A 562,820-nucleotide genomic window follows, 5' to 3' on the forward strand; every position below is an offset into this window, starting at 1 on the left:
CCCACTGTAAATGATCCTTAAAGTTATTGGACTTGCTAAAGAACCATAAGAACAGAAAGGCCTTTTAATGAGCAAGAACTCATTTGTGTTGCTTTGATATAAGATAATCTGTAGATACATATTTACAGCTAGCTGAAAGTTGACTGGTTCTAAATTTTTTTGAATTTGCTAGAAATAGATTTTTTTTTTCTATTGGGAATAAAGTTTGCGCAGCTAATATCTCCACAAACCTACAAACCAACCAAGTATCACAGATATGCTGAGTCACTGCCATCCAGTGGCTGAACAGAATAACTGCTTTAACCATGAACGGGAGACTAAGCTGGGGGGCTGAAAAGGGTCTCAGGAATGAGTTTTATACAGTGGGCCTCAGTTGGTATTGGTCACATTAAAAGTGTGAAACTTATTTACAGATGGTATAATTGCTTAACTAAAAAACTAATAAACTTCATTAAAACTATTAGAATTAATAAGAGAATTTGGCAAAGAGGCTAAAGATAAGATAAATATACAAAACTGTGAAGCTTTTCCCTAGACTAGCAGTGACCGATTTGAAATGGAAACAGAAACAATAATTCCATCCTCATTAGTAATGAAAGCATGGAAGGGCTGGCCACCTCTCCTCCAGGAGGCTTACTGCACATTCAAGTAAAGTACTCAGGACTATGACACTGATCTGATAGCTTCCCAACCTTCCATCAGGCTCTCAGGACTAGTCCCAGCCTACTGTATATCAGTCCCCTTCAGAAACCCAAGGCTTCCCATTAGCAGTTATATGGATCTCTCAGCCCCCACACTATACTGAACAAGCCTAATCCCATCCAACACCCCTCCCTCCCCAATGTTTTCCCTGAGCTCTGTAAAACTCTTAGTCTGTGATCAGAAACCTAATTTCTGAATGGTTGTCCACCAAGCATGCCTCCCCTGCAGCCCTCTGACAAAGAGGCTATTTTTCACCCCACTTCATGTTCCTCAGGGCCAGGAAGGAGGCAAGCCTATTTCTTATTCACCATTGCCTTTTCCCACTCTGAGGCCACCACTACATAGCTTCTCTTTCTTCAAACCTCTTACTCCTTCCCCCCAAACTCTCATCTGAAGACCGCATCTTATACGTAATTGAGGGAATAAGAGTCATCACTAAAAAGTCCCCCTTCACAGTCTAAATAAAGAAACCAGTGGTTCTCAACCAAGGGAAATTGTTCTCCCCAGGGGACATCCAGCAATGTCTAGAGACATTTTTGATTGTCACAACTGGAGGAGGTGGCTACTACTGGGATATCTTAGCCAGGCATGCTGCTAAATATCCTACAACAGACAGCCCCCAACTACAAAGGACTATCTAGCCCAGAATGTCAATAGTGCCAAGGCTGAGAAGCCCTGGTATAGACGAAACTGCCCAGGCACCCCTTTTATCTCTTACTCCAATGAAGAAGTGTCCCTGCTCCCCTAAAAGCTGGTTATCTCTCATTCTCAAGGACCTTCCTCCTGATATCACCCCCTGCTTCTCTCTCTCTCCCTCTCTCTATATATATATGTATCTTCAGTTCTCCCTCTCTATTATGTATATTCAATTATTCAACAAAAATTACTATATGCCAAACACTCTTCTAAGTGCTGAGGACACAAAACAGATGAAAATTCTTGCCCCTGTGAAACTTATATTTTAAGAGAGGAAATGATCAACATTATAAGTAAGTAAACTATACAGTATTAGTGGGGAGTTAAAAAGAAAAAAACAGGAAAGAGGAACAGAAAGTATGTGGCAGAACAGGGGGTTAAATTTTAAATAGGTGGCTGGGGAAGGACATCCTGATATGCTGAAATTTGAGCTAAATCCAGAAGAAAATAAGGAAAATATTTACCCAAATATCTGGGGAAAGAGCATCCTAAGCAGTGGGAAAAATAAGTGCAAAGAGAGAGAGAGAGCCTGGCTTGGGGTTTGTCTGGTGGGTACAAGGAACAAAGAGAGGCTATGGCAGTTAAAGCAGATTGACCAAGGGGAGAGCTGTAGAAGATGAAGTCAGAGAGGTAGTGAGGGTGAAATGGGGTATAATTTTGGCTTGTACTCATCTAAGTGAGATAGAGAAACTTCAGAGGATTTGAACAAAGGATTTCATCATTTGACTTTCACTTCAACACAAGGGTCAACAAACTACAACCAGCAGGACACCGCTTGCTTTTTTTTGAGACGGAGTTTTGCTCTGTTGCCCAGGCTGGAGTGCAGTGGTGTGGTCTCAGCTCACTGTAACCTCTGCCTCCTGGGTTTAAGTTATTCTCCTGCCTCAGCCTGCTGAATAGCTGGGATTACAGGCACGTGCCACCACACTCAGCTAATTTTTGTATTTTTAGTAGAGAAGGAGTTTCACCATGTTGGCCAGGCTGCTCTCAACTTCTGACCTCAAGTAATCCACCTGCCTTGGCCTCCCAAAATGCTGGAATTACAGGCATGAGCCACCACGCCCAGCCCACCACTTGCTTTTATAAGTAAGGTTTTCTTGAAACACAGCCTCATTCATTTCTTTTGTCTCTGGTGGCTTTCAAGCTATAATGGTAGAAGTGAATAGGTGGGACAGAGACGACATGGTCCATAAAACCTGACATACTTACTATTTGGCCCTTTACAGAAAGAGTGGAGAAGAACTCTTTAATAAAGCCAGGAAGCTCAGAAACCATACATGAAAAGATATATTTGACAGCAAAAAAATTCAAATTCATTTAGGAAAAGTTATAAACAAAGTACAGAAACAAATAAGAGATTGGAAAAATATTCATTACAAATAAAACTTTAATATTGCTAATATATTCTCCCTCAGTATCTGTGGGGGATTAGTTCCAGGTTCCCAAGGATTGCTGAAGTCCCTTCTATAAAATAGCATAGTATTTGCATATAACCTACATACATCCTCTTGTATACTTTAAATCATCTGTTGATTACTTCTAATACCTAATATAATGTAAATGCTGTGTAAATAGTTGTTATACTCTATTGTTTTTTATTTAGATTTTTTTTATTCTTGTCTTGTCATTTTTTTCTTTTTTAGTTTTTGGAATACTTTCTAATCATGGTTGGTTGCATCTGCAGATGTGGAACCCGAGGATACAGAACACTGACTGTACACAAAAAAAGTCCCTACAAATTGATAGAAAACAACCCAAAAATCCAGGAGGAAAAAACAGGCAGGGGATATGAACAAGCAACTCACAGAAGAGAAAATGCAAATAGCCGATAAACATATTAAAAGATGCTCAGCATCACTGGTGGTCAGATAAATACAAAGTAAAACCACAAGAAGACACCATTTACCACTTCAAAATGTAAGAGAGCAATAACAGTTAGTGCTGACTGGGATGCAGGGGAACAGGCACTTCCTTCCACTAAGGGTGGGAATGTGATTATGTCAGAATTTTGAAAAAGTAATCTGACAGTATCTATTAATATTAAAATACATATATTTCTAGAACAAGCAATTCCACTTTGGGAAATATACCCTACAAAAATAAAAGTACGAGTTCATATGTATATACCAGGATATTTTTGCAACATTATTTGTCCTGGTAAACAATTCCCAGGGAAAAAAAAAGGAATATCTAATAATAAGCATAGCTCATATATAATATTATGTAGCTATTTAAAAGACTTTATCTGAGACAAAAGGAAAAACTCTGTAACATACAAAGAGGTCTCAGGAATCAATCTTGAAAAGAATGAATACTCCAAACTTTCTAATGGGCATAGGATACTAACACATAGTTCACAGAAAAAAATTAAATCCCCTTGAAGACTGGAAAACATACTCAATCTCCCTTATAATAAGAAAAATGCAAAGTTAAAACTACCCTGAGATACCAGTTTTCACCTATCATATTGGCAAGGAAGAGAAAGTTTAATGACTCGCCACGATGGCAAGAGTGTGGGGATTTGGGTCCCACCTTACTGGTGAACTATAAATGGCACAACCTCTCTGGAGAACAATTGGACTATAAGTGTCAAAACTGAAATCAGCAATGGACCTAGCAAGTCCCTTTCTAGAAATGTATCCCACAGATAAATATACATGTATGCAAAGTGATATAATTACAAGGTTATTCATTCCAACATTGTTTGTAAATGCCAGAGTAGGAAAAAAAACAGCTGAATTTCCACTGGAAGTACATTAAATATATTTTGTATTTCCATATAATGGAAAGCTAGGCAGTCATTTAAAAGAACGAAACCAAATAATAATAATAATAATAATAACAAAGAATGAGGCAGTTTTACAAACTGATAAGGAACACTTTCCAAGATATATTATTAAGTGAAAAAAGCAAGAGAAAACAATGTGAGAAGAATTCTACCCAGAATAGAACAGGTTTTCAGGCATAGAACAGCACTGCAGGGCTTCAAAAGAGAACTGATAACAGTGATTGCTCTGAGAAGGGGAAATGAGTGGCTTTGGGACAGGAATACTAGGAGCACAATTTTCACCAAATAATATTTATTCCTTTTTATATTTTTTATCGTGTGCATGTATTATCTTTACAAAAATAAATAAAATTTCATTTAAAAAGAAGAGCTATATGTTTGGACCTAGAGAGTTCTCTATAATGTATTAAGTAAGAATAAGAAGTTGCAGAGTATTAATATGGGCAATAGGATACCATTTTTGTCAAAACATTAAATAAAACAGAGAAGTATGGTGATACGGCTTGGCTGTGTCCCCACTCAAATCTCACCTTGAATTGTAATAATCCCCACGTATCAAGGGCGTGACCAGGTGGAAGTAATTGGTTTATGGGGGCAGTTTCCTCCATGCTGTTCATGCGATAGTGAGTTCTCACAAGATCTGATAATTTTATCAGGGGCTTTTCCCCTCTTTGTTTGCACTTCTCCTTCCTGCCACCATGTGAAGAGGAACGTGTTTGCTTCTCCTTCTACCGTGACTGTAAATTTCCTGAGGCCTCCCCAGCCGTGCTGAACTGTGAGTCAATTAAACCTCTTTCCTTTATAAATTACCCAGTCTCGGGTATGTCTTTATTAGCAGTATGAGAACAAACTGATACAAATGGTAAGAACTAGGAACATAGATTATCTCAGTGGGAATGAATTTTTAGTGGAGTGGGAAGATTATTAGCTTTTCTTTACATGTCTCTTTCCTTATTTATTATAAGAAAATAGCATCATTTAAAAATTTTTAATAGTCTTAATATAGTAAAGAAAAAATGCCTTGGTGGATTAAAAGTGATGTTTATTTGCTTTGTTACACTTTTGTGGCATCTTCTGATATATATTGCAGTGAGCTCAAAACCACACACTGAGAGTTTCACACTGTTAGCATCGTTCCTCTCCTGTCATCTCCATCCTATATCTGCTCACTCCAGCCTACATGCTCTCCAGTCCAAAGACATGGGATGAATTTTATTCAAGACACAATTCCAGGTAATTCCACTCTACATTTAAAAACACCCAACAGTCCACATTGCCGTTGAACACACACTGCACACTTGAAGATCTACTGTCTTCACTTCTCCTTTGGCCATTGGTAGAAGCTGCTGTATTACTGCATAAGCACTACAGTGCCATGGCAGGCCATAATGGAGCTTCAGGCAAAAGGACAAACCAGTAATATTGACCCTGTCTTTACTTAAAATGTTAATATTTTGTTCATCATGGATTTTTGGCAATAATTTCAATTTTTGAAATGTTGTATAACTATCTTAATGAGTTTTTCAGTAATCCTTTAAATTTCGCACCCAAGGCAAATGCCTCACTCATCTCCTTGAGCCTGGCCCTGCCCAGGCCGAGACAAAGTGAAAAGGGGGCATTGGCATGGGCTTGATCCAGAACCCAGAAATTATCCTGGGGGTTTATGCACTGCCAAGGCCACTGGGTGACTTTAAGCACTCCAGTCTGCCCAGCGGGAGTACATGAGCTCCACTTGCTTATGTCTCTTATGCTAGAACTGCCCTGTCCGGTAGAGTAATCCTAGGCACATGTGGAGATTTAAGTTAATGCAAATTACAAATGTAGAAGGAGGAGGCAGCCCCTGATACACATCTGAGGCAGCTCTTTGAGGGCTGATAGGGAGCTCCACGGGAAATGTATGGAGCATAACACAATGTCTGATTCATGATAGCCATGAAGTAATTGGTTTCTTCATTCATTCAGTCAGCATACATTCACTGAGTACCACTAATATGCTTTTCTAGCTATTCTGGAGGCAGTGGTGAACAAAACAGACCAAAATGTTTCTGCTGTCATGGGGCTTCCATTATGTTATAGTAAGGGGAATAGAGCAATAAATAAAATAAATGCAAACTATATAGCATATTTTGGTGGTGACAAGTGTTAGGAAGAGAAATGAAGCAAGGAAGGGGAATGGGTGCATATGCATGTGTCGGGCAGTTTGTGGAGGGGGCCACAGCAGAAGTAGCATTTGAGAAAGACCTGGAGAAGGGGAGGGAGGGAGCCAGGCAGGTATCTAGCGGGCAGGGTCTGGGCAGAGGGAGCAGGGAAGATCCTCAGGTGAAAGGGGTTTGCTGTGTTTGGGGAATGGCAAGGAGGCCACTGTGGCTGGAATTGGGTGGGGGTAGCGAGTGGGACAGGAGCAATGATGTGTGGCCACTCTCATAATTCACTGGACTGGTGAGCTTCATTCAGCCTTTTGCCCACATTATACCACTCCATGAAGACATCCTTGCTATTTTTGTCTTTCTATCTCTCTCCTGTCCGGGTCACCGCAGGTGGCTCTGTCCACCATCCCAGCTGAGACCCCTCTCTGACACCCCCGCCCCCAACCCATCACTGCAGCCTCCCTTGTGAAGCTCTGAGTCAGCAGCTCTAAGTCCTCATTGATTTTCTTTCCTTTGTGGTCATCCTTACTTTTCAAAGTTCCATTCCTCAGGGATTAGCCATCAATGCAGGGCATACAGGGTGTCCCTCTGAGTCTGACCAATAGCCAGGACTCCACAATTTAAGTTTATAATCCTCATTCCCTTCTCCTGGTGAATCAAAAATACTTAAGACCAGGAGTGATATTCCACATAGTCAATAACAAGTAGGACAGGGCCTGGCAAGGCATTGAGTGCTGGGGCAGGGTCTTGGCTCCCAATGTGCCAGGTTAGCCTTTGTTGCAGAGTGGTATGAGGTCTGAGAGATGGCAGGAGGGGCAGGGAACATTCAGGACTCAGGGCAATGGCTGCTTCCTAACCAGCACAGAAGCACTGAATATTTTAACAATTGGTAAGCCCATCCCAGACTCGGTCCCCTGAATACATGCCTTGCTTAAGGCCACAATTACAACTTAAAACACACCACTCTCACTTCCTGCCTGAGAGCTTGACCGTAGATTCACAGCCGTGGACTCCTCTAGCAATAATTATCAGAAGAAGCTACTTTTTCTCATTTGTCAGTGAGTCAATACTTGTCAGTACAACCATCATAGAAGTAGCAGAAGTCCTCTTCCTAAAATCATCTTTGCCATGAAGGAAAATGCATGCGTGGATGGAATCCATCCTTTTAATTGTTCAGAGATGATTTGCATGAGTGAACCACCCCAACTGCTCCTTTTAGCATTGAACATTCAGATCATGTTTGCAGTCACTGAAACAACACCACACAGGCCTGATGAGAGATCAGACAACCAGTATAATCTCTGAAGCTAGCAGAAGTTATCTGTGACCCTAACGAGCAGAACCTGTGTGAAGGAGGGAGCCCACCTCCAGGTTCATCTGCCTTCATGCTTCTCATTAAATCTGAAACCACAGTCACTTCCTGAAAAACTCCTGAGTCCAGGTGGTTCTCACTAAACCGCCAGCCACTGCTAATGATTGTTCCCTTTGCTGGCATATAGCACAAGGCACGGTGTGGACAGTGGCAAGGGGATGTGGGTGTGGAGAAAGGGGTCAAGTTTGGGAGGCATTCCCCCTGCTTCTTCTCAAAAGCCCTGGACCCCTGAACCTCTCTCATCAGAGAATTCATTCAACTCACGTTGCCTAAGAGCACAAAGGCAAATGAGGCACCGTCACTCCACATGTATCTGGCTTTTTCACTTGTTTGTTTGTTGTGCTACCTTGTCAGCTAAAAAATGTTGGTGGAGGCCAGGCACAGTGGCTCACACCTGTAATCCCAGCACTTTGGGAGGCCAAGGCGGGAGGATCACTTAAGTCCAGGAGTTTGAGACCAGCCTGGGCAACTTAGCAAGACCCTGTCTCCACAAAATAAATAAATAAATAAATAAATAAATACAAATAAAAAAATTAGTCAGGTGGGTGTGGTGATACACCCCTCTAGTCCCAGCCACTGAGGAGGCTGAGGCAGGAGGATCACTTGAGCCCAGGAGGTTGAGGCTGCAGTGAGCCAAGATCATCACACCACTGTACTGTAGCCTGGGTAACAGTGAGACCCCATATCTAAAAATAAAAGAAAAAGAAAGAAAGAAAGAAAGAAAAAGAAAAATTTGATGGAGACTTCTGGTTTACAGTCGTAGACTAGACACACATATTTGTCTGCCATCCCTCTTGAGAGAGCCTCTCTCCACCAAAATATAAACATGCCAAAGCCTCCCCAACAAACCCAGAGACCACCAGCAAGGTTTTGTATTAGACTCGCAGAGCAAAGGAGGGAACCACATCACAGAGGCTACTTACAGAGGAGAGCTCGGTGCCTTAGGGTGGAAGTTGGAAGGTATGATCTAAGCAGGGATTGGTCAGAATTTAGAAATTAGGCAGTTGCTGGAACCATCAGTGGTCTTAGGTGAGTCCGCAGGGGTTTACTATTAATACAGTAACTATAAACACATGAGTTTGAGCTTACATGACCTTACCTGTCACGGGTTTGGTGCAGTTCAGCTGTTTTGCAAGACATAGTACTACCATTTATTGCCAATAGTGTCTTCTGTTTTTCAAATACAAAGAGAAATAAATCCATAATGGGAGAGAACAGAAATGCAGAGCCTCGGCGAATGAGAAACTGCAGCAAATTTCTGGAAAACAAAATACAAATGACAGTGGTTTAATAGATGAAATAGGTATAAAATGGACAATCTAGACTATCTTGTGAGAGATTTGTGAGGAGGGGCCACCTTTGTGTGTGACTAGACGTCTGACAGTAAGAACTACTGTGTCGTGGAGTGCTGCCTGGGCCCACACTCTGGACTGCGTGCTTTTCTTATTTAATAGCATTTAATCCTTGAAATGACTTCAGGCAGTAGATATTACTATTCATAGTTTACAGATTAAGAATTGGAGACTCAGAAAAATTCAATAATTGCCTACTTTTTCACAGGTAGCAAGAATCAGAGCCTGGGTTCAATTCATATCTCTGGTTCACTATCATATTCCTAGTATTTGGTTCAGTACCTGGCACATGACCAACACCACCTCAGCCCCACCCCACACATACACACGGAGTGGTGGGTAGATGGAAGATTGGATGGGTACATGGCTGGATGAATGGAGGGATGATTGGACCAACCCGAACCCAAATGACACCAAAACCACACCACCATACTGCCTCCCCAGGGTTCTAAAATACCATGTAAGGCAGGCTACAAATGATTTCTACAGATATTGGTTAAAGCCAGAGGGGGGCAGAGACTATGGATCTCAGAAAGCAAAATCCAGCCTTAGTGTGAGGAACTGGTGGGCAACAGAGATGTTGGACACCAGAAATTGTGGTCAGACAAGAGAATGTTAGGAAACCAGACCAAAGAGTCAGAGCAAAAAGCCAAAAATTAAGAGCAGTCCTAAGTGGCAGTCATGGGGCACCATCCCCGCACAGAAACAGAGCCTGCTATTACCCTGTGCTTGGATTGAGCCAAAAGGCCAAGAAGCAGTGAAGTGTGATGTGGAGCCAGAAGCTCGGAAAGCCAGGTGCTTTCTATATTTATTCATGTATTTATACCCTGTCTGGTTCCAAGAAGAACAAAAGGCACCTTTACAAGGACACAGAAAGTACAAGGTAACATAAATAAGAGCTAAGTGAGAAAGGATAAGGCAAGTAATAAAAACTGGGTCAGAAGAAGCCAGAAATAATACAAACACGCATATCTTCAAATCCTGTGCACTGGTGTATTAGTCCGTTTACACACTGCTATAAAGAACTTCCCTGAGACTGGGTAATTTGTAAAGGAAAGAGGTTTAATTGACTCACACAGTTCAGCATGGCTGGGGAGGCCTCAAGAAAATTACAATCGTGGCAGAAGGGGAAGCAGGCGCCTTCTTCACAAGGTGGCAGGAGAGGGAGGGAGTGAAGAGGGAAAAGCCCCTTATAAAACCATCAGATCTCCTGAGAACCCACTCACTATCACCAAACTGCCTCCATGATCCAATCACCTCCCTCCCTCAACTCGAGGGGATTACAATTCGAGATGAAATTTGGGTGGAGACACAGAGCCAAGCCATATCAACTGGCTATGAGAGAAACATGCATCTGCCTGTAATCTTTCTAAAGGTCAGTATCACACACACACACACACACACACACACACACACACACACACACTCTACCTGATGAGTCACAAAATCCACCTTCCCTGTGACACAGAAACAAATCAATTGCTCAAGAGAAGCAGAGTTCTTCTGATACTAAAACCAGACAAGAGACTATCCCTTGGTTCTTCATTATAAAAACACTCTGGGCACCCTCAGAAACATCCTTGTGAAAATTCTCTCCACAAGCGGCTCACCATCCCAGGCCTGGCTCTGGTCTCAGGCATACAGTTCTTTCCTGACTGGAGGAGCAGAACAAGGCAAAAACCCAGGCCATGCAGACAGGTGGTACTGAGGACAGCCAAGATCACTTTCCCCTGTGAGGGGCCAAGTCTCTCCTGTCCATATGACTAAATCAGCTTTTTCCAATTACCCTGGTGCGTTTTGACTGCCAACAGTTACAAGGAGAGGAGGTGAGAAAAATAAGAAAAGGACAAAAACCATAAGAAAGAGATGGAGTGTTCATTTATTAGCAGGTGGGGCATGTCAGCAGAGAATGGGATTAATGCCCTTATGAAAGAGTCTTCAGAGAGCTGTCCGGCCCTTTGACTCCTTTTTCTATGTATGCACATAGCATTCCTTCCCTCTACCAGGTAAGGATGTAACAACAGGCACCATGTTGGAAGCAGAGAGCAAGCCCTTACCAGATGCCAAATCTGCCAACACCAACCTCTAGAACTGTAAAAATTAATTCTGTTATTTATAAATTTTCTGGCCTAAGGTATTTTGTTATAGCAGCAGGAGCAGTGTAATATACCACCAAGGGCAGGCAGCATCTTTATCTTTGCATCCACCATCGATTATCAAAATGCCTTGCACCTAGTAACATTCAATTATTGTTCATTTCAAATCTTCTGTGATTTTCAATGATCTGTTATGATTCAAGAAATGTGACATCTGATATTTATTCAATTTTCATCATCAAAATCTAGATTTTTATAAATCTCATCCTGAAACATCTATAGTGAGGATGTCAAAGATAATGCATGGGTAATAGGAAGCTAGTCCTGTGGTAATGGTCACAGCATGAACCATAAGTCTCTGGGTATCATGGATACTTTTTGTAAGGTCTGACTCAGAACATTAAGAACCATTTCTTAGAGAAAATGCAGGAGCTATACTTAAAATCTTTGGGGAAAAGAGAAACAATGGCTCTTAAGCATTGAAACAAGTTTCTCAGTACTTTTCTTGAGGAAACTCAGAGATCCTCATTTGATTTCAGTTTTAATCTATTTCTGGATCCATGTAGAAAACCAAATTTGCTAATAAGGAGAATTATCATCATGTTATTTTTAATCTTTTGGCAGTAAAATTTTCCTGACTAATTAATTATTTCCAGCTCAACTAGGCCTTCCACCTAAGACTCTCCAGCGCCCTGCTCTGTCAGCTTCTCTTTACTCTGTTTCACCTCAAAACCCAGGGAGCAGAAAGAAAGCTATAGGGTCCCTTCAGCTATGAAATTCTTCTCAGAGAGAAGGTGTAAAGCCTGAAGCTAAGGCGAACTCCTAGAGGGCATGGAGTAACTTACCACTTATGTATTATATTACCATATATATATATATATGGTATAATGTAGCAGATATGTTACAAACCCAACAATATGATATCACAGTTATTGTTTTAAGAAATAACATTTTTTTAAATTAAGAGATGAAAAGAGGAAAAAAATATACTTCCAGTCTTTTATATTTACCCACATATTTAACATTGTTGGTGTTCTTCATTTTTTCCTATGGACTTGAATTACCATCTGGTGGAATTTCATTTCAGCCTAACTAACTTTCTGACTTTCTTCAGTATTTTTTGTAGGGCACATATTCTAAAAACATATTCTTTTATTTTTTGTTTATCTGGGAATGTATTTGATATCTTGAAAACAAAATACAAATGAGAGTGGTTGATGGATGAAACAGGTAGAAAATGGACAACCTAGAACATCCTGTGAGAGAGTTGTAAGGAGAGGCCACCTTTGTATGTGACCAGACATCTAACAGTAAGAACTACTGTGTCATGGAGTGCAACCTGGGCACACATGTTATGTCATCTTGATTTTTGAGAGGTAGTTTTGCTTGATATAGAACTTCTAGTTGACAGTTTTTTTTTTCTTTCAGCACTTTGAATATATCATTGCCTTCTGGTCTCCATTTTTTTCCAATGAAAACTCAATTCTAATGCTTTTCATTTTGTATTCTTGTGCTCTTCCTGTTCTAATCTTTGCATTTTCAGATACATGCATCTTGTTTCCATAGTTTCTTCTCATTAGTAGAGAAAAACTTATTTGGTCCACATATAGGATAAATATAGTGTTATTTACTTTCAGATTTTGGAAAGGTTTCTGGTATCACTGTTGTTGTTGCTTATTTAACTTTTGCTCTGTTTGTATGACTTCATAAGGTGAGTGACTGAGTCCAGGTTTATTCTCCTCTAAAGTCATGACTTCTTGCCCTGATGCTACGTCAAGTCTATGAACCATCCAGTTTAACTAAAATGGGAATGAGACAGAGCTGAAGCACTGAGGACCTGCAGAACCCAGACAATCAGGTGGCATTAGGAGGGTCCAGAAAAAGGTGAAAAGATGAATGACAGATAGGTAGGCCCATCATCAGTGGTCCCTGGGGCAGGCAACATTCAGAAACATGAGCAGAAAGATAATCAGCATGAAAGATGCCTATGATCAGGTTAGCAACTGATATGGTTTGAGTTTGTCACCACCAAAGCTCATGTTGAAATCTGATCCCTAATGTGGTGGTACTGATAAGTGGAGCCTAATGGGAAGTGTTTGGGTTATAGGGGCAGATCCCTCCTGAATGGCCTGGTAGTGCACACCAATTTTTGTGGTAGTTAGTTCTTGCTCTGGTGAGACTGGATTTGTTCTTTTGGGAATGAGTCAGCACCCAAAGAGTGGATTGTTATAAAGCTGTGGTGCCCCTCTGGTTTGCCTCTTTGCATGTGCCCACTTCCCCTTTGACCTTACGCCATGTTTTGATGCAGCATGAATGCCCTCACCAGAAGCTAAGCAGTTGCTGGTGCCATGTTTCTTGAACTCACCAGCCTGCAGAACCATAATCTAAATAAACCCCTTTTCTTTATAAACTACCTAGTCTCAGGTACTCTATTATAGCAACACAAAACATTAAGACACCCAGCTAAGTACCTGGGATCAAAGCAGAATTCTAGTGTGACACAGTGGAAAGGCCCTTGCCCTTGGTATGAGGAAAGCATGGCTTCCTCCTGCTTATGTGATCTTAAGCAAGTTATTGACCTCTCTGAGCCTTATTTTCTTACTTATAAAATAGGGCTAATAATGACTATTGTTGCAGGGCTAGAATTATATATAAGGACTAGAATTGTAAGGACTAGAATTATATATAAAATATGTGGTGCACTACGTGGGACATGGGACATAGGAGTTATTTAATAAATGGTAACTGCTTATATTATTATAAATGCAGGAGCTGATCATTTAAGCACAGCCTCACTCCTAAATAATCTGTCAAAGCATAGATGCAGGTACTGGATGAACAAGGTAGATTCAGTTATTAGTTATTACTCAGAACCAAGATAAGATTCCATTTGCCTGCATGGGAACAAAGATCAGAGCTGGAGTGTGTTTAGAAGTCACCTAAATATTGTACTAGAATTCCTCATATTCCCATTTGAAGCATCTGATGACTCTGATACCAAAGGAGCATCATTTAAGTTTGTGAAGTTCTTTTTCCACAATGCAGTCAATGAGTTAACACTGTTCTAGTTCCCTTGGCTCAGTAACAAATTACTCCAAAACATACAGGCTTAAAACAATGACAATGACATTTGCTTTGCTTGCAAATCTTTAATTTAGGAAGGGCTTAGCAGCATGGCTGGTCTGTGCACCACTCAGTTTCAGCTAAGGTGAAGGCTAGGACTGCAATCAACTGTGAGAGACTCCTTCACCCACATGATGCTGGCTGCTAGCTGAGACTTTCAGGACTGTCGGCTAGAACACCTAACTCACGGCCTCTCCATGTGACCTGGTCCTGACCCTGGACCTTGTCATATTATGACTGTCTAAGAATGAATAGTGAGAGAAAGAATCACTGGGAGGAAGCATAAAGTCCTATCCATGAAGGGGGAGCATCAACATTACAATTTTAAAAGAGCATATTGGCTGAGATATAGCAATAGGGCCATCTTTCTATTTATTCTATTTATCATTCACTTCTAGGCAAAATAAATTCGCCACTCAGCTTTTAAAAAAACTTTTTCAGGCTGGATGTGGTGGCTCCCACCTGTAATCCCAGCACTTTGGGAGGCCAAGTCAGGCAGATCACCTGAGGTCAGGAGTTCATGACCAGCCTGGCCAACATGGTGAAACCCTGTCTCTACTAAAAATACAAAAATTTGCTGGGCATGGTGGTAGACGCTTGTAATCCCAGCTACTTGGGAGACTGAGGCAGGAGAATTGCTTGAACCTGGGGTGCGGAGGTTCCAGTGAGCCAAGATAGCTCACACCATTGCACTCCAGCCTGAGCAGCAAGAGTGAAACTCCATCCCAAAAAAAAACAAAAAAAAATCAGACATGTATAAAAAAGTAATCAAAAATAAATAAAGTTAATTTAGAAGAGTAATTTGATCTAAATGAAAAGTCATGATCCACAGTGACATGCAATGCACTTTTTGCCCCCACATGTGTTAAATCATTGTTTTCAGAAACTATTTTCTTAAAATAATTACTAATTTTTGAGTAAATGCTGATGCTTCTTCATTAGATTTATGTCTTCTCTTTTTTTTGTGGTCAATTATACTACAACAGTCTCCTTTGGTGGATGATACATTTCAACAAATATTTATGCAAGTTATTCATTCCTCACCCTTTCTTGAGAAAAAAAATTTAGTACTCAATATTTCATGAAACATGAACTTTTGTTTTTGGCCTAATTGCCAACAAGAGTTTATTACAAAATTAACAAACAATCCCAAGCAACAAAATAAACTGATGTATACCTACAATGAAATATTATTCAGTCTTTTAAAAGGAAAGAAATTATTACACATGCTAAAACGTGGATGAACCTATGCTAAGTGAAATAAGCCAGTCACAAAAGGACAAGTTTTTTTTTATTATTATACTTTAAGTTTTAGGGTACATGTGCACAACGTGCAGGTTTGTTACATATGTATACATGTGCCATGTTGGTGTGCTGCACCCATTAACTCGTCATTTAACATTAGGTATATCTCCTAATGCTATCCCTCCCCACTCCCCCCACCCCACAACAGTCCCCAGAGTGTGATGTTCCCCTTCCTGTGTCCATGTGTTCTCATTGTTCAATTCCCACCTATGAGTGAGAACATGCGGTGTTTGGTTTTTTGTCCTTGCGATAGTTTGCTGAGAATGATGGTTTCCAGCTTCATCCATGTCCCTACAAAAGACATGAACTCATCATTTTTTATGGCTGCATAGTATTCCATGGTGTATATGTGCCACATTTTCTTAATCCAGTCTATCATTGTTGGACTTTTGGGTTGGTTCCAAGTCTTTGCTATTGTGAATAGTGCTGCAATAAACATACAGGTGCATGTGTCTTTATAGCAGCATGTTTTATAATCGTTTGGGTATACACCCAGCAATGGGATCTCTGGGTCAAATGGTATTTCTAGTTCTAGATCCCTGAGGAATCGCCACACTGACTTCCACAATGGTTGAACTAGTTTACAGTCCCACCAACAGTGTAAAAGTGTTCCTATTTCTCCACATCCTCTCCAGCACCTGTTGTTTCCTGACTTTTTAATGATCACCATTCTAACTGGTGTGAGATGGTATCTCACTGTGGTTTTGATTTGCATTTCTCTGATGGCCAGTGATGATGAGCATTTTTTCATGTGTCTTTTGGCTGCATAAATGCAAAAGGACAAATATTGTGTGATTCTATTTCTATGAGGTACCTGGATCTATAGTTAAATTCATAGGGGAAGAATGTAGAATGATGGTTATCAGGAGCTTGGAGAGTTAGTGTTTAATGGGCACAGAGCTTCATTTTGGGAAGATAAAAAGTTCCAGAGATCAATGGTGGAGATGGTTGCAGAATAATGTGGTTATACTTAATGCCACAAACTGTACACTTAGAAATAATTAAAATGGCAAATTTTATGTATATTTTGCCACAATAAAAATGTAAAAATACTGATCATATTTATTTTACATATTAAATGACAAACCATTGTTTAAAAAATTCAGGATATTCTATGAGCTCTATTGAAGAACTGTTCTGCTCCCATATCTTGTACATATTTCTATTGTTATATATAACCTATAATTTCTCAATTTCTCCACTGACCCCACCAACAAGCAGCCTGGTGGCTTCATGAAAATGGTTCATATAAGCAGCTAGCTGCTACACCAAGTCTCCAGTAGGAGCTGGTAGCAACATCGAATACTTCTCCCACTGTCATTTGAACTAGAAAAAAGTAGCTATCTATAGAGTCTGGGTACAAGTTGTTTCACTGGAGAGTATGTCCTCTTCCTGCATGCTGCATGCAAGAGATGTGTGAGTTACTTTTCACCAGGTAAGGGGAGGTGGGGAGAAAAAGGTTATCGCTGGTCATCTCTCAGACTGAACACGTGTTAAAGTGAGAATTCTGTTCACTACGCATGCACCTTACCCACTACTAGACAAGACCATGACAGAGACCAAGAAGTACTTCATGGAGATGGTACCAAATCCAGCCCAGATTATTTTAATGCAACTATTAACAATAATACTGTCCTTAAAAATGAAAACATTTGGGAGAAATATTAAATAAAAGGGAAACATTAAGGCAATAGCATAAAACAAGACTGCCTTGGATATACCGGGACTTGTGGTCACCCTAAAATGGGAATAACAATTAAACATACCTTATTATAAGAGTCATTGTGAGAATTAAATAAGAGCATTGTGAAAGTACTTTGTAGAATCTAAAGTGTTACATAAATGTGTCTATATTGATCTATATATGCATTCTTGCCCACTAATTATTTCAAAAAGAATTTTACCATTATTTTGTAAATTCTTATAAAATATCTTGCTGTGATTTTTAATAGGCATTGCATTAAATCTATATATTAACATAGGGAGTACTGTCATGTTCACCATTTTTACTCTTTCAAATAAATAGTGTAGTATAGCTCCCTACTTACTCAAGTCTGCCTTTATTGTCCTCATTAGAGTGTTATAGAGTCTTTAAATAAATCTTTTTGTCCTGGATGATATTAGTAGCCAAGAATTTAATGTCCTGTTTCTATTTTAACAGAATCTCCATTTTCATTGCATTTTTCAGCCTTGAATCACTGGTGTCAGAAAGATGTTTTTTCCTCTGTGTGGTGAATTAATCCTATATCCTTTTCTCACACATTCACCCCATTTGAACTCACTGCCTCCTATGGTTTCAATTCTAAAATTTCTACCCCAAGTCCCACTTCCCAGAACAACAAACACATCTACACAACTGTTTGCTGCCAAGACATCCCACAGGTACCTCAAACTTAATACAACCAGCAGAAAATTCATCTTTCTCCCAGAACCTCCTGTTCCTTTGATATTTCTAATTGCAGTGAGCCATAGGCCCTATTGCACAAGCTCAAAACTCAGAAGTCAACACTGACCCTGTCTTCTCTTCTACCTTCACTCTCATTAGACATCAAGTCATGCATATTCTACCTCCCTTGTAGCTCTTGAATCCAATGTCCTCTCTCTTCAGGTTCAGGCCTGGACATAGGTAGAGGTTTTGGTTTGGGTTTTGGTTTAACTGTTCTTCCCTCCCTCCTCCCTGGAGTATCAATTACCAGCTCCAGTTTCACCTGACTCTCCCCTTCCCCAATCCCTCCCCACCCTTACACACACTCCAGATGTTCTTCATATGACAGCCAAAGGGATTTTTCTGAAACCATGCTGTTTCTATGCTTAGAATCTTCAAATGTTACCCATAACCTCTAGCTTGGTGGTACCTGTATCCGCAACCTCGTCTCTCGGCACTGAACCATCTGCCCACCCTTGGTCCCCTTTACTATAGTTACACTAATTTATTTCCTGCTTTCAAGATCATTCTATTCTATTCTATTCTCTGGACTTAATATGATTCCCATTCCCTCCATCTGAGAACACTCTCAAGTTCTTCAGGTCTGCTGTAAGAGACCACTCATCTCCTGGAAGCCTTCTCTCATTCTCTTCTTGGTTAGACTCTACAGTCTGTTTACTCGTATATCTCTAGAAGCAGAACATGTACATGTCAGAGGTGGGCACCCCTGAGTGGACTTATGTCAAGGACAACATAGTGCGCGTCCTGCTTTTGAAGTCTTGACATCCCAGGGGAAAAGCAGATCGCAACAGAAACATATCAGCACTTGACATTTGGTCGTACATGAAACCAGCTACCTAAAGTGGAAAGTGCAAATTACTTTTATATTTGTTCTGCATGCTTGGCAAGAATAGCAAAACCTTTGTCACAATAGACTGAAATCAAAGATAAACCATGGAGGCAACTCCTAGCACTGTGCCAGATCGTGGCTCCTCCCACTCTGCCAGGGCCTCTGATCCGGGAAACAGGTGGTCAACACAGGAGCATCAAGTAAGGGTCAGAGAGTCTGTGACATGCCCTCACCTACATGAGAATCCAGTATTCGCTGTTTGTTTGATTATTTTTCATTACCAGCTTAAAGAACAGGGATGGGTCATTCTGGAGTTAACAGCTCTGGGGTAAATTATTAGGGAAGGGCAGAGGGATCTCCATGAGTCCAGGAGGCAGCCGACTGGATTCTTTGTGGTCCTAATGGAGGGTGAGAGTAGCAAAGATGCCAGTGGAAGGTGTGCTTATTTTGGTGTTTGCAGTGAGTTTCTATCTTTAAATGTGTTAAAAGTGAAATGCATAACAAATCTTAGTTTTCCTGTTTATCTGTTTTCCAGAAAATTCTAGCATAACATAGGGGGAGAAAGCAATTACATAGTATATTCCCAGTGGACAATGTACCTTCCTTTTGCCACTGACATCTCTTGGGACAAAACATGGTTAGTCAAGGACTGAAGCACATTATATACACACCAGCGAGTGTACCCACTTTAGACTGCATTGTAACTTTTAGTCTATCTTCTTATGTTAGTTTCAAGAATATCTCTTGTATGCAGCTATGTGCTCAATTCTGATTTGTTGTGGTTGCTGATGTCTAAACTAGGAATCAACCTTCTTTTTTAAATAACTTATTTAAATAACTATTAAACTTATGAAATGTTTTATATGCTGCCCTGTAACCTTTACTATTTTTCTTGGCTTTGTCGTTTTATTTTACACAAACAGAATACAAAAATAAATTAATCTTTTTGTTTTGTTTTAGAAACTGAGTTGGAATATAATCTATTTTTCTAATCTAATCTTATTACTTGTATTAGCTAAGGAAATGTCTAGAAGAGATCAGACATGCAGCTGTTTGGGTTTTTCCCACCTTTCACTTTCCTTAATTGCCTCCATGATTATATATTTTTAAAGCTCTGTCTTAACACCTGGTAGTTTTCAGAGCATATAAACAATTTCAGTGATGTACAAACCCAATCAGGTGGCAGGCCTTTTATAACTAGTTATGATATTCTTATATTTCTGATAACTTCATAAATATTCATTCAACAAATATTTATTGACTATCTCCTATGTGCTGGGTTTGGGGGGTGTGATGGCTTATCAGTTCACTTTTGTTGTCTACCAAATCACCTCTAAACTTTGTGGCTTCAAATAGCAAATATATATTGTTTCTCACAATTCTCTGTGAAGGCAGGGCAGTTCTTCTACCCTGAGCTACCTGGGAAGATCACCACTGGGTGCATTCATGTGTCCATGATTAGCTGGCAGTATGACTGGTGACTGGTGAATCTAGGATGATCTCACTCACATGCCTGGCAGTTGGCACGTGTTGGCTGAGATGCCTAAGTCTCTCTCCATGTGCCACTCATCCTCCCAGTCTAGCTCAGAATTGCTTACATGGCAGTTTCAGGGATCCAGGTACAGCAAGCCCCAATACAACTCTGCCTACATCATGATTGCTAATGTCCCACCAGCCAGAACAAGTTCCATGAGCAGTCTAGATTCAAAAGGTGAAGAAACAGACTTTACCCCTGATGGAAGGATCTGCAAAGTCACATCACAGGAGAGCGGATGCAAAGAACGAAGACCACGTGGCTATTCTTGCAATCAACCAAATTCCATCCCTAGCTGCAAATTATTCACATTCTTCCCACATGCAAAGTACTCCCACTCCCATCTCAGGACATCTGAAAATCCCATCCAGTGATGGTAGTGGATTTGAAGTCCAGGATTTTGTGACCAAAATCAGGTCAGCATGTAGCTCCTCTTGACCCAGAAGCCAATGAGCTTAAAAGATGAGCTATCTGCCCTCATACACCCACATGCAATCACAAGACAAGAACAGGAGAACTGCAGTAGGTCCTCCTACTCCAAAAGGGAAAGAATGGGAAGTACCCTACCAGTCACCAGTCCATGGCAATTGTGAAATACAATGGAGCACAGGTTGTCAGGATCCCCTGCTGTGGAGGCAGAGAATGTTTCTTGATTAGGGCCCAGTTCTGCTCCTTGGGAATAGCTCCCCAGACTGTTATTCTCTGATTCTCCTTGAGACTGGATGTCTAGTCCATTGCCCTTCAAGACTGTGGCTTCACCCTCTGGGCTCTTGGCTTTTTGAATTAGCCATCTGAGATATACTCCCTTTTTTCCAACAGAATGGCCTATGTTTGAAGCTGCCTACGGTGGGAAGATAATTCTCCATGGGTCTTTTGCATTTCTGTACATCTTACAAGTAGCATCACTGACTGTTTTTGTTCCGAGCTATCTTTTGTTTAAAGATATTTGTGAAGTGAACAGTCTTGGAATGTAGAGACAATGTCGCCCTCTGGAGCAAAAGGCAGGTTTGCTTTAGCCTTAGAAGATAGAGGTAATGTGTCCCTTTGAGACAATGGGCAGGCATACCTACTGCCTAATATAAAAGATTCAGATTCCCAAACTTCAGAGTTCCTCTCCTATATTGCAAACCATTGCATGTGCACGTGTCACATGGCTCTCTTTCTATCACCATATGGGAATTGCAGCTCAGAGAACTAGCACAAATACACTCCTGCTCATGCTACTTGTCATGCCATGAATAATAAACTGTCCTTTATTTTAGTCTCTGACCTTGGAGGTCCATGTCTTTTGACAATACCCACAATATGTTAGCATGTAAGTAGAATAAAATCTCAGCCCTTTTATAGTTCTTGACAACTGCTTTCAACATGGAGAAAATCGGGAGGCCAGAAATCTCTTTGCAATTTAAGCAATTTCATTCTTTTTTTTTTTTAGAACAAATGTGTTGTTCTTTGGTTGGTATAACTCCCTTAAAATATCTATGGGCTTTTCATGAATCAGATTATGGTCCACTCCCTTTAACAAAAGCTACATCCACAATTCTTTTCCAGGTAGGCCCTTTTTACTTTAAGCAGCATGTTAAGCTACTGTAGCATAATGCCTTAAGATTCTTGGAAGTTCTTTTGTCTAGCTGACATGGTCTAATAAGTATTACCTTAAATTGTTCAGAAGCATAAACCAAGAATCTTATAGATACACTCTTGATTTGACCTTTAGCACCAGGACTCCTTTTACTTTGAAAATCTTTTACTGTCTGGAGTCTGGGGATGAGAAACTGTTTTATTTTCCAGACCAGCAAGTCCTGGGCTCTCTAACTCCCCCTCAATTCTGCTTGCAAAGTAAAGAGTCCTTCTTTAACTCATCCCTCTTTTGCAATATCTTTTTTATTTTTGAGAGAGAGACTCTCGCTCTGTCACCCAGGCTGGAGTGCAGTGGCACGATCTCAGCTCACTGCAAGCTCCGTCTCCCAGGTTCATGCCATTCTCCTGCCTCAGCCTCCCGAGTAGCTGGGACTACAGGCACCCACCACCACGCCTGGCTAATTTTTTGTATTTTTTTTTAGTAGAGACGGGGTTTCATCGTGTTAGCCAGGATGGTCTCGATCTCCTGACCTCGTGATCTGCCCGCCTCATCCTCCCGAAGTGCTGGGATTACAGGCGTGAGCCACCGTGCCCAGCCTGCAATATCTTATTATATACATTCACAAGCATCTTGACACTTCCAGCATTTTACTTGATAATCTACTTAACCAAATACAAAATTTTGTTAGGTATATTTTTTATCTTCCAAGTTACTACATACAATATTTTTGACAATTGTTTTGCTACTATGTTACATGTATTGCCACCTTCCCAACTTTGAAAAATAGTTTTCATCATTTTTCCAGTCTTCACCAACAGTTTCCTTGCACTTTTCTAGATCCACCCCCTGCCTAGCCCCAAAGCTAATGGCACATGTATTGAGTTTTTTTCCGGCAGCAACCTGTTTCTAGGTATCAATTTTTCTGCTGTATCAATTATATTTTGCTGCATAACAAGCCATCCCAAAAGTTAGTAATTTTATTTTCTCGTGATTCTGCGGATCATCTGTTTGGTCTGGACTCAGCGCGCCATTGTTCTTCTGGTCTCTCCTGGGATCTGTCATATAGCTGAAGTCTCTGGCAATTTGACTGGAGTGGGATGGCTTAGGTGTCTCTGGTGGTTAGTGCCAGCCACAGGCTCCACAAGGTCTCATCCTAAAGATGGCCAGCCCAGGTTTTTTTACAAGATAAAATCAGGGCTCAGGGCTCCAAAAGGGCAAAAGCAGGAGTTGCAAAGCATCTTGAGGCCTAGGCTCTGCGATGTCACTTCCACCACATTCTATTGGTCAAAGCAAGTCATAAGGCCAGTCCAGAAATAAACTCCATCTTTTGATGGGAAGCATTACCATAGTGGATGCTGTGTTGTATGGCCCTGATCCTTCTTCCAGGACCAAAGCACTCCTTCCCCATCCCGTGGAAGCGTTGGCTGCTGATAGCCACAGCTGAGACCCTCCCCAGGAATTGCCCTCTGCCAAGGTGAGTTTCCTAATCTCAGGTTACACCACTCCCTCAGGGGCCCTCCAATCCAATGACTCACACTCCTTATCTCAATGAAAGATACCTCTGAGGGTTCCTTCCATATTCAGAGCTCCCATGAGATTGACGAAGGTCACTCTTGTAGCTTCTGTCCAATCCTGTTTCCCTCATACCCTCACAGATAGTCCCAAGAGCATTCCTCAATAAATTGCATGCATGAAAATCTTCCTCAGAGTCTGTTTCCAAAAAAACACAACCTTAAGACAGCAGAAAGTTACATTTCAACCTACCATAGTTGCACAGTAAACCACTCCAAAACTTAATGGCTTAAAACAGCAACCACGTATTACTTCCCAGGAGCCTGCAAATTGGCTGAGCAGCTGGATGATCTAGGGTGGCCCCATTCACATGTTAGGTAGTTTGTAGTTTGCCCATTGAGTTGGCTTAGTTCTTCACATGCCTCTCATTCTGTAGCACGCTAGTCCAGGCTTATCCATATTGCAGATTGGCATAGATTTTTTTTTAAGCTGCCACAAATTCTTCCTTTCCCTACATGCATGTCCTTGCAATGGGATGTTGCAGATCCTGTTGACCACAGAGGCATGAGTAAGCTCAGCAGAGATCAGCTAAAGCAACCCAGACCAGAACCGAGCCACAGAATCATGGCAAGTAATAAATGTTTCTTGTTTTGAACCTCTGAGATTGAAGTGGCTTGGTTCACAGCAGAAACTACATATGCGAATGTAATATGCAGCGGTTAGCAAAACCGACCTTTCATCACACCAACAAAGAAAAATTTTATTAGCAAAAAATATATACAATATAAAATCACAAAAAGAATAAACACATGCCCATAAAGATCAAAGTATTAGATTAGTAATTATTATCTTTTCCTGAAATTTTCCAATAATATTTCATTTCTATCCATTCTTTCATATAGTAGATATGGAAGTTTTAAGAAAAAATTCAATGAGGGAGGAGAAGTGAGTGTTCAATTGAAGAAGTTATACTTCAACTTATTTTTCTGCACATTAGGAAAACATTACAATCATTTTATTAGTTGGATACCAATATTCTGCAGAAGGGCATTTGCGGATGACTGTCTAATTTACCTATTGATTTTATTTTACACATTGATCTTGCCCTTTGGGGATGTTCTAGTCTACTTATCACTTATTAGTGTCTTTCATCTACTCTCAGATCCATAAAATCTTTTGTAATGATCTTGCCAACTGTGAAACTTTGTCAACAACCTGTCTGGGCTTCTCTAGACTTTAAAATCATCCATTTCTACTCTAAAAAAAGTAAAGTTGACTTAACCAGGCATTATAATTATGGTGATAACTCCATTTCTGTTTGTTTACTAGTTATTTCCCCCTCCCCAAGTCCTTCTTTTCTCTGAAACTGAGGATCAAGAAAACCATTCTTACCAATCATTTCTGCTTTCTTCTTGACATCTTCTAAGTATCTTTTAAAGTTGTTCATACTGTGACACGAGTGAATCTGCTGATACCGGGCCTCCTGTGAGATTAGAAGGTTTTCTTCGTCCACTTATTCAACAAGTATTGATTGAGTGACTGTGATATGAAAGGCATTCTGCTAGACATGCAGGAGCTACCAAGACATCTTCAGAGCCCTGACCAGATAACCACACGTTCATTCTGCTGACTCTTCTATTTCTCCTCATACTCCGATTATTCACAAATTCTGTGTCCTGTACACATTTTCTCTGTATGAGTCATCTCTTGGAAACTTAGCTCTGATTGAGCTTTGCTGAGTTGTGACCTTGGACATCATCAATTCTTCATGGGGCAGTGCTTCCTTGCCTCTCTCATATTTTTTTTTCTGTTATCATTAAGCATTATTTGACTTGCAAATGTCAGTTATGTTGTAACAGAATGGTAAGTATTGGCTGTTCATTAAAATAGCTGAGCACTGAGCTTTGAAAAGGCTAGAATTGAGTTTTCAAGTCCTAGAGAGAGCAGAAAATATACTATTCTACTCAGAAGCAGGAATGTCACTCTAATTCTCGGCAGGAAAACAAAATTGTTTTAAATAATGAATTGTATTTCTGCTTCCATGACTTTCCAAAGCTGGTTGGCATTATAGCATAGTGGTTAAGCTTTAAGCCTCTAGAGTTCAAATTCTAGTTCTACCCCTTGTCAGTTATGTGACCCTAGTAACACACTTTCTAAGTCTCAATTCATCTGTAAAATGGTGATAATGGAATTCAACTAATTGGGGAATAAATACAATAATTCATGTAAAGCACTTAACATTGTGCCTCTTATGAGGTAAATATTTAATAAATAATAGTTATTATTATTATGTCTGCCTCCAATTCTGGCCTTTAATAAATGAAAGTCATTTGAGTTTCCATAAATATTTCTTTATAGGTTATAAATTTGGTCTTATCAACTATTCATATAATATAGTCATGCCTCTGATCAAGAGGGAATCATACATTAATAAGCTTTGATCATGTAAATATAAACAGAAGATAGATAAATTTATTCCAACCGTATTGTGAATGCTCACCAATGTTTGGTCATCCGTCCCATATATCTTTAACTGAATTCTAATCATATTCCAAACAAAAACATAAATATTCTTTACTTCACACACACTATTTTGTTATCATTAGGAAAGCGGCTTCTCAGGAGTTATATAATGAGATGGAAGAAAATTCCAGCATTTCTGATTTACCTTCAGGTACCAATACGAAAAGACCATGACTTTCAAAATTCACATGGAAAATAAAATGATAAGAATATTCAGCTTTTAGAAGTGTAGTCTCTAAAGCTTTAATACAACTTACAATTCTTTTTTTAAAAATGTTATTGTACACAGAGATAATATCCTTATAAAACCATAACAGCAAAATTAAATGGCCAATATAAATTCCCAGAACAGCCAAAGAGAAAATGAAATGAAAATAAAATTTGTGTTATTGGGTTTCTCATTCAGAGCAAAGCTGTTCTGTTTCTGCAATATTTGGAAGCTATAAGAAAGTTCTTCACACAACTGTTTTATCATTTAAATTTGCAAAATATATCTGACAAATCCTGAGGAGACAGAGAAGACAAAATTGAAGTTCACTGAGAGACAGAAAGCTCCCGCCAACAGAGACGCTAATCCTGCAGTTTTACCGAGGGGTTTTGCATCTGCTGAAGGAGTTTAACACCGTGCTTCTCTGAAATCTCTAAAGCAACACTTTCTGAGGTAAGGCTTCTGTGTGCAATTCCAGGGACATATTCTCTCAGCAAGCAACGCAGATGCAGATAAAGAACGTTATCCCCCAGCTGAGTTTGAAAAAGAAGACCTGATGTTTGAAGACACTAAGAAGATTAAAGCATTAGATTTTTTTTTAAGCTTCAAAACGACTATCTTCCAGATGGTCCTTATTGAGAGAAGGGAGTTTGTTGGTTTTAAATGTATAAGATAAGAAACCTTAGACTCCCAGGATGTGACTCTCACTGAACATGACTTTTATTTTGGTTTCCTGAGTAAAGCCCTTGACTGTGGCAGCCGATACCAAGTGGAGAAACAGAGCAGTTTCAGAGAAACTTCGTAGTCCTTCTTGCCTAGGTCAAGCCAGAACCCAGAGGGGCACTAAAATGCCAAGCCCTTGCCAGAGGTTGTCAGCGTGATTCAAACAGCAGCAACTGCAGAGTTTAAGACATGTGAAAAATAAATCCCTCATCACTCCCACCAGCTCACTCAGTGTTCTCTCTGTCAGTTATGTAGGCAGAATGAAGGGGAAAGCCTGGTTTTATTGATGTGTTCATAAGACAAGGTCTAAAGGCCACACTATCTAAGCAGTTGAGGTGGAACTTATACCCAAGGAGGTGAGAAAGAGGGTGGTTTCAGGTAGCACAAAGAACACAAGTAAGGTTGAAGGTGGAAGGGCTTCATTGAAACTTCAGTCAGGTCTCTGCTAAAACACCACTTTCTCAGAGCAGCCCAGCTCACAGGAGAGAGTGCCACCCCTCACTCTCTACTCTTGCTCTGCTTAATTTGTCTCTGTAGCACTTATCACTCCCTAGAGTTGTATTATAAATTTCTCTGTCTGTTGATTTATTTGTCTATTCACCATCTCTTCACTGATTACCTACTCTGGCAGACCTATTCTAGGCACTGGGATTACAGCACTGTATTAAACAAGTGCCTGCTCTTAGGGAACTTGTATTCCAGTTAGGGTTGAAGAGAAAGACTGACAATGAGGAAATCAACAAGTAAATCCAATGTCTGCCAGATAACGATCGGTGCTCTAGGGAAAAAGCAGGAAAGGAGGGTAAGAGAAGACAGAACCTGGAGAGTGGGAGTTTATCAGAATCATCAGGAAGAACTCGCTGAAAAGACAGCATGTGGACAGAGTGCTTCAGGAAGTGAGGGGAAGACACACGTGGCCATCTGGAAGGGAACAGTGTTCCAGGCAGTACAGACAGCAAGTGCAAAGGCCCTGAGGCAGAAACATGCTAGGTGTGTTCCAGGAGCCATCGGGGGGGCAGTGGACCAGGGAAGAGGAGGTGGAGAGTGAGGGTGATGAGGTCAGAACAACATTGAAGTGCCAGATCATACAGAGCTGTTTTAAAGACTTTGCCTTTATTTTTTAGCGAGATGGGAAATCATTGGTCGAGGGTCACAAGACAAAATATAGAATGCTCTGTAAATTTGAACTTCAAGTAGAAAATAGTTTTTTTTAGTACAAGCATATCCCAAATATTACATGAAACATACTCACACTAAAAAAGTACTATTGTTTATCTGAAATTTGAATTTAATTGAGTGTCTTGTATTTTTATTTGCTAAATCTGGCAGCCTTCTATTGGAGGGTTTTGAGCAGACTGACAAAATTTGGCTTAGGTTTTATTTTTTTATTTTTTATTTTATAATACAATATTTTTGTTTTATTTTGACCCATAAATAATCATCATTTTGATTATTTACTACACACAGTTGGTGGTTTTCAGGTACAAAATCCTTTCTACCCAATCAGATTTTCTTCTTTTTTTTTTTTTATTATTATACTTTAAGTTTTAGGGTACACGTGCACAATGTGCAGGTTAGTTACATATGTATACATGTGACATGCTGGTGTGCTGCACACATTAACTCGTCATCTAGCATTAGGTATATCTCCCAATACTATCCCTCTCCGCTCCCCCCACCCCACAACAGTACCCAGAGTGTGATGTTCCCCTTCCTGTGTCCATGTGTTCTCATTGTTCAATTCCCATCTATGAGCGAGGACATGCGGTGTTTGGTTTTTTGTTCTTGCGATAGTTTACTGAGAATGATGATTTCCAATTTCATCCATGTCCCTACAAAGGACATGAACTCATCATTTTTTATGGCTGCATAGTATTCCATGGTGTATATGTGCCACATTTTCTTAATCTAGTCTATCATTGTTGGACATTTGGGTTGGTTCCAAGTCTTTGCTATTGTGAATAGTGCTGCAATAAACATACGTGTGCATGTGTCTTTATAGCAGCATGATTTATAGTCCTTTGGGTATATACCCAGTAATGGGATGGCTGGGTCAAATGGTATTTCTAGTTCTAGATCCCTGAGGAATCGCCACACTGACTTCCACAATGGTTGAACTAGTTTACAGTCCCACCAACAGTGTAAAAATGTTCCTATTTCTCCACATCCTCTCCAGCACCTGTTGTTTCCTGACCTTTTAATGATCACCATTCTAACTGGTGTGAGATGGTATCTCATTGTGGTTTTGATTTGCATTTCTCTGATGGCCAGTGATGGTGAGCATTTTTTCATGTGTCTTTTAGCTGCATAAATGTCTTCTTTTGAGAAGTATCTGTTCATGTCCTTCGCCCACTTTTTGATGGGGTTGTTTTTTTCTTGTAAATTTGTTGGAGTTCATTGTAGATTCTAGATATTAGCCCTTTGTCAGATGAGTAGGTTGCAAAAATTTTCTCCCATTTTGTAGGTTGCCTGTTCACTCTGATGGTAGTTTCTTTTGCTGTGCAGAAGCTCTTTAGTTTAATTAGATCCCATTTGTCAATTTTGGCTTTTGTTGCCATTGCTTTTGGTGTTTTAGACATGAAGTCCTTGCCCATGCCTATGTCCTGAATGGTAATGCCTAGGTTTTCTTCTAGGGTTTTTATGGTTTTAGGTCTAATGTTCAAGTCTTTAATCCATCTTGAATTGATTTTTGTATAAGGTGTAAGGAAGGGATCCAGTTTCAGCCTTCTACCTATGGCTAGCCAGTTTTCCCTGCACCATTTATTAAATAGGGAATCCTTTCCCCATTGGTTGTTTTTCTCAGGTTTGTCAAAGATCAGATAGTTGTAGATATGCGGCATTATTTCTGAGGGCTCTGTTCTGTTCCATGGATCTATATCTCTGTTTTGGTACCAGTACCATGCTGTTTTGGTTACTGTAGCCTTGTAGTATAGTTTGAAGTCAGGTAGCATGATGCCTCCAGCTTTGTTCTTTTGGCTTAGGATTGACTTGGTAATGCAGGCTCTTTTTTGGTTCCATATGAACTTGAAAGTAGTTTTTTCCAATTCTGTGAAGAAAGTCATTGGTAGCATGATGGGGATGGCATTGAATCTGTAAATTACCTTGGGCAGTATGGCCATTTTCACGATATTGATTCTTCCTGCCCATGAGCATGGAATGTTCTTCCATTTGTTTGTATCCTCTTTAATTTCATTGAGCAGTGGTTTGTAGTTCTCCTTGAAGAGGTCCTTCACATCCCTTGTAAGGTGGATTCCTAGGTATTTTATTCTCTTTGAAGCAACTGTGAATGGAAGTTCACTCATGATTTGGCTCTCTGTTTGTCTGTTATTGGTGTATAAGAATGCTTGTGATTTTTGTACATTGATTTTGTATCCTGAGACTTTGCTGAGGTTGCTTATCAGCTTAAGGAGATTTTGGGCTGAGATAATGGGGTTTTCTAGATATACAATCATGTCATCTGCAAACAGGGACAATTTGACTTCCTCTTTTCCTAATTGAATACCCTTTATTTCCTTCTCCCGTCTAATTGCCCTGGCCAGAACTTCCAACACTATGTTGAATAGGAGTGGTGAGAGAGGGCATCCCTGTCTTGTGCCAGTTTTCAAAGGGAATGTTTCCAGTTTTTGCCCATTCAGTATGATATTGGCTGTGGGTTTGTCATAGATAGCTCTTATTATTTTGAGATACGTCCCATCAATACCTAATTTATTGAGAGTTTTTAGCATGAAGGGTTGTTGAATTTTGTCAAAGGCCTTTTCTGCATCTATTGAGATAATCATGTGGTTTTTGTCTTTGGTTCTGTTTATATGCTGGATTACATTTATTGATTTGTGTATATTGAACCAGCCTTGTATCCCAGGGATGAAGCCCACTTGATCATGGTGGATAAGTTTTTTGATGTGCTGGTGGATTCGGTTTCCCAGTATTTTATTGAGGATTTTTGCATCAATGTTCATCAAGGATATTGGTCTAAAATTCTCTTTTTTGGTTGTGTCTCTGCCCGGCTTTGGTATCAGGATGATGCTGGCCTCATAAAATGAGTTAGGGAGGATTCCCTCTTTTTCTATTGATTGGAATAGTTTCAGAAGGAATGGTACCAGTTCCTCCTTGTACCTCTGGTAGAATTCGACTGTGAATCCATCTGGTCCTGGACTCTTTTTGGTTGGTAAGCTATTGATTATTGCCACAATTTCAGCTCCTGTTATTGGTCTATTAAGAGATTCAACTTCTTCCTGGTTTAGTCTTGGGAGAGTGTATGTGTTGAGGAATTTATCCATTTCTTCTAGATTTTCTAGTTTATTTGCATAGAGATGTTTGTAGTATTCTCTGATAGTAGTTTGTATTTCTGTGGGATCAGTGGTGATATCCCCTTTATCATTTTTATTGTGTCTATTTGATTCTTCTCTCTTTTTTTCTTGATTAGTCTTGCTAGCGGTCTATCAATTTTGTTGATCCTTTCAAAAAACCCAGCTCCTGGATTCATTAATTTTTTGACGGGTTTTTTGTGTCTCTATTTCCTTCAGGTCTGTTCTGATTTTAGTTATTTCTTGCCTTCTGCTAGCTTTTGAATGTGTTTGCTCTTGCTTTTCTAGTTCTTTTAATTGTGATGTTAGGGTGTCAATTTTGGATCTTTCCTGCTTTCTCTTGTGGGCATTTAGTGCTATAAATTTCCCTCTACACACTGCTTTGAATGCGTCCCAGAGATTCTGGTATGTTGTGTCTTTGTTCTCACTGTTTTCAAAGAACATCTTTATTTCTGCCTTCATTTCGTTATGTACCCAGTAGTCATTCAGGAGCAGGTTGTTCAGTTTCCATGTAGTTGAGCGGTTTTGAGTGAGTTTCTCAATCCTGAGTTCTAGTTTGATTGCACTGTGGTCTGAGAGATAGTTTGTTATAATTTCTGTTCTTTTGCATTTGCTGAGGAGAGCTTTACTTCCAACTATGTGGTCAATTTTGGAATAGGTGTGGTGTGGTGCTGAAAAAAATGTATATTCTGTTGATTTGGGGTGGAGAGTTCTGTAGATGTCTATTAGGTCCGCTTGGTGCAGAGCTGAGTTCAATTCCTGGGTAGCCTTGTTGATTTTCTGTCTCGTTGATCCGCCTAATGTTGACAGTGGGATGTTAAAGTCTCCCATTACTATTGTGTGGGAGTCTAAGTCTCTTTGTAGGTCACTCAGGACTTGCTTTATGAATCTGGGTGCTCGTGGATTGGGTGCGTATATATTTAGGATAGTTAGCTCTTCTTGTTGAATTGATCCCTTTACCATTATGTAATGGCCTTCTTTGTCTCTTTTGATCTTTGTTGGTTTAAAGTCTGTTTTATCAGAGACTAGGATTGCAACCCCTGCCTTTTTTTGTTTTCCATTTGCTTGGTAGATCTTCCTCCATCCTTTTATTTTGAGCCTATGTGTGTCTCTGCATGTGAGGTGGGTTTCCTGAATACAACATACTGATGGGTCTTGACTCTTTATCCAATTTGCCAGTTTGTGTCTTTTAATTGCAGCATTTAGTCCATTTACATTTAAAGTTAATATTGTTATGTGTGAATTTGAACCTGCCATTATGATGTTAGCTGGTTATTTTGCTTGTTAGTTCATGCAGTTTCTTCCTAGTCTTGATGGTCTTTACATTTTGGCATGATTTTGCAGCGGCTGGTACCAGTTTTTCCTTTCCATGTTTAGTGCTTCCTTCAGGAGCTCTTTTAGGGCAGGTCTGGTGGTGACAAAATCTCTCAGCATTTGCTTGTCTGTAAAGGATTTTATTTCTCCTTCACTTATGAAGCTTAGTTTGGCTGGATATGAAATTCTGGGTTGAAAATTCTTGGCTTTAAGAATGTTGAATATTGACCCCCACTCTCTTCTGGCTTGTAGAGTTTCTGCCGAGAGATCCACTGTTAGTCTGATGGGCTTCCTTTTGTGGGTAACCTGAACTTTCTTTCTGGTTGCCCTTAACACTTTTTCCTTCATTTCAACTTTGGTGAATCTGAAAATTATGTGTCTTGGAGTTGCTCTTCTCAAGGAGTATCTTTGTGGCATTCTCTGTATTTCCTGAATCTGAATGTTGGCCTGCCTTCCTAGATGGGGGAAGTTCTCCTGGATAATATCCTGCAGAGTGTTTTCCAACTTGGTTCCATTCTCCCCGTCACTTTCAGGTACACCAATCAGATGTAGATTTGGTCTTTTGACATAGTCCCATATTTCTTGGAGGCTTTGTTCATTTCTTTTTATTCTTTTTTCTCTAAACTTCCCTTCTTGCTTCATTTCATTCATTTCATCTTCCATCACTGATACCCTTTCTTCCAGTTGATCGCATCTGCTCCTGAGGCTTCTGCATTCTTCACATAGTTCTCTTGCCTTGGCTTTCAGCTCCATCAGGTCCTCTAAGCACTTCTCTGTATTGGTTATTCTAGTTATACATTCATCTAAATTTTTTTCAAAGTTTTTAACTTCTTTGCCTTTGATTTGAATTTCCTCCTGTAGCTCGTAGTTTGATCGTCTGAAGCCTTCTTCTCTCAACTCATCAAAGTCATTCTCCGTCCAGCTTTGTTCCATTGCTGGTGAGGAACAAAGGAGGAGAAGTGCTCTGCTTTTTAGAGTTTCCAGTTTTTCTGCTCTGTTTTTTCCCCATCTTTGTGGTTTTATCTACTTTTGGTCTTTAATGATGCTGATGTACAGATGGGTTTTTGGTGTGGATGTCCTTTCTGTTTGTTAGTTTTCCTTCTAACAGACAGGACCCTCAGCTGCAGGTCTGTTGGAGTTTGCTAGAGGTCCACTCCAGACCTTGTTTGCCTGGGTATCAGCAGTGGTGTCTGCAGAACAGTGGTTTTTCATGAACTGCGAATGCTGCTGTCTGATTGTTCCTCTGGAAGTTTTGTCTCAGAGGAGTACCCAGCCGTGTGAGTTGTCAGTCTGCCCCTACTGGGGGGTGCCTCCCAGTTAGGCTGCTCAGGGGTCAGGGGTCAGGGACCCACTTGAGGAGGCAGTCTGCCCATTCTCAGATCTCCAGCTGCATGCTGGGAGAACCACTGCTCTCTTCAAAGCTGTCAGACAGGGACATTTAAGTCTGCAGAGGTTACTGCTGTCTTTTTGTTTGTCTGTGCCCTGCCCCCAGAAGTGAAGCCTACAGAGGCAGGCAGGCCTCCTTGAGCTGTGGTGGGGTCCACCAAGTTGGAGCTTTCTGGCTGCTTTGTTTACCTAAGCAAGCCTGGGCAATGGTGGGCGCCCCTCCCCCAGCCTCACTGCCACCTTGCCGTTTAATCTCAGACTGCTGTGCTAGCAATCAGCGAGACTCCGTGGGCGTAGGACCCTCTGAGCCAGGTGTGGGATATAATCTCCTGGTGCGCCATCTTTTAAGCCCGTTGGAAAAGCGCAGTATTCAGGTGGGAGTGACCCGATTTTCCAGGTGCCATCTGTCACCCCTTTCTTTGACTAGGAAAGGGAACTCCCTGACCCCTTGTGCTTACCAAGTGAGGCAATGCCTCACCCTGCTTCCGATCGCGCACGGTGCACTGCACCCACTGACCTGCGCCCACTGTCTGGCACTTCCTAGTGAGATGAACCCAGTACCTCAGATGGAAATGTAGAAATCACCCGTCTTCTGCTTCGCTCATGCTGGGAGCTGTAGACTGGAGCTGTTCTTATTCGGCCATCTTGGCTCCTCCCCCTGGCTTAGGTTTTAAATAGGATTGGTCTGGTTGCTGAGGTAAGAATAGACAGTAGGGGGGTCAAAGTAGAAGCAGTGAGACCCCTTAGGAGACTATCACATAATCCAAGATGTTGAGGTCTTTCCCAATGCTGAGGGAGGGAAGGAAAGAAGGAAAGAAGGGGAGGGAGGGAGGGAAGGTACTTCAGCTTGAGTAGAGTGTGGAGCAAAACTTAAAGTGGGCCAAGGGGAATTATTGCTGGAAATGTCCTTTGAGGCCAGATCAGGGCAGGCTTTTAATGCCACACAAGAGATTTGTACTTCATGTTTTAGGACATGGAAAGCCCTTAGAGGTTTTGGAGAAGGTGAATACCATCAGACCTGGTCTTAGAAGGACACTCTGCTACCACTGTGTTAAAGAGGGTAGATAGCAGAGACAGGGAAACCAGTTCCAGGGCTGCACAACCTCTGGTTTAGAGATGCTGAGGCCTGAACATGTGCAGGGCCTGCGAGCTTGCTCTTCATTAGCCCTAGAAAGATGTTCGTCTTTATCAATAGCCCCAGTACCAAAAGTATTAAATGTATCTGGGCTCCTGAAATGAAAAACAAAACAGGTAGAGATTCACACTTCTCAAAAACTCACTGATCTAAGAAATGAGAAGACCTGCTCCTTCTTGCATTCAACCCTCCACGGAAATATGCACACCCATCTGCACACCTGGAACTCTTTGTGCCCCACACATGCCAGCGTGCTCACAGATAAGTCATCAGAAATGGAGGAACAGAGTTGATTTTCATGAAACTATTTGATGATGACCCATCCCAAACCCCTGTTTGAAACCCTCCAGCAGATTCACCCAAGATTAGAGAATGCTCAGTGGTCTAACTCCTGCACAGGGGCCTTGGTAGCAGCCCCACCAGTGCCCACTTCAGGGCATTTGTCATGTGAGGGGGGCTCACCATTCTTCACATTCTGGGAGAGGCCTTTGACTATGGTAGCCTCCTCACCTCTCCCCACCTGCCTCTCCTACTCTGCCCAGAAGAGGAGAAAAGATCTATCTGATTGGTGAGTTTGGGAGGGAAAAAACAAGGCTCCTTGGCTCAGCCTCTTCTCTCCTTCCTGGAGGCACCATTTCTTCCCCTTCATATGCCCCCAGTACCAGCAGCTGTCAGCTGCGACAGGGACTAGGCAGGTAGGTCTAACTCAAAAGCAAGGTATTAGCAAGCCTGCATGGCCACAGCTGCAATGCTGCATTTTCCAGCCCAGTGTTAGCAGTAACAGACACAGTATTTTGCTCTGCATCTTTCTGGGTCCACTATTCTTCTCTTAATTGGTTCTAAACTCAGAAAAGGAAGAGAGAGCTGCTCTTTCACCCCTTTATATTAGTAGGGCAAAGGCTAAGTTGCTGTAACAGTGGCCCAAGAGGTCAGTGGCTTAAATAAGACAGAAGTGTGTTTGCCTCACACACAGCAGAGGTGAGCAGTCTAGACTGGCGGCAGGTTCCACTTCACACACTCTTTGGGGACCCAGGTTCTCCATCTCAGGTCCTGGCATCCCCAGTGTTAGCCTCACAGGCATGACGAAGTCTGGGTCACACTGCCCATCCATCACAGCCCACAGGAAGGGAGATGAGAGGATAGAGGAGCAAGTGCCCAGTGTCATAAGGCCATGGCCTAGAGGTGGTACGTGTCACTTCCACTTCCCTTCAAACCCAGTACTACGGCCAAAGCTGCCTGTGAGGACAAAGGACATCTCTAGCTCGGTGGCTCCACCCGCCCAGCCACTCCACCTCTCATTTCTTCGGATGATTCACTGATTCCAGCATTCACCGTGTCCTTTCACAAGATAGAATAATAACATCCACATAGCTGCACAATGCCGGGCTGGATGGAGCATCATTGAAGAGCATGGTCATTCTTGGACAATGTCATTATGAGGAAGCAGCTCCTTCATCCTGCCCCTTCTCAATGGGGCTGCACGGGGCTCTTCCTGACCATTCTACGGGGCGAAGAAGCTGAGTTTTCACCACCTAGCAGCCATGAGTGGGAGCCAGGTCTCAGCCTTGCCTGACACATAGAAGGCACTTGGCGATATGTAGAGCACTGAATAAATGAGTGGGTGGGTGGGTGGGTGTGGGATCAGTCCTCTTCCCAGGCTGATGCTTGCTCTTGCGGGCTATGCCAAATCACTGTGCCTCTTCAGAAGCAGGCCATCCCTGGGTAGGAACACTCTGAGGCATGGCCAGCAAGAAATAAGACCAGAGAAAGCATGGTCAAATAAGCACAGATAAATAAATAAATAAAAAATTTAAAAACCTTAGCTCTTTGTTTTCTTTGTTGTGGAGAGCCCTGCCATAAAAATGACACTGGGCTTATTCTCTCCAGTATCTACATGTTTTAGAAAATCCCCTTTCTGAAGTCTTTTCTGTCTGATGTTGGCTATTTCTCTGAGATTTATGTCATAAAGGCAGACAAACAACAAGGGTCTGTCTGTGCCTCATGGTGGAGAGTGTGTCTGTGTGCACAGGCAGGCCCCGGGTGGACTGGTTATCAACCTGCCGGGGATGCAGCCCTGACTAAGCTGGCATTTTGATTGCAGCCGCCGAGAGAGAACTCACCATTTGTTGACTAGAGATTGAGATTTTCCAGTCCTCAACTAGGACAAACCAAGATGCTCTTGTAGCATGCTGAGCTTCACTGACAAGTTCCATGCCCCAGTTTTCCCTCTTATGAAAGAAGGTCAGGTACCAATTCACCATGTAGAGCTGTTTTGAAGAAAAATTAAATAAAAAGACATGGCAGGTAACTCCAATCTCCCAGGCCCCGCTTGAGGTCTGCCTCATTCCTCTCATTCTTTTACCCTATGTGACCCCATTTTTTATGCTACTGATCTATCAAAGCAGCTGAGATCCCATAAGAAGAATAATCCCACCTTCTGAGCTACCATCCAAAGAAGTTCATGGAGTGCACAGTGTTAGGAGGATCCCAAAAGGCTGTAAATTCATAGGTCTGCCTTCTTGGTAATGTCCTTTAACAGACTTTTAAAACCTCCCTCTTACAAAAGAACTTGTCTTAGTGAGCAGGTAAGAAGCCTGAGGAAGAAAGGAGATTTCAGTGGAATTGATTTCATCTTCCTAAGTACCCCTGGAGTCCAAAGATCAAGCCACAAGTGCTACAAAGTAAAAGGTAGCATTACCTTGCATTTGGAGACACTCTCATCCTGCCGTGAATCAGAAAGAAGGTAAGGAGGGAGGGAAGGAAGGAAGGGAAGTGAGGAACAAAAGAAGGGAGGAAAGAAGGAAGGAAGGAGAGGGAGGGAGGGAGGAAAGGCAGGCAGGCAGGCAGGCAGGCAGGAAGGAAGGAGAGGGAGGATTTTATTTCTCTGTTCCCACTGGCCTCTTCTTCAGGGCAGACTTTGCTGCAGCCTTCTCCAGCTCAGGCACTGACACTGGCTTAGCTGGGCCCTAACACTTGGCTGCTGGGTGCCCCAGAGGATTTAGAAGGCACAGGGCCCTCTCCCTCCTCTAACTCGCCCTCAGGCTATGGGTCCAGAGAGCATTACCACCAAGGAGGAAAAAGAGAAATTTGGGGAACCCGAGAGACCGAGATCGCTGAAATCTGAGACCAGAATGCTATGACCTCTGCTTGTTTGTTGTAAGCGCCTGAGCACAGGCTCTCCACTTGCTGTGAAAGGCCATATTTATCTCCTCAGAAGGCAAACATTTTGTACCTAACCAAGAGAGAATTTTCTTCTTAACACAGTTCTGCAGGAGGAAGCCAAGCTCTCCCTCTGAGAGGTCTGAGTATTGTGCGTCGAGTACTCTCCCGAACCCTTCTGCTCCTCATCCATTGCAAACAGCCCTGAACAGCATCAGGTTTGAAACTGACCCCTCGAGTTTCTGGTTCTCCCAGCCGTTTCGGGGCCAGGGGCAGGGAACAACATGTTTCTCACCCCACCCTAGAATGGACCCACTCTAAATGGAGAGGCAGACAGACAAAGCCCCTTAGGTGTAGTATGGTGGTTCTTAGGCTCTGCGGCATATCAGAATCACCAGAGGAAAAGTTTACCACCCTGACAACCAGGCCATCCCAGACCAACTAAGCCAGGATCTCTAGGGCTGGGACTAGTCCCCCCAGGTTCACACAGGAAGTCTCCTTAGATGTTTTTCAAGGTATGGATATCCCATCGCAGTAACAAAGAGAGCTAGCAATGGGATGACTGCACATCTTCATTCTGTCTCCCCTCCTGAGCCCTCTCCCAGCAACAGCTGAGGCCCCTGGCATCCTCAGGCACTGGCCAGCCAATAATTTGGGATTGGAAACACTGATCTAGTAAGACAATAATAATGTTAATAACAACTGCCATGTGCTCTGAACCTGGCATTCTATGAAGAGCCTTTACAAATAGCAGCAAATTCAATCTTCTAAAAACTTTAGACAGTGCTCTCCCAGTTTGGGAAACAATCTCCAGGAAGTTAACTGACTGCCATGTCACACAGCTATTAAATAAAAGTGCCAGAATTCCAACTCAGCTCAACTGCACCCATGGTCTGAGCTTTTTAACCATTTTGCCTCAAATGTCCCATATTTTCTTTATTGATATCCAATGACCTGAACCTACCACTTTCCAAAAGTCAGTTCTCAAAAACAAAAAACAAAGAAGCAAAAACAAAAAACAACAAAAAAAAAAACAAGTAGAAGTTAGGAGAGAAACATGGAGCAGGGTCTCCCTTACAGCCTCCAGTAGGAGCCAACCCTGCCAATACCTTGATTTTGAACTTCTGGGCTCCACTACTAAGAGGCCACAACAACAAACAAACAAAAAAACAGTTTACCAAAAGCTAATTTGCTAACTTATCAAGTTATCAAAAATGTCCACAAACCATCTCCAGAGATTATAGCCATATTGGTGCATAGGTGGTTTCAACAGATTTTGGAGATTTTTGCCCCAATATTTAGTTTTGATATCTCCAGCCTGTAGAGAGATAGGCAGAGGCCTTGGCCCTCCACAGCAATAGCCTTTTGCTGCTGAGGCTGGCTCCACAGCATGTCTGTCCTGCTTCATCTGCTCAAATGCCCCCAACCCCAACCCCAGCTCTTGGCCACACTAAGAAAGGAAGAAGGTGAGAGAGAGAGGTTCCTCTAAGCAGGGTCACAGAGCAATGCCACTCAAGCCAGCTCTCCTAGACTTAGAAGAAGTTTTTTTCTCTGTCAGTTTGAGGTAAGCCAGTTCTTCATTAAATTGATTTTCAATGAATTGACAAGAACCCTCCAGTTGAAACCCCTATGCGCTATTGTGGCATCCTGTCACTGCCTAAGGTGAGTATTTGTTATGCTGAACTATAAATGCTTGTTTACTTCCCTCCTGCTTCTTTACTTCCCTCCTGCTGTGACCTTGAGGGCAGGGACCCCTCCATCCCCACCCTTTCACTTTTGTATCTCCATCACCTGACACAGTAGCTCCCTTATTGTTAGGAACCATAAAAAGTATCATTCAAATCAGGAATGAGAGTGAGAGTGGGGGCTAACTCGATGGGATACTAGGACAACTGGCATAAACCAAGGCTGTCCTGAGAAATACAGAGCAGGATCGCTCACCTTGTAGTAGACACTCCAGTGCTGGTTGGATTCATTAAATCAAGAACCTTGCATTATATGAACCAGCTCGTTGTGTGAAGGTGCTTGTCCCACATCTACTCTCAATGCCTGGTGCCACTGAAGGGCACCTGGCATGGAGCAAGCACTCCATAGATACCTTTTGAACTGAACTAATGCACCTTATTAAAACACTTATGTAGTTGGCGTCAAGGATGGTGTTGTGGGTTACACTGTGTTCCCCCAAAAGATAGGTTCACGTCCTAACTCCTGGTGATGATGACGTGACCTTATTTGAAAATAGAGTCTTTGCAGATGTAATTAAGGTAACGTGAGCTTGTATTGATCTAGGATGAATCCGAATCCAATGAAGGATATCCTTACAGGAAGACAGGCATTAGACATAGGCACACAGCAGAGAATACTGGGTGAAGACAGGCAGATGTGGGGGTGATGGATCTCCAAGACAAAGAACACCAAGGATTGCCAGCAACCAGCAGAAGTTAGGAGAGAGACATGGAGCAGGTTCTCCCTTACAGCCTCCAGTAGGAACCAACCCTGCCAACACCTTGATTTTGAACTTCTGGCCTCCACTACTGTGAAAGAATCAATTCCTATTGTGTCGAGCCATCCAGTTTGTGGTAACTTGTTACAGCAGCCACAGGAAACGAATACGGATAACACATTTTCATTGTGAATAAGAATAGAAATGGAAGTACAAACATTGTAACCTGACATACACAGTGCTTCCTCCTTCCCCAGCCCCCTCCCTAGCCTCATTTCCTACTCTGCTCTCCTGGGCACCCTCTACTCCAGCCGTGTGGACCTGTTCACCATTCCAAGGGCATGCTTTGCCATCTCATAATTCTGTGCCTTTACCTAGGTTGTTTCCTCTGCACTTATTTTTCTTCCTTTCTTTCTTTCTCTCTCTCTTTTTTTTTTTTTTTTGATAGGGTTTCACTCAGGCTGGAGTGTAGTGGTGCAGTCTCAGCTCACTGCAACCTCTGCCTCCTGGGCTCAAGCAATTCTCCTGCGTCAGCCTCCTGAGTAACTGGGACTACAGGCACACACCACTGCGCCTGGCTAATTTTTGTATTTTTTTTTTTTTTTTTTTTTAGAGACAGGGTTTCACCATGTTGCCCAGGCTGGTCTCAAACTCCTGAGCTCAAGTGATCTGCCCACCTTGACCTCCCAAAGTGCAGGAATTAGAGGTGTGAACCACTGGACCCAGGCTGCACTTGTCTTTCAAGTCTTAGTTTAACAGCTAACTCCTCTAGAATCCTTCTCTGGCCCTCTCAGGAATAACGATGAGCTCCCTTGAGTGAAGTCCTACAGACTGTTCCTATCTCTTTCCTGGTGTTCCTTACAATTATCTTTATTCTTGGGTATTCCCCTTTCGGGGGCTGAGCCCTTCCAGGAGCTATGCCTCACTTCTCTCTGAATCCATGGTGCGTAACACATTGCTTAGCATGAAGTAGGCACATTGTATTAGTCCATTTTCATACTGCTATAAAGAACTACGTGAGACTATGTAACATATGAAGAAAAGAGGTTTAATTGACTCACAGTTCAGCGTGGCTGGGGAGGCCTCAGGAAACTTAAAATCATGGCAGAAGGCAAAGGGAAAGCAAGACATGTCTTACATGGCAGCAGGAAAGAGAGAATGAAGGGGGAAGTGCCACACTTTTAAACCATCAGATCTTGTGAGAACTCACTCACTATCACGAGAACAGCTGGGGGAAATCCACCCCCATGATTCAATTACCTCCCACCAGGTCTCTCCCCTGTCATGTGGGGATTACAATTTGACATGAGATTTGGGTGGGGACACAGAACCAAACCATATCAGCCATTGTACGAATTCAAGTGACAGGTAGGAGAAACTTGAATCTAGGGAGCTGTGTGAGCTCAGCAAGTAGACAACAGAGTGCGCAGCTGGTTGAGGCTGGAAGATAAGGCTAAGAAAGCAGGTTGGAACCAGACTGTGAAGAGTCTGAGAAGCTGTGAAGACGAGTTTAGACCTTATTCTGTAGACTTCTAAGAGCCTGGGAGGTTTTTCATCCGTGGCCTGATGGGACATGTGCTGTGGAACTTTATGGTAGCGTACAGACAGGCCAGAGTGCAACATGTGTACAGGTTGAAAAGCTCGGCTGGAAGGCATTTGCCCTTCCAGGCAAGGGAAGGAAAATGAATGAACTACAACAGAGGGTTCAGATGGACTCGAGAGATGCGTCTGAGACACAATTAGGAGTCTTCACAGCCAAATTGTTGGGCAAAATAGTGGAGAAAATAAACCAAGGAAGGCTTCGAGGTCCCCAGCCTATGAATATGGATAGGCAATGGTACCATCCATTATTAGAGGAATGCTCAGGAGAAGGGCATGCTTGAAGCAGGACTGGGATGTCTGGAGAGTGAATTCTGTTCTGGAACTACCTGGGGATTCCCTCCTGGGGATTCCCAGGAGCCACTGCATATGTGGTTCTGCAGCTCAGAAGAGAAAGCAGGTTGGAGAACCAGTTGTGGGAGGCACAGACAGTTAGGGGTAGAGTGGATCAGATCCTCCAAGGAGAGTGTGCACTGCAAAAGGAGAAGTGGGTTGTGGCAGGCCCCCCAGGAACACCAATAGCACATAAGAGCTTCTCCATAAGGCCCTCCCTGGACTTCCTTCCTCTGATCCAGCAATGAGGGGGCCCTGTGGTTCTGCAGCTGTCTGCCCTCAGAGTCCTCTGGGCTGCCTCCAGAACAGCTCTCCCACGAGGAATAATTCTTTCAGTTTATCATCTCTCAAAATTTATTTTTCTGTTTGCTAATAATATTCAGGCCCAAAACCCTGTCTCACCAGCTTGAGTTTAATGTGATGAAAATCCATATTCACCTTGAACAGGCTATTTCAGATAACAGATATTTATTTGATCAGACTCCATTATGCCCTCAGCTACCTCCCTGCCTACAACAAAAGAGGTTCAGCCCAAGGTTTCAGAGACCATTGTTCGAGGTCCTTCAGTCCCTGGAACACAGTAACCACAAGAAGAGACAGATTAAAAATTAATAAATGTGCTGTACTCGATGTCTCGCAGTCAAGGATATTTAAGTAGATAAAAGAGCAAGGGGGGAGGGGAAGGTTTCATGGCTAATGGTTTTCTTTATAATTATTAGGTGGGAAAAATGGGTGAAAGAGGTGGGGGAAGGGGCAAGGCAATGAAGACAGAACTTGCCTCTTGCATTAAGAGGCAAGGCCAGCAGAGACGAGGCTCTGTGGACAACTGGGGTATTTTTAGGCTTGGATCGTGCAGGGGGCGGTGCACAATGAAGTGCGGAGGACGGAGACGAAGGAGCAGAACGTTTCCACCCAGGCAGCCTCGCCTAAAGCCTGGCTGGCCCTGACTTGAATAATGAGGCTGTTTGGACTAGCCTGAGGCCAGTAGCAGAGACTTATGTAACAAAACAAAATTTAAAAGTCTTTGGCTTATCTACCATCCTCAAAGAAAATAGGAGGCTTCCGACACTTTGTCATTTTTTGTAGCCATGGAGTAGTTTAGTGTAGCAGCACTGTTGTGGTTACCATCAAAGGAAACGTGTGTTTCCTAATAAGAAGTAAATTAAAATGCCAATAATCAAATAAAACCACCCCCACTCCAAACACACACACATTTGCTGAACCCTGAGTGGAAAAGACAATACTCTTTTTAATGAACTACGAGATCAACGAGATTTATCCCCACCTCCCTAAAAGAGCACCTAGTTAACTAGAAGCAAATCTAAATATTTTCTAATACTGCTGAAGTATTGCAAAACCCAGAACATCAAGAAGTATTCCAAATCAAGCCTGAAGCAAACAAAGATTGTGTTTGGTTCAAGTCGTGCTCATAAAATATACCACTATGCTATTTTAAGGAAACAACTAAAATGTTGTAGATTAACTCCCTATAGAGAACAGAGTACGCTGAGACTGAGGAATTGGTTAAGCATTATATTATCTGTGAAACAGCCTGGCTTTTGGTAAATTAGATCAGATGGATAGAGCTTGGGGAGCTGCAGAGCCAAAATCAGGGCTGGGATGGACTCATGGGCCACCAGTCACTGTTTGGTTTGGGACCATGAGCCAAAAGACCATGGAGAGACAAGGGTACCTCCCTTTCCATGAGGTGGAGCTGATGTGAGGGTGCCTTTTCAAAGCACATAATCCATCCCAAAATGCAGAGCCTGCTGAGGTCCCCAGCACAGTGGCTTGTGACAGGACTCATCCCAGGGAGCTTTATAAATCTACAGGTGCTCAGATCTCACCTTCAGACTCAAATCCAATGGCTGGGGGTGGTGGGGAGGTGAAACAGCTCTGGCATCTGTGGGCATCAAAGCTCTCCCAGGTGGTCTCAATGTGCAATCATGATGGGAGCCCTGCCGTTGCCCATCCTGTTCTGAGGTTGAGTCCCCTTCCCTTCCATTCACATTTCTCCCTAGGCCAGGCAATGCCATTAATACCCCCTCCTCCACCAAGTGTCTGCAGATGGTGCAAAGCCCAGTCACGCTGAAAGCTGAGAGTCGGTGATTGTCTCTAAGTGAGGAGTGATGCAATCTGATTTGTATTTTAGGAAAATAACCATGTAGGCAGGATGGCAGAAGGACTGAGGAGGGAGAGCCTGGGGGCAAGGAGACCAGTTGGGCACTTGACCACTGTCAGCTTTCAAGGCCAGGAAGGAAGAGGGGCCAGGGGTTGGAGGATATGGGAGAGAGTCCAAAAACATGTCTGAGGTGGAACCAACAAATTTGGTGATTGTATGTGAGGGAGCAAAGGCAAGGGAGGAGCTGATGGTAAAATTTCAAGATGGCAAAATAAGGTTAAGAGTGACAAAATTAACTAAAAATAAGATCAACTGTCTCGAGGAAGGAGAAAGGGCACCCATCAGCCTGGAGTGCTTGTCCTCCTTTCTCATCTTAGGCCCTGGAAGGGCTGGAGCCTGTTAAACAGAGCCGACATTAGACCTGGTGCCATGAATTGGTATTGCAATAATTTGAATTGGTGTCTGGACTCTGAACTTCTAAAGGCCAGGAAGCGATCTGGTTCACCTTTTTTAGTCTCAGCACTTAGCCCCATAAGCATGTAATAAGCGCACAACACATTTTTGCTACAAAGACAAGTGGCATAATGGAACTGGGAACAGCCTCACTGGGAAATCTCACTGTTGTCAAGCCAGCCTTATGACAAAGATAGTTTCACATAAAGAGGAGCCAAAACTCCTCATTCACCTGGGCTGCAAATGGCTTGCATGCCTATGATGATGCCAGCAGTGTGCTTTAGGAGGAAGTGTTAATGAGGAAAGGTTTTTAGGCTTGAGGTGTCATGCTTCAGTTTCCAGTGTGGGCAGCCGCTGACAAAAGCCGCTGTCCATGGTAGGTACTGCCTCTGAATGTGGGAGAGGAGGGAGGCAGTTGGGGCCTGAGACCACAGCTTGCTTCTGTCCTTGTCATGGACATGCTGAGGCAGAGGTAGAGGGGCATGGAGGGGCTAGAAGTGAACTTAGCCAGCAGAACCTGGGGAAATGGGGGGCAGGCCACTTTGCTCAACAGCAGAGGAAACCCCTTTGAAGGGGATGCATGGTGGTGGCTACAGCTACAAAAGGAGAGCAATCGTTTCCCAGAGCGCAGGGAGACAGATTCTATGTGCTTCTTCCCAACTGCTCTTCTTTGCTTCAGATCTCCCTGCAACACTCCTTTCTTTTCCCAAGTTTCCTAAAATGACACCATGAATATGTTTAATTAATTAGTCAATCAATAGCCAGTGATTATCAGACAGCTGCTATGTTCGTAGTTAGAGGAAGCTGCCATGTGCAAACTGGGGGCTGACCCAGACCAGTATGTTTCTGACCTCAAACGTGCCTCGGGCAGCATTTGACCTGGTATTCCCATCCCACCTCTCCTTACAGATGCTTTCTAAGTGGTTTAATCCCTCCTGTACCAAGAAAGTGATCATGTCATCTACAGTTACATTTTTCACATAAAATCGCCCTGTCTGATTTTTTCTTTTTTACTCTGAGCCATTTCCCTCTCTCCGTCACCACCATCCCACTCCAATCCTCATGGGAGACAGTGTCACATTTACCAATTAAAAGCACGATATCCATTCTCCTTTGTCTGCAATACTGTGAAGGCTTCATTTTCACATTTCTCTTTGGCTGGAAGTGTTAACTTCCAGTTGCAGGAGGTGAGGGTGGGTTTCCCTTTCCCTGTCTATGAAATTCAGTATACATTTATACTCACTTTCTTTGCCCTGCAGGTTTGCCTCTTGAATTTCTCAGAAGTCAGCAAAATTCTGTGCTAGGCAGAGTCTAGGGGAGCTGTTGTTGACAGCTTGGGAGGGCGGAAAGGACAGAAAAGGGAGAATGGGGGAAGAAAATAAATAAAGAGGAGAGCAAAAGGAAAAATAACTCTGGAGGCAAAAGGGAACTGTCCAAATGGTTTTGGAAGCAACTCACTAGCTCCTGTTGTGTGCCATGGGCTTTTGTTCTCAATGTCTTGAAGTCAGTCACCGCCTTATTTATTCCGTTCTGCGAGCCTGATCCATGTCTAAGCAGACCCCCTGCAAAGACATCCATCATGGAAATGAAGCTGTGTTGCAATAAAACACAACTAAAACTGAAGGGAAGAATTTAAGCTATGAGACAAGGAAAAATATTAACATATAAATATTCAGAGCCTTGCCCTCTTCCCTGCCTGAGAGAGCTCTGGGCTTTTTCTAAGAACATAACAGAAGCTGTGTGGGGGAGAACCTCAAAGCTGGGCTAGGTTTGTTTCAGAAAGAGCAGAGAGTATATATGTAAAAGAGCAGGGAATGCGGGGCCAGGCCCCCACCTACTGGTTAGGAAAACAAGAGGAGGAAGGAAGGAGAGAGACTGCAGTAGGGTAGGGAGAAGCTGCTGTATTGGGTATGGGGGAAGGAGAGAAAGAATTTCTAGTTTTCTGTGCATTACAACTGGTATGTATCTTCAGCATTTTCTCAATAAGCTATAGTGAAGACTCGAGTTACTTTTAAGTATTTTGAAGTGATAGATTGTACTTTGAATGTGACTCCATGCTGAGGAAGAGCCACATGGCAGCTCATCTTTGTATGGGCTACAGATATGTCCTACATCATTGTAGACACTAAGTCTGAGACAACAGCTGTCAAGGAAAGTGGAGTCAGTGGGAGGGGGATGTTCAGACAGAAAGAAAAAGTGGAGGAAACAAGACATTCATGATGGCATAAAGAAGCCAGGCTCAATTTTCCATCACACTATCCTTGAATATTAAGCTCTGTCACTTAGGGAGCAGTCATGAGGCCCAAGGTGTTAATGAAACCCAGAGAGCCGCAGGACCCCAAATCTGCTCTCCATGAAACAAACCTCCTTCTTGTCACTAAACGTCAGTCCGTGGTTTCCTCTGTGACCAAAGCAGCACTGCTGACCCTCATAGGCTAATTGGGAGGTGCCATGGTAGTGAGGGCAGGATTCCTCTGCCAGAGAGGCCATTAACCACCCTTTGCCAGGGGTTAGGGCCTCCCTCTGCCCTCTCCCTTGGCGGTTTCTCCAGATGTATCCACCATCTTGAGGACCAAAGGGGACCTGTGACAGAATAATACCTGCTTAGGGTTTATTGAAGTTATTAACAAATTACCATCGGGAAGAATTCACTTTATAGCCAAAAGAAGTGCTCAGTTCCCAAAAGTCACCATTCAGGATAACTGAGGGGAGAACTGTTTGAGAGTTGCTAGGAAAGTAGGCAGGGGAAGCTCCCAGCCTTGAAGCCACAGTTCCAGCTTCCTGGCTTTGAAAGCCGCACGCCTGAGACTCTATCTGGGCCCTCTGGACAAAAAGCCTGCCACTCAGGCAGGAGTTGCAAAGCACCAGGCTGAATAGAGGGCTTGACCCCGAACACGCAGGCTCCAACTCTCACCACCCCTGCCTTCCACCCCGACCTCCTCAAGTAGAAAGTAGGAATTCTCTCACCCTATGAGATGTCATTTTTGTCAAAGCAGTCATGGCAATCCTATTCTGAGATCTCAGCCTCTAAGAGTGGCCCAGGGAGCCCCAATTCTCCCTGAGGCCCAGGGTCAAGTTTTGGTGCCCAGTAGTTAAAATTGTGTAAACACCATGATCTCTGTTAAACTCTACACAACATATATAGATAAAAGATTGAAAACATAACCCCTGGCTACTCGAGAGTTAATCTTATTTTCTCCATCAAATAAAACTTTTCTATTTTCTCAATTTTAAGCCACAATCATTTGTAACTTTGGCAATCACAAAATCTCTCTATTATTGTGAAAATAATTAAAAGCCCTTGCTCTGCCCCTGATTACCCAAGAGTAATTACCCTCTCTAAGCCTTTGTCTTCTCATCTGTGAAATGAGAAAGTTGTGTGTGTGACTTGCTTGCTAAGATCCCATTCAGCACCAATATTCTGGAAATCTGTGAGAAATTTGATTACAAGTTATACTAATTTAGCCACAAGAGAGTACCATCCTTACAAACCTCTGAGGAATCCCAATTATGTGTATCTAACTTGACAGAAAAAAAAAATAAACTTGGCTTAGCATGGGGGACATCATTATATATATTAATTCTATTTTCTCTTTTGGAGAACATAATGGTCCATTCATTTATTAGACATTGCTAAGGGCCTATTATGTACCAGGAACCCTGCCAGGTGATGTTATAATCTTCACAACAATTCTATAGTATTGATATATTAGTTAAGGTAATGCTAGCTGCTGTAACAGATAAACTGCCAGCTCTCAAGAGATGCTTGTGTCTCACTCACATTAAGCCCAAAATGGATATTCCTTATTTGGCTGGAGGGATGAGCTCTCCCAAGTGGTGAGTCAGGGGCTAAGACTCCCCCATCTTGTGTCTCTGTTGCCTTCAAGACGTGGCTTATTAGGTTACAGTTCTCAACTACCTTAAATTGTCAGGATTGGAAGCAGGGAGGGCTTTTAAGGGCCAGGAACTGTCAGTGGCCCTCATAATCCCTGCTTATATTCTATTGGCTCTACTCAGTCACATGACCAGCTATGACAGGTTTGGTGATCAGTGGTCAGTCTTTGCCTCGACAGGCTTTACCATCATTTTACTTTATTTTATTTTATTTTATTTTATTTTATTTTATTTTATTTTATTCTTGAGACAGGGCCTTGCTCTGTTGGCCAGGCTGGAGCAAAGTGGTGTAATCATGGTTCACTGCCATCTTGATCTTCTGGGCTCAAGTGATCCTTCCAGCTAAGCCTCCCTAGTAGCTGGGACTGCAGGCGTGCACCATGCCCAGGTAAATTTATTTTATTTTATTTTTTGTAGAGATGGGGGTCTCACTATGTTGCTCAGGCTGGGACAACAGGCTGAGGAAACTGAAGCTTAACCAGTAACTTGCAGCTCTGGAATTTGAACTCAAGACTTCTGACTGCAAGCCAAATGCTACATCCACATAAACAGCAAGTAGTCTATAATTGTGAATGCTATAATAGTGATAAGGAAAGCAAAAACGACAAAGGAGATCATTGATGGGGGACTAATGCTATGTTACCTATTGGAGGTTGCAGGGGACAGAGGATTAGAGAAGTTAAGTAAACTGCTCAAGACCAGCCACCCAGACAATGGCTAAACTGGGAGTCCAAGGCCAAAGCCCTCTTTCTACTGTGCTACCAGATTGCCTTCCACTCTGCACTGAAGGCCGAATATGTGTTTGCTGACAAGAGCAGGTGGGGTACTGCAGGCAGAAGAACAACATGTATGTAAGTCTGGAGGCGGGACAAAACCTCCAGAGAAAGAGCAAGTCACTCCATGTAGTCAGTTAGTTACCTCCCACTGAAGCAATCAAACTGTCCAGAGCCAACCCAAAAGTAGATTATATCTGTGGGATACTCTTTCTTGGATAGCCCAATTTTTATATTGCCTGTCATTTTTATTTTTGCATAAAATTGAATTTTATGGTTTTATGGTAATAAAATCCTTTATTCATGCCATGTTCCCACCCACTAAGCTTTCACTAAGATATACTCTTTTATGCAACAGCTATATACTTTGATTAAAGCAGTTACAGAGCCATCTAAGTCCACATTCAAATAACTGTCCTGATCAATTTTTATTTTTCATACTTTCTGTTTTGATCCATTACCCCATTTATCCTAGAATGACTCTAAGATAACTTGCAATCTCTGGCATTTTGCTCTATGTATAGATACTGACCTATATGTTTAATGCTCACGCAAATCAGCCTGGCTCGATCTGTGTTATTTTTCATTACTTGCAACCTGATTAAAGTAATGAATCTCTGAAGTATAACTCTGTTTTCAAGATTGTCATCTAAATTATGTAAATAACTAGCACTGTAATTAGCTCTCTTCTTTGATGAGCTTCCGTTCAGGTTTGAGGTGTGTTCATGTATATTTATCAGTTTGAGGTGTGCTTTTGTCTTAGACAGGCATGACTGTGCAGTAGGGATCCTCCTGGGGTAAGTGTCACGTAAGCATCCTGACCAAGAATGGCCTGACCACCAGCCTTCCTGTCCATGCTCAACTCACATGTTTCCCAGTCCTCAGTCCTGGAAGATTCTTCCAAGGAATGCAAACAGTCGGATCCTTATTTCTCCTAACTCCTTTTCAGGATCCTATGATTCAGCACCATTTTTTCTCTTTCTACGTTCTTTCTATCTCTGTAAGGAAAATTTTTTCAGATCCTTCTAGGAGCACTGCCTATTTTTCACCTTTGCCTGAAGACAAGAAAAGAACTAAGTCATTTTCCCTTAATAACCAGTGGCTCTTCTTTCCAAGGGGTAAGAATGAAGGCTCCCAGGCTGACTTTTGGAAGAACCTAGTTGTGGGCACTGTCCTTGGCAGTGTTCCTGTGGGATGAGCACATTTTAGCCTGGGTTTAAACCTGGCTGTGCCGCCTAGGAGCTGAGTGATCATTAATCTCCCTGAGCATCAGGTCCTCCTTTGGACACAAGGTAATAATATTCACATGAGAGCACAGAGACATGAGCCTCTGAAGTATAACTGTTTTCAAAATTGTCATCTAAGTTATGTAAATAACTAGAATCATAATTAGCTCTCTTCTTTGACGAGCTAAGGTAGGTTACGCATGTCATGAGAACTAAGAGCTGTCATCAGAACTAAGGGGGGTTATACATGTCAGAGCACCTGGCAGTGCTCCTCCAAGAAGCGGTATCAGGCAGTAGTTACATGCCCAGATTCTGGACCAGAGCCCCACACTCACTACTTTTCAGTGACCTTTTGGGCAATTTACTCAATTTCCCTGGGTCTTAGATTTTTTTGTCTCCAAAATGGGCACAGTGATAGCACCCATCTCATTGGCTCGCTTTGGGAACTGAATGTGAGGACTTAGAGCTGAGCTGGGCACTTGGTGGATGCTCCGTTCTCAGCTATGGTCCTTCTGGCCCAGTGCTAACACATGGCAAATGCTTGGGAGAGGTCATTTCCTGCCCTTCCTGCTTCCTTCTCACAGAGGCCCCAAGATTGGGTTCCCAGGCCTTGCTGCCACCTCATCAAAGTTGGAGCGTGGCAGGTTGAAAGCAGCCCTAAGACCAAGATAAACCAGCTCCTTGCTCTGGCTTTCCACAAACAAAACCATAGACATTTGGGCACTAACACCTCCTGCTTGTTTTTTTCCCATTGGAATGAGTGTTATAGCTAGAACCGTTCATGGATTTTCATCTTGACTTTTTCACCTCTGCCCATTGCCCTAGCGGCTCAATCTTACGGATCCTCAGTTACTGACAGCCCAGGAATCTGACTGGCCACAGACCTGCCTGCCTAGCTCCTTACTCAATATACTTTGTTGCTTTTTTTTTTTTAATTCCCACAAAGCAAAGCAGCTTTTGAGGCCCAGAGCAAATCAGCCAAGGAACCATATTGACTCCTGTCGCTGGCCTGACTGCACAATGGCAGCGGCAGGGCCGGGCCAGAAGGCCTCTGCCTCTGCAAAGCTCTTCTGTTTGAGTAGCTGCAGTTGGAAGCGCTGGGGGCAATGATCAGACAGTCAGGCCTGGAAGAAACTGGGGAATGCTTCCTGGAAGGGAAGAATTTTAAACCAGATTTTAAAGCAAGTTTAAAAACTCCTAAGGGAGGATAAGGAGCTATTGGGTCAGGGGAAGGAACCCTATCAACATTGGCTGTTTGGTTTTCAAGCCAGGCATCTCACACTGGAGAATGGATCCCTGCAAATCCAGAGTCACAAAGTAGACGAGTGTTTGCCAGAAGCTGGGGTGAGGAAAATGTTCTAAAATTAAGTAGTGGTAATGGTTGCACAACTCTGTGGATATTCTAAAGACCACTGAATGCTACTCTTTAATAGAGGGAACTTTATAATGTGTGATTTATATTTTAATAAAGCTGCTTTTATTTTTATTTTTATTTTTAAGAGGAATGAAGAATGGAGAGGCCCCATATGATCCCATCATGAAAAGGTCTCTCTGTTCTGCCGGTGCCTCTTGGGAACTGCCAGGAAGCAGATGTGCTCTTGATATAATGCCACAAACCATGAGAATAAGCATGAAAATTAATTGATGATAACATTTTTTCATCTAGCTCAGTGGTTCTCAACAGGATGTGATTTTTCCCCAAAGGGATATCTGGCAATGTTTGAAGACGTCTTTGGTTGTCCCGACTAAGGAGTTGCTGCTGGCATCTAATGGGTAGAGGCCAGGGATGCTGCAGTACATCCTACAATGTACCAGACAGCTCCCCAACAAAGAATCATCCAGCCCCGAATGCCAGGAGTGCTGAGGATGAGAGTCTGGATCTAGTCGAAATTCTACAGGTTCCTCTTATCATCTCTCTTTTCATGCAAATTTGAGGTTTTTTAAGGCACAGAAATGAATCTCTAAAACAATTCAGAAGTTCTCTCCCTAAAGTATTTTTCCCTACAGATAATATCCTAGTTTCAATTTGTTCCAGATTCACAAAGAAAACATACTTTTCCTGTAATTTCTCAATTTATTCCTCTTTTGCAAGCAAAACTAGGTAAGTTCTTTACAGGGATGTGGTATGTTTAGTAAATTAGAAAGTTTGTATGTTTAGTTTCGTTATCCTCCAAGTTTCCTATATATTCTTCTGGGCACAATAAAAAGCTCTTATTTAACTGAACAAAAAATAATATTGTTTTTTCTCTTTAAAATGAAATTTAGAAGAAAAACATCTTACGGTAAAATCAGAAGTGTGTGTTTATCATTAAGGGGATATGAAAGCAGAGAGGCAGTTTGGTGGAGGGAAAGAAACTGAAGCTTTGAGTTAGAGTGAGTTTGATTCTCAGCTCTGCCTTTATCAGGTGGGTGGGCCTGGGCAGGTCACTGTCTTTTCTAAGCCTTCCTTTCCTCTTTTATAAAAACGAGGATATTCATGTCCACCATGGAAGGTTAATGTGAGAATCCAGTGAGATGCAAGAGTGAGCACGAATTCAATGCTCAATGTTGTTTCCTCCAGTAGCTTTTGCCTTGGACCAACGTGGACCACCCCCCACACCCCTGACAACACCACCCCACACCCCCAACACAGGCATAGGACCTGAACCCCATGCTCTTTAGCAAGCACCCATGATAGTTTCTAGAAATAGCATTAAGGAAATGGATTTGCCACTAAGGGTGGCTCTGTCCATTGCCAGGCCTGGAGCAGGAGCAGTTGTTCATGGTTCCTGTCATCTCCCTGGCCTTGCATCTTGGGGTGCTGGAAGAGCCACCCCCTTCTGTGTGGTCAGGCAGGCTCCCGGGGCTGCCCTGAGCAGATGTGACACGGATCCCTGGCACCTGCTCCACACCTGTTCTAGACTCTTGTTCATTATGCGCCTTGAGTCCTCCTCCGACTCCAGGTCAGCTGGGAAGTGCCTTCAGGTAAAGGGGCATTCATACTTGTTGAGGGCCTAGGATGCGGTCACACTATGCTAGACACTTCACCTACATCATCTCATTTGACTCTTTGCAGAAAGTAGCCATGGTCTTCATAATAACAGAGCTTTCGATGATTGCTGGCCTCATGCCAGGCAGCACGCAGCACTTCACATGCATTAACTCATTTTAATTTCACAGAACCTGAAGATGATACTAATATTATGCCCTTTTCACAGATGAGAACATTGAAGCACAAGTGGGTTAGTAATTTGCTCTGAGACACACAAGAGAAAAGCCAGGACTTGCATCTTATACACCAAGGGATTTTACACTATGTGAGGAGCCAATGTCTCCCTGGGGACTTAGTGTCTTGCTTCCCTCACCCTGACCCGCCCTACCCTAAGCTGACTCCTGTCTATTGAAAGGTGACCTGGCTTCAAGGTGCAGGCCATAATTAACACACTTTGGCTTCAATTAGCATATTTGGAGCATCATCCACAGTCTAATGTTTCAGGACAAAGTCAACCTGTCTCTAGTTTGAATGCAGAATACCTGAAGAGTCAAGTGCAAGTTCTTAAACCCAGACACAAATACAACTTAAAAGTCAAAAGCATACTTTCAAAAGTGGATAATACCAAAGTCTCAGCATTCAACTACTTTAGTTTAAAAATGAGGCTGTCTTACTAGTTTTCCATTCCCCTTGGGGTAGAGAAACCTTTAGAGAGTGCTTCATGGGTCAGTTCCACTCTAGGTGAGAAGGATCCATAGTGCCTTTCTGTGTATCTATCACCACACCCTTTGAGAATGCTGGTCTGTACCCCATGATCCCAGCAGAGTGCAGGTGCACCCAGGGACTCTCTTCCATGGTAACTCTGCTCTCCTCCTTTCCAATAAGCACAAATTCATGAGAAGTCCTAGATTCAATATGGCACCTCTGGGCCTACCAGGCCAAGAGCAGACCACACTTCCTGGGACAGCTCTGAGCTATAATCGATTCCTGTGCCCAACACCGGCCAGACTGTGAACCCAGAAATTACCTTAGAGGTAATGGAAGGTAGGTCATGGAATGTACGAAACAGCCCAGCACTTCATCACATGTCACAGGAATAGAAAGAAGCACAAGTAAGGGATATGTCACTGATGACTCACCCATCAGAGATCCACCTCAGATGACATTTCCCCTTGCTTAGAGTGCCTGTTTCCACTTGACTCTCTTCATCTCACTCATGCTCCAGTGGTGCAGCTCAAATGCTCCCACCTCTGGGAAAACTTCCCCTACACCCACGGAATGAATCGCTCCCTCTTCTGACTCCCACAGCGTTTTGTACCAATGTCAACTCCAGCACCTACCACCCTTGAATTGACCTGCTTAGGTCTATCTCTTCCACCAAACTGAGCTGAGGACAGGAGCAGGGTCTACCCATGCCTGGAGTCCCACAGACTAGCAATACCTAGAACAGAGCAGTGAATGGAGACCTCTGTGAGAGGAGGGGAACATAGGGGAAGGGAGAGGGAAGGAAAAGAGTGAGGGGAAGAAGGCAGGGATGGATGACAGTAGAGTGGAGTCCATGCATATTCAAGTTGTTCAGAAAGAAGAGATGGCAAGGTGGAAGTCGAATCAGTTTCTTAAGGCTGCTGCAAGAAATGACCATGAACTTGTTAGCTTAAATAACAGAGATTTACTGTCTCCCAGTTCTGGGGACCAGGACTCCAAAAACAAGGTACTGGCAAGGCCACACTCCCTCCAGACTCTAGGGAGAATCCCTCCTTGCCTGCTCCAGTTTTTGGTGGGTCCTGGCATTCTCTGGCTTATGGCTGCATAATTCCAGTCTCTGCCTCCATCCTCATATGGTCTTCTTCCCTGCACCTGTCAAATCTCCCTCTCCTTTCTCTTATAAGGACACCAGTCATTGGCTTTAGGGCCCAACCTAAATCCAGGATGATCTTATCTTCAGATCTTAACGATATCTGCAAAGACTATTCCCAAATAAGGTCACATGCACAGGTACCAGGGGTTAAGACTCTCACTTATCTTTCTTGGGAACACAGTTAAGACCACAGCAGAAATAAACTCCACATCCTCGACACCCCCGACCCCCACTATCACCTGGAAGTACTCAGAGGAAGGCACTATTCCAGGGCTTCCCAGCCTTGGTCACTTCACTAGCACACATAGAAATGGCATTTCAGCAGCACGCTGGGGCAAGGATGCGACTGTTCATGGCCCGAGGCCACCAACAAGGAGATCTGGCTGCCTCATGGCCTTGAGCTGAGGGCATCATTATTTCTGCAACCCTGCGGCCCATTCCCAGCAGCTACAGCTCAATGATCCATAAACACATGAGTCACAACACTTGAGGTCACCACCTTCAATCTCACAATATCTAAGCTGGCAGAAGGCTCAAAAGCAATGTTTCCCTCTTAAGGGCCACCACCATCTCCTCCTCCTCCTCTTTTGTCTTCTTCTTCTTCCTCTTCTTTATCTCCCTTCCTCCTCCTCCTCTTTCTTCTTCCTCTTCTGCTTCCTCTTCCTCTTCTCCTTTTCTTCTTCTTCCTCTTCTGCTTCCTCTTCCTCTTCTCCTTTTCTTCTTCTTCCTCTTCCTCCTCTTCTGCTTCCTTCTTCTGCTGCTTCTTTCTTCTTCAGCATCCACCCACCAGAAGATCTTGCTCTCCTGTTTTGGCCTCCGGATGGCTAGAGACATGCTAGGCCAGTCTCCACCTTCATCTGAGAATTATCAGAAGAGGTCAGGAGCTCTTTTTTCCCTGTGAACTTTCTCCTACCTAGTGGCATGGACCTTCCCTTTCTGGTTGCAAGCCCAGCACCCGGTTTACAGTGCTTTACCTTCTTTCATTACTCCAGTGGGCTTCTAATTATGTTCAGGGCCTGCCTGAGACCACACAGAAGACTAGTGTCCCCTATTCTTTCACCTCTGTGTGTGTATAGGAAGGCGCCATTCTTCAGCAGTTATGTGGATTTTTTGCCTGGAGTCTTGAGGAGAGGAAGATACAATTTTCTTTTGTGTGTAACACTCCCACCAGCCCCAACGTGGGTTTCTGGAAAAGGCTGTTCCTCGATAGAATTCACTTCACATCTCTATTTTGTATTCTGACGATTATTGGAGTATAAACTGTCCTTCCTGAAACACCCTAATCAACTAACTTGGCTAAGTTCTTTCCTAAACAAACACTGTGCAGCTTCCAGTTCTTTTTCTGCAAGAAATACCAAATTAGCTGCTTTGTGGTTTGCTGGTGAGCCCTGAGACCTTCATTTCATTATTAGGCAGTCCCCAGCCTACAGAGAGAACTGCCCAAAATATCTAAAACTGGCTGTTGTGGAAGTTCATTTCATTTCATTTCTGTGCCTGCTTCCGTTGCTGATCTTGAACATAGGCTGTATATCAAAATGTTACCAGAGGATGAAAAACACATGAATAAGATGATTATGTTGGCAAAAAAAAAAAAATCCAATTCTTTTAAAATACCCACATTTCTTTTCAGATTTAATCATTTATTCTTTCATCTGTGCCAGGATGATAGTCAATGTCAGCTGATCTTGAAGATAATCAGTTAAATTTTCCAGGAATATAGTCTCAAACATGCTGCAAAATGCATGGGGCCCAGCTTTCCATATTTAAATGGGAAGATGATTATTTCAAAAGCAATTTTTGCTGAGGATATTCATTTACAAAGCCAGGGAGGTAATTTTGGTGGGAAGAGTCCATCTGCCCTTGCTGGACTCACATCTCAGCGAGGACCCTGACAACTCTGGGAATTTGACAGGGCTCATTTGCAGCTTCAAAGACAGGAACCATTTAAATTCACAGCCTCCATAACAGTTGGATGTAAGGAATTGTGGCGATGCTGACATTTTGCCCCTGAACTCAGCTGTGAGTCAGAACACAAACTATCGCAGTGCCAAAATTTTCAAGGGATGACTTTAATGTTCTCAGCTGGATTAAGATGGGCCATATATATGCTCGTCTTATGCCCCGTGATCCCTCTGGGGTAACAATATAATTTATCATCCAAATGGGAACAGGTCTGAGAGTGAAAGGAGATGATACACTTTTAACAAGTTTCAGGGGGAAAAAAGAGCATAAGCCAGGACCATTCTAGGCTAACTGGGAAGTATGATCAATCCATCCAGTCGCCCACTTCTCTTCCCTCCCTCCAGGTCCCCATCGCATCCCCACCACATCCCTGGATGTCCAATACTTCATGTCCCCAGTGACCTTGTGGCTAGCGGTGGTTATGAGGTGGGGCTGGGGTGGGTGGGTATTGGTGCAGCCATCTCCACAGCACCTCCCCTCCACCTCACGTTCAGGTTCTGCCACTGTCGCTGTCAGACTACACGGAGATGGCTGAGTAGGGCCCTCCGCAGAAATGCATATGGCCCTGGATGTACGCTCCCCATCCTCAGTCTACCCCATTGCCAACACCAGCCTCATTGTGTGAATACCCACCTCACCCCCACCAGCTCCTCAACCGGTTCATATCGTGGAACCCGGAAGCCCAAACTTGCACAGGGCAAACCACACTGAACAACTCCACTGGTGAACCGGCGTTCAGCCTTGATGACAGAAATTGATTTGGGACCACAGATGAGGGAGAACCCTTGAGAACACAGATGCTCCAACCACTGACCCTAAAGGGAATTGTTTCAGTCACACATGAATAAATGTTGTTGTTAGAATTTGCCTAAAGACAGCACTTCCAAAACCTTTCTCAATAAATTTATTCTCATATATGCCAACATGAGCAGCCAGGAACTCCTATGTTAAACAAGATCCACAATTTAGAACTTATTTCCTCTTCTCTGCCAATGTGGAGCATCCTTTGTTGAGCCATCCCCTCTTCACTGTTTCCTTCCTAACACTTTAGTCACCTGCCTTGATCCACGTGGTTGCACAATCAATTTCAGTCACACAGATTATGAGTTGAATTAGGAAGGATCATTTCTTGCCTATTACTTCTAGACCCTGGAAATCAGACTCTTCTAATGGCAGTATTATTTATGGATTTACTTGGGAACACCTAAGTTCTAGATTGGTCATAGACAACCATCACTGCTTGTTTCTAAATATAGATTTTACCTTTAGAAATTTCGAGGCTGCCATGCCCCAGGGGTTTTTCCCACTTGGTCTTTGGCTTCTAGCCTCTCCTCTGGTTTATCAAGGACATTTGGGTTCAGTATTATGTCTCTCTGCCTTGATGAAACCAGTTAAGGGGAAAACTATCACAAAGTTAGTTACAGATGGAAAAGATCTATAAGAATCTTACCTGGGTAGGATGTACAATGCCTTGTAATTACTAGGTACTCAATAGATTTGTTGAACTGAATTAATTTCAAGCCCAACGTGTCCTTTTAAAAAGATGTTCAGACATGTTTGTAATGTCTCCAGTGAGAATTCTTCTGTCACTTACCTTGGAGTGAGAGCAGTGCCTATTTCATCATTAGGAAAGTTTTGCTTACGAGACACGCTTGCAATATATGTTGGACAGAGCTCTCAGCTAGGGGCTTTGATGAACCTGAGTGACATCGTGATGGCACCTGGCCCTGGGACCTTAAGAAAATCACTTTACCTCTCAGGGCTTGGTGTCCTCATTCATAAAACATGAACCATAAGCCATAACTATACTTTACTCTCTCAGGTCATCAATTCTGTGATTCTATTCCTCTACTCAGATAGACAGTACATTTTCTTAAAATTTGTAAAAAGTACTGTTCATGTGAAACACTTAAAACATACAAAATAGCACTATAACAACTATTTGCCATCCACCAATATTTAACACATCTTACAATTTTGCCATATTTCTTCAAAACCTTATCTTGTTTTTAACAAAATGAAAGACATAACACAAATGCATTTGAAGCCCTGCTTGACGTCTTCTCTGACCCCTTTCCACTCTGTCTCCTGAGAACTTAGCAGTGTCCTAAGACAAGTGTGCTTTTGTGTCCATCCTTGTTTTTATACGTTCATAGTATGGGCAGGTATCCATGAACTGTATTTAGTATTTTGTGTGTGTTTTTTTAAAGTTTACATAAATAATGTCATGGCTCAAACTCTTAAATCCCTCTTGCTTCTCACTCTAACTTCTGAGAGATTTGGGATCAACAGCAGTATTGAATCAGCCTGTTAAATATCTGTTGAGAGTTTAGCTCATATATCAAATCCCTTTTCCTAGTAATCATTTTTTGTTTTCTCCTGGAAGTTCATTTTGATTTATATTGTACTTCATTTAAGTCTTTGCTCATCCTTATCACAATCTAAAAGTATACATTTTTGAAAGGAGAATTTCTATTCCAAATTCCAGAATTTAAATATTAACAATCTCCAGTCTACTTGTCCTAAGGAGAAATAATTTCTACAGGATGTAGAATAAAGCATGATGATTTTATTTCATTTATAAACAGTGTCCTTTGAGAAACCTTTAAGAAAGGCTTGCTGAACACTTGGATGGACTGGTAAATTTCTCATACTTATTTATCACCATTATCTCTCTTACAAGGTAAGCACCAGAGAAACCCGTGTCTTACGGAGTGCTATAGAAAATATCAGCATGTATAATAATAAAAATTCTGTGATTATAGTGATGGCAGTCACTGTTCTTGATATAAGGCACTGGAGAGAAAAGGACCGAGACAAATTAAGGCAGATGTTAACCTTTATTTGGACTAAAACCACATGCCCTATAATTATCAGACCAAAAGAAAATTAGAGTCAGCATTATTAAATTCCCTTCAGCTAAAAATGAGTGAGAGTGATAATGACCACTTACTTTGGAACATCTCATCAATATCAGAGTACAAAGCAATATTCCAACATCTGGTGGAAAATATAAACTTCCTGCATTTTACAAATATTGCTGCTGTGGGGTGGTGAGAGTCCAAGCTATTTGATAAAATTATGAAAGTCAACGAATGGTCAGGCCAGGATTTGAACTCTGTTGAAGAGATAATATTAACCATTCAAAGAAGATCTTGCTGTGAGGCAACAGAAAATATCTCTAAAGCAAATGAATTACTATGCATCTGAAATAATGAGCAAGTTAATTCCCCATTTGGGGAGCATCTGCCAGATTGGTAGCTATCCACCTGGGGAAATGGTCCTTTTCTAAGGTCCCAAGAGACAGGAGACGTGAGAAAACTCAGATTAGTATCCAATGGAGTGTGTCAGACTGAAGCATCTAGTTGTGATGTTAAAGTTATATGCCGTCCTGCATCTGAGACTCCAAAATAAAAATTCACACACAAAAAAAAGCTTCTTTGAACACGTTTCTAGCTTACTAAGAGAAGACAACAAATTGTCCCGGAAAATCAAAGACATTGAAGGGAGTTTCTTAAGCATGGAAAACAATCTTTACACATGAAGCACTGTTTCTGATCCTCCAGAAAAATAACAAAGGGAAGTCCAACATCAAAGGCAAACCTTGATGTATTTCCCCCATACTTTCCCAAGTTCCTCTTGTCATTCATTACCACACAGAACAAGCATTTCATACTATTCTTAACTGCTGGGAAAACTAACATTTAAAATGTTTAAAGATTATATTGACTTAATCTCCTTCTGCCATCACTATAGTAATGGCTAACATTTGTTGAGTATTTCTTCTGCAGAAGGCACTGTGCTGGATAGTTTATATGCATTTTCCCATATCATCATCATCATAACCCCTATAAAGTGATATAGTGAGGGATAAGAAGATCACTCAATGCAAATTGACCTAAGCAAAACAATAATAAAATAAAAAGATAACATAATGAAAAAGCCAAGGCGAGTTGAGGCACAGCCTGAGCCCTCTGCAGGGCTCAGTGTCAGGACCATGCTCCTCTCTCATCATTCCCTGGCTCCACTTTCTCTGGGTTAGCTCTGTTCTCCCGCTGGCTTGTGCCTGACAATTTCAAGATGGTGGCCAATAGCTCTGAACCTTATTTCCTGTCGAATTCAGGTCTAGGGAAGGAAACTGGCTTGCCTCTATCTCAGCGTTCTCAGCAAAAGTCTGGCTCTGAGTAGGACTCCCTCAGGCCCAGGGCCCACGAGGCGGCTCTGTCTCAGCTGAGAGCAGAGAAACGGATAGTTCCTAGAGGGAAATTCCAGATGAAGGGTAAGAAGATGCCAGGAAAATATCGGATACAAAATGTATAGGACAGAACAGCTGAAAATATTCTGGGTGAGGGAAATAGCATGATTCAAATGTGTGCAGGGAAATAAATACAGTGGCTGCGTGAGGAGATAGAGTGTGTGACATCAGCAGAATATGGTGACTGAGCAATGGAGAGGCAAGCTACCTCCAAAACACAGCCGGCCTTCAACCAGACCTGAATGTTCCCACTAGATTCGGTAGACAATAGAGTCACTGTATAGACTTGGAGAAATAAGGTGAAATGTTATGGTGAGGAAAGGGGCTTTCTGGAACACTAGAAAGGTGGATGTGGAGATGTGATTCATTAATGCATTTAATGCCCCACCCCCAAAACCTTGCCCTTATTGATGAGTCATACATAGTATCAAAGGATGAAGCTGATCCCTTATACTGATATCTTTAATTCTCTTTATTGCCTCAACCAATCTCCTCGGACTTCTACCCCACTCATTTACACCAACCACCCAACTATCAATAAATCTGACTTTGGCTTAAGAACAAGGAGACTCTAGGGATGTTTATCAACATTCCCTTAAATGAAAGCTCATAGACTATTCGTGTGGATGTTTCTGAAGTACTGATATAATCCTTGAGATTAAACAGCGTGGAAGTTGGCAAGAATTGTGCTTTCATGATCTAGACAGAACTGGACAGTATTGCTGGCAACTCCAAGCCCCCATTATAGATTTCAGGGGCCAAGAGAAGCTACACCAAGATTTGTTCTGTGTTCTTCCTCATTGATCCTGATAAGACGTTGTATCTTAGTCTATTTAAGAGAGGAACTTGACAGCTGAAGGTAGAGTGAGGCAGTCTGCCAGGGGAACAGGCATACATGAAAGTTGGGTCTTTCCCACCAATCTACATCCCAAAGGCAACATCACAGTCACGTCCAAGTAGGAGCGGCACAAAGGCCCTCCTAACACCGTGATCTGACTTTAGAAAGGTTGTCAAGAGGTCAAAGAAGAAAAATATGAGTAAAAAAATACCTAGATACAGACTCGATAGTCCTTCATATGAGACTATGAAACTTTACATTCTTAACTGTGAGTAATTCTGTTTCTAAAATTGTGCAAAATAGTTCCCCGGACAGGCAAATCTGAACTTGAGATAGATTTGGACACATACGCTGGGAAGTAATTGGTTTAAAGTTTGTGTTCTTAAGTTTCGTATTTTCCTTGAATAAGACCATAGCATGTTTATTAGCAAAAAGGTAAGCAATTGTTTCTGAAACTCCTACTTGAAGTGGGTATACACATATAACCTGACACAGTAGAGTATTTGAGTGTCTCAACTAAATTGGGAAAAATAAAAATGTTTAAGGCACTATTTTCAGGATGTTCATGGTTCCCAAGAATACTGAATTAAAATGGTCTCAAGACAATTCAGCTAAAGCATTAAGTATCTGACTTCTGTGTTTTAGACATGCCTTTGTTTGGGGCATAAATGATCTTGCTGGGTCAGAGCCAGCAGAGACAAGGAGAAGGCTGGCAATGCACCCAGCATCTCCAAAGCTGGAAATCTTAGGAAAACACCTGTTTTTCCTTTCTTTTAGGTCACTTTAGGATCTCGGTGTGAGGCCACAATTTCTTTGGTATCTGAGCTTCTGTGCCAAGGGGGGTGATTGGACATCTGTGCCTCTGTATTTTTTTTTTCAGTAGAATGTAGGGGAATTAATGTGGGAGATGAACATGGTAGATGTTGGGGAGCATGTGAAGTTGATAGTACTGGACAGAGGGTACAGTACTGAGCACTGGAAGAGAAAAATAACAGAGACTTCATTTAAAAATGTCTTTTATGGTGAGAATAAACAAAGGGAGTTGAGACGGAGGAACTGGGCAGAGGCCCACTGGAGAGCTCATGCACCATCACCCGGAACACTGGTACAAGGGACAGAAGCAGACAGATAGAGCCAACAGGAGAGGAGAGGAGAGGAGAGGAGAGGAGAGGAGAGGGTGGTGGGACACCAGCCCCTGCCCTCAGTAGAACCAGGCCCCCACATCCACTCAACCTCCCCATGGCAGCCCATGCGTACCCCAGACGTCTCCAAGCTGAATGAGCCAAGCAGTGAGAAGGTGAGGAAGTCCACTGAGACTTAACCAGAAGAAGGAGAAGAAAAAGAATTCACCAGCTTTCAAAAGAAAAGAGAATGAGGAGGAGAAGCCTGCATGCTTCAGTAGTACTACTCTTAGCCATGGGTGAGATGAGCCCCCACCAGGGCCCCACACTTTAGAGAGTCCTGTATGTTGATTCACCTGTGTCTGTTACCAACAAATGCAAAAAATACAAACATATGACTAGCCATCCAGGGGTAGGGAGTGATCTGTGGCCAGGCAAATCTGGAATCAAGTCCTCTGACCAAACCATTAAAACATCCAGACAATAAAAACCATACTCCGAGCCAGAGGATAGCCTGTGCCAGGACCCTAGAAGGCTGGAGGAACAGGCTGTTCCGGGACCCCAAGGCCCTGAGGCTGCATTCTTGAAGCCAATGGCCTTCAAAGATATATTCCTCAAATGAAAAGGTATGGTTGATTGAGTAAGATCTTCTAGAATGGTGAAGTGAGCTCAGGTCTTAGATCTCTGCACAGCAAGAACTGGTAGAGACCTGAGTGTGTGGACAGTGTTGTCAGCAGCTGCGTGTCCCATAAAAAAAATCTAGGGGTCACAGAAGTCACCCAGAGATAGGCCATCTCTTCCTGCCCTGAGTGTTCACCCCACGTCTCAGAAGACTTTGTATTCTTGGCTAATGAAACCAAGAACATAATGTCACCTCATGGTGGAGGTGGGTGTGTTGGGGGGTGCAGGGGGAGTGTAGGAGGACCTCTTTTTGCTCATCTATAACCCACCTGACACATTACATGCCTTATTTTGAAAAGGTGTTTACCTTAACAAAACAAGCAGGAATGTGATTTCTGGAGCAAGAAGTCAGAAATCTCTGAGAATTATCCTCTATCCATTTCAGACACACTGCTATTCACCGCTGCCTAAAGTGCTTCTGATTCTTTGACTGAAAAGTGAGGTTTAGCTTACAAATATTTTCCCCTTACATCTCACCGGAGGCTGTGAAATTTAACTAGAAGGCATTTCTGATCTCCGATGAAAGGTACTCATTAAGTATAATTGTTGTCATTACCTGAATTCTATTTTTACCTTCCTCATTTTTAATATATAGATGGCATGATGTAGTCCACAAGATCTCCAGCATTAGTATTTTTACCCACTTTCCCACATACTGCAGGGCCTGTTCTGGGCTAGAAGGTAGGTTTTTCAAAGCCCTGAGTCCCTGGGCACTGGGCCTTATGGTGCCCTGGGTCCTGTGCTCTTGTAGGTGGGACTTTCTGGCAAGCATAACATTTCATTCTAAAACAAATACATGGAGAGTTGGCTTGCTGTGGGTACAATTAGTCACTTTCTCAGAATGAGGAGCAAAGGGCTAATTGTGCTGCAAGTGGACAATTGCTACTGTAATTATTAGCCTCTGTAATTTTTCATCTATACATAATTGCACATGCGGACGAGGAGAGCTTAGGCTGTCTTCTTGCAATTCCGCCCATGAGGCTTCTCATTGTTAAGCTCAGGTTTTTTTCCACTTTGTATCTGTCACAGTTGGTTGTGCTTTTCCATGATTGTCTTTTTTCACTCTGTAAAATATAAATGCAAAAGCAGTTTTTTAAAAGTTTCTCAGAACAATTTAAATACTGAATCAGCCCTCTAGTTATTTGGTTTGTGTTAAATGTAACTTGAGTATTTACAAAGGCAAGTTTCTGGCTGATGTTTATGGAATCACATAAAAGAATGAAGCAAGAAACGTCCCCTCAGCTCTCAGTATCTGCTCCTCCCTATAATCTGTGCTTTTCTCAAAGTCTCCAAGAAAAGGAGTTGCAAGGCCTCTCAGGGCAACTTCATTTCAGTGTTACGCCTCTAACCTTAAAATGTCCAAGCATGGTATACCCCCAAACTCACTCAAGATTTCAAGGGTCATCATGGTGGCTGTAAGTTAGTTGTTACTTTCTCTGGATATGATGGAACCAAATTTGTTTTACCTAGGTTTGTAGCCGGAAACCATCATGAAAGGTAAATTCATTTGTTTTAGGTTTACATGTGAAGTTTTTACATGAACTGGTTTTTGAAGCAGCTGATATTTCTCACAAGGGATGTGGCCAGAGTCCACTCAGCTTCACTTCACTGACAACCCCAAACCCTCAGCTCGTGGCAGAAATGCATCTGGGTGATAGAAGAAGGCAAAGAGGAGACTTGCTTTTTTCCAATTTGTGAAGCGGCTTGAGAATTCATACCGAAGGGCATCCCACTCTTCCTGGAGCATGGCTGGATCTCCTAGACAAACAAGTTTGGCCGGCACCCATGGTGCTGCAGGATTCTCTTCAGATGAAAACTCCAAATACTCAAGAAGATTCTTTTTAGCTTTGTGAACTCTTAAAATACAAGAAGTCATAAAGCTTAGTAATGCTGGGAAAGACAAAATTGGTGTAAAGGATTTAGGAGAAATCATGCCATTAAGCAATCCTTTGATTTTTTTTCTTGTTCTTTCACTGGTTCCAAATAACAGTGAAACTCACTGAAAGATATAATATCCACCTGCTGAAGTTGAGAAATAGGCTCAGCAAAATCATTTGCTTTTAAAAGTAAACCTGCCTGTACATAAGCAGCAAATGTGCACCCACATGCCTGCAGATCTTTCAGGAAGCCTCAAAATAACATTCAGCTGCTCCCTACTTTATGACCCCTTAGAGCTGTGACCTGAATCCCCATCTAAGAATGTTAACAGCCACTGCTGAGATCATGCGTTACATTTCCAGCGCCAAAATCCGCCATTTTTTCTGCTCATAGTGAACAGTATCCTAAATGCACCACATTTGCTTTTGTGAGGATGCATTTGCCAGTCAGGCTCGATGCAAGCCCAACTGTTTGCACAGCATTAATAAGGGAGGTGGTAATCTGAAGAGCCTTATTTTTGTCCCTAATGTTCACCCCAAAGGGAAATGTGCTTTTACTAATAATAGAGGACGTGACCAAAAACACTGAGTATATTTATCTGTTCCGAGTTCATTTGCCAAAGCTGATATTTCCCACCAGAACTCTCTTAGAAAGGCTAAAACAATTAACCTCTTTCTCAGTTGCCCTGCCAAATGCCAAGGTCTGGCAAGTTTTTGTTTAGATGGTTCAATTGAAGACCAGCCTCTCCTACCCTCGCATACAAACCAAGTTGACACGAAATTCTGATGAGAAGAGCTAACGTTTGTTGAGCTAAGTGCCAGGCACTGGTTCTAGTGCTTTCCATACATTCACTCATTTAATCTTCAGAATGACCCTGTGAGGTTGGTGCTGTTAGTATCCCCATTTTACAGTTGTAGAAACTGAGATACAGTGGTGTTAAGTAGCCTGCCCAGGATCACATGGCTGGTAAGTGATGCTGCCCTGTAGACACTGCTCTCTGTATGATGCCACTGTGGGATGCTGCCTCTATATTGCTGCTGTCTTGAGTTTTAAGATGTTGTGAGCTGATCCAGCGCCCTCTGATTAGTTTCAAGGAACAGAGGCCTGAGGAAAAGGGCAGTACTAGCTTTTGCTCATTCCTTAAAACTGGGCTCCCCTTAAGTTTCCTGTTGTCATTCAGTTCATTGGTGATTTGGCTGGAGTTCTGATTTCCAAATCAAATGTGCTAAAAAATTTTTTTTAATCTTCTGGTTCTTCTATATTCACTTAGAAGTCTCTGAATAAGTTTGCAATATGGCACATGTATGAGGCAGATGAGTTCATTAACAGATTATGTGTTTAAAGAAATAACAAGCAACAGGCAAAAGCCAGTCACATCAGCTTCATAACCACCAGGCATTTATCAGTGATAGTCATCCAATCTTACCGCTTATTGCTAATTTTCCATGAACGGAAAATTATCAAATAAGAAGGCATTTATAGGACAGGCTTTGTTCCTGCACACATCTTCAGTCTCCTTTGATTTGATCCATTTCCTTATACCATACAATGCTTTTTTTGCTAATCTATATTATAGTTTGGATGTTGCCCCTCTAAATTTCATGTTGAATTTTGATTCCCAGTGTTGGAGGTGAGGCCTAGTGGGAGGTGATTAGATCATGGGGGCAGATTTCTCATGAATGGTTTAGGACCGTCCCATTGGTGCTGTTCTCATGAGAGTGAATGAGTTCTCATGAGATCTGGCCATTTAAAAGTGTGTGGCACACCCCGGCCTTGCTCCCTCTCTCCTCTCATGTCATGCCTGCTCCTTCCTCCCCCTCTCCCAAGAGCAAAACTTCCTGAGGCCTCCCCAGAAGCCGAGCAGATGTGCTTGCCCTGCTTCCTGTAGAAGCCTGCAGAACTGTGAGCCAATCAAACCTCTTTTCTTTATAAATTACCCGGCCTCGGGTATTTCCTTACAGCAATGTGAGAATAGCCTAATGTAATCAGTATATAAATATCTTTACTATTTCAAAGTAAGTTTTGAGAAGCTATTAGCTCTTGCAATAATTTGATGGTCACTAGCTTGCTGAGATTTTTACTTTTATAAACAAAAGCTAAATTTAAAAAAAAGTATCCTGGTAAAACTCTTATGCCTTCATTTTTAACACTTTCAGCAAGGTGTGCATAGGTAAGAAACTGAAAAACACATACAGATACCAAACAAGATTATGTAACATGAAAATGCTTCCCTTGTGTGAAACAAGAAGTCACAGGCAACTTTCTCTACTGCAAATTTGATCAACTAAAGCCCAGGAAAATGCTCAGGGGCTCCAGATTCGTGGCCACGTATTTTCCTATTTGCAGTTCCAGATTGTTAATCCTTTTCCTGTTCCTGAAGCTGGTAAACCCACTGCCCTGCTTCCGGCCACCTGGCCCTCCCACTGCTTTCTCAGAACTGCCTGCTTCCTAACTGAGTGTAGAACAGCATTACTCCGGGTTGAATTAATAGTGGCTTTTACTTTTTAAATAATAGGTTGGATTAATCATCATTTTTAGGCCGCAGAATGCTTTCCTCCACAGAAGAAGCTTGTGAACAATATGTAAACATCTCTCTGGTTCCCCAGCCTGTAGCCTTCCAAGTTTTCTTGTCATAACTAATATTGTTTCTCTTCAGAGTAATTTACCCAAGAAGAAACCAGCAATCTGCCTTTAGTTCAACCTTCGTTGGTTTCCAACTAAAAACAAAAGAAGAAGAATCCAACATTTGGCAATGGCCCAGTCAACTGCCTCCCTTGCCAGGAGGGTTTTCAACCAGTGCTGCTGCTCTCTGAGGGCCTAGAGATTGGGATTTTGAGCCACAAACCCTGTTTCCACTTTGTCCTTGGCTTCCTTCCTGGTCCTGAAATGAGTATGTTTAGTGAGAGACCTGCAGATCATGGAAGATTATTTTTTTCTCCCCTTCAAGCAAAGGAAAGCGCAAAGCCCAGGTTTATCAAAAAGGCAATTTCCAGCAGTACTTTAATTAAGTGTTAACCTTTCTGTGAAGAATTATAAATTGCATTAGAACATAAACGTCAGCTGACGACATTTAAGACCTGAGCTGAACTTATGTAACGTTTCCAATAATAAGTATGTCTATTTAAGATGTCAGTTAAAAGTTCAAAACCTTGATTTGTGGGCGCCATCAATGAGATTGGGTAGAGCCCACACATTGGGGTCTACAGGGAGAATTTCCAGAAAGGTGACAGATTTGGACCAGAATTGAAGCTTACTTTTGATCTGAAAATCAGTTTTCTTTCCATTCTTCTGGGCCTCCCAGGTGCCTGGGAAAATCTTAATAATACTGCACACATATACAAGTCAGGCTCAGTCAATTTCACAGTCAAGGTCTATAATGCTCTTTTCCCTTCTTAACAAGCCGATGGCCCCTGATTGACATCCCTTCACCCGGGAGTGATGATATTGCTGGTTCTAATCTCCCAAATTCCTTTCAATGTGCTTACCAGCAGGAAATGGCTTTCTCTTCCGTCTGGCTGACGGATGTCATGAACTACACATTACTTTGTCAGCCCTGAAGTCAGGGCATCGATAACTTCCACGGGGACAAAGTTGATAATAATCTCTTGGTATACAATTGTCTTTTAGAAAATTAGATAAATGTGAAACTCTCCACATTGTCAGGAGCATCACTCAAGGCTCCCTCAACCCTGGTGACAGCCCACAACGGCAGGACACAGTGAGCGCCGGAAGACGTGTGTGTGTTTGCTTTCAGGCCTGAAGCTCTCCCAACCTGTCTCCCTCCTCTCCGTTCCAGGCAACAAACGTCACCCCACAAAGCGCCTTGGTGGCACCCTTCAACCCGAGCAGGCCTGGCTTTCAAGGCCTCTCTGAAATCTCTGGACCTGAGGAATAAATCATTCATCTTGCCCTGGTAATATCTCTCTTTGACAGAGATTTCTGTGACAGAGCCTTGACATTCACCACGTTAATTTTTTCTTTAATCCATGGGTAGCAAGAACTAGGGAGGGGAGCGGGAAGCCCAGCTGACTCTGGAGTATAATTTCACGTTGTCGTCACAGCCCACATCAGAAATGACTTTGACAAAGGAACTAGGTGGGTGTACGGCATCTCTGAACTGGCGGTTGCTGGAAGAGTTGCTCTGGTCCAGCAGGCTCAGGCAGGGTCGTGTCCTTGCTGGTCACGAGAGAGGCCTGGTCTTCTAAATGTTCACCCAGTGGCCTCTTCCAGTTACTTTTAATTATCCAGGGAAGATTCTCTTTCCCCTGAGTCAAAATTCACTCTCTGTCTTGCTGTAGTTGACATCATTTTCTTATGAGTGGCTTTTCCTTTCCCCTGCCCTCCATCAGTCTCTGCTGAGGCTTAGACTAGGTCTGCTGGGAAAGGAGCCCCTGGGTCTGTCCCATTTCCCACCTCTACCCACTCAAGTGCTCAGGAAGCACTTCAGTGACATGGCTCCGTGTGTTTGAGTAGTATACTGATCATTCAGATACCAGCCTGCCATTTGGGAATTCATATTTAAATCTTAAACTGAGATTTAAGAGTTTGTGAGTTTACAAAGATACAGGAGTAGACACTGCGAAGCTTTGCAACAGTTCTCCATTTCACACTCAAGAGAAGCAAACGTCCCCAGGATAGTCCTCCAGGCCTGCCCCACCACACACACACTACTATGGCACCTCCAAGCTTCTCTTTTTTCCCCTCCTCACCTACCTGGCTTCAGCCACGCCACAGCGCCTAAGGCCAGCTCCCACCTCAGGGCCTTTGCTCCGGCTGTTCCCTCTGCCCAGAATGCCCTTCTCCTAGGTGTCCACTGGGCTCACTCCTCCCCCTTTTCATGGAGGCCCAGCCTGACCACCGTCACACTGCACCCTCACACCTCCCTAACCCTCACTGCTGGACCCCTTACCCTGCTCTGTGGGTTTTTTCTATGTAACCACTTTCTACATTCTGCAATGGGTGACTTTATGTGTCAGATAGACTGGGCCATGGGGTGCCAAGATATTTGGTAAAACGTCATTCTTTGTGCATCTGTGAGGGTGTTTCTGATGAGATTGACATTGGGGTGGGTGGGCTGAAGAAAGCAGAATGTCCTCTCCAATGTAGGTGGGCCTCACCCGATCCAGTGGAGGCCCGAGTAGAACAAACAGAGGGGTACAAAACAACTTGTTCTCTCCACCTGTTTTTGAGCTGGGATATCAGTTTCCTCCCATATTTGGACTGGAACTTACACCATTGGCTCTTCTGGTTCTCAGGCCTTTGGACTCAAACTGGAATTACACCACTAGCACCCTGGCTCTCCAGTTTGCACATAACAGATTGTGGGACTTCTCAGCCTCCATAATCACGCAAACTAATTCTCTACAATAACTCTCTTTAAATATATGTAAAATAATTTATCTCCTGGGCCTATCCAGAATGTATATACACACATTTCCAATATGATATACATATAGCCTATTGGTTCTGTTTCTCTAGGGAACCCTGACCAATACACATACTCTATAATTTACTTAGTTATTGTGTTTATTCATAACCAATAATGTCTTCCTTAGTGAGAATATAAGCCCGATGGAAGAAATTTTGTTTTGCTTTATTCACTTTTTTTTTTCTTTCTTTTTGAGACTGACTGTCACTCTGTCACCCAGCCTGGAGTGCAGTGGAGTTATCTAAGTTCACTGCAGCCTCTACCTGTTGGGTTCAAGCAATTCTCTCACCTCAGCCTGCTGTGTAGCTGGGACCACAAGCACGTGCCACCACATCTGGCTGATTTTTGTACTTTTAGTAAAGATGGGGTTTCACTATGTTGGCCAGGCTGGTCTCGAACCCCTAACCTTGGCTTCCCAAAGTGCTGGGATTACAGAGTGAGCCACAATGCCCAGCCTTGTTTTATTTGCTTCTATATTTCCAGCACCTAGAACAGTATGTAGGTGCTCGATAAATACGTGCTGACTGCCATGAACATGTACACATCAAACCAGTGATGGGCTTCCCAGTCCTACAGAGGAGTTGGAGCTGCAGAGAACCCTCACTGCACTGTGTGCTGGGCTGAAGGGAGCAGTCAGCCACATGGAGCACGAGAGCACCGGGCAGCGTCTCTGGAGAGCCTGGACTTCCAAAAGGCTCATCTCCCTCCCCGCCATCTCAAACATTGTGTTGTCTCTCAGCTCATCACACCTCTGTGGTTTCCCATAACATCTTCCGGCTTCACTTACAGGCTCCAAACAATGTCTGTCAGACTGAGCCTCCTAAATACAAATCAAATCATACACTCCACACATTCACGGAGCGCCTACTGTGCCAGGAATGCTCTAGGAGCTAGGGATACAATGAACAAAGGAGACTTTGTTCATACAAATGCTAGGAGCTAGGATAGCAATGAACAAAGCAGACAAAACTCCCTGCCCAGAGAGGCTTACAGTCTAGATGGCACGGCAGAAAATAAGCAAGATAAATAAGACACCCACTGTTCAGGGTGTGCTGAGGAGAGACTTCCTCGCTTGCTGAAAACCCCTCCTGTCTCTGGGATAAAACAAGCCCCTACATCCAGGTGCAGACAGCTCTTTCCTGTCTCTCCTCCAGCTCGTGGCTTGCCACATGCACTACACCTTCCAGGCAGCATGGACTTGTTGCAGGTCCCCAACTGGGCCTTGTTCTCTTCCACATCTGTGCCTTTGCACGTGAGGTTCCTTGTGTCCGGAGTGCCCTTCTCCCTTCCCTCTACCGTCTTTGCCAGTTTAACTTGCACTCAATACCTAGCTTAAGTACCATATCTTCTAGTAGCCTTTCCCTGTCACCCCCATCCTACCACCTCACCTCTATTTCAATCAGGGCACCCCCGTTTCGTCCTTTTCCATATCACTGTGCACACCTCTGTCCCACTGCTTTCCCCACCAGCTTGTAACTGTCTGTTTCCCCATTGTCTGGGGAGATCTTTGACCTTTATAGCTCCTGGGTCTCTGACTCATTGTAGGCAATCCAATATTTGCTAAATAATTTAATGGATGAATGAAGAATGGATGGATGAATGCAAAAAGGATGGAAGAAAAGACAGGGTTGGATGAATAAAAGGATTGATGAATGGTAGGAAGGAAGGTGGAGGAAGGAAGGAAGGAAGGGAGGGAGGGAGGGAGGGAGGGAGGGAGGGACGAAGTTACCATCTTCACAGCCTCTGTGGCTCCAGCTCAAGGTCTTTTCTCAGGTTCCTGACCCTGCCTGTGTTGCTCAGTCCAGCCCTTCTCAATGTTCAGTATAGAAAACACAGCCTTGAACCTCCACTCCCATGCCTCCCGTGGCCCTCAGCCTCCTGTTCTTCCCCTGGATGTCCCCTCTGAAGGCACCTCCTTTTCCTCCCCAGAGCCATGCTCCATCAGAATCCCTTTAAATAGCCCCTTTGCCCAGCCCCCATGCTGCTAGAGCCCCCCAGAAGCATTCAGCCACCTCCCCAGATCCTCATATGCCGATTCTCCAGGAACTGGGTGCTTTTAGTGACTGCATGTAGCCCTTCCCGCAAGGTTCCCAGGGCTGTGCCTTTGCTCTCTCTCCTTTTCTTCCCTCCTAGGGTAGTGGCCCAGACTATGTACTCTAGAGCCAGGCAGCCTGGATTTGAACCCAGCTGGATTACCCCCAACTGTGTAATCTTAAGCTGCTCACCCATCTCTCTGCCTCAACTCCCACATCTGTAAAAGGGGGCAATAGTGGCACCCTCCTGATAGGGCCATGTGAGGACGAAGTGGGGTGATGCACGTAGAGTGCTCAGAGCAATGCCTCGTGCACAGGAAGGGCTCTGCTGGTTTGCAATGATCATGATCCACCTCAACTTTTCACAAATGCACTTTTTACCTCTAAACCCACCCACTGGTGCCATTTTGGGCTTTATTTCTTACCAGCACACCTCTGCGTTTTCTGTTTCTTTTAGTTTAGGCAAAGCAGAGGGTTTCTGTGAGTTCACATAACTGGGAACAGAGAAGAAGCTAGAGGAGCCCAGCCAGGTCCCCTACCCCACCCCCGCCTTGCCTGCCTGTCAGATTGAGTCTCTTCCTCTGCAGCTGGGCTTTGTTCTGGAGCCTGGCCTGGCGTCTGATGCTACAATTACATCTTCACATCTTTGGTCCTGGGGACTGCCTGGAAATGGTCTGTTTTTTACCCTCCCCTCAGCTCTTTGAGGCAGCTCATTTCCCAGCTAAAAAAACTCACAGCAACTAGGGAACAGCCAGAGTGGGGTGGATTAGAAAGGTTACAGACATTTTTCAGCACGGTACTATTTGGTCCTTTTCATTTGCATGCATGTATTACTGTGATTAAAAAAATTAAGTAACATAAAATGTTTCCTCTCAACTGGTAAACAGTTGAAAGACAACGTAACTGAAAAGCAGAGCCAGCCCAGGTTTCTTTTTTTAATTGAAGTAAAATAGACATAATATAAAATGTACAATCTTAATCATTTTTAAGTGTAGAGTTAAGTGGCAGTAAGTACACTCACTTCGCATTGTTGTGCAATCATCACCACCATCCATCTCCAGACCTTTTTCATCCTGCAAGACTGAAACTCCATACCCATTAAACAATAATTCCCTGTTTCCCCCACTCCTCTCCCTAGCCCCTGACAACCACCATTCTACTTTCTGTCTCTATACATTTGACTACTCTAAGTACCTCATATAGAGGGAATCATACAGTATTTGGCCTTTTTGTGACTTTCTTATTTCACTGAGCCTAATGTCCTCAAGGTTCATCCATGTTGTAGCATGCACTGGAACTTTCTTCTTCTCCTCCTTCTCCTTCTTCTTTTCTTCTTCTTTTTGAGACAGGGTCCTGCTTTGTTGCCAAGGCTGGAATGCAGTGGCATGATCTCAGCTCACTGCAACCTCTGCCTCCCATGCTCAAGTGATCCTCCAGCCTCAGCTTCCCAAGTAGCTGGGACCACAGGTGCACACCACCACACCTGGATATTTTTTGTATTTTTAGTAGAGACAGGGTTTTGCCATGTTGCCCAGGCTGGTCTTGCACTCCTGGGCTCAAGCAATCCACCTGCCTCAGGCTCCCAAAATGCTGGGATTACAGACGTGAGCCACTACGCCTGGCCTTCTTCCTTTTTAAGGCCTAATAATATTCATATATATGAGAATACATATAAATAAATATATAGTAATATGAAAATGTGATACCTTTTTTTAATCCATTCAAGTATTGATGGACACTTGGGTTGCTTCTACATTTGGCTATTATGAATAATGCTGCTATAAACATGGGTGTACAACCAGCTCAACTTTTAAAAGTACCTGTTCGGGAGTTTCTCTTCATTTTAGTATAAGAATGAGGAAGCAAAGGGAGGACAGGGACTATGGTCTGAATGTTTGTGTCCCCTCAAATACTTATGTTGAAACCTAATCACAATGTGATGGTATTAGGAGGTGAGGCCTTTTGGGAGGTGATTAGGAATGGGATTCAAGCCCTTATAAAATAGGTCCCCAAGAAAGCTCATTCACCCCTTCCTCCTTGTAAGGACACAGCAAAAATGCATCATCTATGAACCAGAAAGTAGGTCCTCATCAGACACTGAATCTGCCTATACCTTGATTTTGGACTTCTCACTTTCAGGACTGTGAGAAATAAGTACTTGTTGTTTATAAGCTGCCCAGCCTTTCATATTTGGTTATAGTAACCCAAATAGACAAAGACACCATGGCCTCTGGGAAACAGGTTATCAGGCTGTATTAGTCCATTCTCACACTGCTATAAAGAACGATCTGAGACAGGGTAATTTATGAAGAAAAGAGGTTTACTTGACTCACAGCTCCACAGGCTGTACAGGAGACATGGCTGGGGAAGCATCAGAAAACTTGCTATCATGGCAGAAAGCAAAGGGGAAGCAAATACGTCTTCACATGGTGGAAGGAGAGAGAGAGTGAGAAGGCGGAGGTGCTACACACTTTCAAACAACCAGACCTCTTGAGAACTCTATCACGAGAATAGCACAGAGAAAATCCACCCCCATGATTCAATCATTTCCCACAAGGCCCAACCTCCAACATTGGGAATTACAATTCAACATGAGATTTGAGTAGGGACACAGAGCCAAACCATATCATTCCGTCCCTGGCCCCTTCACAACCTCCTGTCCTTCTCACACTTCAAAACACAATCATACCTTCTCAACAGTCCCCCAAAGTTTTAACTCATTCCAGCATTAACTCAAAAGTTCAAGTCCAAAGTCTCATCTGAGACAAGGCAAGTCCCTTCTGCCTGTGAGCCTTTAAAATAAAAAACAAGTTAGTTACTTCCAGGTTACAATGAGGGTACAGGCATTGGCAAATGCCCTTATTCCAAAAGGGAGAAATCAGCCAAAACAAAGGAGCTACAGGTCTCATGCAAGTCTGAAACCTGGCAGGGCAGCTGTTAAATCTTAAAGCTCTAAGTAATCTCTTTTGACTCCATGTCTCACATCCAGGCCATGCTGATCCAAGAGGTGAACTCCCAGGGCCTTGGGCAGCTCCACTCCTGTGGCTTTGCAGGGTACAGTCTCCACAGCTGCTTTCAGGGACTGGCATTGAGTGCCTGCAGCTTTTCCAGGTGCATGGTGCAAGCTGTTGGTGGGTCTACCATTCTGGGGACTGGAGGATGGTGGGCCTCCTCTCACAGCTCCACTAGGGCAGTGCCCCAATGGGGACTCTGTGTAGGGGCTCCAGCCCCACATTTCCCACTCCTGTTCACCACCCTAGTAGAGGTTCTCCATGAGGGCTCCACCCCTGGAGTATATTTCTGCCTGGACATCCAGGCATTTCCATATACCCTCTGAAATCTAGATGGAGGCTCCCAAGCCTCAACTCTTGTCCTCTGTGCACCTGCAGCCTTAACACAATGTGGAAGTCACTGCACCCTCTGAAGCAAAAGCCCAAGGTATATTTTGGCTCCTGTTAGCCACAGCTGGAGCTGGAGAGGCCACAATGCAGGGTACCATATCACAAGGCTGCACAGAGGAGCAGGGGCCCTGGGCCTGGCCCACAAAACCAATTTTCCCTTCTAGGCCTCCAAGCCTGTGAGTGGGAGGGGCTTCTGTGAAGGTCTCTAAAATATCTTGGAGACATTTCCCCTGTTGTCTTGGCTATTAACAATTGGCTCCTTTTATACAAATTTCTGCAGCGTGTTTGAATCCCTCCTCAGAAAATGTTTTTTTTTCTTCTACCACATGGTCAGGCTACAAATTTTCCAAAGTTTTATGCTCTACTTCCCTATTAAATATAAGTTCCAGTTTCATATAATCTCTTTGTTCATGCATATGAGCATATACTGTTAGAAACAACCAGGCCACATCTTTTTTATTATCATTATTAATTTTAAAAAGGTTTAGAGACAGGGTTTCCGCATGTCTCAAACAGCTGGACTCAAGCAGTCCACCCACCTAAGTCTCCCAAAATGCTCGGATTACAAGCATGTGCCACTGCATGCAGCCTGCCTGGCCACATCTTGAATGCTTTGCTGCTTAGAAATTTCTTCTACCAGATACCCTAAATCATCTCTCTCAAGTTCAAAGTTCCACAGATCCATAGAGCAGGGGCACAATGCTGCCAGTCTCTTTGCTAAAGCATAGCAAGAGTGACTTTTACTCCAGTTCTCAATAAGTTCTTCCTCTCCATCTGAGATCTCCTCAGCCTGGACTTCACTGTTCATCTCACTATAAGCATTGTGGTCATAATTTAACAAGTCTCTAGGAAGTTCCAAACTTTCCTTCATTTTCTTGTCTTCTTCTGAGCCCTGCAAACTGTTTCAACCTCTGCCTGTTACCTAGTTCCAAAGTCACTTCCACATTTTCAGTTTTCTTTATAGCAATGCCCTACTTATCTGTTATGAATTTTCTGTATTAGCCCATTCTCACACTGCGATAAAGAACTACCTGAGACTGGGCAACTTATGAAGAAAAGAGGTTTAATTGACTCACAGTTCTACAGGCTGTACAGAGGCATGGCTGGGAAGGCCTCAGGAAACTAACAATCATGGAAAAAGGTGAAGGGGAAGGAAGCAAGTTTTTACATGGTGGCAGGAGAGAGAGAGAGAACAAAGCAGGAGGCGCTACACACTTTCAAATAACTAAATCTTATGAGAACTCTATCATGAGAAAAGCAAGGGGGAAATCTGCCCCCATGATTCAGTCACCTCCCACCAGGCCCCACTTCCAACATTGGGAATTACAATTCGACATGAGATTTGGGTGGGGACACAGAGCCAAACCATATCACACTGTCATCCCTGGCCATCAAATGACTCCATCCTTTGTATTCTGTTTGGGTGCTCTCTGAAGCAGGGATTAGTATCCTCATTTCATGGCTGGGAAATTGAGGCTCAGAGAAGTTAAATAAGCTGCCCAAGATAACACAGCTAGAATGGGGCTGAGATTCAATGCAGGTCTGACTCTTCAGCCCAAGACCTTTTTGCTGCCTCCTTAAAGTGGGGTCCAAACTGGAACTGATGTATGTGAAGATGATGGAAGGCAGGAGGCTGAACTCTTCTCTCTCCCTCCCTTGTGCTTAATGGACAAACATCATTTTTTGAGAGGCCAGTGGAGAACAAAGAAAAGTATAGAAAATTGAGCCTAAAGGATCCAGAGATGAAGGCTGACTCAGACCAGAACACACTTAACTACTTAAAACAATGCTGAAAGAGGAAGAAATTTCAACTCTGCAAGGAAATGCTAAGCTAAAGGGAACAACGAACCAAGAATTATTTCAAGGCTGCTGAGTGGACAGCAAAATGGCAAATGGGTTTTAACAAGGGGAAAATGCAAGGAACTGCACTTGGAGAAAATCACCCAAACTGGACTTAATAGGAGGATTGAGTTGAACTGGTAGCATTGCTCCAGCAAAGGTCCTGGGTGAATGTGGGCTGTGCCAGAGGACACAGAGCTGCCCCCGGCCCCTCTAAAGAAAAGCATACGAAAGCCACTGGGCATCACTGGGAAAGGCATTGGTCACAAAGTAGAAAACAAAACTAAAACAACAATGAAACTCTTACCAAGGTTAAAAACAAGGTTTTCATTAGGAGAATGAGGGGATACTAGTGTGGGAGAATCTTGGGGGTTTTTTTGAAAATATCATGCTGTCCATTGCTGGCACCAAAAAGGTCAGGAAGATGCTAAGCATTCTCAGAGATGGCTCTGTGAGCACCTGAGAATATGAGCCCACCTTGAACCTGCCCCTGGACCTCCCTTGTGGCATCTCAGGAAAGCAGCATGAATGTGACAGGGGTGCAGGAGAGGAGGTTTGGCCACAGGCTGAATCCTGAGAATTATTAGTTCAAGAGCCTGGGATTTTCACAGCACAACACTCACCTTGAGGGCCTGAGTTCAGAGAATACAGGGTGTCCTTGGACGAGTTACCTCCAGGAGCCCCTCCTCTGGCCTGGGATTTATTTTATGTCGTTCATCCTTGTGTTTGAGCAGACAAGAAGAGGAGGGGATTGAAGTGGATACTCTCAGACACTAATATTCAGTCTTGAAGAATCTTTGTGGAGTTTCTCTCTGAGACAGACTTGGCCCAGGATGTGGCCTGTCACCCAGGGCATATGAAAACCCCCAAGCCATTCACAGCCGACTGGCTCCAGATCATAGGTCCACAGCTGCAGGGAGAGTGGTCCTAGGCTGAACTTGGGGTGGGGTGGATCCATTCTCAGGATTTGCCTTTGAGACATTTTGCTGGAACTTCTAAATCCAAAGATTCCTCTGATACTAGAGCAAGAGCCACAGGTGAGGATGATTCTCAGAAGAGTTCTTAGGTTCTCAGAAGGGTCAGAAGTGGAGGCCATGACTTCCTGGACTCCCTCTACCCAAGTCCACTTGTCAATACCACCACTGTCCTTGTCACTGACCACTTAGAAGCAAGGCTTTCCCTGGACCCTGGGTCTGGCACACGAGCCCCCAATAGCCCTGGTCCAGGAGCCACACCCTGAACTCTGCTGTAGATGGCCTCATACTCTGTACTCAGTCCCTGGGGAAAAGACCACTTGTGACCTGGTGGAGCTCCAGTTTGGGGAAATAGAAGGGAATCAGTGCATGAGACAGGAGGGCACAAGGGCACACTGGGGAGTGTGGAAGGCAAATTATGGAGAAAAAGGCTAGGCAGCCAGTCATGCTCCCTCACTCTCAGCAGTGACTGATAGGAGGCCCAATGCAGTTGTGCAGCTCCCACACTGCACAAAGCTGCCCACATAGGCAGAAGCTGCATGTGGAGGTTGCTAGCATAGCCTTCAGGTCTAGTGCAGGCCTGTGCCTACGCTGAGGATGGGGATTCTTTCTTATTCACTCAGAGATGCAGCATGAATGACTGGACAGCCCTGAGCTTCCACACAGGGGGCACTCAATACATATTGCTGGGGCAACTGGGAGACAACCAATGAACATGAGTTTCCCTCCTTCTCCAGAGCACACAGTTTACCTGCAGTGATGTGCGCCTGTGCCTGGGCTTGGGAGGCCAGCTCTGGCTCAGTGAAACCACATCCTTGGTTGGCAAGTGGGGAGAACATTATACAGGTGCTACGCTTGTTAATCCATGGGGCAGGTACTTACCTGATAGCCCAAAGACTGGGCATCAGGCCTTTGCCTTCATCCAGAGCCTAACGTGGCAGGAACCCCACATGCAGAACAGAGCCAGGTCTGAACAGGGCAGCCTGCACCCCGCCCATTCCCACCCACAGGCACAAGAATCCCTTATTCCTATTAACCAGCCATCTCCCAGGGAGCAGGGGACAATGCCCTCCCCGTGGTCACTCCGCAGGGATGACACATAAGAACCATCCAAAGTGCAAGGGGATTGACCCCTGCTCCGCAGCACTCTTTCGGCTTAATAGGAACAGCTGGTCAGTGAAGTGTTTGTGAGCAATTTAACAAGACTCAAACAGCAAGAGGCATCTGCCGATAAATCAAAAAGGAGCGCCTGGCTAAATGAGGCTTAATTTAAATTCGTATCTGGAGCCGGTAGAAGAGCCTCATTGTGCCTTCCAGTAGCATCCACAACAGCAAGGCCTAGGCCAGTTTGGCATGGGCTGGAGCTGAGTCCCATAGCCGCCTGTTGGGGGGTGATGGCCCCCACAGGAGGGAGCTGTAAAATCAAGCCAAAGTGCCGGGAGGAAGGTAGAGGAAGAAAGGAATGATATTAAATGTCATTCCTACCCTCACAGAAATAAAACAAAACCAAAGAACTTCATTCCATTTGGAAGTCATAAAACTCGTAATGGCCACCAACACCTCCAGAGTGGCCATCCCCATGACTGCAGAGGGCAGGACCCATGCTCAAGAGCTCAAATGAGCCTGGCAGGGAGAAGAACGTGTCCTATGGAAATGTCACAGTCAGAGCCATGATGCCACCCAGGAAAACAAGAGCTGCTTCTTTCTCATTGTTTCCTCACACAAAGAGCTAGACACAGATTGCAACCCATAGACAAGCCAAGAGCTTCAAGAAAGCTCTCCACCTCCCGCTGTGAACTGTGAGCTGTGCACAGCCTTGCGTTTCCCAAGGCAAATACCCAGGCCTGAATGGACTTTATTCTCCCCTCCCTACACATCCCATTTCTTTTTAAAATCAGGGCCCTGGACTGACATCAGATGAGAAGCTGACCATTGCTTAACCTATTCCTATCGCACGTGCATGTCTGGAAAAAGGAGATACAGGAGTTGAGCCACGAGTCACCACAGATACACCCTTCAAGGGGGATAGGCTAGCCCAGTTGCCCTCCTCCTAGGTTCTATTTCACTAGGGCTAGGGGTGGCTTCTGTGTGGGCAGGGTCTCAGGGGTGTAACAGGAAGCTCAGTTCCCAGGCCCCATTGGGCAGGGAGAATGGCTCAGAGAGCAGCCGTGGAAGAAGGCGACCCCTCTACCAGCTGATGCCAAGAGTATGGCTTAAAGTTCATATGCATTCAGTCAAGTATCACCCCTTTATCCATCCCAAGGCCAAGTCTGTCCCTTCTTATCTACACATTCCTCTCAGGCACGCATTCCAACTTTGTTCTTCTTCAAAGTTTGCCTTGAAATCAGCATATGTTCATTAGGAACAAGACCTGCCAGAGCCACCTCATGCCCTTTTGAAGTAGGTTTCAAGGCTGACAGCCTAGGGCAATAACTAACTCAGGAGTGTATCTTTTGGGAATTGTGTTCAACTGCTAGGTAAAATGAAGAGGAAATAGAAGTTTATTTTCCTCTCACATGAAAGTTTCCCAGTGGGTGTCCTGGGCTGGCACGGCAACAGGCATCCAGGATGAGGGGCCTTCGATCTTTTGGCTCTATATCTTTAGCTGCTGGCTTTCAGCCTGAAGGTCGCCCCATGAGCAAAGACTGACGAAACACCAGCTATCACATCCAGATTTCAGGCAGGAGGTAGAGGGAAGGGAGGGGCAACAACCATGATGACCAAAGGCACTTCCATGCTTTTGCTTTTTTTAAAGACAAGGTCTCATTCTGTTGCCCAGGCTGGAGTGCAGTGGCGTGATCATGGCTCACTGCAGCCTTGACCTCCCAGGGTCAAGCAATCCGACCTCCTGGGCTCAAGTAATCCTCCCATCTTAGCCTCTCAAGTAGCTGAGACCACAGGTGTGTGACAGCACATACGCCTAATTTTTAAATCTTTTGGAGAGATGGGGTTTCCCTATGTTGCTCAGGCTAGTCTTGAACTTCTGAGCTCAAGCAATCTGCCTGCCTCAGCTTCCCAAAGTGCTGGGATTACAGGTGTGATCTACTGCGCCTGGTCTTTATCACCTTTTTTTTTTTTTTTTGAGATGGAGTTTCACTCACTCTATCGCCCAGGCTGGAGTGCACTGACGCAATCTTGGCTCACTACAACCTCCGTCTCCCGGGTTCAAGCAATTCTTCTGCCTCAGCCTCCTGAGTAGCTGAGATTACAAGTGCACACCACCACACCCAGCTAATTTTTGTATTTTTAGTAGAGACTGGGTTTCACCATGTTGACCAGGCTGGTCTTGAACTCCTGACCTCAAGTAATCCACACACCTTCGCCCCCCAAAGTGCTGGGATTACTTTATCACCACTCAAAGATGAGGAAACTGAGGCTTACCCAGCAAATGGCAGCTCCAGAATTTGATGAAAATTTCCTAGAAGACAGGATCTTTATCCCAGTGAGAAGGGACACATAGAAAAAAGCAAGCAAATACACCACAGTGTAATAGCATCTGTGGGAGCCCTGAGGGGAGAGTTTTTAGGGTAATGAAGGGGGTACAGATTTGCCCTCGATTCTGACCCTAGGAGTTTGTCCTGGACCTTCAACCCTCCTAAGGATAGCCCTGACATCTATGGACACTTATACAGGTATGGATACCAAAATAATAAACAAATTACATTTTTTTCCACACATATTGTCTATGCTTAGTAAACATGGGCTGATAGGTCAAAATTAGCCACAAAGTTCCATAACACTGGCTTTCAGTGAAGTAAATGAGAGGAGCAGGTGAATGAAGAAGGGTTAAAGATTCTTCAGCACCTGGAAAAGAGAGGCTCAGCTTCTCTCACACAGGTGTTTTGGGCACAACAGGGTTTGCTTGCACTGCTCTCAAGGTGTTCTTAGAGGAAATGGGTACATGTGATGGTTCAAAGTAAGAGAGGCAGGGATACTGCAGGTCTATATGCAGAGTAACCATCAGAAATTGCTCCTGTTCAGTTTTTTGTTTTGCTTTGTTTTTCACTTTTTATTTTGAAATTACATTGGACTTCCAAGAAGTTGTAAAAATAGTAGAGAGTTCCCATGTACTCTTCACCCAAACTCCATGAATTATAACATCTTACATAAATAACTATAGCACATTATCAAGACCAGGAAAATGATACTGGTATAATACCAATACCCAAACTACAGATCTTATTTAGATCTCACTAATTTAGCACACAGACCTACTTATGCAAACACCATTATAATCAGGATAGAGAAGAATGCCATCACCAGTGTGAAATCCCCTGTGCCACCTTTTACAGTCCTCTCGCCAGACACAGATCTGCTCTATATTACTATAATTTTGTCATGTTTTAAATGTTATGTAAATTAAGTCACATGGTATGTAACCCTTTTAGTTGTTTTTTTTTTTTTTCACTCAGCAAAATGCCCTTAAGGTCCATCCGAGATCCAAAATGCCCTTAAGATCCATATTGCTTCTTGTATCAACAGCTTGTTCTATGTGACTGCTAAGCAGGATTCTGGGGTGTGGATGTGCCACAGTTTGTTTAACCATTTAGCACTGAGTGGCACCTGGGTTGTCTCCAGTTTTTATGTTATAAACACAGGCACTATAAATGTTCATGTACTGCTATAAACATTTGTGTATGGGTGTTTTTATGAATATAAGCTTTCCTTTATCTAGGATAAATAACCAGGAGTGCGATTGCTGGGTCATGTGGTAAGTGTATGTATAACTTTTCAAGAAATTGCCAAACTGTTTTCCAGAGTGGCCATGCCATTTTGTAACCCAACAGCAAAATGTGAGAGTTCCAGCTGCTTCACATTCTTGCCAGCAGTAGGTATGGTCAATCTTTTTTATTTTAATCCTCATAATAGGTGTACGGTAGTATCTCATCATGGTTTTAATTTGTATTTTTCTAATGGCCAGTGATGTTGAACACCTTTTACATGCTTATTTGTCACCCACTCATTCTATTTGATGAATTGTCATTGAAATATTTTGCCCATTTATTGATTGCATTGTTTTCCTGTCAAGATTAAAGAATTCTCTTTTTATTCTTGCTGCAAATTATTTGTCAGATATATAATTTGCAAATATTTTCTCCTAGTCTGTGGCTTGTCTTTTTATTCTATTAACAGTCTCTTTTACCTAGAAAAAGTTTTGAATTTTGATGAAGCCCAATTTGACAATTTTCTTTTATGGATTGTGCTTTCGGCATCTTATCTAAAGAAATCTTTACCTAACCTGAAGTTGCGAAGATTTTCTCCTATATTTATTGCGAATAAATTTTAGTTTTACATTTCACATTTAGATCTATGATCAATTTTGAGTTAATTTTTATATAAAGTGTGAAGTATAGGTTAAGGTTCCTTTTTTCCTCTGCCTATGAATGCCCACCAATTTGTTCAATAGCCATGTTGAAAAGACCATCTTTCCCTTTGAAGTGCTTTTGTACCTTTATCAAAAATCAGTTGGTTATACTTTTATGGGTCTATTTCTAGACTCTGTTCTGTTCCATTGATCTGTGTGACCATCCACATCGTTACTGCGGCCATATAGTTAGTCTTAAAAACAGATAATGTGATTACTCCAACTTTATTTTTCTTCTTCAAAAGGTTTCAGCTATTCTCTACTGCTTTTACATACACATTTTAGAGTCAACTTGTATATATCTACAAAAATCCTGCTGGGATTTTCATAGGAACTGCATTAAAACTATAGATCAATTTTTGAGAGAACTGATGTCTTTATTGCGTTGTCTTTCAATTCCTGAATGTTTTATGTTCTCCATTTATTGAGTTCCTTGATTTCTTTCATTAGCCTTTTGTAATTTTCAGCATACAGATTCTGTATCCTAAGTATTTCAATTTCTGCAGCTGTTATAAATGGCATTTTGTTTTTAATTTTGGTTTCCAGATGTTTGTTGCTAGCATATTTAAATAAATATAATTGATTTTTGTGCATTGACCTTGAATCCTGCACCTTAGTAAACTCACATTTTAGTTCTAGGAGCTCTTGTGTAGATTATGGGATTTTCTACATACACAATTACGTTGTCTACAAATAGGGAAAACATCATTTTTCTTGTTTATAGTATATCACTACTTTCATATATTTCCACATTCAATTTGTTAGCATTTTATTCAGAATTTTGTGTCTATAGTCATGTAGAACACTAGTCAATAGTCTCTCTCTCTCTCTTTCTGTCCTCATCTGGGTTTGGTATCAGGGTAATACTGGCCTCCTAAAGTGAATTATGAAGTACTCCCTTTTCTTCTACTTCTGCAAAAGATTATGTAAAAAGTGGTGTTATTTCTTCCTAAAATGGGAAGAAATTGCTAGTACGCCTGGAGATTTCTTTTCCAGAAACTTTTAAATGAGGAATTCTATTTCCTTAGTAGTTATCGGACTATTTAGATTACCTGTTTTATATCGGGTGAGTTTTAGTAGTTTGTGGTTTTTGAGAAATTGGTTATTTGATCAAAGTTGTCAAATTTATGTGTATAGAGTTGTTTGTAATTTTCCCTTATTCTTTACGTATCTAGGCAATCTGTAGTAACATCCTTTTTTTTTTTTTTTTTTGAGATGGAGTCTTGCTCTATCACCCAGGCTGGAGTGCAGTGCCAAGATCTCAGCTTAGTACAACCTCCACCTCCCAGGTTCAAGTGATTCTCCCACCACAGCCTCCCGAGTAGCTAGGATGACAGGTGTGCTCAACCACACCCAGCTAATTTTTTTTTTTTTTTGGTAGAGATGGGGTTTCACCACATTGGCCAGGCTAGTTTCAAACTCCTGACCTCTAGTGATCCACCCACATCAGCCTCCCAAGGTGCTGGGATTACAGACATGAGGCACCGCACCTGGCCCTCTCTTTCGTTCATGACATTGGTAATTTGTGTCTTCTATCATTTTTCTTTGTCAGTCTTGTTAAAAGTTAATCAATTTTATTGATCTTTTCAAAGAACTAACTTTTAGTTTTATTAATGTTCTCTATTATTTTGTTTTCGATTTTATCGATTTCTGCTTTACTTCTTATCTTCTGCTTACTTTGGGTTTTTCCCCTCTTCTTTTTCTAATATCTTGAAATAGAAGCTCAGATTATTGACTTGAATTCTTTCTTCTTATTCCAATATAAGCATTTAGTGCTACAAAATTCCTTCTAAGCACTGCTTTAGCTGTACCCTATATACTTTTGATATGTTGTATTTATTTTCATTTCATTAAGTTCAGTATATTTTAATTTTCTCTTGAGGCTTACCCTTTGATGCCTGGATTATTTAAAAGTGTGTTATTTTATGTGTTTGGAGATTTTTCTATTTTTTGTTATTGACTTAATAGTCAGATGGCATATTGTATACTACTTTAATTCACTTAAATGTTAAAGTTTGTTTTATGATCCAAAATATGGTCTTTCTTGGTGAATATTCCATGTGCACTTGACAAGAATTGTGTATTCTGCCATTGTTGGCTGAAGTGCACTATGATGCTAATTAGATCATGTTGGTTCATGGTGTTGTTAAGTTCTTCCATATCCTTTTTGATATCCTGTCTAGTAGTCTCTCAGTTACTGAAAGAGCAGTGTTGAAGTCTCTGACCATATGTGTATTTTCTTTCAATCATGTCAGCTTTTATCTCAGATATTTGAAACTCTTATTTGATGCATCACATTTTTACATCTTCTTGGTGAATTCACCCTCTTATCATTGTGTACAGTTCTTCTTTTTCCCTGGCAATTTCCTTTGCACAAGTCTACATTGTCTGATATGAACACACTCCATCTGTCTTTTAATCAGCTTTACAGAGTATATATTTTTCATACTTTTACATTTCAACACTTATATCACAATATCTGAAGTGAGTTTCTTGTAGAACACATACAATTGGTTCAGTTTTTTGTCTTTTTTGAGAAAAACTTTCGCTCTTTCACCCAGGCAGGAGTGAAGTAGTGCGACCTTAGCTTACAACCTCCGCCCCTGGGTTCAAGCGGTTCTCCTGCCTCAGCCTCCTGAGTAGCTGGGATTATAGGCGCCCGCCCCCATGTCCACCTAACTTTTGTATTTTTAGTAGAGATGGGTTTTTGCCGTGTTGGCCAGGCTGGTCTCAAACTCCTGACCTCAGGTGATCCACCTGCCTTTGCTTCCCAAAGTGCTAGAATTACAAGCCTGAGCCACAATGCCCGGCCATTTGTTCAGTTTTTAATCCATTCTGCAAATTTCTGTCTTTTAATTGCTGTGCTTAGACATTACATTTAATGTAACTGTTGTTATTTTAGGATTTAAGTCTGCTACTTTATTATTTGTTTTCAGTTTGTTTCTCCCTCCCCACTTTTTTTCCTCCTTTGTTTCCCTTTGCCTGCTTTCCTTTGGGTTACCAGAACAATTTTTAGTATTCTGTTTTAATTTATCTATAATGTTTTTGAGTGTATCTTTTTACATAGTTTTCAAGTGTTTGCTATAGTGATTACAACATATATACACATATAACACATTACATCCTACCAATAATAACAACTTACTACTTCAAGTGCAATGAATATTAAAACCTTACCTCCATGCAGGCTTTTTACCACTCCCCTTGATGATTGAAGTGTCTCAAATATTATTACATTTGTTGAGAACCACATCAGACTGTTGTAATTTTCTGCTTCCAATCATAAAAGTTATTTAAAACTCAAAAGAAGGATAGTATATATATTTATCTAGATATTTGCTCTTTTCATTGCTTTTTCTTCATAACTGATGTTCCACAAGTTTCCATCTGTTATCATTTCCTTTCTGTTTGAAGAACTTCTTATAGCAATTCTTTTCAAGCAGGTTTGCTGACAACCAATTCTCTGTGTCTCTTCACTTGGGAATGTTTTGATTTCACTTTTGCTCCTGAAGAAGTTTGCTAGATATAGAATTCTGGGTTGATGGTTATTTTCTTTCAGCACTTGAAAAACATTCTGACTCTTCCTTCTGGCCTCCATGGTTTCTGATGAGAAATTCACTGTCATTAATATCGTTATCTATGACTGCTTTTAACATACTTTCTTTGTGTTTAATTTTCAGAAATTTGTCTGTCTATGGATTTCTTTAAATTTACCCTGTCTTGGATTTGCTTCACTTCTTGAATCTGTAAGTCTATGTCTCTCACAAAATCTGGGAAGTTTCGTGTCATTATTTCATAAAATATTTGCTCACTTTTATTTATTCTCATCTCTTTCTAGAACTCTGATGATATGAATGCTAAATCTTCTGTCACTGTCCCACTGGTCCTTGAGAATCATTTTTTTTTTAAATCTATTTTCTTTCTAAATAGATTAGGAGCTAACCTAATTTATTTCTGTTTATTCTATTGTATTTATATTCTATTATCTAGAAATTATTCTATTCAGAATAATTATCTAGACTTATTCAAAGATAAGTCAATAAAATAATTATCTAGACTTATTCAAAGATAACTCAATAGGAATTGTTCTATTGAGTTATCTTTGAGTTTAGTAACATTTTCCTCTGTCACTTCTATTCTGCTATTGAACTCATCCTGTGAGTTTTAAAATTCTGGTTATTGGGCCAGGAGGGGTGGCTCATGCCTGTAATCCCAGCACTTTGGGAGATCAAGGCAAGAGGATCCCTTGAGCCCAGGAGTTCAAGACCAGTCTGGGCAACAAAGCAAGACTCCATATCTACAAAATTGTTTTTTAATTAGCTGGGTGTGGTGGCACATATCTGTAGTCCTAGCTACTCAGGAGGTTGAGGCAGGAGGATTGCTTGAGCCAGGAGTTTGAGGCTGTAGTGAGCTATGATTGTACCCCTGCAATTCAGCCTGGATGAAAGAGCAAGACTCTGCCTCTAGAAAAAAAAATTAAAATACTTTGGTTATTATATTTTTCGGTCTAAAATTTCCATTTAGTTCTCCTTTATAGCTTCCATTTTTTGCTGAGAGTTTGCAATTTTCTATTTGTTTCAAGAGTATTTATAATTGCTTGTTGGAGAACTTTTATGATGGCTACTTAAAAATCCTTATAAGATCATCCTAACATCTGTGTTATCTCAATGTTTGTATTTGTTGATTTTATTTTCTTATTTGAGTTGGCATTTTTCTGGTTCTTAGTGTGAAGAATAATTTTGGATTATCTCTCAAACACTTTATGTATTACATCATGAGACGTAATAGATACCTATTTAATATCTTTTACTAATCAGTCAACCTGTTTAGGTTCAGAACACACATCATGACCTACTTCTGTGGGCTTGTCGTTTAAATGTCAATTTTGTTTTCGAAGACTTTATAGTGCTATTCTCCTCTGCCCCACTTGTACACTACCCATAAGTCAATCTGAAACCTGCAAGGTATTAATTTGGTTCTCAAATCTATTGCTGCATTAATTCTAACCAATTTCACTCACAGGCCACTTGAGGATCTTCCCACAACTTTATTCATAGATTTTAAAAATCTCTTTCTTCAGAGAAGTTTACAGAATCTTTTCTGTAATCTTCCCCCCTACCAATCCCTTTTGTTTGGCTTCCTCTTCTCTGTAATGCCCACTTTAGGGAAGGGCTGGGATGTTTCCTCTTTGCTGACATTCACTTAGTGCAATTGGGGATAGGGGGCAGGGTCTCACCTCACAGTCTCCCCATGACAGGTGGAGAGGGGATGATGTGCTGCCTCCTTAATGCAGAGAAGGATGGCCCATGGGGCTCTGATCACAGCCTCCACAGTCACAGCACCCAATGGGGAGGTGGAGGGTTGCAGATTTTTTTCTTATCTTTGCCTAGCAGAGGGTAGGCATAGTCAGAAGATTCTGTTATATAGGACCATGCTTTTCCTGGTCCTTAAGCTAGAGAAGGTAGGCTTTCCTTGGGGCTCTTTTTTCAATTGTCTGAGCCAGTTGGCATTTCCAGATTTGGGGGCTCTGTAGTGCCCAGAATAGGATATATGGGAGAAAAACACCCTCCTTCCCATCCCAGCACGAAACACATCTTGGGTTATTCTCAAATTACAAAGTCTCTACCTATCCATCTTCTTTTCTCCAACTTTCAGAGTTCTCTAGTAGTTAGTGCTCTATGTATTTTGCCCAGGATTTTCAGGTCCAATTAGCAGGAGGAATAGGTAGAATGCACTTACTCCATTTTGTCTGGAATCAGAAGCCCCATGTTAATAGTTTCAATATAAAGTGCTGTGCCCAGGCATCAAGGTAAATTTAACTTTGGAAACAGAAGCTCCCTGAAGTAAGCCTTGATCCATGGACTCTGGACTAGAGTAGCCTCCCTGTCACACGGGATATATCTGGTGTCTGTGGATTACATCTTGGTAATATGATTGCATCTGTTCTTACTTCTCTACCAAACACAGAAGAGGATCACTAGGTTCTGTTTTTGTTCTTATTTATTTACATCACATAAGAAAAAAGTTAATTCTCATTGTGAGACAACATTAGGGTGCAGCCTAGTATTTGTTGAGATTTTGGGGGTGATGCAATTAGCTAGACAAACAATAACCAATCCACAGAGCCTTCAATGTGTTAAGAGGAGGGTACATGAGGGAGGCAACAATAAATGAGGCATTTGCAACTTCCTGCTTAACAAACAGTGATACTGGGAAGGGGCTGAGAGGCAACTTGAGGCATTTTTCTTTGGTTAGGGAGCAGTGGCTCTAGTTCACATTTGCCACAACCAGACCTTCTCCAGAGAGAGGACATGAGCAGCAGCGTCACAAATTGAACACACTTGCCAACTCCTGCTGAGCAAGGTCAGCTTGGCTTTGAATTTGAATACAAATTGGCTCCAGCAACTTGCTACAGGCAGTAAGCAAAACCAAACAAGCAAAAGCAGAAAATATAAGAGGAGGAAGCCAGTCCCTTTGTCACTGCAGATTTGTAAGAGAGGGTGAAAATGGTACGAACAACTGCAGTCTGTCACCAGGGAGCCTGATCGCCCCAAAAGCAACCCTGTGGGGTAGCATGGTGAAGACGCCCAACCTTTGGGAGCCTCAGGAGCATCACCTACAAAACAGTGCTGACGATGCCACCGCCTCTGAAAAGCATAAGTAGCTGTTCCTAAGCAGCTGTGGGAAACTCTGCATGGGAAAATGTGAGGCAGAAGCTGAGCGTCCTCAGCTTGCCATCCCGAGGAAAGCTGCTTTCTCTCCTCTCTAATGGCGTTAGCCAGTGAATTCGCATTTCTGCTGTTTATATGTCTTAAAAGCCAACATTTTCCTAGTGTTTTTGGTGGGAAAACGATCATCCCACAATTGGCATGGTGAGATTATTTCTTAGGCGAGGCATTTCCTTTGAGACTGAACTGCCATTTGTACAGTGTCGTTATTTAAGATGACACATTGCCTGGCTGCTCAGGGAACAGAACATGAGAAAACCGACGAGCTTTTTCAGGAGTGTGAAAGCCAGCCTCAGCTCCCAGTGAGAGATAGAGCTAGATCTGGGTGAGCAACAGGCAGAGAACGCCCACCAGCTTCACTTGTTCATTGGGCTCTACGTTTGTATGGTCCAGGGGGACTGTGTCACCTTTCTGCCTCCTCCCGAAGAGGGCTTCCTGCCCTGGCCACTGACAGCAAAACTTGCTTAGGGTAGAAGGGCAGAGCCAAATCCAAATGGAATGCAAAATCTGTGCAAAGAAACGTAGGCACTTTTCTCTTTCAGTCACTGAGGAGGTGTTCATGCTCCTCACATGCATTCCTGATGCCTCTTCCCATCCTCTCTTCATTCTCATGGCCTGATCCCCTGAGGAAAATGGTTGGACTAGGCGCGGGTTTAAAGGACAGCACCCTCATCAGTGAAAGAAGTGCAGGTGCGTGCAGAAGTGCTACATGCACCTGTGTGGTGTTTGGTGCTCACATCCCTGAAGGTGAAGGCATTAACTCAGGACCCTGGAGAATTTTTATTCAAAATCAACCCCAAGTTCGGTAGAAATCACTGTGGTTCTTGCTGTCCATGTTCCCAGTGGCACCCACCCCACCCCGGTGAAATCAGATTCCCTCTTAAAGTAAAAGTGCAACCGAGGTTTTCCCGCAGTAATGACCAGCCCACCTCAAAGGGAAGCCGCCCCGACCCTAGATCCCTTCTCAGGATGCTGGCTCACAGCAATCAGTAGTCTCCTCCTCGACGCCACTCTATAGCACCGCGCTTCTTGTCATCCACACACCTACCGCATAGCAATGCCATCACTTATGCAGAAGCAGGGTTTCTTCCTCTCAATCACGTGCCCACAAAAGGTTCCTAAAAAGAGTTATTGAATTGGTGGGTGGGTGGGTGACTACATGGAAGAGGCACAAGGAAGCAGAAGTAGGCTGCTCCAAGGCCTCCTGAAGCCTTGTCTACTAAGTGGACTGAGTGGCAGTGGGGAACCCGTCAGCCTTGCTGTCCTTGGTGTCCCGTAGGAGAGCCCAGCTCCTTCCTGGCTCTGGCCCTGACTGACAAATGCAGAAGTAACGAGCAGGACTTGGAGCACTCTCGCCCACACTGACATCTGTGTCTCTGCCTTGGCTGATGCAAGTACACGGTCTCTCCCGAGAAAGGTCCACAGGAATAGAAGAGGCCCTCGCCAAGCACCAAGACCTGGAGCTATTCAGTTTCAAGGCCAAGATCACCCAGCTGCCAAGGTCCTGTTCTTATTTAAAAAGTGATTCATCAGGACAGGAAAAAAAAAATCTGTGTGTGCTGGCACAGTAGTATCTCTCCTGATCCCAGCAGGAACGGGAACACCAGTGTCAAACAGTGTGCCAGGCAGAGGAGCCCCCGCCCTTCCCAGCTGCCTGTTCAAAAGCACCAGTCTCGCTGGCGTCTGGGACCTGCTTCCAGGCCCTAAGCTTGAGGTCTGTGGTTCTGGAGGCACCAGCAGCAAGAGCTCCCAGGGAGCCACTCAGGGAAAGGGCTGGACCGCAGGGCTCTAGGCAGCACTCCCTACCCTCCTAGCGCACTAAGGATTCTGCGGAGGGGGACCAGCTCCTCCTCCAGACTCCTTCCAGGGAACGCTCCATCACTGTCACATGCCCCCGGCTCCGAGCTAGCATGTGAGGTGGGCGTGCGTCCGCCTGAGGACTAAACCACGGAGTCTAGCCGGGCTCTTTTCGGGGGATCCCACAAGTCTGTTTCCTCTTCCTTCCCTCCTCTTCTCATCAGTCCCAAACTTTACGCTTTGACTTTGCTCTGGTCCGAAACCCTTCCCGCTTTACACCATGCCTGCTGGACCGTGGGGAAAGGGAAAATCTTCCCTACGATTCTGCTGCTGCCCGCCCCCTCCATCCTCCCAAGCGCCTCCCGGGAGCCTGCTGAGCCCCTGCATCCTCCTCTGTTAAGTAAAGCGCTGCGGCCAGGTGCTGTCTAAGCTTCCTAGCAGTCCAGGCATTTTCTTTAAAGAGTGGTGAGTTATTTTCTTCCCCAATCTCCAGAGCAGAGTCCTTCTCTCCGCCCTTCTAAGCAGCTCAGCCTCTACCTGCACTGTCCGGTACCACAGTAGCCTCAGCCACATGTGGCTCTGTACATTTAAATAGGAAGTCATTAAATGACATAGAACTTAAAATTCAGTATTTCAGTTGCACTAGCCACTTTTAGCTGCTGCCATAGCTGCCACAGCTAGTAGTGGCTGCGATATGCAATGGCATAGAAAAACATTGCTGCCATTGCAGAAAGCCCTCTCGGACCGTCCTGCCCCTGCAGGGTCTGAGTCCCAGGGCCGCCTAATGCCCTGACATGTGGAGAGGGAGACATGGTCCCCACGATCCTGATCTGCACCCGCATGCCCACGGCATCCTCTCTCTTCCTGAGAAGACGTTAGCACTCTGTGAATCAGACAGAGAAAGACCTCCCAGGTCCCTAAGTATGACCCCCATATCGAACTTTTCAGCAGCCACCCTCCCTACGGTCACCCCTGTCCCTGTCACAGGACTTCACCCAATGGCTGCTTCCCCAGCTTGCTCTGTGCACCAGAAACTCAAGGACTCGGCCAGGACAGGCGCACACCAGAACACAGTGCTGCCTGCTGGGAGCCCGCTAGTTCTCCCTCCAGGATACCAATGTGGAGCAAGATATATGCTCTCAGGATTCTTCCAGCCAATGAGGGCTGGGACCAGAGGCTGCCCCCGCTTCCCAACCCACCCACTGGTTGGCTCCATTAGGGGGCCTCTGACCTCCATTTCACACTTCCCACGGGGCCATGGCCCTAGCAGTCCTCAGGTGGCACCCGAGTCCCTGTGTGCACAATGCAAGGACACAAGAAGCACATACTGTCCCGGACCTTGAGGAGCCGAGCATCGAAGGCCGAGAAGACCAGTTTACACAGCAGTCACTGTGAGGGACAGATCCGCCTGCAGCAGCATCTTTCCACCTGGTCTCCTTCCCAGGTTTCTGTTCTTGCAAAGCCCAGGAGGGGCCCAGCTGTCTGCAAATGTCAGCACCTCCCAAGTCAACGTGGCAGTACTGGCACCTTGCTTCCATTTTGAATTCTTCCCTTGCTGGGTCTATGGGCTGCAGACCCTTCCCATCTGCTGCTTCTCCTGCCTATGCAATCTCACCTGCTCCTTCTCACCTCTGCTTTGCTTGTCCTGAAAGGCTGCATTTTCCACCTTTCCACCTTTCACTCTATTCATTTATGCTGTTTTCTATTTGCTGTTGCCAAATCTATTCTCCACACTGCTCTGGGAGGCTGGCCTCCACAGACTGCATTACAGCCTTCCTTTGCCCTCTGGCGTCAAGCTGGGGTCAGCCAATGGGAGACATTGCAGGAGATGGGTGGGCGAGAGGAGAAAGGGTGGGGGTTATGACCCCTCCATCTTACTCCCTCACGGTCTGAGGGATTCTGCTGATTCTGGTGGGCCCTCATTTTCCCCAGGCCCCTTGGCCAGGCTTCCAGTCACACTGTCCCCTCCCCATTGTCCCTTCAGGCCTGGGGGCAGGAATGGCTCCTCCTGTTGATTTCCAGGTACTTTACCTTTCCTCTTTGGTTCTCTTAACCCTGCCCCTGCCCCTGTAAATACTCACTTCTTCAAACTTTCTGATCTCAACTCTTCTGAATTTACTGTGTGTTTCTGGCCAGGAGCCAGAAGGATATGGCACCTCTCCACATGTCCCGCTGGTCTGTAAGCGTTTGGGAAACCACCCAAACATAGTGGCGTGACACAGTGGCAGCCAGGCACTGCTGCTGTTTCTCATGGTCCAGAGCAATTAGGTGGCTCTGGCTTAATGTTGCTCAAGATGCTGCAGTCAGACAGGGGCTGTGGCTGGAGCCCCCCCACAGGCTTTCTCCCTTGCATCTCTGGCTATCTGTTGGCCCCTCAACTGGGGCATCTGCCTGTGGCCATGGCTTCCTTACAGCATGGCAGCTGGGTTCTGAGGGCAAGGTCCTGGGAAGGAGCCACGTGGAAGCTGTATTGTCTTCACAAGCCAGTCTTTAAAAAGCCACACAGAGTTATTTCTGTTGCACCGTACTCATCAGAAGCTCATCACTAAATCAAGGCCATCCATTGTCAAGAAGAGAATTAGACTCTACCACTTAATGAGAACAGTGTTAGGGAATTTGTGAATATATTTTACAACTAGCACAGATGGAAGATGTTTGACACCTTCTCTGATCACCATCCTGATCCGTGTCATCCACACACACCCTCTTGGGTCCCCCAGGCAGAATACAGCGTCTCTTACAGACTCCTGTCTCCTTGTCCCAAACCCACTGGGTAACAGGTCCTGTTTGTTGACTTCACCCCCTAAATTTATCTCAAATACCGCAGCTTCTCCATCCCCCTGCCAATGCCGAAGTTGTGCCTCTTCCACCGTCTCCTCTGGGTCACTGTCAGCCTTCCTCCTTCCCAGAGGTTACTCCAGCCACCATTGGAAGGCACCTCAGACCGTACCACAGCTCTTCACTTTGCTGATTGGGAACCTGAGTACCAGAGAGGTGAAGGGACTTGCCCCAAATTCCACAGCCAACTGAAGTCACAGGCAGGCCAGAACTCAGGTCTTCTGGTGACTAGAGATGGGTGCCTTCCTCACCTGCTTGAGGGCAAATTTTTGGTTGTTCTTGGAAAGCATACTCCCACCAGAGGCCCGGGGCAGTCTCTCAGCCTCTTCATTCTAGGCCCTTGGTATGGTCTCTATTGCTGGGTTTTGCAAAGAATTTATTGTGAGAGAAATAAACAGCCACTTTTATTATTTTCCTTATTCTAATTTACCATTTAAATAGGCATTTCCAGATTTCTGGGCGTCATCATCTCATAAAGGAACTATTCTTGCTCTTAAGGAACTTCCATTCTAAAATTATACAAGCCACAGACAGAGGAGATAGACACACAGAGAGACACTATGCTTTTCTTTTTTTGGAAAGGGCTGGGGGAAGTGCAGAGAAGGGAGAGAAAATAGAAAAGGGTAGAGAAAGATCAGCACTGTTTGGTGGACGAAAATAACACGAGAGACAGCACAGAACTTGATGGGCTCTGTCCCCAGGGATAAGAAGGGATTTCAAAGCTGCACAACTATTTATTTATTTTTGCACATGGAATCAGCCATTTTATGCAACTGATAAAATCAAGGACAATTAGACCAAATTGAGCTTTAATTTTGGATTGAAAGTGTGATTCTTCCACTGAGAACTTCCTCCCACCACATCTGAAATTACTAACTGCCAAAGGCACCCGGAGCCATCAGCCTGGATGGAGTGAGCTTATTGCTTGTCAAAAATGTAGACACTGAGAAGATCTACGCGCTCCTCAGAGGCATTAGAAAGTCCAGATGAGATGCAGATTAAGGACTCACCTCAGGGAGCATTATTTAAAGCGTTTACTTGTTTACACTTGGTTCAACTTTGGTACTGAGGAAGAAAAAGTGACCTCAGAACCCCTGAAGTATCTGGGCCGCTGGTTGTGGGTTTGAGAGGAATGGGGTTTGGGGGCCACACCCCACTCAAGAGCTAGATTTTCCTTACAACTTGGTTCTCAAAATGTGCTGAGCTTCCCTTAAAAAGAAATTCTGTCACCTCTTTTCTCTTCTCCACATCTCCTCTCCTTTGCCAGCCTGGTTCATAACAGCATAATAGTGATGTTAAAAGTTCAGACTCCTTGAGGGCAGGAAGACCTGGGGTGGGGGACTCCCTCTCACTCAACCATCTTGGGGTGACCTGGAAAAGTGAGTTCTCCCCTCCAAGCCTCGGGATCCACCTCTGCCAAGTGCCAGCGAAGACAGCATCTGCCTCCCAGGATTGCTGATGGGATTGACGTGGTGATGTGTGTAAAGCACATAGCACATGTCTGGCACAAAGTCAGGTTTCAAAAACTGTTTGCTGGCTGGGTGCGGTGGCTCACGCCTGTAATCCCAGCACTTTGGGAGACTGAGGCAGGAGGATCACTTGAGGTTAGGAGTTCGAAACCAGCCTGGCCAACATGGCGAAACCCCATCTCTACTGAAAATATAAAAATTAGCCAGGTGTGGTGGCATGCGTCTGTAGTCCCAGCTACTCAGGAGGCTGAGGTGGGAGGATCACTTAAGCCTGGGAGGTGGAGGTTGCAGTGAGCTGAAATTGCACTGCACTCCACTATGAAAAAAAAAAGCAACTGTTTGCCATCATTATGATGTTTATTACCGCCATCATAGGGCTCATACTGCCTCCAGGCCTCCTTCTCACGGAGCCTCTAACTGATGCTGAGTTTTCCCTTTCCTCTCTCTGCTAGATTCCTGTTGGGATGCTGGGCCGGGTTGGGTGTTCTTACTACCCAAGAGGTGTGAGACTCTACAATGTGTGCTTGCTTGGTTGCTTTGGCCAGGATGTGAGAAAAACAAAGCTTTTCTGAACCACAGCAGGGCTGGATCCAGCTGAGGTCTGGGAGAAGGCAGGACAGAGCTCATCTCTGGGCTTTACCCCACAGGAAGCTAAATCTGAGCTAGTGGGTCAGGAGATGCTGGATCAGGGAAATGTAAGCCTTGCGTTTCCTGGAAGGATTGAGTGCCTTTGGCTCAGGGAGCCCACAGGGATTATTCAATGAGGGACCACACAGCACTGGGAATGCATGGCCGGGACTTTCAGTGCTCCCCTCTGCACTGGAGGTTGGTATCTGGGCTTGAACAAACATGAAAATGCCCAATATCCCAGGCCTTTCTCTATCCTTTTTGAGACTTGTCTGACCCTCCCTCCTTCCATCATTAGAGCTGGATTTTTTCTCTTTTCTGTAGGAGAGGGAAGAAGCAGAGGCTGAGTGTGGTGTTGGTAAGGACAGGGGACTTGCTGGTGAATGGGGACTGGAAGGATGGAAGGAGGGAAGACAAAAAGAAGGATCTTCAGCTACTTTCCAGAGTAATCATACTCATTTGTGCAATCTGTATTGGGCACAGTTCCTCTTCTAAGGGTTTTGTGAGGGAGAGAGAAGGACAACAGATAATGCAGTAGATAAGCACTGGGCTTGCTGGGAGCCCACAGGCACGCCACCCAAGGGGTTAGGAAAGGCTTTCCGGAGAAGGAAGGGTCTGGGCTAGGACACAGAGGGTGAGCAGAAGCCAGGAGTAAGCCAGGTCATGGGGTAGTGGGAGGACAGTCCACAACTGCCATGGTGTGTGTGTGATATGGTTTGGCTGTGCCCCCACCCAAATCTCATCTTGAATTGTTGTTCTCTTACTCCCAACGTGTCCTTGGAGGAGCAGGTTGAGATAATTGAATCATGGGGGTGGTTTCCCCCATACTGTTCTCGTGATAGTGAGTTCTCATGAGATCTGATAGTTTTAGTTTTATAAGGGGCTCCTCCCCACTTCACTGTGTATGTCTCCTTCCTGCTGCCATGTGAAGAAGGACATGTTTGCTTCCCCTTCTGTCATGATTGGAAGTTTCTTGAGGCCTCCCCAGACCTGTGGAACTGTAAGTCAATTAAGCCTCTTTCCTTTATAAATTACTGAGTCTTGAGCAGTTCTTTATGGCAGTGTGAGAACAGACTAATACTGTGTGTATGTGTGTGTGTGTGTGTGTGTGTGTGTAGGGGATGTTGCAAGTGTGAGGAGGGAACATTAAGAAGTAGAGAGGTGGTTGAGCACAGTGTTTCATGCCTGTAGTCTCAGCACTTTGGAGGGCTGAGGTGGAAGAATTGCTTGAGCCTAGGAGATAAAGTCTGCAGTGAGCCATGATTGCACCACTGCATTCCAGCTTGGGTGGCAGAGTGAGAACCTGTTTAAAAAAAAAGAAGTGGACAGGTTGGCAGGGCCCATATTTGAGAGGCCCTGAAGGATGTGCATTTCCTCAGGTAGGCCATGGGAAGTGCCACAGCAGGACTGTAACTTAGATCAGCCAACACTGCCCTTGTCCTGGCAACATGTGCTTGGGAGATGTGTGGTCTTGGATGATCACACATCCAGCTGGTTCATTTCTGCTTTGGTGAGTTAGTAGACTCAAGGCAGCATTATTTGTTCATGACTTTGCTTAGCAATTGAAACCAAACGAACATGTCTTTAGAGGCTGTATTTTTTAAGTTAGATAGCACGTGTACATTGGTTTAAGAAGTCAAACATGACCAGAAGGTGTATAATAGAAGACTGCCGTTCTTGCCCCATCTGTCTGCCTCCTAATTCTTCCTCAAAGACAACATCTTCTGGTATTCACCTTTATGTTTGTGAACAGTGTACTTAGGATGCTTTTTCATATTTTCGGTTTTAGATTTATTGTGGAAAACCACACCATCTCTCTATTTTTGAAATATTTTCGTCACCACTTTCAGCTACATCAGTGGTTAGTTGAGTGTTTGCAGCACAGCTGCACCCCCTCACATACTAGAACAGTGTTTTCTTCTTGTTCACTTTTTGTTTTTCTGGGAGTTTGTAATTGTCAGTTTGTTCGATTTTTCCATGTAACTATCACTGATTCATTCCCAACCTCTCCAACCGAGCTCCAAATCTCCTTCTATACCTTTGAGCACTGCAAGCCTCTGCTCTCAGCCTGGAAGCCCTTTGCCTTCAAAGGCCCTTTCGGGGAAAGTTTGGGAACCTTGCTTCCTCAGGTAGAAGGAGCTATACAAAACTTAAAACAAAGCTAGAATAATTTGAGACTTTTCTTTTAATTACCCTGGAAACTACTTTTAACCACATGCATGCATTGGTTTTCTGAGGTTGCAAAATCAAATCCTCTTGGTTTTAAATCCACTAAAGCCTCTCTTTTGCCAGCCTGATTTATACCATGGTATACAAGAAATGCAGCTGTTATTACTTCCAGGTGCACATGCAGTAATTTAAGTAAATGCTATCAAAGCCTTTCCAAGTAAAAAGGCCTCCTGGGCTTATTTTAATGAATAGATAAAGCTAATTTGTAATTAGTACATTTAGTTGTTAATATGCAAATGAGGCCTGCTGTTATCTGTAATTAGCACCAAATTCTTGATTGCTAAGGATGCTGCTAAAGTGCTTGGGAAAGCCTGTAATTCTCACTCAAGTCTCCAGCCACCGGAGGACCCCTAGACCTCACCTCCAGCCCTCATTCTCCTCTGCGCTCTCACCCAGGCACCCATCGGCCTGCCTGTTGGACCTCTCCTCTCTATAGTCCAGAAGCACCTAGGACATGTCTACAACTGAATTCAAGTTCTGTTCCCTCCCTATACTTGAAGGCTCTTTTAAGAAATCTGCTCCTCAGTGGTGACCTGTCTTTCCCTCTTGCGCCACCCTCTCTAGCAGGGTCCCCTCGTCAGTGAATATACCACCATCCATGTAGTCACCTCACTCAGAAGCCTGCGCCTCCTCACATACTCTGCTCTCTCTCTCCATCTCCTCCAAAATCCCATCCATTTCTGAGGCTGCTGGGGCTTCTTCCACGCACCGTCACCTCCCTAAATCCGGTCATGCCACTCTTCCTGGGAGAGCGGTGGTGGCCTCCCCATGGTCTCTCCACCTTCTATCTTGGCAGTCCCATCTATTTCTTGTGTTGCAGCCAGTGTGGTTTTTCCAAATCACCTCTTCACTTTAAATCTTTCAGATCTCAGTTTCAACATGGCTTCCACTGGGAAAAAGTCCAAGACCCAAGTCTGCCATAAGCACCCTTCCAGCCCACTCACTTAGCCCCCATGCTTGTCCTCGTGTAACATTTAAGCACTCATTCAGAGTTGGCCTGTTGATGTATCTGTTTAACTCCTTAAGAGCAGGAATGTGTGTTGCTGCCTCATCAACAGACACACAGTAGACCATCAACAAATACTTGTCAAGAGAATACCAGAGTTAGTCTTCTCAGATTGTTTTTAAAAGTTCTCTATCCATTCTTATTTGATTAATTTGCTTGGCAAACCGACTCTTACCCACTGCATGCAAGGGTAACCTTTGTCTTAACCTTGATCAATTGACTGTGAATTCTGAATCAGGGAGCCTGAATGCATTGCTGTGTCTAGTTTTATTGCTGTCCCCAGCTAAGCACACAGCACTCTGGAGGACGAGTCAGGAGGTCTGGGACCTACCCATCTCTGTGTTGTGCTACCTTGGACCAACTGGCTCCCAACAAATATACCCCAAAATGTTTGGTAACTTGCCAGATGCCAAGAATAAGGAATCTCCTGTGACCAAAACTTAGTGGCTTCTGCGGTGTGCGCAGGGGGCCTGCCCCCATGAAGCCCCATGAAGCTCTCCAGCTCCACCGCATTGTGTATGATTCTCTTGCCTCCAGCCCCCACATCTGCAGCCACCGGCCCCCAATGCAGATTAAGTCCTTTGATGGCAGACTCTAAAAACATGAGAAAAAATTTCTCTTTGGTAGGAACATTTGAAATAACATCTTTTCAAGTGTGTCGAAGATCAGAATATGAATAGGATGGGGGTGTGGTAGGAAGGGGCTGTGAAAGGAGGGGCTGGGGCCCACAGCTTGGACGATTCTGAAAGGGGTGGTGTTGAAGCTTGCTTTCTTTTCTCTACAAAATGACAAAATCACTGTGGGGACATTTACAGCCAGAATCTATTTGACATTTTTAAATCTCTGAAATCATCAAAAATAAACCAGTGTCCCATGTGCGTTGGCAAGGAAAATGCTTTATGTCGTGGGGTTGTTTAAAAGACACCAGTAGAGCCTGGTTGGCTTAGGCAAGTTTGCTCTCTGAGTTTTTGGATAATTGAAACATTAGTTATGGTTTCCTGGGCAGCATTTACTTCATGTGGAAGTCAGGGTGGAGAGGACAAATTGCCTACCTACAAGTCACTCTGCAGACACGGCCAGCATGTCGGGTTCACACCCTGTCTTGGAAAGGAGAAGAAGGAACAGCAATGAAAATATTCAAAGTGCATGACAGAGCGATGCACTGTCTGATTACCATTCACGAATTAAACCAGCCTTCACAGCTGGGTCTTAGAGCCCAGTCCTAGACCCCCAGCTCACCCCTAAGAATCTAGAAAAACATATGAGCCTCAGCTTTTCATTTCAGAGAGGCTAGGATTGGAGCCCAGTAATCCTTGGAAGGTCCTGGAGCCTTGACTCTCTCCCTCATGCTCCCTGGTCCCTGGAATAGTGACTTGTTGGGCAAAGTTCATGAATAAGCACTTGGCCCAGAAGGCAGAGAAACAAAAATAATCTTTCCCCATTCTCCAGCTGACATTTTCTAATACTAACAGCCTCAACGATATTGGCTCAGGAAATTGTCTTTTAGGTCCAATGTGATGTCAAAATCCAGCAGCCCATCAGCACTTAATGACAAATCCCAGCACAGATGCTAACAACAGGGGAAACCTTCAGCATTGCTGAAGATGCTATTCTCTGCATGGAAGAAACAAAAAGGAGGGAGAAAGACGGCCCAGGCCTTGCAACTCCAACCTCAGAGAATGGGCCCAAGTGGACAGTGCAGCCACAGCCTGAAACAGACTCCTCAGCACAGCTCAACCCTGGACCGTGCCCTTCCAGGAAACCCAGGACATAACATGGACCGGAGGCACCTGAACCAGTAAAGCTACATATGAGTTCATACTGACAGAAGCGCAGGCTCCGAGTGGTGCAGCCCTGTGTCATGAATGTAGGTCAGCCATTCCATCTGGAAACAGGAGGGAAGATTGGCTTTGTGTCTGGCATTCTTTCTCTGCTGTCTTTACAAATACACCCAAAAAGGTTTGGTAACTTGCCACTTGCCAAGAATAAGAAATCTCCTGACCAAAACTTAGTTGACAGCCATTGTCCATGTAAGAAACAGTCCTGCCCTTCCAGGAACAGGTGTGCACCAACATTCCAACTCCAAACTTGTCCAAAAAATTTGCTTCTGGATTCTGAAACTTTTTGGATTGTAGAATCTTTTGAGTATTAATTAGGCAGAAATTCTGAACCCTCATTCCAGAAAAAGAAGTTTTGCCTATAATTTCCCCTGAAAGGAGGGAGCTTTGGAGCTCACTTATAACCTCCAGTTTAGCATCCTGTGTTAGGTGATGACAAAGAAGTCCCTCCAAGGAGAAGATTCTGCTGCAATGTGCAAATTATTGTGTTCTCCACGAATACCTTGTAAATGATCAGTTTTAACCAAAATCCAAATTATTTACAACAACTTACCAGGCACATCTCTGCCAATAAAGCAAGATACACCTGTGGTGTGAAGGAGCAAGGTGGTCTCTGAGGGAGAAGGCTGGAAGGAACTGGTTTTCTCCAGAATGTGTGTCAACTGCAATCCCAACTGCTTCAAGAGATTGTCTGAGTTGGAGTGTGTCACTGATATTTTCTTGAGTGTCTTGTCTGCTTCTGATAATTTATCTGAGCAGCGTTTGTCCAAGGTGTGTTTAGTGACAATGTTAGTAATGAGTTTTTTGTGAAAGTTCTCTCACCCTGGTGTGATTCATTACCGACTAGCTGGGCTATAATTTTGTGCTGCTGAAGCATATGTTACCTTGCAGCTGAAATAAGACTCCAGGAGTCAGGCTCATTTTCCATGTGTGTGGTTACCACCTTTTCCTCCCCAGTACCCCAAATGCACTGTCAGGAGTGGTCACTAGACGTAGGTGTTTTAGCAATCACCATCCAATCCAAATTTTTCGCTGGAATCATGTAAGTGCTGAGTTTTGGGGGAACATTTCTCTAGGGACAGAGTAAGCTGCTTGGCAGGGTATGGCTTCTCTCCAGGAAGAGCTGAAAGGGATGACCAGGTACACCCCCGATGATGTGCAGTTTGTGCTCCGCTGAGGATGGAGGAAGGAGTGAGAGCCAGCTCACTCTTGGCTTAGCAACAAGCTCTGCAATCTTGGTGTTGCATCTGCCCAGAGAAGGCGGTTTTTACTAATGCTCACAAAGGCACGATGTGGGTTAGGAAGGGCCTAGGAACACCCTTTATCCATAGGTGTGATGATAGGTGGGTCAGGGGTGGAAGAGAAGGGTCCCAGGAATGAGTCCCTGTCTGACAGCTGTCCAGGCCTGAGGTTTTATGGTAAGAACAGACAGGACGGGGCCCACGCATCTGTTTAGCATTGGTATTTGGGATAAGGCATTGGATTAGCATGAAAAGTGCTCAGGCCTCTCAGAGGACAGAACACTAGAGTTGGTGGTAGATGAGAATCAAGTTTTTTTCTGCTTACAAGTTGCGGCAAATCATTCATCAGGGTTTTCATACAGGGCATCTCATCTTCTCAACCTTGGGGTAAGTTCTAGAAGAACTGGGTCTTCTATTTGTTTAAGGTCTGCCAAGTGCCACGCCTGGCCCTGAACTTGTAGCATTCAGCGTCTCTGGGCCCATGCCTTTTCTCATGCAGTCGTGAGTTCCCCTGAGGTCCGTCTCTGTTCACTAGCAAAATCTGAAGTGATTAGAATTCTCCCCACCCTGACACCTACATCAAATGCCACCACAGGACCACGTGGAGAAAGAAACAAGGATCAAGCGGCCCCTTTCCTGGTCATGTGACCTTGGGCCAATCACTTACACTCTCTGCACTCCAGACTACTCCCTTGAGCAATAGGAATAGTGATGTCTACTGTCCAGAGGGGCTGTGAGGGCTTGGATGTGGTTTGTTTACTCTAAACCTCCCAGGAATACTTGCCCATGATGATGGCCCTTCTTCCAAGAAGTGGTTTCCTAAAGTCAACCGGAGACCATCTCAGCTTCTTTTGAAACTCCATAGCAATTTGTAGCCTTCACATCCCACTACTTTTCTGCCTTGTATCAGTTATTACTCATCTGTGCAATATATTTTGCTATCCGTCCCCACTGCCCACCCTTGGCCCCGATACACATTCACATTTATAAGCTTCTGAGGGCCCCGTTGATAGGGAATTCAGCTTACACCCATCACAATCCCCAGCACCTACTGGGATCAAATGAACACTGCCGGGATTAACCCATTTAGTGCTATGGGATAACTATTCAAGTTCTATGAAGAAAAGCTACACAGATACACCAGTGGTGATGTTTCAAACTTGAAGATTTCCTCTGCAACAAAATTGTCTTTTTCTATCAGCATTAGACTTAGCTGGCCATGTGAATAATTCTAAATAGCCTGAAAAATTACCATTGATTTTCTGCACCACAGTAACACATTCTTTTTTTTCTGAAAAAGACAAAGAGAATTCAAAGAATCAACCTTCACTCCAGAGAGTAGTGGTGGTGGTTGCGGCGGGAAGGGGGGGCACCAGAGGGGTACTTACACAACAAAATAAATTTAATAAGTTGCCCATTTTATGCTGGGTGACTTGTGAAGGACATTTTGCTTCTATCCAGAAAACCCTGTTATATAATAAACGCAAGCTCAGACGTGCCTCAAAGAAGAAGTGAGCCGATGCCATTTCCAGCCAGCAGAGTGCATGACTGTGTGGGGTGGACCACAGGGACGCCTCCTCCACCAGAGGCACTGGGAGGTGGGAGGCAGGCTGGGGAGGAGCTTGAGAACACCTGGGGCCAAGCCAACCAGTTTGCATCCGAATACTGTTCCTCACGAAGGCAGATGCTAGGCCTCCAGATCTGAGTCCTGTGGGTTGGGTCACCTGTGAGTTTGACTTATTTTGTTATGGAAAATGCAAGTATAAAGGAGTGTTGAGACTTTCACCGTGGTTTCCAACTCTGAGGAAGAAATCTCCTCAGCCATATGTGTGATGATTTAAATTTATAACCACCATTCATAAGTTTTTTCCAAGCCAACCTTGTTTCTGTGACCTCTAGTCATCTTGTTATTCCCAAGCAGAAATGTTCATAGCTAAAGCAGTAGCACTGTTATAACTTGGTTTCTACACTGAAAAAACAACTTTTCCCCACCATCCTTTACCTCACTATCCCTCCACCACTCCTCCCCACACCCCTCCTCTCAAAACCCAGAAACTTCTATACTTGGTTTTGAGCTCAAAGCAGATTTTATTTATTTATTTATTTTTAGAACACATCAGTTAAATCTGTTCGTCTTTTTTGGGTTGAGGGACTGGAAGAAATCACACATCGTTTCTGATGTGATATACTCATGGGCGGATTTGCATCCTACCCAAAGATAGCTCAACTTCTTTTTAAGATGTTTTGCCTTCTTTGGCAATCAAAATCAAACTTTTCTAAGTAGATGTGCACTTTTGGGTTACACAACTCTGAGCACATATGAGAGCTTCCTGGGGTCTTTGCTTCACCTGGGATCAACTTCTAAGCCCTGGAGGTGTGACTGTGTGCCAGTGTTCCCTCGGGGATCTGAGTGTCCCTGGTGGCCCAAGCCCCAGGATGAGAAAAGGGTAAAGAGCCGTCATTTCTGGACTACACATGGGCTTTCTCAAAGGGCGGACCGACCGCCTAATTGAAGACATTTGTTTTCATCCTCACCTTTATTTCCAAAGAGAGTAATGCCAAGTGAGCTGGAAATCAGAAAGTTAGAAGACCAGCTGTGTGACCTTGGTACAGTTTCCTGTCATTTCCAGGTCTCACTCTGCTCACCTGTAAAAGGGGATCAGATGCTCTTGAAGGCTATTTCCAGCTCGAAACCAATCTCATGCTTTTCTTCACTCTGGGAAGATCCCAGGGGTTGATCAAAGAAGTAGCTCCCTCCTCCCCATACTTTCTCCATCCAGCCAGCCAGCCTTCTGCTTGTTGTTACTTTTCTCCTGTCTCATGAATAGCCTATAAAGCCCAAGAAGAAAGTCAATAACATTAGAAGTTAAGAGATGGAGAGCTCCTGAATCAAGCCATTCCTGAAGCCATGCCTGCCTTCTGGACTATTCAGTTACCTAGAGTAGGTGAGTTTGTTTTTCTGACATTTGTAAAAAAAAAAATCCTGATATCTAGGGTAAGGCAGCAAAGGAAAGTCAAACTTAAGAGGGATGGAAAATGGGGCTGCTATGGTTTGGTTGTTCATCCTCTCCAAAACTCATGTTGAAACTTAATCCCCGAAGTGCCAGTATTGAGAGGTGGGGCCTTTAAGAGGCAACTGAATCATAAGTGTTCTGCCTTTATGAATGGATTAATTCATCCATGGATTAATGTGTTAATGGATTAATGGGTTATCATGAGAAGGAGACTGGTAGCTTTATAAGAAAAGGAAGAGAGACCTGAGCCAGGACATTGGCACACTCAGCTCCCTCAGCACATGACAGTCTTCATCGCCTTGGGACTCTTCAAAGAGTCCTACAGGCAAGAAGGCACTCATTCGATGCTGCCCCCTGACCTTGGATTTCTCAGCCTCTAGAACTGTGAGAAACAAATTCATTTTCCTTATAAATTACCCTGTTTCAGGTGTTCTGTTATAAGCAACAGAAAATGGACTAAGACAGGTGCCTTGCCAATCTCAGTCCCCACTCTCCCTCACCTTTTTGGAGCCAGCTGTACTTTCTGATCTTGGGATCAGATCCCATGCACCCCGCTATCATCCCTTTCTGACTCGACTTGATTTCTTACCCAGTATGGGTTGTAAAGTTCCTCACCTTCTCAACTTTCTTCTGTTCTCACCTTGCCATTCTTCAATCCTGAGCCATCAGAACAATGCCTCTTAGTCCTTTTCATAATATGGCAAACATAGAAAACGATAATATGTGAATGCCACCCTGGGGTAAACTAAAGAATTAGGGTGTCTAAGTGAGTGTTGAGGGGAAAAGGTTCATTACATTTTCTTTACATAATTGTGATAAGACAAAGTAAAATACAAAGTCCCAGAGAAGATATGGCTTTGTAGGAAACTCTGAAATAAAACATTTTTAAAATGTTAAGTCTGAAACCTGAACTTGTGTCCATGAACATGCCTTTTTAAACATCAGGCTTAATGCTTCAAATGGCTGTCCTCAAATCCTAATCAAAACTTCTGAATCATAGTATCTTCAAATGCTTTGTAGTTACTATCAATGAGAAACCTTGCACATGTGGGTGATGAAAAAATTAAAACTATTTTTTGCAACCTTTCAAAAATATCAATGGTTGAAATTATATTTAAAGAATCTACTTTTTCTTTTTCTCATTTCTACAAATTTCTTGTGATTTCTCACTGACATTTCTTGTGATAACACAAATGGATTTCCAGTCCAACGATATTATTTACATCAATTATTTCCAAATAATGATGAGGCCCGGATGTGCAGCATGTGCATGCATTGTTCAGTCAGTCTCCCAGTAACCCAAATGAATGACACCAAAATGGTCTGTCACAGGTGAAGGCAGAGACTTGGTGCCACCCTCTAGGGCCCTTCCCAGACTCCCAGGCACCCTTTTCTGATCAGCCACACCCTGGGTCGTGTGCCCAGTAGCTCTATGAGCCCCTTGTCCAGAATGGGCAGTGTCACGCCTTGCAGCTGGCCTCGTCCAGTCTCCATGGTGGAGAACAAATGTAGACTTTATGTATCTGATGTTGGTCATTGTGCTTTTGCCTCCAGGGGCCCCGGGGTGCTCCCCGTCGGGAGCCCAGAGGCATCCCTTGGCTGTAGGTAGAGATCCTGGCCACCCCTGTGGGCTGAGAAAATCGACATCTACAACTCCCTGGCGACATGGCAGGGTGTCTCGAGACAGTGGTTGGAAAGCTCTGGCAATACTCCCACTACCCTTGGGAGTATTAATCCATCTGTTGACATAGATTTAACTCCAAACCCCATCACCTCCATTTCCTCCTATTTTCTCATTTTTCTTGTGAGGACTAAGCTCTGACTTTTTTATCTCGCCCAAATTCCTATCTAAGGGATCTAGGGAGTCATGCCCTACAAACCACAAATTCTCATCAGATGGGTTTTATCTGACTCTATATATCATGACTTACTTACCAGTCTGACTCTGGCATAACATTATGAGACAGGGAAAAAAAATCAAAATATTCAACCCCAAAATATGTTTCCTTGCCATACCTTGAAACAGCACTGCAAAGTCTCTTGTGGGAAAGATCCACATTCTATGGAGAATCACTTTTCCCCTTTGTTTTCCTCCCTTCCCTTCCAGATCCAGGAGATAACTAAGAGCCAGGCACCGTTTTAGGTCTGATAAGAAAGATTTTACAACCTGCTGTTTCTCTGAAGTCTGCTAAGAGCTTCCTCTGCACAATAAAACTTGGTCTCCACGATCCTTTATCTTAACCTGAACATTTCCTTTCTATTGATCCCAGGTCTTCAGATAAACTCAATCAATCGTCAACCAGAAAATGTTTAAATTTACCTATAGCCTGGATGCCCCTCCCCACTTTGAGTTGTCCCGCCTTTCTGAACCAAACCAATGTATTTCTTAAATGTATTTGATTGACGTCTCATGCCTCTCTAAAATATATAAAACCAAGCTGTGCCCCAACCACCTCGGGCACATGTTCTCAGGACCTCCTAGGGCTATGTCACGGGCCATGGTCACTCATATTTGGCTCCGAATAGATCTTTAAAAATATTTTACAGAGTCTGACTCTTTTCATCAACACTCGACTTCAGCCATCCCTATCATGCTTCTGCAGGTCACCTAGAAACCAAATTCGAGGTCCTTTTCTCAGTCCTTGGCTCTCCAGGACTTCCCTGGAGCAGTCAGAACTATTTTCTGCCTCCACTATCAAAAAACTTTTGTCTTGTAGCTCTGGGGGCCGGCACCTTCTTGAGTGTCATTTTACTTCTTGACTTTAATTTCTTTTCCTTACTTCTGGATGCCTTTTCTTTGCTGGTTATATTTTTTTCTTATACCCACAGATGTGGGGGTCCCTAGTCCTCTTTTTACTTCATACCTCCTACTGACTGCTTTTACCATTGCTGTTGTGTGGACAGACTTGAAATCTTGCCAGCAGTCTGACTGCCTAAGCTCCAGTTCTAAATTCTCCCCTCGACAGTTCCATCTGATGCTCCTGAAGGCATCTCCAGTTCATCACGCTCTGAAGCCCTTTATTCCTCCCAGCCCCACATCAGCTCTTCCTTCTTACTCCCCTGTTTATGTTAAGAGCACTACCAGTTCCCTCCCTGGGCTCAAACTCTGGAAGGTAGCTTTGGCTTTTCAATTGATTGTTGAATCTTGATAAGCCTCCCTACTGAATGCCTGTCACACCCATCTCTTCCATTTCTGTAGATGCCACCCTATTCTAGGTTTTCTACCTTTCATCTGATGACAATAGCCTCCTAGGTGTCTTATCACCTATGTTTTCCTTCCTTCTCCCACCTCAGACAGATCATTACTAGATTACTCTCACAAAGAAAACTCCTTTGTTTAAAAGCTTTCAATAGCTCCTTATTATTGATAATGTTTAGCCCAACCTCTTTGCCAGACATCAAAGGCCTTCATAATCTGTCCCCAGCCTGTCCATGTAGGTCTACTTCATAGATTGTAGAAATATTTATTGAATCCCTATGCTTTATGCCAGACTGGCCTAGGTGCTGGAAATACAGCAATGAGTGAAATCAAATTCTCAGTTCGTATGAAACTTACATTCTAGAGAGTAAAGTCAGACAATAGGCAAACAAGTCAACATATATGTCAGATCATAAATGCTTGTAGAAAAATAAAGCAGGATAAGAGGGTAGATGGTAATGGGAGTGGTAATTTTATATAGGCATTTGTGGCATTTGTCCAGAGTCTTAAATGAAGTAAGAGAATGAGCTTTACAGATACCTGAGGGAAAAGCATTCTAGGTAGAGGAAAAGAAAATTCAGTGGGAACTAGCTTGGCAAGCTGGAGAAGCAGAAAAAGAGCCAATGTGGATGAGCAGAGTGAATGAGGAGAAGGATAAGATGATGAGATCAAAGCAGCAGCAGCGGGGTCAGGTTATGGAGGACCTGTGGACTGTGGTATGCATTTAGGATTTTATTGTGAATGATGTGGAAGGGACTGAAAGGTTCTGCATAGCAGGGTGAAAAGTTCTAAAACATATCACACTGATGGCTGTGTGAATAGATAGGGGGATGGAGAGACAAGAGTGGAAACTGGGAGGCTACTGCAACAGTCTAGGCAAAGGATGAGACGAGAGGTGCTGGAGAGATGGAGGAGCTGTCAAATTCTGGTTATATTTTGAAGGTAGTGCTGACAACACTTGCTGATGGATTGGACGTCAAGAAAAGAGTCAAGGATGATTCAGAAGCAACTGGAAAAATACAATTGCCATTAACTAAGCTTTATAAGGAGACTGTGGGAAGAGAAGGAAGTCTGTTGGAGGAGGGAAGTTCCGTTTTTGGTGTGTTGAGTTTAAGATGACTATCAGACATGCAAGTGAAGATGTCAAGTTGTCAGTTGGAATTTGACTCTAGCATTGAAGAGAGAAATCCAGGCTAGAAATATATTTGGAAGTTGTTTGTGTCTGGAGGGTATTTGTGTTCAGAGATTAGCAGGGTTCACTTAGAGAGAGGTCAGCGGATGGAGCCTGGGTCACTGCTCGTAGAGATGGGTAGGGTGACAAGGGCTCAGCAAGGGAGACTGAACGGAGTGGCCTGTAGGTTGGATGAAAGAAAACCAAGAGACTACAGTGGCCTGGAAGCCAACTGCAAAAGGGGTTCACCAAAGAGGGAGTAGTTTATGACTTATTTTAAAACAATCGTGTGTATATGTGCATAGACCGATCAGTATATAGAGAAAGAACTGTCATAGGTTGAACATTGCTGAGTCTGTAAATAGGAGTTTATTTTACTGTTTACTTTTGTATATGTTTGAAATTTCCCATTATAAACAGCAAAAAAAAAAAAGAGGGAGTGACAAATTGTGTTAAATATTGCTGAGAGGTTGATTAGGAGAGTTAAGAGAGTGGATTTGACCTTGTAGAGAGCACTGGTGGTAGGGACAAGAAGAGTTTCCATGGAGTTGAATGCCTGTGGGCAGTGGGCTCAAGAGAGCCTAGGAGGGAAGGATGGGGAGTGACCAAGTGCAATCAACTCCTTCAGAGAATGTTGTAGGAAACAGGAAGAGAGAAATGGGTCAGCAGCTAGAGGGATATCAAGGGACCAAGGGCAGTTGGTTGGCTGGTTTGGTAGTTCTAAGATGGAGTGATTACAGCTCTGCTTCCCACTACTCTCCTTCACACAGCTCTGGACAAACCCCTCCATCAAACTCTGCCCCACAGTCACCGTCCACACCTCCCCTGCCCCAGTCACCCCATCCATCGATGCCTAAATCTCCTCCCACCTTCTGCATCATCCCCATTGTATGTGATATCTCCTGGTGTACAGTTTTTATCCACATGTCACATTTTCAAGAATCTTTTTTATAGAAGAGCTTTGGTTGTGGTGGTGTTCAATCAGTCTCTGTAGGTGTTATCTTTATCAGAGCACACTGTTTATACTCCAGGTCAAAACTACACAGTGTTCCCCTGATGGCTTTCAGAAGGAAAGCAGAACTACAGAAACTATAAAGTTTCTTATTCCTTTAGATCCTGGAAAATAGCATTCAGTAGTAGCAACAAGAATATCTTTCACTTGCCTTTCCCACTTCAAAGGCAAGGCTAGAAGCACAAATTCATACTAAGGGATCATGGACTGAAATTTGTTTTTAAAACTAACTGAAAAGCCTCAGCAGTTACCAAAAGATTTCTCTTCTCTTTGGATACCTCAGAAATTAGGTGAGAATGAGTAGGTAGGGAGACGGAGCCTTCTAGTTTAAGATACTGGCAAGTTCAGTGAAACCACTAGAAAAATAAGACATGATTAAAAACACTCTTCCCCTCACACCTCCCTCAGAGGGTATCACAGCAAGGAGACCAGGGCACTTTTTAAAAGATCTTTCCTGCTGAGAAGGTTCTGTCAGAAGCACTCATTGTCAGTGCAAAGGGCAAGAACAGAAAAGATACTTTTAATCAGGATGAAATCAAGGTACGTCAGAGATGGACTCTGGGAGAAATTCTTAAGAAACAAAAAATGTTAACAGTCCTTCTATTATGGTGAGAAGGCTGGAGTGACAGGAAATTATGTTCACACATGGCTAAACTGAGGAGGACAATTGCGCAAAAGAGCATTAGCACCTCCTGCCCTAATTACTACCAAGTGCCCACTACTGCCAAGCTCTGTGCTATGGGTCCAAGATGGCACAGTCCCCGTGCTATGTCTACAGCTCCTTGTCTTGAGAGGACACCAAGGGAGGCTACCATAATAGTGTGAGATTTAGGAGTCTGTCTATGAGAAAAAGTTTCCTTGATCCTGAGATGAGGGGAGGCCGGGGTTTCGGGCAGCAGCAGCAGCAGCCTGTGCAAAGATTCCTGGGCTTAGGGGGCACGGAGTTCTGAGAAAAACAAGGAGTCACACCTCTGTCCCATAAGGCAGAATGACCCTGGACAGACAGGCTGAGGCCAGGTCACAAAGGGCCTTTTCTGTCATGTGCCAGGGAGCTCTTCATGGGGGATGACAGGAGCAGGTTTGAGTTTTGAAAGATCACTCTGGTGGCAGCGAACTAAAGGAAAAATAGACTGTGCAGCAAGCTCGAAGTTTTGGAAACCGGTGACTTTGTTGGTCTGATTTGTTGTCAAAGCCAAATGCTGATTTTCAGTGTTGTATTTTGCTTTGCTTATTTCTGCACCTCAAGCAAGTGAAGGTTTCATTCTATTCGGGTATGTATAAGCATTCGGATAACTGCACTTTTCATCTGTACACCTTATATCACAAGGACAGAATGTAATCAACCCCTGGAATCAACCACCATGAAATAACTTACTACGGACAGCTCTGGTTATGCAAATGATCTTTAGTTTTTTTTTTTAATTAATTATTTACTATTATACTTTAAGTTTTAGGGTACATGTGCACATTGTGCAGGTTAGTTACATATGTATACATGTGCCATGCTGGTGCGCTGCACCCACTAACTCGTCATCTAGCATTAGGTATATCTCCCAATGCTATCTCTCCCCCCTCCCCCCACCCCACCACAGTCCCCAGAGTGTGATATTCCCCTTCCTGTGTCCATGTGATCTCATTGTTCAATTCCCACCTATGAGTGAGAATATGCGGTGTTTGGTTTTTTGTTCTTGCGATAGTTTACTGAGAATGATGATTTCCACTTTCATCCATGTCCCTACAAAGGACATGAACTCATCATTTTTTATGGCTGCATAGTATTCCATGGTGTATATGTGCCACATTTTCTTAATCCAGTCTATCATTGTTGGACATTTGGGTTAGTTCCAAGTCTTTGCTATTGTGAATAGATCTTTAGTTTTGAAACCAAGTGCTGCTGCTACTTTCCACATCCCCTTCCCACTTAAAGCCCCAACTGAATTCCACCTCTGCAGTGATTCCCAACACCAGTTCATGAAAAAGTTTTCATCAGCTAGGGAGGCAATATACAAGCAAAGGACAATGGAGTGAATCTTTCATAAAACAAAATTTCTTCTATATAAAGGCCTGTCTTCTAAAATATGTCCTACTTCCTTTTTGTGTGTTAAGAGTTCCTTAGTTTTACTAAATAATGGCAAGATAATTTGTTTTTTTAATGCCCTGACATGGCAAAATATTTGGCAACCCCGGATCCATGCCCTGGTTTTGGGAAATGTGAAATCTGGAGACCAGGTGGCCCCTGCTCAGAGTCTGCTCCACTACCACCTTCCTGATACTGCAGAGTGGTCACCTGACATCAGTCAGGTGAGGGAAGGGGCCCATCTGCATTAACCAAGGCTGACAATGACCTGCCAAAGCAGCAGAGTTGACAGCTAACTATGAGACAATCAGGAAAATGTTAGCCCAGTGTGTAATTTAATCACTTATTTCTTCCTAATTACCTCTTTAGAATTTAGCATCTTAATGAGAACATTAAACTTCCCCTTCATGGCTGCTTAGTCACTCACATTTAAGTATTGTTAAATAAATAGTTAAATAAGGCCCTAAAGTGTATTTACTTCTGTGCTCCCAACTTCACCTTCTTTATTAGAGAGAAGTGCTTAAAGCCTATTACCCTGTTAGCACCCAAAAAATGTCTTAGTTTGGGACCCCCTGGCATGAAATCAGTCTTCCACAAAGGGACTGTATGTAACTAAGCCTTTGGGAGAGGACTGTGCAAAAATGTAGGTGCTGGAGTAAAAAGACCTATGTCTGGATCTCAGCTCACAACTTAGTCTCAGGTTCCTCATCTAAAAGTGGGGTTGGTAACAGTACCTGCCTGCATAGAGTGGTTATGTTTAGGACAGTCTTGGTAGTTGGTGAATAATCAATAATGGTTATACTGCTATTATGGTGAATATGGGAGATTTTCAAAGTACTGTCTTTAACACAGGAATCATGGTTAGACCTGGAAAGGCTTTTAAATAATCTAGCCCAGTGTGACAGATGGGATTTGCCACTTTATAGATGGAACAAAATGGCAGGGGTGGATGGGGGTGTGTGTGTGGGAGGATCTAGACAGAACAGAGCCAACAGGAGGCAGAGCCTGGACTTGTGTGAGTCTAGTCCAGAGTTTTCTCCACCACATGTGTCCTCCCACTTGGGAGTATTTGCTTCTTGGCTTCCAAGGTTATTTTTTTGGCCAGGAAAAACTATATGCAGAGTTCAAAATGGTGGTATTATTTAAACATTTAAAGATGGCAAATTCCATACTATAAAAATGCAATGCAAAAAAAAATTTGGTAGTTCACGACTTCATCATTTCAGAATATTTATTGCTATTGCTGAGTATTCTAAAAAATTTAAATGCATTAAAAATAATGTAACAGAATATCTACTCATACAGTAGACTGCTAAGATTAGATGAAGAGAAATAATATAAACATCATATAAAGATGTGCTTTCTCCCATTCCTCTCCACTTCAAAAATAAAAGGTTCAAACTACACCCCCCTGTGTCAATCAAATTTCTCAGTTTCTCAGAAAGAAAAATAGAGGCTTTCCAAGTCTTTATGCTAATCTCTACAAAGCCAGATGGATTACACTGGGTGTGGCTGACAGCAGTAGGATGTGATGCCAGCAATAGAAGGGACACAAGAGTATCACCAGTAAAACAAAGTAGATACACTTATGCTAATTTAAATCAGTAGTTTTATTACAATACGCACTGACACACAATTGGAAAAGGAATGTCCTGACATTTTCTGAGCATTTCACGGAAAGCAAATGTAACCATCCACGCAGTAGAGTCATCCACACCTTTTCCTAACAAAAAGCAAAAGCTTTCACATGTGATAACTGAAGAAAGCAAAGTTTTCTTATTCTTGTCTAAAAAACTTCAGTCTCAGAAAATAGTTATTGAAGTGAGCTGAGAAGGAGCACATTTCCTTCACAATGTCCAAAATCCTGCCTCTAGATTATCCCCCTGACCTTCTAAATGACTTTTATAATACTGCAGATGGTATTATGTTCAGGGGCTAAATGGGATCTACTTATAAGGCCAACTACTCTATGTCACTATAATTGAAAGGAAAGAATAAATTAAGAAAATTAAGTCCTGCTAAAATGCACAAAGACTTGAAGAAAATATCTGGGTGTATTAAAAGTGAGATGCTCTTTTCACGTAACTCATTTGAAAGGTTACAATTACCATAAACATTTTAACTCCATTAAAGATCATTGGCAAAAGCTTGCTTTCGTATCTGCAAAAGGGCTCTGCCTTTCCACAGGCTCGGAGGGAAAGCAGCACACCGTGGAAGAGTCACTCGTCCTGGGGAAGCAGGCATCAGACTATTTGAAGTTGCATAGGCATTTTTTTTTTAATCCATTTTGTAAAAGATACTATGGAACCTTGAGAATTTTCCCTCCTTCAATAGTCATTGTGGCATCAGTTGTTTTAATCCCTTTAGCGCCCAAATGTGCAAAAACACTCTAGTAAAAAACGTTACAATGGCGTTTTGGATAAATTCACTATACATTACATGACTTGGGAACAACGAAGAAAAAAGCCCAAGCTTGACTCAACTATTTCATATAGAAAAGCACTGCAGGAGAAAACTTTGTTTAAAAACATTAAAACTCAGGTGAATATAAATACATTTTTGGTTCATCTGTGCTATGTCCATATAGAAATCCCGTCAGATATTCAGTCTACCGGGTAATTCAGTTGGATTTCGTGTCTGACTGAATCAGTAGAAGAATATACACTTGCATATACTTACACAGATATGCATTTACATATACAATTCAGACCATGAAAATTTGTTTTAAATACATTTACTTAAAACATGTACCTCTAAAAATAAATACACTAGCCTCCATTTAGCTAATTCTCAGAGTTCTTTCACAAACCAATTAGAACAGTTTATCAACAATGGCAGACAATCAATTAGCCGCCCTTTAAATCCATTATCTATCAGTAAACATTTTAAAATTCAGATGTATAACAGAAATAACATCCGCAGAATAGAATGTAGATAGAATTCTCGCTTTGAAAATAAATGTCTTGATTTCCTTGATATTTAGTTCCTACAGATGTCTACACTTTGCCTCTGCATTTATCTAGCAGTGGGAGAGCATTTTCTGGTGACAGCATTCTATTCCATGACATTACCTTCTAATCAAAGAAGTTAGCTGGCATTCCCTTTGCTGTTTTGTTCGAGAGAAGGAACACAACATCGTTTGTATTTGATATCACTCCCATAGATCACAGTGAGTTGTGTGTTTTAACGTAATTTACAATGTGCTGATACCACTGAGGTAAAGCAGAAGTAGCCCTGGCATTTAAAAAAAGAAGTCTCCCAGGAGAACAACACATAAAGGACCTGGTGGTGTATGTCCAAGTTCCATGAAGTAACTCAAAACCACTGCCAGAATGGACACACTGGATATCTGATATCATAGTCGAAACAATACAAACAGATGAAAATACTCAAAATACTTCCTTTAGAAACAATGCAATTCACAAAAATGGAGCTTTACTTTTTTCTTTTACATTTCCAAAAAACTTGTTAAAATGATATAAACCAGACCAAGTTGTTTAATATAGTACAACTTAACAACCCTGTCATTTGTTTTTGAATACAGGGATCTCAGAAATGTAGGAAATCCATGGTAAATGATAGCAAGAATGTTTAATGCCATTGCCTGGATTTTTTAAAAGGAAAATTTGCTACAGTTGTAACACAACTTCTAAAAAATACTGTTTTATGGGCTCACAGTTTCCAGATTGTTAACTTTATAAATTAAATGTGAAGCTACCCATATATAAACAAGGCCTCTTTTTCATTGATTTCCATCTTGTTTAAACCTTTGGATATTTCAATCTTCAGATTCCACAAGGTAAGGCTGAGTTTATCAGATAAATAAGATGTTTAAGTCCACGATGTATTGCAGCACTGAGGAAACGAATGCATCAAGTATTTACAGGCTGGCTACGATAACTTTCTTTTTTTAAAAAAAATTCAAATGTGTATCAACATCAAGCCACAGTCGTTTTTCAATTTCTCTGGCTACAAAAATGGGCAACAGCGTTTTTTCCTCATTCCTCTTTCTTCTTAACCCTCAAGTCACAGGCAGGTCTTAGGTTAAAGGGCGTGGTCTTTTGGGAGGTGGTGGTGGCATGAGCTCCGTGTCAGGGTCCAGATGATGTTTTCGCTTCTGTCCTTGAGAAGCTGCAGTACATCTGTCGATGAACTCAAACAGCATCTCCTTGGTGACAGGGTTTGAGATGCTGTTACACACAGCTGTGGACAAAGGGAGACAGGTCTCATGTGAGGGTTAATTAAGGCAGCTGACTCACCACAGGCTTATGAGAAAGGTTTTCATCCCAATATACTAAATACTTTCCATTTTACCCATTTGAGTGATGTGCTTCACATTGAACTATCTCCTCCCTACCCTACACCCAAAATATGTGCTTGTCTAATGGCTACTCTTTACTGCAGTATTAATTTTAAACCAAAACTTTAAATGTTTGGGCTATAAGCATGTCTTCCCCACGGTTTTCTATCCCTCCCAAACCAGTTTTTATGGGATTTTAATCTAACACAACACATTGCACCATAGTCTGTATTCAACTAAAACTTCTACAGAAAACGTGCACTATAGTCCTTCAATCTTTCTCTCAGAAAGAAGTCTACTCTACGAAACATAAAACATGGCACCAGCCACCATTCCTGTTGAATAGGTGGTTTCATTGTAGCTAGCAGACCATATTATCTTCTCTTATCAAAATTTAGTGCCAGTCCTTTTCATTTTATTTACCTATTTGGTCTTAGAAGAAAAGACATTGGCTTAATCATCCTGACTTTTGAAATTAACTCATCTTGTCTGAACATGGATGCTAGTTCCAATGAGAACTCCTAAATGTACAACAGTAACTTTTAAACTGCAAAGCTGAAATTGGCAATTTCAATATTTTCTCATTAGCTTATCATATCATCATCATCATCCTCCTCATCAACTGCACATTCTAAAAGTAAAGTTTGATTAACCTGTTATCTTGGTTTTTACCTTTTTTCAACTCCACTAAAAATGCAATCCAGAACAACAACTGCTACTGGTAGTGGTATACCTTATAAACTTCAATTAATTTGTGTTGTTCCCCATGAAAGAAACTTACTATTCTGAATTCCCAAAGCATTCATATTGTACCCAAAGAACACTCTGAAGAATAGCATAGCAGATTTTGTCTTTTTAAATGGTTTTCGTTTACTTTGTTCTCCATTGTTTATAAAGCTATTTTAAGAGCTGGAAATTACATTTTCCCCTGATAATTTTGTCTTTTACCATCTGGCAAACAATGGTTTTTATAGTTTTGAATAGATCTGAAATTATCATGGTTTCTGTTGTTGTTGTTGTTCAATAAATTCAACTTGTATACAGCCCAGTATCCTGCCCTTTAAACTTCTCTTTTGGGTGCATGGGCACAAGATCACCAGTTTAGAGAGTAGAACCTACAAGCCAACTGGAGCCAAACAGAATACAGACTTGACGTATCTTTCCCATCAAACAAGGATGAAGTCCAAATGACTATGCCCCATTAAGCAAAACAACAAAGGCAGCACACTTTGGGTCTAACACCTTAATTTTTGTTTTAAATATAATAAGCACTGGTAAGTTGTCATACTCACCCATGGCAGTGTTGTAGGCATTAGGAAAACTTTTGTCTGTTCTCTGTCTCATGAAGACCCAGCTGTTGTTCTCAAATTTGCATTCTATAATTTTGTTGTCATACTGTTTCAGCTCTTTTGTCACCTGTTTTGAAAGAGAATTGAGGAAAATATTTAAATAACTTGAAAGGCTTTTTGCTTCTACTATGTGACAGGCACATTAGGAAATGATAAAAATACCTCAGTAACTCTTCATGCAGAGAGCTCTTTGTCATCTGAAGTATCTAATCAAGCTTAAGGTATGGTGTGCACTCCCTTGTACACATGCTCACTTATCCGACATTTTATAAATAATTGTGAAAATGGCTGTCAATATATAGCAATTAAAAGAAGCTAGGCAGAAACCAGCCATGCTGGGCCAAATGCAAATATGTTACCATGGGGACCAATACCTTCAATATTGTCTGTGTCTCTACGGCTTTCAGAAATTGAGTATACTGCCTAGGTTTCATCAACTTTCAGAAAGGTCTAACCATCTAAATTCCTATGTTAAAATCTAAGAAATGCCGTGTACTAGTTAAATGAAAAAGTTACATATCAATAGTGAATACTAGGATCAAATTCAGGCAATGTACATCCTAAATATTTTGCTTTCCAAGCAGTGACAATTAACCAACAATCTAATCTTCAGGAAACTTAGCCTTTCCATCCCCAAACTAGTACAAATTTACAGATGAAGCTATTTGTGACATTAGTTGATGGGTTTTTTGGCTTCTTCACCTCAGATGACTGAATATGGATACTCTATCAAAGCTAACAAGTATCCATGGTAACTACGAACCTTTTAAAAGATATTTCACTGGGCTGTGAGAATGGTTTTCATAAATAGGAACCTAAGCTTATCTTTGTAGTTTTCAAATCAAATGCCAGTCATGGTAATATTTTAATTCTGTCCTCATCTTTCATGGCTAACAACTTTTCCTCACAATATGGTAGACTGCAATCATTTAACTTCATTAGCATTATCTGAAACATTCTCATTTTTCTACCCACATATTCACTACCACCTAGGAATATGACGAGAAGTAAGTTTTTAAAAGATGCTTTCAATTCGCAGATTAGGCAGCACATGTCTTCATAAAAACTTTCAAACTATATTCCTTTCCCTTTACATTTGATTGTACCATCTGCATTTTCAACAAATCCAACAGGTGCAATACACTCAGTGGTTTTGGAACTAGACATGCCCAAAAAAGTGATATTCCAAGTAGCAAACTTGCCAAATTTATCCTCAAATATTCATTATTTTAGTCTCAATTCTCTTGCCTTGCTTTCTAGGGACCCATTCTTTTATTTTGGAAACACTGTGTATATGCAAGTATTGGACAACTCATTCAGTTAGGTAAACACAGTTTTGCTATACCACATGTAAGGTCTAACAGAAATAAGTTTCTAAACCTTTCAGTGTCTATTTCCTAATTTCTAAAATGGGGAACAAGTTCCTAATTTACTGGGTCACTGAAAGAATAATAATTGAAAGTGCCTGGGACATAGAACAATCAGTAAAATTGTTAACCAAATATAAAATTAGGCAATGAAACATTGCTTTTTAAAATCTGTGGTAAAAAAACATTGAATTTTCCATCTTAACCATTTTTAAGTGTACAGTTCAGCAATGCTAAGTGTATGTCTAGAACTTTTCCATCTTGCAACACTGAAATGCTATACTCCCTAAACACTAATTGCCCCCCTTCCCCTCTACCCAGACCTTGATAACTGCCTTTCTACTTTCTGTTTCTATGATTTTGACTACTTTAGATACTTCATACGAGTATTAACAGAATCACACACTATTTGTCCTTTTGTGATTGGCTTGTTTCACTTAGCATAATGTCCTTGAGGTTTATTCATGTTGTAGCATGTGACAGAAATTCTTTCTTTTTAAAGGTAGAATAATATTCCACTGTATGTATACACCACATTTTCTTTAGCCATTCATCTGTCAATGGACACGTGGGCTGCTTCTACCTCTTGGCTATTTTGGATAATGTTGCAAAGAACGTGGGTGTGAAAATATCTCTTTGAGATCCGGTTTTAAATTATTTTGGCTATACACCCAGAGGCAGTATCACTGGATCATAATTTTATTTTTAATCTTTTGAGGACCCCTTTGTTTTCCATAATGGCTGCATCAATTTACATTCTCACTAACAGTATGCAAGGGTTCCAATGTCACATCCTTAACACCTGTTAGTTTTTGTTCCTTTTTTTTTTAAAAAAAATTGACGCCCATTGTTTACTGTGCTCTAATTTAAACTTTTTGTTCTTTCATAGTGGCCATCCTGATGGTGTCAGGTGCTATCTCATTGTGGTCTTGATTTGCATTTCACTAATGACTGAGAATCTTTCCATGTGCTTATTGGCTGTATACTTTCTTCAGTATACTTTCTTCAGTATACAAGAAACTTTGTCAATTTTTTTAATTGGGTTGTTTATTGTTGTTGAGATGTAGGAGTTCCTTATATATTCTGGACATTAACTTCTTATCAGATGTACAATTTGCAATTATTTTCTCCCATTCTGTAGGCTGCCTTTTCACACTGCTGATTGATTCCTTTGATGTACATAAGTTTTTAACTTTGATGTAGTCCTCTTTGTCTATTTTTTATTTTGTTGCCTATGATTTTGGTGTTGCACACAAGAAATCATTGCCTAATCCAATGTCCTAAAGATTTGTCCTGGCCGGGCACAGTGGCTCACGCCTGTAATCCCAGCACTTTGGGAGGCCGAGGTGGGCAGATCATGAGGTCAGATCGAGACCATCCTGGCTAACACAGTGAAACCCTGTCTCTACTAAAAATACAAAAAGATTAGCCGGGCGTGGTGGCAGGTGCCTGCAGTCCCAGCTACTCGGGAGGCTGAGGCAGGATAATGGCATGAACCTGGGAGGCGGAGCTTGCAGTGAGCTGAGATCGTGCCACTGCACTCCAGCCTGGGCAAGAGAGGGAGACTCCATCTCCAAAAAAAAGATTTCTCCTATGTTATCTTTTACAAGTTTAATAGTTTAAGGTCTTATGTTTTGGTCTTTATTTTTGTGTTAATTTTTGTATATGGTGTAAGGTAGGGGTTCAACTTCATTCTTTTGCATGTGGATATTGCTTTCCCAACACTGTTAGTTGAAGATATTGATTGTCCCTTCCCATTGTGTAGTATTGGCGCCCTTGTGGCAAATCATTTGGCCATATATGCAATGATTTATTTCTGGGCTCTCTATTCTGCTCCATTGATTTGTATCTCTATCTTTATGCCAGTAATTAAGTATGCCATCTAAATTAGATGCTTTGAAGTATGTTTTGAAATCAGGAAGTGTGAGGCCTCCAACTTTGTTCTTTCTCAAGATTGTTTTGGCCTTTTGGGGTCTATTGAGATTCTGTATGAATTTTAAGATAGTTTTTTAATTTCTGCAAAAAATACTATTGGGATTTTGATAGGGGTGGAATGCATTTTAGTAGTATAGATGTTTTAACAATATTAAGTCTTCCAATCCACAAGCACCAATGTCTTTCTATTTATTTGTATCTTCTTTGATTTCTTTCAGCAAGAAACACTGCTTAATTAAAAAAAAAAAACCTTAGAAGTAAATTTACTAAAGGAACCATGATGACATAGGAAGGCTGACTTTGAAAACAGCTGTCAAGAAAATTTTATCATATGTACTTTACAAGAATGGCTTGCTAGTCAACAATGTGTAGTCTGCACTTTTGCTGACTAGCAACTGTGGTCTTTATCATATAGCTTATCATTCTTGTGTTCTCAGTTTCAGAATTGCTATAAATTATGTTACTCAATCTGACTGTAACAATTAAGCAGTACTATTAACTATCTGTGTATCTCCTTGGCCACTAAAAATCTGGTAAACAGAGCTTTCCAGAAAATGCACGTACCTGCCACTACTAACCTAAACGTATTTCCGTATTTAAGAACAATACATCATTCTTCATTGATCACACCAGTTATAGTCCCAAGATAGATGCACTACAAGTTACTCATTTGGTTAGGTGGTAAAATATATTTAACTAATAAAAATAATATCTCCCACATGTATACAAACTAAAAACAGTTTCCAATAATGGTCGGATCAAAAGAATGACCGGTATAAGGGAGAGGAGTTTAATTTTAGATCTAATTTGTTACTATGACAATAATCATCCTCAGCCAATTACATATTATTATTTACTAAAACAGGACCCCATCAGGTCTTCTAATCAACTGTTATCCTAGTTTGAGTTAATGAGACCTTGAAAGTAAAAAGAATAAAATATTTATAAAACAAGATTTCACATCTGTACCCCAAATTACATTGAACTGATGAGGTTTTACTGTTTCTGAAAAAAACAGAGCAACACACCATATATTTTATGTTGAAAAAAATTTGTTGCCTGTATCCATCTGATTGCATACCACACTTTTATACTATTTGAATCTATAAATAATCTGGGGTTAAGAAACTATCAGATGAAAACGGATCTAGTACTTCTCAAGATTTTAAATTAGCAGCTCAAAGAAAAGTTTCACTTATTAATTTTGGCATTCATCTGTAACTCTTGCCTGAGCAATTATTCCTGCGGTGTTCTAATGGGATTTTTCTGTATCCTCCATTCCTTCTACATCTATTATCTAGAGTTCTTCCATAAGAAAGATTTGTCCCTTCTCCCCTATTTATTCATTTAATTGCTTATCTGTATTGGTATGGACTCATGGATATTTATTTTATTATTTGGTTTATAATAAAATACTCGTCACTTATTTCATTGCTCAAATTGTTCTAGTTTTGGCCACTGAAAACTCTCAGGTTGGCTTCCATGTCTTTTTATCTTGCTTCCACCTTTTCTCCATGGGGCTCCCTACCACAGATTTTTCTTTTTTTTTTTCTGAGACAAAGTCTCAGTCTGTCACCCAGGTTGGAGTGCAGTGGTGCGGTCACAGCTCACTGCAGCCTCAACTTCCTTGGCTCAAGTCATCCTCCCGCCTCAGCCTCCCAAGCAGTTGAGACCACAGTTGTGCACTACCACACCTGGCTAATATTGCAATTTTTTTTGTAGAGATGGGGTATCCCCATGTTGTTCAGGATGGTCTCAAACTCCTGGGCTTAAGCAATCCTCTGGCCTTGGCCTCCCAAAGTGCTGGGATTACATGGGTGAGCCACTGCACCCAGCCCATTGGGGATTTTTTTAAAGAACAGAATTACTCTTCAACAGTCCAGGTTATGCTAAGAAAGTACTGCCACAACTTATTTTGGTCAGAATTAAAAATTATTATTAAGAAGAAGGACAGAGGGAGAAAGAAGGAAAGAAGAACGGGGGTGTGGAATGAATATATGAGACTATAAATAAATTTTTGTACATAGAGTTAAACTAAATTGACCATTTTTTTCTTTTCTGAAGTTATAATTCTACCTTTTGATAATTCAAAATCTACTTCTATAGTGTGACAGAAGGTGGATTTTTTAAACATATCTCAAGTAAATGAACTCAAACAAAAATCTTGTTTTCACGTAAATAACTTTGGTTTTTAGTTCTTATGAAGGCAGAGAAAATAAAACATATACATCAGAAATAAGATGGAATTATAAAAGTTTTCCACGTGGTGTCACAGCAATATAAATAGCTTTAGTCTGAATTATTAGATAAACAGTCTTCTAGAACTACTACCTTATAGCAGGGCCATGACGTATTATTACTTTAAGAAAGTGTGTCCGCCTACTAAAAGAAGTAAAATACGTGTCACGTTACCTTTTTAAAACACGTTAGACTAGTACTTCAAAAAACGTTCCTCTGCTGAAATCTATTGGTGTTTGTGCCTCTATAATGAGGAACCACTGTGTAAATGGCACATCTTGCATTTGCTAGGTTAGAAACCCAGCAACAGGAAGTTTCTCCTTCATGAATGGTGGTGTCTTCATGCCCTTCAGTCAGATACGCAACTAATGAAAGCAGTTACTTAGGAAAGAAGCAGCTATAACTCTACCTTATTTACTTATCCCAAGTTATTATAGACAAGTCACAACTAAAGGGTATGAAATTCACACTAAACTACATATTTCTACCATCCAATAAAATCAGAGTTAGTCATAGCTATTATTTCATAGAAAATAACTGGACAGATATAAACAAAAACATGTTAGTAGTGGTTATTGGTGGATGGTGGAATTAGAAGTGACTTTTATTTTCTTCTCCATGTTTTGCTGTATTTTCCAAACTTTCAACATATGCATGTTTAACTATCATACTTTTTTTGAAACAAAAAATCCTAAAATAAACTACGTTTCACCAATGATGATAAACATCAGGTTGGTTTTTAATGTAGAGGTACAAAACGTAAGAAATAAATATTTAAATGGAAAACAAAAAGTCTTGGAATAATGCTCTGAGTCCACAGCTTGCAAACTGCAATGAGGCACCCCAGAGAGCTACAGCAAATTCACAAGAGCATTGTGGAATATTTTACATTTTTAGGGAAAGACAGTGACAGGAGTTGGACACCATAAAAATTACTAGTTGAAGCGAGTTCACAGTTTTAATACAGAATTCCTTTAGACGACATTATGTCTTTGTAAAGCTGGGTCTGGGGCAGTTATTTTGATTAAAACCACATATTGTGCAAAAAAATCAAGGTGTAACAGGACATGTAGTTGTGGTGTCCAATCTGATTCCAAGGTTTGAGAAGTTGTATGCTCTTTAACACATGCTAAGTTGTTTGGACATAAACACTTAGTTATTTGGATCTATCTGCTTAATAAATGGAATTGTTAGGTATTTCTTTTGGCTTGGAGGTGCTGTGTATGAGGCAACATGAACCAAGCACATTTGCTAGCCTCTGGCCTAAGTCCTTTTCATTCATCCTTTCTGATCCTATCTCTAAAACCTACACACAGATTTATGTCTAGCACTTAGTGGAAATCAACCAGAGTATGAAGAACTTTGCTGGAGATGCAGAAACCAGATCATGGTACAAAACAGAATTTCTATGAAGTTAATTTCATTAACTCTGATCTAGATCAATAAAATATGTGCTCTTCATTGGTTGTACCAGTTTAGAGTAGAGGAGATCCTCAGGAAAGACATTTCCTTAAATTCCAGAATCATGTGCCTCAGCTTATCAACCAGCTTGTACTGTTGATAGCTGGTTAAGTAAAGGAGGCTAGTATTATCTCTAAGCTTTTCTCTGCCTCCCTTTCTCCTTCTTACTCCTTCCCCACCTCCCCAAAAACAAAATAAAAGGTTTTAAGACTTAAATATCCTCCCTTTGACACAAGAATGAATATCATGCATTTGTACTCTATTTCTGAGTGACTAAGATGGCATCTATTCTTGTTTCTCGGTGTCTAAGGTGGCATCTATTCCAGCACCACAATCTGTTAAATAAAAAGTATGCGAGGCCATTAGTTTGGACTAAGCTCCTACACTAAGCCCCAACAGACCAGATTAAAAACCAAAATGGAGTCACTTATACTGAAGCCCCACAGCACCAAACTGAAACTTAGTTGTTACCTGACCTGAGAAATCAGAGGGAGATAATAGCCAAAATTCTGAAACAGGCCAGTTTCAGTTGGCATGATAATAAAGTTCCCTCTGCTTTAATCCTTATCCCAGAAAAAGTAACCTGAAATAACCTGATGTTAACCAGTTATTTTTCTGTTGTTGTGTTTCCCTGTTCCCATCTCACAAGGACAGTAACTTTAAATGACCAATCTACTTTTTGTCATTTGTTTCTGCTTTCTTCAGCCTTTTTCTGTATATAAAACTAACCTCCCTTGCTCAGCTCCTCAGAACACTTATTCTATTTTATGGAATACAGTGTTGCCCGATTCTAGAATTGCAAATTAAAGACAATTAAGATCTTTAAATTTGTTGTAATTTTGTCTTTTGACAAATCAAAATGAAAGCAAATGTTTCAGTTAAACACCAAGTTTATAAAATATACTCAAGTATTAAACACCTATATAGGCAAATGAGTGTTAGCTGATATACAGAGCTAACCCAAAAGATAGTTTTGATGGATGGCAAATATTTTGTGGATACTCATACACAAAATTTACAGTCAAATATCCATCTAGTTTGTATTTACTATGATGACTATCATTCTTTCATCTACTCTCATGTGGCTTCTACTTTTTCCACTCTAGCAAAACTCTGGCTGGGTTTGTCAATGACCTCTGTTGCTAAATCAAATGGACTCATCTTATTTGACCCCTTAGCATTGTCTTACACATTTAAATTCTGCCTCTTTAAAAACATTTCTCTTTTCTAGGCTTCCAGGAAACAAAATCTGGTTTTCCTCCTCTATCCTTTGCTACTCCTTCTCAGGCTTCTTTGCTAACTACTTCTCTTTTAAAGTTGACAAGTCCCTAGGGGCTGGTACTGGATTCTTTTCTTTCTCTAGCAATCTTATTTACCTCCATAGTTTTAAATACCATCTACATGTGAATAACTCCCAAATGTTCTTTCTTGCCACAGTTCCTGAGCTCTAGAACCATCATTCCTCCCACCTGACAAATACTGATCAACCATGTGCCCGGTAAGGTGTTGTGGACTGGTGACATAATGGTAAACAAGGTAGACACAGTCTCTGATCTTTGGAATGTAGTCTAGTGTGAAAGGCAGACAACAAACAAGAAAACAACTACAAAATGTTTACAAAATGATAATGCCTATGGAGAAAATATTGTGTAACAGAGACTAATGCAGAGAGAAAAATATCTGGCTTTAGGTGGGTTCTAAGGAGATGATATTTAAGCTAAGACCCATAGGATGATAAGACCCCAGCCTAAAGAAGGAAAGAAAGGAGGGAGGGAAGGCAGTAGAAAGGAAGCAAAAGCAAGTGGGAGTGCCAAGGGGAGGGGAGACACACACACTTAAGACAGTGATTAACAACGTGTCCAAAGGCCTGAGGTAAAAAAGATCTTATGATCTTGGATGCTGAAGCTACAAAGGCAATGCAATGGAAATAATGTCTCTACAAGCCTTTGAATGGGGTCCCACATAGATCTAACTCATTTCCAAGCTCTTCTTCTTATATCCTATAATTAACTATATCGGTAAATATATGTTTTTTCAAAACTCAACTTTTCACCTGCTTCCAAATCTGTTTCTTCTCTTGTCTTCTCCAATGCAGTAAATGGCAACTCCATCCACCCAATTCCTTGTGACAGAGATCTTGGTGTCCTCCTGATCCCTTCCTCTTCTTTCCCCTAATATTCAATCCATTACTCAGGCCTATTAATTCTACAACCAAAATATAATCTTAGTATATGTGTTTCTTCTCTTACTGTCATCATCATAGTCCAACCTATCACAGTGTCTCAGATTCTTGTGACAGCTTCCAAACTGGTCTCTTTTGTATTTTTCCATCCCATAAATTCCTTATACTGAAGCCACAATTACTTTTGAAAAATGTTAATCCAATCAAGTCATTCTCTTGCTTAAAAGAAAAACAAATAAAAGACCTACCGGTTGAAAAGGAAGAAATAGGACTGTCTTTATTCACAGACAACATGATTACTTACATAGAAGGATATACAAAGAGGCTCCTAGAACCAATAAGTTTAACAAGGCTGCAGAATCCAAAGATGTTAAATACATACATAAACGGATGCAGACTATAAGAATACTAAAACCAATTGAATTTCTATATACCAACAATGAACAGTTGGAAATTTAAAATTTTAAAGTATAATTTATAGTAACACAACTAAAAAACATGAAATAGGTATAAATCTAAAAATAATCTGTGCAGGATCTGCATGTTGACAACTACAAAATACTGATGAAAGAAAGAAATCAAGGAGAACCTAAATAAAAAGAGATATACACCATGTTCATGGATTGAAAGATTCAATATTGTAAAGATGTCAATTCTTCCCAAAGTGATCTATAGATTTAACATAATCACAAGCAAAATCCCCAAAGGATTTTTTAATGGATATCAACAACCTGATTTATGTGGAAAGCCAAAGAAACTAGAACAATTTTGAAAAAGAACAAATTTGAAGAAGTGATACTAACTGATCTCAAAACTTAGTATAAAGCTATAGTTATCAAGACAGTGTGGTATTATTGGTAAGCAGAGAGACACATGGATCAGTGAAACAGAATAGAGAGCTCACAAATAAATCCACAAATATAAGGTCAATTGATATTTGACCAAGGCACAAAGGCAATGCAATGAAGAAATGATAGTCTTTTCAATAAATGGTACTGGAAAAATTGGATATTCATACATAAAATACGCATCTCAATCTACATCATTCACATTACACAAAAATCAAAGTGTAAAGTACACCTAAATAAATATAGAACTGAAAATTATAAAACTTCTAAAAGAAAACATAAAAGAAAATCTTTGTGACCTAGGGTTAGGCAAAATTTCTTAGAAATGACACCAAAAACATGATTCATAAAATAAAAAACTGATAAACTGCATCAAAATTTAAAACTTATGCTCTCTAAATATATTGTTAAGAGAATGAAAAGACAAAGCATAGATTATAATAAAATATTTGCAAATCACATATCTGACAGAGAATTTGTACCAGAACACATGAAAAAAATCTTAAAACTCAGTAAGAAACAAACAACTAAATTTAAAAAATGGGCAAAAGATTTGAACAGACACTTTACCAAAGAAGCTATATAGATGACAAATAAGCAAATAAAAATACTGTATGTTCAAAATCATTTTAGTCATTAGGAAAATGCAAATTAAAATCACACTGAGATACTATATATACCTATTAGAATGTCTAAAATAAAATATATTGACAATATCAAAGTGTTGACAACAATGCAAGGCAACTGAACTCTCATATATTGCTAGTGGAAATGTAAAATTGTATAACCATGTTGGAAAACAGTTTGGCAGTTTCTTTATAAAGTCAAACATACATTTACCATAAGAGCCGGCAATTTTACTCCTAGATATTTTACCCAAGATAAATGAAAACATTTGTTCACACAGAAACTTGAATAAAAATGTTTACAGTATATTTATTTGTGACCATCCAAAACTGGGAATAACTTAAATGCCCTTCAAATGGTGAATAAACACATTGCAGTATAGCCATAAAATGAAATACTACTCAGGAATAAGAACTATTAGTAAACTATTGATAAATACAACAATATGGTTGAATTCCAAATGCTTTGAGCTGAACTGAAGAAGCTTGACTTTAAAAGCTATAGAGTATGTGATTCCATTTACATGACATACTGGAAAACGCAAAACTATATCAACAGAAAGCAGACTAAGATTTAGGAGTGGGGAAAGCAATTTATTACAAAGGGGTTGTCATGTGGGGCTCTTTTTTAATGGCGGTGGTGGGGGCTGGTGATGGAACTATTTTGTCTTGATTCTAGTAGTGGCTCTATGCCTATATGCACTTGTCTAAGCTCAAACACCAAAAGGAGTGAATTACTGTATGTAGAAGGTGAATAAAAACAAAAATAATACAAAAAAAACAAGAAACAGGTCAGTTAAAAAAAAAGTAATTTCAATCACGTCATCCTTGTCAGTGGCTTCCCATTACAAAGCACTAAATGACATAGCCCTGCTTATTTTTCTAGCTCTAATAAATTGTCTTAGTGTACCCTACATGTTTCATTTACATTATCTATCATTGTAAGTTATTTGTTGATTATTGATTTGTCAATCCACTGGTTAATAATTATGGAATACTAACTAGATGTAGAGTACTGTTCTAAGGGTTCTGCATTATTTATTTAATGCTCACAACAACCCTATGAAGTAGGTATTAATATCCCCATTTCACAGAGGGAAACAGAGGCATAGAGGAGTTATATAATTTGATCAGGGGTTAATAGACAGTAAATGGTGAAGAAGCATATTGTATCCCTACTAAGTAAAACAGTATCTAATTTAATCTGTACAAGAGTCCAGTGAGATACGCAGATGTAGAAGCTGAAGCCAGAGAGTTTAAGTAATTTGCATGAGGATACAGAGCTGATTTGTTTTATTAACAAAATTTGAATTCTAGGTCTTCATGAATCAAAAATCTATGTCCTTCTTTCCGCTAAGAATCTAGGCTCTAGGGTGAGAAAATATTAAAGGAGGAAAAGGTAGACTACACTTATGGACAATTTTACCTCTTGAGTATTTAAGTATTTAAAACAGTAATTTATGTAATTATTTCCAAGGATTACATTTCACTTGGAAGAGTCTAAAGGTGGGAGACAAAGTGATATATGACTGATGAGGGCAGAAGGGCATAATACATTGGCTTGAACCCAGCACAGTATCTGCTAAAGTTTCTTTCTCTTCACTTCCCAAATGCACGTCATTCTGACTGCATCATCTCTGCTGTTTGCTATTCTAATTGCAGCACAAACCACAAATCACAGCAAATTGCAGAATTTCTCAATCATTAAGAATTTACAATAGGTTAATTTTTAAATGGGCTGCATTTCACAGCTGCAAAGCTTTTGTCTGATTTCTAGACTAAATGAGAAGCCATTATTGGGTTGAATGACCTTTCTATAGGCATAACTAGCAAAAATAAGAAGTCACATGGACAAAACAAGCAGCTCTGCCAGGTAAGGTGAGGTAGTGGTAATGACTTACTAAACAGAGTGCCAAACTCTACGGCATAATATATTGGTTCTCTGTTTAGTACTAATACCAAGCATGATGAGAATTATAAGCAGATCATGGATTCAATACATGCTTGGGATAATAAAATCGATATACAACCAAGGAAAGCTTTAACATCCACCATTAACATGAGGAGGAGGCTAAAAAATGCAATATGCATGTCTAACACTTTTTTCTTTATAGTTATACATACAATGACTGGCTTATTTGATGTTGCCCATTTTTTAAGATGTCTGTTACACAACTAATGCAAATATTTCATAAAGTATATTTTTCACATTGAATTTAATAAATGGTCTACCTACTTCTGGCAGTAACAAATAACTAAGTTTATTTTAATGATTATTAAATATCCATGTTTAACAAAGTTCACAATGTATTAGACCTAATAATATTTGAACTAGGCAATTCATTAAGATGTCAATGTATAGTTCAGATTACTTCAAGGAGTCCTTACATTTACTTTCAAGGACATGCTAACAATTTGGATCCAATAGTGTTCTCTTTTTTTATCATTCTTTTAGAAATGTGTGCTGGTTACATATAACTATCTCCTTTCTCACCCATTTTAAACTCAACTATTCACCTCTGCCTTTCTTACAGGACAGAGAGACCTCAAGAGAACTGTCCTCTGGATAGATCTAATGTGGTTATGTGGGAGTAAACCAAAATGCTGAAAAAATAAATAAAGATTCCCTTCTTATTCAGCCTGTCACTTAGAACACCAACAATAATGTTGAGGTTTTCTCCTTTTAATCTTCTAAACTCTTTCTCCTTTAAAATCACTCAATTTGCCTTAGTGGCACTTACAGGCACCGAAGACCACAGACTCACACAGCCTTGAACCATTAGACTAAAAACACAGAACTCTTTAGTTTAGCAAAAAATGTTCTCGTGGTGATCTGGACTCACCTGAGCAAACAAACTTCTAGGATTCCTTTCTTACAAGTCTGTACCTCAAGTCAATGCAAAGTCTCACTGAGACCTTCTGACCAACTGTAACTTGCAGCTATAACCTGCCTTTGATATGTCCAATTGGGTATTTTACTGTTTGCCATGCATAGATCATTGCAATTTTATATATGCTTTCTCAACAACTATATTTCTTCTACTTTGAGAAAGAAATCTTGAAGTTATTGACAAAGGCATTACGTAAGTACAGAGTGATAATCACATTGCTCAGAGCCCTAGAGTTTCATTTTGTGTCTCTATGCACTCCTTGAAAAACATTCATGATGGATTTATTTAAATTTTCCTCATCAGCTCCAGGTATAGCGGCTATTTAAAAAGCCACTCAGAAAATGTTGAAAATCTGAAAATGATTACAATAAATTATCTGCATCAAGTATCACATTCCCTAAATATCTTCTCCCCTAAAACCCAAAAACACCACAATAACTTCTCTCTGATAAACATTTTAGAGCTGAAACTCCAAGCAGGAAACTTTAAAATCATCAAATAAAACCCTTTTATTCTGAAATATTCAAGTACTAAAGTGCCCTCCCCAATTATCTGTATTAATTGGTGTGTATGTGTGAACATTCACATATTGGGGTGTTATAAAACCAGAGGAAATAGCAAATTCATTACTTTGGTAACTTGTACTCAAAATTAATTTAAGGTTTATAGCCAATATATTTATATTCATCATAGATATTTACTTTTTAAATTATTGACTAAGATTTTTTCCTTCATAGGGAAAGGAAGGGGAGAGACTAACATTTATTAACTACCTGTGATGTAGCTGAGCACTTTACATACACTGTTATCCTTTTTATAATAATGAGGAAATTAAGAATGAGAATATTTAAATAGTTTCTTCAAGACAGCATTTGGATCTAGAGCTCTACATCGCACTACCTCTTGGTACTAACTGGGAAATTCAACACACTAGAGGAAAAGGAAAATTTTATTATTGTTTACTCCAAATCAAGAAATGACTAACAGTTAAAGAGCTAAGGGAGTTCAGCTAATGGAGCATCCTTTGCAGTCACCATAAACTAAAGGAGAGACATGTGAACTCTCATAGGTCATGCTGAGTTTAATGTAATATAATCTTCTAGAATAGAAATAAGAAACATAGGCTGCATGTGAAGAAAAAAAATCCCAAAACCATGAGCCTCAAGTGCCATGTGTTGGTCAATACTAGTTTGGAGAAAAGGGGTCTGGAAAGAAGATAGGACAAACAAAGTAGGAGAAATCTCAAAAGTGGGTAGGGAAAAGGTGTGGACAAGAAGACGAAGAAAGTTCTAAGTGTCCTAAACTGGGTCTGTGAAATGGGGATTAAGTGCAATTCGGTTGAGTAATATACAAAAATTTTACTGATTTATCAGCATTATTTACATTTTTAGCAGGCTCCAGTGATTAAAACAGTCTTTTCCGTTCTGGCAACTGGTTTACCGGCTTTCACTTTCAAAGATGCAGGGGGAAAAAAGATGCAAACATAAAATTCAGCCTGCAGGTAAAATACGTGCTATTATCTAAAGATTTCTACATTTAGAAGTATCTGATTGCCTGATCTTTGGGAGATCAGAATTTTCACAATTCACGTTCTTAAAGATTACATTTGGAATCACATTAAATTTCTCATTTTGTTCCCTCCTTCCCCACTTCCTATATTTCCTTAGGTTTCTGTTCTACAGTTGTTCCAGTGAGGGTAAGGAGAATGTGTTCTAGTGGGAATAAAGAAAAAAAACAAAATTACGCAGGCAAAGAAAAAAGTTGTACATTTTTGGACGTTCACCACTCAACTGCTCTTAGCAAGTTTTCAGAGGATCTATTCTAAATTAGGTAGCTGTGGTTACCACTATTTTCTGGAAAGTTGTTTTCTGGGTATATGAAATTAAGTCTGAGGATAATTAAGGTAGGTAGCTTTTCATCTTTTCTCTAGAAAGTAACCAGCACAATCTTGGTGCTTAATGAAATTATATATCAGGTAAATGATATGCTTGCCAGGAATGCTTTCAAGTGGTGAGTATTTTACAGGATATTCTCACACTAGCATGCCTCCTTCTAATCTTGATTAAGTCAGCTCAACTCCCTGACTATAAGAAATCACCATGTGAGTCTTTGAAGAATGCGCCCCCTACCAATGCCATGCTGTGCCTACGCTAACCTTTAAGCAAGTACACCGGCAACCCTGAGTTCCTGTGGTTTCCACTGTGGTAGACTGTTGGGCCAGTAGCACACTTGCTATATGAGGGTCTGCTACAGTAAAACGACAATGCAGGAAGGATGTTTGTTTTGGGGGTTTATTCAAAATTGGAGAAAACTATGGAATGGTGAAAAGTAACAAGCCAAAGACTCATTATTTGCTTTGTCTGCCAGCTGCCAGCTGCCAAAGAAGACACAGTGGATCGCCTCCTGGTACTGTTCTGTGCCCAGAGGCTCCAAATTAGCACTGTTTTAACTGTCTTGCCACCACACTTCAGATGTTATCACTATCATTTCCATTTTTGCTTTTGGAATATTCCAGGGACCACAGTCCTTCAAATCCTACCATCTAATTGGTGCTAAATTTGCATATAGTCATGCTTCCTCCACTCTGGTGTAAAATGGATATTCTAGTCCTCTTCTGTAAGCTCCGTGTTTTAACTATCACACAGCCTGGAGTTTCACTAGTAGATAAATGTTGAGTAGGCCCACTGCAAAGCTTACTGATGGCAGAGCAAATAGCTGAATTTAACCTTAAATTAATCCTGATATATGAGCTCTGAGTTAAACAGCTCTGAGTTAAACAGGCCAAGCAATAGTTCAGCAAGTCGGTGGGGAGGGGGTGACAGAATGAACATCTGAGACTTTTTTTTTTTTTAACTTTAATCCGACATGATAAAGGCAAAGTAACTCATTCTTAGTTACATTTCCTTCTGTGAATTTTGTTTTTTAGTAACTTGTTTTTTTGCTTAAATATTTTTTTAGAAATCAAAACCCAACAATGAGAACAATTATGTTAATAATGCCAGGAAATTTGTTTGCTTTGTTAAATTGAGCTTCAAAAGCACTTCAATTGAACATACATTTGTGATTGCAAGTAATGTCTATTCTTATATCCATTTAAAATGTTTACTTTATTACAGCTTATTATAAATGTGAAGTCTAAAATGCAGCACCATGGCTGCTCAATTTCCAGGCCACAATTTTATGATAATCATATGAAATGTATTCATGTGTCAACAGAACTGCCTAACAATGCCCCAAATGGAGTTGTTAGCAGCTCTGTCTTTCTGATGGCCACACAGTTCTGTGCCTCATAACATTAAGAAACTGCTACAAACGAAAAGTTCTTTGACAATTTTAACTTAGTTTGTAGCATGTACTATGTTGCTACATACAGCTCAGTTTAATTGCTACTGTCTCAGAGATCTCCTACAGGAAAACTGACCTTAAACATATGAATGAGATAAATGGGCTGTTACTTTTTATATGGCTGGATTGTCTTTTTAGGTAGTCTTTACACCAAAGGGGTTGAGACTGCAGAATCCCTCTGGTATTTGATGTTCCCTACTGCATGCAGTGGTGAAAAGGTACCTGGAAGATGCCTTCTATCACCTTGACATCTCACAAAGGAGTAAGGGAGCACTTATATGCAGATCCGATAAATGGAAATGAATAAAGGCTCTAGAGGTGTCCCTCCCTCCCTCTCATGACTTCCTCGCTTTTGTGACAAGTAGCCCATATGATGGTGGCCAGTGCAGGAGCTGAGATCTTGAGCAACATTTTCTCAACTCTACATTTTTTTTTTAAGGCCCTATGATGCAGGTACCATCCCATGTGTTTTTATGCCCCTTATTTCATTCAGAAGATCTGTTTGCCTGCAGTGGACCATATACTTTTGGATGGAGGTTGGGAGAAAAGCATCCGTCAGGAACCAGAATCATGTGATAGTAGGCTATATATATTTTTTGTTTCAAGTTTTTTTTTAACCTCCTAGAAACACTTCTCTGAGTTAGTAACAGAGAACTGTGAAAATGTCCAATCAACTTTAAGACAACTGATTTTTTATAGCCAACTGCTTCTGAAAGAGTACCAAGTCCACCTAGGCCAACTCTTTATTTATTATTTTGAGACAAGGTCTTGCTCTGTCGCCCAAGCTAGAGTGGTGTGGGACGCTCACAGCTCACTGCAGCCTCAACCTCCCAGGCTCAAGTGATACTCCCACCTCAGCTTTGCTAGCAGCTGGAACTACAGGCGTGTGCCACCACACTTGGCTAATTTTTGTATTTTTTGTAGAGATGGGAGTTTCACCATGTTGCCCAGGCTGGTCTCAAACACCCGGGCTGAAGCAACCCATCTGCCTTAGCCTCCCAAAGTGCTGTGATTACAGACATAAGCCACCATGCTCAGCCCCAACTCTCTTTTTAGATGGAAAACACTAAGGTTCACAGAAAGCCTATAACTTATCCAAAGCATATGCCTCTTTGGGTGCAGAACTAGCACCAGGGTCCAGACTTGCAGCATCCCAGTCCAGCACACTGACTATGGAGTCATCTATAAGACAATCCTTCATAAACAAAAGGTATAACTTTGCAGGGCAAATGTTTACTTACAGTCATTTAAGTTTGATCCAGTTTATCTAATGCAAGAAAAACAGTTTATATAGCAACCAACTACAGACACACAGACACACAGACACACACACACACACACACACACACACACACACACGTACATTTCATAAAGCAATTTATTTCCTTTCTTTGTGCTATTTTCTCTTCTACTTTATTTCATTAAAACAAAAACAAACAAACAAACCTGATTGAGATCCACTTAATGGATTTCGAAACCAACCATCAAAGTCAGGGGGGAAAAAAATCTCACAGAATATCAAACAGAATAATGGATTGATTTCAAGCAACTAGCATGGAAGTTAATTCTAGTCTAGTATAATTCTAATCTTGAATTTTATAAACAATAAAGGTAGACAACTCTCAGGACAGGAGTCTTGGTACTCAGAATGCTAAATCAGACCCCGTCTCATGGCTTCTGCCACCTTCCTTTCCCACATATTGTCTCTTTTCGAACAATGACTACACTGTAAAGAGGCTGTCCTGGCTGGGCAAATGCTCTCACCCATTTCTTCTGTAGTCCTTCTGGTATAACATTGCTACCAAAGCATAGTTGATGCTTGGCTTTAATTTAAATTTCAGATAGCATTTTTCTCTACAGAACTGAGTCTGTTTTGTCAAATCCTGAAATATCATGACATATTATTGCAGGGTATAATCCCTTCCTTTCATTTACATGCACCCCCATTAGATGGTAAGCTCCTTGAGTGAACAAAACAAGTCATTTTGTTCATTGCCAGATCCCCCCACTGAATACATAAAAGGTGCTCAATAAGTATGTGTAGAAAAAAAAAAGCTTGATGAACATTATACAAAGGAATTATAGAAATGACATCAGATTTTAAAACATTACATGGCTTTCATCCTTGGACCAGGGTCTCTTGCTCTAGGACTCTGTTCTTACTCTTCCCCCTGAATGGCATTGCATCCTCCCCTCTGGATAGCCAGTTCTTCCACCAGGATCACTTTCTCTGGAAAGCCCTTTCTGATTCCACAGGTTCTTGTGCTTCATTGATAAGAATATCTTATTCTTCCCACATCTTGGAAAGATGGTATGTTGAATGCGCTTTATCTCCAACCTGACAATAAGCTCAATCGGGATGGAACTTTAATAAATGGCCTGGCACAGTAAGTGCTCAACTAAAATGTTTTTTTTTAACATTTAAAAAATACAGTCTCTTTCCAATTCTGCATATATATATTAATAAAAAGTTACACACTTAGGACTGAAAACCAAATCAAAACAGAATCAGCCCAACCTAATGGCCAAATCATAAGGGTAATTAGTAGTTGGATCAACTGCACGTTTTTGTTTTTGTTTTTAAGAAGTCCCTTAAAACCATGCTGCCACATAAAATTAGGACATACAATATCATCTACTGGGGAGAGGGGAGCGGAGGAACAGAGAGAAGAAAGTAAGCAAGCAAACCATCTCACACGTGTTTTTATGTCAGATGGGAAACAAACAACCAAAATAGCTAAGGCATCCTATTGCATCATATTCATCACATACCAATAATTTTCTGCTTCCTAAAATATGAAAGATAATGACTCATCCATCCAGCACTTATCAATATTGTTTATGATAGAAAAAAGATAAATGCATCATTCCCTTTTGTATCCAGTGCACTGGATAATATATACTTTAAACATGCAAATTTTAAATAAGAAATGCATTTATACAACACAACTAATAGGAACTCAAAGGTTTTATAAATATTAACTCTTCACATTTTTATAAGCTAGTTTTACAAGATTCTTATTTTAAACAGTGGACCTAGGATACATGTAAATAAGGATGGATTTAAAGTAAGTTTCTGCCTCCCTGTCTGCCAGTCTAAAATGAGCCTAAATTTCCTTCTTAAAATAATTTTCCATGTATTTCCCACAATAAAAATCTTAAGAAATATCTCCATAATAATTTTCCACCAAATCTACAAAGAGAAGGATCAGCAAATTGTCTCATGAAATATGACTTGCCAAATTAGTTCAAATTGGCCTCAGTAATAATATTCACTAAGAATGCATAGGGCTAAAAGGCTACAGACAGAGAAAAGACATATGACAAACCTCTGTGAGTCTGCCCTGAGTGTATAAAGGGTTGGCTTCGAGTCCCTTAAAATTCATCATTTTATTAATCATCCAATAGATGACTTAACGAATAGCCTACTGATAAGACCAAAATTCAAATTCGGAGGTTCTTTTGAATCTTCATTAGAATAAGTACTACAACGAAAGAATCTTAGAGGAGATATTTTTGCAAAAAATAACTGCAGAAAATAAAATATAACTTAAAAAATATAAAAGATGAAGTACTAGTAAATATTTAATATGTGAGTGAAAATGGAAATGTTGTAATCAATGTGGAGAGAAAAATGATAGAAAATCCAAACAAGGTTAAAATGAAGTATTATACATTATTGTTATTATTAATAGTTCTTTCTTTTTTAACAGAGAGAGTTATGTTACTCTAATGGGATACCGAATTTTGGAGGAAAGACTCTTAAGGGATGAAAAAACATTCCTGAATGAGCTAATAATTGTGGATGGAGAATTGAGGTTACATTTGAGTAGTGGTTTGCTAGGCTCACTCCTTTTTCCATTCTTTTTATTCACTCAGAAAACTATAAAATGCCTAGATAAAATAACAGGGCAAAAATAAACACAGAAGCAATCATTCCTTTGTATTGTTTTCTGTGTTTGGGCTGTGTGTGTGCTTATGTATGTATGCTTACAAGTATATGTATTATGTATATGATAAACATGTATATGCGATGTTTATGTGTGTTCACACATATTTGAAAATACAAAATCCAGAGATTTTAGAAAACATGTAGCTGTTATTTGGTTACACGAACATTCTAAAATTTACACAGAGGAATAAATCAGGCCTTCCAACTGAGGAGTGGACAGGAACAGAAAACTCATCTTTCATCTTTTAACCTTCCAAGTCCTAGAAAGATGAACAACTCCCAGTCCCTCAATGCACATATATACAATTGCCCTTACAGTCAAAATATGACAGATTCAGGAACAGAATCTGGCATTCTTGATTATTGTCCTGCAGTCTCTCCTCTATATCACACTGCCCAACACATACTTAATTTCATCATTTGTATGTATGTGATTATTCTTAATTTCCAGATATGTAGATTTATAATCGTGGTTTCTAATATTTACTCTGGCATCTGAAAATGCTCATAGATTCATACATTTGTTGAGTACCTTGGAGTTGATGCAGTTCTTTTAGGGAAGCCAGTTTGGTTGTAGTCTCCTGTGGATTTAACTTGTTCTGAATTCTGTGGTATAAGGAAGGCTGTTTTAGAGTAATTCCAATTTATTTTTGCTACTTAATATATCACTCCTATGATAAACTAGATCAAACTTGTAAAAATGAGCAGATATATGCTACCATGAGATCACAGATAGTGTTTGCTAGTCATGGAGGGTTCTCAGCCTTCTCTTCTTTGGTACAGAAATGGGAGCATATCCTCCTTTTTAAGAGATATAGGTCATTTATACAACAAGTATTTCTTCAGCTCCTGCTACTGTGCAGTCATATTCTGATGAATCAACAGAACCTCCCTTACCACCACCTGGGAGTGCATTTATATCAGAAAGAAACCAACTACAATTCTTCTACCATTAAGAATATCTCCAGCACCTCCCTGTTGAATGAGCAGGAAGGCCCACCCCTGGAACTTCATTGGAAAGCTCTCTCTGATACATACATTTGTTGAGTACCTTGGATTTGATGCAGTTCCTTTAGGAAAACCAGTTTGGTTATAGCCTCCTGCAGATTTAACTTATTCTGAATTCTGTGGTATAAGGAAGGCTGTTTTAGAGTAATTCCAATTTATTTTTGCTAATATATCACCCTTGTAGTAAACTAGATCAAACCTATAAAAATGAGCAGATATATATTACCAGGAGGTCACAGATAGTGTTTGTATAACTCAGGCAGCTAGTCATGGAAGGTTTCAAACTTACTTCCTCTTACTCCAAAGCTTACTCCAAAGCTCTTATCCATATAATCTGAATAGTATTCTCAAAGCAATAATTTAATTTGGCTTTAAATATTTTCACCTTTCTTTTATAGATCTTTAAGGTCAAATAATTATTAATGATGGTATTATGGTTTTGGTTTAAGGGGAAAAAAAAAAACTAGAAAGGATCCTGGACATGATTTAATGAAAAAACACATTATTAATTATAAAAAACAAAAACACAACTTTTTTTTTTTAAGACAAAGACAAGAACCCCAAATCTCACCTCCAATCCTGAGTTCCTTTCAACATACCACACTGCTTCCCTTTTGCTTCTTCACAGATAACTATATAGCAGGCAGTTTAAGGACAATTCTATCTAGTATCTTCCTCATCTTGCTACATTACTGAGAAAATTTAGGAAAGAATACTACAAGAGAATATAAAGAACTTTGAAAAAGGTGGAACTAGATTAAAATCTTGAATCAGATGCTTTTGATAAATGTGCACTGGGCTCCATACTTCACAATCCTTATGTTATTCAATTTTTAAGCAATGTAACCTGAAGCACAGTGCTCAGAATCTGCCAGATGGTGGCTGCTGGGACTGAATGAGTTAACACATACAAACCATTTGGTAGACATGGGGGGTCTCAACTTGGTTAGTTTGCTTTCCTGTTATTTCCTGGAGTTATTCTGCACTCAATTTATGTAGAAAAGTATGATGATATATCACATAAACAGAAGAATTTTCTTCCATTCCCTCTCCTTCAACTAAACAACAAGAAAACAGAACTAAACTGAAGAAATAAATGCCATTCGGTTCACTCTTATTCAATATATTCTTTAGCATAAAACTATTAATGGCAGTAAATGAAGAAAAATAATAAACTATTTGGTTTATTTTCATTCTGTTGTTCCAGTTCAGACTGAATTGGAAAAGGCTGGCTTTTCCATGAGGTTACTTATGAACTAAAACCAAAGTAAAACATGGCTTTGAAACAGAACGCTTTGATCTCAAAATGTCTCAAGTTAGATATCTGTGTCACAGATGTAACTCCTGAGCAGTGCCCCATGCAACCTACGCTTTCTGGAAATGTATACCAAATTCCAGAGAGCCAGAGTCCCTGAAACAAATATTCAAAGGAACACCCTATGGTTTTAGTTATTTGCTTGCTCGGTTTCTCGTGTCATGTCATAATTTCTCATGGGAAAGAAACACGTAAAAAGAAAGTGCATCTGAGAATCCTAATGATCTGAATCCCAAGATGATAAAATAAGGCCCCATCTGCAATGGTTTGTAACTGCTTTAGGGGAGAGGGATGATTGTGGTAAAGAAATACTATTTTTAAAAATGACTTTTATGAGCCTGGTATTGTGCTAGGTGCTTTATCCACACAACTCCATACAATTCAAAAAGTAATTCTAAGAAGTGCATATTGCCATTCCCATTATGGACAAAAAGCCAAGGCATACCCACTACTACTTAGTTGAATGAGAACCCCACCAGGTTTTTCTAGTTCTAAAGTTTGTCCTAAGGATTAGACTGCTTTTCAATTGGATGACAAATCACCCTTGTGCATTTTAATAGATTCATTAGAAAATTTCCATGAAGATTTTGGACATAAACCTGTGTCAAACCAGCCTGCCACCTCTCTCACAATGGAATCTAAGCAAAAAAGCACAAGAGCCAAAACAAACTAAAAAACTGAAGGGTTCTATTCTTTCAGATAACATATAGTTTTTCTCTAATCTGCCAAATTTCTCTATTGGTTAGATAGTATGAGCAATTTTCTCACAGGAAATCTCTTGTATTTATAGCAAGCTAATTACTTTTTAGACGTGATTGTCATATGTATGTGGATGGTTTTAGAATTCAATTCCGTCAAAAGCTGGAAAATTAATTCATGCCTCATCCCATGCAAGCCTCATGTTTTAAGAGATTAAAAGCCACTACAAAGACCTATTACCATGGCATTTCTGAAGTCTACTCTTAACTAAGAAATCCATTAATTAGCTTTTATGGATGATCTATTATCTCTAAGACAGAAGGTATCTTTGTTGTGATAAGTTCAATGTTCTACCTAATTGTAAAGAAAATTTAGAAAGAACAGTTTTATGCTTTAAAGTTTAGACGAAAACAAAGCTGGCATCTTAATCATGAATGTAACACATTAAGACATAAAACAAAAGATTCTAGAAAATAAAATATTCGTTATTTTTATTTTCTTTTAGTAAATCAGAGCTAGAATATTATTGGCTACAAAAAGTGAGACGTTAACTCTGATCTCTTACCAGTTAAACAGAGGTACTTTACTATCTTTACAGATGTTTTTAATATACACTTTCCTCAAAAACTGCAATAAGTTATTTGCCACACAATAACTGTTTTCTCTCAAGACAGAAATGTAAGCAACATTTGAAAACTTCAATTTGTTGAAATATGTAACTGTCTGCTAAGCCTCATATTTTGTATCAGCCAAACTGAATTATACGACTTTTGGTAATGTTAAACAAAATTTAAAATTATTACCAATTTTGACTGTTACTCTGTTTTTTTCAGTTAAATATGGTAATACATTTCAAAAATGATGTCAAAGATGTCACTTTACTACAGCAAATATTAGAACAGACATTTGGTAGAATCAACAGATGATGCATCCATGAATAACTTTTTTTATTTTAGAGGAGGTAACGTCTATTTCTTCATCTACACTGAGTCCCTCTAAAGCATGTGACACTATTATAATAAAGGCCTTAAGCAGTTACGAGGCTTTTAAAGTAAGTAACCCTTTTGGGTTACTTATTTTACTATTAAATGGTACTGGGTTACTATTAAAAGTTTAATAGGCTTTTAAGACTACTCATCAGCATACAGAGCACCTACTATTCATATATCTCAGTCTGTGAGATATATACTTCCTCACTTCAACATGAAAAATTTCAGTGGCAAGTAAAGATATACACAGGCAAAATCTCAAAAAGTAAATAAGAAAACAAGAAAAAATAAGATTTCACAGGCAGTTTACAAGCACTTGCCAAGTAAGTGGCACAAATCATACACCACTCCCAAATAAAAAGGAATGCTCCTGCCCAGAAATTGGCTCATACTTCCCTTATAGTTCTTGCTGTATTACTCTCTGCTTTGTAGCTATTTGTATACATATCTCCTTGGAAGGATAGATTTTTATGATTTTCATTTCTGAATCCCACCACAATACTGAAAAATGCCTAGTACTTTGTAAGTGCTCAATAGATGTTTATTTGAAAACCTGAATGAATGATTAATGATGACGATACAGATGATGAAGACAGCAGCCACACTCAGAGCCAGGTACTGTTCTAAGTACCTTCACATGCATTAAGGAATTTATTCATTTGTTTTCTCTTTTTATCTCTACAAATGAGGAAACTAAGGCATAGAGAGAAAAAAATAGTTTGCCCCCAATCATCTAACTCCTTCACACCCTTCAATTCGTGGCTTAAAAATGACTTCAATCAGGGAGGCCTTCTGTGACTCATTAGACAGGGCTAGCTACCCTTGCTCTCCATCTGAAGAGTCCCCTTATTTTCCTTATCATTGTATTAGTCAATCCTGAAGTATTTATTCAATTAGCAGCCCCTATGCTGTAGACATTAAACTCCATAAAGGCAGGGACCATTTCAGTCTTATTCACCACTTGAATCCCAGTGCCTATCAAAGTACTTGGCACATAAAGATGCTTAATGAATGTCAGTTTAATGAGTGAATGATGCATAACATGTGGTAGGTATTAATTAAATGTCATTTATCGAGCAATAAAGGCCAGTGCAGTGGCTCATGCCTGTAATCCCAGCACTTTGGGAGGCCAAGGTGGGAGGATAACTTCAGCTCAGGAGTTTGAGACCAACATAGGCAGCATACCGAGACCCTGTCTCTACAAAAAAAAAAAAAAAAAATCCAGGCATGGTGGCATGTGCCTGTAGTCCCAGCTACTCGAGAGGCTAAGGTAGGAAGATCTCTTGAGCCTGGGAGATAGTGCAGTGAACTATGATCACACCACTGCACTCCAGCCTGGGTGACAGAGTGAGACCTTGTCTCAAAAAAAAAAAAAAGAAAAGAAAAAAAAAAAAGAGCAACAAAAATAACTGGATCTGAGGTGATGTTGAAATTGTCAATTTAACTGCCCAGTAGGCAGCTGAAGATTCAAAACTGAGGTTTTAAAAAAGAATGAGGATTGAGGATTAGAGGTGAAGAATTAAGAGTCATCTGCATATTATTATTCCAGTTACAAATGACCATGACAAAGCTGTGACATTACAGTTCACCTATTTCTGAATATGTATTACATGTATATTCAGGAGAACTTAACACTATATATTTATGTTGTAAGCTCCCAAAATAAAAATTTGGATAAGGTCCCTATTAATGGAAAGAAGTAGATGAAACTATTCTTTAAGAGATTCCTCTGCATAGTATAATAAGCTGCTTGGGTTATTTTCATACCTAATAATGTATTTCTTCTATGAGACTCCCTAGAATCTGCCATTACCATGTTTCCAGTTGGATAAAAAGCTCCCAGTTCATATTAATACTGCTGTGTTAAGACGACCGGCCGGGTGCGGTGGCTCATGCCTGTAATCCCAGTACTTTGGGAGGCCAAGGCGGGTGGATCACAAGGTCAGGAGTCTGAGACCAGAGTGGCCAAGATAGTGAAACCCTGTCTCTACTAAAAATACAAAAATTAGCCAGGCACGGTGGCGGGCGCCTGTAATCCCAGCTACTCAGGAAGCTGAGGCAGGAGAATCACTTGAACCCATGAGGCGGAGGTTGCAGTGAGCTGAGATGGCGCCACTGCACTCTAGCTTGGGCAACAGAGTGAGACTCTGTCTTAAAAAAAAAAAAAAAAAAAAATAACCATGGTGAAGCTGAAATATACTGTAAGCATGATTATATACCATAAACACTCAGGTACCACAGATGAGCTCCGTGCTGTAGAGACAAGCAAAGGATCTAAATCTGCAGAATGACTTAATAGAGGAATGTGGATTATAAATCACACTACACTATTACTGCTAAGACAAAAGTGAAAATTCCAGTAAAGCACTGACAGACAAAATAGAAAGCAGAACTGATTCAGTCATTTGGGTGGAGAGACTTGAATTTACAATGAGTACAAGCTAAGTTGGAAAGAGAAGTATTTTAAGTTTCAAACCTGTTTTTCATCACTTGGTATGGCTGTGAGTGACAGTAACAAAGACTCCAGCTGCTGCCACAGTGAAGAAAGGGAGATTTTTGAGTAAAGGCAGCAGACTCATTGAAGAAAAGAAACCACTGTAAATGAAACAACACTCTTTCTGAGCATAACTGCAGCTGCTTTTTGTCATCTTGGCTGTATTCACACATACACAGCCAGTATACAGTAGCATCACATTCAAATATTTACGATCACAGGAGAAGTATATGTATTTAAAAGAAATAAAAAGTAAGTCTGTAGGTCTTTTAAACATACAAACACTGGCACTACTAGAGTGTTAATAGTGCCTTAAGGAACACACAGAAGAATTAGCTACCTTGTCATTTGAGAGAGAGAGAGAGAGAGAGAAAATAGGAATGTAATGTCAGTGAATCAAAGTACTATATCTTTCTCCAGGAGGGTGTAGAGATACCTTTAGGCTCACAGGTCAAAGCTTATGGATGTATATAATAGGATGCAAGGAACTGCCAGAATTTGACCTTGAGAAATGACAGCTGACAGCAAATCACTAACTACAAAAATATACTAATCATGGACCACTTTTCAAGGCAGTAACTGACTTAAGGACATTTAACAAATCCTGAGGCCACTGCCTTATTAAAGCACACAGCAAGAGCCTAATATGATACCCCAAATAAATGTTATATAAATTACAGAACACTTTAAGAAGGTAGGGATACTTCTAACATATCAAAGGGAAAATTTTACATAAATGCTTGCTTTAAAAAGCTACAGGGAAAATACTTCATTAAATGATGATGTTGGATAACTGAAGTAAGTATATACAGTCTGACATTTCTATAGAGGTTCTTCTTTAAAATGCACTCTTGCATGTGCTGGCTCCCGTGAAATACCTGACATTCTCAAATGTAAGTCAGCAATATTTATACAAGAACAGTGTCATAAGAACAAAAAGGGTGGGGTTGGAAAGGCAGAAAAACCTGAGTTCTAATCTCAATTCCATCATTTGCTGAATTTATGACCATGGGCAAGTTATTTAACCTCTCTGAGTTTCCATTTTCTCACATGAAAATAAAAGCAATATTTACTTAGTAAGACTGCTATAAACACTAGAAGGTATAATATGTCTTAGGCACATAATATGTGCTCAATAAAAATGATTTATTTTGCCTATTTATAAAAATACTTTTTCTTCTATACCTAGTACAATTAAAGTCATGTAATTGTTTATGCCAGAGCTAAGTTTGAAAAAATTATCTTTGATCTCAACGCAAATGTCTAACCTTGAAAATAATGTCAAAGATTATTATTTCCAAAAGGGAAGTACAAATGCGCCTTGACTTACAATACAGTTACATCCTGCTTAGCCCACTGTAAGTTGAAAATATCATTAAGTCAAAAATGCATTTAATACACCTAACCTACCTAACCTCACAGCTTAGCATAGCCTACCTTAAGTGTGCTTAAGACACTTACATTAGCTTACATTTGGGAAAAAAAATCATCTAATATAAACCCTAATTTATACTTCCTGTTGACCAGGTCTGAAAAAAAAAGGACACACACAAAAGAGAGCATAAATCCTATTTTATAACAAAGTGTTGAATGTCTCATATAGTTTACTGAATATAGTACTGAAAGGGAAAGAACGATTGTATGGGCACGGAAAGCACAGTTCTACTGAATGTATATTACTTTCACACCATCACAAACTGAAAAATCTCCACACAATAATAATGGGAGACTTTAACACCCCACTGTCAACATTAGACAGATCAACGAGACAGAAAGTTAACAAGGATGTCCAGGAATTGAATTCAGCTCTGCACCAAGTGGACCTAATAGACATCTACATAACTCTCCACCCCAAATCAACAGAATATACATTCTTCTCATCACCACACCACACCTATTCCAAAATTGGCCACATAGTTGGAAGTAAAGCACTCCTCAGCAAATGTAAAAGAACAGAAATTATAACAACCTGTCTCTCAGACCACAGTGCAATCAAACTAGAACTCAGGATTAAGAAACTCACTCAAAACTGCTCAACTACATGGAAACTGAACAACCTGCTCCTGAATGACTACTGGGTACATAACGAAATGAAGGCAGAAATAAAGATGTTCTTTGAAACCAACGCGAACAAAGACACAACATACCAGAATCTCTGGGACACATTTAAAGCGGTGTGTAGAGGGAAATGTATGGCACTAAATGCCCACAAGAGAAAGCAGGAAAGATCTAAAATTGACACCCTAACATCACAATTAAAAGAACTAGAGAAGCAAGAGCAAACACATTCAAAAGCTAGCAGAAGGCAAGAAATAAGTAAGATCAGAGCAGAACTGAAGGAGATAGAGACAAAAAACCCTTCAAAAAAATCAATGAATCCAGGAGCTGGTTTTTTGAAAAGATCAACAAAATTGACAGACCACTAGGAAGACTAATAAAGAAGAAAAGAGAGAAGAATCAAATAGACACAATAAAAAATGACAAAGGGGATATCACCACCGATCCCACAGAAATACAAACTACCATCAGAAAATACTATAAATACCTCTATGAAAATAAACTAGAAAATCTAGAAGAAATGGATAAATTCCTCGACACATACACTCTCCCAAGACTAAACCAGGAAGAAGTTGAATCTCTGAATAGACCAATAACAGGCTCTGAAATTGAGGCAATAATTAATAGCTTACCAACCAAAAAAAGTCCAGGACCAGATGGATTCACAGCCGAATTCTACCAGAGGTACAAGGAGGAGCTGGTACCATTCCTTCTGAAACTATTCCAATCAATAGAAAAAGAGGGAATCCTCCCTAACTCATTTTATGAGGCCAGCATCATCCTCATACCAAAGCCTGGCAGAGACACAACAAAAAAAGAGAATTTTAGACCAATATCCCTGATGAACACTGATGCAAAAATCCTCAATAAAATACTGGCAAACTGAATCCAGCAGCACATCAAAAAGCTTATCCATCATGATCAAGTGGGCTTCATCCCTGGGATGCAAGGCTGGTTCAACATACGCTAATCAATAAACATAATCCAGCATATAAACAGAACCAAAGACAAAAACCACATGATTATCTCAATAGATGCAGAAAAGGCCTTTGACAAAATTCAACAGCGCTTCATGCTAAAAATTCTCAATAAATTAGCTATTGATGGGGCGTATCTCAAAACAATAAGAGCTATTTATGACAAAGCCACAGCCAATATCATACTGAATGGGCAAAAACTGGAAGCATTCCCTTTGAAAACTGGCACAAGACAGGGATGCCCTCTCTCACCACTCCTATTCAACATAGTGTTGGAAGTTCTGGCCAGGGCAATCAGGCAGGAGAAAGAAATAAAGGGTATTCAATTAGGAAAAGAGGAAGTCAAATTGTCCCTGTTTGCAGATGACATGATTGTATATCTAGAAAACCCCATTGTCTTCAGCCCAAAATCTCCTTAAGCTGACAGGCAACTTCAGCAAAGTCTCAGGATACAAAATCAACGTGCAAAAATCACAAGCATTCTTATACACCAATAACAGACAAACAGAGAGCCAAATCATGAGTGAACTCCCATTCACAATTGCTTCAAGAGAATAAAATACCTAGGAATCCAACTTACAAGGGATGTGAAGGACCTCTTAAAGGAGAACTACAAACCACTCTTCAATGAAATAAAAGAGGATACAAACAAATGGAAGAACATTCCATGCTCATGGGTAGGAAGAATCAATATCGTGAAAATGGCCATACTGCCCAAAGTAATTTATAGATTCAATGCCATCCCCATCAAGCTACCAATGACTTTCTTCACAGAATTGGAAAAAACTACTTTAAAGTTCATATGGAACCAAAAAAGAGCCTGCATTGTCAAGACAATCCTCAGCCAAAAGAACAAAGCTGGAGGCATCACGCTACCTGACTCCAAAGTATACTACAAGGCTACAGTAACCAAAACAGCATGGTACTGGTACCAAAACAGAGATACAGACCAATGGAACAGAACAGAGCCCTCAGAAATAATACCACACATCTACAACCATCTGATCTTTGACAAACCTGACAAAAACAAGAAATGAGGAAAGGATTCCCTATTTAACAAATGGTGCTGGGAAAACTGGCTAGCCATATGTAGAAAGCTGAAACTGGATCCCTTCCTTACACCTTATACAAAAATTAGTCAAGATGGATTAAAGACTTAAACGTTAGACCTAAAACCATAAAAACCCTAGAAGAAAACCTAGGCATTGCCATTCAGGACATAGGCATGGGCAAGGACTTCACGTCTAAAACACCAAAAGCAATGGCAACAAAAGCCAAAATTGACAAATGGGATCTAATTAAACTAAAGAGCTTCTGCACAGCAAAAGAAACTACCATCAGAGCGAACAGGCAACCTAAAGAAAATTTTTGCAATCTACTCATCTGACAAAGGGCTAATATCCAGAATCTACAAAGAACTCAAACAAATTTACAAGAAAAAAACAAACAACCCCATCAAAAAGTGGGCAAAGGATATGAACAGACACTTCTCAAAAGAAGACATTTATGCAGCCAGCAGACACATGGAAACATGCTCATCACTGGCAATCAGAGAAATGCAAATCAAAACCACAATGATATATCATCTCACACCAGTTAGAATGGCGATCATTAAAAAGTCAGGAAACAATAGGTGCTGGAGAGGATGTGGAGAAACAGGAACATTTTTACACTGTTGGTGGGACTGTAAACTAGTTCAACCATTGTGGAAGTCAGTGTGGTGATTCCTCAGGGATCTAGAACTAAAAATACCATTTGACCCAGCCATCCCATTACTGGGTATATACCCAAAGGAATATAAATCATGCTGCTATAAAGACACATGCACACCTATGTTTATTGTGGCACTACTCACAGTAGCAAAGACTTGGAACCAACCCAAATGTCCACCAATGATAGACTGGATTAAGAAAATGTGGCACATATACACCATGGAATACTATGCAGCCATAAAAAATGATGAGTTCATGTCCTTTGTAGGGACATGGTTGAAGCTGGAAACCATCATTCTCAGCAAACTATCACAAGGACAAAAAACCAAACACCGCATGTTCTCACTCATAGCTGGGAATCGAACAATGAGAACACTTGGACACAGGAAGGGGAACATCACACACCAGGGCCTGTTGTGGGGTGGGGGGAGTGGGGAGGGATAGCATTAGGAGATATACCTAATGTAAATGAGGAGTTAATGGGTGCAGATATACCTAATGTAAATGAGGAGTTAATGTGCACCAACATGGCACATGTATACATATGTAACAAACCTGCACGTTGTGCACATGTACCCTAGAACTTAAAGCATAATAAAAATATATATATGAAAATAAAGTAAATAAATAAATAAATTGAAAAATCATAAGTTGAACCATTGAGGCCGGGGACCATCAGTATTATATATTGAACCAGATATATGCAAATTCTATTATAGGGCAGCTAACACCAGAGTACAGGTTTCTTCTTCCAGATTAACATGGAGACACACTGAAAGAAGTGTTTAATGGTAATAGTATGCTACAGAAGCTCGACTTTTAGATTTATATGTTACTTATAGTTTATAAATAATAATTATTTATTTTCAACACAAACTCTTGATGCTATGTTTTCAAAATTGTGAAGTTTCTGAAAAAGCTGTGAATGTAATAACAAAGGGTAATTACCATCTTCAATGGGGAAAAGGGTGCAATGATCTGATTTCTCTTTCACAATGAAAATATGTACTGAACAAGATGGGTACAGTGGCTCATGCCTGTAATGCCAGCACTTTGGGAGGCCAAGACAGGTGACACTTGAAGCCAGGAATTTGAGACCAGCCTGGGCAACATAGGGAGGTCCTGTCTCTATAAAAATTAGCTGGGCATGGTGGCATGCACCTGTAGTCCCAGCTACTCAGGAGGCTGAGGTAGGAGGATCACTTGAGCCTGAAAGTTTGAGGCTGCAGTGATTGTACCTGCACTCCAGCCTGGGTGACAGAACCGACACCCTGTTAAAAAAAAAAAAAAAAGAAGAAGAAGAAAAGAAGGAAGGGAGGAAGGGAGAGAGGGAGGAGGGGAGGGAACGAAAAACATGCCCTGAACAAACTTAACCAATCAATCTGTTCTATTTTTCCTGAATCAAATCCTCTTATGAAAAGTAAGTCTAACAGACTTAGGCTTGATTTTAAACTCTTAAGACACAAAACAACGATGAAAATACCTGAAATAACAACTACGGAAAAGAAGAATCTTCCATGGCTTGACCTGTCAGATTCAAAGATATAATCAGTCACATTAAGAAAGGATCTCTACGTTTGCATTCACTTCCTGTCACAAATAATAGCTCAACTTGAGCAGTAACAGAACATCAGAAACAACAAACAGAAACACTAACTTCAACTATTTTTATATGAGTTCCATTTCTTTCTCTTAGGAACCATTACTTCAAATAATGTGAAGAAGATATAAAAATATTTTGCTACCTGACAGGTAGTAAGACTGTAAGACTTAGGAATCCAGGACCCTTCTGTTATCATCCATGGCAATGACCATTTATTACTAGTTTTTTAAGCTGGGGCCTAAAGAAGCCATCTGAATTATTGGTATGAATTACCAAGAAAATATCAGTACCCCCAATATTAATTTAGAAATTCTTATGGCAGTCTGCATTGTTGTCAACATATTAAATGACGAGTTAATGGATGCAGTACACCAACATGGCACATGTATACATATGTAACAAACTTGCACATTGTGCACATGTACCCTAAAACTTAAAGTATTATAATAATAATAATAATAATAATAAAAAATTCTAACACCAATTTACCTCTTCACATCCTATTATCTCCCTATACAAACCTCTGCACCTACCCAACTATGCCTCTTGTACCCCAGGCGAACAAAGCTCCACACTTTGCTTTCTATTTTCCTAAATTATCTGTCCATCCTTTTATTTCTACAGAGGCAGAGAAAGATAAAAACACGCATGCATGCATTCACTCACAACCTACCATTCTCCTAATTGGTAGTGCAAAACAGTTCTTGCTTCCTTTGTGAATCCTACCTCAACTGCCTCAGTCCACAGGTTTTCCTCAGCTTTTGACATTTATAACCAATTCTAGGCATCTGACACATCACATCCAACTTTGTGTTATAATTACCTTTTTACAGAGCGATTTCTTTGTAAATCAGCTATGAGTAAGTTGAAGGCAGATAAAATGTTACTAATCTTTATATGCCCAGTCTCCACCAAAGTGTCTTGTACATATGCAGTAAGTCCTAACTTACCATCAATAGGTTCTTGGAAACTGCGACCTTAAGCAAAGCAATGTACAGCAGGTCCTTGAATAACATCATTTTGTTAAAATGTGGGCAAGGAAAAAAACTTGGCTTTGTTATATGTCATTTCTCTTAAAGTCACAGTTTCCAAGAACCTATCATCGATGTTAAGTGAGGACTTACTGTATATTTAATGTTTGTATGTTTGTTTTTGACTAGCAGGTAAATTTTGAGACATGTAACAGACAAGAAAATAGTATGTATAGTCACAGAAAGAGGGACTGTAAACACATTTCATGCATTAGACAGAAGTGGGTGTTAGGTAAAATAAGGGTATGATGGGAGGGGAAAACATGATGAAAGGAATTTATGTTTGCTACAGTGGGCAACAGTTCATTTTAATGTAAAAGTGGCCAAAATCGAATTAATGCAGCATAAAAAGGTTCTAGCCGGGCGCGGTGGCTCACGCCTGTAATCCCAGCACTTTGGGAGGCCGAGGCGGTGGATCACGAGGTCAGGAGATCGAGACCAGCCTGGCTAACACGGTGAAACCACGTCTTTAATAAAAATACAAAAAATTAGCTGGGCGTGGTGGCGGGCACCTGTAGTCCCAGCTACTCGGGAGGCTGAGGCAGGAGAATGGCGTGAACCCGGGAGGTGGAGCTTGCAGTGAGCCGAGATCGCGCCACTGCACTCCCGCCTGGGTGAAAGAGCGAGACTAAGTCTCAAAAAAAAAAAGGTTCTAAAAGCCATAAATAGGAGAATGAATTTGTGCTAGAGTATCAAGATACCCAAAATAAAGACTATAGAGTGTAAGGTTTTCAGGAGGAAAGTGATGTGGACCCAGCCCAGGGCATTCAGAAGAGGTGGATGTTAACTGTCCTGGCCAACAGTGCTGACTGAAGGAGAGACCAGGCCTCAAGGAGAGTGGACCAAGTAAGGGTATTCCTAGTACTCTAACACGAATGAATAGAATTCAAATGAACAGAATTGTCTTTACTTTTTTTCTCCCAAACTATAATTTTTCATGATTTTACTGATTAGATCGTTCAAACCAGTAAAAGCACCTGAAAATCATTGTCAGACTTTGCTTAAGATTTTTACTTATTATGGATAAGAATGACTCCTAAAAGGGTCTGGGAGCCTGCACGGAATAGCATGGAAGAGTTCATCACTAATAGTAACTTTTCCTCACTAATATAATTTCTACTTTTTCCTTGTGTGGCTATTCCTCTCTGCATATCTCCATTTAGTGACATCTAATGACCTATATTACGTGCATGTTACTTTACTTCATTCATTCTTTTGCTAAACTATAACCACCCTGGGAACCTTTTCTTGATTATTCTCACAGTCACTGCCTTTTACATCACCCAATTAACCATGTGCTATGCAACCAACCTACTCATTCCGAAACTTAAAAACATCTGTTCCTTCTCCCTGCAATTCTGCTACAATTCTTTTTGCAGCTGAAATCAGCCCTGAGTCATCAAAATGCCTCCAAGAAAGACTGATCTTGAAAAACATTAGAATGTTTTAATTCCAGCTATGCTCACACAAGGCATACTCAACTTTGGGCAAAAAAATGAGAAACTGTTTTCACTGAATCTAGCGTGATGGCAAAACCTACTTGAAAAAAAATCGTGAAAATGAGATATTATCTTTATCTTTCTGAGCTAATCAGGGCACTCAAAATGCATAGGTGATTTATTTACATAAGTGATCTCCTACCAGCTAGTTCTTAAAGAAATAAAATAGACTTCTAGAGACTATTTCAAATTAATAACTATATAATACTGTTACCCAAATCTTGTGGACATGAAGAAGTAATCAACTAAAAGTAAAAGAAAAACAACAAGTAGGGCTGACCCTTCTAAAAATGACAGGTAGGAGAAATACATGACATAGTAAACTTCCAAACAGGATGCTCTGGGAACAGAAAATACTTCATAGTGATATCAGATAATATTATAATAAGAAGCCCTTTAATATCTCAGAGATTCACAATTATTCCCAATGCAAGAATTCTCAGCTTTTGCTATTAACAACTAAGGAAGATAAACACTCAACATGACTAAATGAGCAGCAGAGGTGAGATTATAACTTTGAGCTCTCTTTATACTCCCATCTCTTTTTATGTTAAAAAAAAAACAACAACAACAACACAACGATTCTCTATTTTGGTCTTTGTTGTTAAAACCACATCCCTTTGGTCAAGTCACTTAGTCCAGTCAGTGGACTAGGATAATTTTGGCATACAAGCAGAACTCAGAAAGGGTTCAAGAACTATAATAATATACTATATATGACAATAATGCAATAGAAACAGTAACTAATTACTTCAAAATAGTATACAGAAAAATAACTCTGCATACAAGGCAACATAATGTAACTATGTTGTCATCTTCCCCATCTGTAACTGGAATGTTTAAAGTACCTACACTTTTACAGGTTGTTTGAGAATTAATTAGAATAGTGCCTGCTGGGCATATAATACTCAACAAATGTTGGCTATTTTTCTATTTGATAAAAGCACTAACTTTAAAAGTTAAAAACATAATTATTCATGTTTTTGGCTTTAAACAAATAAATTATCCTGTTTTTCTTTTTCATATTAAAGTTATAAAATGCTGACAAAGAAAAAAAGGATCAGATTTCCAAAAATATATCAATATGGTTGTAACATTTCACAATAAGATGTAAAAATTACTATATATAAATACATTAAATTTAAATATCCTTTTATATTATTCATTTCCCTATGTTTCAGCCTTCTTGCCCCCCCAAATTTTTATTTTAAACCAAATTTCCACTAGATAATTGCTTTTACTGGCTAATAACACTTAGAAAGCAAATCTGATGTAAAATACTAAAATCTATTAAGAAGAAATTATGGATCATCAAACAACCTAAAATGTCATTTTATGTCTGTGCACATAGGCGGTGGATAGATTAATTTTTAAAAGAGTATGTATGTAAATATGTATATATACATGTAAATAAAATGTGTGTTCACTGTTAATATTTTGCAAATTACCAAACTTAAATCTCAGCAAAAAACTTAAATATCTTATAATTTTTCACTATTATTAACTGAGTCAACTAATCAGAAGCAACATATTATTTTAGCAGATGAATGATCACTTGTGAAGCTATTTCCTGAGTACTGGAAATGCTCTGATCTTGTGACACTGTAAAAATAATTTAAATATACAGTTAAATATTTAACATATTTTAGTAAAACTGTCAATATCCAAATGGTAACTTAATGCTGACTTCTATTTTCAATGTTACAAATTTACAAGTTTCTCCAAATCTCATACTTCATTGCATTTAGCATAGTTTGCAAATCTTCTGAACTGCAAACTTGTCATTTTATTTATAGGCAATTAATTCTGTAGATAATAAAATTTGAGGACATGGAGAAGACAAATATTTAGTTCACAATTTAGAAAAAAAACTATTTTAAGAGATTATTAGATTTACTGGAATACATCTCTTTATTCCTGTTTTAGAAAATTAAAGATCCCTCCAATCCACACACCACAACATTAATGACAAGATGTCACTTACAGCAGCAATCTCAAACTTCTGAAGGTGCTCACATACCAAGTTAATACTTCCTATTACAAATTTGGGGAACGTGTGGATTTCTATGATCTAGACTTGGAGTTTGTTAGTGCTCTTTGGGGTGGAGGCGGAGAGAGAATTATCAGGAAAATGGGTCTTGTTTTGCTTGGGGTTGTTCACAATGTGCATGTTGTAAGAAGAGTCAACCAAAACAAGCGCAGGTCTGGAGCTTTCCTAAATGCATGAATTACAACCACACACCACTTGAAATGGGTCTTTACTGTTGTGCCTGCATTTAGGGTAAGGATGGAGGGAGAGTTATTTTGTTTTTTGAGACTTTATTAGGCAAGAGGACAAGAGAACACTCTTTTATAATGGATTAGTATTCGCTGAAGGAATGATTTTTCTCCTTTCTGTAATAAGTAAAATGCATAACTTCTAGACATTTAATATGAATCTAGATCCGAAACTGTGGCATTATTTATCAGACATGACTTCAGCAATAGGGATTTTTACATAATCTTTTATATTTACATGGTTATTAGTGTCTCTGAAATTCAAGTAAGAGAACTACTTCTTTTTAGAAGCAAAATACTGGTTAAAGAAAACAACAGGATAAGAAGTACCATGCTAGTTCCTTTCATCAAAATAGGAGGTCCACTGACTGCACTGTAAATACCTAAGTAGGTAAAGTATTGCATTTCCTTTTTTGGAAAACTTTTCAAAGATACAAAATAAAATTGTTTATTCTTTGTTCAAGCCATGTTTAACAAGAACTCACCTTAATATAGTGGTATAATGTTTTAAAAAACACTAGAATATGCCAAAATATTTCCCACAGTTTTCTACAAAATGTCTAGCTCAAAAGTCATCGAAATTTCCAGCTAAGAAAAATGCTAAATTTCTTAATTGAAAAACAATTTGAGGGCTATATTTAAAGTGTTCTCAGAAGAATGTATTCACAAAATCTACATTCCAAATAAAGTTGATGTTAATAATAACTTACAACCACAATTTAAATTAGAAAATAAAATTGATTTATATTGCCACAAAGATATACTAAGCCCAAGATGTAACAGAGATTAGAAATTAAAATTTTCAATGCAGTAAATATGTATGTAATTAGAACCAGAGCTTTTAAATAGTTTGATGAACTCCATGGTATATACTTAATGTTAAAAACAACAGAAAACAAAAAACAAAGCCCACTTGGCTTTCCAGTCATTCTTCAATTATAATGTTAAGAAATATTTATTAGTGCTTTCATATACCAGCAACTGGGCTAAATGCTGAGGATACAGAAGTGGACAAGAAACAGCTCAGCCTCATAGGGCTTAGTCTTTTGATAAGTTGTCTAAGGACATAAAGATAATATTGAGATTGAAACGTGTGTATTTTAGGACTTATGTGGCATTCTGTTTTGTCAATAATGCTACCAAAAGCACCTGGGTAGGAGAACAACCATTATAGACTATCTTTTAGAACTTTTATCTACAACTACTGTATGACTCGTTAGTAATCACTGCATGATTTTTAACATCCAGAAAGTTACAGTGTAGGGTTGCTCGACACTCAGCAGTAATCCCAAAATGCTCTGTCAGCAACTTAATAGCTATTGCATGGAAGTAGGGAGAATTTAGTATCCATAAGGTTTTCCTTTAACCTTCGTTTACTTTTTGAAGCTATTTTCAACAAAGGGATAAATACTTCATCTTTTATTACTGTAATATGAAACACTGAAAATTTTCCTCATCATTAAGAGTATTACAGAAAATTTAGCCATTATTCAACGACTATGTCACACAGATCTAGACCTGATTTCATTCCTTTCTCTCAAGTTTTCACCTACCTCCTTTTCTTTCTAATTTTTTCATCTAAGGAAGATCTTACCTTTATTTCTTTCTCTATCCTCAAAAAACATGAAATCACTTGGGAGACAGAGTAGATGTGCAAGGCTCCCCTCTGTTCTTGAGAATTCGTACTTTTGAAACAGAAAATGGTTTTACTTGGCTCCATAAAACATTTAAATTCATTTCTCATTCATCTTTTCCTTCCTCCCTCTTCCCAGTAACTATGAGATCTCATCTTTTCTTCCCCTCCAAAGACATTCTGAGGGTAATCATGAGTTCAGGGACAGGTAAGCCTCCTCCCTATCATCTGTATCACAAAATGTGGCACTCTCCTGCCAGAAGCATATGGCAGCATTAGCTGGACAAGTCCTACCCTGAAGCAGTGTTTGCCAAACTGTGAGTCGTGACCCATTTTCCAATACAGAAATTAATTTAGTGGGTTGAGACCAGCATCTAAAAACTAAATCAAAAGAAAAAGAAACAAAACAAAATGGCATCACACATATTTTGAAACTTCAGCTCACATTACATGTATATAAATACACGTATGTGTGCATATACTAGAACCTGAAGGAAATATATTTTGTGCAGGTTATGAACAAAAGTTTGGAAGTCATCGAACTAGAACATTCAGTTATTCTTCAGATATTTTAGAGGTTTAAAATATGAACGTTAGTTTCTTTTAGTAAAAATAAGTATTGATCTAATAAGCCAGATATTTTCTAAAAGATCATCAGTCAGCAAACAAACCAAATCATTACTAATAGGTTTCCTAGCATATTTCAGTCTTTTATAATAGAAAGATTCCAAATAAATACTTTACTCTTAAATTTAATTTAGGCTAAATATTAACATTTACTTGTTAATAATCTTAAAAATATTTTTAACATATCAAATAACAATCTGAGCTTGAAATACCTTAAAGGAAAAATATGCTACTTTAAAAAAAATAGAAATGATGTCCAAGTGGATGGTTTGATAGATTTTCAATTTTGACTTCAAAAATGAAGAGATAAGTATTTCTTTGCATCTATTGCATATGCACACGAATACAAACATCACTCTTACGTTTCCTTGGTGGTAGAGATTTTTTAAAATTCAAGTTCAGAAAGCTTAGAGTATCTGACTGTGACTAATGGCACCCAGTTACTCAGCAGGGACAGAACCAGACTGAGGCAGGGAATAATGTTGCTGTACTGACTGAAAAATAACTGCCTTAAAAAAAAATCCCATATAATGGTTATAGTCCTTACTTTCCACATATGGTTGCTGCAAAAAATTCCTACTTAAAATATAGAAGACTTTTTTCAAGCCTTTCTGCAGTGTCAAAGTGGAAACTTGGGTCTGACTCAGCCTTACAGCCACTCACAATTCTTGGACTATCAGAACTGGAAAAGACAACTAATATCAAGAGATGGCCCTGTAGCTTTGTGTCTCTCCATTAACAACCCTTTGGCTGATTAAATGTGATCTTGAGAGGCTTCAATCCTTCTTGGTTTTTATGGATTCTGGCTGGTAAGTGAAGCTTTCATAATGAGAAACCTAAAGAATTAGCATTAAGATTTTTACTAGACTTTGACATGCTCTAGAAAACAACACAGAGTAACTGGTGTAAAATGTAAACTATTAAACTAGAACATATCTACAAAAATAAGATGTGAAAAATAGAATATATATATTAAGATAAAGGTATTATGAAAAGATATATAGAAATACCCAGTCCCCAATCCTCACATAAAGGACTTCTGAAAAACTTCCCTTTTTAATTTCAAAGACTGCATATAAAGGTATAATGAACTATATCGCTTACTTAATAAAATCCTAAGTGGCATACATCCCAGTACATTTAGAAATTTAATCTCAATAAAGTCAAAGGAGTTACCGTCTTGGATGAGGATGAAATCTGCTTCATTTATAGTATAAAACTACAGTTGTGGATATGTTAAGCATGTCCTTTCTTACTCCATGTTACCACTCATTATAAAATGATTGGTGTTTTATGTAGCTTATATTTTAGGATAAACAAGAGGATAATCAAGCATGTTTAAAATCAAGTTCAAATAAAAAATTTTCTCTGAAAACTTAATTTTTTATGAATCTAGTATCTCTTTGGTTAATAGAAAACTTGAGAGAACATTTTATTCACTTATTATGGTTCACAATTTGGGGTCCTTGAATGCACTCCAGTGGGGTTCATGAAACCTCTGAAATTATAAGCAAAAGTATGTCTATGTATGTAAACTTTTCTAGGGAGAGGGTTCATGGTTTTCACAGGATTTTGAAAGGGGTCAGTCATCTGGGAGTAGAGTCTCTGCCTTGGGTGAAAGTTGAGGACTGAGCTTCTTTGAAAAAGAACCTTCCCCATGACTTACTGAAGATGTTAAGAGATTAAAAAAAAAAAAAAAGTAAGTTGAGGAAGGCCAGGCACAGTGGCTCATATCTGTAATCCCAACACTTTGGGAGGCTGAGGCAGGAGACTTGCTTGAGCCCAGGAGTTCCAGACCAGCCTGGGCAACAATGTGAGACCTCATCTCTATAAAAAATTTAAAAATTAGCTGAACATGGTGGCAACATGCCTGTAATCCCAGCTACTCGAGAGGCTGAGCTGCAGAAAATGGTGGCTAGGAGACAGGACTTATGTGTATCTCCCACTTGGATGAACAGAACAGTGTGTGAAGACTCACACTGTGAACTCTTGCTTCAAGAACCACCAAAGAAACATACCAGGAAAACCAAAAGAAGTCACAGACCCTTTGAAAGAAGTGGCTTGCTGCTGCAAACTCCATGAGACAGCCAAAAAACTGTGAGTTCCCAAAGTATGACAGGGGAAAAGTCTGCTTCTGAACATATATCCCCACTGGAAAACCTGAAAATCCAGATCATGGGAGAAGGATTTAACCTCACTTAGAGCTGAAATGGATTTAGAGAGCTGAGGAAAATACTAAAGTAGAAGAAGCAGCAGGAAGAGCCCTGTAGGCACTCCTGGTCTCCAGCTTGAGCCCAGGGAAGCCATTGTTAGCCTTATCTGAGAGAGGTCCTTGGGGAAGGCAGCCAGCAGAATTGGGAAGGAGCCACAGAGTGAAAGAAGCTCCTAGATGAACTCTGTAATAATTTCAAATGAGCACAAGTTTTCCTAAACAGAATCAGGGGGTGGGGAGGCAAATGGAAAATACAGATATGAGCACAGAAACTGCAGCTGATGGTGCAGGCAGGTGGGAAGGGGTGAGGCCTGAGAGCCCTGCTTGCTTTCTCAGTGGAGAGACTTGTAGCTTGGGTCAAGATCTCAGTTCTGCTTCCCGCTCCATGAATATAAACTTGGTGCTGTCGGTGGGGCACAGTGGGAGGAAGACTGGCATTGCTGGCTGCATGGGAACTGGATAAAGCCTGTCACTGCCAGCTTTCCCCACTTGCCTGGTGACCTGTATGATGCAGCAGAGGCAGCCATAATTCCCCTTGGAACATAAATCCACTGGCCTAAGAATCACCTGCTATGTCCCACAGTGTCTGCATTAAGCCCTGCTCAAGGAGAGTCTGAGCTCAGATCTGCCCAATCCTGCCCCATCTGATGGTTTTTCTCTACCCGCCCTGGTAGGCAAAGACAAAAGACATAAACTCTTGGGACCTCTATGACCCCGCGATCACCTGAGAAACCCAAGTACTTATCCTGGCCAATGTAGGGCAAGATTATATTCCCCTCCTACTACCACAGCTGGTCTCTTGAAAGCGCCACCTCCTGTCTGGAGGCCAGCCAACTCAAGCCATTACAGCAGCTCATAGCAGAACAATCCTGTACTGAGGAAGCAGAAAACAACAGCTAATTCCACCACCTGCAACACCTTGGCCAACCAGAAGTCCAGAGTCTGTCCATATGACAACGTCACCACTAGCATAACCACATTCAAGAAAACCAGCACACTAAACAAAACAACAACCAATGATTCCTACAGAGTTCACTTCAGTCCCCTGTCACCTTCACCGGGGCAGGTGCTGGTATCCACAGCTGGAAGATCTGAAGATGGTTCACATCACAGGACTCTTTGTAGACACTCCCCAGCACTAGCCAGGGGCCAGGTAGCCCCGCTGGGTGGCTAGACCTAGAAGGGCAATAGTAATCATTGCAATCTGGCTCTCAGGAAGCCCAATCCCTTGGGGATGATGGTGTGATGGTTAATATTGAGTGTCAACTTGATTGGATTGAAGGATGCAAAGTATTGTTCCTGGGTGTATCTGTGAAGGTGTTGCCAAAGGACATTAACATTTGAGTCTGTGGACTGGGAAAGGCAGACCTACCCTCAATTCAAGTGGGCACAATCTAATCAGCTGCCAGCACAACCAGAATAAAAGCAGGCAGAGGAACATGGAAAGACTAGACAGGCTAAGTCTTCTGGCCTCCATGTTTCTCCTGTGCTGGATGCTTCCTGCCCTCAAACATCAGACTCCCAGATTCTTCAGCTTTTAGACTCTTGGACTTACACCAGTGATTTGTCAGGGGCTCTCGGGCCTTCGGCCACAGACTGAAGGCTGCACTGTCAGCTTCCCTACTTTTGAGGTTTTAGAACTCAGACTGGCTTCCTGGTTCCTCAGCTTGCAGACGGCCTATTGTGGGACTTCACTGTGATCGTGTGAGTCAATTCTCCTAATAAACTCCCCTTCATATATACATCTATCCTATGAGTTCTGTCCATCTAGAGAACCCTGACATACAGGGGGAGAGCAACACATCAAGGGATTACTCTGTGGGATAAAAGAATCTGAACAGCAGCCCTTGAAGTCCAGATCTATCCACTGAAACAGTCTACTCAAATGAGAAGGAACCAAAAAAGTGATTCTGGTATGATGAAACAAGGTTCTTATAACACCCACTAAAGATCACACTAGCTCCCCAGCAATGGATCCAAGCCAAGAAGAAATCTGAATTGTCTGATAAAGAATTTAGAAGGTTGATTATTAAGCTACTCAAGGAGGTACCAGAGAAAGGTAAAAATCAACTTAAAGAAATTTTTTAAAAATACAGGATATGGTTGAAAAAGTCTCCACAGAAATAGGTACCACAAAGAAAGGACAATTACAACTTCTGGAAGTAAAAGACACACTTAGAGAAATGCAAAATACACTGGAAAGTTTCAACAATAGACTAGAACAAGTAGAAGAAAGAATTTCAGAGCTTGAAGACAGGCTTTTGAATTAACCCAATCAGACAAAGACAAAGAGAAAAAGAATTAAAAAAAAAAAATGAACAAAGCCTCCAAGAAATTTGGGATTATGTTAAAATGACCAAACATAAGAATAACTGGTGTTCCTGAGGAAGAAGAGAAATCTAGAAATTTAGAAAACTTATTTGAGGGAATAGTCAATAAAAACTTCCCTGGTCTTGCTAGAGATCTAGACATCCAAATACAGGACGCTCAAAGAACACCCGGGAAGTTCATCACAAAAAGATGATTGCCTAGGCACATAGTCATCAGGTTATCTAAAGTCAAGATAAAGGAAATAATCTTAACAGCTATGAGACAAAAGCATCAGGTAACCTATAAAGGAAAACCTATCAGATTAACAGCTCATTTCTCAGCAGAAACCTTACAAACCAGCAGGCATTGGGGTCCTATCTTTACTCTCCTGAAACAAAATAACTGTCAGGAAAAAAGTTTGTATCCAGCAAAATTAAGCTTCATAAATGAAGGCGAGATAGTCTGTTTTAGACAAACAAATGCTGAGATAATTTGCCACTACTAAGCCAGCACTACAAGAAATGCTAAAAAAGTTCTAAATCTTAAAACCTCGAAATGCACCAAAATAGAACCTCCTTAAAGCATAAATCTCACAGGGCCTATAAAACAACACAATGAAAACAAAACAAAAGCCCAAGGTATTCAGGCAACAACTAGCATGATGAATAGAACAGTACCTCACATCTCAGTACTAACATTGAATGTAAATGGCCAAAATGCTCCACTTAAAAGATACAGAATAGCAGAATGGATAAAAATCCACCAACCAAGTATCCTATCTGTTGTCTTCAAGAGACTCAACTAACACATAAGGACTCAAATAAACTCCAGGTAAAGAGGTGAAAAAAGATATTCCATGCAAATGAACACCAAAAGTGAGCAGGAGTGGCTATTCTTATATTAGACAAAACAGACTTTAAAGCAACAATGGTAAAAAAAAAGAAAGAAAAGGAGAGACATTATACAATGATAAAAGGATTAGTCTCCAACAGGAAAATATCACAATCCTAAATACATGCACCTAGCACTGGAGCTCCCAAATTTATACAACAATTACTACTAGACCTAAGAAACGAGATAGATGGCAACACCATAATAGTGGGGGACTTCAATACTCCATTGACAGCACTGGACAGGTCATCAAGACAGAAAGTCAACAAAGAAACAATGGACTTAAACTATACCCTAGAACAAATGGACTTAACAGATATTTACACAACATTCTACCCAACAACTGCAGAATATACATTCTTTTCATCAGCACATGTAACATTCTCCAAGACAGACCATAAGATAGGTCACAAAACAAGTCTCAATAAATTTAAGATAACTGAAATTATATCAAGTACTTTCTCAGACCACAGTGGAATAAAATTGAAAATTAACTCCAAAAGGAACCCTCCAAACCATACAAATACATAGAAATTAAATTATCTACTCCTGAATGATCTTTGGGTCAACAATGAAATCAAGATGGAAATTAAAAAGTTCTTTGAATTGAATGATGATAGTGACACAACCTATCAAAACCTCTGGGATACAGCAAAAGCGGTACTAAGAGGAAAGTTCATAGCATTAAACGCCTACATCAAAAAGTCTGAAAGAGCACAAACAGACAATCTAAACTCGCACCCCAAGAAACTAGAGAAACAACAACAAACCAAACCCAAACCCTGCAGAAAAGAAATAACAAAGATCAGAGCAGAACTAAACGAAATTGAAACAAACAAAAAGCAATACAAAAGATAAATAAAACGAAATGCTGGTTCCTTGAAAAGGTTAAAAAAAATTGACAGACCGTTAGTGAGATTAACCAAAAAAGAAGAAAGAGAGAAGAATCAAACAAGCTCAAGTAGAAATGAAATGGGAGATACTACAACTGATACCACAGAAATACAAAAAAATCATTCAATGCTACTATGAATAACTTCAGGCACACAAACTAGAAAACCTAGAGGAGAGGGATAAATTCCTGGAAATATACAACCCTCCTAGATTAAACCAGGAAGAAACAGAAACTCTGAACAGACCAATAACAAGTAGTGAGATTGATATAGTAATAAAAAAAATTGCCAACAAAAAAAGTCCAGGACCAGATGGATTCACAGCTAAATTCTATCACATATTCAAAGAGTTGGTACCAATCCTACTGAAACTATTCCAAAAGATAAAGAGGGAATCCTCCCTAAATCATTCCCTGAAACCATTATTGCCCTAATATTAAAACCAGGGAAGGACATAACAAAAAAGAAAACTATAGACCAATATCTCTGATGAACACAGATGCAAAAAATCCTCAACAAAATACTGTGTAACTGAATCCAACAGCATATTTAAAAGGTAATACATCACTTTCAAGTGGCTTTCATACCAGAGATGCAGGGTTGGTTTAACATATGCAAGTTAATAAATGTGATACACCACATAAACAGAATTAAAAACAAAAACCATATCAATGGATCCAGAAAAAGCATTTGACAAAATCTAGCATTCCTTGTGATTACAACCCTAGGCAAAATCGGCATAGAGGAAACACACCTTTAAGGAAGTAGACCACCTCTCCCATTGTCTCCTATTTCATGAGAAAGCAAAAGGTTAAAAGAAGAAGTGAGATCAATAGCCAGATGGCTTGGTGCCAAGAACCGTGCCTGGTAGTTAAACATCAACTCCTGACCTAACCGCTTGTGGATTCCAGACATTGTATGAGGAAGACTTCTGAAACTTTCTGTTCTGTTCTGCTAGCCCCCATCACTGATGCATGTAGCTCTCAGTCACGTAGCCCCCACTTGCACAATGTATCATGACCCTTTCACATGGACCCCTCAGAGTTGTAAGCCCTTAAAAGGGACAGGAATCTTTACTTTGGGGAGCTCAGATCATGAGATGCGAGTCTACCAATGCTCCCAGCTGATTAAAGCCTCTTCCTTCATAAAACCAGTGTCCGAGAGGTTTTGTCTGCAACCATTCCTGCTACATTTCTTGGTTCCCTGACCTGGAAGCGAGGTGATTAGTGGACAGTTGAGGCAGCCTCTTAGGCGGCTTAGGCCTGCCCTGTGGAGCATCCCTGGGGAGGACTCCGGCGAGCTTAAGCAAAGCAGATCCTGGGAGCACTCTCGCGTAGGCAATTGCCCTGGTCAAATGCCTTGCCACAGCAGTGTGCGGCAGACCCCCGTGGAGAATTAACACAGCGGTTGAACACCGGGAAGGAATCGGCGATTGGAGTCTGGACATCTGGAACATGGTAAGACTGGCCTTGGAACTGGCCCACTCCATCTGAGTGGAAGTGTGGGCTGATCACCCACAGCATGGCTTTCTTGGCACTTTGGTTTTGGTTTTCATTTTGACTAGATTTGAACTGTTTTGGTTTAGATTTCACTATTGACTTTTGGATTTGAACTGTTCTGGCTATGATTTCGGCTCTGACTTGGCTCAAATTGCTTGATGAATGAGTAATTCCTTATCCATACTTTGATTTTAGTGTGAATTGCTTGGTGAGTGAGTGACCTTTTGCCCCTTTTTCCCTTCCCCCTTTGTGGTAAGAGTGTTGTTTTGTCTCCTGAGAGAGGAAAATGTGTAAAATACAAAGTAAGCCTACCCTGTTAGGAACTATGTTAAAGAATTTCAAGAAAGGATTCAATGGGGACTATGGAATTGCTATGACACCTGGAAAGCTTAAGGCTTTATGTGAGATAGACTATCCAGCATTAGAGGTGAGATGGCCATCAGAAGGAAGCCTAGACAGGTCCCTAGTTTCAAAGGTATGGCACAAAGTAACTGATAAATCAGGACACCCAGACCAGTTACCATACATAGATACTTGGTTGCAGCTAGTTTTAGACCCCTCACAGTGGCTAAGAGGACAGGCTGCAGCAGTACTAGTAGCAAAGGGACAGATAGCCAAGGAAAAGTCTTGCTCCACCCGCCGAGGGAAGTCAGCTCCTACGGTTCTGTCCGACCCCACATCAGAGGATGCATGGCAGAAATGGCACCAATGGTGCCCCTCCTTACCAAGAAGAGAGGCTCCCCACATCGAAGCCCACAGCCCCTGAGCCTCTGCAAGGTGTGCACACCCCAAGGCCACCTAAAATAGACAAAAGAGGATATGAAGCTTGGGAGAAACCCCTCCCTTGGCAGCTTGCTTGCAACCTAAAACTGGGACACAAATGCCCCTAAGAGAGCAACGGTATACTGGGGTAAATGAGGAGGGGCATATGGTAGGGGTGCCTTTGTGTACCAACCTTTTACCTCTGCCGATCTCCTCAACTGGAAAAATAACATCCCATCCTATACAGAAAAGCTGCAAGCTCTGATTGACTTGCTCCAAACTATTATCCAAACTCATAACCCCACTTGGGCTGATTGCCACCAGTTGCTCATGTACCTCTTTAACACGGATGAGGGAGGAGAGTGCTCGAGGTAGCAACTAAGTGGCTGGAAGAGCATGTTCCAGCTGATTATCAGAACCCCCAAGAGTATGTGAGGATCCAGCTACCAGGAACTGACCCTTAATAGGATCCAAACGAGACAGAGGGTATGCAAAGGCTAATGCGGTATAGGGAAGCACTCTTAGAAGGGTTGAGGAGAGGAGCCCAAAAGGCCACAAACGTAAACAAGGTCTCCGAGGTTATCCAAGGAAAGCAAGAAAGTCCAGTGCAATTTTATGAGAGACTGTGTGAGGCCTATCGCATGTACACTCCCTTTGACCCAGACAGCCCTGAAAATCAGCGCATGATTAACATGGCCTTAGTTAGTCAAAGCGCAGAGGATATTAGGAGAAAGCTGAAGAAACGGGCTGGGTTTGCAGGTATGAATACGTCGCCAATTACTGGAAATAGCCAACCAAGTGTTTGTAAATACAGATGCAGCAAGCCGCAGAGAGAGCCGCAAAGAAGGTGAATGCCAACCCGGTGAAATGCTGACCTACTAGCTGCAGCTATTAGAGGGGTCCCCCTGAAAGGACAAGGGAATGGGGGCTCCAGGAAAAATACCCAGTCTGACCGTCCACGCTTGCAACGTAACCAGTGCGCCTATTGTAAAGAGACAGGACATTGGAAAGATAAGTGCCCTCAGCTGAAAGAAAAGCAAGGTGGTTCAGAGCAAAAGACCCCAGACAAGGACGAAGGAGCCTTGTTCAATCTGGCTGAGGGGTTATTGGACCGAAGGGGACCAGGCTCACGTGCCCCCAAGGAGCCCATGGTCAGAATGACAGTTGGGGGCAAGGACATTAAGTTTCTGGTCAATACTGGTGCTGAACATTCAGTAGTGACCACCCCGGTCGCCCCCTTGTCTAAAAAGGCTATTGATATAATTGGAGCAACAGGAGTTTTGACAAAGCAGGCTTTCTGTTTGCCCCGGACCTGCTCGGTGGGGGGACATGAAGTGATTCACCAGTTCCTGTACATCCCTGACTGCCCCTTGCCTTTGTTAGGAAGGGACCTGCTTAGCAAGCTGAGAGCTATCTTCCTTTACCAAGCAAGGCTCTTTACAACTGAAGTTGCCTGGAACAGGAGTTATCATGGCCCTGACAGTTCCCCGAGAGGAAGAGTAGCGACTCTTCCTAACCAAACCAGGCAAAGAGATAGGGCCAGCTCTGGCCCAGTGGTGGCCAAAAGTATGCGCAGAAGACAACCCTCCTGGATTGGCAGTCAATCAAGCTCCTGTACTCAGGGAAGTTAAGCCAGAGGCCCAGCCAGTCAGGCAAAACCAGTATCCAGTCCCCAGAGAAGCCCTGGAAGGTATCCAGGTTCATCTTAAGCACCTGAGGACTTTTGGAATTATAGTGCCTTGTCAGTCTCCATGGAACACCCCCCTCCTACCTGTTCCCAAGCCAGGGACCAAGGACTACAGGCCAGTACAGGACTTGCGATTGGTCAATCAAGCCACAGTGACTTTCCATCCAACAGTACCTAACCCGTACACATTGTTGGGGTTATTGCCAGCTAAGGACAGCTGGTTCACCTGCCTAGACCTGAAGGACGCCTTCTTTAGCATCAGATTAGCTCCAGAGAGCCAGAAACTGTTTGCCTTTCAGTGGGAGGATCCGGGGTCAGGTGTCACCACTCATTACACTTGGACCCGGCTTCCCCAGGGGTTCAAGAACTTCCCCCACCATCTTTGGGGAGGCACTGGCTCGAGACCTCCAAAAGTTTCCTGCCAGAGACCTAGGCTGCGTGTTGTTCCAGTACATCGACAACCTCCTGCTGGGACGCCCCATGGCAGTCGGGTGCGTCAAAGGAACAGACGCCCTGCTTCAGCACCTGGAGGACTATGGGTATAAGGTGTCCAAGAAGAAAGCTCAGATCTGCAGACAGCAGGTACGCTACCTGGGATTTACTATCCGACAGCGGGAGTGCAGCCTAGGATCAGAAAGAAAGCAGGTCATTTGCAACCTACTGGAGCCTAAGACCAGAAGGCAGTTGAGAGAATTATTAGGAGCTGTGGGGTTCTGCAGGTTATGGATCCCAAATTTTGCAGTACTGGCCAAACCTCTGGTACCAAGTTACAAAGGGGGGTGACATGGAACCATTTGAATGGGGGTCCCAACAGCAACAGGCTTTTCATGAGTTAAAAGAAAAACTCATGTCAGCCCCAGCCCTGGGTCTACCTGACCTGACAAAGCCATTTACATTGTATGTGTCAGAAAGAAAAAAAATAGCAGTCGGAGTTTTAACCCAAGACGTAAGGCCGTGGCTGAGGCCTGTGGCCTACCTCTCTAAACAGCTAGACAGAGTTTCTAAAGGTTGGCCCCCGTGTTTGAGGGTCTTAGCACCAACTGCCCTGCTAACACAAGAAGTGGATAAACTAACTCTTAGGCAAAACTTAAACATAAAGGCCCCTCATGCAGTGGTGACTTTAATGAATACCAAAGGACATCACTGGCTGACAAATGCCAGACTAACCAAGTACCAAAGCCTGCTCTGTGAAAATCCCCATATAACCACTGAAGTTTGTAACAATGAACCCCGCCACTGCTTCTGGTATCAGAGAGCCCAGTTGAACATAACTGTGTAGAGGTGTTGGACTAAGTTTATTCTAGCAGACCGGACCTCCGGGACAAACCTTGGATGTCTGTAGACTGGGAGCTGTATGTGGACGGAAGCAGCTTCATTAACCCACAGAGAGAGATGTCCGCTGGATATGCAGTGGTAAACCTTGGACACTGTTATTGAAGCCAAATCGCTGCCTCAGGGAACTTCAGCCCAGAAGGCCGAACTCATTGCTTTAACTCAGGCCTTAGAGCTAAGTGAAGGTAAGACTGTAAACATTTATACTGACTCTCGGTATGCCTTTTTAACCCTCCAAGTGCATGGGGCATTATACAAAGAAAAAGGCCTATTGAACTCAGGGGGAAAGGACATTTAGTATCAGCAAGAAATTTTACAGTTATTAGAAGCAGTATGGAAGCCTCGGAGGGTGGCAGTAATGCATTGTAAAGGACATCAGTGAGTCACCACTTCTGTTGCCTTAGGGAATTCTGGAGCAGACTCCTAAGCTCGCAGAGCAGCATCCACTCCCTTCCGAGCATCAGTCACGGCCCCTCTGCTCTCTCAGGCACCGCATCTAGTGCCTACTTATTCTAAAGAGGAAAGAGACTTTTTCAAGGCAGAAGGGGGGCAAGTGATAAAGGAAGGATGGATCTGGTTACCAGACAGAAGAGTAGCCATGCCACAGCTACTAGGGGCCACAGTTGTGCTGGCTGTGCATGAGACCACCCATCTAGGCCAAGAGTCACTTGAAAAGTTGTTAGGCTGGCACTTCTACATTTCATGTCTTGTCGGCCCTTGCCAAAACAGTAACAGCAATGTGTCACCTGCCAGCAGCAAAATGCTAGGCAGGGTCCAACCATCCCGCTCAGCATACAAGCTTATGGAGCAGCCCCCTTTGAAGATCTCCAAGTAGACTTCACCGAGATGCCCAAATGTGGAGGTAACAAGTATCTGCTGGTTCTAGTGTGTACATACTCTGGGTGGGTAGAGGCTTATCCAACACGAACTGAGAAAGCTCGTGAAGTAACCCGTGTGCTTCTTCGAGATCTCATCCCTAGGTTTGGACTGCCCTTACGGATTGGCTCAGACAATGGGCCGGCATTTGTGGCTGACTTGGTACAGAAGACGGCAAAGGTATTGGGGATCACATGGAAACTGCATGCCAACTACCAACCTTGGAGTTCCGGAAAGGTGGAGTGAATGAATCGGACTATAAAAAATAGCTTAGGGAAAGTGTGTCAAGAAACAGGATTAGGCTTAGGGAAAGTGTGTCAAGAAATGGGTACAGGCTCTCCCCACAGTATTGTTTAAAATCAGGTGTACTCCTTCTAAAAGAACAGGATATTCCCCTTATGAGATATTGTATCATAGACCCCCTCCCATATTACGAGGACTTCCAGGCACTCCTCAGGAGCTAGGAGAAATTGAGCTGCAATGACAGCTACAGGCTTTAGAAAAAGTTACACAAACAATTTCAGCTTGGGTAAATGAGAGATGCCCCATTAGCTTATTCTCCCCAGTTTACCCTTTCTCCCCAGGTGATCGAGTGTGGATCAAAGACTGGAACATAGCCCCTTTGTGGCCACGGTGGAAAGGATGCCAGACCATCATCCTGACCACTCCCACCACCATGAAGGTAGAAGGAATTCCGGCCTGGATCCACCACAGCCACGTGAAACCCACAGCACCTGAGACCTGGGAGGTGAGACCAAGCCCGGACAATCCCTACAAAGTGACTCTGAAAAAGACAACAAGCCCTGCTCCAGTCACACCTGGAAGCTGACTGGTCTATGCACAGCCAAAGCATAAGGAAACTCATCGTGGGACTCATTTTTCTCAAAATTTGGACTTGTTCAATAAGAACTTCAGCTGATTTTCCCCACATGGAGGACTGTACCCAGTGTATTCATCAGGTTACAGAGGTAGGGCAACAAGTTAAAATAACCTTTCTGTTTTATAGTTATTATGAATGTCTAGGAATTTTGAAAGGGATCTGCTTATATAATGCCACTCAGTATAATGTGTGTAGCCCAGGGAATGACCAACCTCATGTGTCTTACAACCTGTCTGAGCCTCCTATGACCACAGTTTTTGAAATAAGATTAAGAACTGAGGACTGGTGGGGACTCATGAAAGATACAAGTAAAGTAATACCAGAACAGAAGAAAAAGGAGCTCCCAAACAAGTCACCTTAAGATTTGATGCCTGTGCAGTCATTAATAGTAACAAGCTAGGGATGGGATGTGGTTCTCTCAGTCGGGGTGAAAAAAAAAGCTATATATGGCAGAAAATAAGTACATTTGTCATGAATTAGGACTATATGGTATTATTGAATGTAGTTATTGGTCCTATGTCATTTGGGCCACCTGGAAAAAGGATGAAAAAGACCCTGTTTGCCTACAAAAAGGAAAAAGTAATTCATCTTGCACCTCCGGTAACTGTAACCCATTAGAATTAATAATTACTAACCCCCAGGATCCCCACTGGAAGACAGGAGAAAATGTAAACCTAGGAATTGATGGAACTGGGCTTGACCCCCGAGTCAACCTTTTAATCCAAGGGGAGATCCACAAGCGCTCCCCCAAACCAGTGTTCCAGACCTTTTATGATGAACTAAATGTGCCAATACCAGAACTGCCAGGGAAGACAAAAGATTTGTTCCTGCAGTTAGCAGAAAATATAGCCCATTCCCTCAACATTACTTCCTGTTATGTATGCAGGGGAACTACTATGGGAGACCAATGGCCTTGGGAGGCCCGAGAATTAGTGCCCATGGATCCAGTTCCTGATATAATTCCAGTCCAGAAGGCCCACACTGGTAACTTTTGGGTCTTAAAAACCTCAATTATTGGGCAATACTGCTTAGCTAGAGAAGGAAAAGACTTCACCATCCCCGTAGGAAGCTCAATTGCCTAGGGCAAAAGCTGTATAACGGCACAAGAAGAACAGTCACCTGGTGGGGTCTAAACCATATTGAGAAGAACCCATTTAGTAAGTTTACTAAGTTGCAAACTGTTTGGGCCCATCCAGAGTCTCACCAGGACTGGACGGCTCCAGCTAGACTATACTGGATATGTGGACATAGAGCCTATGCCAAGCTACCTGATCAATGGGCAGGCAGTTGTGTCATTGGCACCATTAAGCCATCCTTTTTCCTGCTGCCCATAAAAACAGGTGATGAGCTCCTAGGCTTCCCTGTCTATGCTTCCTGAGAAAACAGAAGCATAGCCATAGGCAATTGGAAAGATGATGAGTGGTCCCGTGAAAGAATCATATAGTACTATGGGCCTGCCAACTGGGCACAAGATGGTTCGTGGGGATACCAAACCCCCATTTACATGCTCAACTGGATTATATGGTTCCAAGCTGTCTTAGAAATAATCACTAATGAAACTGGCAGAACTTTGACTGTTAGCCCGGCAAGAAACCCAGATAAGAAATGCTATTTATCAAAATAGATTGGCCCTAGACTACTTGCTAGCAGTGGAAAGAGGGGTCTGTGGAAAATTCAACCTGACCAATTGCTGTCTGCATATAGATGACCAAGGCCAAGTAGTCGAAAACATCGTCAGAGACATGACAAAGCTAGCACATATGCCTGTGCAGGTTTGGCATGGATTTGATCCTGGGTCTGTATTTGGAAAATGGTTCCCAGCATTAGGATTTAAAACTCTTATAATAGGAGTAATAACAGTATTAGGAACCTGCTTGTTGCTCCCCTGCTTGCTGCCTTTGCTCCTTCAAATAATGAGAAGCTTTGTCACTACTTTAATTCACCAAAATAGTTCAGCACAAGTGTATTACATGAATCACTATCGGTCTGTCTCGCAAAAAGACCTAGATAGTGAGGATGAAAGTGAAAATTCCCACTAATAAGTGAGATTCTAAAAGGGGGGAATAAGGAAGGAGACCACCTCTCCCATTGTCTCCTGTTTCATGAGAAAGCAAAAAGTTAAAAAAAGAAGCAGAAGTGAGATCAATGGCCAGATGGTTTAGTGCCAAGAACCAGGCCTGGTAGTTAAACATCAACTCCTGACCTAACCGCTTGTGCTATCCATAGATTCCAGATATTGTATGAGGAAGACTTGTGAAACTTTCTGTTCTGTTCTGCTAGCCCCCATCACTGATGCATGTAGCTCTCAGTCATGTAGCCCCCACTTGCACAATGTATCATGACCCTTTCACGTGGACCCCTCAGAGTTGTAAGCTCTTAAAAGGGACAGGAATCTTTACTTTGGGGAGCTCGGATCTTGAGACGCGAGTCTACCAATGCTCCCAGCTGATTAAAGCCTCTTCCTTCATAGAACCGGTGTCTAAGAGGTTTTGTCTGTGACTGTTCCTGCTACACCTTCAGGTACTAAAAGCCATCAATGACAAACCCACAGCCAACATTATACTGAACAGGGAAAAGTTGAAAACATTCCCCCTGAGAACTGGAATAAGACAATGATGCCCACTTTCACCACTTCTATTCATTACAGTAATGGAAGTCCTAGCCAGGGCAATCAGACATGGGAAATAAATAAAGGGCATCCAAATCAGTAAAGAGGAAGTCAAACTGTCACTTTTTGCTGATGATATGATTGTATACCTAGAAAACCCTAAAGACTTATCCAAAAAGCTCCTAGATCTGATAAATGAATTCAGTAAAGTTTCAGGATACAAAACTAATGTACACAAATCAGTAGCACTGCTATACACCAACAGTGACCAAGCTGAGAATCAAATAAAGAAGTCAACCCTTTTAAAACAGCTGCAAATAAAATAAAATACTTAGGAATATACCTAACAAAGGAGGTGAAAGACCTCTACAAGGAAAACTACAAAACATTGCTGAAAGAAATCACACATGACAAAAACAAATGGAAACACATCCCATGATCATGGATGAGTAGAATCAATACTGTGAAAATGACCACACTGCCAAAAGCAATCTATAAATTCAATGCAATTCCCATAAAAATACCATCATCATTCTTCACAGAACTAGAAAAGCCAATCCTAAAAGTCATATGGAATAAAAAAAAGAGCCTGCAAAGCCAAAGCAAGCCTAAGCAAAAACAACAAATCTGGAGGCATCACATTACCCAACGGCAAACTATACTACAAGGATATAGTTGCCAAAACAGCATGGTCCTGGTATAAAAACAGGCAGGTAGACCAATGGAACAGAACAGAGAACCTAGAAATAACGCCACATACTTACTGCCAACTGATCTTTGACAAAACAAATGAAAACAGAGTGGGAAAAAGTGCTGAGATTCACCTAATTCAACAAACAGTGCTGGGATAATTGGCAAGCCACAGGTAGAAAAATGAAACTGGATCCTCTTCTCTCACCTTATAAAAAAATCAACTCAAGACAGATTAAAGACTTAAATTTAAGACCTGAAACCATAAACATTCTAAAAAATAACACTGGAAAAACTCTTCTAGACATTGGTTTAGGTAGAGTTCATGACCAGGAACCCAAAAGCAAATGCAACAAAAACAAAAATAAACAGAAGGAACTTAATTAAACTAAAAAGTTTCTGTACAACAAAAGAAATAATCAACAGAATTAACAGACAACCCACAGAGTAGGAGAAAATGTATATACATATATATATATATATACACACACACACATATATATACACACACACACATATATACACACACATATATATAAATGTATACACATATATATACACATATATATAAATGTATACACATATATGTATAAATGTAATGCTCCATATATATGTATATGATGAAATACTACTCAGCTATAAAAAGGAACAAAATAATGGCATTTGCAGCAACCTGGATGAAGTTGGAGACCATTATTCTAAGTGAAGTAACTCAGGAATGGAAAACCAAACACTGTATGTTCTCACTCATAAGTAGGAGCTAAGCTGTGAGAATGCAAAGCCATAAGAATGATATAATGGACTCTGGGGACTCAGGGGGAAGTGTGGGATGAGGGTGAGGGATAAAAGACTACACATTGGGTACATTGTACACTGCTCTGGTGATGGGGTCCACCAAAATTTCAGAAATCACCACTAAAGAACTTATCTATGTAACTAAACACCACCTGTTTCCCAAAACCTATTAAAGTAATAATTTTTCAAAAAAAGTTGAAATAACTTCCCCTAACCACAATGAAATCTGAAACTAGCATGAAGATGCACCAGTCTAAGACTATGCTGAAGTCCCAAGTTTACACATATTTATATCTTTATGTAGGGCTTAGATAGAAAACTAAAACTAAAAGATGAGTAAATAATGGAAGAGTGTGTGTGTGTTCAGCTGTAGGAATAATTGTAATGCTCCATTTTATATATTTAATACTAACAGTACAGATGTACAGATACTTATTGGCATGCTATAGCAAATTTCTGAATTCATTTAACATGTGGCCAAATATCTATTATCTTTTTGTGTTCTTTCTTTTCTCTTTCTGACCTTTATAAAATGGAGCTCGTTTTTAGAAATATAGTTGTAAAATATCTCTAGCAAACACTGCCTCCAACACCAAGCCACCCACACTGAGGAACTTAAGTCCTGTGATGTTAATGAATGAGAATGTCTTTTCCTCCATGATCAAGTGAACAATTTCATATCCTGATTTAATTTTAAAAATCAACAACCAATATGTTCTTAAGAAAAGCAAAGCAGTCTCCATTTTTAAAAGGTTATATCTCATATTTATGACACAACATATTATCATCACATTTAGCTTAATGGGAAAAAAGTGAACATAACAAATACTGGTATTTCATATTCACAAGTCAGGTACAAGCCAACATAGGAAATGAACCTTACTTTTATAATCTAATGTCAAACATTTGAACTATGATTTTAAAATTGTTATCCCATTAACTTACATTCTAATTAATATGCATGTAATTTGGTGGAGCCATAGGAATTATGAAAGAACTTCAACAATTAATAAGGATAAGAATCTTTTAACAGTGAATGAAAGAAACCTTTCCCACAACAACATCAAAAGAAAAGGACACCCTAAAATCATGAACTTTTTTCTACAGGATTGATTATCCAGGCATAAAGGATTGACAAAAGATTGACTTTTGTCACCGAGCTTGTTAGGAAATGTGCAGATAAAGAAAATGTTATGTTAATAAATCAGGTAAGTGGTAGGGCAACTACCACTCTGATACACATAACTCTGAGACTGTGCTTTTGAGACACCATGTAACTCACACCATGCACACAAAAAATTCTCTCCTTACTGAAATATATCAGATAAGCTTCTCTCTTTTTAGTTACTTCAGCTCTAATAAAGAGAAACAGGATTTTCCAAATCATTGGACAGAAAAATATTGAGCTGTCAGAAATGTTCCTGCTGAAACCTATTAGGATTCCTGGCTATACTGATGAATTCGGTGAATGGGATAGCGAGGGGGGTTTATGAAGAGAATCTTGCCAATTCCCCTCATGTTACAGGGATATTAAAAATGGAAGACAAAAATGTACTTGAATACTTGTCATTATTTAAGGAACTAGAAAAGTCAAGAGGTTCCATAATTCAAGATCCTAATGATGAACTTTAGAGAACGTTTAGATTTAGGTTAAATTAATGGAGTTATTTAAAGAGGTGCTAATGCTATGGTAACTAAGATAAGATTTTTCATTTAAAAATGTTGATATTGTGGTGGCCAGGCATGGTGGCTCACACCTGTAATCCCGGCACTTTCGGAGGCTGAGATGGGTGGATCATTTGAGTCCAGGAGTTTGAGACCAGCCTGGACAACATGGTGAAACCCCATCTCCACAAAAAATTAGCCAGGCATGTAGCATGCACCTGTAGTTCCAGCTACCTGGGAGACTCAGGTGAGAGGATCACCTGAGCCTGAGAGGCCAACGCTGCAGTAAGCTGCAGTGAGTTGTGATTGTGCCACTGCACTCCAGCCTGGGTAACAGAGTGAGACTCTGTCTCAAAAAAAAGATGTTGATATGATGACTGAACATCTTCAGTATTAAGTATCTTGCATATTCTATTTAGCCTTAGTCTACTCTGAAAAATCCTTATTTTTCAAAACATAAAAATATGTCATATAAGCAGGTGGAAAGGAGTTTTAACTCACAACTCTCAAACGGATAGAAGAAAAATAACACATGGAGCCAAGAAACAAATGTGAAAAAAAAAATCAGAAAACTATGTAACAACAACAAAAAAATCACAAAACAAATGTATTGGCTTCTGGCCAGGTGCAGTGGCTCATGCCTGTAATCCCAGTACTGTGGGAGGCTGAAGTGGGCGGACTGCCTGAGGTCAGGAGTTCAAGACCAGTCTGGCCAACATGGCGAAACCACAGCTCTACTAAAAATACAAAAAATTAGCCAGGCGTGGTGGTGCGAGCCTGTAATCTCAGCTACTCGGGAGGCTGAGGCAGGAGAATCACTTGAACTCGGGAGGCAGAGGTTGCAGTGAGCCGAGATTGTGCCACTGCACTCCAGCCTGGGTGACAGAGTGAGACTCCGTCTCAGAAGAAAAAAAAAAAAAAAATTATAGGTTTCTCAGAAAACATTAACAGAAAGTTACAAAAAAAAACTGAGTGTCTCAACTCTTTCCTTTTTATAAATTGCCTTGAATGCTAATATTTTTTCATTTCTTATAACAAAGCTTAATGGAATCAATTAACCAACCCTCAACTAATATTACTATAAAAACAATTTTTGATAAAAGATTAAATAATGCTTTCCCACTAAGATAAGAAGCAAGACAAGTATGTCTGTTCTTGCCATTTCTACTCAACTCTGTATTGTAGGATTTAGTCAGTGCAATAAAGAAAAAGCAGGCCAGGGGTGGTGGCTCATGCCTGTAATCCTACTACTTTGGGAGGCCAAGGCGGGAGGATTGCTTGAGGCCAGGAGTTCAAGACCAACCTGGCCAACAGAGCAAGACCCTGTCTGTATAAAAAAGAAAATTTTAAAAAAGGAAAAGCAATAAAAGGCATCAAGATCAGAAAGGAGAACTGTCCTTATTAGTAGAGAACAATCATTTATGTAGATAATCCTATGAAATCTACATAAAAGCTACTGAACTAATAATCGAGTATAAGATCATAGAGTTTAAAGCCAATACATGAAAAGAAAAAAAAAACAATCAGCTTTTTACAGACTAGCAACTACCATTAAACAATCAGAAATTAAAATTAAATCCTGCCCAAGTGTCAGGGTGAGTAAAAAAAAATTTAAAAGAAAACTTTTATAATAGCATAAAAAATACAAAATAGATAAATTTGCTTGGAAAATGTCTAAGACCAATATACTGAAAGCAACGAAATATTGCTGGGAGACCTAAATAACTAGAGAGCAATGTGGCCTTAATGAATTGGAATATTCGATATTGCTAAAATTTCAGTTCTCTGCAAACTGATCTATACATTCAACACAATCCCAATCACAATCCGAACAGGCATTTTTATAGAAACTGACAAGATGATTATAAAAATTCATATGGAAATGAAAGGAACCTAGATTAGCCAAACAACATAGAAAAAGAACAAAGTTGGAGGATTTATACTACTTGACTTCATGATTTGTTATAAAGCTACAGTAATCAATATAGTGTGGTTATTGGTAGAGGAATAAACACATAGGTCAATGGAATGGAAGAGTCCAGAAATAGATTCACACATATATGGATAAACTGATTTTCAACAAAGCTGTAAGGTCTTTATTCTTTTCGAAAGTGCTTTTTGGAACATCTATATATCCACGTCTTGGAAAAAAATATGTTTGAGAGTAACATTCTGGAAAAAAAAGATGACAAAAAAAAAGAACATCAATCCATACTTGACTCTTCTATAAAAATTACCTCAAATGGACAATAAACCTAAATGTATAACTTAAAAGTATAAAACTTCTAGCAGAATACATACGAGAAAAATCTTTGTGACTTTGGGTTAGGAAAATATTTCTTAGATACAACAACAAAAGCATGAGCCATGAAAGAAAAATCAACTGAACTTCATCAATACTAAGAACTGCTCTTTGAGGACACTGTTAAGAGATGAAAAGACAACGATAGCTGGGAGAAAATAACTGCAAATCACAAATCTGATAAAGGACTTATATCCAGAAGATATAAAAAATGTTCAAAACTCAGTAAGAAAACAAAAAACCCAATTTTAAAATAACAAGATTTGAAGAAATACTTCACTAGAGAAGATATGAACATCCATTTCACTAGATTCAGATGGAAAAAAAGTACACGAAGAATCTCAGTCATTACGGAAATGTAATACAACTACCACATGACCCAGCCATTCCCCTCCTAGATATTTACCCAAGAGAAAGGAAAGCATAAGTCTATGCAAAACTCGTACACAAATGCTCACAGCAGCTTTATTTGTAATAGCCCCAAGCTAGAAACAACGCAAATGCCCATCAGCAGGTGAAAGGATAATCAAACAGTGCTATAGCCATACTACTAATGGCAAAAAAACACAATTACTTTTACACCAACCTGATACTTGGCAACAAAAAATAATAAACTAGCGATAAGTGCAATAATGTGGATGAATCTCAAAATAATTATGCTGAGTGAACGAAGGCAAAAAACAGAACAAGTGAATATACACTATATGATTTCACTTATATAAAGCTCTAGAAAATGCAAATTAATCTATAATAACAAAAATCAGATTACTGGTTGCCTGGAGACCAGGAAAAAAAAAAAAAAAAAGGAAGGGCAGGAGGGGGAAATTTCAAAGGGGCACAAGGAAACTTTCTGAAGTGATGAATGTTAATTATCTTGATTGCAGTGATGGTTTCACAACTACAAGCATGTCATAATTTATCAAATTGTACAGTTTATTGTTCTTCAATTAGATCTCAAAAAAGCTGTTAAAAACATTTTTGTTTTTCAAGGCAGAGTCTCACTCTGTCACCCAGGCTGGAATGCAGTGGTGTGATCATGGCTCACTGCAACCTTGACCTCCCAGGTTCAGGCGATCCTCTTGCCTCAGCCTTCCAAAAACCTGGGACAACTGCCATGGCCAGCGAAATTTTTTTTTTTACTATTTTGTAGAGATGAGGTTTCACTATGTTGCCCAGGCTAGTCTCGAACTTCTGGGCCCAAGCAATCTTCCAGCCCTGACCCTCCCACCTCGGCCTCAAAAAGCACTGGTAGTGCAGGCATGAGCCACCGTACCCGACTTGTAAACATTTTTTTAATGGCAAAAGGGATGATCTCAAAGATTAATCTCTAAATGTACTCTTCTAAATGAATCACTGAACTGTTTCGGTCAAAGTCAATTTTACTATGGCAAGAATATTAAAATAATCAATTCCTTTGAAAAGCTGAAAGATTTCTTCAGCAGAAATATGCAAAAGCTTATGAAATTATCACCTCACATTCACTTTTTTTTTTTTTTTTTTTTTTTTGAGACAGGGTCTCACTCTGTCACCCAGGCTGGAGTACAGTGGTGTGATCACGGCTCACTGCAGCCTCAAACTCATGGGGCTTAAGTGATCTTCCCACCTCAGCCTCCAGAGTAGCTGGGACTATAGGCACATGCCACTGAACTTGGCTAATGACAAAAAATTTTTCTTTTTGTAGAGACAGGGTTCCCAGCATGGTCTCAACCTCCTGGGCTCAAGTGATCCACCTGTCTTAGCCTCCCAAAGTGCTGGAACACGATATTTTTATATGTTGATTATTATTAGCAAGGTTTTGATGGATTCTAGATAAGAGAACATCCAGGAAAAGTACACTGAAAATGAACAAACATACCTTGATTTGTGCAAAGGGTCTTTCATAACCTCCAACATACAGGAGGCCAACATTCTGAGGAAGTAACCTACAAAGAAAAAAAAGCATTATTTATAAAATACTCCTTCTTATAAATAAGGTTGTATAATTATCAAAATTTGAATAATAGATATAATATAGATATACTATAAAATATATTAGATGGATGCTGTGAGAAAAGTAATAACTGTGTAATTATTCTTATCTTTCACACTATGAGATAGTAACCAGAAAATAAATAATTTTATATTTCAGAAAATAATGGGAGCCAAGTGTGGTTGTGTGTGCCTATAGTCCTAGTACCTCGACAGACTGAAGCAGGAGGATTGCTTGACTCCAGGAGTCCAAGGTTGTAGTGTGCTATGACTGCACCTGTGAATAGCCACTCCCTTTAGTCTGGGCAATATAACGAGACCCCATCTCAAATAATAATAATGATCAGTAAAATGTTGAGAATGAAAAATGTAGAACACTCTAATATATTAGTAATTCTAACAAAATTACAGAGGGCCCTTGAATAACACAAGTTTGAACAGCATGAGTCCACTTATACAGGGATCGTTTTTCAATAAAAGTTACACTGAGTGTGCCTGCCTCTCCTGCCTCCCCTTCCACCTCTTCCACCTCTTCTGCCTCTGCCACCACGGAGACAGCAAGACTAACCCCTCTTCCTCCTCCTTCTCAGCCTAGTCAACGTGAAGATAACAAGGATGAAGACCTGTATGATGATGCACCACCACTATGCACTGTACAGGAGATAATATAAACCTAAATATATCGTACCAAAATCTAACAGGAAAACCTGACAAATACCTATAACCTTAACAAAAGGTACCCTCCAATAAGGGGTATAACAGAGAAACTCACCATTGGAAAGTAGCGGAATAAAGGTATTTGCTATGAAGGGATCTGGAAAAGTTTGAATAGATGGGATTTGGGATTAGCCTCACTCAAAGAGTGGGTACACAAAGGGAGAAACTTACACAATGTCCTGAGAAAAAGATTTGAGATAAAGAGGGCACAAGTATGGACAGAGTAAGAAATAATTTAGTTGGAGATGAGAACTCGAAGTTTCAAATTAACCATGAAGAATTTCAAATGGCATATATTTTATTTTGCACGCAATATGGAGTCATATTAAAAGATGTACTTATTTCTTATAAAACAATAAACATGAAAATAAAAATCAAACCAAATAGAGGTCTAATATAAAAAAATGGTAATGGTTATGGTCTCTGCATTATCCCTTCCTTCTTATTCCCACAGTTCTAATATGCCCATCTCTCTTAAATGCAATGAAACATTGAGAATGAAGAAATACTATCATTATAACTGTGCTTGTGGAGTATGTAAGGAACTGGTAGTGGTACAGGGTATAGGAAGGACATAATTAAATATTCTTGTGTTTAACTGACCTAAATGTAGATATATCTCATCTTTCTTTTATCACAAATCTTTTCATAATGGACATTGTGAATAAATGGATACAACTCCAGTCTGAACACGATTACACATAAAGAAGAAGAAAAAAACTGCCCATATTCCTTGCCCAGAGGAACTATGCAACGTCACTTCTCAGAGTCTCAACATTAAAAGTTAATGGCCTTTTAACATAATAGAATTCTAATGATCTCTAGGATGACTATAAATTCCATTGCATGAATCTGAGAATGGAACACTGTGTGGTATCTAGAGTCAAAACAAAAAACTAAACAACAACTGCAAACTCAAAACAATCAAAAAGTTCTCGGCATGCCATACTGATATAATCATAGAAAATTAGAACACAAGATTATCGTAACCATCTCTTTTAAATTCTGTTAGTGATTTCAAAACCCTACTTCAACAATTCCAGGATATACATTTATTCATAATTTAACTTCTCTGAAATTGAAATGTCTGTGATGCTAGGTGGTATAATAATAATAACCAGGTGATTGTTGTGAGGTAGTTGTGTGATTACCCTTCATTGACATGGTCTACTAAGACCACGAAAGCAGTCTCAAAGCAACTTAGATTCTATGAAATAAGGTAGATATTTAGTCTCCTGGGAATATCCCCTGTCCCCTACGTTCTATAAGAGCCTACAGGCCAGGCGTGGTGGCTCACACCTGTAATCCCAGCACTTTGGGAAGCCGAGGAGGGGGGATCACCTGAGGTCAGGAGTTTGAGACCAGCCTGACCAACATGGAGAAACCCCGTCTCTACTAAAAATACAAAAATTAGCCAGGCGTGGTGGCGCATGCTTGTAATCCCAGCTACTCAGGAGGCTTAGGCAGAAGAATCGCTTGAACTCAGGAGGCAGAGGTTGCAGTGAGCCGAGATCACGCCATTGCACTCCAGCCCGGGCAAGAAGAGCAAAACTCTATCTCAAAAAAAAAAAAAAAAGCCTACAAAGTATTAAAGGGTCACTAAGAGAATATTAATAGCTGCTAAATACAATTCTGAATTAAGCCAACTTAGCAAAAAGTTTTTCTTACATTTGGAATGTAAGTGATGACATCATAATTTGAAACATACTGTTGATGGTTACAAACACGACTAAAGGCATTTGTTTAGTAGATTCAAATAGGAAATGTCCCCTAATCTAAGAAATGGAGAATTTCTTGGCCCATCATTTGACAAATAAGAAATTAACCAACAAAACTTTAAATCGCTCCCAAATCATTGCTGGTATCATAAATTGAATGTTAGTTATATATAGCAGTAGTTTAATTTATTTCCTATATAACAAATGTTCACAGAAAGCTTGATAAAACCTCCTTTAGCAGCAGGAACAGTCACTGTTCATACAAATAGATGCTAGAAAAGGAAAAGAATAAAAGCTGCCTGATATTTAAAAATCAATATGCCTCTAAATTACTATGCATATGCATTTCAGGAAGTTTGCCAATATACTATTTAGTGTGTCCCTCCCTCCAACTTGCCTAATAACTACCTTTCCCTAAATAAGAAATTTCTTAAATATATCAGTTGGCACATATATATGTATGTATGTATATTTCACTTTTAAAAAACACTGTTCTTTCTTATTCATATACTTCTTTCTTATTCATTATCCCTTACCATATATTATATTACCACCTTTGTTTGAGTGGATTTTAACATGTGTCATAATTTAAAGGCCTGCTATGCATAAGATAATACTTTGAGAACACAAATTCTCACTTTTAAAATGGATTTCTTTAAATACTTTTAACTTTCAAAAATTATTTTAACAAATTGTATATGTAATTATAGTCAAGTAATATGTAACACTTCATCATGCACGGTGCTTATATACAATATAGCAATCACACATTTTAAATTCCCAGAGTAAAGCATTAATTCAGCACTAATAAACACATTTATATGTATATTTTAAAATAGAAACCCTGACTCACTTGGTACCAGGTAATTGTTTTGCCCTTAAGTTAGGCGAACATTACCATAACCTTTATACAAATGCTAACAACTGTAAGATATTTGCTTGCAACTAAATACTTCTATACTGTGGCTACCAAAGAGGATGTTTTGGAAAGTAGCAATAAGGAGGCATTGTTGGACAAAAACAATTTATCACAGCTTTAGAAGTTAATAGGCAAGACTAATATCCATTTTGCTTTCAATTTTCCAAACACAAACATTAACCAATATGTATTCTGAAAAGAAAGCCCCAAAATTGTTTCCAGAAAAGTTTCTCATAAAAGAAAGTAGAACTTGTCAGGTAATAGAATAAACATTTAAAAGAACTTCACTCACCCAATATTGATGATACATCAAACACAGAAAAACTGCTTTAAAAGTAAATTGAGTCTGTAATTATTTCAAATTAAAAGTTTAAAAGGAGCAAGGGATTCTTTCTAAAAATAAGCTAAATAACTCAAAATTAACTGTTCTATCTACAAGCCATAACTATAGTACCCGTTATCAGATATATTTTTAAATTGCAACAAAATACCTTGAAACAACTTATAGCACCTTGAATACTGACTTACATAAAATTCCACTGCTTAGGAAGTTATCCAAAGACCAGACTACATCCAATACATCTACTATTAGAAAACAAACAACCAAACAAATAGAAAGCAAATACACTGAATATAGGATCAGTAGTGCCATCTTCAACTTAAGAAAATGCATATCATTGATAAGGTCTACATTACTCTTTGAATCTTCTAGTGGGATGTAAATTTAAAAAGTGTATTCCATAAAGCACATTTTTTTTCCTTTTTTTAAAATTTCCAACTTTTATTTTAAGTTCCGGGGTACGTGTGCAGAATGTGCAAGTTTGTTACATCAGTACACATGTGCCATGATGGTGTGCTGCAAAGATCATCCCATCACCCAGGTATTAAGCCCAGCATCCACTAGCTACTCTTCCTGATCCTCTCCTTCCTCCCACATAAAGCAAATTTTGAACAAATAAAATAATGCAGATCATAGCCTCAGAACATAACTCAGCTAGAAATCAATAACATATAAGTAACCAGAAAAATCTCCATGTCTGTAAAGACAGAAGTGTACTTATAAATAACCCATAGATCAGAGGTAAAATCATAATTGAAATTATGAAATGTCTTCAACCAAATAGCAAAATAACAATATATCAAAACTTGTAGGTTGCAGTTAAATCCAAGTTATAAAGAAATTTACAATCCAAAATATATATATGAAAAAGAAGAAATGCTTTATAGAAATTGATGAGTTAAGTATCCACCTCAAGAAATTAGAAAAATGACAGTAACTGAAACCCAACAAAAATAGAAGCAAAGAGATAACAATTAGCAGAAATTCATGAAACGGAAAACACACTGGAGAGTATCAAAAACACTAAAAACTATTCCTTCTAAGACAATAATTGAATTGATTCTGAATGAGGCTGACAAAGAAAACACACAAATAATCAGTAGGACAAAGAAAAAAGAAAACAGCCTAAATGTAGTAATAAATAATAAGAGGATATTATAAATACTTTTATCCCAACAAGTTTCAAAAGTCAGAATAGAGACACTCCTAGAAAAATATAATGCACTAAAACTGACACAAGAAAAAAATAGAAAATCTTAGATGTCTCCCATAAACAATTTTAAATTACTCCACAAAGCAAGCAAAAGGTCTAGCAAATTCACCAGCAAATTCTACCAAAATTAATTCTAATTACACACAAATTTTTCCAGAAAATAGAAAAGAATATTTCCCAATTAATTTTATAAAGTTAGCATAACTTTGACATGGACACAAAATGCAATGTGGATTCAGAGAATAAGAAAACAAGCCACAGACTGGGAAAAAAATATTTTCAAAAGACATGTGAAAAATAAGTTTCATCCAAAATATTCAACAAACTATTAAAACTTAACAGTAAGAAAATAAACAAGTTTGCTTGGCATGGTGGCTCATGCCTGTAATCCCAGCACTCTGAGAGGACAAGGTTGGAGGATCACTTGAGGCCAAGAGTTCCAGACCAGCCTGGGCAACATAGCAAGACTTCGTCTCTACAAAAAGTATAAAAAGTAGCTGGGCACGGTGGCATGTGTCTGTAGTCCCAGCTACTCAGGAAGCTGATGCAGGAGGATCTCATGAGTCCATGAGTTAAAGGTTACAGTGAGTCATGAATGCACCACTGTACTCCAGCCTGAGTGACAGCAAAAACCCGTCTCTAAAAACAAAAATTTAGAAAAAGAAAAAAATAATAATCTGATTTAAAAATGAGCAAAAGACTGGAACAGAAACCTCACAAAAGAAGATATGCAGATAGCAAGTGGTTATATGAAAAGATGCTCAAGTCTCATATGTCATTAGGGAAATACAAACTGAAGTAACACTAAGATACTACAACACACCTATGAGAATGGCCAAAATCCAGAACACTGACACCACCAATGCCGGCAAGGATGTGGAGCAACAGGAACTCGCGAGCATTGCTGGTGGGAATGCAAAATAGCATAGCCCCTTTGGAAGACAGTTTAGTGGTTTCTTACAAAACTGAATATACCCTTACCACATGACCCAATAATCATCTTCCTTGGTATTTACTCAAATAAATAGAAAATGTATGTCCATACAAAAAACCTGCACATGGGTGTTTATAGCGGCTTTATTCATTATTGCCAAAACTTGGAAGCAACCAAGATGTCCTTGAATAGGTGAAAATAAATGATGGTACACACAGGCAATGCAATATTATTCAATGCCAAAAATAAATGAGCTATCAAGCCACGAAAAGACACAGAGGAAAGTAACAGTATAAGAAGTCAATCTTAAAAGCCTAAACATTGTATGATCCAACTATATGATATTCTGAGAAAGGCAAAAGGATTTTTTTAAGGCAGTGAAACCATTCTGTATACTATAATGCTAGATATATGTCATTATACATTTGTCAAAACACCACCAAGAGTAAACCTTAATGCAAACTACAGACTTTAGTGATAATTACATGTCAACATAGGTTCATCAACTCTAATAAATGTAGCACTCTGATGCAGAGTACTGATAGTGGGGGAGGGCCATGCATGTGTGGGGCAGGTAGCATATGAGAACTGTCTGTACTTTCTGCTCAACTTTTGCTATGAACCTAAAACTGCTCTAAAAGATCAAGTCTATTTAAAGAAAGAAATGACCTATGAAGCTACAGAAAGACACGGAAGAAATCTAAATGAATATCACTAAGTGAATGAAGCCTATCTAAAAAGACTACATACTATATGATTCTAGCTATATGACATTCGGAAGAGGCAAAACTATAGCGGCAAGATCAGTGATTGCCAGGAGATCAGGGGGAGGAAAAAAGGAACAAATGGATGTTGCACAGGAAATTTTCAGAGCAGAAAACTAGTCTGTATAATACTGTAATGGTTGATATCATCTGTACATCATGAATCTGTCTAAATCCATAGCACTATAAAACACAGCTAAACCCAATGGAAACTATGGACTTTAGTTAGTAATATAACCAATTTGTCCATCAATTGTAACAAATGTACCACACTAGTGCAACATGATAAGGGAAACTGTATGCCGAAAGAGAAAGGGTATCTAGGAAATCTCTGCACTTTGTTTAATTTTCCATAAATGTGGAAAAAGACCTATGAAAATGTCATTAATTTTTTTAAAAAATGCAATGTTGAAGTAAAAGAAAGGAAACATACAATATAGGCCAACTTCAGAGAGGAGAGGGGAGAAGGGGGGAGGATGAGGAGGGAAAAGGAGGAAAGAGGGAAGGGAAGGGGAAAGGGAAGAAAAAAGAAGCAAAGAAAACCATCAAATTGGGTTTATTCTAAAAATCATTTAATATTAAATAACTCACCATTGTAACTACCTGAGAAACAGGATGGGGGGAAAGACTGTATTGTTATAATGGCAGAAAAGGTATTTGAAAAAACTAAACACCCTTGTATAAGTACTCTCAGCAAATAAGGAAGAGAAGCTAACTTTTTCAATTTTATCTAAATGATCTAAGTAAATAAATAAATCAAATCCTAGAGGAAACACACTTAATGGGGAAATTTTAAAATTTTAGATGGAGAAGAATGCAAAAACACCTTCTATCACCATTTTTGTTTAACAATGTACTAGAGGTCCTAGCCAGTCTATTAAGGCAAGGAAAAACATGATCTAAGGTTTAGAGGGAAAAAAGCTCACATTATTCATAAACATAATATATATACATATGTATTCCCCCCAAAATGCAGAAAAATTATTAGGATTAATCAATGAATTTATAATAAGATTCCTGGATACTAGATCAATTAGAGAAAAATAGCAGTTGTATTACCAGCAACATGCAGTTAAAAAATGAAACTATGGATGATCCAATTCAAAATGAAATGATAAAAAATATTTTTAATCTAGGAATAAAACTAACAAAAGAAGTGAAAGACCTTAATTAATAAAAGTATCAAACATTATTGCAAGAAATTTAAGAAAACCTAAGTAAATGAAAGAATACAACATGTTCATAGGTAGGAAATTACAACACTGTTACCACATAAAATGTTCACAACCCAATTTATATATTAAATGCAATCTAAAAACTCCTGACAGAATTTGTATGAGAAACTTTATAAGCTCATTCGAAAATATATGAGGAAAAGCAAAACAACAAAAATATTAAAAATCATCCTAAAGAAGAACAAAGTAGGAGGACTTGCTTACTAGATATCAAGACTTCTTCTCATGAAGCTTTAGCAATAATGAAAATGTGATTGACGTAAGGACAAACAAGTACGTCAGTAGAATAGAACAGAGAACCTAGAAACAGACCTACGCATAGGCACTGAATTTATAACAAAGGTGGCACTGCAGAGCAGAAGTGAAAGGATAATCTTTCTAATAAATAGTGCAGGGATAACTGGCTATCCACACAGATGAAAATAATGCCATACAGGAAAATACTGGTATATCTGTCTACATTAAAATTAATAATTTATGTTTATCAAGAGATAGACTAAGATCCAAACTTCGCACAAGTCACAAGAATAAACTCCAAATGGATTGGGAATCTAAGTACAAAAAAAGGAGAAACCTTACAAGTATTAAAAGAAAACCTGAGTAAATTCCTCTTCAATCTTGATATAACAAGGAAATAAGAGAAAATGTTGGTAAATCATACTATGTAAAAATTTTTTTAAATGGCATGGCAAAAAAACACCATAAACAAAGTCAAAAGATAACTGACAAACTGGGAGAAAATATTTGTAACATATACCACAGAAAAGGGACTACTAACTTTAATATATAAAGAACTCTTAAACATTGAGAAGAAATGGGAAAAACACATTAAAAAGATAATTCAAAAATATAAAACATGGACATTAAGCGTATGTAAAAATATTCAAACTCACTTGTAACTAGAAAAATGCAAATTAAAACAACACTGAGATACAATTCCCACTTACCAGATTGGCAAAATTAAAAGGTATGGACCACACATTCTGCTGGCCAGGCTGTGGAAAACAGACACTCTCGTATACTACTATTGGAAATGCAAACTAGTATAACCCGTCTGGAGGGAAATTTGGCAAAACTACACATGCACTTAGCTTTTGACCCAGTCATCTTCCTTCTGACAATGTCCTTGAAGATGTACCTCCAAAAACTAAAAAATACATATACACAAGGCTATTTATTGCAGCACTGTTTGCAGTTGCAAAATGTTAAGGACAACCCAAACGCTCAGACATGGCAGAGTGGTTAAATAAGCTACGGTTAAATCCACACAGTGGAATAATATGCAGCGGTAAAAAATGAGGACAATCTCTACTTACCAATAGGAAATGATTTCCAGGATATATTTACTGTGTTAAGTGAAAAAAAGAAGGCGCAAGAGAGGATATATAGTATGCTATCCTTTGGTAAAGAAAAAGTACAAAACATTCATGTGTCTGTTTCTTTGTACAAAGGAATTACAGGAAGGCTAAAACAGAAACTAAAGAGACTGGTTTCCCATGAGGGATAGGTGAAAACAGGTAGAAATCATGGGGGAATAAAAATAGGGCAGCAGGATGAGTGAAGAGTGACATATCTATGAGAGTATCTTTTTATACAGTTAGGACTTAGAACCATTACAATGTTTCATATACCAAACGATCAATTAAAATCAATCAGTATGTTGAGAGAACCTAAAAAGGAATGAAAATAATTATATTTACAAATGAATAATACACATGAAGGGGGATGGGGACGAAAAGGAGCTAATTTAAGTAACTTCAGAAAATAGTATTTTGACTATATTCTCTAAGGCTACCAACAAAAAGAAATGTAGACAAACACTGTACTTAAGTCAATAAACTTGTTTCTCATATGGGTACTGGTTAGTAATTATGAAAATATATACTAGGATTTAACAAACAAATATATCATGGATAAAGAGATGCAGGTTTCTCACTGTACAAAGAGTTACAAATAAGAAAAGGAGAAAGGACAGAATTAACATTTTGATGTTGGATAAGGACTATCAGTAAGGCCTCATGCCTTTTAATATACTGACAGATGGAAGAAGAAATAAATACAAATATACACGTAGGTGCTTGTTAGTATATGATACATTCCTAGCTCTGTCAACAGAGAGGGCTTAGAATGACAACCAGAAGCAATGACCACACCTAGGATTAGATTTTTATTTCTAACTATCATTCACCAATAAAAGAAACCAGGGCTCCTTAGAGAAACAGCTAATTCCTGGGCCGAGGAAAGAAAATAGAAGATTCTGTAACATCTTATGGTACTAGAAAGTAAGGAAGTACTGAAAAATGATGGAAAGCATGTCAAAAAGACACAGAAGCCAACTTGAAAGAGTTCCCAATGGTCAAAATCAAAACACTAAAATAAAATTATAGTATTGGATTATAACCCATAAAATAAAATACAGCTCTGACCCTTGAATAACATGGGTTTGAACCACGTAGGTCCACTTATACGCAGATTTCTTCCACCTCTGTCCTCACTGAGACAGCAAGAACAACCCCTCCTCTTCCTCAGCCTTCACAATGATGACAAGGATGAAGACTTTTAGGATGATCCACTCAAGTCTAATGAATAGCATATTTATTTTCTCTTCCTTGTTATTTTCTTAATATTTTCTTTTCTCTAGCTTTATTATAAGAATATAGTGTATAACACATGTAACTACAAAATACATGTTAATTGACTGTGTATGTTATTGGTAAGGCTTCCAGTCAACAGTAAGCTATTAGTAGTTAGGTTTGGGGGGGAGTCAAAAATTATATGCAGATTTTCTACTGCAAGGGAGTCAGTGCCCTTGCATTGTTCATGGGTCATCTTTATTCTTAAGTCCATACCAATAGGCCAGGTGTGGTGGCTCACATCTATAATCCCAGCACTTTGGGAGGCCAAGGCAGGAGGACTGCTTGAGGCCAGGAGTTCAAGACCAGCCTAGTCAACATAGTGAGAACTTGTCTCTATAAAAAATAAACAAGTACATTTTTTAAAAAGTCTATACCAGGCCAGGTGTGGTGGCTCACACCTATAATCCCAGCACTTTGGGAGGTGGGCAGATCACCTAAGGTCAGCGGTTCGAGACCAGCCTGACCGATGTGGCGAAACCCCGTCTCTACTAAAAATACAAAAATTAGCCAGGCATGGTGGCAGGTGCCTGTAATCCCAGTTACTCAGGAAGTTGAAGCAGGAGAATCACTTGAACCCAGGAGGCGGAGGTTGCAGTGAGCCGAGATCGCGCCATTGCACTCCAGCCTGGGGCAACAGAGTGAGACTCTGTCTCAAAAAAAAAAAAAAAGTCTATACCAATATAAATAAATTTATGAGAAGAGACAGTTCTTGTTTACAGTAAAATTTATCTTAATACATGAAAAAATAATGAGAAAAATTTAAATTCACCAATATTTAAAATATTTACCAAACTGAAATTTAAAACCACCACAGTAATAATTGTTGCAAGCAAAAAACATCAAAAGGTATTAAAATTAGAAAATGAAAGTTTAGTGAGAAACATTATATTGCATAGTCTCAAAGTTTCTCCCCAGAAAAACACGTAACAATTACAAAAAAAAAAAAAATAGCAACTTTAGAGAAACACTGCAAATAACCTTAACCAAGTAATTATGGTTAACTATCACCAGTATTAAAGCTTATCAACACACCCCCTTCACTACCAACATATAATGCACTGAGAAAAGCACTATTTTCATAAGTTCTTGCCAAAAAATGCAAAAGACCCAACTAAGTGACAGTCTACAAAATAACTGACCAGTATTCTTTTAAAAGTATCAAGGTCATGAAAAACAAGAAGAAAGTATTATCACAGATTGGATGAAAGAGCCATGACAACTAAATGTAATATAGGATCTTAGAGTGGATCCTAGATGAGAAAAAGTATATTATTGGGGAAACTGGCAAAATTAGAACAATAAATGTACATAAGTTGATAGCATTGTACCAATGTTTATTTTCAGATTTTAATAAATGTCCTATGGTTATGTAAGATATTAAAAATGGGGGAAACCACGTGAAAGATATACAGGAATACTCTATGAAATATTTTTGCAACTTTTCTGTAAGTCTAGAATTATTTTAAAATTAAAAAAAAAAATTGGTCGAGGGCAGTGGCTCACACCTATAATCCTAGCGCTTGAGGAGACCAAGGTGGGAGGATCACTTGAAGCCAGGAGCTCAAGACTGGCCTGGGCAATGTAGCAAGACCTTATGTCTACAATGATTTTTTTTTTTAAGTTAGTCAGGTATGGTGGCACGTACCTGTAGTCTCAGCTACCTGAGGCTGAGGTGAGAGGATTGCTTGATCCCAGGAATTTGAGACTGCAATAAGCTATGATCACACTACTGCAGTCCAGCCTCGGTGACAGAGTGAGACACCCCATCTCAAAAATAAATAAATAACATTTTAAAAAGTTAAAATGAGATCATTTAGAGACTGAAAGAAGCCACTGAGTAGATGAAATTTATAACACACATTATCTCCTAAGTTGAACATATGACTACTCTAGGATCTGGCAATTCCAATTTTGTGTGAATACATGTGTCCTAAAGTACATGTGCATTATGTTTGACTATTACTGGTAAGCACCTCAAACTGCTATCCATCAAGTGCCTATATATAATATTATACACCAATGAAAAGGAATGAATTCCATACAACATCATGAATGAATTTCAAAATCCTAATACTGAACAAAAGAAGCTACATGTCAAAGAGCAAAGTGTGGTTTGGATTTGTGTCCCCGCCCAAATCTCATGTCAAATTGTAATCCCCAATGTTGGAGGAGGGGCCTGGTGGGAGGTGACCAGCTCATGGGAATGGATTTCCCCCTTGCTGTTCTCATAATAGTGAATGAGTTCTCACGAGACATGGTTGTTTAAAAGTGTGTAGCACCTCCCCCTTTGCGCTCTCTTCCTCCTGCTCTGGCCATGTAAGATGTGCCTCCTTCCTGTTTGCCTTCCACCATGATTGTAAGTTTTCTGAGCCCTCCTTAGGCATGCTTCCTGTACCGTCTGCACAACTGTGAGTCAATTACACCTCTTTATAAATTACCCAGTCTTAGGTAGTTCTTTATAGCAATGCAAGAATGAACCAATACAGTTAAGTGCAAGAACAAACTAATACAGTTATATTTATGTAAGGATCAAAATCACGCAACAGCAAACACTAATTTTACAGATGACTACCTAAGTAGTAAAAGTGTAAAGAAGAGCAAAGAAGTAAAAACCACAGAGGTTGGGATACTGGCTATCTTTGGGTGGGAGAAAGCTGTGATTGAAAAAAGGCATGTTAGGGCCTCTAGGATGCTGGCAATATTATTTTTATTGCCCTAAGTAGTTATTAAATGGGTGTTAGTTACATAAAATTTCATTAAGCTGTATATTTATGTTTTATGAACTTCCTACATGGGTATTGTATTTCATAATATAAAAGGTTGTAATACATAATACAAAAAGCACAAAGAAAAAACCAACATAAGCAATCAGTAAGAGAGACAGATTGACTCCTAAACAAGGGGTATAATATTAATTGATATATTAACATATTTTAATAGTGATAGATGAATATTTTAAGAGATGAGCTTCCAGGAAACCCTGAAGTCATTCATCCCTTTCTTAGTAAAGAACTGCATAAACATAATATAGAAACAAAAATCTCACATAATCTTGGCATAATGATTTTAAATACAAATACATTAAACTTTTAAAAAGAAACATAACTACATTAAAATGTACAGACTCAGCCAAGATAGAGTTACAAGACCACAAACACAACAAAATGATGGTTTTCAGAAACTGAACAACAGGTAGAGCAAGCCAGTGATAACTGAAAGAGAGGAGGCAAATGAAGTGCAGCCCATGACTACTCTGGCTTACTACCTGGAGCTTTCAGACCACAGTGCAAGAAAGAAGAATGCAAGCCTATACACCCTAAAATATTTGCTCTCTGGTTATTTGCCAGCCCCTGCCCTAAATAAATGAAATTGTATGTCCACAAAGAGGCTGTACCCAAGTTTCAAAGCAATTTATTCATAATAGCCAAAAATTAGAAATATCTCAAATGTCCATCAACTAGTAAATGGATAAGTAAATGGTGATATAGTCATACAACAAAATAATACTCAGCAAAAAAAAAAAGGGCTATTGATAAATGTGACAGCATGGATGAATGTAATATTGAAAGAAGCCAGACACACTACCTCAATAAAACACATATTGTATGTTTCCACTGATATAAATTTATAGAAAATGAATACTAAACAGCAGATGATTGCCAGAGAAGGGAGTGAGGATATGAAAAAAGGGAAGAAGGAAAAGAGGGAAGGATTAGAAAAAGACAGAAGGAAAATTTTGGGGGTGATGGACATGTTTATCATCTTATCCTGGGAACAGTGATTTCATATGTAAAAACTGATTAACTTGCAAACTTTAAATATGTGCAGTTTATTATAAATCAATTATTCCTCAAACCTGTAAACAATACAGACTTCATCTCTCAAATTTTGTTTAAAATATATATATATAAAAGAAAATCTACAGCTGTTCACAGACCATACAGCGAAATAAGTCTGCAAATAATTCTAAATAAAAAGGGCAATCAAAAAATTACCTTGAGACAAACAAAAAGCAACACACCAAAACTGATGAGATGCAGCAAAAGCAGTTCTAAGAGGGAAATTTATACAAATAAACACAATAAACACCTAGAGCAAAAAAGATCTCAAACAACCTAATATTACATCTTAAGGAAACAGAAAAAGAAAAAGCCCAAAGTTAGCAGAAAGAAGGAAACAATAAAGATCAAAGCAGAAATTTAAAAATTAGTGACTAGAAAATAGAAGAATAAATCAATGAAACTAAGAATTGATTTTCTGAAAAGATAAACAAAATTGGCAAACCCTTACCTAGACTGAGAAAAAAAGATTCAAATAAATGAAATCAGAAATGAAAGAAGAGATATTACAACGGATACCTTAGAAATACAAAGGATCATAAGAGATTATTATGAACAACTATATGCCAATAAATTAGATAATAGAAGAAACGGGTAAATTCCTGGACATACATAACCTATCAGAACTGAATCATAACGAAATAGAAAATTAGAACAAACCAATTACAAGTAAGGAGATTGAATCTGTAATAAAAAGTCTCTCATCAAAGAAAATCCCAGAACCTGATGGCTTCAGGCTGATTTTGACCAAACATTTAAAGAACTAATAATACCACCAAACTCTTCCCAAAAATCCAAGAGGAGAAAATACTTCCAAATTCTTTTAACAAAGCCAGCATTACCCTGATACCAATGCCAGACAGAACATTACAAGAAAACTATGGACCAATATCCTTGATGAACGTAAATGCAAAGCTCCTCAATGAAATACTAGCAAATCAAATTCAATAGCACATTAAAAGGATCATACACCACAATCAGTAGGATTTATCCCCGGAATGAAAGGACAGTTAAACATACACAAGTCTATAAATGTGATAAGCCACATTAACAAAATGAAGAACAAAACTCAAGTGATCATCTCATTAGCTATGGCAAAAGAATCTGACAAAATTCAACATCCTTTCATGATAGAAAAAATTCTCAAATAGGTACGAATAAAATGTACCTCAACATACTAAAGACCACATATGACAGGCCAACAGATAACATTATATTCAACAATAAAAAGTTGAAACCTTCTCTTCTAAGATCAGGAACAAAGCAAAGACCACTACTCTCACCACTTCTCTTCAACACAGTACTGGAAGTCCTTGCTGGAGCAAGTAGGCAAGAGAAAGAAAGAAAAGGCATCCAAATAGGAAAGGAAGTAGTGAAATTGTCGATACTTGCTGATCTTATATGGAGAGAGCTATAAAGATTCTACCAAACAAAAACAAAAACAAAAACCTATTAGAACTAATAAACAAATACAGTCAAGTTGTAGAATATAAAATCAACACACAAAAATCAGTAGCATTTCTATATCCTAACAACAAACTATCCAAAAATGAAATCAACAATCCCATTTATAATAGTTAAAAAATGAATAAAATGCTTAGAAATAAATTTAGAAAGTGAAAGGCCTACACACGAAAAATTATAAAACACTGATGAAAGAAACAGAAGACACAAGTAAATGGAAAGATACTCCTTGTTCATGGATTAGAAGAATTAATATTGTTAAAAAGTCCATACTACCCAGTGATTACAGATTCAATACAATCCCTATCGAAATTACAATGACATTTTTCACAAAAATAGAAAAAAAAATTCTAAAATTCCTATGGGACTACAAAAAACCCTGAATAGCCAAGGCAATTTTGAGCAAAAAGAATAAAGTGGGAGGTATCACACTACTACTAATTTCAAACTGTATTACAAAGCTATAGTAATTAAAACAGCATGGTACTGCCATAAAAATAGATACGCTGACCAATGGAAGAGAATAGACAGCTCAGAAATGAATCCACATATTTATGGTCAATTGATTTTTGACAGAGGTTCTCTCCCTCTCTCTCCTCCCTTCCACCTTCCACCACAGCATGGCCCAGCACAAAGGCCCTAATCACATACTAGCCCCTTGATTAACACACCAGCCCCCTGCTCTGGACTTCTCAGCCTCTGGAACTCTGAGAAATACATTTGTGTTCATTATAAATTGCCCAGTCTGTGGTATTTTGTTATAGCGCACAAACAAACTAAGACAAAGACTTAAATGTAAGATCTGAAACTGTAAAACTACTGGAAAAAAAATAGATCAAAAACTACATAACATTGGTCTGGGCAATGATTTTTTGAATTTGACCCTAAAAGTTCAGGCAACAAAAGCAAAAATAGACAAATGGATTTACATCAAACTAAAAACCTTCTGCACAGCAAAAAAACAACAAAGTGAAGAGACAACCTACAGATTTGGAGAAAATATCTGTAAGCGAGACATTTGATAAGGGATTAATACCCAAAATATATAAGGAACTCAAAAAAACTCAAAAGCAAGAAAACAATCTGATTGAAAAATGGGCAAAGAACTTGAATAGACATTTCTCAAAAGACAACATACAAATGGCCAACAGGTATATGAAAAATTGTTCAATATCACTAAGCATTAGGGAAATGTAAATTAGAATCACAATGAGATACCACCTCATACCTACCACCACATTTTCAAAATGACAAAAGATAACCAGTTTTTGCAAGGAAAAAAGAAACCTTTTGTATACTATTGGTGGGAATGTAAGTTAGTACATCCATATGGAAAACTATATAGAGGTTCCTCCAAAAACTAAAAGTAGAATTATGATATGATCCAGCAATCCCACTTCTGGGTATATATCTAAAGGATTTGAAATCAGTATGACAAAGAGATATCTGCACTCTTGTGTTTACTGCAGCACTATTCACAATAGCCAAGTTATGGAATCAACCTAAATGTTCATTGACAGATGAATGGATAAAGAAAATGTGGTATACATAAACAAATGGAATACTATTTAGCCTTTAAAGAAAGATATTCTGTCATTTGTGACAACATGGAAGAATCTTGAGGATGTTATGCTAAGTGAAATAACACAGGCACAGAAAGACAAATACTGCATGATGTTCTCACTTACATGTGAAATTGAAAAGAATCTAACTTATAGACGAGAGTTGAATGGTTGGTGGTGACCAAAGGTTAGGGGATGGGGGAAACAGGGAGATGTTGATCAAAGCGTACAGTTTCAATTAGACAAGAAGAAAAAGGTTTTTGGGATACACTGCACAGCATAATGACTACAGTTAATAACAGTGTAGTCTACACTTCAAAATTGCTAAGACAGCAAATTTCAAACGTGCTCACCACAAAAAAGTGTAATTATGTGAAGTGAAGAATGTCAATTAGCTTGGTTTAATAATTCTACTTTGTATACATATAACATCACTTTGTACCTCATAAATATTGTAATCGTAATGACAATTTGTCAATTTACAATAAAAAAATCTCTAAATTGATCCTTCCTGATCATTCTAAATGGATAGTTGATTTATTATTTGAATACTTAAGTAAATAGTTGAAAAGTGAATTTTAACAGGGAAATCATTAAATACAAAATAGTTCCCTACCTAACTTGTTATCTAATGATCCTACAAACTATTCTATGGCTTACTTTTACCTACAAAAGATGAGAGGGGAGAATGATTTATGTGGGAATTAGTCTCAAATCTGAAATCATCTGAATCATCATATTCATAAATTCTCATCTCCTTGACATTGACTGCAGGATGAACAGAAATCCTGAAGTACACACACACACACACACACACACACACACACAAAATGTGTAAAGTGCATTTGTTAAAAGGTTAAATGGAATAAATCTTTTATTTCCTGTGTTGGGAAATTCTGAATCTTACTTTGTTTTTCCCTCTATTTTTGTGTAAAGAGTTTCTTTTTTTATACTTCAGACAAGTAAGAAAATTGACTATGGAGTTTTCCTCTTCCCCTGGGAAAATGTAAGAACATTATGTTAGGAAGCCGTTTCTGCAGAAAAAGAAGTACAAAAGATGCTCTGGAGACTAGAAACAGAGAAATTTAAGCTGAGTGGATATAATTCACAAATCAATTTTTTTCAGTCTAAATTATAGTACTATGTCACATGTTACCAGCTGTTCCAATAATAGCTATGATCAATCAAAAAGAAAAATGTTGTTGTTTTTGAAATTACAGATCCCAGAAAGACTGACTGTTATATTCCACATTAAAAAGAATTATGGCAATTCTAAATTTCAAGGATGAGTTCAGCTTCATAGAACTCTCTACAAAATGCTGACAGAAACATGAACTATAATCAAAATACAAAGAATCACCTCAGTCTCACTTACAGAATATAAGTTAAATTGGTCTTTACTATAGTGACTATTAATTTTAACTTGAATAATTCATTAGTAAACATTAGATATGCATCCCTTTTATTAAAATATGAATTTTGCCCCTGTAATCCCAGCACTTTGGGAGGCCGCGGTGGGTGGATCACGAGGTCAGGAGATCAAGACCATCCTGGCTAACACGGTGAAACCCTGTCTCTACTAAAAATAAAAAAAATTAGCCAGGCGTGGTGGCGGGCACCTATAGTCCCAGCTGCTCAGGAGGCTGAGGCAGGAGAATGGCATGAACCTGGGAGGCGGAGCTTGTAGTGAGCAGAGATTATGCCACTGCACTCCAGCATGGGTGACAAAGCAAGACTGTCTCAAAAAAAATAAAATAAAAATAAATATGAATTCTGGGCTGGGTGCTGTGGCTCACACCTGTAATCCCAGCACTTTGGAGGTCGAAGTCGGCAGATTGAGCTCAGGAGTTTGACATCAGCCTGGGCACCATGATGAGACACTGTCTCTACTAAAAATACAAAAAACAAAACAAAACAAGCCAGGTGTGGTGGTGCATGCCTGTGGTCTCAGCTACTCAGGAGGCTGAGGTGGAAGGATAACTTGAGCCCAGGGGGCAGAGGTTGCAGTAAGCCGAGACTGCACCACTGCACTCCAGCCTGGGTGACAGAGTGAGACCCTGTCTTGGAAAAAAATATATATATGATATATATATATGATATATATATGAAATACATATATATGATATATATATGAAATACATATATATGATATATATATATGAAATACATATATATGATATATATATGAAATACATATATGATATATATATGAAATACATATATATGATATATATATGAAATACATATATATGATATATATATGAAATACATATATATGATATATATATGAAATACATATATATGATATATATATGAAATACATATATATGATATATATATGAAATACATATGATATATATGACATATATATGATATATATATGAAATATATATGATATATATGAAATATATATATCATATATATATGAAATATATATATGAAATATATATATAAATATATATGATATATATATTTCATATATATCATATATATATGAAATATATATATGAAATATATATGAATTTTGGTAGGTATTGAATTATCATTATTAGAAATGAAAAATTGCTAGCTATCTTGATTTTTAAGTAATTAATTCCTTATCATTTTCATGACTGTATAAATATGAATCAGCCTACTGAGTTAGTTTAACAGACAGTACTTACCTTAACTGAGTCATTATATTCTTGTGTTCAAACAGAGTAACTACTGGCTAGCTATCATTTGTAAAAGGCCTTGAACAAACTTTTTACTTAGCTGAGTATCTCATGTAAAATAATTTCAGCTATTACAATTTATTTTATCTTTTCTTTTGATATCAGCTCTAAACACATTTATACTAATAATATATACTAAAACTATTTTAATAACTTCAAATTTAAAAGCGATTAACTAGAAGGCTATATTGTCAGTCTTAAGTTTTTTGTTTATAAATAACTACACTTATCCTAGATATATGCATTGTTCAACTAAAAGTTAAAAGTTAACATAAAGTATGAGGGAGTTCAACCTCCGTAGCATGACTAAGTTCTATTCTAAGCATTCAAGGCAAAGTTCTAGAATCTCATGTGCTGAGCTGATAACAGGAGAAAGCATGAGATGTCCATTAATAAAGTAACTCTCAGTGCACAGCGCTGGCAATGTTATGTAGTACGCATAACTCTAAAATGTCTTAAAATGATGAGTATAAACAATTACATAGCTGACTAGGATCACTCTTTATAAGTGACTTAAAGTCTCACTTACCCTCGTGGTGAAATTAATTAGATTATTCCCAAAAAGTGAGACAGAGATCTAATAATAATAATATTTTTCCATTCTATTAGATGATGAACTTCTGAAGCAGTTTATGGTCATCACAACCTTAGAATATGCTCAGCAAAAATGTGAAAAGTAGTCATATAATACTCTCTTTTCCTCACACAAATTTATCAGACTTTCCGAATGACTTAAATAGTATGAAACAATAATTAAAACAGCAATTTCATAAAAGATTTTTACTGTAGTTTTAAAATTGATTATTTTGTACACCAATGTTCACTGTAGCATTATTCACAGTAGCCAAAAGGCAGAAACAACCCATATGCCCATCAATAATAAATTTTTCACGGTGGCTCATGCCTGTAATCCTAACATTTTTGGAGGCTGAATTAAGAAGATTGCTTGAGGCCAGGAGTTTAAGTTCAGCCTGATAACACAGTGAGACCTCGTCTCTACAAAAAATAAAAAATTACCCAGGCATGGTGGCACACGCCTGTAGTCCCAGTAAAAGGATCACTTGAGCCTAGGAGGCTGAGGCTGCAGTGAGCCATGATAGTGCCACTGTACTCAGGTCTGGGCAACAGAGCAAGGCCCTGTCTCAACAAACAAACAAAAAAACACAATGGATTTTTTTAACGTGGTATGCACCTACAATGGAACATTATTCAGCCTTAAAAGGAATGACATTCTGACATGTTATAATATGGATAAAACTTGAAAACATTATGCTAAGTGACATAAGTCAGACACAAAAAGACAAATATTGTATGGTTTGAATCATATAAGGTATACAGAATATGCAAACTCACAAATTCAGAAAATAGAATAGTGGTTACCAGGGGTGAAGAAGAGAGAGGAATGAGGAGTTACTGTTTAATGGCTACAGAGTTTCTGTTTGGGATGATGAGAAAGTTCTGGAAATGGAAAGTGAAAATAGTGGCAGGAAATTAATAATGCACTTAATGCCACTGATTTGTACATTTGAAAATGGTTTCAATGCTGAATAGTAGGCTGTCATGACAGAAAAAAGGTGGTTAAAATGGTAAATTTCATGGTTCACGGATCTTATCACAATAAAAAAATGGCCAGAAAAATCTATTCCTAAAGCACAAGGTTATCAACAACTTCAAACACACTTCTCTGCTTGATTCAATGCTGAGGTTCCCACAGAAATTGTTACAGACTGCCTCCTTCCTCCAAGTTTCCTTATCTCTCATATTCATCCCTTTCTTTATTCCCCAAACTTTCATTTCTAATTGAATGGAGAACATCCAATCTTGATCTCCAGGTTTTTCCACCCTTAATTCACCTGTTATTTCTAGACATATATTCTCAGTTTTCCTTCCTCATCTCCTCCTTGCTAAAGCTGTCCTCCAATTATTAGATACCGTCCCACCTGCGACATTCTTTTTTCTTTCTTTTCTCAAGGATCTGTAATCTCTTATTTTCTTCCATTATGCCAGTTAATAAGGGGGGGCAGTTACAAGGTCAGGAAAGGTTATTATGAAGTTGAGTCAAGTAAAAACCACTACAAAATGAACATATTTATAGAAGTAATCCATCCTAAGAGAGATGATTCATAAATGGGGATTTCTAGGACCTTTCTGTTCAGGTTGTGGTGAAGCTGTGGAAAGGTGGGCCTGAAATCATGGAGTAGACAGGATTCCTAACTGTGGTGCTTATTAACTATGTAACTTCAGGCAACTCATTTAACTCCTATTTAGCCTCAGTATTTTTGTTGGATGAATAGATATGACTTATTTCACAAAGATGTTTTGAAGATTAAATGAAATAATATACATGCTTACTTGATGTTTAAATTAGTTGCATGCATTAAAAAACCATGGTATACATATTTGGAAAATACATGATATTAAAAAGGGAAGCAAAAATTAATTGCCTTGCATGAAATATTGAAGTTCATGGTTAATGACAAACAAGAGTTCAAAAATATAAATCTGTCAGAGTTCAAATGGTATATGCATGAAAGAAGAATGTATGTATGAATGTTACGTATGGAAGAAGAGGAAGAAGTGGAAGAAGAAGAAGAAAGAAGAGAAGAAGAAGAAAGAATAAAGAAGAAGAAGAAGAAGGTAGATGGATAGAGGGGAAGGCAGAGACTCACTGATATAATTAGCAAAGATGAGTAACATGAATGCTGGAAAGGTATGTAGTAATGTGGAAGGCCTAATTTTCCAAGCTCTACTAAAGCCTGGATGAACTATCCTCCAGGATCATCTAACTCTTTTTCTTTGATCACATTTTCACAAAGCCAACTTCTGATAACTAATTAAGTTTCCTGAGTAGTTAGATTACAAATAAGATGGTCTAAATGGCAGCCCTGAGCATGTATGTGTATGTGTGTACTTTATCCTATATATGCGTGTGTATATTTATATATATAGCATATATTAGTAAGCATATGTTTCTGTAAATTAGTACTGATAATTACAAATGCAACAACAAAAAATTATTTATTGAGAATTTCAATATGCAAGGCTCTGTGTTAAGTATAATTTTATATTACATTGCTTTTCTCTCTGCTATTAATTTAATTTGAATATTCTTTTAGTATTATGAATTTAGGATTGTCATTTAATCTTTTTAAAGAATGCCATGAATTAGGTCCCATGATTATATTCATTTAATAGATATGGAAGCTAATGGAAATGACCAATTTATCTAAAGGCACACAGATTGTAAGTACAACTGGTAATCAAACTTCACTTTCTCTGGCTCTTTGTTTCTAATTCTCATGCTGTAGAGACATTGTTTTAATAAGTTTGGGCTTCAGTGAAGTTTCAGGATACAAATCAAGGTATTAAAATCAGTAGCATTTCTATACACCAACAATGCTCGAGATGAGAGCCAAATCAAGAACAAAATCTCATTTACGATAGCCACAAAAAACACACACAAAAAAACCTATGAATACATCTAACTAAGGAGGTGACAGGTCTTTACAAGGAGATCTATAAAACATGACTAAAAGAAATCACAGATGACACAAACAAATAGAAAACATTCCATGCTCACAGGTTGAAAGAATCAATATCATTAAAATGGCCATACTGCCCAAAATAATCTACAGATTCAATGCTATTCCTATCAAACTACCATCATTTTTCACAGAATTAGAAAAAAACTATTCTAAACTTCATATGGAACCAAAAAAGAACCTGAATAGCTAAAGCAATCCTAGGCAAAAGAACAAAGATGAAGGCTTTACATTATCCAACTTCAAACTATACTACAAGGCTACAGTAGCCAAACCACATGATACTGGTACAAAAACAGACACATAAACTGGTGAAACAGAATAGAAAACTCAAATAAAGCTGCACACCTACAGCCATCTAATCTTTGACAAAGTTGACAAAAATAAGCAATGAGGAAAGGACTCCCTATTCAATATATTGTCCTGGGATAGCTGGCTAGCCATATGCAGAAGAATGAAACTAGACCCCTATCTTTTACCATAAACAAAAATTAACTCGAGATGAATTAAAGACTTAAATGTAAGACCTCAAACTATAAGAATCCTAGAAGAAAACCTAGGAAACACAATTCTAGATACTGGCCTTGGGAAAGAATTTATGATTAAGTCCTCAAAAGCAATTGCAACAAAAACAAAAATTGACAAGCGGGACCTAATTAAAGAGCTTCTGCAAAGCAAAAGAAATTATCAACAGAGTAAACAACCTACAGAATAGAAGAATATATTGCAAACTATGCATCCAACAAAGGTCTAATATCCGGAATCTATCAGTAACTGAAACAACTGAACAAGCAAAAACCAAATAATCCCATTAAGAAATAGGCAAAAGATATGAGTAGAGATCTCTCAAAATTCGACACATAAACAGCCAACAAACATATGAAAAAATGCTCCACATCACTACTCATCAGGGAAATGCAAATCAAAACCAAAATGAAATACCATCTCACACCAGTAAGAACAACTATTATTTAAAAAGTCAAAAAACAACAGATACTGGCAAGTCTATGGAGAAAAGGAAATGCTTCTACACTTGGGAGGAATGTAAAGTAGCTCAGCCACTGTAGGAAGCAGTTTGGCAATTTCTCAAAGAACGTAAAACAGAACTACCATTTGATCCAGCAATCCCATTACTGGGGATGTATCCAAAGAAAACAAATCATTCTACCAAAAAGACACACATACTTGCATGTTCACTGTGACACTATTCACAATACCAAAGACATGGAATCAACCTAGGTGTCCATCAATGGTGGACTAGATAAAGAACATGTGGTACACATACACCATGGAATACTACACAGCCATAAAAAGGACAAAATCATGTCCTTTGTAGCAATATGGATATAGCTGGAGGCCATTGTCCTATGAGAATTAACGCAGGAACAGAAAACGCAGGTTCTCCTAAGTGAGAGCTAAACACTGGGTACTCATAGACATAAAGATGGCAACAACAGACAACGGGGACTACTAAAGGAAGGAGGAAGGGAGGCAGGCAAGGGTTGAAAAACTGTTGGGTACTATGCTCAGTACCTGGGTGATGGGATTGTCCATATCTCAAACCTCAGCATCATACAATATACCCAGGTAATAAACCTACACATGTACATCCTGAATCTAAAATAAAAGTTTGAAAAATAAAATATAAATAAATAAGTAAACAAGCATGAGTAATGCCACAATTCTTTCCAGGGGAAGCTGATGAACCACTTTATCTGGAAAGAATCACTAATGTGGTATCTCTCAGTTTAGCTAATGTAGATTATTAGGTACCTTGTTTCAAGGAAGGATATACCAGGACCCACCTTAAGCTTGGCAAGCTTTGGCCTCTTTCTAATATATCTAATATTGTGTTGTACATAGGCAAACTTGCATAGAGGCCAGTGTGACTGCTTATATTAAAAGAGAGACTTCAGGCCGGGTGCGGTGGCTCACGCCTGTAATCCCAGCACTTTGGGAGGCTTAGGCGGGCGGATCACGAGGTCAGGAGATCAAGACCATGCTGGCTAACGTGGTGAAACTCCGACTCTACTAAAAATACAAAAAAATTAGCCAGGCGTGGTGGCGGGCGCCTGTAATCCCAGCTACTCGGGAGGCTGAGGCAGGAGAATGGCATGAACCCAGGAGGTGGAGCTTGCAGTGAGCCGAGATAGCACCACTGCACTTTACCCTGGGTGACAGAGCGAGACTCTGTCTCAAAAAAAAAAAAAAAAAAAAAAAAAAAGACAGACTTCAATCCTTTGTTTTGTTGCTGTGATTTGTTTAAATTTTATGTATTTTATTGATTTTGTTTAATTACCAGAGTAATACCTGCCCATAACAAGCCAAACAATAAAAGGTATGTCATGCAACTATTAATAATCTTCTCTTTTTCCTTCCTATGATATTCAATATGATCAAGACAGGAGTGAATCATTTCACTCTCCTTTATGATCAAAGAGACATGAAACTTTTATCTAAGTGTGTGTTAACCTAATGAGAAGATATGAAATGTTTCATTTAGCATCTTAATTTTTTTCCACTTAATAAATCATGGATACTCCCCAAATTCATTAACAAATAATAATTAAGAAGTTTGGTTAAGGATAATCTCCCAGAACATAATCAAATCTAAGTGATAAAATCAGTTTGGGCCTGAAAAGCTCTATCCAACCTCTTCAGAGGGTATCTTCATTCAACATGGTCTGCTTCTCAAAAAGGGAAATAGAGAAAAAAAGAGAAAGGCAACAACAGGGGAGGAAAACTAGGCCAAACTTCTATTCATCTTGGCTCTTTCCCATCTTCACCCTCTTTGAGTCATCCATTAATTGATCATATTATATATTACTTATAGGATATGTCAGACTCTGGACCAGGTAGAGCTCCCCCAACTCATGGGAGCTCATCATCTTAAAGGGCAGCAAGTTTGAAGAAACCTAAAAAAAAAAACTGGTAAATTTGATTACAGGCTCACATGAACCATGTAGTAAAGTAGTCTTCTCATTACTAAAGACTTCTCAACCCTAACACTAAATTGCTGGTTTTATGGAATTCCTTTAGATGCACTATGACTCAACATTGAAACCACTGATAAAAATTTCATATTTTAAGAGTCTCTTATCAAAAGCTGTCAAGTGTCATCATAAGACATTTTATATCATAATCCCAAGCCTCTAAGCATAGTGTGTGACACATGGCAGGTGATCAATGGTTGCTCGGTAGATAAGAAAAAGCAACACAAACAAAAAATGACACATATCTCCTTGTAGAAAAACTAACCAGTGGTATAATGTCAGTCTAAAACATACTTGAGAAATGTAATACAGATTTTTTAGTGAAAGAATATGAAGCAAACTTATATGTAGATTACTTTTCCCTAAAATATTTTGGTATGCAAAACCAAAACTGACAGCTAAAGTTCTGACATGATCTGAACAAGATAAAGATTACCTGGTCTTAGGGAAATTTAAGGAAGGATTCCTATAAATGAGATGACAGATGAAGCATAAATAGAAATATGTAATGAAGAAGCTTAACAGCTTCCTAAAATTCTTCCTTAATTTAGTTCAAGAAAAAGAAACCAGAGGTATTCATGCAAAATTTTTAAATGCTGTGGTATTACATCCTTAGCTGGTACTAACACATCTGAAGTCATCTGTGGTATAAGAGTCAAGAAACATCACTTTGCAAATGTTCTGACTATGGTCAGCACAGATAAAGTGAATTTATTGCTGTGGTCAAACTGAAATTTTCCACTTCATTTTCTGAAGTTTGGTTGTTATTATTATGGAACTCAAAAACTCAGAGCCTCCTTTCACTTTCTAGCAGGTGATACTCAAAATGGGGTTGATATGTAAAAGAGCCTCTCTAAGACTAACACTTCTGTGTCAGGAGTCTAATGTGATTATATGTGAATTATTTGGGGCAGTAGGAAGAATGGAGAGTAGAGAAGGAAAGAGAAATGAGTAGAATACCATAAGAGATCCCAACAATAAAGAGACTTCAGTTAAGAAGCCAAGCAAAAACTGAATTTGCCAATATTCCTTGAGTCCAAAAACACAAAAATTGTTCTCATGACTTTAAGAAAAAATTAAGATAAGCAAATCAGCAGCAGCAAGCAAGCATCATGAGACAAGTCTTAGAATGAATATGCATCAATGAGATAAGTATGTCATCAATGCATTGAAGTGCTTTTTTTTGGTAGAAAAGAAATAACTCTGTATTTGGTGGTAAAATGAGGTAAAGCAAGGTGTTGTCTCTGAGATCAGATAAATTTTACAAGAAAATAGAGGTCCCTCTGTATTTTATTTTTCAAGGTATAATCTTTACTATTAGATAAAACACATGACTAGTGGGAAGAAAAAAAGACACTGTAAATTTATCTATTTTATATAAATAACTTAGGGATACAAAGAACTGGCACTATAAGGAAGAGCACTAATAGATTCCTTGTCAGATATCAGGTAACATAGGCACATTAATATGATTCTGTAATTTAAAGGGTTCCAAGCAGCAATCTGAAAGTTAGAAAAAAAACTCTTTCGACTAGCACTTTTTCAAATAGAATTCTACTGTAATACCTGAAAATGGCATGCTTGTTTCCAACTATTTCACAAGGTAAAAATGTAACTTAAGCAAATATCAAGGAAGCTTAAAATAAAGTGAAACAACTTTCTATGTCTAAAAGACACAAATAAATGTTTTATAACTTCTTTAACTTAGCTTGACATAGTTTTTGGAATTAAATTACCTATATAAAAATTTACTCATAAATGGTTTTAGATACACACTTTAAAAACCAGCAAGAACCTATCACACGAATCATTACTTTAAAACTAAATAATACCAAACTGGTATATATTTAGGTCTGCCAATCCTTCATCAAACGACGAAGACATTAAAATACCTGTTGTTAATATGACTACACAAAGAGAAGTCAATTCCTTTAAAGAGGAAGAAGGTGATGAATTAAACTTAACAGTGATGAATTAAGCTTAGCATTGATTATTTGAGAAATTTTGGCAAATGTTTTAGATAGTAGGCAAAAATTAGTCAAGCAATTTATAAGCAAAACACTAATAATCATTTACATTTTATTGTATCAGTCAATAAGATGAGTAAATTGTAAATCCAATTTTAAATATAACAACTAACTGAAAAGATGACATCAGAAATCCAGAGCCTGCCTTTCTGACCCTCTAGAAACAAGAAGTCCAAAAGATTCCACTGTGTGAAGAAAAAAAAAGTATACTCTTTAAAATGGGAGCTATTAACTCAGGGCCCATGGAGAAGCTTTAAAGGATCTTCAAACCACCTAAAATCACATGCAATTTGGAGTATGTTTTTATTCTTTTGGGGGTGGAGGGGTGGGGCGGGGGAGGGAGTATACAGGTCTTGAGCCTTCACCTGAAAGGAACATGCTATCTAGAAAAGATGTGAACACTATTACACTTGGTTCTTTGTGCTTTCAACATATGAAAAGTCTCCTAAGTAAAAAGGCAGAAAAAATTGAACAGGTAACTACCCATTTAATGCTTCAAAGTAGCAAACTGTCTGGGATCCTTAATGTCAGTGCCTGTTTCCCTGCCTGAAACTCATGGGTGAATGCCACACACTATGCATAAAGTAGCCTTGAGTAGGTGAATTTGGCAATAATAAGCACACTTCATAGCTTCCCTAACATTAAAAAAAAAAAAAAAAGGCAAACTGTAAAAAATCCACCATTCTGAGACCACTTTTTCCTAATCTAGAGAGACTGATGGCAATCCTTTTCCAATCATGATAAATGCTATTACCCAAAGCATTCACACGATCTCTAAAGTACAAAAGGCCTTCTAGGATGTAGATACTACATTTTGTGCTGGAACAACAGATTCTACTCTTCAAAATATTATGTTTTAATAAAAGAAACCAAAAAAATCAAGATCTAAGTAGACAAGCAGAAGCACTAGCGCACTCAGTTTCGAGGAGTGGACCAGAGAAGAATTCATCTGCCAGTATGCTTCTTTCTCATGTGTTTTTCTTCTGTTTTAATAGTATGCTTGAACTGATGCCATATGAATACACTTTGTAACTTATGGTTACAAAGCTGGCTGAAAAGATTAGATTTTCCTGGACCAGGTAGGAGGTTCCAGAGAGGGAAGGGCTGGGGAAAGGAGGGATAAAGGCAGCCTTTTCCAATCTTCAAGGGCTCTCTTTTCCATGCCACAGGTGAAACTATCTTTTTCAAATTAGTTTTTTGCATCACTAGGTCCAGGAGGGCTTCTGCAGCCAGCTTAGCTCCCCGGGGTTGCCTAGTTAGCTCACTGACCATTGTCCCAAGAGTAACAGCCCTACTCTACAAGATGACCCCTGAACTTCAGAAAATGTATCTCTGTTTGCTGGCTGAAGTCTGATCCTACTAGATACTTTCCCACACCTTCTGTTTCTCTCTCCTCCTTCCCCTGACTAAGTGGCTATTGCCTAATGCCAGATCTCAGCTTTGACCATGGTAGCTCCAGCTCCAGCCTTTGGTCTTTAGGGCTGGTGCCAGGCCTTTAGGTAGTCCCTTAGTGCTGGTGCTTTCTGAAATCTGTCACCACGCTGGCCTCTCAGCTCTCTGCCCGGCAGTGCTGTTTTACCCATGGCTCTGCTGGGTTTCAATCACTTTAAGTAGCACTTTGGGGTTTGCAGACTTTTTTCTGCCTTCTAAAAATGGCATTTATGCTATTTTTTTTAATTTTTTAATTTTCCCTGTTGTTGTATACGTTTTCCAGTAAGAAAAGGGGTTTTTGAATCTGAACTATAAGTTACAGATTGTGACAATACAACCATGCAGGCAAAAGCCTTCCTCTGAGAGAAAAGGAGAATCTGAAAGGTAGCTAGACCACACATTTCACCTCTTCGAAACACATAGTATTATTCATATTCACTTAGGGAATGACTTTCCAATGTCTGTGACCTCTAGAGGAAGGAAGATGAAATCATCTTAAAATATTATGAGGATTGGCCAGGTGCAGTGGCTCACACCTGTAATCCCAGCACTTTGGGAGGCTGAGGCGGAGGGATCATGAGGTCAGGAGTTCGAGACCAGTCTGACGAACATGGTGAAACCCTGTCTCTAAAAATACAAAAAGTAGCCAGGCATGCTGGCATGCGCCTGTAATCCCAGCTACTGAGGAGGCTGAGGCAGGAGAACCACTTGAACCCGGAAGGAGGAGGTTGCAGTGAGCCAAGATTGCACCACTGCATTCCAGCCTGGGTGACAGAGTGAGACTCAGTCTTCAAAAAAAAAAAAGGAGGATTAAGAAAAGAATCTTATGCTGGAACACTAACAGCTCTCAAACTGGACCGAGGCTGAGAGAGAGAATATAAAGAAGGAAAATGAGGCCAAAACAGGTACAACATCTGAACTCCTTTTAGAACGCAAGCTAAAGCTGCAGTTATCCAATATATAATTGTATTGTAATGTTTAAGATCATACAGATCAGTGCTGTTTAATAGTGCTATCTAGAAATACAAGCACATATATAATTTTAGATTTTGTAGTAGTCATATTAAAAAAGATGAATTTTAATAATACATTGTATTTAACTGTATGTTCTAAAACATTATTTCAACATAGCAATACATATCAGTTATCAGTGAGATATTTTACATTCTTTCTTTTTGCATCAAATCTTCAAAATGTGGTGTGTTATTTTATGCTTACAGCACATCTCACTACAGTCTAGTCACATTTCAAGTGCTCAACAGCTACACATCATTAGTGGCTACCATATTGGAAAGTACAAACAGAATTAAGAAACTATTTTAACTCTATCTTTCAGTCAGCTTGCCATTTCTCTATTATATGTTTCCCTCATTCAGCCTTGTACTGTTACAGAAATGAGCATATACAAAGAAGTTATGCTAGAAACTGTAAGTAGTGTATTGTTTGTATATAAACAAATGCAATTGAAATTGCTTAATGATTCTTTGAAAGATTTTGTTTTTCTCTTAGCAAGGCTAAACATATTTTTTGAAATGTATGTATAATTATTGATTTGTTAAGCAAGTTGCTCCACAAAGTCAATACAGAGGTGAACTTTGGAGCTGGGTGCAGTAGAGTGCACCTATAGTCCCAGCTACTCCGGAAGCTGAGGCTGGAGGATCCCTGGGCAACATAGCAAGTCCCTGTCTCTCAAACAAACAAACAAAAAATAGTGAATTTCTATTCAACCAGTGTGCACACCACATTTGGACTTCCAAAAGGGTCTGATCTAAAAGTGTAAGGTTTTATCATACATATGTATTTAAATATACTGTATGTTGTCTAGCAGTTAAGACAATTGCCTTTATCTGCCTAAAATCCTAAGTAGTTCTTAAAAGAAATCATGACTAATGGACTTATTATACTAAAGAAAGGGAACGAAATATAACAATTTAAAAATGATATCTGCATTAAAATGGTTATTTATTAGACATTAGATTTTAACTGTCCTTCAGATCTTTTCCAAGCATGATATTTAAAACTCTTCTCTTTTTAAAATGCTGCCTTGCAACCACATCAACCTAACGGTGAAGCACAACCTGTTCATAACTACTGGTAAATAGAGTTCTAGAAAGCAAATGATCCCTGAAAGGCCACATTTCCATTGAATAATAAGACCACAGTACTTTGTACTATCCTATTGTACAAATGTAAGGAGCATAACAAAATGACATCAGTGAAAATAAAATTTTATAGAAAAATGACAAATGCTCTCTTTTTGTATGAGGTAAGAAAAAAATTATATAGCTTTCCAAACACTCAAAATTGTAAACCAAGAAACATATTTCACAGTGATTTTTTTTAAAGTTAGACTATCTTTAGTAAATTGTTCTTGGCTTAAAATTAAAAGGCCAGACATTACTAATGGACTTAAATGTTTTCTTGAGTGGAACTGGAAATCCTTTCCAATTCACAATATGTTTTCAACTATAAACCATTTTACTTGTTTCCTTCATTTCTAATTTCAAATGAACAGAAAATCTAGTCTTGTTCTTAAATAATCTCTAGAGACAAATTTAATCTTTCAACATCCAGTCTTTGAATATTTTGTGCAAATAAACCCAAACTACTAATATTTCATTCAAAATAAAAAGCTTCACTTTTAAATTGTAGTGCTGACATCTAGAAATTTGCTTTTCAATAATGATCTGTCAACAGTACATACTTAGTTATTATTCATTTATAACTTTTCTCATAATTACATCTTCCAATTATTTAGGAACACCTGAAGACACCTTACCAAGAATTAGATACTAGTGAAGAGCTTAGTTCCAATCTTGACAATTTATACAATCCAGTCTATTTGCTCAAACATACACTGCATATTCTAAGAAATGTAGTTACTGTTCAGTAATATTATATAACATGTATTATTAGTTCCATATTAATAAAAGTGTTCTTAACCAAACTAATCTTGGTGTAGTACTTTACAGTTATATAGACTCCCTTTACAAACACACATTATACCTCATTTAATCTATATAACAATTCCATGCAATTCTGCTTAGTGGGTCTTAGACTATCAATGTACTTTGGATAATATTAACTTGCTACATCTTAAATTAATAGGTTTGAGGTAGCATGTTCACGCCCACTTGCAGAGAGTCAGCCTTTACCGCTAAGGAGTTTAAGAATTTTTAGTAACTGCAAATACATGAACATAGCAACCATACTGATAAATACCTACACGGATAAACTATTAAATGGACAGGCAGTAAGGAGCATTTGTTAGTTCACTCATTCACCCATTTACTCATTTTTTGAGCACCTATTGTGTGGTAGGCACTGTTATAGTTGGATTGGATATCTAAATGGCATTTATTAGAATGGAATTTATATTTAGAAGTAATTGAGAAATGATAATCTATTTTTACCATGAGAAATTAAGACTACTGGGAAAACAATCTAACTAGGTGAAGTACACTATTAATAGAAAGTAAAACTAAAAATGAATCTATAATTTGATAGTCTAAAGAGAAGCAAGCTGGAATAAAAACAAAATCAACATATCCACACCAAAGGACCAGATATCAGAAAGGGGTCACATGTTGATCTTTCCTTTAGGGGGATAAATTTAATCTAAAATATGTACTTGAGAATAGGCAAAGTGTAAAACACTTCATTACACACTGTGAGGATCAAGTAAACAGCTCATATAAGGCAAAATAAAATAAATGCTAATAATCAAATACTATGGGACTTCAAACATAGGAAGAATTAATTTGGACTCGGGAAATAAAAGGTATAATAAATAGGTTGTGTTGTTTTTTAAAAATAGAGTCCCACTCTGTCATCCAGACTGGAATGCAGTGGTGTGATCATAGCTCACTGCAGCTTTGAATTCCTGGACTCCAGCGATCCTCCCACCTCAGCCTTCCAAGTAGCTAGGACTACAGGCACATATCACCATGTCCAGCTAATTTTCTGGTTACTTTTTGTAGAGATAGGGTCTCACCATGTTGCCCACCAGGCTGGCCTCAAATTCCTGTCCTCATGTGATCCTCCTACCTTGGCCTCCCAAAATGCTAGGACTGTAAGCACAAGCTGGTGTGCCTGATAATACTTTAGTTTTATTATAGGCATTGCTAATCTTAGATAACTGAGCTATGGTCTCTAATTTTAAACTTCTTTAGTATCACCTCAAACTGAGTCATTTTAAAGAAAATACTCAATGTGAAAAACAGAAGCCGCTGACTGAAAAAGCAATACATTATGACCCAGCTTTATCTGATGTTGACTTGAATTTTAATAGAGTGCAAAAAGAGAATCTCAGGAATAGGAGAAAGTGTGAAAAAGAAAAATCACAAAAGAAATCTCCATGATGTTACAATACAAATGAATTGCTACATCAGGATGCTAACTCTCAAAGACAATCCTGCAAATGTGCTTCCATAATCAACATATTTAGCAGAATAAGAGATGAATCTAGAATTCAGGCCCTTAATTTTGAGTGGTAACTTTTCCCCAACATATAACAAACTACTCTAAAAAGAAACTATATCTATATGTTATGGGCTGCATGTTTGTGTTCCCTCAAGTCATGTGTTCAAACCCTAACCCTCAAAGAGATGGTATGAGGTGGTGGGGCCTTTGTGATGCAATTAAGTCATGAGAGTAGAATCCTCATGATGGGATTAATGCCTTTATATGAGACTCAATAACACTTGCTTCCTTTCTCTCTGCCATGTGAGGGTACAACAAGAAGGCTGCCATATGGAAACCAGGACCAGAACCTGACCATGCTGGCACCCTAATTTTGAACTTCCCATCCTCTAAAACTATGAAAAGTAGGTATCTGTTGTTTAAGTTACCCAGTCTATGGTATTCTTATTATAGCAGCCCAATCTGACACTGTATTTAGATAAATATTTAAATGCATTTAAACTAAGGGGGAAGGCAAAGATGAAATGAAAATTAAATAAGCCTGTTCCCAAATTCCAATTATTTCACACAACAGTATTCTTTCACATGGTAGCATCGATAGTTTATAAACCTATCCCAAATTTTCAGTGTCTTATATTGTGTATGTATATATAAAGTGCAGATATAGAATATATCTAATGACAAGTATATGTACTATATTTATGTTTGTTATATACGTATCACATTTTTCTTTACATTGTAAAAAATTAAATGGAATTGTTTATTTTCAAATAACCGCCATATTTCTTAACAAGAAAATATTTTTTTAAAATTATTGTCTTGTATTACGGGCTTTTTATTACGCTACATATGAAACAGGAGATATGATAATGATTTAACATTCTTGATGCATCAGACTGAAAAATTAGATATTTACAGACCATGTCTATAACAAAATTCTAATTGGATAATCTTTTCTTCCCCCTTGCTCTCATTGTGAAAGATATATAAATTTAATTTGGTTACGGGCACGGTCTATTGGGCTAAGCACAGGATGGTGGTTAAAGAAAACATTTAGAGTTCCAATCTTGGTCTGTTGTTCCACTTCCAATCTCAATGCACTGAATGCTCTTGGATAAGTCATAAACTAAATGACTTTTCTTGATTTCCTCATCTATAAAATGGAAATAACTGTCTTACCTCCCGAAGATACACTACTTAGATTAATTAATAACTGGGTAAAATACTGTGAAAAAGAAAGTGATGAAAGTGTTCCATGAAATTATAACTTAAAATTAAGTCATTATTGAAACTGACCTTTTAAAAAATATGTTGCTTGCATGGTTTGTCTCCCTAGTCATTGTCCACAGGACTCTGAGAGGCTGTGGGAATATGAAGCAAGACATGAGGCCAAGTTTTATCTCCAACATTGTGTAAAGGGACTGTACATCACGGGACACAGCCCTAGCTAACCTAAGCCACCTGGATAAAGCCTGGGAAGAGTGACTCAAGCTGAAAGTAAAAGTACTTTTTTTTTTTTTTTTTTGAGACGGAGTCTCGCTCTGTCGCCCAGGCTGGAGTGCAGTGGCGGGATCTCGGCTCACTGCAAGCTCCGCCTCCCGGGTTCACGCCATTCTCCTGCCTCAGCCTCCCAAGTAGCTGGGACTACAGGCGCCCGCCACTACGCCCGGCTAATTTTTTGTATTTTTAGTAGAGACGGGGTTTCACCGTTTTAGCCGGGATGGTCTCGATCTCCTGACCTCGTGATCCGCCCGCCTCGGCCTCCCAAAGTGCTGGGATTACAGGCGTGAGCCACCGCGCCCGGCCTAAAAGTACTTTTTAAAAGTACTTTTAAAAATGTAAACTGAACACTCCAATTGCATTTGTGAAATGACGTATCTCAAAACAATAAGAGCTATCTATGACAAACCCACAGCCAATATCATACTGAATGGGCAAAAACTGGAAGCATTCCCTTTGAAAACTGGCACAAGACAGGGATGCCCTCTCTCACCACTCCTATTCAACATAGTGTTGAAGTTCTGGCCAGGGCAATTAGCCAGGAGAAGGAAATAAAGGGTATTCAATTAGGAAAAGAAGAAGTCAAATTGTCCCTGTTTGCAGATGACATGACTGTATATCTAGAAAACCCCATTGTCTCAGCCCAAAATCTCCTTAAGCTGACAGGCAACTTCAGCAAAGTCTCAGGATACAAAATCAATGTACAAAAATCATAAGCATTCTTATACACCAATAATAGACAAACAGAGAGCCAAATCATGAGTGAAATCCCATTCACAATTGCTTCAAAAAGAATAAAATACCCAGGAATCCAACTTACAAGGGATGTGAAGGACCTCTTCAAGAACAACTACAAACCACTGCTCAATGAAATAAAAGAGGATACAAACAAATGGAAGAACATTCCATGCTCATGGGTAGGAAGAATCAATATCGTGAAAATGGCCATACTGCCCAAGGTAATTTATAGATTCAATGCCATCCCCATCAAGCTACCAATGACTTTCTTCACAGAATTGGAAAAAACTACTTTAAAGTTCATATGGAACCAAAAAAGAGCCCGCATTGCCAAGTCAATCCTAAGCCAAAAGAACAAAGCTGGAGGCATCACACTACTTGACTTCAAACCATGTTACAAGGCTACAGTAACCAAAACAGCATAGTACTGGTACCAAAACAGAGAAATAGACCAATGGAACACAACAGAGCCCTCAGAAATAATGCCGCATATCTACAACCATCTGATCTTTCACAAACCTGACAAAAACAAGAAATGGGGAAAGGATTCCCTATTTAATAAATGGTGCTGGAAAAACTGGCTAGCCATATGTAAAAAGCTGAAACTGGATCCCTTCCTTACACCTTATACATAAATTAATTCAAGATGGATTAAAGACTTACATGTTAGACCTGAAACCATAAAAACCCTAGAAGAAAACCTAGGCATTACCATTCAGGACATAGGCATGGGCAAGGACTTCATGTCTAAAACACAAAAAGCAATGGCAACAAAAGCCAAAATTGACAAATGGGATCTAATTAAACTAAAGAGCTTCTGCACGGCAAAAGAAACTACCATCAGAGTGAACAGGCAACCTACAAAATGGGAGAAAATTTTCGTAACCTACTCATCTGACAAAGGGCTAATATCCAGAATCTACAATGAACTCAAACAAATTTACAAGAAAAAAACAAACAACCCCATCAAAAAGTGGGCAAAGGATATGAACAGACATTTCTCAAAAGAAGACATTTATGCAGCCAAAAGACACATGAAAAAATGCTCATCATCACTGGCCATCAGAGAAATGCAAATCAAAACCACAATGAGATACCATCTCACACCAGTTAGAATGGCAATCATTAAAAAGTCAGGAAACAACAGGTGCTGGAGAGGATGTGGAGAAATAGGAACACTTTTACACTGTTGGTGGGACTGTAAACTCGTTCAACCATTGTGGAAGTCAGTGTGGTGATTCCTCAGGGATCTAGAACTAGAAATACCATTTGACCCAGTCATCCCATTACTGGGTACATACCCAAATGACTATAAATCATGCTGCTATAAAGACACATGCACACCTATGTTTATTGCAGCACTATTTACAATAGCAAAGACTTGGAACCAAGCCAAAAGTCCAACAATGATAGACTGGATTAAGAAAATGTGGCACATATACACCATGGAATACTATGCAGCCATAAAAAATGATGAGTTCATGTCCTTTGTAGGGACATGGATGAAGCTGGAAACCATCATTCTCAGCAAACTATCGCAAGGACAAAAAACCAAACACTGCATGTTCTCACTCATAGATGGGAACTGAACAATGAGAACACATGGACACAGGAAGGGGAACATCACACACCGAGGCCTGTTGTGGGGTGGGGGGAGCAGGGAGGGACAGCATTAGGAGATATACCTAATGTTAAATGACGAGTTACTGGGTGCAGCACACCAACTTGGCACATGTATACATATGTAACTAACCTGCATGTTGTGCACATGTACCCTAAAACTTAAAGTATAATTAAAAAAAATGTAAACTGAGCACTCATTCCATTTGTGAAAAGATCACCTGACTCATTTGAAACTTTATCTTTCAGGGTGTGGGACAGCCTCAAAATAAGTGAGAACTTATGGTTTAGAATAGAAAGCCTCCACTGGCTCCACAAAGGAGCTATAGTGTAGTAATACAACACCAGACTCATTTAATCTACAGCACTAGAAGAATTAAAAGATAAATGATCATCCAAAATGAATTTCATGTAACAATCCTAAAAGACTGAGGTTATTGTTCAATATAATACTTTTTATCTTTCCTCCTCTAAATTATAAATTGTTTACTAAAGGTGTAGAAATTGTTGATTTGAAAATTAATTTGGTAGAACTGCTTTAGGTGTTTATTTTACTCACCTCTTCCTTTCTCAAATCACAAAGATCTCAGATGGATACAAATATCTCAAGAAATACGCACCTATTTTTGATTTCAATTCAACAAGTAATTAGTGAGCAACTACAGTGTCAACTCTTCTTAGGTTATGCATAATATAACTTTTGTAAATTAAATTATATGTTCCTGCAAAACTGTTTTCAGAAGAAGGAGAGAAGGTGGCAGTCTGACAAGGGAGCTCAGGATCCAAGGAACAAAATGATGATCAATACTTTGGGTTTTCTTTTTGTCTCATGTATTTCAGACTGGATACTGGAGACACCAGCAACGCAAAAACGCCAATGGAGGAGACCCAGAAAAGAAAAGCCCCAAGAAAAGCATGCCCTCTCTATCCAGGAAGCGGGCAGCCTAGCAAGACAGAAGCTTTTCGACAATAACCACTCCACTCTAGCTAACCACCACAGAAAAAAACAGCAGCCCACCCCCACCAACCCTGCCAGCAAAGGCCAAGTGGTGAAGCTAGATGTCCATCCTCTGTAGGCTGTAAAAAGAAGTCCCAATCTTCTGCTGGGGTAGAAACAGAGAAGGCTGAGTGGGGGAGCCACCCACAAAGATATCAGTGAAGACCAAGAGGAGACCATTCAACTTCACTCCTAGGTTAATTCTCTTCAATAGTAGCTGCTACTGAATTAATCTGGCCAGGAGGCAAAGTAGGGCAAGAATAGAGTGTATTACAGAAATTCACAAGAAAGTGCTAACTCGCCATTTAAGTACTGTTTATAGCTAGGTGTGGTGACTCATGCCTGTAATCTTAGCACTTTGGGAGGCAGGCGGATTACTTGAGGCCAGGAGTTCGAGACCAGCCTAGCCAACATGGGGAAACCTCATCTCTACTAAAAACACAAAAATCAGCCGGGCGTAGTGGCACATGCCTGTAATCCTAGCTACTTAGGAGGCTGAGGCACGAGAATCACTTGAACCCAGGAGGTGGAGGTTATAGTGAGCCAAGATTGTGCCACTGCACTCCGGCCTAGGCAACAGAGTGAGACTGTCTCTCAAAAAAAAAAAAAAAGAAAGGAAAAAAAAGTACTGTTTATAGAGCTCCTATTGTTACAAGGCACTAGGCTGGAGAAATGGAAGGAAAGATATGTTAATAGATGGGGGCTGACAAAAATTAAAAAAAATAAAGTAGTGTCTACTGATCTTTTAATTCAAGCCTATGATTTGCCCTAATGACAAGACTATATCATAAAAATGAGTTCATATAAGAAAAAAATGGGTATAACAAAAGAAAAATACTTTAAAGAGGTTTGGAGCCCCTTCTATTTTATTTCTTATTTGTATTTATATTATTTTATTATTATTCCTAATCAGACTGAAGTTGCAACATTTCTGTATATGCTTAAAGTCACATAGAAATGTATGCTGCCAACTCTTTTGCTATCTTCCAATTAGGAAAAAAATAAATGAACCACAGCGAAGAAGTAGATTATATGAGGAAAACCTTTAAAAATTAGTGGAAGAGAGGATACAGAGTATCCAAAACCAGATGTTTAGTTGATATATTTCTTTTAAAATATACGTTCACAAATCTCATTGCAACAGAAGGCTATCCCTTTTCATAGTATAAAAATGGTTAAAAGCAATGATACATATTTAGAGTTACAAAAAATAAACATCTAAGTAAAGCAGTTTCAAGCCTAATGTACAAGTTATTTGGATAAGAAAATGGGCATTAAGAAAATAGCAGACTTGAGATTTAGGTTCACTAGGACCACTTAGTGTAAGTGTATTACTGGCAAATTCAATAGCCTTAGAGAGGTCATCATGGTTAGCCTTCTTCAATCCCTCTGCCTAGAATACTGCAAGGTATCAATAAATGCTTACTTAATGAAGGAATGCCACATTTGACATTTGGCTTTCCCTTCACTTAGCTTCCGTGAAACTTTTCTGACTGCCTCGAAAATCACAGGCTATCACTTGGAATTCAGTTATCTGCTATTCTTAAACAAATGTGGACTTTTTTATTCCTTCTGTGGTTCAACTCAGACACTGCAACTTTGAACTGAAATAAATGATTCACTCTCTAGTCTAAATGTATTCAACTGGTTACTGAGAAAATTTCAGATTTATACTGCTTCTTCCAACTTGATTACAGTACTTTAATACCTGCATTCCAAATGTTAAACTACCTCTAATCCTTTACATTTGTAATAAAAACAAATACTTTACATATTTATTATTGCAACTTCCAGTGTTTACTCTGTGAAACTTATGAAGAGATTGCATTTTTACCTTGTACATTTATTCAGCTTGGCTAAAGAACTCAATTTAAATTTTATCTATATTAAAAAGCCTCTGAAATACAAGGACACTTGGTTTTCAATTTGCATTTAAAAGATGTGTATTTAACAAAATGTTTTATTTCTTTCAAAAGAATTTAATTTGAAGTTCTCAGGGTACTTGTACCAAAGTACATATTATCATAAAAATAGGTAAGAAATTCAAAGATGACCTAACAGAATTCCTTGTCATCTTTCTTACTTTACATATGAAGAAACAAAAAGCCATTCGTGTTTAATGATTCACCTGTCAGTACATCTACTCATTTCATCGTCCAAGAAGTGTTGAGCATCTCCAGGCTGGCATTTGGTGCACAGTAAAGAATAAAAACACATCCCTACTCTGTGGCTAGCGGTTTAGAGGAGAACTAAAACCTTGGTTGAGCTCAACTCCTAGTCTAACATGTTTCCATTGCATTGGTTATAGTCAGAATTCACTTACAAAGCATTCATTCTCCAATGGTGCATGCTAGTAATATTTAATGGTGCCATTAATTAGATAGAATATCCTAAGTAAAAAAGTTAAACTTTTCCACTACCTATTAAAGACTTTGGGCATTATCAATATGTTACAGTTCCTATGAGATAAAATTATTATTAAATCTATACTTTTCAGATTTCAAGACCTTCACATATTTTTTCTGCCCTACCTAAACTTTACAATGATAACAAATTTCTATAGTCTTCAGCCTTTTATTATTTTCTAGCCACAATCCCTTTACCCTCACCTAAACACACACCACAATACACACATCAGACTCTAATTTTTCATACAAGTTATACCACCTCTCTGGGAACATTCTCCTGAGTCTAGTGTTCTCATCCAAACCCTGGACTTAATTAGAAAGAACGACAAAAAACTTACCCTCCCAATCATCCTTAATTACCTAGTACTTATTACTGTTTCATTAAATTTGATCCCTAAAGCTCCAGAGATGTTAATTGCCCAGGTTGTGAATATGGTATTTGCTATGTCATTAATGAAATTATAATTTCAAAAAAAGAATTTTTCTGATCACTTTTAAAGAAAAGTACTATCGAACAGATTAGGAATCTGGTCTACCACTTATGCAAATACAAAAGTACTATTTATAAGGAAAAAAAGGTAAATCTGAGTATATGATGAGTATTTAACATTCATTAAGGGTTAAGGCACGTTCTAGCTGAGAAAAGCTTCTGGAGTGGTAAAAACTGTTGGATAAAAAATTGCAAATGTTAAGGAAATCATCACACAAATAATGACGTCAAACCATGTTTTTTATGTTAGTTCAAACTTTGGATGGTATTTTAAAAAATTACTTCTCTACTTCTTTCCTCTCTTGTGGTCCCAAGACACATTCTCTTCTGAACCTCTTTCCCTCTTTGGAAGTTTCCATTCAATATAGGCATTTTATTGGCTGTTCTTCTCCTAACACCCCTTAAATATAGGTGTTACCCAGAGTTTTATCTAGAAAGGTACCTAATTTTTATATTTATCCTAAGCAATTTAATTCACTGGTATGGTTTTAACACATATGAATTGATCACTTCCAAATCTCTACCTTAAATCCAAACTACACTCTCGATTCCAGATTAATACATTCCACCACTTGGTGGGCAATTGTACTGATACATTCCTGTCAAAAATCAAATTAGTAATCTACTCTTATAATATTTATTACATTTTGGTTGATGATCCCAGCCTCTCTAAAGAAGGAAGCTGGGGTTCCTCCTTGCCCCCACAACTAACCACTAAATCTAATTTTTTGTTTGTTTTTGGTCTTCCAAATTCATCCTCTTTTTTTATATATAGTAACATTTTTTCCAAGTTCTCATCATCCCTTCTCTGTCCTTTGCTTTATCATGCTTTCAGCCCACACTCTACAATGTCCTTAACTTGACTGTACACAAATCTGATTGCTTTCCTTACCTGCTCAAATCTTTCACTGAATCCCCCAAATCTAAAAGATAATGGCTAAACTCTTCAGAATGATCTGGCCTCTACCTACTGTTTATATCTCATTATAACAACCTTCCTTACAGTCTAAGGTCCAAAAATAACAAGCCACCTACAATCTTCAAATTACTCCATGTTGTTTCAAGTCTCCACTGCCTTTAAATATTCTAGTCTGCCTGGACATACCTTCCTACCAAGTCTGTCTGATAAATTCCTATTTCTCCTTCAAAATTCAGCTCTCATGTAAATATTCTCTAATGCTTCCTTCTCCACACTAAAGTGGAGTTTTCTATCATTATCATTTCTACAATGCTACCTTTTTAAATCTTGTTTTCTCTCTATTAGACTTAGGAACAACTAAGACATTGGCTATGTCTAAGCCACCTTGTATCCTAAGCACCTAGCACAAAGGTTGGCATACACATGCCTCAAAAATATTTATTAAATTATATACTTAAAATGGATTCACAAGAATTCCATCACCTAGTATCTATCATACTAGATTATACCAAGGAAAAAACAATTCTAAGACTGCGTTTAAATAGGCCAATGTCATTAGCAAAATGTTTAGAGTAAATTCAAGTTATTGTAAAACTCAGATCTACCATCTAGTCACTTGTATTTTTTCATTAAGCAATTAAAGAGGTGATCATTAGGAAATACAGAACAAATATATACAAATTTTAAGAACACAGACTTTGGTTTTCAGCTACAACATGTAACAGAGTGTGCAAGTCATCATTCCCACTCTAAAACAAGAAAAAAAGATAAACCAAAAATACATGACTTTTCTAAGACTCATCAGAGAATTCAGATCACAGGGCACACTGTCACCCTAAAATCTAAAGACACAGGAGAAGAGAAAGAATCATAGCCAAGAACAGCACAGATCAGCGTATCTTGAACAAAAGCTGCTGGAGTCATAATAAATGGTAAGAACACTTACATGATAATTTTGACAAATTACTGGAAGTGAGTATGGATTACTTGGTAGTAAAAAGTTGCTGGTGACCTAGTCTTAGGGCAACCTTAATATTTTGACGGGTTTTATTTCCAGGCTTTTGACAAGGTTTTCACATGAAAGATCCAAGAAAAATCCCCTCACATATAAGAAAGTGGGAGAAGAAAAGTAACTATAGTCATGAGCCTCATAACAATGTTTGGAACAACGATATACGGTTATCAAAGGTGGTCCCATAAGATTATAATGAAGCTGAAAAATTCCTATCATCTAGTGACATCATAACATCATAGTGCAATGCATTATTCACATGTTTGTGGTAACGCTGGTATAAACAAACCTACTGGGCTGCCAGCTGTACAAAAGTACAGCATATATAATTATGTACAGTACCTAACACTTGATAGTAATGAAAATGTTACTAGCTTTTGTATTTACAATAGTGTATTTGTATTGTTATTTTAGAATGTATTCCTTCTACTTATTTAACAGCAACAACAAAAAGTTAACTTAGAGATTAACTCAGACAGGTCCTTCAGGAGGTATTCCAGAACATGGCATTGTTATAGATTTCAGTTCCACGTGTGTTACTGGCCCTGAAGACCTCCAAACCAAACATGATGTGGAGGTGACAAACAGTGAAACTGATTATCCTGACCCTATATAGCCTAGGCTAATGTGTGTGTTTGTGTCTTATGTGGAGTTCTGATAAGTAAGCAACAATGAGGAAGGAGCCCCAGGTAGGAAAGAACAACGAACAATTCTTCTGACAGATGGCTAATCACAAACAACCTGATAACTCAATGACCCATGCAGCCCCCTCAGTACAACCCTATAAAACTTCTCTACAGCCCCTGCCTCTTTGCAGACAGCCCCTTCTCTGCTGTGCTGCCCGTTGCTACTTTGCAACATTATTTTCATACTTTCTCTAATAAATCTACCTTTCTTTACCTACAGTTGTCCTGATAAATTCCTTTACCACCTGTGTCACCAGCCCCAGATAGTCACTACCTGCAACATCTTAGTTTTTAACAAAAAAGTAAAATTGAAAAATTAAAAAGCATTAAAAATTAAAAATTTTGAAAATATAAAAATCTTATAGAATAAGGATATCAAGAAAGAAAATATTTTTATACAGTTCTACAATGTGTTTGGGTTTTGTTTTTTGTCTTTTGAGGCAGAGTCTCGCTCTGTCACCCAGACTGGAGTGCAGTGGTGCAATGTGGGCTCATTGCAACCTCCGCCTCCCAGGTTCAAGCGATTCTCCTGCCTCAGCCTCCCCAGTAGCTGGGATTACAAGCACGCCCCACCATGCCCGGCTAATTTTTGTATTTTTAGTAGAGACGGGATTTCACCATGTTGGCCAGGCTGGTCTCAAGCTCCTGGCCTCAGGTGATCCGCCTGCCTCAGCCTCCCAAAGTGATAAGATTACAGGCGTGAGCCACCGCGCTCAGCCGTGTTTGGGTTTTAACCTAACTCTTTTTACAAAAGAGTCAAAAGGTTTAAAAAAAAATCCTAAAAGTTTGTAAAGTAAAAAAGTTATAGTGAGCTAAGGTTAATTTATTGTTGAAGAAAACTTTTAAATAAATTTAGTGTAGCCGAAGTGTGCTGTGTTTATAAAATCTACAGGAGTATGTAGTAATGTCATAGGCCTTCACACTCACTCACCACTCACTGACTTACCCAGAGCAACTTCCAGTCCTGCAAGTTCTATTAGGTGCCTGATACAGGTGTACCATTTTAAAAAATCTTTTGTACCTTATTTTTACTGTACGATTTCTTGTTTAGATATGTTATAATATGTAAATACAATTGTGTTACAATTGCCTACAATATTTAGTATAGTAATATGCTGTACACATTTGTAGCCTAGGAGCAATCCGCTATGCCATATAGCCTAGGTGTGTGGTAGGTTATACCATCTAGGACAGTGATCCCCAACCTTTTTGGCACCAGGCACTAGTTTCATGGAAGAAAATTTTTCCACAGACAGGGGAAGGGGGAGATGGTTTCTGGATGAAACTCTTCCACCTCAGATCATAAGGAGCACATGACCTAGATCCCTCACACGTGCAGTTCATAATAGAGTTCCTGCTCTTTTGAGAATTGTCAGGCATGAGTTCTAAATTTCTTTTCAAAGAATCAATATGTCAGTATGTTCAATTCCTCGTCTTCTACTTTTAAACTTAACTTCCTCGTAAAGCAACCTTTTTCGATTACCTGCTCCACCCTGACTCATTCCCATTACCTGCTCTGTCATAACCATTTTTCCCGCCAAACCACTCATCCTGTCACTCTTTTTAAATTAGCCAATCAGAATCACTTTAGCCTGTGCCATCTAACCCTAACCAATAGGGGAAGGACACAGCAGCAGGGGCCACATGGTCACGGATAAGAACCCCTTCCCCTCCCTTGCCCAAGTGTGCGCTCACCATTGCTCCATGTGTAAGGGCACACCCTTCTATAGAAGTACCTTGCCTTGCTGAGAATTAAAAAGAAAATTTTATATTCAAGTGCTATTTCTTTTGTGGCACCAAAACTTCACTTATAACAATTCCGGGGCTGGCCGGGGATTACATTCCCTTCCCGGGGCGGTCTCTGGTTGTCTCTCGTGAGGAGGCGTGGCCCGCCCCCTTGTGGCAGCCTCAGGGGTGAGAAATCAGGACCCACCCAGTGTGAGGAATAACCCAAGCCCTCAGCAACGTGGAAAGAAACTGGCCAGAAACCTAGCTTAAAGGATCCTCATATACTGCCATGATGATTCTGTGTACAGACCAAGGAAGGATGTTGCAGATGGTGAAGTATTTCCTTGGTGGTTGGGACTGAGGAAAAAGCTGCAGGGTGGTAAAGCATTCCTTGGTTAAGACATACCAAGGAGAGAGAAACCGCAGGGGCGGTAAAGCATTCCTTAGTCAGGACTAGGGAAAGAAAGCCACAGGGGGTGGTGAAGTATTCCTCAGTTGGGATGTCTTGGAGGTTAAAAAGAGGTGAGAGATCTCCATTCAGGAGGGGGTTGAAACTCAGAAAGAGGTGAGAAATCCCCATGGGGGGCGGGGTGTTGAACCTCAGAAAGAGGTGAGAAATCCCCATGAGGGGGAGTTGAATCTCAAAAAGAGGTGAGAAATCCCCATGAGTGGGGGTTGAACCTCACACAAACCTCCGGTAGTAAGAAAAATATTCAGAACCCCCCTTTCCTTTCTTCTCAGGGGAAGAAAGAGTAGCTCCACTCCAGCCAGTCCCTCCCCTAGGGGAAGGGGAAGGAGAGGGGAGAACAGCAGCATAAGCGGCTGGCACAGGCAGGGAAAGACCAGCAAAGAGGAAAGAGAAACTGGGAGAGGAAATCAGAGAGAAACAGAGAGAAAGAGACAGAGAGTCAGAGGGAGAGAGAGAGAGAAAGAGAGAGACAGGCGGAGAGATAAAGAGAAAGACAAAGAGGAAATCAGAGAGAGAGAGAGAGACAGAGAGTCAAAGAGAGATAGAGAGATAGAAGTAGTAAAGAGAAAAGAGTGTATCCTATTCCTTTAAAAGCCAGGGTAAATTTAAAACCTATAATTGATAATTGAAGGTCTTCTCTATGACCCTGTAACACTCCAATACCACCTTGTTGTCAGTGTAAATAAGGGCATAGCCCGAAAGCACTGAGGCCACTGACAATCCATAGCCTTCCTATCAAAAATCCTTAACCCAGTAACCCACGGATGGCCTAAATGCATTCAATCTGTACCGGCAACTGCTCTCCTAACAGAAGAAAGTAGAAAAACAACTTTTAGAGGAAACCTCATTGTGAGCACACCACATCAGGTCAGAACTATCCTAAGTCCAAAAAAAAAAAAAAAAAAGCAAAAAGGTAGCTTACTGACTTAAGAACTTTAAAGTATAAGGCTATTCCATTAGAAAAAGATGATTTAACATTAACCACTGAAAATTCCCTTAACCCAGCAGGTTTCCTAACATGGGATCTAAATCTTAATTACCATACAAAGGTCCGACCAAACCTAGGAGGAACTCCCTTCAGGACAGGAGGATAGATGGTTCCTCCTGGGTGACTGAAGGAAAAAGACACAATGGGTATTCAGTAAGTGATAAGGAAACTCTTGTAGAAGCAGAGTTAGGAAAAGTGCCTAATAATTAGTCTGCTCAAATGTGTGGCATATTTGCACTCAGCCAAGCCTTAAAGTACTACAGAATCAGGAAAGACCCATCTATACCAATTCTAAGTTAATATGGACTGAATGAGGTCTTATTAAAAGCAAAGAATAATTGAAATCCCAAACTTACAAGGTTTTCAACAAAAGTAAAGTTTGCTAAAAGTTAACAGTGTAACATGCATTATCCTAACTTCTAATCTTGTGGCCTTAGACGGTCTAGTCCACAGACATGAAGGAAGTTCACTTTGGAAAAGAATGATTATCATCTCTGGGGAAAAAAAGGGGTGGGGGGGGAGAATTTATGTAAAAAGGAATGTTATATGGTAAATTTTTGTCCTAAAATAACTGGTTGTTTAAAGAAAGGGATGTTTGCAACAAGTCAGAAAGTTGAGGCATGTCAAAGAATTGTAAAAGTCGTGAAAAAAAAGTTATAAAACGGAATTTATGCAAAAAATGTTGCATAATTTAAAAGTAATTAGGCCTCCTGAATGTAAAACTATTGAAGAAACAGTGAATGTGCAAGGTGTATAAGGAAAGTAAAATACATCTTTGGTAAAAGGATTATAAGTAGGCATAAGAATGTGGATTTTTACATACATTAAAAGGTTAAAAAATTTTTTCTTTTAAAGGTTTAAGCAAGTTTTGAAATGTTAATTGTGAAGGTAATTCTGTGTGTAAACATATTGGCTAAAGTTAAAGGTGTATCATCCAGTTTTTCTGTGAACTGGACATTAAAATAAAAGCACAACAGGTTTTTCTTAAAGCACTAACCTGCTCTTTAACAAAAATTATAAAAGGTTAAAAGGAGTCTATAAAAATCTTACTTTATGGTCAGACATTAAAATTGGATAAATAGGTCTACAAGGTTTTATTAAAATTGAGTTTAACATTAATAACACACTAATATAAAGGTGAAATTTAGCTTATCTGGTATAAAAATCATACAGGAAGCATTGTCAAATATAAAATGGTGTTTGGCTTTTTTTGGTCTAAAAACTAATAAAAATAGGTGCTAAAGGAAATTTCTCAGTAAGAAGGCACCAAGGACTATAAAGTCCACTGCTGATGTCCCCACATTTAAAACAAAAGGTCAGTTTCTTAGAAATTATATACTTGGTTTATCTGCCACTTGGCCTTTACCTCAAAACTAAAAATCTTTTAGCAGAGGTACCACCCCTAGAATTTCCGGTAAACTAGCACCAGCCTGAGGATCACGTTCTCATCAAAGGGTGGAAAGAAGGAAAACTCGAGTCAGCCCGGGAAGGACCCTACCTTGTGCTGCTAACCACCGATAATGCTGTTCCTATAGTGGAAAGGGGATGGACTCATCACACCCGAGTCAAGAAAGCACCGTCCCCTCCAGGGTCATGGGCCATAGTCCCAAGGGAAAACCCTACCAAACTAAAGCTAAGAAAAATTTAACTCTCTCTCTTTCTTCTATTCTAATACTCTTTCTTCTTTCCTCACTCTATTGCTGACCATCTAGTTATTAACATAACCAAGTCAATTTTGCTTCAAACTTTTGCATTTAATGCTTGCCTTGTTATACCCTGTGGGGACTTGCCAAGGCAAAGACAGCTCTCTACTTCAGAAAAGTACCTCTGTCCCTCCTGACTCTCGTCAGACTGGGCATTAGAGAATTGGGACCATTTAATCCGGGGAGATTTTGATAAAGACCCCAGTGTCAACCAGGAGTCTTGTCCCACCAATGTAGAGCTTTTATGCTGTAGCTGGTCCAAAGTTCTGTGGACCACTAAAGAGCAAGAATAGACTGCTCCAACTGGTTTTTGTAATTTCCTAAAACCATACATTCATTTTACTAGAGGGACAGCTATCCCCCAACTGTAAGCTAAACCAGTGTAATCCTATACAGGTTATTATCTTAAACCCTCAAAGTTCTTCCCCTTTTCTAAGTTGGTTCCCTTCTTTAAGCCAGTTTTATGATATGGGGGCTGAGGTTTCAGGGACAGACCCTATTAGATTCTTTGAAATGTGTTTCTTTAATCCCCCGCTGCCTGTACCTTCCTCTAAGCCTTCTTCCAAAACCTTTTACAACGGAAGAATTTCTCCTCCTCTGTCTAACAACAAGACCAAAATAGCTATTGTAGAAGTTAAAGACTTAAAACAAACTTTGGCAATTGAGACAATACTAAGATGCAAATGCCTGGTTGAAATAGATCAAATATTCCCTCCGCACGTTAAACAAAAGCAATTGTTATGCTTGTATGCATGGCAGGCCAGAGGCCCAGATTGTCCCCTTTCCACTAGGGTGGTCCTCCAGTCGACCGGGCGTGGGCTGCATGGTAGCTCTTTTCCAGGATTCTACCGCCTGGAGTAACACATCATGCCAAGCTCGCTCTCTGCTATATGTCAAAGTCCGACACCCTGCGGGTCAGCCCTGAGGGCCATCCAGCTTCCATCTCCCAACACTAAGCTCACTTTGTGTCTCTCACGACAGGCAGGAAACTTAGAGTTCCTTGGAGACCTGAAGGGATGCAGTGAGCTTAAAAATTTTCAAAAGCTTACCAATCAGTCCTTATTCATCCCTGAGTAGATGTGTAGTGGTATTATGATGGACCTTTACTGGACACTGTCAAGTAACTAAAGTGGCACTTATGCTTTAGTCCAATTGGCTATCCCTTTTACCCTGGCATTTCATCAACCAGAAAAAGAAAAAAAAAAAAAAAAAGACATCATAAAGCAAAAGAAGCCCCTTATGGGTCTTTTGACTCTCACATCTATTTAGACACAATTAGAGTCCCAAGGGGAGTACCAGATCAATTTAAAGCCCGAAATCAAATAGCTGCAGGATTTGAGTCAATATCTTGGTGGGTGACAATTAATAAAAATGTAGATTGGATAAACTACATCTATTATAACCAACAGCGATTTATTAACTACACTAGAGATGTTGTTAAAGAATAGCTGAGCAATTAGGGGATACTAGCCAGATGGCTTGGGAAAATTGTGATAGGCTTAGACATGATATTAGCAAAAAGAGGAGTTTGTGTCATGATTAAAACTCAATGTTATACCGTCATCCCAAACAACACCGCCCCTGATGGAAGTATAACAAAGGCATTGCAAGGTCTGACTGCTCTGTCCAATGAGTTAGCCAACAACTCAGGGGTAAATGACCCCTTTACAGAATGGCTAGAAAAGTGGTTTGGTAAATGGAAAAGAATAATATCCTCAATTCTTCCTTCCCTCGCAGCTGTAATGGGTGTATTTATTCTTGTCAGGTGCTGTGTCACACCATGCATCTGTGGGTTGGTGCAGAGGCTCATAAAAATGGCACTTACTAAAACCTTCCTTAACTGTCCTCCACCTTATCCAGAGAAGCTTCTTTTGGAAAATCAAGCAGAACAACTAAGCCAAGACATGTTAAAAAGTTTGTTAGGAAATGCAAGAGGAGGGGTTGTTAGATATGAGTTCCAAATTTCTTTTCAAATAATCAATATGTCAATATGTAAAATTCTTTGCCTTCTACTTTTAAACTTAACTTCCTCAAAAAGCAACCTTTTTGGATTACCTGCTCCACCCTGACTCATTCCCATTACCTGCTCTGTAATAACCATTTTTCCCGCCAAACCACTCACCCTGTCACTCTCTTTAAATTAGCCAATTGGAATTAGTTTAGTCTGTGCCATCTAACCCTAGCCAATAGGTGAATGACACAGCAGCAGGGGCCACATGAGTCAGGGATAAGAACCTCTTCCCATCCCTTGTCCAACTGTGTGCTCACCATTGCTCCATCTGTAAGGGCGCACCCTTCTATAGAAGTACCTTGCCTTGCTCAGAATTAAAAAGAAAATTTTATATTCAAGTGTTATTTCTCTTGCGGCACCAAAACTTTACTTACAACAAGAATCTAAGGCTGCCACTGATCTGACAGCAGGCGGAGCTCAGGCGGTAATGCTCACCTCCTGCTGCGCAGCCCAGTTCCTAACAGGCCATGGACTGGTACGGGTCTGTGGCCTGGGAGTTGGGGATCCCTCATCTAGGACACTCTATAATGTTCACACAAGGAGAAATCTCCTAAGGACATCCCACCAGCATGACTGTATTTACAAATGTGCCCAGATCATTCAACATAACAAAGGCCTGCCCTCAAGGGAAACTAATATAACAATGGCTTATCTGATCTGAGGGAAGGGAAAGTAACCACCTCCAGCCCTGTCTAGTCTTCTGTCTCATCTAAGAGGCCAAAACAAACAAACAAAAAACCTAAGAAACACTAAGGTCACAGCCCAGGAATGCAAGCCTCCTAAAAGACTGATATTTTGTCATAGGATTGTAGAACACTTCCCCTCCCCTCCCTGACACCTTACCACTACACCAAAAGGGCTCCAGAAGAATTAAAATAGATTACAAATGAAAGAGCTACAACACAGAGACTCTATTTAAGAAAAAGTTCTTAGAGAACCCAAAAACAACAAAGGAAAGAATAAAAGCCCCCCCAAAAAAACATAAAAACAAGGACAAAACAAAAAACAAAAAGCTGATGGCATCTACATGTGCAGCAAAACAGTAAACACAGCCCACAGGTCTTAGCTAGACTAAAAGAAACCTCAAACTAAAGGCCAATCTACTTCACTTCCTATTATCCAAAATATTATACACTATGTCCAGCATTCAACAAAATAATCACAATGTATGCTAACAGGCAGGAAAAACCACAGTCTGAAGAGACAAAGCAAACACCTGAACCAGACTCAGATATAACATAAATTATGGAATGAGATAGTGATTTTAAAGTAACAACAATTAATATGTCAAGAACTCTAATGGATAGATAGTATGCAAGAACAAATTGTTAATGTCAGCAGAGAGATGGAAACTCTAAGAATGAATGAAAAGAAAATATACAACAATAAAAAATAAACAAACTGGACTTCACAGAAAGATTTTAAGATGTATTCACCAAAAGATACCATCGACAGGGCAAAAGGCAACCTACAGATGGAAAAAAAATTGCAAATCATATATCCAATAAAGGTTTAACATCAAGAATACAGCTGACCTTTGAACAATGTCAGGGGCACTGACCTCCCATGCAGCTGAAAATCCACATGTAACTTTTGATTCCCCCAAAACTTAACTACTAATAGCCTGCTGTTGACCAGAAGCCTTACCAATAACATAATCAATTAACATATATTTTGTATATGTATTATATACTATATTCTTAAAATAAAGTAGGCTAAAGGAAAGAAAATGTTAAAAAATCATAAGGAAGAGAACATATATATATATTTACTATTCACTAAGTGGAAGTGAGTCATCATAAAGGTCTTCATCCTCATCATCTTCATGTCAAGTAGGCTGAGGAGATGGAAGAAGAGGAGGGTTGGTCTTGCTGTCTCAGGGGTGGCAGAGGCAGGAGAAAATCCAAGTTAAGTAGACTCACACAGTTCAAACCTGTGTTGCTCAAGGATCAACTGTATAGAGACATTTAAAACTCAACAGCAATAACAAAAAACCTGATCCAAAAATGGACAAAGGATGTGAATAAACATTTCTCCAAAAAAGACATACAAATTGCCAAGAAGCACATGAAAAGTGTTCAAAATCACTACCATTATGGAAATGCAAATCCAAACTACAATGAGATCCCAGTTTACACCCATTAGGATGGCTATTATCAAAAGAACAGAAAACCATGTTGGCAAGGATATGGGCACTGCTGCTGGGAATGTACAATGGTACAGCCACTGCAAAAAACAGTATGGCAGTTCCTTAAAAAATTAAAAATAGAATTGGCTTATGATCCAGATTCCACTTCTGGGTATTTACCCAAAATAACTAAAAACTGTGTGTTAAAGACATATTTGTAAACCCATGCTCATAATAGCATTATTCACAATAGCTAAAATGTGGAAGCAGCCTGAGTGTGCATTGACAAATGAATAAGTAAAATGTGGTATATAGATATAATTGAATATTATTTGGCCTTAAAAAGGAAGGAAATTCTGACATATACCACATCATGAATGAACCTTGAGGATATTATGCTAAATGAAATAAGCCAATTCAAAATCATAGATGGAAAGTAGAAAGCCAGGGGCTGGAGGAGGAAGCAATGGGAAGTCAATGTTTAATGGGTTACAGAGTTTCAGTTTCACAGGATAAAAAAAGTTCTAGAGATGGATGGTTGTGATGGTGGCATAATATTAGGAATGTATTTATACTACTACTGAATTGTACACTTAAAAATGATTAAGATACTAAATTTTACAGTTTTTATATTTTACCACACTAACAAAAAAATGAAGAAAGGAAATACAGTAAGTCAAATTCACTGCAAGAGAAATGAAGAATGCCTATGATAGGCTCATCAGTAGGTTGAAAACAGAACTTGGCAGGGTGCAGCAGTTCACACCTGTAATCCCAGCACTTTGGAAGGCCAAGCTGGGTGGGGATGGCTTGACCTCAGGAGTTTGAGATCAGCCTGGGCAACATGGCAAAACCCCATCTCTACGAAAAATACAAAAATCAGCCAGGTGTTGTGGTGCATCCCTGTAGTCCCAGCTACTTGGAAGAAGGCTGAGGTGGAAGGATTGTTTGAGCCCAGGAGGTTGAGGCTGCAGTGAACCTAATCTGTGCCACTGAAGCTTGAGCAACAGAGAGAGACTCTGTCTTCACCCCCCACCCCCCCTCCAAAAAAAAGAAAAAAGAAATGTCCCAAATGCAAAGAGCAAAAAAAAGAATAGCATATTCCAAGAACTGTGGGATGATTTTAAAAGGTTTAAAAATGTAACTAGAATACCAAAAGGAGAAGAAAAACGACTGAAGCAGAATAAATATAAGTAATAATGGCCAAGAATTTTCCAAAATTAATGATAAATATCAAACTACAGATCCAGGAAGCTAAAAAAGAAAAAAAACAATCACCGAGCAGGATAAAAACTGAAAAAATCTACACACAGGCACATTATATTTAAACTACAAAAAATCAAAGACAAAGAGAAAACCTTAAAGGAAACCAGAGGAAAAACTCCTCTCACCTATAGAGGGTAAGAGTACATAACAAGAATCGCATCAGACTTCTCAGAAATCATGCAAACAAGAAGACAGTGTCTTAAAATTCAAAGTGTTGAAAGGAAAAAAAAAAACCCAACAACCTTGAATTCTGTATCCAGCAAAATTAACCTTCAAAAGGACAAAAATTTTCTCAGACAAAAACTGAAGGAATTCCTTACCAGAAGACCTGTCCTGAAAAAAGTATTAAAAAGAAGTTCTTAACAGAGAGAAAAAAAAGATACAGGTCAGAAACTCAAATCTACATAATGAAACAGAATGTTAAAGAAGGAATAAATGACGGTAATATAAAATATTTTGCTTTTCTTATTCTTAGTCAGAAGTAAATAACTGTCTATTCAAAGTAATAACAGTGATAATGTATGGGGCAATTACAGCATATAGTTCAGTGAAATAAATGACAATAATGTTATAAGGGATGAAAGGGAGGAACTGAGATACTCTGTTACAAGGCACAAGCACTACCCACAAAGCACTGTATTGTTATTAGAAAGCAGATATAGATTACTTGTAAATGTATATTGCAAACCCTAGGACAACCACTTAAAAAAAACTGAAGTATAATTTATATATTAAGAGAAGAGAGAAAATGGAATAATATAAAATGTTCAATTTCAACCAGAGATGTCAGAAAAAGAGAAGATTTTAAAAATGAAAAGAACAAGTACAACAAATAAAAAACAGATATAAACATGGTTGATATTAATCCAACGATATCAAAATTCACTTCAACTGTTAAGGACCTAAACATATTAATTAAAAAACAGAGACTGTCAGAGAAGATTTTTTTTAAAAAGACCCAACTAATATTTTCTATAAGAAACCCATTTTAGACATAAAGATGCAGGTAAGTGAAAAGAGATGGAGAAATACGTACCAAGTTAAAACTAACCAAAAGAAGGTTGGAGTACAGATGGTTCCTGACTTAACGACAGTTGAAATGACAATTTTTCAACACTATGGTGACGTACAAGCAACATGCATTCAGCAGAAAGTATACTTTGAGTACCTATACAACCATTCTGTGTTTCACTTTCACTACAGTATTCAATAAGCTACATGAAATAGTCGACACATTATAAAACAGGCTTTTGTGTTAGATGATTTTGACCATAAGCTAATGCAAGTGCTCTGAACACATTTAAGGCAGGCTAGGCTAAGCTGTGGTGGTTACACAGGTTAGGTGTATTAAATGCATTTTTGACTTAACAGTATTTTCAACTTACAATAAGTATATTGGGAAGTAACCCCACCATAAGCTGAGGAGCATCTGTATTTATTAATTTCAAATGAAATAGACTTCAGAATAGGAAATAACCAGGGATAAAGTGGAGTATTACTTAATGATAAACGGGTCAATTCTCCAAGAAGACATAACAATCCTTAATATGCATGTGCCTAAAAATAGAACATCAAAATATATGAGGCAAAAACTAATGGAATTAAAAGAGAAGCAAATCCACTGTTATGTAGCTAGAAATCTCAACATCCCCTTTTTAGTAACTGATAGATCTAACAGGCAGGAAAGCAGTAAAAATGTTGTTGAGTTGATGAGCAACACTAATCGACTGAATTCAGCTGACATTTATAGAATAATTCATCCAACAATAGCAGAATAAATATTTTTCTCAAACTCTCATGGAACATTCTAAAAGACAGACACATTCTGGGCCACAAAATACACCATAACAAATTTAAGGTTTTTTTCAGATGATAATGGAATTCAACTAGAAGTCAGTAACAGAAAGACGCTGGAAAATCCCAGAATATTTGGAGATTAAACAACTTACTTCAGAATAACACGAGTGTTAAAAAAAAAAAAAAAGAAAGAAAGAAAAAGAAAAAGCAGTCAAGAGAAATGTTAAAATATTTTGAACTAAATTAAAATGAAAATACAAACTTGCCAAAATTTGTGGGATGCAGTCAAAGCAGTGATTTCAGGGAAATTTACAGCATTGAAGGCATTTATTTGAAAAGATCTAAAACCAGAAACAAGCTTCTATTTTTGAAAATTCTAGAGAACGAGCAATTTAACCTTAAAGCACTCAGAAAAAAAGAAATAATAAAAATTAGGGCAGAAATCAATGAACTTGAAAACAGGAACAACAGAGAATATCAATAAAACCAAAGCCTTGGTTATTTGAAAAGATTTTTATAAATTGATAAATCTCTAGCCAGACTAATCAAGAAGAAAAAAACAGAAGGCATACATTTACCAATACCATAAGTGAAAGAAGGGACATCACTATTAATCACATGGATATTAAAAGGATAATAAAAGAACACTAAGAACACTCTATGCTCACTAATTTGATAATTTAGATAAAGTGGATCAATTCTTTGAAAGGCACAAGCTACCAAAAGTCATAGAAGGAGAAACAGATAATCTAACAAGGCCAATATTTATTTTAAAAATTGAACCTATAATTAACCTTTCCAAAAATAAAGCACTAGGCCCAGATATTTTCACTGGGTGTATTATACAAACATTTAAGAAATGACATCAATTTTCTATAATCTGTTTCAGAAAATAGAAGCAGAGAGGATACTTCCTAACTCATTCTATGAGAACATTACCTTAATACCAAAATCAGATAAACATGATAAAGCAAAACTACAGATGAGTGTCTCTCAAGAACATTGTCATAAACTGAATGTGTGCAATGTAGAACTCGCAGTCAATGAAATTGGATATTCACTCAGGAGAATGATAACTAACTTCTCTAATACTTTGTTTAGGTGTCTCCATCATTTAAGAGGAGATACCTAAACAAAGTATTAAAAGAGAAGCTTGGTTACTCCTTATGGCTTATAGTAAAATGCAAGAGAAAGAGAAATAAAGCTACTGTTAGGCAAAAAAGAACCAGAACTTAAAGATGTGGCAAATTCTGTCTGTTCATATTTCAAAAGATGAGGGCTTTCTGAGGAGAACACCAAGGTTGTGCCTGTACTACCACTCAGTAAAGAGACTACGAAATTATCTGAGCAGATACACTGCCAGTGTGAACTGTAAAGGACTGAATGAAGGAAGGCAGACTTCATGGATTCTACAAGATGGAAACATACAACCATCAGGTGGTGAACATGCATTATCCTTCAAGAAAAAGTAACAACACCAAATGTGATTTAGAGATCATCAGAGAGCTGCCATTCTCACCACAGTCTTAAAGGGCAAGGATGATTTCCTTCATGGTTTCAACAAGCTAGGTTATTGCTACCCAGGAGCCTTGGAGGCAGGAGTCTATGGAGGTGGGGCTGCCATCCCAGTGGATCCAGAAGGCAAAGCCAGTTGTTCTGAAAGGCACAGCATGAAATCAAAGAGATTATTTTCAAACCTCAAGATCTAATGGAATTTCCTCGATAGGTTTTGGACTTGTTTGGGACATAACACCCCTTTCTTCCTTCTGATTTCTCCTTCTTAGACGAGATTAGGCACTTCAGGGTGGTATGGCCATAGACTGATTTCTCCTTCTTAGAATGGGAATGTTTATCCTATGCCTGTCCCACCACCATATTTTAGTAGTACTTGCTAGTTTCACAGATTCACAGCTAGAGAGAATTTTGTCTCAGGACGAATCATACCTCGAGTCTTACCCCTTTCCACTTTAGATGATATTTAGATGAGACTTTGAACTTTAGGGTTGATGCTGGAATGAATTAAGACTTGGGATAAAATGAATGTATTTTTCATGTGAGAACGATATAAATTGGGGGAAGGGAGGCAGGGCTGAATGTCTGTCCCCCCTCCCCAAATTCATATGTTGAAGCCCTAACGCCCTTAGCTATATTTGAAAATACGGCCTCTTACGAAGTAATTAAGAGTAAATGAGGTCACAAGGGTGGGGTCCTGATACAATAGGATTAGAAGTCTTATAAGAAAAGACAGCAGAGAGTGTTTTCCTCCTCCCCTTGTGCCATGTGAATACACAGTAAGAAGAGAGCATCCGCGACTCAAGGGGCAGAACCCTTGCCAAACACCAACCCTGCTGTAATCTTGAAATTTCAGTCTCTAGAACTATAAGAAAATAGATTTCTGTTGTTTAAGGCACCCAGTCTATGGTATTTTGTTATGGTAGCTCAAGGAGACTAAGACAAACATGAATGCAAATATCCTCAACAAATTATTACCAATGTTAAATCCAACAATGTATAAAAAGAATTGTACAGTACCCTAAGAAGGGGAGAGTGTAACTTTTCAGTGTTTAAGTGTAGGCTTCACATAGTGATTTCCTTCCAAAGAGTACAGTATGAAAAGGAGGAAGAAATGGGTTATCTTTAAAATGGAGAAAACTCACAAACCCTACTTTAGCCAGGTGGTCAAGGTCAACATCAAAAATCATAAAATCATGTTCATAGTATGTACTCTTGATACAGTGTGATAGAAATCGCACTTCATCTGTGATCTTCTTTCCCTAAACCCATACCCCAAGTCTGATTATGAGAAAAACAAGAGACAAATTCTAAATGAGGAGCATCCTATAATACATTTGAGCAGTGCTTCTCACAACTGGCAATGTCATTAAAAACGCGGAAAGTATGAGAAAATGTCACAGCCAAGAGTACCCTAAGGAGATATGACAACTAAATGTAATGCAGTATTCTAGATGGGATCCTGGAAAAGAAAAAGGACATCAAGTAAAAACTAAGGAAATCTGAATAAGCTACAGACCTTAGTTAAAAATAACACACCAAGTCTGGCAAACATGTGAAACCCTGTCTCTACCAAATAATACAAAAATTAGCTGGGCATGGTGGCACATGCCTGTAAGTCCTAGCTACTCAGAAGGCTGAGGCAAGAGAATCTCTTGAACCTGGCAGGCAGAGGTTGCAGTGAGCCAAGATGGCACCACTGTACTCCAGCCTGGGTGACAGAGTGAGACCCCGTCTCAAAACATAAATAAATAAATAATAACATACCAATATTGGTTCATTAATTGTAATAAATGTGCCATGTTAATAATAGGGTACACTGTTTGTGGGGGGCCCAAGAGGTGTATATGGGAACTTTCTGTTCTATTAATATCTACTCAATTTTTCTGTAAATTTAAAACTGTTCTGGAAACTAAAGTCTATAAATAAAATACACACACACACACACACACACACACACACCCCTTCCAAAACAGGAAGAAATAATGCATTCACATAAAAGAAATTTTAAAATGAATGATGTATAAATAATTACTAAATTAAAATTCTTAATGTAAAATAATTATATCTTAAAATTATTCCTTACTTTAGAAAACTGACACCAATTTATACTTTATGTTATTAATGTATGTGATGCAATTATATAAAGAAGATAAAAAAACTTTCTCAAATTTTCACTGTAGCCAACAGAAATCATTAAAAAGCTTGATTAAATGAGATAATGTATATAAACTACATACAAGGGAAATCAAGCATATTAGAAGCATTAAACACACAAATGATACTATTCTTATTATTAACAAGCTGGTAAGACAAAAGGTGAAGCAAATTTATGGAACCAAGAACTCTTCTAAGAAGCTTATTAAATTAGAGGATTCTTCATGTTGGGCCAATACCCAGCAATTCACAGTTTAAACACTTCCAGCTGGTAAGTGTTTTTTTGAGGCAAGCAAGGGAAATGAAGAACAAAGGGAGAAGGCAAAACTAAGAGAAAACAGCTTTCCTGTAACACTAAAGAAATTCAAAAGCATCATTAAATAAATACAGAAACACAGAAAAACATCACTGGAATAATAGAGCAGAAAAATTTTAAGTAAACTTATGTTTATGTATGAAAACAAGAAAGTAATTAGAGAGCTTTTGCTTTTAGGAACTATTTTCTAACATGTGACAAAGACAGGCTCAAAAAATATCTCATCACATACAGAACAGATTGAAAATACTTTAAAATGTTAAAAATGTTTATAATTCTGTCAGTTCAAATTTCACACTTTGGAATTAGGATATATTTCTCCCGTGTAACTGGTGTGAAAAAAATTATATATATATATATATATATATATATATATATATATATATATATATATATATGTTAACACATGCTCCATTTATCTAAACTAACATTGTTTAATTTTATTATACCAAGCAAATAGAAAATTTGAACTACTATATGAAGCTCCCATGAGGATTTATCCTTTAGATATAATTTATGGAATAGCAGAATTAATTTTTTAAAGTAATACATAAAATATGTCTACTAATTAATACCATCTTAGAGGAATCAATAAAATTCATTTATCAGTTATCTTCCATTCTGCTGACACCAAAGATATCATCCTACTCTTCTTCCAGAGAAACAAATTTTTCCTAAAATCACAATGTTCCTTTTTCAGAAGCAGGAAGAGAAAATTCTAAGAGAAGAAAGTAAAGGAATTCTGTGAAACAAGTAGGAAAGAATACTCAGGAGAAAGCAAGAGGGCTACTCTAGAGTTTACACCTGCTCAGAAAGGGAACAGCAGAATTAAAAGCGATCAAAAAATGAAAACGGGATCAGGCATGGTGGCTCATGCCTTTAATCCTAGCACTTTGGGGGGGCCGAGGCAGGAGAATCGCTTGAGCCCAGAATTTGAGACCAGCATGGACAACATAGTAAGACCTCGTCTCTACAAAAAATTAAAAAATTAGCCAAGCATAGTAGCACACACCTGTGGTCCCAGCTACTCGAGAGGCTGAGGTAAAGAGGATCACTTGAGTCTGGGAGGTCAAGGCTGCAGTGAGCTGTGATCAAATCACTGCACTCCAGCCTGGGTAACAGACACCCTGTCTCAAAAAAACAAAAAAACAAGAAAGGAAAGAAAGAGAAAAAAGAAAAGAATAAGAATAAGATGCAGCCATAAAAATGAATGAGATCATGTCCTTTGCAGGGACATGGATGAAGCTGGAAGCCATCACCCTCAGCAAACTAACACAGGAACAGAAAACCAAACACTGCATGTTCTCACTCATAAGTGGAAGGTGAACAATGAGAACACATGGACACAAGGAGGGGAACAACACACACCAAGGCCTGTTGAGGGGTGGAGGACGAGGGGAGGGAACGTAGGCAAGGATGGGTCAATAGGTGCTGCAAACTACCATGGCACACATATACCTATGTAACAAACCTGCACGTTCTGCACACGCATTCCGGAACTTAAAGTAAAATTTTTAAAAAAAAGAAATGAAATGACTTTTTAGTAATAGCCATTCTGACTGGTATGAGATGCTGGTTAGGCTGCAGAGAAAATGGAACACTTGTACACTGTTGATGAGAACGTAAATTAGTTTGACCATCATGGAAAATAGTTTGGAGATTTCTGAAAGAACTTAAAACAGAATCATCATTTGACCCAGCAATCCCCTTACTGGGTATATATCTAAAGAAAAGACATTGTTTTACCAAAAAGACACATGCACTCACTTGTTCATCGTGGCACTATTCACAATAACAATGACATGGAATCGACATAGGTGCCCATCAACAGTGGATTCGATAAAGAAAATGTGGTACACATACACCATGGAATACTACGCAGCCATAAAAAAGAAGGAAATCATGTCCTTTGCAGCGACATGGATATTGCTGAAGGCCATTATTCTAAATGTGAGAACAGAAAACCGAATACCACGTGTTCTCACTTATAAGTGGGAGCTAAACACTGGGTACTCATGGACATAAAGATGGTAACCATAGACAATGGGGGACTCAAGGGAAGGGAGAAAGAGGGGAAAGGGATGCAAAACTGTTGAGTACTATGCTCAGTACCTGGGTGACAAGATCAATTATACCCCAAACCTCAGCATCACACAATATACCCCATGTTACAAACCTGCACAATTACCTCCTGAATGTAAAATAAAAGTTAAAATTATTTTCAAAAATTTTTAAATTTAAAATAAATGAAATGAAAAACTGCTCCATATTACAAAGCTGAAAGATGATGTGACATCACAATCCAACATCCAGCAATGAAGTCTTCGAAAGCACATTTTCAAGAGATTTAATGAGTAATTAGATACAAAAAATTATTAATAGTGGTTATATGTGGGTAATGGGTAGGGGGCAGACTTTTCCTTTTCATGGCTCTGAACTTTTGTTTTCTTTCTCCATCTCCTCATAAATATATACTAGCTTTATAATTGCAAATAACCCCAAATAATTATCGACTGGTAGGACGACCTGATCTTTCCGTTGCTATTAGTAGGATCGTGTGTTCTTTTCATAAGGATCTAGATCATAAAAATAACCTAAATCTAAAACATTACAAGAAGAAAGCTGAAACATACATACTTCATTAACTGATGTTAAAAAACATTTATTAAATGCATTTTCTTTTACAGCATGATGACACTGCACTGTAAAAACAAGAGGTCCTGAATTCTATGGGCATATGGTGTAAAGCAAAAATGCTGATTCAGACAAATAGGACATATACACAGCAAAGCCAAAACAAACAATACTTTAACATGTATCGGATAAAGGTAGAAAGTTGAGCATTTACCTTCCAAAAAGGAGGGAAGGTCAATAGCCCAAAGAGAGAAATCACAGACAACTGAGAGGAAATGACTTTTTGTTTAAAAGCTAATCAGTTCTGTTCAAATATATTTAAAATATGCAATGGAAAGGCATTTCTTTTAAGAATGTTTTTAAAAGACCTAAAACAACTAGCTCATATCATATCTGTTTCAAAAATTATTTGAAGTTTACACATACAGTTACATGACAAGTTAACATATCATGATAGCTTTTTAAATCATTGCCATCAATAATCTGTTCTTCTTTCATCTTTCCTTTTGTAATCTCAAAGGAAAAGTTGCGAGACTACGTTGGGGGAAAGAAAGGCTTGTTAGAAGTCACGGCATGCTCTGATTGTGACAAAGAGTGCTGTGGCTAAGTGACCCAGATCTATTGACAAGGCTTGGAAGAGTTAGTCCCAGGTAGGAGAGAAAATTTACCAGTAAGCACTAAATGAATTCCAATATTAGATTACATTACAATAGCTAACTGTTGAAGTTTGGCAGCATTCACTTAAAGTGTAAAGGTGATTTTAAAAACTTTTCAAAGGGTGCTTATGAGTAGCAATTAGAGAGAAGTTTTCTAGAATTATAGTTCGGAAGAAAAATAGAATGTTACCCCTATTATTTATATTTACATGCAAGGCAAATGCATAGGTGGCTTGCTAAGTCACAGTTTAAGACGTCACCTTTCATCTGGAGAAAAAGATATGGATTACAGAAGCAATGTCTCAGAAGAAATAGGCATTACAGGGCTAGTCCTACAATTTCCAAATGTGAAGATACGCTATATTTCCCAAAGCTAGATCTGAAATAATAACATAAGAAGTAAACATTAATTTTTGTATTAAAAATGCACAAAAGGGCAGTGAAGACTCTTCACTCAAATAAAACACTGTATTGTTCATGGAGCAGTTTGAAAACCATGACTATGATAGAAAAGGAGTAAGTTTTGGAGTATAACAAGGATTTGTTTGAATACTAATTCCTATACTTAAGACTTATGTGATTTTAGACAAGTTCCTGAACCACTTTAAAGAAGTTTACTTGTTTTTTTCTCCAATTTTTTTTATTACGGTAAAATATACAGAACAAAATGTAGCATCTTAACCACTTTTAAGTGAACAGTTCGGTGGTATTAAATACATTCATAATGTCATACAACCATCACCACCATTCATCTCCATAAGTTTTGTTTTGTTTTGTTTTGTAGAACTGAAACTCTACACCTATGAAAAATGACTTCCCATTCCCCACTCCCTCCAGCCCCTGGTGACCACCATTCTACTTCCTGTCTCTAGGCATCTCATATAAATGGAATCACACAGTACTTGTCTTTTTGTATCTGGCTTATTTCATTTTGCATAATGTCCTGAAGGTTCATTCACAATGTAGCATATGTCAGAATTTCCTATCTTTTTAAGGTTGAATAATATTCTATTGTATGTATATACCACATTTTGCTTAACCATTCATCTACAGACACTATATCCCTTCCACATTTTAGCTATTGTGAATAATGCTGCTATAAACATGAGGGTATAAATCTCTTTGAAACCTCATTTTCAGAAGCAGAATTGCTGGATCATATGATAATTCTATTTTTAATTTTTTGAGGAATGACCATACTGTTTTCCACAGCAGCCATGCCAATAGTTTACTTATTTTTAATGAAGATAGCAACAACATCTACTTTATAGGTTTAGTATGATGAATTGAAATGATAAATAAAAATGGCTTAGTATAAAGCCTAAAAACATTTTGTTGGTACTCTTCACCTTTTTTCCCCCAAAGAAATAAAAATACCATATTTAAGCTACATTTTATGTTGAATTTATATTTGCATTTGTCACTATACAATAAATTTCATTATCAAACAAGCTTTCATGAGTTCATCATCTCCTGACTATATGATTTAACATAAGGAAATAAAACAGCTTTGTCAACAACTAGTAATCATTCTAAAATAGTTGGTAAGAATAGGATTGTTCTTATTACTCCTTTTTATTTTTCTTTTATTTATTTATTTATTTTTTTGAGACAGAGTTTTGCTCTTGTCATCCAGGCTGGAGTGCAGTGGCTTGATCTTGGCTCACTGCAACCTCCACCTCCCGGGTTTAAGCGATTCTCCCACCTCAGCCTCCAGAGTAGCTAAGACTACAGGCGCGCACCAGCACGCCCGGCTAATTTTTGTATTTTTAGTAGAGATGAGGTTTCACCATGTTGGCCAAGATATTCTCGATCTCCTGACCTTGTGATCTATGCACCTCAACCTCTCAAAGTGCTGGTATAACAGGCATGAGCCACCGTGCCCGGCCTGTTCTTACTACTCTTTATAAATACAGAAGACAATAGAAGAAGAGAAAACTAATCATTACATTAGCTCTTTTCCTCTAGAAAACCTGATTTCTGCTATTACATATGAATAGTTTTTTATGCTATGATATGAGGTTGATTCTTAATAAGACAAAGAATTTCAATGCATTGTTATTATAACATATACTAAACAAGATGAGTAATTTAGGAGAAAGTAGCTTAAAATCTCAGGATTATAATCATCTGCTATCATGACAATTAAAATGAGATAAATTTCAAGTATTTGGGAAGTTAACGAAACATTACAAATATGATGCTTAATATAAATAACAAGCTAAGGAAATTCATCAAATTATGAATATTTTTGGTTACAAATAAAACCAACTTATTGTTTCTAAGTATATATAGTTCTAATCAGTTTAGAGGTTAAAACAAAGTATTTTTCCTGGAAATAAAAAATTACCATAAGGAACACTGCAGTGATAATTTTTGCACGCAGGATCTGCTAATAGAAGCTACAACTAGTAGGAGAAAGTTTGAGGAGAAACAGAATATTTGCATACACTCTCCAAGAACCTATTAACTAGAAAAAGGAAAGCAGCAACTTTAAAGAAGAGAAACTCCGCATATACCACCTTTAACAGTGATGAAGGTTAACATTACCAGTAATGAGACATATCTATATCATCTACTCTGATATGACACACTGAAAACAGCACATCATTTCTGTGGTATTCTTGCAAAAAGTGCGTAACCTCAATCTAATTATGAGAAAGTACCAGACAAAGCCAAATCGAGGTATTGGGAATCAAGTTCGAGGATTCCCTAGAAGAACTCAAAGGACTCAGATGTTGCACTCACAGTTACAAGTTATTACAACAAAAGGATGCACAGAAAATCAGCAAAGGGAAAAGACACATGGGGTGATACATATTACACTGATGTTGAAATGACAACATTTTAGATATATTGAGTTAAATAAAATATGTTATTGGAATTAATTTCACCTGTTTCTACTTTTTATTATGGTTACTAGAAAAATTTAATTACATGTGTGACTCACATATTTCTATAGAAGAGTGCCGGTCTAAATACATTAGAAGTTACAAAATGGTGATAGTCTATTATTCCTTCTTCATTACATGGCTGGAAAACTTTCATAAAAAGAAACTTACCATTTGGCTATCTGAAGTATGTGTCGTATTAAAAAAAAAAAGCAGAAGAAAAAAAGGCTAGATTCTTGCCCTGGCTTTCAAAATAATAACTTGGCCCCCTTATATACTTCAAATATAACTGTACCAGTTATCAATTTTAATTGTGGAAGTTATCAATTTACTGCCTCTTATTTCCAAAGCTACCCTCTTGCCCTGCTTTGTGATACAAGATCAGGACCCTGTAACCCTGCTCCTTTGCCAGCAGGTACAAATGTCAGGCTTTGTGAGTACAGAGCAGTGAAGGGACACTACAAGGGCATAGCCTGGGTTCTGGTTTGGATGTTTTTCTATGATGCAGTTGTCAGCTAAATATTGTGTGGGAAGCCTGGTGGCACTCACCTGCAAGGCTCTAGCAGACCAGCTCTAGCCTGCCGGTATTCTATGGCAAATTTCCCCACCACCAAAGAGTGGCTTCTAGCAGACCAACTCTGATTTTCCAACATTTTCCAGCAAGTTTCTTCACAACCAACTGGCTGCTCCCTGTGGTCCAGCTGTGGCCTGCCACTCCCCTCTTACCCAGTTTTCAGATACAAGTCAGTCCCAACACCCAAAGGCCCCTGATGCAAGGGGAGGCCAGGTCCCCTTGCAGAAAGACCCTGTAGTTTTGCCACAAGTATATGCTTTAAATTATGTACCAAATCATCCCCAGAAGGGCCTATTGCTATCTACTAGAGCAGCGGTCCTCAACCTTTTTGGCACCAGGAACCAGTTTTATGTAAGATGATTTTTCCACAAATGTTGGTGGGGGAATGCTTTGGGGAAGATTTCATGTCAAATCATCAGGCATTAGTTAGATTCTCATAAGGAGCACGCAACTTAGATCCCTTGCATGAGCAGTTCACGATGGGGTTTGTGCTCCTATGAGAATCTAATACCGCCACTGATCTGACAGGAGGTAGAGCTCAGGTGTTAATGCTTGCTCCTCCGCCACTTACCTCCTGCTGTTGCAGCTTGGTTCTAACAGGCCACAGACCTATACTGGTCTGGCCTGGGGGTTGGGCACCCCTGTACTAGAATGATTATGTCATGGAGAAAAATTAATATCCAGACCTTTCAGAAATACTCTATACTGATTCCAGGGAAGTGATGCCAACTCTTGGGGCACAACACGCTACTATGACACAACACATCAAAGTGAAGACTTAAAGAAATCAGGTGATGGGTGAAGTCTTAACACAAGTTTGACCCATAGCAGACCCAGTCAGTCCACAGACTCACCCTGTGGTACTTTCTCCTATTCCTGAATGTATAATTGGAATAGACATACTTAATAACCGGCAGAATCCCCATAGGCACTCTCTTACACATGGGTTAAGGGTCATTATAGTAGAAAGAGATAAAGAAAAGCTCTAGGAACTTCCTTTGCCTGGCAAAATAGTAATCCAAAAGCAATATTGTGTTGGGGCAGGGGGTGGGCATCAAAATTTGAAAGAAGCAGGAATGGTGATATCTATCACATTCCCATTTAATTATCAGTCCGTCCTGCACATACATACATCATATAAATCTCAAATGGCTGTGAACAATTATAAACCTCAACCTTTTTCCCAAACCACTCATCCCACATTCTTCCCTATGGAATTAATCATGGCTCCTCTTTCTCAAATCTGTCAGCTCAATATACCACTTACGCTTTAATCTAGGAAGCAGAACCATCCAGTGATATAGAATCAGGAGTTTATTATAAGAGTTAGGCCTTATACTACTGTGGTAGAAGCGAGGGAGTAAAGATCCTGAAGGAGATAGTTGGAGGATCAGAAAAATACTTCTAACCAGAGACCATTAATGGGAGCTTGTGAAGAAGTCTATAAAAGCCTGTATCCCCGTGTTTGATGGTGAGCCTAAAGTCTATGACAGCAGGGCAGACAGTTGGGAAGAAAGCCTGGACATAAAATAGGACAAACTGCAATGCCTGAGAACAAACTGGAACTGATGGAGACAAACTGGAACCCAAGTCTGTTTTCAATCTTATCTAAACCTGATGCTGTAGATGACCTGCAGAAGAATCTGTTTCCCTTTCCTATGGAGCTATACATTCATTTGGCCCATGACTCACAGAAGCTAACAGGTAAGCCAACAGAGCAATGATTATGTATATATCTGAATGTAATGACTGCTGTTTTATTTTTGCCTTCCAAGTATCACACATTTCTCAAGGCTAGCTATCATCTAGTACCACACAAGGAAGAGAATTCTGGAAAACGCAATTTTAGTTTAACTAAACTAACACAGTAAAGAAAATCACTACACTACACCTTCTGGATCTTTTGATCCAGAATCTGACTGTTTCTCACCATTACTAATGTTACCATCCTAGTCACAAGAACTCTTGCCTGGATTCCTACAATGAACTCTTTCCTGACCCTTTCCTATCCAAGAGGGATTCTCAAAGGGAAATTAAAAGAAAAAAAAAGTCAAATCGAATGTCAGTTATCATCCTGAAACCCAGCAATGCCTCCTACTTCCCTCAGAGTATGAGCTGAAGCCCTAACAGTAGCCATAAGATGAGATAATACAGGGCCCGATCTCTTCTACTTCTCTCTCCCTCCTTCACTTAGTCATCTCTTGCCACACAGGCTCCAAGGCCTATACAGGATCTTTTGCTCCAGCTATTTCTTCCATCTGGTGCTTCTCCCTCATATCTACTATCTGCTTGGCTAACTCCCTCACTTTCTTCAACTATTTGCTCAAATCTTACTTTATCAATGGGACTTAAAATATTTTAATTTGTCACTCCTCCCCTTCAAACTGGAACACTCAACCCCTTATTATACTTAATTTTTTTACAAATACTGATTTAGCTTTCAACATATTATCTAATTTACTTATTTGTTATGTTTATTGTCTGTCTCTCTTAAATAAAATGTAAGTTCCATGAATCAGGGATCTGATTTTGCATGAATATATCACAAGCTCCTAAAATAGTAACTGCAAATACAGAAAATATTTATTTGTTTAACCAATTAATCAAGTGAAATGCCGGAAGCAAAGAAGAAAAAAAATGGGGAAAAGTAATATTTGAAGAAATAATAGCAGGAAAAGCTCAGAAATGATGAAAAACAATGTAATGCACTTTCCACAAGCCTAATAAGTTCCAGTTGGGGAAAAAAAAAATCCATACCGAGGCTCATCATAGTAAATCTACAGTACATCAAATACAAAGATTGAATCTTAAAAACAAGAACAAAGAAAAGAAAGGTTACCTTTCTTTTGGGGTAAGAAGACAACTATACGAACAGCTGATTTGTCGACAGCAACAAGGAAAGTCAGAAGATACTGGAATAAAACTGTCTATATGCTGAAGAAAAAATAACTGTTTACTTAGAATTCAATATCCAATAAATAGGATAGAATAAAGACTGTCACTAAAACAACTGAACTTGCTACCAGCAGAGCCAAAAGAAATGTTAAAGAATGTAACTACTGGCAGAAAATCTGAAGTAATAGAAGGAACACACAGCAAAAGAAGTTGTAAATATGTAGGAAAAGCAATCAAATATTGACTGTATGTAACAAAAATAATAAGGTATTGTGGGCTATAATAGAAGAAATACAAACGTAACTTGGAAAGGATTACATTTCTTGGAAAAGTATAAATGTTAACTTTAGATTTAAAGAGTTAGATGTGCGTGCTAAAATTTCTAGGGTAATCACCAAGAAAACTCCAACATTTCAAAGTATGACTTTAAATTGAGCAGGGAAAAAAAAATAAGGAAAAAAATCAAAATAAAAGGCAAGAAAGAGGGAAAAGTATAGAAAAAGTAGGACAAATAACACAAAATAAGATGGCAAAAATTCATTACTTATGATTAATTAAGTGTAAATGGATGAAATGCTCCATTTATGAAGACTGTCAATGAGTAACAACAATAAAAAATAAATCCAGATAAATGCTGTTCACAAGAGATCTAAATATAAGGAGAGAAATACTGAAAGCTAAAAAATAAAACAATGTATACCAAGAGTATTAGTTTACCAAAACTTTCATAGCAAACCACAACAAAGTGGACGGCTTAAAACAACAAAAATTTATTATGTCACAGTTCTGGAGGCCAGATGTCTGATAATCAAGATGTAGACAGGACCATGTTCCCTCCAACACCTGTAGGGAAGAATGCTTTCTTGCCTCTTCCTAATTACTGGTGGTTCACTGGCAATCCTTTGTGTTTCTTGACGTGCAGCTATAGCACTTCAGTCTCTGCCTCCATAGTCACAAGACATTCTCCCCTCATGTATAATCTCTCTGTGTCTTCCTTCTTTATAAGGACATGAGTCATTGGATTAAAGGCCCATCCTACTCCAGTATGAGCTCATCTTAACTTACATCTTAATTACACCTGCAACAAACCTATTTCCAAATAGGGTCACATTCACAGGTACCAGGGGTTAGGATTTCAACATACCTTTCTGAGAGACACAATTCAACCCACTACACCAGGCAAATACTAAATATTAATGAAAAAGAAGGGGGTTGGGGTGGGAGATAGCAGCGTTCTAGTAATGTCAAACAATGTAGTAACTAGTGAGAGCAAGGGTAATATGGTAAGACCAGTTAGAGGCTACCACATTAGTCCAGGCAATATAATGCAAGTTTGAATAACGATCATGTCTACAGAACAGAGGCAAGTCAATAGATTTAAGCAGTATCTAGGAAGCAAAACTGACAGTACCTCATTGGATCGTCAGGTGAGGGAGGCAAAGATGGTCCACAGGTTTCTGGCTTATGAAACTGGTTGGAATATGTTGACAGTCTCTATCTCCTAGCCAGTTCCTTCTAAAATACAGATAATATCAATTCCATTTACTACTGTTCACTACCTCTCCAGGGTAAGTCCTAATTCCTTACTCTGGCTTTCCTGATCTATCACAGTGTGATCCTGGCCTGATTTATTTACTTCCATTAACTCTAGTTATTAGATAAACATTCCCGAGTTCCACGCCTTCTTTCAGGCTATGCTTTCTGTCTTGAATGTCATTCCTACATATTTATAAAGTTTTATTCAAGTGAACCATCTTCTCTGGAACCTTCTTGGTCCTATTACTAACAATGACAATGTTTTCATATTTTACCTTACATTTTTTCTGTTTTATATGTGGAATATATAAAATTGTCTAGGCTCCTTCACTAACCTTACTTACTCTAATAGTATAGCATTTGGCACAGTAATAGTTATTTATATCTGCCATCCTAGTCAGGTTTTCACTCCTCCAGGATAGGGCTTATCCATCGTTTTATTCACAGCACCTAACAATGTGGTTTGCACATAGATGGTTTTCAATAAATGCTTACTGAATAGTGATGAATCAGTTATAACTAGCACTGCTACTTAGAACAATGAAAGTTTAAAAGTAAATTGAAGACAAGTAAGCCAGTCCATTTTTTTCTTTTCCATAAAATAGATTCTGAAAAAGATGAATAAAGGTCTTTGTTCCTTAGTAATGAATTCACGTAATTTACAGTTAATTTATTCTACACTCCCTTGAGACCATGTGATATGGTCTATGCCTTCTACAATGAACCCACTTAAATGCTCATGCAATTTTTAAATCTAAATACTACATATTCCAGCTTGACTTATAAATATTAGAACACTACCAAAAAGAAGTAAATTTGATGAATATTTAAATAACTCATGTAACTGCATAGTGGTCAGTAAAAATATTCTTGATACTAACATATTAACTATAGTAATTTAGAGTATCAATTTCAAACAATTAAATGAAAATACAGTGTACTGTTCAAAAGGCCACATTACCTGGACTTCATTTGATGACTGAAAACATGTTTCTGAAACCTGTAGTGGCTTCCATTTATCAATATGAACATAAAGCATCTTTGAGCTGTAAATACTGAAACCCTCTCATTGGTAAGAGGTTTCTATTGAAAGAATACATGGTAATAATTTAATATAAATACAACTGTTAAATCTGTAGTGTTTATATTAGGCAATGCTGGTATGTTATATGGGCATTTAAAAAATCTACAGCTTAAATTGTTATTATACAGTAAAAAGCATTTCCTACAATTAAGGTTAATTTTTTTAAACAGAGGTCATAGATAATAGGTGCCAATATAATAAAATCAAAATCAACCACTAGCTCCACCACTATATGTATGTAGCTCTGCAAAAATCTTTTGTCATAATTGTTCCTATAATCCCATCATTCCAAACTTGGAAGTCTAGTTTGCTAAGATAGTTTTCTGATGTACACAAAGAATAGAGTAACCTCTTCCATACCCTCCCCCCATATTCTCTCCCTTGAGAGTCAAAGCTTAATATGAGTTCCATTTTCCAGAGATAAAAGGACTGCATTAACAATGATGTGCCCTAGCTTTCTTCATTTTATAATAAATTACCATATTTATATTTTGAAGCTGTCATATGCTAGAGGATATTAAATATCCTCTCATCATAATTAACTCTTTAAACCAAATTAAATGACTTGGTTCAAAACAGACTGTGCAAGTTAAAGAAATATAATTCTATTACTAATTATTTCACAATTATTTTAATAATCAGAGCTATTTAATTTATTCCTCACTGGTTTTAATTAAGAAATGTACAGTGGCTAAAAAGCTCAAATCTTTCCTTCTTTATCCTGAGGATATAAACAAGTATTTGAACTTGGAGTGTCTAGCAATAAAAATATAGGAATTTCATAAATACTTTAGGCTAAATCTTAATAGAGCAAACTATAACAAATTGCTAATTTAAAAAATTCCACCTACAATTATATCAAATATAAGCCACCAGACTACAATATAACTGCTTCATTTTACCAAGGCTTAGTAATATTTTTACTATAAACAATTGTTCTTGTAGTAGACTAAAGCAATGTCATGAAAAATACTCTTTTTGAATATATATACAATACAAACTTAGGAAGACAAATATGTTTTTAGAAGTGGGAATTCTCCACATTTCAAGATTTCACCATCTAAACTTAATTGTACATTTTAAAATAACTTAAAGAATGTAACTGGATTATCTGTAAACCAAAGGAATGCTTGAGGGGATGGACACCCCATTCTCCATGATGTACTTATTTCATATTGCATGCCTGTATCAAAACATCTCATGTACCTCATAAATATAAACACCTACTATGTACCCACAAAAATTTTAAAAAATAAAAAAAGATTTCATAATCTAAACGTTTCTGATGATCCTACAGATATTATCAAGATTCTAAAAGCAAAAAATGTCTTTATATACTCTTTGGAGAAAAAGCTTCTTGTAAAAATAAATATAAATAGAATTAATATTTCAAATTAACTTTTAAAAAAACAAATCAGTGAAAGCTGCTGTAATGTTATCTTTTATTTCCCCCTAAAATTAAGGTAATTATATATTTTTGCAAATTACACCATAATGGAAACATTCCTGTTTAGGAAGACATAAGAAGAAATAATGGTTATGAAAAAATAATAAACTTACTCCTTACCAACATAATCTAAGGCCAGGCACAGTGGCTCACACCTAGCACTTTGGGAGGTTGAGGCAGGAGGACTGCTTGAGCCTAGGAGTTGAGAACAGCCTAGGCAACACAGTGAGACCCTATCTCTACAAAAATTTAAAAATTAGCCATGTGTGGTGGCATGTGCCTGTAGTCCCAGCTACTCAGGAGCCCAAAGGCAGGAGGACTGCTGGAGCCTGGGAGGTTGAGGCTGCAGTGAGCTGTGTTCACACCACTGCACTCTAGCCTAGGCAACAGAGTGAGACCCCTGTCTCAAAAAAAAAAAAAATTATATAAAACTACTTGAACTGATAGAAAAGTTCTGAAAAAGGAATAAAGCTGGGTATGAAATGACTGTCAATACCAATTCCAATTAAAATACAGAAAAGTTTAAATAATTGTTAAATATTAATCCACCCAAAATGCAACCGTTTAAATAGTAATGATTTAAATAATTGTTAAAAATAGAATTATATAATTAAAATATAAATGCAAGAAAACTTTTTGAAAGAAAATAAAAACACAATATACATGATTTTATCTAAAATCATAGATTATACTGACAAAGAGCAGCAAAAACAGAGGAGTAGCTGAATACTCTGAGCTTCTTACTAGGGACAGGGTTTCACTCTAGATTCAGATATTTAGAAAGTACGGGTTAAAAAGGCCTTGACAAATGTAAGGATGATTACAAATAGAAGTTAAAATAGAACATATGGCATTAGACCATAAAGAAAATCTTTATTCTGCCCATCTCCTCCCTAGAAGGGAATTGTTCAGAACATTCTTGTCATAATTTATAAAATAAGAAAAGAAACAATAAAGTCAAAAAAGAGAAGACAAAGACTACTTGGAAATTAAAAATAAACTATTAAGGATCCTAGGAAGATGATAAATCTAAACATGTCTGACTTCTCCTCATACCCAACTCCAAAATATCAGCCTGTGAATCCAAGTGTCTACTGAGTAAAGTGAGGTATGAAATTCGAGGGCTTCCTAGCAGGGGAAATGATTGAGAAGACCCTAAAGACAAAGATTGGAAAATTAGCAAATCCTGAGAAGAGTACAGGCCACTGAAATCTAAAAACCCTAGAGATCAGGTCAACATTGGCCCCAGGTCATGTGCCTGACCTTCCTATGGGCTGAACATATTTGAAGCCTAAGATGAAACACTTTACAGAGTAGAGGATGTAGGGAACATTTCTCCAGTTATGATCCACCAAGATAAAGAACACATATATTTCCTTCTTGTGTAGACTGCCACCACTTAGAGCACTCCAAAAACCAGATTTGAGCCCCAGTGAGCCAATAAGGAAAATGGGAATAAAGTAACTTGTTGGGAACAGGCACCCAAATCTGGCCATAAACTGGCCCCTAAACTGGCCATAAACAAAATGTCTGCAGCACTGTGACATGTTCGTGATGGCCATGATGCCCCCGCTGAAGGCTGTGGGTTTACTGGAATGAGGTCAAGGAACACCTGGCCTACCCAGGGAGGAAAACCACTTAAAGGCGTTCTTAAACCACAAACAATATCATGAGTGATCTGTGCCTTAAGGACATGTTCCTGCTGCAGATAACTAGCCAGACCCATCCCTTTATTTTGGCCCATTCCTTTGTTTCCCATAAGGAATACTTTTAGTTAATCTATAATCTATAGAAACAATGCTCATCACTGGCTTGCTGTCAATAAATATATGGGTAAATCTCTGTTCGAGGCTCTCAGCTCTGAAAGTTATGAGACCCCTGATTTCCCCACTCCACACTCTATATTTCTGTGTGTGTCTTTAATTTCTCTAGCGCCACTGGGTTGGGGTCTCCATGACCGAGCTGGTCTTGGCAGAAACCTGTAAAGGAGCCAAAAGGCAATTAGAAGGAGAAAAGAACTGCACCCCAAGAATTCTATATCCAGGTAAGACATGATTTGCCTGTCTGGAAAAAGGAAGACGTTAGCAGTTAGGCAAAAAATTCAGATTAAAAATCTATATATTCCCATCTGAGAAAATTACTCCAAAGAACAAATGAATGTGAACAAGAAAGAGAAAATGAAGAAAAGGAAAAAGTGGTAGGTGACAAATCTTGCAGTATATAAATGCCATTAAATTTAAATTGAACCCAATTTAAATTTAGATCCAAACAATTTAGATCCAAACAAAACAAGATCCAAACAAAAAAATTCTTGAAATAAAAGTGACATTCATGTCTGTAAGAGAAATTCATAAAACAAACAAACAACAACGACAAAAAAAAACTACTAAGTTTTTTCAGTAATACCTGTAGGGATTGGGTTGGGGAAAATGTTCCAGTAAAATTTTCCAATAAAAGCTAGGGGGGAATGGGTGGTGAGAATAAAAGCATGCCAAAGACTTCTAAAGTAAGAAGAAAGGTAAGGTATTAGAAACTATTCTAAAATTTCTATATGATGAGGGGAGGATGAAAAGAACATCTTGAGGCTGGGCATAGTGGATCACACCTGTAATCCCAGGACTTTGGGAGGCCAAGGCAGGTGCATCACGAGGTCAGGAGCTCAAGACGAGCCTGAACAAGATGGTGAAACCCCATCTCTACTAAAAATGCAAAAATTAGCCAGGCATGGTGGCGGGCGCCTGTAATCTCAGCTACTTAGGAGGCTGAGGCAGAGAACTGCTTGAACCTGGGAGGCAGAGGGTGCAGTGAGCCAAGATTACACCACTGCACTCCAGCCTGGCCAACAGAGTGAGACTCCGTCTCAAAAAAAAAAAAAAAAAAAAAAAAAGAACATCTTGGTGGGGGAGAGTTGGTACTTTATTTTCAAGTAATAACAGAGAAATATATCTGATTATGAATATAAGGAAAGGAAAGGTAACCAATAATATAATGAAAAGTTAATAGACAGTTCAGGTTAACAAAGAGGAAAATGCAACTAATACCAATTATCACACAGAAACAATTTTTTAAAAAGGAAAGTTAAAGAGGTAAAATTAGGCCGGGCTTGGTGGCTCATGTCTGTAATCCCAGCACTTTAGGAGGCCGAGGCAGGGGGAACACAAGATCAGGAGTTCAAGACCAGCCTGGCCAACACGGTGAAACCCCATCTCTACTAAAAATACAAAAATCAGCCAGGCGTGACGGTGCGCGCCTGTAATCCCAGCTACTCGGGAGACTGAGGCAGGAGAATCACTTGAACCAGGGCGGCGGAGGTTGCAGTGAGCCAAGATCATGCCACTGCATGCCAGCCTGGGTGACAGAGTGAGACTCCATCTCAAGCAAACAAAAAAGAGGTAAAATTAATAAACAAAGTAGAAGGAATAAAGCGACATACTTTAGCATACAAATGTTGAATGGACTAAATTCTTGTGTTAAAAATAAGAGGCTACAGACTGAGTTAAATAAAACCAACTATATTTTCAAGTACACACTTAGAAAGTAAAGGAATTTTTCCAATGAAGGATTGAGTTTGATGCTTGAAAATAATGACTATATTGACTACATACAAATTATGCTTTATAATTACATTCTTAATAGATAACCTCCAGGTTTTAACAAGACAGCATCAAATCAGGAAAACTCAAAAAACATGGCTTTGGGGTTTACTCTAGTTTGTTCACTTGGAGCTAAGTGCTAGCAACGTCGGGGAAACTGTCCAGAGTGAAGGTCAAGGAAAACGCTGGATGGACAGGTTGGGAGAGTGAAGGTTATTAGCTTTTTATGACTCTTGTATCCTCAGACTAAAACCCTAAAAAAATTACACAATTTTATCACAAAAAAACAAATTGTCTTTAATGAACCACTTTTCAGTTTTAACAACTAACATCCACTATGCCACACTGCTACATTACCAACTAATTTCACAAAAGGACTAGTCATCAAACACGTAACCACACACTGATACACTATAAATGTATATCAGTTACTGGTCCCTGAGGATATGTGATCATGTATTTGCTATGTCCGAAAACCAGAGGATCTCAGCATGATAGTTTTGGCAATGACCTACCACAGTGAAACAAAAAGGATGGAGATACATGAATGGGAGAAAAGATCCACAACAAATTCAAGGAAAAGCAAGCAGGACAGGTAGTATTAGTATCAAGCTAGGATGAATTTAGGATTAAAAGCAATAAAAAGAAGTACATGATTTAATAACAAAAAGCATGATTTGGGTGACAGAAATATCAATTGTATATCTGGAGAAATCAAACCTAGTATCTAAATACAAAGGTATTAAATATGCAAAGCAAACTTAATTATAATGTAAGGCTTCAAGTATCTCTTATATGGGGTAGAGCTAGTAAAGAGAGTAAAGGAATTTACTAATATAAACTTTAATACTTAATTGCATAATCAAAGAGAAAATGTTGTATTCTTTAAATAGTAAAAATAATTTCACTGTTGTTATGTCTAAGAAATATCCAGAAAAGACAACATATGATGTTATAGACAAGATTAACAAAATGTTTTCAAAAGATTTTACAGACTAAATTTTCTGATTAAATTCAATGAAAGTAGGAACAAATAACAAAACATAACAAAATACATTTGGTTGAAAAGACAAAGACATATTTTGAAGTCACACTATAAGATTTGAAGTCACACTATAAGTTTTGACAGGCCAACCATGTAGCTAAATTTTTTGAAAGTTAATTCTAAACTCTTTGAAATTTTCCAACCTCAGATTCCAAAAAGCAACTTTTACTCCTATTGTTACATGTTTAAGTAACAGTCTTAGGCAATCTTCATCTGTCATATAAGCATTATCTTAAGTTTCAGTATACCATACATCAGACACATGGTTATTTAAGTGATTTAAAAGATTTCAAAACTATTTTTAAATGATTTCATATCTGTTTTTTCTTCTGTGCTTCAAATTCAGTTATCTCAGATTGTTTTTACTTATTTGATAGTCTTTGTCTCTATATTGCTTCATTTTAAAAGGTCAATGCTCCCTCCTCGTAAGAGAGAGAAAAACAAAAAGCCCTTAAGTGATTAACGTTTGGCAAAAGTGTTTGTGAATTGTTCCTTAATAATTACAATTTTTGATAAGAAATTACCAAAATTAATTTTATAACTGCTGTGATAATTGTAATTCAGAAATTCAATTTAGAAAATAATCACTGAATACACTCCAGTGCCCGGTACACAGAAAGGAATAAATGAACTAACGCTCAACCAAGAAGGGGATAGTCAAGTACACAAGGCAAGCCTCAGAGCTATTATACTTTCGTCGAAAGGTGTCTATTGCTCCAGGTAGTTTTTGACCATCTGAAATTATGTATATTTTAAGTAAAAATTCCTCAGATTTTGTTTGATGAAACTGACATATTTGAATAATACAGAGACCCTTTAAAAAACACAGAATGTTCCACATTTGGGATTTGTTTAATGCTTCCTCATTATCAGATTAGAGCTAGATACCCATAGTCAGAATGCTAGGTATAGTACTGAACTAGTACATAATGTTCATTTTATCCTCACTGCTGATGTTAACTCTGATAAGCTAGTAAGGGGTTGTCCAATTTCTCAACTCTCTAGTCTATTATTTTGCCCTTGCAAGTTATAAGCAATCCACAGAAAGACATTTACAACCATGAAAATATCTTATAAAAATTTCCCTCCCAGACTTAGCATCCATTGATTATTCTTTTTTATTTATTTTTGCTGTATTTTATTTATTTATTTTTTTATTATACTTTAAGTTCTGGGGTACATGTGCACAATGTGCAGGTTTGTTACATATGTATACATGTGCCATGTTGGTGTGCTTCACCCATTAACTCCATTGATTATTCTCACTAGAGCTGATCTTTACTATGGTGGTGGCAAAATAATTTTCCAAATCCAGGACTCAGAACATTTACCAATCAGCATTCTGCTAAAAGCTAAACCATCTCTTCTGCTCATTTATTACCAGTATGGCAGTATGGACTCATAGATTCCTATTTTTAGCAAAGTTCATAATTCATTACTGTCCTTCTGGTGTCCACACTATATCCCAGATCTGGCCAGTGGGAGCACCTTCAAGTTGGCTCCTGCATCCTTTCGACATACATTGTTTTTGTTGGGTTGGGGATGTACTTTCTTACTTTCTGGCATAAGAAGGTATTCTATGCCTATCCTGCATCCTCCCTACCCGGCTCTAGAATAAGACATTTCTCTGAAGATCTCTGGTTCTTTTTGGTGAGGAATGGTGTTAGACACCAAAATCTTCGTGCTGGATATGCTTATTATTACCAGGGTGCCTCTGCTTATAGGTCCTGTCAGTGGACAGAGCTAGGAAATGAGTTTATGTGTATCACATATTACATACACAAACACAATCATGTATATGTATTCATATACATGCACATACATGTGAACATATATATTCAAATATTTTAAAAATTCTAATCCATCTCACAGAGTTCTTCACTGCCTTCCTCCATTTCATATTTGTATCTTTCTCCTTCCTCACTGAGAACCCTGACTCCCAACATCAGTACCCATTTGCTCAATCCTACAACACTTCTAAAGTAGTTTGGCGTTTCACAACCATAATTACAGCAAAAAACAAACCTAATAAAAAAGGAGTTCAAGATTTGTTTGCAGTTCTTCCCATCTCATCTCTCATGAGGGTCTGCATTCAAATCCTATGTTCCTAAGTTACTTCATTTTCCCCCCCACCAACTTCAATGTGATTCAAAGTAGGAATTTAACTAATATTTAATCTATATAATATCCACCAGGTAACAAGCTTTTTATAACATAAAAGGTAACTTAGAGAAATTGCAATTAATGAAAATATATATTAATTGAGAAAAATCACATAAGCGAAAGGTACTAATGTAAAGAATAGTGTTAAAATGAATATGAAAATTAAATTCCAAAGAATCAAATTATAAAACAAAGGTGATATATACTTCTATTTAGTAAATTAACAAGTAAAAATAAGTAATTTGACTCCAGTGAGGTCATAAGTAGATGTTTTAAAGCCACATGCTCCTTTTCTCCTACTAGTTACTTGTAGACACTTTGATTATGATGTTGGTTTTTGGTAAGCGGCCTGGGAAAGATTTTCTGCTGAATGCAGGAAGGATGAAATAACAGAGGAAACAAGAGTTACTAATACCCAAGAGATAACCAGGCAAAGGAACTGAAAAGAGTTCAGTCACAGCTCCTCCTTGCCTCTCCTAGGCACACTGGAAGTAAAACATAATCAAGAATGTTAACAGTAGTAACCATTCAAAGACTGAAAGCCAACGAAGCATTTGTCTTAAAATATGTTTGGGTGATGAGAATATTTTCAAATAAGAAAGCAGTTACTATGGGTCATTTGCTAAATAATAAAAATAGCTATATTATACATAAAAAAATACAACCAGCTACATACCAAATAGCTTAGTCATTAAGCATACTATAATAATAGTGATTACATTAGTGTTTTATGTCTATTTCTTTAAAATAATTTTTAAATAAAATATAAATGAAAGAATTAAACATTTCATTTTGTGAAAGAGGCAGAGGGTAGAAAACAGAAAAATGCTGCTCAGCAAAGTAGTAAGACTTTTTCCCCCATACTTAATCCTTCCTTATATAAGAACAGTTCTTCAACATTCAGAAAAATATTTTACCACCACAATTTCCTTCTCAAAAAGAGTAACACTAATTCAAATAAGCATGAGAAAACGATTTTTTTTTTTTTTTCCCAGAGATGAGATCTTGCTGTATTGCACAGGCTGGATTCAAACTCCTAGGGCTCAAGCAATCCTCCTGCCTCAGCTTCCAAACCCAGCTCATTCTATTTTTTTTTTTAATGAATTGAAGCAAAAGAAATACACACACACACACACACACACACACACACACACATACACTCTAGTCAGCAGAGTAAAAAGACTTTTCCGATAGGAAGTAAAGGAGACCATGCAGTCAATTCTATATATTCCATTCTGCTTGCTAGGAAGCTAGCATTTCTCAGTTTTAAATGTGCAGACCTTACCTGGTTAACAAACCAGAACCTTCTGGCCAGGCATGTTGGCTCACACCTGTAATCCCAGCACTTTGGGAGGCCGAGGCACGTGGATCACTTGAGGTCAGGAGTTTGCGACCAGCCTGGCCAACACTGTGAAACCCCACCCCTATTAAAATTATAAAAAATCAGCCCAGCATGGTGGCAGGCACCTGTAATCCCAGCTACTCTGGAGGCTGAAGCAGGAGAATCGCTTGAACCCGGGAGGTGGACGGTACAGTGAGCTGAGATTGCACCACTGCACTCCAGCCTGGGCAACAGAGTAAGTCTCTATCTCAAAACAAACAAACAACAACAAAAATACCTAAGCCTCCCAATACAAGTGGGAGGCCAGATCCCCTTAAAGAAGGTATTGCAATACTACTACAACCATGTACAGTACTGTAAATCCACAGTTGGCAAACTATAGTCTACAGGCCACATCTGGCCTCACACCTGTTTTTGTAAATAAAGTTTCACTGTGACACAGTCATGCTCACTCATACACATATTGTCTAGCTTTGATTTAGCACCACAATGGTAGACTTGAGTAGTTGAGATACATAGGCAACAAACCCTAAAATATTGACTATCTGGCCTTTCATAGAAAAAAAGTGCTGACCCTTGCTGTAAATCTTCCAACAGTTTTTCAAAGGATGAGCAGCATTTGCTAAAGTGATTGTTCTGGTAATCCCCGATGGGTAATCCCCTAGTGGTCGTGTCTGTTTAAAGTAAGTGTCTGGTAACCCCCTAGTGGTACGGATGTTCTTTCTTTCAAAAGAAAAATCTAATAAAAAAATTATAATCCAAAAGAAAGAACACCCAGACCACTAGGGGATTACCAGACACTTACTTTAAACAGACACGAATTGCCAGGAACCCAAAATGCCACTGCAGTCCGTAAGTTAAATGGAGAGCTTAGGGTAATCAGGTGATAAATGGATTACTGGCTCAAGTTTAAATCTAAGTGTGACGGTATGTCCACAAATACAACCTGCGGTTATTTTCCAGTTACTGGATGTATAACTGGAAGAGAAATACTTGGAAAACGAATTTCCACATTGGCTGTCTGACCCACGGAATAAGGGTCATTATGCTAGGAAAGGCCAAATAAAAGCCCCTTCAACCAGCCTTCCCTACCAGGGAAATAAACCAAAAGCAGTAACATATCTCCAAGGGAAATACAAAAATTAGTACCACCATCAGAGATTTAGAATGATTTTTGATTATCATAAATTTAATCATGTTAAACCAAGTGCAGCTGCCATTTCAGATGTGCTGTCTTTAACGAAACCAATCAATGTAGCCTCTAAAATCTTATATACAAGTTGGCAAATACTTTTTTCTCTGTACCAATCTGTGGTACTATCAGAAGACATCTGCCTTTGCCTAGAATGACCAATAGTATATCTTGCAGCCACAGCATACTGCTTTTCTGCTCTCTGCCACAGTAGAATCTACAGAGACAGTGGTCTTTTTAAAAAATAGTAAATATATATTTAGTATTTATTATGTAACATGCAGTAGTTTAAAGGACTTACATGTATTATGTCATTAAAGTCCCACACGAGGTAGGCACTATTATCCACATAATGAAGTTACAGAAACACAAGCAACAGAGAGAGAACCTGAGTAAAGAGTGGCAGAGCTTGAATTGAAATCCAGCTGGCATAATATCCAGAGTCTCTTTGCTTAAGAGGATCCACTACAGTCGTCTAAATGAAAGGTATTTTCTTTTTCCTTTTTTTTAAGGAAGGGTCTCACTCTGTCACTCAGGCTGGAGTGCAGTGGCCCCACCACAGCTCACTGTAGCCCCAACCTCCCCAGGCTCAGGTGTTCCTCCCACCTTAGCCTCCAAGTAGCTGGGACTACAGGCATGTGCCATCATGGCCAGCTTTTTTTTTTTTTTTTTTTTTTTTTTGTATTTCTTGTTAGAAATGGGGTTTCACCAGGTTGCCCAGGCTGGTCTCAAACTCCTGGACTCAAGCACTATGCCCACCTCAGACATCTCAAAGTGCTGGGACTACAGGAGTGAGGCACTGTGCCTGGTGGAAGAGTTATTTTGTTTGCGTATTTATCCATGTGTCAGTTGATAAATATTTGGGGTTGTTTCCACCCTTTGGCTATTATGAATAATGCTGATAAGAAGATTTACGTACAAGTTTTGTGTGGGCATATGTTTTCATTTCTCTTGGGTATATACTTGAGAGTGGAATTGCTGAGTCACATGGTAAGTCTATCTTAAACATTTTGAGGAACTATGTAACTGTTTGCCACACTGGCTGCACCAACTTACAATCTCAACATCCATGTGTAAGGACTCCAATTTCTGTCTCTCACTTGTTATCGTCTTTCTAATTTTTTTCAGAGACAGTGGTCACTCTGACACTACACAGAACAAATCACTGATCAACAATGCTGATGATTTTGTACTTATTAAGAGTGATAAAGAGGAAGTATAAAGTTCTTTAGACATCTTGCTAAGACACATGTAAGACAGAAGACATAAAACCCACAAAAATTAAGAGCCCATTGCCTAAGTAAGATTTCTAGGGGTCCAATGGTTGGAAGCCTATCAGGATAGCTTCTCCAAGGTGTCAGAGACAAGTTACTCTACTTGCACTATCAGTGGATACTAAAAAGGACGTTACAAAGATTAACAATCACTGTGGATTTTGAAGCAGTACTCCAACTCATTGACCAAGGAACCTGTTAGGCTACCATTTTTAAGTTGAAATCAGAACAAAAGATGGCTCTGCAGCAAGTTCATGCTATAGTATAAGCTGCTCTGCCACTTGGGCCTTATAACCCAGTATATCAATTGTCTGGAGCCTCTGAATCCTTCCTCCAAGATCTTGTGGCAAGAATGACAGCTGGGCAGCAACTGGCTTCTTATGAACCCTATAAGGCCTCCTCCAATCTTCTAAATTTTAATAATCTACCCTCATTTCTTCATTACCCCAGTTCGCTGCATGGTAGACGCTTCCTGCAGTGCTTGCTTCCTCTGCAAGACTTTTTCATCTCTTCAGTTCTTTCGTAACAGACAATTCTTCAACTAAATTCATTCTGTTAAAATATTTGCTGTGTTTCTGTTTTTAATTAAATCCAAACTGGTATGTCTATTAACATCACACAACTATGTGTGAATGTAAAATCAAACAACAAATGTAGATGCTAGGTCTGAGTTCAACCTCAAAGCTCTAGGAAATCTTGTATCTCAACAGACTAGACCAATTTCTAAAAGATACTATTAGAGATTTTTAGAATACTATTAGCAACTTTCCTGGAAACACATACAGGAAGACACATGTATACAACTATATTTTACAAAAGACTTTTACAGTGAAAAAGACATTGAATATTTCCAGTTTCTCACTATTGTAATGATGCTTCAATAAAATTATTATACACATACTTTTACATATTCTTATTTGTTTGTATATACATTCCATCACTGAATATTTCTGGAGTGCCTACTATAAACAAGTCACCATGCTATGTACTAAGAATACAACTATGTAGAAGACAAACAACATCTCTCCTTTCACAAAATTGGAGCATATTTTCTCAGGACATATACTACCTTAATGCCCATTGAAAGAGTTGTACCAACTTCTGTTCCTACCAAACAGTTTAGGAGAGTACCTATTTGCTCACATTCTAACCAAAAGGGACAATGTTATTATTTCCAATGTGATAGGTAAAAAATTACATTTTGGGCCAGGTGCGGTGGCTCACACCTGTAATCCCAGCACTTTGGGAGGCCAAGGCAGGTGGATCATCAGGTCAGGAGATCGAGACCATCCTGGCTAACACGGTGAAACCCCGTCTCTACTAAAAATACAAAAAATTAGCCGGGCATGGTGGCAGGCGCCTGTAGTCAAAGCTACTAGGGAGGCTGAGGCAGGAGAATGGCCTGAACCCAGGAGGCAGAGCTTGCAGTGAGCTGAGATCCCACCACTGCACTCCAGCCTGGGAGACAGAGTGAGACTCCATCTCAAAAAAAAAAAAAAAAAATTACATTTCATTCTTGTTTTAGAATGTATATTTTTTATTAGAAGGACAAAAATTTTTATATTTTCACAGCAAAGTGAGGCTTCTTCATTCAGGGCACTTTTTTTCCACTTGATAATACAGAGTTATGTTTTTAATCCATGACTTAACCATACATTCTGCTGAGGTTCAATTAATAATTATAACCATTTTTTAAAGCAAACATTTATTTATTGAGTTTTATGCTGAATTTACATGCATCATTTATTTAATCCCCACAAAACCTGATAAAGTAGTATTATTTTTTCATCTTAGCCCATTAGCTTGTAAATTCTATAAAGGCAGACTTATATTTACTTTGTTTACCCATGCAATTAAATATTGAGTATACATAAATCTTCAGCACAACAAATCTACAAAATAAACATTATTCCTGTGGACATTTTACAGATGAGGAAGGTTAGGTAGGTTAAGTTAACAAGACCACACAGCAAATAAGTAGTGGAACTTGGATTTGGTTCTGGGCAAACTTGGCCAATAACCTATGTTCTTAACCACTATATGCTATATATACCAGTATATATACTGTCAAGGTTATTTTAAGAGACTTGTTACAAAAACCTCTATAATGAAAAGTTACTGACTTTGCTGTGCTCTTGCTCTCCAGGTGTTTAACAGTTATGACAAATTACACAAAAAAGCTAAAGATATATGCATTTTAAAAGAGAAAATTAACAGAGATTGGAATCAAATAGGAAATGATTCACACAGAAAGTTGGACTTAGTGCAGCAAGTAACAGGTAGTATTGCAGAGGCAGCAAGAAGGGAAGATGCACTTTTAAATTTGTTTTGATTAAAACAATAAAAATAATGGCAAATATTTAAACGTTTACCATGTACCAGGTTCTGTTCTAAACATTTTACATACATTAGCTTATTTAATCCTTACAGACGTCTTATGAGGCCAACTTATTTTATTGATGAAGAACTTGACACACAGAAAAAAGTAATGTGCTCAATCACACAGACAGTAAGGAGATAACCTAGGCAGTCCAGCTTTAAAACCTGAACTCTAAAATACTATTCTATACAAATAATAAGTTTATACCAATCACTATATATCACTGACATTGTACTCAAGAGTTTGCAATTTCCAGAGTACAGACTACTTTTGTAATTCTAGCTTTTGACAATGACCATGGTTTTAGGTCACAAGTTAGTTAATATAAAGCCATCATGTTTTTAAAACAACAAATAGCTCTCAGATGAAAATCTATATTGTGTATAAAACTCAACACAATATAAATTGCTAAGATATACAAAAGTTATATTAGGCCATGATAAATCAATGTTAATATATCTCAAATTTTCAGAAATGATAATAGGAGATAAGAAGAGCAAAGTATGGATTTTAATTGCCATCAACAGGGCACTCAACACATAGAACAGATTTTTCTATTTGTATTAAATTTCAATCTAACAGAAATCTATACTATTAGCACCTCATTAAAGTCAAACTCAAAAACATACCTAGAATGCCTAAGTCTTCATTTCTTAGAAAACTACTGCAGTCATTTTCAAAGACTATTATTTATATTATACCTTCAAGATATTCTATTCCATTTTAGGCTTTGTAGAAATATTTGGAAGTACAATCAAAGATATGAGCTTCTCTCATGGTGTTTTAACAGCTTAGTCCCACTTCACTAGTGCATGCTTAATGATTCAGAGACATAGCTACTCCCCTTTCGAACTAGTATAGACATATTTCTTACAGTGTTCTCTAAAATACTGAGTTAATGCTAAGCATTAGATATAAACTCATTTATTCAGTAAAGACTGCTATAATGCACAACATTCTTTACATTTAGAAAAAGCATATTACTCTGGCTAACCGAATATGTTTTATGTAATAGTTACCATGTTATATTTCATATTAAATATTCTATTTTTGAAAATTGACTCCCATTACACAAATAATGTACATACACTGATGTAAATTGCATATTCCTATCTGAAAATCACCTTAGAGAAACATTTGGATGAGTTTTAAAGATGCACTAGACTCAAAAGTAATTCCATTTTTTAGGAAGAAGACATTAAATAGGTAAAATTTTAAAAGAACAAAATATATTTAAAACGTACTATGAATAAAGGCAAAACTAGGATGACAAACTACTAAACTGAATTACATCATGCTATGTTTAATTACAATAGGAAACTGCAAGAAAAAATAACATTTTTTACTACTAGAGAAATGAGTATTCTATGTTTAGCCTCAGGAAGCCTTTAAGTGCCACTAAGAACTGACTGTAAAAGGCAAAAGTAAGTTGTTTTTAAAAAACCCAATGAAACAATCCGAGAGTCTATACTCTTTAACCAAATACAAATATAGCATTAAGAAAAATAGAAGATTTAGTAATGAAGCAGTTTAACAAAATTTTACTTCATCTTTGAAGTCTTATTTTTCGAAGAACTATATTCACTTGTGTCAAAAAAAAAAAAAAAAAAAAAAAAAACAGCGTAGCCCCACTAGAATTAGTTTCTTAGCCTCAATTTTTCTAATAGTGAGATGGTCTTCTGTAAGGCACTTCCAGAAGAACATATCAAACCTACACCCAACTTGCATGATTAGTGATAAACAATCCCACATTTGACTGGCAACTGAGAAAATCTGTACACTGGGCACTTTGTCAGGAAGACTAATCTTGAATGTTCAACATATCAATATTTATCCAATGTTTAGATAAGAGAAAGACATTTTTGAAACTATCCTGAAAGTCATTCCTGTGTGTGTATTCCAGCTATTCCTATAGCCTCAAATTTATCTATCCTTGGATTATAATCAGACTCATATAGAGCTCAATATATTCTTGGGGGTTCCAGATAATTGTTCTAACAACTTTTTGCCATTAAGTCCCAATTGTAAATTAAGCCACAAACATTTAGGGATAGTGTGTGTGTGTGTGTGTGTGTTTCTTTTTCTTTCTTTTTTTTTTGAGACAGAGACTTGCTCTGGGCTCAAGCAATCCTGCCACCTCAGCCTCCCAAGTAGCTGGAACCACAGGCATGCACCACCATACCCGGCTAATTTTTGTTTGTTTTAGAAACAGGGCCTCCTTATTTTGCCCAGACTGGTCTCAAATTCCTGGCCTCAAGTGATCCTCCCACCTTGGCCTCCCAAAGTGCTGGAATTACAGGCATGAGCCACTGCACCCAGCCTCAAATAAAATGTTAAATACCCTGTTGTTTGAAAACGAATACCCACATGCTTTATTAAACCCACCTTTTCACTTAAGATTCACCACAATGCACAGTTTCCTTTCTTTGATAATGCATAGTTTCTTAATATATTTTAATCTTTTGGAGTCTGGACTCCATATATCCCCTGTTCCATCAGCTAGCAAAAATGCTATCTGTGCTTTACCTTTGATAAGTAAAAATTTCACAGGATGCACTGGTAAGCTTTAATCTCTTTGCTAGTATTATCTTATTTACTTTCTCTTTCTGATTTCCTTGATTAAGGATTTCTTATTTTGTTGTAATGTATTTACTTAGCCAAGATACTTAAAAAGTTATAGAACAAAAGTGAAATAAAAACAAGGCTTTGGAAAAATGTTGAAAATATTCATGCTAAAGCATCTTTTATTCTAAGATAGCAACCAAAAAGTCATAAAAGGAAGATTAACCAATAAATTTAAAAATTAACACTTAATAGACATTATAAAAAATCTTAATGAAAGTCAACAGTTAACTTACCCTACAAAAGTATAGAAAATATTTGCTCTGCAAATGCAAACATGAAGTAATTTCCTTCAAAGTAAAAAAGACTTATTTCGATATGCTTAATTATAATACCAATGATCATATCTTATATCTAGATCTATAATTCATATAAGAGAATTATTTTTCAGTAAAATCTCAAAATTTAGTAAAATTTTCACTTTACAATTTAACAAAGTTCTTTTCTTTGGGGGGAGGTGTGCGGCGGGGGAAGTGGTCTCACTCTGTCACCCAGGCTGGAGTGCAGCAGGGTGCAGTCTCAGCTCACTGCTACCTCTGCCTCCCAGGCTCAAACAATCCTCCCACCTCAGCCTCCCGAGTAGCTGGGACCACAGGTATGTGCCAACAAGCCCAACTAATTTTTCTATTTTTGGTAGAGGGGGGTTTCGTCATGTTGCCCAGGCTACTCTCAAACTCCTGTGCTCAAGCAATCTGCCTATCTTGGCCTCCCAAAGTGCTAGGATTACAGGCATGAGCCACCACGCCCAGCCAAAATTCGTTTTTTAATATTATTATTACCTTTTATATTGTTGTTATTAATATAATTATATTAATGAAAATGATTTTAAAACAAAGATCAGTAAACTTTAAAGGAAACTGCTATATGTTAGCTGACACAGGTCAAAGGAGTAATCTCTGAAAACGAAATTGTTGTATAAGTATATATGTAAAATATCTTGTAAAATAAAGTATTTTAGTTTCTTTCTTTAAAGTATTGTAAAGTATATATGAAATACCCTGTAAAAGGTGAAGCCTTACACAAACAGTATTATTTCATGCAAAAAGTACAAAAGTGCATACTTACCCTTCTCCTCCCATTCTTGTTATTTTTAGACGAAAATCCACAGAATTCAGACTGGGAGGCTTCCATTTCAAAATATCATCACATCGACCAGGTTTGTATTTCTAAAGCCAATTAAAATGATGACAATCGTTACTAAGAAGTTAAAAATTAAACATTCAATGTATTAAACCTAATGTAACTTTTTATTAAGCAAAATTACTTCTTTTCTAAACATAATTTTAATCTTCAACCAACAAGTCAGGCTAGATATCTACCTTCTTATTGATGACCTTTCTTCTTTTCCTACCAAAGACATGTAGACCCTTGTTTGTGAAAGTCCAGAAAAAGAATAAAACCAGTGATTCTATCCAACCTTCCTATGACTTAAAAGAAGCTTCATTTTTAAAAATGCTTTTTTTTCTTGTTCAGCTTTATGGAGGGATAATTTATAATGAATAAAATTAACCAACAAATCTTGACAAATATATACAGTTACGTAACCATGACCAAAATCATGATATTGAACATTTCAAGGATGTGAAAAAATTTCTTGCTACCATTTGCAGTCAATTCCCTCCGTCAGCATTCTGGCAACAGTGATCTGCTTTCTACGACTACAGTTGTACCTTTTCTAGCTACATAAGAAATACTTTAAAAATAAAAAATAAAGAAACACTTTATGTAAGATTTTTGAGATGAATCTATCCTGGTGCATATACTAGTAGTATGTTCCTTTTCATTGCTGACTAGGATTCCATTGTATGTATATACCACAAATTGTTTACACATTTACAAGGTGATGGATATCTGGGTTGTTTCCAGTTTTTGGCTATCATGAATGATGCTGCTCTGAACATTTGTATTGACATGTTTTCCTAACTCTTGGGTAAATAACTAGGAGAGTGGAATGACTGTATCACATGGCAAATGCATGTTTAGCTTTGTAAGAACTGTCAAACTGTAACATTTTCTATTCCTACCAGAAATGAATGAGAAGTCCATTTGCTCCATATCCGCCTTGGACTAGGCATTGTCAGTCTTCTTAATTTAGCCTTTCTAAAGTGTGTGTCTCATCATTTTAATTGGCATTTCTCTAATGACACAAAGATGGTGAAGATCTTTTCTTTTGTTTATTGCTATCTGTATACCTTCTTTGGTGAAGTGTCTGTTCAAATCTTTTACTCTTGTTTGCACTGAGCTGTTTGACTCATTACTGCCTTGTAAGAAGTTACTTACATATTGTAAATAAATAGTCTTGGTTGGATATATGTATTACAAATATTTTCTACAAGTCTTTGGCTTTTTCATTTTCTAAATAATTTCTTTTGAAGACCAAAGTTCTTTATTTTAGTAATGTCAAAATTATCCATTTAAAAATTATATAATTTGTGCTTTTTGTGACCTATTTAAGGAATATTTTCCTAAAGTCATTACAATTTTCTACTATGTTTTCTTAGACAAGTTTTATGGTTTCAGCTGTTATTTTTAGGTATACAAACTACTTCAGCTTATTAATTTCTATGGTATGAAGCACAGGACTGTATGTATGTATGTGTGTGTGTGTATATATATATATATATATATATATATATATATATACACACACACACACACACACAATTTCTTTTCTCACTAATCTGTTGCATTAACATATATGTCTTTCTTCCTGCTAATAGAATAGTCTCAATTACTATAACTTTATACATTTTGAAAACAGGCTGTGTAAGTCCTCAGACTTTTATTCTCCTTTTTCAAAACACTTTTAGCTAATGTAGCATTTACATTTCCACATACATTTTAAAATCAGCTTGCCAATTTCTATGAAAAATAAGCCTGCTGAGATTTTAATGAGGATTACACTGAATCAATCAATAGGTTAGGGAAGAAATGACATCTTAACCAAATTGAATTTTCTGATTCATAAACACTGTAAATCTCTCCATTTACTCATCCTTAAATGAATCTTAACAATGTTCTGTAGTATTCAGTATAGAGATCTTGCATGGCTTTTGTTAAATGTATTCCTAATAATTTACTATTTTTGGTGAAATTATCAACGCAAAAATTCAGTTTTGCTTCTATACACCAGCAATAAAAATCAAAAGAAAAAAAAGGAAAGGACATTTTTAAAAACTTACAGTAGGGTTAGGCACGGTGGCTCACGCCTGTAATTCCAGCACTTTGGGAGGTAGAGGTGTGAGGACAGCTTGAGCCCAGGAGTTCGAGATCAGCCTGGGCAAGAAAGCAAGACCTTATCTCTACAAAAAAATTTAATAATTAGCCAAATATAGTGGCACATGCCTGTAGTCCCGGCTCCTTAGGAGACTGAGGTGGGAGGATTGCTTGAGCCTGGGAGGTCAAGGCTATAGTGAGCCATGATCATACCACTGCACTCCAGCCTGAGCAACAGAGTGAAACTCTGTCTCAAAAAAAAAAAATGTGCAATAGCATCTAGAGGAACAAAATATGTAGGAATTAATTTAACCAAGGTGAATCATCTGTATACTGAACACTGATTTCTTTAAAAAAAAAAAAAGATGGAAAGACATCATATGTTCATGGATAGGAAGACTCAATGTGTTAAGATGTCAATACTCCCAGAACAATCTACAGATTCAGTGCAATCTCTAAGAAAATTCCAACAGCGTTTTCCACAGAAATGAAAATGTGCTCTTCAAATTCAAGTAAAATTTCAACAGACCTAAAGAGTCAAACAAATGGGATCTAATTAAACTAAAGAGCTTCTGCACAGCAAAAGAAACTACCATCAGAGTGAACAGGCAACCTACAAAATGGGAGAAAATTTTCGCAACCTATTCATCTGACAAAGGGCTAATATCCAGAATCTACAATGAACTCAAACAAATTTACAAGAAAAAAAAAGACCCCATCAAAAAGTGGCCGAAGGACATGAACAGACACTTCTCAAAAGAAGATATTTATGCAGCCAAAAAACACATGAAAAAATGCTCACCATCACTGGCCATCAGAGAAATGCAAATCAAAACCACAATGAGATATCATCTCACACCAGTTAGAATGGCAATCATTAAAAAGTCAGGAAACAACAGGTGCTGGAGAGGATGTGGAAAAATAGGAACACTTTTACACTGTTGGTGGGACTGTAAACTAGTTCAACCATTGTGGAAGTCAGTGTGGTGATTCTTCAGGGATCTAGAACTAGAAATACCATTTGACCCAGCCATCCCATTACTGGGTATATACCCAAAGGACTATAAATCATGCTGCTATAAAGACACATGCACACGTATGTTTATTGCGGCATTATTCACAATAGCAAAGACTTGGAACCAACCCAAATGTCCAACAATGATAGACTGGATTAAGAAAATGTGGCACATATACACCATGGAATACTATGCAGCCATAAAAAATGATGAGTTCATGCCCTTTGTAGGGACATGGATGAAATTGGAAATCATCATTCTCAGTAAACTATCGCAAGAACAAAAAAACAAACACCGCATATTCTCACTCATAGGTGGGAATTGAACAATGAGAACACATGGACACAGGAAGGGGAACATCACACTCTGGGGACTGTTGTGGGGTGGGGGGAGGGGGGAGGGATAGCATCGGGAGATATACCTAATGCTAGATGACGAGTTAGTGGGTGCAGCGCACCAGCATGGCACATGTATACATATGTAACTAACCTGCACATTGTGCACATGTACCCTAAAACTTAAAGTATAATAATAATAAATAAATAAAAAATTATTGGTAAAAAAAAAAAAATCTTGAAAAAAGAAAAGAATTGAAAGAGTCACACTTTTTACTTTTCAAAACTTACTACAAAGCTACAGTAATCAAAACAGGTGGTACTAGCATAAAGATAGACAAAAACACCAACAGAATAGAATTAAGAGTACATAAATAAAGTCATAAATCTATAGCAAATTGATTTCTTTTCCACAAGGATGCCAAGCCCATTCAATGAGGGAAAGAATACTCTCTTTAAGAAAGAGAGGTGGGACAGCTGGTTTTCCACATGTAAAACTATGAAATTGAATGCCTACCTCATACCATATACAAAGATTAACAAAAAATGAATAAACAACCTGTAACATGTAAAACCACAGAAGTCTTAGAAGAAAACATAAGGCTCTGCGATCTTAGATTTGGCAGTAGATTTTTAGTTTTGACACCAAAAGCATAAGCAACAAAAGAAAAACTACATAGTTTGGGCTTAATCAAAATTAAAAACCTTTGTGCATGACAGAACATTATCAAGAAAGTGAAAAGACAACCTACAGAATGGGAGAAAATGTTTGCAAATTATACATCTGATATAAACCTGGATATGTATCTATTTATATCCAGAATATATTGTTAAAATGGATACAACTTAACAACAAAAAAACCCAAATTTAAAAGTCAAAAGACTTGAATAAACATTTCTCCAAGGAAGATATACAAATGGCCAATAAGCACATGAAAAGATGTTCACTATCATTAATCATTAAACAAATGCAATCAAAATCAAATGGAGATACCACTTCATACTAACTAGGGTGACTATAATTTAGAAAAAAAAACACAGAAACTAACAAGTGTTGGTGAGAATGTGGATAAATCAGAACATGCACATTGCTGATAGAAATGTGAAATGGTGCAGCCACTATAGATAAAAGGTTAACAGTACCTCAAAAAGCCAAACACAGAATTACCACATGACCCGGAAGGTCCATTTCTAGGTACACACTCCAAAAACCTGAAAACAGCTACTCAAACAGACACTTGTATGTCAATGTTCATTGAAGCATTCTTCACAAAAATTAAAAGGTAAAGACAATACAAGTCTCCATCAACAGGTGAGTAGATAAACAAAAGGTTGTATATACATATATTATCCAAATATAAAAAGGAATGAAGTTTTGATACGTGCTGCCAAACGGATGAACCTCAAAAGCATTATGCTAAGCGAAATAAGCCAGACACAAAAGGAAAATATTGTATGATTCCACTTACATGAAATATTTAAAATAGAAAAAAATCATGGTGACCGAAAGTAGATTAGAGGTCACCCAGGGCTACAGTATGGAAGAAAATGGAAGTTACTGCTTAGTGGTTAAATGATTTCTGTTTGGGATGATGAAAAGGTTTTGGAAATAGACAGTGGAGGTGGTTGTACAACACTGTCCATGTAATTAGAGATTATAAAAATTATTTTAATAAACAAAAGCTTTGTAAATAATTGTGTTCTTAAGCATTATAACTTCCTAATGTATATAATATGTAAATATAAATAAATCACACTAATCAATATATTTGTATATTCACTTTATAGGTATCCTAATTGGAATGCATTTACTCAACAGAATGAAAAATTAATTGAAATTTTTTGATATGTAAAGTATATAACATTATAACACAATGTTTGATATACACAGTGAAATGATTACTATGGTAAAGCAAATTAACATTATCCATCTCCTCACAGTTACCTTGTATGTGTGTACATGTGTGTCAAGAACATCTGAAATCTACTCTCTTGGCAAACTTCCAGTATATAAAACAATATTATTAAGTACAGTCATTGTGCTGTACATTAGACCTCCAGATTTATTCAGCCTACGTAACTGCAAATTTGTGCTCTTTAACCTACATCTCCCCAACTCCCCCATCCTCAGCACTGATAACCTTCTTCCTAGTCCTGAACAGTAGCTTCTAGTTTCAACAAAACAAATCCCTTTGAATACCCACAACTGAGAGGGGGGATAAAAAGCATGCTCTCCCTCTGACCTGAGCTTGCTAATTTTTTTATATTTCTAACCACAGAAGACGGTACAGTTAGAACTGACAGAGTAATTTATATCTGTTTCAATTATAATAAGGAGGTACAGAATTAGTTTATCACCTATAATCAAAAGTTGTTATTAATGAGTTACCAACTGGGTTTGTTTCTCCCCCATTTAAAAGAGCTTATTAACCAAGTAGCTTCATAATAGGTGTTTTTTGCATTCTGTTTCTGTGTACTCAACTTTTTGAGATTCCACATGTAAGTGAAATCACACACCATTTCTCTTTCTGTGTCTGGCTGATCTTGCTTAGTACAATGCCCTCCAGCTCCATCCATGTTGTTATAAATGACAGGATCTTTTTTTCTAAGCCTGAATAATATTCTGTTGCATAAATATACCATAATTTCTTAATTCATTGACCCACTGAAGGACATTTAGGTGGTTTCCATATGCAGGCTGTTGGAAATAATGCTGTAATGAACATGGGGGCATACATTTCTCTATGAGGTACTAATTTCATTTCTTTTGGTATATACTCAGAGGAACTGCTGAGTCATATATTAGTTTTGTTTTTAATCGTTTGAGGAGCCTCCATACTGTTTTCCATAATGGTTGTACCAATTTACATTCCTACCAACAGTGGGACACCCTTACTCTCCACACCTTCACCAACTATTTTGTATGTTATCTTGTATTTTCGATAATAGCCATCTTAATATGCATGAGGTAATATCTCAATGACGTTTTAATTTTCATTTCTCTGTGACTGGTGATGTTGAGCACCTTTTCATACACCTTTTGACCTTTTTTTTTTTTTTTGAGACGGAGTTTCCCTCTCGTTGCCCAGGCTGGAGTGCAGTGGCGCAATCTCAGCTCACCGCAACCTCCGCCTCCCAGGTTCAAGTGATTCTCCTGCCTCAGCCTCCCAAGTAGCTGAGATTACAGGCATGTGCCAGCAGGCCCAGCTAATTTTGCATTTTTTTTTCTTCTTTTTTTTAGTAGAGATGGGGTTTCTCCATGTTGTTCAGGCTGGTCTCAAACTCCTGACCTCAGGTGATCTACCCACCTTGGCCTCCCAAAGTGTTGAGATTACAGGCATGAGCCACCATGCCCAGCCACCTGTTGACCACTTTCATGGCTTCTTTGGAAAAAAAAAAAAAAAAGTCTATTCAAGTCCTTGGATTATTTGTTTTTGTTTTGTTTTTTGCTACTGAGTTGTGAATTCCTTTAATATTATAGATATCCCCTTATCAGATATGTGCTTTGCAAATATTTTCTCCCAATCTGCCTTTTCATTTTGTTGATTGTTTCCTGTTGTGCAGAAGCTTTTTAGTTTCATGTAGTCCCAGTTGTGTATTATTGCTGTTGTTGGCTGAGCTTTTGATGTAACATCAAAAAGATCATTGCCAAGACCAACATCAAGGAGCTTTTCCACTATGTTTTCTTCTAGGAGTTTTACAGTTTCAAGTGTTACAGTTAGGCATTTGATCTATTTTAAGTGGATTTTTGTGTATGGTATAAGGGTCCAATTTCATTCTTTTGTATATGGATATTCAAGCTTCCCCAACATCATTTACTGAAAAGATTATCTTCTCCCCATTGTGTATTCTTGGTGCCCATGTCAAAAATTTGAACATACATGCTTGGGTTTATTTCTGGGCCCTCTATTCTGGTCCACTGGTCTATGTGTATGTTTCTATTTCAGTACTACACCATTTTAATTACTGGAGCTTAGTAATATAACTTGAAACCAGGAAGTGTGATGCTTCCAACTTTGTTCTTCTTTCTCAAAATTGCTTTGGCTTTTTCAGGGTTTTTAGTCCCCTACAAATTTTAGAATTGTTTTTCTCTAGTTCTGTAAAAAATGTCATTGGTATTTGGATAGGGATTGCACCAAATCTGTGTATCACTTTGGGTAGTATGGACATCTTAACAATGTAAATCTTCCAATTCATTAACATGGAATATCTTTCTATTTATGTGTATCATCTTCAATTTCTTCCATCTTGGTTAAATTTATTCCTAGGTATTTTATTCTTTTTGATGCTATTGTAAATGAGATTGTTTTCTTCATTCTCTTTTCAGATAGGCTGTTATCGATTGGTGTAAAGAAATGTAACTGATTTCTGTATGTTAACTTTGCATCCCACAACTTTATTGAATTAACAGGTTTTTTTGATGTAACAGTCTTTTTCTACATATAGGATCATGTCATCTGCAAACAGAGATAATTCTACTACTTGTTTTCCATTTTAGATGCCTGTTGTTTCTTTTTCTTGTCTGATTGCTCTTACTAGTAGCTCCAGTATTATGTTGAATAGAAGCACCAAGATGGGGAATCCTTGCCTTGTACCGGATTTTACAGGAAAAGCTTTTAGTTCTTCCCCATTAATTGTGATGCTAGCTGTGGCCTTTTCATAAATGGCCTTTGTGTTGAGAAAATTTTCTTCTATACCTATTTTATTGGAAGTTTTTGTCCCAAAAGATGTTGAACTTTGCCAAATGCTTTGTATGAATCTGTGGAGATGATCATGTGGTTTTAGCTTTTATTCTGTTACTGTGGTATATCATATTGATTGATCTGCATATGTTTATACCAACCTTGTAACCCAGGGATAAATCTCACTTGGGGATTTTAAATGTATTCTGAGTACAAAGTAAAAAAAGAAAAGGTATTACCTGAGTGTCTTAAAATTGATTATAGAGGAATGAACATTGTAAGCCTTGAAGGATGGGTAATATTCACTCATGCAGATTTGCAGCATGAAGTAAATATGGGCAAAAAAACAGGAGTAGAGAAATATAGGATGTGCTAAAGGAGAGGCAAGTCTCCCAATTCAGTGTGTGCATTATGGAGGGTGGGGCCATATTATAAGAAAAATACTTAGGAAGGAAAAATTGCTAAGTGTCCAATACTAGTATTTTTAAATTATCCAAGTCAAATTGCATTCTAACAAATTTTTAATTTAATTTTTAAAATTAGATATGGAGTCTTGCTATCTTGCCCAAGCTAGAATGCAGTGGCTATTCACAGGTGCAGTCACAGCACTGCAGCCTTGAACTCCTGAGTTTAAGCAATTCTCCCACCACAGCCTCCTGAGTAGCTGAGACGAAGGGTGCAATCCATTGCACCCAGCTCAAACAGATTTTTATAAATTATTTAAAACTGCAAAAATCATAATCACAGGATTGCTTACTTCAAACGGAAGTCCATACAATGACGATTCAATATAATTTAAGTTTTGCTAAGAAAGAAAAAATCATTGGAATTGATAGGAAACACCTTTTAACTGTGCCACGTGTAAGAAAATAATGCACATTATTTTCCCTCAAGTTTTGTATTGAAGCATGAGTAAGTATAAAATCAAATATATAATTTTTCAGTGGAAATTTTCTTCCATATATTTGCCCTGAGAGATTTATTTAGGTAACATACATGCTTCAGGATAATCACAAATAAATCTCTTTAGAAAGTTTTTTTGGAATGTTGAAACTGCAACATTTTCCCATTGTCAACCCATTAGTGAAGAGAATCTGATAAAATATAGTCATTTTCCTAGTAAAGCTTATTTGACAGAAAAGTCACAGGCCTTTAAGTAACAGTGGCTCATTACAGTAGTAAAGGGTCAAAAAAAGTAAGGGGAGAAAGGAGTGTCAGCAAGAGAGAATAGGCCCAAGAAAAAGAGTAAGTTTGTGTAGCTTGAAACACACTATGCACATCCCACCGCATTTGCAACCTCTGCCAAGGAAATTTCATACTTACAGGCAAATCATCCTTTAGTTCCGTTTCCTACTTGTTTATAGTAAGTGACTACAAGAACACTTAGAAACCAATATCAATCTAAGTTATTAAATCTAGAAAAGTTGAATGATGGTATAGTTTTAAAATATCTCCTAATAGGTACCTAATGATAAATTCTAAAAAGCTTTAATATGTAATTTTATTTATATAACAGATATTAAATATCATTCACATTCTCTTGCCTGGAAATCAAGACTCAATTTTGTCTAATAAGAAAACAACATGTATCAACTCTTCTGTTTTTACACAGCAATAATTCAGAAACTTAAGTAACTCCTCATCTCATTGCACATCAAATCATTCATATTAATTTGGAATACTAGACTTGATATTATTAGGAATTTCAAAGCACCTTTATGAAAATTAATGATTATAAAATTTTAGAAAATGGGGCCAGGTGCAGTGGCTCACGTCTGTAATCCCAGCACTTTGAGAAGCCAAGGCGGGCAGATCACCTGAGGTCAGGAGTTCAAGACCAGCCTGGCCAACATGATGAAACACCATCTCTACTAAAAATGCAAAAATTAGCTAGGCATGGTGGTGCATGTTTGTAGTCCCAGCCACCTGGGGGGGCCAAGGCAGGAAAATTGCTTGAACCTGAAAGGCAGAGGTTGCAGTGAGTCAAGATCACACCACTGCACGCCAGCCTGGGCAATAGGGTGAGACTCTGTCTCAAATAAATAAATTAATTAATTAATCTAGAAAATGGTATTTTAAGAATACTGTAGCTCCCAGTTATTGAATGTAGATTCAACAATGACACAGATTCTATGAGTAAAATATATTGAAATACCCATTAGAATGTAATTCTACTTCAGAAAAAATCACATCAATTTTGTGCCTACAAAACACCTAGTAAAATGCTCAAATACTTTAATAAAATAATTAAAAATACAGAATTTCAAAACTTACTACAAAAATATCTGTCTCAGGTACACTTAATTTAAAAATGAAATATCTGAGATTATGAAATAAGCTAACAATATTTATGAAAGATTATATAAATCACTACCAAATAATCCCTTTTTCATGATCCCCAAAATAATAAGAGCAAATATATTACAAATACAGAAACTGAATAAGCCTTTTAGAAATAAATATTTATGATTTATCAAACTTGAAATACAGAATCTTGCTGAACTATAAACAAGGATATAAAAACACCATTCTACATGTTCTCGTGTATAGTCAGAGTAATATAATTCAATTTACCAGCATGTATCTAGGTTAAAATAATTATCAGAGCTATAGTTAACTGATAAATACAATACTTAGTTTATAGAAATAAATCTGATTGTATGAGGTGAGCTGTCAAAAAAAAACTGGGGATATGTTAGGTGTAAACGTAATTACCAATATAACCCAAGATATCCATTGCCATTGTAAAGTCAAAAACATAATAAATGTAAACGTCAGGCAGCAAAATAAGATGCTTAAGAAAGTGTTGACCAGATGAGAACAGAACCTGGCTTAGAGGTAGAAGATGGCCATATGCCAAAGAGAAGTCTGTAAAACTAAGGTGGACAGGAAGCTAACTGGAGGTATACATGATATATATTTGTGGTGTAAAGCACTGGTTCTCAACTAGGGGAGATTTTGCCTCCAAGGGATATTTGGCAATGCGTGGAGACATTTTTGGTTGAACAAGAGGTGGGGAGGGGGTGCTACTGCCATCTAGTGGTTAAAGGCTAGATATGCTACTAAACATCCTACAAAGCACAGGGCAGCTGCCCACAACAAAGAATTCTAGCCCAAAATGTCAATGGTGCCAAGGCTGAGAAAACCTGATGTAAATGAAGCTAGCATTAGTAACGGCAAAGGAGCAACGTATTTAGTCCCTCTTTGCCTCTACTAACGTAATTATTTTAAGCAAGTTCAAAGTGGGCTTTATCTATCTCATTTGTAAAAATGCAATAATAGCATTTTGCTTGCCTAAAACAGGATATCTAGACCAGAGATATCTAAAAACACCTTGCAGGCTTATGTTATTCTATTATTTCCACTAGTAAAATGTGAGTAGTTATCACCAGGTTCTACAGTAAAACCTGAGACATAATGCCTTCTTCACAAAGATCACATCTGAAGCTAAGAAAGATCCCTGTCCTTACTATAATATTAGTTTTATTACAGCATTTATTTTTAAAGAAAACTTTAGAAATCCTAGACAGTAATGCTACTAGAGACAGTAAAACAATGGAATCAATTATGAACGCACATTCTTCAAGAATCTATTATTTGTCTTTTCACTGTTACACATTATACAGCATCCACTCCTCTAAGACTCCAAATACACTTACAATGAAAATTACTCCCAAATCTTCATCTTTTGTCCTAACTTTCTCCCAAATAAAAGTATGCCAGGCACTGGCTTATTCATTAGTACCCTAAAGGCAGCCTAAAGTTTTAAATCTAAAACTGAATCATTTATATTCTTAAACAAAAAACTAGTTCATCTCCATTCTGATTTCCATTTCTGATTAACATAATGCTCCTAACCAGAAAGGTTCAAAACTCTCGAATCATCTTTGATGCGATCTCTACCAATTCCATATTCCACCAATTATCTCTATTACTTTTTCACCCAGGCTATTGTGATCAACCTAACTGTTATCCCTATTATCAACAGGCCCTATCAAATACAACTGATCCTGAATCCATCTGGTTAGATGGTTTACTGAAAATAATACAAGCTTCTCAACCTAACAACCAAAGACCACCTCCCCGTGCCCACTTACCTAGCCTTATTCATCCTCTCTAGTTTTATCCCCTACTATGCCCTTTACACAGAATAATTAAGGCAGCAATAACTTCTAAGGGCTAACATCGACTGAGTTTTTCACTTTTCACCAGTTACTGGTTTGAGTGTTCTTAAATCACTTTATTCTCAAAATAGCTCCATGAGGTAGTTCAATCTAACATAGTACCCTTTTCTCATGGATCACAAAACAGAGTCATAAAGAAATTGGTAGAAAAGATATTTGAACCCAAGTATTTTATTCCAGATTCCAAAATATATACTAACTACCACATTGTACGGGGTGAATGGAAAGACAAAAAGGTGCACACCATACACAAAAATCAACTCAAATGGATTAAACATTTAAACACAAAAGTGGAAACTGTAAAACTCCTAGAAGTAAACAAAGAAAAACTTCTTGACACTGGTCTTGGCAACTATTTTCTGGATATAACACCAAAAGCACAGGCAACAGAAGCAAAAATAGACAAGTGGGACTATATCAAACTAAAAACCTTCTGCACAGCAAAAGAAACAATGAACAAAGTGAAAGGTCACCTATGAAATGAGAAAAAATAATCTTCAAACTATACATCCACAGGGGTTAATATCCAATATATAAAATCATACAACTCAATATTAAAAATACAAATAACCTGTTAAAAATGGGTAAGGGCCCTGAATAGACACTTCTCAAAATAAGAAACGTAGATGGCCAACAGACCTATTGAAAAGCTGCTCAGCATTTCTAATCAGCAGGGAAATGCAAATCAAAACCTCAATAAGACAGCACTTCACATTTACGAGGATGCCTATTATCAAAAAGGCAAGAAATAACAAGTGTTGTCAAGGATATGGAGAAAAGTGAACCCTTGTATACTTCGGTGAGAATGTAAATTGGTACAGCCCATTAGTGAAAACAGTATTGAGGTTCCTCAAAAAATTAAAGACAGAACCACCCTATGATTCAGCAATCCCACCTCTGAGTATGTATCTGGAAGTATTGAAAACAGGATCATGAAGAGATATCTGCTCTCTCCCATTCACTGCAGCTTTATGCACAATAGCGAAGATATGGAAGCAACTTAAATGCCCTGCGATGGATGAATGGTTAAAGAAAACGTGGTGTACATATAACAGAATATTATTCAGCCTTACCCCCAGAAAAGTAATTTATGCCATTTGTGGTAACGTGGATGGAGCTGGAGAGCACTGTACTAAGCAAAAATAAGCCAGAAAGAGAAATACTGCATGATCTCACTTATACATGGAATCTCAATTAGTCAAACTCATAGAAGCAGAGATTAGGATGGTGGCTGCCTGGAAACGGAAGGAACTAGAAATGGGATGATGCTGGTCAAAGGGTACAAAAATGGCAGGTAGACAGAGATATCAGATGTTAATTAGCTGGAATGTAGTGATTATTTCACAATGTATATCAAAACATCAAGCTGTATGCCCTAAATACATACAATTTCTATACGTCAAAAAAGTTAAATTGTCACAAAATATAGAATTTAAAGAAAAAAGACAAAATGGTTAAGATATCTGTTCAAGTATATTCAAAAGCCCTATACATTTATAAATCTATAAATCTAAGACAATATGGAGAAAGCAAAGAAATCCACAGTCTAAAGCAGGGTTCTTTAACAGCAATACTACTGACATTGGGGCAGTTGACTCTTTGTTGTGGGGGCTGTTCCGTGCAATGTAGGAGGTTTAACAGCATCCCTGGCCTCTATGGGCCAATCAAAATAATAAAAAATGTCCCCACATACTGTCAAATGTTATTTGGGAAGTAAAATCATGCCAGTTGAGAATCACTGATCTAAAGTATGCATTCATTCTTTTTTTTTAAACCAGTACCTATTGATCAACTGCTAAGCCTGTGTCAACCTCTGTGCTAGAGGACAGTAAGATAAAGATAATGGGGGTTTCAGACAAATAATAAGCAGTTACAAAAAACTGTGAAGAATTTAATGAAAGATGAAGTTCAGAGTGCTATAATAGCTGAGAAAATGAAATGTAACACAGTCAAAAAGATAAAAACAAATTTCCCAGGGGAAGTAAAATTTAAGCTGAGAATTATACAGGCAATAAGGATGAGTTAAGTAGCTACAAGAGAAAGTACAGTGAATCTGAGCAGCAGACATTCAGATTGCCCACACGTACAGCACAGTACTTAATATTCACCCTACTGCTACAAGCACTAAAAATATCACTGTGAATGAGACAGAGATGGTCTCTGTCTTCATGGTACTTACAATCTAGTAAGAGAAATGGTAATGTTTAAATAACTAAAAATTAATACACGTTAAGTGCTTTGAGGCCAATGGGAATACTGTGGAGGCACAGGGGAGAGTCATGCTCACCTATACAACCAGGCTTCCTCAAGGAAGCACATCTAACTTGATAGTTGAAGGATAAATGGGAGTAATATAGAAAAGAAAATAGTTTCAGGCAGAAGAAATAGCATGTATAAATACATATTCTTTAGAGACTATTTCAGTTTGTAGCTCTTACAGAATGAATTGGTCTGTCAGTAGAAAGAGCTACTAAAGTTATCACTGAACTTGGACAACAAAAGGAAAATCAATTTTCTGACCCTACATAGACAAAATGTGTGCTTTTAAATATTTCCTTCTAAAATGTGGAATTGCTATAAGCATAAGGGATAAGAAATATCAATTAATAAACCCTATCTTTTTGCTATGATTCCAATATGTCTCCCTAGATGCCTAAATCAGAGCGCTAACAAAATAGACATTAAAAATATACCCGGACAAATTCTGAAAAGCAAAGTGTAAAATAATATGCTATCTTTTTAAAAAAGTGGAATGAAAATAAGAATGTATTCACACATTTGTATTTGCTTCTATATATATAAAGAAACTGGGAAGAAGTATGAGAGGGAAATTTTCTTCTATGTATTTTTTAAATACATGTTAAAATTTCTGAACCACGTGATTGTATTATCTGGTTTAAAAATTAAAATTATACCACTGTAAAATGACAATTTTAAAAATCTACCATTAATGTTTCAACATTAAACATAAGTTATTAATAAAAAGAACTATCCCTAATTCATTAAGTGTTTAATATGTATCATTTATATGAGAACTGATTTGGTATTCTGTATATTTACCCTCTAGGAATTCACCGCTTCTTTCATTTTTGTGAAGTCCTTATTTATATTTATTTCCCCTTTCTCTGCTACCAATATATCATCATTAGCAATTCCTTTTAGTTGTACAGATATATCTATATCTAGCTGAGACTGATTACAAATTATGCATCTGTAGCTGTTTATTTTGCCAACAAAATTCAAAAAAAAGTAAATATTTATTTTAAAAACTTGAAAATGATGTTTTGCTTTTTCTTCCTTACACAAAGCAAGCTAAGAATATTTTGCTGTGCTCTAAAAGATGAACAAGGAAAAAAAAATAAAATAAGGTATATTTTCTTTCTTGGCACTTTGCTATTACAATTCCTTGGAAAATTATATTTTTCAATAAAAGTAACACATTTTGAGAAAAGATAGAATGACACTTTTGCAGCCTGCCAGAAAACAGAGCCCTTCTTCAAATGAAGACCTATCAAAATATGCAAGCAAATGTCATGGAAACAGAAGCTCTCACCATGGTAACATCCTTGCTACAGAGGAAAACCATTCTAATTTGTCATGTACTTCAAGACAAGGCATTAGGCTAATTCCAATTTTCATTTTACAATCTATCCATAACATTCAATATACCTGGCAGTAGTAAAGATTTAATAAAAATATTAATATTTCAAAAGAATGCAATATTAAAATCAAAGCTGACTCTAAATTTCTATGCAAACTGATGAATACCAGATACATAAAATCAAGCTGAACCACCTTATAGGAAAATCAAAATAGTGATGAAAACATTAAAAAACAATTATATCTCTACTACTTGAAAGTAAATAACTCTAGACTCAATAGAAACAATTATGTTTTACTAACCATAGTAGAGTTAGTGGGTACAACAAGAAAAGCCATTTTTCTAAATATAAAACAAAAATATTTTCAAGATTTTTATTCTTACTTCAATTATACAATCCACTATTCTGTTTTTATTTCATAGTGATAGATTAATGGCATACAATTCTTGTCTAGAAACATAGTTTCTCCAGATGATAAAAGTAAAATCAAAGCTGATTTTTCAAAAGGTTAAAAATTAATGTTATTTCCACATGTAAAACTGTAATATGCTACATAAATCTACACTAAAATCAACTTATAAAAGCTAGTAAACAAATAAGATTTCATTTTACTACCAACTTTGTAAATTAAACAATCTAATAGCTATCATGTAAAAGATTGAATACCTGCATATTAAAATACCAAATCATCACGTTAAAATATTCATTTTTAAGTGACGAATGGCCAAAAATTAGCAATTCAAAATGGAAGTGTAATCACAGAACTGAAAACCATATAGATAGGAGTCTAATAAAACATAGTTTATTACAGAAGCTGATAATGAGATGGAAAATTCAATTTGATAGTGGTTCTTTTTAAAAATGATCATTTCTGTTTGAGGAAAGCTTGAACCTTAAACCTTAGAAAATAGGTTTATACTGAAAACAAACAGATAATTTTTTCCTTTTGAAGAAAATACCAAAGTTTTTCTCAAATATTTAAGTATTTTTGTCAAGTATAGGTTACATTTCAAATTTTTTTAAAACACTGTGCTACAGACTGATGTTTGTGTCCCTTCCAAAACTCCTATGTTTAAATCCTAAGCCCCTAATGTGATGGTATTAGGAGGTGGGACCTTTGGGAGGTGATTAAGTCAAGAGGACTCTGCCTTCATGAATGAGACTCCTACCCTTAGAAAAGAGACCCAGGAAAGCTCCCTTGCCCCTTCTGCCATGTGGGACACAACATAAGCCAAGAAGCAGGCCTTCACCACACACCGAATCTGCCAACACCTTGATCTTGGACTTCCCAGCTTCTAGAACTGTGAGAAATAAATTTCTGTTGTTTATAAGCCACTCGGTTTATGGTATTTTGTTACAGCACCCCAAACTGACTAATTGACTGTTTATATTATTGTTTATATCACTGTTTGTGAATAATATAATTAAGCCACCTTTAAATAAAAAACATTAAAGTTATTTTTGAATCAACAGCAAAACACACAGGGAAACCAAAAGGCAAAATATGATAAAGAAAAAAGTAAACTGGCTCCAAATCTAATGTTGGTTTCCTGAGAAATGTTGGTTAACCTGAGAACAAGGAGAAAGCACTAGAGATTAAGGAAGATCACTCGATATGGAGAGAAGAAAAGATTGGGCCAGGCGTGGTGGCTCATGCCTGTAATCCCAGCACTTTGGGAGGCCGAGGTGGGCGGATCACAAGGTCAAGAGATCCAGACCATCCTGGCCAACATGGTGAAACCCCGTCTCTACTAAAAATACAAAAATTAGCTGGGTGTGGTGGTGCGGGCCTGCATTCCCAGCTACTCAGGAGGCTGAGGCTGGAGAATTGCTTGAACCCAGGAGGCTGAGGTTGCAGTGAGCCCAGATCGCGTCACTGCACTCCAGCCTGGGCAACAAGAGTGAAACTTCATTTCAAAAACAAAAAAAAAAAAGGAGTGAAGAAAAGATTGGAGGGAGGCAAGAATGGATGCTGTAAGACTGGTTAGGATGCCACTGTAGTGGTTCCAGCAAGAGGCAATGAATGACAAACTGGATTAGAGTAGTAGCAGTGACAATGGAGAAAAAAGGGAATAATTTAAGAGATACTTAAAAGATAAAGAAAGACTTGGAGATGAAGGAAGGGGACAGTGCCAAAGATGACAGCTAGATTTCTGATTTAAGTAACTGCATTTAGTAACTGAGGTGGAAATGCTGGAAAAGAACCAGTTTGTATGTCTGCTTATTTGATCATTTCAGAAATAGAGATAGAGTTTGTCTTTGATATGCAGATGCTTCTCAACTTACAACGGCATTACTATCCACAGAAAAATCATAAGTCAAACCATCATAAGCTGGGAACTGTCTGTATTGTGTTTCTGATGTTTTTGAGAAATTCAAAAGGCAGTATCAGAGTGGGCAAAAAGATAACCAAATTTGGGGCTTACATAGAAATCTGAAGTCTGAGTAACATGCTGATAAAAATGAACTAAATTCATAGGTATGGATGAGACTACTAGAAAGAGTAGGGCATGAGAAAGAATGAAATCTGGTGCACTGAGCCCCGAGAAACACCAAACTTCAATGGCTGGTAGAAGACGGAAGAGCTCGAAAGGGACCGCAAAGAATGGCAAAAGACTAGGAGGAATCAGGAGCATGTGGTGTCACAGATGCCATAAAAGAAAGTATTTCAAGAAAGAGTGAACAGAATATAGACTAATGCTAAATGATCCAGTAAAAAAGGGTGAAAATTATCTTGATTTTTTAATTAAAGGAGATGACTGGCGACCTTTCAAAAAAGCAGTTGATTCGAACATCATTTACTTAGCAGCTAAAGCCCTTTTTAAAACATAATCTCATCTACAAGCACAATATATAAAAGTAATATTAGTAAATCAGCAGCACTGCAATGGAAACAGAATGCTGACCTAGTAACCTATCCCTCCATGCAGTCACCTAAGGCACTTCACAGAAACCTAGAACATTGGAGTTTATATTTTTGAAACCAGTGAGTGAACTAGATAACCTCTGATGTTCTATAATTCTGTAAATGCAAGGTAATCTACTTTGTTTGAATCCAGGCTTTCATGATGATTAATGACTGCTCTGTGTCTTACTCAAAATAAGATATTAGTGTACTTCTTTATAAACACAAATATCCTAAGTTTTATTTCCTTGATTAAACCACTGATTAACTTTTCCTTCTTATAAAAGTAATAAGTAAACTATGTCCAATTATGAATGTGTTACATGGTTATGTCTCTGAAAGTAGAATATTAAATCAAAAGCTAAACAATAAAACTTTCTCCTAAGCTGGTTTTTGGGAGTTTGTTCTCAATAGAATCATCATCTTAATATAGTATTTTTTATCACTATTCTTCAATAACTTGCTAGGATTCAAAGTATCTTCTTTCTTGGCCGGGCACGGTGACTTACACCTGTAATCCCAGCACTTTAGGAGGCTGAGGCGGGTGGATCACCTGAGGCCAGGAGCTCAAGACCAGCCTGGCCAACATGGGGAAACCCCATCGCTACTAAAAATACAAAAAATTAGGCCGGGTGTGTTAATTACACTCACGCCTGTAATCTCAGCATTTTGGGAGGCCAAGGCCAGTGGATAACGAGGTCAGGAGATGGAGACTATCCTGGCCAACATGGTGAAACCCCGTATCTACTAAAACTACAAAAATTAGCTGGGCATGGTGGGGTGTGCCTGTAGTCCCAGCTACTCAGGAGGCTGAGGCAGGAGAATCATTTGAACCCGGGAGGCGGAGGTTGCAGTGAGCCGAGATTGCACCACTGCACTACAGCCTGGGCGACAAAGCAAGACTCTGTCTCAAATATGTAGATATCTATAGATATATCTTCTTTTTTCAACAGTACTAACATCTTCTACCCTTTATTCAACCTCAATTCACTCATTATAATTAATGTAACACAGCAGAATAAACTTCTTGCTAAGTTTTAAGTAACTAGCACCAAACACAGTTGGGCCAAGGAGTTTTTTCACAAGTAGATCCACTAGTAATCCTCATCATCTTTTGCCATTCATTTGCCTTTGGAATATTTCTGTGGTACCAGAGGATGGATAACAGGCTTTGCCTGTGCTTCATCAGGACTTGTTCTCCACTTTATATACACTCACCCTTTCACTCAACTATCCCTTTCTTGATTTACTTGAATTGTTGGCTAATAGGAACCAATAGATGCAACACCACACTATAAAAAGTTTCAAAGATTTTAGGATAAATGGTAGACTAAACATGTATTTATGCCCGCTTTGATATAAAACCTCACTAAAGGTGAGAGTTACAGAAAACAAGAGGTATCAACAGAAAGGGAAAACAAAAATAGGAGACTGACAATAGCAGAAAAAAACCCATAGCAATGTAATTTTAAAAGATAGAAAGTACAGAAGTTAACACAGCATACAGCAAAGAAAACCAAATACTAAGTACATGCAAAGAAGGACGCCAATGCAAGTCATTCCTGGTGCAGTGCCCCAGAAAGGATTGAGTCATATAAATAACAGGTAACCTAGAAGGCTGCCAGGGGATAAAGGTAAGGCATAGGACATAAAACAAGGAGACCAGGGAAAGTCTATAGAAGGACCACTAAACCTCTAGCTTCTCTCCTCCACTGCGGGCAAAAGGCAGGAGATATGTTTATTCTGTGAAAAAGCTGAAGGCAGAGCTATGGTGGAGAAGATTCAAAACAGAAGAGAAAAACTGAAACTGCAAGGTTAAGTGAAAGTTTACCCAAGAGTGGACCCTAGCTCCTTTACCTTCTCTACTCCAAGAATAGTAAGAGCAGGCAAAAGACTGAAGGATTGACCTCCAGACAGGTTAAAAGATTTTCAGGGAAAATAACTACACGTTATAAAATTTGTATATCCTCCAATTTAAAAATAAAAGAAAAATTTATACACATTTTGACATTATTTTTAAAATGCAGATTACCTCTAATATACTATATTACTTTTCTCATAACAATGTATTACTTGCCCTGCACTTAATTATTAAAGCTGAGTTCATCAGAAAGTTTTAGACTTCCCCAGAAGAAAAATTTTGAAATGTTGGCAAATTTTACTTAAAAAGTTCTTGGCCTGATTAAGGGTCCTAAACTTCTCATTTAGAACTTGCTCTTAATAGGAAGTCTAAGAAAGAAAGGTAATTTACAAATTTTACAAAGACAGAATCAGAAATTACACTGGGTATTAAGGTCTACAGCTATCCATCGGAAACGTCTTATTAAGCTATAACTTTGGTGGGCTGAAAAATGGCGACCTAGAGATATCAGGAATGCGTTACATTATATGGCAAAAGAGACTTTGGTGGTATGATTAAATTAAGGCCATTCAAGGGCAGGGGAGATTATTCTGAATTACCCAGATGAACCCTAAATGCAATCACAAGTACCTTTTTTTTTTTTTTTTTTCAATTTTTTTTAAAAAACAATTGTCACCAAGGCCTGAGTGCAGTGCCACGATCACAGTTCATTACAGCCTTGACCTCCCAGGCTCAAGCAATCCTCCTACCTCAGCCTCCCAAGTACTACAGGTGTGTGCCACCATGCCTGGCTAATTTTTTTCATTCTTTATAGAGATGGGGTCTCACTGTGCTGCCCAGGCTTATCTCAGACTCCTGGGCTCAAGTGATCCGCCCACCTCGGCCTCCCAAATTGCTGGGACCTCCAGATCTGTAAGGGAATAAATGTATGTTGTTTTAAGCCATCAAGTGTGTGGTAATGTGTTAAAGTAGCCATAGGAAACTAATACAGTAACTAGCTAGTACCATCACGTTTTCTAAATTTTATTTTATTTATTTATTTTTTTTTGAGACAGAGTCTGGCTCTGACGCCCAGGCTGGAGTGCAGTGGCACAATCTCGGCTCACTGCAAGCTCCGCCTCCTGGGTTAACGCCATTCTCCTGCCTCAGCCTCCTGAGTAGCTGGGACCACAGGCGCCCACCACCACACCCGGCTAATTTTTTGTATTTTTAGTAGAGACAGGGTTTCACCACGTTAGCCAGGATGGTCTCGATCTCCTGACCTCGTGATCCGCCCGCCTTGGCCTCCCAAAGTGCTGCGATTACAGGCGGGAGCCACCATGCTCGGCCCAGGATTTCTGTCACATCAAAATACCATAACTATTATTATATTTTTCTTTAAAATAGTTCACTCTAAAAATCTAAAAAATATATATTTTAAATGGAAACTTTATAACAAATGGTACACCATTGATACTATTCGAGAAAACGGTATTGCTTACCTTAAATAACCAGTAGTCCTAAAATTAGAAAAGACAGAAATTAATCAATGATACTAAATTCTAGTAGATATGTTGCCTATTGAATAGTCTAAAAGTGGGCCCACACACTTGTTGAAAAGATCAGCAAGTTTTAGATATTAAAAACTAGAAATAGACTTTCTCCTTATAATCTGAAAGACTGAATAAAAACAAGAATGGGACTACATTTCTCATTGTATGATGCAGTGTCATCTGATGCCCTGTCCCTGGACCACCTAAAATCATGTCTCCTCTCACCACTGGAAGCCACATCTGTCTATAATCAACTCTCTTCTTACTTCCTCCTTACAAATAAGACCTAGTGCAGGTGAAAAGGAAAATTAAGGTGGTTCCTTTGAATATACAAACAGCAATCAGAAAAAGGCTATTTGAACTGGTAAAAAGGAAATTGATGACAATGTATAAGCACAAAAGAAGTGAGAAAAATCTTAAGTATTCTTTCTTTTAAAGTCATAAAGAGAATTTATGAGTAAGAATTATTAGAAAAATGTGTCTTAAACTCTGCTTTCTTTAGCAGAATATCATATAGTGTCTGATAATGTCATTCAACTTTATTTTAATAGAAACATATTTCCATTTTTTTAAAGAGGTAGAAAAGTCATAAATCTCTGCATAAGAGCTAAGTACAGGTTTAATCTGGGGCTTTGGCAAATCAAAAGTCTGAAAGTGGAATACATAAGACCACTCTGGTGATGGTGGCCTAAACTGAGGATAAACTAAAAATAGGAAAAAATCAGCCTTTGCAGGAGAATCGGAGGTTGAAATTGCAAAACCAAAATAAGGAAAAAATAACAAAGGCTACACAATTCAATATAATGAAATTTTGCATTTGAGAGAGAAAATTGCCTCCTGCTACCCGAATGGATTTATGCAAAACTGGAGCCTATTCTGGATGGCACCGTTAATATATATTTATACTTAGAATACCCTTTAGAATATTTACCAAAAAAAATAGTAGGAATGTAAAATAACCACTGAATTAACTAGGATGGGTAGACATGTGATTATGTACCACATCCTTCTTACAGCCAGATGCTGTTTTAGAAATTAACCATCCAATTAAAGAGCACATCAAAAATATGATGAAAGGTACATATTAGTGATAAAAACTAAGAGAATTAAAGTTGGTAACATGTGCTTTTAAGAAATAAAAAACTAGACAGAAAACGATCATGAGAAATTACAATCAGAAATAAAACATTAAGAAACAAAGACTGAAATCATTAAAATTTCATAGAAAATGAAAATGATGAACTAGATACTTATAACTAGTATAGTACAGTGCTATGCCATCAATTAAACTGTTACCAAAATAGGTAGTTGTAAAACATGTTTTCTGAAATAAGTTATAAATGTAAACTAATCTAGAATCTGTTATAAATAAAATAAATCTGTTCTAATAAAAATAAATTAATACTTTTGGAAGAAGCTGACCATGTCCACTGATGAACAAAATGTGACCCTTTCAGAGACATTCCATATATTTTATAATCTTAACAACTTAGGAGATAAAAGATATAAAAGTGAAAAGTCTATTGAAATGATGGTAGGATGGCCAGGTGTGGTGGCTCATGCCTATAATCCCAGCACTTTGGGAGGCCGAGGTGGGCAAATCACTTGAGGCCAGGAGTTCAAGACTAGCCTGGCCAACAAGGTAAAATGCCATTTCTACTAAAGAATCACTTGAACCTGGGAACCATGGGTTGCAGTGAGCCAAGTCTGCGCCACTGCATTCCAGCCTGGGCGACAGAGAAAGACTCTGTCTCCCCCACCAAAAAAAGAAATCATGGCAGGAGAAAAAAATCAATAGAATACAGTCATGTAATAGTCATACTATCAAACTTCATAAGAAGTCTAGTTTATTTTAATTGTCTAACTTGCCATTTAAAACATAAATTATTTTTAGGAAACTAAAATAAAAGAGTTTCTTCTTTTATTAAAAATTCATTACTTAGTAAATTTTCACCAGGTTATTGGCAGAAAGAATTTTCAAGTACTGATTTATATCATTTGCACTGATCATCATATGACCATAAGAGAATTTCAAAGCTAAGCTCTTACAGCCTCTACATTTTACAGATGAAAAACTGGAGAATCAAAAAGATATTCAGTGGTGTCTGTTTGTTTGTTTGTTTAACCAGAGACCACTCCTAACCCACTGGGAAGTTTCTGAAGAGAATATGCAGAGGACAAAACTCATGTTATTGTTTTAGGGAAGAATGGTGTTTGGATTCTGGACTTGGCAAAGAAAAGTGAGAATTTAAAGAAAGCCACTGATAAGTTTTTTGAAAGGAAAAAAGATAACAGCATAAATTAGATTACACATATTCCTATGCAGCAAGGAAAATAAAATACCTATAAATTTAAAAGGTATTTACCTACATTGATAACATAAAAAACTAGTCAAATCTGAAAGACTGGGGAAAACACAAAGATGCATTTTCATTCCTTTAACAAACAGTTTCTAAGACATACTGGGCTAAACGCTATCCTAGACAATGGAGGTTTAAAAAGAAATAAGGAAGGAAAGGACTAATAACCTCAGATTATTTTGCAAGGCAAAAATATAACCACAGCCCATAGATTTTTGTGAGGCAAAAATATAACCACAGCCCATAGATTTTGTGAGGCAAAAATATAACCAAAAGAGAGCTTGTGAGGGGTAGCTAGAAACAGAAAGGCATCTTTAAAGAGAACCATTTTTGCTTTGAGAATAATCATTTAAGCAATCAGTTTTAGTTCTGAAGCAATTTGGCAATTAGTAACAATTTTTCAAGAGAAAAGATAGAAAAAGATATTGCTTTCAGCTTCATGAAAGCAAATCAATCTCCCACAAATCCTATGGAATGGAGAGCAATGAAGACACAGAGTGTGCACAGGAATCTAAGATCTCATCTCTCTTAGACTGGTGGCCTCAGAATGAGAACAGCTGCTACCAGAGAACTGAAAAATCTCCATATCAGAGAAGTAGAAGGTACAGGTTGATGATCAGGACCTAGGCTGTCATGGAAGGAAAGATCTAATTCTAGACAAAGGTGTATCACTTCTGACCAAGCTGCTATAAAAGTGATGATAGAGGAATAGTTATTTAATGCAAATATGTATGTGTCAATTTTGTTTAAAGAGGTTTAAGATTAAATATTCATGACTAAGGTGATACGAAAGAAACCTAGCAACTATCTTTTCAACTCTTTATACCCTAAAATACTACCATCAGACTAACAGGTGTAGCTTAAAAACACCTCTCTTCAACACTATCAACATAGAGGGCTGAAGGCAGTAAATGCACAAAAAATGGTTTCCATCTACAAACTCAGTAGCATTTCACCGTTACAGAAACTGAAGTCCGGAATCAAGACCCCTTGAATAGAACACGTTTAATAACTCGAAGCACATAACACAGGAACAGAAAACCAAACACCACATGTTCTCACTTATAAGTGGGAGCTGAACAATGAGAATATGGACACAGGGAGGGAACATCACACACTGGGGCATGTTGTGGGGGGTTGGGGGCTAGGGAAGGGATAGCATTAGGAGAAATACTGAATGTAGATGACGGGTTGATGAGTGCAGGAAACCACCATGGCACGTGTATACCTATGTAACAAACCTGCATGTTCCGCACATGAATCCCAGAACTTAAAAGTATAATTTTTTAAAAACCACCACCAAAAAAAGCAAACAAACAAACAAAAAACAAGAAATAAACAACTCAAAGCACAATTTTAAAAGGGAAGAACATAAAAATAAAAAAAGGGACCCTCGCAATACTGCAATGCACTATGATTTGGAAGGGGAAGGAGTGTAGGAGCCTGCCTATTGCATTTGAATAAAGAAATGTAATCTTATTTTGTTCTGCAAGCTGGAGAAGAAAAATCTATCATTACACAGAGAATTACAATTCAACTGAAGATCACAAATGAATCATGTACAAATGCCATGAGCACATACAAGAAATGGGAAACAATAAATCAATATATCTATACCTGCACTATCTACTTACACACATGGCCACTGAGCACTTGAACAGTGGCAAGTCCAAGACATGCTGTAAGTGTAAAATTCCCACTGGATTTCAAATACTCAGTACAAAAATAATAATTGTTTTTATATTGAGTAAATGTTGAAATGATAATACTTTTGATATAGTCGTTTAAGTAAAATATATTATTAAAATTAATTTTACCACTTTTTTTCTTAATGTGGCAACTAGAAACATTTAAAGTATATATGTGGATCATATTTGTGTTACATGTTATATTTCTATCAGTCAGTACTGGTCTCCCCCATATAAGGGTTTCTTCCATAGTATAATTTTACTAGGTCAAAAAACAGGGGTAGACTGGAAAGATAATACAGATACAAAGAGCAGTTAAGAAGCTACTGAAATAGGCTGAGTATAAAACAATTTGAGCCAAATCTGACATGGTCTTTTTTAAATAAGGAATAAATAGCAAGGACAACCCAAAAAGACAAAGTGATGAGCCACTTAACAGACTTCACTGATTGTTTGAAGATTGGTTGTCCCTAGTAGAAATGTATAATATGAACGAAGAAATAGAGTACTAGAAGCAAAACAAAAGGCATGGGTTAAAGGTTGATTTAACCAAAACAGCTATAGCCATAAAAAATACACTTTTCTCTATGAAGAGAAGGAAAGGGGGATAGAACTACCTTAGAAGACAAGTATAAAGACAGCCATCCAAAAGGTGGAAGAGGCTGAGAAAGCCAGTGTCTTAGGAAGCTTATTACAAATACAGAATTTGAGTACAACTACTCTCTCCTTTTTAGTTCTATTGTCTAATATTGCTATCAGTTATAACTTACGAGATAAAGTTTTTAAAAATACAAAATTGAATATGTAAACTAAGAGTAGATCTAAAACTTCTGGAAATTTCTGACATTTAGACAGGTAGTCCTGAGCTACGGTTTATTGCACCTTTTCCCTAATTCTCTAGTATATATAAGAAGATGATTTAATATTGCAAACACATTAATTTTCTCCAAATTAATCTAAATTCAAAGGCACTCCAATTAAACTCCTAATAAAAATTGCTGGGTAACATGACATACAGATTCTGAAACTTACGTGTTAAACAAAATGTCTGCAAATATTTAAGAACGTCCTGGCAAACAGGGAGGCTTGATTTATTACGAGATAATCAAGATTATACCAAGTTGCACAGAACTACACAAACACAATAAAAAATTTGGGGCTAAGTCAGAGCCATAAAATTGTAGAACAGATTAGAGACCACTGAAAATAACATGTTCAGTTTACAGCTGAAACAAAAGCTCCATAAGTATAAGGACCAGTTTGTACAGCATTAGGTTTTCAAGATCACTCAAATCAAAAAAGCAGAAAAGATAAAGTCAAAAAAGTAGGGAAATCTATCAGAGAAGAAAGGTAAAAGGGATTTCCTGGATGAAATAGTGAAAAGAAACTCTAAGAAGAAAAGGCTATGCAGCAGGACTAAAGAATGGAAGGCTTCAGAAAGAATGCCTTCAAATGAAAAATGGACCTTATATATTTGACTGCATTGATAAAAAGTAAACAGTTCTTTTGGAGAGTTTAAAGAAAGAAATATTAATAATTATAATAACCAAAAATATTCCTAATGCTAGATGACAAGACTTTTCTAAAAAAAGAAAATACAATTGTATACTATTTGACCCAGATAGGAACAATATTTATGTCACCATAAAAATATAAAAATTGAATATTAATTTGACCAAATATGTGATGTAATTACAATAGAATGACAGAAGGAGAAAGGGGTGTGGAGGGGGTTAGTGGAATTAGAGGGCTCAATCCTATTCTTCCACAGTACAAAGTAAGCAGATTATGTATAAAATACAAAACCAAAAAAGAACAGCATAGACTGTGTAGAACTGTAGAAGCAAAAGCCAAAAAAAAAAAAAAAAAAAAGAGGAAAATAATTGCCTCCTAGGAGTAGTACTCAGAGTGCAGAAAAAGGTAAGAGACTGTTTGGTAAGAGACTGTTCTATTTTTCAGCACAAATCACTCATTTAATTGGTTTTTTTAAATCATGGATAGGCATTACCATGGATTATGTGCAACTTACATAATTTTTTCAACAATAAAAAATATTACCTTCATTATTCTGAATATAAAAAATGAGAAAAATTGGCCGGGTACAGTGGCTCATACCTGTAATCCCAGCACTTTGCGAGGCTGAGGCAGGCGGATTGCTTGAGCTCAGGAGCTTTAGACCAGCCTCGGCAACAAGGCAAAACCCCGTATCTACGAAAAATACAAAAATTAGCAAGGCGTGGTGGTGCGCGCCTATAGTCCCAGCTACTTGGGGACCTGAAGTGCGAGGATTGCTTGAACCCAGGAGGTCGAGGCTGCAGTAAGCCATGTTTGTGCCACTGCACACCAGCCTGGGCAACAAAGTGAGACCCTGTCTCAAAAAAAAAAAAAGAGAGAAAAATGAACTGTAAGAAATAAGGTGGCAGAAATCCTCAAGAAGCAATTATACCTAGATCCAAAAGTATGCTTAAAAAATTATATATATCATGATCAAGTAGCATTTATCCCAGGAATGCAAGGATGGGTCAACATGAGAAAAATCAGTGTAATTTACTACATAAATGGTGTAAAAATGAAAATGACATGATAACCTTAGTAGATACCGAAGAGGCATTACTGCCTTAAAATTAATGCTTTAAAAGGTGTTAAAGCCCAAAACCTGTTTATGATTTTAAAAAGAATTATTGGAAGAACAGAATCAGAAATTTCTTAACACAATAAAGGATATCTAACAGAAATCTACCACAAACATACTTAATGGAGAAAATTTAGTTACATTCCCTTTGAGGTTGAGAAGAAGGTATAAATGTCTTCTCCCTTATCTAACTAGAACTAATACTTAATTCAATACTAGAGGTCCTGGTCAATGTGTAAAATTAGACAATGATGAGAACTAACAGAATTCAACAGGATTGTTGAATCAATAAAATAAATCAATAATGTGGCAGTGTACTAGAAGTAGCAATAAAAAAAGACACAATTTACCACAAAAGCAGAAAATGACAAATATTTAGAAGTTACCATAACAATAATAAAAAACTTAAACTCAGTTACAGAACAGAAAAAGACCTGAAAAAAAAAAGCCATAGCATTCATTGAGAAAGTGATTTAACATTGCAAACACATCAATTTTCTCCACGTTAATCTAAATTCAAAGATGTTCCAATTAAACTCCTAACAAAAATTTCTGGGTAGCATGACAAATTGATTCTGAAACTTTCACGTTAAACCAATTGTCAACAAATATTTAAGGTAATGCTGGCGAACAGGGAGACTTGACTTAATACCAGATATCAATTACAAAGTCATTGTAATAAAAAGTGTGGTTACGGCCCGGCGCGGTGGCTCACACCTGTAATCCCAGCACTTTGGGAGGCCAAGGTAGGCGGATCACCTGAGATCAGGAGTTCAATACCAGCCTGGCTAACATGGTGAAACTCCGTTTCTACTAAAAATACAAAAAATTAGCCGGGCATGGTGGTGCGCACCTGCAATCCCAGCTACTCAGGAGGCTGAGGCAGGAGAATCCCTTGAGCCCAGAAGGCAGAGGTTGCAGTGAGCCAACATTGCGCCATTGCACTTCAGCTTGGGCAACAAGAGCAAAACTCCATCTCAAAAAAAAAAAAAAAAAAAAAAAGTATGGTTACTAGAAAGGGAACGGAATGACAAATCAACTGCCTATACTAGACATCCAAGAAAGAGACTCACTTATTTGTCAGGCCATTTTTCCTACATATGCCATATATGTACAGATCTGAACCATGAGTTTCACACACTGAAATTTTCTGAATTTATTGTTATATTTAGACTTTGCTTCTTTCAGTCTAGGGAGACTGGAATATATTAGAACTAAAAGATTCAACTTTAATTTTCCTAAAATAGTATTTTCTTCCATTTCCGTCCCTAACCTCTAGTGCTCCTCCATGTCCTCCTCCCTCTCCTCCTCCCTTAACCACAGAAGATATTTCTGTTCTTTGTTTGGCAAGGGGGGCTAGAAGACAGACAGATGCCAATCACATATCACATTGTCTCTAAATTTGCATTTTAGCAGAGATTTATTACACACGTAAAGATATAATGCTTTACATGCATAGGTTGAATATGCCTTCTCTGAAATGCTTAGGACCAGAAGTGGTTTGGATTCTGATTTTTTTCAGATTGGGGAATATCTGCATTATATATACTTAACAGTTGAGCATCCCTAATACAAAAATCCAAAATGCTCCAACGAGCATTTCCTTTGAGCATCATGCTGGTGCTCAAAACATTATAAATTTTATAGCATATCAGTCTTTGAATTAGAGATACTCAACCTGTACAGTATTTAATACACTGTGTTCAAATTATTAGTTCCCTTTCTTTGACCCCAGGCACCCAGTCTGATGTCTCCATATATAAATTCTCAACTAGCTTATACTCTAATTACTAAAAGAAGAGTTGGTGAAGAAAAAAAGCAGCATATGATGAGGTGGTTGCACATGAAATAAACTCTTTCCTATAGAGTAAGTAGCTCTCATACTTGAACATGCATTAGAATCACTTGGAGAACTTGTCAAAACACAAACCGCTAAACTCCATCCCCAGAGTTTCTACTCAATAGGTGTGGGGCTGAGCTGCATCTGTGAAACTTCCTGGGTGGTGCTAATCCTCCTCTACAGGCCACATTTTGAAAAACACCGTCCTACAGAACATGGGTTATCAAGTAGGGCCAATTATGTTCTCTGAGGAAACTGGGCAATGTCAGACTATATTTTTGGTTGTCACAAATGGGAATAGGGAGCATGCTCCTGGCATCTATACTCCTGGCATCTAGTGAGTAGAGACCACAGATGCTGCTAAACATCCTACCATGCACAAGACAGCTCCCACAGCAAAGAATTATCTGGCCCAACACATCAGTGGTTGAGAATGAGAAAACCTGCTATAGAGTAAAATACAACTTACTTCAAATATATGATTCGACCATTAAGTTGGTAAAAGTTCTTCAGTGCATTTCAAAAATTTAACATGGAAAAAATATTCAAAAGTTTTATTCTTTCTCAAGTAGTGACAAAGTATGAATTTTACTCTACAGTAAACTACAGCAAAATGAAGTTTTAGAGAGATTAATACATAAAAGTATACCAAGTTACAAAAGGAAATAAACATTTATGTAATGCTATTGGTAGAAAATTATTTTTTAATAACTAATTATATTAAAAGACTGGTTTCTTTGAAATGTAACGACCAAAAATGCTTATTTCTTAAGCTGAGTGAAAAACAGATGGGTGCTCATTTTAGTATTACATGTATTTAGATATAAATAAAATCTTTCATAATGAGCAATTTGTTTTAAGGAAAAGTGGCAATCACAGCAGTAATCAATCCCAAGTAAATAAGTTTGAGGCATACATGTGTATGTGTATGTATATGTATATCTGTGTACACACACACACAAACACACAAACGAACACACACACACAGACAAATGAACTTACTCCAGTAGGCTGAAAAATAAGTCCATCCATTTCATGGCTCACTTCTTTGGCAAAATTTCCTTCAAGTAGCTATAAAATAAATACACATGTATTCTTTAAAAATATAATAATCACTTTAAAAGTATTTAAACTTCTTGCTAAGCTTTATAAAAACTTCTTAATATATAAGTTATAAGAACTGAAATACAAAATAAGAGAAAGGGATAGGTCTAAAGGAATCTAAGTTAATACATCGTAAGATTTGAATACACACACACAGACACACACACACACACACACACACACACACACACACAAATTTCCATTCCTTGGCAGGCTAGATATTCTAAACAATAGTCCTAACTACAACAACCAAAATAATGAATAAAGCACTGAAAACATATTTTTAAATGTATTCCTAAGCCAGCACAAAAGGAAGAAAGACATAGAAGCAAAAACAAAGTGAAAGTAGAAACTCTGGAAAGTAATAGATAAAAGGAATAAAAAATAAACACACACAAAAACAGGAGAAGCAAAGAAATACTTGGGGACAAGAATTTGTAACTACAAACTAGCTCAAACATGAAGATTATAGTCCAAAGCTACAAACAAACTTGCTTGGGGGCAAGAATTTGTAACCACAAACCAGCTCAAACATGGAGATTATAATCCATAAATACATTGTGTTTTCCAAGAACCCTTAGAGAATGTTTTTAATCTTACTTTGGGGTTTTTTTGTGTCTTTTTTATATTTTTCCAAGCAGAGAATTTCATTGCAAAGAATACACCGTGAAAAATACAACTAACAGTTTTTTCAATGCCATATCAACAGAGTTATAGACCCCATACCCTCTAATTAATTCTGACTGATTACGTAGTTTTAATGTATCTCTTTCACAGATTTTTATTATTTTGAAGAACTCAACATGTATATCACTGATGGAGGCCTGAAACATGAATTTCTGCATTTTGGGGAAGAGAACAAAACATACTTTCACAGAGCTAGGTGCATTAGTTCATTTTCACACTTGCTAATAAAGACATACCCGAGACTGGGTAATTTATAAAGAAAAAGCAGTTTAATGGACTTGCTGTTCCACATGGCTGGGGTGGCCTCACAGTCATGGCAGAAGGTGAAGGAGGAGCAAAGGCATGGTCTTACATGGCAGCAGGCAAGAGAATGAGTGTCAAGCAAAGGGGGAAGCCCCTTATAAAAGCATCAGATCACATAAGAACTCACTATCATGAGAACAGCATGGGGGGAAATAGCCCCCACGAATCAATTACTTCCCACCAGGTCCCTCCCACAACACCAGGTTATCTAGACTCTGGCCAATTAACAGAAAATTCAGGATAGTTCTAGGATTCAAATATGTCTTCTAAATTTTTGGATATGCTGTGTGTTATACATCCCTTTTATCACAATCACACACTCTTGAAAGCACTATGCTTAAAGAGTTTACAAGATTTGCTTTCCAAAAGCAACAACCAAAACTTCAAGTACGTATTTCACTTGCAACAAAAATCTGTGATTCTCTTCCCAAACTGTGACTTCATCTTCTCTGCCATTTCATCCTTCAAAATCTATAATTTCTCTAAACTGAGGGCAGTTCAAATTTGAGTTTAAAAATCTATATTTCCTTAAAATTTTAATGTTCCTTTCTGACACTGAGATAGAAATTAGATCAGTAATTGCCAGAGGCTTGGGGGGTAGTCTTTAATGAGTTTCAGTTTTGAAAGATGAAAAAGTTGGCTGGGCATGGTGGCTCACACCTGTAATCCCAGCAATTTGGGAGGCTGAGGCGGGCAGATCATGAGGTCAGGAGTTCAAGACCAGCCTGTCCAATATGGTGAAACACCATCTCTACTAAAAAATACAAAAATTAACCGGTGTGGTGGCGCGCGCCTGTAGTCCCAGCTACTACTCACAAGGCCGAGGCAGGAGAATCACCTGAACCCAGGAGGCGGAGGTTGCAGTGAGCCAAGATTGTGCCACTGCACTCCAGCCTGGGCAACAGAGTGAGACTCCATCTCAAAAAAAAAAAAAAAAAAAAACTAAATTCATAGCATTTCTGCTGAGCAATGATGCAATAAAAACCAAATACCACAATAATCTCTTTTTTCAAAAAAAAAAAAAAGGTTAAAAAAATGTAACCTTTAATCTTTCATTTGCTCTACTTGTATTGTAGGTACATCATTTATGGCAAGTTAACATGGTAGTTTCCATTCTTCAACCAAACTTCTCAAATTCATGTAATGGACCATGCCTGTATGTAAAGTAACAATAAAAAATAGCCAGTTAGCAAGACTCTACATAACATGATTCTACCTGCTGCAGAAATGAAAGTAATTTCATTTTTTATTCTACTCTTTTTATAAATCAGAGTATTTAAAGGACTGAAAATTCATGGGTCAAAATAAGAGTTCCTCTGCATTACTCTAGACAATATTTTTTTCTTTACTTGACACATAATATTTATGATATCACCTATCATGTATCAAAGACCTACAATGGAGTGTTGTGCTTGGTACTTAACATATCATTCAAAATACATAACTCCTCATGAGATGTGTATTCTCAAGTTTTGAATTATTACTCAATTTGCCAGAAAAGGAAACTGAGGTCATCAGACATAAGCAACTAGCTTTAATTCAGAGAGTAAAGTAAAATCACTCAGAACAGATTACATCAGACTTTAACTAAAAATAAAGAGATAACTAAATAAAGTCTTATGACTCTCTGAAACAAATGCCCCAAAGATTTCTGCAAGTTCCTAAATATATAGGTCCTCCAATAGCCACTTAAATTTTATAGACTTGGCCAGACACAGTGGCTCACACCTGTAATTCTGGCACTTTGGGAGGCTGAGGCAGGGGACTGCCTGAGGCCAGGAGTTCAAGACCAACCTGGCCAACACAGCAAGACCCCATTTGTATATTTAACAAAAATTTTATAGACTTTAAATGCATTATAGAATATACTATATGAATAAAGTGAATATGAAGGGAGATAAAATTCTTGAAGGAAAAAAGGTTTTCTAAGAATAGAGATGTAATCTAAAAATGTTATTAATATTGTATACTTTATATTAACTGATTTATATATTCATATGAGATCATATATGTAATGTGTTTATTAAATTAGAAATATTAGCTTTTGTTTATTTACAATTCTTAAAAAAAAAAAGTATCCAAACTTGTTACGGCCATCTTCCATATATCAGTATCTTCATCATTAGAGCCAACTTTTAAGTCATTTAGCCAGTTTCCATTATTTTTCCTGCTGCTGTCTCTGATTTACAGCATTCTTCAAATCATACATGAGATTATAACTGCAGATGTTATCCCAAGCTACAAGTACTGGTTGACTAATGTTAAGAAAATGCTTTTTCCCCTCATTCATTCCATAGATCTATGTTCATAATCTTAGAAGTGCTTTGCTCTTTGAAGATACCTTTAAAAGGTTGGTTTAAGAAAAAGTTCCTCATTCATTTACGATGTGAAAAATAGTAAGAGAATGCTGCTTCTACACTGATGATAATAAAAAAGCAGATAATCTATCAAATAATAACTTTTGTTATGGCCATCAGAAAGCTGACATCTGCAGGCAACCAAATAAACTGAATCCCAGCCCCTCCAAAGGAGGGTGAAGTATATGAACTCATGTCTTCTTTGGTAGAGAAAAGGAAGAGGAAGTGGCAGCCATAAGTGAGTACAAAGAAAACAACAACTGACCAATTCTTAAAAACTAAGTCTGGGCGAGTGGAACAGTTTAGAATCCCTGGAAGCCCAAAACACAAGAGATACAAACTTTTTCTCAGGCTTCTATCAGGCTTCACAAGAAAGACCACAGGCAGGGCAGGAAACATGAGAATGCCCCCACCTTGGTTGGGCACAGACGTTAAAACCCTCCTGCTTTCCAAACCCTTCTTGATATGATGCAAAAGTTACCTGGGAATAAATCCATATGCAGCTATACAAGAAGCTGGAGACAGACTTGGACCAATGATATTATATTGATAAAAAGCAGAAAGACTTGGTCCTGACAAAATATCCCTATGCAAGGCAAAACTTCACTGGCAAGAGGGAGAGGGAAGACCCACTGAGGAAAACCCCATGCCTGCGATTCAGGTGCTCAGGTTCTGCTTAATACTAAGGCTGGAGAAGAAAAACTAAGAAAACTCCACAGTCTTCACAAGTCTGGCACTGAGCGGCAAGAAACAGTTGTTTACATATGGGGAAAAGTACTAGAAGTATGAAAATAGAACACTCTGTGGTACAGGGGAGCAGAGCCTACTGAAAGCTAAACGTGAAACAGAAACACCAGGAGAAAACCCTTTTATACTCTAGGCATTACAATAAATACAAGTAACAGCAGCCAACTGCTGAGAAAATATAAATTCTTTGGAGCACTGAAGATGTAATTATATAGCAACACATAGAACAGGCTGATTCAACCACTACCCCTCCCCACCCACAAATGAAGCCTATTAACAAACTAAAAGAAGTATGCCTGTTACCAAGCATAAAGATACTTACCTCAGTCTCTTTTGTTCATATAGGAAAGAAAAATCCACGAAAGACGTCTAATTTAAAAATTCTGTCTCACACACACACATACACAAAGGAAAAATAAATGGCCTATATTCAAAGATAAGGCAGTCAACAGAAGCAGACAAAGAGAGGGTCTATATTTTGGAATTATCAAAGACTTTAAAAATAACATTTACAAAAAACAACAGATGCTGGCAACGTTGTCGAGAAAAAGGAACACGCTTTTTTTTTTTTTTTTTGAGATGGAGTCTCACTCTGTCGCCCAGGCTGGAGTGCAGTGGCACAGTCTCGGCTCACTGCAACCTCTGCTTCCCGGGTTCAAGAGATTCTCCTGCCTCGGCCTCCTAAGTAGCTAGATTACAGGCGCGCACCACCACACCTGGCTAATTTTTGTCTTTTTAGTAGAGAGGGGGTTTCACCATGTTAGCCAGGATGGTCTCAATCTCCTGACCTCGTGATCTGCCTGCCTCGGCCTCCTAAAGTGCTGGGATTACAGGTGTGGGCCACCGCACCCGGCCTGAAAAAGGAACACTGTTACACTGTGAGTGGGAGTGTAAATTAGTTCAACCATTGTGGAAGACAGTGTGGTGATTCCTCAGAGACCTAAAGGCAGAAGTATCATTTGACCCAGCAATCCCATTACTGGGTATATACCCAAGGAATATAAATCATTCTATTATAAAGATATATGCATGTGTAAATTCATTGCAGCACTATTTATAACAGCAAAGTAATGGAATCAACCTAAATGCCCATCAATGATAGACTGAATAAAGAAAATATGATACATATACACAATGGAATACTATGCAGCCACAAAAAGGAACAAGATCGTATCCTTCAGGGACATGGATGGAGCTGGAAGCCATTATCCTCGGCAAACTAACGTAGGAACGAAAAAACAAAACACTGAATGTCCTCACTTATAAGTGGGAGTTCATTGATGAGAACACATGGACACATGGGGGTGAACAACACACACCAGGCACCTGTGGGGGGCATGGGGAGAGGGAGAGCATTAGGAAGAATAGCTAATGGATGCTGAATTAATACCTGGGTGACGGCATGATCTGTGCAGGAAACCACCATAGCATGTGTTTACTTATGTAACAAACCTGCACATCCTGCACATGTACCCTGAACTTAAAAGTTGATAAAACAAATAAATAAATAAAAATAACATTGTAAATGATCTAGACAAAAAAGTGGAAAACATGCATAAACGGATATGGAGTTTCAGCAGAGATGGAAACAATAAAAATGAAACAATTGAAAATGCAGAAATAAAAACACACAACATCAGAGAAAAAGAATGTTAATCAGTGGGAATGATAATCAATGAGATTATCCACAGACTGGACACAGAAGAGAAAAGTCACTAAACTTAAAGAAGAAACGTACGTGGCACTTTTTCCAACTGAAATACAAAAAGAAAAAAAGAGGGAAAAAAGAAACAGTGCTGAGAATCAAAGAGCTGGGAGACTACAGCCAAAGACAGAACATTTGTACAGCTGGAATGCGAAAACAAAAAGAAAGATACAAGGAAGCAAAGAAACCAACTGAGAGAAATAATGCCTCCAATTGCTACAAAATTAATTAAACACATAAACACAAACACACACCCCAATGGACTCCAAGAGGACAGGAAGAAAGATTTAAGAAAAACAAAAAAAAAAATGTAGGTTTATCATAGTCAAAACCCAGCAAGAAGGGGGAAAAGATTACAGGCAGAGGAACAAAAATAAGATTGACAGCAGACTCCTTATCTGAAATTACGCCAGCCATGAGACAATGAAACCTCACCTTTAACATACTAATATTAATAGAAACAATGTCAATCCAAAAATCTTTAGCAAATGAAAATATCTTTCAATAATAAAGGCACAGTAGAGTTCTTTTTCAGACAGACAATAGCTGATAAAACATATTTCCACCAAGCTAGAATATAAGAAATTTTAAAAGAAAATTTTCAGGTAGAAGGAATATGATACAAGAATAAAATCTGTATCTAAACTGAAATAATGAAGGGCATTGGAATGGTTAAAAACTAGAATAAATATAAGAAATCTGTGTTCCTCTTTCTTTTCTTACAATATAATTGACTAATTAAAGTAAAAATATTAACAATGTATTGTAGGATTTATAACATATGTAAAAACAAATTGTATAAAAGGAAATGAGGTAAGAACCCCAACTAGGAAGTGGCATACTATTATTTAAAAGTAAATTGTGAAAACAGACACTATAAACCTTAGAACAACTGCTAAAATATACACAAAGATATATATCTAATAGGCCCAAAAAGTGGAGATATAATGGAATAAGAACATTCTCAAGTAATCTAAATGATGGCAAGACAAAAGGAAAAAAGTAAATGAGAAAACATGGGGCAAGCCATGTAGTAAATCAAGTAGTATGATAGTAGATTTAAACCAGATTGTTTTCATTCTAATGATATTTCTTCTAAAAACCACAACATTACAAAATCAACAAGCAGAGATTGTCATTATTAATAAATTTTTTTAAGAAATCAAGAACCAGCTGGATGTATGTCTGTAATGCCAGCACTTTGAGGGGCAGAAGCAGGCAGATAGCTTGAGCCCAGGAGTTCAAGACCAGCCTGGGCAACATGGCAAAACCCCATCTCTACAAAAAATATTTTAAAAAATGTAGGTTTATCATAGTCAAAACCAAAGTCAAAACCATAGTCAAAGCCAGGCCATGGCGGCATGCACCTATAGTCCCAGCTACTTGGGAAGCTGCTGTGGGAGGATAACTTGAGCCTGGGAAGCGGAGGTTGCAGTGAGCCAAGATCATGCCACTGAATTCCAGCCTGAGTGACAGAGTGAGATCCCTCTTAAAAAAAAAAAAGGAACCAACTATATAATAGTGTCTACAACAGCCCACTTTGTACATAAAGAGTCCGTTAGGTATAAAGTACAGAGATGGAAAAAGATGTCAAATTCAGGGCTAATGGAAAAAAGCTGAAGCATCTAGGCTATATTAATATAAGACAATGAGAACTTCTGAACAAGAAATTACTAGAGATGAAAACAATACATACTGACAAAGGGGGTCAATTCATCAGGAGTCTGTAACAATCTTAAATGTATACACACCTTAAAAAAAGCTTCAAAATAAAACTGACAAAATAGATAAGAAAAATAGTGGGGAAATCCTCAATTATACATAGAGAATTTAACACTCTTCTCTGAGCAAACGACTGGACAAATAGAAAAAAAAATCACTAGTAGTAAAGACATCTTGAAAAGACTTACAGAACACAAGCAGACAGAAAGCCAGTGAGGATATGGAAGCGTAGATCACTATAAAACAACCTGACTTAATTGACATTTATAAAAATACTCCACCCAAACCAGGAAAAAATGCTTTTTTTTCCTAAATGCGTACAACACATTTCAAAGTATATTCTCTGATCATAATGAATTAAATTAGATGTCAATATTTGGAAAGTCATCCAATATTTGAAAATTAAATAACACACTTCTAAATAACCCAAGAATAAAAGAAGAAATTAAAAGGGAAATTTTAAAGTATTTTAAACAGAATGAAAACAAAAACAGAGTAGATTAATGTTTGAGAGATGCAGCTAAAGCATATTTACAGAAAATTTTGCTGCATGAAATACCTAATTAAAAAGAAGATCAATGACCAGGCACAATGGCTCATACCTGTAATCCCAGCACTTTGGGAGGCTGAGGTGGGAGGATCACTTAAGGCCAAGAGATTGAGACCAGCCTGGGCAACATAGTGAGACCCTGTCTCTACAAAAAATTTAAAAAGTAGCCAGGCATGGTGGCATGCACCTAAGTCGCAGCTACTCAGGAGGCTGAGGCAGAAGGATCATTTGAGCCCCAGAGGTTGCAGCTGCAATGAGTCCTGATTGCACCACTGCACTCCAACCTGGGCAACAGAATTAGATATCGCCTAACAAAAGCAAAAAAAAATTTTTTACCCATTTTTATAATAAAAAAAATTAAGAAAAAGGTTACAAATCAACGACCTCAACTTCCACTTTAAGAAAGTAAGGAGAACTGTAAAGAATTTCATAATCTCAGATATAAAAAATAGCCAGTTGGGCTGAGATAGTGTACACAATAAAAACAACTTCTCCCCTCCTAAGGCTAAGACCGGACTTCACTGAAGACGGAACAGCCATAGCTCACTGGATGGTGAAGCTGATGAAATGTCCCAGCTGCCTTTAAAGATGGAAGTTGTATCAAAGCAGTATGTCCAAATTTAGCATACTGAGTAATAGGTAGGAATGAATTTCCAAATTTCAAAATTAAGTCGCTGAGATGAAAATTTCAAAGAAATTGAGAGGCCAAGGTTGTAAGTCAAACCAAACATTGGGAAGTGTATTCAGCAACGATGATGGGCAGCCTTTGAGAGAAGAGTCTGTCAGGCACAGTCTCCATGAAAAAAAGGAGTTAGCAAAAAGTCAAAAAGAGAGTCTCAATGTGCTTAAAATAGCACGACTTGAAAAGTCAGGTTTTATTTAATAATTTAAATAACAGATATAATTTTAAACTCACTTTGATATTCTTTTGTGTCTGATATTACATTCAAAAAATAACCTACTGTTTCTTTTTCTCCTTTTCTATATATAAAGTAAAACTTATTCATGAGTTGCACTGGTATCCTAATGTAAGAAGTACTAAGCTAAGTTTTTCATAGATAATTCACTGGTTGATTAACATCCCAATAAAAATACAATTGCATGCAGTGTTCATGAGATAGATATTTCCTGACTGCCTTCCAATGCTAGAAACCAAGCCAGCATTAGGACATGCTAATGGGATATGAGGACCCAATAACAACATAAGCCTTGGCCAATGTGCCTAAATAATACCTTAATTTCAATTTGACAGTAAAAACATTTAAATGTGATGACATAATTACAATTTCTCCTTGTCAATCTTTCTTCAGAAACGTGGTTCTACTTAAATTACCCTAGATGTTTTTAAAACACTTCTAACAAATAAAAGAATCTTAATTTAGAAATGGTTAATTGAAAAATCTTGGAGAAATTTAAAGTGGAATATCTGGTCAATCACCCTAAACTAGGATACAATCCTTTTCAGAATTACAATTTTCTTGATAATTTTCCCTCCAGACAAAATTCGAAGATAATTGGATGAAAAGTAAAACAGTAGACATTATATATCAATTTTTAATAAAGCATGATACTTTTCATAAGGTTTTTCCTATAAAACTTAAATTTGCTTACTTATGAACATAATCTTATCTTTGAATACCATCTGAAATATCCTACAGAGGGCATGTAGCATGGACCAAAGATTGGAGGAACTGACAAAGGTTACCATATGATTGACTCTGAGTTGATGTTTTATGTCTATGAATCATGATGTAACCGAAAACCAAGTTGTTATAAATGCATAAGCAGAGAAACATAATGCAAAAGGCTTGACATTAGAAACATGAGAAATAAAATAGAAACTGCAAAGTTACAAAGCATAGAAAGGAGCCTTTTAAAAATAATAAGCAAAATGACAGCTTAAGACTACAGTGAAGAAGAAACTCAATCTCCAATGTTATTAGAAATACGAATTGGCAATATCAATTCATTATAGTATGGAAAATATACCAATGGAATACTTAAAAAAGAATAAACTACCTCCACCTTTCAGTTCTGGTCTATTCTACTCAGACATCTTCTGAGCAGATATTCCCACAAAGCCTCAACTCATTGCCTGAGAATACTCAATATAGTAACTTCTATCTCTTGACTCTTTTATGTGCTTTCATAACTCCCCACAAATCCAAGGTTTAGTTTTAAAACCCCCCCAAAAATGGAAATTTGCACTCCCCTGGATACTAATCTTTATTGGTTTTCAATCCCAAATTCTAACTTCTAGTTCAGGTTAGGATTATTCAATGCTTCTGTACTCTGAATGTCCTTCTAATCAGTAAATAATAATCCTACAAGTCATCCTTCTTGCTCATCACAAAGCCAACATCATTATCTTCTTTTAAAAAAGAATGACTTGATTGCCACTATTTACCAATAGTGCCTAAACAACTATGTCATTCAAGTTAGCTAATCAAAATATAAATCGCTTTTGCAATACTATTGTTGGCTCTTTCATTAACCAATATTATTGCAATTAAAAAGAGGCATAATAATTCTGGTGAATCCTATTTGACAAGTTAGAAAATCTCAAACAAAATTTCTCTAGAAAATATACCCTCTTAATTTTGGTTGCCGTTAGTCTTATTTTTACCAAAATCCCTTCATAGATCCACAAAGAAGTAGTCAACCACATCCTCATGGAACAATAAAAGTTCTTTTCATCAGATTTCTAATTATTCTTTTTTATTTCATAATTTAGGCATCATTCACTCATTCAACAAACATTCACTTAGTACCAATAAGTGACAACCACTGTGTTAAGTGTTTGAGATGTAAAAGAGTTTACTCCATGTCTATCTTGGAAGAGCAGGTGGCAGGGTCTAGTGGGGAGACCCCAAACTCAAATGTCTATACGTGCCAGGCCATAACCTGAACTGGACAGGGTATACAGTAAGACGGACGCGTGAGACCAACTGGAGAAGACATCCTCATCTACAAGCAGTCAAATTCAACATTGTTTACATATCATATGAGATTACACTTTATGAAGCTCATGAATTTATGAGTTAATATGGACCTAAATACACATAAAATAGTTTTTTTACCTTAAATGCTTTCAATAGAGATGCTTAAAGACTTCTAAGGAAACAAAACAGCAATTATATTTTCATCTATCATTTAAGGATTTATTCAAATATTTACTGAGTACTAATTACATATTCATTTTTAGAAAATGATGAGAAGAGCAAGAGAAGGAGGTAATACATACAAAACTACTAATATATGCCAGGTACTGTTCCAACACTTTACATATTTTAACTTATTTTTAAACTATGCCCTAAAGAGTTAAAGAAACCAGTGACTGGCAGAAATTATTGAGCCTGCAGGGTGGCAAATTAAAAAAAGAAACAAATTGCTGAAACGCTGAAACTCCCTCCACTTATGAGATTTAAAACCTGGCTGAAATCAACTGGAACCGATATGGCCTACTGGCGTTTGCACAGAACGAACTTGCCGGTGTCACAGATCAAATTTCCACCACAGGCTGCATACTAACTCCCCCTGAAACTTGCACATGAGATCCATGAGGTAGTATGAATAAATAGCTGTGCATGCCTGAGGACTTTCCAGACCTCTCCTCTCCTTCCACCAATAACCTACCAATCCCTGAACACACTCCCTAAACCTTTTCTAATGAAATTACTGCCTTAAAGTCAGCACAGAGAGACAGATTTGAGCTGGACTCCTTTCCTCTTGTTAGTCGACTTGCAATAAAAAGCTTTTATTTTCCCAAAAACTCAAGTGTCATAGTATTGGCTTCTAGCACATCAGGCAGCAAGCCCTTTTGCTCGGTAACATTTTTAGCCTCATAATTACCATATACAGTAGGGATTATTGTGATTCCCATTTTAAAGGTGAAGTTAAGAACTTGCCTAAGGTTACACAGCAAGAAACTGAGAATCCAAATGCATTCTGGCTCCAGAGTCCATATTGTTAGCTGCTATTCTAAACTAGAGTGTCAGAGTCCCAAAAACTTCTCCTAATCTCTACTCTAGTCTAGGTTATATGCTCCTTCAATAAACTATCAAAGTATCCTATGCTTCCCTCCATCACAAGCTTTTCCCATCTGTCTGACTACTAAATTGATATGTATGCTTTTTGAGGTCAGGAATCACATCTTACATTCATTGTATTTTCAACATCTATTACAATAATCTGGTGCACAGTAAGCTCTCACTTAACAAATGTGTGTTAAATAAATATAAAATGAATAACACAGTGCAAGAATCTATAAAAATAAGCTGGTAAGGCTAGGTTATAACCATAGGTTATAGGTTAGGTAGAAAAATACATAGGCTGTATTATCACAAGAGGTTTTATAAAATGAAAACATAAAAAACTGTTAGAGAAGTTTAAAAGTTGATTAGACTTGTGTACGTATTATGAAAGGGGTAAGATTTTAAAAAAAAGCTAAAGTCATCTCTCATAAGTTAATAACTTCCTAATAAATCATCCTTTATTACCTATATATATCTCCAGTGAAGACAACAGTAATAACGTCCTAACTGGGCATATAGAGTTGCTTCTAGGTGAATTTCCTTTCTTCAAACTATTTCTACTCACTATGCTACTCACTGACTTTCTAAAACAAACAATTTGTTGTGTGTCATGGTCATATCTAAAAATATTTGAATGCCCTTCACTGTCTATAGTCCAAGTTGCCTTAGTATAGCTTTTAAAGCCCTTTTTTTCCTGGGAAAACTCTCCTGAATATGTCTATAATCAAATCACAATGAAATGCTCACCTTTTCTAAAATATTTATATACTTTGATATCATTAAACCTTTGTTCATGCTATACTCTGTATCCAGATTGCAGCTGACAAGAAATATAAGTGAGTATTTGTTTTGTGGATAGAAAAGCATGACCTATCAGTTTAGAAGAATAGTAAGTACTTTTGAAATGAATATACGAATACAATGGATATTTGGCCATAAATACATAATGCAGTAAAAATACAACTAAACTGCATAAATGACTAGTCTGGATGTCATGAGGGAGAAAAAGTAGAGAGATTTAAAAAAAAGGAAAAGGCTAAATAGTTCTAATTTGAACATTAAGGGAAAATCATTTATTTGTAAAATAAAATTTAAGATTTTCAAATAAAGAGTAATATGAGAAATTGCAAAAATATACCCTCTGTTTAAATAGGTGTGTTGAGGAATTCACTTTACCAAAGAGAGGGCCTGGCCTTTGCCCTCAGCTACTGGGAAACGATCTCTAGGCCCAGGGGATATCCTCCTTGATAAGAGTACCTGGAGTCACTGGAGAGTCTAACAATGTGACTCATGATGGGAGCTTCCTGGAATACCCTGTCAGCTCTGATCTCCAAAGAAACTAGAAACTAAATGTATTAGCCTGAACTTTTGGGAGGAGATAAAGACTAAAGGTCAGACACAGGGACAGTATGTGAACAAAATCCAGTATAAACTGTGGACACCAAAAGCTTGCATTAACTTCCCTGGACTGTCATACATCATAGCCAGGAAGAGGTAACAGCATCCATGACTCCACCAGGAAAGCACAACCAGAAGCTTTGCTTTTGAGCCCCTCCCAGATTCTGCCCACGTGTCTCTCCTTTGGCTGGTTTTAGTATGTATCCTTTCATTATAATAAAACTATAATTCTTAGTGCTCTGAGTTTTGTGGGTCATACCAGTGAATTATCAAATCTGAGGGAGTCAGTGGGGACCTCAGTATCTAAAGCCAGCAAGTCTGAAGTAAAGGAGGCCCTAGGGACCCCCAAACTTGAGGCTGGTATCTGAAGCAAGGACCATGCGGTTGGCCTAAACGTATTCCAATAGGTTTTTGTCACTGTATTTCTCTAGTTGATACCATTTCAGCTGTCCTCAAAGTCACACCCATCAGCAGGAAAGCTTATGACTTCCCCTGTGAGGCATTATTGCCAAGAAGCTGTTCCGGAAGTGACAGACTGTAGAATGATGCGATAGTTGCCTTCTCTGTTAATGAGTAAAGTGACCCAGTTAGCCATCACAGATGAGACCTTTAGCTTCACTTTAATAGACATTGATGTCTCCGGATGAGGACAACCCACACTGGGATACCAAATGGCATTTTAGCTGTAAACTAAACATGTTCTGCAGCCTAATAAAGTAACAGGAAAATGGAAGTGAGACTTTCAGAAATAAACTTTACTTTCCACAATATAAAAAAGTATAACATTTCCCTATTCTTTGTATCAATTTTAAGCTAGGACAGAAAGAGAAAGCTCAAAATCATATAAAAATAAGACCTAAGATTTCTATCTAGAATGTTGTATGAAATATATTGTGAACAAAATAGCAAAATATGTATACCTCTGTTACGGTGATTTTATTTCCTGTACTTAAAATTAAGCATTTATCAACAATTTAATGCAGCAAAGTAATTACATGGTTCACTGGGATTTGACATAACACCTTTAAAGAATACTGACTTTCATTCATTTTATTGTCATTAGGCTCCAATGTCAAAATTAAAGTTCTATTAGTTATCTTCCATGCCTCTATATGTACATTATCTCCCAGGAAGATTCCATCCTACTTCAGTCTAGTGAGTTACAATCTTCTCATGAGGTGCACATATGTGTATACAGTATATGGGGACATATATGTGCACTTATAGTCCCTAGGCTAAGACTAAGAATTCTAAGAACACGCAAAAAGAAGGGCAAAGTACACAAAAGGGGGAAGAAATGAAAAACTTCTTTAATGAGAAAAAAGAATGAACAGAACGAGTGGGACAAAACCCATAGCACATAATGGGGTATTTGACATAAAATACTAGGTATCAGAGGTAAGACTAAGCAAAGTATATTTTAGGTATTGGAAAAGCAATGTACTTAAACCAATAACACCACCAATTTAAATTTATTACTCTTTTGTTCTCAAGTATATGAAACTATGAGTCATTCAAGCTTCCATTTGAAAATAACATTCAAAAAAACCTTTGCGAGCACCCTAGAATCAGTAATAAAACCTATTCTAATTATATCTAGAGAAAGCATTGATTTACAATACACCAAAACTTAGAAAAGGTGACCCAGATATATGAGTACTTAAAATTTCAATGTCATTGTTTCCTGGAAGTAATCACAGTCTAAGGAGGAAATGGGGACACAGGGGGCACACAGGCTGGGGGAGAGATTCTCATTATTTCCAAACAATAATATGGAGACCTAAAACTATTCACATACAAATCAACACTGGAACTTTGAACTCAATCCTTAAAGTCTGGCCAGTAATACAGTTTAGACCTGAAGCACCAAAAGATAAGTTTTAGCTTGTTGCAAGCTCTAGAGACACACTGAAGAACAACGGTGGCACCTTGTACACTCTAGAGCAAAAACCACTCTGGTCTAGCGTATGTAAAAGGAATCCTAAATATATACATGCCTTTCATTTAAACCCCTTTCTTCTCAGACAGCAAAAAGGAATATGCAAGGTATTCAGAACCTCTTCATACCATATATCTGGACTAAGTAGGTACAGTTATCTCACTTCAGACATATCAGACAGATGGAATTTAAAAGGTACATTTTTTGGATCTTTTACAGCTTAATTTTTCTGGTCATCCTACCCAAAATGTGGCCCAGGCACAGTGGCTTACACCTGTAATCCAAACGCTTTGGGAGGCCATGGTGTGAGGACCGCTTGAAGCCAGGAATTTAAGACCAGCCTGGGCAACAAAGTCAGATCCTGTCTCTACAAAAAAATAAGTAAAAAAAAAAAAAAAAAAAAAAAAAGTGGGGGGAGGTGTAGATATAAATACACTAAATATACACACAACACATACGTGTACACACACACACTCATATTCTCCAACTATCAGAAAACTAATAAACCACTCTGAACTATATCATGTCTCCTCAAACTAATCAGCAACCTTAACCCTATTCCTTCACGTACTTTGCCAACCTCTGAACCTAAATGATAACTAACCTATCCCATGCCTTCACCATCCAAGTCTATTCACATCATTTTTTTTTTTTTTTTTTTTTTTTTTTTGAGACGGAGTCTCGCTGTGTCTCCCAGGTTGGAGTGCAGTGGCGCCATCTCGGCTCACTGCAAGCTCCGCCTCCCGGGTTCATGCCATTCTCCTGCCTCAGCCTCCCAAGTAGCTGGGACTACAGGCGCCCGCCAACACGCCCAGCTAATTTTTTGTACTTTTAGTAGAAACGGGGTTTCACCGTGTTAGCCAAGATGGTCTCGATCTCCTGACCTCGTGATCCGCCCGTCTCGGCCTCCCAAAGTGCTAGGATTACAGGCGTGAGCCACCGCGCCCGGCCTATTCACATCATTTTAAAATCATTCTTCTATACAGATGTAAGATGAGTCAACATCTAACAGTTTATTTTCTTTTAACCATCTGTAATTTCCATCAGGTTGAGCATTATGTGCAATTGTTCCTAAGTATTCTTAAACACCTAAAAATACAGCCAAATATACTATCATTTTTTGAAAGTCAGCATATTAGAAACATAAGCTCAAGACATTGGGTTAACCAGGAGCATAATTTAAGTTTACTTTGGGCTGGGCGCGGTGGCTCATGCCTGTAATCCCAGCACTTTGGGAGGCTGAAGCGGGTGGATCACCCGAGGTCAGGAGTTCAAGACCAGCCTGGCCAACATGGTGAAACCCCGTCTCTACTAAAAATACAAAAATTAGCCAGGCATAGTGGTACATGCCTGTAATCCCAGCTACTCAGGAGAGAAGAATCGCTTGAACCCGGGAGGCAGAGGTTGCAGTGAGCCAAGATCCTGCCATTGCACTCCAGTCTGGGCAACCAGAGTGAAACTCCGACTCATAGAAAAAAAGAAAAAAGTTTATTTCGTCCATCAGGAACCAAATCAAGTCAGGCTAAAGATGAATGCACAGTTACTGATAAAATAAGGCTATGAAATTAACTACCAATTCATTACGAGTATGATAAACCCAGTTTAAAATGTTTTGTAATTGTGCTGCAAAAGCCATAATCAACAAGAGAAAAATAAATTTGTGATACATACTGAGAACAGTTTTAATAAAATTAACTTCTCTTAAAATCAGCAATAAATGACTGCAAAATTTAATCATTATGTTTTTTCTATACAGAGCTATATTTAGTTAGCCAAAACCATTTATGTGACCATACATTTATGTCATAATAAATAAAAAGACTTCTGTTAAACATATTTGTTTGCTGATAGGTAAAATTATATCCACATCACAGTTTCAATAAAAATAATAATACTAGTCCTTTAATATCTTCAACCTACTTTCTTTCAGTTCATAATTCAATAAACAGCAAATTATTAGAAAATTTAATTTTGAAATATACAGTTATTATAACATCTATGAGACCTAGAAAAAATTATTTAATGTCAAGAATAGTATTCTTCATAACATTAAGTATTCCCCAAAATTATATAAAACTTAAATATATTTTTTGGTAGATAAAAGATAAAGTCATTTTTCCTGAAATGATGTCTTAGCACCTAACTGAACTATAGAAAAGAGAAGGTCATTAAGAGGAAGGTTTCAAGTAGAAATAGTCTGTTACACTCACAGATACAGTAACAGGAAAGGCAAGGCGGGGCTCATGAATTAAACAGCCCCAAGAAAAAAAGAATGAAAAAGGGCAAATTCTGAAAGGGGTGCTGAAAGAGCTCATGCAGCTAATAAACACATGTGCCACAAAACAACCATCCAAACAGTAGGATCTGCATTCTCCTAGAAATTCAATGTTATTTCCAAGACACTACATTACTTTTGAGTAAAGAGTCCTAATCCTTTGGCATCATAACCACCAGCTACTCTAATCTTAACCCTAACTTTTCCATGTAATTCATCAAACTACCAACAAGGACTTTAGTACTTGAATCATCCTTGTCTTCTTCATGTATGCTACCATACATGTGGACAATCTACTCAGCATCCTAGTGTCCAAGATCCTAAATATTTTCAACTCTACTGACATTCTCTTCCACTCTACCTCATTAATCTCTACCAACAGACAGCTGCTAAATTATTATTTAAAAGTACTCCACATCAAACGTGATCACTCTCTTACAATATATGTCTCCCATCCAGCAATGAAAGAGGCATTTCTATCTACCTGCTACAGCTGCGGATCTTTATTTCACCTTTCAAAAATTATTTCACCTACTAGGTAGGTGAAACATTTCACGAACATTCTCAAAACCCTATCTCCACACATGCCTCTCTGGAACTACAATTCTCAGCACTGCAATATGACTAGATATGAGATTGTACAGAATCATATGTGGAACAGTGTTTTAGACTTGGAAAACCAAGCAAAGAGTATTAAGAATTTAAGCCCTGAAATGCCACAAGAGTGGTGCTTTCTGAGGACTGAACTTATCACAAGAAAACCTATAGGCTCCTACCAATTACCCAGTGAAAAAGTCTAATTTTAACAATATATTACTGATGATGATGATATGATGATGATGATGATGGATGACTTATCTGAGGCTAGCAGTTCCACACTATTAAATAAAGAAAGCAAAATTTTAAAACATTGGCCAGTTACCCAGCCCTCCATGTTTGGCTAATATGAGAGGAAGAATCAAAAAACAATCAAATATTTTCTCATTAATGTCAGAACAGGACAAAGATATTCTCTGTCAGCACTCCTTTCAAAATCATACTGAAGTTCTAGCTAATAAAGTAAGACAAGTAAAAGGTATAAATATTGGGAAGGTAGAAATAAAATTGTCTTTTTTCACAAATGATATGATTGCCTATGCAGAAAGTATGAAAAGAATAAACAAAAACTCCTGGAACTAATAAGCAATTATAGCCAGGTTTCAGGACACAAATATATAAAACTCAATCACTTTCCCACATACCAGCAATGGTATACAGAAAAAATATCAATCACTTTCCTATATACCAGGTGAATTTCAAAATTTAAAATACAATAACATTTACATTAGCACCCTCCAAAAATGAAATACTTAGGGATAACATAACAACTACATATAAAAATCTGTATTAGAAAAACTACAGAATTCCAACGAAAGAAACCAAAGAAGAACTAAATAAATGGAGAGACAGCACATGTTCATAGATAGGAAGACTCAATATTGTCAAGATGTCAGTCTTCCCAATTTGATCTACAGATTCAACACAATCCCAACCAAAATCCCAGAAAGTTATGTTCTAAATATTGTCAAACTGATTTTAAAGGTTGTATGGAGAGGCAAACGATCTAAAATAGCCAGCACAATATTGAAGGAGAAGAATAAGAGCAACAACTGACACTACCAGACTCAAAATTTACTATACAGCTACAGTAATCAAGACAGTATAATATCGGCAAAAGAACAGACAAATGGATCAGTGGAACAGAATAGAACCCAGAAATAGATCCACATAAATACAGTCAAGTGATCTTTGACAAAACAGCAAAAGCAATGAAACGAAAATAGTCTTTTCAACAAGTGGTGATAGAACAACCGGACCTTCACATGCAAAAAAATAAATAAATTCTGAAGTTGCAAACTTATGATTTGTGTATGTTTCAGTGTGTGTTATACATCCCCAAGCAAAAGTCTGCTTAGAAACACTAAAGAAAAAAATGTGCTAATTAAATTTTAGAAAGCATATGTTTTACATTCTCAAATTTCTGAAAAATATGCTATGCTAAAAATCAGATGTGTGAAATATAGGGCATTTTGAGGAACTATCCAATAATACAAAAAGAAGAACAAAGAAAAGTATAAAAGATAAAATATATAGAAGCACATGTTAAGCAAAATTTTTAAGGAAAATTAAATATTATGCAAACCTATATTAATATTTCTAAGCAAAATACGATTAAGCAAAATTCAAAGTAAACAAAAGCAAAATAAAAGAAATTAATATTTCTGTATAAAATATGCCTAAGCAAACTGAAAGAAAAAATGGTGTCAACTGATTTCGATAATAAAATTCATAATGAAGAAATGAGTAATAAATGTTTATGTGCTAAAATTTTAATATATTAGAAAAAAGACAAAATGTAATAGCACTGAAACATTTTAATATTCCTCTCTTACCTATGACAAAACTATAACATAAAAACATTCACAGAAATGTTTATAACTGATGATATATTAGGCCACTAAAAAAAAAAAACCAGCAAATTCCTAGAAATCATACCAACTACATTCCCTAGTCACCAAACAAACAACAACAAAATTAGAACTAAGAAAAATAAATAAGTTGAAAACAAATGGGAAAAGCTGATAAACTTCAAATTTTAAAACATTCTGTTAAGTGCTGTGCAGTCAGGGGAAGGGCCAAAAAGTGAACTGAATTTATACAGCCAGTTTTTCTCTAGGGGCATTTCCTGATTTTAACATATGGCAAAACTTAGAAAATCCATATTTTTTCCCTAGGCAAAAGGCCACTGCTAAGGGAAAAGGAAACAAGTAGAGATTTTAGTGGGCTCAGGGAATTAGAGAGACACATTTGGGAAGGGATTCAAACATACACCTGGATTTCCCCTCGAGATGATAGCACAATGCTAAAGTTACACAGATACGTAGAAAACAAAATTTAAAAGAAAATATATGTCCAACACCAATATAATACATTTGAACATTTTAATGACATTGATAATTTTCTAAAAATGACATATTAACAAAGGTGACGCATAAAAATGTTAAAAGTTGCTAACTATGTTTTTCAAAGACTTTCCTCCTTAAAAATATCCTAAAAGTTATTTTAGGACTGAGTTCATTCAGGCTTTCACAGAACAATTCACTACAGTGTAAATAAACTATTCTCTGTCATAGAAAAATAGGTATAAATCCCCTGATTCATTTTACATAATAAAAACAGACAACTACAAAATCATTCTCCATCTACTGTCAACTACAGACCAACCTCTATCACCCATTCCGTCGTTCCAGGCATTTGCAATAGTGGCAAATCTATCACATTATTTTATCAGAAAGTGTGTCTGTATCACATAAAAAGAGTGAACATTGATAGGATGGCAATTAAAAACAGGTGATCAACCAACAAATACATCAACATTTATAATACAGTGATTTAATTTTTGACAAAGGTGTCCAGGAAAAGAAGTCTTTTCAACAAATGGTGCTAGAATAACAAGCGGGGAGGGTGATATGAATCTCAATTCCTACTCCACATTACTAACAGAAACATTAATTTGAGACAGATAATACACCCAAACATAAAAACTAAGCCACAGGCTCTCAGAATAAAACATAGGAGAACATATTTCTGACCTTGGGTTAGGCAAGCAAAGGTTTCTTTACGCAAGACACAAGAAAGCACTATCCATAAAAGAAAAATAATTCATAAATCAAACGAGTGAATTAATAACTTCTGCTATCAAAGGCCTCTGTTAAGAAAATTGGCTGGGCATGGTGCCTCACGCCTGTAATCCCAGCACTTTGGGAGGCCGAGGCAGGTGGGTAACCTAAGGTCAGGAGTTCGAGACCAGCCTGACTGAACAACATGGTGAAACCCCGTCTCTACTAAAAATACAAAAAATTAGCTGGGCGTGGTGCCACGTGCCTGTAAGTAATCCCAGCTACTTGGGAGGCTGAGACAGGAGAATCTCTTGAACTCGGGAGGCTGAGGTTGCAGTGAGTCAAGATCGCACCATTGCACTCCAGCCTGAGCAACAAGAGCAAAATGCCATCCAAGGAAAAAAGAAAAAAAAAAAGCCTCTGTTAAGAAAATAAAACAGCAAATTACAAAGTGGGAGAATATATCAGAAAAATATATCTGACAAAAGACCAATATCCAAGATATGTAAAGAACTTCTCCAACAAAATAAAGAGATAAACCCAGTAAAAAATAAAACTGAAAATAAATGGAAGATTACAATTTACTCTGAAATTCACCCCAAAAAATAGACTAATGGATGGATAGAGAAATAGATGAATTAATATGTGTTAGAGCTGGTACAGGAAAATATAGACTCTAGGCCTTCATGGGTGTTCACAATAAAATTCTTTCAACTTTTCTGTATATTTAAATTTTTTCTAAATAAAATGTTGTTGGAAAAAAAATCAAAGATCAGGCTAACAAAAGAGTTGAGATTTAGCTGAGAACTAGAAAGAGGCAGCTATAAAAGCTAAGCACAGTTCCAGAGTGCAAATGTCTTAACATGAACTATAAAATATCATATGTGGAAATACAAGAAATAAAAACACTAGTGAACAGTAACTGTAAAAGAAAATCATAGAAAATTAGCAGCAAGGTGGGCAGGAACTAGATCATACAGGTATACATCAAGATAAGTTTTATTTTGCTTTAAATGTAAAAAGAATCTATGATATAGGCACAAAAATCCTACATACCAGCAAATTAAATTTAAAAATACAGTTATGCATCATTTAACAACAGGAGTGTCTTCTGAAAAAAATGCATTGTTGGGTGATTCTGTCATTGTGTAAACATCACCGACTGCTCTTACACAAACCTAGATGGTCCAGCCAACTATACACTAGGCTATACAATATACAGCCTATTGCTCCTAGGCTACAAACCTGTACAGCATGTAACTATACTCTGTACTGAATACCGTAGGCAACTCTAACACACTGGTAAGTATTTATGTATAAAAGATAAAAAATGGTACACCTGTATAGGGCAACTTTGTTATAACCTTATGGGACCACCATTATATATGCAGTCCAAAGTTGACCAAAACACTGTTAAGTGGCACACAACTATATATTAAAACTGTGCTATTCAATGGCCACATGTGGCTACTAAAATTTAAATTAAATGACATTAAAAATCTAGTTCCCTCAGCTGCACTAGCCACAATTCAAGCACTACTCAATAACCATGTTTGGCTAGGAGGCACTGTAGTACATAGCAAAGATTACAGAACATTTTCATCTTATAGAAAGTTCCGTTGGACAGGTCTGCTTTGAAAGAAAACACATATAAACAAGACGCCAACAAAAAGGACCCTGCAATAAATTGAAAACACGTTTGTTTTCTTTTTTTTTTTTTTTTTCTTTTTGGAGACGTCTTACTCTGTCATTCAGGCTGGAATGCAGTGGTGCGATCTCGGCTCACTGCAACCTGGGTCCAAGAGATTCTCCTACCTCTGCCTCCAGAGTAGCTGGGATTATAGGCGTCCACCACCACGCCCAGCTAATTTTTGTATTTTTAGTAAAGACGGGGTTTCACCACGTTGGCCAGGCTGGTCTCAAACTCCTGACCTCAAGTGATCCTCCCACCTCGGCCTCCCAAAGAGCTGGGATTACAGGTGTGAGCCACCACACCCAGCCTTCTGTCTGTTTTCTAAAAAACATGTAAGTAAAAATGAAAGGAAAAGAATAACCAAAAATTATTTACAAAATGCCAAAATTCTTAAGTGAAAATGCTTAAAGGAAGTCTGTCAGTTATCATAGAGCATACACTGAAGGGTACACTGAGAACTAAGAATATAAATTAATAATTGACACAATATCCCATCACATTTGCCATCTGTTGGTTAGAAGCAAGCTACAGATCCCACCCACACTGAAGAGGAGGGGGTTACACAACAGGCATTGGGGTTCACCTTAAAATTCTGCCTACCACATGGGTGGAGGTACACAGTAGCACAAACTTTCAAGAATATTTGGTGGCATAGATTCCATTTTTAGAATTTATCCTAAGGAAATAACTCATGAACTTTCACTAAGTTATCTAAAGAGATATTCATCGAAACATTAGTAACAAAATTTTGGTAGCATTCTAAACATCTAATCAGAGATACTAACTTGAAAACCATTACTTTTAAATAAATACAGCCTATTTTCCAAATCAGTGTGTATATGTTTGACATACATATATTTTTTTAAAAATGTTTATTTGAATACATGTAAACCTTGCCTTTGTTTTGTGTCTACAACCAAACTTTGTTATACAGTGGTACTGTTTCTTCCACTGCAAAGCACAGTGTGTTCTATTGGTCTTCTACTGAAATAGTTCACTATTAGAGCTTTTCAGCTATCACTAATATACAAAATTGCTCTGATTATGACCATTATTTTTAAATGTATGCCTTATAGTTGCCATATTCCTTATGTTCATATAAATTGTTTGCATTTTCCACTATCCTTCTCCTCACTCTGCACCCGTGTCCAACAAAGTAAGGCAAGACTGATGGCACAATGGTAGAACACAAACAAATTGATGCTGATCTCTTTCTAATCTATTCAAATGCCTGGTTCATTCAAACCAATTTTACAATTAGCATAGAAAATATAGAGTTCTTCCCTCTTTTGGGAAATATATACTTCCCCATTTCACAGCCCACACGTTCACATGTCTGAAAACAGCACTTATCTTACAATGACAAATCACAGTTGATTTCATGTACCACTGGGTAAGAGATTTCCAAAGGTATGAAAAGAAAAAGGTGGGCAGGGGGCATGGTTTACAACCGATAGCATCTTATTTGGTAAACAAGGTACAGAAAATCTGGTTCCATATAAACAACAGAGTTGTCTGACACCCTTCTTCAACACCATCACCAATTGTGTACTAGAATCATATCTGTGATTTACAGTTTGTTTTCATGCATTTGTCTTCACACTCATGCCTTAGAGAAGTTAACTTAAACCTACGAGTTTAACGGCTTCACTGAAGTAATTTCTCAAAGTATTTTAAAATTTTATTGCAATAATTCAATAATAACACACAAGTTTTCTATATTTTACTTTTAGTAAGACTGGCTCTGCTCGAAGTATAAAAATCATCGGCCAGGTGCGGTGGCTTACACCTGTAATCCCAGCACTTTGGGAGGACAAGATGGGCAGATCACCTGAGGCCGGAAGTTCAAGACTAGCCTGGCCAACATGGAGAAACCCCATCTCTAATAAAAATACAAAATTAGCCAGGCATGGTGGCACATGCCTGTAATCTCAACTACTTGGGAGGCTGAGGAAGGAGAATCATTTGAACCTGGGAGGCAGAGGTTGCGATGAGCCAATATCACACCATTCCACTCCAGCCTGGGCAACAAGAGCAAAACCCTGTCTCAAAAGAAAAAAAAAAAATATATATATATATATATGTGTGTGTATATATATATATATATATATGTGTGTGTGTATATATATATATATAATATACTATAAAAATTACTTTAAAATTAATGTGCTGGAACTAAATACCTCCATCATTTCAACAATGACCAACAGAAGCTTCTATGCAAGTGGAAAGGGCAGACGCTATTATTTAACTGCCATATTTCACTTTAAAATTCTAAAAAACCTACTAAGTCAGACAATGCCAAAGTAGTGGCTCACATTGTTGAGTTACACACTTTAAAAAAAAAAGTATTCAGAGGCCTGGCAAGATGGCCAAATAGGTACAGCTCCAGTCTGCAGCTCCCAGCGAGATCAATGCAGAAGGCGGTGATTTCTGCATTTCTAACTGAAGTACCTGGCTCATCTCGTTGGGATTGGTTAGACAGTGGGTGCAGCCCATAGAGGGTGAGCTGAAGCAGGGTGGGGCATCACCTCACCTGGGAAGCACAAGGGGTTTGGGCACTCTCTCCCCTAGCCAAGGGAAGCCATGACGGACTGTGCCATGAGGGACAGTGCACTCAGGCCCAGATACTACGCTCTTCCCACAGTCTTTGCAACCTGCAGACCGGTAGATTCCCTCGGATGCCTACGCCACCAGGGCCCTGGGTTTCAAGCACAAAACTAGGTGGCCGTTTGGGCAGACACCGAGCTAGCTGCAGGAGTTTTATTTTCATACTCCAGAGGCACCTGGAACACCAGCAAGACAGAACTGTTCACTCCCCTGGAAAGGCGGCTGAAGCCAGGGAGCCAAGTGGTCTAGATCAGCAAATCCCACCCCCATGGAGCCCAGCAAACTAAGATCCACTGGCTTGAAATTCTCACTGGCAGTACAGCAGTCTGAAGTCAACCTGGGATGCTGGAGCTTGGTGGGGGGAGGGGCGTCTGCCATTACCAAGGCGTGAGTAGGTGGTTTTCCCCTCCCAGTGTAAACAAAGCCTCCAGGAAGTTCCAACTGGGCAGACCCCACCTCAGCTCCACAAACTGCTGTAGCCGGACTGCCTCTCTAGATTCCTCCTCCCTGGGCAGGGTGTCTGAAAGAAAGGCAGCAGCCCCAGTCATGGGCTTATAGATAAAACTCCCATCTCCCTGGGACAGAGTACCTGGGGGAAGGGGCAGCTATAGGCACAACTTCAGCAGACTTAAACGTTCCTGCCTACTACTGGCTCTGAAGAGAGCAGCGGATCTCCAGCACAGCACTCCAGCTCTGCTAAGGGACAGATGGCCTCCTCAATTGGGTCCCTGACCCCAGTGCCTACTGACTGGGAGAGACCTCCCAGCAGGGGTCAACAGACACCTCATACAGGGGAGCTCTGGCTGGCATCTGGTGGGTGCCCATCTAGGACAAAGCTTCCGGAGGAAGAACAGGCAGAAATCTTTGCTGTTCTGTAGCCTCTGCTGGTGATACCCAGGCAAACAGGGTCTGGACTGGACCCCCAGCAAACTCCAGCAGAGCTGCAGAAGAGGGGCCTGACTGTTAGAAGGAAAACTAACAAACAGAAAGGAATAGCATCAACATCAACAAAAGGACAGCCACTCAGAAACCCCATCCGAAGGTCACCAACATCAAAGACCAAAGGTAGATAAATGCACAAAGATGAGGAAAAACCAGCCCAAAAGGGCTGAAAATTCCAAAAGCCAGAATGCCTCTTCTCCTCCAAAGGATCACAACTCCTCATCAGCAAGGGAACAAAACTGGATGGAGAATGAGTTTGAGGAATTGACAGAAGTAGGCTTCAGAAGGTGGGTAATAACAAACTCCTCCGAGCTAAAGAAGCATGTTCTAACCCAATGCGAATCTGAGAACCTTGAAAAAAGGTTAGAGGAATTGCTAACTAGAATAACCAGTTTAGAGAACATACATGACCTGAGAAAGCTGAAAAACACAGCATGAGAACTTCGTGAAGCATACACAAATATCAACAGCCGAATCTATCAAGCAGAAGAAAGGATATCAGAGATTGAAGATCAACTTAATGAAATGAAGCCTGAAGACAAGATTAGAGAAGAAAGAATGAAAAGGAACTAATGAAGCCTCCAAGAAATATGGGACTATGTGAAAAGACCAAACCTATGTTTGATTGGTGTACCTGAAAGTGACAGGGAGAATGGAACCAAGATGGAAACCCTCTTCAGGATATTATCCAGGAGGACTTCCCCAACCTAGCAAGATAGGCCAACAATCAAATTCAGGAATTACAGAGAACATCACAAAGACACTCCTCGAGAAGAGCAACCCCAAGACATATAATCATCAGATTCACCAAGGCTGAAATGAAGGAAAAAATGTTAAGGGCAGCCAGAGAGAAAGGTCGGGTTACCCACAAAGGGAAGCCCATCAGACTAACAGCAGATCTCTTTGCAGAAACCCTACAAGCCAGAGGAGAGATTCAACATTCTTAAAGGAAAGAATTTTCAACCCAGAATTTCATATCCAGCCAACTAAGCTTCATAAGCGAAGGAGAAATAAAATCCTTTACAGACAAGCAAATGCTGAGAGATTTTGTCACCACCAGGGCTGCCCTAAAAGAGCTCCTGAAGGAAGCACCAAATACGGAAGGAAAAAACCAGTATCAACCACTGCAAAAACATACCAAATTGTAAAGACCATCGACACTATGAAGAAACTGCATCAACTAATGGGCAAAATAACCAGCTAGCATCATAATGACAGAATCAAATTCATACACAACAATATTAACCTTAAATGTAAATGGGCTAAATGCCCCAAATAAAAGACACAGACTGGCAAATTGGATAAAGAGTCAAGACCCATCAGTGTGCTGTATTCAGGAGACCCAGCTCCTATGTGTGTGCAAAGACACACATAGGCTCAAAATAAAGGGATGATTTACCAAGCAAATGGAAAGCAAAAAAAAAAAAAAAAAAAAAAACCAGGGGTTGCAATCCTAGTCTCTGATAAAACAGACTTTAAACCAACAAAGATCAAAAGAGACAAAGAAGGGCATTACATAATGGTAAAGGGATCAATGCAACAAGAAGAGGTAACTATCTTAAATATATATGCACCCAATACAGGAGCACCCAGATTCATAAAGTAAGTTCTTAGAGGCCTACAAAGAGACTTAGACTCCCACACAATAATAGTGGGAGACTTTTAACACCCCACTGTCAATATTAGACAGATCAACGAGACAGGAAATTGACAAGGATATTCAGGACATGAACTCAAACTGTGGACCAAGCAGACCTAATAGACATCTACAGAACTCTCCAAGCAAAATCAACATAATGTACGTTCTTCTCAGCACCACATCACACTTATTCTAAAATTGAGCACATAATTGGAAGTAAAACACTCCTCAGCAAATGCAAAAGAACAGAAATCATAACAGTCTCTCAGACCACAGTGCAATCAAATTAGAACTCAGGATTAAGAAACTCACTCAAAAACCGCACAACTACATGGAAACTGAACAACCTGCTCCTGAATGACTACTGGCAGAAATAAAGAAGTTAATTAAGGAAGAAATAAATAATGAAATAATGAAATTAAGGCAGAAATAAAGAAGTTATTTGAAACCAATGAGAACAAAGACACAACGTACCAGAATCTTTGGGACACAGCTACAGCAGTGTTTAGAGGGAAATTTATAGCACTAAATGCACACAGGAGAAAGCGGGAAAGATCTTAAATCAACACCCTAACATCACAATTAAAAGAAACAGAGAAGTAAGAGCAAACAAATTCAAAAGCTAGCAGAAGACAAGAAGTAACTAAGACCAGAGCAGAACTGAAGGAGAGAGAGAGAGACACAAAAAAAAAACCCTTCAAAAAAAGTCAGTGAATCCAGGAGCTGGTTTTTTGAAAATATTAACAAAATAGATAGACCACTAGCCAGACTAATAAAGAAGAAAAGTGAGAAGAATCAAATAGACACAATAAAAAAATGAAAAAGGAGATATCACCACCAATCCCACAGAAATACAAACTACCATCAGAGAATACTATAAACACCTCTATGCAAATAAACTAGAAAATCTAGAAGAAATGGATAAATTCCTCGACACATACACTCTCCCAAGACTAAACCAGGAAGAAGTCAAATCCCTGAATAGACCAATAATAAGTTCTGAAACTGAGGCAGTAATTAATAGCCTACCAACCAAAAACAGCCCAGGACCGGACAGATTCACAGCTGAATTCTACCAAAGGTACAAAGAGGAGCTGGTACCATTCCTTCTGAAACTATTCCAAACAACAGAAAAAGAGGGGCTCCAACCTAACTCATTTTATGAGGCCAGCATCATCCTGATACCAAAAACTGGCAGAGACACAACAAAAAAAGAGAATTTCAGGGCCAATATCCCTGATGAACACAGATGCAAAAATCCCCAATAAAATACTGGCAAACCAAATCCAGCAGCACATCAAAAAACTTATCCACCACGATCAAGTCGGATTAGTCCCTGGGATGCAAGGCTGGTTCAACATACGCAAATCAATAAATGTAATCCATCACATAAACAGAACCAATGACAAAAACCACATGATTATCTCAATAAATGCAGAAAAGGCCTTCGATAAAATTCAACACCTCTTCATGCTAAAACCTCTCAATAGACTAGGTACTGATGGAACTTATCTCAAAATAATAAGAGCTATTTATGACAAACCCACAGCCAATATCATACTACACGGGCAAAAGCTGGAAGCATTCCCTTTGAAAACCAGCACAAGGCAAGGATGCCCTCTCTTACCATTCCTATTCAACATAGTATTGAAGTTCTGGACAGGGCAATCAGGCAAGAGAAAGAAATAAAGTGTATTCAAATAAGAAGACTGGAAGTCAAATTGTTTCTGTCTGCAGATGACATGATTGCATATTTAGAAAACTCCACCGTCTCAGCCCCAAATCAACTTAAGCTGATAAGCAACTTCAGCAAAGTCTCAGGATACAAAATCGATGCACAAAAATCACAAGCATTCTCATACACCAGTAACAGACAAACAGAGAGCCAAGTCATGAGTGAATTCCCATTCACAATTGCTACAAAGAGAATAAAATACCTAGGAATACAACTTACAAGGGATGTGAATGACCTCTTCAAGGAGAACTACAAACCACTGCTCAAGGAAATAAGAGAGGACACAAACAAATGGGAAAATATTCCATGCTCACAGATAGGAAGAATCAATATCGTGAAAATGGCCATATAGCCCAAAGTAATTTATAGATTCAATGCTATCCCCATCAAACTACCATTGACTTTCTTCACAGAATTGGAAAAAACTACTTTACATTTCATATGGAACCAAAAATGAGCCCATATAGCCAAGACAATCCTAAGCAAAAAGAACAAAGCTGGAGGCATCATGCTACCTGACCTCAAAACTACACTACAAGGCTACAGTAACCAAAACAGCATGGTACTGGTACCAAAACAGATATATAGACCAATGGAACAGAACAGAGGCCTCAGAAAAAACGCCACACATCTACAACCATCTGATCTTTGACAAACCTGACAAAAACAAGAAATGGGGAAAGGATTCCCTATTTAACAAATGGTGTTGGGAAAACTGGCTAGCAATATGCAGAAAACTGAAACTGGACCCATTCCTTATACAAAAATTAACTCAAGATGAATTAAAGACTTAAACATAAGACCTAAACCCATAAAAACCCTGTAAGAAAACCTAGGCAATACCATTCAGGACATAGGCATAGGCAAAGACTTCATGACTAAAACACCAAAAGCAATGGAAATAAAAGCCAAAATTGACAAGTGGGATCTAATTAAACTAAAGAGCTTGTGCACAGCAAAAGAAATTATCATCAGAATGAAGAGGAAATCTAGAGAATGGAGAAAATTTTTACAATCTATCCGTCTGACAAAGGGCTAATATCCAGAATCTACAAGTAACTTAAATTTACAAGAAAAAACAACCCCATCAAAAAGTGGGCAAAGGATATGAACAGACACTTCTCAAAAGAAGACATGTATGCAGCCAAGAAACATATGAAAAAATGCTCATCATCACTGGTCATTAGAGAAATGCAAATCAAAACCACAATGAGATACCATCTCATGCCAGTTACAATGGTGATCATTAAAAAGTCAGGAAACAACAGATGCTGGAGAGGATATGGAGAAATAGGAACGCTTTTACACTGTTGGTGGGAGTGTAAATTAGTTCCATCATTGTGGAAGACAGTGTGGCGATTCCTCAAGGATCTGGAACCATAAATACCATTTGACCCAGCCATCCCATTACTGGGTATATAACCAAAGGAGTATAAATCATTCTACTAAAAGACACATGCACATGTATGTTTATTGCAGCACTATTCACAATAGCAAAGACTTGGAACCAACCCAAATGCCCATCAACGATAGACTGGATAAAGAAAATGTGGCACATAGACACCATGGAATACTATGCAGCCATAAAAAAGGATGAGTTCATGTCCTTTTCAGGGACATGGATGAAGCTGAAAACCATCATTCTCAGCAAACTAGCACAGAAACAGAAAACCAAACACTGCATCTTCAACTCATAAGTGGGAGTTGAACAATGAGAACACATGGACACAGGGAGGGGAACATCACACATGGGGTCCTGTTGGGGGTTGGGGGCTATGGGAGGGATAGCATTAGGAGAAATACCTAATGTAGATGACGGGTTGATGGGTGCAACAAACCACCATGGCACATGTGTGTAACACATCTATGTAACAAACCTACATGTTCTGCACATGTATCCCAGAACTTAAAGCATAATTTTTAGAAAAGTATTCAGCTGAATGTGAATACAGTCATGTGATCTATGTCAATCCTATGGCTTTGTTAACCTGCAGCAAATTCACAATCACAGAACAATTAATTGATCAGATTTAGGCAAAGTAACTGCCTCTTAATTATTTTGGAGGCCAATAACATCTTTTGACAGAGCATGGTGGCTCACACCTGTAATCCCAGCACTTTGGGAGGCCGAGGCAGGCAGATCACGAGGTCAGGAGTTTGAGACCAGCCTGGCCAATATGGTGAAACCCCATCTCTACTAAAAAGACAAAAATTAGCCGGGTGTGGTGGCGCACACCTGATATCTAACTATTCAGGAGGCTGAGGCAGGAGAATCGCTTGAACCCAGGAGGCAGAAGTTGCAGTGAGCCGAGATAGCACCAATGCACTCTGGCCTAGGCGACAGAGCGAGACTTCGTCTCAAAAAAAAGAATAAAAAATAAAATAAAATAATAATCATCATTTTCCTCTGAATCTACAAATAGGTATTTTTTTGAATGTTAATTATAAAAAAAATTAGCTCTCATATTTAGCAAACATAGAAAATTCTCCATGTTACAATTAAAAATCTTTCATAGAAATATTTCAAATATATATGGCATGAGATACAATTATTTCTTCATGTGTCAATGAATAAGATTTACTACTCCAAAAGAAGTTATCTGGGACAATAAATCTTTACGTTCACCGTATGAAAGTATGAATTCTCTTTAGTATGCGTTATATGATTTTCTTAAATTTCCCTCTGAAATGACATATGAATGAGATTGAAAGGATCCATCAGGCCATATTCAATAATCAATAATGAATGACATATTAATAGACTAGATAATGCAAAACTGAACACCACAAACATGATAAGGAATGGTCATCCTCATTTTATCTTGCATCTGCTTTCAAATCAAAATGCAGTTGCACCATTATATCTGTAATTTCATTAAAAATTAGGCATAATCACTGAAAATCTCTATGTGTGAACAATAGATCTTCATGTTTATGCAAAAATTCTTTCTTCTCTTCAACCACAGTTGCCATAACAAACTCTCAAAGGTTCTGTTTCTTTTACTATGATACAAACAATACAACACTGATACAGTCATAGAACAGTGATATAAAAATAACAAGCCTTATGGTTTTATGAACTACTAGTCTTGAACAGACACTTAAGAACTTATAAATTTATATTTAGTGATAAACAAGAAAATAAAGAAAAGAAAAGCAATACATAGAAAATAAATCTGAATGCCAAATGAAATACATAAACATAAAATTTAAATTCCTGCCTAACGAAGCATGCAAATAACTAATATTAATAAAATTATTTTAAAAGTAGATGTGTTCTTGAAAAATTAAATGTAGTAAAAGAATAACCTTTGTAATTGTCTATTTAATACTCTCAACAGTTATTAGAAAGGAGATCTTAACATTTACTACTCTTTCATCCTATAAAGCAAACATTTTACTTTTGAAACAGCAATAAGCAAATTATTTAAAAATATTTTCCACATAAAATTTTTCTAGTCTAATTAGACAGTAGAAAGTAAAATGACTCCAAGCAGAGAAAAGCTTTGCCACTAGGAACTTCAAGAGATTATCTGTTCTTTTGTTTTCTTTTTTAATTCTAGCTTTTGAAATGGGGGAAAGGGGACAGGGACTTGCTTATTTTTTTTAATCAAGCACAATTTCCTAAAATCACTCAAGAGTGATTCTTTGCATGTTCTTTCACTAGATCCTAACTATACACAACTGACTCCCTCTAAGGGAAATGTACAGAGTTCCAGACACAGACAAGCAGAAAATAAAGAAAGACAACATACTATTTCAACAGGAAAAGTAAACATGAGAAATTTGTCAAAGAAGAGAATGCATTATTATTTTTGCCAATTGGGCAGAAAAATAGGCAATTAGACAAGAATATATCAGGAAATGTTATCACTCCACAAATGAGCAATTTTAGAGTGGTCTTTCCCATCTACTTATATACACAGATAACCTATTCCCTGAAAATAAGGGGAAAATAATTATGAAACATAAAAAGCAGCTTCTCAGACTAAGCAAGTAATAACAGAGCTTTGTAGTTTAAAATATTGTCTGTCTAGCAGATTTGGTACAAACTTTCCAAAACATCTACTAAAATGCCTATGAAAAACATCGTATAAAAACATTAAACTTCAGAGCAGGACAAAAAGTCAGTAACTACCAGAATTTTAAGGTGATAGATCTGTACCAGAAAGTTTTAGAAAGTATTATAATTAGCCAGGCACAGTGGTATACGCCTGCAGCTCAGCTACTTGGGACACTGAGGTGAAAGAATTGCTTGAGCCCATGAGTTTGAGACCAGCCTGGGCAATACAGCAAGACTCTGTCTCTATTAAAAACACACACACACACACACACACACACACACACACACACACACACACACATATATATATAAGATTTACATATATATATATATATAAGATTTACATGTATATATAAGATTTACATATATATATATGATTTACTACTCCAAAGGAAGTTATCTGGGACAATAAATCTTTAGGTTCACCATATGAAAGTATGAATTCTCTTTAGTATGCATTATATGATTTTCTTAAATTTCCCTCTGAAATGACATATGAATGAGATTTATATATATATATAATTGATGACACTTTATAATAAATTCCAAAAAGTAGAAAAGTGCAGATAATATTCTCTCATGTCACTATAATAAAAATTTTTAAATTAAGAATAAACTCAGAAAATAAAGACTCTTCCACTAGAAATTTTAAAACTCTCACAATCCTGGGAAAGATGAAAAAATAAACCAAAACCGCAAAACCCTTACTAACATGACAAATAAATTATCAGATATTTGCCAGCTGTGGTGGCTCACGCTTGTAATCCCATCACTTTGGGAGGTCAAGGTGGGCAGACTGCTTGAGCTCGGGAGTTCAAGACCAGCCAGGGGAACACGGTGAAACCCCATCTCTACAAAAGATACAAAAATTAGCCGGGCATGATAACACGTGCTTATAGTCCCAGCTACTCAGGAGGCTAAGGCGGGATGATTGCTGAAGCCAAGGAAGTCAAGGCTGCAGTGAGTTGTCATCAAACCACTCCACTCCACTAGGTGACAGAACAAGATCCTATCTCTAAAATAAAATAAAAACAGAACTAGGCTTGGCTTAGGAAAAGAGCAGAAATAAAAAATTAATCTAAAAGTTCATGGGAGGAGAAAAAAATTAAATAGCTATCACATTTTTAAAAATCAGTTCTCAACTTCTTGGCTAAGATCAAGTGCAAAAAAATACCCCCCAAAAAAAAGAAAGAAGAAACTTCAGGTATTTTAATAAATGGATATTGCACTCAAAGGGAGAGAAAAATTTAAATGTACCAATTTTCACATAGGAAGTGAAAAAGATATTAACCCAAACCCAAAGCACTACAATCCAAATAATTCCGTGGAGGAATTCCTCAAAAACCTAAAAAAGCAGGTAATTCCAATGTTTTTATTAAAACTGCTCTGGCCGGGCATGGTGGCTTACCGTGTAATCCCAACACTTCGGGAAGCCAAGGCCAGAGCACAGCCTTGAGCCTAAGAGTTCAAGACCAGCCTGGTCAAACATACTGAGAGGCACTATCTCCACAAAAAATTTTAAAATTAGCTGAGTGTGGTGGCACGTGCCTGTAGTCCCAGCTACTCGGGAGGCTGAGGCAGGAGGATCACTTGAGCCCAGGAGTTCAAGGCTGTAGTGAGCTATAATTGTGTCACTGCACTCCAGCCTGGGTACCAGAGCAAGGCCCTGTCTTAAAACAACAACAACAACAAAAAAAAGCTCTAGAACATATTTTTTTAAACCAAGTTTTTTTATTACACTGATGAAAACAGAGTATAACAGAGTGTACCACTGATGAAAAAGTTTCCAAAGATTTACAACATATCAAGATTATTTATAAACATCAATGCAAAAATCCTTTAAAAAAGTTAGAAAAAAAAACTGGGCAGTACAATTTTTAAAATAATATATTAAGACAAAGTAGGGCTTATCCCAGGAATGAGAGAATGATTCAACATCAGGAAATATTTTCATATAATTCCTGAGATAAACAGATCTAAACAGAAAAAAAAATAGTATTCGATCTATAGTAGATGAAAAGCCATTTGACCAAACTGAACACCCATTCTTGGTTAAAAATAAAACAAACGCATACTTGTTTCACCTGATAAAACAGATCTCAGAATTAAAGGCAGTATATCATACTCTGAAGAAACACCAGAAGCATTCCCACTCAAATCAGGAAAAAAGAATCCCCATAACTACTGCCACAATTTAAAACTGTATTTATGTATAATCAAACTAGACAAAAGTTAATGTATGAAAAATCCAATAAGTAAAAATATCACTATTTACACTTAATATGAATACCTAAAAAAATTGCAAAATTATTGCAAGCAATAACAAAAGTAAGAGAGTTCGATAAATAAGATTGTATGTCAAAATTATCAGCTTTCAAGTTTAAAACCTAACCATGTATAAAAGGCATCTATCCTAGAGTCCTATAGCTAACATCATATTTAATAGTTAAAAACAAAATTTTCCTTCCCTATAGATGTGGAAGAAGACAAGGCTGTTCACTCTCACTGCTTCCATACAACATTAAACAATAGATTCTAGTCAGTGCAGTAAGGCAGGAGAATAAAATTAAAAGCATCCAAGTTGGAAAGGGAAAAGTAGCACCTTTTTCACTTATATAGTTGTCTATGTAATAATTTTGATGAAATTCACAAAAAATTATTAGTATAATAATTGAGTTTAGCAAGACTGTAAGATAAAACATCAAAATACAAAAATCAACGTACTCCTTTGGGGAAAAAAGTATATTTCTATATACTACCAATAGTCAGAAACGGAAATTTTACAAAGACTTTTATGACAATATCAAAAAGTATGAAATAAATCTGAAAAAAGATGAGCAAAATCTCATGCTTAAAACTACAAAAATTGCTGAGAGACAATAAAGAAGACCTACATAAAAGAAAATATATGCCAGGTTGATGAACTAGAAAACTTGGCATTGTTATGATGTTAGTTCTTCCCCAAAATTGACCTATATATTCATTACAATTCCAACCAAAATCCCAGTAGGCTTTTTTGTAGAAATTGACAGCTAATTATAAAATTCACATGAAAATGCAAAGGCCTAGAATAGCCAAAACAACTTAGAAAAGAACAACAAAGTTGGAACATTAATACTATCTGATTTCAAGATTTACAACAACCAAAAATAATCAAGACAGTATGGTACTTGAGTAAAGACAGCCAAATAGATCAAGAGAACTGAACAGACAGTCTAGAAACAGAACCAGACATACACAACAAACTTCATTTTTTATGAATGTGCAAAAGTAATTCAATGAGAAAAGGATAGTCTCTTCAACTGGTATAGAAACAACTGAATATCTATATGCAAAAAAAAAAAAACCATGTCAACAGACTAAAAATAACCCAAATGTCTATGACTATGATGTTAGCTAAGTTATGGCATACTGATACAATGAAAATCTGTGCAACTGTTAAAGAGAAATGAAGATGATCTAATCTCTGTGTACCTATACTGGAGTGAAGAGACTTAAGAGATACTGTCAAGTTTTTTTTAAAGAAAAAAAGAAAACGACAGAACAGTGTATTAAAAAATCACCATGCTGGTCATGGTGTCTCATGCCTGTAATCTCAACACTTTGGGAGGCCGAGGCAGGCAGATCGTTTGAGCCCAGGAATTTGAGACCAGCCTGGTCAATACAGCAAAATCCCATCACTCAAAAAATTAAAAAATTAGCTAGGAATGGTGGTTCCGGTCTATAGTTCCAGCTATTCAGGAGGCTGAGTTGGGAGGATTGTTTGAGTCTGGGAGGTCAAGGATGCAGGGAGCCATGATCGCACCACTGCACTCTAGCCTGGATGACAGAGCAAGACTCTGTTTCGAAAAAAAGAAAAAAAAATCATCACTTTATGGAGATAGTAAGAATATAAATAAATGTGTTTATTTATTGCTAAAGAAATTCTGGATGGATACACTAAAAGCTAACAGCAATGGTTACTGAGAAGGTGATAAATGGATGGGGAGCTTTCAGAGAAACTTTTTACTGCATGTTTTTAAAGTTTTGTTAGTCATATATAGTCTGTTCAAATAATTCTTTTTGAATTGGCCTTCAAACTGGAAATGTAAATAGAATCGCAATTTGAAAAACAGCTTGTTATTACTATTTTGGATGTTGTATTCTGACTGTATATTAAAGTTAAAAACTGAACAATTATCCCTTTATTGTGTTTAACAGATCAAATTAAACAAAACAAAGAGTTATAGAGCAATATTAATAAATTCCTAAAATCAGAATCATCTTTGAGATTTTAAAGATACACATATGAAATTCTATTATTTTTCTACAAAATTAGTATGCATGTTTTATAGCTGTAAATTTTGTTTAAAACTTCATAAAAGCTACCATTCTTAAAATAAATGATCTATACTTCCCTGAAAATGCTGTAAGGTTCGTAATATCACTATTTTACCATCCCATTAGCAAAGATAAAAATCTCCACAGCAATAACCTGTCAATTGTAGTTATTATCCTATAACTGGTGTTACTAAGGTCTTACATGTTATGCCAATTCTGCTATAAAGTGTGTTTTCCTTTTGTATTCTACAACCGAAAATACTTCAGTAAGAGACATTAAGGACAAAAAACAATAATAAGAACTGAAAGTGAGGAGAGGAGACTATTCAAAATTCTAAAAATTAGAATTGCTTTTATTATTTATTTATTTCGAGACAGTGTCCCACTCCGCCACCCAGGCTGAAGTACAGTGGCACAATCTTGGCTCACTGTAGCCTCAAACTCCCAGGCTCAAGCAATCATTCCACCTCCGCCTCCTGAATAGCTGGAACTACAGGCATGTGCCACCATGCCCGACTAATTTTCTAGTATTTTTTGTAGAGACAGGGTTTTGCCATGTTGCCCAGGCTGGTCTCGAACTCTTGGGCACAAGCGATCCAAGTGCCTTGGCCTTCCAAAGTGCCAGGATTACAGGTGTGAGCCACCACGCCTAGCAAGAATTGCTTTTAAAAAAGAAATATCCTATGATTTTAAGGAATTACATAAGCTAAGTATAAAGAAAAACATAGTAAGAACACTGTCTTTCTAGTGAAAAACTACATAACAAGTTGTTCCACATAATTGTTTCAAATCCCTAAAAAATAGTTCTGATATTACACATTAGCAAATATTTCTAAGCAGTACTGATTTGACTAATGAAATTATACTATCTAAACACATTTTCTTAAATGCTGAACTCTGAATTATGACAGCACAACCTGTGAAATTCATTTTTTAAAAATGAACACAAACCAAAGGAATCTGGCTTTTGCCCAACTTTTATACTGTATTTACAATTTAGAAAATGTTCTCATAAGAGAACACAGTTTCAGTTAATAGACTTCCACCGTGGACAGAGCAGATGGTTAAATATTAACTTTATCTTTACCCAACCTATTGGACAGGGCACAGTAGTACACAGGCTCTTGTAGGTACCCCCTTAATATCCCTGCTGCCAAAACAGACACAAAAGGCAAGCAGTGAACAGTCGAAAGATCATAGCGGCAGAGGTCAACCAAAATTCCCATGCCAAGCAGGTGTTACACAAAATCATAATAAAAGTAGGATGATTACTCTGTATTTGTTGAATGAAAAAGATAGCCACTCAATAGTGCTAGGATTACTTACAGCTAATATCATATCCAAAGACTGACACCAAATTAAGCAGACTAGAGTAGGAGCAGGTGAAGAGTTTAAAACATGATTGCATATGTTGCTATATTTTTGTACAATTCTATCATAACCACCCTCCTCCCAAAAAATATAAATTATTTGGGTACTATTCCCTGGGTTGAATGTAAACAGACCATGGTTCTTCATGGCCACCAATTTTTCAAATGCCCTAAACCAGGCATATAAAACACTGGTTTAGAAAATAAAATCCCACCACAATGCAACTTCTTGGATGCCACGTGCAATTTTAATGTAAAAGTACTCATAACCCAGTATCAAAGCTGAACTATAAATTCAACTCACAATAGAGAAATATAAAAAGAGCAAATGCCTCCCAAAGTTTCTGAATCTGTGAAGCTACAAACCTGATTCTGGAATATGACAAATTTCACAAAAGGTGTAACATTCCTTCAGGCTTCTTAGGAAATAGCCAGCTGGCCTTCTTCTGAATGCCAAATGTGCCCCCTTATCCCTTCTAAAACTTCTAAAACATTTCAAATGTTTATCAGTATACAATCAAGCATGGGACCATGTGGTATGCAGGCTCAAAATACATTTAAATTCTGATAAGGAGAGCAGAGCTTTATGACTGCCAACTAACATATCTATGAATTAGAACCATCAATCGGTTTGCTAAGAAAGTTAACCACTACCAAAAGCAAGAATGTCTTACGAATATTCAAAACTGCAGACAAATTATAAAACAAGGAAGAAAGGAAAACGGGAAGTCAGAGAAGAAAAACAAATTAAAAGGTGGGTTCAATAAATCAGACATCCTAACACATAACAGGCACACAGAAAACACCATGTATAGTTTATATACAAAGAAATAAGAATCTCACCAAAAGCACAAATGAGAAATGGAGAAAAGTCTTAGGAAATAGTCAATATGCAGTTTATATGTCTTAAAAAAAACAGAAATACCAAGGTACAATTGCTTTTAAACACTAGATCTGGTAAATATCCCACTGAAAACAAACTATGCAGCAGCAATAACAGTAGTACCAGTAATAACAGTAGTCATATGAGTGATACTAAAAATAATAACAAAGAAAAAAAAGAGAATGAAAAGGAAAATGGAGAAGATGAGGCATAAACAGAATTAGTATGTTCATGTGAGAACACAGGGCATGAAGAAGAGACAGTGAATAGAAGAAACTGGATGCTAAATAGACTATGCAAACAGAAGACAATTCCCTGAAGGAATGGAAGAGTAAAAATAGAGCATCTAAATGTAATCATCAGACAAAATCATAGCAATATTAGAACATAATATAAAAACATTTTAGAGATGAAGGGCTTCTTAAGCAAGACAGAAAACCAGAAGATGCAAGAAATATTCTGCCAAATTTAACTACATAAAAATGAACTTTTCAGCCAGGCATGGTGGCTCACACCTGTAATCCCAGCACTTTGGGAGGCTAAGGCAGGCTGATCACTTGAGCCCAGGAGTTGGAGACCAGCCTAGGCAACACAGGGAAACCTCGTCTCTAGAAAAAAATACAAAAAAATTAGCTGGACATGGTAGTATGCGCCTGTAGTCCCAGCTACTCGGTAGGCTGAGGTGGGAGGATCACTTGACCCCAGGAGGTCAAGGCTGTGGTGAGCCGAGATGGCACCATTGCACTCCAGGCTGAGCAAGAGTGAGACCCTGCCTCAAAACAAAACAAAACAAAACAAAACAAAAAACTCATACTCACCTTCCCATTACAATACACTGCCTTGCCTACAGATCAAAAAAAAAAAAAAAGAGTGCTGGCAATGGGAAAATGAGCTCTCTCATCTGCTGGAGACAAAATTGCTTTATTTGGAAAGGAATTTGGCAGTAGTTACTAACATTACTCATAATCTTTAAACCAAAAATTCTACTTACCCTGAAGAAATATCCACCCATATAAACAAAAATGTTCACTGAAACAGTGTTGGTAATAGCAAAGGACTAGAAGCAATCTAAAAACCCATCAATTACAACATAATGTATAGTACACCTTTACTATCATTACCATGCAGCACTTAACAAATAACATGGCAAATCTCTATACACTGACATGGAAATATCTCCAAGCCATACTGTTAAGTGAAAAAACAAAGCAAAACAAAAAGAACCAACATCTTGGAATATTTAGTATGATTCTTTTTTTTTTTTTTTTTTTTTTTTTTTTGAGACAGAGTCTTGCTCTGTCGCCCAGGCTGGAGTGCAATGGCGCAATCTCGGCTCACTGCAACCTCCACCTTCTGAGTTCAAGCGATTCTCCTGCCTCAGCCTCCCGAGTAGCTGGGACTATAGACATGCGCCGCCACACCCGGCTAATTTTTGTATTTTTAGTAGAGACGGGTTTCACCATATTGGCCAGGCTGGTCTTGAGTTCCTGACCTTGTGATCTGCCCGCCTTGGCCTCCCAAAGTGCTGGGATTACAGGCATGAGCCACCGAGCCTGGCCTTAGTATATGATTCATTTTAAGTGGAAACAACAAAAATACTAAAAGAAAACCTTCAATGTATGTGTGTGTGTATATATATCTATATATATATCTGTATATATATATACATACACATATATATAAATGTATCTTTTTAATAAGAGTACGTACCAAACACTTTACCTTCAGGATGTGTAGGAGCAGGCCTAATGATTTTCATTCAATACAGTTCTATGTTGCTTATAGCTTTTTAAAAAACGTAGTATGACCAATGACCATGAAACAAAAACTATTATGAGAAAAAGGGAAACAGCCTAGTTTCAGGTGCCACCACTGAGAATCTTATTCAAGAGAAAAAGCCTAGGAGTCGTACCATGTTTGGCCAAAACAGCGCTATACCCAATTCGAGTATTTTCTGACAAAGTCAAGACAACTGGGCAGCAAAATGTCATTCATATTCATCTTGTAAGCTGAATTATGAGACATTATTAGCACTAATTTAAAAAAAAATTAAACTTTACCTTTCTTGAAGTACAGATGTCAAAAAACGGCTTATTTCTGACGCTAAATGGTTCCTGTGTTTTGTCAATGAGCCCAGTCTTCATTTTTTCGTGTCGAGGACTTATAATTTCTCGTTCTATACACTGCAGACGAACATTAAAATCACAATCTCCAACGGGCTGTGACTGAATTAAATAAAGAATTAGTTAAATTTCAACACTAACAACTATTTTATCAGCATAATTATCAAGGCTGCCACAATGTACATAATAGTCTGTGTAAACAGCATCCTCTGGAGTTATTCAGTGCACAGCGTGCACAAACATATATACCAACCCTAATAATTAGTTTGACTAACAATACAACTATCTAAACACACAAAGAGACTTATTTTAAAATACAACTGTATAAAACAGTATGAGAAAGTGGCACAATTCTACTGTAAGTTGATCGAAATATTTCACATCTAGGCCGGGTGTGGTGGCTCACACCTGTAGTCCCAGCACTTTGGAAGGCTGAGGCAGGAGGATCACATGAGCCCAGGAGTTTGAGGCTAGCCTGGGCAACAGAGCAAGACCACCACTTCCAAATTTTAAAAAATAAAAAATAAAATAAACAATTTCACATCTGAATTAAAGTATTAATATACTTACTATTTATAGGTACAGAATCATTTTAAAATAGAAAAAATATATACTCACTAGTCTTTTTTAATTATTTATATAAATTAGTTGAAACCCTTTAACAGTACCCTATTACAGTATAAAAACTAAAATCCACAGAATTCAGAAAAGTACAAGCGAGTAACACACCAAAATAGGTCGCACAGTTACCTACAATGTTTTTTGTTGTTTAAAGTGCTAATGCTATAGACATCAGCAAGTAGAAGACATGTATCAAATACACCCTCAACTCTGGAAGCTAACACAGAAGTTTACATAATATGTTCAAAGTTATACAGTTATAAAGAAATAGTACTCTCCCTCAAATACACTTTCCCTTGAATGTTCTTAAAGCATATATGGTTTGAACTGTGAAATAAAAAGTACATGAACACTTTTGTATGAATTGAGGATAAGTCTCGTCCTATCCATGTGGCATATACAAACACAGTTATAACATATTATCTGGTTGACAGTAACCATCCAGATTAGTAATTATCGCTTCAATGGCACATAAGCTACTCTTTTATTTTGCAACTGGACACACCTTAAGTGCATTTTTCCCCCATCTTTTCTGTCTTTTTCCTCTTCTCCAATGTATATTCTCCAACCTAACATTTACTCAACCTAATGTTTACATAGGGGTGGCAGCACTTGCTTAAGGAGTAAACATTAAATATACCTTGGGGATGTCTTTTTCTCAACTTTAGAAGGATGACAACTTTGATATTCAGCAAAGAATAAGGAGAGAGACAAAGTGAGTGAGAGGTATGAGGTAGCACACGTTCTCTTTACATAAAGGCATACAACCATCTGTAAAGGATATTTATTGGGGAAATGCTAGTAAATAACCATACAGTCCATGTGTCATCTCTTCTATGCAATCAACATCATCAACAAGGTTGAAAAATCTAAAACGTTAGGCTGGTTTATTAGAGTTATTAAAAGAATTCAGACACCTATAAAATTAAAGTAGAATAAGTAAGCCCTCTTTTATGTTCTAAAAAAAAAAAAAGTCTAACAACTGTTAAAACATATGTAAATGTCTAAATTCCCTCCTAGAAGCTTTCTACCTTTATACATAAATTCACCAAACTTCAAGAATAGACTGAAAGCAAGTTCACCTTCAAATCCACAATGCCTATGGGCAAAGTTAAGCTCTCAACAGATAGGTGTTGAATTACTGAGAAGAGACTACAGGAAACACTCAATAATTATTGACTAGCTTGTCTCCCTGTTTTCAGTTCTTACTCCCTTCAAAACACTATCCATGCTGCCACTAGTTATCTTTCAAAATAGTAAAAGTATATTCATATCATTACTATAATGAAAACCCTTTAACAATGCCTTATTACATAAAGAACTAAGTTAAAATGCCTTATTCAAGTAATCTGGCCCTCTACTTAACAATCCATTCTCATTTTTTGCTATGTCCCACACCTTACCATCCGTCAAGTATACTAGCAGGCCGGGTGCAGATGGCTCACACCTGTAAACCCAGCACTTTGGAAGGCTAAAGCGGGCAGATTGCTTGAGGCCAGAAGTTCGTGACCAGCGTAGCCATCATGGCAAAACCTCATGTATTTGTATTTTTGTGCTAAAAATACAAAAATTAGCTGGGCGTAGTGGCACACGCCTGTGGTCCCAGCTACTCGGAAGGCTGAGGCATGAGAATTGCCTGAACACGGGAGGCAGAGGTTGCTGTGAGCTGAGATCATGCCACTGCACTCCAGCCTGGGTGACAGAGGAAGACTGTCTCAAAAAAAAAAAAAAAAATGTATGCTAACAAACCATCTAATGCTCCTGACCTCCATGACTCAATCCTTCAAAACTAATTTGTGTCACTTTCTCGGTCTGCAATTCCATGCTTCAGTGACTCAACTATACCCAGGGAAGTTGGAATACTCTCACCTCTCTAATACCACTATATCTTTTATATACCTTTGTTATGTTTATGATTTTAAAGTTATAATTATTTCTTTACATTTATATTTCATCAATAGTCTGCAAATTTGCTTTAATTTTATATCCAATCTAAACACATATCCTAACAAATACATTAAAAAATGCCTGTTTTTTAAAAATGTGTATACATACACAACTGTAAAATATTACAAAATGTTACGTTTTTAATGTAAAATGTTATAAAACTGACAAAATAAAATATTAAATTTTTTTTTAAGTTCTCCTGTGTTCTTCCCAAATTCCAATGAAACGCTGTGCAAATGGCCTTCTTTGGAAGCCAGTACACTAGCATGTGAATTCTTTAAAGGCAAGAAATTATGTCTCATTCATCTTTGTATACCCAGTACATATGTACTTGACATATAAAAGATGATCGATGCTGAGAGTCAGAGGGTGAAAAAAAAAGATGATTGATGAAATTCTTTCTGGACAAGCTAATAAACTAAGGGACTGAAAAGATTTTAAATATTATTTCAAAAAAATTCTTTTTCTAACAGTGGCCCTGATTTGGTGATACAAAATAAATAATATTGTTAATCATCCATAAAGACTCCATAGTAAATTAAAGAATTAAATATACGATACTTTCAATTATAAATGCATCCCAATATCAGAAATGTAAAAATATACGTGGCTTAAAATCATAAAATATGGTAATAGGCACACAATAAATATGTATTGAATAAACAATTATTGACCTAAGGACAAAAAGCATAACAATCATTTTTAGAATAAAATATAGATTAATTTCTTAAACAAAACAAAAAGTATAATATTTGGGAAGGTCTGATGAGATTGACTTTATTAAAATTTAAAGCTTCTGTGCATTAATAAACACTGATTTGGAAAACATATTGCCACACATATAACCAGGAAAGGACTAGAATCTAGGAAAGATAATTGACTCCTACATATTAAGAAGAAAAAAAAGAGACAGAAAACCAAATAGAACAAACTTGCAATTAAGTTACAAAAGAAAAATACAAACAAATAAAAATAAACCTCAGAAATATGTCCAACTTCATTGGTAATCAGGGAAAAAAACAGACAACCAAATAGGAAAAACAGAAGATTGTATTATAAGATTATACAAACTTGCAATTAAATCATATAAATTCCAAACAAGTAAAAAAAAAAAATAAGAAATATGTTAAACCTTGTTAGTAATCAAGGAAAAGCAAATTAAAACAGGATGATACCATTTCACACACATCAAATTGGTAATAATATAAATGTGTGATAAAACGAACTTTGGCAAACTGAAACAACTATTTCTGAGAGAAATTTAGCAATGCAGATAATATAGCTGAAGCTGCTGATTTAATCACCATCTCCATGATACACTAATGACGGAACAGAGTTTTTAAAAACACTTCCCAGGTAATTACATTCCAAGAATGAGAACAACTGTCCTAGCGAAATTTTCATGTGCGCACAAGAAAAAAACATAAAATTGTTCAATATAGTAGTAATATAAAAGCAAAAAATGGAAACCTTAATGTTCATCAAAAGGAAAAAGGATAAATTCTGTATATTTATACAATTTAATACTCAATGGTAATTAAAGTGAATGAACTAAATCTAGACATATTAGTACAAATAAATCTCAACATTATCTTGTTGAGCAAAGGTCAGCAAAGGTATAGTACAATAACATTTATATAACACCAGAAACCTTGCAAAAGAATATCATATATATTTCATGGATACACACATAGGTAGTAAAAGTATCTGAAACATTCATGGGAACAATAAACACACCAAATTCAGGGTAGAGGCTGATTCTGGGCAAGAGATTTGAGATTAGGAGAGAGGTGTAACTAAGAAACTTCTATTGGATTCGTAATGAATCATGTCTTATTAAAAAGAAAGTGGACCAAAAGTATGAAGTTTTAACAAATCTAGCTGGTCAGTACATGAGTATTCCTTACATTATTTTTCAGACTCTTCTATATGGTGAAATTTTTCATATTTTTAAAAAGTATTAGAAAACTGCTATCTAAGAGACAGTACTCAGCTAAGAAGTGAGAGTAAGCCCAGACTGAACATGTATTAAAGCAGAGCTCAGTGTCAAGAAGTAAAGGAGACAGAACTTCCCTACTCACAAAGAAACAAAGCCACCCCGCCACCCCTTATGTCTAGTTATAGGCCAATGAATGTTATTCCAAGATCTGTGATGAGATTAAGCCAGTTCTGGAAAGCAGTACTTATGAGGAATACAGTCAAACAGAACAAAATAAAACTTGATGTTTTCTGGCCCTGAGGCTCTTAAATTTGAAGTTCTTTGTTTTAAATACAGAATTTCAATCAAAAAATTAGATGTGTGCATTAAAAATGTCCAGAAAAAAATGTCTTTTAATAACCTGGATTAATGCAATCCTGAATTAATACTGCAATTTATTACCCATTCAACAGCTCATAATCAGTTTCTCTTTTGTTTTGTTGCTGTTTTGGTGACAGAAATAAACTCATGAGATTTAAAAGAAAAAAGTACAGGATAATTAAAATCAGAAATGTTCATTTTATGAAATGCTGTCTTATTTTATCAGAGTTATGCCATTATTCTTTACTCACTTGCAAGTTAAAGAAACCTAAAACAAAGAAATGTGTGAAAATTAACAATAAGAGAAAGAAAAGGAGATATAAAAGGATTAAAAAAAAGATTCCCAGTGAGTAACCTGAGTCACAAATTTTCTTTCCTACTATCTCTAAGGCAGCACCAAAGACTATTGTCAAAAATACATTCATTATTTCAGTAATAACTTGTATTTTATAAATTATAGGTACTTACATTGAATTTAATTATGTCATATATCAAATATCTAGGAACAGCCTGTCCATTTACTCTGTCAATAATCATCTCCTTGAAAGAGAAAAGAAGGTAAGTTTCTTCATACTTTAATAACAATTTTTTTTAATTTAATTGAAATATGGCATACACACAGTAAGCACATAAACCATAAATATACAACTTGATGAAATTTCAAAGTGAACACACTTGTACCCAGATCATATCAATAAACTGTTAGCCCCCCATCCCCATCATGCATTTATTCTATACTGAAATAGAATCACCTGACAATATCTCATCATATTTTTCATATTTGAATTTCCATGCTACATTTTGCTTTATGCTTGAATTACTAAGTGACAATTAAGGGTAGGAAGACTACAAATTTTAAATTCTAAACGTCAGGATCTTTTTTAAAAATATTTTTGTTTAATCATTAATGCTTTAAATTTTGTTATACACCAATTACTTTAATCATAAAATCTATGACAATAAATGGCATCCTCATTATAGATTTAATTCCCATGTGAGCCATGTGGCCTTTCTTGGTTTCATACCACTTTACTAGGCTTTGTTCAAAGGGAACAGGGCAAGGGAGTATGAACAGATCACTGCAAATCTACCATAGCCATTAAAAAGTCAAAAAAAATGCAGTCTGACAGAACAAGATAAGGACATTAAAGGATGACTACAGGTATAAAATGCAGTATTACTTAAAATTTTAATTATTAATATGTTTTTGACCTAAAATTATTTTTCTTTCCTCATATTCTTACTAGGAAACCAGATAGGTTTTCTTGCTATCTAATTTTATAACAGAAATTCCATGTACAACCATCTAAAATTACAAAAAAAACACACTGATTTAGGAAAAATATATTTTGTTGTTGTAAGAAAGCATTACCTAAGCCTAAGTACAAGGAGTGTAGTTATTTCTACTTGAAGAATAAGAGAAAGTTTGGTAATAAGGTACATGACCATTAGCTGCATCCTGAAAGATGCAGAGTATATTTTCCAGCAGGATAGTGGATAGGCCAAATGGTATAACAAAGGCATGAAATTGTCCAAAGCTGAGTATTTGTGATTAGCAATCACAATCAAAGATGAGACTGAAGACACAGGCACGCTTCAGATATAAAGAATATTATATTGAACAGTTTGGCTTTTGTGCTATGAATAACAGGGAACCACTGAAGGGTTTTCAAAACCTGTGGGCCTTCAAGGCTCATCTCTGTAACTCATTCCTTGAAATCTTTCATATAAGGCTCCCTTGGTTCTAATCATCACAGTCCATATAGGTGATGAAATGTTCTGGAATTAGATAGTGGTCTTGATTTTATGACCTTGTGGAAAAGACTAAAAACCACTAGATTGAACATCTTAAAATAGTGAATTTCATAGTATGTAAATTGTATCTCAATTTTTTTTAAAAAAAGAACTAAATTTAAAAAAAAAAAAAATCCTAAAAGCAGTTCTTCAGATTGAAGAGGAATAACAGAACCCCAGATACATAACATATATTAAATGTCAGCTATATACATATTGGTTATACATGTTATATAATTATTAGCACAACAAAGTTACTAAAAGGATATTTCCTTTTAACATCAAAATATAAAATGTCATCTCTTGATTGTTTATTTTTTCTAAGTTTACAGACTTTCTAAAATTTCAACAATAAGCATGTAGTGTTTTATAAAAAATTAATAGTTGAAAAAGACATGGAATTTTTCCAAAATTCTTGCCATTAACTTTAATGATTAACTGCTATATTCTTATCTTAGTCTCAATATTAAGTTGATTAAATTTCACTGATGTGTTTCAAGTGAATTAATGCAGTATTTCTAAATTCCTATTTTCCACATTTTATAGGTCAAAGAACATAGTTAAGCAAAGCAAAACAAAAGCTTCAATGCTCACATCTGACAGTCAGACAATTAGGTGGTTTGAATTATTCTTGGATTTGGAATTTTACAAAAACAATTTGCACATGAAAATGTAGAAGAAACAGGAAACTACAGGACTGTTTTAATTAACAAAAAAAAACAGATATGGCAACTATAATTCTAGCCCAAGTAAATTGACATCATGAATCATACTGCTATTTTTAAAACTTCACAAGAATCTATTATGCCGCTCTCAGTTATCCAAGTTTGAGGTGAAATAAATAGTATTGCTAAGTTAAATCTGTAGATGGTTAAATATCTAATTTTTAAGCATTATTTCCTACCTAGAATGCCCTCAGCCCACGTCCATCAAAAATCTTTCTATAGAAATCTTTCTGTTTCTAATGCCAACTCCTACACAAAACATATTTAGTTCCTAACTAACTAGATGTGATTTATTTCTCCTCTAAACTACCTCAGGACTTAAATACCTCTCTTTGGGTTATTGTTTTATTCAAAGGTCTCTTCCATCATTACCATTCATTCTCCACCCTGCTCAATTAAGCAAAATGTTTCAAGGGTGAGGCCTTCTCCTCAACCCTCTAAGCAATACCCGTACTCTTGGTATAGCAACTCATAATAGGCACTCAACAAACATTAGTTCAATTATAAACTATACTAAACTTTGACAAATGCTATTACTTAAGTCTTTTCCTTTCTTATATTTTATTAATTATAATGCTAAAAAAAGTACCTTAAATAAAGATAACAAAAACTAAAATGTTCCTGCTGTTCCCATGAACCAACTACCAGAGCTGCCACAAATGACTATGACTTTTATGTACTATACAACCCCAAGGGTACCAGTCACATTAACTATGATAGTTAAATCTATACACATATAGATACATATACATGTACATATGTATATATATATCATTTTTATTAGAAAGTGGTATTTTGTTACTCATGCTGTCACAGGAATGAAAATTTACTAGATACAGGAAAAAATACAAAAATCAAAATGTCCAACAAAAGGGAACTGGTTAAATAAATTACAGAACTATTTCTCAAACTTGCCTAATTACAATCACTTGGTCACTTGTACGGACATGTAGGCCCCTGGGAGATTCCAATTCATATGGTCTAGGATATGCTATTGGAAAGGGTCATATTTTAAACAAGCAATTTTTTAACCCTACAATTTTCACAGTCAAGATAGTTTGGAAACCCCAATTTATGGTCTCTATATACACAATGGTAAACCATTCAGACATTTATGTGAAAAAGATGTCCAAAACACATTGCTAAGTGTGGGGAAAAAGACAAGTTACTAACCACATGTAACATATGTTTCTCTTCATGCAAAATTATATAACTATCCATATGTATACATATTTGACCAGAGCACTCATTTAACACCCTTTACATATCTTTAACAAATTTCTCCACCAAAGAAAATATCTCAAAGTCTTACTTATGCTCAAAGATTCAGTTGGCAGATCTCTCTTTAAGAGGACCTTAATTCAATATAAGTATACATAAGAAATAAATGAAATTTAACATCCTAATAAAAGTTAGATTTGGCTGGGCGCAGTGGCTCATGCCTGTAATCCCAGCACTCTGGGAGGCTGAGGCGGGTGGATCACGAGGTCAGGAGTTCAAGACCAGCCTGACCAACATGTGAAACACCTTCTCTACTAAAAATCCAAAAATTAGCCGGGCGTGGTGGCACATGCCTGTAATCCCAGCTACTGGGGAGGCTAAGGCAGGAGAATCACTTGAACCCAGGAGGCAAAGGTTGCAGTGAACCGAGATCCCGCCACTGCACTCCAGCCTGGGCGACAGAGCGAGACTCCGTCTCAAAAAAAAAAAAAAAAAAGTTAGATTTCATTCGAAATTTCTTAACCAACAGAAATACACATTTACTTACAAGGAAAAGAAAAATGGCAATGTTTAATTTTATAGTATACATAAATATGACTTACGCCATCCAAGAGAGTATTTGATAAATGCATACGAAGATCTTTACGAAATGGAAATTCCAGATTTGAAACATGAAATACTGAATTGTCTCTATCAATCATAAAAACTTCATTTGTGCCATCAATCAACATCATGTACCTGTAAATGAAACATTAAAAAGCTAATATTTACAGTATAATATCAAGAACAGGGTCATGAGAAATAACATACTGGTTTTCCATAGACCTTAAACATCTGTAGACTAATGTTCACTGGAGTCTCTTTATCATGTAGATTAAAGTATCACAAATAATAATTTTTTTTTTTTTTTTGGAGACAGAGTCTTCCTCTGTTGCCCAGGCTGGATGGAGTACAGTGGCACAACCTTGGCTCACTGCAACCTCCGCCTCCCAGGTTCAAGCAATTCTTGTGCCTCAGCCTCCAGAGTAGCTGGAATTACAGGTGTGTGCCACCATGCCCAGCTAATTTGTTTGTTTTTTCTTTCTTTTTTTTAGTAGAGATGGGGTTTCACTATGTTGGTCGCGAACTCCTGGCCTCAAGTGATCTGCCCACCTCAGCCTCCCAAAGTGCTGCGATTACAGCGATGAGCCACCACGCCTAGTCCACAAATAATAATTTTTTTAACTTTTTTCATTTCCTATAGAAAACACAGAGTATAGGGAATTCTAAGTTTTTTATGGAGATAATGTGATATTCAGGAGTAACCTTATGAATCCATCCTAACAGAGAATGGTTCTCTAATTTTTATGAGATCTTAAACATTGAAGCCTTTCAAAGTTTACAAAATACACATATACACATATATAAATGTACTTTACTAGCTCAATAACTATATGGATTAGGTATTCTCTCCACTTCAAAATAGAAAAAAGCAGTGAAAAACATTAAGTGATTTGCCATTTGCCAGACTTTAAATTATCCAGTGCTCTTTCTACCATACCTGTTAGCAAAACAGCTAATCCCTCTCTTTGAATCAATATCATGATATAGCCAGGTACCACAATATCAGGTATAACTTTTCTTCTCATTTATGACTATAAAATTAAAATATTTTTAAACACAGCCATAAGATTTTCAATTATCTCTTATCTTCTTAAACTCAATCAACATATGGGGGAATTCATACACTTAACAACCTGTCATTCTTCAAATGGTTAGGTTATCATCACTGATTTCCCATCAGCAAATCAAGAATGGAGTTCTATTTCACACCACATATAAAGTCCAGATGGACTGATGTTGAAGACATTACAGTCTGGGAAGCTATGCTACCAAATGGATAATAAGAAGACTTGGGGTGAAAATGAAGATCAAATCCAAGAACCAAAGTCTTCAAAGAATGAGAAAAAATTTATAGCAAAAAAGATTAGAAAGTTAAAAGGCATAAGCCTCAAAGAAACAGAATCATTTTGTTAGGCTGTTTTTGTTTGGTGTTTGGTGTTAAATGAAAGAATGGAAGAAGAGTGGTCTGGAGGTACCAACGAAAATGAAAGAGAACACTGACCAGACTGCCCAACCTCCTACCCGCAAAGTACCTGAGGTATGTCCAAAAAAAAGGCAGCAACGACTGAAAGATGCAGCTGAATCAAGTTAAGATTAGGGGACAGAAGAAATATTACATGAAGACATGCAAGCTAACAGAGTATATGGAAGCTAATATAATAGTGGATAACTGGCTAACCACAAACCAATGTTCTGAAGAGCAAAGTACACATGTTTAGGATAGGTGAGGAGAAATAGGAGAGCTGATGAAGGGAAAACAAGTGTACAAACAAAATGGAAAAGAGCAGCATGGAAGACCAAAGGGGCTTATGTTTTTGGATTAGATTGTGAAGTATGTTGTTCTTTGCTGTTTCCAAAATAATCAGTTCCAAAAAAAAAAAAAGTGAAAAAAGAAAAAGGAAAGGAAAAAAGGCAACATAATAGAAAAAAATTTTTTTAAAGTTTTAATAATAATGATAATTAGTTCCAGCAGGTGTCTGGGGAGCAGATGGAGAGCTCAGGCCCTTGCTATAATAGCTGCAGCCCTAGTAGATGGGGAGTGTGGGGACTCAGGTTTCACTAGGAAAAATAAATTCAGCCTCAGTCTGGACTGACTGTGTATCTGAAAGACTCCTAGACCAAATGCCAGGCCAGCTGGCACACAGACAACAGGAATACTTAGTTCGCAAGACCCTCTGGCACATGCTTTTCAAAAGCAGCAATTCCTGGTGGATAGAGAGAATCTAAGCTACTTGGAAGAAGTAAGCTTTGCCTTGGATTATGTTTCAAAAGGAATTTAAATCAACAAAAGGGAAGATCAAATAAAAAGCAATGATGACATCATCTGCAAAAATGGCATGGAAGACACACAACCCATCATGTTGTTAAGGACTTAGGCTGGCATTTTGCAAAGCTGATATTCACCAAAAGGGTATTTCAAGGCAAATAAGTTAGGAAACCACTGTATCTTTCTCTTAGAACGTCAAGATATATATTAGGATATTTAAAGTTATGATAAAATATATAAATAAATCTGTTCATCTTATTTAGTCCATTGTTTCCTAAACTTAATCCTGATATCTGTTAAAATTTGACAGAATTGGTATTCTATACTTACAATTTGAGAAAAGCTGACTTAAGCTAATAAATGTTAGAATTCAGAAAAAAGAAATGGTTTACTCTTATGATCATGTAATAATGATAACTGAAATTATATTTCCCCTTTCACTGACTGCCCAGAAGTTGAGAATTTTAAATTTAATGTTTAAACACAATAGGTATTATCCCAGGGTGAAGATGTATTTATTTTACACACACACACACACACACATCTTAGTATCAGACCTTTTCTTTTAAATCAAGTAGAGTATCAATCAAAAGAAAATATTTTCTATGCACACATGTGTATAAACAGATTTAAAAGACTAAGGAAGAAAAAGCTTTAGAGGACGGGATTTACAAAAGGATAGCTTCTGCATCTGCAGAAACACCAGAGAAATTATTTAGCACTTGGTATTTAGGGATTCTTCTGCACACATAAATTTTCAGGCTTTGGAACACAAGTTCCTGAGCTATGATTTTTAGTTTGAACTCCAGTCATTCCAAATCATATGTTCTTTTGTTATGCGATACTAACAAAAAGTAAGGAGCTATTTCATGTAAGGAATGTGGAAATATTTCCACATCACTCCAAAGTCCCTGAAAGCAGCCAGATTCTTTAAAAAGAAGCAACTACCTCACAAACTGTCAGATACTGCCTTAGTATATAACTATGATGCAATATAATTTCTTATTAATTAGGAAATTATCTCAACTGCAAATTTAATATTCAGAATTATCAATAGGTATTTGTATTATATTCATTCATTCCCATTAAAAGGCAAAATTTAATTCAGTATACGTTTCCCAGATAGAAAATGCTAAAGTATATAAACCAAAGGTATATGGATTACAGAAAAGCCAGATGTATAGACTACTTTACTGTAAATGCAGGTTTTCTACCAAAACTGGAAATAATCTTTCAGAGCAGTTGCTGAGATGTGAGATATATAATTAAGTAAAACAACCAAATATACATTAATAAAATTAGGAAGTACATAATTAAAGAGAAGGAAAACTGACAGAAAACAATGGTAACTAATACCACCTTAGAGTCCTAATTCACATTCCTCCCAGTAGTCTGAGAGTAAAATGGTCGTTAAACTCCTGGTAATTTAAAGTTATCACCAATTTAGACCCAACTCTGATCATCAATTCAGGAATTTATCTTATACTCTATGAAGGCAGAAATCCTATCTATTTTGTTCCTTCTCACAGCTTAAGTATCTTGCACAGTCTACCTGAATACACACTAAAGGAAGGCACTCAATATTTGTTAAGCAAAGCTGTATGTACAACAAAGTTCATCATAATATTTTATAACAGTGAAAGGATAAAAACTCAAATGTCCATCATTCAGCAAATAGGTAAAATAAATATTGCATATTCATGTAAAAGCATACTAGTCAAGCATTTTTTAAACAATGATAAAAATATTCATTAATATGGAAAGAGATTTACAATATATTTAGTGGGAAAAAAGCAAGTTTAAAACCAGAATACATTAAATAATTACAGAGGAAAGGAGGAGGACAAAACTGTATGTATATCGTAAATATAGAGTAAAGCCTATACCAAAATAGTAAGAGCTGCCCCATCTCTATGTATTAGAATTATCAATGATATTTGCTTTCCTCATTAAGCTTTTCTGTACTTTCAAAATTTTTAGAAATAAACACAAATTGCTTTTAGACACAGGGGGCAAAATTAAAGCTTTACAAGGGGGAAAAAAGCCACCAAGCCAGAAATGTAGTCTATAATCAGACCCAGAGAAACATTTTCCCTTTGCAAAGTGGCAATGAATTAAGACAGGATTCTAACCCTTGTTCTTTGTACCACAGTGGCTTCAAAACAACAGATATTCCTCTTCTTCTGTCATACAGCCTCCATACTAGAGCATTTTGATGGGCAATAAAAACAGAAAAGCTGATCATTTACATTGATTTATTTCACCACCATCTCTATCTCTATCCATTTTTCCTAGCCCCTATCAAACTTATTATGGCTTTTCTCTTAAATTTTTTAATCAATTATTTTTTAAAATATAAGTTAAAGGGCCGACCTGGAGCCAGTCTAGATGCTAGGCAGTACTAGATGCTAGGGTTATAACAGCAAATGGCACAGACTCTCTTCTCAACTTCACATCATTTACACTCTTAAAAAGAAAACAAGATATTAAATAATTCCAACCATAATACATATTAGAACAGTGAAGAAGAAGCTATTACAGGAGCCTACAAAGGTAGAGCCTGTCAGAGTTTGGAGATCATGGAAGGCATTCCAGAGGAATTCATGCATAGCTGATAATAACAACAGGTTACACTTACTGAGCAATTACTATGTTCTGAAGAAAAGAGCACTTTTATTAACTCATTTATTAACTCATTTAATCCTTACAACAACCTCACCAGGTCAGTAAAATTATTATCCCCATTTTCCAGATGAGGAAACTGAGACATTGCCCAATGTCATAACGCTGACACAACGGCAACGCTGATATTAAAATTTAGACAATAGTTTGTTTGTACACCCTCTACAGTATACTAACCCTCACATTCAATATGTAGGAGTCAACCCAGCACAGGTTGTAATGTGAGAGAAGAAGAGAAATGAGGGATGGGAGGGTTGGAGTACACAGACTAGTAGGTGCAATGTCCTTCAGACAAGATAGAATGCAGCAATGTTCTGGTAACTAAAAAAGGTTCAGAATACTCAAGTGTAAAGAGAAAGCAGGAAAATGGTATGAAATGAGACTAAAGAAGTAACAGACAAATAGGAATTATGAAAACTTTTTTTTTTTTCTGAGACAGGATCTCACTCTGTCACCCAGGCTGGAGTGCAGTGGTGTGAACATAGCTCACTGCAGCCTCAAACTCCTGGGCTCAAGCAATCCTCCCACCTCAGCCTCCAAAAGTGCTGGGATTACCGGCATAAGTCACCGTACTCAGTCTGAAAATCTGTTTAATCCCCCCACCCCCAGCTACTAGTTATTTTAACTTTTTTTTTTAACTTTATCTTAGAAAACAAAAAACTACTTGTATGAGACAAACAGAAACCATAATGCAGAATTCAAACCCAGGAGATATATATAATACAGCACATTGGTTACAAAGATACTGGAAAGCTGAGAACATAGAACAGGAAGGCTGAAATAACTCAGAGATTAATAGTTGCAGGAAGCACTATGACCCGCAGGACTAGGGGAACAAAATGAAAGAGGTCTGTTATTGAAAAGCTAGGAGCTTGGAAGAAAAGCATTATAGGGCTATGCCTGGAAGAAGGTGAAAGAGGTCCATGTGGCAGAATGCTCTAACCTCTAAGGAGGTGGCCACAAATGGCCCTGTAGCTTAAGTTTGAATCCCTATGAACAGGTGTCCAATAGAGGATGGTCAAACCACTAAGGGAATAAAGTCCAGCAGGTTAGGAAGTGATACAAGTGGCACTCTATCTACCTAGGATGCCTTGCCCAGAAGCTGGTATCTCTGAGAGGAAACAGCAAGACTGGTGCAGAGAGTGACAAAAGAAGTTGGAGAATGGAGTAATAGTTGTCCTTTGCTATTGGAGGTGTCCTTACAGAAACTGGGAATAAGAGTAGTCCCTTCTCTCACCTTCCAAATTCCTGCCTGTGCTCCCAGTGGTAAAACTTAACACGAAGTAAGCTGGCAAGGGAGTCTGGGAAATGTAGGTTGCAAAGTCCCAGCCCCTAACACAGAATAAAAGGGTGGACTCGAACTGAGAGATGGGAGGTAAATAAATGCAGACCACTAAAATGTTTTAAGCAAACTAATGACATAATCTCACCTGCATTTTTAAAAGTTCATCACCACATAATGTATACCCCAACAGAATAGGGGTCAATCTGTAGACAAGAGAAATTATAAGGCCTCTGTAATAGACCATGTGAGAAATCACAGTGACTACGACAGTAGTAACAATAATTTTAGAGATAAATAGATAAACTCAAGATATTCAAGTTGCAGACTGACAGTAATTCAATATGCTATTTACTGGATATGTGACTGAGAAAATGAGAGAAGTTCCAAGTTCTGGCTTCAGGAACTGGGCATATTTACTGAGCCATGGGGCATTTAAGAAGGAAGCAGTAATTGTCCCATTTTGTTTGGAAGAAACGATGGACACCATGAGTTTAGATGGAAACCAAAGGCCCAGATTTTCCCTACCCCTAGCAGGCTGGAAATAGGCTCAGGATCTAGACCAGACTATCCATGTTCCTTTCCCAAAACTTTTAACTTGAGTGACAGAGAGGCACAAGAATAGTTGCAGAATTATTTATAGCAACAGCAAAGACATTGTCAGCAAGTGCTAATGGTGGCTTCCTAATCAAAGTGTTCCTGTGCCCTGACCTTGGCTCTGGTCCTTGCTGCTGGCTTCCCTTGATTCCTATCCATTTTCCAAAAGTGGTTCTCCTTATTTATTCCGTTGCATAAATTAGCCAAAGTTGATTTCTATTGCTTACAGTCAAGAAGGCTAAGCATAGTGATACACGTCTGTAATCCTAGCACTCTGGGAGGCCAAAGCGGAGAATCACTTGAGGCCAGGAGTTCAAGACTAGCCTGGCCAAGATAGTGAGACCACATCTCTATTTTTTTTTTAACTTAAAAAAAAAAAAAACATGTTAATGGGTTTTTTGTTGTTGTTGTTTTTGCCTCAATATATACAGCTAAATGTAAGGAGGTTTAATGTGCCTATGATGAAATCCCACTGTAATGTCCCTAACATATCCTTAATACCAAGGGTTACATAATACTAGCCCTTTACCTGGTAACTTCATGCCAAGAGACACACCATCTATTTACCATCCTTCAACATAGACAAGTGTATAATGCTAATTCTAGAGTTTACTTTCTCTGTACATCTTTTCTCTCATAAGAATTCACTACCAAACCTCTGCTATTTCTATACAAGCTACCTTTCTTCTCATTTTTATTCCCAATAGAATTGGCACAGAAGTCCCTGAAAGCTAATTCTCAATGTTGTATTAGTATACAGAAATAAATTCAAGTATACTAAAATTTCTTATAAAGAAAATTCAGACCACTTTCCCAGACAGAATATATAAACCTTCCTCACATAGGAGCAGTTGGTCACACCATGCCCCCTACTCACCAACACCTGTCATGTGTTCAAAAAACAATACAAGAACAGCTGACTTGCCAAACTCCAACTTTCTTCCTTCCCCATGGGGCTCATGCACACTTTGCCTGTTTCTCTCATTACCTCACTGCTCAGTAAATTCTGCCTCTGATAACCTCTTTTGCAAGATATACCCATGTCTTCTTTAACCCATTTTTTCCTGTTTCTTTCAACTCTTTTTTTTAAATAAGAAATCTTAAGTATATTTTACAACTTTTTAAAAAGAAAAAACGTATTTCTCCTTCTCACCTCCTTTAACTTAGTTCCATTCATGAACCAACGAAAACTCTGATCAAAGCTAGTGACACTTCTGTATAAAGCAAAATTTAAAGTAATAAGTTGTTTAATCCATCTAGACAATAAAGAATCAGTGTCAAAACCCCTTTCACAACCTCCTTATATAATAGTCTCTATCTCCTTATCTTATAAAATCCAGTTTTCCCCAAAGTTTTTAAATTATTCAAAATAGTTTTCATAAACTTCTTATGTTACAATGGCAGTTTGCTTAATTACCAGTGTTGAAACAGTACATTTTGTCATTTTTCATAGTATATATACATAATAAGTAATTTAGCTACCTTAGGAATAAGCTTTAGAGGCTAGTTTAGGCACCTAATTATGATTTATACTATAATTCCATAGAAATACAATCTAAACTTAATGAATCTCAGAAAAAGACCAGATAATTTAAACATCATTTGTTTGCATCTGTGATATTGTGAAATATACATATATTTGTTCTTCAACCGTTTCCTGGCATACAAATCCTAAAATCCTCAGAAACACCAAAATGATGCTTTCTTGTATATTAATGAGTTGACTGATGGTTGGCAGCTCTAGGTAGCTTCGGGATGGGGACTAGGAAAGAACATGGCAAGATTAGAGTGTTGGGACTTTCAACACCACCCCACATCTTCTAGGAAGGAGAACGGGCTGAAGATTAAGTTGATCACCAATGGTCAATGGTTTACTCCCTCACGCCTACATAATGAAGCCTCCACAAAAGACCAAGGACAGGGTTTGGGGAGCTTCCAGACAGCAGAACACGTGGACGTTACTGGAGGGTGGCACATCCAGGGTGGACGTGAAAGCTCTGCACTCTTTTCCCCATGCTTCATCCTATGCATCTCTTCATCTGTATTCCTTGTAATATCCTTTAAAATAAACCAGTAAACGTAAGTTTCCCTGAATTCTGTGAGTTGCTTTAGCAAATTAATTGAATCCAAAGAGGGGGTTGTGAGAACTCCAAATTGAAGCTAGCTGGTCAGAAGTTCTGGAGGCTAAGACTTGCAACTGTGTCTGAAGAGGGGGCAGTCTTGAGGACTTTACCTTATGTCATCTTCCCAGAAATTCAATGGACTCATATTAAGATCCTCAGTTTCACATTAACAAATTTAAAAGAACACACACACACAGTAACACTGTCTAACCATTTTTTGACTTTTTACTGCTGCTAACAGTCAGTGAAATGACAACATAGCTCTAACATAATCTCTTTACCAAAAACTATCAAAATTTTCATTCGGCAATATAAGAGATTCTAACCCTACAGTTATTTTTGTTTTGACTTATTGATTCTGTAAGTACAGCAGGCCTCTTCAAAGAATGAGCTCTTCTTTCACACTCGTACCACATCAACTTAAAGTCATGAAACAGATGTGACTGATTATGGCTTTATGGTCTTAAATTCACTTTAAGCCCACAGCTCCCTTCTATTATGTGATCACTTACATGAACACAACAGTAATTAAGCAGACAACATGTATTATTTAATTTTAAATTGCAAAGCCTATTCACTTCTTCACCAATTTAATTGTCAAATTAATCTAACTAGTCTTTGATCTTAGAATGTTAATTGTATATTAAACGGCAGGCCAGCAGCATGCCACTGAAGATTTGGACAATTTGCCAACATTTAAATGTCTTCTACATAAGCATAGCCATCTTTAGTTTATATGTGGCTTCTACCACAAATTTTTTACTATGTCCTGTTTATCTAAACAGTTTAATCTTAATGAACAGTACTGGGTAAATTATGTCTATAGAAAAGTCGACAGTCAAAAGACTGTAACTTTCATTTTAATTTTAGTTAATTCATCACAAGTAAATTTTGAAGACGTAGAGATACCTACCATAAAGAATCAAAAAATCTCAAGCCTTATCAAAGTACCGTGTGTGCTTATTTCTATTAACAGATTATTAATCGTCTTCAAAGTCTGTTTCAAGAAAGTCCCTTCAACCATCAAGATTTAGAGTCTTGTGTAAATCTGTCAATTTAAAAAGCAACACTATGACAGAGTTTGGCAGGGCATGGGGCCCAGTGTCAGTTTCTAGATTCCTCTCTCTTATTCCACAAAATTAATGACATATTAAATACCAAGTGTAAGGAAGGAGCAAATTTTTTCCAAACTACTCAACAATTTTAAAAAATTAATTTGCAAACTGTCAATGGTATGACTGCTATAATTATGGGCTCTGATGAAAAATCCAAGTTCCAGAGCCTGTAATTCCAGACTCAATAGTGCTTGCTATCTAGATCCCTAAAAATCAAGCAGGCAGACTGGAACCAAAAATCTCATCCAATATTATGAAGGTCCAACTCCTAACTATATGCTTTAACTTCACAGTTGCAACTTGCTTATTCTCCTCTCATTTTGCCATCCTCCACTGCTCAGGAATTTGTATATGTCTGTTTCTAAGCCCATGTAGCTATACTACTACACCAGCCTGTCTCAAAATACATATCTTCAAATTCCTATTCAAAACTCCCATGAAATCTCCCATACTCCAATTAACAGGTCCTAGTCAAAGCACTCTATCACTCCAATTTGTCCAGGAATTATATAGCTACTACATATAATAAATGATCACATCATGGTGAAAGAGAAGCATACAGGGAGCAAGTAGGAGTGTTAAAATCCAGCTTAAGGAGTTTCAACTTCATTTTGTAATTGGGTTGAAGTATAGTTGAAATGCAACAAACACTAATAAATAAAATGAACTGTTCATTTGCCAACATTAGCATTAAAAGTATTTGTACTACATACCATTAATTACATGTTAACATATAGCAAAGAGGGGTGAAGATATCTGTAGGCAAAAGAGAAGGTACCAGCATAGAAAATTATATGGCACTCTACTATAGTGGTTAAGAACCATTCATCCCATACCAGCTCTTACTAATTATGTAACTTTGCACAAGTTACTTGACTAAGTGTCTGTTTCCTCACCAGAAGTTTTAAACTGTCCTAAGACAGTTTTAAGAATTAAATGAGTTACTGCATTCATGTCCACAGCAGCCTTATTCACAATAGCTAAACCACTGAAGCAATCCAAGTATCCATGGAGGGATGAATAAGCAAAATGCAGCATATACATAAAATGGAAAGATATTCAGCCTTTAAAAGGAAGGAAATTGTGATATATGCTACAGCATATGAAACTTGAGGGCATTATGCTAAGTGAAATTAGCCAGTCACAACTGGACAAACACTGTATCATTCCCTATGAAGTACCTAGAGTAATCAAAATCAGAGACAGAATGGAGAACAGTGGTTGCCAGGGGGCATGGGGAGAATAGGAAGTTACTGTTTAATGAGTATAGAATTTCAGTTATACAAAATCAAAGAGTTCTGAAGATAGATGTTGGTGACAGTTGCACACAATATGAATGTACTTAATACCACTGAACTGCATATTTTTAAATGGTTAAAATGTAAATTTTATGTTATGTGTAATTTACCACAATTTTAAAAATTAAAGAAAAGAATTAAATGAGTTAATATATAAAAGATACTAGAACAGTGATTAATACACAGTAATATAGTATCAGCTATTGTTATTATGTCCAAGGCACAGAGTACTTAATTAAGTACTTAATTAAAGCTAGATATCATTAGTACTACGACTACCACTACTACCACTACAACTACAGCTGCTACTAGTACTACTTTACACAATCCAAAGAAGAGTTAGAGTTGGGGTTAATGATAAAACAAAACCCTGAATAAAACAGAAAGGATTAGTTTAAGAACCCTATAAACAGGAAACAGGAAGCCATCCCTTTTGAACACAGAAGAGAAAGAGATAAGTGAACACAGAAATTTTGAAACATAGAGAAATGAATCACAGGTAACTCTTGGTAAAGGTTACCCACAGACCACACACCCAAACATATAAACATATTTACACAAAGGCAGTCAACAACTATAGTAAAATAGTTCCTTAATTCATTTTTCTATGAATAGGTATAACCAAAGTAAATTTTGTAAAATCAGACGCTGCACTGAATGAGCGATAACTCAAAACAGAGAATTCATATTTTAAAAACTTGAATCAGGTAGGTCTCAATCTGTCTAAGAGCTTGTTTTCTAAACATTAGAATGATAAAAACAAACCCAGAGCCTGAAATATCCCAATATACCAAAAGAATTTCTTAAGATTTACTAACAATAATGGTACATACACAATAAACCCGAAAGCTATAATACACAATGGAAAATTATCATTGACCATGTTTTGGTCCCACAATCTATCTCATTAAAATAAAGATTAGTAAAATGATAACTTAAATAAAATTATAATTAAATCTACTTGGGTTCATGTTTCCTTTATCTACCAAAAAGAAATATAATAACTGTCATAACAATAAAAATTGACTGATAAAGTCTCCACCCTCTACAAATTTATAAAATCAACTAACAGTTTGGGGAAGTGCAACGAGCAAATTATCAAAGCATATCTTTCACTTTTTGAAAAGAATTGTCAAGTTAGGACTAAATTCATTTGCTAAGGGCAACATGCATCTCATTAACTGCCACTTCCGTGGGATAGAATATGCTTCCTCCTCCTTTTCACCAATCTTCAAAGAATTAGAGAATTATGGAATTATCAAGGGTTGAAAGGGTTCTTATGTAGTCCCATATCTCCCAAGTAGCATGCACTTACACACGTTTATACCCCACCTCCAGTGCTGCGACAATCCTAAAATTTCCTAAGGCACAAGAAAAACCAGACTAGATTCACAGACAAGAGCAAAAAGTATTCATACAGGCACTACCAAAGACACAAAAAACTAGTTACATTACCTCCTCCAGTTTGTAAATGTCTGAAAACAAAGTGTACATTAACAGTCACTTTAAATAAAAACATGATTTACCCTACCATAGCAAGAAGCTTCTACCTCAAAAACTAGATTTGAATATAATATATTTTACTATCTCCTAAGGTCACTTAAACCTGTTTCCTGATCATCTAAAGTCCAGAAAGTAAGGACTCTAATAACTGGATACAGACACATTCAAATAAATCAATGTATCCATTTATTTATTTTTCTTCAAATCTTCAAAAGCAATAAGGATGGAAGAGAAAATCTTAAGACACATCTTAAAGATTCAAATTGAATAAAGTTGGTTTAACAAATGAGCTGCCATCTATTTAGGGGAAGAGGAAGATTTCTCTTGGTTTTAAGTATTTCCTTATGCTGAAAAATATGACTTTATCGGATTAAAAATTAAAAGTCCACCCTTACTAACTAGGTATGGGACCTTGTAAAAACCACTTGGTCTCTCTAGCTTTGATATCCTCATCTATAACCTGAGAAAACGGAGTCAATTCTTGCTACTTACAATGTGGTCCCTGGACCAATAGCATTAGCATCTCCTGGAAACTTGTCAAAAATGCAGAATCTTGGGCCCCAGCCTAGACTTTCTGAATCAGAATTAGCATTTTAACAAGATTTCCAGGTGATTCACATACACATAGAATTGTGAGAAGCACTAGACTAAATAACCTCAAGCCACCCTTAACACTCAAATTGCAAAAGAAAATAGAAAAGCCAGGGCCAGGCATGGTGGCTCACACCTGTAATCCCAGCACTTTGGGAAGCCAAGGCAGGCAGATTACCTGAGGTCAGGAGTTTGAGACCAGCCCGGCCAACATGGTGAATCCCCATCTCTACTAAAAATACAAAAATTAGCTAGGCATGGTGGCACACACCTGTAGTCTCAGCTACTCAAGAGGCCGAGGCACAAGAATCGCTTGAACCTGGGGGGCAGAGGTTGCAGTGAGCCGAGATCATGGCACTGCACTCTAACCTGGGCAACAGAGAAAGACTCCATCTCAAAAAAGAAAAAGAGAGAGAGAGAATGAAAATGGAAAGCCTGACAGCAGATGTCCAAAAAAAGCAAAAGAATTTTAAAAATTCTTTTAATCTGAAAAAAAAAGTTTTCACTGAAGAATCTGTCCAAAAGTTATATTCAATAGATTTTCTCTTCTTAGCTATAGAAATGTGCTTGTTTTGATCCTAACTAGGATTAAAAAGAGCAAAGAGTACTAGAAGAAGAAGAAAAGAAAAACTAAGTATGATCACAAGTTAATTCTAATCAGTCTTCTAATTTTCACATTTTATATTATGCAACCTTTGAAATTCACTATTGGCTAGACTCATTGAATGAATGCTAAAAGTAAGCTACTTTGAGTAAAATTTTCACTAAGTCCCAAAAAAGGTTCACCTAACAGTCTTTTAATTATACTGAAAATGGGAAATAAAGTGTTGGGAAGGATGACTGGGAGAGAATTACTATAGGGTTTTCCTGTGCCTCCGGCTGGGAAAGCCCCTTAGGCTTAGCTTTCTGTGCCATCACAACCTTTTTCTTCCTCCAGTCACATAAGTAGGTGAAGTGCTTCCTCTTCCACTGCCACAGCAACTATTCCTCAGAGTGTTCATTTCCCTGCCTTCTGTATCACTATGGAAAATAGTCTCTTACCACACTCTTTACCTGATTTCCAAAAAAAAAAAAACAGCTCTTTTAAGGCCTCAAAGGCTATGGGGCTAACCAACTGACTCAGCAAATCAGGTGGTCCTAAACTTCAAGAAGATTGAGATAAAGGATCTCCCATTTTAATAGCCTCCTAAGAACAATTCAAGGAGTGGGAGTTGACATCATAGTCAAAGTTTAAATCAGAAGCTTATGGCTTAGCAATCATTAAAACTCTGACATGCTTCAAAATATAAACAAAGGGTTTATGCAGCCACCAGTGTAACAATTTTCTCATAAGCACCTAACTGCCTTAACTGTAAGAGCTTACAAAGATTGTGGATTTATATCAATTATTAATCAGGTCGGTCCAGCTCAGGCTGTTTCTACCTCATGACTTTCTTCACATTGCTCCCCTCACCCCTGTTACTCATCCTTCACTCATCATCCTCCTAAGAACTCCCACATTATTAGAGTCTATGTCATGTCATTTATATGCAATTATACTTCATATTGTTCATTAGATTTTGACCTATTTTAGGGCATGAACCACATCTTCAATTTTCTTTTCTTAAATACACACAAACTCTTTTTCCTTTTAAAACTTTACTGCCATTGAAATTGACCACATATCAAAATATTGTATTTGGCAGCTCTGAGTGTGTAGTCAAAACAGCAGCCATTTAAAACTTGTCAGAAATTAGGAATTTCCTTTAAAGCAAGCACCATCTTTTTCATACTCTCATGTTATTTCTATAGAACAATGAACATTTTCAGAAAAAAATTTTACTGAAAGGGATTTTAATAATCTACAAGAAACTTGAAATAAATTTACTTTTAACACAGGCATTATACTTTACCATAAATATTTTACTATAAAGATCACCCATTATTTTAAATTTAGAAATGTGCTAATAACACAATTAAGGTATTTTTAAGAAAGAGAATTAAAAACACATGTAGAAGATGTACAACATGATGATGCTTGATTTTATTTAATATTGCTTCATGCACAAAGGAAAAATCTAAATAACAAAACCGTATCTAAGTGCACCAAATGTTTTAAGAGAGTTGTAATTTCTCCATTTACTGGTATCAAACATAAAATTAGATCAAGTTAGGAAAAATTTTAAAGCTCACTGTCATGCAAAAAGTACAGATTGAGATCTGAAACTTCAAGTCATAAGAAGCTTCCTCACAGGAGTTATAGCAGTTTATAAAGGAGAAAGTATTTTGACCTTTTTCGTGACTGGCCATTAGACACTAACATTATTCTAATGCAAGTGGAGCTGTTTATATTTGTCTATAGCTGATTGGTTTAATTTCACTGAATCATGCTGGCAAAGATGTAAACCTCATGCTTTGTGGTTCTTTTATAAGTAGAGATAGTGTTTCAGGGGAATCAGAATGACTTGAGTTTGGGTTACAGGGTTATAGGCAGTTGGCCTTGGGATCTATCTAAACTGTGACCTCCATTTTTATTTTCCTTTTAACACTAGTAAGTAATTCTTAATGAATCAAACTATTAGAAATTAACTGGTTGCTACTAGTCTTTGTTCAAGTTCACATAAAAGTACCAGGAGAAATCCTAGAAGCACCAATTTCAACAGCTAATACTACTGAGACTATAAAAATAAATATATTATGGACTCATAACATTAAGGCAACTACCAAGGCCACATCATAGAGCAGTCTCAAAGTTCAGCTGCTTAAAGGCTGTAATTTATGCAGCAATTTGATTTGTTCTAGTTATATATTATATCCTGCAACTCTAGCCAGTAGTTTACATTCTATCAGGCTGACATAAGATGTAAAAGACCTAAATGCCATTCTAGATAATTCATAGGGAGACAAAATTTAGTTTTCTGCCCATGCAAAAGTATTTTAAAAATTAAATTTCTAAATTCAAAAATGTTACTAAAATAAAATGAGTCCAAGGAAGCTCACCTGCCAGCAAAAATAGCAGCAACATTAAATCTGGGCTGAAAGCCAGAGTGATACTATACTAAGATGGGCCACCTATATAATCTTCAAATCAGACTTCACAATTTAAAAGCACTGTCAGAATTGCTCATTTTCTGATTTCTTTACCTAGTTCACATGTTACTGCCTTTTGAGAAGCAAATTACCATCAAACATGCAAAAACCAAATGTAGTTCCTCCAGAAAATAAAAATCCTATATATGATTTTAAAACATATGGTTATAGAATTTTTTCCCCAAAATATATCATTAGGGCACATATATAAAAATTACTGTTCCTCATATACCACATACAAGTCAAATAACTTTTCTATCCTATGAACATAAATTTCACTGCCTATAAATAAAAGAGCTACATTCCAACATCATGTTTTTCTATTAGACTCCTTTGCTCCCAACACAATTAAGAGCAAAAAAAAAAAAAAAAATCCAAATGGGATAAAAGAGAATCTTCATATCATTCTTCCCTTCTGAGATTTCAACTTAAGAATGTCTCAGTTTCCTGATACAGAAAAAACACTTCTAGGGACTTTAATACGGCTACATTGTTTTTACCAAAAAAGGTCCAAAATGGCACTTTAAGGTCATTTGCAAATATAATAATTCAGATGCAATGCACAAAAGAACATACCAACATTGTCAAAATGGCTATGCTTTCAGTAATGCTGTATATATGATCCCACTAATCCTTACTAAATTCTTAATAATCCCCAGCTAATATTCTGGGTTGTATTATAAAATAGATGTCCAATGCACTGGATACCATTAGAATTCTACTGCTTCACAAAAGCAGTCTGAATTAAACCTGGTCCTCTGCTGCCATCTAGCGAAGTCATAAGATCCCAAAATGAAATCAAAAGTGACAATTGTTCAGATCTATTCAATAAATCATTAAAATACATTAATTATTTCAGAAAATGCTGTTTGTAGTTTTTACTACAAAAACTGCTACAATAATAAATATACTGGAGGATTTTGCTCCAAAGAAAATGTATGCATATTTCCATAAATGTATTCTAGAGTATACAGACCATAGCAATAAACTCCTATAATAAGCTATCAGATGAATAATTACTCATTCAAAAAAGTTATTTAGAATAATATTATCATGGTATTCTTATAAAAGCAAAACTTTCAAAACAAGCTAAATTTACAACCACACAGAAATTTTCAAAGTATGATGCACTTATACAATGGAATGTTCCATACAATAGAATGATTCTTCCCAAGACACTACTGAAATAATAGCAGAGTTTTTTTTTTTTTAAGTATAAAGCTATATGGTCCTGAAAAATATGTCCTGAAAGTCCACAAAATTATTTGACACTCTTAACCTCAAGAGATGGAGCTTAATTCCCCTCCTTTAAGTTTGGGCTAGACTTATATGTTACAACAAATAGAATATGGCAGAAGTGGATTGTATGTCACCTCTTGGGCTAGATTAGATTAGATTATAAACAGACTACTACTTTTATCTTGGGTGTTCTCTTAGATCATTTGCTATAAGTAAAGCTGGCTGCCATATGGTGAGGACACTCAGGCAGCTGTGAGAACCCACTCGGAACCCCAGAGCTGGTATGAAGATTATTTTAACCAGAAGACATTTGAGAGTCAACAAATGCAGAAAGGTGGCTGTTCAGAGCTTTCCTTATCTGACTAAAAGCAGAAACTTCCGGGAATTAAGCTACCATAAATCCTTTCTTCTAGGTGGCTTCACTCCCAGAAAGAAGACTGAGAGTAAAACTATCATAAATCCCCTCTCCAGGAGTTTATGGCCACGAAGAAGATGGAAAAGACCATTCCCCCCCATAAAAACAAACATTTCTTACCTCCTATTTGTTCCTCTAAAAATCCACTTATCCTTCCTAAAGAATTCCATTTTTTTTCTTACACTGAAGCCTATTCTCCACCTTCCCTTTCCACCATTAAATTAGACATACAAACTTGAGACATTAAGTTAGGAATACAAACTTTAGGCATAGTCCCATTAAGTTAGGAATACTAACTTCAACCATCTTGTAAGCCACTTCTTTTATGTGCTTCCATACACATATAAACTTTGTTTTTTCTCTTGCTAATCTATGTTTTGTCAGTTTAATTTGTAGGCCCCTAACTATTGAACCTAAGTGGGTACAGGAAAGTTTTTCCTCCCCACTGGTAAGAAATGGAGGTCTCATGCCAACAGCCAGCTGAGGAACTGAGGCCTGCCATCAACCATACACATGAGCTTGGAAGTGGACCCTTGAAATGACAACAGCCCTGGCCAACAGCTTGACTGCAATCTGATAGACGACATTGAACCATAATCACCCAGCTTAATAGGTACAAAAAAAAAGAATAAATGAATAAGACCTACTATTTGATAGCACAATAGGGTGACTATAGTCAACAATAACTTAACTGTACTTTCCAAAATAACTTAGAGTATCATTGGATTGCTTGTAACAAGGGATAAATGCTTGAGGCTATGGATTTAAGAAAAACAAAAAAGACTCACCCAACCACACTGCTCCCAAGAAACGATGAGACAGTAAATATTTGAATTTTAAACTGTTATATTTTGGGGTAATTTTAGGGTAATTTATTAGAAATGGCTATAACAATGAAGATAATGAAGGGAAGGAGAAAAGAGCATCAGCAGATGCACTATTTCAATAAATTTCTGGTTGACAAGAAATAGACGGAGAAGTACTGAAAAGTGCTGAGAAGCATGCACAGAGGTAGCAGGATTCACAGATGGAGGTGCCTATTTTACAAAACCCCAAAGAAGATCCAGACCCAGAAACATCAAGTGCACAGGATGACTACAGTGACATATGGACTGAAAAGGAGGGATTGGTTATTTTTAGCTATGTACAACAATTAAATTCTCACAACTCATACACACAACACACAGGTTATTCCTCAAGCAAAAGAAAAGAAAAATCAGAGAGCTCTTCTCTAAAGAAACTGAAACAGGGTGGGAGGGTGAACAGAAAAAAAAAAGAAAGAAAGTAAAAGAAACTGAACCAAATGGGTAGTGAGGGAAGAGCACCTAAGCACAACTGCTTATCATAAAGCAAAGGTCAGAAATTGACAAACCCAGCCCACATTCATGGAGCTTCCAAGCAGCTTCTCTGCCTCGTTTCAAATGCACAGCCAACCAAGGATCACCACACATTTGAAGAAACTAGAAACATAAAGAAGAAAGATGATTCAAGGAAGAGAAAGATAACTTTAAATATGCTTTTAACTAGTATTCTCATAGAGATTCAAGAAGCTATCACAACCATAAACCAAGAACAATTTGTCATGAAAAGGTACAGGCAGAGAACAAGAATGTATGTACTATTGACAAAAGCATAATTACCAGAATAAGTAATTCAACAAAAAGAAAGGAAGAAAATAAGAGAACCTGGTACTTGGCACATAACAGACACTTAAAAAATTGTGGAATGAATATGTTTTTCATTTAGTCAATGAAACAAAAAATATATATAGACAGAGGGAAAAGTCTAAAAGCATACACACCAAAATGTAAGCAGCAACCATCTCTAACTGGTGAAATTACATATGTTTTTCGTGTTTGTCCTGTTCCTTATCTTCATTTTCTAACTTTTCTACAATGAATACAAATGACTTTTATAATGGGGAAACACATTTTTAAGACATTATCATTTTTTCATTATAAGACCAGAATCACAAGGCAAAAAAGAAATTTTTACTAAAATGCTTATCAAGTCCAAGTTAGAAAAAGTTTCAACTACTACCATTAATAATAAGATAGGTTTAGTAAGATATAGACATACTCATTGATCTTGACCTAATTAAGAGAATTTGAAAAGCTTGCAAAATAACAGGACACTGCAAACTTATTATTCGTAGCACAGATCAGGTAATTGGTTCCAATACTAGTAAATAAATCTCATGAATCAACCAGTTCTGTATATAAGAAGCCTCTCTTGGTTATTTTAATTAGTTACTTTCAGATTAAGTAGCTCTCATAATGAGAATGTACAGTGTCTTCATTAGACTTCAAAGTGTAAAATCAAATGATATACTCATTTGCATTAATTACCATTTATGTAACAGGTTATGCTTTTCAGAACTCTGTAGCAATACAAGTTAAATATGTAAAATACAGCATTCTTTTAAGTGATCTTCCATCAGGGTATGCCACATTTATTGCTCTAAAGATTTACCTTGATATGGAATAAAATTTAAAAGCCACTTAACGTATTCTGGGCAGCACTACCTATCACAGAGGCATGTAAACAACATTTTAATTTTTATAAAGTAATCCATCTTCATGAAAAGAAAAGATCAAAAGAATTTTCCCAAAAGTTTTATTTTACATTTGTCCCTGACTCGCTGATTACTTTCAGTTTTCTTTTGTATAAAGCATGCATTCTAGAAAAATCAACTATAATTATTTCAAACAATTTTTCACAGATTCACAAAGAGGATAAAGTTTTTTCCCCTTTTTTATCCAAGCCAGCATTTGCCACTTCCATAATCACACATAATGAATAAGAGTATGTGAGCAAATAATGAGTTAAGAAAGTATCACAGAATCGTAAAAAAAAAAAATATGAAAATCCAGTTAACACCTCATCTAACAGATAAGCTCTACTGCTGAGATGGGTCAAAGCAAATGTTCTTCCATCTGGTCAGCAGCACTACTCAATACTAAATATCAATATTCAATACTAAATATATCTTACTTATTTCCTATATAAAATTTAAAAATCCATCTATGAACACCCAATATCACACTCTTAAAATCAAAACAAGCAGTCATATTTCATATACAGTATCAAGTAATGCTCTTTATTAGCTCTTTAGTATCTCTTACTTAGTTGTCTGGTACTATACATAGTTTTGTTATATCTCTTACTACATCTTAAATTGTACTTCATTTTCCTGCTGAGAGTAGGAATTGTACTTTTACTTTCCTCTAGTGTCTTGTATTGTCTTTGAGACCTTCTAAAGCTTACAGTAGCTTAACAGTTATCTATTAAAGCAGTAAATATTGTCTGCAAATATATTTATTATCCCATTAAGTGAAAGGAGCAATGCAATTTGAATTACCATCACAAAGCAATTTGAAAAAAAAATAATAGAGTTTTTCTATTATTTATTTATAAGAGAACAGCCTATATCATATCCCATTATATGGAGGATCAGAAAGTAAGGAAAGAAAACAGCAGGTAAGAAGATGAAGGTATAATGTCTCGAGAAACCAAACATCCAACTCTTAATATTGATTATCCCAAGGGGTGGGATAAAAGTTCTCACAGGGAGAACTTTTTAATTTCTTTTTAATGTTTTATGAGGAAGACAGAAGACATTATCAGAAAAAATATATTTTAAGACAGAAAAATTCATCTATTAGCATAAAACAGTAAAAATAACTATCAAAATATTGAAAAAATAATGAGGACATGACCTGGCAAAAAGGATTCTGGGCTCTGGGGCCAGATCACTTGCATTCAAATCTCAGTCCTGCTACTTACAATAACTGTGTCTGTGACCTTGAAAAAGCTACTTATTCACAATGCTATCTTACAGCGTTGTGAGTATTAAATGAGATAAATGTTCTATGTAAAGTACTCAGAACAATGCCTAATACACATTAAGTGTTCAACAAGTATTACTTGTTATAACTGTTGCTATAGCCAAAATACAGAATGAACTTGTGCAACCACACTAGTATTCAAAAAAAACTGCTAATCAAAGCAATTTTAAAATTCATTTTCCTTTAATTTTTACATCAATAAAATCTTTTAAGAAAAAAATTCATTTTCCAATTGTCAACTTGGCTACATTACTTATATTAAGTGAAACTACCCCAAATTGCCAAGGATGTACACTCAAGCACTGCTGTTCGGAGTGTATCACTACAACCTCTAGCAAGGTATATCAAGGACTTCAAAGGTTTCCATACTATATCTAAGTAATACTATTTTTGTCAAAATTTATGCAAAGATGGGTATAAGAAGATCAGTACAGTTATTTATAGCAACAAAAAAACTGGAGTCTAAATGCCCCTATAATCGAGGGTGAACTATTTTTTCTTGGCAGCAATTAAGTCATTTTAAAAATACATGTTATAACAATGAAATATACTCATGTTAAGATAAAAAGCAGCATACAAAAATAATCATGCCTGAGTATTGTGGCTCAGGCCTGTAATCCCAACACTTTGGGAGGCCAAGGCAGGCAGATCACTTTAGCCCAGGAGTTTGAGACCAGCCTGGACAACACGGGGAAACCCTATCTCAACAACAAAAAAAAGACAAAAATTAGTTGGGTGTGGCGGCACGCGCCTATAGTCCCAGCTACTCTGGAGGCTGAGGTGGGAGGTCGAGGCTGCAGTGAGGCATGAGTGTGCCACTCCACTCCAGCCTAGGCAAAACAGTGAGACCCTGTCTCAAAAAACAATCATCATCATCATCATATAGTTTAGTTCTAATTACCTGCTAAGCCTATCATAGCTAGCACAATCTCTGGCATATGGTAAATGTTCAATAAATATTTGTTAACTACATGAATGAACAAAGAGACAAATTCAATCTCTTTATCCTGTATTCCTTGTTTCTCATTTGTTTGGGTCCAGTAGCCCAGCTCTATATAGGGGAAAAAATGTTTGAAAATATTAACGAAAAATTCATTTGTTTTAATCTTTCAAAGCTTCACATGTTTGCTGCCCCCAGAACCTGGCCAACTGAAAATTCTGAGTTAGGGTTGCACCTATGTTTGCAATCAAAGTTTTATCTGTATCTGCTCAGCTCTAAGAGTTCTCTAGCAGATTTTGGTAATAGGTAATAAATTTGGTTGGTTTTTATTTTTAAATACCATTTCAAAGACAGTATCTCTATTAACTAGTAGTAACTCTCATACTTAGGATTTGATTAAAGAAACTGCTATTTAAGGGACCTTTTTATCCTTTAGTAAATCCTAAAGATGTGACTACTAACCAATGGGTATTTCAAAGATTTGGTTTTAAAATGTTAGATTGTTTTGCCTTTGCTTAATTTTCTTCTTGTGCAATAACTATACCACACCCTAAAAGAATTCTGAGTGAACTCTGGGAAATCAATGTTGGTTCTCATGTAATAATGGTTTTCAAAACAGTCTTCAGTTATAACAACAATAACTAATATGCATTGAGTGCTGTATAATAAGCATTTTATGTGGGTCTCCACCAACTAACAGAGAAATTCTCAGATATGTTCTTAACTCAATAGCTGGCTAAATACTACTTTGAATTGGGTCACTGATTTTTAAATTTTGTTCCATGAGGCACTACAGATAGCGGCTCCCAAATCAGGTTAAAAATCACAAGTAATCGGGGTGCTTTTCAAAAATGCATTTTCTCAGAACCAATCCAGGCTTAATGAATTTGAATCTCTGAATTTTTTTTTAATAAAAGTTTCCTATGATGGTAGCGCAACTGGAAATGCTGCCCTAAAAAGTTCCATGGTAACCTCAGACGCCACACCAGAATGCAACCCCATATGCTTTCCTCAATTTGCAGCAACCAAAGCATTACTGCTTTTATCTGTTTCATATAGGGGGACTTAAAGAAAGATTTAGGCTTGGGGAGGGAGTCAAAGAGTCCTTCTTTTTAAACCAATTTACCACAAGATACCATCAAACGTAGCTTCAGATCAATAAACAGTGTTTCTGAGTTGACCTCTAAATATTCTCTGGTAGTCTCACTTCCCCGTGATAAAAAAGAAACACAGGAGCTTTATTGTGTCCCATCCAGTTGCAAGGAAACTGGCCTGGATCCCTAACTATAGTTCTGATGAAACTACTATTAAAAACAGGGCTGGGGTCTTTAAATGACGAGATCTGGCTTACATTCTCTCTAAGAGTTTTGGTTATCACCAGAGGTATGACACTAAACATTAACTGAGTCCTAAAATTAGTATAGTTAGTATAATTTCCATTATTATGAGGAAAAACTACCTTAAACCTAATTTCATTTGTTTATTTATTTATTTATTTATTTATTTATTTATTTTTGAGACAGGATCTTTCTCCGTAGCCCAGGCTGAAGTGTAGTGGTACAATCTCGGCTCACTGCAACCTCCGCCTCCCGGGTCCAAACGTTTCTCGTGTCTCAGCCTCCCAGGTAGCTAGGATTACAGATGCAAGCCACCACACCTGGCTAATTTTTCTATTTTTTAGTAGACACAGGTTTTTGCCATGTTGGTTAGGCTGGTCTCGAACTCCTGACCTGAAGTGATCCACCCACCTCGGCCTCCCAAAGTGCTGGGATTATAGGCATGAGCCACCACGCCCAGCCAAAACCTAATTATAAAAGCCCAAGTACTAGAATACAGAATGATGCTGATTTTGCCACTATCTACTTACATGATTTGAAACAAATATTTTACTTTTGTGGAGTCTGGTCCCTCAGACACCTCCACAAAAACTCTAAGTTTCCCCAGAACAATTAAAAAAGTAAAAGTCCTTCCCAGACATAACTTTATTTACTGCTGAATTCCTGAATACTAGATATGATGTCATGGCTATAACTGATATTTGTTTGTAAATAATAAGATAGGAGATAAATTCTTATTTAATTCCAATATTCATTTCATCTCTAGTTCTTATGTTACATATCAGGAGCTATTTGCTTTGCTTTCAGAAGAAAACTAGAGCCAAAAAGAAATTTATAAAGAGCTAAGTGAACAAATCTAAATGAAAGCAGTATACACAATACCTAATTGATCATAATTTGACTCATTCTGTTCCTAAATAAGATATACTTTTTTGTTTGTAGTTCACTGAAAATTATTCCAGAGACATCTGAAACCTCTTTAATATTCTCCTCAGCATGTAAAACTTTTCTAGTCTAGCATCTCATTACCTTATCCACACTATACCTGTCTGAACATTCGGCTCCAGTCATTAGCATAAACATACACTACAAACATTATTAATGAGATACATATCAAGGGACCCAAGCAAGCTATTAACCACCTGGGGTAACTGCATGTTTCTGTATAAAAACCTTTAGAGACCAGGCGCGGTGGCTCATGCCTGTAATCCCAGCACTTTGAGAGGCTGAGGCGAGCAGATCACGAGGTAAGGAGTTTGACACCAGCCTGGCAACATAGTGAAACCCTGTCTCTACTAAAAATGCAAAAAATAGACAGGTGTGGTGGCATGCGCCTGTAGTCCCAGCTACTCAGGAGGCTGAGGCAGGAGAATCACTTGAACCCAGGAGGCAGAGGTTGCAGTGAGCTGAGACCACGCCATTGCACTCCAGCCTGGGTGTCAGAGTGAGACTCCGTCTCTACATAAATAAATAAATAAATACTGTTACAGCAGCAAATACAGAAGCTGCCTAAACATACTGCAGTTTATCCACACAACAACTATTTCTACAACACGCTATTCACAAGTCACGAAGTGTATTTGTTAGGGCACATGTAGTATGACCACACATTGAGCACCCTGCTCTAACAAAGGCATAGGACACGATTTTCATGAGAAAAAAAAAATTTGTCTTTCAAATGTATACATTTAGTAAATTACATAAAAAATCTTGTCAAAGTACCAATGGCTTAGCATGAACTTACAATTAATGGGAAGAAATCTTACTTCAAAACTTTAAAAAAGCAAATTTTAAAAAATCTTTATATTAAATATGTTTCCCTACCTTAAGCTCACTTTTTACACTTTCTTACAAAGAAAGAACATTTAAGATGTAAAGACTGTCTTTTAAGGAGAATGTATTCAATGATGGGTTGTCAAACTATGATCCAAAAGCCAAATGTGACCTGCTAATTTGTAAATAAAATTTTATTGAAATACACCCACCAAATGTTATTGAAATACATCATTTGGTTTATGTAAAATCAGGGGGATATGGCTGCTTTTTATCTGAGACAGAGACCACACAACCCACAAATGATAAAATATTTACTACTACGTCCTTCACAGAAAAAGTTTAGAACGAAAACTTAAAGCTGGATTACAGGAAAAACTTAAAGCTGAGGATTCTGTCTTAAGCAGTCCTAATCCATGCAGCACCTAACACAGAGCCCTAGGGGTAAATAAGTTTCCAATATAATTTCTGAATGAATGAATGAATGAATGAATGAATGAATGAATGAAAGGAAGAAGGGAAGGAAGGGAGGGAGGGAGGAAATTCCCAGACCAGGATGCAGGAAAATAAACCTGTCTATAATTTCCTTCAAGAAGTATTATACAAATGTACCTCACCTACTTAAACAGATGTGTTATAAAAAGCTGAATATAAATTACATTTCCATAAATGCCTAAGTGGCTTTTTTATTCCCTGCAATAATTTTCCTTATAAAGCAAGTCCCAAATTTACCTTTTATATTCAGTTTTTCTTGAAGCAGGGTATGCTTGTATATGTGTGTGTATTATATAAATATGTAAGTCAAAAGATATAAATACAGATATAGATACATATGTAAAAATTGCAACCATAGCACCAGCCCTTTTGTTGGTCTGTTACATTATTCCCACAGCCTTACATTTTTCCTGTGTCGAGCATAATCTGAGTTATTATCTTTTACTTTACTATTTGTTTTACAACAGTACTTATTAAAACCATTTGGTTTTTACCTACTGATTCAATAATAGTTGAAATTAAATTTATAGTACTCAAACTCTCAGCAGAAAGAATTAAAATAAAAGGCATGAAAATTAATTCTAAAATTTTTATATAGTTCTAAGTCTTCATCACTTTCAATTGATGTTGAATTATTTTGAAGACAATTTATTTAATTGCATTACAAAATCTGCTAATAAACTAAGTACACAGATAAATCCTATTATAAAATTCTATCTTTTCCCAGAATATGTGTGAAAAAGCAGATTTCACAATTACAAGACAGTTCAATTCCAACTGTAACTGTAGTAACATTATATCACTTTTCCTGGTATTATATTTACACTCAAGTAGAACTGACTCCCCCCTCCTGGGGAAAGCCATGAAAATAATGAAACAAGAGTACTCAAGACAAAAGAAATATTAAGAAAAAAGTTAAATGTATTTTAGGGAATGTCAGAAATTCAACGAGTTCCTTTAAAATACACTTTGATTATTTGGCAGCTTTCAACAAAATTGAAGGACAATCTAATCAAGGAGGCATAAAGACATAGTAAAGCGACTATCAAGTGTAACTGCAAGTCTTTCATTGAGAATCATTTTGTTTAACTCTGAAAGTGGGGGCAGGGGGCAGAGGGAGTGTTATATTTCAATACACCTTCACCAATATTATGGCTAAATAAAATGATTTTATTTTATCAAATGCTTGAAGTCTATTTTCATCAAAATCCCAAAACTGCAGTTTTGGCTGATTTAATCTACACAAAAATGCTTGCTATGTAAAACTCATTTGACCAACTCTCACTAGCAAAACCTCAGCCAAATCGAAAGTCCCACTATCTGATAGGAAAAGTCCAACTTCATTTTTATTCCAAATACACAAGTTAATGAACAATTTTTGCCAATTATCTCACATTTGAATTTCAATGTGAGACAGACAGGCAGGCAGGCAGACACTGACAGATAAAAAGCCCTGCCATACCTGTCTCTTGGATGAAATAAGGTACTTTCACTAACTCTTAATAATGTTCTCTTTGCTGTCTTGGAATCTCCCTCAGGAGAGACATTTGTTAACAACAGCCAAAGGAAGAAAGAGAGGAAATGTTTAAAGGAAAAGTGTCATCACTTTCAACCTACTCCCACTGCCCTACTCTATACTATACAAAAACTGAGAACATCCCAACCCAATCCCAAATATCTTGTTGCTAAATTCAACAGACACTTTTCACTCCTTAGCTTACTAATTCTCTATAAGATTTAACCTTTCTTTGGAGACATTTTTACTTTCCCTTAGCTTGAATGACAGATATTTCTCCTGGTTTTCTCCCACCTCCCCTACTCTCAGTCACCATTGCTTCCTCTACTCAACAGCCTGTCCACATCCCTGTCTTTACTATCACATACTATTGTCTCCCAAATCTGTACTTTCAATCCATATTCTTCTCCTAAACCCAAGGTCCAACTACCTAAATATCCAAAGAATGCTGAGGAAACATGTGCCAGAGGTATACCTAACCTAATTTATTCTGCTATCTTGTTTTCTCAGAAAATAAATTTTATTTACACTTATTTAATCAACTGGGAATTTATCTGGCTATGAGATATGTGCTGAAGCTCTAAATTGAATTTGTGCCAAGCTGTTAATCAATTATCCACAAATAATTTATTATTAGTTAAATAGTTATCTGCAAGTTCTATGAGATAGGGACAGTATCCACACTGCTCACTGCTGTTTCCCCAGAACCTAGCACAGTACCTGACACACAGAGGAATCCAAGAAACAGAAACTATAATTTAGTGTATTACTAAAGTCTTAGTGGTGGGGAATGTAACAAGAAATAATTTTCAAAGCTCAGGAAAAAGTTAAATAAAATTTAAAAATTCAAAAATTCAACAAGTTAAAATATAACCAAGTGCTACGGTTTGAAAATTCATGGTGAAACTTAATCTCCAGTGCAACAGTACTGAGAGATGGAACCTTTAGGAGGTGATTAGGCCACAAGGGCTCTGCCCTCATGCATGGGATTAGTGATCTTACAAAAGAGCTGGTGGTAACTAGCCAGGCCCTTTTGCTCTTCCACCATTTGAGCACAAAGCATTCGCCCCTTCAGCCATGGGAAGATGCAGCAACAAGGCATCATTTTGGAAACAAAGAGCAACCTTCACCAAATACTGAACCTGCTAGCATCTTGATTCTGAACTTCCTAGCCTCCAGAACTATGAAAAATAAATTTCTGTTGTTTATAAATTACCCAATCTGAGGTATCCTGCTATAGCCGCACAAATGAACTAAGATACTAAGTATGATTAAATGCCTGGAAACTTTTTCTAAAGAAGCTCTCTAATCTTCCCAAAACATTCTTAAGATTTCAGCTCTAGAAGACTGTGTTTTCCTCCATAGAAAAGCAATATAAGAATAGCTAGTACCACTCAGGTACAGGCTGAGTTGTAGAGAGAAGAACAGGAAGGAGCCCAGACTCTTTATGACAAAAAAAAAAAAAAAAAAAAAAAAATCGAAGTGCATTTGGGAAGTAGGTGCACAGCATGCACTATATAAAACAGTTGTAAATCCATGTCTTACTTTGCAAAGTTAAGTTAGAACCCTGTGGATCAGAATTAGAGATACTAGGCCTTCCTTTTGACCTCAACTCCTACCAAAACCATATATTTCTCATCTCAAAAGCCTTCCATTATTATAAAACATACTGCAAAGAAATAACAAAACACACTGCTGAATAGTACATTTAAAATAAGCCTTCTGTATATTAACACCCAGTACACAGGCAAGGTGGTCACTATCAGGATGACATACTTCCAAGTGGATCAGCATGACTCAGTTCCAACCTTAGAAGACAGCCTTCACTCAAAATGAATTTATGCATTAATTCTTCACAGCAAAGTAATAATAATAACAATGACAATAAAAGGAGTTTTTAAATTTGTAGAAATGTTAGATTGCCTATAATTTAAAAAGTCTTCCAGATTAAAAAAATCAAACCATACAAATATTAGAAGAAATATGAGAGAATTCTTCTTCAATCTCAGTATAAGGAAAGGCTTTCTAACTATAAATCAAAATCAAGAGGCAATAAAAATTAATAAACTTGACTTCATAAAAATAATAAAATTTTGTATGGCAAAAAAACATGAACAAAGTCAAAAGACAACAGAAAAGAAACAAGGACAGATAATTCACAAAAAAGATAAGTATAGCCCTTAAACATATGAGAGGATGTTTGACTCCATTCAGAATTAAAACTAGAATGAAATACCATTTCTCACTAACCAGATTGGTGAAAAAATTTGCCAACACATTCTGTTAGCAAGGCTGTGGTGGTACAGGCATTCTCACAAACTGCCTGTGGGAATACAATCTGGCACTACCCTTTTGGAGCAGAAACTCGTGGTATCTAACTAAACTTCATATACACCCAGCCTTCAACTCAGCAATCCTTCTTTCTAGAAATTGACCCTGAGGTTAGACTTTCAACAATATGGAGGGAAAGTCAGCTCACAGTTATTCATCACAGCATCATTTGTAATTACAAAATACTGGAAACAATCTAAATATCTCTATATAGGAGAGTCGTTGAATAAACTACTCACACAATGGGTACAATGCAGCTGTAAAAAAAGAATGAGAATATCTGAAGTGAAATGCAGTGGTTTCTAGAACATACTGTTAAGTGGAAAAAGCAAGGTGAAAAGACTATCTAATTCTAAAGTGTATGGTATCTTTCCTAAAAGAAAGGGGAAAAAGAAAAGTGCATCTGCTCATCTGTACAAAAAGAAATGCAAGAAGGGTAAATCAGAAAATGATGAGGCTGATTATTTAAGGGGGTGGGTAGGAACAGAATGAAAAGATAAGAGAAAGGGAAAGGGTTAAAAGGGATAGGAGAAAGTAACATTTCTCAGAGCATACTCTGAATCATAGTAGAGTTTCACACACTCAGAAAAATGAAAAATTAAAATCAACAAAGGATGAGGGCAAACTCAGAATATAAGCAGAAACAAATGAAACTAATTGTATTACAAATGAAAACTATCTACACTAAAGGGTTTGGCAGGAAGAGAGAAAATAATTAAGTAACTTTGGAACACAGTACACTTTATATACCCTAAGGCTAAAGTCAGACCAACTGTTCACAAATATTACACTCTATTCAAATGGATTTCTCACAGTGGCTTTGGATAGCAATTCCAAAACTACTTTATGTGTATTATAGTAAATATTATGGATAATGAAAACCAAGTGTCTCCCTATCAGAGAGAGGAGTTACAAATAGAAAATGAGAAAAAATTCAATAAATCCTATGGCAGTGCATTAGATTTGGAAGTATCAGTACGAACTCGTGATTTTGAAAAAAAAATGTATGCATACACATACATACAGACAGATACTGAAATAGATATAGGTGTGTATTTATGTATATACTCACACACACACACACACACACATATTTCCTAGCTCTATCTTCTGAGAGGGCCTAGAAGAAATGACATCCCAGTACTAATGAGCCCAACTTGTGCACAAAAATTGGTTTCTAAATACCACTCCTTAGAGAAACAGTTGATTCCAGGGCTGGGGTAGGAAAAGTACAAGGTAAGTCCACAACATCTAGGGGTGCCAGAAACAAGAAAGTACTCAAAAAATGAGGGAGAGATGTCAAAAGACAGGAGTCACTTGATGGGGCTCTCAACGGTCAAATGAGACATTTGGAGCAATAAAATAATTACTAAAACAGATTATAACCCACAGAATATAATACGTGTCTATGAGTCCACACTGATAGGAATAAAAAAAGCAAGAAAATAAAGAAATGAGAAAGAAGGGAAAGTTCTTCCTAAGAGCTGAATTCCACTATTCCACTTAGCAAACATAACAGTGGTAACTGTTTCAGGTAAGAATCATTAATGAATGTTAAAAATAATGGCGAAAAGTATAAGAAATAGGATATTTACATGATCTCAGAGTATCTCCCTCACAGCTTCTTAAGTACAAAGGAAAAATAACTTTATCATGGCAGACATGCCTTTATCAATAAATAAAGTACAAACCAAAAATAAAATAATAAACAGAAATAACTTCATCAATCTGGCACACACCAACTAAATCAAGAGATCAAAGTTAACATCATCACTAATAGGAGAATTCAACATTATGTGCCTCCTGAAATGACATGAAGAATATTACTACTGTGATGTTCTTGCAAGCATGCCCAACTTGAATCATGAGGAAACATCAAACAAACTCAATCTGAGAGACAAGCTACAAGATAACTGGCCAATGCTATTCAAAAGTGTCAAAGTTATGAAAGAAAGCCTAAAGAATTATTGCAGAGGCCGGGCGCGGTGGCTCACACCTGTAATCCCAGCACTTTGGGAGGCCGAGGCAGGCGGATCACGACGTCAGGAGATCGAGACCATCCTGGCTAACACGTTGAAACTCCGTCTCTACTAAAAATACAAAAAAATTAGCCTGGCGAGGTGGTGGGCGCCTGTAGTCCCAGCTGCTCGGGAGGCTGAGGCAGGAGAATGGCGTGAACCCAGCGGGCGGAGCCTGCAGTAAGCAGAGATCGCGCCACTGTACTCCAGCCTGGGCAACAGCGAGACTCCGTCTCAAAAAAAAAAAGAATTATTGCAGAAAAAAGAAGAGACATGGCAACCTAATGAAACACGTGATCCTGGACTGGATCCTGGACCAGAAACAGGGCATAATATTGACACTTTTGGTGAAATCTGAATAACGTCAATAATCAATACATCAATGTTAATGTCTTGATTTTGGCCATTGTACTGTAATAATATAAGATGTTAACATTTGAGGAATCTGGTTAAGGGCACATGGAAATTCTTTGTACTATTTTTGGAAGACTTACTAAGTCTGACATAATTCCAAATTAGAAGATTTTTTAAATGCTTAATTATTAGAGATCAAAAACTGCAACCAAAAGTACTCAGAACTATAAAAACTAAAGACATCTCATTTTTAAAAGTATGAGTTTATTGAAATACACGAAACACAATTAATTCTTCCATCAAACAAACTTTCATTTCATCTGTTTCTGAGATTACAGTGGCTTAGTCTCCATCAATTCACCTATTACAACTAATATAAATTTCTCACTGTTTCATTTTCAATAACTTTCATATTTCTGTTTCTATTACCTGGCTTTACATTTCAGAAATATTCCCTATTCTACAATGTTTTCAAATCCATTAAAGTTTCCTGTCAAAACCACTCCAGGCAGGGTTCAATGGCTCACACTTATAATCCCAGTACTTCAGGAGGCCAACAGGGAAGAATCACTTGAGGCCAGGAGTTTGAGACCATCCTGAGCAACATAGCAAAACACAATTTCTTTAAAAAAAAAAAAAAAAAAAAAAAGCCACTCTACTTACTGTTATCTCCAGGCCCTCAGGCCTTGGTCAGGCTAATGCAAAATTCTTACACAATACCTTTTACTGTTAACTATATCCAGGTTTCCTATTACACTCAATTTCAGAGATCCTTGGTTTAAATATTGTTACGAGATATAATAAATTGCCATTAAATTATGAAATAAGGATAATAAAAAGAAATCCTACACTGTATCCTGACATAGCTTTAACGACGATGGAGTCCAGGACTCATAGCTATTAATCAGTTACTCTTATTTCATAGCCTCTAAGACCATTCTACAGCCTCCTCAGGCTCTTTTCACCTTATTCAATCACAGAAAGTCCCTCTTCCATGCTACTGTACTTAAATCCTAGTGCGCAAAAGATAGATTTTACACTGGCCCAGAAACACCTTGCAAAATTTTTTCTCTCCCAGAAAAAAGTATCCTAAAACAGAGTAGGTATTCAATAAATACTCAGGGTTTTCCTTTTGTTTTTGGTGGAGCCTGGTTCTAGGAGAAATTAGATATTTCCATTAGCAATCAAAAACATCTTAACCAATTACTTCATAAAAAATTACTTTAGCCAATCATCTAGGGGTCTAACAATACCAACACACAGAGAAAGGGGTACACAACTACAGAGGAGGAACAAAATCAACAAAAGTTGGATGGCAGAAACAAGAGACAAATTTTGCAGGCTTTATTATTTTGCCCAAAGCTTACCATGATACTGTGAAGAAAGCAATGCAGAAAGTAAAGAGTATATAAGGCCAGATGTGGTGGCTCATGCCTGTAATCCTAACACTTTGGGAAGCCAAGGCAGGAGGATCACTACAGCCCAGGAGCTCAAGACCAGCCTGGGCAACATGGCAAGATCATATCTCTACAGAAAATTTTAAAAATTAGCTGGCCATAGTGGTGCATGTCTGTAATCCCAGCGACTCTGGAGGCTGAGGTGGGAGAATGACTTGAGCCCAGGAGGTCAAGGTTGCAGTGAGCAATCACTGTGCCACTGCACTCTAGCCTAGGCAACAGAGTGAGGACCCTGTCTCAAAAAAATAAGATAATAAAATAAATTTCAACAGAAAAAAAAAAGAGTACCTAAAATATGAAACTCCTAAGAGGTTAAATGTATGCCTCAATCCCAAATCCCCAGTTCATTTCGTAGTGTAAAGCCTAGAGATAGACACCTTGACCTCACGTTTTCCACTCTTTCTCCACCCACAGAAGTAAGACATTTGTTAAGACATTTTTACGTATCTATTAAAATGTATGTCTCAACAACATCCTTAACATCCTTACTACCAATTTAATAGATTCTGAACATAATCTAACCCAACATATTAAATAAATATAATTTTAATATTCTGAAAATAAGCAGAAAGGCTAATTTTCATTTATCCATCAAAAACACATATCCACAGGGAAGGGTGCAGAATGGGTAAATGATCCAAATTCTGTTTATGGATCTATATCTTTCTTTGTATAACTGCTGCAAGCACACAAGGCACATTTTTTCATTTCTACACTGTTTCAATTTTGCATTATACATTATTATTAATTTTTAAGGCTAGTTCATTAAGGAAGTTCAAAATAATATGAACAAATAAACATATAAATATCAAATACTTGTTATTTAACTACTTGAATTAGTACACAAAGCATTAATAATAAAAACCACAGGCCAGGCACGGTGGCTCACACCTGTAATCCCAGCACTTTGGGAGACCAAGGCAGGTGGATCACCTGAGATAGGGAGTTCGAGACCAGCCTGACCAACATGGAGAAACCCTGTCTCTACTAAAAATACAAAATAAGCCAGGTGTGGTGGCACATGCCATAAACCCAGCTACTTGGGAGGCTGAGGCAGCAGAATCGCTTGAACCTGGCAGGCGGAGGTTGTGGTGAGCCGAGATCGTGCCATTGCACTTCAGCCTGGACAACAAGAGTGAAAACCCGTCTCAAAAAATAATAATAATAATAAAAACCACACCTGCCATATAACCCAGAGAAAAAGGTCAATACCATAAGGACAGTAGTGATAATCTCTAGGTGATAAAATTTCTTTTTTATTTTCTTCTTTTTTAATGTTATTTTCTGAATTTTGTCAAATGAATATGTCTTACCTATAAAATACCCTAAAAAAGCTAAAAAATGCTAAACTGAGGGGAAAAATTGTTTCCAACAGAGGCAGACAATTAAAATGAATGAAAATATTTTTAAATATTCCCAATAAAAATCAAATATAATAAAATACTTAAACATTCTAGAAAGCATATAATGTTAAAATATCATTATAGTCACCTAATAATGAAAATAGGTTGTATCTGCTCCACTTCTTTTCTCCATATATATCTTTTAAGGTAACTACATGTTAAATGGAGATGGAGATGGCATGATACAAAGAGTATAACTGCCACTTAAGACTTTCCAAAACTCATAAAAATTAAATAGAATCTGTCATCTTCAAAATAACACTTAAAAGCTAATATATATGTACTGCCAGTTATTCCAAAACATTTTATTATGAAATAGTTAATGACTTCTATGTTAATATCTGTTAAAATAATTATTTCAACTTGCTAAATGAATACATACATATAGCAAAACTGTAATAGATGCAAAAAAATATGGATTACAAAAGAAAAAAATAAAATGTTGCTGAGGAAGAATAAAATTTCTACTAATATCTTGACCAGCCTGGGCAACATAAGGAGACTTCATCCTTACAAAAAATTTAAAAAATAGCCAGGCAGGGTGGCACATTCCCATAATCCCAGCTACTCAGGAGGCTAAGCTACTATTCAGGAGACTGAGGTGGGAGGATTACTCGAGCCCAGGAGTTCAAGGCTGCAGTGAGCCTTGATCGTGCTAAGGCACTGCCGCCTGGGTGACAGAGCAAGATCCTGTCTCAAATTAAAAAAATCTTAAAACTTAGAAATATAAAATTTGAAATTAAGCTTTGTTGTAATAATGCAACAACCTTGCGAGTATATAAAGAGAATAAGGCAAATTATTCAAAGGAGAATACAGAATGAATCAGAGAGAGTTCATCATTTTTAGATTACAAACTGGCAATTTATCTATTAACCTCAACATGTCCAATATCATTAAAAAACAAGGCAGTGGGCAGCAGACATACCAAAAACCATATCATTAAGAGAAAAACACTTTCAAACTTAACATCTAGTTATAGATTTATGTTAAACTAGCTAAGCTCTGAAACCAAAAATTTAGCAGAATGAGAGATAACTTGTGCTATACAGCTTAGAACACTAGCAAAACCAAAAATATATAATTTTTGAAACATTTATTTTGCTATTCACATTAGAAATTCACACTCTCAAGAGTGTAAACTTTTCTAACAATAAAACAATATTCTTCAAGCATTAGGGTTATTTGTGTAATTTTTTTAGAAGTCTAACTTACCGAGTACCATCTGCTTTCCAGCTTACTTTGTATGGCTTCAGGTCTAAAAGTTTAATATTTTGCTTGTCCATGGAAACAGGCTGTGCTCCAGGGAATCCAGACCTTAAAGAAGAACACAGTATTACTATCGTGGCTGGTATCCATACAAAGCAATACATGTCTTAAACCAATCTCAAATGAATCACACATTTATCACAATGTTCTCCCTATGATGAGATTAATGTCAGCTGGAATAACATCCGCTTTCACAAAAATACTAATAAAAGATTATCATTTTCTTGACATTTTAGAATGCAAGTTAACAGAGTTCTAAATTACCACTGCTATGGTATAATCACTGAGCTAATTTTAAAATATTAGTATATATGATCTAAATAGTAAAGCAGGTATGTTTACAAGTCTTGTACTTCAGGAAGAAGTTTAAATCTTGGCTTAATTACTTTACATGATATTCTAGACCCCATATTTCCCCAACGTGAGACTGCCAACTTGACATAACTGCAAGGTTGGCAACTTTCTCCTCAAAAGATACCCAGAAGTGACAAAACAGGAGAAATATGGGTCAAGATTAAGGCTTAACACAACATTAAAACCAAGGGTGTAGGTCAAGATTAAGGTTTAACACAACATTAAAACCGATCTTATTTCTTCATTGTTTTCATATTTTAGTTAAAACTACTTCTAGATGATTTATCTAGTATTTATGTAACAGTAATAAAAGTTCTTTTCATTAGGAATTTATATTAGGAATTAACAATAATCCTTTTTCCTTACATTCAACTGTATTACAGTTCTCTGCCACAGATACCAATGATCAGCAGAAATGACCACAGGCCAAGACCTGAGAGCAACAGATAAGAGCAATGTATGCTCTCCTGAATCCACTACGAAATGTCTGAAAGATATTTTCAAGTCATGGCATTCACTGCTTATATTTAAAGCTGATTTTCCTAGACTTCTGATTACAGAAAAACTGGAAAATGAGGCAGATCCAAATTTCACCTCTTCCCTCTTATCAAATTGAGAGACTAGCTCAAACATTAATCAGTAGCAGTAGAGTCAAAGACACGAAACAAATACTAGACAGTGAAAACAAGAATTTTCTATTACTTTAGGAAAATATGTGAGTCATCTAATTTTGACTCAACTGTCTGGTTATTGCATTGATTGTCTTGAACGAAATCTGACACCTTTAAAGTATTCTATTGCAAACATACTAACTTCAAGGAGCCAAGAAGATATGTCAATGCTTGTATTAAGTGTTGTAAAATAAGAGCAAATTTTATTTAAAAATTTAAAAATATTTATTACCCTTCCCAGCCACAGAATTGATGACACTTCTGCTGTACCTCTCCTAACTTTGGTTGTGTTGTTACTTGAGTTACACCTTTAACAGTAACACCTTCCAAGAAAATAGCGCCCTTTAAAAAAAAAATAAGAAAAATAAGGGAAAGAAAAATATTTTATTAGAGTTCAAATTCATTTACAAAGAAGAGACTGAGAGATAAATTAGTTTGTTCTCACAAATCTTAGCAAGTCAATATATCTAACAGAAACGGTCTGCTGTATAAACTCCCCTAAGATTGTACACTAGTTTTCCTAAATCCAGCACATGGTTTTCTTCAATATACGTATGTACTCTATAGGCACTTCTCAAATCATAACAGTAATAATAATTTATCTACCATTTATTGAGATCCAAGCAGAATGTCTGGCATCTTGCAAACATTCTCTCTAATCCTTACAACACTGAAAAAATAGACTGTACTGTATTTATTTCAAAGATGAGTAAATAAGGCACAAAGATTTTATGTAAATCAAGTGGTAAAAGACAGAATTTGAACAGGCCTACACTATACCAACCACCAATGGAGAGAAGGGGAAAGGAGCTGTGTTACTATGAATGAAGTATGGACTTTAAGGGGATAAACACCAAAACCTCTATCTTTGTAAACCAGAGTAAGAGTGTAGGCAAAGTGGCTAAGCCACAGTCATTGGATATATTAACATACTAATAGAACAAAATATTACTCATCATGGAATTTTTAATCTAAATTTTTTAACTCAGAACTACATATTTTGAAATATCACAGCGAAGTAAAGCAGACAGAGAATATCAAACAAATAAGGAACCCTTCTGGAAATTTTTAAACCTAAAAAAAATAGTCTAGATGTATGCTACAGTTCTTTTAAGGTCCATAAAGGGACTGGCATCAGTCTTAAGAAAAATCTATAAAACAATTCTAGCTGTTAATGTAATTAGGCAATAAAAAAGTTAGTCTACAAGCTACAACGTTCAACCTTCTGGCAAAGACCTGGCAATCTGAGCCACTTGAGAAAAGAAAAAAAGAACAATTAATACTTCATCCACATACATTCTTGTCAAATCTGGAAGAATCCTGAGTCCTTCCAGCAGACACTAGTCCTACTTTTTGTCCCTAATTTTGAAGCACTTTTTGTACTTATCTGTCTTCTACTTTGCTTTCCTTAAATAACCAAAATTTAGGAATTTCATAAGCCCAAGGATCAAAGAGTACCATCCCTCTACTATTATACCATTATTTCTCTGTACTAGCCAATGGCATTTCTGTTTAAAACCATTTTTATCATTAAGTACAACAGCTAAAGGAAAAAAAGAGTATTTTTAAAAGAAAGCTCAACCAGATAGATGAGGTTTGTAACATATTTACTTATTGAGTGCTCAGATAATTTCAATATCCTTAAAAAATTGTTTCTTATGCTAATTAAAAAAGAACACTTCTTTTTAGAGAGTTCAATATTAAGCATCCTAATTCTGATGGTATTAACAGCATGAGATGTTCTTTTTAAGTTTTACACAAAGAAAGTCTCTAGCTTCATTTATCAACGTGGATTTCCTATGCAAAGTTAAGAAATTTACATTAACTTCTGAAATGGGCAAAATAAAAGCAAAGGCCAAATTAACCTAAGTTACTACTAAAAACACAAACACTATTTATATTTTTAACATATAATAAAAAGGACTAACACATAGAAAATATGATCACATTCAACCAAGCACTTTCCCACAATATTACCACAGAAATATTTTAATAACATTTCTATGGGGTTGAAAAAGCTGAATATTTTTAATTTAACAGAGCCAATAAATACTGAGCATCAGTACAGATCTAACAACTACTGAGTCTGGTTATAAAAGTTAACCCCAATCACCTAGTAAATGTCTGTCATCCATTTATTGTTCTTCTTCCTTAATCTTTCCTACCATGCATCAACTTCTTTTTTAACTTCCTCTATTTTCTTCCACAACAAATAAGTAAAAAGAAAGGTAGAAGTCCAATAAAAAAAAGTATGATACACTTCATACACAAATCATCCTTGGTAACTTTAGGCTAACATAATTTGCTATTTAATGTTACTACAATAGTTCTGACAAAATACCATTTTTATATTATTCAAAATTATATAACTCCAAGAAAGACCACTAATTTTTTTATTTATTTCTAGATGCAGTTTCTTTAATGTAAGCCAATTCTGGTTATTTCTACCTAGAGCTGAAAGCAACCTGAAAATACCCATCTTCATTTTCATGTTAGAGATCTAGAAACTGTTTCAAGATTCTAAATGTGCAAAAGGTCTAAGAGGGGAGAAAATAAAATCTTTTAAACAAGCTTTGCACGTGCTGATACTGCTCATTATTTCATTATATCAGCCCTTCCAAATCTTGAATTTGCATTTTTAACCAGTGTTAGAAAATCCTGTATTTCCCTCCCTGGGAAATATGGGAAGCATGAGCCATGACATATTCCTGAAGCTAAATCTCAGGGCATCACCTCTCACAAACAAGAGATCAAGATGCTTTTCATATTTATTTTATTTTAAAAATCCACAATGGATAAAAGAGAACAATCATCCAGGATGTAGGTGCCAGACACAGGGCAGAAGGTAGCTAGAAAAGTATGCCTTAGGGAAGTTAAGGGCCTAGCCTCATCCCTACCTTGTTTTAATAGCTGTACCTAACATAAACAGCTTAGTTTTCCATTGTTGTAGCTTCCTCTGCCCCATTTACAAACATGGCACAGCCGGCATGCCTTGCAAGGCCTGAGTTGAAGGACCGCATGTACACACAGACCAGTACAGCAGTACTAGGCTAACTAGAAGGATATCATCCCCATATGTGATCTCATTCCAAGTCTACAGCTGACTACCTTCATTGTTATGTATGAGATGGTTTCACTCCTTGAAAATATGGCCACTTCAGCATAAAATAGTTAAATCTTTATAATGGAAAGATCACTAATTCTAAACAGTGGCCAGATGTGGTGACTCATGCCAGTAATCCCGGCACTTTGGGAGGCTGAGTCAGGAGGACTGCTTGAGCCCCAGAGTTCAAGACCAGCTTGGGCAACACAGTGAGACCCATCTCTATTTATAAAAATAAAAAATAAATAATTAATTTTAAAAATAAATTTTAAATAGCAATGTCTTCGGTCTGGAATTATTGTGAACATACTATAATTGAGTATTAAAGTCACTGACATTTATTTTCACTTTTCAACAAATTATTTCTGTTTGTGAAAATAAAGAAAAATCGAAAGTTAAAAAAGTATGTTTATAGAAATATATTTCATAAACAGAGTCAGCTAGCCTTAAAATTAAAATCTGCATGGCTATCACAACAGAAATGAGTGATCCTTTAGACAGAAATTTAGTAAATATTACAGAAGATGGAGGCAATTTATGTGAGAGAGAGCTCTGTGTGTGTGTGTGTGTGTGTGTGTGTGTGTGTGTGTGTGTAAAGAGAAAATGTATACAAGAATATACGTACAACAGGCATATTTTCATAATGAGGAAAATACATTCATCGTTGTATTCAAAGAAATGATCTCAGACATCAGTTCAAGGAGTAAGCAACATACCTGTAAGTCATACTCTTCCAACTTAGTAACACATGTACTCAAAAGATGAATAAAGAAGGTGTCTTAGGAATGTAAGGGGCCAAGCACAGCATCGGACATGTGCCACAGTTATAAACCCAAAGAGAACTATCAGAATTAATTACAAGGAGTCCATTACTTGAATACATAGTTATATCAATATAAGAATCAGAAAAGACTGTACTTAACAAAAATAAAGTCTCAAACCAAAAATACCTTCATTATGTCAAGAGATGTGATCTATAAAATAGTCACTCTTAGATTGCCTCTGTTAACTATCTTCAACCTCAGATGGAAATAAAAGAAAAATGAAAGCTTTTCCAACCATAAATGTAATAAGTAATTATATCTGTGCTTCTCATCCCTGTCAACCATAGGTCAACTACAGTTGACACCATCCACAATTCAACTCTTCAGTCCCCTTTCTTCTCTGATGGTTTTGTACTCACTGCTTTAAAGCCCCTTTTCCTTGGTTCATCTTATCAATAATCACCTTCCCAAAGAGTTCCAATGTAAACCCTGGAATTCCTTTTTCATAAATAACCTTCCCCATCACCTCAACCATTTTCTTGAACACCCCGTACCGTGTCTCAACTAAAAGCTAGCTCTCCCTAGACAGATCATGTCATCTTAAAGCTACTTATTCTCCCACAGCCCAAGATCCATGGCAGTAATTTAAACTACTGTTCTATACCTCCTCACTGCTTTCCTAATCTCTTTCAAAAGGCCCTCTTGTGTTTACACTAATTCCTTTCAGCTATACCACTCAGCTGTAGTAAAGCAGAAATCCACTGTGGGTACTGGCATAACAACTCTCTTTAAGGGCTGCCCTCCCAACCCACAAAGATGGGGCCTAATAGCTATTTTACATGACATTACAAGATAACATCCTACTCCAGCCAAAGTTGATGGGAGCACGAATAACCCCTAACTCAATCTGAAGCCATCAGATTCTCTCTCCTGGTAATTTGGAATTGGGATTCCGAGACAAGCAGTTAGTCTCTGCATGTGGCTAAAATTATAACAGGTTACCTTAGAAGCTTCGAGACAGTTAATGATCTCCCAGGAAAATCAGGAATCAGGAAGAGCCAATCTTGAGAGACAGAGACAATGAGAAGACTGATACAAATAAAGGGACAAAAGCAGAGATGCGATATTAAGAAGAAAGAGCAGAAACTAGGTTCTAAGTAACTTTCCAGGTCCAGGTTCCAATATTGTCCTAAAATCTGGCACATTCCAGTGCCTGAGTTCCACTAATTTACTCATGAATAAGTACCCTTAATATTTAAGCCAGTTTAAGTTATTTTCTGCTGTTTACAGTCAGAGAGTCTAAACTAGTAAAACCCTCTATCCTTTGTGTATTGAAAGATATTGCCCTACATTCATCAAAAAAAGTTGGTCTTTCTGACTATTCTAACCTCTATCATTATATTGGTAACATCAACATCCATTGAAATAACTCGACCTGTTGTACAACCTTTACAATAGGTCATCTCATTTACAATGACCCTCATCTTTGTCCAACTGGAACATCCTGCTCCATGGCACTACCACAATCATTTCAAACCACTCTACCTTTTGATTCAATACAACTCACATTGATTGAGTGCCGACAGCATTCTAAAACTAACATGTCACTATAAACTCTTTTACTGTCACTCTGCTCACTTTTCAATTTCACCAAGACTAACAGTCCCTTCATTTCTCCTTTACATATTCTAACAGCACCCTCATCCTGACCTTACTTCCTATTCAGCCTAGAACCTATGGCTGATTACTTCAATTATTTTTCCTCTGACAGCCTCAGTGCCCCTTACCCTCTTGTTCTTCATCACACCCAAACTGAATTTCTCCAGCCTTGAGTCAACCTACCGTTAGTCTTTTCCACTCTCATACATAGGCAGCTGAAACTTACTGAGGAAAAAATCACAATCTCAATTACATCTCCAGTACTAAGAAAGATATTTCCCTCCTATTGCTGAAGACCTATTACTCCAAAAACTGCATTTGACCTCCATTCCCTTGCACTTCCTCAGAGATTTCTCTATCATTATTCCCCAAATCTTTACTTTCAACTTCATTGACTTCACTAGCTCCTTATCCACACTAATAAATATGCTTGAATTTATCCCATACTAAAAAGCCTTTTCTGACTATGTCTGCATCAATTACCCTTCTGCTCCTTTTTTTATCATAACCAAGCCACTTGAATGAATAGTTTATAGTAGTGTGCAGAAAAGGGTTAACCTAACACTAGTGCTTGCAAAGTTGGCTCCTGAATGGCACCTGAGAACTTGACTTTTGGAGTGTTCTCAGTCAACTGATAAGGATGGCTCACCAAACCTAGATTACTTGTCCCAAAAATACAGTTTATGCTGAATAAATTTTTTTCCTCCTGGAATCCTGGAATTTTGCTACATGCTAAGCACAGAGTGCCTACATGACCGGCCATCAATAAAAATCTTGAGCAGTGAGAGTGTAATGAGCTTCCATGGACAGAAACATCACAAATACATTGCTGCAGGAAGAGTGAGCTCAGGATGACCCCTCATGAGAAAAAGAGAGCACAAGAAAGCCTACACATTAACTCCCCCCAGACTCTACTTGTCTTTGTCTCTTATGATTGAGCTGTATATCCTTAGTACGTTGCTGTATAAATCTGAGTTATGAGTACAACCATATGCTGAGTCCTGAGTTATTCTAATAAATCTCCAGAAGTGAGGGTGGTACAGGGAACCCCTAACACAACTCAGTCTCCACTTTCTCGCCTTCCATTAGCTTCTTAAAATTACCAGTCTGACCCAGCCCTACTGCACCACAGAAAATAATCCTCAGATAAATACTTTCCGTCCTTATTGAATTTTGTCCTCTCCATGAAATCATACTGTTAAATTGCTCCCTTTAAGTTAATTCTAAACTATTTCTCATATTTTACATTTCTTTTGTCTTTTCATGCTGCATGCTGGAAGGATTTCATAGCTAGATCCTCTAGCTTGATAATTTCATTCTGCTACTCATCCCACATACTAAGTGGTTTTTTAATCTTATCATTTCCAAGATCTCTAATTTGTTCCTCTTCTTAATAGCCTGCTATTATTTTATGGATTGATAGCCTCTCTTGTCTTCTAAAGAAAGGTTCTATTTGCTTTCTCAAATAGAAAAATTTTTAATTTTTCCTTTCTTAGTATATCTAGTATTACTTTTATATAGGACTTAATTTTTACAATATATAATTTTTAGTATATATACTGTGTGTGTGTGTGTATATATATATATTATATATATGTATCTCCCCAGTATATATTCTTCTACACTAAGTTATTCTTCTATACTATGTTTTCTGTGCATATGCAAAGAAATAACCAAAAAGTACAGAGCAAATGGCTTGGGAATGAAGAAATATTTTGCCTTTTAACTCTATATACTCCTAGATGTTTGCATTTATATTTTACAAAAAAAAAAAAACTCATCTTTAAGTCATCTGTGTATGTTTTAAAGCTAAATAAATAAGTAAATAGGGAAAAATTATTCTAAAAAGACAACAATACCAATGGTAGTATGAAAGTTGAAGGATTATAAGTTTTCTTTCGTTTTCAAACTTTCTTTAATAAACTAAAGATTAATGTTCTTTCATCTTTAATATATTACTTATATGAGTAAAATATTTAATAATTTTAGGATTTACTAATTATGGTTTGAAAAAAGAAAAAACTACCAAAAGGCATAAGGTTTTAGAACTTTTTTTTTTTCCTAATTCGGCCTTTGGAGGTATAAGCACAAATATTCTCAAAAATCACCAACTCATAACAGAAATCAAGACTAATTGCTTTCTCCAAAAAGAGAGAAAGAAGGTTTCGGCTTTTTTTTTTTGAGACAGCCTATCACTCTGTCACCTAGGTTGAAGTGCAGGTGAATGCAGTGACATGATCACAGCTCACTGACTGCAGTCTCAACCTCCCAGGCTCAAGCAATCCACCCCACCTCAGCCTCATAAGTAGCTGAGACTACAAGTGCACACCACCACACCTGGCTAATTTTTTAATTTTTTGTAGATACGAGGTCTCACTACGTTGCCCAGGCTAGTCTCAAACTCCTGAGCTCAAGCAATCCTTCCGCCTCGGCCTCCCAAAGTGCTGAGATTACAGGTGTGAGCAACTGCACCCAGCCTAATTAGACTAACTTTGTAGCCACAAAAAAAAAAGCTGGACAATGTTAAAGAATTCATTTGAAGACCTCAGAGAATTAGAAAGGCAATAAGGACTTGAAGGGCCAAAAACTCAGGAGGAAGGGAGGCCAGAGAGGTGAGCTAGACATCTTCTACAGCTTTTCCTTTCTAGTACTCTCCTCTAGAGGCACTGTTTCAAAAATGGTAGCTAAGACACTAAGAAGCTGAACAGAAATTTCAGTAATATCACAGCAATGGGAAATAAAAGCTGGAGTTACAGGTCTTCAAGTGGAAGGAGTCCAATTTAATTCCCCACACTTTCAATGAAGATCCTCACAGGCTATAGGAATAAGAGCAGAGCAAAAATAGACCACTGCCCCAAAACTAAAGTCTAGTTTCTAACAGCTCAATCCTTAATTAAGATATTCTGCTCCTAATTCTCTGTAGAAGCAAAAGTAAATCCTCTCTAAAGAAAGATAACATGACCAGAGCCTCAAATTATTTACATAATTTTTCATAAACAATGTCTAGTATTCAATCAAAAATACTCAAATATGCAAAAAAAAAAAAACTATAATTGACTAGATATCAAAAGGACACGAGAAAAAAAACTTAAAAAAAGATCCACAGGAGACCGACATATTAGTTTTACTTTTTATTTGACTTTTTAAAAACTGGTTTTAATATTTTCAAAAACTGAAATGACAAGATGAAGAATTCCAGAAGAGAACTGAAAATCATTTTTTAAAAAATCAAATGGAAATTCCAGGAGTGAAAGTAAAATAATTAAAATTAAGTAGTCAATGGATGAGTTTAACAGCAGCTTAGACAAAGCTTAATGAGGACATTAGTAAATGCCAAGATAGGTCAGAAGAAAATATCCAAAGTAGGCTGATGCCTGTAATCCCAGCACTTTCGGAGGTTGAGGCAGGTGGGTCACCTGAGGTCAGGAGATCCACACAAGCCTGGCCAACATGGTGAAACCCCATCTCTACTAAAAATACAAAAATTGGCCAGGCGTAGTGGCAGGTGCCAATAGTCCCAGCTACTCAGGAGGCTGAGGCAGAAGAATCGTCTGAACCCAGGAGGCAGAGGTTGCAATGAGCTGAGATTGCACCACTGCACTCCAGCTTGGGCCACAGAGAGAGACTCTGTCTCAAAAAAAATAAATAAAAAGAATAAAAAAAAAAAACAAGAAAATATCCAAACTAAAAAAATAAACAAAAAGATAAAGAATATAAAAAAGAACACAGGAAACAGTTTTTAAAAAAAAAAAAAATTTTAGGCCAGGCACGATGGCTCACGCCTATAATGCTAGCTCTCTGGTAGGCAGAGGCAGGTGGATCACCTGAGGTCAGGAGTTTGAGACCAACTTGGCCAACATGGTGAAACCCTGTCTCTACTAAAAATACAAAAATTAGCTGGGTGTGGTGGTGCACACCTGTAATCCTAGCTACTTGGGAGGCTGAGGCAGGAGAATCGCTTGAACCCGGGAGGCAGAGCTTGCAGTGAGCCAAGATCGCAACACTGCACTCCAGCCTTGGTGACAGAGCTAGACTGTCTCCAGAAAAGAAAAAAGAAAAAAAAAAAAATTTAAAGGCCTACTGGTATTAGGTTGAGCTCCAGAAGAAAGAACAAATAGATCTGAAACAATACTTAAAAAGATAACAGCCAAAAATTGTCTAAAACAAATTAGGAAAAAAACTCCAACTATATATTTAAGAATTCCTACATACACCACGCAGGATAAATACAAAGAAAACCACAAGTAGAAATATCATGGTAAAACTGCTGAAAATCAAAAACAATAAGAAATTACCTTCAAAGAAGCAACAAGGTAGCTAACTTCTCAACAGAAATAAATTCTGGAATGAAACACTCAAAGTGCTAGAAAAAAAATAACTGTCAAGCACCCTGATCTTTTTTTTTTTTTTTTTTTTTTTTTTTTTGAGATGGAGTCTCACTCTGTCGACCAGGCTGGAGTGCAGTGGCGCGATCTCAGCTCACTGCAACCTCCGCCTCCCGGGTTCAAGCCATTCTCCTGCCTCAGCCTCCCAAGTAGCCGGGATTACAGGCGCCTGCCACTAGGCCGAGCTAATTTTTTTGTATTTTTAGTAGAGACGGGGTTTCACCATGTTGTCCAGGCTGGTCTCGAACTCCTGACCTCGTGATTCGCCCGCCTCAGTGCTGGGATTTCAGGCGTGAGCCACTGCGCCCAGCTAACCACCCTGATTTTTATACTCAGAAAAAACATTCTTCAAAATGATGTCGAAAAAGACAATTTCACACAAATACTAAAAGAATGTGCAACAGCATACCCACATGGAAGGAAATAATACAGGAAGCTCTTCAGTTAGAAGGAAAACTATCCAAAATGGAACCACAAAAATACATGAAAGAAAGAGCAGCAGAAAGGGTAAATATGTGGGTATACCTAACCAATAATAGCTGTATAAAAATGCCATGGCCGGGCATGGTGGCACACACCTGTAGTCACAGCTACTCAGGAGGCTGCGATGAGAGGATAGCTTGAGCCCAGAAGTTCAAAGTACAGTGAGCTACAATCACACCACTGCACTCCAGCCTGGATGACAGAGTGAGATCCTATCTCTTTAAAAAAAAATAAAAATAAAAATAAAAGGTCTCATCATGGGGTTTAAGATACACATAGAATTAAAAAACACAATACCAAAAAAGATAGGAATAAGTAAATGGAATAAAAGATTGTAAAATTCTTGGCCAAGCGCAGTGGCTCAGCTCACACCTATAATCCTACTACTTTGGGAGGCTAAGGCAGGAAGATTACTTTAGGCCAGGAGTTGAAGACTATCCCTGCCAAAATAGCAAGACATTGTCTCTACAAAAAAAATAATAAAATTAGCAGGGTATGGTGGCACAGACCTGTAATCACAGATACTTGGGAGGCTTAGGTGGGAGGATCCCTTGACCCCAGGGATCTAAAGCTGCAATGAGCTATGAACAAGCCACTGCACTCCAGCTTGACTGACAGAGTAAGACCCTGTCTCAAAAATAAACAAATAAGATTTTTGCATTGTCTAAAAAGTGACAAAAGTACTAATATATACCAGCCTTTAAAAAGATGTATAGTGAAATCTTTTTTTTTTTTTTTTTTTTTTTTGAGACAAAGTCTCACTCTGTTACCCAGGCTGGGTACAGTGGCGCAATCTTGGCTCACTGCAACCTCTGCCTCTGGGGTTCAAGCCATTCTCCTGCCTCGGCCTCCCGAGTAGCTGGGACTACAGGCACCCGCCACCACGCCCAGCTAATTTTTTGTATTTTTAGTAGAGACGGGGTTTCACATGTTAGCCAGGATGGTCTTGATCTCCTGACCTCACGATCCACCCACCTCGGCCTCCCAAAGGGCTGGGATTACAGGCGTGAGCCACCGCACCTGGCCATGAAATCTTGAGTAACTAATAAAAGAAAAGTAAAGGAATGTATGGTCAACAAGCAATGGGTTGGGGTAATAGAAGAATAAAAGCAACCATAAAGAAGGCAAGAAAGGAACATACCACTAGTGGCACAAAAAAAGAGTAAGACAATTTGAATCTAATCTTTACATGAAATGTACATGGACTAAATGATAAGGCAAAAACTGTTGCCTGAATAAATAAAACCCAGCAACATGGTGCTTGTAAGAGATACACTGTAGTAGTCCCAGCAACTCAGGAGGTTGAGGTAGAAGGATCACTGAACCCAGGGAGGTCAAGGCTGGGCTGCCACTAGTGAGCCATAATCATGCCACCACACTCCTGCCTGAGCAACAGAGTTGAGTCCCTGTCTCCAAAAACAAACAAACAAAACCTATATTTTATGCTATGCTGCTTATTGAAGTTTCCTTAGAATGTGATTGTTATTTTTCTAGGTATGTGACTCAGTAATTTCAGATATCTAAATCCAGGAAATAATAAATCAGAATAAAATAATAAATTACTTTTGAAATAATTTCTATGTTTCGAAGCAATTTACACTTTTCAGTGTCCTTATAGTCTTAAAATTTAAAATGTGTAAATGCAATTAAAACATTGTTTTACAAACAAAAAAAAATTTTTAAGCCAAAAATAACTTACATGGTTTACATAAACTAACAAAGCATTTACTTCCTTGCCTGTGAACCATGCCTACTAATAAATGAGTCGTGGTATATACCACTCAACCATAATATACTAGGAACCTTAATTAATAATTTCATTAACACAATTACCTCCATACTTTCCCTAACTTTTCCCTTTGGCCTATATCATATACTTGTGTGTGTACAAGTACAACCAATACTTTTCCTCTCAACAGTTCCCCTATCCTCCAGTAAAAGAAGATAACTCCTCATATTTATGGTTAGCTCTTTTATTTCTAGAAGATTATTAAAGGTTGGCTAGAGAAGTGAGAGTCTTCTTGATTTAATTTTATGGAAACCATGAAAGCATCACCCAGGGAGGGGGATGCAGAATTCATATGTAAAGTTATTTTAATTATGTGACAATTTTGTAAAGCATTAGTAAAAATATTCACTAGGTATTTAGTTGAAATCTCACAATACTTTGTAAAGAAATAGTAAGTTCTCAATCTAATATCTAAAAGTTCTTTTAGATATTATCTAATATCTAAAGACATAAGAAACAAAAACAGGAAAAATTTACGTAACTGCAATTTTTCTCTTTGAAAAGACAGACTCGTGGCTATTAAGAACCTTTAAAGGCCAAGCACAGTGGCTAATGCCAGTAATCCCAACACTTTGGGATGCCAAGGTAGGAGGATCACTTTGAGCTCAGGAGTTCAAATCCAGACTGGTCAACAAAGTGAGAACCTTCTCTACAGAAAATGTAAAAATTAAAAATTAGCCAGTCGTGTTGGCACATGTCTACAGTCCCAGCTACTCAGGAGGCTGAGGTGGGAGGATCACTTGAGCCCAGAAGGTCAAGGCTGCCACTGCACTCCAGCCTGGGCAACAGAGCAAAACTTTCTCTCCAAAAAAAAAAAATTTTTTTTTTAGAAAGGGCTAGGATGAATCATCTGACAAACCTAGCTAAAGAAACATGGCCAATATTCCATTTTTATAAATCTCAATAAGCTTGCAGAAAAAGGAAAAAAAAAACCTATTATAATATTTTTAAACATTACCAGTTTTAACCGTTCTTTTCTCCTTTTGCCAAAAGAAGCACTTGACCCGGGTTCTGATTCCTTCTTTCCATCCTCATCCTCATCTTCGTCTTCATCATCCTCAAAACACCAATCTGGCAATAGAGGTGGGGGTGGTGCTTCCTCTATGTCACCATACCGACGAAAAAGTTCCTTCAAATAATCACCCTTGTAGATTCCTGGTGGTCTGGCTTGGGCAAAAGTAGCAACTGCTGCTTCGATACTATAGGAAACAAACACCATGCAATTTCCTCGCTATCCTCTATTTATGCAGGCTTATCAAAAACTCACTTATTATATTCAAGGCTCCATATAAAGTACAACAGAAGTTTATAAAATGGGCAAATCACAATCCTCACCCTCAAGTCATTCAATCTATTAAGGGACACATTCATTCTGAAAAGGTTTTAATATAAGGTATTCAGAAAATTCTGAAATTCTAAAAATAAATTGCTATGAGTATATAGTAGAGACCTAGATAGGGTCTGTGAAGAATTTAGTCTTGAAGGTTGAGGTCTGACTCTGCAGCAAAACATCAGTCAAAAAAACAACAATGTGAGCAAAGTAAAAGCATATTGATTTTACAGGAACTTTCAACAGATCCAGGCACTAAGAGTCTAGATCATCAAAGAGAGGATAAGCATAGGCTAAATCTGACATAGGAAACTGAGATCATTGTGGAGAGCATCTGAATGGTCAGAGCTAGAAAGTACATGCAGTACAGAACCACCAACAATGCATACTGCAAAATTCAAAATCATATGTGTACTTCAACTGATTATATTCAAAAAAGGACCTACTATGTGAAAATCTTTGTAAACATAAATAATGATGCTCCCTCAGTCAACAAGAAAATTCAGTTAGTAATATATTCTCTTAAGAATATTGGGTACTAAAGTCGTAATCTCTCAGGATCTAAAAACACACTTCAAAAATAACAGATGCTCAATAAAGACATGTTGATTGGCTTAAATGGAGTAACACTCTCCCAAAAATACTAAAATACAAAATATTGGAAGAATCTGTCTCTGATAATTCTGTAAGAGGTGAAAAAAATCTGAAAAAGTGAATATACAGTTTATGAAATTCATAAGCACTCAAAGTGATTTGCTGGTTAATGCAAAACACCTGGCTGGGTGTGGTGGCTCATGCCTGTAATCCCAACATTTTGGGAGGCCAAGGGTGGAAGATAACTTTAGCCCAGGAATTCAAGATCAGCCTGGGTAACATATGGAGACCTCCTCACTAGACAAAAAAGAAAAAATTAGCCAGGCATGGGTGGCACATACTTGTGGTCCCAGCTACTTGAGAGGCTGAGGCGGGAGGATTGCTTGATCCCAAGAGGTGAATGCTGCAATGAGCCATGATCACACCACTACACTCCAGCCTGGATGACAGAGGAAACCTTGTCTCAAAGAACAAAACAAAACATACATATATACACATACACACATACACACACACACCAAGTAATGGTAGTATAAAGATTAACCATATCTAAAATGAAAAGCAGTTCAAATTACATTAATCATGAGTTCACCAAAAACTTGACAATACAAAATTCTGCAACTAAAATATCAATAAAATTTTTTATTACAAAATACATCTTCCATTATAACAAGATACAAATACCTCCAATCCATTTTCTCCACCAAAAAGGCACATATGAGGAAACCAGTGCGATTGAAGCCATGAGTACAATGAACACCTAGAAAATAAAGTAGCTTTGGTTAAAATTAACAAATCACTGCAGAGGCCACATTTACTTTAAAATTCCAACCTGCAATCAAAACATTTCAGCTAGTTTATAAAATAATTACATTTTTTAATTTTTTAACTTGAAACACCCTTATAACTTGAAAACTTGTCAGTTTGAATTGCTTAGAATCTAATTTATAACTAGCTAGAAGTTTAAGTGTAATATATAGGTTTATTGATGTAAAACTGTCTCTACTGTTTAACAAGTTCTCCTAAAGCTAGAAGATTCCAAGCATTTTAAATAAGGAGGTATTTTCATCAAACACACAACTCAAAAGGACACATAAAACACATACACACAAGATCCTTCTGACCCTCAAACTTTAAATTTCTCTAGTAGAAAAAAAACGGTCCTCTTCATGATCAATGGCATATATTTGCAAAATAGTCAAATCCTATTTTCTAAAATCCAGAAGCTAGAACAGAGCAAATAAACTAATAGAAATATAAATTCATATGGGGCCTGATACTAATTAAATATAATCAACAAAAGTGACTAGCTACAGAAAATAATTAACTGATAGATATATAGTACAATAAAAATTAAGTTACCTTGAAGCTCTCTAGAAACCAACTAACTGTATTTTCAAGTTAGGTTATAATCTTTCTAAATAAATTTTTAAAAGAAAGAAACCAGCTAGGAAAGAAAATTTATTTTCTTAAACTCTTTCTCAGAACATATTCAAGATCATTTTAACTACTGATATGGTTTGGCTCTGTGTCCCCGTCCAAATCTCATCTCAATTTGTAATCCCCACAATCCCCATGAGGGAGAGATCTGGTGGGAGGTGACTGAATCATGGAGGTGGTTTCCCCCATGCTGTTCTTGTGATAGTGAGTGAGTTCTCATGAGATCTGATGGTTTTGTAAGTGTTTGACAGTTCCTCCTTCACATGCCCTCTCTCTCTCTTCTCACCACTAAGATTGTAAGTGTTTGACAGTTCCTCCTTCACATGCCCTCTCTCTTTTCTCACCACTTAAGACGTGCCTGTTTCCCCTTCCACCATGATTGTAAGTTTTCTGAGGCCTCCCCAGGCATGCACAACTGTGAGTCCATTAAATTTCCTTCCTTCATAAATTACCCATTCTCGAGTAGTATCTTTATGTGAGAAGAGACGAATATAACTAGTTTGAAAATAGTAATTAAAACATGACAATATTGCTGACTCTCCTACAGTCTTCAAAATGAAGCTTTTCCTGTTATTTCTATTTAATTAAAGGATATCCTAATATTTAAGCTGTATCTTTTTTTTTTTTTTTTTTTTTAGAGACAGGATCTCATTCTGTCAACCAGGCTGGAGTTCAGTAGCATGATCAGGTTCCACAGCCTTGACCTCCTGGGCTCAAGTGATCCTCCCACCTCAACCTCCAGAGTAGCTGGAACTACAGGCTCACACCACCATCCCCAGCTAATTTTTTTCTATGGTAAAGACAGGGTCTCATTATGTTGCTCAGGCTGGTCTCAAACTCATGGGATCAAGCAATCCTCTCACTTCAGCCTCCCCAAGTCTGGGATTACAGGCATGAGCCACAATGCCCAGCCTGTATCTTTCTAATATTACCTTCTACAAATTATTCTTCTCTGTATATATAGATCATACTGATACAGTGCAACTAAGATCAAATATAGAAATAAACTAGCTAGATTTACAAAACTTCTAGAAGAAAATACAGGAGTAAATCTTTGCAAGCTTAGAGTAGAAAAAGTTTCTTAGATAAAACACAAAAAGCATAAAATGAAGAAAAATACTGATAAATTAGACTATTTCAAAATAGCAAGGGTTTGCTCTTTGAAAGACATCATTAAGAATATAAAAAAGAGTTCTAGGCAAGACGGCCAACTACCTACAGCTGAAAAACGCCTCTTCCATGAAAAGGAACCAAAATATCAAGTAAGCCACCACACTTTGAACCACCAAAACTTGACAATACAAAATCCTGCAACTTTGAACAGATCTTTTGAGAGAAAACACTGAAAGCCAATAGAGAGGCAAAGCAGACACAGTGTTTGAAGAGGGAAGAAGCGACGTAGACTGCTTGGAGTAACTAGGCACCAGGACTGGCCCCCAGTTCCAGTGTGGACCTAAGGGAGGGCTGAGTAAAGGAACCCTGGGGCACCACACTCCCACCATGGTCCTCTGGGATCCTAGCTACAAGATTCTAGCCATGAGCCCCACAGACCACGGTGCAGCTGCAGCAAAACACCACCATAGGGCCCATCCTCCAAGGCTCTCCAGCTTGTACTGAGTGGCTGCAGGTCCTGCTATCTGCAGGGCGAAGAGAGTAAGACTGCCACTGCCATAGGACCATAGTGTATCTGATCCACATGCCCCTTTGCCTGCCAACTCTTCAAAGACTGCCTGCCTGGCTGCTCCTGCAAGACAGTGCCCACAGAACAGCCTCCACTTCCCTGCCTGAGTGTTCTGCTGGCAGCCTGCTGGCTGATCCTAAGGGGCCAGAGGACAAATGTGCAGGCCTGGTCCCACTTCCCCAGGACTCAAGCACACTGCCCAGGGGTATTGAGTTAAGCTCTGTGGCCTGAGCTTGGGCAGGAAAGGAGCCTTCACTCTCAGAATACAGAGAAGAGTGTGGCATGGAAACTAAGCAACCTCTCTTCAGAAGACCAGTCCAGGATGGGTGTGGCCTGACAGCCAGCCAAGGTTTCTTCCCCAGGAAGCTCCGTGGCTTGGAGCATCTGAAATGGCTCAACGAACTGGGCACGCAGGGCTTTTGAGACAAGCCTGGCCAGTCTGGTTGCGCCTGCTCCTGAGACAGACATCAGACAGAGACCAACCAGGTCAGGGGAGTGCAAGTTGTGAGGGCCACACAGCCATCGGCTGGGCTGCAAACCCGGGCCATGGTCACTATACTGGCTACACACACATACGGTGCCACTTCCCTGCCTGAGGATCTACCACCCTTGCTTGACCCACTGCATTACCAGACCACCTGCAGACATACCCCACAACCCACTCTTACTGACAAGCACAGGGGACTGGTAGGTCCCTAAGGAGTTTCAGGTCTCCTGGTGGCCTAACCCTTGGCTTGAATCATATCTAAGCGAGCAGGAAGAGAAGCCCACCAAAGCCCCACACAGAGCAAAGGAAACGTGAGACAGTGCCAGTAGCTGAGGGGGATACCACCAAGGCTTAAGAACAGACTATGAGAGAAAGTCATCTCTTACCCTGCGTCCTCTCTCCAGAGCACTGCTGAGGACACAATGAAATACAAAGGGAGCATGCGCAGCTGTGTAAGAGCCTATCTGCCCTTATATTTAAGCACCAACTGCAGCTTGAATTACACAGCAAAACAAAATACACTGCTTCAACATGCAAAGCCTGTGAAACCCTCATAGAAACCTATCTACAACCAAGGAACTCATACAGAGCCTTGGCCCTCTGAAAGCACCCAGAAATGAAGCCAACTGACTATACACAACATTTACCACCATCAAACTCTCAAGGGAAAAAAGAATATTTAAAAAAAAAAAACCCATTCAATCAACAGCAAATTCAAAAACAAAAAGAAGGACCAGTTCCCTCAGATGAGAAGTAATCAGTGCAAGAACTCTGGCAATTCAAAAAGTTAGAGTGTTTTGTTATTTCCAAAGGATTGCATATACTCCCTAGCAATGGATCCCAACCAGAACGTAATGTCTGAAATTATAGACACAGAATTCAGAATATGGATGGCAAGGAAGCTCAACAAGACCCAAGAGAAGGTTGAAATCCAATCCAAGGAAGTCAGAAAAACAATCCAAGATTTGGAATATAACATAGCTATACTAAGGAAGAACCAATCTGAAATTCAATTCACCACAGGAATTTCAAAATACAATTAAAAATCTTAACAACCGGCCTTATAAGAGATGCTTAACAACAGACTAAACCAAGCAGAGGAAAGAATCTCAGAGCTTGAAGACCAATCCTTTGAAGCAACTGAGTCAGACAAAAATAAAGAAAAAGAATCTTCAACAAATGAACAAAGCCTCTGAGAAATAATAGGATTACATAAAGTGACCAAACCTACAACCCACGATATTCCTAAGAAGAAAGAGTAAGCACCATGAAAGACATATTTGAGAATATAATCCACAAAAATGTCTCCAAAGTTGCTAGACAGGTCAACATGCTAATATAAGAAACTCAGAAAACCCCTGTACGGTACTATACAAAACGACCATCATCAAGGCAGAGTCATCAGACTTTCCAAGGTCTATGTAAAAGAAAAAATCTTAAAGACAACTAGAAAAAGAGTCATATCACCTATAAAGGGAACCTCATCAGGCTAACAGCAGACTTCTCAGTAGAAATCTTATAAGCCAGAAGAGACTGGAGGCCTATATTTAGCATCCTAGGAGAAATTCCAGCCAAGAATTCCATATCCCACCAAATTAAGCTTCATAAGCGAAGGAGAAATAAAATCTTTGCAGGATTAGCAATTGCTAAGGGAATCTGTTACCACTAGACTGGCCTTACAAGAGATGCTTATGGGAGTTCTAAACATGGAAACAAAAACAGTATCTGCTACCACAAAAATACACGTAAGTACACAGCCCACAGACCCTATAAAACAACTACACAATCAAGGCTACAAAGCAACCAGCCAACAGCACCACCGCAGGAAAAAAATCTCACGTATCATTAACCTTGAATGTAAACAGTCTAAACACTCCACTTAAAAGACACAGGGTGGCAAGTTGAATTTAAAAATGAAAAAAATAAAAAAAGACCCATCCTTCTGCTATCTTCAGGAAACTAACTCATACCCCCAGCCTCAAAGTAAAGGGATGGAGAAAGATCTATCATGCAAATGAAAAACAAAAAAGAGCAGGGGTTGCTATTCTTGTTTCAGATAAATAAACTTTAAACCAACAGCAATAAAAAAGGACAAAGAGGATCATTACGTGATAAAAAGTTCAATTCAACAAGAAGACTTAACTATCCTAAATGTATATACACCCAATATTGTAGCACGCAGATTCATAAAACAAGAACTTCCAGATGGGTACTAAAGCAAGTCTCAATAAATTTTTTTTTAATCTTAATCATGCCAAGTATGTGCTTGGACCACAGTGAAATAAAAATAGAAATCAATACCAAGATAAACACTCAAAACCACACAATTACATGGAAACGAAACAACTTCCTCCTGGATGACTTTTGGGCAAACAACGAAATTAAGAAAGAAAACAAAAATTCTTTGAAACAAATGAAAGCAGAGGTAAAATACACCAAAATCTCTGATATGCAGCAAAATTAGTGTTAAAAGGAAAATTCACAGCACTAAATGCCTACCTACATCAAGAAGATAGAAATGGCTGGAGGCAGTGGCTCATGCCTGTACTTCTTGCCCTCTGAGAGGCCAAGCAGATGGCTTGAGGTCTAGAGTTCGAAACCAGCCTGGGCAACATAGCAAGACTCCTGTCTCTACAAAAAATTTCAAAAAATAAAATAAATAAATTGCTGTAGTCCCAGCTACTTGGGGAGTGCTGAGGTGGGAGGATTGCTTGAACCCAGGAGGTCGAGGCTGCAGTGAGCAGAGATTGTGCCTCTGAATTCCATCCTGGGTGATAAAGTAAGACCCTACCTCAAAAAATAAAATAAAAAGAAGAAGAAGAAGACAGAAAGGCCTGGGCATGGTGGCTCATACCTGTAATCCCAGCATTTTGGGAGGCCAAGGCAGGAGGATCACCTGAGCCCAAGAGTTCAAGACCAGCCTGGGCAATAAAGCAGGACCCCATCTCTACCAAAAAAAAAAAAATGCTGAAAATCAGCCAAGCATGGTGGCATGCACCTGTAATCCTAGCTACTCAGGCTAGGGCAGGAAGACTGTTTGAGCCCTGGAGCTTGAGGCTGCTGTGAGCTATGATCGTGCTACTGACCTCTAGCCTGGCTGACAGAGTGAGACCCTGCCACCAAAAATAAAAAGAAATGAAAAGAAGATAGATCTCAAACTATCTAATATCGCATCTAAAGGAACTAGAAAAACAAAAACAAACAAATCCCAAAATTAGCAGGAGAAAAGAAATACCTAAAATCAGAGCAGAGCAAAAAGAAGTTGAGACCCAAAAAGCCATGTAAAGAAAACCATATAGTGAAATGAAAAGTTGTTTCTTGGAAAGGATAAACAAGATTGACAGGCCATTGGCTGGATTAACAAAGAAAAAAAAAGAGGGAAGATCCAAATAAGCACAATCTGAAATGACAAAGGTGACATTACGACCAACCACACAGAAATACAAAAGATCCTCAGAGACTATTCTGAATACCTCTATGCACACAAACTAGAAAATCTAGAGAAAATGAATAAATTCCTGGAAACACACAACTTCACAACTGAAGAAGGAAGAAACTGAAACCCTGGACAAGCTAATAATGAACTCTGAAATTGAACCAGTTATAAAAAACCTACCAACCCCAAAAAAGCCCTAGTCAGGCACAGTGGCTCACACCTATAATCCCAACACTTTAGGAGGCTGAGGCAGGCAGATCACTGAGGCCAGGAATTCAAGACCAGACAGGCCAACATGGCAAAACCCCATCTCTATTAAAAACACAAAAAATTAGCCAGGCATGGTGGCACACGCCTGTAATCCCAGCTAATCGGGAGGCTGAGGCATGAGAATTGCTTGAACACAGGAGGCAGAGGTTGCAGTGGGCTAAGATTGCAGCACTGCACTCCAGCCTGGCCAGTAGAGTGAAGCTCTGTCTCAAAAAAAAACAAAAAAAAAAAACAAAAAAAAAAAAGCCCTAGACCAGATGGATTCCCAGCCCAATTCTACCAGAGATACAAAGAAGAGCTGGTACCAATCCTACTGAAACAATCCCCAAAAATTGAAGAGAAGGGACCCCTTCCTAACTCATTCTACAAAACCAACATATTGTGATACCAAAATCTGGCAAAAACACAACAAAAAAAAATACTGTAGGCCAATATCCCTGATAAACATAGACACAAAAATCCTCAAAAAAATACTAGCAAACCAAATCCAGCACCACATCAAAAAGCTAATTCACTGCTTCAAGCAAACTTTGTTCCTGGGTTGCAATGTTGGTTCAACATACGAAAATCAGTAAGTGTGATTTAACACATAAACAGAATTCAAAACAAAAACCACATGATCATCTCAATGGCTGCAAAACAAGCATTTGACAAAATCCAACATTCCTGCATGATAATAATCCTAAACAAACTACGCATTGAAGAACATACCTCAAAATAATAAGAACCATCTATGCTAAACCCACAGCCAACATAATACTGAACAGACAAAAGCTGGAACCATTCCCCTTAAGAAAAGGAACCAGACAAGGATGCCCACTCTCGCCACTCCTATCCAGCATAGTACTAGAAGTGCTAGCAAGAGCAATCAGGCAAAAGAAAGAAATAAAAGGCATCCAAATAGGAAGAGAGGACATCATATGTTCTCTATTTCAGTAAATTTTCAGAACACAAAATCTACATACAAAAATCAATAGCATTTCTATAAACCAATGATGTTCAACCTGAGAGCCAAATGAAAAACACGATTCCATTTACAACAGCCACACAAAAAAATAAAATACCTAGGAATACACCCAACCAAGGAGGTGAAAGATCTGTACTAGGAGAACTACAAAACACTGATGACAGAAATCACAGACAACACAAACAAATAAAAAAAATTCCATGCTCATGGATTGAAAGAATCAATATCGTTAAAATGTCCATATTGTCCAAAGCAATCTGCAGATTCAACCCCATTCCTGTCAAATTACCAACAGCATTTTTCTTTCACAGAAGAAAAAAAACTATTATAAAATATGGAACCAAAAAAAGAACCCAAATAGACACAGCAATCCTAAGCAAAAAGGACAAAGCTGAAGGCATCATATTACAACCAACCGCAAACTATGCTAATAAGGCTACAGTAACCAAAAGAGCATGGTACTCCTACAAAAAAAAGACACACAGACAAATGCAACAGAATAGAGAACCCAGAAATAAAGCCACATACCTACAACTAATCGATCTTCAACAAAGTCACAAAAATAAGCAATGGGAAAAGGGCTCCCTATTCGATAAAGTGTGCTAGGAAAACTGGCTAACCATATGCAGAAGAATTAAACTGGACCCCTATTTATCACCATATACAAAAAAAAAGCTCAAGATGGCTTAAAGACTTAAATGTAAGACTGCAAACTATAAAAATCCTGGAAGAAAACCTAGGAAATAGCCTTATGGACAGCAGCCTAGGCATAGAATTTATGTCTAAGTCCTCAAAAACAAAAATTGACAAGTGGGACATAATTAAGCTAAAGAGCTTCTGCACAGCAAAATAAACTATCAACAGAGTAAACAGACAACCTACAGAATGGGAGAAAATATTCACAGACTATGTATCTGAAAAAGGACTAATATCCAGAATCTACAAGGAACTTAATTCAACAAGCAAAAAACAAATAAACCCATTAAAAAGTGGGAAAAGGACATGAACAGACAGTTATCAAAAGAGGACATACAAGTGGCCCAACAAGAATGAAAAAATGCTCACCATCAATTACCAGGGACATGCAAATAAAAACCACAATGAGATACCATCTCATACCAGTCAGAATGGTTATTACTAAAAAGTCAAAGAATAACAGATGCTGGAGAGGCTGCAGAGAAAAGGGAATGCTTATACACTGTTGGGGGGAATGTAAGTTAGTTTAGTCACTGTGGAAAGCAATTTGGAGATTTCACAAAGAACTAAAAATAGAACTACCATTTGACCCACAATCCCATTATTGGAAATATACCCAAAGGAACACAAATCATTCTACCAAAAAGATACCCGCACTTGTATGTTTACCACAGCACTATTTACAATAGCAAAGACATGGAATTAACCTAGGTGTCCATCAATGGTGGACTAGGTAAATAAAATGCAGTACATATATACCATAGAATACTATGCAGCCATAAAAAAGAATGAAATCACATCCCTCGCAGTAACATGGATGCAGCTGGAGGCCATTATCCCAAGAGAATTAACGCAGAAACAGAAAACCACCTATCACATGTTCTCACTTATAAGCTGGAGCTAAATTTTGGGTACACACAGACATAAAGACAGGAACAAACACTGGGGACTCCAATAGGAGGAAGAGAGGAACAAGGGCAAGGGCTGAAAAACTCCCTATTGGGTACTATGTTCACTATCTGTGTAATAAAACCAACAGAAGCCCAAACTCCTGCCTCACACAATATACCCTTATAACAACCTGCTCATGTTACCCACTGAACCTAAAATTTAAATTTAAATTAAAAAAGCAAAAGGAAAGCCACAGAAAATATTTGCAACCCATATATCTGGCAAAGGACTTATATCTGGAATATATAAAGAACTATTTTGTCAGGCAATATTTGCTGATACAAATAAAAATTTTTTTTTAAAACTGTTACAGTTCAATAAGATAACACAGTATTTTTTAAACCTGGGCAAAAGATCTGAACTTTACAAAACAAAATATGTAAGACCACGAAGCACATAAGTTGCTTAACATCATCAATTATCAGGAAAATGCGAGTTAAAACCACAATGAGATCCTAGTATACATTCATTAAAATAGCTAAAATTGAAAAGAGTGACCGTATCAAGTGTTCCTGAGGATGTAGAGGAACTGGAACCCTCATACTGTGGTTTTACCAGTATCTACATCTATCAAACCTCAGATTCTTCCAGGCAGGTGGCTCATGCCTGTGATCCCAGCACTTGGAGGCCAAGGCGGGTAGATCACTTGAGCCCAGAAGTTCAGGACCAGCCTGGGCAACATGGTGAAACCCTGTCTCTAGAAAAAATACAAAAATTCGCCATGCATGGTGGTGTGTGCCTGTAGTCCCAGCTACTAAAGAGGCTGAGAGGAGAGGATCGCTTGAGTCCAGGAGGTGGAGGGGGCTGTGAGCTGTGATGGCGTCACTACATTCCTGCCTGGGTGAGAGTGAGACACTGTCTCAAAAATTAAAATAAATCATCAGAGTGTACAATTTAAATGAATGCTGTTTTATATAAAATTATATCTCAATATGTTGTTTTTTTAGCTAGATGCTAAAGTGAGATGCTGGTATAAGTCTGTAGTTTGTATTAATAACATAATCCAAATATTTGTGTTCATCAATATGGCCTTGTTCTCAGCAATGAACTTTATCAAAAACCCAGGTTATACATTTGATACATTTAAAAATATATGCCAAAAAAATCACTTTAATCTCATTTGTATATTATGGTAGGAGTTCTTTCCAAAAAAATTTTTTACTATGTGGAGGCCAAAGCAACTCCATCTTGGATGCTAATCTGCCTATGTTGACTTCTGATTAACCCCAGTTCTGGGAAGGCCTCTAAGATTTCTAGTTTATCTACTGTTCTTTGTGTAAGAGCATGTCCTAACTATAAATCCTGCCCAAAGGTAAAAACAACCTTGATGTGATTGTACTTACTTGTTCTACTTAACCCTTCTGAATCACCTGTTTCCTGTGGTTTATAAGCCCTGGCCTTGGGAGTAATGGTGGGGATCCACCATCTTATCTCACTGCCACCTGACAAGCAGGACTGGTTTCTTTTTAAGTCCCTATTAAATATATCTTTCTAAGAAACCGGATTTGTCAGTCTCTTTCTTTGGTTTCTTTGCTTCCTTGGACTTTGAGAATAGGTTTGCATAGGCCTGCCCACCACAAAACATGCTACTTTTAAAATTTTTTTGAAAACAACTATCAATTGAGCCAAATCACCAATTTCTACATTCCTGGTATAATAAAATGACCATTAATATTTAGAATAAAAACCTTAGTCATTGAACAACTCTCAATAAAAAAGGATATTTATACAATGGAACTGCAGACAGTAGGAACAATCTGTGCAAATGTAAATATATTAATCAAAAAAGCACATATGGCAAACTATAAATAAATCAGAATGGCTAGAATATGAGCTGTGGTAAGAAATGCCAAATGCAGTTGGAGAAAATGAAAGGGTCAAAATCCTAAAAAAACCTGTGAAACATACTAAAGATTATAAAGGCAATGGAGATATAGTAAAGAATTTTAAGCATGGCAATAAAATTATCAGAGTTTAGAAAAACCACTCCCACGGCTGATTATAGCTCTGGCCTGTAATCCCCACCCCAGCACTTTGGGAGGCTGAGGGTGGCGGATCACTTGAGGCCAGGAGTTCAAAATCAGCCTGGCCAACATGGAGAAACCTCATCTCTACTAAAAATAGAAAAATTAACTGGGGTTGGTGGCGGTTGCCTGTAATCCCAGCTACTCGGGAGGCTGCGGCAGGAGAATCGCGTGAGCCCAGGAGGCAGAGATTGCAGTGAGCTGAGATCATGCCACTGCACTCTAGCCTGGGCGACAGAGCGAGACACCATCTCAAAAAAAAGACTGAGAATGAACCATGATGGGCTTCAAAGAACAAAAACACAGGGTCATGTATGCCAAGTAAAGGAAATTTTCTAAGTTATGAGTGCTTAGATGTCACATAATGATTAGAATGGAAAATCACTATTTGATTAAGAGTGCTAGCCAGGTGCAGTGGCTCATGCCTGTAATCCCTGCACTTTAGGAGGCCGAGGCGGGAATATCACTTGAGGCCAGGAGTTCAAGACCAGCCTGGACAACACAGTATGACCCTGTCTCTACAAAAAATAAAATTTAAAAAATAGCCAGGCATGGTGGCAAGTGCCTGTAGTACCAGCTACTCGGGAGGTTGAGGTGGGAAGATTGCTCGAGACCAGGAGGTCGAGGATGCAGTGAGCTATGATTGCACCACTGCACTCCAGCCTGGATGACTGAGTGAGACACAGTCTTAAAAAGCAAACAAACAAAAAACAGTGCTGAGGGAGGACTCCAGACTGCAACAAAGTGGATAGGAAAAAATGGATTCAAGTATAGATTCTTTTAAAAAGTCAGCTGAGAAAGGGAAGAGGGAATGCAAAACAGAAAGAAGGGTACGGGGTTTTTTTCAGCGGGAGGGGATTATTTAACAAGTTTAGGTATGTTTACAGGCTCAGGACAAGAACCTAGTTAAACCACAAAGCTTGACAATAATAGAAACGATATAAGTGAAATTAAGTTTCTGAAAGAAGAAAATAAAAAACAAAGAGATCAGCCTTGAACTGAAGACATCACTTAGAAATAAATAGCTATGACCAAGAAAATCTATAAATTCCATTATCTCCATTGCTTTGTAAGAAAAAGTGCTTCAAAAAAGCCACACAAAGATGTGCACTATAAACACATTTTTGTATTCATGTATCTTAACCCAACATGTAAATTTCCTTACTATCTTCTATTTCAGACCAATTCAAGCAACAAATATTTCAACTTTCGATGTTTCTCACCTAAGCTACTGTTTTTGTATCCAATTTTTACTCTTGCAAGATTAAATATTTTTATGAATAGGAAATGTAATAATAATTGCCAATTAGCTAATATGTCATGTGAAGATATGTAATCTAGGAAAGTACCATTTTCCTTTTAATATTCTTTATATGCAAATACAAAAAGTCTTAGTCTAATGGTTCAGTTATACATCAAAACATTTATAGATAGGGTTATAAAGTTACAAAACCATCAAAACAAACCACTATAGAAAAATGTGGGAGATTATGTATTTGATATTAAAAAATCCATTAATTAGGTATACTACAAGCTTAGATACGTCTTCAGTTTTTGTTTAAAGCAATTTTCAGTTTTCTTCATCATGAGAATGGGTCCATCTAGTGGTAAGTAAGCCACAGTTTTTAACTAAATATTAGCTCACAATTAACTATTTCAAGGCAACTTCTATTCAAATTTTTCCAGGCAAGCTAATATAATGAAATAAATGTATATGGCATTTACAATCAAACTAGGGAAAGAAACTCCCCAACAAATAGACAGAGAGATTAGCTATAGCTATACATGTTGGGGCAGTTTATAAAGGGGCTGGTGACAATGTATCTTTTTAAATAAAGCCTGATCTCAACATACACTATTTTGGAGGGTGTGGGGGGTATAGACAGGGTCTCTCTATGTTGCCAAGGCTGGTCTTGAACTCCTGGGCTCAAGAGATCCTTGGCCTTGGTCTTCTGGGATTGTAGGCATGAGCCACCACACCTGGCCCACAATTTTATTTCTATCTCACTAGCTAGATAAATTTTTTAATGCTAAAAATCCTAATTATTTGATCAGTCTAATTAGGTCAGTAGTTCTTTTTTTTTTTTTTTTTTTTTTTTTTGAGACGGAGTTTTGTTCTTTTTGCCCAGGCTGGAGTGCAATGGAGCAATCTCGGCTCACTACAACCTCTACCTCAGCCTCCTGAGTACCTGGGATTACAGGCATGCGCCACCACGCCTGGCTAATTTTGTATTTTTAGTAGAGACAGGGTTTCACCATGGTGGTCAGGCTGGTCTCAAACTCTGACCTCAGGTGATCCACCCGCCTCGGCCTCCCAAAGTGTTGGGATTACAGGCGTGAGCCACTGCACCGAGGATTCAGTAGTTCTCAACTGGGGAAGATTTTGCCCCCCAGGGGACATTTTGTAATGTCTAGAGACAATTTTAATTGTTACAATTTGTGGGATGAAGTTGAAGTCCAGCCTGAACAACATAGCCAGACCTGGTCTCTAAAAAATTATTTAATATAATACAATAAAGGCAAAAAAAATTAATGCAGTTGTTCCTCAGACTCCTCAGGGGATTGGTTCTGGGATCCCCCTCAGATACCAAAATCCTCCGATGCTCAGTGCTCAAGTGCCTTGTATAAAATGGCATAGTATTTGCATATGACCTATGAACATCCTGCCGTTTTCTTTGAATCACCTCTAGGTATTACTTATAATACCTAATGCAATGTAAGTGCTATGTGAACAGTTACTATACTGTATTTGTTGTTTTGAAAAAAGCAGGTTATTTATATGGTACAGTATGCAGCTATTATTTAACAGAACAATATTATGAGATATACATGAAATATGTTAAGGATGTGTGTATATATATTCATACATTTATATGAATATATATAACAGTCACACATACATACACATATATTGAGGTATATGACTAGAACCTACACAGCTTAAGGTAATACTGAGGCCTTTATCTGAATAAGTAAAAACAACTCACAGAAGTGTTTTCTCATTTGAGAGAAGCCATTATAGGGGTAAACATTAAATATGCTTAATGAATTCAAAGGAGGGCAGTCAAGCAATTTTAACCTCTGGCATTAGATGTCATGATTTTAGAAAGATTCATACTCCAGGTTTAGGAAAACAAATTCATCCTTGTTATAAATTGTGCAGTTGTATTCTTAGAAGAACTGATAAGAAAAACTTCTAATTGTTTTGAGTGTTTACAGGTTATAAAATTTATAGAACCTAGTGATATATATATATTTTGTTTTATATTCCCGGCAGTGATTCTGTTCATGTGGATTGAATTGGAAACATTTGCTTTGGGCCTGCCAAATTTTGGAGCACAGGATGTATTGCCAGTTATTTCTTATAGTATTACTGTAGAGACAATAACAGAAACTAGTCTCAGAACTGATTGCTGATAACACCTTTCTAAATAAAAAGCACTAAAGAATCAAGCTTAAGTAGTCTTAGGATCTGAAAATACTGTCCTGCTTTTATAGTACTTTCATTTATTTTTAGTTTCAGAGAAGGAATTTTTATCAGCCTTGCACAAACTCTTGCTGATCAATATTTGTGACCAGTAGTAAACATTTGTGATGTGGCAAAGGTTAGACTCAGGTTTCTTTTCAAAGCTGTCTTGGTTTTAAAAAAAAATCCCAGCCTGGGTGACATAGTGAGACCTGGTCTTTAAAAAAAAAAAAAGTAATCTTTGAATTAGCTGATATAATTGTTAATTTATCAATTACAGTTGACAACTGATTCAGTTATCAGTTGATAATTGGTGAGGCTGTGGGCTAATGCTGTAGGCTTCATGGAAATATAAAGTTCTTGAAACACACAGAAGCTTGAAACCTTTTCTAATCCTTAGCAGTAACTACAGCTTCATAGTCCCTTATCTGAAACCCTTAGAACCAGATGTTTTCAATTTTTACCATACTGTTAGCTTCTCTGGGGCAGTACTCTCAAATTTTTTTTTTATTATGGAAATTTGCAGACATACCCAAAGCAGTGAGAATAGAAAAATGAAACCTCATGTATCCATCATCCCTCTTTGGTAATTATCATTTTGCTGATTTTTTTTCATCCTCCACCCTTAATAATATTTTTGGAGTAAATTGGCCTTCCTATATCTGTATTAAAAATATTTGGGAAAAAACTCAATAAAAAATACAGTAAAAAATAATACAAATTTAAAAATACAATATAGTAACTGTTCACATAGAACTTACATTGTATTAGGTATTATAAGTAATACCTAGAGGTGATTCAAAGAAAACGGCAGGATGTTCATAGGTCATATGCAAATACTATGCCATTTTATACAAGGCACTTGAGCACTGAGCATCAGAGGATTTTGGTATCTGAGGGGGATCCTAGAACCAATCCCCTGAGGAGTCTGAGGAACAACCACATTAATTTTTTTTTTGCCTTTATTATTATTATATTAAATAATTTTTTAGAGACCAGGTCTGGCTATGTTGTCCAGGCTGGACTTCAACTCCCAGGCTCAAGCAGTCTTTCCACCTTAGCTCCCAAGTAGCTGGGACTACAGGCATGTGCCACTGGGCCCAGCTCTTACTATTATTTTTAATTTATACATAATAACTGTATTATAAATATATAAATACATATTTATGGGGTAGAGTGTGATATTTCAATACATGTCTACAATGTATAAAGATCAAATCAGAGTAATTAGCATTTTAATGACCTTAAACTACATTTTAGAGCAAGTCACAGACATGTCATGTCACTAAAAATGTTTCAATACACATCTCTAATAAGGACTCTGGGTTTCATATGATTACCATGCAATAATTATACCAAAAGAAGAGTTATAAATTCCTTAACGTCATCTAGAACCTAGTTTGTTTTTAGATTTCCTCAATTACCTTAAAAAAAAATTTTTTTTTTTGAGATGGAGTCTCGCTCTGTCACCCAGGCTGGAGTGCAGTGGCGCAATCTCGGCTCACTGCAAGCTCCACCTCCCGGGTTCATGCTATTCTCCTGCCTCAGCCTCCCAAGTAGCTGGGACTACAGGCGTCCGCCACCACGCCCAGCTAATTTTTTGTATTTTTTTATTAGAAACAGGGTTTCACCATGTTAGTCAGGATGGTCTTGATCTCCTGACCTTGTGATCCACCCGCCTCGGCCTCCCAAAGTACTGGGATAAAGTTAATGTTTCAAACCAGGATCCAACAATACCTACAAACTGCATTTTTTGTTAGGTATCTCAAGTGTCCCTGATTCGCTCTTTTAAATGCAATCAATATGATGGAAAAGCCTAGCCACTGTTCTATGAAATGTTCCACATTCTGGATTTATCTGATTGCATCCTCATGGTTTCAATTAGCTTGTTCTCTTATCTCCCATATGTCTTGTAAATTGATAGTTAAATCCAGAGACATAATTAGATTCACTTTTAAGACTTTAGGTAAGAATATTTTATAGATGGTACTGTGTATTTTCTTTCATACCACATCAGCAAGCACATAATGTTTGGCTGTCCCACTTTTAGTGGTACTAACATAAGTGGGTTCAAGTGGTGGCTGCTCATTTCTTCTGTTATAAAGTTTTCCATTTTGTATTTTACTTAATGATTTTACTGACCATTGATGATTGTTGTTTCCAGGTTGTTTTTTTGTTACCAAGGGAAGCTGTGGTGAAATTCCTTTCACATAACTCTTTATGTCCATCTCTGACTACTTCCTTAAAATAAGTTCGTAGTCTTGATGAGTCAAGAGAAACACTTTTAAGGATCTTGAGAAATACCACCATGTTCTCTCTCCACATAGCCCTCTGTAGAGACTATACCAATTAACACTCAAAAGTGTATGAATGCACCCATTTTATCCAATCCTTGACACTAACAGACATTATAATTTTTTTTTCCAAGAAGGAAAAGTTTATTGAGTCAGCCACAGAGGAGCAGAGAAACAGACGCAGGGAGGTTCTCTGTGCAGCAGGGTATGCAACAAACATTTACCTGATGAAGAGAACAAAACCCAAAGGCTCTGTGTAGAAACAGACACAAACACAAGGCCACTTTTACCCACCTAATGTTAGGTGCAACATTACTCTTCCTTACGATCCCTTTTCCTCATAAAACATAGCATTATGTGTTCAACAAACATATCGTAGCTAAATCAGCAAGAGCTATTATAGTGCTCCAACTTAATAAGTTGATTTAAAAAAAAACAGGTGTTCTATGGCCAGTTCACAATTAAAATAGTTTTGTTCCAAGATTCCTTTCTCTGGCAACAAGGCATTTCCAACAAACAGGTCATTCTGTCACCAGGAGCTGGTTTCAGTCCATGGCACAGAGCAACGTGCCCCTGGCAGCCCCAGGGAGAGGAAGGGGAAGCCACCGGGAGGGGTACTCAAGTTATCCTGGAGGCCCTGAGGAGGGGTGGCCAAGGGCCACCTCAATGCTGGGGGGCTCCATCCAGGATAGTGCTGGCTGGCTTCGCATGAGGAGGTGACAAGAACTTTAGGCTGGTCCCCCAACATGCCATGTGCAAGGGCCTTGTTCAACCCAGAACTGAACTGACACCCCTCCCAGGTAATGCAGGGCAAAGTCCCCTAGGAGCTCTCAGAAATATAATTTTTTTAATCTTTGCCAATTTGATGTGGAGTGCAGCTACCAGCATGTACTTTAATTTGTATCTCATTAGCAAGTGAGAAAAATTTTTTTCATGTTTCTTGGCTTCTTGTATTTCATATTCTGTAAATTGCTCTTTCATTGTTTTCCATAATTTTCTATTAAGGAATGCCTCTTTCACTTACTGGTGTATAAGATATCTTCATAAATAAGATTATTAACTTTTTATGTCACATATGCTTCAGATATTTTTCCAAATTTGTCAAAATCTTTTTTTGAGACAGAATTCTTGCTATGTTGCCCAGACCAGTGTCAAACTCCTGGGCTCAAGCAATCCTTCTGCCTCAGCCTCTCAAGTAGCTGGGATTACAGGCATGTGCCACCAAGCCAGACCCCAATTTGTCCAACATCTTTTTGCCTCCCTTCTGTTGTGTCTTTTGTTGTTGTTGTTTTATGTTTTATTTTTTTCTTTGCCCTCAAACATTCTCCTCTCCAATTTTTTTTTTTTTTTAGAGACAGATTCTCACTCTATTGCCCAAGCTGGAGTGCAGGTGTGATCATACCTCACTATAGCCTCAAACTCCTGGGCTCAAGCAGTCCTCCCACTTCAGCCTCTTAAGTAGCTGGGACTACAGGAGTACACTGCTGCACTTGGCTAATTTTTTTATTTACAGAGACAGGGTCTCACTTTGTTACTCAGGATGGTCTCAAACCCCTGGCTTCAAGTGATCCTCCCATCTTAGCCTCCCAAAGTGCTGAGATAACAATGGTGAGCCACTATACCCACCTGTTGTGTTTTTTTTTAAGACAAAAATTTTTCTCTTTTATGTGGCCAACTAGAAACTAATTACAGCAACTAATTACAGATTTCAACTTTAAAGCCAGAAACTGGATTAAAAACCTGGCTTATCCTTGTTAGTATAGCAGTGACAAGAAAAAAAAAGAAAAAACCTGGCTCAACTACTTATTAGATGCATGACCATGGGCGAAGTACTTAACTTCTCTGAGACTCACTTTCCTTATCTATAGTTCCCCAAGTCCACTGAACAAATAATAAGCATTTATTAATACTAGCTTATTAATAAATAAGGGTTCACGCCTGTAATCCCAGCACTTTGGGAGGCCAAGGTGGGTAGATCACTTGAACCCAGGAGTTCAAGACCAGCCTAGGCAACATGGTGAAACAGTGTCTCTACAAAAAATACAAAAATTAGCAGGGTGTGGTGGTGCGCACGCCTATGGTCCCAGCTACTCGGGAGGCTGAGGTGGGAGGATCACTTGAGCCCTGCAGACAGAGGTTGCAGTGAGCCGAAGTCACACCACTGCACTCTAGCCTGGGCAATACGGCAAGACCTTACCTCATAAAAAAAAAAAAAAAACAACTAGCTGTTACTATCATCATTAATAGCCACCATACTTTAAATTCTGACAGCAGTTCTCAAATTTAAGTCTGCATAAAAGCCACCTAATACTTTTCTTTTGAAAATCTAGATTCCTGGCAAAAGTGCAGTGGTGCACGTAGTCCCAGCAACTCAGGAGGCCAAGGCAGGAGGATCAATTGAGGACAGGAGTTCGAGGCTGTAGTGTGCTATAATCATGCCTATAAATAGACACTGCACTCCAAGTGGGCAACATAGCAAGACCCTGTCTCTTAAAAAAAAATCTGGATTCCTAACATTCATCCTTAGACATTTTGATTACGTAGGTCCAGGATAGGCCCTAAAACATACATTTCTAACAAGTATCTTCAAGTGGTTCTGATACAGGCAGTCCAGGAGCACTCCTAAAAGAAAAATACTCATTTATGGATTCTGTCTTTGGTGATATACATGGAATATCCTTCTTTGTTTACTCCAGAATTAAATAAATATTTACTATTTTCTCCTATATTCTTTTTGGTCCTTTTAAAAATATTTAATACACCTAAAATTCACTTATTATGTGGTTGACTAATGGAACACCATTTGGTGAAAAATCACACCTTTCCTCTCTAATTTAAAAACATCTCCTTTACCACCAGGAACTAGTGCTATCAGTTCCATTGCTTTACCATATGATTTAATGACTGGAAAGAAAAATCTCCTCATTACTCTTGTTTTTCAAATTTTTCTTGCTCATAACTTGCATGTCTGATTTGCCAAACTATTTTTTTCTGTGCTCGGTAATATTCAGTGACTTAATAGAGGTGGGGATTTTACAAATTAATTTCAAAGTAATTCTGCCTAACTTTCATTGGGATTTTGGTTAGAACAACATTAAAACTTTGAAATTAATGTGGAAACAAGTAACGTCTCTCCATTTCTTCATGTTTATTTTAATATTTAAATATATTTTCTTCATAAAGACCATCTACATTTATTAGTAAAAATTCCTTGGTGTTTTGTACTTCTGTTATAGAAGAGAGAGGTAGTTTCAAGTGTGAACATGCAACTCAGATTGCTTAGGATATAATCCACACTCTAGCCCTTACTGGCTGTGTGAGTGACCCTTCAGCAGTCTTAACTTTTCCAAGTCTCAGTTTAAGGGCATAACAATACTATCTACCTAATATAATTGCTATGAAAAGAAAATGAGACAATGTGTGTGACATGGTTTACACAAAGACTAGCAGGGAGGAAATGTTCAATATGTGATAGCCAATATTGTTAAGATTAATGGGACTATTTTCTGATTATATTTTCTAACTAATTATTGCTTGTTTCCAGGAAAGTTGCTGATGTTTTCTTTTTTATCTTACGTTCTCAATATATCCCCAAATTTTCTTACTACTAGTTTTTCCGTTAATTATCTAAATAAGGAAAAACATTAGCTACTTAAAATCAAACAAGACACAAAAAAATTTGATGAAAAAAAGTTTTAAAATATTACCAAAAAATTAAAATGAGATGAATAGGAAATATTTTCAAACAGTAGATATATGAATTTACATCATCTAGCCCTAAGAAGAGAAAGAACTACTCAATAAACTGTGCTGAAACAAATGGTTGGTTATGTAGAAAACATTTAATTGGGCAGGCATGGTGGTTCACGCCTGTAATCCCAGCACTTTGGGAGGCCGAGGTAGGCAGGCAGATCACCCGAGGCCAGGAGTCCAAGACCAGCCCAGTCAATATGGTGAAACCCCATCTCTACTAAAAATACAAAAATTAAGCCCGGCACGGTGGCTCACACCTGTAATCCCAGCACTTTGGGAGGCTGAGGCGGGCAGATCACCTGAGGTTGGGAGTTCAAGACCATCCTGACCAACATGGAGAAACCCTGTCTCTACTAAAAATACATAATTAGCCGGGCATGGTGGCACATGCCTGTAATCCCAGCTACTCAGGAGGCTGAGGCAGGAGAATTGCTTGAACCCAGGAGGCAGAGGTTGCAGTGAGCTGACAGTGTGCCATTGCACTCCAGCCAGGGGAACAAGAGCAAAACTCCATCTCAAAAAAAAAAAAAATACAAAAATTAGCAGGGTGTGGTAGTGCATGCCTGTAATCCCAGCTACTCAGGGGGCTGAGGTGGGAGAATCGCTTGAACCTGGGAGGCAGAGGTTGCAGTGAGCCGAGATCACTCCACTGCACTCCAGCCTGGGCAACAGAGTGGGATTCCATCTCAAAAAAAAAAAAAAAGAAAGAAAAGGAAACTTTACATTGCATCCTCAATTTAAACCATATACCAACAGAAATAACAGAAAAGCAAAGTTGGCCAGGCACAGTGGCTCATGCCTGTAATCTCAGCATTTTGAGAGGCCGTGGCAAGAGGATCACTTGACACCAGCAGTTCAAACCAAGCCTGGGCAACATAGTGAGACCCTGTCTCTACAAAAAATAAAAATAAAAATAAATAGCTGGGGGTAGTGGTGTGTGCCTGTAATCCCAGCTACTCAGGAAGCTGAGAAGAGAGGATCACTTGAGCCCAGGAGTTCAAGGCTGCAGTGAGCCAAGATCGCAGCACTGCACTCCGGCCCGGGCGATACAGCAAGACTTTGTCTCAAAAAATAATTTTTCATTAAAAAAAAATTAAATTTAAAACCAAACCTTAAAAATTCTAGAAGACCACTCCTAGCAGCATTGTTTATAAAAGCAAAACAACAACAACAACAAACCTGAAAATAACTCAAAAGTCATTTTCAGTAACTGCCATTTTATGAAAATTTACTTATTAAATTTGTTATTGCCTGCCCTCCTTCCCTCAGCCTCCAGCCCACACTAGAATATGAGCTCTGTAAGAGCAGGATGTTTTTTTCTATTTTGTTCACTGATGTGTTCCACGAGCTGGTGCCTGGTATAGATAGAGTAGCAATCAATAAAAATCTGATGAAGGAATTGTGCATCAACAAGAGTATAAACTGTGGTGTATTTGTATAATGGAATACTATATAGAAGCAAAAATGAACTACAATTACATCACCATACATTGCTCTCAGAAATCCTGAATAAAAAAGAATGAAGTTTCAGAATAATATAGTATAAAATGTAAAATTATAAAATGTAGAAGTATAAAAAATAAATATGTAGTGTTTAGGATAGACTTTCCCAACAGGACACCTGAAGAGAGGAAATCAGGGCTTTATCTAGAAAAATGTAAAAATTATGAAAATACATTTATTACATAATTCACAAGTCAATCTCTCATTTTAATAAACACTACTTGGTCATTATTTAAAACAGAAAAAACTTTCATATCAACTTATTTGCAAACAAGAAAACAGAAACCTAACTGCAAAATAAAATATTCAACAGTGGCAAAGTAAAGCCAAACATACCTATAAGTTCAGGTGGATTTCTTTCATTAAACCGCTCACACAGACGAATAAAGGTCTCAGTATTCTCAGTGGTAGGGCACTCACCATGTCTAGTAATATAGAAAAAGTTTTTTTGAAAAAAGAGATTACAAATTGTGATGAAAGGTTTCAATATTAAAGAATCTTAATATATAACTTACCCTTTACACTGAAGTTTTATATATTTGATTCCTTCTTTTTCTATGTCATTTCGGTCATAGAACCTTGAAGTATTTGTCAGGTCCACCAACAAGCCCATTTTAACCTAAAAAAAAAAAAAAATGAAAGGGCAAATTTACTAGTAACTTAATTTGTTCCCAAATAAGTAGACTAAATGGCAATACTACAGTTCATTCATTTACATTGAGGGAGATTCTGTATGTACTTTGCCCCTGAACAATTGATAATAAAAGTATCACTTATCAAAGTCTTATTCAAGACACTAAAACTAAGCAGGCACTTGATAAAATAAATTAACTCCCAAACTAAGGAAAGAACAGGAATATAAGCAAAACAAATTCTACTGCCAACATCACAAAAGTCTATGCAAAAGAGAAAATGCTAGAGTTTTCTCTAGTGTTTGCTGCATATACCTCTGCACCTGTGATTTATTAGACAAGAGGCTAGAGCAGGAATGGCATCTATCTGAAGTATACCACAACTCAAGCTCTCGGCACAAATCACCCACCCCAGCCTTCCAAGCAGCCACCACCAATAATTCTGTTAATATCTATTGACTACACCATTTTATATCCCAGGCTTAAAAGATGAGACAATCCATTTATATCATATATATGATGTGTATATATATATACATACATATACACACATATACATATACACACATATACATATGTATACATATGCATATATACATACACACATATATACATATGTATACATATGCATATATACACGTATATACATATGTATACATATGCATATACACACGTATATACATATGTATACATGCATATGTGCATATACATGTATACATATATACATATGCATATGTATACACATATATGCATATATATGCATATATACATATACATGTATATGCATATGTATACATATACATATATACATATACGTATATACATATACGTGTATACATATATACACGTATACATACATATACATATACGTACATACATATATACATATACATATATGTATATACATATATACATAAACATATATACATATATACATATAAAACATGTATCTTATTATATATATTTTATATATATGTCCCTTTCTTTGTTATTAACAACTCTTCTATTTTCTGAAAATATACTGAAGCCTCAAGTTACATTTTTTGAAAAGAAACAAGGTTAAAAATAGAGACAATCTTATTAAGAAGATGGTAGTACGGGAAATTTGGCCAGACACAGTGGCTCACGCCTGTAATCTTGGCACTTTGGGAGGCCACGGCAAGAGGATCGCTTGAAAAACCATGTGTTTGGGGGGAAAAAGATTAAAAAATTAAATAAATTTTCCTCTCCTATTCTTTCAGTATCATATAAAAACAAGGTAAATTGTTTAAAAAAAAGTTTCATTTTCTGTAAAACGAACGCATATAAAATCCACACATTCATAAAAAATGTCTAAGTTCTGCCAAAAAATTAAGAACACTACAGAAGCTATATGGAAAGGAAGAAAAGAGAAGCAGACCCAGGAGCAGCAGATTTTAGGAAAATGCCAATAAAAATACATTTCCGGTAAGAAAGAGCTCACCATAAAGTGGCAGACCTATCTCTCATCTACCCAAGAGCTAAGGAGTCTGGAGAAGATGGGGCAGATTACAGGGAAGCAGAAGCAATACAAGGGGGAAAATGCAATGAAGACACACAAAAGCAGTAAAAATGACCCCATGCTGGTAAATTTCAGAAAATGTCAGCACACATTTTCCAGTTCCATAAAGAAACCATCCAAGTAAAGTAGTAAGAAGATTCCCTAAACTGAAATGCTTGGGACTTGAAGTGTTCAAGATTTCAGATTTTTCAATATTTGCATTATACTTACAGGTTGAGCAATCCTAATATGAAAATCCAAAACCTGTAATGTTCCAATAAGCATTTCCTTTGGGCATCATGTAGGTGCTAAAAAAGATTCAGATTTTATATTTTTGGATGAGGGATGCTCAACCTGTACATACTTTAATGGAATACTATAAAGCTGTAAAAAAAAAAAAAAAAAAAAAAAGAACAAGAAGTTCTATGTGCTAATATATGAAGATCTTCAGAGTATACTATTAAGCTGGAAATGCAAGTTTCAGACCAGCATATATAATGTGCTACCTTGAGTGTGCAGGGGAGAACACAGCAATCTGTATTTTTAGTTGCTTACATACACATAAAGAAATTCTGAAAGGATGTATTAAAAAATCTAAAAACAGTGGAACCTGTGTGGTATGTGGTGAGGGACTAGGCAGATAGAGAGCAAAAGTGAGAGGGAGACTTCATGATACCAACCTTTTTTTGTGGATTTTTGAAGTAAGTGAACGTATTGTCTATTTCTAAAATGACAAAAATCACTATGATTTTTAGGTACCATGTGATGCCTAAGAATCACACCTTGGGCAGTTAAATTCTAACACATAGGGTAAAAAAGTATGTACAGTCAAAATTCTCTCATAAATTCCTTAAGTAACCAATGAAGAACAGTATACATGGCCATATGCATATTACTGGAGGCTTAATCCCATCTCAATAAGTCAACCATTGTTGCGGGAAGTCAGGGACCCCTAACAGAGGGACCGGCTGAAGCCATGGCAGAAGAATATAAATTGTAAAATTCCTATGCCTGTCTTTACTTTAATCTCTTAATCCCATCATCTTCGTAAGCTGAGGATGTATGTGGCCTCAGGACCCTGTGATGATTGTGTTAACTGCACAGATTTTTCATGAAGCATGTGTGTTTGAACAGCGTGAGATCTGGGCACCTTGAAAAAAAGAACAGGATAACAGCAATGTTCAGGGAACAAGGGAGATGACCATTGGGTCTAACTGCCTGGGAGCCAGGCAGGACAGAGCCATATTTCCCTTATTGCCAAAAACAGGTAAGAGAAATATCACTGAATTCTCTCCCCAGTAAGGAATATTAATAATTAACAGCCCTGGGAAAAGAATGTATTCCCAGGAGTAGGCCTCTAAAATGGCCGCTCTAGGAGGGTCTGCAGTTGCAGATAAGGGATGAAACACACCCTAGTCTCCTGCACACCCCCAGGCTTGCTAGGATTAGGAAATTCCAGCCTGGCAAATTCTAGTCAGACCGGTTCTCTGCTCTTGAACCCTGTTAAGATGTTTATCGGTGACAACGTGTGCACAGTGGGACAGGGAACTTCCTTAGTAATTCTAGTTTCGCCCTGACCTTGTGATCTCACCCTGACCTTCTGCCTTGTGATCTTTTATTGCCCTATGAAGCATGTGATCCCTGTGACCCACACCCTATTCGTACACTCCCTCCCCTTTGAAAATCGCTAATAAAAACTTGCTGGTTTTGCGGCTCAGGGGGCATCACGGAACCTGCTGACATGTGTCTCCCCTGGACACCCAGCTTTAAAATTTCTCTCTTTTGTACTCTTTCCCTTTATTTCTCAGACCGGCCGACATTTAGGGAAAATAGAAAAGAACCTACGTTGAAATATTGGGGGCTGGTTCCCCCAACAGATTATAGCCAATTTTTCTTTCTGGATTGGAACAAAAACCATTATTACTTCTGTTGAGCTGAAGAAGTTGATTTGCATTCAGGGCCCTTCAGTATGAAAAATCTTTAAAACCTAGAATCACAATCAGCCAGCAAGATAGTCTCACTTAGAAACGCACACCTAAACTGAGGCTAAAAAAAAGTAATAGTAAATTCATACATCTTCCACCTCATTCTGAAGCATATACTCTAATATAAAAAAGAAGACAATTTATACCACATAGGTTGATGGTTGTTTCAATCCCCAAATTTTCCTGCCTGGTATTCATCTTTATTTTCTCTCCTATCAGCACCCCAACTTTCCTCCAAAAGCCACCCTTTCTCCACTTTAATCCTTGAGTTTCTACTCCCTCCCTCTTTCCCCCTTGGGTCCCCACAGGAAAAAAAAAGGCAAGAGAAACAATCTGCACTTTCTTTAATTGATATGCTATATTTTATGTATTATGGGGTATATGTGATATTTTATTACATGCATGTAATGTGTAATGATGAAATCAGGGTATCTGGAGTATCCATCACCTTGAATATTTATCATTTCTATGTGTTAAGAGTATTTCAAGTTCTCTCTTCTAGCTACTTGGAAATACACAATACATCATTGCTAACAACAGTCACCTTACCCTGCTACCAAAAATAAGAATTTATACATTATATCTAACTATATGTTTGCACTAACCAACCTCCCTTCACCATGCTCCTCCTGCCCACACACCCTTCCCACCCTCTGGTATCTATCGTCTATCATTCTACTCTCTATGTCCATGAGATCAGTTTTTTTTTTTTAAGAGATAGAGTCTCACTCTGTTGCCCCGGCTGGAATGTAGTAGCACAATCATAGCTCACTGTAACCTCAAACTCTTGGGTTTAAGTGATCCTTTCATCTCAGCCTCCTAAGTTCTAGGACTACAGATATGAAATCAACTTTTTTGGCTCCCACAGGAGTGAAACTGTGGAATTTGTCTTTCTGTGTCTGGCTTATTTTGGTTAACATAATAAACTCAAGTTCCACCCATGTGCTGCAAAATGATGATTTCATTTTTTCTTCATGGCTGCATAGTATTCCATTGTGTATATATGCCACATTTTCTTTATCCATTCATCCACCCTTTGATAAAATTATTTCTGTTCCTTTGGATAAATACTCAGTAGTGAAACTGCTAGATCGTATAGCAGTTCTACTTTTAGTTTTCTGAGAAATTTCCATACTGTTTTCCATGGTGGCTGTACTAATTTACGTTCCAACCAACAGCATATGAGTTCTCTTTTCTCCACATCCTTGCCAGCATCTGTTGGTTTTTGTCTTTATAATAGTTTTGTTTTGTTTTTTTGAGAGAGAGACAGGGTTTTGCTCTGCCACCCAGGCTGGAGTGCAGTAGCACAATCATAGCTCACCACTGTAACTTCAATCTTCTGGGGTTAAGGGATCCCTCCACCTCAGTCTCCTGAGTAGGTAAGATGGCAGGCACATACCTCATGCCTGGCTAATTTTTTGAATTTTTTTAAAGATGGTGTCTCGTTATGTTATCAAGGCTGGTCTCAAACTCCTGGCCTCAAGTAATCCTCCCATCCATCTCAGCTTCCCAAAGTGCTAGGATTACAGACATGAGCCACTGTACCTAGTCATAAATAGCCATTCTAACTGGTGCAAGATGATATTTCATTGTGGTTTGGATTTGCATCTTCCTGATGATTAGTAATGTTGAGCTTTTTTTCAGCATTTTTTCATATATCTGTTGGCCATTTGTATGTCCTCTTTTGAGAAATGTCTATTCACATCTTTGCCCACTTTTTAATGGGATTTTTTTCCTGTTGTTTCCAGTTCTTTGTATATTCTGGATACTAATCCCTCAGAAGAATAGTTTGCAAATATATTCTCCTATTCAGTAGGTTGTTATTTCACTCTGTTGTTTCCTTTGCTGTGCAGAAGCTTTTTTATTTTATTTTTTGAAACAGAGTCTCACTCGTTGCCCAGGCTGGAGTACAGTGGTGTGAATATGAATCACTGCAGCCTTGACCTACTGGGCTCAAGCAGTCATCCTGCCTCAGCCTCCCAAGTAGCTGGGACCACAGGTATGTGCCACCAAGAAATAAGGTCTCACTCTGTTGCACAGGCTGTTCTCCAATTCCTGGCCTCAAGCAATCCTCCCACCTTGGCCTCCCAAAGTGCTGGGATTACAGGTGTAAGCCACTGTACCCAGTCCAGAAGCTTTCCAGTTTCATATCATCCCATTTGTCTATTGTTGTTTGAGTTGTGTTTTTGAGGTCTTAGCCATAAAATTGTTACTGAACCAATGTCCCACGGTGTTTTCCCTATGTTTTCATCTCAAAACTACTGTTTTCTGCTTTCAGGTCTTACATTTAAAGTCTTTAATCCATCTTGATTTGATTTTGTATATGGTGAGAGATAAAGGTCCAGTTTTATTCTTCTGTATATGGATATCCAATTTTCCCAGCACCATTTATTAAAGAGTGTCCTGTCCCCAATGTATGTTCTTGGTGCCTTTGTCTAAATCAGTTGGCTGTAAATGCATGCATTTATTTCTGGATTCTCTATTCTGTTCCATTAGTCTGTTTTTACACCAATGCCATGCTGTTTTGGTTACTATAGCCTTGTAATACACTGTAAAGTAGTGTGATGCCCACAGCTTTGTTCCTTTTGCTCAAGATTGCTTTGGTTATTCAGGCTCATTTCAGGTTCCATAAAAATGTTAGGATTCAGGTGGGGTGCAGTGTCTCATGCATGTAATCCTAGCACATTGGGAGGCCAAGGTGGGAGAACTGCTTGAGCTCAGGAGTTCAAGACCAGCCTAGGCAACACAGTGAAACCCCATCTTTAAAAAAAGTTTTTTTTAATAAAATTAAAAAGTTAGGAGTTTTTTCTATTTCTATAAAAAATGTCATTGGTATTTTATAGGGATTGCACTGAATATGCAGATTGCTTTGGAAAGTATGGTCATTTTAACAATATTAATTATTCCAATCCATGGGCATGGAGGTCTTTCTATTTGTTTGTGTTCCATTCAATTTCCTTCATCACTGTTCTAGTTTTCCTTGCAGAGATCTTTCACTTCCTTGGTTAAATTTATTCCTGAGTATTTTACTATTTTTGTAGCTATTATAAATGGGATTGCCTTCTTGATTTCTTTCTCAGCTAGTTCAGTATCAGCATACAGAAACACTACTGATTTTTGTATGTTGATTTCTTTTTTTGTGTATTTCTTTCAAAGACAGGGTCTCATTCTTTTGCCCAGGTTGAAGTGCAGTGGCTCAATCATGGCTCACCACTGCCTGGAACACCTGGGCTCAAGTGATCCTCCCACTTCAGCCTCCTGTGTAGGTGGAACTAGAAGAACACACCATTGTGCCTGGATAACTTTTACATTTTTAAAAAATATTTTGTAGAGATGGGGGTCTCACTTTGGGGTCCAGTCTGTTCTTGAACTCTTAGCCTAAAGCAAACCTCCCACCTTAGCCTCCCAAAGCACTTTGGGGTCAAAGGTGTGACCCACTGTCCAGCCTGTATGTTGATTCTGTATCCTTTACTGAATTTCTCATCAGATCTCAGAGTTTTCTGGTGGAATCATTAAGTTTTTCTAGATTTAAGATTATATCATCAGCAATGAGGGACAGTTTGACTTTTTTTCCAATTTGGGTGCCTTTTATTTCTTTCTCTTGCCTGGCTGCTCTAGATAGTACTTCCAATACCATGATGAATAAGTGGACATCCTTGTCTTGTTCTAATTCTCAGGGCAAAAGCTGAAAGCTTTTCCCCAATTAGTATGACGTTAGCTGTGGGCTTGTCATATATGGTCTTTATTATGTTGAGTTATGTTTCCTCTATGCCTAGTTTGTTGAGAGTTTTTATCATGAAGGGATGTTGATTCTTATCAAATGCTTTGTCTGACTCTATTGAGATGATCACATGGTGTTTGTCCTTCATTCTATTGATGTAATGTATCATATTTATTGATTTGCATATGCTGAACCATCATTGCATCAGAGATACTGGCCTGTTTTCTCTTTTTGTTGTGGTTTTGGTATAAACATAATGCTAGCTTTACAGAATGAGTTAGAATTCCCTCCTCTTCAATCTTTTCAGGATTATTTGAGGATTGGTGTTAGTTCTTCCTTAAAAGTTTGGTAGAATTTGGTGGTGAAGGCATCCGGTCCTAGACTTTTTGTTGGGAAATGTTTCATTACTGATTAAATCTCCCTACCTGTTATTGGTCTGCTCAGCTTTTCTATTTCTTCCTGATTCAATCTTGGTAGGTTGCATATATCTAGGAACTTATCCACCTCTGCCAGGTTTTCCAGTTAGTGTATACTTGTTCATAATAGTCTTTGATGGGCCAGGCACGGTGGCTCACGCCTGTAATCCCAACACTTTAAGAGGCCGAAGCGGGCAGATCACGTGAGGTCAGGAGTTCCGAGACCAGTCTGACCACCATGAAGAAACCCCATCTCAACTAAAAAATACAAAAAATTAGCCAGGCGCAGTGGCACATGCCTGTAATCCCAGCTACTCAGGAGGCTGAAGTAGAAGAATCACTTGAACCTGGGAGTGGAGGTCACAGTGAACTGAGATCCCACCATTGCACTCCAGCCTAGGCAACAAGAGCAAAACTCCATCTCAAAAAAAAAAAATAGTCTCTGATGATCTTTTGTATTTCTGTGGTATCAACTGTAATATTCTCTTTCTCATTTCTGATTTAGTTTACTTGGGTCTTGTTTTTCTTGGTTGGTCTAGCAATGGATTTATTGATTTGGTTTATCCTTTCAAAAAAACCAACTTTTCATTTTGTTGATTCTTTGTATTTTTTTTTTTAGTGTCTATTTTGTTTAGTTCTGCTCTGATCTTTATTATTTCTTTCCTTCTACAAATTTTTGGTTTGTTCTTGCCTTTCTAGTTCCTTGTGGTGCATCATTATTTATCTGAATCCTTCTACATTTTTGATGTAGGCAATTATTGCTATAAACTTCCTTCTTAGCACTGCTTTGCTGTACTTCTTAGGTTTTGGTATGTTGTGTTTCAATTTTCATGTGTTTCAAGAGGTTTATTTCCACCTTAATTTCTTCCTTGACCAAATGGTCATTCAGGAGCATGTTTAATTTCCATGTATTTGTACAATTTCCAAAGTCCCTTATTATTGACTTCTAGCTTTTCTACCATTGTGGTCTAAGAAGGTATGTGATATGATTTTGACTTTTTTATTTGTTAAGGCTTGTTTTGTGTCCTAACATATGGTCTATCCTAGAGATTGTTCCATTTCCTCACAAGAAAAATGTGTATTCTATAGCTACTGGATGAAATGTTCTGTAAATGTCTGTTAGGTCCATTTAGTCTAATGTGCACTTTAAATCCAATGTTTGTTAATTTTCTGTCTTGACAATCTGTCTAATGATGACAGTGGGGTGCTGAAGTCTCCAACTACTATTATACGGGAGACTGTATCTCCATTTAGATATAATAATATTTGCTTTATATATCTGGGTACTCTGATGTTGAGTGCATATATGTTTAGAATTGTTATATCCTCTTGCCAAACTGATCCTTTTATCATTATATAATGACCTTCTTGATCTCCTTTTACTGTTTTTGACTTAAAGTCTGTTTTATCTGATATAAGTTTAGCTACTCCTGCTCACCTTTGGTTTCCATGTGCATGGAACACTTTTTCCATCCCTTTACTTTCAGTCTATGTGTGTCTTTACAGTTGAGATGAGTTTCTTGTAGGCAGCATATGGATAAGTCGTGTTTCTATATCCATTCGGCCAGTTTACATCTTTTAAATGGAAAGTGTAATCCACTTACATTCAAGGTTATTATTAATATGTGAAGGCTTATTCCTGTCATTTTATTAATTTCTGGTTGTTTTGTATATTCTTTGTCCTTTCTTTCTCTCTTATTGTTTCATCTTTGTGGTTTGGTGGTATTGTGTAGTGGTAACATTTGAGTTTTTCCCCCTTCATTGTTGATGTGTTTGCTCTGTCAGTGGTTTTTATTTATATTTTTGTGTTTTCATGATGGTGGTTACTAGTCTTTCAATTTCAGGTACAGGACTGTCTAACGCATTTCTTACAGGACCAGTCCAGTTGTGGTGAATTCCCTCAGCTTTTGCTTGTCTGGGAAAGACTTTATTTCTCCTTCATTTATGAAGAAAGAATAACTTTGCTGGGTATGGTATCCTTGGGTGGTAGGCGTTTTCTTTCAGAACTTTGAATATATCCTCTACTCTCGCTTGGCCTATAAGGTTTTTCCTGTGAAGTCCACTATTAGTCTAATGGGAGCTCTCTTATAAATGACTAGACACTCTTAATGTTTTTTGAATTTTCTCTTTGACTTTTAACAGTTTGACTATAACGCGTTGTGGAGAAGACCTTTTTAGATATTATCTTTTGTGGGATCTTTGATCCTCTTGGATGTCTAAACCTCTTGTTAAACTTAGAAAGTTTTAATCTATTATTTCATTAAATAGGTTTTCTAACCCTTTTGTTCTCTCTTCATCTTCTGGAACACCAAAAATTTGAATATTTGGCCACTTTCTGGTGTCCTATATCTCAAGAAGGCTTTGCTCATTCTTTTTTAGCATTTTATCTTTATTTTTGTCTTACTAGGTTACTTCCAAAGACCTGTCTTCAAGTTCTGAGATTCTTTCTTCTGCCTGATCTAGTCTATTATTGAAGCTTTGATCTATTTTCTATTTCATTCAATGAATTCTTCATTTCCTGAATTTGTTTGAATTTCTGATATCTATCTCTGGTAAACTTATTATTCATACCCTGAATTGTTTTTCTGATTTGTATTGCTTTTCAGTATTCTGTATTGCTTTTCAGTATTCTCTTCTTTCTTACACAGAGCTTCCTTAGTATCAAAATTTTGAATTATCTGTCCACCATTTCATGAATTTTTTTATTATGCTGCTGAAGGATTATGAATTTTTTATCTGCTGCTGAAGGATTATTGTGTTCCTTTGGAGATGGCATATTTCTTGCTCTTTCATGTTTGCCATGTCCTTACATTGATATCTGCACATCTGGTGTAACACTCACTTCTCCTTTTTTTTTGAGACACGGTCACACTATCGCCCAGGCTGCAGTGGGTAATCATGGCTCACTACAGCCTCAACCTCCTGGGTTCAAGTGATCCTCCCACCTCAGCCTCCCAAGTAGCTGGGACTACAGGCACACACCACCATGCCCGGCTAATTTTTTTTTTTAATTTTTTGTAGAGACAGGGTCTCCCTATGCTGCCCACACTGGTCTCAAACTCCTGGCCTCAAGCAATCCTCCTGCCTCAGTCTCCCAAAGTGCTGGGATTACAGGCATGAGCCACCATCCCAGCCCCAGTTTTTCTTTTTTTTTTTTCTTTTCTTTTTTTTTGAGACAGAGTCTCACTCTGTTGCCTGGGTTGGAGTGCACTGGTATGTGATCTTGGCTCACTGCAACCTCCGCTTCCCAGGTTCAAGCGATTCTTGTGCCTCAGCCTCCCGAGTATGCTGGAATTACAAGCACACACCACAATGCCTGGCTAATTTTTGTATTTTTAGTAGAGACAGGTTTTTGCCATGTTGGCCAGGCTGGTCTCAAACACTTATCCTCAAGTGATCCACCTGCCTCAGCATCCCAAAGTGTTGGGATTACAGGCATGAGCCATGGCACCCAGCCCCAGTCCCAATTTTTGGAATTAGCTTTTGGAGGGAAGGACTTTTTCCTGAAGCTATATCTGTGGTGTTGGTCGGGTAAAGCACTTTGGTTATGATTCTGGATGCATGCAGTAGTGTAGTCTCTGTATGGTTTCTTCAACTGTAAACACAGTCAGTTTCCTTGGTAGCTCAGGGTGTGGTTGTTAGTGGAGGCTATAGTAAGTTTTGCTGGGGGCTGGGATGTCAGGTGGGCATTCTCTTAAATGGAAAAACTACACATTTTTGTTTTTCTACTCTGGCGAGTACAGGGACGGGGTGAGGAGAGAGTTTGACCATAAAGAGGTAGCATGAGGGAATTCCTCTGTGGAGATGCAGCAGTTCTATAATCACTACCATGAATTTACACATGAGATCAAACTGTACTGAACTACACACACACACAAATGCATATCAAAAGTAAATAAGATCTGCAATCAGTTAACAGTACTGTATCAATGTCAATTTCCTGCTTGTGATATTGTACTACAATTATATAAAATGACACCATTGTGAGAAGCTGGGAGAAGGGTTCACAGAATTCTATGTACAATTACTGCAACTTCCCTTGAGTCTATTAATTATTTTAAAATAATAAGATTTTTTTAAAAGCCACCTGAAGAACAAGACTGAACAAAGTATATTAAATCAGTGACAAAAATAAATTTTGTTTCTTACCTTTAGGCTCTTTAGGTAATTTGAGAGCATGCTGGGATGGAACCGATTTTCTTCAGCAACTTGACTATCATATCTTGGTCCTAACATTGTCTTCAGAGGTAAGAATCTTCCTAAACAACACAGATAGGTAATCATTTCCATAAAAGGAAATGTTTCAGATTAAAATTCTATAATTAACAATTCTCAAATATCACCTTCTTAAAACCTTTTTTTTTGAGACCAAGTGTCGCTCTGTCCCCCAGGATAGAGTGCAGTGGTGCAATCTCAGCTCATTGAAACCTCTGCCTCCTGAGTTCAAGCAATTACCTTGCCTCAGTCTCCCAAGTAGCTAGGATTACAGGTGTGTACCACCAAGCCCAGCTAATTTTTGTGTTTTTAGTAGAGACAGGGTTTCACCACATTGCCCAGGCTGGTCTCAAACTCCTGGGCTCAAGCAATCCACCCACCTCGGCCTTCCAAAGTGCTGGAATTACAGGCGTGAGCCACCGCACCCAGCCTCTTAAAACATTTTAAATGGAAAAGCAATCTAAAAATGCAAGTGTTCATAAAGTACTCTCAATTTAAACTATACTTTTCAAAGATACTACCCTACATCTTTTTTTTTTTTTTTTGAGACGGAGTCTCGCTCTGTAGCCCAGGCTGAAGTGCAGTGGCGCAATCTCGGCTCACTGCAAGCTCCACCTCCCAGGTTCATGCCATTCTCCTGCCTCAGCCAAGGACAAAAAAATTATAAAAATTGACAATCAAATATAACAGCAAAAGAAAAATTACCAGTGAATAGAACTTCCATTATCTAAGTTCTACACCACTACATTAAAAAAGTTATTAATTTAAAACTCTTAAAAACATAAGCAATCTTCCTGCCTAAGCCTCCCAAGTAGCTGGGACTGCAGGTGCACACCACCATAACCAGCTAATTTTTTTGCTGGGGGGAGCACGTTGTCAGGTCTCACTATGTTGTCCAGGCTAGTCTCAAACTCCTGGGCTCAAGCGATCCACCCACCTCAGCCTCCCAAAGTGCTGGGATTATATGCCCTATATGGTTTTTATTATCAGGTTGGAACTTTCTCCAACCTGATACTAAAAAGTTGTAGGCTTTATTCTATATCTCAGGATAAAGACCATGCTAGAATATGATATCATTCTGAGAGGATGCTAACCAAAATCATCCTTCAAACAACTATCAGTGGTTATTTCAGCTAGAAAGACTGACTTTTTTTGACCTTTTTTTCTGAATGACAGTATAGCATAGAGGAAGTCACCTCTAACCAATTTTTTTAACATCTATTTTAACTGATATATGTATGCGTATTATTTTTGAGACAGGGTGTCACTCTGTTGCCCAGGCTGGAGTGCAGTGGCGTGATGTCAGCCCCTGCAGCCTCAACCTCCTGGGCTCAAGCAATCCTTCCACCTCAGCCCCCCAGTAGCTGGGACTACAGACGCACACCACCACACTCAGCTAATTTTTTGTGTTTTTTGTAGGGATGAGGTTTTGCCATGTTGCCCAGGCTGGTCTCGAATTCCTAAGCTCAAGCAATTCGCCTACCTCGGCCTCCCAAAATGCTGGGATTATAGGCATGAGCCACTGAGCCTGGCCTTACATTTTCAAACACAATAAAAACAATATTATCTGCCTAAGTGAAGTCTTAACATCTGTCCAAAGGCTTTAAGCTAAATTTCATGAAAAAATAATTTTTTAAGATTTTGTTTTCTACAAAATCAAAGTCACCCATAACCTCCACATTGCTAAATCAAATGGTCAACTCTCAGTTCTCACCTTAAGCTCTCAGCAACATAAAACAACTGGTCACTTTTTGACAAAAGAACCACTTTTTTCACCTAAATTCCAGAATACTATTATATCCTCCTGGTTTTCCTTCTAGCTCTCTGGCCTCTCCTTCTCAGTCTACTTTAGTGGCTCCCCCTCTCACCCTGACTCCTCTATGTTTTGTCTCAGGACTCAATCCTTGGACCTCTTTTATATTTTCATTCACTCCCTTGGTGTCTCATCTAGTCTCATGGCTTTAAAAGCCATCAATGTGCTAATGACTTACAAATTTATATTTCCAGTTCAAATCACTCCCTTAACTCTAGATGGATATCAACTGCCTACTGAACCTCTACTTTATGTCTAACAGATGTCTCAGATTTGATATCCAAATCTCAACTCTTAATACTCAAACTCTAAAACCTGCTCCCTTCATGGTCTTCCCTATCTCAGCAAATAGTAACATCATTCTTTTAGCAGCTCAAGACCAAAACCTTTTAGGTTATCCTTGCCTATTCTCCTTTTCTCACACCCAACATCCAATCCATCAGCAAATCCCGTAGCTCCACCTTCAAAATACATCCAGAATCTGACCACTTCTCACCACCTCCACCAACATCTGATTTAGGTTTCTTTTACTTCATTTAGTTTAACAGATATATAGTGGGTATGTACTATGTACCAGGCATTGTTCTAGGCGCACGGATTACATTAGTGAAAAGGAAAAAAAAAACACACACACAAACAAAAAACAGAAAAGCCCTGCCCTCATAGTGTTTATATTCTATTAGGAAAATATAAATCATGAGCAATAAACATAATAAATAAATAAATAAGAAGATTCATCCCATCAGACTTTCTCTCCCTCTTACTACTGCCTCAGAAGTCCAATCCTATTTCCATCAGCTCTTTCAGGGTTCCCTTTCCTTCTTATCCAACATCAGAGCCCACAGTGGATCAACATAATTAGTCCCCTGTAAATACCCTTAACCTCCTTGCTCTGCCCCCATTACCCAGTCACACTCACCTGAGAAAAATCCAGACCTCAATGAACTTAACCACCTGACTTCTTTGTGCCTACACATATGTAGCTGAGGCTTCCTAGAGCAAATCTCACAGCACAAAAGATGGGTGACACTATACTTCATAATCACCAATATCAAAGGCAATCCTACCACACACCATTAGCTCTCCTTTATGATAAATATTTTACATCTTTTCCTCATTCCTAAAACATCCCCTTTTCAACTGACAACTTTAAGTTAGACTTCACTGAAAAGAAAAAAACAAAAGAAGCCATAATAATTAAAGCTAATTGTGTATGTTTACCACATGCTAGACACTGTTTAAAATACTGTACATAATTCATTCATTTACTCCTAACAATAAGTATTGTTATTATTCCTCGTTTTACAGATGAGAACAAAGCAAGAGCGATTAAGTAACTTGCCACATGTCACACCACTAATAAATGGTAAAAACAGTGATTCAAATGAAGACTACGGATGTAGAGTCCATGAATGAAACTGCTATTCAACAATGCCTCTCCACCTTTAGGCAGAAACTTGCCTTGCCTTTGCAGTTAATCTATAAACCTTTCTGTATCTCAGCCCATACTCCTCCTCCCATTAAAAATCCTCCCTTCTGCTCGGGATTTCCTTACCATCTTGCCTTTCAAGGGCCACCAATCAATCCTTTCTTCCTCTCCCAACCCCCACCCCCAACATCTTCAGCATCTCAGACATCTGCTGGCTCATTTCCATCAGCATTTAAATAAGCCCTAAACTCTCCCTTATCCCCCAACTTATGCTTCATTTTTACTCCTCTTCATAACCAAACTTTTTAAAAAGTTTAATACACATACTCCTATCTTTACTTCATTACCTCCAATTCATTTATGTATACATGTGTGAGCAAGAGTGTAGACTTTACTTCTCTATAACTGTGCATAATTTAGTTTTTGAGCTCCCATTCAAGATAGCCCACAGTCAAATCAGGATTCTCCTCCTGAATGTGACTACATTCCTCAAAGGTAGAGAACCTGGCATTGGGGGAAAGGGGGGCAACTGCTATTTTGTACACCATCTTTTTCCCCTCTTGCTTCCAGTAAACTGAACTGTATTGCATCTGATCTTTGGGCATTGTTAGTTTCCATCCCAGCAGCTTCTGCTGATATGACTAAGGTCCATCCACGGCCTTGGTAGACGGGCTGATGAAGATAGTCCTACATCTTCAATGTTCCAACCCCTGCCTCCTTCTCAGGTCAGCTGGCCATTCTCAAGTCACTTCTGATCATTCCTTTTGGCCACGCTATCCCCATTCTTTTGGCCACTCTATCCGAAAGGTAGGAAAGGTAGCAATTAGCCTCTTAGACAGGTCTCAGAGCCATCTACACATATTCCTCAGCAATCCACTACAACTCTCTAAGAGACTTGCAACCAAGTAGCTCATTAATCCACTCTAATCTGGCTTCTGATCTCACATTCCCACTGAAAATATTTGTCACAGTCACCAACAGATTTTACCAACTTTTCTAGTATCTTAACATTTCAGCAGCATTTCATGTATCTGACAACTTCTTTCTTCTTGAAAAACTCTCCTGCCTTACATGACACCCAAACTCTTGTTAGTTTCAATCACCCACCTAACACCTCCATCAATTTCTAGCTATTCGTCCTCAACTCCTTTGTTCCCTCTTTTTTCTTTAACCAACGTCTAAATGTCAGGTTTCTATGGGTTCCACTGTGGACCTTCTCTACTCTCTCTACGGTCTCTGCCTGGGAGAAGTTTTATCTATTGCCATGGTAGAAATGACACTATCTGTTCATCACAGTCAATTTACTTTCTTCTTCCAGGACACAATGAAAGACTAGCTTTCTCAGTTTCTCTTGTAGTTGAGTGAGGGCCATGTATCTGGATTCTGGCCAATGGGATACGGGCCAAAGTTAGCTATACGACTACCAAGCCTGGCCATAAAACCCCCTGAGAGATCACCCATGCCTGCTCCTCCCCTTTCATAGCAACTTTAGAAGTCACATGTTTAAGATGACAGCATCAAAGATGGAAAGACTCTAGCGAGTTGCTAATCAGAGAAGAGTAGCCTGGGAAAGTTGCCTGATACAACACATTCCGATATGAGCAAGAAATATAGTTTGATTGGAACTCCTGAGTTTTGGGCAGTTGTTTATGAGAGAAACTAGTATTACAGGCATACTTTGCTTTACTGTAATTCACAGATACTGCATTTTTTAATAAATTGAAAGTCTGTGGCAACCTTTTGTCTATCAAGTCTATCAAGTAATTTATCCAACAGTATGTACTCATTTTGTGTCTGTGCCACATTTTGGTAATTTCCACAATAGTTCAAGCTTTTTTATTATTATTATATTTGTTACAGTGATCTATGATCAGTGATCTTTGATGTTACAACTGTAATTGTTTTGGAGTGCCATGAACAACACCCATAAGATGGCAAACTTAATAAATAAATGCTGTATGTGTTCTCACTGCTCCACTGAGCAGCCATTCCTCCGTCTCTCTCCCTCTCCTGGAGCCTCCCTATTTCCTGAGACACAATAATATTGAAATTAGGCCAATTAATAACCCTACAATGGCCTCTAAGTGTTCAAGTGAAATGAAGAATCATATGTCTCTCATTTAAATCAAAAACTAGAAATGATTAAGTTCAGTGAAGAAGGTACATTGAAAGCCCAGATATGCCAAAAGCTAGGCCTCTTGCACCAGTTAGCCAAGTTGTGAATGAAAATGAAAAGCTCGACAGCAGCTCTCCCTCTCCCTCTCCCTCTCCCTCTCCCTCTCTCTCCCTCCCTCTCCCTCTCCCCACGGTCTCCCTCTCATGCGGAGCCGAAGCTGGACTGTACTGCTGCCATCTCGGCTCACTGCAACCTCCCTGCCTGATTCTCCTGCCTCAGTCTGCCGAATGCCTGCGATTGCAGGCACGCGCCGCCACGCCTGACTGGTTTTGGTGGAGATGGGGTTTCGCTGTGTTGGCCGGGCCGGTCTCCAGCCCCTAACCGCGAGTGATCCGCCAACCTCGGCCTCCCGAGGTGCCGGGATTGCAGACGGAGTCTCGTTCACTCAGTGCTCAATGGTGCCCAGGCTGGAGTGCAGTGGCGTGATCTCGGCTCACTACAACCTACACCTCCCAGCCGCCTGCCTTGGCCTCCCAAAGTGCCGAGATTGCAGCCTCTGCCCGGCCGCCACCCCGTCTGGGAAGTGAGGAGTGTCTCTGCCTGGCCGCCCATCGTCTGGGATGTGAGGAGCCCCTCTGCCTGGCTGCCCAGTCTGGAAAGTGAGGAGCGTCTCCGCCCGGCCGCCATCCCATCTAGGAAGTGAGGAGCGCCTCTTCCCAGCCGCCATCACATCTAGGAAGTGAGGAGCGTCTCTGCCCGGCCGCCCATATTCTGAGATGTGGGGAGCGCCTCTGCCCCGCCGCCCCATCTGGGATGTGAGGAGCGCCTCTGCCCGGCCGAGACCCCGTCTGGGAGGTGAGGAGCGTCTCTGCCCGGCCGCCCCGTCTGAGAAGTGAGGAGACCCTCTGCCTGGCAACCACCCCGTCTGAGAAGTGAGGAGCCCCTCCGCCCGGCAGCTGCCCTGTCTGAGAAGTGAGGAGCCTCTCCGCCCGGCAGCCACCCCATCTGGGAAGTGAGGAGCGTCTCCGCCCGGCAGCCACCCCGTCCGGGAGGGAGGTGGGGGGAGTCAGCCCCCCGCCCGGCCAGCCGCCCGATCCGGGAGGGAGGTGGGGGGGTCAGCCCCCCCGCCCGGCCAGCCGCCCCGTCCGGGAGGTGAGGGGCGCCTCGGGCCCGGCCGCCCCTACTGGGAAGTGAGGAGCGTCTCTGCCCGGCCGCCCATATTCTGAGATGTGGGGAGCGCCTCTGCCCCGCCGCCCCATCTGGGATGTGAGGAGCGCCTCTGCCCGGCCGAGACCCCGTCTGGGAGGTGAGGAGCGTCTCTGCCCGGCCGCCCCGTCTGAGAAGTGAGGAGACCCTCTGCCTGGCAACCACCCCGTCTGAGAAGTGAGGAGCCCCTCCGCCCGGCAGCTGCCCTGTCTGAGAAGTGAGGAGCCTCTCCGCCCGGCAGCCACCCCATCTGGGAAGTGAGGAGCGTCTCCGCCCGGCAGCCACCCCGTCCGGGAGGGAGGTGGGGGGAGTCAGCCCCCCGCCCGGCCAGCCGCCCGATCCGGGAGGGAGGTGGGGGGTCAGCCCCCCGCCCAGCCAGCCGCCCGTCCGGGAGGTGAGGGGCGCCTCTGCCCGGCCGCCCCTACTGGGAAGTGAGGAGCCCCTCTGCCCGGCCAGCCGCCCCGTCCGGGAGGGAGGTGGGGGGGGGTCAGCCCCCCCGCCCGGCCAGCCGCCCCGTCCGGGAGGTGAGGGGCGCCTCTGCCCAGCCGCCCCTACTGGGAAGTGAGGAGCCCCTCTGCCCGGCCAGCCGCCCCATCCGGGAGGGAGGTGGGGGTGTCAGCCCCCCGCCTGGCCAGCCGCCCCGTCCGGGAGGGAGGTGGGGGGGGGTCAGCCCCCCCGCCCGGCCAGCCGCCCCGTCCGGGAGGTGAGGGGCGCCTCTGCCCGGCCGCCCCTACTGGGAAGTGAGGAGCCCCTCTGCCCGGCCAGCCGCCCCGTCCGGGAGGGAGGTGGGGGGGTCAGCCCCCCGCCCGGCCGGCCGCCCCGTCCGGGAGGTGAGGGGCGCCTCTGCCCAGCCGCCCCTACTGGGAAGTGAGTAGCCCCTCTGCCCGGCCACCACCCCGTCTGGGAGGTGTGCCCAACAGCTCATTGAGAACGGGCCAGGATGACAATGGCGGCTTTGTGGAATAGAAAGGCGGGAAAGGTGGGGAAAAGATTGAGAAATCGGATGGTTGCCGTGTCTGTGTAGAAAGAAGTAGACATGGGAGACTTTTCATTTTGTTCTGCACTAAGAAAAATTCCTCTGCCTTGGGATCCTGTTGATCTGTGACCTTACCCCCAACCCTGTGCTCTCTGAAACATGTGCTGTGTCCACTCAGGGTTAAATGGATTAAGGGCGGTGCAAGATGTGCTTTGTTAAACAGATGCTTGAAGGCAGCATGCTCGTTAAGAGTCATCACCAATCCCTAATCTCAAGTAATCAGGGACACAAACACTGCGGAAGGCCGCAGGGTCCTCTGCCTAGGAAAACCAGAGACCTTTGTTCACTTGTTTATCTGCTGACCTTCCCTCCACTATTGTCCCATGACCCTGCCAAATCCCCCTCTGTGAGAAACACCCAAGAATTATCAATAAAAAAATAAATTAAAAAAAATAAAAATAAAAAATAAAATAAAATAAAATGAAAAAAAAAAAAAAAAAAAGAAAATGAAAAGCTCTTGGAGGCTGTTACAAGTGCTACTCCAGTGAACACACAAATGATAAAAAAGCAAAATAATCAGTCTTTTTTTTTTTTTTTTTTTTTGAGACAGAGTCTTGCTCTGTTGCCCAGGCTGGAGTCAGTAGCACAACCTCGGCTCACTACAACCTCTATCCACCTCCCAGGTTCAAACGATTCTCCTGCCTCAGCCCCTGTAGCTGGGACTACAGGTGAGCACCACCATGCCCGGCTAATTTTTTTGTATTTTTAGTAGAGACGGGGTTTCACCATATTGGCCAGGCTGGTCTCGAACTCCTGACCTCGTGATCCACCCACCTCGGCCTCCCAAAGTGCTGGGATTACAGACGTGAGCCACCATGCCTGGCCAAAAGTGAAATAGTCTTATTGTTGATATGGAGAAAATTTCAGTGGTCTGAATAGATCAAACCAGCCACAACATTTCCATTTAAGCCAAAGCCTAATCTTGACCAAGGCAGCAACTCCCTTCAATTCTATGAAGGCTGAGAGAGGTAAGGAAGCTGCAGAAGAAAAATCTGAAGCTAGCAGAGGTTGATTCACAAGGTTTAAGGAAAGAAGCCATCTCTCTAACATAAAGGTACAAGGTAAAGTGCTGTTATGGAAGCTGCAGCAAATTATCCAGAAGATATAGCTAAGATAATTGATGAACATGGCTCCACTAAACAGCAGGATTTCAGTGTAGACAAAACAGCCTTCTATTAGAAGAAAATGGTATCTAGGACTTTCATAGCTAGAGAGAAGTCAATGCCTAGATTCAAAGCTTCAAAGGACAGGCTGACTTTCTTGTTAGGAGCTGGTAACTTTAAGTTGAAGCCAGTGCTCGTTTACCATTCTGAAAATACTAGGGCCCTTAAGAATTATGCTAAATCTACTCTGTCTGTGCTCTATCAACGAACAACAAAAGCCTGGATGACATCCCATCTGTTTACAGAATGTTTTACTGAATTTTTTGAACCCCACTGTTGAGACTTACTGCTCAGAAAAAAAGATTCCTTCCAAAATATTACTGCTCACTGACTATGCACCTAGGCACCCAAGAACTCTGATGGAAATGTACAGGGAGATTAATGTTGGTTCCATGCCTACTAACATAGCAGCCCATGGATCAAGGGATAGTTTCAATTTTCAAGTCCTATATTATTTTTGTTTGTCTTTACAGAGTGGGTTCCCTAAAAAAGGTCTTATTATTTAAGAAATACATTTCATAAGGTTATAACTGCCATATACAGTAATTCCTCTGATGAATCTGGGCAAAATAAATCAAAAACTTTCTGGAAAGGATTCACCATTCTAGATGCCATTAAGAATATTCATGATTCATAGGAGAAAGTCAAAATATCAACAGAATTTGAAATGTTTATTATAACCCTCATGGATGACTTTGAGGAGTTCAAGACTTCAGTGGAATAAGTAACTGCAGATGTAGTGGAAATAGCAAAAGAACTAGAATTAGAAGTGGAGCCTGAAAGTTAGCCAGGCATAGTAGCACACACCTGTAGTCCCAGCTACTCAGGAGGCGGGGATGGGAGAATCGCTTGAACCCAGGAGTTCGAGGCGGCAGTGAGCCATGATCATGCCATTGCATTCCAACCTGGAGGACACAGTGAGATACTGTCTCAAAAAAATATAAATAAATAACTGTTTTTGGTTTTTTTTTTTTTTTGAGACAGGGTCTTACTCTGTCACTCAGGCTGAAATACAGTGGCGCGACCTTGGCTCACTGCAATCTCCATCTCCCGGGTTCGAGTGATTCTCCTGCCTCAGCCTCATGAGTAGCTGGGTTTACAGGTGCCTGCCACCATGCCCAGCTAATTTTTATACTTTTAGTAGAGATGCAGTTTCACCATGTTGGCTAGGCTGGTTTTGAACTCCTGACCTCAGGTGATCCGCCTGCCTCGGCCTCCCAGAGTGCTAGGATTATAGGTGTGAGCCACCGCACCTGGCCAATACAAACATTTTTTAAAGTGGAGCCTGAAGACGTGACCAAATTGCTGCAATCTCATGATAAAACTTTAACAGATGAGGAGTTGCTTCTTACAAATGAGCAAAGTGGTTTCCTGATATGGAATCTAGCCCCAGTTAAGATGTGAATATTGCTGAAGTGACAACAAAGGATTTAGAATATTACATAAACTTGATTGATAAAGCAGCAGCAGGGTTGGGGAGAATTGACTCCACCCCTGAAGAAAGTTCTACCATGGCTAAAGAAAGTTCTACCATGGCTAAAATGCTACAGAGAAATCTTTCATGAAGAGTCAATCTATGTAGCAAACTTCATTGCTCTCTGATTTCAAGAACTTGCCACAGCCAAACAGATCCGTTGAAAGAAGCCAGACAGTGCTGTAAATTCCACGAGACAGGCGAAAAACCATGAGCTCCCAAAGTGTGAGAGGGGGGATAAAACCTGCCTCTGAACACACATTCCCCATTGGGGAATCTGAAAATCCAGATCACAGGAGAAGGATTTAATCTTACCTACAGCTGAAATGGATTTAGAGAGCCGAGTGAAATATAAAAGTAGAAGCAGCAGCAGGAAGAGCCTTGTAGGCACTCCCAGTCTCCAGCTCAAGCCCAGGGAAGCCATTCCTGACTACATCTCACAGGGGCCCTCGGGGAAAGCAGACAGCAGAATTAGGGAGGGTCATGGGGGGAAAAAAGCTTCCAAATGAAACTCATAATAATTTTGACCAGGCATGAATTTTCTTAAGCAGAATCCAGGGAATGAACGGGAACTGCTGCAGATATGAGCACAAAAGCTGCCCAGTGGGCAGACAGGGAGGCAGACAGGGAGGGGTAGGGCCTGAAAGCCATGCTCGCTTTCTCAGTGGGGAAACTTACATTCAGGGGCAAGGTCTGAGGAGTGAGGGGGTGCACCACAGAAGTAAGACCAGCCTCACCAACTGCATGGGAGCTGGGTGAAGCCTTTCATTACCAGCTATCCCCCACTTCCCTGGCAAACTATATGACACAGCAGAGGCAGCCATAATCCTCTCTGGAACATAACCTGTTGGCCCAAGAACCACCCCCCATCCCCTACAGTGGCTACAGCAAGCCCCACCCAAGGAGAGTCTGAGCCCATATCCACCTAATCCTTCCCCTACCTGATGGTATTTCTCTACCTGCCCTGGTTGCTGAACACAAAAGACAGAAATTCTTGGGAGCTTTATGCCCCACCTATTGCCTGAGAAACCAGAATACTAACCCTGGCCAACTTAAGACAAACTTAGATCCCCCAACTAGCACCACAGCTAGTGCTCTCTTGAAAGCACCACCTCCTGGCTGAAAGCCAACTAACTCAGGCCATTACAGCAACTCATGACAAAATAATCCTGCTCCCAGGAAAGATAAAATAACAGCTAATATACCACTGCCTGCAACATCCTGGCTAACCAGAGGTCCTGAGTCTGTTCACATGACAACTTCACTACTAGCATAACCAGCATTTGAGAAAGCCGACACATTAAATATATCTACAACCAAGGACTCTCACAGAGTCTACTTACTGCCCTGCCACCCCTACCAGAGCAGGTGCTGGTATCAATGGCTGGGACACCTGAAGATGGATTACATCACAGGACTCTGCAGACATTCTTCAGCACCAGCCTTAGGGCCTGGTAACTCCACAGTGTGACTAGAACCAGAAGAGCAATAACAATCACACCAATCCAGCTCTCAGGAAGCCCCAAGCCCCATCCCTAGAGGAAGGGAGAGAGCACAACATCAAGGGATCAGCCTGTGGGACAAAAGAATCTGAACAGACGCCTTGAGTTTCAGACCTTTCCACTGAAACAGTCTACTCAAACGAGAAGGAACCAGAAAAGTGATTCTGGTAATATGATAAAACAGGGTTCTATAAAACGCCCCAAAAATCATACTAGCTCCCCAGCAATGGATCCAAACCAGGAAGAAATTTCTGAATTGCCAGATAAAGAATTCAGAAGGTTGATTATTCAGCTATTCAAGGAGATACCAGAACAAGGTGAAAATCAACTTAAAGAAATTTTAAAAAATACAAGATATGGATGAAAAATTCTCCAGAGAGAAATAGAGATCATAAAGAAAAAACAATCACAAATTCTGGAAATGAAAGACACACTTAGAGAAATACAAAATGCACTGGAAAATTTTAATAATAGACTAGAACAAGTAGAAGAAAGTACTTCAGAGCTCGAAGACAAAGCTTTCAAATTAACCCAATCAGACAAAAACAAAGAAAAAAAATTTTAAAAATGAACAAAGCCTCCAAGAAATGTGGGATTATGTTAAACAGCCAACCCTAAGAATAACTGGTGTTCCTGAGGAAGAAGAGAAACATAAAAGTTTGAAAAACTTATTTGAGGAAATAATTGAGGAAAAGTTCCCTGGCCTTGCTAGAGATCTAGACATCCAAATACAAGAAGTTCAAAGAACACCTAGGAAATTCATCACAAAAAGATCATTACCTAGGCACATAGTTATCAGGTTATCTAAAGTCAAGATGAAGGACAGAAACTTAAGAGCTGTGACACAATAGCCTCAGATAACCTATAAGGGAAAACCTAACAGATTAACAGCTGATTTCTCAGCAGAAACCTTACAAGCCAGAAGGGATTGGGGTCCCATCTTTAGTTTCCTGAAACAAAATAACTGTCAGCCAAGAATTTTGTATTCAGCAAAACTAGGCTTCATAAATGAAGGAGAGATAGTCTTTCTCAGATAAACAAATGCTGAGAGAATTGGCCACTACAAGAAATGAAAGACACACTACAAGAAATGCTAAAAGGAGTTCTAAACCTTGAAATAAAACCTCAAAATACACCAAAATAGAACATCCTTAAAGCATAAATTTCACAGGGCCTATAAAACGATAACAGAATTTTTTTAAAAAAAGGTATTTAGGCAACAACTAGCATTATGAATAGAACAGTACCTTATCTCAATACTGTATTAACATTGAATAGAAATGGCCCAAATGCTCCTTTTAAAAGACACAGAATGGCAGAATGGATAACAACCCACAAACCAAGTATCTGCTGCCTTCAAGAGACTCACCTAATGCATAAGGACTCACATAAACTTAAGGTAAAGGGGTAGAAAAAGATATTCTACACAACTGGAAATCAAAAGCGGGCAGGAATAGCTATTCTTATGTCAGACAAAACAAACTTTAAAGGAATAACAGTTCAAAAAGACAGAGAAGGACATTATATAATGAAAAAAAGGATTCGTCCAACAGGAAAATATCACAATCCTATATATGCACCTAACCCTGGAGCTCCAAAATTTGTAAAGCAATTACTACTAGAGACCTAAGAAATGAAATACACAGCAACACAACAATAGTGGGGGACTTCAATACTCCACTGACAGCACTAGACAGGTCATCAAGAGAGAAAGTCAACAAAAAAAGAATAGAGTTAAATATACCCTAGAACAAATGGACTTAACAGATATTTAGTCTCAATAAATTTAAGATAATTGAAATTCTATCTAGTATCCTCTCATACCACAGTGGAATAAAACTGAAAATTAGCTCCAAAAGGAACCCTCAAAGCTATACAAATACACGACCAGGCGTGGTGGCTCATGCCTGTAATCCCAACACTTTAGGAAGCTGAGGTGGGTGGATCACCTGAGGTCAGGAGTTCAAGACCAGCCTGGCCAACATGATAAAACCATGCCTCTACTAAAAATACAAAAATTAGCCAGCCATGTACTAAAAATACATGGTGGCACGGGCTTGTAATCCCAGCTACTAGGGAGGCTGAGGCAGGAGAATTGTTTGAACCTGGGAGGCAGAGGTTGCAATGAGCTGAGATCGTACCATTGCATTCCAGCCTGGGTGACAGAGCAAGACTCCATCTCAGAAAAAATAAATAAATAAAAATTAAAACTATACAAATACATGGAAATTAAAATTTCTGCTCTTGAATAATCTTTGGGTCAACAATGAAATAAAGATGGAAATTTAAAAATTTTTTGAACTGAATGATAACAGTGACACAACCTATCAAAACCTCTGAGACACAGCAAAAGCAGTGCTAAGAGGAAAGTTCATAGCATTAAATACCTACATCACCAGGCGTGGTGGCTCATGCCTGCAATCCTAGCACTTTGGGAGGCCAAGGCGGGCAAATCACAAGGTCAGGAGTTCGAGACCAGCCTGGCCAACATGGTGAAATCCTGTCTCTACTAAAAATACAAAAAATTAGCCAGGCATGGTGGCGGGCGCCTGTAATCCTAGCTGCTCAGGAGGCTGAGGCAGCAGAATCGCTTGAACAGAAGAGGCGGAGGTTGCAGTGAGCCAAGATCGTACCACTGCACTCCAGCCCAGGTGACAGAGTGAGACTCATCTCAAAAAAAAAAAAAAAAAACCCACACCAAAACATCTGAAGGAGCACAAACAGAAAATCTAAGGTCACACTTCAAGGAACTAGAGAAACAAGAATAAACTGAACCCAAACCCAGCAGAAGAAAAGAAGTAACAAACATCAGAGCAGAACTAAACTGTAACAAACAAACAAAAAATACCAAACATCCACAAAAGATTAACAAAACACTGGTTCTGGATGTGGTGCAGTGGCTCACGTCTGTAATCCCAGCACTTTGGAAGGCCAAGGGAGGCAGATCATTTGAGGTCAGGAGTTTGAGCCTGACCAACATGGTGAAATCCCATCTCTACTAAAAATACAAAAAAATTAGCCGGGTGTGGTGGCGGGCCACCTGTAGTCCCAGCTACTTGGGAGGCTGAGGCAGGAGAATCACTTGAACCTAGGAGGCAGAGGTTGCAGTGAGCCAAGATGGCATCACTGCACTCCAGCCTGGGTGACAGAGCGAGACTCTGTCTCAAAAAAAAAAAAAAAAAAAAAAAAGCTGGTTCTTTGAAAATATAAACACAATTGATAGACCATTAGCAAGATTAACCAAGAAAAGAAGAAGATTCAAGTAAGTTCAACTAGAAACAAAACAGGAGATATTACAACCGATACAACAAAAATATAAAAGATCATTCAATAGTACTATGAATACTTTATATGCACAAACTAGAAAATCTAGAGGAGATGGATAAATTCCTGGAAATATACAACCCTCCTAGATTAAATCAGGAAGAAAGAGAAACTCTGAACAGACTAATAACAAGTAGCAAGACTGAAACAGTCATAAAAAAACTGCCAAGAAAAAAGTCCAAGAAAACAAAAATAAATTAATTAAATTAAAATTTAAAAATTTTAAGTGCAGGACCAGATGGATTCACAGCTGAATTCTACCAGTCAAAGAAGAATTGCTACCAATCTTACTGAAACTATTCCAAAAGACAGAGAAAGGGAATCCTCCCTAAATCATTCTATGAAGCCAGTATCACTCTAATACCAAAACCAGGAAACAATATAACAATAAAGAAAACTAGAGACCAATATCCCTGATGAACATAGATGCAAAAATCCTCAACAAAATGCCAGCTAACCAAATCCAAAAGCATATCAAAAAGGTAATACACCATGATCAAGTGAGTTTCATACCAGAGATGCAGAGATGGTTTACCATACACAAGTCAATAAATGTTGGCCAGGCGTGGTGGCTCTTGCCTGTAATCCCAGCACTTCAGGAGGCCGAGGTGGGTGAATCATTTGAGGTCAGGAGTTCAAGACCAGCCTGGCCAACGTGGTGAAACCCCGCTTCTATTAAAAATACAAAAATTAGCCAGACGTGGTGGCAGGTAGTCCCAGCTACTCAGGAGGCTGAGGCAGGAGAATCACTTGAACCCGGGAGGCAGAGGTTGCAATGAGCTGAGATGGTGCCACCGCACTCCAGACTGGGTGACAGAGCAAGACTCTGTCTCAAAAATAACTAAATAAAATAAAAATAAATGTGATACGTCACATAAACAGAATTAAAAACAAAAATCACATGATCATCTCAATAGATACAGAAAAAGTATTTGACAAAATCCAGTATCCCTTCATGATTAAAACCTTCAGCAAAACTGGCACAGAAGGGACGTACCTCAAGGTAATAGAGCCATACCTCAACATAATAAAAGGCATCTATGACAAACACATGACCAACACTATACTGAATGGGGAAAGGTTGAAAGCATTCCCCCTGGGAACTGGAACAAGACAAGGATGCTACTTTCACCACTTCTATTTAACATAGTACTGGAAGTCCTCACCAGAGCAATCAGGCAAGAGAAAGAAATAAAGGGCATCCAAATTGGTAAAGAGGAAGTCACACTGTCACTGTTCACTGATGATATGATTGTATACATAGGAAACCCTAAAGACTCATCCAAAAAGCTCCCAAATCTGACAAATGAATTCTTTAAAGTTTCAGGATACAAAATCAACGTACACAAATCAGTAGCACTGCTATGCACCAACAATGGCCAAGCTGAGAATCAAATCAAGAACTCAATCCCTTTTACAACAGCTGCATAAAAAAAATAATAACAATAGAATACTTAGGAATATACCTAACCAAGGAGGTGAAAGATCTCTAAAAGGAAAACTACAAAACACTACTGAAATAAATCACAGATGACACAAACAAATGGAAACACATCCCATGCTCATAGATGGGTATAATCAATACTATGAAAATGATCATACTGCCAAAAGCAATCTTTAGATTCAATGCAATTCCCATCAAAGTACCATCATCATTCTTCACAGAACCAGAAAAAGCAATCCTAAAATTCATTGAACCAAAAAAGAGCCCAAATAGCCAAGGTAAGCAAACAAAAAAGAACAAATGTAAAGGCATCACATTACCCAACTTCAAATTATACTACAAGACTATAGTAACCAAAACAGCATAGTACTGGTATAAAAATAGGCACACAGACCCATGGAACAGAATAGAGAACCCAGAAAGAAAGCCAAACACTTACAGCCAACTGATCTTTGACAAAGCAAACAAAAGCATAAAGTGGGGAAAGGACACCCTATTCAACAAATGGTCCTGGGATAACTAACAAGCTACGCGTAGAAGAATGAAACTCATCTCTCACCTTATACAAAGTCAACTGGAGATGGATCAACTCAAACTTAAGTAAGATCTGAAACCATAAAAATTCTAGAAGATAACATTGGAAAAAACTCTTCTAGACATTGACTTAGGCAGAGTTCGTGACCAAGAACCCAAAAGCAAATGCAACAAAAACAAAAATAAATAGATGGAACCTAATTAAACTAAAAAGCTTCTGCACAGCAAAAGAAATAATCAGCAGAGTAAACAGACAACCCACAGAGTGGGAGAAAATCTTCGCAAACTATGCATCTGACAAAGAACTAATATCCAGAATCTACAAGGAACTGAAACAAATGAGCAAGAAAAAAACAAATAATCCCATCAAAAAGTGGACAAAGGACATGAACAGACAAAAGAAGATATACAGTTGGCCAAGAAGCATATGAAAAATGTTCAACATCACTATCAAGGAAATGCAAATTAAAACTACAATGAGATACCACCTTACTCCTGCAAGAATGGCCATAATTAAAATATCAAAAAATATTAGATGTTGGCATGAATGTGGGGAAAAGGTAACACTTTTACACTGCTGGTGGGAATGTAAATTATTACAACCACTAGGGAAAACAGTATGGTGATTCCTTGAAGAACTAGAAGAACTACCATTTGATCCAGCAATCCCACTACTGGGTATCTACCCAGAAGAAAATAAGTCATTATCTGAAAAAGCCACTTGCACAGGCATGTTTACAGCAGCACAATTTGCAATTGCAAAAATGTGGAACCAGCTTAAATGCCCAAGAACCAATGAGTGGATAAAGAAAATGTGATATGTATATATACCATGGAATACTACTCAGCCATAAAAAGGAATGAAATAATGGCATTCATGGCAACCTAGATGGAGTTGGACCCCATCATTCTAAGTGAAGTAACTCAGGAATGGAAACCCAAATATCCTGTGTTCTCACTTGTAAGTGGGAGCTAAGCTATGAGAATGCAAAGACATAACAATGATATAATGGACTTTGGGTACTCAGGGGGAAGTGTGGAGAGGGGGGATGAGGGATAAAAGACTACTACAGTGTACACTCCTTGAGTGACAGGTGCACCAAAATCTCAGAAATCATCACTGAAGTACTTATCCATGTAACCAAAAACCACCTGTCCCCCAAAAACTACTGAAATAACATAAAAATGTTTTTTAAAAAGATCTTTACTAAAGATCTCTATTTGAGCAATCAGGATCTTAATATCTCCTCCAACCTGCTTCTCTCTCAGTAAGCCCTAATAATATCAACTATCTCATGTGCATAAGCCAGACATTTGAGACTAAATTTTGACCCTCTTTCCCTCATTCTAAATACGACATCAAGTTCTGTCCATTTTCCCTTCTTAATATCTCTCAAATTAGCCTTCTACTCTTCATCTGTCACTTTTAAACTATCACTATTGTCTTTCACCTGGACTACAACAAGTTCCTAATTAGTCTCTCCATTTCCACTCTTTTCTCCATCAATTCATTAAACACAGAAAAGTCAAAGTAAGCTTTTAACTTGGATTCAAATAATCTCATCTCGATGCTGAAAAAAAAAACTGCAATTGTATGCCACTGAAAATTTAAAGCATATAAATATTAGGATACCTTATCACACCCTACTTGCCTGTATGATCAGGCTATTCTCCAACCTCTTAACCTCACTTACATCTTCCAGAACAAAGACACTTTTTCAGTCTATTATCTCTCCCATCATCATCCTATCCTAACAGAAACTTTCAATAACACCCCCTGCCAACTATTTATCTAGAAAACTTCTATTTACTGAAGATAATTCATGTATGACCTTCTCTGGGAAGTCTCACCTGATCTCCTTCTTCCTTCCCATCTCTTCTTCCTCAACCTCAAAGAATTAGGTTTATTACCTCTGATTCCCATCATATACCACAATAGAGTCATTGCTACATTTTTTACAACAGAACTGTGCTTAAAATGGATGGTTTGCTACTCCCATGAGACTCTGCTTTTTAAGGGTAATATATCTTAGCCATCTCCCTAGCACCCAGGACTAGCACAAAGTAGACATTTAAATATTTGCTAAATAAAATGACTTCAAAATCACCATCACTATCACCATCACACTATCCTGAGTACCTGGGACCACAAGTATGTGCCAATGCACCTGGCTGTGTCTCATATTTACATTCCCACAGTTCCTAGTAAGCTCTTTACATAGCAGATATGAAATAATTTTATGTTGAATGATATATCTTTAAGAAACTAGGGAGGGCTGGGTGCGGTAGCTCACACCTGTAATGCCAACACTTTGGGAGGCCAAGGCAGGCGGATCACCCGAGGTCAGCAGTTGGAGACCAGCCTGGCCAACATGGTGAAACCCCATCTCTACTAAAAATACAAAAAAGAAAAGAAAAGAAAAGAAAAAAAGGAAAAAGGAAAAGAAATTATAAGTTTGTTTTCTTCCAAGTATTCACCTGAAATCTATTAACTCAGAAGGAGGAAAAAACAGTTCTTCAGAAAATAAAGCTTGGCCCTGTCTCCAAGAGCTCTCTCTCATTGCAAGTCTGGTTTCATCAGAGAAAGTGACTTCACAGAGAAACAAATTATATGTAGTTAGTACCATTTTCTTTCTGATTCAGGAAAATTATGAACTTCTAGTACTAGTAAAGTGAATCCTAACATTTACAACATATAAGTTTGAGCAGCCATAACATTTTCCTCAATATGCAAAATATCAAAGAAATTACTGTGATGGTTAATACTGAGTGTCAACTCGATTGGATTGAAGGATGCAAAATATTGATCCTGGGTGTAGAGGGTGTTGCAAAGGAGATTAACATTTGAATCAGTGGGCTGGGAAAAGCAAACCCACCCTTAATCTGGGTGGGCACCATCTAATCAGCTGCCAGCATGGCTAGAATATAAAGCAGGCAGAAAAATGTGAAAAGACTTGACCGGCTTAGCCTCCCAGCCTACATCTTTGTCCTGTGGTGGACGCTTCCTGCCCTCAAACACTGGATTCCAAGTTCTTCCATTTTGGGACTCAGACTGACTCTCCTTGCTCCTCAGTTTGCTGACAACCTATTGTGGGACCTTGTGATCGTGTGAGTTAACAGTTAATAAACTCCCCTTTACGTCTGTATGTGTGTGTGTGTATGTATGTGTGTGTGTGTATATATATATATGTACATATATTTCCTATTAGTTCTGTCCCTCTAGAGAACCCTTACTAATAAATTACACGATAAGTACAAATTACTTTTTTTTTTTTTTGAGATGGAGTCTCACTCTGTCACCCATGCTGGAGTGCAGTGGTGCAATCTCAGCTCACTGCAACCTCCGTCTCCTGGGTTCAAGTGATTCCCCTGCCTCGGCCTCCCGAGTAGCTGGGATTACAGGCACATACCACCACGCCATCATAGCTTTTTGGCTATTCATATAACTTATTTTGTGAAGTGTCCAAATTTTTTGCTAGTTTTTAAGTCCTTTGAATTTCTTCTGTATAATACATTGATGGTGGGACTATCAAGTGTTACCACTTTGGAAAAGAGGTTGGCAGTTTCTTAAAATTCTTAAAACATACACCTACCATATGATGCAGCCATTCCTCTCCTAGAGACTTACACAAGAGAAATGAAAGTATATGTCCACACAAAGAATTGTACATGAATGTTCACAGCAGGTTTATTTGTAATAGCTAAAAACTGGAAATAACCCAAATGACCATCAATAGATGAACAGGTAAACAAATTGTGGTATACCCAGAACAATAAACTACTACTCTGCAATAAAAAAGGAATAAACTATTGATACATGCATAATCTGGATGAGTATCAAATTAATTATGCTGAGTGAAAAAAGCCACACACACTTCCTTCCACCCCAAGAAGAGTACTCACTATATGTTTCCATTTATTTAAAAATTTCTAGAAAATGCAAACCAATCTATAATTACAGAAAGCAGATCAGTGGCTGCCAGGCGAAGGAGGGATTTAAAAAGGGGCAAGAGGAAACTTTGAGGGGTTTCATGGTTGTTTCCTAGGAAAGAGATATATTTGTGTATATACAGTCAAAATTTATCAAACTGTACGCTTTAAAGCTTATTGTATTCAAGCTCAATAAAGATGAAAAAAACTACAAGAAAAATAATTAAAAAAAACAAAAACCCGGCCAAGCGGGGTGGCTCTCGCCTATAATCCCAACACTTTGGGAGGCCGAAGTGGGAGCATCGCTTGAGTCCACGAGTTCAAGACCAGCCTGGGCAACACAGTGAAACCCTGTCTCCACAAAAAATAAACAAAAAAATTATGGCCAGGCACAGTGGCTCACGGCTGTAATCCCAGCACTTTGGGAGGCCGAGGCGGGCGGATCACTTGAGGCCAGGCGTTGGAGACCAGCCTGGTCAACACGATGAAACCCTGTCTCTACTAAAAACAAAAATTAGCCGGGTGTGGTGGCACGCGCCTGTAATCCCAGCTACTTGGGAGGCTGAGGCAGTGAGCCGAGATCACGCCACTGCACTCCAGCCTGGACGACAGAGAGAGACTATGTCTCAAATATATACATTATAAATATATATATACTTTAATAAATAAAAAAATTAGCCGGGTGCGGTGGCAGGAGCATGTAGTCCCAGCTACTTGGGAGGCTGAGGTGGGAGGATCCCCAGCCCGAGCAAGAGACCCTGTCTCACAAGAAAATAAAAATAAAAAACTAACAAAAACACCCTCCAGATTCCCAGTCTCAATGTGACCCCATTTCACCGCTGGGAACCGCCCCTTCCCTCCTTAACCCTCCTCCATCTCAATACTGATATTCATCCCTTCTTTCGAGGGGAAGGTTGAACCCTAACAGGTTCGCAAACTACTAAGACTCAAAGTACGCCCACTGTATTCCTGGATCCTCACCTCCTGCCACCAACCTCCTGTCTACCTTCACATTCGCACAGTTAGCCTTGCAGGAATAGTAACAAGTGCCCCCCATCCGCCGACCATCCCCTCCCGTTCATGTTCCCATTCATCCACGAAGCGTAATCCGACGGAGCATATCCCGCTCCTGAAATACCACTAATGGGCACAGAACCACCAAAAGCTGAGCTCCTCAGTCGGCCCACCCCCGGGCACGTTGGAGTGTGGGGATTCGAACGCCCCCCAGTCCAGGTTACCTGCCACCGGCTGGCCGCGCCGGGGACAGTTCAGCCACCGCGGCGGGATCTTGTTGTGAGCCATGTCTTGGGGCTGCGCAGAGCTGCCCTCCCTCACCAACGTTCACCGCGCCTTTGGAGCCGCCTCCCCGTGGTCCGGTGCACACCGGGGTCCGAGACACCCGAATCGCAGCCGTAATCTGAATTCCAACCTCTCCGATCCGGGTAACGTCAGGGGCGGCGCGCCACTTTCATTCAGGATCAACTCCACAGCTCCAGGAGAACCCACAATGCACCGCAACTTCCGCCCCCGAAAGCCCCGCCCCCTTTCCGAGGTCAGAGGGAAAGAAGAGGAAGCTCAGCGGAAGGATAGCAAAGAGTTAAGGACGCGACGAATGGGAGGAGCGGGCCTTCTCTCGCCCCACTCGGCACCGCCCCGCCCCGCCCCGTCCCGCTCCACGGACGCGCCCGGACGCTACTGGTTCGCCTTTGCGCATGTGCAATTGCCCTCGTACCGAACTCCGCAGGACGAAGCGTGTATTTTTTTCCCATCCAGACAACCTAGAGAAACCCAAAAAAGAGGGAAGCCAAGCGCCTTTCCATGCGTAGATTGCCCGCCACTTCCGTTAAGGCATCTATTTTACTGATGAAAAGAGGCCTTCTGAGCGTTACCACAGCTCAAGCTTGGCGTCCCAGCCGGATCTAGGTTTGATTTGCAATTAGGGAAAGTTGTTCAAGGGAACAAGTCTTAGGAGAATTCTAAGGACATGAGATTGGAGTACCAGAAATGGGGAATTTTTCTTTTGGTGAGTACTTACGAGGATCTATGAAGCTTCTGAAATTAATTCCAGAACACTTAGAGTTTTGTTTGTACATTTCTGGATCAAAGTTTCAAAGCATACTGGGGAGTTTGAGAGGGTCCATGTCTCCAAAAAAAGTTACTAATTAATGTGGTATAATTGACAAAGGTAGGAATTGATCAGTGGAGAACCTCTTCGTGGCGTTGTTCTCCTTGGCCTACCAAATAAACAGTGCCTTTTATTTTCCCTTCGAGTTAAGCAGAGGTGCTTGAAAAATTTTTATAAATGCCGTCCTTTAACGAGCCTTTCCTTTGTTACCAGATTAAAGTGTTAAATATAAAGCTGGATGATGGCGAATCAATTATAATGTAGTTTGGCTTTAAACACCAATGCTATATTGGAACTGCAAGAACGTAAGGCTGCAGGGAATACATTTTTAAAGCGTCGGTGGGGAACTTTCTGGGACGCTCAACCCCCTGAATGCCTGGACCCCCTCAGTAAGAGTCCCATCAATAGAGGCAGTCCAACAGCAATCTCTCTGAGGCAGCCTGAGTTAGGTCACACTTCTGGTCTGTCCTGCTGTTGCATCTGCTCAGAACTGTTAGTGAAGGTGTAAACTCCTCCCCTGACAGAACAAGATAATACCCAGTTTCCTTTAAGGCCATCAGTCTACCCAAATAATCTCCGATGAATTCCCTTTTCTGCTGATAGAGTGTGTACCATGCCCAAAGTGGTAAAAACCTTCCATCCCCAGACCCCCTCCAAGGATGGGAAAGGTGAGCCTGATCCTGGAAGAGTATCTTACCTTCCCCTTCTGGGGATGACTCCCCTTGGTGACTCCCCTTCCCACACACGCTATACCCAGTAGCTCAGTCCTAGGCACACAGAAGCTTCATACCACTGGCGAGCAACTGTTATTGGCTGTAAGGCAGCAATGTGCACTGGATTTTTATTCTGCTATCCAGTTATGCCCTCTCCATACTCATTGCCACAGAATTGGGAGGACCCTGTGGCTACCTTTTGTCCACAATAGAGAGTAGAGTAGGAGAGTGGCATCCCGATGAGCAGGCAGTTTCTCTCTGCCTGTCAGGAATGCCTTGCCTGATGTGTGTTTCTGCCTATATTGCTCCTAGTCCCAAGTTTCTACTACTCTGTGAGAAGAAAAATAGATGCTCACAGACAGACCAACATGATTCCTCCCCCGCTTCCTGGAACCCCTGACACCCTCCCAGATATGTCTTGATCTCCTCTTTATCAGATGTAGATTCTCTTCATTGGTGAGTCTTTCATCAAACATCCATTTTGCCCATAAGGAAGAGTGTGTACATGTAAAAAATAAGATTGAACGTTCTCTTTTGGCAAAAGAGAGAGATCTTATCTGTCTTCCCTTTTCCTAGGACTTTTCCTTGAGAAAAACCTATATTTATTAATCCTTCCTCTTCACTTTGATATGTAGATAAATCTTTTGTTTTTGCAGACAGGGTCTCACTTTCTCACCCAGGCTAGAGTGCAGTGGGCATGATCAGGGCAGCCTTACTGGAGCCTCAACCTCCCAAGCTCAAGCAATCCTCTCACCTCAGCCCCCAAGGAGCTGGGACTACAGGTGCAGGCCCCCACACCCCACTAACTTTTTTATACTTTTTTCGTCTGGAACTCCTGCAAGCAGCCCTCCCACCTCAGCCTCCCAAAGTGCTGGTAAGACAGCCAGGTGGGAAGGATTCCTTGGCAGAATCTCCTTTTGACCTGAGCACTGGGAGGAATGCACCCTGTGGTGGAGCCTTGGGAAATTTGCGCCATTTGCAGTGGGGAGGAGCCTGGCCCCTCCTTTTCCTAGGTGGAACCTGGGATTCAGTCTACCAGGCAGGAAGCACTCTGGCTTTGGGGAGAGTCTCTGTTTCCCTTTTTTTCTTTTTGCCCAATAAATTCCATTCTCACCCTTCAAGGCATCTGTGAGCCTAATATTTCATGGCCATGTGACCAGGACCCAGCTCTTAGCTGAACTAAGGAGAAAGTCGTACAACAGCTTTGGCACCCAATGTGGGGCTTGAGAAGCGGTTGAGTGACACGGGGACTCAAAACTTTTCACTGTCATTTCTAAGCCTTTTCATGCGTGGACTTCTGAGGGTAGGGAAACCATGCCCCCACTCCCATCGCTCCCTGGGGTCAGGGGCCTTTCCATGGCCTTTGCCTTCGTTTTTTGGGAAGGATAGGCAAGTCGCAGCTCCTCATTCCCTCTCCCCTCCCAGCTGGGGCTGGGGAATGCCACATGTCCACAGCATCTTCCCCTTCCCTGGCCAAGGCTCAACTCCATCTGATAAGCTTCTCTCCCTGGTAGAGGAACCATTTGCCTAAGAATAAAAGGTTTATTCCCCCAGGCATCCTTTTTTCTTCACCCCATCAACAGTTAACTTTTAAACCAGATGTTTTTTTTCTTTTTCACTAGGCTAGGAATGATAAGGATCCCTGTTTATATTCTCCTTAAAGTTTGGTTGTGAAAAAGGATCTTATGGGGACTGGTTTTCTTCTGCCTGTCTGTGTAGCTATATATATGTTGTGTACATGATGTCTATGAAAAGAGCTCAAAGGCCAGGCACGGTGGCTCACACCTGTAATCCCAGCACATTGGGAGGCTGAGTCAGGCAGATCACCTGAGGTCGAGAGTTCAAGACCAGCCTGACCAACTTGGAGAAACCCCATCTCTACTAAAAATACAGAATTAGCCAGGCATGGTGGCACATGCCTGTAATCCCAGCTACTTGGGAGGCTGAGGCAGGAGAATCACTTAAACCTGGGAGGTGGAGATTGCACTCCAGCGTGGGCAGCAGGAGCAAAACTCCATCTCAAAAAAAAAAAAAAAAAAGGAGCTCTAAGGCCAGGTGTGGTGGCTCATGCCTGTAATCCCAGCACTTTGGGAGGCCAAGGCAGGCAGATCATTTGAGAGTCAAGAGATTGAGACCAGCTTGGCCAACATGGTGAAACCCTGTCTCTACTAAAAATACAAAAATTAGCCAGGTGTGGTGACGTGCCTGTAGTCCCAGCTATTTGGGAGGCTGAGGCAGGAGAATCCCTTGAACCCAGGAGGCAGAGGTTGCATTGAGCTGAGATTGTACCACTGCACTCCAGCCTGGCCAACAGAACAAGACTCTGTCTCAAAAAAAAAAAAAAAAAAAAAAAAAAACTCTAATTGGCCTAAAGGAAGACAAGTGCTTAGATCATATATTTTTTAAAGGGAAGGTAAAAGATGTGGTACCTTTCAGTTCATGTGACTTTAATCTTTGAGAAATAAAAACAGCCTTAAAGATTATTGGTAAAAAACAGATGTCATCAAAATGTAAATAGGTGGACTAAATTATGCAGGTTAGGTACTAGTCTTGCTAAATGTTTTAATGTTATAAACTGCTTTTTGAGTTTTGAGAACTATCTGACTTGCTGGCTTCACAATTGATAAGGCCTGGGGACATATGGAACTAACCATGTCATTAATTATGCTAGAAGGAGTCAAAACTTCGCTGCACCTGGCACACAATTAAAACAACTTACCAGGTTTTACATTAAAGTTAAAATTGCTAGGAGTTACCATTATAATGTATAATTGAAACTACTGAAAATAGATTTACATGCAAGGTGTGTAAGAACAGTAAAATGTGTTTTTTAGTAAAAGGTAATGGAAGGCATGGAAATGTAAATTTTTGCCTAGGGTTAGGGAATTGTTTTAAATTAGGTAAGATAAAGCTAAAGGTTTAAACAAGTTCTGGAAGGTTAAAATTAATCTTGCAAAAGAAATGCTGTGTGTGAACATTGGCTAAATTCAAAAGTAAATTGAGCATTGAAATAAAAGCACAACAAAGTTTTCTTAAGGCACTAATCTGCACTTTAGCAAAATTTGTAAAGGGTTATAAAAAGTTTTTGCTTCTTTAAAATTTCTGAGTAATTTTGGCAAAATAAATAATTTATGGAAATCTGGAATTCTATTTCATAACATCAAGTGTTTTAAACCACTAACATATTTAACAGGCTTCCCAAAAATCAAACTTCAGTTTCAAAATTGTCTTTCCTGACACCTGGCTTTTCAGAGGCTCCAGAAGGACCCTAGAGTGTCCAGAAGAGAAATGTAAACAGGATTAGTTGACATGTTTAGGTATGTGGGATTGCCAAAATAATGTTCAGTTTTCTTTTTTTCTTTTCTTTTTTTTTTTTTTTTTTTTTTGAGACAGAGTCTCACTCTGTAACCAGGCTGGAGTGCAGTGACACGATCTCAGCTTACTGCAACCTCCGCCTCCTAGGTTCAAGTGATTTTCCTGCCTCAGCCTCCCAAGTAGCTGAGATTATAGGCACCCACCACCATGCCCAGCTAATTTTTTTGTATTTTAGTAGAGACAGAGTTTTGCCATTTTGGCCAGGCTGGTCTTGAACTCCTGACCTCAGGCGATCTACCCTCCTCAGCCTCCCAAAGTGCTGGGATTACAGGCATGAGCCACTGCACCCGGCCCAGTTTTCTTTAGGTTATATTATTGTGAATAATACTAATATATGTTCCAAAATTGTATGGGATTTCTAAAATTCTAATGTCTGAGATAACCAAACTTCTTTGTCAATTGTGTTTCTAACTGTAACTACCCTGGACATTTTGTTATTCACAGACAATTGTTGTCTTGTTTTAATCCTTTTCAAAAGATGATTTATAATGAGCTATAGAACGTTAACAGGTGCTCTCAAATACCAATTTCTGATGACTTTGGAGATTGTAACAAAAGGAAAAATGTACAAGACTCACAAAGAGCTGAAATGTTCATGAATATCAAGCAAATCAAGAACTAAATTGACTGAACTCAGAAAGCTGAAGCAATCTTTTTGACTTTTGCTTAGAATATTGCTGACCCTTATTTTTCAGAGTCAAGGAAACTTACTTTGAACTATTTACACCCTTTAATAATTGAGTAAGGTATACTCCTGTGAACAAAATTTGGAGTATCGGGGGAACCCACCCCCAGTATTTCAATGAAGGTGCTTTCTATTTTCCCTAAGTGTCGGCCAGTCTGAGAAATAAAGAGAAAGAGTACAAAGAGAGGAATTTTACAGCTGGGCCACCAGGGGCGACATCACATACCGGTAGGTCCATGATGCCCACCTGAGCCGCAAAACCAGCAGGTTTTTATTAAGGACTTCAAAAGGGGAGGGGGTGTATGAACAGGGAGTAGGTCACAAAGATCACATGCTTCAAAGGGCAAAAAGGAGAACAAAGATCATATGCTTCTAGGCCAATAAATATCACGAGGCAAAGGGCAAAGCAAAGACCACAAGGCAAAGGGCAAAATCAAAAACTCCTGATAAGGTTCTATGTTCAGCTGTGCACATATTGTCTTGATAAATATCTTAAACAACAGAAAACAGGATTCAAGAGCAGAGAACCAGTCTGACCTCAAATTTACCAGGGCAGGGTTTCCCAATCCTAGTAAGCCTGAGGGTACTGCAGGAGACCAGGGCATATTTTAGTCCTTATCTCAACTGCATAAGACAGACACTCCCAGAGCAGCTGTTTATAGACTTCTCCCACCAGGAATGTATTCCTTTCCCAGGTTCTTAATTATTAATATTCCTTGCTAGGAAAAGAATTCAGCGATATCTTCCCTACTTGCTTGTCCGTTTATAGGCTCTCTGCAAGAAGAAAAATATGGCTCTATTCTGCCCTACCCAGCAGGCAGTCAGACCTTATGGTGTCTTCCCTTGTTCCCTGAAAATCACTGTTATTCTGTTCTTTTTCAAGGTGTACTGATTTCATATTGTTCAAACACACATTTTACAATCAATTTGTACAGTTTGACACAATAGTGGTCTTGAAGTGACGTACATTCTCAGCTTATGAAGATAATAGGAATAAGAGACTAAAGTAAGACAGGCATAAGAAATTATAAGAGTTTTATTAGGGAAGTGATAAATGTCCATATTAAAATGAAATCTTCACAGTTTATGTTCAGAGATTGAAGTAAAGACAGGCATAAGAAATTATAAAAGTATTAATTTTGGGAACCGATATATGTCCATATTAAAATGAAATCTTCACAATTTATGTTCCTGTACTGCGGCTCCAGCCAGTCCCTCTGTTCGGGGTCCCTGACTTCCCGCAACATTGGAGCATATTTGTCTCTCTGCCTGGCTTCTCCAGAATTTGGAAACTATCTGTGAGTATTCTTAACTTATGGCAATATAGTTGTTTGCATCAGCGCAGTAAGAATCCATTTTTCTTTTGCAACAGGACACAGTTGGAGAAACTGGTTATTCTACCAAGGCTTTGACTGAAGGGTATGCTTCTCTTTCAGGAGTCAGTCTCAACTTGCAGAGCCAATAAAAGCCCCTTGGGGAAAAAAAAATGGCCTCATATCCTTGTCTACGCAGTCCCTGTACAGGGTTCCTGACCTGTGGTCAGTAAAGAATGTCACTTTCTAACAGGCCTAGGGGCTCCAAGTTTATCTTAGGACTTTAAAAGGAGAGGATCACTCAACTCACAGGTATTTAAGGATACAAACCCAAGGCTGGGCTCAGCTTTAAAAGGCCTTCTCTGAGATTCCTTGTAAAACAGATTTCTATCAAAGCCAATCCAAAAGGCCTGTATAGGAATAATTACTCTTGCTGCACTTTATGCAGGCCAAGTATAAGACTAAAGTCTATTTTGCAAACAACTCAGTCCTACCATAATTTTTTTTAACAAAAATGAGGACTGGAGAGAGAGAAATTATGCTTCAAAACTTATCATACATTTGTCATTAAATTATAAACTCATTAGTTGTCTGTAAGTTTTTGCCTACATTTTAAACTAACCCTGCTTGTTCCTGTGAACCAACCAGCAATCTCTGGCTGTAGCCCAGAAAGAACAAGAGGGATGGGTAATGTAAAAATCCAGACCAATATTCTAGTTCTGACCAATTATCCTTCAAATCCTGCCAGGTGATGGGAATAAATAGGATGCCCATCACTCAGAGGTTTCCTTTTTGGGAAAGTAAGACCAAGGGAGCTAACCAAAGTCAAGCACGATGTGCCCAAATCCTAAGCAAGCATAACTATAGCCACCAGTTATCTGGGTGTGTCACAAGACATCCCTTTCTCTCCCTTGTTGGAGGAGGACTCAGTTCCACAGTTTCACCTTAGCATTTGGCTTATGAGAAGGAGTTCATGCAGTCCCCACCCTAGACACATTTTTGTCCCAAACTCAATTCCAAGCTTTGCGTTAAAGCCCTAGGAAAGAAAACTGGATCTGAGGGATGCAGAGGCAGACGATAACAGAAGTTTAAAGGCACAGCACAGGTGAGCATGGCTGATTCCTGCCGATTAAGCCAAGCCTCCTGTTTCATGGATAAAGATCATGCTAGTATCCATGGCATAAATAAGGTCTAGGGAACTCCAGACTACTGACAGTAGGTGGGATAGAAACAGTGGTGAGATCAGATAATTCCTATTTTCTAGGCCCTCCTTGCTTCATGGGTGCAAGCCACTTTGGCACCCACGGCAGCACCTGACAAGGTCACCGGGACGCAGGGATGCAAAGACAGAAGTGGGAAAGAGAATGTTCTTCCCTCTCTCCCTCACATACCTGGGGTATCTGCTAGGAAGAGAAGGGAACAAGAGACTCCTGCTCCCGTTCTTTTAGATGGGTAGCCATTCATCTTCAGTCTGTACCTTTTTCAAATGCATCCTGAACCCCTGAGACTCCTTTAAAAAGCTCCTTCTTTTTTCCTCTCTCCTCCTCTGTCCTCTCTTCACAGATAGGTAATTGCATCTTCGTACTACAGGACACTCCCCTCAGATGCATCCTCCAAACTGGAAAGGTTAATTTCCCAAACCTTAAACTGGTTGGTTTAGGATTAGGCTCAGGGGAAGGGAACGCCCTGTTGGAAGAAGGGAACCCATGTTGGAAGAAGCCCAACATGCTGGCAAAAGGGTCAAGTTTACTACCAGTAGGGCTTGTGGCCTCCCTCTCCCCATGCAAACTGGTAAAAGGCCTTGGGATTTTTGAGCTGCCCTTACCCCTCCCCTTGTTTCATTTTAATACATGTTTTCTAATAACCCGATTTGTCTCTTCTTGCCTTCAGGCCATCAAACTCCAAACAATCACACAACCAGAGCCTCTGATGACGGCCCCTTCTGCTAGGAACCCTTAAATAGGCCTCTGAGGCAGCTCTAACTGCTGTTTCCCCAAACATCGCCCCCCTTAACAGCAGGAAGCAGTTAAGATTGGTCATCATGCTTATCCTAATGGCAGTTAGATGGACTTCTTTAGAGCACAGACCGCTAAACACCTGCTAAATGGCAGCTCCCTCCCACTCATTCTGGAGTGTCACCTCCAGAGGCTGCTCAGCTTCTTTCTAGGGTGTACGGATACTCTTCCTGGACAGGCAGGTGTTCCCTGGTCCCCATTCCTCACCCCAGCCCGGGAAAGGGGACCTGCCCATTCTCAGAGCACAGGTAGCTCCTCCCTCGCAATGTACAGCCAAGTATAAAGGGGTCCCTGGAGAAACTCCAGCTGGCCTGTGCACTGGGAGAAGTGTACACTGGGGTGGAGCCTCGGGAAGTTTGCACCATTTGCAGGGGGGAAGAGCCTGGCCCCTCCTCTTCCTGAGTGGAACCTGGGATTCAATCTGTGAGCTGGGAAGCACACTTGCAGGACTCTGGCTTTGCAGAGAGTCCCCATTTCCCTTTTTTTTCTTTTTGCCCAGTAAATTTCATTATTCTCACCCTTCCACGTGTCTGCGAGCCTAATATTTCATGGCCATGTGGCAAGGACCCAGCTCTTAGCTGAACCAAGAAGAAAGTTGTTCAACACTGGGATTACAGGTGTGAGCCACAGCACCCAGCTGATATGCAGATAAATCTTTTCAAAAGCAAAATGAGCCTCTTGCCTGCCCTACAGCCCTTACAACAAGAAGTGTTTTTCTTAGGGTCTGGGAAGTATGTCTTGTTTTTTTTTATTTTATTTTATTTTACAAATGGCATCTCACTATGCCAGGCTGGTCTTGAACGCCTGAGCTCAAGAGATCCTCCCACCTCCACTATCTCTTTGAAATGTAAACATCAAGTAAGATAGTGCCCCTATCTTCCTGTCACCCTAGCCTAAGGCTCTTTGTTCTCAGTAACTACCTGTTTGTGTTAGGAGTGAGTTTTGTTTTTCTTTCAGATAACAGCAGTTAACTAACACAGATGGCCACTGCCAATAACCAAGTGAACCTAGGATGAACCATGAGTATATAACAAATGATACTACCAAGTCCTCCTCTATAAGGACAAGTTATTGTTTATCTTGAGAACATGTATGTAAAGGATTGTATGTACTTGGATATGTAAAAGAGTGAGGTTTCTTTCTGTCTCTGCAATCTCATGAATGGATGGCCTGTGATGCACATCTCAGTCTGGTTTAATGCCTACTCAATAATACAACTCTTTTTTTCCCCTACATTTATGAAGAGAATTTTCTGGGTTGACAGGAGGTTTTTTTGCTAACTTTTTCCCCAACAGGTGTTTATGCCTTACTCAACTATTAAAGGCTATTACAGAAATGTACCCCCTCTGAGACTGAACAGTGTTGCTTTTTTGATCGATCCTCATCTCTACCAGGCAGGGACTGAGCTGGTGCCTATGTGCCTAGCTCCCTTCTCATACTGATGACCCACCACCTCCGCCTCCTTCCTGTACTGTACCAGCTTTGGTGGATGGGAGAAGTTCAGAAGGAGATCAAATTGGGTTAAGTTTAGAGCTGAGGAAGAACGCTAGAGTCCCATCTCACATAGAGGTCAGGTTCTAAACTCAGGGTTTTGGACAAAAGAAAAACTCAGAATTACCCTCCATTGTTTTTTTCATCGGAGCACCACTTGAAGTCTTTAGCATGTAGGCCCCGTCATATAAAAAATAGCAATCTTTAAACAACAGAATCACACTTTTCACAGCCTGATGCTCCTCTCCAAAAGGTCTCAGTTCACATCTTACTCCATGGTACAGGTCCAGGGAGCAAAACAACAAGCAGCCTCTCTCTCTTGTATGCCCACACTTGTACAGGTAAATTCATAGGAATTAAATATGGATGTGATATTACTTCATTGTTGTCAAATGATACCTGCCAACAGAAGATACCAGAAAACTTACTATGAGGCTTCTTACTTGCATAAGCTCCTCCCAAGGCCAAATTAGTTATTTGTAATTTTATATCATTGAAAAGGATATTTTTAAAGGGATATGCTCCCCTCTTACCTCCCCCCTCCCACACCAAGTTGTTTAAGTTCAAAACTGTTATGTGTTGAATTGTCCACCACTGAAAATATGTTGAAGTCCTTGGCTGGGTGCAGTGGCTCATGCCTGTAATCCCAGCACTTTGGGAGGCAGAGGTGGGCAGATCACTTGAGCTCAGGAGTTTCAGACCAGCCTGGGCAACATGGCCAAATCCTGCCTCTACAAAAAAAAATAATAATAATAACAAAAATTAGCTGGGTGTGGTGGTACATGCCTGTAGTGCCAGCTACTCAGAAGGCTGAAGCAGGAGAATTGCTTGAACCTAGGAGGCAGAGGTTGCAATGAGCGGAGATTGCACCACCACACTCCCAGCCTGGGCGACAGAGCAAGACCCTGTCTCAAAATTCAAAAAAAAAAAAAAAGATACATTGAAGTCCTAACCCCTAGTACCTCAGAATATGACCACCTTTGGAAATAGGGTCTGTATAAAGGTTATCAGGTGCAAATGAGTTCATTAGGTTGGGCCCTAGTTCAGTATGGCTGGTATCTCGTAAGAGGGGGGACATATGGACGTAAAGACTGGCAGGGAGGATGACATGAAGACACACAGAGGAAAGATGGCTGTGTGACACATCTACAAGTCAAGGAATGCCAAGGATTGCTGGCAGACACCAGAAGCTAGAAGCAGCAAGTGAGGTTTCTCCCCTAGAGCTGTCAGAGGGAGCACGGCCCTGCCAACACGTTGGTTTCAGACCGCTAGCCTCCAAAACTGTGAGACAATAAACATCGGTTGTTTTAAGCCACTCAGTGTTTGGTACTCTTTTACAATAGCCCTAGGAAACTAATACAAAGCCACGCAAAACCTGGACCTGCCCCTCTTCTAACTGATGCTTTCTGGTTCTAAAGCTCCTGGAGCCAGCGTTCTCTGAACCAAAGTCTCTAACCTTGGTATAAATTCAGCAAACTTTTCCCAAGTTATTTTAAAGAGAATTTACCTGGTACACTCTTGAGCTTTTAATGCCCAAAAAGAATGTTCTAAAGAACTCATTCAGTCACAAATACTAAATCACTGTTTGCTTTAAGAGCACTGAGGTCTTCAAAGGCAGCAACCATGAGGTATCCCTTTGGAGGTGGCAAGCATTAACTTAACATACCTGCCAGTATCTCCATAGTCCTCACTCACCAGGGGTCCGCCCCAGAAAATGCCCTCGGACTCTAGAGGCTCACCTCCCATTAGAGGGCGCCCATCAGTTTCCTAGAGCTGCTGTAACAAAAGGCCACAAGCTGGGTGGCTTAAAACAAGAAGAATGTATTCTCTCCTGGTTCTGGAGGCTAGACATATGCAAGGTGTTGGCAGGGCCATGTTCTCTTTAATGCCTCTAAGGGAGGATCCTTCCTTGCCTCTTCCAGTTTCTGGTTGCCCCAGGAATTTGGTTGCTGTATGTCTTCCTTCTGAGAACTGTGAAAGTTGTCAGAATCAAAATGGAGTCACTTCTGTTTTTTAAAAACCACCGCCACCAAAAACAAAAACAAATCCTGACAAATAGAGCCAGGTAAAGGGTATGAAAAGAGGGCCCTCATGTGTGTGTGCCTGATAACAGAAGCCATCACAAAAGACTGCAAAAACCACAACCTTGCACAAAGGCCATCACAACCTTATGCAAAAAATACTTATGCAGGCCTGGCATGGTGGCTCACCCCTGTAACCCAGCACTTTGGGAGGCTGAGGCAGGCAGATCACATGAGGCCAGTAGTTTGAGACCAGCCTGGCCAACATGATGAAACCCCATCTCTACTAAAAATACAAAAATTAGCAGAGCATGGTGGTGCACACCTGTAATCCCAGCTACTCGGGAGGCAGAGGCAGGAGAATTGCTTGAAACCAGAAGGTGGAGGTTGGAGTGAGCCGAGATCACACCACTGCACTCCAGCCTGGGCAACAGAGGGAGACATCTTTCCAGTAATGCCTATCCAGCCTCAATCACCCCTGTTATTGAACTCTGTACGCAAGGATAATTATTTCAAAACAACTATGTAATCTTTCTCATTTTTTCCTTTAAACACCTTTGTCTTGCTTTACCTCCCTGAACATGCACATAGTTTACTATGGTACACAAAATCCCAATGCAGTGCTCTATTCCCAAATAAACATCATTTTCTTTTAGAGAGTCTCTGTTTGTTATTTAGTTTGAAAGAATCATGAAGTTTTGTAGAAAGGCAGAGACTGAGATAGATGCTTTAAAAATTACCGTCCATATCCTTCCCTTTCTTTCAACACTGCTAGGGACTGCAAAGAAGGAAATATGAGCAAAGTTAACTTCACCCCTGAGGAGAGCAAAGTCACCTGGTGACCACTGAACAGGCCCCAGAGACAAAAACTGCTTAACTGAGGCATTTAGAAGGGAGCAAAGACCACCTGGTGACTATCAAACAGGCCATCTGAGGCCTGTCAAACACTCTATCTGGGGAAATTAAAAGTAATTAGACTTCCCTAGTATCTAAAGCAAGCATCTGGTTCCAGATTTCTTTTCCCAAGAAAATTTATAAGTAACTAGAATCTATTCTAGACATCTCCAGAATGTCATGCTGAAACTTACTGCGCCACCCTTGCTGACATTAAGGCACCAAAATGTCTACAAATGTAATTATTTATCATGACCTGCATAGCTAATGTAGTCCAAATTACCCTTAAGCTCCCGCCTTAAGTTCCATAAATGCTCCTAAGGAAAAATCTACCATGGCATGCTCAGTCCTCTCACTGAGGCACCTGCTGCACTCTTCTGCAGCTTGCTTTCTTTCTAATAAAACTTTCCTTTTTCAAAACTATAATGTTGTCAGTAAATTTTTTTTTTCTTTTTTTTTTTTGAGACACAGTCTCACTGTCGCCCAGGCTAGAGTGCAGTGGCATGATCTCGGCTCACTGCAGCCTCTTCCTCCTGGGTTCAAGCAATTCTCCTATCTCAGCCTCCCCAGTAGGTGGATTATAGGCATGCACCACCACGCCCAGCTAATTTTTCTAATTTTAGTAGAGACGGGGGTTTTGCCATATTGGCCAGGCTGGTCTCGAACTCCTAATCTCAAGTGATCACCTGCCTCGGCCTCCAAAGGTAAATTCTTTTTACCAACCCATGCTGATCCTGATACTGGGGCTCTGACACCTTGCCTGGCACACCCTGCCTTCCCTCTGCCAACACAACAACTCTGAACCAGCAGAGTTCCTCCTGAACAAGGAGTTTATTTTATGTTGTTATGGTTATTTTTATTAACATAGATCAAATAGAGAACCCAAAAGTAGACCCCAAAATATTTGGGAATTACATTCCAAATTAGTGGAGAAAGAAGAGTTGATTATTCCATACATGTTATTACAACATCTGGCTTGCCATTTAGGTTTAAAAGGAAGCTGGATTTCGCCGGGCATGGTGGCTCACGCCTGTAATCCCAGCACTTTGGGAGGCTGAGGCGGGTGGATCACCTGAGGTTGGGAGTTCGAGATCAGCCTGACCAACACGGAGAAACCCTATCTCTACTTAAAATACAAAAAATTAGCCAGGCGTGGTGGCACATGCCTGTAATCCCAGCTATTCAGGAGGCTGAGGCAGGAGAATCACTTGAACCTGGGAGGCGGAGGTTGTGGTGAGCCGAGATCGCGACACTGCACTCCAGCCTAAGCAAAAGAGCGAAACTCCATCTCAAAAAAAAAAAAAGAAACTGGATTTCTATTTGACTCCTCATCCCCAAACAAATTACAGATGAATTAAAGATCTAAACCTAAAATAAATAAAACTTTACATTCTAGGATAAAATATGGGCACTTCATATATATAAATATATATATATAGTTTATTTCAATAGCTTTTGGAGTTCAGGTGGCTTTTGGTTACATGCACGAATTGTTCAGTGGTGAAGTCTGAGATTTTAGTGTACCCATCACCTGAATGGTGTACATTGTACCCGATATGTAGTTTTTCATCCCTCGCTGCCCTCCCACCGTCCCCCCTTCTGAGTCTCCAATGCCCATTATACCACACTGTATGCATTTGTGTCCCCACAGATTAGCTCCCACTTATAAGTGAGAATATACAGTATTTAGTTTTCCATTCCTGAGTTACTTCACTTAGAATAATTGCCTCCACTGGGCGTGGTACCTCACGCCTCTAATCCCAGCACTTTGGGAGGCCGAGGTGGGCGGATCACTTGGGCCCAGGAGTTTCAGACCAGCCTGGGCAACATGACGAAACTCCATCTCTATTTTAAAAAATGAAAAAGAAATTTTAAATAAGTAATAAAAAATAAAATTTAAAAAAAAATGGCCTCCAGTTCCATTCAAGTAGTTGCAAAAGGTATTATTTTGTTTTTGTTTATGGCTGAGTAGTATTCCATGGTGTATATATATATTTCTTTTATCTACTCATCACCTGGTGGGCACTTAGGTTAGTGACACATCTTTGAAATTGTGAATTGTGCTACAGTAAACATATGCATGCAGGTGTCTTTTTGATATAATGACTTCTTTTCCTTTGGGTAGATATCCAGTAGTGTAATTGCTGGATCGAATGGTAGGTATACTTTTAGTTCTCTGAGAAATCTCCATATTCCATACTTGAGAAATTTTTCATAGAGATTATGCTAATTTACATTCCCACCTGCAGTGTATAATTGTTCCCTTTTCACCACATTCACACCAACATATATTGTTTTTTGACTTTTTAATAATGGCCATTCTGGCTGGGTAAGGTGGCAGATATCTCATTGTGGTTTTAATATGCATTTACCTGATGATTAGTGATGTTGAGCATTTTTTCATATATTTGTTGGCCATTTGTATCTCTTCTTCTGAGAAGTGTCTATTCATGTAATTTGCCCACCCCGTCTTCTTTTTGAGACAAAGTCTCGCTCTGTCACCTGGCTGGAGTGCAGTGGCACAATCATAGCTCACTGTAACCTTGAACTCCTGAGCTCAAGCAATCCTCCTGCCTCAGCCTCCTGAGTAGCTGGGACTACAGGCATAAGACACCACGTTGGCTAATTTTTTCTTTTTTGTAGAGAGAGGGTCTCACTATGTTGACCAGGCTGGACTCAAACTCCTGGGCTCAAGCAATTCTCCTGCCTCAGCCTCTCTAAGTGCTGGGATTACAGATGTGAGCCACTGAACCCAGCCATTTGCCCACTTTTTAATGGGATTATTTGTTTTTATTTTTGTTTTCTTGCTGATTTGTTTGAGTTCCTTATAGATGCTGGATATTAGTCCTTTGTCAGATGCATTGTTTGCAAACATTTTTTCCCATTCTGTGGGTTGTCTGTTTATTCTGATGTTTATTTACTTTGCTGTGCAGAAACATTTTAAATTCAATTAGATCCCATTTATTTTTGTTTTTATTACATTTGCTTTGGGGTCTTAGTCATAAATTCTTAGCCTAGGCCAATGTCCAGAAGAGTTTTTTCCTAGATTTTCTTCTAGAATTTTTATGGTTACAGGTCTTAGATTTAAGTCTTTAATCCAATCCATCTTGAGTTGATTTTATATAGGGTGAGAGACAGGGATCCAGTTTCATTCTTCTTCATGTAGCTATCCAGCTTTCCCAGCACCATTTATTGAATAGGGTGTCCTTTCCCCAATATATGTTTTTGTACGCTTTGTCAAAGATCAGTTGGTTGTATTTGGCTTTATTTCTGGGATCTCTATTCTGTTTCATTGGTCTGTGTATCTACTTTATACCAGTACTGTGCTATTTTGGTTACTGTAGTCTTACAGTATAATTTGAAGTCAGGTAATGTGATGCCTCCAGATTTGTTCTTTTTGCTTAGGGTTGCTTTGGCTATTTGGGCTCTTTTTTGATTCCATATGAATTTTAGGATTGTTTTTTCGAATTCTGTGAAAAATCATGTTGATTTTTTGATAGGAGTTACATTGAATCTATAGATTGCTTTGGGCAGAATGGTCTTTTTCACAATATTGATTCTTTCAATCCATGAGCATGGGATGTATTTCCATTTGTTTGTGTCATCTATTATTTCTTTCAGGAATGTTTTGTAGTTCTTGTAGAGATCTTTCACCTCCTTGGTTAAGTATATTCCTATTTTATTATTACTTTTTTGCAGCTATTATAAAAGGGATTGAGTTTTTTATTTGATTCTCAGCTTGGTCCTTGTTGGTGTATAACAGTGCTACTGATTAGTGTACATTGATTTTGTAACCTGAGGCTCTACTGAATCAATTTCCTATCTAAAAGTCTTTTGGAGGAGTCATTAGAGTTTTCTGTATCATTGGCAAACAGAGATAGTTCAGCTTTCGCTTTTCCAATTTGGATGCCCTTTATTTCTTTGTCTTGCCTGATTGCTCTGGCTAGGACTTTCAGTACTATGTTGAATAGAAGTGATGAAAGTGAGCATTCTTATCTTGTTCCAGTTCTTAGAGGGGATGTTTTCAACTTTTCCTCATTCAGTATAATGTTGGCTCTGGGTTTTCCACATATGGCTTTTATATTTTTTTAATTTATTTAATTACTTATTTATTGTTGTAGAGACAGGGTCTCAGTTTGTTGCCCAGGCTGGTCTGGAACTCCTGGCTTCAAGCAATCCTTCTGCCTTCAAGCAATCCTTCTGCCTTGGCCTCCCAAAATGCTGGAATTACAAGTGTGAGCCACTGTGCCCAGGCTTTTATTATTTTCGAGGTAGGTTCCTTCTATGCCTAATTTGTTGAGAGTTTGTATTATAAAGTAATGCCTGATTTTAATGCTTTTTCTGCATCTATTGAGATGATCATATTGTTTTTGTTTTTAATTCTGTTTATGTGGTGCATTACATTTATTGACTTCCATATGTTGAACAATCTCTGCATCCCTGGGATGAAACCCCTTGATCGTGGTTAATTACCTCTTTGATGTGTTGTCGGATTCGGTTTGCTAGTATGTTGTTGAGGTGCCAAGGAATTTAAATTTTTCCATAGCATGCTTTCAAATCTTGTTAACTCAGAGTCTGCAGGCATTCCCTCACTGATCAGTGACTTCTAAAGGCCCAAATTCATGTCTGCACATCAACTCATTAACAAGGTCTCAATATGAAATAACTCCAGTTCCAGGGCTGCAAAGTACAGCCAACACTGAACAGGTTCCTAATGTAGAGATCTGATTCTCCAGCCACAAACCTGTGTGCAAAAACATTGCATCTCTTTATTTTATTTTATTTTATTTTATTTTATTTTATTTTATTTTATTTTATTTTATTTTTTTTCAGACAGAGTCTTGCTCTGTCGCCAGGCTGGAGTGCAGTGGCATGATCTCGGCTCACTGCAACCTCCGCCTCCTGGGTTCAAGCAATTCTCCTGCCTCAGCCTCCCAAGTAGCTGGGACTACAGGCACGTGGCACCACGCCCAGCTAATTTTTGTATTTTTAGTAGAGACAGGGTTTCACCATGTTGGCCAGGATGGGCATCTCTTTATTTTCTATAAATCAACTTAATCTTGATTCTGAGTCCCCTTCTTGCTAAACAGGGAGGAAATTTCAGTTCTGGCATTTTTTTTTAATTTTTTGAGACAGAGTCTTACTCTGTTGCCCAGGTTGGAGTACAGTGGCACGATCTTGGCTCACTGCGACCTTTGCCTCCCAGGTTCAAGGAATTCTCATGCCTCAGCCTCCTGAGTGGCTGGGATTACAGATTACACCCAGCTAATTTTTGTATTTTTAGTAGAGATGGGGTTTTGCCATGTTGGCCAGGCTGGACTCAAACTCCTGACCTCAGGTGATCCTCCCACCTCAGCCTCCCAAAGTGCTGGGATTACAGATGTGAGCCACCACGCCCAGCCCTCAGTTCTGGCATCCTTGGGGCTTCCTGCCCTACCCTATCCCTAGAGTTATATATTGGTTCTGAGGGCTCAGACAACACATTTCCAAGAAGCAGGTAAAGGGAAAGGTTGCCTATTATCACTGACCATCCGGTCATATAGCTTGCGCTGATCCTTTTTGTGGCTCCCTCAGGTCCAGAAGCTCTCTTCTGCTTCTCAACCAACCACACTGTGGGAAAAGGCAAGTTTTGTAGGACTGGAAACCCTGTTGCTCAAGCCTTCTCTTTCTAGATACACCTATAATCATTCTTCTCCAAGGCTCTGCAAAGGAGCGGGGCCTGGAATCCCAAACTCTAGGGTAATGTCCAATACATTGCTTCACTAAGCAGACAATCCCAAAGGAAGCATTAAATTAGTACATGTGGCTGGATAATGTTTTGATAAATTAATTTTTTTAGAGCTTGATGACAGAATGGACATACCAAATAAGGGAAAAATCAAAGATGACTCCAATCTTTCTGTTCTAAATAGGAAGTCCTCTAACTTTCTGATCATCTCCAGGAACTCTAAGCCTGTTATTTTATGCAAAACAAAAAAATCAAAAATGTGTATATGGGATCATTTCCCCTGAATAGTGAGAAGTTGAATGTATTTTTGTTTAAACATAAAACTAGAATTCTCCATAATTTTACAGCTGAAAACTGAGCCATATATATGGTCACTAGGTGGAGCTAAAAACCAGATAATCCAAACTCTCATTGCTTTGGTAACCAAGAAAGTGGGTCAGTGAGTCAGGTTCTTCTATTACACATGTGTGTGCCTATTCCAAATGTTGGGTTTGGCCCCGCTTCACCAAACTCATAATAATAGAGGTCAGCCTAACCTACCACGTAATTAAATAACAGTGACTAGCAGGGTACCTCTGCCTATCCAGCTTTTATATAAGTTTCTTTACTGGAAAATACTAAAGATTGAAAGGAAAACAACTGCTTTCTGAACGCTACTGTCAAGGCACAAAGGTTTTCAGAGATAATAACTCTGTTTCTGTGTGCAATACAAATTTAATTAAAAAATTAATTCTACTGTTTGAATTATGTGGAACACTATCTTTTCACTTGATAATACAATTTTGTGTGTGTATTGTGCCTTACATATATACATATATATATACACACACACATATGTATATTTTGAGACCAAGTCTCACTCTCTCACCCAGGCTGGAGTGCAGTGGCATGATCTCTGCTCACTGCAACCTCTGCCTCCTGGGGGTTCAAGCGATTTTCATGCCTCCCTAGTAGCTGGGACTACAGGTGCCTGCCACCACGCCTGGCTAATTTTTGTGTTTTTAGTAGAGACAGGGTTTCACCATGTTAGCCAGGCTGGTCTTGAGCTCCTGACCTCAAGTGATCTGCCCACCTCGGCCTCCCAAAGCTCTGGGATTACAGGCATGAGCCACCACACCCGGCCTAATCCTCACAGTTGTATGAGGTAGACATTGCTATCATCTCCATTTTATAGATGAGGAAACCAGCTCAGCGATAGGTTCAATAACTTGCCCCAAGCCTCCCAACCAGTAAGCCAAAGAACCAGGCTGCGAGAGGGTGTGCAATGCTGGAACTTGCCAGCAGAGGCAGGAAATCTTTGTTCTAATCCAAACTGGGATTTAAGTGTGTCAGACCTTAAGGGGGAAAAAAATCACCCTTCAAGTCTTGAGTTTTCATTTGAAAAATGAATAGTTGGTCCCTATGGTGGTGCACTTTAAACTTAAATGCAGTCAATCACCTGGATTGCATTGAAATGCAGATTCTAATTAAATAGGTCTGGCATGAACCCAAGATACTGCATTTCTAATAAGCTCTGGGGCCATGACGATGCTGTTGTTTGGAGGACCACGCCGAGAACCCTTCCTCTTATGGGAGGCTAATAACTAACTTCTGCAAAGGAAAAATATCTCCCCAAACTAAGAAAAGGGCAAACCATATATCTGCATCGATGTCTGCAATTTGAGATATTCACTGACAGCTATCTATTTGAAAGCAGAACTTTGTTGCTTGGTACAGATCTGTATTTGACATCATTCTATGCTTCTAAATTAATTGGAGTCTATCAGATCCTTTGGGAGAATGAAGCTTTGTTATTCCAGTCATCAGCCACCAGTATATCCTTATCATTTGTGTTTTAGGCCAGTTGTTTTTTATTCTTGATTGATAGCACACTTGGCATCTCAGGCAGAATCACCCCACATTTCCTATGTAGCATCTGATATGAAGCTGATGCTTTAAGTCTTTGCAACATGAAACCATCATTTTTACCTAATTACAGGCATCCTGTTTCCCAGGCAAATAACCTCTCTCTATACTGGATCACTCTTACTTCTTTGCAGATATCACTTGCTTGCTAGGGAGTTATTAAGTAAATGATAGCATGTGCTGAAGATCAATTTGTTTGAGAAATTTGCATTTACTCTATGTAGTACTTTACAATTTACAGAAGCATTTTCACCTATGTTAACTCATTTCATCTTTAAAAATGTAGTGAATTGGATAGGGAAGATATTATCTTTCTTATTGCAGATGAAAAGACCAGAAAGTTGTGACATACAGGAACACAACCAGTGTCTCCTGACTTTAAGTTTCAAGCACTTCTTACTGCACCACATTGCTTTCCTACTCATGGTTCAATGAGCGTATCATTTTGTGAGCAAAGAGCATGCCTAAGTTGTACATTAAAAATAGGGTGGCTAGGCGTGGTGCCTCATGCCTGTAATCCCAGCACTTTGGGAGGCCAAGGTGGGTAGATTGGCTGAGTCCAGGAGTCACAGACCCGCCTGGGCAACATGGCGAAACGCATCTCTACAAAAAAATACAAAAATTAGCTGGGCATGGTGGCGCACACCAAGATCACGCCACTGTACTCCAGCCTGGGTGACAGAGTGAGAACCTGTCTCAAAAAGAAAAGCCAGGTTGAGGGAAGAAGGAAGTGGAACGAGCTTGGGATCACCTTAGAAAAAACAAGGAAATAAGAGTAATAAATCAAGGCAAATTAATGGCCAGGGAAAATCTTAAGTTTCTGGTGACATATTTCAATACTCCAGGTTTTGGTTCTATAGAATCATAATCTCAAATATCATTGACTCACTTCTAGAATGGATATCTTAAATTGGGCCCTAGTTTTAGGCTCATATAAAGCACATTCAAGTCTAGTCCATTCAATCTATTCAAACATCTACTAAACTTTCTCTGTGTGAGGAATTTCAGGAGATACAAAGATTAAGGCACATTCTTGAACCATAAAAAGCCTATTATTAGTAGGGAGGGCTTACTTTAATTATTCATGTATTGGTTCACTTAAAAATATAGTTTAGCACCTTGCTATGTGCCAAACACTATCCTAGGTAGACAAGAACAACAATGAACAAGACAAGGGCCCTGACCTCAAGGACTTTACTTGGCCAGTATAGAATACGGGAAAAATAGTGGGGCCGCTGCCCAAGTTACCAAAGAATCACAGTGAAGGGTATCTATCCCAATCCTGAAGAGTCAAAACACAGTTCCCAGGAGGAAGGGACATTTAAGCTGGGCCAAGTTAGGGTAGGGGAAGGGCCATAAATGCAAAGGCCTAGGGGCTATGGTGAGCTGGTAAATGTTTAATAACTCTCTAGAGAGAAGCAAGAATGCCCTAATTTGTAGATTTTGCCAGTTTCCTTGATTTACTCCCACCATGACCTCACTGAACATGCAATTGGGAAGAGACATGCACCATACGCTCTCACACTCCCACACAAATCAACTCTAGAACACCACTGCTTACAGATAAAAGTATGGTACTTCTGGGCAATGTCAAGCCCATCTATAGAATGGGAACTGTGTGTGTGTGTGTGTTTGGGGCAGTGAGCAGGGGAGGGAGTGGAGGTAGAAAAGGGAATGGTGGGAGGGAAGGCTAGGGAGGGAGGGAACATGCCCACATGCCACTTTAAAGAGTTTGGACTTTATCTGGGGCTGTGCAACTTCATCAAGTAAACATGAGTCACTGAGGTAAATATGGAGTCATTGAATGGTTTTAAGGAAGGGGGTGACCTTGTTGAGAGTGATACCTATTGTTTACAGCAATAGCCTATTTTTCCCTTCTAGAGAAAGAGGATTTTGTCTGTTTTCATCCCAGCCATATCTCCAGTCCTTAGAACACAGCCTGCCATAACGTGACCTCTCCACAAGAAACAAGAGACTGCTTCCAGTGCTCTGGAGTATGAATGAGAAGTCATGAAGTCAACCTAGAGAGTGGAGACAGTGAGTGAGATAATATCTATAGCAAAGGGAGCAAGGAACTAAAGCAGCCACTGTCAGCTAACTTGAAGTCAAAGGGTTGATTCAGGGATTTTTTAATATAAAAGAAATGTGGCCAGGCATGGTGTCTCATGCCTGTAATCTCAGCACTTTGGGAGGCTGAGGCAGGAGGACTGCTTGAGCTCAAGAGTTCTAGACCAGCCTGAGCAACATGGCGAGACCCTGTCTCTATTAAAAAACAAAAATAAATAAATAAAAGAAATAAGTCAGGTGCAGTGGCTCACACCTGTAATCCCAGGACTTTGGGAAGCCAAAGCGGGTGGATCACCTGAGGTTGGGAGCTCACGACCAGCCTGACCAACATGGAGAAACCCCATCTCTACTAAAAATACAAAATTAGCCAGGCATGGTGGCGCATGCCTGTAATCCCAGCTACTCGGGAGGCTGAGGCAGGAGAATCGCCTGAACCCAGGAGGCGGAGGTTGTGGTGAGCCGAGATCATGCTATTGCACTCCAGCCTGGGCAACAAGAGCGAAACTCCATCTCAAAAAAAAAAAAAAAGAAAAGAAATAAATATAAAAGAAATTTGATTACATTTAAGTGACTATGACAAAAAGCCAGTGGAGAAAAGAGGGAATAACTGATTAAACAAACTTTACTAATGCTTTAAAAATAATATTAAATGCATTTAAATAACTATATACCACACAATTTAATTAAAAAATAAATAGAAATTTAAACTACAATTTAATTAATATAAACAAATTTAATAAGATTAAGCACATTTTATTAAGGCTAAAAAGCCATGGAATTGCTTTGAGAGCAAGATCTTTGTCTGTTTTACTCACTGCTATATCCCCGGTACCTAGAACAATACCTGGAACATAGCAGATGCTCAACAAATATTTGCTGATTGAATGAATGTATGACTGGATAAAAGTAACCATTCATTGGGCACTTACTTTGTGCCAGGATCAAATGATTTTCATGCATATTATCCTCAATTCTCACAACAGCCTTAGGAGGTAAACGATTATTTTCATTTACTAATGAGGAAAGAGAACTTTAGTGAGATTTAGAAACTTGCTCATAATCACACAGCTACTGAGTGACAGACATGGAACTTATTCCAGGTCAATCTAAATCAAAGCTATGCTTTTAAGAGCAACTGTGATTTTAAGTGTCTGGATTTTTTTTTTTTTTTTTCTGAGACAGGGTCTTGCCTGTCGCCCAGGCTGGAGCGCCGTGGCTCATTCACAGCTCACTGCAGCCTCTACCTCCTGGGCTTAAGTGATCCTCCCACCTCAGCTTCCCCAGTAGCTGGGACTACAGGTGCATGCCAATGCACCCAGCTAGCTTTTTAAATTTTTTGTAGAGACAAGGTCTCACTATGTTTCCCAGGCTGGCCTCAAACTCCTGAGCTCAAGCCATCCTCCCATCTGGGCCTCCCAAAGTGCTAGGAGTACAGACAAGAGCCACCACACCTGGCCCTAGCGTTCAAATAGTTAAATATCTGAAGCAAAAACTGAAAATATTTGAGAAAGGAAAAGGAAAACTTTTGGTTCCTTGTGTCACCAGAATACATAGAATAGAGGAGCTAATTATAGAAAGAATAGCATAGCAGTTAAGCGTGTAGCCTGTGGAGCCACATGCCTGGGTTCAAATCCTAGCTCTAATGCTCACTAGCTGTGCAACTTCATCAAGTTACTTAACCTTTCTGTGCACTGGTTCCCTCCCCTATAAAATGGAGATAATGATAGCACCTACTTCATGGGATGGTTAGGAGAACTAAATGAGTTTATACATGTAAAGCACATGGAAAAAAAACCATTTTGTGTTTGCTGTGATTGTTATAGCCTATTTTTCCCTTCTAGAGAAAGAGGATTTTGTCTGTTTTCATCCCAGCCGTATCTCCAGTCCTTATAACACAGACTGCCAAAATGGGGCTTCTCCACAAATGTTTATTTTTGTTTTTTTTTTAATGAGATAATTAGTAAAATGAATGTCCAGCATATGTGTGTGTGTGCTGCTCAGAAGATTCATTGAATCTGAAGATAAAAACATTAATTTTGCTCACAAATCATGTTATATCATACTTTTTTAAAAAATGTGATTAGCCACTATAAATCAACTAAAAATCTCTCTCTCTCTTTTTTTTTTTTTTTTTTTTTGAGATGGAGTCTCGCTCTGTCGCCCAGGCTGGAGTGTAGTGGTGCGATCTTGTCACACTGCAACCTCTGCTTCCCGAGTTCAAGCGATTCTCATGCCTCAGCCTCCCAAGAAGCTGGAATTACAGGCACATGCCACCACACCTGGCTAATCTTCATATTTTTAGTAGAGATAGGGTTTCACCATATTGGCCAAGCTGGCCTCAAACTCCTGGCCTCAAGTAATTCTCCCACCTTAGCCTCCCAAAGTGCTGGGATTATAGGTGTGAGCCACCGCACCTGGCACTGAAAGTACTTTTAAACATATGGTTGACAGTTAAGCCTTAAATTTTATGTATATCATTGTCCAAATAATATTGACCTTAGGTTAGAAGAAAACTACGTGAAAATAAAAATTGTTAAGTATTAAGATTATAGGATTGCAGTGATTTTACCCTTTTATTGGTTTTCTTCATGTATTATTATACCATCATTGTTTACATCATTCTTTCTCTTCTGATATTAAACTGAGAACAGCTGCATCTACTCTTGAGAAGGGGAAAGAAAAGACTGGAAATAGTCTAACAGTTGAACTGCATGAAATAGTTTAAAGTTGCTCTTTTAACAGCTATAAATTTTTCATAGAATAGCTCCAGCCACTCCTTGACTTGTGAAAAAATCATTTAGAAAGCTTCTGCATTATAAGCAATGCATAACCCTTAGGGAAGATGGATCAAAGAAATGTACAGTGTGCCTGTGAGTCATCCTTAAAATACTGGTGTTTTCTTCAATAAGCTTCTGTACTGGGAAAAATTATAATTCCGCACAAGCCTTGGAGACCTGTTATCACTTTGTAAATTGAGTAACCCTTGGAGACAAGGCAATCTACTGGCTAGGCAGCCTGGAAACAGCTTCTGGACCAATCAACTGCCTGGAAACAGTTCTTGGACTAGTCACCTAGAAACAGTACCTGGACCAATCAGCTGTTTTCTAAGAACTATTTTTTTCTAAAATCTGCCACTGCTGCCTTGCAAATCAAAACCAGAGAAATAAAAATGTACCTGAATTATTTCAATATCAACCTCACATGTCCTAGCCCATCTTTGGCCTATTCGACAAGTACCTCAAACTCTGTGCTCTTCAGTGGAATTCATTCTGTACCCAATAGTTTCTTAGCTACATCATATCCTTTGTGGAAGGAGGTAAGGAATGTCAACCTAAATAACAAACAGAGAGAGACTCTCTAAAAGAAAATGATGTTTATGTGGGAATAGAGCATTGCAATGGCAATATGCATGCCATAGTAAACTATGTGTGTGTTCAGGGAGGTAAAGAAAGACAAAGGTTTTTTTAAAGGAAAAAAAATGAGGAGGTTATATAATTGTTTTGAAATAATTATCCTTGGCTACAAAGATCAATAACAAGGGTGACGCCAGTCTGGGCTAGACAGGCAGTTATTGGGTAGGTGTCCTTGCAAAAATTTTTTTTGTGTAACATTATGATGGCCTTTGTGCAATGTTGTATTATTTGCAGAATCTTTTATGATAGTTTTATCAGGTATACATGCATGAGAATCCTCTCTTCATAGCCTTCTCTGGCTCTATTTGTCCAGGTTGTTTTGTTGTTTTGTTTTGTTTTGTCTTGTTTTTTTTTTAACATGAATGACTCAATTTCGATTCTGATAACCTTCACAGAAATAAATACCATTTTGCACATTGTAGTTGCTATAATGTTTTTTCATTTGAGGATATTCTTTCTACCGTCTTCTTTCTACCTTCTCCCTGGTTCTCAGCCTTGGCTGCACATTAGAATACCTGGGACATTTTGAAAAGTCCTGTTGCCCAGTCTTCATAACCCACACCAATTAAATCAGAATTTCTGCCATCAGCATTTATTAAAGTTCCACAGATAGGCCAGGCACAATGGCTCACACCTGTAATCCCAACACTTTGGGAGATCAAGGCAGGAGGATACTTGAGCCCAAGAGTTTGAGGTTACAGTGAGCTATGAACATGCCACTGCACTCCAGACCAGATGACAGAGCAAAACCCTGTCTCCAAAATGAAAAAAAGAAAAAAAAAGTTTCACAGATGATTCTAGTATGTATCTTAAATTGAAAACCACTGCTTGGCCAGGCGTGGTGGCCCACATCTGTAATCCTAGCACTTTGAGAGGCCGAGGTGGGTGGATCACCTGAGGTCGGGAGTTCGAGACCAGCCTGACCAACATGGAGAAACCCTCTCTCTACTAAAAATACAAAAATTAGCTGGGTGTGGTGTTGCATGTCTGTAATCCCAGCTACTCGGGAGGCTGAGGCAGGAGAATCGTTTGAACCCGGGAGGCGGAGTTTGCGGTGAGCTGAGATCGTGCCATTGCACTCCAGCCTGGGCAACAAGAGTGAAACTCCGTCTCAAAAAAGGAAAGAAAAGAAAAGAGAAAAGAAAAGAAAAGAAAACCACTGCTTGGCTGGGTATAGTGGTTTACACCTATAATCTCCGCACTTTGGAAGACTCAGGCAGGAGGCTCACTTGCGGTCAGGAGTTCAAGACCAGCTTGGGCAACATAATGAGACCCACTGCTTAACTAAATCTTAATAAGATCAAACTCTCCCCAAAGGCAAAGCAGTTTTTTGCCTTTTGCTTTATCTCATCCTATGCTGCCTAGTATAGTTTTTCTGCCTAGATTAGGTGACCAAGTGATAGAAAATACAAAGAGAGTAACAAGATACGTAGGATTGGGGATAAAGTCAGGATTGTCACCCTCTGAGCTCAGATCGTCATTTTTTTTTTTTATGTTTGTTTTTTTAAGGCCTTTCTCCATTGTGGAATTTTAATGCTGAAAGAGGTTGGTGACACCTTCAGGTGAAGGCTTTCAACATTCACTGTATTCATAAGGGCTTTTTCCAGTGTGGCAGATCTGCTTTTGAGATTCAGCTCTATCATCACCTAACTCTCTGACCCAAAGTAAGTTAATTGTAAAATGGAGAAGTAAAAGTATCTATTTGAGAGTGTGTCATGGGGATTACATTAGAAAAATGTGGATAAAGCACTTAGCTTGGCCCTTGGTACATGCTCCATAAAATAGCAAATTAAGAATCAACACAAAATGGTTGAGATGACCCACTTGCAAATGTTATCCTTCCTGAGAGATCATTTGTAACAGGTAGTAGGAGGCCTTAGAAAGTAACCTGCAGGCTGGGCACAGTGGCTCACACCTGTAATCCCAGCACTTTCAGAGGCTGAAGCGGGCGAATCACTTGAGATCAGGAGTTCCAGACCAGGCTGGCCAACATGGCGAAACCACGTCTCTACTAAAAAAAAAAAATACAAAAATTAGCTGGGCATGGTGGCACATGCATGTAGCCCCAGCTACTCAGGAGGCTGAGGCATGAAAATCGCTTGAACCTGGGAGGCGGAGATTGAAGTTAGCCGAGATCATGCCACTGTACTTCAGCATGGGAGACAGAGCAAGACTCGGTCTCAAAACAGGAAAGAAAGGAAAGAAAAGAAAGAAAGAAAGAAAGAAAGAAAGAAAGAAAGAAAGAAAGAAAGAAAGAAAGAAAGAAAGAAAGAAAGAAAGAAAGGAGAAAGAGAGAGAAAGAAAGAAAGAAAGAAGAAAGAGAGAGAGAGGGAGGGAGAGAGGGAGGGAGGGAGGAAGGAAGGAAGGAAGGAGAAAGAAAGAAAAAAGAAAAGAAAGAAAGAAACAGAAAGCAAGCAAGCTGTAGTGACAGTATTAGTCAAGTGTGTATCCTCAGGCCTGTTATTTAATTACAGTTATCTCTTCCTACCTGTGGGTTCTGTATCTTCAGATTCAACCAACTGGGGATTGAATATATTTGGGAAAAGAAAAATACAACAATAAAAAGTAATACAAATTTTAAAATATAGTATAACAAGTATTTACATAATATTGATATTATATTGGGTATTATAAGTAATCTGAAGATGATGTAAAGTATACAAGAGGATGTGCATAGGTTATATGCAAATACTACCCCATTTTCTCTCATTCTCTTTCTCTCTTTTTTTTTTTTTTTTCTGAGACAGAGTCTCACTATTGTTGCCCAGGCTGGTCTCAAACTTCTGGGCTCAAGCAGTCCTCCTGCCTCAGCCTCCTGAGTAAGTGGGATTACAGGTATGCACCATCACACCCAGCTACTATGCCATTTTATACAAGGGACTTGGGCATCCATGGATTTTGCTATCCAAGGGGGATCCTAGAATCAATCACTAACAGATACTGAAGGGCAACTGTAAAGAGAATGTAATCTAATCACTCCTCCAGTAACTTGAACATGTCAAGTAATATTATAGTAATGGAAGTGTCATTGACTGCATAGACCAGAGCGGGAAATACACTGCAGAAATAGGGTGGCAGGAAAGAGAGAGAGAGAGAGAGTTTATGGTGTATCTCTAACACTATATGGAAGAGAAAACACATCTTTCATGGTGGGAACTTTTGTCCCAGCATTGAGAGACTTTCCTGGATCATTGGAATGATAGGAAAGAAACTGTGCTGCTACTCCAGCTGCAACTTTACCCTCTGGTATCAATAGGCCTTTTTGAAGACAGGAACTCCTTGGGGAATACCAAGCTTGGCCCAATTACAAAGGCCCCTTGATCTGGGAGTCAGAATCATATAGCAGCCTGATCTTTTCTCCTCAAGAAACCACTCTCAAAACACAATCTGTGTTAGAAAAGGTTTTCAAAACTAAATTACATTTACATTTTAGTTTGTTAGAGCAGGAACTTCCTTTTTGATTAACCTTCATTAGTCACTGAATATTGTGAAATATATATTTGGTCTTCCACTTCCTGGCATATAACTCCTAAAATCCTTGGACTCTCTGAAGTGATAAACATACTTTTGCATGCTAATTAGTTGACTGATGGCTGGCAACTCCTATGTAGCTTTAGGATGGGGGCTAATCACCCCAAAAACCAAGGCAGGATTAGAGGATTGGAACTTTCAGCCCCACCCCCCAACCTCCTAGAAGAGGTCAGGAGAAAGATGCTTTAGAAATAAACTACAGTAGATCTATTAATTCTTTCAATCAATTTAGCTATTTGTGAAATTTCATTTTGTGCAAGGAGGTAACACCTGCATTTCCATCACCTGCTAGCAGTCTCACAAATATGTATTATTGGTCATAAATGGAATTAGAAACTTCTATCATGAATGTAAGTAGAGGAACTAAAAACAGAAGGCCATTTGTATTATATCATCCAGAATATAAAGCATTATTTAATAAATTCAAACTGTTTTCTAAATGATACCCTGGTGTCCACAATGTTACTGCAGCCCCTTAACAAAGCTTACTTAATAACTAATACTCCTGTGGCTTGAGAGAACTCTATAGGAGTAACAGATATGTAATTTATTTCCCAGAACATGGATAACATAGGGTTAAAATTGTAATTTGTCATAAATGTATACTACAAATGTAATATAAAATTATAATTTTTCCAAATATCTAGTTGTTCTAGTCATATTTGTTGGCCTATCAATTTCCCCATTGAATTTCCCTGGCACCTTTGTAAAAAGACAATCCACTATATATGTGTGGGTCTATTTGTGGATTCCATTGATCTACTTACAATAGTATCACACAGTTTTGATGACTGTAGCCTTTTAGTAATTTTTTTTTTTTTTGAGATCAGGGACTTGCTCTGTCACCCAGGCTAGTGTGCAAAGTGGTGTGATCAGGGCTTACTCCTGGGCTCAAGAAATCCTCCAACCTTAGCTTCCTGAGTAGCTGGGACCACAGGTGTGTGCCATCATGCCTGGCTAATTTTTTATTTTTTGTGGAGACAGGGTCTCACTACGTTGTCCAGGCTGGTCTTGAACTCCTGGGCTCAAGCAATCCTCCTGCCTCAGACTCCCAAAGTGCTTTTAATAATTTTTGAATTCAAAAATTATGTTTTTGAAGTGTTGAAGTCTCCCAACTTTGTCCTTCTCAAGATTATTTTAGCTATTCTAGATTCTCTGCAACTTCATATAAGCTTTACAATCAACTTGCTCATTTCTGTTTAAATAATTCTGTTAGGATTTTGGTTGGGATGGCTTTGGCTCTATGAGCCAATATCAAGAGAGTTTACATCTTAATAAGATGGATGCTTCCAATCCATGAACACAGTTTACCACTCCATTTATTTAGGTCCTTAATTTCTCACCGTAATATTTAATGTTCTTCAGTGTGCAGGTTTTGCACATTGTTGATTAAATTTTTTATTCCTAGGTATTTCATATTTTGATGCTTTTGTAAATGATATTATTTTTAAATTGCATATATAATGCAGCAGCATAAAGTATATCTTGATGAATGGAAAGAACTTATAAAGAATGTATACTCTGAAATTATTAGATTATCTATAAACATGTAAATCAAGTCAAAATGGTGAGAGTGTTATCCAAATCTTTTTTTTTTTTTTTTTTTTTTTTGAGATGGAGTTTCTTATTGCCCAGGCTGGAGTGCAATGGCACGATCTCGGCTCACTGCAACCTCCACCTCCCGGGTTCAAGCGACTCTCCTGCCTCAGCCTCCTGAGTAGCTGGGATTACAGGCATGTGCCATCACTCCCGGCTAATTTTGTATTTTTAGTAGAGACGGGGTTTCTCCATGTTGGTTGGGCTGGTCTCGAACTCCTGACCTCAGGTAATCCGCCCACCTCGCCTCCCAAAGTGCTGGAATTAGAGGCATAAGCCACCACGCCCGGCCTATCCAAATCTTCTATAACTTTATTGATATTTTGTCTTCTTACCCCATCACACACTGAAGGAGAAGCATTAAAACCTCCAAGTATGCCTGGAGATCTATTTCTCTTTTATCAATATTTTGCTTTCATACACCTTGAAGCTATTACGAGGTGCACATGCACTTAGAATTGTTATGTCTTCTTGGCTGGGCACGGTGGCTCACACCTGTAATCCCAGCACTTTGGGAGGCCAAGGCAGTTGGGTTGCTTGAGCCCAGGAGTTTGAGACCAGCCTGGGAAACATGGTGAGACCCCATATGTAGAAAAAAAAATTAAAAATTAACTAGACATGGTGGCGCATGCCTGTAGTCCCAGCTTCTTGGGAGGCTGAGGTGGGAGGATAGCTTGAGCCTAAGAGGTGGAGTTTGCAGTGAGCTGAGATCACGCCACTGTACTTCGCCTGGGTGACAGAGAGAGACCCTGTCTCAAAATAAATAAATAAATAAAATTAATTATTATGTCTTCTTGTTTAAATGACCTTTTTATCATTGCAAAATGATCTTCTTTATCTTTAGAAATACTCCTTGTCTTTAAATCTACTTTGACTGATATATAGGGATATGGTCAGACAGAAATGTGGGTTGTACCCCATTTGTGTCTAATGAAACTTTCCTTTCTTGGAGCTATCTTTGGGGTGGTTCTGAATCTTGTGAGGACTGATTTGCACCTCTTTGGAGATGCCTCATACATCCTTGGTTAAGTCATAATCTTGATTAAGGCATTTTGGTTTTGGTGAATCTCTAGGAAGATATCTTTGGTAAAGAGTTCAAAAGCCAGGAATATTGGCTGTTTGTCCTGGATAAAATCTGATAGTAAGAGATTTGTAAAATTTTTTTTTTTAATCTTCATGGTCATTCAGAAGTCAGCTTAATCAAAAGCTGATATTTAGACTATAATGTTTTTGTTTTTTCTTTTTTTTTTTTCTTTTTTTTGAAAAACGAAAACTGGCCAGGTGCAGTGGCTCACACCTATAATCCCCGCACTTTAGGAGGCTGAGTCAGGAGAATCACTTGAGGCTAGTAGTTCAAGATCAGCCTGGGCAACATAGTGAAATCCCATTTCCACAAAAAGAAAAAAAATGAGCCTGGTATTGTGACGCATACCTGTGGTCCCAGCTACTTGAAAGGCTGAGGTGAGAGGATCACTTAAGCCTGGAAGGTTGAGGCTGCAGTAAGCTGTGATTGTGCCACTGCACTCCAGCCGCGGTGACAGAGGGAGACCTTGTCTCAAAAAAAACCCAAAAAAACAAAAAACAAAACAAAAAAAACTTTCGCTTTTGGATCCTGTTTCTGGGAATTTTTTCCAGTCGACTGAATTTCATTTCTAATTATATGTTTGGTTCTTGTATTTGCTTCCTTTTTTATTGGCATGATTTTTGCTGAGAAAAATATAAAATTTCAGTGGCCTTTCAAGAAAGCTTAAAATCTCCAAATTGGCTCCTCTAAGATTTGTTCTTCCATTTCTTTCCACTTCTACTTCCTTTTTGCCTTTTTTTCTTTTCTTTTGTTTCCTTTTCTTTTCTTTCTTTCTTTTTTTTTTTTTTTTAAAACGAGGTTTCACTCTGTTGCCCACCAGGCTGGAGTCCAGTGGCACAATCACGGCTCACTGCGGCCTTGACCTCCCAAGGGATCCTCCCACTTCAGCCTCCCAAATAGCTAGGACCTCAGGTGTATACTACCAGGCCTGGCTAATGTTTTCATTTTTTGTAGCAATGGGGTCCCACTATGTTAACCAGGCTGGTCTCAAACTCTTGGGCTCAAGCAATCCTCCTGCCTTAGCCTCCCAAAGTGCTGGGATTACAGACATGAGCCACTGTACCCAGGCTTTTTTTGCCACTGAGACCCCCTGAGGAACACAGGAAAATGTGCCATACATCCCCTTTTTAGGGTCTTCTCTTTTCCTCCTGGAGCCTAAAGAGTCATGGGCAGGTTACTGTCATGTCTAAAGTTCTACTCTCTTTTGCACTGAGTTTCCTGATCTCTCTGGCTTTGGGGGGTACCAGGGATTACTTTGTACTGTGAGAGAAACCTGACCTTTCTGTGTGTGAAGACTGGTGGGTCACTGGCAAGGGCTGCAGTTTTGGAGGTGGCTGACAGTGGTTATCACAAATGGTTATTACTGCAGGAAGCTACTTATTTCTTCATGCGTTTAGATAAAAAGAGGTGTGGTTTGGACACCTGGAGGCTGTAGGAACACTCACCACAAAGTGATAAGATTCCCATGGGGGATGGTTTGATCACAGAGTAGGCAAACTGATGTTGGGTCACCCACCAGCCCTGGGGGAATATCCTTGCAACAAGGTGCAGAGTGGAAACATTGCACAGCCTGATCCCATAGTGTTTCCCTTTTTTGTTTGTTTGTTTGTTTGTGACAGAGTTTTGCTCTTGTTGCTTAGGCTGGAGTGCAATGGCGCGATCGCGGCTCACCACAACCTCTGCTCCCAGGTTCAAGCGAATCACCTGTCTCAGCCTCCCTAGTAGCTGGGATTACAGGTGCCCACCACCACGCCCAACTAACTTTTTGCATTTTTAGTAGAGATGGTGTTTCATTGTGTTGGCCAGGCTGGTCTCAAACTCCTGACCTCAGGCGATCCATCCACCTTAGCCTCCCAAAGTGCTGGGATTACAGGCATGAGCCACCGTGCCCGGCTTAGTGTTTCCCTCTTTTTAAGGACCTGGGATTCAGTGTAAAAATGGGATCCTGGATTCCTGGGGTTCTAGATGCTCTCCTTCCAACTGCACCTGCTTTTCACATATACTAGTATTAGGCCCTAGAAATTGCAAATGCTTTTTTGGCCTTATTTTTTAATGGGGTCCACCCTGAGCTCAGTGATCCAGTTAAGAAACAGAAACTAAATTTTAAAACCACATATCTAACAAGATTGGTGTCCAAAATATGGCTTTCTAGCATTCAGTTGATTATTTGGAAAAGGTTTTTGAATTTTTTTCTAGGCTTATCTGTATGTTTCCTTGTAAAATCTATAGTAAATTCCCATGACTTTGACTTTGGTGTCATGTTTAATCTTCCTCTAACACAACCAAACTCCTTGTTGAAAACCCTTACATTCTTTCTCTTTACATTGAGATGTAAATTTGCTATCTTGTTTCCTCTAAAACTAGGGAAAGGCTTTGGCCATGTAAGACAGATAAACTTTAACTTGTTCCATTTACAGAGCCATGACTTAATTTAATTGTCCTTTTGTTAACTAGTGGGTTTTAAGCTGGGCACAGTAGCATGTGCCTTTGGTCCCAGCTACCTGGAGGCTGAGGCAGACGGGTTGCTTGAGCTCAGAAGTTTAAGGTTAGCATGCTCAACATAGTAAAACCATATCTCAAATAAAAAAATAAATAAAATAGTGAGTTTTAAATATCTAATTGCTAAAATTTTAAAAATTGAAGCTGTTAAGTCTGTATGTTTGTCTGTTTTTTTTTTAAATTTATTAATTTTTTTTTTTTTTTTTTTTGAGACAGAGTCTCACTCTGTTGCCCAGGCTGGAGTGCAGTGGCATGATCTCAACTCACTGCAACCTCCACCACTTGGGCTTAAGCAATTCTTACGCCTCAGCCTCCAGAGTAGCTGGAACTACAGGCATATACCACCAGGCCCAGCTAATTTTTGTATTTTTAGTAGAGATGGGATTTCACCATGTTGGCCAGGCTGATCTCAAACTCTGGTCCTCAAATGATCCACCTGCCTCGGCCTCCCAAAGTGCTGGGATTACAGGCATGAGCCAACATGCCCAGCAATTTATTAATTTTTGAGACAATGTCTCACTTTGTTGCCCAGGCTGGAGTGCAGTGGTGTGATTATAGCTCACTGAAGCCTTGACTACCTGGGCTCAAGTGATCCTCCTGCCTCAGCTTCCTGAGTAGCTAGGACCACAGGCACACAACACCACACCTGGCTAATACTTTTTGTATAAATGGGATCTTGCTATGGTGCTCAGGCTAGTCTTGAACTCCTGGACTCAAGTGATCCTCCTGCCTCAGCCTCCCAAAGGGCTGAGATTACAAGGTGTGACCCACCACACCTGAGTGTCTGTATTTTAAGTAAAAATTTTTTTTATTTTTAACTTTTCTTAAAGACAAGGTCACACTATATTGCCCAGGCTGAACTGCCACCTCAGCCTCCTAAGTAGCTGGGACCACAGGGACACACCACCACACCTGGCTGTTTGTCTGTATTTTTATGTATACATGTATAAACATGTCTGTTTGCATATTGTCTGCAGGGTACCAAATTGACCTACAAATAAATGAGCACTTATAAAGTAAATAACTAGCCCAAATGCTTTTCAAGTTCACATGACTTTAGTCATCTCTATTAAAGAAAGCTAGGTTTTAAATTGCTGGTAAAATAAAATAGAAATATCTTCAGAATTTTAGACATTTTTGCTTGAGTATACTGGTCAGACAAATGTATGCTGTCTCTGCTAGATGTCTGAAGGTAATAAAACTGTGGCTTCTGTGATACTTTTGATATTTTCTTGATCTAGCTATAAGCTTACATCTTTGGTTTTGAGTTGTTAGATTCTGTGGCCTAAACAGGTGGCGATGATGAGGCCTGAAGACATATGCATATCCACAGCACTTAGGCCACCAACTACAGGGTAGAGCCAAGTCCAGTATGTCCTCCCTGACCCAGCTGTATCTCCTGGCCATGCTAGAAAGAGTCAAATCCTCCAGGCATTGTCTTGACTGCTCTATCCTCTGTGCCAGGCTCTGCACCTGATACCAAACAATCAAAATTGCTTGGCCAAGTGCAGTGGCTCACACCCGCAATCCCAATACTTTGGAAGGCCAAGGTGGGCAAATCACTTGAGGCCGGAAGTTCAAGACCAGCCTAGCCAACATGGCGAAACCTCGTCTCTACTGAAAATACAAAAATTAACCAGGCATAGTGACGCACATCTGTAATCCCAGCTACTCGGGTGGCCCAGGCACAAGAATCGCTTGAACCCAGGAGGCGGAGGTTGCAGTGAGCCTGGGCAACAGAGTGATCTGTCTCAAAAAAAAAATGTTTACTTACTAGGTTTTTCACTGGAAATTAGCATTACTAAGAAAGTTGTAGTTAATATACGTCATTAAAACTACTACATGTAAGAGAAATAATTCTGTATACAAAGTACGTAAGAAAAGTAGCAAGTGTTTTTGGTAAGGAAAGTTATTTTAAAAACGTGAAGATGTGTTTTTTTGTTCAAGGAAAAGTAATTTTGTGTAGTTTAGTGGTTATTTAAAGGTTCTTTTAAATTAAAGTAATAAAAACAGAAAGATTGGTGAAAAAATAAGGGAAGAAAAGAAAAAAAGATAAAACTGAATGGGTACAGAAAGTTGGGGAAAAAAGAGTGAAAAAGATTTGTAAGAGGTTATGAAACGTTTATGGGACCAGGTGCGCCGGCTCACACCTGTAATCTTAGCACTTTGGGAGGCCAAGGCAAGAAGATTGCTTGAGGCCAGGAGTTCGAGACCACCCTGATCAACACAGCAAGACCTAGTTTCTATTTTTTTTTTTTAAATAAATAAAAGGCTATGGAAATCTTGTGTGGTCAAAGCTGATTGAGATTGGATTAATCTGTTTATAAGGTTTTATCCAAAATATCCTTTAGCATTAGTAATACATTGATACAAAGATAGAATTTGGTTTTCTCTTTTTTCTTTTTGTCCTCAGGAATTCTTGTTGTGCAGCTTTCTTATGAATAATATTTTCCTGTAGTGTTAACAAGAAATAGTAAAAGAGTTGTTCACCTTTTGAGTAAATTGTTAAAAAAAAAAGAGATAGAGGAATTTGCATTATAATGTCTTTCCTAGTTTTCAGATTGTTTGAAAAACTGAGTCTCCTCTCTATCAAAGAGCAGATTTTTTAATATTTTAATTATCATTTCTTATTTATTTATTTATTAAGAGACAGGCTCTTACTCCTTCTCCCAGGCTGAAGTGTAATGGCACAATCACAACTCCCTGTAACCTCAAACCCCTGGGTTCAATCCTCCCATCTCAGTCTCCTGAGTAGCTAGGACTATGAGCATGCGCCACCATGCCCAGCTAATCTTTTTTTACTTTTGTTAAAGACAGGGTCTCACCATGTTGCCCAGGCTGGTCTGAAACTTGTAGACTCAAGTGATTCTCCTACCTTGGCCTCCCAGGGTGTCAGTCAATGCCATGACCCATGGTGACCAGCTTGAGCTCACCCAGCAGAAAATATGGAAAAGCAGAGCAACTCATTTAAGAGAAAGCACCAAGATGACCAGCTTTCTGATGCCACCTGCAAGTAGAGGGACTCAGAGATCATGCAGCAAAAGCAGAAAAAGGCAAATGAGAAGGAGAAACCCAAGTAGCTTTGTGGCTTCATGCGCAACCCTCCTGCCATTCACCAGTGTCCCTGCATCTGCAGCAGGTCCCTTTCGTGCTTCCTTCCCCTCAGGTAGCCTCTCTGCCCCGGGCCATGGGAGTCACAGTTGCCCCTTCCCAGTGTTTTTTATTCCTGTGGGGCTCACCCCAAAGTATTAAAAGTAGCTTTGTAATTCCTTGGGGAAAAAAAAAGAATGAAATGATGCTTAACTTTGAGTTATATTTGTATAAATGTGTTAACATGTGTTCAAAAATTGCATGAGATTCCTAAAAATCTGGTATATCTTGGCAAATTGCATTATTCTAACGCTTTTTCTCTCCATTCTGTTTGTAAATCCTAGAGTGTTGTGTCTTCAAGAAGATTGATGGAAAAAAATGGAGACTGTCACAGGTACTCTTAAATACACACCTCTGCTGATAATTTTGAGATCACACAATTGGACTGCATAAGAATTTCAAAAACTTCAGTGAAAAAAGGGGACTCATAAAATTGCTAACCAATATCAAGCAGAGCAAGAATTAATTACATGAGACTAAAGTAATAAAGGACTGAAATTGTTGTTATTACTGTTTTTTAGACAGGGTCTTACTCTGTCACCCAGGCTGGAGTACAGTGGCATGATCGGCTCACTGCAGCTTCGACCTCCTGGGCTCAAGTGATCCTCCCACCTCAGCTTCTAGAGCAGCTGGGACCACAGGCATGTACCACCATGACTGGCTAATTTTTTATTTTTAGTACAGGCAAGGTCTCGCTATGTTGCCCAGGCTGGTCTCAAACTCCTGGGCTCAAGCAATCCTCCTGCCTCAGCCTCCCAAAGTGCTGTGATTATAGGCATAAGCCACTGCACCCAGCTGAAATAATTTTTCTATAACTTTTCTGCTTGAAATATTGCTGGTTCTTTCATTTATTTATTTATTTGAGACATGGTCTCACTCTGTCACCCAGGCTGGAGTGCAGTGGTATGAACACAGCTCACTGCAGCCTCTAACTCTTGGGCTCAAGCAATTCTCCCACCGCAGCCTCTCACAGGCATGCACCACCATGGCCAGCTATATTTTATTGTTTTGTGTAGAGATAAGGCCCCACTATGCTCCCCAGGCTGGTCTTGATCTCCCGGGCTTACGCAATTCTCCTGTCTCAGCCTCCCAAAGTGCTGAGATTACAGGTTTGCCTCCCTTTTCCATGGTGTTGCACTGGGCACACTTCTGAACAAAAATCTTCTTGCCTTTCTAAACATCACCCGTATTTAATTCTATTTTTTTTCACTGGTGCCACAAAGGTTTCTACTCAGAAGTTGGATGTCCCACTCAAGCATTGCTGATTCTTATGTTTTGTTTTCCATTGTCAGTAAACTTTTTTTATCTTAAGCTGTTTGTAGCTTACAGCAATTAGGTAAAGTATACTTTTGTGAGCAAAATTAAAACATTTACCTTTTTCTGTATCTGATTTCATCAGAATTCAAAAACTATTCATACAAGTTGGCAATGTAGTTATTTACATAAGTTTAATAAGAATGTGTTTTCTTCTGTGACAGGACACAATCAGAGACACTGGTTATTTTACCAAGGCTTTGACTGGAATGTCGTATTTTCAGATGTGACCAGATTGCTTTGAGGAATCAAGGTTGATGTTAAAGCCAGTAGATCTGGGAAAAGATTGGCCTAGTACCTTGTCTACACTGTTCCCTTGCAGGGTTCCTGATTTTATAGTAAGTAAAGAGTGTTACTTTCTGACAGGCCCAAGAAACTCAAGATATTTGGGGAACCTCAAGAAGAGAGAAATTCACTGAATTCATGTAGGTATTACAGGCCCATTCTAGTGGCCAATCTTTAGCTTGGCTTCCCAGCCTTTAAAAGTCTAATCTGAGATTCTTTATTAAAAACTTCCAGCAGGCTGGGCAAGGTGGCTGATACAGTTTGGATTTGTGTCCTTCCCTGAATCTCATGTCAAATTGTAGTCCCCAATATTGGAGGTGGGGACTGGTGGGAGGTGATTGGATCATGAGTGCAGATTTCCCCATTGGTGCTGTTCTCGTGATAGTGAGTGAGTTCTCATGACATCTGGTTGTTTAAAAGTGTGTGGCACCTCCCCCATCTCTCTCTTCCTCCTGCGTCACCCATGTATAGTACTGGCTCCTCCTTCACCTTCTGTCATGATTGTAAGCTTCCTGAGGCCTCCCCAGAAACAGATGTGCCATGCTTCCTTACAGCCAGTAGAATTGTGAGCCAATTAAACCTCTTTTCTTATAAGTTACTCACTCTTGAATATTTCTTTATAGCAATGTGACAATGAACTAATACAGTGGCTCATGCCTGTAATCCCAGCACTTTGGGAGGCCAAGTCAGGAGGAATTGCTTGAGCACAGGAGTTTGAGACCATCCTGGGCAACAGAGGGGAGACTCGGTCTCTACAAATTTTTTTTTTTAATTAGCCATGTGTGGTGGTGCACACCTGTAGTTTCAGCTACTTGTGAGGCTGAGTTGGGAGGATTGCTTGAGCCCAGGACGTTGAGACTGCCATGAGCTATTATCATGCCACTGCACTCCAGCCTGGGCAACAAAGTGAGACATTGTCTCAAAAAAAAAAAAAATTTCCAGCAAAATGTAAACCAAATATTTAATTCTAAGCCCCTCAACTAACTGAATGAACCTCCTCTTGGCCAAGGGCATTCCAAAGTTAACCTGAAAAACTAGTTCAGGCCAGGCACAGTGGCTCACACCTGTAATCCCAGCACTTTGGGAGGACGTGGTGGGCAGATCACTTGAGGCCAGGAATTCAAGACCAGCCTAGCCAAAATGGTGAAACCCTGTCTCTACTAAAAAATACAAAAATTAGCCCGGCTTGGTGGTGCGTACCTGTAATACCAGCTACTCAGGAGGCTAAACCATGAGAATCACTTGAACCCAGGAGACAGAGGTGGCAGTGAGCTGAGATCATACCACTGTACTCCTGTCTGGGTGACAGAGCAAGACACTGTCTCAAAAAAAAAAAAAAAAGAAAGAAAAAGAAAAAGAAAAACTAGTTCAGGCCATAAATAGGAAGGGGGGATTTGGACATGCCTTATTATACTCTCCTCCCTGTAGAATTCAGGCATAGCTGATCAGCATTAACATTAAAACAGAAACCTTAAAGACTGACAGAACAGATATTCTTTTTTTTCTGAATCAGAGTCTTGCTCTGTTGCCCAGGCTGGAGTGCAGTGGTGTGATTTCAGCTCACTGCAACCTCTGCCTCCTGGGTTCAAGTGATTCTCATGGTTTAGCCTCCTGAGTAGCTGGTATTACAGGTACGCACCACCAAGCCGGGCTAATTTTTGTATTTTTTTTTTTTTTTAGCAGAGACAGGGTTTTGCCGTGTTGGCCAGGCTGGTCTCAAACTCCTGACCTCAGGTATCTGCCTATCTTGGCCTCCCAAAGTAACACAGATTACAGGTGTGAGCCACCACATTCAGCCAAAACACTCTTTATAACAATAAGATACCATCATGAGATGGTAGGCTCTGAAAGAAATTGAAGTATTTTACCCTAAAATATATTTCTTTGACATATTTTGAAATGGCCCTGCAAAGCTGTCTTGTGAGGAAAATCTAAATTCTATAGAGAATCCCCTTCCCTTTCCATGTCTTTTTCCTTAGCCAGTAGAGAATTCACTGAAGAGTCTGGCATCTTTTTATGTCTAATAAAAAACCTTTGCAATCTATTAAACTTAGTCTCCACAACCCCTTGTCTTAACTCAGAAACTCCCTTCTATTGATTTTAGGTTTTTAGATAAACTCTTTTTGTTTTTTGTTTTTTGTTCGTTTGTTTGTTTTTGTTTTTTTGAGATGGAGTCTTGCTCTGTCACCAGGCTGGAGTACAGTGGCACAATCTCGGCTCACTGCAATCTCCGCCTCCTGGTTTCAAGCGATTCTCCTGCCTCAGCCTCCTGAGTATCTGGGATTACAGGTGCACGCCACTACACCCAGCTAATTTTTGTATTTTTAGTAGAGATGGGGTTTCACCATGTTGGCCAGGGTGGTCTCAATCTCCTGACCTCGTGATCTGCCCAGCACCCGGCTGATAAACTCTTTTTGAATCCACCTATGACCTGGAAGTCCCTGCTTTGAGTTGTCCCATATTTCTGGACCGAACCAATGTACATCTTAGATGTACTGATTGGTGTTTTATGTCCCTAAAATGTATAAAACCAGGCCAGGCACGGTGGCTCACACCTGTAATCCCAGCACTTTGGGAGGCTGAGGTGGGTGGATCACCTGAATTTGGGAGTTCGAGACCAGCCTGACCAACATGGAGAAACCCCATCTCTACTAAAAATACAAAATTAGCCAGGTGTGGTGGTGCATGCCTGTAATCCCAGCTACTCGGGAGGCTGAGGCAGAATTGCTTGAACCCGGGAGGCAGAGGTTGCGGTGAGCCGAGATTGCGCCCTTGCACTCCAGCCTGGGCAGCAAGAATGAAACTCCGTCTAAAAAAAAAAAATGTATACAACCAAGCTGTAACCTGACTACCTTAGACACATGCTTTCAGGATCTCCTGGGGCTATGTCATGAGCCATAGTCACTAATATTTGGCTCAGAATAAATCTCTTCAAATATTTTACAGAGTTTAACTCTTTTCATCAACAAAAGCCAACTTTAAAGAGCCTATATAGCCAATCACTCTTCTTACTGCATTTTGTGCAAATAATCAGGCCAAGTATAATAGGAGTAAAAGTTATTTTGCAAGTAAATTGGTCTTACTATAATTTATCTTTGGTAGAAAGAAAGACTGGAGAGAAAAAAAGTTATGTTTCAGAAGAAAATTATAGTACACCTGCTATTAGATTCTAGTCCTAGGCTGGGCACAGTGGTTCATGCCTGTAATTCTAGCACTTTGGGAGGCCGAGGCAGGTGGATCACTTAAACCCAGGAGTTCAAGACCAGCCTGGGCAACATGGTGAAACCCCATCTCTACAAAAATATATGTATTTTTTTAATTAGCCAGGTGTGGCAGCATGTATCTGTATTCCCAGCTACTTGACAGACTGAGGTGGGAGGATCACCTGAGCCCCAGGAGGTGGAGGCTGCAGTGAGCCATGACTATGCCACTGCACTCCAGCCTGGGCAACAGAGTGGGACCCTGTCACAAAAAAAAAAAAAAGAGAGAGAGATTCTAGCCCTACCATTGTTTTTGAGATTTTATTATTTGTCTACAATTTGGACAAAATTCTGAATTCTTTCCTGGCTACAAGTCTCCAAACTAACATTTCCAAATTTTTCCTTCATTTTTCTGACTTAAATTCACTAAAATTGTAACTACCTTTTCCCTGATGCCCTGCAAGCTGAAGCTTGTGTAAACAACCTCGTGACATGCAAACAACAGAAAAATCTGTCCGATTGCCACTGCCTACTTCCACTTTAACCAAAGATGCTTTGACTGTAATATCTAGACACCTCAACTGACTGCCCTCCAGACTCTAAAAAAACTGGTATATAGACTATTCCCAACATTAACCTTTTTTTTTCCAGGCATTTTCAATAAACCAAACATTATCCTTTGTTTTTCTTCTGTTTGAGAGCCTGTCTGCAATGCCATCTCCTAAAATTGTTACTGGAAAGGGGTCCCAATTCAGGCATCAATAGAGGGTTCTTGGACCTCATGCAAGAAAGAATTCAGGGTGAGTCTGTCACTGTAGGCAGCTAGGCAAACATGAGCAGAGCAGGAGAGGGCCCCCCCCAACCAGGAATGTCAGGCAACCATCAGGTGATGGCCAAGCAGTTGTTAACGCTCTCTCTCTAAAATAATAATTGCTCACAGCCGGTGCCAGAAAAAGGCAGTCTCCCAACAGATTAAAAAAACCTGAAGCTGGTATCAGCAGATCCCCAGTAAGATCTCAGGAGTTGATCAAGTGGGCTCAAGCATGCGCACTAAAAGGCAAAATGGCAGCGTTTTAACCGGTATATGACCTAGGAGCATTTGGTAAGGGAAGAATGCCTCAAGTGAGCATGCATACAACTCCAGTAAACACACTGAGCATGCGGCCTCTCCCAAGTGCTAGCAGGCCGCTATGCATGCAGACAGCCCACCCCGAGGGAAGAACCAGGGAAGACGGCAAGAATCCCGAAGCATGCCAACTTATAAAACCCCAAGTCAAAATGTCAAACCGGGCACTTGATTTCTCAAGTCACTCTCTTGGCCCCCTTCCAAGTGTACTTCACTTCCTTTCATTCCTGCTCTAAAGTTTTATTTATTTATGTTTTCTTTTTTGAGACGGAGTCTCACTCTGTCACCCAGGCTGCAGTGCAGTGGCGTGATCTCAGCTCACCGCAATCTCCACCTCCCGGGTTTAAGCAATGTTCCTGCCTCAGCCTCCTGAACAGCCGGGACTACAGGTGCACAACTGGCTAATTTTTGTATTTTTAGTAGAGACAGAGTTTCATCTATCTATTGGCTTCAGGTTTTTTCTATCTATTGAGAGACTGCCTTTCCCTGGCACTGGCTGTGACCAGTGTCGGCCAGGCTGGTCTTGAACTCCTGACCTCAAGTGATCGGCCCACCTCGGCCTCCCAAAGTGCTGCAATTACAGGCACTTTCGGAGGCATGAGCCACTGCACCCAGCCTTCTGCTCTAAAGCTTTTTAATAAACTTTCACTCCTGTTCTAAAACTTGCCTCAGTCCCTCCTTCTGCATTTATGCCCCTCAGTCAAATTCTTTCCTCTGAGGAGGCAAGAATTGAGGTTGCTACAGACACATAAGGATTCGCCACCGGTAACAAGTCCATAGAGGAAAGTGAAAGCAAGTTTATTAGAGAAGTAAATTTAAAAAGAATGGGCTGCTCCAAAGGCAGAGCAGCCCCGAGGGCTGCTGGTTGGCTATTTTTATGGTTATTTCTTGATTATATGCTAAACAAAGGGTTGATTATTCATGAGTTTTCTGAAAAAGGAGCAGGCAATTCCCAGAACTGAGGGTTCCCCCCCTTTTTAGACATATAGGGTAACTTCTGGATGTTGCCATGGCATTTATTAACAGTTGAGGTGCTGGTGGGAGTGTCTTTTAGCATGCTAATGCATCCTAGTTAGCATATAACAAGCAGTGAGGATGACCAGGGGTCACCTTCCTCACCATCTTGTATTTGGTGGGTTTTGGCCAGCTTCTTTACCACATCCTGTTTTATCAGCAGGGTCTTCATGACCTGTATCTCATGATACCAGTTCTTCTGACCTATTTCATCCTGAGGTTAAGAATACCTAACCTCCTGGGAATGTGGCCCAGAAGGTATCAGCCTTATTTTACCCAGCACCTACTCAAGATGGAGTCACTCTGGTTCAAATACCTCTGCAAAATGAGACACACCTGTTTAATTGGACTGGCCTATTCCCAGAAATGAGAGACTGGTTTAATAGGATCCTTTGCCACTCCGCTATTCACTCAATTTTTCTCTCCACAGCCACCAACTCAGCTTTTGGTGTGTGAAACGACTAGGGATGTTTCAGAGAGGGAAATGTGGGGTTGCAAGAAATGATTCCCCAAAATGTGACGTTTTGGCATTTTGAGCGCTTTTGAAAATTGAAAGGCCTGAAAAAGAAGCCTTAGAATCAAGGTCTCACTAACCTTGTTTTTTTCCTCCCCCTCCCAAGAGCAGCTAGAGACTCTCTGGAATTTCCTCATTGACCAAGAAACTTTCTTTCCAAAAGAAACTCAATCGCCTTTTATTTTTCCCCTGAAATATCATTATCTTGATCAGAAAAGAAAGTGAGGAATGCAACCACACCAACATGGACTTTGTCACAAGATAATGCCTGCCTGCCTCTCAGGCTCATTCAGATTCCAAAGAGAATCATCTATAAGTTAATTTCTATCTCCCTCATCCATTTATTCTAATGATCACTGCCTGCACCTCAAAAGAATTGTCTACATCCGCCACCTTTTTCCTCACCTATGAAAAATGTGATACAAGCTTCTGTACCCTGTTGGGATATGGGGTAATGACGATACAGGAGTTAAGAAGAAATCACTTAGGCAGATAGTAAGGATATGGGAGTCTTCAGTAAAGCTTTTCTTTTCAATGAAAAGCAGCCCCAAATCATTTTCTAACAAAGAGCAGCCTGTAAGGTTGAGCTGGGAGCTTGCACAGGTGAATACTGGCAGGAACTAGGAACCAGACATGTTCAAGATGGCAACTCCATCTTCCCTTCTCTTTCTCGGCCACATGTACTGTAAGGAGCAGATAAGATGGTGCCGGTCAACTGGAAAGCCCATTTGCGTAATAAGATTAGGATGGGGCAACCAGCCTTCCCTATGCAATATGTAAACGTCATACCTGATGGAACCAATCTGTGAGTCCTATGTAAATCAGACACCACTTCCTCAAACTGGACTATAAAATCTGGCACATTCACCATCAGCTGGTCCTTTGCACTAGGAGACCCCTTTCTCTATAGAGAGAGCTGTATCTCTTTCTCTTCTCTTCTGCCTTTTAAACGTCTGCTCCTAAACTCCTCGGGTGTGTCCGTGTCCTAAATTTTCCTGGCTCGCAACATCGAAACCCAGGGTATATACCCCAGACAATGTAGCAGCTTCAGTGACACTCTGGTTCCCACACACATGCACACACACACATTAATAAATCTGCCTTTTCTCCTATTAATCTGCCTTTTGTCTGTTGATTTTCAGCAAACTTTCAAAGAGCAAAGGGGAAGTTTCCCTTTTGCCCATACAGTTTTGGTACTGTGAGCAGGATACTTCTCTGCTCTTTTGGAAACTGCAGTCAAGGGAACCCAAGACCTAACAAGTCTGAAAAAAAGAGATTCTATCATAATAAGAAGGCTCCTCTGCTCTAACCCTTAACAAAAAGTAACCCTCCAGCTTGGGCAACACGGCAAAACCCCATCTCTACAAAATACACAAACATTACCCAGGCATGATGGTATGCACGTATAGTCCCAGCTACTGCAGGGGCTGAGGTGGGAGGATTGCTTGAGCCCAGGAGGTGGAGGTTGCAGTTAGCTGAGATCATGCCACTGCACTCCAGCCTGGGCAACATAGAAAGACCCTGTCTTAAAGAGAGATTTGAGCCCAAAGTCCATTTACAATGGTGAGAGCATAATGTCAATGCCTAAAGTTTTTGTCAATCTCTCAAAAATTAAGAAATTAGCCTAAAGGGGGAGAATTGTTAAATTTTTAAATTGTTAAAAGTTTTGCCTAAAGCTGCCTTCTTATGTATTTTGAGTATAGCCTAAAGGTTGCTCCATAGAGAGTGAACTGTAACCTAACTGGATATGTAAACAGATTGTAACCTACTCTTTTAACAAGTAGCCTAGTCTCAGCCAATCACAGGCAACTAACTGTTGTTCAAAGTGTGTTCAAATTAAGTCACATGTCAAGCTGTAACCAATCCAGCTATTTCCGTACCTCACTTCTGTTTTCTATATGTCACTTTCCTTTTTCTGTCCATAAATGTTATTTGACCATGTGGCTGCCCCAGTGTTGTTGTTACTCTGAACCTATTCTGGTTCTGGCGGCTGCCAGATTCATGAAACATTGTCTGTGTAATTAAACTCTGTTAAGTTTAATTTGTCTAAAGTTTTTCTTTTAACAACTTGTACCATCTATATTTCTCATTGCTGCCAGACTATCCAGGATGTTAAGATCATGATATTACAACATTTAGACATAGTTAATCAGATGTGTGTCTCTCCCAATATACAGCTAACCACCATAGACTGATGCAGCCCTCCTTATTTATGACAGCTCCTTTGTTACTCAAATTTGGCCAATCTCTGAAGTCTTGGATGCACACTGACTTTCAACAACCCCCCTCCATGGGACATAACACTTTAGAAACAGATGCTTCCAGCTCTGAGGGAAACAGATAATAACTCTGTGGCTGACCACCAATCATTGATCAGTGATGCTTCCTCATCCCCTATCTGGATCAATAGGGCAGAAATGTGAAATGTGATATACAAAATGGCATCACTCTGGTTCAGAGCTATAAAATGGCATCAGGAAGCCATTTTAAGAAGGACTTCCTGCATAACCTGCAACCCAGCAAAAAAAAAAAAAAAAAAAGGCAGAAACTTGCTTCGAACCTTTGAATTGGCCCAAATTGTAATGATCATGAATGTAAATATCCTGGAAAACAGCTTAACTTCACCAGCGCAGCAACTCCTGAACAGCAACAACCAATGAACTATAGACACACATACTAAGCCAGCCACCTCCACCAGTGAGAATTCTTTCAAAATAACTTGGGTAATCATCCTCAGCTTCCTTTAAAAAACCGTACTCCCTTCCCTCTCTTCAGAACAGTTTGGCTTGGAGCTGAATCTGTGTCTCCCGAATTGCAATTCTGAAGACCCCAACAAATGCCTGGCTTTACTGCTTTGCAGTCTGGTCTTTCACCTCTTCTTGATTGACAAGACCAAACCAAAATGGAGTCACTCATGCTGAAGTTCCACTCTACCAAGCTAGAACTAAGCTGTTTATTGGACCTTCTGAGAAATCAGGAGAATGATCATAGCCAAATCCTCAAACAAGCTAATTTTGACGGGTTTTGCTGTGGTTATTGCTGTTGTTGTTGTTTTCAGACAGGATCTGCTCTGTCACCCCGGCTGGGGTGCAGTAGTACAATCTCAGCTCACTGCATCCTCAACTTCCTGGGTTCAAGTGATCCTCCTGCTTCAGCCTCCTGAGTAGCTGGGACTACAGGTACACACCCCCATGCCTGGCTGATTCTTTTAATTTTTTTAGACATGGGGTCTCACTATGTTGCCCAGCCCGGGTGCCAACTCCTGGACTCAAGTGATCCTCCCATCTCAGCCTTCCAAAGTGCTGTGATTACAAGTGTGAGTTGTCCCTCCTAACAAGCCAGTTTTAAATTGCATGATAAGGAAGTCCCCTCTGCTTTAACTTTTACAAGAAAAGTAACTTGGAAACAACCAATATGCTTTTCATTTTCTGTTTCTGCTTTCCTCAGTTCTTTTCTGTCTATAAAACCAAACTCCTCTGCTCAGCTCATTGGAACATTCATTCTATTTTATGGAATGAGGTGTTGCCTGATTCTAGATATAATCACAAATCAAAGCCATTTAAGATCTTTAAACTAAATTCGTTGTAATTTTGTCTTTTGGCAACATGAATATTAAATTTTAATATATTTCATAGTGTTAATTATGTAATGAGATATTAAGAGCAGAAAAAAAATATACACATAAACTCTGTCCTGGCTATGACCTCAAAGCTCTATTTCAGTGGCATCTTGACTTTCTTACTTTAAGACCTGGCCTGAATTCTAAATTCATAACACCGTCTAAAGGCTATACAGGCTGGGCGTGGTGCCTCACACCTGTAATCCCAGCACTTTGGGAGGCCAAGGCAGGTAGATCACTTGAGGCCAGGAATTCACGACCAGCCTGGCTAGCATAGCAAAACCCTGTCTCTACTAAAAATACAAAAAATAGCTGGGTGTGGTGGTGTGCTCCTGTAGTCCCAGCTACTTGGGAGGCTGAGGCACGAGAATCGCTTCAACCCTGCAGGCAGGGTTTGAAGTGAGCCAAAATCACGCCACTCCACTCCAGCCTGGGGAACAGAGTGAGACTCTGTCCATTTGAGTGAGACTCTTGCCTCCATTTCCAGCATCATCTAGCACCCGTCTCCTCTTCATTCTCTGCACATTTCTCTGCACATGAATGAGACCTTTGGATCCCTGAAATCCCCAGACTGAGGCTTGTCTGAGGCCTCAAGGCCTCCACTTATGCTGTTTCCTTGCCTGGAATGCTGCCCTCCGTAGGCCTCCCCTTCTTTTCCATATGTCATACTCATCATTTAGGTTTCAACTGAGATATCACTTCCTCAGTGAAGTAATCCCTCACCTCCCAAACTAGGTCAGGTTCTATCCCAGAGGAGCTATAGGAAAGCACCTTACAGGGTCTGAAATTCCCTGAAGCCGGCAGGGAACCATGGACTTTCCTTCTCAAAGAAAGCTGATGTCATTAATAGGCTGTAACCTTCATAAATTGTTCTTAAGAAAGACACGCCCCTACTCAAAGATAAGAAGGAACATGTGTAACATTTAAAAATCCCCATTATTAGCCGGGCACAGTGGCTTATGCCTGTAATCCCAGCACTTTGGGAGGCCGAGGTCAGGAGTTCCAGACTAGCTTGGCCAAGACGGTGAAACCCCATCTCTACTAAAAATTCAAAAATTAGCTGAGCATTGTGGCGGGCGCCTGTAATCCTAGCTACTTGGGAGGCTGAGGCAGAAGAATCCCTTGAACCCAGGAGGTGGAAGTTGCAGTGGGCTGAGATTGTGCCATTGCACTCCAGCCTGGGGGACAAGAGCGAGATTCTATCTCATAAAAGAAAAAAAAAAGAAAAATCCCCATTATTTCTTCTTTTGAAAAGTGTCCAGAAAAAAAAAGAAAAGCAGTACACAGTGGCATATGCCTGTAATCCCAGCACTTTGGGAGGCCAAGGTGGAAGGATTGCTTGAGCCCAGGAGTTTAACACCAACCTAGGCAATATTGCAAGACTCCGTCTCTACAAATAATTTTTTAAAATTAGCTGGGATAGCCAGATGCAGTGGCTCACACCTGTAATCCCAGGACTTTGGGAGGCTAAGGCGGGCAAGTCACTTGAGGACAGGAGTTTGACACCAGCCTGGCCAAGATGGTGAAACCCTGTCTCTACTAAAAATACAAAAATTAGCTGGGTGTGATGGCGTGCACCTGTGGTCCCAGCTACTCAGGAGGCTGAGGTATGAGAATCGTTTGAACCCAGGGGGCGGAGGTTGCAGTGAGCTGAGATTGCACCACTGCACTCCAGCCTGGGTGACAGAGCAAGACTCTGTCTCTAAATAAATACATTAATAAAATAAAATAAAAATTAGCTGGGTGTAGTGTTGTGTGCCTTTGGTCCCAGCTACTCAGGGACTGAGGCAGGAGGATCACCTGAGCCCAGGCGGTCAACACTGCCATGAACCATGATCACATCACCATACTTCAGCCTGAATGAAAGACTAAGACCCCATCTCAAAAAAAAAAAAAAAAAAAGAGAGAGAAAGGTGTCTGTTTGTGTCGTTTTGTCCTTTGTCCACTTTTTTAATGAGGTTGTTTGTTTTTTGCTTGTAAATTTAAGTTCCTTATAGATTCTGGATATTAGACCTTTGTGAGATTCCCAGTTTGTGAATATTTTCTCTCATTCCATAGGTGGTCTGTTTACTCTATTGATAGTTTCTTTTGTTGTGCAGAAGCTTTTTTGTTTAATTAGGGCCCATTGTCAATTTTTGGTTTTGTTGCAATTGCTTTTGGTGTCTTCATCATGAAATCTTTGCCAGGCCGTATGTCCAGAATGGTATTTCCTGGGTTATCTTCCAGGGTTTTTATAGTTTTAGTATTTTTTGTTTTGTTTTGTTTTGTTTTGTTTTTTGTTTTTCTGTTTTTGAGACTCCAGCCTGGGCAACAGTCTTGCTCTGCCGCCTAGACTAGAGTGCAGTGCTGCAATCTCTGCTCACTGAAAACTCCACCTCCTGGATTCAAGCAATTCTTGTGCCTCAGCCACCAGAGTAGCTGGGATTATAGGTGTGCACCACCATGCTTAGCCAATTTTTGTATTTTTAGTAGAGACGGGGTTTCGCCATGTTGGCCAGGCTGGTCTCAAACTCCTGGCCTCAAGTGATCGACCCACCTCGGCCTCCCAAAGTGCTGGGATTACAGGCATGAGCCACCACTCCTGGCCTTAGTTTTAGATTTTACATTTAAGTCTTTAATCCATTTTGAACTGATTTTTGTATATGGAATGAAGGGGTCTAATTTCAGTCTTCTGCATACGGCTAGCCAGTTAGCCTAGCACTATTTATTGACTAAGGAGTCTTTTCCCCATTGCTTGCTTTTGTTAGCTTTGCTGAACATCAGACATTTGTTGTGTGACATTATTTCTGGGCTCTCTATTCTGTTCCATTGGTCTGTGTGTCTGTTTTTCTACCAGTATCATGCCATTTTGATTACTATAGCCTCGTAATATAGTTTGAAGTCAGGTAACATGATGCCTCCAGCTTTATTGTTTTTTGCTTAGAATTGCCTTGGCTATTTAGACTCTTTATACATGTGGCCAACAAGCATATGAAACAATGCTCAACATCACTAATCATTAGAGAAATGCAAATCAAAACCACAATGACATACCATCTCACAACAATCAGAATGGCTATTATTAAAAAGTAAAAAAATAACACATGCTGGCAAGGTTGCAGAGTAAAGGAATGCTTATCCACTGCTGGTGGGATTATGAATTTGTTCAGCCATTGTGGAAAGCAGTTCGGTGATTCCTCAAAGAACTTGAAATAGAATTACCATTCGGCCCAGCAATTTCATTTGTTATTGGTTATATGCCCAAAAGAATATTAATCACTCTACCATAAAGACACATACACATGTATGTTCACAATAAGAAAGACATGGAATCAACCTAAATGCCCATGAATGGTAGCCTGGATAAATAAAATGTGGCACATATACAACATGGAATACTATGCAGTCATGAAAAAGAATGAGATCATGTACTTTGCAGCAACATGGATGGAGCTGGAGGCCATTAGCCTAAGCAAATGAAAGCAGGAACAGAAAACAAAATATCACACGTTCTCACTTTTAAGTGGGAGCTAGACCCCAAAAACTCATGAAAACAAAGAGGGGAATAACAGACACTGAGGCCTACTTGAGGGTTTGAGGGTTGAAGGTGGAAGGAAGGAGAATCGCTTGAACCCAGGAGGCGGAGGTTGCAGTGAGCCGAGATCGTGCCATTGCACTCCAGCCTGGGCAACAAAAGCAAAACTCCATCTCAAAAAAAAAAAAGAAAAGAAAAAAGAAAGTAGACCCCTATCTCTCATCATTTACAAAAATAAAATCAAAATGGATTAAAGACTTAAATCTAAGTAATGAAACTACTACAAGAAAACATTGGGGAAACTCTCCAGGGCACTGGTCTGGGAAAAAAATTTCTTGAGTAAATACCTCACGGGCACAGGTGACCAAAGCAAAAATGGAGAAACGGGATCATATCAACTTACAAAGCTTCTACACAGCAATAGATACAATCAACAAAGTGAAGAAGACAACCCACAGAATGGGAGAAAATATTTGCAAACTATCCATCTGACAAGAGATTAATAACCAGATTATATAAGAAGCTCAAACAACTCTATAGAAAAAAATCTAATAATCTGATTAAAAACTGGGTAAAAGATCTGAATAAACATTTCTCAAAAGAAGGTAGACAAATGGCAAGCAGGCATATGAAAAGGTGCTCAAAAGGTGCTCTGATGATCAGTGATCATCAGAGAAATACAAATCAAAACTACAATGAGATATCATCTCACCCCAGTTAAAATGGCTTTTATCCAAAAGACAGGCAATAACAAATGCTAGTGAGGTTGTGGAGAAAAGGGAATCTTCATACACTGTTGCCGGGAATGAAAATTAGTACAACCACTACAGAGAACAGTTTGGAGTTTCTTCAAAAAAACAAAAATACAATGCAGCAATCCCACTGCCGGGTATATATCCAAAAGAAAGGAATTCAGTGTATTGAAGAGATATCTGCACTTCCATGTTTGTTGCAGCACTGTTCACATAGCCAAAATTTGGAAGCAACTTAAGTGTCCATCAACAGATGAGTGGATATAGAAAATGTGGTACTTATACACAGTGGAGTACTACCCAGCCATAAAAAAGAATAAGAATGTTGTTGTCATTAGCAACAACATGGATGGAACTGGAGATCATTATGCTAAGTGAAATAAGCCAGACACAGAAAAACAAACATTGCAGGTTCTTACTTATTTGTGGGATCTGAAAACCAAAACAACTGAGTTCATGAAAATAGAGAATAGAAGGATGTTTACCAGTAGCTGGGAAAAATAGTGGGAGGGTGTTGGGGGATGGTCAGGATGGTTAATGGGTAAAAAAAAAAATAGTTAAAAACAATGAATAATACCTAGTATTTGCTAGCACAACAAGGTAACTATAGTCAATAATAACTATATTTTTAAATAACTAAAAAAGTATTATTGGATTATTTGTAACACAAAGGATAAATGCTTGAGGATACCCCATTCTCTGTGTTGCGATTATTAAGCATTGCATGCCTGTATCAAAACATCTTATGTACTCCATAAATATGTACCTACTGTGTACCCACAAAATTCCAAAATAAATTTAAAAAAGAAAGAGAAAATACTTATTGCGTACTATGCTTACTATGTGGGTGATGAAATAATCTGTACACCAAACCCCTGTGGCACGCCGTTTACCTACGTAACAAACCTGCACATGTACCCTTGAACCTAAAATAAAAGTTACAGTAAAACAACGAAAAGAAAAATTCCCATTAAAAGCCTGTTTTGGTTTAGAAATCATGCTTGCTTGCCTTTTATATTACATAATAGTAAGAGGAATATTGCCCTTCAGTATCCCAAACAAGGCAAGAGAGTTGTCACTGGACATTTCCATGGATCTACAACTTCTGCTGCAGGAAGCAATAAAACAGGCCAGAACAACAGTGCACACACACACACACACACACACACACACACACACACCAGAATAGGAGTCAGGTAGTTTGTGCAGTAGCTCATCAGCCAACTGGGGGCAAGACTCCTTTGCTGCCTGCCTCTGATATCCACAATCAGCCCCCAGTGTGTCAGCACCTGCAGGACCGTCTCAGCCAGAGCAGAGACCCACAAGCAGTGCCATTTATAACTAAATACTGATAAACTAGATTAACAGGGAGCCAAGAGCAGGTAAAAACTTTGGCTTAGTCTCTGTCTTTGCATGCCCTGAGTTGTCTGTCTTCATTGTAAGCACAAGATTTAGAGTAAGATCTGATTCTGACCAAGAGAAAGGAAGCAGCTTCAAGGTTAGAGCCTAGAACAGCCCTCAACTACACATGTCCGTAACTCCCTGCACTCCTGTTTGTAGAACTCATAGTCATTTCTTTAATGTTTATTCTCCCGATTAGAATATAAGCTCCATAAAGGCAGAAATAAAACTGTCTTGTTCCCTGTAGTATTTTCATCAGGTCATGCATAGTATGACCTCAATAAATGTTTGTTTGAAAAAAAAAATCTTAGCCAGACACAGTGGCTCATGCCTTTAATCCCAGCACTTTGGGAAGCTGAGGCAGATGGATCATTTGAGCCCAGGAGTTTGAGACCAGCCTGGCCAACATGGGAAAACCCTGTCTCTACTAAAAATACAAAAAACTTAGCCGGGCGTGGTGGTGCACGCCTGTAGTCCCAGCTACTTGGAACACTGAGGCATGAGAATCATTTGAACCCAGGAGGTGAAGGTTGCAGTGAGCCGAGATTGCACCAGTGCACTCTAGCCTGGACGACAGAGTGAGACTCTGTCTCAAAAAAACAAAACAAAACAAAAAAACCTCTGTCTCTTCTTCATTATACTACCATTTGCAAGTTTCATGAGGACCATCCTAAAAGCCATCTTCTTGTGTCTTATCCTGTGTATTCTTCACTATATCCATTCATTTATTCTTTCATTTAATCAATTATTTAACTAACATTTATACAATTACATTGAGGTAGCAAATATTACTATTAAAAATGTATTTATTTATTTGAGACAGGGTCTCGCTTTGTTGCCCAGGCTCGAGTGCAGTGGCACAGTAGCGACTCACTGCAGCCTCAACCTCCTGGGCTCCAGCCATCCTCCCACCTCAACCTCCTGAGTAGTTGGGACTACAGGCACATACCACCATACCTGGCTAATTTTTGTATTCTTTGTAGAGATGAGGTTTTGCCGTGTTGCCCAGGCTAATCTGGAACTCCTGGGCTCAAGCAATCCTCCAGTCTCAGCCTCCCCAAGTGCTGGGATTATAGAAGTGAGCCACTGTGCCCAGCCAAAAAATCTTCTACCCTTAAGAAGCTCATGATCTGTAAGAGGCCCACAGGTTACTAAATCACAATATGATATAGAAGTGCCACAATAGAGTATAAAAGGGATACTATAGACATAGTAGTTAAAATAGCAATGAAGTGCTTTTTTCCCCTACTAAAATTAACAAACATAAAAATAACATAGTAGTAGTCAATCCCACCGTGTTCCATCCTAACAGACTCCCAGTTTGCGTGCCTCATCCATGCAATCAGGTGACTCAAGAGAGGCTGACTTCATTCTCAATTCCAAAAGCTGATTCCACACAAACCAAAGGTCATAATCCCATCCAGTGGGATTGCCAGTGATTGGTTCAAGAATACAAGTTTAAACCAAGGGTTGGCTGGGCAGGGTGGCTCACGCCTGTAATCCCAACACTTTGGGAGGCTGAGGTGAGAGGATCCCTTGAAACCAGAAGTTCAAGGCCAGCTTGGGCAACATGGCAAGACCTCCGGAGGTTGAGGCTGCAGTAAACTGTGTTAGTGTCACTTCACTCCAGCCTGGGTGACAGAATGAGACCCTGTCTCAAAATAAGATAAAATAAAATAAAAATAAGCCAAGGGTCAAGCTTAAAGTGAATTACATTGCCCCAAGGACCATTCTATGTCCAGGAAGAAGCACATGACCTAAAAATGGCCCAATCAGATTTAAAATGGAACTTTATTCCATCATTAGGGTAGCATTCTCCCACTCTTGTGTTTAAAATGGAACTTTATTCCATCATTAGGGTAGCATTCTCCCCCTCTTGTGCAGAACACAAACAAGGAAGTAGGCTGCCCCAGCTTGTGATCTGAGGGATCCCTGAGGACAATGACAGACGGTCAAAAGCAGGGAGGGAGATGTGAGATAACTGCAGTAAAATATGGCTAGAACCCAAATTACAGCATACCTGGGCCCTGCCCTACTTCTGAGATTTTTTAAAGCAGCAATTACCATACATTCCTTATTGTTTAAGACAATGTGAATTAACAGTTATTTGTTACTTGCACCCAAAATATCCTTACAATACCAAATAAAGGTATTGTAAAACTGCATAACAAGATGGGGAAATGTTAACGCTTATACTACTAGTCCCTAAAAAATAGAATACAAGATAATATACACATAATGGTAATAGCAATATTAAAAAGTCAGAATAGTTACAAAAATGCTAACAATAATTGCATTTGGATAGATATACTCTTGAGGACTGTTTTTCTGAGTCTCCCAATTTTCTGGAATAAATATATCTTACTACTAAAATAAAGAATCATTTGGAGATGTTTTGGAAACTGAGGCATGAATGCCTAACTCTATCTAGAGAAGTTAGAATGGACCTTATGAGAAGTGACGTGAGCTGACACTGTAACAAGTAGCATTTGCCAGAGGAGAAAGAAAGGGGTAATTCTAGGTCATGTTTACTTCCTTTGTTAGGTTTGGGCACATTAACTGCCATTAGCCTTAGTTTCCCCATTTGTAAACTGGGGGTATTACCTACCTCACAGAGTTTTCACTGGAATTTTAAGTTATTATTATTATTATCCTTTATGTTATTGTTATGTCAAAGGCAAAGGGTCGTCAAAGTGCATGTCTGGCTCAGGGAGTTTGGAATTTATTTATTTATTTTTTTTTGAGATGAAGCTTCACTCTTGTCGCCCAGGCTGGAGTGCGGTGGCACAATCTCGGCTCACTGCAACCTCCACCTCCTGGGTTCAAGAGATTCTCCTGCCACAGCCTCCTGAGTAGCTGGGATTAGAGGCATGTGCTGCCACGTCCAGCTAATTTTGTATTTTTAGTAGAGACAGGGTTTCTCCATGTTGGTCAGGCTGGTCTCGAACTCCTGACCTCAGGTGATCCACCTGCCTCAGCCTCCCAAAGTGCTGGGATTACAGGCATGAGCCACCATGCCCGGCCGAGTTTTGAATATTTTGTGTGTCTGAAGCATGGGACTCATGGGAAGGATGGGGCTGGAAATCTAGGCAGTAAGTAGCAAGGTCATGAAGGACCTTGGATGTTGTGTGAGAGATGGAGCTTCAATAAGCTTGAAGCCCACCCTGTTTGGGAAAGCCAGATTCAGAGGTCACCTGGAACTGTTCTTGGATTCCACCTCGGCCCGCTGTGATCCCTTAGAAATGTGCTTAGACTGATTCCCACTGTCTCCAGTACCAAGCTGAAAAGAGGCAAGAAGGTAAATATCTCCTCCCCTGAGAAAGTTGATTCGTAGTTTGCACCAGCAGGCTGTCATGGAGACAGGACAGCTATGCACTTCTCAGAACAATTGGGAGAGGCCATTCTGAATACTGCCAAGTCCTGTGTTTTGTTATGCAGGGTGAAGGAACTGGTACCTTTTGCCTGTGGCGTTTGCAGCATCTTTTCACCTCCACCCTTTTGATAATCATGTGACATGCCAAGGAACTGGTTTTTCCACCTATAGGCCAGTGGTTCTTCCCTCTTTTTGAGACACAGGCCTTTTTGAGAGTGTAATGAAAACTACAGGCCCTCTCCTGGGAAATAGATGTATTCATGTCATTCATCTACACTACTTTAGAGAGTTCATTTGTCCATATGTCTGCTAAATATCTGTGGACCATAGGTTAAGGACCTCTCTTGCAGAAACAATGCATCATTGAAGGGTTTTAAGAAAGGAAGTAGCCAGTCACTGCAGAAGTGTGGTGGAAGATGGATTTGGAAGTTGAGACTAAAGGCAAGAATACCATCCATGAGAACACAGCAAAAGTCTGAAGGTCAAATTGACAAGAGCCTGAACTAAAGCAGCGTACATGGAAAAGGAGAGGAGGTGACGACTAGAGAGAAAGCTTATGTAGGTCTTTGTGATGGAGTGTGTGGAGGGTGGGAGAAGACAGCCTGAGGGAGAGGATGGGGTTCAGGAATCCTCCTTTGTCTTCACTCACCATGGTTGAAGCTGTGGACTGCCAGTAGAGTAAGCTCTAACCTACATAAAGTTTAGGTCTCCACCATGCCATCTCCCCACAAGTACAGCAACCGCAAATTTCTAATCTGGTGAATGTGTATGATCAATAATGTTAAACAATGAAAATAACCACAGAATCAATTTATTAAAAGTTCTGGTCCTCTGGAAGTACCCTCTGTAATAAATCTCCTGTGCCAACTTTTTTTTTAAAAAAAGCAAGACTAGGAACAATTTCTCAGAAAGTATCATTTTGTATTACAACAGAAATCTATTCTTTTCATAATATTAGTTGAAGTAGCCACCTAGAAACAATCAATTTTAGCAGAACATAGAGTACTTCTACAAAGATTTATCACCAATATAGATTTCCTTTTTTAACTTAATGACTCACCAGCAAAAACCTTTAAAACTGGAAGGCTCTGTGCTTTGTGAGATTGCCAAAGTTAGTCACTGATTTATTCCCCTAAGTGTAATTTGGAAGAACCTGCTATGTAAATCTGAATACTGTAAACCATGCACCATGAATCTTTTAAAATCTAGTTTTCCTATTAATGGTGCCTAAATGCTTAAGAGCAGACTCACAAATTAGGAGGGGGAAGGGAGCCCTCTGGGACCTTTTCTGTGAGAAACTTTTGTGCTACAATTTCTACTGAACCTGCATTTGGAGGATCAGCAGCAGATTCAGCAGGAATGGAAGCAGAGAACTGGGTCCTTTGGCAGACAGACCTAACTTTCCAACCACAATAAAGACTGATGTCTTAAGGTTGGATAAATACTCCTGAAATTATTGAGTTTATCACAGAAAAGGGACCCTGAAAAGAAAAGTCATTCTTGAGTTAAAGCTACAAACAACTGTGAATTGTAATAAGTGTTCTAAAGGAAATGTGCACAGTACTATGATCATGTCTTTTTTCCTGTGAAAATGTCTGCAATGGGATTGACTTGGTCTAGGAGTGTTAGAGGAGTTTTCTTGTTTTTTTTTTTCCAGGCAGGGTCTGGCTCTAGCACCCAGGCTGGAGTGCAGTGGTGTGATTTCGGCTCGCTGCAGCCTCCAACTCCGGAGCTCAATCAATCCTCCCACCTCAGCCTCCTGAGTAGCTGGGATTACCAGTGCATGCCACCATGCCCAGCTAGTTTTGTATGTTTTGTAGAGACGGGGTCTTTCCATGTTGCCCAGGCTGGTCTTGAACTCCTGGACTCAAGAGATCCTCCCACCTTGGCCTCCCAAAGTGCTGGGATTACACGTGTGAGCCACTGTGCCCGGCCAGAGGAGTTTTCTTGAAGTGACTCTTTCCCTTATCTAATATTGCACAACAAACTACCCTAAAACATAATAGCACAAAGTAACAAGCTTAAAGAAGACAAAAGAGATATAGAGAGGAACCACTTTATTTGCACACAATTTTGTAATTCGGGCTGGGCTCAGATGGTCAGTTTCTCTGGTCTTGTCAGTGGTCACTCAGGAGGCTGCATCCAGCTGGCACTTAGGCTAGGCCACAGCTGGGATTCTCTCATGTAATCTTTCCATTTGGTCTCTCCAGCAGGATAATCAGACCTTTAATATGTTGGCTCAAGCCTTCCAAGAGCACAAAAATAGAAGCTGCCAGCCTTTCCTAAGGCTTAGGCTTGGAACTGACACAGCATCATATCTGCTGAATTCCACTGGTTAAATCAGTCCACCCAGAGTTCAGGAGAGGGGACTATCACACAAGGGCATGAATACTGGAAGATGGAATTCATCAGGGGCCACCTTGTAACAAGCTATTAGAATGACCTTAGGCAGCAACCTGGAAGATGAGTAAGAGTTAACTGGGCAAAGAGGGAGGAAGAATGTTCCAGGCAGGGCAGTAGTATATGCAAAGCAGTTATGGCAGAGGATCCCCAGGCATTTCTAAGTGACTGAAAGAAAGCCAAGTTTGCTGGAGCACAGAGATCAAGGGAACAGTGGGTACAGGCAGGAAGGGGCCAGACCATGTGGTGCCACCGCATTCTTTAGGAAACTTTCAAATGCAAGTGGTAGAATCCCAATGCAAACCAACTCAAGCAAAAATATAAACAAACCAAAACAAGATAAACAAAAATAAAAAGAGAAAGAGAATTTATGCACTTATATTCCTGGAAAGTCCAGGGCCCAGTGGGTTGACTTCAAGTATGGCTATATCCAGGGCTTCAAATGACATCACCAGGAATTTGTCTCCCTCCATCTCTCTCCCTTTTATTTTTAGATGGAGTCTCATTCTGTCACCCAGGCTGGAGTGCAGTGGTAGTATGATCTTGGCTCACTGCAACCTCTGCCTCCCAAGTTCAAGAGATTCTCCTGCCTCAGCCTCCCGAGTAACTGGGATTATAAGACCCCACCACTACACCCAGCTAATTTTTTTTTTTCTTTTGAGACAGTCTTGCTCTGTTGCCAGGCTGGAGTGCAGTGGCGTGATCTCAGCTCACTGCAATCTCTGCCTCCCGGGTTCAAGCAATTCTCGTGCCTCAGCCTGCCGAGTAGCTGGGACTATACAGGCACCCGCTACCACACCCGGCTAATTTTTGTATTTTCAGTAGAGACGGGGTTTCACCATGTTGGCCAGGATGGTCTCAATCTCCTGACCTTGTGATCTGCCCGCCTGGGCCTCCCAAAGTGCTGGGATTACAGGCATGAGTCACTGCGCCCAGCTAATTTTTGTATTTTTTAGTAGAAACAGAGTTTTGCCATGTTGGCCAGGCTAGTCTCGAACTTCTGACCTCAGGTGATCCACCCGCCTCGGCCTCCCAAAGTGCTGGGATTACAGGTGTGAGCCACCACACCCAGCCTCTTTTATATTTTGAATTTTTTTTTTTTTTTTTTTTTGAGACAGGGTCTCTTTCTGTTGCCCAGGCTGGAGTAGAGTGGCAAGATCACTGCAGCCTCTAACTCCTGGGCTCAAATGACCCACCTCAGCCTCTCGAATAATTGGGACTGCAGGTGCATGCCACCATACCAGACTAATATTTTATTTTTTGTAGAGACAGGGTCTCGTATGCTGCTGAGCCTGGTTTCAACTCCTGAGCTCAAACAATCCTCCCACTTTGGCCTCCCAAAGCACTGGGATTACAGCCATTGAACCACCACACCCGGCAGTCTCACCTTTCTAAAATCCTTTAGAGATTCCCCATTGTCTACAGGAACCCTTCTCCCAGGAGTCCATCACCATCCAGCCCTTGTCTCCCTTCCCAACTTTGTCTTCCCTTCTTCCTCCCATCACTTCCTCACCCCAGTTATACCTCAAAGGCTCCGTGCTCTTCCAGCTTCTAGGCCTTTTAATATACTGCTTCCTTGTCCTGGCATGCCCTTCTCCTTCAGTTTTCCTTTTATCAGTACAGCATAGTAATTGGGTCACACCTTCTTTCAAATCCTGACTCCTCTGTTTGCTAGCCAGGATGTTAAGCAAGTAACTTAACCTCTTGAGCTTTATTTTCCGCTCCTGGAAAATGGAGATAATAACAACCACGACCTCTGAGACCTAATGTAAAGATTGTTTTGTTTTTGAGACAGGGTCTCACTCTGTTGCCCAGGCTGGAGTGCCGTGGCACCATTACAGCTCACTGCAGCCTCAGTCTCCCCAGACTTAGGTGATCATCCCACCTCAGCGTCCCGAGTAGCTGGGACTACAGGCATGCACCACCACACCTGGCTAATTTTTGTACTTTCTTTTTGGAGACTGACTTTCGCCATGTTGCCCAGGGTGGTCTTGAACTCCTAGGCTTGAGGGATCCTCCCGCCTTGGCCTCCCAAAGTGCTGGGATCCAGGCATGAGCCACCACACCCAGCCTAGTATAAAAACTGAATGAGAAAGCAAATGTAAAACCCTTAGTGAAATGCCTGGCATAAAGGAAAGGCCCACTTAATGCCAGCTATCGCTGCACTCAAAATTCAAGTGTCGTGTTAAGTCATTGCTCTCTTGACTTCTATGGTTGGCTGAATGATAGCTCCCCAAAGAGGTTCACATCCTGATCCCTGGAGCCTGTTTATATGTTATTTTACATGGTAAAAGGACTTTGCAGATGTGATTAAGTTATCTTAAGATAGGCGAGTACCCTGGATTATCAAGGTGGGTCTGATGTAATCATAAGGGGTCCTTGTAAAAGGAAGGCAGGAGGTGAAAGAGAGGAGGAGGTGATGTGATGATGGTAGCAGAGGTGGGAGTGATGCAGCCACGTGCCAAAGAATGCCAGCCACTTCTAGAAGCTGGGAGGAAGGATTCTCCCCTGGAGCCTTCAGAAGGAACTGGCTCTGTCAGTGCCTTGATTTTAGCCCTTAAGACTCATTTCTAACTTCTGACCTCCAGAACTGTAAGAGAATAAATTTGTGTTGAATGAAGCCACAAAATTTGTGGTAATTTTTTACAGCAATAATAGAAATGAATATAACTTCCTAGAGATGGGTTGAACCCATAGCATTTACATGCAGATAGATAATTTTTCATTCATTTTTCTCACCCGTTAGGTGTGTGTGTGTTTTTAATTTTTAATTTATTTATTATTTTCTTTTTTAGTACAGAATCATCTGCTCTAAAATTTTTTTAATTTTTTTAATTTTTTTTTTTTTGAGACGGAGTCTCTCTCTGTTGCCCAGGCTGGAGTGCAGTGGTGCAATCACAGCTCACTGCACCCAGTGAACTGCCAAGAACTGCTGCTTCTTATTAATGTTTGAAACCACCTTGACCTCTTGGGTTCAAGGGATCTTTCTGCCTCAGCCTCCTGAGTAGCTGGGACTACAGGCATGTGCCACCACGCCTGGCTGATTTTTGTATTTTTTGTAGAAACAGGGTCTAGCCATGTTGCTCAGGCTGGTCTCGAACTCCAGGGCTCAAATGGTCCTCCTACCTCAGCCTCCCAAAGTTCGGGGATTACAGACGTGAGCTACCACGCCCAGCCAGGCTGTGTGTTAAGAGCTGCTGCTCTTTTTTGTTTTTTTAACTCCCCTCCTTTTTTTTTTTTTTTTTTTTTTTTTTGACAGGATCTCCTTCTAGACCCCAGGCTGGAGTGCAGTGGCATGATCTCAGCTCACTGCAACCTCTGCCTCCCAGGTTCAAGCAATCTTCCTGTCTCAGCCTCCTGAATAGCTGGGACTACAGGCATGTGCCACCATGCCTGGCTAATTTTTGTAATTTTTTGTAGAGACAGGGTCTCACTATGGTACCCAGGCTGGTCCTGAATTCCTGAGCTCAATCAATCCCCCCACCTTGACCTCCCAAAGCTCTGGGATTACAGGTGTGAGCTACCATGCCCCACCAAGAGCTGTTGCTTTTTATTAATATTTGAAACCACCTCCTATTTCCACCTCCACATACCTAGCACAATGCCTGGCATCTTCTCAAACTCCAATAAATATTTAATGAAGGTAAGTTTATGATCTCAAGTGTGATTTCTGTTTGGATTCGGTTCATGTAAAAAAGGAGGAACCAGCCGTGAATTCTCAAATAAGTTTCAGTCTGTGGCAAGCACAGATCTGGGAGATGCATCAAGGGAAACAACTGAAAACTTGTCTGGAGATTATTGTAAAAAAAAGAGAGAGAGAGAAGTGACTACAACTGAAAGAGTACCTGGCCCTGGAATCTTTTATATGATGAAAATTTTATGGGGTTCTAGTCTCTGCTTCTTGAAGATACAGTGGAGCTAGAAAAGATCCAGAGGACACCAAAGATGATTAAGGGCAGAAGGAATCATGTATGCTGGTAAAAATAAAAAAGATGCCATTGCAAAAAAGTTCATCTTAAACTCACAAAGAATAGCGTAATTTTCTCAAATCCTGAAAAAAATTGAAATAGGCAACATTCCTTGAAGCCTGACTGTCCTTCCAACAAAAATAAAAGAAGTAGCTCTATGTATAGCATGTACTAAAATATAGAATCCATTACTCCAAGAGGCGGTGGCTACAGAAAATAAACACTACAAGATAGGGCTGGGTTCAGGGTCAAGCCAGCCAGGCAGTTGCCCCAGGTGCCTCACATAGGCACAAATCATTTGCAAATAAATAATAATGTGGTGTTTGTTAACTCACATTTCCACATACAGCTTCTTACAGTTTACATCAGGAAAATTTACCTGGCACTGTTGAAACAAACGGTGCCTGTGAGTAGAATTTAAAGAAAAGAGGCCAGGCACGGTGGTTCATGCCTGTAATCTCAGCACTTTGGGAGGCTGAGGTGGGCGGATCACCTGAGGTCAGGAGTTCGAGACCAGCCTGGCCAACATGGTGAAACCCGGTCTCTACTAAAAATACAAAAATTAGCCGGGTGTGATGGTGGGTGTTTATAATCCCAGCTATTCAGGAGGCTGAGACGGGAGAATTGCTTGAACCCGGGAGGCAAAGCTGAGATCGCGCCATTGTACTCCAGCCTGGGCGGCAAGAACAAAACTCCATCTCAAAAAACAACAACGAAAAAAAGAATTTAAAGAAAAGGAAAGCAAAAATCTCATCATGTGAATTCATCTGCTTTGGAATGTTTTTGAATTGTACATATAAGCAGCCTCATCTACTAAACCTCTGGATTCAACAGTGAATGGATGGCTTTGGTGCTGTTTACTGGAAGAAGGAAGTGATTTATTTTCTTAACTTCATTTTAATCTCTTTAATACACTTTACAAAAAATTATCTTGTTCCAGACAAAATCACAAAAGGAAACTAGAAAGAGAACAAGAACCACAGAGAAATGGGAATTATTGTGCAAGTTTTTTTTTCAGATCATTAAACTTTACATTGGCTAGTGGAAGTAAGGGAGCAAATTAATCTTAAGTAAATAATTGTATCAATAATATGTAATTTAATACACTTTGCATTTAGAAATGTTGAACAACTACTTAAGATTCCTTAAATATTATTATTTTGAGGGGCTCCCATTCTGGGGAGCTGAGTTTCTCCATTATATCTTAATTGCTTAGGAAAGAGTTGTGAAAGTCCATACCAAGTTATAAATGGCAATTTAGACTTTAGTTTTAAGATAGCTTGGGATAATAATCCTTGAGCAAACCAACTCACCAGGTTATGAATGAAGGAGCTAGAGGGTATGAAAGTTCTTTAAAACTCGTCACTGCTGCGCTAATATACTTTAGGCCCCCGCCTGCTCCAGCCCTCCTGCCCCTGCTGTGTTGATTATGATATTGCTTGGCTGTCCAGGTCTAGAAACAGAAAAACTGTCCTGCTCTATTAAAATGAGCCTTCTCACTGGCCAGTTGGGAAATGGTCCCTAGAGCTGGCATGCCTGGTGTGTGAGCCACCCAGCTCCCATCATGCCTGATTCTCCAGAAGGGCGCATCTCTTATGCCAGGTGTTCTGCAGCCCTGAGATGCAAGGACTAGAGCCTAGCCTTGAATTCTGGACAGGCTGTCAAAATCAGCTGTGCCAACCCTTGCACTGGGTTCTGACTCAGCAGACCCCTTCCCCTGAAACTGACCCTATTTCTAATCATCTCTCTTACGCATTAGGTCCTCCTATTTCAATACCTTGGGAAGCCCCAAAGAAAGCAGAGAAACAGGATTCCTGGCTCCAAGTTGTCTCCTTCCTCCAGATGCAGAAGCTTGCATTATCGACTTTAGTCATCCTGCTCGTCTTTTCAGATTGCTCTACCCAATGCCTGCCAGACCCTTGCTCTTACCTACCCCTCCCCTCCCCAGTCCTTGGGGATTTCCAACATAGTACTCACCCAGGGTTCTGCTTTTTACTATAAATTTTATAGTATATATAAACAGTATATATATATACATACTACTTTTAGTATATTTTAAATATATTACCATACACACATGTATCTTTAACCTCAAAAATTGCACTATGGGCTATATTATGAATACGGGTTAAACTACTTTTTGATGTAGTTTAAATGAAACAGCAATTGCCTCTCATACATTAACCCATAGTGCAATTTTCAAAAGACAAAGCATGTGGTGGGAATGTGAAATGGTTCAGTCACTTGGGAAAACAGTTTGGTAGTTCCTCACGATGTTAAACATAGCGTTAACATGACCAAGCAATTTCATTCCTAGGTATATGCTCAAAAGAAACAAGAACATACGTCCACACAAAAACTTGTACACAAATGTTCACAGCAGCATTATTCATAATAGCCAAAAATGGAAATATCCCAAATGCCCATTAATTGATCAATGGACAAACAAAATGTGGTATATTCCTACAATGGAATGTTATATCCATACAATATAATATATAGCCATCCAGTGGAATCCATAATCCATACAGTGGAATGTTATGTAAAAAGAATAAAGTGCTGATACATGCTAAACCATCATTGAACCTTGAAAACATTATGCTAAGTGAACAAAACCAGCCACAAAAAAACACCTATTAGCTGGGCACAGTGGCTATGCACCTGTAATCCCTGCAACTTGGAAGGCCAAGGCAGAAAGATCTCTTGAGTACAGAAGTTTGAGTCAAGCCTGGGCAACATAGGGAAACCTGCATCTCTAAAACAAACAAATAAACTTTTAAAACAATGCATACTGTATGATTCTACTTATATGAAATTTCCAGGAAAAAATCTATAGAGACAGTTTCATCATTGTCTGAGGGGTGGGAGTGATGGATAAGAAGTGACTGTTTCTTTTGGGGGTGATGAAAATGTTCTAAAATTAGATTGTGGGGATGGTTGCACACCTCTGTGAATATACTAAAAACATCTGAGTTGCACAGTTTAAATGAATAAGTTATATAGTTTGTGAATTATATCTCAACAAAGCTGTTTAATAAAAAGATGTTTTGTTTATGCCTAACAAAAATTGTGTTTATGTTTTTCTTATACATGGCATTTAAAGAAGATATTTTTTCAAAGTTTGGGCCAGGCGAGGTGGCTCATGCCTGTAATCCCAGCACTTTGGGAGGCTGAGGCGAGTGGATTGCCTGAGGTCAGGAGTTCGAGACCAGCCTGGCCAACATGGTAAAACTCTGTCTCTACTAAAAGAAAAAAAAAAAAAATTAGCCAGGCCCGGTGGTGCCTGCCTGTAATCCCATTTCCTAGGGAGGCTGGGCCTGGAGAATCACTTGAACCCAGGAGGCAGAGGTTGCAGTGAGCCAAGATCGGGCCACCTTACTCCAGCCTGGGTGACAGAGTGAGACTCTGTCTCAAAAAAAAAAAAACAAAAAGTTTGATTACACAAGAAATAATTCCTTCTCATTATTTAAAAAATCAAATGTTACATATAAAGTTAAATTCTCCTTTGATAAGCAAGTCTAATCCTTTACCCTCCCCCCAAAATGAGTAGCTCTTCATTCTTCCAGGCTGTTTCCTTATAGAAATATATATTTTTTGTTTTTATGTATGGATTTTATTTGTGTTTTTTATTTTTATTTTATCATACTGTATTTTATTTCATATCTTGCTTTTTTCACACTTGAGAGCTTTCCATGCCAGTCCATACAGGTATGTCTTATTCTTTTTTTTTCTTTCTTTTGAGACAGAGTCTCGCTCTGTCACCCAGGCTGGAATGCAGTGGCGTGATCTCGGCTCACTGCAACCTCTGCTTCCCAGGTTCAAGCAATTCTCCTGCCTCAGCCTCCTGAGTAGCTAGGACTACAGGCATGCACCACCACTCCTGGCTAGTTTTTCTATTTTTAGTAGAGACGGGGTTTCACCGTGTTGGCCAGGCTGGTCTTGAACTCCTGACCTCGTGATTCGCCCACCTCAGCCTCCCAAAGTGTTGGGATTACAGGCATGAACCACCGCACCCGGCCTTTTTTTTTTTTTTTTAGACGAAGTTTCGCCCTTGTTGCCCAGGCTGGAGGGGGCAGTGGCACGATCTTGGCTCACTGCAACCTCCGCCTCCTGGGTTCAAGCAATTCTCCTGCCTCAACCTCCCGAGTAGCTGGAATTACAGGCACCCACCACTATGCCTGGATACGTTTTGTATTTTTAGTAGAGACGGGGTTTCACCATGTTGTCCAGGCTGGTCTTGAACTCCTGACCTCTGGTGATCCGCCTGCCTCGGCCTCCCAAATTGCTGGGATTACAGGCGTGAGCCACCGTGCCCGGCCAGGTATGCCTTATTCTTTTAAATTGTAGTAGAGTATTCCATAGCATGGATAGACTCTAGTTTACTTAGCATTCTCTTATTGATGGGTATTTAGGTTGCTTTCACTTTCTCATTTTGCAACCAATGCAGAGATAAATATCCTTGTACATGTCTCTTTGGGCATAAGTCTGAACATTTCTCCATACTAAACACTGAGAAGTAGGATAGCTGGGTCATATCCTAGATCTATTTTAATTTTACAAGTACTGCCAAGTTGCTGTAGAAGTGCCTGTAACAGTTTATTCTCCCTCTGGCGGTGAATGAGGCTACCCATTTCCTGTACCTTGACATGTGTGTGGATATATGTATATCTGTGGATTCTTATTTGCATAATTGCTAATAAAATTGAACATCTTTTTTTTTTTTTTGAAAGAGTCTTGCTCTGTCACCCAGGTTGGAGTGCAGTGGTACGATCTCAGCTCACTGCAACCTCCACCTCCCAGGTTCAAGTGATTCTCTTGCCTCAGCCTCCTGAGTAGCTGGAATTACAGGCGCACACCACCACGCCCAGCTAATTTTTGTATTTTTAGGAGAGACGGGGTTTCACCATGTTAGCCAGGCTGGTCTCAAACTCCTGACCACAAGTGATCTGCTTGCCTTAGCCTCCCAAAGTGCTGGGATTACAGGCATGAGCCACTGCACCTGGCCTGGACATCTATTTATAGAATTACATTTTCATATAGTTTGTCCCTTTTTTTTCTATGTAGTGTTTGCCTTTTTTAATCGTTAGTAGTCTTTCTATGTATTTTATGTGATAAATATCTATGTAAATATCTATATCCACATATACCTACATATAAAATATTTCTTACCTACTCATTACTTTACGGTTTTTCCTTTTTGTGTTTTATTTAAGGCTTTCTCTAACTCCAAGATCACAAACATAGGATCTTAGTGTGAGGTAGGAATTTTATTTTATTTTATTTTCCAAATGACTAGACAATTATCTTGATGCTATTTATTGAATACTTCATCTTTTCTCTGCTGTTTTGAAATACTTTTTTAGAATAGTAAATTCCCATATAAATGGCAAATCTTCAGATCCACTTACATAGAAGTGGATCTGAAACCAAGAGAAGGAGGAAGTCCATGAGGAGAGAATTGGAATTGGTTCCCTGAACTGTCTACCCATGGGAATTTCCAGCACAGGAAAGCAGGGGACTTTCTAAAGCATCAGACAAATAAACTGGCAGCTCCATGCCCTAATAACGTTAAATAATTGAACAATTGTTTATATCATTTTGCCTTTTTCTTTCCAAAACCTGTAAAACAATGTTATCTGCTTTGGCACAGCAAATTAAGGTGAAATTATACAAAGTGAAAATCAGCTATGTGTCAAGTATAGGCCTGTACTAAGGAAGCAGGGCTGCTACAAATGTAATTATAAGATCCTAGACTCGCCGGGTGTGGTGGCTCACACCTGTAATCCCAGCACTTTGGGAGGCCGAAGCGGGTGGATCATGAGGTCAAGAAATCGAGACCATCCTAGCCAACATGGTGAAACCTCGCCTCTACTAAAAATACAAAAAAGCCGGGCGTGGTGGCGGGTGCCTGTAGTCCCAGCTACTCGGGAGGCTGAGGCAGGAGAATCCCTTGAACCAGGGAGGTGGAGGTTGCAGTGAGTTGAGATCACGCCACTGCACTCCAGCCTGGGTGACAGAGCAAGACTCCTGTCTCAAAAAAAAAATTCCTAGAATTTAATTTTCCCTCTTCAATTTATTCCCCGTATTGTAGTCAGAATGATTTTTTGGCAACATGCCAATCTGACCAGGTGTGGTGGCTCACACCTGTAATCCCAGTACTTGAATCACTTGAACCTGGGAGGCAGAGTTTGTGGTGAGCCCAGAATGTGCCACTGCACTCCAGCGTGGACAACAGAAAAAGACTGCCTCAAAAAAAAAAAAAAAAATATATATATATATGAGTGGCATGATCAGACTGTTGTTTAAGAAAGATAATGGCAGCAGAATTTTGGAGGTAAATGACAGAGAAGTAAATTGAACGACAGGGAGACCTGCTGTGAGGTTATTATAAAGATGCCAATAAGACATGATGGAAGCCGGAACTAAAGCCTCGGGGAGGGCATAGAGAGGAGGGCCAGACTGCAGAGACACAGAGAGGTTGAGTCTACTGGATCTTGCTGACACTCTTAGCTTGGGCAATGAGGGAAGTCAAGAGGGAAGCGTTAAGAATGACTCAAGTTTCTGGCAAGGGCAACTGGGTGTCTGTAATGAAGAAGAGAAATAGACATTTCATGTATTAGGCTGTAAGAGAAGCCCTCTGTTTTGACTGATGACGTAAATGAGGGCTTTCCACTTTCTGAAAAACTGAACTCTTCTGATGCAATGAGACAACCTCCACATCATAGTCAGCCATGGTCCGTTGGGTTCAACTCAGTCCCAATGCCCTGACACCCTCGTTACCTGATCTGATCCTACTGCCCCAACCTAATGGAACTGAAAACAGTGGTGTCAACAAACTAAACTGCCCACCAACTGTGACATATTCAAAGCCTGCATAAGCTTGCTCTGTGAATGGAGAACACATTCTAAAAGGATCCCAAAAGAAAATAAAGCCTTTTCTGTCTTCCCAGGGAGGTTTTAGGCTAAGGAAACAAAATAAACACCACACGAAATAGTGGGCAAAGGTACAAGAGAGTTTAAGGTTAAATGCTAAATTATGAAGCAAATTCCAATCAGAGGACAGTGATGGTATTGTTACTCTAGAACAGCCAGGAAAGATAATCATCTGTGTTGACCATCTACTGCCAAACCACCATCCGTAAGTCACACAGTTGGTAAGTGGCAGAGCCAGTGCGTGAAGTTGGGAGAGACTGTCTCAGATCTTCAGGAAGGCGAAATGTGAGCTGAGACAGGAAGGTGCCCGGTGTCCAGCCTGGATGGGCTGGGAGTGCAGCTGGGAGCTTGGAGCATCCTGGGAGGAGAAGCAGAGCAACAGGACTGGCACGTGATATTAATCATCCCGGAATGGAGGCCTTCTGACTGGAGACTTGCAGTGTACCTACCACTGCTGGGTGTTTTCAGCATTTCAGTTTGGCAATAAACATAAAAAGTCTAGTAACACAGGCGTAAGCCTGGAATGTTCAGTGACTGGTCACTGTCAGGAATAATTATTACAAAAGAGCAGCTGAGAAGACATGACTCAGCACGCCCCACCTCAGAACACTCCGGTCCCACCTAAGGGCTTTCCAAAGTCCGCAGGAACCAGGCCAGCTGAGTATTCACATAGCCGCTCTGTTCAAGTCACACTCCAGATCCGTAGTGTTATTGGTGAGAACAATGACTAACTAGCAGGATGATTTACATGCATGCGAGTTCCAACTTGGCCTTTTTCCTGTCAGCAAAATTTACTACTATCTTCTAGCTGTCTTCCTACGTCAGGACTAAAAATGGTTACACTCCTAGCAGTAGAGCATATCCAGCCAACTGACAAGCAAAGAAAGATTAAGGACAAGTACATAGACAACATGGGGTGGACTTTATCAGAAAGGACAAGGCAGATACAGTGCTGGCCAAGGAGTGTTGCAAGTAAGGAATTTCCTGGAGCCTTATGCAAACTCCAGTAATCCCAGGCAATGATGCAGTTTCACTTCTGTTTCATATTAACGAGTACTAGAAACACATAATGAGTGACCTAGTTCTTTTCCAGTGGATTTTCCTTTTATTAGAACTATGCTCTGGTAGGTTACTTAATTATTTAAAAACATCAACACTGAGCACTATTTTAAGCTAGACCTTGACTTTAAATTTCAAATATGTCATTATAGTATTTAATAAATATAAATTCAGTTTTTTAAACAGTTTTTGTGGTTTTTTACATTCCATGAAATTCACCCATTTGAAGTGCACAATCAAAAATTTTAAGTACATTCACAGAGTTGCACAATCATCACCACAATAAGAATTCATTTTTGAGCTTTTTATTTCAGTTTTTCAATAGATGATAATTTCAAGAGGAAATGATAGGCCACAAAAAGTCTGTAACTGGGGGATGAAGCAAGATGGCAGAATAAAAGTCCCCACCACTTATCCCCTGCCGCAGGAAGACCAAATTTAATAACTATCTGCATAAAAAAGCACCATCATTGGCCGGGCACGGTGGCTTGTGCCTGTAATCTCAGCACTTTGGGAGGCCAAGGCGGGCGGATCACAAGGTCAGGAGATCGAGATCATCCTGGCTAACATGGTGAAACCCCGTTTCTACTAAAAAATACAAAAAATTAGCCGGGCGTGGTGGCAGGCACCTGTAGCCCCAGCTACTTGGGAGGCTGAGGCAGGAGAATGGCATGAACCTGAGAGGCGGAGCTTGCAGTGAGTCGAGATCATGCCACTGCACTCCAGCCTGGGCAAAAACACCGTCATAACCAAAAATCAGGTGAGCACTCACAGTACCTGGCTTTAACTTCATCTCACTGAAAGAGGCACTGAAGAGGGTATAAAAGACAGCCCTGAATTGCCAACACCACCCACCCCTCATCCCCTCCTGCACCCCCACAGCAGCTGTTGCGTGGCACAGAGAAATGTGTGCTTGGGAGACAGAAAGCCCAGCATTGTGAGATTTTGCATTGAACTCAGTGATGCCCTGTCACAACAGAAAGAAAAACCAGACTGAATTCAGCTGACACTCACCCACAGAGGCAGCATTCAGACCAGCCCTGGCCAGAGGGGAAATCACCCATCCCGGTGGTTGGAACTTGAGTTCTGGCGAGCCTCACACTACAGGCTGAAGTGCTCTGGAGCCCTAAATCAACTTGAATGACAGTCTAGGCTGCAAGGACTTCAAGCCCTAGTGCTGTGCTGGGCTCGGAACTAGTGGACTTGGAGAGCACATGCCCCAATGAGACATCAGCCAGGGCAGCTAAAGGAGTGCTTATGCCACCCCTCCCCCAACCCCAGGCAGTGCAGCTCACAGCTCCAGAAGAGAACTTTTCCTTCTGTTTGACAAGAGGAGAGGGAAGAAAAGGATGACTTTGCCTTTCATCTTGTATACCAGCTCAGCCACAGTAGGATAGGGCACTGGTCAGAGTCATGAGGCCCTATTTCAAGCCCTAGTTCCCAGACAACATGTCTAGACACACTCTGGGACCGAAGGGAAACTACTGCCTTGAAGGGAAAGACCCAGTCCTGGCAGGATCCGTCACCCACTGACTAAACAGCCCTTGGGCCCTGGTTAGAAATTTATTCAACCAGACACACTCAATCATCTTTCTCAAGTTCAAAGTACTACAGATCTCTAGGGCAGGGGCAAAATGCCAGCAGTCTCTTTGCTAAAGCATAACAAGAGTCACCTTTGCTCCAGTACCCAACAAGTTTCTCATCTCCATCTGAGACCACCTCAGCCTGGACTTTATTGTCCATATCACTACCAGCACTTTGGTCAAAACCATTCAACAAATCTCTAGGAAGTTCCAAACTTTCCTACATTTTTCTATCTTCTTCTGAGACCTCCAAACTGTTCCAACCTCTGCCTGTTACCCAGTTCCAAAGCTGCTTCCATATTTTTGGGTATCTTTACAGCAGCACCCCACTCCTGGTACCAATTTACTGTATTAGTCTGTTCTCATGCAGCTAATAAAGACATACCCAAGACTGGGTAATTTATGAAGAAAAAGAGGTTTAAAGGACTCACAGTTCCACAGGGCTAGGGAGGCCTCAGGAAAATTCCAATCATGGCAGAAGGGGAGGCAAACATGTCCTTCTTCACCTGGTGGCAGCAAGGAGAAGTACAGAGCAAAGGGGGAGAAAAGCCCCTTATAAAACCATCAGATCTTATGAGAACTCACTCACTATCATGAGAACAACATGGAGGTCCCCATAATTACCTCCCACCAGGTCCCTCCCACAACATGTGGGGATTATGGGGACTACAGCCAAACCATATGGGTGGGGACACAGTCAAACCATATCACACCTGCTCCTCTTTAAACATGGCTGGAGGAAAACAATTAACCATATGAAGTGGCTCACATTAAATTATGACCACTATCCTTAGGTGTGCCCTTAGGGCTGCCTGACAATCCTGCATTTCCCTAAATCGTTCACTTTTTTGCACCTTCTCTTCTCACCTTAAATCTTACACAGTTGATGACCCTACCTCCCTTTCCCTAAGAAGAGGATGCAACCAGAAAAATAGTCTTCTACATGCTACCTTTACCACATTTACGATTTTCTCTGCCTTCCTATGAGTGTTGTCATGGATAAACTAAGCTCCTGTCCAAGGTCATTGTCTCCACTTGTGTACTAAATCCAATATTCTCTTGCCTACTCAAAGATAATTACCTCAGAAATTATCCCTCTGTTCTGCACAGTCAAATTTTACTCTCTACTAAATCATTTCAATCAGCCTATCAACATACTCTAAAATACCCTCATCTTTTTCTTTTTTTTTTTTTTTTTTTGAGATGGAGTCTCTCTCTGTTGTCCAGACTGGAGGGCAGTGGCATGATCTCGGCTCACTGCAAGCTCCGCCTCCCAAAAGATACCTTCATCTTAACATATGACGTTGTCTATCTCTCAACCCCATGTGTCCCTTCTGCCTGCCACCTTATCTGCCTCTCTTTACACAAAACTTGAAAGCATTGTCTATATGTGCTGTCTCCAATTCTTTTTCTTCCATTCTCTGTTGAACCTACTCCAATCATATATTTAGATGCCTGAGTGATATCACCAATGTATATTTATTAGGCATGTTAAATGTAGATGTCTGAAAGAAAATGCCTGATTCCTCAGCCCCTAAATCTGTGCCTCCTTGTTCTGTGAAAGGGCCATATATGCAAAGCAGCCTCAAATGCCTAAGGAGCCAAGAAACCCAAAAACGAGGCAGATGTAGGTCAGTATAGGGTGTTTTACTGGAAGAACTTACAGATGGAGGCACGGTCTTGGGAGGCCGCAAGACAGGTAGATTTCTGCATTGTTACTCCCCAGACCCAGGGCTTATGTACCATAGGGTAAGGGTGTACATGCTCCCTCCACCAAGACAATGAAAGGCAATCCTCCAGAACAGGCAAGAATGCTATATGCATCATAGCCTCTAATGTATGCGATAACATCAAGGTTGCTTTGTTTTTACACTTGGGACAGTAAATAAAGTAGAAACCAGGAGGCATTCACAGGACCAGGGCTAATCAGAAGTCAACATGGCAGATTAACCTCCAAGATGGAATCACTTTTGTCTCCACACTCCTGTATTCTTCCTCATCTTAGTAAATGGCAACTGCATCTTACCAGTTCCCCAGCCAAAAACTGGTTTTATCCTTGACTCCTCCCTTTCTCTCATTTTTTATGTTCAATCCATTGATAAAGTCTGTTAGCTCAATACAGAATACATCCTGAATTTCACCACTTCTTGCCACCATTATCATTACCACTGGGGATCACGATTTTATCACCTTCTGCCTGCATTACTGCATCAGACTCCCAATTGGTCTCTTTGCTCCCACCCTTGCCCCTCTATAATCTCATTTTAACATGGCAACCAGAATGGTCCTTTTTATTTATTTATTTATTTAATGTTTTTCCAGAGGTACAGTCTCAGTCTGTCACCCAAGCTGGAGTGCAGTGGTATAATTACAAATCACTGCAGCCTTGAACTCCTGGGCTCAAGCGATCCTCCCACCACAGCCTCCTCAGTAGGTATGAATACAGGGGTGCATGCCACCATACCTGGCTTTCTCTTTTTCGTTTTTTTTTTTTGAGACTGACGAGGTCTCCCTATGTTGCCCAGGCTGGTCTCGAACTCCTGGCCTCAAGCAATCCTCCTGCCTCAGCCTCCCAAAGCTCTGGAATTACAGACATGAACCACCATGCCTAGCCAGAATAGTCCTTTGTAAATGCAAGCATATCATGCCCCTCCTCTGCTTAAAACACTCCAACACTCCAATAGTTTCCCATCTCAAAGAAAAACTTTGCAACAAATTCATTACATAAACTACAGGCCCTACACTCTTGCCCCTTCTTACCTCTGTGTCACCATCTTCTTCTTTAAATTTTTTTCTTTTTTGAGATGAAGTCTGGCACTGTTGCCAAGGCTGGAGTGCAGTGGAGCAATCTCAGCTCACTGCAACCTCCACCTCCCGGGTTCAAGCGATTTTCCTGCCTCAGCCTCCCCAGTAGCTGGGATTACAGGCACGCGCCACCACACCGGGTAATTTTTGTATTTTTAGTAGAGATGAGGTTTCGCCATGTTGGCCAGGCTGGTCTTGGACTCCCGACCTCAGGTGATCCACCCACCTCGGCCTCCTAATGTGCTGAGATTACAGGGTGAGCCACTGTGCCTGGCCTTGGGTCACCATCTTCTGATTCTCCCTCTTAAATATTCTGTTCAGCCACACGGGTTTCCTTGCTGCTCTTCCAACAAGCCATATACATTCCTGCCTTAGGTTCTTTGTACTTGCCCTTCCTTTTGTTTGAACCATTCTTTCCCCCAGATATTGTTACGACTTTCCCCCTCATTTTGTTGAGGTCTCAACTCAAACCTTGCCTTATGAGTGAGACTTTACTTGACCACTGTATTCAAAACAGCAAAATCCAAAACCTCTATCCTCGCACTCCCAATCCCCCTTGCCCTGCTTTATTTTTCTCTATAGAACTTATCACCATCAGGGCCTAGCATGGTGGCTCATGCCTGTAATCCCAGCACTTTGGAAGGCCGAGGCGGGTGGATGACCTGAGCTCAGGGGTTTGAGACCAGCCTGGGCAACATGGCAAAACCCAGTCTCTACAAAAAGTACAAAAAATTTGCCAGGTGTGGTGGCATGTGCCTGTAGTCCCAGCTACTTGGGAAGCTGAGGCAGGAGGATTACCTGAGCCCAGGGAGCCTACAGTGAGCCATCCATGATCACGCCACTGCACTCCAGCCTGAGCGACAGAGTGAGGCCCTGTCTAAACAAAAAAAAAGAAAGAAAAAAGAGCTTACCACCATCAGGTGTGCTACATGTTTGTTTATTTTTGTGGCATCTCATGAAACATAAACCCTATCAAGGCAAGAACTTTGTTTTATTCATTTCCACATTTCCAGAGCCTAGAACAGTGCCTGGCATACTATGTGTCCTGTTTTATAATAAACACTGATGATACAGCGGTGAACAAAAAGACAAGTAGTGATAAGAGCCATGAAGAAAATAAGTCATATCACTGTAAAGGAATAGAGAGGGGTGGGAGTGTCATTTCAGAGGATATGTGAGGCAGCCTTTGACAGGATCCTTGAATTTAGTGTAGGAGTGAGCCCTGCCGAGGTCTGGGGAGTGCGTTTCAGACAGGCTCCAGCAAGAGAGGCCCTTAGACCAGGCCAGCTTGGCATGACCAAGGAAAAGCAAGGCTAGTGCGTGGGGAGAGGCAAGAGAGGGAGTGAGAGTGATCGGAGAGGTAGTCAGGGGTCATGGTAAGCACTTGGGATTTTTCTCTACAAGATAGAAAGCTGTTGGAGGCTTCTGAGCAGACCAGTGACAGGATCTGATTCTCATTTTAAAAAATCACTTTGCAAACACCCCATGTTCTCACTCATAGGTAGGAATTGAACAATGAGAACACCCGGACACAGGAAGGGGAACATCACACACCGGGGCCTGCTGTGGGGTGGGGGGAGGGTGGAGGGATAGCATTAGGAGATATACCTAATGTCAATGACGAGTTAATGGGTGCAGCACACCAACATGGCACATGTATACATACGCAACAAACCTGCACGTTGTGCACATGTGCCCTAGAACTTAAAGTATAATTTAAAAAAAAATTTTTTTTTTAAATTTAGTTGCCATGTGGGCAACTAAATGTAGAGGGGCAAGGCAGGGCAAAGGGAAGCCAGTTAGGTGGCTTCTGCAGTGTTAGGTGGGAGTTGAACTTGGTAGTAGCAATGAAGGCAGGGAGAAATGGTCATATTTGAGATTTTATATATATATAATAATTTCAGAGAGAGAGATATATATATATATATATATACATATATATAAACGCTCACATATATATCTCATAGGATTTACTGATGGATTAGGTGTGAAATGGGAGAGAAAAACATTAAAGGATTACCTTAAGGTTTAGCCCCGAGCCACTGGAATGGGGAACATTCAAGAAGGAATAAGTTTGGAGGTGGGGAGTGGGTGTTTAAATCAAGAGCATCCAAGGAATGGATATGGACAGAGATATCCAAGGACTGAACCCTGAGATGCTCAGGACAATGGGAAGAATTAGTCAAAGGAGACTTGGAGAGATACAGGAGAGGAAGAACAGGGTGGAGTGCTGGAAACCAAATAGAATAAAAAAAGGTTTTAAGAAACAGGAAGTGATCAATTGTGTCAAATGCTGCTGACAGGTGGAGTAAGATAGGACTGAAAATTGATAATAGGATTTGGCAATGGAGAAGTCACTGAAAAAGTGGTTTTGGTGGTGTGGTCGGCGGGGCAGAAAGACTGATCATAGTGGGTTAAAATGGATCTGATAGATTTGGGATCATGTAGTACTAATTATTGGCCTTGGGCAAATCGTTTAACCTCTCTGCCTTTTTGTTTTCTCATCTGTCAGAAGGGACTTATAACTGTAATCATCCAATGGGTTCTTCCTATCCACTGCACAGATAAAATCAGTTCATAGTGTTGAACCAATGGATGCTGAAGTGGCAAGATCACTTGAGGCCAAGACTTTGAGATCAGCCTGGGCAATATTGTGAGACCCTGGCTCTGCAAAACATAAAAAATTCAGCCAGGTGTGTTGGCTCATGTGTAATCCTAGCTACTTCAGAGGCTGAAGTGGGAGGACTGCTTGAGCCCAGGAGTTTGAGGCTGCAGTGAGCTACGATCACACCAGTGCACTCCAGCCTGGGTGACAGAGTTAGACCCTGTCTCAAAAAAAAAAAAAAAAAAAAAAAAGAGCCTATATAAGACAAGCACTTTGCATATTTGATCTTATTTAATTTTGTCTCATCCAAATGTAAACACACTAGAGCGTTGTTACTTTTTTTTTTTTTTTGAGGCAGGATCTCACTCTGTCACCTAGGCTAGAGTTCTATGGCTCACTGCAGCCTCGAATACCCAGCTAAGGCAATCCTCCCACCTCAGCCTCTTGAGTAGCTGAGACTACAGGCACACCATGCCTGGATAATTTTTTAATATTTTTGTAGCGATGGGGGTCTCTCTATGTTGCCCAGACTGGTCTCAAACTCCTGTGTTCAAGCAATCCTCCTGCCTCGGCCTCCCAAAGTGCAAGGATTACAGGCATGAGCCATCGTGTCCAGCCTACTTTTTCTTTAAAAAGACAAAACAGCTGGGCATGGTGGCTCATGCCTGTAATCCCAGCACTTTGGGAGGTGGGTGGATCACCTGAGGTCGGGAGTTCAAGACCAGCCTGACCAACATGGAGAAACCCCATCTCTACTAAAAATACAAAATTAGCCAGGTGTGCTGGCACATCCCTGTAATCCCAGCTATTCGGGAGGCTAAGGCAGGAGAATCCCGGGAGGCAGAGGTTGTGGTGAGCTGACATTGCGCTATTACACTCTAGCCTGGGCAACAAGAGCAAAACTCCATCTCAAAAAAAAAAAAAAAAAAAAAAAGACAAAACTCAATATGAAAAGATCAAATAGAAGTAATAAAGGAAGTATCTAATTTTTTTCTTTTCTTTCCTTTTTTTTTTTTTTTTTTTGAGACAGAGTCTTGCTCGGTCACTCAGGCTGGAGTGAAGTGGCACAATCTCGGCTCACTGCAACCTCCACCTCCCAGATTCAAGCAATTCTCCCTGCCTCACCCTCCAGAGAAGCTGGGATTAAAGGTGCCCACTACTAGGCCCCACTAATTTTTGCATTTTTAGTAGAGATGGAGTTTCACCATGTTGGCCAGGCTGGTCTCAAACTCCTGACCTCAAGTGATCCACCCGCCTTGGCCTCCCAAAGTGCTGGGATTCCAGGCATGAGCCACCACGCCCGGCTTCATTTTTCTTTTTGATCCTGAATATTTCACGTTCTTTTTTTTTTTTTTTTTTTTTTTTTGAGATAGGATTTCACTAGTTGCTCAGGCTGGTCTTGAATTTCTGGCCTCAGGTAATTCTCCTGCCTCAGCCTCCTGAACAAAAAAAAACACAAACAAGCCAGGGTTTCCTTCAAAGACATATTCACCAATGTAGCTATGTCTGCCTTCCACCTGGTATTAATCTGCACACCTTGTGTACTTGTTTCTGTATTCCTGCAGGTGTTCGCTTGGTGACTGTAACACTATTTTCCTGTAAAAGTCCTTGAGGGCTGTCTTATTCCTCAGTCCTCAGGCCTTCTCCGCCCACCCTGCTTCTTCTGAGAGGGAGTGGTCCGCCAGCCTGAAGCTGACCTATTTTTCAAAACCACCCTTTTCCTTAGGGTGGTTTTTCCTTAGAGGCTATGCTGTGATTTATTTTTAAAGAACAGCCTTCTCTTGCACAGACCTGGGAGGTAAGCTACTCCAAATTACGAAGAAGGCTTCCACCAACAAGACAGATCTAAGAACCATTGTTTTAGGTCTGCATGCTTTTGAGCACAAAGAGTAAACCTTCCTGCAGCTTCGGAATATCTCTCTTCCTCTTTCAAAGCCCTTTCACAGCTTGGACTTGCTTCCTTTTTAGAGCCACCCTCTCAGATAAGGGTGGTTTTAGAAGTAGGAAGCCAGATTTGGGCGCAGGACAGAATGCTCTGAGCTCAGCCTGGCACGGTTGCACAGTGTGGTGGGAAGCAGACTGGCCTGGCTGGGCGCAGTGGCTCAGCCTGTAATCCCAGTACTTTGGGAGACCCAGGAGGGCAGATCACTTGAGGTCAGGAGTTCAAGACCAGCCTGGCCAACATGGTGAAACACTGTTTCTACTAAAAATTCAAAAATTAGCCAGGTGTGATGGCTCATGCCTGTAATCCCAGCTACTCGGGAGGCTGAGGCAGGAGAATCACTTGACCCAGGAGGCAGAGGTTGCAGTGAGCTAAGATCACACCATTGCACTCCAGCCTGAGTGACAGAGCAAGACTCTATCTCAAAAAAAAAAAAAAAAGGTGGGGGAAGTGTATTGGCCTCTAATCCCAGCTCCAGCAATTACGGCTTCTTCCTAGGCTTTTGTGTCCCTGTGTGAGAAACATGGACCAGAAGTGCCATCAAGTTCTCGCTGTCCCTGTTCTTCAAATGAGGACGTGAAGCCATGGAGATGGAAAAGTATGATGGTGGGTTCCTCTGAGGCTGTGTCAGAGGAGACAAGAGTGGATACTGAGGATGATTCATTAATCTTTCTTGGCAAAGAAAATTTTATGTGATGACTAGAAATTTGTTTACTCATACACAAATTCCTACCGAAACAGTCGAGAGGAGAGAAATAGCACATTGGTACAAATGTTTTTTCTTTCTGTAAGTCAAATAATCAACATTTCAGACATTTCTTAGAAAGTCTAGTAAATAGATTTATTTTCTTTTTTTTCTTTTTTTTTTTTTTTGACAGAATCTCACTCTGTCACCCAGGCTGGAGTGCACAGTGGTGCGATCTCAGCTCACTGCAACCTCTGTCTCCCAGGTTCAAGCGATTCTCCTGCCTCAGCCTCCTGAGTAGCTGGGATTACAGGCGCCTGCCACCACGCCCGGCTAATTTTTGTATTTTTGGTAGAGACAGGGTTTTGCCACATTGGCCAGGCTGGTTTCGAACTCCTGACCTCAAGTGATCAGCCCACCTTGGCGTCCCAAAGTGCTGGGATTACAGGCATGAGCCACCATGCCCGGCCAGATTTCTTGAAAGTTGTTTTAAAAGTGGTTATATTTCTTAGGCCTAGGATTAAGGGGTAGTTTTTATTGTTTAGTCTTTTTATGTCTGCTCTGCATCTTTCACCAATAATTAATAGAGAATCAATAAGTATTAGTTCTTTAATCAGGTTTTTTTAAACGAAATAAATGGCTTTAATTGTTCAAAAAGAAGGCAACAGAGGGAAAGAAACTTAAAAACTAATAATGGTGAAAACCGGCATTAGGCTGGGCACGGCAGCTCATGCCTGTAGTCTCAGCTATTCGAGAGGCTGAGGTGGGAGGATCACTAAAGCCCAGGAGGTCGAGGCTGTAGTCAGCCGTGATCATGCCACTGCACTCCAACCTGGGCTACAGAGCAAGACCCTGTCTCAAAAAAAAAAAAAAAAAAAGAGAAAGAAAAAAATTATTTTAATTTTTTCATAAATTTTTTAAAAATAGAAACAGGGTCTCAGTATGTTGCCCAGGCTGGTCTTGAATTCCTGGTCTCAAGCGATCCACCCACCTTGGCCTCCCAAAGTGCTGGCATTACAGCCACCATGCTTGGCCTGAAAAAAAATTAATAAATAAAAAATAAACTGACATTTACTAAGTTACATTTATTTCCTACTGAGTAGTACTGACTCATTGATTCCCCTCTCAACTCTGGAAAAGAAGCTGTTTATTATCCCCATTTTATATATAAGAAAAAGCAGAGAAAAGTTCAATGCTTCTGCCGAGGTCACAGAGCTAATAAATGCAGTCACTGGGGCTTCAACTAGACGGTGAAGTTCGGGGCCCCTGCTATTTATTATTGTGCTCTATTTTCTCCTAGATGATCTAAAAGTTAAGCATACTTGGTTTGGAAAACATGTAATCTTAGAGAACAGATTTATCATGCAAACTACATTTAAGTTAGTACTACCCGAACTTACATTAATAGAAGGCTGAAGGAGAGTAGTTTGAAACTGTTGTAGGTTTGGGATTTAAATTTTGCTAAGGATAAACCAGAGTAGATAAATCAACTCTGTGCTAGGGTTAATCGTATAGCCAACATTGGTTTATGTCAACAATTAGATTGCTTTGTATGGTACCTCAAAAAAAGTTGAAAGGTGATTAGAATTGCTCAGGAAAAGGCTGGAAAGATTACAAACTGCCAATCAGCTTCAAAAAATGAATTTAAAAATAAAAGCACAATCTATCCATGGAACAGGATTCCATCAGCACAGAAAACGATCAGGGAAAAACGGAGTATGTGCACACACTCTCCCCCACCCCCAAGAAAAGCTTCACTGACACCATCTCATTTTGTGTAAACAACACAGTTCCTGTCCTACCCTCATTGAGGAACCTCAGCTACTTTAGGGCTTTTAAATGTTGGTCTTTGTCCTCTCATCCTCTACTTCCTCACTTTTCAATCAGTTCTCCTCCTATGGCTGGATCCATTTAGCTGCTTATCACATTTCAGGAAACTGAAATAATCATAAAAGTGATTTCATGACCCAGAACTGAGGACAGACCTCACCCCTCACGCTCAATAAATATTTGCTGGATGGATGAATAATTGCTACAGCCGTGGTTCTTCTAGACAAGGAATTTCACCTTATATCCCAGGGTAGGAAAAGACACAAGACTGCAAGATGCAAGAAAGATTGCCTCCACTAAATAAAACAGGTTCTGGGCTGGGCCAGGTGGCTCACGCCTGTAATCGTTAATACTTTGGGAGGTTGAGGTGGGCAGATCGCTGGAGCTCAGGAGTTCAAGACCAGCCTGGGCAACAAGGCGAGACCCCATCTCCACAAAAAATAAAAAAATTAGCTGGGTGTGGTGGCATGTACCTGTAGTCCCAGCTACCTAAGAGGCTGAAGTGAGAGGATCGCTTGAGCCTGGGAGTTCGAGGCTGCAGTGAGTTGTGATCCCACCACTGCACTCCAGCCTAAGTGATAGAGCGAGACTGTCTCAAAAAAACCAAACAGGTTCTGATGGGGAGTGGGAGTGGGGAAGCTTGGGGTTTGGCAAGAACTGGCTATACTTTGCAACAAGTCAAATCTGGGTTCAAAACCTGGCTCTGCTCCTAGAGTATGACTTCACTTTATTTTCTCTACCTTGAGTCTCAATTTCTCCATTTAAAACGCCTTTTAGGGATGCTGTGAGTTTGGGTATGATGGGAGAGGCATTCATCCAGTTTCCTCCTTGATCCTTATCTTCATTCCCACTCCAAGAAGGAGCCCCTAATCTGATGAGTCATTCCAGGGACACTGATTGGGCCACATGAGAGGGGTTGTCTTTCTTCATCTTCTCGGAAGGCCAGAATTTTCTGGCACCCTCAGAAAAAGACCCGCCCTTTATTTCCCTCTCTAGCCCTGTCTTCTTTCTTGAATGCAGGCTGCATGTGATCAGTGACCAGTTCTTCACTCTTCTGCTTTTCCCTTCCAGGTAGCCTAAGTGGCAAAGAGGATGGGAACTGTTTCCTTCAGGAGAAAAAGACCTGCATCCTGTTTTCATTGCCTCCTGGGGTCTTCTTTTCAGTCTCCTTTCTCCCATGTGGTCATCTGGGTGGTAACACTTGGGTTTAGATTGAATGGGAAGGAAGAGTCTAATAGAGCCATTTTTGCCTGAGTTCCCTGCCTCAAGGCTTCAGATACAGTCCAGCAGCAGTAAAACGTTAATGCAGCCAGATTGAAATTTTATCACACTACATCTCAGACATGCAAATAAAATGTTTGAAATGGAACTTAAAATTACCAATAAAAGTATCTCATTCTTCGGACTTAAGTTCTCATTCCAGCCAATAACTCCCCATTAGAGCTGTTTCTCTCCCTTTGTCTTTTCATCCTTTAAGATGGTGTTTGAAGGGTGGTGCTTAAGTGACTTCATGGTGGCTCATAGCCCATGCTTTTCTCCTCTGGATGGTTGCCAACCTGTGCTGCAAAGATGCTGCTGTGCTCTTGTCCCTGAGCTGCCAATCCTAAGATCTGCTCTCCTTGCTCTCTTCCTTACCCCACCTCCATGGCTGGAACTTGTCTTACATCATATCTGCCTCCTTACCAAGATGAAATTTGTAAACACCACTTCCCAGGAGGGCTACTAGCAGAATGGCTATTGGGGAATAATTTATGGAAGAAAGAAAGAAAATACAGGCATATACACACAAACTCACGCATACATACAGTTCTTGTCACATTACTTTGATTTCTTTTTCTTTTTTTCCTAAATTTTTTGTAGACAGGGTCTCACTCTGTTGCCCAGGATAGTGTTATACTCCTGGCCCCAAGCAATCCTCCCATCTCAGCCTCCCAAAGTGCTGAGAATACAGGCATGAGCCACCAAACCGGACCCCATTATACTCTTTTATCGTCTCTCAGTATACCCCAGTAGGATGTTCAGGGATTTTCTGTTTTGTAAGCCCAGTGTTTGGAAGAGTGTATGGCACAGAGTACGTGCTCAATAAATATTTGTTGAATGCATGAATGGTGGGTCATATCTGCTGTGTATGGATTTATCCAGTTCAATTCTCAGGGGCAATCTTATTTCCCTTATCCCCAGGTGCTTGCAGAACAGCACGCAGAAGCTTATGTACTGCCCACAACAATCACCAACTTGGACGTGGTAGTTGAAGCAATGAGTCTTATGAGGTCCCTCAAGATGAGCGGGAAGAACAAAGTGGGGCCAAGAGTAGCTTAGAGTAGCAGTTCTCAAACTTTCAATCTCAGAACCCCCTTACAACTTTTAGAAATTGTTGGGGACTCCAAGGCATTTTCTTTACATGGGTTATGTCAATATTTATTGTATTAAAATTAAAACAAAAATTTTAATTTTTTGCAAATCTCTTGACAGAAGGGAGCTGGATTCTCATACCTACATCTGCATTCAATCTATTGAGATGTGTTTTGGTTGAAATCTGACCTTATACAGATAGGTGATTGGAAAAGGGAGGACCTCAGAGATCCCAGGGTTTCTCTGACCACGTTCTGAAACTGCTGTCCTAGAGCAATAGTTGCTGCAACAATGACAACAATCTTCTCTGCAACACAGCCCTCAGCCCTCCGGGAACCCCAGATTCTAATATTGGCACAGAATCCCAGCCTCCAGCCTCTTTGCTTAGAATTGCACAATTTTCCAGTAATGTATGAAACAGCTGGCAGCCTTGCGCAGGAAAACTGGATAGAGGTGAGTCCCTGAGGGAGTATGTTTGTCCTGGGTAAAAGCAAGTGGACTAGACATCCTAGAAAAGGATTGACACTTGAAATCCTAGCATTTTGGGAGACCAAGAAGGGAGGATTGCTTGAGCCCAGGAGTTTGAGACCAGCCTGGGCAACATAGCAACACCCTGTTTCTAAAAACAAACAAACCAAAACCCCAAGAAAGTGGGGTGTTGAGGAAAAGAAAACACATCATGCATTCTCAGGAAGGAGAGACAACAGCTTAAGAAGCTCAGGTACATTAATGAACAAACATGTCTCAGTGCCCAGGCTGAAGAAGAAACAATGAAGCTCAGCCTGCTGGGTGTGTGTGGAAGGAGCTGGCTCTCAGAAGGGGAAAAGTTGGTGACATAATTATATATCTACCTCTGTAACTTCCTGAGTCTAGCTGGCAGAGCCACAGCTTTGCCCACATTCGTTGGGGAACTGGTGGAAATATAGCAGACTCTTACCAGGTACAGCTGTAAGATGAGTAAATCCTCAGTATGTTGGAGTGGCCTTGTAACCATGGGTAGAAAGGCCTTAGGTAACACCTTCTGGTTTGTAAGCCCTTCCAGCCGTGGGCCAGCACCTTTACTACAGCCACGGGCCAAGGACACCTTTACTGTGTATTTTGCTTACCTGCTTTACAGAGAAAAGATACAGTCGGTCAGCTGTCAGTAGCCCTAGCCAGGCCCCAAATACCACTCACCTTCCTTCCATGACAAGTAGTCCAGCTCTGCGCTGAAAAAATGAGTGTATGTGACTGCTGCTGCAACCTGCAAGAGTCACATTTTAGTAAGCGGATAACAAGTCCAACCTTTGTGCTTAGAATTTTCCAAAGCTTTTTCTAAGAAATAAACTATCTCTATTGCACTTCATCCTATACTAACTTCTGATACCTTTTGCATTAATGCCTACATTGCTATTTAGGAGGCCTAAACATGATCCTTGTTTAACACAACAATTCCCAAGTCTAATACAGTGTTTAGCACATAGAAGGCACTTAAGTTTTTAGTGAAAGCAAGTTAAATAAATGAATTCTGATGATCTCTCTCTTTTTTTTGAGACAGAGTCTGACTCTGTTGCCCAGGCTGGAGTGCAGTGGCACAATCTCTACTCACTGCAACCTCTGCTTCCTGGGTTCAAGCGATTCTCGTGCCTCAGCCTCCCAAGTAGCTGGGATTACAGATGTGGGCCACTTCACCTGGCTAATTTTGTATTTTTAGAAGAGACAGATGTATTAGTCCATTTTCATACTGCTATAAAGAACTGCCCAAGATTGGGTAATTTAGGGAAAGAAAGAGGTTTAATTGACTCACAGTTCCTCATGGCTGAGGAGGCCTCAGGGAACTTACAATTACGGCAGAAGGCTAATGGGAAGCAAGACACCTTCTTCATGGGGTGGCAGGAGGGAGAAGTGCCAGGTGAAGGGGGGAAGAACCCCTTAAAACCCATCAGATCTCGTGAGAACTCACTATCACAATAACAGGATGAGGGAAACCACCTATGATTCAATTACCTTCAACTGGCCTCTCCCTTGACACGTGGGGATTACAACTAAAGATGAGATTTGGGTGGAAACACAAAGCCTAACCATATAATGGGTTTTCACCATGTTGGCCAGGCTGGTCTCAAACTCCTGACCTCAAGTGATCCGCCGGCCTCAGCCTCCCAAAGTGCTAGGATTTTAGGCGTGAGCCACCATGCCCAGCCTGATGGTCTTATTTAATGTGAACCAAAAGCATGTGCTTTTCATACATTATCCCATTTAATTACATTGTTCATGGAAAGCTGGCCTCCTCAAGAAGGTATAAGTTCTTTGAAAGCAGGAAAATTACAATATATTTGAGGCTTATTAAAGGCTTTACACACATCCTATACCCACCTATCTTATGGCAGTGCCCCTCAAATCCTTCTCAAAGATACTTTTTTCTTCTTCTTTTATAGTACTAAAAGCTATATTTATTTATCATTTTGCTACAGGGCAAGACGTGCTTATTTTGGTAAGTCCCACTAATGGTTTTAGAGTGGAGAAAGTTATTTATTTATGGTCTAATGTATTGTTTCCTCTTATTCAGAAACAGTCCCAGCTAAAATGGTTTACTTAAATATGTATTATGTAATCAAATAGGACTACATATTAAAGTACATAATAGGCCAGGCTCGGTGGCTCACGCCTGTAATCCCAACACTTTGGGGGGCCCAGGCAGGAAGATTGCTCGAGGCCAGGAGTTCAAGACCAGCCTGGGCCAACCATGGCCCAACCTCATCTCTACTAAAAATACAAAAATTAGCCAGGTGTGGTGGTGCAGGCCTGTAGTCCCAGCTATTCAGGAGGCTGAGGCACAAGGATCGCTTGAACCTGGGAGGTGGAGGTTGCAGTGAGTTGAGATCGTGCCACTGCACTCCAGCCTGGGCAACAAAGCAAGACTCTGTCTCAAAAAACAAATTAAAAATTATATAAAAACAAAAATAAAACATATGATGAACATGCCAGGTCCCCTGTATCATTTATAATCAAAGAAGCTCTGTTTTTGTCTGTTTAAAATTCAAAAGCTTCCACAAATTTTTACTTAAATCTGTACAGCAGTGCCCTGGGAAGGAAGATGTGATATTTCAATAAAAAACTTTACAGACATTAAAGAGATGAATTAATTAACGGAGAGGCTAGATAGAGGAATTTCCCACTTGGAAAGAATATTTCTGTGTCTAAGAATTCACTTTACTCTGAGCTCAACTGGTAAATTTAAAAAGCACTGAGTTGAGGTCGGGCATGGTGGCTCACGCCTGTAATCCCAGCACTTTGCGGGGCCCAGGCAGGAAGATTGCTTGAGGCCAGGAATTCGAGACTAGCCTGGCCAACATGGTGAAACCCCATCTCTACTAAAAATACAAAAATTAGCCAGGTGTGGTGGTGCATGCCTGTAATCCCAGCTTCTTGGAAGTCTGAGGCACGAGAATCGCTTGAATCTGGGAGGCGGAGGTTGCAGTGAGCCAAGATGGTGCCACTGCTCTCCAGCCTGGGTGACAAAGCGAGACTCTGTCTCAAAAAATAAAAAAAAGCACTGAGTTTTTGTTTTTTAATATAACAGCTTTACTGAGATATTTTTCTTTTTTCTTTTTTTTTTCTTTTTGAGACAGAGTCTTGCTCTTGTTGCCATCTTTGTCACTCTTTGAGATGGAGTGCAGCAACATCTTGGCTCACTGCAACCTTCACCTCCCAGGTTCAAGTGATTCTCCTGCCTCAGCCTCCCTAGTAGCTGGGATTACAGGCACTTGCCACCATGCCTGGCTAATTTTTTTGTGTTTTTAGTAGAGACGGGGTTTCACCATATTGGCCAAGCTGATCTTGAACTCCTGACCTCAGGTGATCCACCCGCCTCGGCCTCCCAAAGTGCTGGGATTACAGGTGTGAGCCACCACACCCAGCTGATATATTTTACATAGCATAAAATTTACCCTTTTAAAGTTTACAATTCAGTGGATTCTGGTATATTCACAGAATTGTGTAATCATCACCACTATCTTATTTTTAGAAACTTGTTTTCAACCCAAAAGAAACTCCATACTTATTTGCAGTCACTCCCCATTGTCTCCCTTCCCCCAGCCCTTGGAAGCCACTAATTTACTTTATGTCTTTATGGTTTTTCTCCTTTCTGGACAGTTCATATAAATAGAATCCATGCAAAATTGGCCTTTTGTGTCTAGCTTCTTTCACTGAGCACAATGTTCCCATGATTCATCCATGTTGCTGCATGTATCAGTATTTCATTCCTTTTAATGGCCAAATAATATTTCGTGTTATGGATATATCTCATCTCGTTTATCCTTTCATTAGTTGATGGACATTTGGATTGTTTCCACTTTTTGGCTATTATGAATAATGCTGATATAAACATTTGTGTACACGTTTGTGTGTGCACATATGTTTACAATGATCATGGCTATATACCAAGGAGTAGAATTGCTGAGTCGTAAATAACTCTGTTCAACATTTTGAGGAATTGACAAACTATTTCCAAAACAATTGCATCATTTTACAATCCCACCAACAGGTGTAAGGATTCTAATTTTGCCATATCTTCACCAACACCTATTATTTTCTGTCTTTTTAAATTCTAACCAGACCAGTGGATGTGAAGTGGTATCTCATTTCAGCTTTTGATTTGCATTTCACTAATAACTACAGTAACAATGTTGAATATCTTTTCATGTGCTTATCTGCCATTTATATATCTTCCTTGGAGAAATGTTCATTCAAATCCTTTGCCTTTTTAAAAATTGGTTTGTCTTTTTATTATTAAGTTGTAAGAGTTCTTTATATATTCTAGATACAAGCCCTTATCAGATATATGATTAGCAAATAATTTCTCCCATTTTGTGTGCTTTTGTTTTTTTTTTTAGACAGAGTCTCGCTCTGTTACCCAAGCTGGAGTGTGGTAGTGTGATCTTGGCTCGCTGCAACCTCTGCCTCCTGGGTTCAAGTGATTCTCATGCTTTAGCCTCCTGAGTAGCTGGGACTAGAGGCGCACGCCACCACCCCCGGCTAATTTTTGTATTTTTAGTAGAGACGGGGTTTCACCCTGTTGGCCAGGCTGGTCTCAAACTCCTAAGCTCAAATGATCCACCCACCTCGGCCTCCCAAAATGCTGGGATTATAGACGCGAGCCACAGCACTCAGCCCCTGCGTGCTGGGTTCTATCCATCCATCCTTCCTTCCTTCCTTTCTTTCTCTCTTTTTTTTTTTTTTTGAGATAGAGTCTCACTCTGTTGCCCAGGCTAGAGTGCAGTGGCACGATCTCAGCTCACTGCAACCTCTGCCTCCTGGGTTCAAGCGATTCTCCTGTCTTAGCCTCCTGAGTAGCTAGGATTACAGGTGTGTGCCATCACACCTGGCTTATTTTTGTATTTTTAGTAGAGATGGGTTTTCACCATGTTGGCCAGGCTGGTCTCAAACTACTGACCTCAGGTGATCCACCTGCCTCGGCCTCCCAAAGTGCTGGAATTACAGGCGTGAACCACCATGCCCGGCCGCTACTCTTAATTCTAAATTATTTCACTTTCCTTGTCTGGAAAATAAGTGGGTTCTAAAGACTCCCAGAGTGGCATAATAGGGT

General features: G+C 39.0%; 1 protein-coding gene, 1 long non-coding RNA gene and 2 pseudogenes across 6 annotated transcripts, besides 18 other annotated features; all 4 read right to left on the reverse strand.

The window, feature by feature from the left end:
- Positions 7,582 to 7,671: an enhancer, noted in NCBI's record as "active region_24815". NCBI's record gives its function as "activates an Ori minimal core promoter by ATAC-STARR-seq in GM12878 lymphoblastoid cells {active_cell/tissue: GM12878}" and the evidence as "EXISTENCE:reporter gene assay evidence [ECO:0000049][PMID:35858748]".
- On the reverse strand, positions 33,174 to 46,619 carry LOC101928936 (uncharacterized). The gene is made up of 3 exons (NR_110867.1): positions 46,430 to 46,619; positions 37,198 to 37,344; positions 33,174 to 36,810 (listed from the first exon to the last, which is right to left on the reverse strand). It is a non-coding gene; the product is annotated as an uncharacterized LOC101928936 (long non-coding RNA).
- Positions 37,046 to 38,245: an enhancer, noted in NCBI's record as "CDK7 strongly-dependent group 2 enhancer chr6:89239515-89240714 (GRCh37/hg19 assembly coordinates)". NCBI's record gives its function as "activates an origin of replication core promoter dependent on BRD2, BRD4, P300/CBP, MED14 and CDK7 cofactors, with strong dependence on CDK7, by STARR-seq in HCT116 cells {active_cell/tissue: HCT116}" and the evidence as "EXISTENCE:reporter gene assay evidence [ECO:0000049][PMID:35650434]".
- A 70,527-nt stretch (positions 46,620 to 117,146) lies between the features above and the next one.
- RNGTT (RNA guanylyltransferase and 5'-phosphatase) lies at positions 117,147 to 470,868 on the reverse strand. Of its 5 annotated transcripts, none has more exons than NM_003800.5 (16): positions 470,596 to 470,868; positions 448,321 to 448,430; positions 436,414 to 436,517; positions 436,235 to 436,323; positions 413,615 to 413,690; positions 411,965 to 412,205; positions 399,056 to 399,165; positions 397,745 to 397,846; positions 360,879 to 361,014; positions 357,005 to 357,076; positions 351,607 to 351,771; positions 308,814 to 308,882; positions 277,024 to 277,124; positions 185,603 to 185,669; positions 121,522 to 121,645; positions 117,147 to 120,132 (listed from the first exon to the last, which is right to left on the reverse strand). In NM_003800.5, the coding sequence occupies exons 1-16, from the start codon at positions 470,657 to 470,659 to the stop codon at positions 119,969 to 119,971; spliced, it is 1,794 nt and encodes a 597-aa protein (NP_003791.3). In that variant the 5' UTR covers positions 470,660 to 470,868; the 3' UTR covers positions 117,147 to 119,968. The 5 variants fall into 5 exon arrangements, with proteins under 5 accessions (NP_003791.3, NP_001273355.1, NP_001273357.1 ...); XM_047419443.1 differs by lacking the exon at positions 117,147 to 120,132 and adding an exon at positions 142,956 to 143,029; XM_047419442.1 differs by lacking the exons at positions 117,147 to 120,132; positions 121,522 to 121,645 and adding exons at positions 131,013 to 140,809; positions 142,956 to 143,029.
- Positions 137,225 to 137,314: a silencer, noted in NCBI's record as "silent region_17381". NCBI's record gives its function as "represses an Ori minimal core promoter by ATAC-STARR-seq in GM12878 lymphoblastoid cells {active_cell/tissue: GM12878}" and the evidence as "EXISTENCE:reporter gene assay evidence [ECO:0000049][PMID:35858748]".
- LOC124901521 (uncharacterized) lies at positions 221,492 to 221,680 on the reverse strand (annotated as a pseudogene).
- Positions 226,467 to 226,667: a silencer, noted in NCBI's record as "peak5946 fragment used in MPRA reporter construct". NCBI's record gives its function as "represses an SCP1 promoter by STARR-seq MPRAs in K562 erythroleukemia cells {active_cell/tissue: K562}" and the evidence as "EXISTENCE:reporter gene assay evidence [ECO:0000049][PMID:32103011]".
- Positions 232,935 to 233,064: an enhancer, noted in NCBI's record as "active region_24816". NCBI's record gives its function as "activates an Ori minimal core promoter by ATAC-STARR-seq in GM12878 lymphoblastoid cells {active_cell/tissue: GM12878}" and the evidence as "EXISTENCE:reporter gene assay evidence [ECO:0000049][PMID:35858748]".
- Positions 235,848 to 236,407: an enhancer, noted in NCBI's record as "OCT4-NANOG-H3K27ac hESC enhancer chr6:89438317-89438876 (GRCh37/hg19 assembly coordinates)". NCBI's record gives its function as "activates a minimal SCP1, AML or CMV promoter by ChIP-STARR-seq in naive H9 embryonic stem cells {active_cell/tissue: H9 hESC(naive)}" and the evidence as "EXISTENCE:reporter gene assay evidence [ECO:0000049][PMID:30033119]".
- Positions 237,526 to 238,084: an enhancer, noted in NCBI's record as "OCT4-NANOG-H3K27ac hESC enhancer chr6:89439995-89440553 (GRCh37/hg19 assembly coordinates)". NCBI's record gives its function as "activates a minimal SCP1, AML or CMV promoter by ChIP-STARR-seq in naive and primed H9 embryonic stem cells {active_cell/tissue: H9 hESC(naive and primed)}" and the evidence as "EXISTENCE:reporter gene assay evidence [ECO:0000049][PMID:30033119]".
- Positions 238,085 to 238,643: an enhancer, noted in NCBI's record as "OCT4-NANOG-H3K27ac hESC enhancer chr6:89440554-89441112 (GRCh37/hg19 assembly coordinates)". NCBI's record gives its function as "activates a minimal SCP1, AML or CMV promoter by ChIP-STARR-seq in primed H9 embryonic stem cells {active_cell/tissue: H9 hESC(primed)}" and the evidence as "EXISTENCE:reporter gene assay evidence [ECO:0000049][PMID:30033119]".
- Positions 250,627 to 250,827: a silencer, noted in NCBI's record as "peak5947 fragment used in MPRA reporter construct". NCBI's record gives its function as "represses an SCP1 promoter by STARR-seq MPRAs in K562 erythroleukemia cells {active_cell/tissue: K562}" and the evidence as "EXISTENCE:reporter gene assay evidence [ECO:0000049][PMID:32103011]".
- Positions 334,146 to 334,993: an enhancer, noted in NCBI's record as "H3K27ac-H3K4me1 hESC enhancer chr6:89536615-89537462 (GRCh37/hg19 assembly coordinates)". NCBI's record gives its function as "activates a minimal SCP1, AML or CMV promoter by ChIP-STARR-seq in naive and primed H9 embryonic stem cells {active_cell/tissue: H9 hESC(naive and primed)}" and the evidence as "EXISTENCE:reporter gene assay evidence [ECO:0000049][PMID:30033119]".
- Positions 414,487 to 414,687: a silencer, noted in NCBI's record as "peak5948 fragment used in MPRA reporter construct". NCBI's record gives its function as "represses an SCP1 promoter by STARR-seq MPRAs in K562 erythroleukemia cells {active_cell/tissue: K562}" and the evidence as "EXISTENCE:reporter gene assay evidence [ECO:0000049][PMID:32103011]".
- Positions 469,287 to 470,213: an enhancer, noted in NCBI's record as "H3K27ac-H3K4me1 hESC enhancer chr6:89671756-89672682 (GRCh37/hg19 assembly coordinates)". NCBI's record gives its function as "activates a minimal SCP1, AML or CMV promoter by ChIP-STARR-seq in naive H9 embryonic stem cells {active_cell/tissue: H9 hESC(naive)}" and the evidence as "EXISTENCE:reporter gene assay evidence [ECO:0000049][PMID:30033119]".
- Positions 470,568 to 470,947: an enhancer, noted in NCBI's record as "active region_24817". NCBI's record gives its function as "activates an Ori minimal core promoter by ATAC-STARR-seq in GM12878 lymphoblastoid cells {active_cell/tissue: GM12878}" and the evidence as "EXISTENCE:reporter gene assay evidence [ECO:0000049][PMID:35858748]".
- Positions 470,931 to 471,165: a silencer, noted in NCBI's record as "fragment chr6:89673400-89673634 (GRCh37/hg19 assembly coordinates)". NCBI's record gives its function as "represses an EF-1alpha promoter that drives an FKBP-Casp9 reporter gene in an ReSE screen in K562 erythroleukemia cells {active_cell/tissue: K562}" and the evidence as "EXISTENCE:reporter gene assay evidence [ECO:0000049][PMID:32094911]".
- Positions 480,114 to 480,735: an enhancer, noted in NCBI's record as "OCT4-NANOG hESC enhancer chr6:89682583-89683204 (GRCh37/hg19 assembly coordinates)". NCBI's record gives its function as "activates a minimal SCP1, AML or CMV promoter by ChIP-STARR-seq in primed H9 embryonic stem cells {active_cell/tissue: H9 hESC(primed)}" and the evidence as "EXISTENCE:reporter gene assay evidence [ECO:0000049][PMID:30033119]".
- On the reverse strand, positions 509,980 to 510,150 carry CYCSP16 (CYCS pseudogene 16; annotated as a pseudogene).
- Positions 528,808 to 529,423: an enhancer, noted in NCBI's record as "OCT4-NANOG-H3K27ac hESC enhancer chr6:89731277-89731892 (GRCh37/hg19 assembly coordinates)". NCBI's record gives its function as "activates a minimal SCP1, AML or CMV promoter by ChIP-STARR-seq in primed H9 embryonic stem cells {active_cell/tissue: H9 hESC(primed)}" and the evidence as "EXISTENCE:reporter gene assay evidence [ECO:0000049][PMID:30033119]".
- Positions 542,617 to 543,451: a transcriptional cis regulatory region, noted in NCBI's record as "candidate enhancer chr6.3824 targeted for multiplex CRISPR interference". NCBI's record gives its function as "positively regulates PNRC1 gene expression in K562 cells {active_cell/tissue: K562}" and the evidence as "EXISTENCE:mutant phenotype evidence [ECO:0000015][PMID:30612741]".
- Positions 549,947 to 550,147: a silencer, noted in NCBI's record as "peak5950 fragment used in MPRA reporter construct". NCBI's record gives its function as "represses an SCP1 promoter by STARR-seq MPRAs in K562 erythroleukemia cells {active_cell/tissue: K562}" and the evidence as "EXISTENCE:reporter gene assay evidence [ECO:0000049][PMID:32103011]".

Source organism: Homo sapiens, chromosome 6 (assembly GCF_000001405.40).
Source record: "Homo sapiens chromosome 6, GRCh38.p14 Primary Assembly".
NCBI classification, from domain to species: domain Eukaryota; kingdom Metazoa; phylum Chordata; class Mammalia; order Primates; family Hominidae; genus Homo; species Homo sapiens.

Excerpts from the sequence above, each read along its gene's own strand:
- RNGTT (NM_003800.5), bottom strand. The coding sequence starts at position 470,659 with ATGGCTCACAACAAGATCCCGCCGCGGTGGCTGAACTGTCCCCGGCGC. Across the intron at positions 397,847-399,055 it reads CAATTCTGTGGCTGGGAAGG|GTCTGGATTCCCTGGAGCAC; the intron begins GTAATAAATATT and ends TTCTTCTTTAAG. Across the intron at positions 277,125-308,813 it reads TTATTTTTCAGCCTACTGGA|AAATACAAACCTGGTCGATG; the intron begins GTAAGTTCATTT and ends AATTGGCTTTAG.